Here is a 576716-nt window from a genome sequence, read left to right on the forward strand (position 1 = left end):
CAGGTACATGAAAAGGTACTCAACAGTGCTAATCATCAGGGAAATGAAAATCAAAACTACAATGAAATGTCACCTCATACCGGTTAAAATGGCTAGCATCAAAAGGACAAGCAATAACAAATGTTAATACGGATCTTGAGAAAAGTGAATGTACTGTTGGTAGGAATGCATATTGGCGCAGCCACTAAGGAGATGGAATGGAGTCTCCTCAAAAACCCCTCATATGATTCAACAGCTGCCATATGATTCAACAATTCCATTCTAAGTACATATCCAGAGAAAATGAAAATGGAATCTCAAAGAGAAATCTGCCCTCACATTCTGTAGCCAAGAAATGGAAAGAACCTAAGTATCCATCAGTGGATGAATGGATAAAGAAAATACAGTGTTTATATACAATGAAATACTACCTAGCCATGAGAAAGGATACCCTGCCATTTGCAACAAGATGGATGGAACTTGAGGGCATAATGCAAAGTGAAATAAGTCAGACAGAGAAAGACAAACACTGTATGATCTCACTTATATGTGGAATTTTAAAAACCTAAATTAATAGAAACAGAGTAAAATGCTAGTTCCTAGAGCCTGGGAACTGGGGAAACGGGGAGACAATGGTCAAAAGCACAAACTTCCAGTTATAACATTAAGACGTTCTAGAGACCAAATATACAGCACAGTGCTTATGGTTAAGAATTCTATGTTAAAGGGGCACTTGGGGGGTTCAATCAGTTACGTGTCTACCTTTGGCTCAGGTCATGATCTCAAGGTCCTGGGATCAAGCCCCGTGTTGGGTTCTTTGCTGAGTGGGGAGTCTGCTTTGCCCTCTCCCTCCCTCCCCTCGGCTAGTACTCTCTCTTTCTCAAGTAAATAAATCTTAAAACAAAAAGAAAAAAGAATTCTGTATTATATACTTGAAAGTTGCTAACAGAGTAGATCTTAAATGTTTTCACCATAAAAAATAAACAGTAATTAGGTGGGATATTATAGGTGTTAACTAATGCGATAGTGGCTATCATTTCATAATATATGTTAAATCAATATGTTGTATACCTTAAATATGCACAATGTTAGATCTCAATTATATCTCAATAAAGCTGAAAAAAATACACAGAAAAAAATTAATTTATATATATTTTAAATGTTTTTCAATTTTAATTTCCAATATGGTAAATCCTAAAAGATATAACTTATATGAATAGAAGCTATTTAGTGGTTTTTATCTTTAAAAAGATAAAATATTCTTGAGACCAAAATGTTTTTAAAATTGCTCCATTAGGAGAAGGACAAACAGTGTATGTTCTCATTCATTTGGGGAATATGAATAATAGTGAAAGGGAATATAAAGGAAGGGAAAAGAAATGTTGGGAAATATCAGGAAGGGAGACAGAATATAAAGACTCCTAACTCGGGGAAACGAACTAGGGGTGGTGGAAGGGGAGGAGGGCGGGTGTTGGAGGGGAATGGGTGACGGGCACTGAGGTGGACACTTGACGGGATGAGCACTGGGTGTTTTTCTGTATGTTGGTAAATTAAACACCAATAAAAGTTAATTAAAAAAAAAAATTGCTCCATTAGACTTATCTCCATTTCTAATGAGACAAATCAATCTAGTAATCTTCTTGTAGAGAAGAAGTATATTATAGCTACAACATACACCTTTATTTTATTTTATTTTATTTTAAAGATTTTATTTATTTATTCATAGACACAGAGAGAAAGAGGCAGAGACACAGGCAGAGGGAGAAGCAGGTTCCATGCAGGGAGCCTGATGTGGGACTCGATCCCGGGTCTCCAGATTCAGGCCCTGGGCTGAAGGCGGCACTAAACCTCTGAGCCACCAGGGCTGCCCCCAACATACACCTTTAATCTCAACTCCACTAAACCACCAATGAAAACTTTCAGATTTCATATGGACAACAGAAAAAAAGACTGACAATTCCAAACAATAAGCAAGTTTCTAAGATGTTTATAAAAGATCTTGTAGAATCCTGACTTCCCTATCCAGGCCCTGGAAGCTAGTGAAAGAGGGAGGATTAAACAACCAGATTATTATGGTAACTGTTTTGTTGTATAAATTAAATGTGTCAATAGAAAGTGCTAATGGAAGAGATTAGAGAAAATGATTTTGATAATTGTCACGCCAGTCACTCAAGGTGCTCAAACAAAGCACGAGGACATGCAATTTTAGTGTAGCAATTGATAAGATAAAATAAAGGGTGAACAAAAATCCTTTCACACTGTTGTAGCGAATCATTAAACATGTAATAAGCTTCTAAGGTCACCCTGTTTGCATTTCTAATGGCGACAGAAACAAAACTTAGAGAAGAAAATATAAGGTGAGTCATACTAACATACAGTGTGTTATGAAATATTTAATCACAAAAATGCCTAAATAATTATAAAAATTATTAGTTTATAAATGGAGTTTGAATTCCCATAAGAAAAATTTTCTTCAATGTGCATTTTTAAAAAAAAATCTGGGGGGCACCTGGGTGGTTCAGTGGTTAAGCATCTGCCTTTGGCTCAGGTCATGATCCTGGGGTCCTGGAATCAAGTCCTGCATCAGGCTTCCCGCAGGGAGTCTACTTCTTCCTCTGCCTATGTCTCTGTTTTTTTGTGTCTCTCATGAATAAATAAATAAAATCCTTTAAAAAAAAAAACTCTGGGATAGTTGTTCTGGATAACAATTGTTGAGAGAATAGAGTAAAGCAAAAATACTTTGTATAATCATTTAACTGTTGAAGGTCTTGGTTTGAAATTCTTCTTTTAGAGATGGGACTGCAAAACCCAGAAAGGTTAAATGATATGGTCAAGGTCAGTATCTGCCTTCCACCTGTGCCAAAAAACAAATTCAAAATAAAAATAAAAAAGAGGTAAAATAGAAATGTTAGAAACACAGAGAGATAACTGCACATTTTAGCCACAAGTAGACTGTGCAGTCACAGAACAATTAGAAAGAGCTCTAAACTTTCAAGAAACCAGTGTCAAGATAATAAAGTCTTCATTACAGAGCCATCACTTTGGATTTTTTTCAGTTTCTACTTTATGAAACTAGCTTCCATTTTTAATGCATATACCCATTTCCCATGGTTCTTCATTTTAAAATAGAATTTCAAATTCAGAAATTCTAAACATAAGAGTGGACTTCACACTGAATGTGGTATTTTAATACTACCTGAAGGACACTCATAAGCTCATTAATGTATTAAATATTCTGAATATATTTATGTACTAGATATTTCATAAATAACAGAAATATTTAAGAGATTATGTATGATTGAATCCCTGTGTTGAGTTAATGTTTAAAAAAGAAGGATTAATGTTCAGTAGGAGAGAACAAAGTGACAATTATAGCTCAAGGTACAGTGTGATAATAACTATGAGACACAAAGGCTCTATTACAGATTCAGCATAAAAATAATGATAAAAGAGTATTAGCTGTCAAAGTGGTCTTGGTAAATTAAAGATACAGAATCAAGCAAAATCAATTTATCTGCCAAAGAAAATGTGTGGAATAAAAGAACTTTTCCCCAAAATTGTATACTATATAATAAAGTAGAAAACTAACTGCCAGTCAATAGAGATAACAAGATACTCAAAAGTTAATAACAAAGCCTAAAAAAAATAAAATACAATAAACTGAAGATAATTCCAATACAATTGACTCTGGTCAAACATTTAGTAGATAGACATTTTAGACTGTAATATGTTAGGCAGTATGACAAATTGGAATTTTGAAATTTTTAGTGGATCAATAAAAGGGCTTTTAAAAAAAAAGAGAATTTGATGGCCACAACTTTGTGTTACTTTAGTGGAGTTCTGGGCTTATCTGAAACATGATTTCTGGGTCTCTGAGAAGCACCTTTCTCCAGGTGGTATTTCTAAGTCCAGGTCCTTATTTTCTCTGATATTTTACATTATCTTTCTATAAGTGATTTTAAAGCAAATTAAAGTGTTATCCAAATCAGTAAAGTATTAAGACTCCCAGTCATTATTTCATGAGGTACATCTTTAGCACTGCTATAATGCTATCAGTTGCTTGGAACTGTAGAGAATAACTAAGGAGAAGACACAGTCCTGTCCTCAGGATAATTACAGTACATATATAGCAATAAACATTAATTTTAAAAAACAATTCAGGAATAATGCACGACAATAAGGAGTTAAATACAAAGTATGTATCATAGATAATACATAATATTGATGGCATCTGGGAAGGAAAACAGCACAAGCTCCTTTATTAATTTGACAAACTTGATTATTACAGGATTCCTGTTGAGGTCAAAGATTTGGATGAGATTCTCTGATTTTTCTATGTGTACTCAGGCAAGTCCTATAGTCCTGTAGTTCTTCTGGTTCTCAATTTTTTAACTATAAATGGGATGTATTTTTATTTGCCCAGTCTGTTTATTTTAAGATTTATTTATCTGAGAGAGGAAAAGTAAGCACAAGCGCAGGGCAGAGGGATAGATGGAAAGGGAGAGAGTCTCAGGCAAACTCTGTGCTGAGGCTGGACCCCAGTGAAGGGTCCAATCTCATGACTCTGAAATCAGGGTTTGAGCTGAAATGAAGAGTTGGATGGTCAACTGATTGTGCCACTCAGTTGCCCTTGCCCAGTCTTTTTAACAGAATTGTTGTGAGGGTCGAATGATAAAGCATGTGAACTGAATAGTGTAATAAGAAATTAAATGGGCATCTGCATTTTAAGATATTTAAAGTGGAGGCTTGTGATCCAAAAACTTGGGTAAACACTTATGGAAAAAGAAAAAAAGACATATTCTACAATGTAACAGTTCAATGGGAGTATTTTTTTTTTTTAAGATTTCATTATTTATTCATGAGAGACAGAGAGACATGCAGAGACACAGGCAGAGGGAGAAGCAGGCTCCCTGTGGGGAACCCAATGCGGGACTCAATCCCAGAACCCCGGGATCATGACCTGAGCTGAAGGCAGAAGCTCAACCACTAAGCCACCTAGGTGCCCCAATGGGAGTATTTCTTACTCAAAAACTATGCTGCTTTATTCTTTATGTTTTGTTTATTTCCAATGAATTCCCATTTTAACTCAAAGGTAAATTTTACACTTTTGATGTTAAGTAATATAATTAAATATTGAAAAGAAACTTATTTCATAGGGAAAGATTTCCTTACATTTCAATATTATATCAGAAAATTGTTAAGGTAGGTCTTAATACTTGTGCAGCATTCTCTTACATCATTGCTATATAAAGCAGAGTCTAATTTGATCATTTACCATCAGCCATATGACTGTCATGAAGATTGGAGTTCTCTGATGTTCAGAACTAGAACATCCTCTCCCCATAGGCTGACTTGTATAGAAATTCAAATTACAATTGTTTGCTTTGCAGACTCTGGAGCAGAAAAACAGGAATTTTTTAATTTGAACATTTAATGGCAATAGACTAAGAGGATGAGATTCATTTATTTTTATGTTGGAGATCATCTATCCCCAAATTTCCCAAATCATATTATAATAGGCTGATAAATAAAAATGATATGTTGTGTAAAACAATGTGTATTCAACAAATTCTAAAAGTGTGCTTTCTCCTTACAAGACTTCTCACAGCTTTTAACACCCCAGTGTTCATTCTTGATGTCTCAGAGGGAAATCCAATAAGCCTTATTTCCCAAATAGATCTTTTTAATTTGGCATTGGATGGGAGCTGAACATCTGATTTCTCCCAGAACTAGAATCCAAGAAAACCAGGCTTAGACCACATAAATTATAATACTCAAAAGGCTCCAGTTTCCCCTCCCAAGATGTGTGGACATCTCTTTTGTGGTATGCCCAACATCTAAGGGGAAGGGAGCCAACACTGTCAAAATCAGTGAGATTCAAATTAGTGAGAAGTGGTGGGAAGCAGAAAATAATACTGCTTAATATATGCATACTGTTTAATATATATCCCTCAGAGTTTAATGAATCAAGGAGATAAAGTATGTAAATAATACACCAACATAAATATATATTTATATTTTATAGTTATTTGGAGAGATAAGAACACAGTGTAGATGCAAACCTTTTACAGCATGATGAAATACACTTTGCTTAAAAAGAAAAGAAAAAGAGAGGAGAGGGGAGGGAAAGGCAGAGCAGGAGAGGAGAGGGCAGGGGAGAGGAGGGGAAGAGAGGAGAGATTAAATTCCTGTACTATAAACTATGGAAATGGTACCTGAGAGACGCCAAGGGCACCTGAGAATGGTGTAGACACAGAAGCAGATGTGAGATAGAAAGAAAGACCAAATCTTGATGATAGTATTGAATTCTTAGATCAAGCAGTAGTCTGAAGTCAACTATAGTTCTTAATTTTTAAATTATGTAAACTTGTTTAAATTATATAAATTATATAAACTCTCCCCCTCCCCAAAACCAACTGGCAACCAAAATTAGCTTTACTGATTCACTTGGATGATATCTGGATAGGTTCCTTCAACTTTCATTTCATAGCTGCTTTTTATATGTTTCTATTACTGACCAATCACCCTTAAAATTGTCATGTTCTTTATATATATATATATATGTCAAAGTCACATATTATACATAAAGATAATACTTTGGGGCATGTTTTGCTCCTATCATACATCTCTTTTGGAGGTGACAAATGTGGCATGTCCTGGACTTAAATCTGAATTCTAGCTAATGATAAGTTTAACTAACTTAATGTAGTCAGAATTAGTCAGGGAAAAAAGGCTATCTCATTCATGTCTGATGGCAAACGAAATGTATATTCACTAATTAGGCTTAGAATATATTATTAACTAGCACTTCTAAGGCTTAGTATGTCCTTAATTGTGTTAACCATAGTATTCCATATTGCTATGTACTATTACTAGGTATAGGGAAGCAAAAGAACTTTGTATTTTGGTTTTATCAAAGGGAAAAGTAAAACTGACAAATTTATTCCGAATATAGCAGTCAATAAATCCTGCAATTATTCTGCATTTTCCACATACTGGTGTCTTCCTTATCTTTAATCTACCAACGGGGGAGGTGGGGAATATCGTATTTGCTTGAAAGAAGCATATATTTCTCATGAGGCATAATTTTTCTCAGTACCAAGTCCTACATCTGGCACAATCACAATGAGCGGTTTCTTGATATTTAGAGAAGCACTTCATTTCCAGAAGGTGGCACTCTAGAATAGTTAGGAATCCAGGTTTACTTCCATCTGAAACACAGCAGAAGTGCTTTCATTAACATTCAGTTAAGCAAAATTCTGGAGACACAGAGTATGTACTCAAACCAAATAAATGACCAGCTGTCTTTTATCTGATAGCATTTAAAACTCTAAATATTTTTCTATGTCTCTGACCTGGCTTATTGTCTGGAAAAACTAGAAACACAACAGTGTAGATATTGCAGCATTAAAATAAAACAGACAAAAATATAATAAGACATGTTAGAAAAGTAGGCCAGTTTTACAGAAGACTATACCAGCTTCTGTTTTGACTTTCAATAAAGTTCATTTATAAATGTATCTGAACAACATCTGATGCCACAGAATTGTATTATACATAGCCACTACATTTGCAAAATCAGATAATTATGGAAATTTGTAACTTATCAGCAATTCTTCAAAAATATAGCTGAAATTATAAAACCTTTGTTTGTAATAAGCATATGGAAAAGCTGAAAAAGAAGTAGAAAGTAAGGAGATATATAAAAATAATTTCTTCTTAAAAAAAAAAGACTTTCTGGGATCCCTGGGTGGCGCAGCGGTTTGGCGCCTGCCTTTGGCCCAGGGCGCGATCCTGGAGACGCAGGATCGAATCCCACGTCAGGCTCCCGGTACATGGAACCTGCTTCTCCCTCTGCCTGTGTCTCTGCCTCTCTCTCTCTCTCTCTCTGTGTGACTATCATAAATAAAAAAAAAAAAAAAAAAAGACTTTCTTCTTTAGAGAAGAGAGGAGAATTCTGTTAATTCCTGAGTTTTCTAAGCAGAGTTTTTAGAGATCTTTGCCTAGTGAAAAGGTATGTGGCATTATGGAGGTAATATAGTTTGGCTACAGTAAACTGATCCATTACTATGAGGGACAAATTGGGAACATTTGTTATACTGCTGAGGTAGTGAATAGTTTCAGCACACTTACTTATTTCTACTGGCAGTAAGAATTTATTCGGTGGACAAAATCACATTATATTTGGAATGTTAAAGTCCATTTACACCTTCAACTAATAATTTTCTGAAATAATTGGAAGTTTTAGTCATAATCATTTAGGTCCTGACAGCTATTTGTCTTGACTATTATCGTTTACCAGTAGTTATGTAATATAAACCACAAACGGGTCTCTAATATACTGTAAGTATGTGACAATAGTACAGACTGCCTAAAGCATATTTGAGACACATCAGGTAAAGTGTATTTAGTGTACCACTTCTATCACAAATGCATCAATAAGTATCATTCTTACTTTTGTGGAACTTTAAGGTGCTCCATAGTCTAAAATACCTGTTGGGGTGAAGAATAGATAACCAATTTACATATTGAATACTTATGCAGTTATATTAAATCTGTTTTTTCTTGAAAAATGCAGCAAAAATGTTTTACCCAAAACATTTAATCCAAAATCAATTTAATCCCAGAATGGATTATTCAAAAGTAATCATCCTTTGGCCTTGGTTAAATTACAACTTCTCTGCAGCCTCAATTCACAATGCATTATAGAAATATATATACCATATCCCCTTATAGGGATTTGGGGGGATGATTGCAAATCAAATCAGTAATTTATCATTAAGGGAAGAAGAATGAGCATATCAAAACTACATGTGACATGGGCAATTTTAATATTTCTACTAACAATCCATCCCTGAATATAATAAACTCTCATCAATTATTTTAAAATATGCAAAATAAATTTATTTTTCCTCAAATTTGTGTTAAAATAGTTTAGAGTTGTTTCCAGTTAAAAAGCTATGAAATAACTCTTTCAAATATTAACATTTAGAATTAAGTAGACCAAATATTTGGATTTAATCACTGTTTCCAGTTCTCAAGCAAATATTAACCAAGATAGGATGTCCAAAAAAATGTAAGTAAAAATTAACCTGATTATGGGGTTTCAGTTCTGACAGAAATGAGTAATGTTTACCAGATTTATAATTCTGCTGCAAATAACTACAAAACTGGACAAAATTGGAAAACAGAGAACTCAGGGTTGTGATCAATGAAAGAAAGCAAATACAGAAAATGAGCTCTATTTTCATCCTGGCTTTCTGCTAGGGATCACTTTCCAATTTAAGAAGTGGAGCTTAAACACAGAACAGCAATCTCCCTGAGGAGAAGAAACAAAGATTGGAGTTCTGTGCCACCAAAGTACACCTGTTATTTGCAGGGAAGGGTACCAGAAAATGGCAGCTGGGCAGAGAACTCTACAAATCTTAGGAAGAATCATCTTGAGTTTGTGCAAATTCTAAGCTGGGCACGTACAGAGACAATCTGCATGGGTATGACACACTGTTCCCTAGAGCAATAAGCCCAAAAGAGAATCTGGGCATGGCAGTACTAGAAAAATGTTATAGACCTCACCAGCCAGAAGGAAGAGACTGTGTTGAACACCCTAGCAATTAAGTCAAAACTCCAGAATTGTCAGAGCTTAGTGCAACACTGGACTATCCCTGTTCTGTAATCGAGTTCAAAATGATAAGGTTGAAACACCAGTAAAGTCACTTGCTTGCCAGAGCAAAATTAAAGACCCTCCACCATCTTCTGAATCCAGAGGATCCTATAAAGGTGGGAGAAATCAGTGGTGATAGAATTTAAGACAGTAAATGTTCCTGGGACGAGAGAGGGGGTTGTTTTGGAAGGGTTTTGATGCACCTTTCCCTGGGATGGTGGAAATGTCCCATACTTTGACAGAGCTCTGAGTCAGGCCCATGGATTTTTTCCAAACATCAAACTGTGTACTTAAGATCTATACATATCGCTGTATGTAAATTATGTCTCAAAAAAGAAAGATTACATTCAAACAAGATAACAGAAAAAAAGAGGCGGTTATATTTTAAAAAGTTGTGCTAAAATTTTTATGGAATGGAAGAGGAATTTCCTTCCTTACTGCATTAATTTGGGGATCTAAAGAACAACAATATGAATAAAGGAATAAATGTCAATTATATTTTTCAAACGTTTTAAAACAAATGTATGTGGTTAGAAATAATACAATAAGGGTGTGGAAATACAAAAAGGTGCAGAATAAGGATCAAGATTTATTGACAATAAATTCTTAAAATAAGTATATTGGTGCTTGTTATGTTCAAAAAGCAAGAGAATACGAATAAAACACAGGATAGTAAAAATGCACATGCACACATTATAATACAAAGCAGAAAGTAATAAATGTCTCAAAAGTAAATTGAGATAAAGAACAATGCAATTTTAGAAGAACAAAAGATGTTAAGAACGGTTTTATCTGGGTAACTTAAACCCAGAAAGGTGAAAACAGACTCCAAGGACCTGTTGCCAGGGACTCTGGACCTCACAGCTTTGGTGCAATGATATCCCTGAAGGCCTAAAAGTATTCACATATTTCCCAAATGTCCAAAATACAATTCCAGTATGATTATCACTATCCCTTATGTTCAATTTCTAACTATCTATGGTAAGGTAAAATATAATCATTAGTAAATAACATGAGCCAAAACCAATCTGGTGACTACAACTAACTTCCTTTCACTTTCAAGAGAACAGTCAGCCAAATATTTTCTTCTGATCTCCACTCCTTGGGCTTCATATTTCAAGTTTGCTCTCACCCTGGACACTCGATTAGTCATAAGGCAGTGAGAATTTTCTCAGGTTCCTCCAAAGAGACAAAAATGAGCAAGAGCAAAAAAAGATGCATATAGTCCTTGGATTTGAGAAACAAGCAATTTGCTTTAATAAGCAAATTTGGGATAAAGGAGGAATACACATTTAGTTTTGCTTTTATTTTCTTGATAATGTGGAAGAATTTACTCAGGATGTTTTATGGTGAGAAGAAAAGTCTGTATTCCTATTTTAAAATCAATCCTGTGTTTCTTTTTGTGCACTTTGTATTCTGAACATTAATTTTACATACACTTAATGATCTAAGAGAGTTTTTCAATTGTTATTGCTTTAATTTGTTTTTTTTTTCCAGGATGGAAATTAGAATTAATTAGAAATTAGAATTACTTTAATGATCACTGGCATCATTACTCAATGAATTAATTTTTATAGAAAATAATTATTTGAGAACAATTACATTTTTATTCTAAATTTGTGGAATATCAATATTTTGCACTATTCTTATTTGAAACAAGCACCCAGCCTGGAATAGTCTGTTTTAATATTTGATTTAATTTTTGTGAGTAATGCCAGCAAAATTTTAAGAAAAATATCATTTGAATTAATGTAGTTAATGTAGTTTTAATTTAAACTCTGCAGCAAAGATATCCAAAATATAGCAGTGTTTGGCAGGATAGAATTTTCTCTTTCATGCTTTCTCTCTCTTCTTTATAACTAAGGTAAGAATAAGAACCAGCAATTCAGGGGGTTCTGGCTGGCTCAGTCAGTTAAACATTTGACTCTTGGTTTTGGCTCATGTCATGATCTCAGGGTTGTTTGACAGAGCCCACAGTTGGGCTCCTTGCTCAGCATGGCATCTGTTTGAGATTCTCTTTCTCTCTCCCTCTTCCTCTACCATTCCCCCACTTTCTCTCTCTAAACAAATAAAATCTTAAGCACGCACACACACACACACACACACACACACAAACGCACAACCAGCAATTCAGCTTTACCATTCTCAGAACAATGTGGCTACTGTACTCATCACCATCTCCCAGTGGTACAGGTATGTATGTGCATGTGTGTGTGTGTGTGTGAGAGAGAGAGAGGGGGGTGGGAGAGAGAGAGAGAGAGAGAGAGAGAGAGAGAGAGAGGAGAAAGAGAGAGGCAGGGTGAGGGATTGCAGAAAGGAGAATGCATATACAATCCTTTTCTGAAGGGCACAACTGAGGGGTGCCTGGGTGGCTCAGCCGTTGAGCATCTGCCTTTGGCTCAGGTTGTGATCCTGGGGTCCTCGGAAGCTGCAGGAAGCCTGCTTCTCCCTCTGTCTATGTCTCTGCCTCTCTGTGTATCTCATGAATAAATAAATTAAATCCTAAAAAAAAAAAAAAAAAAAAAGGAAGGGCACAACTGGAAGAATCACACATCACTTCTTTTCACATTTCACTGAGGAGAACTAGTAACTTGCCCATATCTCATTGAAAGGGGGGCTGGAAAATGTGGCGTTTCAGTGGGTGGCCAATACTATAAGGAGGGAAAAGGATACAACTTTCAGCCTGCCACCAAATTTCCAGGTCTACACGTCATTTCACATATCTGTTCCCTCTACACACATGTACATGTGTACCCAATATTATAAAGTCTCATTAAAAAAAAACAGAAGAGTACAGTGTTAGAGGTACAGCTGCCTTCTAAAACAATGAAGGTTAGGAAAAGCATAACCATCGCTTTTCAAAGCAATAATCAAATCCTATTGGATAAGAATTTCAAACAATCCCTTGTCTGGCAGTAAACTGATTAGAATAAATCCTGATTATATTATCTGGGAGAAATTCTTTCACCCCTTGTCATTTATATCATTCCTGTTATTTTACTAAAGGTTATTTGTCCATTATTTTCTATTGTCATAGGGACTGGTGTTCTTGTAACCATCCTGATTTATATGGATTATCCTGGTGTAATATTGAATGAATTCTTTATTCTAAATGTGTCCCTTTCATTCTCAAAAGTCTTTGAGTACCCTATAATTATCTCTTTACAAGAGAACTGGATGCTATTCCATCGGAGACTGCATACATTTTGTGGGCTATATTTTGCAAAGCCACTTTGGGAGGCTTCTGGAGTTGCTTTAAAGGTCAAACACACACTGGCTTTTACAAATCAATACAGTCCCCCAAAAATTTAGTATGCTTTTGGTCTAGTGACTGACCGTCAGATCCACAGGCAAATAACCACAACCAAGGATCTAATCTAGACAAGGTTTCTATGCTTGCAGGCTACCTTCTTATATTTACTGGTTTCTTTGCTCAGCACATTTCTGCTTTCCTTCAATTTAACTGTGTCTACTTTGAAACTATCTGAAAATATTAGTTTAGGTAGGAAAGCATCACCCTTAATCCAACCTTTGAAACTAGAAGGACTCAATTAACCAAGAATTTTAATGTGGGTATTTGAGGACACCAGAGGCCTATTTACTGTTAAAGCAGCTTCTTTAAAAATCACTTCTTATAACCAGCCCAAGTACATCTTGTCACAAACTTTGCACAACAAGAAGCAGCCAACATATCTAAACATTCTGTGTTTTTTTTTCCAGTGGTCTGAGTTCTTCCAAACAGTTCACAAGTTACATTTTCCTTTCAGCAAGTAGTCTACCTCTTTTAAGGATGACAAGTGACAGTTTTACCAAATGTTGTATCATGGTGTCATTGAGATCACTTGTTTTCCAGCCTGCAACATCTGTGCTCTTGCTTCTCACTGTTAGAGCAAAGCCTCATTATTTTTTGTGTGGTAGAGCTTCACAGATAGTAACCAAGTTATATTTTATTTAAGATTAAGATGCCATTAAAAAGAGACTAAAATCCAGAATTTTAAATAAGATAGATGTACATATCGTAAAATAATTCAGAGCAAACTACCATTCTCGACATGTAACTTCTAAAACTTCTAAAACAATGAAGGAAAAAAAAAGAAAAAAATAAAATAAAATAAATAAAACAATGAAGGTTAGGAAAAGCATAACCATTGCTTTTCAAAGCAATAATCAAATCCTATTGGATAAGAATTTCAAACAATCCCTTGTCTGGCAGTAAACTGATTAGAATAAATCCTGATTATATTATCTGGGAGAAATTCTTTCACCCCTTGTCATTTATATCATTCCTGTTATTTTACTAAAGGTTATTTGTCCATTATTTTCTATTGTCATAGGGACTGGTGTTCTATCTCTCCTCATAGAACGAGTTTGGAAGTACTCCATCCCTTTCTATCTTTTGTAACAGCTTTAGTAAAATAGGTATTGTTTCTTCTTTAAACGTTTGATAGAATTCCCCTGGGAAGCCTTCTGGCCCTGGACTTTTGTGTCTTCAGGGGAGTTGTTCAACCTTTGCTTTTACACAGTCTTCAGTAAATGGGAAAGGTGTCATAATATTGCATGCTGTATCCTTTGAAGGGTAAGAACCAGAAATATCAAATATAGCGTCTGTTGAAATTCCACTTTCTAGAACGTAGATACATGGTCATACCTTTCGGTAAGGGAGGCTGAGAAAGGCAGTTTTTAATTGAATAGATATGTGACCAGTCAAAACTATATTATGGAAAGAGAGTAAGGACAGATATGGGGCAACATCTCATAGTCTGACATGCTACTATGTTATTCAGGAACAAATATAGATATTTAAAGCAGGAAAGAAAAACATAATTCAGAGAATACAATGCTTTCAAAAATGGTGAGAGGAAGAACCAATGTTGTGGGCTCTAAACTGGAAAAAGAAGACTCCAGAACAGACATATCCAGAAATTGAGGCCACCACTGGAACTGCTGAGTACAAACATTCCACTTTAAAAGCAATCCCATAAACAGAAAGCCAGGAATTAGCTGTCACCAATACTTTTGCCACCGCTGCCTCCAAACACCCAGGGAAGTGAGGAATGGACTGTGGAGTATTGCTTTAGAAACCATGATTTTGCTTGGCAGCAGAAAGGAAAATTCAAAGGTACACGAATATTCTTTGCTTTCACCTTTTAAAATGTGTTTGAATACATTTTATTGGTAGAACCTATTTCTCATCCTGACTCCTGGCTGCAGGGTACATGGGAAGTGTCACTTTAAGTTTTTCAGAATCTGCAGTCAGACATATACAGAAGGGAAAAGGTTGGAATGGTGTTTAATGAACCAATCCACAGCATTCGCTAATGCTACTAATGAACAATGGGCACCCCAGCAGAGCAAGTATTATTAAAATACTGTTTTATTTCAACTGAATACTCTCTAATGAACCTTTCATTTGTGTTTATTCTTTAGTAGTTGAATAATCCTTTAGAATAAAATTATTGGATTAATTTCAAAAAGAAGGTAAAAAAAACATAGTTTGAATGAGGTTTGGAAATGTCAATATCAATTTCTTGCTCCTTTATACTAGACTTTAAACAAATACTATTTCTGAAGGTCTGAAAGTTTTATCTTTACAGAGACTTCATACTCTATTGATACACTTTTTCCTTACCCCCAGACTACAGTGAATGAAAGAACAAACACTTTACTTTTCATATAGCAGCAATGCAACTAGCACTTCATTTCAAAATGACTTGATCAAGACATAGCCTTTCTTTGTCAGTTTCCTAATATTTGAAGTAGGAATATATAAGTAATTTTATCACATCTGCAACTGCCTTCATTTGTTTTTTTCTTTTTCTTTTTCATTTGTTTTTATTGAAGTTCAATTTGCCAACATAAAGTATAACACCCAGTGCTTATCCATCAAGTGCCCTCCTCAGTGCCCTTCACCCAGTTCATTTGTTTTTCAGTGAGGTACTAACTGAGTTCAAATCACCATAGTAGGCAACAGAACTGGGGGGAGGAAATGTAAGCTCCAAGATAGCAGGGATCTTTGTCAGTCTTATTTATCAGACTATACCCGGAACTAAGCAGGTGCTAGGCACCCAGGAGATACTCTATCAGAATTCTTGACTTAATAAGTGAGGTCCTATTTTCAAAAGGAGTTATGCAAATAATATTAGTAGGAACGAGGAAGAGGAAAATTGCTAAGCATATGTGAAACATGCACGTTGTCAGTCTCAAGGTTGTGAACTATAATGCTCTGTATTAAAATTTCAAGACTACTGTTAAACTCTCTTATTGTTAAAATTAGGGTTGAAGAATCTTTGCCAGGTTTGAGGCAAGACTACAGGTTGATTAGCAAGGAACCTATCTTGGAATGTGTTTTCTAAAAATGAAGGCATTTAAAACATTAAAAAATTAAAATGAAGGCATTTGAATAAATAAATTTATTTTAAAGTGGGGGAAATAAATATATGTGAAAAAATTTTATATGTACTTGGACATCAATTTCTTAATGCCTTGAGCAGGAAAGTTTTAGGAGTCTATCCACCAAGACACTTAAAACTCTTGTTTCCAACACTTTTTAACTTTGCATTTTATAATAAAAAGCACAGACAAGATAACCTCAAGTAATATTAACAAACACACAGGAAATGGAAGAAACTGATACTGTAAAGATTGCCTTTTTCCCAAAAGGGAAAAATTTCAGCAATGAAGGTTGATCATTTTGTCTTAAATGCTTTGCCTGAAAAATGAGTATACTACTCAGTAAGAAACATAGTTTAACCTGTTTAAGTAGTAGGCACAGAACAAAACCATGAAAAAGTGAATTACAGAAATAGCACAATTGTCCATCTGATTTTATTTTTAATTAAAAGTTCTACTGAAATCAGTATGCATACATGTTAAGTAAGGAAATAGATGGTCGTATTGAAGGGTGTTCAAAGAAAACAAAGTACAAGGTACAGTTCGGTACCTATTCTTGTTAACAAATAATGACTATCAAACCACACTAACCTTATTCTTTCAGTTCCACCAAGATTAGATTGTTACTTTTCGAAATAGTTCAGCTCTCTCAGCTTCTCCCCAAATGTACATGAGTCTACCATACATAGGTTAAGAGATTTGTAGGTGCAAAAATGCCCAATTTTTCAAGGGAGTATTTTTTTTTAAATGAGTGGCTCATTCTAGGAATTAATGTAAAGTAGTATAATGTTTTAAGATAAGATCATTACATGTAAAGCTGTTTTTAAACCCCTCTCCTTCTCCAGAGTCTTAAAGTTAAGAATTGCAACCTAGGTTATGATTAAAATATAAAGGTAAACCATTTTCACCTTCCATTTCCAAGCGAAGCTTCCACTTTGTCTTAATCTCTCACACCTGTGTTGCTCTGTAAGGCAAGGAGTATGAAGAAAGGAGATACATTTTGAACTTTTCATGATATAAATATCTTTCCATAAGCAGCATTGAAAGTAAATTAAATTCTCAATTTTCTGCTCTCCATTCTCCCATCCAAGAAATCTAGTCTTAAATATATATATATATGATATACTATATATCATATATAATATTGTATATATACATATAATTAAAAGAAAGGGAAAAAAAAGACGTGCGGATCCTATGATATATTTTGGTAACAAAAAAGTGACCCAACATATTTTTGGTTGCTAAAACTTTCTCTAATAAAGCAAGCATGCTTCTGGCTGAACCTAGTTCCTGGATCCAATTAGATAATTTTATGGGCTGCTGCAAAATTTCCACTCATTGCTTATTTTCAACAGTAGTATACCAAAATGAGAACAACAAACTACTCACATCCATTTTCTTATTAGCCTTCTAAATATTCATTTTATTTTTTTTCTTTGAAATATGATTAGATAATAAATATTTTAAAAATTGAAATTTACTATGGTCCTGAGGTTGAGAAAACAAAATTGACATTTTCCTAACCTTGAAAAAAAAAAGAACATATTAAATCCTAATTAAATAAAGAAAATAACTTGATAGTCAAATTCACAGAATGGCTAGAGGAGCATGTTCAAGGATTCACTTCTGCTTCTGCAAATCGAAACCACTTGTTCCCCATCCCCATCCACTCCCTCGTTCAAATGCAGAATAATATGAGCAAAAACAGGGAAGAGAAATAGCTCACCTTACCCAATTTTTCCAAAAATATATTTTGTTTGCATATTGCTGTTCAGTATCATTTGGCAAAAATTCTGTTTAGCACAGAGAAGCTAATTCATTGCTAAATTTTCTGCTTAAATCCTGTATTCATTATGTAAACTCCTTTTTCCATATAGCCCTCCAGGGTTTGATGAAAAATAGATTCCTAAACAAGTCAAACCTGCCAAACAGGAATAAAAGCTTTCCGTGCAAGCATAATGTTCCCTTGAAATAGAAGTGTTTTAGCTTGTACGAACATACTTCACTCTTAAAAAGCAATGAGATGTTTCATTTCAGGAAGATGTATGCTTCAGGTAAGACATTGAAACAAGTAAACTTCCTGGGCTTAACCAAATACATTGAAGAGTATTTGAATTCAAAAGTATTGTTGAGGCAAAGTAGCTTCTTAATTATATTATAAAACTTAAATGGCAGAAGAGTTTAAAACCTGAGTAAGTCTGTAAATATTCTCCAGAAGAACTGATGATGCCTTGATTATCTCCTCTTTCCCTCTTTCCCACCCTCTCTTCATCAGACCTCATAGATAGCATATCCTTTATGGCATTTCCTAACTGCTCACTTTTATGTCTGTCAGAGTCTTGAGCCAATTTCATTCATGCCTGCTGGTTGATTTTTTTCTTTGTGCGCATTTCGTTTGGTATCTTGAAGATAGTGCCAGTAGTCTATAGACTGCGTGCTGGTGATGACTCCAAAAGGAAATTCTTATTAAAGAAAGGGTGGATACTTTTAACACATGGGCTTCAAACTGACCAGAGTCCCTGCTGGAGAAAAGCAGCTGTTTTCTTTCTGTTCTATCACCTCATGCTGGGCTCCTGCCCTGTCTTGTCTGGCTGCCTCTGTACTGGCAGCTCACTGCAGGCTAATGGGAACCCATCTGTGTCCCAATCACCCCCTTACTTTCTTACCTGGCAAACAAATAGGTTTCTGGTATTTAGGATTAAAGATAGAAATGATATGCCCTACTTTAAAAAGGTAGTTATGGTACATAACTTGTGTCTAGTGTCAAACTTTTAAAATACATTATCAATGTCCTACTGTGTATCAGGTAACAGCAGAGAGATTAAAGAACTCAAGTCACTTATGTTATGAATAACGTCACCTGGGTCATTAGTAATGTCATGAAGAGCTGAGATTTGAATCCAGGTTTTCTTATTCCAACTTCAGGGCTCTTTCCATGACATGCTACTTGTATTCCATATATGTCTACTTGCTATCTGGGCCACACAGAAAGGAAGCCTGTGAATTGAGCATAAGGAAATAGTACCGGGACTGAGCTGGCGAACAAGTTGGCTGCATCAGCTTCTGTGTAAAAGAATCACATTAAGCAGATGAGTTAACTGATTCATTGAATGAACAAGCTCATATGTTGCCAGTGTCAGCCTCCAGGCCATGATTTCACTTTTTTTTTTTTTTTTTCCTCTCTGAGCTGGGATCATTTTCGCCGCGAGGAAGCCCTCTTCAAGTAAGCAAACAGCAGACTATAATTCTCTTGGAGCTTAGACAGAAAAGTTGATATAATAGTCATTTCCTATCTAGAAATAAATTGCATTGGATGTCTAACTAAATTATTACTTTCTTTTCCAAATTTATGATCTGATAAAATAATATACAGATAATCATTGCAAAAAATGAATCTTTATAATTATTTAAGCGTAAATCCATTTTAATTGTTATTAGCTCTTAGCAATAGTCTTTTAATGATACAAGTGCTCCATTTTAAAATTATTAGTTATTTCTCTGTTGGATGGAATATTTTCAAAAATTATTTCCTCTACAAGAATAAGGGTGATGTGTATCCTTGAACTTCTAACGTATACATACATTTCTTTTCTTGACTTTATTTTGTATTTCTAAATATTTTCCATTTAGAAATGCTTTGAAGTTGAAAATTGATGAGTTATTTTGTAAATTATCTTCTTTTTATTGATATTTAACTAAATACTGGGGTCAGAAAGAAGAGTCTGTGAAATACTGACTTTGAATTATGTTAAAAGTCACAGAATATATGATCAATTTCCATAAGCAATGCTTGTCCTTGAAAAGAATGTATAATTCCATTAATTAAATGCAATATTCTACGTATGTCCATTACATCAAGCTTTTTATTTTTTCAAATCTTCTATATGTCTAATGATATTTTATCTAATTGATCTATAAATCATGTGAGATTTCTATGCAATCCTTTCATTATGAAGGTGCATTTTTTCAGTTTCTCTTGTAGCACTATAATGTGTAACGGAATGAATTCTGAAGGAATCACTTTCAGTACATACATATCTCAGATACCTACAAGGTGAATTGAATCTTTTAGATCTATAAAGTGCTCCTTTTTTTCTCCAGACATGTTTTTTGCAGGTAGCTTGTTTGGTTTGTTTTTAACATAATGACACCAGTTTTCTGGTTGTTATTACTGTTTGCCTGGGATATCTTTTCCTGTCCTTTTCATTTTTTTTTTTTTCTGTCCTTTTCATTTTAAGCAATCTTCATCCTTGCATATCTAGTACGTCTCAAGCACACCTGATGGGCTTTTTTTCTTTTCAACACAACATCACAATCTAGAGATTTTACGTAATATACTCAGACCATTTAAGTTTATGTGCTTCTGATAAACTTTTTCATTTCTACCATTTCAGAGAATGCTTATATTTTTACAACTTTCGGTATTTTCCTGACACCATTGGACCTTCTTCCAAATTGATCAAGGGTTGTTGTTGTTACTGCTTTCACTTCCTTCTTCCTGCTGTAGAAAGATACATTTTCCGTTATCTTAGTGGTTACATCTGAAAATTTAACATGCATTCCTGAAATGTCTAAAGTTATCTTATATCTGTACTTCTTCCTGAACAACACAAATAACTTTTAAAATTTGGATCACCCAACCCCAATTTACATAGTCTTGTGGTCTAATATTTAATTACATCTAATTTATTTTGATCTCCAAATTAGCAATTATTATTGTTTATACAGCCAATGCTAGTTTAGAATTATCTAATATTTACTATAATTTTACTCACCATTTCTTTAGTAGAACATGTTTTCATCTTGTTCTACTTCTTGAAAGACAGTTTTGCTGAATATTGATTGTCTTATGTTCCTCAATTGACTTTTTTCACAATCATTGTTTGCTCCCTCTTTTGTTATGATATTTTTGCTTAGGTCTTGTTCTGATTACCTTCTTATAACTGCGCATCTTTGAATAGGGGTGATTCTTTCTAAGACAGCTCCTTTTTGAAAGACTGTATAGGAAGGAAACCAGGAAAATTATCTATATGAACATACAGCCTGGATTCAGATCTGTTTTTCCAGACATTTTCTCATCTACACTCTACCTTTTGAGTAAATATTCTCCGAGACAGAAAGACATCTACCTACCTCACAGGGAAGGCCAGAATGCATAGTCAGATGGGCCAAGACAAGGTATTTGTTTTCAGCTAATTGAAACCAATGTCACACTTTTATTCTCCTCTACCTTTTGAGACTAATAGCCTGTTCTCTAAAAGCATACATGGGATGTCTGCACACTTGCTTACTCAGCAACGTTTTTCTTCAATTCTTTGAAGAATTCTCTTCTTTAGAGTCTTCATGATGATGTTCTTCTCCCACAGTATTGAAGTCATTCTATAAGCAGCAGATTGGTTATTTATTCATTGCGTGTTTGTGTGCATGTGTGCATGTCCATATGTTTGCTTATACACATGCATGGCTATGTATTTAGCCTTTAAGAAGGAAATGTTTATCCAGAGAAATTAGTGATATGTGTATTTTCTTTTCATCTGTACTCTGATCAATTAGGCTTTAACTGAATCCCTTTAGATGTGCCCTATTTTCTAGTTCCTAATGAGCTTTCAATTTATTCAAACACTAAGGAACTAAAGATAACTACACACACCCATACCTAGTTTTAGATTATCTGAACACATTATTATACACACACACACATGCATGCACACATGCATACACACACACTCTCTTTTTTTAAATATTTATTCAGGAGAGACAGAGGGAGAGACCCAGAGACATACGCAGAGAGAGGAGCAGGGCAATGCAGGGAGCCTGATGCAGGACTCGATCCTGGGACTCCAGGATCATGCCCTGGGCGGAAGGCAGGCGCCCAACTGCTGAGCCATGCAGGCATCCCCACACATACTCTTGAACACGTACATCCTGAGAAAAAAACTGCTGTCAGGATGTTTTTAATCTTTTTTTCAAACTTACAGTGATTTTATACAAGAACACTGTATGCTCTTTGATGTAATTCCTCAGTATTAGCCACCCCCTACTACTACTACTTTGTAGCTCATTATTTTCACTTGGTTGGAGTTTGAAAATTGAAGAAGGGAAAAGAACTCTCTTTTTGTGACATGCATATAACATTGCAAATTACTTTCTTAGTTCATTCTCAAGAATTTCAGCACCATAAAATAAAGACCATGGTTTTATCTCTATTCCAGGCCTTATCTCCAGTGTCTATCACAGTGACTGGCATAGAATAGGTGTTCAATATACTTTCATTTTGTGAATAGAAGACATAAACACTGATTGCCTCAAAGAGCAGAATTCAAACAGCACAGGCATAATTTTTTTTCTGATCTTAAAGACAGTACAGGATAGAGGCCTTCCCTATGTCTTTCAAACAACTTATCTTAATTTTCGTTTTACTACTGGCCTTTTTGGTGGTAAAGTTATTCACTTTAGTAAATTGCCATTTCATTATTTGTACTAATTTTCATGAATTTATGTCAATTTCCAATTACTTTGCCAACCATATTTTTTTGCAATTTCAAATCGTTTTAAACTTTTACTTGAAAAAAAATAAACTTTTATTTGAGAGTTACCAAATAGTTTTCTATTGCGAAATATAACAAATGAAGAATACATATACTAGTCCTTAAAATCATAAAACCATAAGTTGAGTCCAAAATAAAAAAAGAAGACTAAAAACCTTTCTGATACGTATTTTAAAATTATAGTACTTGAAAAAAAATAAAATAAGTTATAGTACTTGGCTTTCTAATCTTTATACAATACTATGTAATTATTTTTAACCTCACACTTATAGTTTATTTTACTACCAATCAATAATTTCTTATAATACTAATTTTCTGAAAGATGATATCAAAATAACTAGCATCAATAGTGGGTTATTCAGTTGACCTCTTAAAATATAGTAATCTTTTTTTTAATTGTAAGAGTTGATTCCAACTCTTCCATTTCCTAGCTATATGAGCTCTAAAGATGCTTACATGCTTTGGGCCTTAATTTCCTTTAAAATGAAGAAATTGATGATGTCTATTCGATGGACCTTCATGAGGCTTAAATTTTGTATTAGTATTAAATAAGTTAAAAACAGAATGCATTTAGAATACTGCTTTACATATTCTAAATTAGCACTCAATAAATGTTTGCAATGATTGTAATTACTAAATTATATTTTTAAGCGGCATTTTCCAGAATATATTCTGACAATCTTCCAAAAAATATTAATGAGCATGGTTAGAAGGGGTATGGCCATGTCTAGGTTTTCATTATCCTGTTCCCAGAACATAGAGTTAGGTTCATGGTCCAGTCTGAACTAATCCTAGTACTTCACTCTCTGCCTACCACTGACCCCAGTGATTTATCCAAAGATGTGCATATGAGCGAAGCCAGGTCAATCGTATTCCTGCTCTAAGTTTTCAAACTGATGTCAGATACTATGCAGGAAAAACATGTTTCCCAAAAGTCTCTACCCATATTTCCCTTCCTGAAAAAAAGTCCATTTCGCTGTGGAAAATACAGAAGCTAGTGAATTAGAGAAAGAACTTCAAGAAAGAGAAAGAGAGGCTTAGTTGTGGCAGTGTTCATGTTCCTAGTTCACATCATATTCTTTTGGATTTTCTGCCACTTGTGACCAAGAGTCCTGACCAAAACAAAAGTGCTCTCAAAAAAGTATCCTGTGGGCTACCTGGCTGGCTCAGTTGGTTAAGCATCTGCTTTCAGCTCAGGTCATGATCCCAGGGTCCTGGGATTGAGCCCCAAGTGGAGTCCTGAAATTTGGCTCTCTGCTCAGTGGGGTGTCTACTTCTCCCTTTGCCACTCCGCCTGCTTATGCTCTCTTGCTATCAAATAAATAAATAAATAAATAAATAAATAAATAAATAAATAAATCTTGAAAAAAAAAAGTATCCTGAGTAAACCAGTTTTAAAATACTGCAAAACCTTTCTGGACATTTAACAAAAGCACAGTAAAATCTCTATACTTACACATGAAAACAAACTAACAAAAATATGCTTACCTTAGTGTAAGTCAGAATTCCTCAAACATATTGGCATTTTTCCTGACAATTTCTCATAACAAATGACAAACTTGTTTTCACAGCACAACCTGATGTTTCACAGTGGTTTGAGAACCACTGATACAGAATTCTCATGATTCCACATTTTAGATCTTTATAGAACTTACTTTACGATTGTAATCTATATTTAATGGGGTTTTTTTATCCAGGTGATTAAGTATGTCTGCCCTGTTCCATCTATTAAGCAACTCAATATGTCTTTCATGTCTAACTTCAAAATTGATATGTGCTAGGGTTGATTCATGCATTTTCTTTTTAGTTTCTTTCATGCATATGTCTGTAACTATTTTCTTAGTACATTGTTTTATTTATGTGACTCTAAAATGTGTATTATTTTTCATATGCAAGTCCCTATTAATATTTTTCCATCCTTTTCCTTACCAAAAGTACGTTAGAATAAGCTCAACCATTTCCCAAATAACAGTATTGAATTAAATGTATAAATTCTTCCTCTAAGTTCATTTATATTTTTTAATTTTACATGTTCTCATCCATAAACCTTGTGTCTCCACATTTTTAAGGATTTAACACATTCTTCTTACATAATCATATCATTACAAATAATAATAATATCCTCCTTTCTAATGGTTATATGTTCATTTGTTTTGTTGCATTGGCTACACTTCTAAAATAACTTGACAGAAGAAATAATTTTCTTATACTTAATTTGAAGGAGAAATTTCATAGTGTTTCTCCATTACATAAAATTTGGTTATTAGTGTGTGCAAGTTATTTTTAATCTGTTTAATTATTTTTTTTTCATTTGTGGTTCACCATTTAAAAATAATCACAAATAGATGAAAATATCAAATCCAATAATTATTTTTCTGCTATAATTTATTAATGAAGTATTTATTAAAGGATACCATCTTGTGCAGATTAAAAAAGAAAAATTATAAAATATAAAATTTTACAATAAGTTGAGTTATTACCAAATCCCAGAAGTGCCCATTAATTCACTTTTTTAAAGTACACACATACACATACACATACTCATACACATAAACACACACACTCTTATTTGATACAAATGCCCATACCTGTTATAACTTCTTTAGAAATTGCACTAAAATGTTCTTGATGCTTTTTGTCCTCTATTGTTTTCTGATACTTATCACCACTGTTTACTATCTTGTTTAATTTGGTGTGCTTCTGTATGTGACATGATGTGTGTATGTTTGAGTTAACATACTTGACAAAACTTGTAACTTTGCTTTGATACTTTTTATGTTTCTGTTGCAAAAACTACACAATTGAGAATATATTTTTGAATAATGACTTTTAATCCAATTAGCTGCTTGTATTTACTGTCATTAGAGATGCAATTGATCCTACCTGAGTCATTTTGTTTTCTGTTTTTTTTTTTAATTAATTTTTATTGGTGTTCAATTTACCAACATACAGAAAAACACCCAGTGCTCATCCCGTCAAGTGTCACCCTCAGTGCCCGTCACCCATTCCCCCCGACCCCCCGCCCTCCTCCCCTTCCACCACCCCTAGTTCGTTTCCCAGAGTTAGGAGTCTTTATGGTCTGTCTCCCTTCCTGATAATTCCCACACATTACTTTTCCCTTCCTTTATATTCCCTTTCACTATTATTTATATTCCCCAAATGAATGAGAACATACACAATTTGTCCTTCTCCGATTGACTTACTTCACTCAGCATAACACCCTCCAGTTCCGTCCACCTTGAAGCAAATGGTGGGTATTTGTCGTTTCTAATGGCTGAGTAATATTCCATTGTATACATAGACCACATCTTCTTTATCCATTCATCTTTCGATGGACACCGAGGCTCCTTCCACAGTTTGGCTATTGTGGCCATTGCTGCTAGAAACATCGGGGTGCAGGTGTCCCGGCGTTTCATTGCATCTGAATCTTTGGGGTAAATCCCCAACGGTGCAATTGCTGGGTCGTAGGGCAGGTCTATTTTTAACTCTTTGAGGAACCTCCACACAGTTTTCCAGAGTGGCTGCACCAGTTCACATTCCCACCAACAGTGTAAGAGGGTTCCATTTTCTCCGCATCCTCTCCAACATTTGTTGTTTCCTGCCTTGTTAATTTTCCCCATTCTCACTGGTGTGAGGTGGTATCTCATTGTGGTTTTGATTTGTATTTTCCTGATGGCAAGTGATGCAGAGCATTTTCTCATGTGCATGTTGGCCATGTCCACGTCTTCCTCTGTGAGATTTCTCTTCATGTCTTTTGCCCATTTCATGATTGGATTGTTTGTTTCTTTGGTGTTGAGTTTAATAAGTTCTTTATAGATTTTGGAAACTAGCCCTTTATCTGATATGTCATTTGCAAATATCTTCTCCCATTCTGTAGGTTGTTCTTTTAGTTTTGTTGACTGTATCGTTTGCTGTCCAAAAGATTCTTATCTTGATGAAGTCCCAATAGTTCATTTTTGCTTTTGTTTCTTTTGCCTTTGTGGATGTATCTTGCAAGAAGTTACTGTGGCCAAGTTCAAAAAGGGTGTTGCCTGTGTTCTCCTCTATGATTTTGATGGAATCTTGTCTCACATTTAGATCTCTCATCCATTTTGAGTTTATCTTTGTGTATGGTGAAAGAGAGTGGTCCAGTTTCATTCTTCTGCATGTGGATGTCCAATTTTCCCAACACCATTTATTGAAGAGACTGTCTTTCTTCCAATGGATAGTCTTTCCTCCTTTATCGAATATTAGTTGACCATACAGTTCAGGGTCCACTTCTAGGTTCTCTATTCTGTTCCATTGATCTATGTGTCTGTTTTTGTGCCAGTACCACACTGTCTTGATGACCACAGCTTTGTAGTACAACCTGAAATCTGGCATTGTGATGCCCCCAGCTACAGTTTTCTTTTTTAAAATTGCCCTGGCTATTCGGGGTCTTTTCTGATTCCACACAAATCTTAAAATAATTTGTTCTAACTCTCTGAAGAAAGTCCATGGTATTTTGATAGGGATTGCATTAAACGTGTAAATTGCCCTGGGTAACATTGACATTTTTACAATATTAATTCTGCCAATCCATGAGCATGGAATATTTTTCCATCTCTTTGTGTCTTCCTCAATTTCTTTCAGAAGTGTTCTATAGTTTTTAGGGTATAGATCCTTTGCCTCTTTGGTTAGTTCTATTCCTAGGTATCTTATGCTTTTGGGTGCAATTGTAAATGGGATTGACTCCTTAATTTCTCTTTCTTCAGTCTCATTGTTAGTGTATAGAAATGCCATTGATTTCTGGGCATTGATTTTGTATCCTGCCACGCTACCAAATTGCTGTATGAGTTCTAGCAATCTTGGGGTGGAGGCTTTTGGGTTTTCTATGTAGAGTATCATGTGATCGGCGAAGAGGGAGAGTTTGACTTCTTCTTTGCCAATTTGAATGCCTTTAATGTCTTTTTGGTGTCTGATTGCTGAGGCGAGGACTTCCAGTACTATGTTGAATAGCAGTGGTGAGATGGACATCCCTGTCTTGTTCCTGATCTTAGGGAAAAGGCTCCCAGTGCTTCCCCATTGAGAATGATATTTGCTGTGGGCTTTTCGTAGATGGCTTTTAAGATGTCGAGGAAAGTTCCCTCTATCCCAACACTCTGAAGGGTTTTGATCAGGAATGGATGCTGTATTTTGTCAAATGCTTTCTCTGCATCTAATGAGAGTATCATATGGTTCTTGGTTTTTCTCTTGCTGATATGATGAATCACATTGATCGTTTTACGAGTGTTGAACCAGCCTTGTGTCCCGGGGATAAATCCTACTTGGTCATGGTGAATAATTTTCTTAATGTGTTGTTGGATCCTATTGGCTAGTATCTTGTTGAGAATTTTTGCAACCATGTTCATCAGGGACATTGGTCTGTAATTCTCCTTTTTGGTGGGGTCTTTGTCTGGTTTCGGAATTCAGGTGATGCTGGCCTCATAGAATGAATTTGGAAGTACTCCATCTCTTTCTATCTTTCCAAACAGCTTTAGTAGAATAGGTATGATTTCTTCTTTAAACGTTTGATAGAATTCCCCTGGGATGCCATCTGGCCCTGGACTCTTGTGTCTTGGGAGGTTTTTGATGACTGCTTCGATTTCTTCTCTGGTTATTGGCCTGTTCAGGTTTTCTATTTCTTCCTGCTCCAGTTTTGGTAGTTTGTGGCTTTCCAGGAATGCGTCCATTTCTTCTAGATTGCCTAATTTATTGGCGTATAGCTGTTCATAATATGTTTTTAAAATCGTTTGTATTTCCTTGGTGTTGGTAGTGATCTCTCCTTTCTCATTCATGATTTCATTAATTTGAGTCTTCTCTCTCTTCTTTTTAATAAGGTTGGCTAATGGTTTATCTATCTTATTAATTCTTTCAAAGAACCAACTCCTGGTTCTGTTGATCTGTTCCACAGTTCTTTTGGTCTTGATTTCATTTAGTTCTGCTCGAATTTTAATTAACTGTCTTCTTCTGCTGGGGGTGGCGTCCATTTGCTGCTTTTTCTCTAGTTCCTTTACGTATAAGGTGAGCTTTTGTATTTGAGTTCTTTCCAGTTTTTGAATGGATGGTTGTATTGCGATGTATTTCCCCCTGAGGACTGCTTTTGCTGCATCCCAAAGATTTTGAACGGTTGTATCTTTATTCTCATTAGTTTCCATGAATGTTTTTAATTCTTCCTTAATTTCCTGGTTGATCTTTTCATCTTTTAGCAGGATGGTCCTTAACCTCCACGTGTTTGTGGTCCTTCCAAACTTCTTGTTGTGATTAAGTTCTAATTTCAAGGCATTATGGTCTGAGAATATACAGGGGACTAACCTGATCTTTTGGTATCGGTTCAGACCCGATTTGTGATCCAGTATGTGGTCTATTCTGGAGAAAGTTCCATGTGCACTTGAGAAGAATGTGTATTCAGTGGAGTTTGGATGTAAAGTTCTGTAGATATCTGTGAAATCCATCTGGTCCAGTGTATCATTTAAAGCTCTCGTTTCTTTGGAGATGTTGTGCTTAGAAGACGTATCAAGGGTAGAAAGAGCTAAATTGAAGTCACCAAGTAAAAGTGTATTATTATCAAAGTATTTCTTCAGTTTGGTTATTAATTGGTTTAAATATTTGGCAGCTCCCACATTCGGGGCATATATATAGAGGATTGTTAAGTCCTCTTGTTGGATAGATCCTTTGAGTATGTTATAGTGTCCCTCTTCATCTCTCACTATAGTCTTCAGGGTAAATTTTAATTTATCTGATATGAGGATGGCTACCCCTGCTTTCTTTTGAGGACCATTTGAATGGTAAATGGTTCTCCAACCTTATATTTTCAGGTTCTAGGTGTCCTTCTGTCTAAAATGAGTCTCTTGTAGACAGCAAATAGATGGGTCCTGCTTTTTTATCCAGTCTGAAACCCTGCGCCTTTTGATGGGGTCATTAAGCCCGTTCACGTTCAGAGTTACTATTGACAGATATGAGTTTAGTGTCATCATGATATCTCTTCAGTCCTTGTTTTTGTGGATTGTTCCACTGAACTTCTTCTTAAAGGGGAATTTTAAGAGTTCCCCTTAAAATGTCTTGCAGAGCTGGTTTGGAGGTTACATATTCTTTCAGTTCCTGCCTGTCTTGGAAGCTCTTTATCTCTCCTTCCATTTTGAATGAAAGCCTTGCTGGATAAAGTATTCTTGGTTGCATGTTCTTTTCATTTAGGACCCTGAATATATCCTGCCAGCCCTTTCTGGCCTGCTAGGTCTCTGTGGAGAGGTCTGCTGTTACCCTAATTTCCTCCCCATAAAAGTCAGGGACTTTTTTTCTCTTGCTGCTTTAAGGATCTTCTCCTTATCTTTGGAATTTGCAAGCTTCACTATTAAATGTCGAGGTGTTGAACAGTTTTTGTTGATTTTAGGGGGGGATCTCTCTATTTCCTGGATCTGAATGCCTGTTTCCCTTCCCAGATTAGGAAAGTTTTCAGCTAGGATTTGTTCAAATACATATTCTGGCCCTCTGTCCCTTTCCGCGCCCTCAGGAACCCCAATTAAACGTAGGTTTTTCTTCTTCAGGCTGTCATTTATTTCCCTTAATCTATCTTCATGGTCTTTTAATTGTCTGTCTCTTTTTTCCTCAGTTTCCCTCTTTGCCATCAACTTGTCTTCTATGTCACTCACTCGTTCTTCCACCTCGTTAACCCTCGTCGTTAGGACTTCTAGCTTGGATTGCATCTTATTTAATTGATTTTTAATTTCTGCCTGATTGGATCTAAATTCTGCATTCATGAAGTCTCTTGAGTCATTTATGGTTTTTTCTAGAGCCACCAGTAGGTGTAAAATAGTGCTTCTGAATTGGCTTTCTGACATTGAATTGTAATCCATATTTTGTAACTCTGTGGGAGAGTGGGCTGTTTCTGATTCTTTTTTTTGAGGTGAGGTTTTCCTTCTAGTCATTTTGCTCAGTGCAGAGTGGCCAAAAACAAGTTGTAGTGGGAAAAGGAGAGAAAGAGAGAGAAAAAGAAAAAAGAGAAAGAAGAAAAAAAAAGGGGGGGGAAGAGAAGAAAAAGAAAGAAAAAGAAAGGAGAAAAAAGAAAAAAAAAGGGTGGGGTGGGGGAAGCAATCAGAAATCAAGAAGAAAGAAAGAAAAAAAAAGCACAAAACAAAAAAAAACAAAAACAACAACAACAACAAAAAAACCCAAAAAAACAAAAAACAACAACAACCAAAAAAAAAAACACGGGGGAGTATCTTCTGATTCTGTGTACTTTAAGTCCCTTGACTTCCCCTGGAACTGGTCCGTGGCCTTGATCTTCTGGGGGAGGGGCCTGCTGTGCTGATTCTCAGGTGTTAGCACTTGGGGGAGCTGCTCTGCCCCTGCCTGGTGCAGGGCTCGGTGGGGGTTGTTCGCCCCGTGAGGCCCCGGGAGGAAGTCCCAGTGGCGGGGGCAGGTCTGGGACCCTGGAGTCAGCTCCCGCAGTAACTCCGGGGCTCTCCGTCTGCAGGGCCTGGGGGCTCCCGGGCGGGGCCGCTGATCTGCTCAGTTCCAGGCAGGAGCGTCCTTGCTGTCCTGGACCCTCCCGGCCTCTGCCTGTCCCTGGGGGAGGCCGGATCCTGGGCTGTGTCCCGGCGCCCTGTGCTCCGGAGCCTTCTTCCTCCGCCCGAGCCCCTCCGAGCTGTTCCCGGAGCCGCGCAGCCCCCTCCGCGGAGCTTCTTCCTCCGCCCGAGCCGCCTCCGAGCTGTTCCCGGAGCCCCGCAGCCCCCTCCGCGGAGCCGCCGCCCGAGCCCCTCCGAGCTGCTCCGGGTCCCCGCCGAGCGCTGCAGCCCTTAGGGAGCTCGGCGCACTCTCCCGGGGCGCAGTTCCTCTGTTACTGTCCCAGGGAGCCCGAGGGCGTCCCCGCCTTTCTGGGGCTCCTGCTCCAATTCCCGGGGAGCCCTTTCCGCGGGGAAGGTCGGTGCAGCTCCTGCTCCTCCGGGACGGGGCTCTCCTGTCCTGGGGACACTCGCCCCGGCCTCAGCCCGGCTCCTCGCGGGGCCCCTCCCCCTTGGAGGCCTTTTGTGTCTTTATTTCTTTTTCCCCGTCTTCCTACCTTGATAGAAGCGCGAACTCTTCTCACTGTAGCGTTCCAGCTGGTCTCTCTTTAAATCTCAGGCCGAATTCGTAGATTTTCAGGATGATTGGATGGTTTTCTAGGTAATTTGTTGAGGACAGGTGACTTGGGGACCCTACTCTTCCGCCATCTTGCCCCTCCCCCTGTTTTCTGTTCTTAATATATATTTTTAAGTTCCAATTTCCTTGATGATTACAATATACATGTCATCAAATTTTGGTTCTTACAATGTTCCGGAAACTATACACGCCATTTGTCTTCAACTAATAAGACTCTCTGATACATAACAATTACATATACTAAAAAATATATATGAACTTATTTTTTCTTCTTTTAAATATTTTGTTATTTTATTTATTTAGAGTGTGAGACTGCACACTGAACACAGAACCCAATATGGCACTTGATCTCATGACTCTAAGATCATGATCTTAGCCAAAACCAAGAATTGGTTGTTGAACTGAGCCACCCCAGTGCCCCTGAACTTATTTTTTCTTAATCATCAATGAAAAAAAATAGCAGAATTTAATCCCCTTTCCTCTAGTAAAACAGAAAATTTAGCATGCCTTTCAGTTTTAGTTGAAAGTCTATGGTTTTTCATCTAGCTTATTAATACCAAATCATTCTTGAAATTATATTTAAAATTATGTAAGACAAAGCAGTGTTAACCAATTCTTAAAACTCTTAGTTCCCTATTCTTGAATTATTTTAATTAAACTTTTTAACTGATACACCTTTTCCATTAGAAGAGTACAAAAATTTTGGAGCATATACTTACACCCAAATATGTTTTAGCTGGTCTCACAAAATGGAAAACTGAACACTCAAAATGTACTATTTATCTATTGTTCCCTTGTCTTAAAAGTCTATGTACAAGCTTGTCTATGTACAAGTAACTTTTTTTACTTTTTCCTCCCTTTCCCCACCTCCTATCCTCCTCCTCCTTCTTTTCAAAGGGTAAATATTTTTGAAATTTAAGAAGTTTATGTATTTTTCTTAATTTTCCTATTTGTGTGAATGTATCATATATGTATGCAGGTTTGATATGCATATTCAGAGCTTACTCAGCCCAGTTTGATTTACTTTTACACTCTTCAGTATTATATTTCTATTTGTTTCATTTTATTTTTAGAATCTCAATATGATATTAGATGTGCTTCCTCTGTTACAATTGCAATAGCACCTCCCATTCATTTCTATCACTAACTCCTTTTCCTCTGTATTCATAGTGTTTCTCAGCATTTATCTCAAAATTTCATTTTCTGCTGTGCCAATTCTGCCTTTAATGAATATTTTAAACATGTGACAAAATTTTTAATTTCTTTACATTTCAACAGGTCATTAAGCTCTGTTTTTATTAATATCTCCCTTTCATCCAATTTCTTCTATATTTTTATTCTGCATTTTATTGCTATATTATTTTCTATTTTATTTTTACATCATATGTAATCAAACACATGACTCCTTAATTTTATAAAAAAAATATATGACTTGCGGCACCTGAGTGCTCAGTTGGTTAAGCATCTGACTTTGGCTCAGGTCATGATCTCGGGGTCCTGGGATGAGCCCCACATCTGGCCCCTACTCATTGGGGATTCTGCTTCTCCCTCTCCATCCTCTTCTGCTCCTCCCCCTGCTTGTGCTCTCTGTCTCTCATATAAATAAATAAATTCTAAAAACAAAAACAAAAACATATAGCTTAAGTTTTTATACAATTTACTTAGTATACTATAGCACATATTTTTCAAAAGTAATTTTTCCTTTCATGTCTTTATTGTTAAACATTTTGTTTCTGGTAAAATATTTCCATATTTCCTGTGTTGATTTTTACTCAATTACTCATCCTTTAGGAATGAAGATTTTCTCCACTGATGACTCATTAGCTTCTCCTTGGTTCCTCTCATTTTTTTACCTGGTTGCTGCTAGAACATGTTTCTTAGGTTTTCAGTTAGAGGAACAGTAAATGCAAACAGACTTAGTCTAATTACTGGTCACTAACAGTCAATTTAGCTAAATTCTAAACTTCATCTGTCTTGCTTTTGTTGTTTAGTTGACCACTCTGAGAAGACAAACATTATTTCTAGGTTATTCTAATCAATATATAGCTCTTTTGCCAAAAATAGTCTACTTTTGCACTTTCTCATGGCACTTTCTCGTCTCTCATTCCCAGATGTGGTAAACCAAATGCTTAGCCACTGTAGACTCCAGATATTTGCATTAATGCAAAATTTAATCTTAGAAAACATGTAAAAAGGATGTTGGTAAAGCAGCCCCAGCTACCACTATCCTGTTTTGGGTTTTGAGGGAACTGATCAGACCCTAGATTCAAGTCAGGCAGTAGCAGGGAAATGAGTCATCTCCTTACCATTTTTCAGGTTGGCAGAGTTATTCTCCCTCAGATAACAAAGCAAGTATCTGCCATTTTTTCCTTTCTATTTCAGTTTTATCTACTTTGACTCATATATGGTGAAAATTGGGGTGATCAAATGAATGGTTGTCAGTCTTTGTTGCTGGCAATGTCATAGTCATACTATAAATAGATAGTTTGGTTTTAAACTTTTTTTAAATATAGTATTATTTTTTTAAATAACATACTACCAGCCAGATGCCATTCTAAAGATAATAACCGAACTTCTATTGAAAACCGCAATTTATTTTATCATTATCATTATTCTAAGATCAGGGAACTGAATTTACTAAACCCATAGTCTGTCAACCAACTTTTGTTTTTGTAATTTATAAGCTTTCTAGGGTGTTTTAAAATTTTTCTGATTCTTCCTTACTGTTTCATTTAACCTTTACCTACTGTTAAATAACAAAAATTCAACCAAGTAAATTTTAAAGATCTAATTGGCTTTATTAAACAATTCATAAATCAGTCAGTATCCCATCTAGCAAACAGAAGGGTACTCTAAGGAGTAGTTCACAATGGAAGGTTTTTATAAAAGGAGGATGGGGCAAGAGAGTTATTAGCAAAGGAAAACGATTGTTTCAAGCAAGGCTGTTTCCCTTGGGGGAAAGGCTAGGGGTCTTATGCAGATTACCTAATCTTCCTATTAGGGTTGAGGGGGAATGGAGAGGGCTCTAAGCAGACTCATTGGTGCTGCTGGAAAAAATTCCTGACTGACCAGTTAAGACTGCATTTCTGGAGGAGACCAAAACTGCAAATATATTAGGTATTAAGCCCGGGTTCGGAAACTAGATCTAAGTGACATCATTTGGGGTCTCTGGTCTTCTTTTTTAACAATATTATTTAACTCAACTCTTATGCTATGTTGATTTTTAAATGCATTCTTATTGTTGCAGCTCCTAGGCAGGGAATAATATCATGTATGCTTTTCAGATGTATGTTTTAAATGGAACACACATATTTTAAAGGAACGCCTTGTGTTGTATGAGTTGGTAAAACAACCATGTCTATAAAAGCATTAAAATTACCACTGTACTTATATTATTATGGCTTTTCCTATACTCGGGATTTTTTTTTTTAAAGAGAGAGAGAGAGAAAGCATGGGTGCATGAGGGAGGTAGTGGTGAAGGGGCGGGGGGGGAGACAAAGACAGAGAGAGAGAGAAGCTTAAGATCTTAAGCAGACTCCATGCCCACATGGGGCTCGACTTCAGGATCCTGAGATCATTACCTAAACTGAAATCTAGATGGACACTTAACTGACTGAGTCACCCAAGCGTCCCTCCTATACTTGGCTTTTTAAAACTTTCCAGGATATCTCTCTAAATGATATTCAAATCAAATTTATTATAGCAATAACTCTTTCAAAGATTCAGTTGAAATCTAGATTTCTTGAGAATTCATATCATGCTAAAGATTACATTAAAACGAAATATCATTAAGTAGGTATCTCTACATACCTGTAATATTTTGAACATTTAATTCACCTATAAGTCTGAATGTATTTGGTGAAAAACATGGACATGTTTCTAATTACTAGAACATTAATGGATACCATGTGGCATGCATGCTTCCGCTCCCTCTTCTGCATCCAGGCAGATGGTGGTAATGGGGCATAATCACTCCCTGAGCTTTGCGTAGCCACACAATTCTTCTCAAACTGTGTCCTGAAAAGCTACTACCATGTAATGAGATTTCAGTTGTGAGATAAAGCTATTTAGTGCTTTAGTTTCAGATTACAGTTCCCCCAAAGAAAAAATTGTTATTGACTTGCTTCTGCCTTCTATTTCAAATATTTACAGAAAGGATGACCTTTTGCATGTGTGGAAAATTTTTGCTAAAATATTTTAGTATTTAGCAAGGAAGCTTACACTATATGGAAATTAATATGACAATCAATCAATATTTTTATATTTATTGAAAAATGCCCACGGCACCTGGATGCTTCAGTTGGTTAAGTGTCTGCCTTCAGTTCAAGTCATGATTTCAGGGTCCTGGGATAGAGTCTCATATTGGGTTCCCTGCTCGGGAGGGAGTCTGTTTCTCTACCTTTCCCCCCTGCTCATGATGTCTCTCTCACTCTCTCAAATAAATAAAATCTTAAAATAAATAAATAAATAAAAATGCCTAGATTCATGTTTTATAAAGGCAAAACAGATAAAAATTTATATATTGGAGAATATGGTAGAAAAGCAATTTGCTTCAGTTTCAGAGAATTATATTTACCCCTTGGGATTGTTCCAATTATTATTGTTTCCCAAGAAAATATTTAAGAGTTAAGTTCCTGGGTCAGATAAAACAAAGTAGTCCAAATACTTTTGGACCAGGATACTATAACATTTAGCCTAGCCATATAACTATTTGTGGTTTTACTCTAATTCTAGGCAGTTTGAAATGACAGAGAACAATCTATTGCTAGTACTTTATAATGAAAATGTAAAATGTTTCATAAATATAAATCCTTTTAAAGAATAATTTCATATTCTAAAAATATAACTTTAATATGCCTGAAATTGATTACAATAAACATATGAATATATTGTTTAACAATTTCTACATATTTAAATTAAACAGCTAATCTACAGAACTAGATCATAATTAACTAGTGTTTTGTATTCCAAGCCCTCTCAAATGTAAGAAGAGTGACAGAAATTTCAAATCGCAAAATATAGGGTGAAGCACTTTCTTCCAGATGGGATTTAATCTATGCAAGACGTGTTGTTAAATTCCTTAGCCCTCCTTCACTTCCTTTTCCTAAAGGGAAACGTGGCCCTACCCAGGACCTGCTGCTTTCCAGCCCTCCTGTGAAAATTGTTCATTCTCCCATACCCACCTAGCAAGGAACAGGAGGCAAAGACCAATCTTCATCCATATTGCCACCACCTTCTGCATTCCTAACACTTAATATTTTTTCAGATTTATTTATTTATTTATTTATTTATTTATTTATTTATTTATTTAAGGGGAGGGGTGGGGTTAGGGTAGATGGAGAGGAAGAGAGGAATTTAAGCTGACCCCACACTGAGTGCAGAGCCTGAAGCCCCTCAAGGGGCTCCATCTCCCACCCTGAGATCATCACCTGAGCCAAAACCAAGAGTTGGAGGCTCAACACACTGAGCCACCCAGGCACCCCTCTAACACTTTATTCTTAAACAACAGTTCATACTTAAACTCTACTCTTCAGAACCCCATGACATTTTGCTCCATTGCCTACATCCCTCCTACTTACTAATATCCACTGACCTGGTTCCTCTACATCTGTTAGGGACTTTTGCTCCTAATGCACCTGATTCAGTGTGTGCATTTCACATTCTAACTCCAGGTCTCCCAGAGAACTTGAAAACCAACCTGTCATGAATGTTCTAAATAAGATGATTTCTTCCTCTTAGTAACAGAATAGTCAAGTTTTTTTTTCTGGTGTCATGGCAACACCATAGGGAACCACATTTCCCAGCCTTCCTTGCGGTTTTATATGCAGGCCAATGGATAGAAGAAGAAATACGGGCTACTATCCAATGAGGTTCTTAAAAGGGAGCCACTTGCCTTTTACTTCTTTCCCTCTTTCTAGTTCCAGAAGTGGACAAGTTAGGTGATAGTGGCTTACAGTTTTCTTCCTACCTCTCAGACTATTTTGTACTTCTCCTTTTAGGATCCATTCTTTAAATATGGATTGTCTCTCACATCAGGATTCAACTTTCAGATAGATTACATCTCTTCCTAATTAATTAAACCCTCCTTAAACAAGGGTCATGGATTCAACTGTAAAACCTATCTCTTGAATTAAAGAACCATATGTGCAAATATTTACTCAGCATTTTCACTTAGATTTTGTACAAATCCTCAAGTTCTACATGTCTACAAAATCAAGCTACCTATTCCCTTTTTAAAATTTATGTTATTAGCAATGACATAAAGCAAGTGTACAGGTTAATGTGCTATTATAAATTGAACAACCACATTCCATGTCAAGAGATACACCTTTCCTGCCACCCATAGAGCCCCCATATGTCTTCCCACCACAATACCCTTTCTCCAAGAATAAACACTATTCTGGCATCACATTATATTTTTCTATATACTTTCATCATCCAAATGTATATACATAAAGTGTATGGCTTTGTTTTGCCTTTTTTTTTTTTTTCTTGTCAGGAGACTGGGGGAATGGATATGTTTTTACAGGGTTTTTTTCAATTAATGTATTTCATCATCATTGCTTTTTTTTTTCCTTGCAATTTATTTGTTGAAGAAACTAGCTTATTTTTCCTGTATCTATTTCTTTTTATAATTAATATTTTTTATTTTTTATTTATGATAGTCATACAGAGAGAAAGAGAGAGAGGCAGAGACACAGGCAGAGGGAGAAGCAGGCTCCATGCGCCGGGAGCCTGATGTGGGATTCGATCCTGGGTCTCCAGGATCGCGCCCTGGGCCAAAGACAAGCGCCAAACCGCTGCGCCACCCAGGGATCCCCTCCTGTATCTATTTCTATCCTGTTTTTAGTTTAACTTCCTCTACCTTCTTTGTTCCTTGGGCAGTAGTGATTGGACACAGAAGTTTAATCAGATAAATTAAGGTTAAATTATCTGCAAGACTCCTTCATGATAGTTTTGAATTCTGTATTAGAAAGTACAAAACACCTGGGTGCCTTTCTTTTTGTGATGTTAGCAGCCACCAATGCTTGATGCCTAGATTTTATAATTTATCACTTATTGTAAACTATTGCTAACCCAATTTATCATTCTTTCTTTATTTATTCGTTGCAATACTTCTACAAAGAGAAATTTTGCCTTAGTAATGCAGTATTCATTTCATTAAAAAAAAAGACAAATGCTTTATGGTGCATTCTGTTAACCTTGTGTTGTACAAAGGCAATTAATTAGTTGTATGTGTGTATATGTGTCATTATGAAAGAATGCATTTAAACACATACGGTATGCTTTCATCCATTTTAGTTATTACACTTTTTAGTCAATCAGAGCCTCTTCATATTGGCTCTCACTTCCTATTGGTGCACCCTTGTATCCTCTGATATCTTCCTTACTAACTACAGTTATAGCATCTCTTAAAATCACCTTAAACATTATTTTCTCTAGATCAGAACTCAGTTGGTCCTCCAAGTAGCCCTGCTTTGAACGAGTAGTATTTCAAAGTCACAATCTGGATGTTAGTGATGCTCATGGCTATTCAGATAGGCATTTTTTTCTAGGCCTTTCCAAGGAAGAATGCCATAGATAAATAGAGACAGAGAAAAAGAAGGAGATATATATATTTTTTAACTTCATGAGTTCACTCTGATGCTTTCAGTTCTGATCCTGTACTAGAGAAAGAAGACTCATTCTCAAGGGCACCGGGGATGCTAGAATTATTCATTTCTTTTATCCACTATTATACAATTTTCATTCTTTTATTTACTCTTAAGATAGACTTAGAGGCACTGAATGAATTACTACTTCAACAGCTTTATCATGTTTGAATAAAAATGTAACAATACTTAGGAATCAAAGCATGCTTGAAACCAGGTCTCAATGACTTGCAAGAAATTATTTCTGATGTATATAACATATACTGAGCAAAAACATACCCAATATGTAAATCTTAAATATGTTATTCATTTTTACTTCTGCTTCTTCTGAGGCAAAATAAGCTTAACAGTATTCTACATAAAATTCCCCCAAACAAAACGGAGCCTGTGTCTATTAAAGTACTTCTTATATTGTATGGTAATATAAATTTGTGTCTATGAAGTACCTGAGAGAAAGAGCTGTATTTTGTCATTTTTGTATTCTAAGTGTTTTGCACAGTGCCTGAGACACAACAATATACTTAAGAATACAGGTACTGAATAAATAAATGTACAAAGAGTAAATATAGTTGATCTTTGAACAACATGGTTTTGAACTGTATGATTATACACAGACTTTTTTCAATAAAGATATTGGAAATTTTTTTTGATATTTGTGACAATTTGGAAAAATTCTGAACCATATAACCTAGAAACAATGAAAAGAATAAGAAAAAGGTATGTTATGAATGCAAAAAATATATGTATTTTATATAAAATACATATATACAGATATTTTTATTGTTTACTATCATAAAATATACACAAATCTATTAAAATAAGTTAAAATTATCAAAATTTACACACACACTTACAGACAGTACATGGCTCTATTCAATTGAGAGAAATGTAAAAAAGTGTATATATGCAGTATTAAATCATAATTGCTTAAAATGAACTATAGTACATACTGCATTACTGTAATAATTTCATAGCCACTTCCTGTTGTTATTATGAGGAGCTCAAGTGTTGCAAACTATGCCATGTGATTCTAGTTATTTCCATGTGAGCAATTAAGTCTCTCTGGTAAACTGCATATTGCAGTAAAAAGTGATTTCTTGAGGTTCTCAGATACTTTTCATAGTGGTTAGTATAATATCATAAGCCTTGAATAACACCATGGGACCCATACAAAGTGTCACTAGCAATGCTGGAAGTTTGCCCCAAAAGCACAGAAAAGCCAAGACATTACAAGAAAAAGTTGAATTGCTTGATAGGTACTGTAGATGGAGGTCTATGGATGTAGTTCCCCACAATTTCAATATAAATGAATCCAGCATACAGACTATTGTAAAAGAAGAAAAGGAAATTTATGAATCCATGACTGTAGCTATGCCAGCAGGCACAAAAACTTTGCACTTTTCTGCGAAATATCTTTTTTTATCTCAGTGGAAATGTAGCTTTTATGTGGGTGCAGGATTGTTAAGAGAAAGGCATACCTATATGCCTAACATGGGCAATCTATGTGACTATGTTCTAATACGACTCAAGATGAAGCAAAATCATTATATGAGAATTTAAGGCAAAAGGAAAGTGGATGATCTAAAGCTAGAGAATTGAATGCCAGCAAAGGATGGTTTGATAATTTTAGAAAGAAGTCTGTCTTTAAAAAATGTCAAGATAATAAGAGAAGCAGCTTCTGCTGATCAAGAGGAAGCAGTTCCCAGATGGCATTAAGAAAATCACTAAGGAGAAAAGATATCTGCCTGGACAGGCTTTTAATGCAGATGAAAGTGTCTTTTTTTTTTTCTCGGAAAAATAATGCTACAAAGGACATTTATTAGTAAGGAAGAGAAGAGAGCCCCAGGATTTAAGGCAGGAGGGAACAGGCTAACTCTACTATTTTGTGCAAATACAGTCAGGTTTATGATCAGAACTGCTCTTATCTCTAAAGCTGCTAACCCCCATGCTTTGAAAAGATAAACACCAGCTTCCAGTCTTTTACTTGTATGACAAGAAGGCCTCGAAAAGAACTCTGTTTTCTGGATTAGTTCCACCAGTGTTTTGTCTCTGAAGTCAAGAAGTACTTGGCCACTCAGGGATTGCCTTTTACAGTTCTTCTAATTTTTTTAAAAGTTCTTCTGATATTGAACAATGCCTCTGGCCACCCACAACCCCATGAGCTCAACACCCAAAACCCCATGAGCTCAACACTGAGGGCATCAAAGTGGGCTACTTGCGACCAAACACAAGGTCTCTATAATCACCCTCTAGATTGGAGGGTCATAAGGACCTTTAAGGCTCATAACACACACTAGATATGGAAAGGACTGTCAATGCTATGGAAGAGAACCCTAACAGAGAGAACATCATGAAAGTCTGGAAGGATTACACCACTGAATATGCCATTGTTGTTATAGAAAAAGCCATGAAAACCATGAAACCCAAAACAATAAATTCCTGCTGGATAAAACTGGGTCCAGATGTTGTGCATGACTTCAGATGACTTATGACGATCAAGATAATGAGATTGTGGATATGATGACAAAGGTGGAGATGAAGGGTTTCAAGATATAGATTTTGGAGAAATTCAAGAGCTAATAGATACCACAGCAGAGGAATTAACAGAAGACAACCTGATGGAGATGAGTACTTTCAAACCAGTGCAAGATGATGAGTAAGAAGATGTAGAAGCAGTGCCAGAAAACAAATTAATAATATTAGACAATTTAGCTAATGAAGGGTTCCAATCATTCAAGACAGCTTTTAACTTCTTTTGTGATATGGATCCTTCCATAACACATGTGCTAAAAGCAAAACAAATGGTGAAAGGATTGGTACTGTATAGAAACATTTTTAGAGAAATGAAAAAACAAAAAGTCAGAAATTACTATGTACTTCTGTAAAATTACACCAAGTGTGCTTGCATCTCCAGCCTCCCCTTCCACCTCCTTCACCTGTTCCATCTGTCACCCCTGAGATGGGAAGACCAACCCTTCTCCTTTCTCCTCCTCCTCTTCAGCCTACTCAACATCAAGACAATGAGGATGAAGATCTCTATGATGATCCATTCCAGTCAATGGACAGTAAATAATCATCATGCTATACAGCTAATAAACTTATCTGTTGCATGTGTGTGTCTTTGTGTGGAAATCTAATAACTATATGGCAAAAACTATATGAGATATTTTTGTGTCATTAAGTATTCATTGTGTAGAACACTGTATATAAGACTTGTATGGAAGTGGGTAGCCTGTTCGTACATAGGTATAGTGTGAGTGATATTTAATATAAAATAATCATGTATTAGTTTTCTTAGTATTGTATAACTTTGCTTTCAAAAAATTACATTACCATGCAGTAAGGCTCTGTTGTGATTGAAGAAACTGTGTATTAGCCTATTATCACAGGTGAATTTTTTTTTTTAATTTAACAATGGGGGTACCTGGGTGGCTCAGTTGTTTAAGTAAGTGTCTGACTCTTGATCTCAGCTGAGGTCTTGATCTCAGGGTTGTGAGCTCAAGCCCTGCATTGGGCTCCATGATGGGTGTGGAGCCTACTTAATTAAAAAAAAAAAAAAAAGTCAGGATGCCTGGGTGGCTTAGTTGGTTAAGCATCTGACTCATGATTTCAGCTCAAGTGATGATCTGATGGGTCACTGAACACTGGGCTCCATGCTCAGCATAGAGTCAGCTGGGGATTCTCTCCCTCTACCCCTCCCCCAATTCACGTGTGTGTGTGTGTGTGTGTGTGCACTCTCTCTCCCTCTCTCCCAAATAAATAAATCTTTAAAAAGTAATGATTTAAAAAGTAACAATGTTTCCTACACTGTATTATATGAATTTAATGCTGTATGCTATAAAAATTTTATAATGACTCATTCATCAGTATATATGCTAGGCTACCATGACGCAACTATATTGATTATACTAGGCTATCATAAAGCAATCATATTGCTGCATTTTTGTTACCAATGTATGAATCATTGTATCTATAAATAAATATGAATTTGTTTTTCACATTATCTTTTATCTATTGTTAGTAATATGTATAACATCTACAGTGTTTTGTATTACATGAGACAATATTTAATGTAGGTTCTGACAGAGGCTTCCTTCATTTTTTTTTAAGATTTTATTTATTTATTCATGAGAGACACACACACACACACAGAGAGAGAGAGAGAGAGAGAGGCAGAGACACAGGTAGAGGGAGAAGCAGGCTCCATGCAGGGAGCCCGACGTGGGACTTGATCCCAGGACTCCAGGATCACACCCTGGGCTGAAGGCAGCACTAAACCACTGAGCCACCCAGGCTGCCTGAGGCTTCATTTTTTTAACCAAACTACCTAAACTTTTTACATAAATAAGTACAGTACAGTACTGTTAATGTACTTTCTTTTTCTTATGGTTTTCTTGATAACAATATGTATTAATTGGCCATTTACATTATTCGCAAGGCTTCCAGCTAACAGTAGGCTATTAGTAGATATTTTGGGGGAATCAAAACTTAAATATGGATTTCTGACTGCCAGAGAGGTCAGTGTCCCTAGCGATTGCATTTTTCAAGGGCCAACTGTAGATGTATGAATAAATGAGTTCATTTAAGTCAATACCTCCCACAAATAAAAATAAATAATAGTTTCAGATATTCATATATAAGAAGCTTAGGCAGTCTAATGAGAAGTGAGGCTTCTATTGGATTATTTGTGTATAAGGAAATGTCAATTGTTTATGTAAAAAGGCACCTAGAGACTTCTGGAGATTGATGTTTTCATCAAACACCTCATATCTTCCCTTAGGTGAAAATAATACCTGGGCTAATAATAATAATAATAATAATAATAATAATAATTGTAATACATTTACCTCAACACCCAATTCCTAATTAGACATAATATAAATTTTACATGTATACATAATTTTATACATATATATTTATATATAAAATTGGTTGTGGGGATGCCTACACTGTGTGACGTTAGCCACAACTGCTGGGTGGCTCAGCAGTTGAGTGTCTGCCCTTGGCTGAGGGCATGATCCCAGAATTCTGGGATCAAGTCCCACATCGGGCTTCCTGCATGGAGTCTGCTTCTCCCTCTGCCTGTCTGGCTCTCTCTGTGTTTCTCTTGAATAAATAAATAAAATCTTAAAAAATAAAATAAAACTGGTTGTGATCTTCTCTATATTCATATAGAAAATTGAGCTGAGAAAGTTCAAGTTTATGTCTAGCTAAAATATGAGTGTTTCTGCCTGTGTGATATATATAATTGGCTCAGCAGATGAAGAAAGATGGGAAGTTTTCTCAGGAACCAGGTTAGCTCCATAGTCTATAGACATTCCTTCCATCTTAGAGAGTACAGATGGTTTGGCTTGATTAGACTTTGACATGTCTTATGTTGAAACAATCTTTATCTTCTATGACGTTTATATATTTTTTAAAAACTGGTAAATTTTCAATGCCTACGATTTGCTATCTGATATAAAATCATTTTTCTTCAACTTTGTAGTAAATTTCTCTCATCCATTTTCTCATGTCTCCCCTGCAGATACACTAATTCAGCAATATAGCCAGGACTTTTGGAATCAAGAACAGACATCTTCAGACATTTTCTTTGTTCTTTTGTAAAATAAATATTTTTGTTCCCATTCTGAATACAGGGGCTATTTGGATGATACCTGCACTTTTGTAAATTTAGAAAATGGAAGTAGCTGGCAAGGGCTGCCCTTTCTCTGATAGGTGCCTAAATTCTGTCTGTACTTTCTCCTGAGGCAGATGAGTAATTAACCCTCAATAAAAAAAATTGATCTCTGAAAAGTTGAATTGATGGAAGGTTATAAGCACTTGCTTAAACTAAGTTCATTATTAACATCTTTTAAATATCCCATTTGAATTTAACTGAACATACCAACAAAGAATAGAGGACTGTTTTTGTGCCATCAGCTATACTTCCAGCCTCTAATTTTCCAATCAATTTAGGAAGCAGCTTCCAGTTTGCATATTGTATTGATTTTATATTGCTACCATAACAAATGATTACACACTTAGTGCTTAAAACAAAACAATTTATCATACAACTCTGTAGGTCAGAAATACAACATTGAACTCACTGTACTAAAATCAAAGTGTTAGAAGGGCTGTGTCTCTTTCTGGAGGCTTTTAGGGGAAAATCTGTTTCCTTGTCCTTTTTAGCTTCTACAGGTTGTTCAAATTCTTTGGTTTATGGGTCCTTTTTTCTGTCTTCAAAGCCAGCAAAAGCAGGTTGAGTCTTTCTCAAATCACATCACTCTGACCTTCTCTTCTGTTCCCTCTTCCACTTTTAGAGATTCTTGTGATTATGCTGAGCCCACCCAGGTAACCCTCTTTTAAGGTCAGCTAATTAGGAAACCTAATCCATCTGCAACCTTTAATTCTTCTTTTCCAAATAACCTAACATATTCACGGGTTTCATGTATTAAGACATGGAACTGTAGGGGCGGGAAGAGCATTGCTGTGCCTCTTACACATTGTTTTTTGTTTTGTTTTGTTTTGTGTTTTAGTTCTGAAGAGTCTTATTTAAATCAGGAACAGAGAGCTATGTCCTCTCAATTATGCTGTAATTGCTTCTAATCTGTATGTACAGTTCTGCTTCAAAGTCAAGGTATATGACTTTCAATTATTTTATTCATTACTTCATAATGCAGAGTGTACACATTTGCCAGCTGGTACTAAATAATGTTTCTATTTGTTTATAAACTAAGAAATGATTTACCTTCTAGACTGTGATGGTAAGGATAGGATTTAAAATTACTAGACATTCCTTAAAATCACTAAATTTAATATTGAAAAAAGTGAATCTGGAAGAAGTTTTGTTTTTATTACATTTTCAATATAGATAAGTATTTCTCATTCTCCTTTATCTCATGATAATAAGATTTTCCGAAAAGCCTCTAACCCATTTCAAGTTTTAGTACTGTGAGAAATGCTTGAAAAAATATTGTTATTAATAAAAATTTGAAAGTTTTCAGCTCTTTTCCGTAGAGATAGTTTGAATTGAGTTAATGCTGTGTTGCAGTGCGTAAATTCAGGCATGCTCCAGATATGATATTAGTATGATATAATCATCTATATGCCTCTCTTTAATCTTTGCTCAAAACAAATCTGTAAGCACAAACTTGGAGACTATGGGTAAGTTGATTCACTTTTCTGTGTTTCAGCTTTCTCATTTGTTAAGTGGCAATAATAATATCACAAGTTAAGGTAATACATGTATATAGAGCAGTAGCACAGAGTTGCTCTTAAAAATATTAGGTATCATTATTATTATGAACAAAAGCAAATGGTACAGCCTAAAGGAATCTTTAACTTCAGGATCAGACTACTGATCTTTAAAGACCTCCTTTAATGGATCTACAAAATTAAAAAATAATTTTTAAAAAACCAATCAGTTCTTTCAAGCCACAAAAAAATTATAAAATCATTTTTTATGTTAAAGAAAAAAATATTTTTTTCACTTTTTAAAATTTTTAATTGTTTTTTTTAATCATTTTTTTCATTATGATAAGTATACTCCTTAATTTCCAACCTCTATTTCCCCCAACTTCCCACCAACCTCTCCTCTGGCAACCATTAGTTTGTTCTCTATAGTTAAGAATCTGTTTCTTAAAAAAAAAAAAAAAAAAGAAAGAATCTGTTTCTTGGTTTGTCTTTTTTCTTTTGCTTGTTTTGTTTAACTTCCACATATGAGTGAAATCATGTGGTATTTGTCTTTCTCTGCCTCATTTTGCTTAGCATTATATTAACCTCGTTCTATCCATGTTGTTACAAATAGCAAGATTTCACTTTTTATGGCTTAGTACTCCACTGTACATATATGAAAAGGTGATATATATATATGTAATATAAAACTCATATAAAATATATGAGTTGAGTGTCCCCAACTGATGGACACTTGGGCTGCACTCATAGTTTAGGTATTGTATATAATGGTACAATAAATGGGGGATAGATGCATCCCTATGAATGGGGGATGCATCTATCCCTTTGAATTTATGTTTTCATATTTTGGGGGTAAATACCCGGTAGTTCAATTGCTGGATCATAGAATAGTTCTATATTTACCTTTGAGGAATTTCCATACTGTTTTCCACAGAGCTGCGCCAGTTCAGACTCCCACCAACACTGCAAGAGGATTTTTTTTTTTCTCCACATCTTCGTCAATACTTGTTTCTTGCAGTTTTGACTGCATTCTGACAGGAATGAGATGATATCTCATTGTAGTTTTGATTTGCATTTCCTTGATAATGAGTGATGTTATTAATAATAGACGAGTGTCTGGATCTAGAGGTCTGTCTGGATCTAAACATCTGGATGTCTTCTTTAGAGAAATGTTTTTTCATGCCTTCTACCCATTTTTTTAATTGAATTATTTGTTTTTAGGCTGTTAACTTGTATCAGTTCTTTATATGTTTTTGATACTAACCCTTTATTAGATATGTCATTTGCAAATATCTTCTCCCATTCTGTAGGTTGCCTTTTAGTTTTGTTTGTCCCCTTCACTGTACAAAATTTTTTTGACACTGTCCCAATAATTTATTTTTTGCTTTTGTTTCCTTTGCCTCAGGAGACTTATCTAGAAAAATGTTGCTATATCTGATGTCACAGGGTTTACTGCCTATGTTCTTTTCAAGGATTTTTATTGTTTCACATTTAGGTGTCTAATCCATTTTGAATTTATTTCTGTGTATGGTAAAAGAATGGGCTCCAGTTTCCCCAACACCATGTGTTGAAGAGACTGTCTTTTTCCTACTGAATATTCATTCCTCCTTTGTCATAGATTACCTGACCATGTAACTGTGGGGTTTATTTCTGGGTTTGTTCTTCTATTCCATTGATCTATGTGTCTATTTTTATGTCAGTACCATACTCTTTTAATTATTACCACTTTGTAACATAACAACATCTGGGATTTTGATACCTTCAGCTTTTTCTTTTTCAAGATTGTTTTGGCTATTCAAGGTCTTTTGTGGTTCCATATAAATTTTAAGATTTTTTTGTAGTTCTGTGAAAAATTCTGTTGATATTTTGATAGGAATTACATTAAATGTGTAGATTGCTTGGATAGTATAAACATTTTAACAATATTTGTTCTTTCAACCCATGAGCATGGAACATCTTTCCATTTCTTTGGAAATGGACATATTTCCATCATCTAGAATTTCATTCATTGGTGTTTTATAGTTTTTAGAGTACTGGTCTTTAATCTAATTAAGTCAATTCATAGGTATTCTGTTGGTTTTAGTGCAATTGTAAGTGGGATTGTTTTCTTGATTTCACTTTTTGCTGCTTCATCTTTAGTGTATAGAAATACAACGGATTTCTGCACATTGACTTTGTATCCTGTGACTTTACTGAATTCATTCATCAGTTCTAGTAGTTTTTTGGTGGAGTCTTTAGGGTTTTCTATATACAGTATCATGTAATCTACAAAGAGTGAGGGTTTTACCTTTTTCTTACCATTTGGGATGCTTTTTTTTTTATGTTGTCTAATTGCTGTACCTAGGACTTCTACTACTATGTTGAATAAAAATGTTGAGAGTGGACATCCTTATCTTGTTCCTGACCTTTGGGGAAAGCTCTCAGTTTCTCCTCATTGAGTATGCTGTTGGCTGTGGGTTTTTCATATAAGGTCTTTATCATGTTGAGGTATGTTACCTTCAGATCTACTCTGCAGAGGTTTGTTTTTTTTTTTATCATGAATGCCTGTTGTACTTTATCAAATGTTTTTTCTGCATCTACTGAAATGACCATATGGTTTTTATTCTTTATGTTATTGATGTGACATATCATGTTGATTGTTTTATGAATAATGAACCAGCCTTGTATTCTGGGAATAAATCCCACTGGATAATGGTGTATGGTTTTTTAATGTATTGTCAAAATCAGTTTGCTAATATTTTGTTAAGGATATTTGCATCTATATTCTTAAGAGGTATTGGCCTGTAGTTCTCTTAAAAAAAAGATTATTTGAGAGAGAGAGAGAGAGAATAGGAGCAGGGGAGGGATGGAGCAAGGGGAAAAGAGAATCCTCAGGCAGACTCCTCGCTGAGCACACAGCCTATTGCAGGGCACAATCCCAGGACCCTAAGATCATGACCTGAGCTGAAACTGAGACAGACACTTAACAGACTGAGCCACCCAGGCACCCCTATAGTTCTCTTTGTTGTTGTTGTTGTCCTTATCTGGTTTTGGTATCAGGTTGTCTTTATCTGGTTTTGGTATCAGGGTGATACTAGCTTCATAGAGGGAATATAGAAGTTTTCCTTCCTCTTGTTATTTTTTGGAATAGCTTGAGAATAGATATTAACTCTTTGAATGTTTAGTAGAATTTGCTGTGAAGCCATCTGGTCCTGGATTTTTTTTTTTTTTTTTTTGATTACTGATTCAATTTCATTTCTGGTAATTGGTCTGCTAAGTTTTCTATTTCTTCCTGCTTTAGTTTGGGTAGGTTATATGTTTCCAGGGCTTTATCCATTCCTTCTAATTTGCCCAATTTGTTGGCACATAGGTTTTCAGAACTTTCTGTTACAACTGTTTGTGTTTCTATAGGGTTATTATTTCTCCTCTTTCATTAGTGATTTTGTTTATCTGCATTCTCTCTCTCTCTTTCTTTTGATAAGTCATGCTGGAGGTTTATCAATTTTGTTGATCTTTACAAAGAACTAGCTCTTGGTTTCATTGATTTATATTATTGTTGTGTTTTCTTAGTTTATATATCACTTCTTTCTGGTCTAATCTGTCTTGTTTCCTTCCTTTCCTAGGTTTGGGTTTTATTTATCACTTTATTAAAATCACCTGAATATAGCCACCTTTACCATATTTAAGCTAAGACAGAGCAAGCTGGGCTAAGAGCAGGTTGGGCTAAGAAAAACTGCAACAGGATATTAACTCTAGTTGTCAGAATTAAAGTCACACCTGCTGACAAATCCTGAATTTCATGACAGAGTCAGATGAAAGAGTCTCGGTTTGTTTTGTTTAATATTTATTTATTTATTTGAGAGACAGCATGAGCAGGAGGGATGAGAGGGAGAGAGAATCCCGAGCAGGATGTAAGCCCTGCAGGGAGTCCAATGTGGGCCTCAATCTCATGATTCTGAGATCACGACCTGAGCCCAAACCAAGAGTTCTACATTAATTGACTGTGCCATCATGGTGCCCTGAGTTTCATTTGTTTTAATGAACTACAGTATTTACTATTAACATGAAGATTTTTAAAATAGCAATTCCTGAAAAAAAGATTGTTGTCTAGATGTGACCTATGAATTAGAACAATTTGGAATAACATTTTATAGATTAATGTTTTTGGTTAACACTTCATTCTATACACTTCTTATTTACATCTCTTGAAATTATTTTCCAAATCTATCAGTTCAATCTTTGACTGCATTGAACTGAAATTTTTTGACAAATTTATTAGTTCAATTTCTTGAGTAAAGCAGAATAATCAATCTAATTCATTTATTTCTTGGGCTATTATGAGTTTTAAGTAAACCTTAGTGCCAGTAGAATAAAAAATCAATTGCCATCGCACAACATGGATATTCATATTCTAGTGCAGCCTGGTGGCTCAGCGGTTAAGTGCTGCCTTCAGCCCAGGGCATGATCCTGGAGACCATGTTGAGTGCCACATCGGGCTCCCTGCATGGAGCCTGCTTCTCTCTCTGCCTGTGTCTCTGCCTCTCTTATTCTCTCTCTGTGTCTCTCATGAATGGATAAATAAAATCTTAAAAAAAAAGATATTCATATTCTATAGTGCACCACTATCATAATTATCCTTTTTGTACTCTTTAATACACAAACATATAATTGTTAAGGGAATTAATAAATTCACAAAAGTGACATAAATACTTTTCAATTTCATTTTCTTATAACTCAATTAGAAATTTTTAACTTATTAAATTATCTGTTCAACAAATACAAATGTGTAACTACTCTGAGTAAAGCAAAATACTAGGTACTGAGCTATAAGTGAGAAAGGTTAACATGGTCTAATGATCTAATGGGAAAGAGAAATCTTACATATGTAACACATATACATGTATATATACAGATGTTATTCTGAGGCAATAGGAAAACCACTGAAAAGGTATATCCAGAGGAGATACTTGTTTAGTCTCTTTATATTATATATATCATTATAATATTAAAAAAATGGATTATAGGACCCAAAAATGGGTGCAGAAAATGTAGAAACAGTTTCAGAGACACCACCACATTCTAGGTGTGTGTTGAAGATAAAAGCTTAAGACTTAAGATTGTGGCAGTGGTAGACAAGAAAAGAAAGATTTTTCTACAGGAACTGGTAATTTATTTGATATAGAATAAAGATGAGGGAAGATTCAAAGATGAAACTCTGGCTTATGGTCTGAGCAACTGAGTCATTTTTCTGTACCAGACAACACTAGAACAGGAGCAGGTTCTTGGGTGAACAATGATACAAGTTTTGGACCTTCTCTTGGAGGTTTAAAAAATCTACAAGTGGAGACATCAAGAAGGTAATAGCAAGAATAGTCTAATAGCAAGAATAGTCTAGTTGGAGTCATTAACACATAAATGGTATTTTAAACCACAAGAAGTATGAAATAACTTACAAGGAGAGAATAATTGAGAAGTAAAGAAGCTCTGACAAGGGTGAGGTGGAAAATGAGTAATAGGCAAAGGAGTCTCTGAGACTCTAAACAAAGAAGGACTCAGAGGGTATAGTATCATAGGGAGCCAAAATAAAAAAGCAAAAAAAATTAAATGATAAGTATGGTGAATGGAGTCAAGTACTGCAGAGAGAGAAAGTAAACTAGAAACTGATGAATGTCAACTGAATTTACTGACATGCTCATTGGTGAACCTAATGAAAGTCATTTTGGAGAAGTAATGAAAGAAGTTTGCAATTGTGAAAGAGTTTTGGGAAGGGAAAGAGAGGGTCTAGCCAACCTGCAAGACAATTGGTCATAAAAGGAAAAAAGAGTTGACACTTACTATGTTTAGGAATGGAGTAATTGCTGATCAAGAAGAGGCTGTTTAGCTAACAAGAGACTTTAATACTAGCATACTTATAAATGATTGAATATAGAGGGAGATAATAATGCTATAGGCAAATGGATCTTCAGTAGGAAAAGGAGTTCAAAGGGTAATATTAACTTCGGACTGATTCATGAAATTCTTGTCATAATTCACGGGGACTTATTTTTCTCTTTTAGGAGTTTCACAAATCTTAAGTCAATACTCCCCCAACAGACTTTAATGTTGTGAGCCCTGATGGAGTTTTATATTATTCAAGAGTCATTTCTTTTGTTAAGGATAGCTGCAAAAACAACTGTTTATATTTATTCATATATTTGTTTCTTGCAAGTTCTTTTATTTCTAATTAATCAAAGAATTTTTTGTTTCTTTTTATGCTTTTTCTAGGAAAATTCCTATCCTCTTTTATAATATCATCAAGTAGATATCTGGAGAAGAATCAATCTTCTCTTACATAAAATAAAAATGGCCTATTGTTGGAAAACAGATCTAAATACCAGTGAATCACATCAAGAGCAGCATGAGCACCAAGAATTTCACTCTGTAAATCAGTTCCTTTCTCCTAACCAAGTCAGTCTGGGTTTTGATCAACTAGTAGATGAGATTAGTAATAAAGTTCCACTCTATCAGACTGACATTGAAGAAAACACTATTTTTGTACCCAGTGCACCAACCTGGGATTCAAGAAGGCATTCGTTAGATGAAACACACCAAATATCGTTGAATGAATTAACTGCTAAAAGCTCAGAACTCTCCTGTCATCGAATTAGGAAAACACCAGTAATTGGTTTTAGGAGCTCTGTGCTACAAAATCCTGAAAACACGAACAAAGGAAGCTCTTGGGGAAACCCTATAGGAAAATATCAAGGTGCTGATGATTACAGATTCAGTATTTTAGCTTCATCATCCACTAGTTTGCATGAAATTAATTCACAGAGAGAATTAGAAAATGAAAATCCTAACTACCACATAGGATTTGAAAGTAGCATCCCTTCTATGTATCCATCTTTCTCAACTGATTTCATGCCAAAAGAAGAGAATGAAAGAAGTAGAAATATGAACACTGTGCAACATTCCCTGATGCTTTTTGAAGGTTCTTTTTTACCCAGAGCCAGGGAAAGCACATGGCCAAAGAATATAGAGGTATGTATCATGTATGTTGACCTAAAAAAAAAAAATGAATCTGAAAGAATCACTCAATAATGTATTGGATTAATTTGGTAATCAGGTTAACTCATCTTAAATAAGAAAATGTATTAATATTATTTTTGAAAAAATAATTTATTATTTATAAATTCTATGTTCTTAAATTAATGACTTTTTTTCTGAAGAAGAAAAATTAAAATTTTATATCATTTTTAAAGTTCCAGTTTGGTCAAAACTAAATAAAATGTTATAGTCTTTACATTTTATTGGATAAAAACATCATAATCGGAAGCTCTGATAAAAGTACTTTTGGTTCTTATTGTGTTATTATGCACGTACAGAAACACACATACATCTCATTAGATCTATATTTTGAGTCATACTGTCATAAATTAAAACTATGTCATTATGGTAGGAAAAATGTCCTTTTGCCCAGAGCTCCTAAATTATACTTTTGGCAGGCATCTTCTATTGGGATCATTCCAAGAGTAGGAAATTAAGCAATCATTGTGCAATTTACCCTAATGGTTTCATCAGTAGTTTTCCAACCAATTTAGTCACCATAGAGTTTCTTATATAATATTTGAATATTTCTTTGCTTACACTGAGTCTAGACGCAAGTGAAACTGGAAGTACGCAGTTTAAAAAAAACATTATTGCAGCTATAATTTACAGGGTGAAGCAAAAGGATTCCTCATTTATTCAAGAACTATCATATTCTTAAAATATACATGATATACTAGGTATAATGAATGCAAAGAAAAGACATGATACTTGATTTCAGAAATAGCATATTGCTCAAATTAACTTGTCAACAAATAATGGCAACAGAGTAAAATAACAGATAGAATGAGTCCACAAGAGAAGAAATACCTAATTCTGTCTGAGGCATATGCAGAGGAGGTAGCAAGTCAACTGATATGAATTAAAAGAATGAATTTTAGGACGTCTATTTCTGATCAGAGCAGAATAACTAGTATTAACGTCTCCTGATTTCAGGCACTGAACACAAGGCAGTAAAGGACAGATTCCTTGAGAGAGGGGAAACACCAGAGTGTTGCATGATCATCCTTGGTTCTGGTTGGGGATACTGTCTTGCTAGTAGAGCAGAATAGTAGAGCCCAAATGAGCAGCAGCATTATCACTAAGCTTGAGAAGGCAGAGCCTGCAGTTCCATGACAGAGTGCAGTTCCAGCTGCTCAATGGGTGGGAGTCAAAAATCTGCATGAGATTTACTATAGATTTTTGGTCAAGTGATGGTATTCACCACACACAAATGTAAGTTATGTAGCGCTGCAGTTCTAACCTAGAAAGACACTGAGTGGGTATTTCAGGCATTCAACTGAGATTACCCAAAGCTATCTCTTAAGAATATAAAACAAATACTTTATAATGAATGGGCAGCTACTACCAAAATAGATGTATCCTAACAAAAAATAAAACAAAGGCTGAGGAGACCAAGGTATCTTACCTGCCTGCCAGAGAAAAATTGTACACTTTTTAAAAAAGACAACACAGTTTGCAACATGTCATCTACAATCCTTTACATATAAGAAGAAGCAAGGAATTTTGACCCATAATCAAGAAAATAACCCAGTCAAAACAAACAGATTCTGACATAGTCCAGATTTTGAAATTAACAGATAGAGACTTTAAGGTGGTTACTAAAAGAATGTTGACGTAGAGAGAAAGTAAAAGATGGAGATAATGAGTAGACCAATGAAGAATCTCAGGAGGAAGTTAGAAACTACAAAGAAAACAAAGACTATGGAAATTCTAGCACTGAAAATATAATATCTGAAATGAAAAATCATTGGGTGTACTTAAAAACAGAAGATGACAGGGAGGAAGATAATAAACTTGAAAGAAAAATAAGAAAAATTATCCAAACTAAAGAGGAGAAAATAAAAAGATTATATAAAAATGAGCAAGGACTTAGAAACTTATGGGGAAAGGAGCCTTATATGGACAATTCTTGAATGCTGGCAGAAAAGGAGAAGAAAACTAGGGAGGAAAACTAACTTGAAGAAATAATGGTCTATTTCTCAAATTTGCTATAAAATGTCAAATTACAGATGCAAAGAAGTTCAACAAGTCCCAAACAATAAATACAAAGACAACCACATGTAGACAAATTATACTCAAACATCTGTGAACAAAAGGTAAACAGAAAATCATAAAAGACAGCAGTGAGGGAAAACTGATTTCACACAGTGGAATAACAATCTGAATTAAAGCAAATTTCTATCAGAAGAAAGGAGCCAGACAACAATGGGATGACATTTTAAAAGACACATGCCTATATCTATGTAACATATAGATATATCTATCTATAGACCCATTACACACCTATATATCTCTCTATATACTTTTGTATCCATTAAGTATACACTTCAAAACTCAAAATGAAATAAAGATATCATATAAACAAATATATATATATATATACACATATATATATTTAAAGATTTTATTTATTTAGTCATGAGAAACAGAGAGGAGAGAGAGACAGAGACACAGGCAGAGGGAGAAGCAGGCTCCATGCAGGGAGGATCCAGGTCTCCAGGATCACGCCCTGGGCTGAAGGCGGTGCTAAACCACTGAGCCACCCGGGGCTGCCCCATATAAACAAATATTGACAGAAATTAGTTAGCTAACATGTACACAGAAATACTAAAGTAAATGCTTTGGATGCAAGGAAAATGATACCAGATGGTATCTAGAAATGAATGAAGAGCAGTTCAAGTGGTGAATATATTAGTAAACAGCTTTTTTTCTTAAAAGTTTATTATCTTCCTCCCTGTCATCTTCTATTTGTTTTTAAGAACACCCAGTGATTTTTCATTTCAGGTATTATATTTTCAGTATTAGAAAGCTGTTTAAAGCAAAACAACAGCATTTTATTGAGAGTTATTTTACCTCTCAATCGATAGATAAAAAATATATAACAACAATACCATAAAGGAGGGAAGGGGTAAATGTTATGTGCTACTGTGAATTCTTACATTGTAAATGCAGTGGTAGAGTATTAATTCTAAGTACACTGTGATAGGTTTAAGGATGCCTATTGTCATTTCTAAGCTAGTACAGCCACTAGAAAAATAATACTGAGAAGAAAAACTAAAAATCCAACAGAGAAATTAAATGAAATAGAAAAAAAATCAAATAAGCAAAACAAAACAAAACAAAACAAAAGGCAGAGAAGGAAAAATAGAAGAATAAAATAGAAACAAATAGAAACAAAAATGAGTATGGCAGTCTTACATCCAACAATATCAATAAATACACTCAATATAAATAGACTATCCATTCCAAATAAAAGGGAGAAATTGACAAACTAGATAAAAAAGAAAGATTAAACTACTATCTACAAGAGACAAACTTTAGAAAGGCACAAATAAGTTGAAAGTAGAATTAAAAGATTTAGCATTCAGTCAGGAAGCAAAAAGTCAATTCTTAGTACCAGAAAAAGTGCAGAAGGCAGAGTATTATTATCATCATTATTTCATAATGACAATAGGATCAATCAGGAAGACACAATAAACTCAAATTTGTTATGTACCCTAATAATAGATTCAATATATACAAAGCAAAAGTTACTTCTTTTAATAAACCTACTTTCTGATTGAGCCATTTATGGATTTATTCACAAGAAATAAAACATAGGTCCATATAAATACTTATATATGAAAATTAATAGTTTTCTTTAAAAAATATGAACCCAAATACTCATCAACAGGAAGATGGATAAACAAATCATGAAATATTCATCAATAGTAAAAATTGGCAATAAAAAATGAACCATTGATGTGTGACCTCACAGATAAGTTTTAAAATATATATATCATTTAAGTGAACGAAACCAGAAAGAAAAAGGCATATATAGTTAATCTATGATGTTAGAAATCTGAATAACATGGTTACCAAATGCATGTACAGTTTGAGAGAAGGAAGTATGGGGGCATTTTCTAAAATAATGGAAATGTTCTATATTTTTATTGTGATATTGGTAGCACGGTTGTCAACATTCCTCAAACTTATTTTTTTTTTTTAATTTATTTATTATTATAGTCACAGAGAGAGAGAAAGAGAGAGACAGAGACACAGGCAGAGGGAGAAGCAGGCTCCATGCACTGGGAGCCCGACGTGGGATTCGATCCCGGGTCTCCAGGATCGCGCCCTGGGCCAAAGGCAGGCGCCAAACCGCTGCGCCACCCAGGGATCCCATCAAACTTAAATTATGTATTTAAGGTTCATAAATTTTTCTATAGACATTACTTCACTTAAAAAATCCAAATAAAAACAATGAATTGAAGGGATGCAGGATGAGATGCTCCAAATTGTGACACTTTAGCATAAAGATTGTTTCAGGTTTCCAGCAGATGCAGGAAAAATTCTGCTTCCCCAATAACTGCTTTAATTTACATTGGAAAGGGATAGACCAATGAAATTGAATATAAATTCCAGAAATAAACATAATTACCAACAAAAATACAGTATATGAAAAAGGTAGTACCACAAATCAGTAAAGCAAGGATAATATATCAATTGGATGGACATTAAATTTTAAAAAGAGAAAAATTAAATAAATGCTATTCCACACTCAAGTGGTCTGCTTGAGATTCTCTCTCTCTCTCTCCCTCTGCCCCACACCTTAGCACCTCCCCACTTAAAATAAATAAAATATTTGAAATTATTTAAAACTAAAAAACTTACAAAACATAATATTAAAAGTACTACAAACAATATGAATTGGAACTCATTTATATAACATGACTTACAGTGTTAATATTGCTATAGATAGTAAACAAGGGCAACCAGTTTTGGCTCTGATGTTATATTCTGGTTCACTTGAATCTTCTGGTCTAGTGAAGTGCTTCTGGAATTTTCTAATGATGGACCCTTCATGGTTTTTCCTCAAGATGGTCTTTCTAAGACCTTGCTACCTCCAGTTGTAGTAAGAATGAGCAGAAACTATTTATTCTTGTTCCATTAAACTCTTAGAAAAAAGTATATATACATTTTCCACATTTATAGGTAAGTTTATCCTTTATTTGTTGATACTTTTCTGACTCTGAAATCAGTTAGAAGCTTCTTAGCTCCAGTAAGAAGTGTAAATGTACTTAACTTTTAGATTGGGGAAAAATGTACAGTTTATGTCATGGTTAATAATTGTTAGTATAGTTATTAATTAATTTTTATACTTTATATTTAAAACTAGGTCTACTTAGTATGCTGAAAGCAGAATGCAAAATTACATTTTTCAGTGAGATCTCATTTGTAAAATGCATATGCCTTCAGAAAAGAGATTTAAACAACTGCATCAGAAATGTTCATTTCTGTACAATAAAAGTCCATTTTGTGAAATTTTGTGAAATAAAAAAAAAAAGAAAGAAAGGAGAGCCTGCAACAGGAAGAGAGCTAACGATAGGGACTCCCCTTTCTTAAGGAACAAGCTTTGTTTTTCCAACATCTTCTTTTACCTTCTTGCTAAGGACTTTCCTCCCTTTTGTATCCTAGGGCCCCTATCAGCTCCTTTTAGCTCAAATAGGCTTCATGTTGCCTCATTGTCTTTGGAATCTCCTGTCTGTTGGTTTCCCCATACATATGCCTGTGAAATTTGATTTTCTCCTGTTATTCTGTCTTGTGTCAATCTAAGTTCAGCTAGCAGGACCATAGTGCAGAGGAAGGGTTTCCTTCCCAACAGAATCTTTAAAATAAAATAAAAATGGTAGACTTGTATTAATGTCTTCTCCACATCAAACTATCTTAATTTAACACTTTTTATTTTAAGCTGACAGATTGTTCTTCTCAGCTAGTTGAAGTACCTCAAGGTACTAATAAGGATCTGGCCTCCTTCTGCAACAAAGTGAAAAAGTGAGTGTTGCTATTTCATTAAACTTTGAAATTTCTGTACCATCATAAATTTGTCTATTTTAATTTAACATCACTGAACTGATTAATTTTGAATATAAAATGTTAAACTTTTTATAATTGTTTAACATAGTGAAAAATATAAATTTATGACAAATTAGTTCATTAACTTCTGGTATTGTTTTTGTTGTTTTTAATCAAATAATTGTATTCTCTTGAGAATTCAGTTAAAGCTAAATGTTTCATAGTTTCAGACTTGCCCTTGCTATTTATTGATTGTTTAGTTTGCAATGGATTAGTTTCGCATTTAACACATAATTGACTGACTTATCTGGTTCTGTCCTAAATTAGCATAGATTTATCCTTCTTACCTAGAATATACTACTTAAATGATGAGAGTGCCTTCTTAAAAGTTCAATCTTACCTTGAATGAACTGACAAAAAATGAGCAAATGCATGGGTATTTGTCCAATGAAAAACAAATTTGTTCACTAGGGGATACTACAAAAACACTGATGCCCTTTCTGCTCGTTTTAAATGAACTTATGATATAATTATAGATGCCTTTTTTTAAGACCAATTTCTCATTCACAGTTAAAATTTATATAACATAATTTCTTCTATTGCTAAGGTTCTTGAAAGTTTTGAAAAATTAGTGCATTTATATTTCATTCTCTTGATTTTTATGTACTTATAACTGTTTTTAAAATAATATACATATAAATGAACTATAACTCATTTATCAGCTATAGCAGTTTACTACTAAATGATCATTTGTTATTAAAAACAGGAATCATTTATTTAGTCATTAATTTAAAGGCTATTTGAATGCCTAATAACTAGCTCATGTGTGAGAGATACTCAAAAGGAACAAACAAAAAAAGCAAGGCCTCTGCCCTAAAAAACTTGTAACCGCATTGGAAGAATTAAAAGGCACACAGAGGAACAAAACAAAATGAGTAGCTCAAATCCATGAATATATTTAACATTTAATTAATGTCTCACTCTTGTTCACAGAAAAAAATTTAAATGTCTCTTTGGATTCCTAAATTAGGATTTTTAAAGATATCAATATTGATTCTTTTAAGAATAAACTACTCACTGTCACAAACTGACAAGGAACTGACACTTTAAATCTAAGATGTGATCATTTCTACCCTCTGAGCATGAAAAATAGCTCTTTTAATATCACAAGATATTACACAGTATAAATCCATTGACAAAACCCTTATTACTAGTCCTTCCCATCACTTCTTTTTTTTTATAATACTTTTTTTTTTAGTTTTTTATTTATTTATGATAGTCATAGAGAGAGAGAGAGAGAGGCAGAGACACAGGCAGAGGGAGAAGCAGGCTCCATGCACCGGGAGCCCGACGTGGGATTTGATCCCGGGTCTCCAGGATCGCGCCCTGGGCCAAAGGCAGGCGCTAAACCGCTGCGCCACCCAGGGATCCCCCCATCACTTCTTTTTTTAACCCTAATATTCTTAGCTGAAATCTTGTGGATGCAATAGTGACACAAAATATTTTATGCGATGGTTTTTCAGTAACTCATAGTGCATTTTCTGAATTCTTAAATGTAATTTCTCTCAATGGTTCCTTTCAAAAAACCATGAGAACTAAAACAGACAACCAAACAATAACAAACTTTATAGTAGTGAAAGGAAGATATAGGTTATATTCACACACACTTATCTTGGTTTTCAATAATATTTTCTGATTTATATATATATATAATGATTAAATTTATAGATGCATAATTATTTTGTACACAAACACACTATTCATTCAACAACAACTATTTCTGAGGATCTACTCTGTACTAGGCACCCAAGGTTCTTAATAATTCAAGAGAAGACCAAATTGAGTTTGAAAGCCAAGTTTCATAAGAGAGTCACAGTAGGATGGATTTATGTATCCAATTTCATCTGTTTTTTTGTCTAATATTTAAATAACCATACCTTAAAAAGTTATTGATATTCCTGTCATACACCTTTTAAAGGCTAATTTGTTGGATTTGGTTTCTTGTTGTGACATATTTTTAAGTCACATCTTTCAAAAAATGTTTCATATTTTTGTAAAAAAATACGATTGCAGAACATATGAAAATTTTTGGCCATAATAGATACTTAGCAAAGTTTTAGGAGAAAATAAGTCATTAATTTGCATTTTAAATTTAATTCCCCCAAACAGTAGAAGTTTAACTCATGTATGCATGAAGTAGCATCCTATCATATGGTGACTGCTAAATCATAAAGCTCCTCGATCAGCAATGGAGTCTAGGCCTTTATCATAGGTATAACAAAGGAAAGTGGCCTATCTCTTTAACCTGAACCATGGGTTCTCAAACTAGTGTTGGAGCAGCAGCTGTAATGACTTACTTGGGAAACTAATGTTAGTAAGGAAAATGTGAAGATTCCTTACATTTATGTGAGGATTTATGTGAGATTTATGGAATCATCAAGTATGAGGATGGGACTCAGAAAAGGTGATTCTGATGCATTCTAGCCCTGAATCTTTTCATTTGTCAGACCTCTCAAGGAGGGGATGTTTCTGCGCAGTTTAAGAGCAGACATGGAGATTAAACTGCTTCACTGAGCCTGGCACTACTTTAATGCTGCACAAATAAAATAAATGCCCAGGATGTAATTCATATTGGTAGAATACATAGAATGCATAGCATACATTCTATACACAGAATGTATAACTTTCTCTGAGAATAGCACTACAAAATTTAGATGCCTACATAACAGCATCAACAACAACAAAAAACCCCATGATTTCATATTCATCATCAAAGGCATTTTAATCAACTAAGTTGAAAATAATCTTATGTTATATTCCAACGAGGGCAATAATACGGATCAGCAAGGATTTAGCTATAACAATATATAATGATAATTATGTTATATCACATAAGTATATGCTTACTTTCTACAAAAATCTTTTACATGCCTTTTCACTTTTAATCCTTGCAATAAACTATTGAAGCAGATATAAATATCCTCATTTGTACAAACCAAAGAAACTGGTCAAACAACTTGCCTCTGACCATAAAACTACTACATAGAAGAGTCAGGATTCAAGCTCAAAGCTTCTGGCTCCAAGGAAAAACTATTCGCAATTCTCTGACTCATTTGCACAATAAGGAATTGTTCAGTGTGTACAAATGACTTCTGGGCTAAATTATTTAATAAAATCCAGATATTTGTGTAAAATCCAAAAGTTTACAGCTAAGAATGGTATTTACCAATTGGACACAAGGTAATTTATTTACGAAATCCTTACATCAGAATGACTGACTTCCAGCTTGAGAATGTTAGGGTAAACCAAAGGGAGGTTTTCAGGCTTCAAAAGCAATGAAGGAAGTAATCATTGTTCAAAGTGAATTTTCACGTGTAATGAATGACAATATATTCTTAATTGCTTCAAATGAAATGCTCATGGAAATCTAAAGAATGGTCCTTTACAGTAGTTTTGGTATAATTGTAATCTTTACCAATCTGGCCTACCAGCACTGTACCACAAATCAGCAGATGATTGTTTTCATATTTTAAATCTATAGCAAAACTGTGCCTTACTTTCTTATAATTTTCTCCTAAGTATTTTTTCCATGTATTTTTCAGAATAAGAGAAATGTATCATGCAGCTGACATTAATTCTAATTCAGGGAAGATCTGGAGCACTACTACAGCATTTCCGTATCAGCTTTTTTCTAATACTAAGTTTAATATAAATATTTGTATTGATAACTCAACGCAACTACTTCATTTTATGCCAAATGGTAAGCAACCTTGCAAATAAGTATAAAAATCTACATAAAGCTGGTATAGGCTGCACAGCCTTGAGTCCACAGACTGAAAACATTAAAAGAAGCATTATTAAACACTAGTATTTTGCCCTGTATTTTGCCCTGAAGTGGAGTTAAGAGGAAAACAGCTGGAAACCTTTTGTTAACTTTTGTTTAGCTATTGTTTTTAAGAACTCCCTTCACAAAGCTCACCCCAGGACACTTTACTTTCTTTTCATAAAATAGTTGATGGCAACTATAACAAGTTTTTAGCATATTAAAACCAAAAGGTATATTTCAAAAAGATTATAAATAAAGCATATGAATGAATGAATGAATATGAATGAATATATATGAAAATGTCAATGCTACCCATCAGAAACTACGTCATTCAAATGTGAATAAATTATCACATAAAATAGGCATCAATACATAGTCTTCATTCCTATTATACAAACTATACAAGAATTAAGCATGATGAGCAGATAGATCTATTGAATCAGTCTCTGGAGATGGATAGAACCAGAATCAGATTTTTATCAATTCATCAGATGATTTCTTATTTTTCTAAAGTTTTAGAATCTATTTAAAGTTGTTTTATATTATATTTCACTTATATTGTCAACTATTTTGCAAAACAAAAATAGTTCTTCAAACATTAGTTGCTACTAAATGAGTTTCTACATATAAACTGTTATTTATTGACAAATAATGATCCAAAAACATCTTTTCGTCTATTGTTATTAATATAATTATTATTTTGCTTTTTTCTGTCTTACTCAAGATTCTGAGTTACTGCAGATGGCTACAAACATAACAATGTTATGTTGGAATATTTAGTTAGGACCATCTGGTTTGAAACTAACAAAAACCAACTCCTGCTGCCTTAAGAAGAAAGGAAACATTCTTAAAGAATATAGAGATTTCTTACAGAATTTAAGAGTAAGAATTCAGCAGATTCAGGAATGTACTAAAGGCACAGATGAATAAGCAGTCCAAAATTCCTGTATGCATCTCACCTCATATCTTTTAGATTAACTGCTTCTCAGGTTTCCCTTGATTTCTACTGACTCATTTCCCTTGGTTTTCCAGAACACATGGAAAGTCAAGCTCTCAAGCTTAAATAATATTTGGCCAGCTACCTAAAGAAAATTCAATCTTTCTATTAGATCTAATTCCAAATTTCTAAAAACAGGATTCTTATTGCCCACCCAAAATCAGTGGTGTTGAACCCTCAGCCAAACAACCAATCACAATCTGTGTAATGTTGGCCTCACTTGCAGGAGACCAGGGAATGACTGTGAACTAGGGAAATCACTTCTCTTTTCCAGTTTACAGTATTTAATTTCCAACATCTTTCTCTTTTTCTTTCTCTCTCTCTCTCTCTCTCCCTCTCAGGATGTTCTTTTGTTGAATGTGGCAAGTTGGGGGCCATTTTTGACGTTTATGAGAAGTTTCAGGAAAGTGATTAGGTCATTGTGTCTAGTGTTAGAAATGTATAGTATTAAAGAGGATGTCTGCTCTCAAAGATATTAAAAATGTTTATAAAAAGGGGAAGAGGAGGAGGAGGGAGTGAAGTATTGGGGAAGAAGGAGGAAGAAGTGAAGGAGAAAGGACACATCCATGAAAACACAGAGCAGCAAATGCCACTATTGGGAGGAAAACTTCCTACCCGCCCCCCCCCCCCAAATATATTTGAAGGGGGTGGGAGCAGTGGCTGTGACTTAGCTGGCAATAGACACTAACAGGAGAAAAGTTATTTACACATGCATGCAGGGGTTACTTGCTGAATACCCAGAGGCAAAGTTTTATATACCAGTTTAAGTTGTATATGTGTGTGTGTGTGTGCAGGGTGTCAGTTGAAGCTTCAATAAGAAAGTAGGAAAAAAAATAAGAAAGTAGGAACTGTGTGTGTGTGTGTGTGTGTGTATTTATGGTAGTGGATGGGCAATCTGTCTTCTTCCTGGAATTTCCAGGAAATTCCCCCAGAAGGTTAATGGAAGCTATATTTTAGGGAGTCCCTGTTTTAGTCAGACAAAGAAAGATCAGATAAGATTTCAAATATTTTTACTTTGAAATACTGTTTATGCCAAAACTGTGATCCTTTCACCACTTCATATAAGTGTTCTACTGGTAAATACAGATGTGCTATAAAGAATAAAATAGTGGGGGGATCCCTTGGTGGCTCAGTGGTTTGGCGCCTGCCTTTGGCCCAGGGCGTGGTCCCGGAGTCTCAGGATCGAGTCCCACATCAGGCTCCTTGCATGGAGCCTGCTTCTCCCTCTGCCTGTGTCTCTGCCTCTCTCTGTGTGTCTCTCATGAATAAATAAATAAATCTTTAAAAAAAGAAGAATAAAATAGTGTATATGAAGAGAATATCAAAAATGACTTCAATAAAAGATAGACGCTATTGCTAGAAACTAGGGGAATAATGAAATCTAGATAAATAAAGAGGAAATGGATGAGAAAAAGGCATTTTCATCCAAAGAGAACAGTTTCCCCAAGAGTGACGAAATGGAATCATTCTAGAGATTTGCTCTATTCTGAGCAAAGAATTGTTTCATAATCTTTAGCTATCACTTAATGAAGATGATTTATGTGTCCTTATTTCCAAGTACAAAGTTGCTCCAGGATGTCTTTACTTTCAGGTTTAGATGATGTATAGTTAGAACTGTAGGAGAGGCCATTTGTGACCTGAAAAGTGTCCGAAGTAGAAGTCAGTTTGCAAAGATTAAAGAGTGATTGAGAACGGGTTGCAGAAGTTACCTACTTCTCACAGAACTTTGGCAGTAATAGGAAGGTTAAAAAAACTATCTTAATAGAATGAAATGGATGAAGGGAGATTTTATTGGAAGATGAAACAGAAACAAAAATTTTAAGAAAAAAAGCATTTTTATAGCAGAGTACTGAATATATAAAAGAGAGGAGAGGGGATTCAACTGATGGAAATGGAACCTAGTGCAGGAAAAATCAGAGATTAAGAAGATATAGTAAAAAGCAATGATACTTATATCTTAAAAGATGGGTAAAGAAGTAAAGGATGATGTGCAAAAAAACCTAGATTTAATGAACAGGGTAGTTAAAGAATCCCAAATGGATATTTTCCTCTTCAATATGGTAGGCAATATGGTCAACAGATTGAGAAGGACTGCATAAAGTGGAAGAGTATAAGAAATGGAGAAAAGTATTGTTATTAGCTGACAAATTGAAGGTACAAGTATAAAATTTACTTAAAAGAAGCCATGGGAAATAAGTCAATCGGAGAAGAACAAACATTATATGGTCTCATTCATTTGGGGAATCAAGGGGAAAGGAGAAGAAAATGAGTGGGAAATATCAGAAAGGGAGACAGAACATGAAAGACTCCTAATTCTGGGAAATGAACTAGGGGTGGTGGAAGGGGAGGTGGGGGGGGGTGACTGGGTAACGGGCACTGAGGTGGGCACTTGATGGAATGAGCACTGGGTGTTATTCTATATGTTGGCAAATTGAACAAAATAAATTTATAAAAAAAAATAAAAATAAATGGACTTAGACCCTAGAAAAAAAAGAAGAAGAAGAAGAAGCCATGGGGAGCCTGGGCTCAGTCAGTTAAACATCTGAACTTTGGCTCAGGTCATGATCCCAGGGTTCTGGGATCGAGGCCTGCATCAGGCTCCCTGCTCCATGGGGACCCTGCTTCTTCCTCTCTCTCTCCCTGCCACTCCCCCTTCTTGAGCATGTGCACTCTCTCTGTCAAATAAATAGACAAAATCTTAAAAAAAAAAAAAGAATCCATAGTACTTGTTGGCTTACAATATGGATGAGAAGTTTAACTTACACAGACATTTAATGGCTGACTTCAAGGAGGAAGATGATAATTTCAGGTTTAGATATGCCTAATTTAATTTGAATTAATAATGAAATATTCAAAGAGTAATATAAAACAAATAGTAGGAGATAATTAAACTGAAGCACAGAAGAGAAGTAATAGTAGAAATTGGATTATGGAGTCTATCATGTAGAATGGAAAGGTGATTGTAGTAAAATAATGAATTCATGCATGCCCCATATAGCACAGCGGATGTAGCCTGGAAATGGGAGAGCCAAATTAATTAAAATGAACTTGTGTCTCTGGAGATACTTTCGGCCATCATATGCTAGTAATGTCAAAGCTCTTAGACTCATGATTTTTTCTCTGGTAATATTTTCTTCTAGCTTCACTCATACCATTTCAATCATTATTCCCAAGCAACAGTGTGTTTAATATATTCTCTCCCATGTCACAGCATTTCCACAATCCCTAATTTCATGATGATCTTTACCATTTGTTTCTCTGACCATTTCTTAGAAAATATCTTGATCTACCATAAATCCAGATTTTTAAATCCAGCATTATTCTCTCCCCACCCTCTTTTTTGTGGCAGGCCTAGCGTATTAATTGCACACATTTTGTTAGGCAATTTGTGTCCAAAACCCTTTTCTCCAAACAAAAAGGTGTGGAAAAAAAAGAAGCTACAGCAAAGTAAACACATAATTGCAAACTAAACACAACTCAGATGAATACAATTGAGTGTTTGCAGTATGCTGTTCAAATTCTCACTGGTTAGGGGTCATTGGTACTGTCTGTTTACAGTTGCTTCATTGATTGAGATTGTGAGATCAGATCTAAGCACTTAATAGAGGCCAGAACCACATTGACTTGTTTCAGTAATATTTGTCTACAAAATATTTTCCCAATTATAAATGACAAGTAGTACAGGGCTCATTTATTACCATAAATGATAACAGTAGAAAATTATATATATATATATATTATATATATATAATATATATATATATTCTCCATGCTATGTTAAGATCTTAGTGAGGTGATTATGGAATGTGAAGACAGAGGACTTTACCTTATAGTACGATTACATTTTTAACTCCAGAGAAGGTAGAGAAAAATGGAAACTTGAGTGATTCCTATGTGGGAAAGGAAGAACAATAAGCTGTGGAGATTTAGAATCATTGAGATCACAGGCTTTGGAATCTGACAGATTTAGGTTAGACTCTTGGCTTGCCACTTACCATTCACAGCATTTCCTAAGTCTCTAGGAGTAACCACAAGAATACTTCTTTTAAAAAGGATTTTATTTATTTATTTGAGAGAAAGAGAGAAAGAACAAGGAGGGGAAGGGCAGAGGGAGAAGCAGACTCCTACTGAGCACAGAGCCCAATGTAGGGTGCCTGATCTTAGGATCCAAGAGATCACAACCTGAGCTGAAGTCAGACCCTTAACCAACAGAGCTATGCAGGTGCCCCCACATTAGAATACTTTTTATGCAGAGCCACAATGTATTAAGGTTTTAACATGAGGAATACAATACCTAGCTAGCTCTGTCAATAATATGAAGACATACTGATTAAAGAAAATGCAATTGTTTTTCAAAAGTATCTTCAAATTTAACCAGACTAATATATGAGATGCATCTCATTTTAATTCCTCTTGATGGAGCTAGACAGTTACAATAGCTATAATGTATATATCTTTTTTTGTGCTCAAAACCTTTTCCTCAGCCAATATATGATAAGCTCTTATTAACTTTTTATTATTCATCTTTGTTTTTAGCTAATTACCTTGTCAAAGACCTAATTGCAGAGATTCTACATTTTTGTACAAATGACCAGTTATTCCCCAAAGACCATCTTCTAAGTGTATGTGGCTATGAAGAATTTTTACAGAAGTAAGTATCTTATTAAGTATCATTGTTATAATCTGTTAAGGCACACTTCATTTTTTTCCTTTTAAACAGACTTTGTACAAACACTATACTCTTATAACCAATATAATTAAATCAATTTTCCCTTTTTAAGGTGAACTCAAAATTTTATGACTCATACTGACAGTCTCATTCTTGGTTTTCTTCTGTATTTTGTGTATTTATGGCAATATGTATAAATACATATTAATGACCATATTTATGACCTTAATTTTCTTGGTTTCTTTGAAAACAAGTTTACTAGGACTGATCACAATTTTTTAAATGTAACAAATTATTTTGCAAAAAGTAATTTTTGATTTGGAATAATATTAGTATGCTGATTAAATGCTGATTTTTAAAAATTACAGAGGATTTGAGTGTGAGCATTATAACATTTTCATAAAAGAATAGCCTTTATTTCTGCATTCAGGCAGCTCTTATAACAACTACAAAAGTCTGTTTTCATGTAGGTCAACTGCAAATACTTATTTTATAGAAAACTCACCTTCTCTTATTGTATCACAATTATGACTATTCTGAATTCCTTGAAGACCAACCTTGAAAATATAACACAATTTTAAGAAAGGAGATATTTCTCTGCTGGTACACAATTATTCTAGATAGTAAAGTAATAAAGTAGTCAATAAAGTGGATTGTCACTTACATATTTCCTTTGTATTTCCAAAAGTGTCTAAAGATTGACAACAGCCCAATGGAAGTCAAATATTTCTTTTCAAATATTCATTGTCACCGTCATTATTATACCATCATAAATGTATGTGAGAATACCCTGTTGGTAATTTGATGAATTTAACAGTATTATCAGCAAATGCGGTCCTTTATTCTGCAACGTTAACTGTAAATGACTTTTAAGACTAATTAACTCTTTTTGTATTCCCAGTTATAACAAAATAATAATAAATATATTTTTTAATATTTTATTTATTTATTCATGAGACACACACACAGAGAGAGGCAGAGACATAGGCAGAGGGAGAAGCAGGCTCCATGCAGAAAGCTCTATGTGGGACCTGATCCCGGGACTGCAGGATCACGACCCGAACTGAAGGCAGATGCTCAACCGCTGAACCACCCAGGCATCCCAATAATAAATATTTATATGAAATCACAGATGTTTTGTTGTACTAACCTCACTAATACTTCCCTTCTCCCTTATCTATTTGAACCTATTAACATACTCAGTGATTAAGCTGCTACCTTCTTCCAACATATGTTTTGACAGTATATCCAAAGAGCAAGGAGAAATACTTTAGAAATATTATTTTATATTGAATACTCATTAAAATTCATCTTCTGTATAAGTCTTCAAATGTACATCTGAACTTCAGCTAATGTCAAACATTAGATGCAAAGAATAAGAAACATTATCAAATTTATGTATTTAGTATTATCAGTAGGAAATATTATCCCACAAGCAAAAGTGTTGAAGAGACAGAAATTTGGAAAAGAGTAACGTGAACACATTTATAATGGGCCTTGTCTTATTTGCTATTTCAAATGTGTATGTCAACCATAATTAGTTCAATTATTGACTGATAAAAATGTATATATCATTTTGCTCTTTTTTCTTGTTAACATGAACATAACAGATTTCTAAAATATTTTTATAGTCATTTGTTTCTAACAAAATTTCATTTACCTGGGTTTTTATTAAGGTGGTAAAGTATCAGTATAGATTAATAATTAATATATTAATTATAGTCACCTTTCCTTATTATAATTTGAAAGATATGTATATATTGGGGATTTACTTACTATTTAATATCCTACCTGTTTGATTTGGTTTTTAAAATGAGCATAACATTATCATTCTTTCTAATATCTAAATCATTCAGTTTTTTTTTTAAGTTTATTTATTCCCTTGCAACTTATCTAAAAAAAAAAAAAAATGTCCTTGGGGCACCTGGGTGGCTCAGCTGGTTAAGCATCTCTTAATTTCGGCTCAGGTCATGATCTCAGGGTTGTAAAATCAAGTCCTGCATCGAGCTTTGTGCTGGCCGTGAAGCCTACTTAAGATTCTCTCTCTCTCTCTCTCTCTCTCTCTCCTTCTATCCCTCCTCCCTCACTCTCTCTCCCAAAGGAAAAAAAAATAATAATAATCAATTTAAAAATATCTGTAAATACTTGGAAATCTTCACAATGTTCTTCTATAGAGGGAACACAGGTTAACACATAATAAAGTCAATAATGCAGCAGGTGTTAATTTAGACACTAACAGTTATAGTACTACACTTCATCTGGAGCATTTGACTAGCTTTGATTGCAATAATAATAATAGTCATTTATCAAATTCTCATTATTTGGTTACCTCATATTGAGTAGACTTCTAAGTCTTATGACATTATCAATACAATATATACGGTAATAACTACTGTTTTACAGATGGGAAGTCTGATGCTTTGTTTAAGATCACACAATTAGGTAGCTGGAAGAGTGCAGCCTGAATTCAAACCTGGGTTTGGCTGTTTGCCCTATGTCTGAACTACAAAACAATAATGCAAAAGCTCTTGAACGATATACAAGAAATAGCAAACAGGTTATTCATGCTGGAGCACAGGGTGGAAAATATATGCAGATTTGTAGGTGTCTGCAATGGGGTGCAGAAATTGTTAAGAGTCTACTTCAACTCCTATTGAGAACTACACACATACAAGACATTTGGTTAGTCACTGAGAATCCAGAGATAAGTTATATATAATCTTTGCTCTCTGCCTTGCATAAAAATTCAGAAAGCCCTGTAATTACTTCTCACAATGCCCTACCACGTGGGCGGTGCTAGCATTATTATATACTAACTGCTTGCAGATCACAGAAAGATGGATTAATGGCAAGAATATGGAAACAGTTCAAAGAAAAGTCAATGATAAACCTGTGCTTAAAGAAAAAATACATTCTTTATTTAGAGGAAAGAAAACAGTACCATATAATAAAATGTGAATAACCATAGGATATATAAATTACACTCAAATTTTGTTTCTAAAAAATAAGTATTAAGAAAAAACAGGCTAAAGTAGTAACAATCATAAATAATACAAAGACTTAGTTATGAAGCATATTTACCATAACATATAATTTCTAATATTAACAACAATGACAACAAAAACAAAAACTGGAAAAAAACCCTAAATCTGCAACAGTACTCCAAAATGGGGGTAAACAGGACCTGAACATAATTTCATTATAATATGACACAGAATTTATAAATTATTAAAATTATAGCATCATATGTCTTGAAATAAAAATATGCATCATAGTTTTTAAGGATGAAAGAGTATCTTTTCAAATCACATTTAAACATATTATTTTTTATTAAAACAAGCATATTTCTAATCGGAAAATAAGAAAAAATCATACACACTAAAATGTCAAAGTACTTATTTCTAGCTTGAAAAAGAACTACAAATGATATTTTTTCATTTTTAATTTACAAAACTCCTATGATAAACCTTCCTTTTTGCTATCAAGAGATTAATAAAAAATCTCTCATGGAGACAAAAATAATAATAGTAAGACAACATCAAAAATCTACTTAATTTCTTTAAATTTTTTTTTTTAAATTTTTTATTTATTTATGATAGTCACAGAGAGAGAGAGAGAGGCAGAGACACAGGCGGAGGGAGAAGCAGGCTCCATGCACCGGGAGCCTGATGTGGGATTCGATCCCGGGTCTCCAGGATCGCGCCCTGGGCCAAAGGCAGGCGCCAAACCGCTGCGCCACCCAGGGATCCCCAAAAATCTACTTAATTTAAAGTCTTTAATGGACTTGAATCTTCACATGCAGTACGATTCATTCTCATTTGAGATAAGCATGGTTATTTCCAATTTACAGATAGGAAAATTGAGGCTAAGAGAAACTAAATGATTTCCTAAACATTATGAAATTTGGAAGCAGCAAAGTCAGGATAGCACAGGTATATCTGGCTCTGAAGCCCAAATCTTTCTAATATATAACAAAACCTCCTTCATAACAAAGTGCCACTTGAATGTAAAATTAAAGGATAATGTGTCCTTAGGGATAATGACTGTTTGAGCTGTCAACATGGGTTTATAGTTCAGCATTTAGGTCAAAAGTAAGGAAAACAACTTCTAGAACACTCATTTTCTGACATATTTAAAATTTTAAAAATCTAAGCAGAAAAACATTTAGAAGTGATTTGACTAAAACAAAGGTAAATCATGATCACTAAAGGTGGGCTTGTTAAATTTCTGATGAGATAAAAATTTTTTTTGGAATTTTGAGTCTCTTTAAGCAAATACATATTATCAAAACAAATTCTGCCCACTATTGATAATGCTACTTTATCACTGTTGCTTTAGCAAAATGAGTTTAACTTCCTTTAACTTCAATTTCTTTATCTTTTAAAAAATTTATTTTTAATGTATTGTTCTATTTTATAAATGAGCCACAGAATTATATTTTAATAATCTCTAATTCCAAAAGTAAAAATTTTATTAAGCCTCTGCTAAACTTTTCAGGGTGTATAGATTGCTTTGAGCTCCTGTGAAGTGTAGGTCTAAGTAAATTAATTAATTAATTACGTGGTTGTTAAGATACAGTGAACTAAAAGGTGGAGAAGTATTCTCTTCCCCCTTGCCCCAGCAAAAAAACCCTATAATTTTTGTGGGATGATGTAGAAATTTTTTTTCACTTTACATTCTTATGTTATCAGAACTATGCTTTTTAATCTGTCCTGCATTAAAAAGATAGAGATAAATTATATTTAATTGCTACTTTTGCAATTTCTCATCTACTTTAAGTAAAAGCAAATCCTTAAAATGTAAACTCCTTGGTTTCTTCTGGTCAGTACATTTGTCTGTCAAAATAGTCACAATAAGTAATCATCTCATGAATGAACCAAGTTTTGAGGAAGTAGCAAAGACTTTTTGTTATCACAATTAAGATGTCAATGGTCCATATTCATTCTTGTAACTTTGCTAATAGTATATTCATGATGCTCTATTCCATATTTCCTCCTAAAGTTGTACTTTGCTCTTTCATTGAACTTACCTGTCTTTAGAGGCCCAGGGATATTACTGACCTAATAATTTAGACTATGAAAAAAAATTTAGACTCTATACAAAAAAATTCTCCTCAAAAACTGCTTCCTTTATACATGGTTTTAAATAATATGATATAATATGAAAAAAGAAGAAAAGAATTAGGAGAAAAACAATCAGTTTTCTGATAGGCTCAAGATAGCTTAATACAAAATGATCAGCACTATAAAGTATGGAATACTAAAACTGCAAATTAGAGCCCGAATAAATTAAAGAAATTACAGAAGCATAAAAATAGTCTTGTACATTCAAAAAATATTAACATCTCTCATCATGTTCCTTGTCTGTAGACCCCAAACTAATTACCACAGTAGGAAATGTCCTTGGAATTTCATTTCCCCTTTTCCCATGATCTTACCCAGTAGACAGACCCCATTGGACTAATACAATGGCAGGCCTGAGGACAGGACTCGCTACCTCTTTTCTTCCTTATTAGATGCAGTACAGATATAAAATCCAGAGTGTCCCTGATTCTGCTTTCCTTTCAGAGAATAGCATGACTCCTACCTTCACCTATTCTTGTAACCATCTCATTTGAGCTTTTTCTTCATAAATACATTTATAATATATGAAGTATAATGTTACTTCACAATTGTACCCCTTAGGATCTAGCCTAACATTTATTGGGAGTTCAGGCTTTTGGTTTCTTACTCCTAACCTATGTGACTTAAGTAATATATTCTCTCAAAAGTGTTGCTATGTGTTTCATTTTCTAATTCAGCTGAAAACAGTATTTCTGAGGTGCTGTGTGAAAATAAAATTTACTGCACTTAAAAGCTTTTATTGAATAAATCACGACTGCATAGTCAGTAGTAAGCTACAAGTGCTGCATAAGAAGAAACTGAAAAAAAATTTCTTGAAAATTCTGCTTGGGCCAGTTGTTTACAGTTATGACCAGGTCTTATATCCTTGATTCAAACAAAATTAAATGAAACAGAACTGTTATTTAATTGACTTTTGTCAAGGAATGCTAGAACACAGAGTGCTAAAATATGTAGAAAGAAAAAATAAAAACAAAACCTATTGTAATTTAACAATATTACTTTGAGAAGCATCTGGGTGGCTCAGTAGGTTAAGTATCTGCCTTCCACACAGGTCATGATTTTGGGGTCCTGAGATTGAGCCCCACTTCAGGATCAGAGTCTGCTTTGCCCTTTCCCTCTCCACACTCATTCTCTTTGTCTATCTCTCAAATAAATAAAATCTTTTTTAAAAATATTTTTTGGTAATTGTCATTAACATTCTTAAATTTATTTATTTTTTAAAGGTTTATTTATTCATGAGACACACAAAGACATAGGCCAGGGAGCCAGATATGGGAATCGATCCCAAGACCCCAGGATCGTGACCTGAGTAAAAGGCAGATGCTCAACCACTGAGCCACCCAGGTCCTCAATATTCTTAAATTTAAAAGGTGGTATCTATCTCTTTATTCATCAGCAACACTGATTAGATTAATCTGTCTTTCTACTTTGGAGTCCCTTTTCTCCTTTCTGACCTTTCCTAGTAGAGAAAATATTGAATAACCTTTGATTAAAGTGAGAAAGTCTTCTTTAAAAATTAAATCTAATTAGAATTTTAAAATACTCTTCTTAAAAAATTTTGATTTAAAAAAATTTTAGCTGATCTCATGACAATTTGTATTAATTTATTCTTTAAAAATTTGATTATAAATTGGAATTGGTTTATTCAAAGTAATCAGACTATTAAATACCAATAAGGAAAAGGCTAAGTTATATAAAGTTTAAACTTTATGTAGCTTAAACTTTATATATAATGATTATACTCGTTAGCAGTAAAAACTGGGTTGTATATAGCCCGGGGAGGGGAGGGGTGAGTCTCTTCTTAATCAAATTAAGGATTCCATTTAGAAAACTTGAACAAATTTATTATTTTCAGCACATTCAAGACAGCCTAAGATTACCAATGCTAGATTGACTCTTTTTTAGCTTTTTAGACTTAATTTGGTCAAATAAATAGCTTAAGGTGTTTTCCTCTTTAACATACCTTCACTCTTCCACTTATAAATCATAAAACCATGTCAGAGCATTGGGAAAAACATGTCGAAACTCTGAGAGCTCTCACATACAATAATAAAAGTTGTGTTCTGGTAATAAATCATTTATTAAGAGTATGTTGAGTTACTTCAATTCAGTTTTTAGATCTCCTTCAAAATACTTGTGCTAACACTTAAAAATGAATTTTGGCTTCTATCTTTAATAGTGAACTAAAATACTGATAATAATATACCATATAAACTCGCATTTGGTTTTAACTAATAATTCAGTACTAGAACAAATGTCCTAGTATGTAAATACTCTGCATCTAATTTCATTCGAAAGCAATTCCCCAAAGAGCTTGTGCTAAATAAAGCTTGTTTGTTATTAAAATATACAGTTAAGAATTATAGCATATTTCAGACCCAAGTTTTCTAAAAAACTTTGTGATGATTATATATGCATCACTAACCAACAGACTTGATTTAAAAAGATCACTTGATAAAAATAAAAGTTTGTTGCATGATTTTTCCAAGAAGACAGGAAAATTAGAAGTAAATATAAGTATATAATTTAATTTCATTATACCTAAAACCATAATAATCAATAGGCAGCTATCAAGTTATTTTCTTACTCAAAAACATATACTTCTGAATTAAAAACCCCAATCCCACCACCTACCAATTCAGAATCAACTAAAGTTCCATTTTTCTTAAATAAAAGAATTAGGTAGTGATTATGTGAATTGCATAGTGTTTTAAATTAGTCAGTATCACCTTAATGAGGCTTAAATGTGCTATTTTAATCTTAGTTCTTAAATGTTTTGTATTTGACTCTATAGAATATGTCTCCTCTGGAGGTTTGTGGAAAATAATGAAACCTTGAAATGGGATAAGATCTGTATTTTTGATTTCTTGAGTTGGGGACTATATTACAAATTTTGCACACCATACCTCAGAAAAAATCTCCCTGGAGTTTAGTATGTATTTTTCCAAAGGACACAAAGTTCCACATTCACTGATACATTTCTTCCTTACTTACTATCTTCTTCAACTTTATTACTTATTTATTTATTTTAAAGATATTATTTATTTATTCGTGAGACAGAGAGAGAGAGAGAGAGAGAAAGACACAGGCAGAGGGAGAAGCAGGCTCCACGTAGGGAGCCCGACATGGGACTTGATCCCAAAAAAAAAATTTTTTTTTTTTTTTTTTTTTTTTTTTTTTTTTTTTTTTTTTTTTTTTTTTTTCAGTCCAACATATTTATTGAGCACCGACGAAGGCTAAGGGCCGCCCCCGTCACAGTTCTTAGGAGCCTCTAGCACCAGGACCCCACCCTTTCTTGTTTACAAATGAGGAAGCCAAGACCCGGAGCTAGGAGCGAGTCTTTAAGGCCAAACCAGGTTCTAGCCTCCAGGGTGCCCGGGCACAGCTCTGCTCCTGCACCACGCTGCATCCGTCGAGTCATTTCAGTGTCAAGAATGTTCTTTTCCCCCTTCACCCTCTGCCTGTGTCTCTGCCTTTCTGTGTCGCTCATGAATAAATAAATTTTAAAAAAAATGTTCTTTGACCACTTGAGTGCCAAGCAAACTCACAAGCCCTAACTGGACCTGGCGCTTTGCCATAAAGCCAATGGCCTGTGCCGCCCTGCAATCACTCCTGGTTTGTGCTGTAGTACCTGTATTTACACAGGGCATTTAGCATTAGAAAGGTCTACGAACTTTGAGCCAGTCTCCAGGATCATGCCCTGGGCTGAAGGCGGCGCTAAACCGCTGAGCCACCTGGGCTGCCCTCAACTTTATTTATTTAAATTGTTGTGCTATTATTTGTTTTGTGAATGCATAGCTTAAGAGAGGGCATTGTAAACTTGAAAGTTGTTATAAAACACTTCCTCTAGATTAAAAAAAATTGAATTTAAAAAAGCATGTGTACTATGCCTATATAGAAATACAATCATATTCAAGTGAAGAGGCATGTGGGCTAGTTGCCTTTTTACAAGCTGGAGGGCATTCTTAAGAAAAAAGGAAGCATCTGAAAAGAAAGGTTTAGGTCTCTTAGGTGCAGTTCTCTCTTGAATAGTAGCTGCTGGTATCAATTTCTGTCCCGTAGAGGGTCCCTATTCAAAACCATGACCCTACTCTACTAACCACCCTGTGGCTGTGAGTCCTAGTTTAGAATTTAACCTGTGCTTGTCTCTCCAAATCATGAAGTTTTACTTTTCCTATTCATAGTTCCCCTGAAAGCAAAATAACAATAAAATTGAGGAGCACTGGTTGAGGAAAACAATGTACCACTGATCTTTTGTTGAGAAGCAACAAGCAACATCTTTAAGCATAAAATCCAGGGTGTTTTCATTGGTTACAAAACTTACTTGAATTAAAGATTATAATAGACACCATCAACATTTTTAAGTGGCAAATATGAAAGGAATATGTGTGTGCACAGAACACACACACATAGTATTTGAAAAAAATATTCTCTGGAATCCTACAGTATTATTAATATTTTAATATTTTCTTATATTCACCTTACATCTCTTAGCTTAATTGCTGAATTTCCTTAAAGAACTATCTTTAGCAGGTCTCAGCAATCCTGGCTCTCAATATTTATAAAATCAAATGGACATAGTTCTTTTCTATATATCACTATAATATTTCACAATGTATTTCTGTGGCTACTTCTTACACATACAAAGGGAGAATATTTAAACCTAACTAGGTTATCCTATAAAATAAGGATACGTATTTATTCCAATAAAAGAATATTGTTTGTAAATGTGAATTTATAAGGAATGTCTAGCCTGATGGTAATCAATTTTGCAGACTGAACATTACTTAGGAAGTCTTTTTTTGCCCATAAGACAAATTTGAAGTATTTGCATATCATTTTGTGGTGTGAAGGTAATTAATCTCACCTTATATAAATATACTGCTATAGAAATACTTTAAAATAACATGAGCTACTTATGAATAGGAAATAGGAGTAATTATGTGCAAGGATTCAGCTTTTTGTGTTCATCTTAAATGACAGGTATACTCATAACAGTTCCTTAAGATAGTAGCTAACAACACATAGCTGGAATCAAATATTTGTTGAAGGAATAAATAAATGGATATGCCGAATTTTGATTTACTAGTATATATGAAGAAAAAAACCCCTAAACTTTTCATTATATAATGAATATTCAGTTCAATTAACATTCTAAGTTTTTTACATGATTGTTAAAAAAGTACTAAGCACACATACTTGAGATGTTACCAGTTGAGAAAAACATCTGCTGTATATAACGTGAAATAGATAAATTCGAAAATTCACAACAGCATAGTAACACCTAACATGGACTTTTCTCTTAGTCGTCAAAGCCGGGTCTTCAATATTACCCATTTTAATGTGATGGCTTTTTTTGTTTCTCTTTCTCCTGGTATGGTAGGCTTTCTTCTTTCTTCTTCTTCTTTCTTCTTTCTTCCTTCTTCTCCTTCTCCTTCTTCTCCTTCTCCTCCTCCTCCTTCCTCCTTTCTCCTCCTTCTCCTTCTTCTTCTTCTTCTTTTTTTTTTTGATACCTGGAGTCATCAAACACTAATTGATTTTTATTTCATTTACTCATTAAATTCTATATACCAATCTTCTTTCTATTCTTTAATGCTTTGTTTTCTTTTTCTCTCTTTAGTTCAGCTCCGTCCAATGGAAATGTAATGTGGGCCACATAATTATTTTAAGTTTTCTACTAGCCACTTTAAAAACAATTAAAAGAAGCTGGTGGAAATACACTTTAATAGGATGCATTATTTATTTAACTCAAATATTTTATTTAACCAAAATAGGTTCTTTCATTTCAACATGTAATCAAAATTTTAAAAATATTGAGATGTTTTATATTACTTTTCGTGATGAGTCTTCAAAATTCAGTATGTATTTTATGCTGAGAGTCTGTTTTAATCCAGACTAGTGCCATTTTTTTAAAGATTTATTTATTTATTTATTTACTTATTTATTATTTATTCATTCATTCATTCATTCATGATAGACAGAGAGAGAGAGAGAAAGAGAGGCAGAGACACAGGCAGAGGGAGAAATAGGCTCCATGCCAGGAGCCCAACGTGGGACTCGATCCCTGGACTCCAGGATCGCGCCCTGGGCCAAAGGCAGGCGCCAAACCACTGAGCTACCCAGGGATCCCCCAGACTAGTGACATTTTAAGTGTTCAATAGCCACATGTGCCCAGTGGTTATTATATTGCATAGTATAGCCCTAGGTCATCAAAAAAAAATGATTCAAATGGTGGTCTTGCCAATTAGAGCAATAGCAAAGTGGTGAATAGTAGTTTACAGCTCTTAGAAATTGTTATGGTTATCAGAGACTCTGTAACATCAGAGACTTAATCTTAAGTGACAATTCTAGCACAATAATAATTTTTGTTATTGCTAAGATATATAAAAAGGACTTTTAGTATTTTAAATGTATCTGAAAAAAATGAGTTACTGAGTAAAATATCAATATAACATGTCCTGTAACATAAATTAGCTTATCTATAGAAGTAGTTACCTTAATACATGTAAAACATTCTGGCATCTTAATGTTCTGTTCCACTAAATAACAGCGGCTAAAAGCAAACACAGGAAATTGCTAAGTAACAGTATTGTAAACAGTGACCAGTGACCATTCACCAAATATACATTTTTTTTTTTTCAACTCAGCCTAAGACTCTGGCTTAAAAATACTTACTGCAGAATTCTCCACAAATTTTGTGCATTTTGCTCTTGCCTCTGTATTTAGAAGCATCAAGTTTTCTTACCTCCTCTTCTAGCCAAACTGAGACTTTTTTTTATAAAGATTTTATTTATTTATTCATTAGAGACACACACAGAGAGAGAGAGAGAGGCAGAGACACAGGCAGAGGGAGAAGCAGGCTCCATGCAGGGAACCTGATGTGGGACTCGATCCGGGGTCTCCAGGATCAGGCCTTGGGCTGAAGGCGGTGCTAAACTGCTGAGCCACCCGGGCTGCCCAAAACTGAGACTTTTTTTAAAGCTAATTCTTTTATTTACTATAATAATTTTCTTTTATATTTTCTGAAATGAGGTGAATCTTCTTTTATTTTAATTCAATTAATTAACATATAGTGCATTTTTAGTTTCAGAGGTAGAGTTCAGCGATTCAAGTTGCATATAACACCCAGTGCTCATTACATCAGGTGTCCCTCTTAATGCCCTCACCCTGTTACCCCATCCGCCCATTCACATCTCCCCCAGAAACCCTGTTTTTTTGCCTGTAGTGAAAAGTCTCTTATGGTTTATCTCCCTCTATGCTTTCATCTTATTTTATTTTTACCTCCCTTCCCCTATGATCCTGTTGTTTTATTAACTCCACATATGAGTGAAATCATATAATTGTCCTTCTCTGACTGACTTATTTCTCTTAGCATAACACCCTCTAATCCCATCCATGTCATTACAAATGGTAAGATTTGGGGTTTTTTGATGGTTGAGTAATATTCCATTGTATATATATGTATGATACCTCTTCTTTGTCCATTCATCTGTTGATGGACATCTGTGCTCTTTCCATAGTTTGCCTATTCTGGACATTGCTACTACAAACACAGGGGAGCAGGTACCCCTTTGGATCACTATGTTTATATTCTTTGGGTAAATACCTATTAGTAGGCAATTGCCAGGTCCTAGGGTAGCTATATTTTTAACTTTTTGAGGAATCTTCATACTGTTTTCGAGAGTGGCTGTACCAGTTCACATTCCCACCAGTAGTGTGAGAGGGTTCCCCTTTCTCCACATCCTTGCTAACATCTGTCATTTCCTGAGTTGTTAATTTTATCCATTCTGACTGGTGTGAGGTGGCATCTTATTGTGATTTTGATTTGTATTTTCCTGATTGTATTTCACTATATTTCATTTCTCGATGCCAAACGATGTTGAACATTTTTTCACGTGTCTGTTGGCCATATGTATGTCTTCTTTGAAGAATTGTTTGTCCATGCCTTCTGCTCACTTCTTGACTGGATTACTTATATTTTGGGTGTTGAATTTCAGAGGTTCTTTGTAGAACTTATCTTACATAAAAAAAAAATGCTTAGCCCTATTATCTGATATGTCATTTGCAAATATCTTCTCCCATTCTGTAGGTATCTTTTGGTTTTGTCATCTGTTTCCTTTGCTGTGCAAAAGATTTTTATCTTGATGAAGTCCCAATAGTTCATTTTTGCTTTTGTTTTTCTTGCCTTTGGAGACCTGTTTAGCAAGAAGTTGCTTTAAAATTGTGTTGACGTTTTTATTAAGATTTGTATATGTGTGTGCATGTGTGCTCTGGTTAGAGACCTGTATTGACGTTAGTAGTGTCTTCCAAACCTCTTTTCCCAAGAGACCTATTATTTATAGCCCACGATTTGCAAAACACCTTATATAAAAAGAAACGTGGAAAAAAAGAAAGAAAGAAACATGTGTATCGCATTATACCAGGAATGCCTGAATCTATACACAAATTTTAAGTGTGCTATTTTTACTCCAAATATTTATGTTCTAGTCTCTGGTCTTATTTCGTCAAATCCAGTGTCTTTATTTGCAAGATGAGAGATTTGGAGCAGAACTGTACTTCTTCCCAGTTTTTGAGATTTTTCTTCATGCAAGATCATAATGATACCCCTATAATTAGAATAATTTTATATATTCAGGACTAGATTAATACAAAAAATGCAAATCTACCCACCAGCCCACCAATTCTAAGGACAGGAAAAATTACTAAAAAACCTCCTGGTGAAATAAGAAGAGTGATAGCATGGGAAGAATGAAACAATTGCAAGACTACTGTAGAGCTCCTAGATAAAATGTCAAAAGATATTTAAAATAGGGGGACTTGGGACATTCATTTGACAGCTTTATAAAAAACCAGACAATTTCCTAAGGAATGATGAGCTTTCAAAATTAGCTCAAGGAGAGAAATATGAAAGTAGGAAAACAATGAGCAGTGAGGAGTAAAAAGTTAGTTTTCAGCAAATTGCACTAAACCCTCAAGGACTAGAGATTTCTCAATTGTATAAACTGTTACAGAATAGAGAAAAGGTATACGCAGTTTACAAAAGTGGCCTAAGTGTGATGCCTAAAACAAATAAAGGTAATAAAATGTTAAATTTTTAGGCCTATCTAAATTTTGACATACATACAAAAAAATCCTTAAAAACTGCAAATTAAACCTTCCAGTGGGGACAAATCTATACAAATATGTAAAGATAATTATACATTAGGAAACTCTATCAATGTAATTAGTATATTAACACATTGAAAAAAAAAATGAACTTCTCAATCTGATGCACCCAACAGATAAAGCAAACCTGTGTGATAAAATTTGAAACATTTATTATTTTTTAAATCATTAACAAAATAGAACAAGAAAAGTACACAGCAGGACTACACAGCAAATATATCCAACTGTTAATCATTTGAGGCATTTCCTATAAAAATGAGACAATGAGAAGTGTGTCTACAATCATTACTACTATTCAACAGTGTTCCAGACAACAGGAAACAAAAGGATTGGAAAGTAGTAGATAAAACTGTAATTATTTTGAAGAATATAATTATCTATTTAGAAAATTCAAAATAATCAACTCAAAAACCACTAGGTATTTCAGCAGGATTCTACCTTCTAAGTCAACACATAAAATCAATTAATAAATATCATGAAAAAAAACTTTGACTTATAATAGAACAGAATCTATAAAATATCTTGCAAAAAAAAGCATAATATACGTATTATGACCTGAAAGATGATCTGAAAGAAAACTAATACTTTACTCAACAGCACAAAAGAGAATTAGAGTGTATGTAATAATAGTTATCCTCGAAAAGAAGATTCAATATTATAAAAATACTAATTCTTACATAATTCCATAAATTAAATATAAGTCAATACTATATTAGCATTTTCTCCATAGCAGTAGCACACTAATTCTAAAATTGTTCTGGAAGAGAAACTGTGCAAAAATAATAATATAATTTTAGTGACTTTCATTTCCACACTTCAAAAAATGCTAGAAAATTAAATCCTTGAAGCAATTTGGTACTGGCACAGGAATAGATGTATAAATTAATGATAATATTTAGAGTCCAGAAACAGATCAGATAGTTATGAAAACTGGTCATATAACAAATATAATAAGTCAGAGATGAAAAGATGTCCCCATTTAAGATGTCCAGGAAAATTGCCATTATGTTGTAAAAATGTCTAAACTTGGAGCTATACATCACTCTTTTACTCAACAAATGCATTCCAGATAGATGTTATATAAGGACATAAGTATAAAGAACAAAAAAGAAAGTGTTACTATGAAAAAATTAAGTTTAATTCTTTATAGATAATTGATACATAACAATTATTAAAAATTATTACTGTTTAAATGTGGAAGAAACAAAAGATTAGAGCAATAATTATAAAAATCTAAATCAATTCTTTAATCAGGTTGTGTTTCAAGTGTAAGTATATGCTCTCTAAAAAGAAGGTGTAACTAGAAGTTAGAGATAATTACTACAGGTTTGGTTTATGCCAGAAAGAAGGCATAAAATTGTGATCAATAGACCTTGCATCCTATATCAAAGGCTTCTTTTACTCTATCAAAACAGGCGATTGAGGGTCTAAATATTTTTAGTTAAAAATAGAATATTCTAAGATGTCTGTCTTTTTTATAATTCCCATCTCTTTGTTTTATTTACACTTTTCTTGATTTCATCAGTTAAGTGATAAAAATATCTAGAACTAAAATTCAAAATGGTCTCTACACCAATGGCAATTGGAGGGCAATGGGAAAGAGAAATAAACTGAAGTCATATTTAGGCTCTAAGGCTTATTTGAGAGTGTGATATACACAGTAATTAAATTGAGATAACAACAGAAAAGACTCAAGATACATGTTATTTAAAAATTAGGTAACCATTATAAGATAAAAATATATTTATGTCTCCCAAGCCTCTAAAGATAAAAAAGAAACTCAAAGAAGACTCAAACAATCTTAACAAATGAAGGAAGACAATAAAAAATTATAGTTTTAGAAGTCAACAATAACATAGCAAAAGATATTGCTATGAGTGAAATAGTTTAAATTTTCTGATTATAAAGCAATCTCAAAAAATGAGTTAAAAGATACTTAGCTATAGGCTAGAATATAGAAATACAACTAAAATAAAATGATTTCACTTTTAACAGAAATATATATTTACTTGGTCGCTTATTTTGGCTTACAAAAGAAGTGCCATGAACTCTGAGAAATTATTATTCTGGAAAAGAGGAAAGAGGAGAATTTTATCTTTTTGTCTTTTACAGTTTAATACAATTCAGATGTTTTCCATGACAATACACTCCCATAATGTAACTTTTAAAAAAGAGAGATGAATCATAGAGGAAAAAAGAGACTTAAAAAATCTTATAATGACCAAAAATCTGATAATTACTCAGATATTGCCATACACACACACACACACACACACACACAAACACACACACACACACAGAGAGAGAGAGAGAGAGAGAGAGAGAGAGTGAAGCGAAGATAAGGGAAGAATTAGAACTACTTTTAGAAAGGGGTAGAATTGGCAGATTTAGTAAATGATTTAGCAGATTTAAATAGGCTTCCAAGTTAAATTTGAATTTCATAAAACCCCAGATTTTTAAATTATATATCAAATATTATGGGACACATACCTACACTAAAAAATCATTCACTAGTATCTGAATTCAAATTTACTGGACATCTTCTATTTTATCTGGAAGCTTTAGTAAGGGGTATACATACAGGTGGGTAAAGTAAAAAAAAAAGCCAGTTCAAGAAAGCAGTAACCATATCTGTTGCTGAAACTAGACTGGGGTCCAGGGTCCAGACTTCAACACACTGAGGAAAGGAAATTTTAAAAGCAAGGTAGGCCATATCTCTTAAGCTGATCCTAGGATAAGAATAGGAAAAAGGAAGGACTCTAAGCACGGAAAGAGGAGATGGGGGTGAGAGGGTGAAAGGAGAGGAACTTAAGGCCATGTAATAGAATATGGAGAATGCCCTTGGAGCAGAACTTGGGTGATGAGGAAGGCAGGAGCTCAAGGAATACATATGCCATGCCTTATGTTTAGGCTAGCAGTAGAAATAACTCAAGGAGCAATATACAGCTTGTGGAAAGCACTGGGACAGGAATCTATTAGGAGGAATGGGCATAGCAAGTAGAACACATGTGAGAATACTAACATTCATCGTTTTGACAAGTGGATAGGTATTGAATTTTCTTTAAAAAATTAGCAATTGTCAAAATAAGAACATTTACAGAAAATTTAGTACCTATCAACAGAGCAATACTTTCGTTTTCTGCCATTGTTAAGAATAAGCGGTCCCAAATATTTAATGAATTTTCCAGATAAATAAATATATCATATCACCTTAAGAACTTCAAATGTTTTAACATACAAGGTTTTTTTCTTCTGAAATCCTTCATATATTTCACTAAGATCCTTAAACAAAGTACATTGACAAATTCATCCTTTTTAATGACTCTTACAGAGGAGGAAAGAGAGAAAAGGAAGGAAGGGAAGGGAGAAAAAAGTTATGCTATTAGAAATTTCTGAAATATGTAGGGATATTTTTTCTGTTTAATCTTCTCATCAACCTTTTGATGTAGATATTAATAATATAAATTCTAAAAATATATATTGAGTTTCAGATAGTTTAATTGGCCTGCCTGTCATGGAGCTAATAAATCTGTCTCTAAAGCCCATGACACTTCCACCTCACTGCTCCACTGCCTTGATACTGTGGTCCCCCATATACTTTGTGGCATCAGACCTTCCAGAGCATGTTGCCCTTAGCTTGGAGGTGGCTGGATAAAACAAACTCTGAATATGTAAAATATTCTTTATTATAATTTAGTCCATTCTAAAGGTATCTAACCATTTTCTAACTTGATGCACTTAAAAATAATTATAATATCTTAATAATCATAATATTTTAGATTGTCACCTAAAAATGAATATAATGATATATTTTTAAATAAATATATAAAACTAAGGCTACATATAAAACTTTCATCAGACTAAGTTCCAGGAAAAAAAAAAAAGAAACAAAGTCAGAGAGGAAAACATACATGTGGGGGTATTATGAGAGGAAATGACTGTATTCATTTTTTTTTTCTCCTTCAGTGATTACTCTTTGGGGAGCCACAAAATATTTCAGAAAGATAAATCTGTTATCCAACTTAATCTTCAGAAAAATGGGGAAGTGCCAGGAAAATTATCCCGAAAGGTAAGATTTTCTTAGTATTGGTTTCAATTTGCAAGCTGAACATTTTAAGGGCAATATTCCTATCTTTATGGATTGTTGCCAATTTGGAATTACACAGCTTAATGAATACATGTTCATTTGAGTATATTTACTGAAACATAATGAAATATTTATCTAAATGCCTGTTAACAATTTGGACTGAAGCAATTACATGAACACATTACTGCAACCTTAGTATAATCCAAATCAATTGGTCTCTTGGAAAAATCATTTATGAGAAACTTATTAAGGTTATTATATTCATACTATCCATGAAGCCACTCGGAAGTGAACAGAATAAAAATAGTGAAGGGGAAACCACTGAAGAAAGAAAAATAACTTGTTCTATTTGAAGACTATTTATGTCGGTGTCAACACAATTTATCAGGACAGATTAATATTCATAATATATATAATAAAACTACCTCAAAAGGGATTACTGTGCTTTAATGACACAATTTCATGCTGTTAGATATGAATTTTATTCCCTACGTGATGTCTTGAGTTATTTCAAACCCAAATTGCACAGTATGCAATGAACTTTGATATTTTGGCAGCTTTATCTGTAGAATCTTCCAATTACCTGCTTTAAGCAAAAATCCCATCACCCTGTCATTTACATCAGATAACAGATTTTCAGCGCATGACTTTTTTTTTCCTAGTCTGAGGTGTTTCATCATAAAAAGTGTCAGGTGGTGCATTAGGTTGCAATATATCTATGTGGAATATAACATAATGAGGCCAAAAGAGAGTTGTTTAGAAAAATCTTTTGGAACTGGTACTCAACTCAGCCAGTGTTGACAGCTTTAGGGCTATGCATCTGAAATCTCCACAGAGAAACATTATAAAGTACAACTAATACTCTCAATATTAATAAACCTAGGAGTCTTCAAATTGTCCTCAATGTTTTGAAAAAGCTGAAGTCATCACGTTTCATTTCAAGATGGGGGGACGAAGAGAAAATGTATGATTAATAACTCATCTCATTGGTAGTAATTCACAAATCACTAACATTTCACGTTCATGTAAATGAAGGCTTATACTTACATCCATTTAATACCACTATTCAGATACAATGTACACCGACACTTTAACATTTCTATTATATTTAATTTTCACAATAATTCTATGTGGCAAATACTATTAAAAATAAGGAAACTGAATCACAGGCAGCTCCATGACTTTCCCCAGATCATATTCATGGGACTGGTAAGCAGAAGAGCTTGGGTTTGAGCCCAGTCTCCACAGCCCAAAACTTATGTTATCAGTTTATATGGCAAGTGCACACAGGATTCATGGGCTATACTCAAAAGGTTTAAATGTGACTTTCAGCACAATTGGTAAAAAATCTAGATATGTATGCATTATGTATAATATATATATTCTTTGTGGGTTTTTGTTTTTGTTTTTTTAGAGAGAGTGGGGGAGGGCCGAGAGGGAGACAGAGAATCTTAAACAGGCTCCACCCTCAGCATGAAGACTGACCAGCACTTGATCTCAATACCCTCAGACCATGACCTGAGCCAAAATCAAGAGTCGGACACTTAACCAACTGAAGCACACAGAATCCCCCCCCCCCTTGTTTTGTTTTCCACAGCTATTCCACTTACTCCAAAGTCTGGGACATGATAGGTGTTCCATGATAATTAACTATATTAAATATATATTAGATGCCGGAAGAATCTGTTATCAGTGCTTTATATGTATTAACTCACAACAGCGTGAGCAAAAAAATGAATATTACTATTATTTTCCTATTTAAAATAAAAGTATTAAAAATTCAAAAGAGTAACTGAATAGCCCAAAGTCTCACAGCTAGTAAATAGGGAGATAAGATGTGAGCAAAGCTTGTCTGGTGACAGAGCTCACTATATCATAATGCCAGCCAATTTAGTATCTTTGGGATGTTGTCACATGTTGTAGGGACAGGCATATAGTCACTTCTGGGTGTAAAGTGTATAATTTTCTCTAGAAATGCCTGCTTTTCAATGTGTCATTTGGATAATAGCAGGAATTAAGTTATATGGCTGCTTTTTTATGCTTTGACTCATAATATTTACTTCCTACAGTGAATATCACCATCTCTTGGCTAATTCAACAATTTACAGGTAAAGAGTATAAATGCTTTTTCTTGTCCACTTTTCCTAGCACTAACACTGTTATTTGAAAATAGATAATATGCTAGATGACACAGATGTTTATATATTCTCCATTCACTCAACTATATAACTGCTGTGGACTAGGCCCAATACTAATGAGTAAAGTACTGAACAAAACCAACAAGATCCCAGCCTTCAAGGGGCTTAGTGTCCAGGAGATTCAACCACTCTGACTCTCAATTAAAGGGCAGTGATCGCTTCCACATAGACATTAGAAAGGCATCCCAAGTCGCCATCTCCCCAAATCCTGGCTCTGAAGAATTTTTCTTAGCATCATATTTCAAAAGAGAGGATATCAATTTTACTAAGATCTATAAGGACTTACTTTCAGATACCATGCTAAAAGTACATTGCACATATAATCTAAAAATAATTAATTCAACAAATATTTGTTGAATGCTTTTTACTTGCCTTTGAAGATCTCTATGTGAAGGAGCATGTTAGTGAACCTACTTAAAATTCAGAATTATGTCTTAGAAAACATATATGCAGAGACTGATATTTATTTACTGAATTAATGATAATTGAGCACCTACTATATACCAGAAACTCTTCTAAATACTGGAGATACAGAAACAAATAAGACATCTCAGTATTTATTCTAGAATGCAGAGTTCTCATTCTAGTAAAGAAGACATACAATAAAAAATATACATTTAAAAGTCTGATAGAAATAGAAAAGAAAAAAGAAAAAAAAGATATAGAGGCACCTGGGTGGCTCAGTTGGCTGAGTACCCAACTTTTAGTTTTGGCTCAGGTCATGATCTCATGGGTCACTGGATCAAGCCGCACAAAGGGCTTTGCTCTCACTGGGGAGTCTGCTTGAAGATTTTCTCCCTGTGCATACATTCTGTCTCTAAAGTAAAATAAAACAAATTTTTTCAAAAAAATCTGATAGAGATATGTGCTTTGAAAGAAAAGATAACTATACTTTTAAAGCCTAAAACAGGAATACCTGTTACAGGTGAATATGAGGGACTAGTGGTGGTGATTATTTTTACATATAAATCCCAAAGCATTATAGACCTAGCTTTCACCATAAAAAATAGAGTGTCAAATTTAAAGATGTGGCAACTTGTTTAAAACAGATTCTGGATTCATATTGCCAAATTCAAATATATGCTCTTGGATAAATGCTTATATTCACCTTGGTTTCCTGGTTAAGAAAAATGTGAATAATAATACTTACCTGATATGATTATTATTAGAACTTAATTGAGAAATATAAGTGAATAGTGTAAATTAGTGCCTGTGCCTAATCAGGACTACATAAGTATCAATTATTGATGTCATAAAATTGGAGTGTTAGACTAGATTGTATTTTAGCCTTTTACCATTAAGAATTCTATATGGTAAGGAGATACTGAATGGTCTCTTTTCTTGATTACACTGTTTAAAGTAGTATCAAAATTTTCTATGGTTTTCATAATTTTAGCTGTATAAAAATATTTATAAACAATTCTATTTTCTTTCTAGTAAAACAACACAAAATAGCTTATAATATTCTTTCTATATAATACCAGGAACATTCCTTGACAAATTTATTGACATCATTGCCTTACAGTAGATACTTTAGAGGTCTCTAATTGTATAAGGCATATTGCAAAGCTCAATTTGTCTCAGATGCCTTTCCTATTTTAAACTTGTTTGTGTTATACTGAAATATGGTAATTTTTGTTCCATGAGATGTTCAAAAAATATGTTGACAGTCCATAGAAATCTTTCTAGATTTCAAAATTTTACAATCCCCATCTTGATTAGATTGTGCATAAGTCTTTTTTTTAAATTGTTCTTTCTTTATCTCTCTCAAATTTGATAAGTATTGCCAACATTGTTGATATTAATCATAAAATCAAGATTTCATTCTAGCTCAAGGAAACATTCACAGAACACATATAGAAGATTTTTGTATGGAAAAGGCAAAAAAAGACATCTTTACTTTTTCCTAAAGATGAAGGGGTGGCCTTCAGCTTTGGAGAAAAGTGTACAATAAATTCCATGGACAAGTACTCAAACCTGTTCTCCAGACTTTTGAGCTCTTGTAAATAAAAATACTTTTCTTGTAAGTGACAATATGACAAAGGCCAATTTCTCCCCCAAAACCATCTCTGGCAGCCAAGTAAAGCAGTTTTAAAATGAATATGATTATGCTACACACAGAATCATGCAAATAAGTAATTATTTATATGCTCGCTTTGGTTTTAACTGAAGAACGAAGTTTCTTTTCTTCTTCTGAAAGTCTTTCTTTTTTGTAGCATGCATTCAAAGTACTGTATTATAGTGATGACCTTATTCTCTACCCCCTACTCTTTCTCACAAAACCACCGAATAAAAACATGAAATACCTTTGATCTGAGGCCATATAAAGGTTTTCCTTCTGATGTTTTCTGTCAGGAGTTCTCACAGACAATTTTAAAAATAGATTGTATATTAACATACAAGATTGCAAGCACTCTAGGCATTTAGGGACTCACTCAGCTCTCCAACTTAACAGCTATATGTAGTGAAATAGTGCAATTATGAAGGAGTACATTGCATTCTCCCTTTGCAGACTTGCATAGGATTTTCATAAATGCCTGTTGGAGAAGAGCTAATCGAGGAGATATGGTGTGTGTGTGTGTGTGTGTGTGTGTGTGTGTGTGTGTTTGCATATGGACCACAGGACTGATATTTTATGATGAGTAGTGTCTGCTCATCTTGGGAGAAAACACATGCCTCCTGCTAACTCCTGGAATTTATGCCTATCAGTAGTTGTCCCTCATTAGCACAGTCTAATGTTCATGAAATGGAAAGTTCTTACACTAGTATTTGGAAGGCAAGACGTGATAAAGTTGAAAAATGGAGTTCATCCTGAGTCTGCTGGCTGATCTGGAAAACTGTCAAGTCTTGCACTGCCATTGCATCCATAGCCTAAATGCAAAGAAAATGTGCATGTATGTGAGAGAACTAGTGTCTGCAAAACTGCCTTCCTATGAGGAGAACTTAATGTTTGACCTTGGTGATGCCAGAATGTTTTCCAGTTGTCCTTGAGGTTTATCGTTGACCAAAGCTCAGTTTTCTGATTCACTTTTGAAAAGAATGCTTACAGAGTTAAGACGAGTCTTGTAAAGTCTTTAAAACAAAGTATTAAAATGATGAATGAGGGTTATCAAAAGAGGTGAATAAAATGACAGCAGGAAGTTACAGACCTATTTTTATCTGGTACTCATTCCTATTCACTCTATACTATAAATATTAATATATTCTGCTGTCTACAGCATGAAGATGACCACAGTCAGTTTTCTCTGAAACAACTTCTAGAATTTATGCATATTTGGAAAGTATCCAGGTAAGATATTTTATTTTGTTCCAAGACTATTTTTTGACTGAGTTCTCAAGTGCCAAATCACAATATTTTTTAGTTGATTGTAAAAACTATCCTTTCACTACTACAGTGGAAGCTATTGTACTTTTAATAGATATCTCCCTTTGGCAAATTTTGTTAATAATTATCTATTCTTCACAGCTATTGAGATACATTTGAACAGCTGCTAACACCTTCCAGAACAATCTAACATTCATTTGAAAATATCTCTGCTACCAGTTATTAGGCTTTCAAGGATTTTTTCATTCATTTTGTGAATTTGAGTGTGCATGTGTCACTAAGCTCTTTGTATAAACTGAATTTCCATACTTTGAAAGTCAATACCTCCTGGTTTAAATTTCTTTCTTGAACTCCCTGAAACTAATTGGTATATCATAAACAGAGAAGCGTGAATTCAAATTGTAAAACTCAAGTGACAGTAAATAAACATATCCTAATTGATTCTGATATCTAAATGTATGTGTGTATTATGTGAAAGAATAGACCTATCAGGAAGCTAACCTGGATGATATCAGGGCTACATTATGGGTTTATCTAGAATTAAGGTTCTTAGCTGAATGAGCAAAAAATTGGGGTAGGGAAGGCATATAACATTAATCTCTGAACCAAAGCCTGATATAAAAACATGAGTTAAAACTGTTATGAATAATGGCTATTCATAATAGCTATCAATGGTTACTGGAGTTATTGTACATTTTGCATTCATTATCTTATCTAATTCTCCTACAACCCTGTGGTAAGACACAAAATTTACTTCAGAATCAAAGAAACTAAAGTTTTGGAAGGTTAAATAACTTGCCTAAGGCCATTCAGTTCATTAGTGGTATGACCAAAATTAGGTCTGCCTGAAATTTGCAGAGACCATCTGTCTGAAATTTGAAAAGACCAGATTCTTTTATTACACTACTGTGTCTTTCCATGTGTGCCACTCTTTATTTCCTCAAAAATATTCATCCTCAAACAATAAATAATTGAATGGGTAGCACTATGGAGCACTTTTAATATAATCTAACCCAAATTTATATTTTATAACTAATTCCATGGATCACATAGAGTTTCCAATCAAAATGACATATTAATATTAACATATTAGGGCTATAGTTTCCTTATTCCAAAATAAATTTATTTAAAAAATAAGCTACAGAGAGGCATCAAATCTGACAAATTCTTTTTTTTTTTTTTTTTTTAAGATTTTATTTATTTATTCATTAGAGGCAGAGGGTGGGAGGCAGGGACACAGGCAGAGGGAGAAGCAGGCTCCATGCAGGAAGACTGATTTGGGACTCGATCCCAGGACTCCAGGATGACGCCCCGGACTGAAGACAGGCGCTAAACCGCTGAGCCACCCAGGGATTCCCTGACAAATTCTTTAAAAAGTGAGAAATTCTTGGTAGACAAAGGGTTGTCTTAAACTGGTTTGGTAGGGGGTTGTGACTTATATGTAGACAGCTGCTGCCCGAGGCACAGAGAGACAAGGGGAGGCTAGGAGAAGAAAGTGAGAGCAAGATAGTTTTCCTTGTGTTCCTGCCTCACTCTGTCATTGCCGTGTCCCTTGCAGAATTACAGTGACCTCAATTATTGTTTAGTATAGGTGTTAACAGGGTTAAATTAGGGCAAAGCAAAAGTTCTGCCATGGTGAAGACTAGAGGAAACCTGGCAGGGACAGACTAGCCTCAAAATCTAACTCCTCCACCCCTTTCCTTCAACCCCAGGGTAAGGCTGCTTACCAAACAGAAAAGTTGAAAAATTTGTCAACTATCATACAGATAATTAATGTTAGCCAGGACTAAAACCAAATATCTAACTCTCAGTAAGAACTTATTCCATTTTGACTGTACATATTGTACATAATTTTATAAATATATAAAAATATTTTTATATAAATGTATATATTTTATGCATAAACATATAAATCTTATATATAAAATTTATAGTGAATATATTTTATATATAGTATATTATTGATATATATTGTTTTATATGCAATGGCTTTATATGTGTATACAAAGAGTGTGTGTGTATTTATCCATTCATTCATTGATGGACATTTAGGTTGTTTCTATGTGTTGCCTATTGCAAATAATGGTGCAATGAACTTGGAAGTGTAGCTAGCTATCTCTTCAAAATAGTGATTTCATTTCCTTTGAATACTAGAAGTGATGGGCAGCCTGGGTGGCTCAGCGGTTTAGCACCACCTTTGGCCCGGCCCGAGATCGAGTCCCACATCAGGCTCCCTGTATGGAGCCTGCTTCTCCCTCTGCCTGTGTCTCTGCCTCTCTCTCTCTCTCTGTCTCTCTCTCTCTCTGTCTCTCATGAATAAATAAATAAAATTAAAAAAAAAAACTAGAAGTGAGAATGATGGATGATACATTAGTTCTATTTTTTTTTATGTTTTGAGGAACTTTCATACTATTTTCCATAGCAGTTGTACCAATTTACATTCTCAACACAAGGTTCTCTTTTCTCCATAGCCTTGACAGGAAATAGCCATTCTAAGAGGTGTGAGGTGATATGTCATTGTAGTTTTGATTTGCATTTCCCAATATTAGTGATACCGTTCATGTACTTGTTATTCAGATGCTTCTATGTATATTTTTTAGGAGAAATGTCTACTCAAGACCTCTGTCCATTTTTTAATTGATTTTTTACTACTGAATTATACATTTTAGATACCAATCTATTATCAGATATATGGTTTGCAAATATTCTCTCCCATAACCTAGGCTGCCTTTCATTTTGTTCATGCTTTCCTTTGCTGTGCAGAGCAAGGTTGAAAGTTTAAGATAGGGGTGTAATTTCATTATTTTGCATGAGAACATCCAGTTATCTCAACACTATTTATTAAAGAGAATATCCTTCCCCCATTGATTATTCTTGGCTCCTTTTCAAATATTACCTGACCATATATGTGTAGGTTTATTTCTGGGCTTTCAAGTCTGTTCCATTGGTTTATGTGACTTTTTATTTCAGTGTTGTAATTCTTTTGATTCTTGAAGCTTTGTAATATCATTTGAAATCAGGAAGTGTGATGATTCCAGAATGTTCTTTCTCAAGATTGCTTTGGCTATTCAGGGTATTTTGAGGTTCTATATTAATTTTAGGATTTTTTTTAATTCTGTGAAAAATGACACTGGAATTTTGATAAAATTATATTGAATTGGGCGCCTGTCTGGCTCAGTCAGTAGAGCATGTGACTTTTGATCTAAAGGTCGTGAGTTCAAGCCCCATGTTGGGTGCAATGGATGCAGTGCTTACTAAAAAATAAAATAAAATAAAAAATATATATATATGTACACACACATATATTGAATCTATTGATGACAGTAATATGGACATTTTAACAATATTAACTCTTTTGATGTAAAACCTTAGAAGCCTTTTGATTTTCTTCAATTTCTTTCATCAATGTCTTATGGTTTCTAGTGTATAGATCGTTCACTTCCTTGGTTAAATTTATTCCTAAGTATTTTTTTTTGAACTATTGTAAGTGGGATTTTTTTTTCTTAATTTTTCAAAACTTTCGTTAGTGTATAGAAACCCAACTGAAGGGGGGAGTGGGGGTGGCGCTGAAGGATGCTTTGTTGGGGGGAGGGGCGCTGTGTGACCTGGGTCTATCAAATAAAGAACAGGTTTTTTTTTTTCTTTAAAAAAAAAAAAAAAAAAAAAAAGAAACCCAACTGATTTGTATATATTGATCCTGCATCCTGAAACTTTACAGAATTCATTCCTTTGTTCCAACAGTATTTTGGTGGAGTCTCCAGGATCTTCTACATACAAGATTGTACCACCATCAAATACAATTTCACTTCTCTTTCAAGTTTGAAGGCCTTTTATTCCATTATCTTGCCTGATTACTCTAAGAGTTCTAGTACTATGTTGAATAGGAGTGATGAGAGTGAAAACCCTTTTGTTCCTGATTTTAGAGGAAGTATCTCCGACATCTCACATTAAGTATGATGATAGTTGTGAGTTGTCATATATGAACTTTATTCTGTTGAGATATATTCTTTCTATACCTAATCTATCGAAAGTTTTTATGAGAGGATATTACATTTTTTCAAATGCTTCTCTCTGCTTCTATTGAGATTATCAATGATTTCTTTCATTTTATAAATGTGCCTTATCGTATTTATTGATTTGTGTAGTTGAATCATCCTTGCATCCCAGGGGTAAATTTTACTTGATTATGGTGTATATGATCCTTATAATGTGCTGCTGATTTTGGTTTGGAAGTATTTTGTTGGGAATTTTTGCATCTATAAACATTAAGGATGTTGACCTGTAACTTTCTTTTCTTATAGTGTCCTTATCTGGCTCTCAGAGCAATTCTGGCCTCATACAATGAGTTTGGCAATGTCCTCACCTCTTCAAGTTTTTAAATGAGTTTGAGAATTGGCATTAATTTTTCTTTGCAAATTTGGTAAGATTTATCCATGAAGGCATTTGCTCTTGAATTCTTCTTTGTTGGGAGGTTTTTGACTACCAATTTAATTTTCTTATTATTGATCTCTTCAGACTTTCTAATTCTTCCTGATTGAGTCTTGGTAGGTAGTATTTTCTAGGAATTTATCCAGTTCTTTTAGGTTGTCCAATTTTTTGGCATACAACTGTTCATAGTAGGCTCTTTTGATCCTTATTTCTTGTAATAGTTTTTTTTTTTTAAGATTTATTTATTAGAGAGAGAGAAAGCATGAGCAGAAGGAGAGGGGCAAGGAGATCCCCCACTGATCAGGCAGTCAGATTCAGGGCTTGATCCTGGGACCCTGGGATCATGACCTGAGCTGAAGGCGGATGCTTAACCAACTGAGCCACCCAGGCATCCCCTGGAACAGCTTTTAAATTAAAGTCTATTTTGTATAATGTAAGTAGAGCTATCTCTGCTCTTTTTTGGTCTCTGTATGCATGAAATACCTTTTTCCTTCCCTTCACTGTGAATGTGTGTGTCCTTTAAACTGAAGGGAGTCTCTTGCAGGCAGTACATAGCTGTGTCTTCATCCATTCAGGCATTCTTTGCCTTCTGACTGGAAAACTTTACATTCAAAGTAATTACTGATAGGTAATGACTTATCATTGACATCTTGATAATTGTTTTCTGTTTTATCCTTCCTTCCTCCCTTCTACCCACCTTGCCTTTCTTCCTTCCTTCCTGAATTGATGCTTTGCTGTAGGATACTTTGATTCCCTTCTCTTTACCTTTTGAGTATCCGTATTAGGCTTTTGTTTTGTGGTTATTCTGAGGTTTACTTGAAATATCAGAGATACAATGGTCTTTTAAACTGGTAACAATTTAACCTTACTTGCATAAAAACTCTACCTTTTTCTCTGCCCCAAAATCTTATGCTTTTGATGTCAGAATTTATCTCTCTTTATATGATAATATCCATTCACAATTATCACAGCTATAACTATTTTTAATACTTTTCTTCCTTTAACCTCTATACTAGAGTTAAGTGATTGACACATCACCATTACTGTATTAGAGTATTGTAATTAACTATATACTTACCTTTCCAGTAAGGTGCGTTGCATATTTTCATGTTTTCCTGTTACTAATTAGCATTTTTTCACTCAGCTTGAAGAACTAGCATTTCTTCTAAGGCATGTCTTATGGTGAATTCCCTTTCCTTTTGTCTGTTTGTAAAAGTTTTTATGACACCTTCAGTTCTGCAGGACAGTTTTGCTGGGTAAAGTATTCTTGAGTGGTAGGATTTTTTTGTTTTTTCTTTCAGAAACTTAAATTTATCATCCTGCTGTCTCCTAGCTTGTAGGATTTCTGCTGAGAAACTTACTGATAGCTCTATGGCAGTTCTCTTTTAAAAAGGGAAAAAAATTTCTGTTGCTGCTTTTGAAATTGTTTTTCATTTTAGACAGTTTTATTATTGTTATATGTCTTAGAGAAGATCGTTTTGGACTGAAATAATGAGGTGGCCTATTACTAAATGAATCTGGATGTCCAAATCTCTCCCCAGGTTTAAAAGTTCAAAATCCATTATTCCTTTAAAGAAACTTTCTGCTTCTTTCTCACTCTCTTCTCTTTCCAGGACTCCAATAACATATACATCATTTCTTTTTATGGTGTCCCATGATTCCCATAGGTCTTCTTAATTCCTTTTTATTGTTTTCTTCTTTTTGTTCCTCTGTTTAGGTAATTTTAAATAATCTCTCTTTGAGCTTACTGATATTTTCTTCTGCTTGGTCTCTTCTTCTGCCAAAGATCTTTATTGAATTCTTCAGTTCAACCATTATATTCTTTAGCTCCAAAACTTCTGGTTCTTTTTATGTTTTCTATACCTTTGTTGAACTCATTTTGTTCTGATATTGTGTTGCTGGTTTCATTAATTTGTCTTTCTGTGTTCTCATATTTCTGAGTATTTTTAGAACAATTATTTTAAAATTTTTGTCAGGCGATCCATGTATCACCATTTTTTTTTAGGTCAGTTGCTCTAAGTTTACTGTGTTCTTTTGGTAGTGTAATATTTCCCCGAGTCTCTGTGATCCCTGGAGCCTTGCATAGGTGCCTGTGCATGGGAGGAAGCAGTCAGATCTTCCAGACTTTATGGGCTTACCTCAGTATAGGATCTTCATCTGCAGGTGAGGCACACTAGCACGTGCTATATGACCCTCAGCCTAGTGGTACAGGGCACCAAGTGCAGAATCATGTGGAATACCCAGGTTGGTGAATGTGATGTCTTCTCAGGTCAGGCCACTGGGCCCCACAACATTGACAGTTGTGTGGTCATCGACAAATCAAGTGCTAAGGGCCATCTTCAGTGGTGCTTCCAGGTCCAGCAGCTAGACACCAGGGCAGGCAGTGGTTGTTGCTAGCGCTGGTGGCATGCACACACATAGTTGTGGGGGCCAGCTGCAGGTGTCTGTGTAGTGGCAGGGGATGGTTGCAGACATACATATAGTGGGGGAGGGCAGGGCCAGCAAGAAGAACTAGAACTGTAGGTGCACTGGCACTGTGGGGATCCTGGCTGTTGGCATGAACTCCTGTGGCTAAAGCCCTTGATCATGTGTGCAGCAGTAAAGGCTACTATGGGAATCAGACTGGTTAGATGCAGGTACACAGCTATAGAGACTGATTGCAGGCAAACCCACAGTGGCAGGAAATAGGGACAAAACCAGGCTCACAAGCAGCTATGGGGGCCTTGGCTGTTGGTATGCATTCCTGTGCCTACAATGTCTCCCTAACACATGTGCATGGCAGTGAAGGCCAGTATAGAAGTCAGGCCAAAGGCTTGCAGGTGCACAACTTGAGAACCAGCTATAGGTGAGCCCTGGGATGGCAGTGGAGTAGGAAAGGGAGAGGGGAGGGACTCAAGCAGCTGCTGTTTGTGAATGTGAATACCTGTGTGTGGGGAAAGCAGTGAAATCTGTAGGGGGTCTGCAGCTGCTTTGTTGGTTGTTGGTTCTTCAGTAATAAAAGCTACTAAGGCCCAGCAAAGCAGGTAACTGGGCACCACGGTAACTCCCACTGCATGACTGATAATGACAGCCCTAGCCCTTTCTTGTGGCTAGCTGTCTTTATGCATCTCAGCTTTGCTGGTTCCTGGGTGGAGTAATATCAATGCAGGTCCTTCTTGTAGTGACCCAAAAGGCTGAGGAAGCTGCTGTCTCACCCACTCTCCCTTTCCCAGCAAGGGGATTTCCCTTTTGGCAGTGAGCTGTGCTGGCCTGCAGGATGGGATGAGGCAGGCAAAATGAGACTGCCTTCCTTTTTCTTTCTGTGTGGTTATTCTCAGGTTTTGGTTTTGGTTTTGTTTTGTTTTGTCCTACGTCGTTGTGAGAGTTTTTTAGAAGGCTTCCTAAGCTCTCCCAGAAATTTTTTTTTTTCGTGGATAGTTGTCTAACCTTGACATAGGCTGGGATTGCCTACTTTGCCATCTTGGTGACTTCAAGACTGCTTTCTGAAATAAAACTATTTTGCATGCCCTCCTCAGATCACTCTATGGTGTCATTAAAAGATCAAACACTAGATGGCAGGAGCTTTGTTTTCAGTTTTCTTCTTCCCTGACTTGACTTCCTCTTAGAAGCTGGGCAAATCACATACCTTCATTAGTATTTTCTTTAAATAAAATAAATATGATATTTAATAGCAAGGTATTGAACTGGGTATATATTCTTGAGGGTCTTTTAAGTTTTAGGGTCAGATTTTATGTAAAAACCTTCCCTCCAACAGCCAAATTTTTCACTATTCTTTTCCTATACCTCCACCGACTTTTACATAGTCTATACATTTTGTCTTTGAACTGTTATATGTGATCCAACTAAAGCGATTATTCAATAAAGGTTGAAAAGGCAGCTATTGTAAAATATGTTGTGGGTTTTTCTTGACACCTTTTGTGTTATATGATTTGTTCAATTCAATTCAGGAGTTTTTAGGACAAATAGGATAGGGAAAATCATCATGTTTAGGAAAAAAATTTTGATTAGTGAAGTCAGAAGAACCTCTACACATCTCACATCTATTTCACCTCATCATAGATAAATATGGAGCAATAAGAGAAGCTTAGGAAAGAAAAAACACAGGTTTGATGTCAAAGCAACCTTATCTATTACAAATATATGTCATTAATTCTCAAAGCAGTTCTCTTCAAAGTTTTGAATATTTAACAATTCTTGATGTTAGTATTTGTCATTATCTGCTCATTATTCCTTTTGTAACTTAAATTTTGAATCAAGAGTAGTTTACCCAGCAATTGCACTGCTGGCAATTTACCCCAAAGATACAGATGCAGTGAAACGCCGGGACACCTGCACCCCAATGTTTATAGCAGCAATGTCCACAATAGCCAAACTGTGGAAGGGCCTCGGTGTCCATCAAAAGATGAATGGATAGAGAAGACGTGGTCTATGTATACAATGGAATATTACTCAGCCATTAGAAACGACAAATACCCACCATTTGCTTCGACATGGATGGAACTGGAGGGTATTATGCTGAGTGAAATAAGTCAATTGGAGAAGGACAAACATTATATGGTCTCAATCATTTGGGGAATATAAAAAATAGTGAAAGGGAATAAAGGGGAAAGGAGAAAAAATGAGTGGGAAATATCAGAAAAGGAGACAGAACACGAGAGACTCCTAACTCTGGGAAACAAACAAGGGGTGGGAGAAAGGGAGGTGGGCGGGGGGTGGGAGTGACAGGCACTGAGGGGGGCACTTGATGGGATGAGCACTGGGTGTTATGCTATATGTTGGCAAATTGAACTCCAATAAAAAATAAAAAAAATAACAAAAAGAGTAATTTGATACAATGAACAGTCTTTGGTTTGGTTAGTTTGTCATGGATTTTTTTTTTTTTTTTTGAGTTCTAAAGTTTTCAAGTATGTTTGTAGCCTATCAAGTTACACAAAGTCTATAAATATTCATCTCAAGTGGTTTTTAGATCGTATCAATAGCAATCCTTTTTAAACCATGTCTGCTATAGAATCACAGACAAAACGACTTATGATAAATATGCTATAAAGTTAATATGTTTCCTTACCCACGTTTAAACAAAGTTTTTTTGTTTTCTTTCCAGACAGTGCCTCTCAACAGTAATAAAAAAATATGACTTCCACCTGAAATGCCTATTGAAAACCCAGGTATTAACTTTTGTTACTTCATCTATCATCCAATAGCATTTATTAACCATATACTCTTTTTCTAAAACCGCAATTTTCTGAAGATACAAGGATGAATAAAGTAAGTCTATACTTGAGCAGCTTTCATTCTATCATGACAAAACAGACAAGTAAATGGATATGTGTTAATAAAGTGTCATAGATACTGTGAGAGACCTATGTGTATATAGGACACAAAAGAAAGTTATCTATTTTACCTATTTGATCTGAATGCTGAAAAATGAATATGCCAGCTAGGGAAGGGGCATGGTGAAGAAGGTGGGGAGTGGGGACAACTTTCAGCGAAGAACACCATGAAAAGAAGCAGTTAGGAAACAGCCTGGTGTGATTAGAAAACTGTATGAAATTTGGAATGGCTACAGTTAGGGTTCAAGTCCTGTCAAGAGACCATATGAAAGGGGCACACAGGGACCAAGTTATATAGGATCTGAAGAACACTTTATGGAGAATTTAATGATTTTCTAATTTATCGTTGATAACATAGAGCCAGTATACAAGGCAGCAGAATGACAGATGGGTGATTAGAGGAGCATTTCATTAGCCCAAAATGATGATGAGAGTATTGACAAAAAAAATCTACAACAGGGGTGGACAGGAGAAGAAAAATTCATAACAGCTGAAAATGTGCAATTTACATGATTTGGTAAAAGACTATGAATAAAACAAAAAGAAGAGGGTGTCTAAAAATACCTTCACATTCCTGACTGCTACCTGATGACATGGAGACATCAGTTTGCTAAACTAGCAAAGAGAGGAGAAGCTAGCTTGGCAGGGAAAAATGATGGATTTAGTCCAAGACTACTAAGATTTGATCAGCAAGTGGGCATCCAAATAAATTGTGGTAACCATTAGGCAGATCATGTCTTACAGCTTATTCTTCCAGTTAGGGTTAATCTTCCACAGATGAAACATCCTATGATTATAGAAAATTGTGTAAGATAGTGTTTTTATTAATTTTTTAAGATTTATTTCTTTGAGAGAGAGTGTGCATGTGTGCACACACGGGGGTGGGATGGGGGTGGAGAGGTAGAAGGAGAAGGGAGAGGGAATCCCAAAGACTCCAAACCCAATATAGGCCTCAATCCTATAACCCTGAGATCATGGCCTAAACTAAAACCAAGATCGGACAGCCAACCAACTGCACCACCCAGGCACCCCAAGATATTGTTTTTAAAACAAGTGAGAATTTCTTTTTCCATTAAATAATTGACTCCTGATATAAATAAAAAGATAAAGAACCTTAATGACTATTCCTAATATTGATAGTGAAAGATTCTAAAGATAATAAATAACATTTCTTGAAGATACCAAACTCATGTGAATTCCATATACATATTTAAAGACACAGTGATGACTAACACACAACTCATACTCTGTCCCAAAGTGTAATCCTCTCACGTTCATTTTTCTTTCTTGAGTCTGGCTTAAATCTGGAAGTTTAAAAATGTGAAAACTCACGGATTGGTTTAAGTCTCAAAAAAGTGTCATAATTAGTACTTCTTTCAGCTTGATTCTTCATCTTTATGATAGTCCTTCTTTCTAATGTAGAATTGAAATTTATCAGGTACCCAAAACAAATGATGACTTTATTCATAGATCATTGATGTCTCTTGGCTGTATGTAAACATATTTATGAGATTATAGTAAGCTACTTATGAATGAACTGTAATTACCTAAATATCTTGGTCCTGCTCATGTACCACAAATGCCTTTTTATACACATACACCAGCATGCAAAAAATTGTTGAGAACCTGCAAAGTTCTAATTTCCAAGAGGTTTGGTCATCTTATTCATATATAAAGCCTCCAATATTTCTACTTTGAAAGAATCCATTGATTATTGTAAACTTTTTCAGTATGACTTAAAAGTTGGCAAAACATCAAATAAATACTGCCTTTACATTAACACAGGGAAATAGTTATCATCACCCACATATGAATTATTTTATAAATAGGCCACAGTGTCTGCGATTTTCCAGATGAACTCCTTCCAAAACAATGAGCTTTTTATTTTTTTTTTAACAAACAAGCTTCTGAAAGCAGAGGGCCACTGTCCCCTAATTTTTGCTGTTTTTTTTTTTTTTTTTGCTTGTTGGTTTTTAAAGATTATTTATTTATTTATTTACTTATCTATCAATCTATTTATTTACTTATTCATAAGAGACACAGAGAGAGAGGCAGAGACATGGGTAGGAGAAGCAGGCTCCCTGTGGGGGGTCCAATGTGGAACTCCATGACAGGACACCAGGATCATGCCCTGAGCCAAAGACAGACGCTCAACCACTGAGCCACCCAGGCACCTCAAAAATGAGCTTTTTTTTTTTTTAAAGATTTTATTTATTTATTTATTTATTTATTTATTTATTTATTTATTATTTATAAGAGAGAGAGAGAGAGAGAGAGAGAGAGAGGGGCAGAGACACAGGCTCCATGCAGGGAGCTAGCGGGATGTGGGACTCAATCCCAGGTCTCTAGGATCGGGCCCTGGGCTGAAGACAGCACTAAACCGCTGAGCCACGGGGGTTGCCCAACGATGAGTTTTTTAAATGTGATTTTTCCTATGAAGTATCACTGGCAAATATCTGAGAAGTGAGGACAGACTGTGATATGACCAATTCACAATTTTGTGCTTCCTATTTATTTGACAATTGCATTAAGTGGCATTTCATCAATGTCGGAAGCAGTACCAATTTGAAAAACAATGTTTTGTTTATATTTCCTAATCTTGGATTATTAAACATTATTTTTAAAAATAGCAAACATGCAGGCTGAATAAACATGACATGAATATTACTGAGTAATATGGAAAATATAAATATTCAAATATTTATTTCCCCAGCCATGGTCATTTAACACATTTTAGATTTGACTTACTTCAGATTGGGCATCCTGACACTATGTTTGCTAAATAAATAGTTTTGTGAGTAATTTACATAGAACTATTTACATCCTGACACTATGTTTGCTAAATAAATAGTTTTGTGAGTAACTTACATAGAACTATTCCTATGAAAATTTTCTTCCTCTCTCCTATTCCACTAATACCCAGAAAGGTAAGGAATATTTTCTATGGTGATTCTTTATTCTGCATTCATCTCTAATATTTCAGAGAAATTAAGAATAAAAAGAATTTTCCCCTTAAGGAATTACTTAATGCTTACTTAGTGCAAATTAGTGAACTATTTACTCACTGGAATCAAGAGAAACGTAAATCAGAACCATTTTCTAAAGTTGCTGATGATCTAGTTGGAAAGTAGATTACTTGGTAAGTAATGTACATAAAGTGGTATACATAAAGAACAAAGCAGTGTAAAAGAAGATTTCAATTTAGGTGCAAAAATCAACTTCTGGCTCAAAGTTGCTTCTTCCTAGTAGCCTCTGATGCACTGTCTCTAAAATTTTTTATTACAATGCCAAGTAGGCCCTTTAGAGAAAGTTAGCAATCCCTACCACTGATGGTAAACTTACACTAGAATCTAGTAGCTGATGAACTAACTATAAATTGAACGGATGTCAACTGAGAAAAATCTACTCATGCTTCAAAATATGGTTTGGCTAAAACCTCCAAGTACGTTACCTTCTAGCTCATGACTCCGAGAGTTTACCAACTAGATAACTAGAATAGCATCTCTATTACTCAGGTGTCAGTAACTCATTGAGTAAGGCTGAAACAATAATCTGTTTTCCCTCCATGAGACCAAAATCCAACTTCATTCAGCCTCTAGACAGAGGCCAAAAATTTCATATACAAGTAGAAATAAAGGGGGTACAAAGGGATCTTATGAAGTGCTTTGGGTAACAAGCAGGTCTATTATTGGATTTTTATTTTTTATTTATTCATTTTTTATTATTGGATTTTTAGAAGTTCAATTTCAAATATAATTTAAACAGAGTGTCAATAAAGACAGAATCTAGGAGCAGAGATTCCAAAGTCATATCGTATATGCCAACCCTCCACCACTATGGAAGTTTTTATTCAACCTTCCTAGAACTCATATTATTCATTACCACAGTGAATATCATAAAATATAATACAATGATATTTTTAAAAATTAGTAAAAAGTGGATGTAATGTGCTTAATAGAATATAGCAGCTAGAAGATGAAAAGTATTCAAGTAAAGGTAAGTACAAGTGTATTTTATTGCTATGAGAGTTACTATTTTTAACACTATTACTAAAATAGAGGACTGTACAGGATCCAGAAGAAAAATGTCACAAAACTGATTTGCATTCACAATGGAATAGAAGAGGTAGAAAAGGAACAAAAACATCATAAGAGAAAACAGGATAAAATGAATAGGTAACAAGGACCCAGTTAAAGGTTACAAAAGAAGAAGTCAAGGAAATGAAGGAGATAAAGTCAGGTCACAAGGAAAATAAAACACAGCTGCAGGATTGGAACCTGCCTTAGCAGAAATAAAGGGCATACTGAAACTACTAAAAGTCAAGCCTATTATGTATAGAACACTCTCAGACTTAAAGAAGAAAAAAAAAAAGAAGTGAAACTAGATCTTCAATAAGGAAGATACTCACTAGCCAACATAATTTATATTCCAAGTAAGTTGGAAAGCACTGAAGGGTTTCGTCAAAGAAATAATATGATCTGACATTTTATTTGAGATTTGTGCAGTGAATTATATGAGACATGAAGAACATATAATAATATACATATACAAATTAAAGAATAACATTAGAGTAGGCAGTTTTATCAAACAATAAGTTCAGCAAGAAATATTGCCAGTATCATAGGATCTGCCCCTGTGTCACTTTGGATCTCTTTTCCTCTACATTAGCGGTATCCTTTGGAGAAAAGTATTTTGTAGTTTTCACCACTTCACCTTCTCTCATTTCACCATCAGAGGATATCATTGCATTCATTAACAATATAAAGTTTAGGTTTCCTTTCTAATGTCTATTCATTAAAACAGACATGAATGTCTATTGTTGTTAATCGTAGGGAGAATGTTATAGTCCTTCACCATTGAGTATGAAGTTATTTGGAGTTATTTAGTACAGAATACAGTTAGCCACCCTTTACTACGTTGAATATAATTTATGTTTGATAAAATTCACCAATGCAATCATCTTTTTCGAGTTTCCCTTGTGGGAGGGATTTTAATTATAAATTCAACTTCTTTAATTAACATGAAATTACTCAAATTTTAAAGCCATTAACTTCCCTCTAAATCTTAATGGCACCCCACAAATTTTGATATGTTGACCATTATCTCTTTAAATATCTCTCTACCTCATTTTTATCTCTGTAGAACTACAACTGCTTACATGACTGACAGCTCTTAGATGTCATGGGTTATTTTCACTCCTGTTTTTTCCCTTAATGTTTCAGTTAGGATAATTTCTCTTGACCTAGCTTCAATTTCACTGATAACTTCCCTAGCTATGTTCAATCTGCTGATGAGCCCACTGAAGGAATTCAGCTCTAATATCACATATATTTTTATATTTCTATTGCTTCCATTTACTTTTCTATATAGTTTCCATCTCGCTGTTGAAATTCCCCATCTGTTCATCCATATTTTCTATTAGATCTTATGACATTTTAATTATAGCTATTTTAAAGTCTGGATTAAAAAAAAATAAAGTCTGGATTATTCTACCATCTACGTTATTTATATATTTGTCTATTGTTTGATCTACTGACAATGGGTTGTTGTATCTTGCTTTTTCATACAAATTGTAACTTTTGATTGAACTCTACACATCACATGGAGAATAACAGAGAATAAGGTAAATTGAATTCACACCATTTCCAGGTGTGATGGAAATAGCATCTTTAGTGATGCTATTACTATGGATGATTGATATAGTTAAGATTTGTGCTGTATTTGTGTCTTATTGTTGCTATCATTATCGTCAAGGCACTTCAGGCTTCAAATTCCTTCAAGTAGTGTTTAGCCACTATACCTGTACTTACAGTGGGGGTTATGGTGCCAAAATTCCTTCCTCATTATTCTTGCTTCATTTCAGCTTTCAACAGCCCCTGCTTGTCCTTCTTAATAATCTTCTCTCTCCCCCAGCACTATTCTGCTCTTGTTTATTATTCAAAATAGACCCATCTTCTGTAATAAGGTAAAGGGAAGTCTGTGTTTTAATGATCAATCACAGCCATAGGCAGACTGTGTTTTACAGTAGCCAAGACTGGAATTGTCTACAAATCTCTGCTCCTCTAAATGGCAGCCAAACTGTGCCTTATACCTGTAGTTAGTCTTGTACAGATGATTTTTTGCTCTTTCTGGCAGTGGCATCTGGCCTCTGATTGTTATCCATGTAGGATCCTAGACTCAAGATAGGGTATCCTTCCCCTTTCCCAAGAACCAAAGGTTTTTGCTTTTACTTTTCCCTCGCTGGCAAAGGATCTTCAGCTAGGTCTACCTTTTGCCCACAGGGAGACTGTTTGCCTTCCTTCCCTTTCCCCCAAAAGTGAGTTGTTGTTTTTGTTTTGGTTTGTTTTTTTTTTTTTGTCCTGGGATCAAGGTGAAAGAAAGTGTTCTGCCCTTCTGAGTGTTACCATTTTCCTAGTACCATCAATCAGCAGCATAAAACTTTTGCTTCTTGTTGGAGAAGGCTCCACAAAAGTGGGCAGACCTTTGTGCCTCCCAGAAACACATGATTATTTGCTATGTACTGGACCACTAAATAGACCTTCATTTCCTGAACAAGATTTCCCCTGAAGAGCTGGTAAGCATCCGTGGAAAAGAACTTACAAATTGTAAATTCTCTTTATGTTTTAGACTCCCAAATATTCTAAATTGACATGCTAATTCATACCTGGCCATTTAAGAATTTGTTAAAATTTTAGTTAATTTATTCTTACCCTCTTGTACAATAGTCACCTCTTTTTCCTATGTTCTGTTAAAGATCAAAGACTTTGTGTGCCCCATCTCTCCTTAGAGGGATCTATCACTCTTTGGCATCCAGTATACTTGGTCACCTTGTAACCTCAAATCTATAATGGGGTCAGGAAAAACTATGGTTTTGTACATTACCTATCTTTTTTTATTTCAATGTTGTGACCAAAGATACATATTTTAAGCTGAAATGGAACTCCACTATTTTTTTAAATGTTTATTTTTAAGTAATCTTTGCACCCAACATGGGGCTCAAGCCCACAACCCTGACTGAGATCAAGAGTCATATGCTTTACCGACTAAGCCACAAGGCACCCCTCCAAATACTATTTTTAATCTTTAAGGAACAAATTATAATAGCAATAACTACTTCATTGGAACAAAAATCATTCTAAATTCTCAGTTTGTCTCCAAACTCATTAATTAAATTTGGCAATTTTCAGCAAGTAAATATAAATTGAAATTCAGTAAGGTTTATATAAAACCTGGGAAAAAATGGGGCAGCCTGGGTGGCTCAGCAGTTCAGTGCCACCTTCTGCCCAGGGCCTATTTTTGGAGACCCGGGATCAAGTCCCACATAGGGCTCCCTGCATGGGGCCTGCTTCTCCCTCTACCTGTGTCTCTGCCTCTCTCTCTGTGTCTCTCACGAATAAATAAATAAAATCTTAAAAAAAAAAAACAACCTGGAAAATGGCAAGCTTTTACACGGCTGTTCCTTTGGTCTCCATCACAACTAAATGAAAGTGGGGAGGAAAGGATATGTTGTTTTGTTTTGTTTTGTCGTCCAGAAAGATACAGAAAAGTTTGTCACCAATCTTCGCCAATGTTCAAAATACTTTTAGTATATGCTTAATATCTAAAGTATTAGAATGCTGCTCCTTCAGAGTCTATGACACATCAAATACTTCCTATGATAGGTTTGGAATATGGCATATAAAATATCAAAACTGCATTCACTACCCCAAAGAGTCACAGAGATAGGAAGAATTAAGAGGTAGTCCAGTTCAAACTCCTATGCAATGCAAAAATCTCTTGATGTTCCTAACTCTTCGCCTGCCTATAATGTGGAGAACTCTACATGTGTGAGAGGACAGTCTCTCAGTTTTTGAACAAGCCAGTTTTTACAAAGACTTTTCCCATACTAAGTGAAAATGAATGTCTCTAAATTTGCAATCATTTGTTTTAATTTATCATTCAAGAGCTACTTACAGTAAATCTAATCACTTTTTTACTTAAACAGCCTTCAAATACTTGGAAAGAGTTACCGTGTTTCCTTTTCCTTCTTCTCTTCCAAGGTAAAATTTCCTTGTACCATCACCTACCTTTCCTTTATGTCCATTACACTACAGTTTTCTAGTTTAGGTCTCCATCTGTGCTCCATCTGTGACCCAAATTCCCTTCTCCAATACCTAAATATGAGATGTTCTAATGTTACATATCCCACTTTCAATTTTTATTTCTTCTAAATTCTCTCTTTGGACAATAATATCTAAATTCTTGGCTAGGTATCACCTCTATGAAAATTACACTCAAATCTAGCTTTTATATCCCTTAAAATCAGGTGCTAATGCATGTTTTATATCTGTAGAATCTTTCATATGGTGGATCAGTCATCATAGAATTTGTAATTTTTAGGCTGATTATTCCCCTTCTACCAGGGAGAGTGTGTATGTGTGTGTGTGTAAAAGAGAGAACATATGCCCATGTGTGTATATATAAGGAGAAACTCCGTGGTTTTGGAGTGTAGAAATGTGTTTCCATACAGCAGTTTTGCATTTGCTTCTGCCTGTGTCCAAAATAGTCACTATATTCTGGCACATTTTTTTTGGCATAAATTCCTGCCATAGTATAAATCCATGCTTCACAGCTACACACACAATTTTTCAGGTAATCATTTTACTCAGTCAAAGCTCCTGAGTAGAGAGAGCCTTCCTCAAAAACTCTCTTGGTCAGTAGGCATTGTTTTTCTTCTCCCACCTTTTGCAGGTGACAGCCTATCCAGTGTCAGAGGTTTATTCAGAGATTTCAGCTCCAGATCTGCTCCTTTCCCTACTTCCCCCTACTAAATTAGGTCTAAAATCTCAGCACTTGCCCCACTGAGAACAGTAAACACCAGTCTTGAAGCCTGAGGGCCTAAATTTAATCTGATATTTCCCACAGTCCATTGCAGCATCAATGCTGAAGACACCGCTCTGGCTTTAAGATTCCTCTTTAAATTTCTATCACCCAGAAACTTATCCTATCCTTGTTTTGGACTAAGCTATATATATACATTTACACTTTTTTCTTATAGTTCATCTAGCATTTATATGAGCACGTGTTCTGTGTGTGTGTGTTTTCTCAATCCAATAGTTGGCAGAGCTAGAACCTCACTGCATTTCCCAATATATGAAGGTTGTGTCTGCTTGACTGTTGCCAGGGAAGGTCAAGCTCTGCATATCAAAAACCATATGCATCACAATACCATCAAAAATCTTCCCATTTTGCCTGTTTGTTGCCATAATTAGTGGGATCCTAACTTCTAGGATTCCCAAGCATAAAACTTTGGAATCATTTAAATCCAAACTTTCTGTTGGTCTATACATCATCCAATAAATCATCAAGTTAATTCTACTATTGCAACATTTCACTTAACATTCTAGCAATCTCAGCGATTTACGAATGTAATGAATATGTTTATCTTTCAGAATTTAAGGAAGATTAAAGGAGATAAATAGATCACATACAAAGCACTTCAAGACTAGAGTAAAAGAAGGCATAAATTAGCTACCAACTGACCAAGTCAACTCAGCATTTGCATTTTAATTAGCAATATTTTAGAGATTTCCACAAATTCATGTCATACATCAACTTCAAATGTCTGAATGAAAACTAATCATAGCACCAAATACATCCCTTTCATAGTTTTTATTACCTTCTAATTTTTATTTTATTAGATATGTGTACATATACAGTATCTGATTTCTCATATAAACTGAAAAATTTGTGTAAATGAGTAAAAATTAATCAAAAATGAATTAATTAGCTAAGATTTAACCCTTATTCTCTGCCAGGAACTTTTTCATATTTTATTTTATTTAATCATTATTGCAACCCTCTAATTAATTATTATTGTTCCAATTCTACAGAAGAGAAAACTTAGATCCACAGAAGTTAAATAATTTGATAATCACAGCTACAAATAGAGCAGAACCAGGATTTTAACACACAAAACCTTACTGGAGAGCTGAAAACAAAGTCTACTACATTGTTTTGAATGAATATATCAATGACTGGGTTGCTCTTCTTTGGAAAAGTCTACTTTGTCAAGTCTAGTTTCAAATGTGGTACCCAAAACTAAACTCCAGTTAAGATAATACATATGGAATATGTGGTGGGTTTAACTTTCTAATTACGGAGAATATATGACTTTCAGTTTAATAATGAAGTAGATCCATCAAGCATGTCACAACGTTGACTCAAATTGAGTTCACACACAAATAAAACAACTGCTTTTTCCATATGAACTACTTATAAATTTTTCTTCTCCATATTAAACTGAGTAGTTGTGTTTTCTTAATCTGGAAAAGACTTAAAATGTATCCCAATTAAATCGCATCTTCTTATTTTTCATCAATAGCAACATGTAGATAATATTATTGAAGACGTAAAAAATATATGCAGTGTCCTGGGGTGTGTGGAGACCAAACAAATTACAGATGCTGTAAATGAACTAAATCAAATTCTTCAGAGAAAAACAGAGGTAAATATACCAATTTATTAGACAGTAATTATTTTAGACCTGACTTCAATAATTAATTAAGAAGAGTGAAAGAATTTTAAATAAATACTGTGCGTCTGTGTGTGTGTGCGTGTGTGTGTGTATATATATTTCAATCATTTGGGGTTAATGGAAACTTGATTCTATTATACCAAAAGGATTTAATTATATTAAAAGGAAATGTCTTACATCTTTGAAGTTTGTAATTGCAATATATCTTCCAAGTGAGACTGAAATCAATCCTACCATCCTACCTAGAGGAATATGCTTATATAATAACATTCAAAGGCTAGTGTGGGGATCCCTGGGTGGCGCAGCGGTTTGGCGCCTGCCTTTGGCCCAGGGCGCGATCCTGGAGACCCAGGATCGAATCCCACATCAGGCTCCCAGTGCATGGAGCCTGCTTCTCCCTCTGCCTATGTCTCTGCCTCTCTCTCTCTCTCTCTCTCTCTCTCTGTGATTATCAAAAAATTAAAATAAATAAATAAATAGTGCTTTCCCCACACCAAACCAGAGTGACATAGTGCAACATGGTGGCCCTATTTAAAAAAAAAACAAAAAAAAAAAAAAAACAAAGGCTAGTGTGTATATAGACTATTAATGGTTCTCATACACCCAGTATATGCAGGGGTAAGTATTCATACTTATATGGAAAACATACATATAGAAAAGAAAAGACCAGTTTTTGTGCTATCTTTGAATTTGCAATGCACACTGCTTATATTATCCCAGAGATGCAATAATAGCATGTTTTTTTTTTCAGTTTAAAAAATAAGTATTATGTGATTTTTTAAAAATCTCAGAAATCTGATGTAGAATTACAGGTGTGATTATTGCCCAATAAAAAGATTAGGATATCTGGTCACAATAAATCAATTCAATCTTGTTATTAGTTTAGCAAATGATGAAGCAGAAAGATATGATGATGAGAATAATAACTAATACTTGATAGTGCATTGCAATAATAAAAGAGTTTCACTTATTATACCACTTTTATTTTATTTTAACTCATCCTCATATCAATGCTATGAAATTGGTATTTTAATGTTAATTTTATTATTAAAATCTGATGCCTATGCACGCCTAGGTGGCTCAGCAGTTGAGCGTCTGCCTCTGACTCAGGGCATGATCCGGGGATCTGGGATCGAGTTCCACATTGGGCTACTTGCAGGAAGCCTGCTTCTCCTGCTGCCCGTGTCTCTGCCTCTCTCTCTCTCTCTCTCTCTCTCTCTAATGAATAGATAAATAAAATCTTTAAAAATAAATAAATAAAATCTGATGTCTAGAATGCTTGTGTAAAAAGAATAAGTGGCAAAAAAGAGATTTGAACCCAAGCCCCTTCCTCAATATATGTGAACTTTCATAACAGAGAGTGATTACATGTATTCCTTATCTGCCCAAAGAGGAACAGCACAGATTATACTACCTTGAATATGCCAGCCTTGAAATTTCAAAGAGATTGATTTAGAAAGTGGACAATTATATTAGTATATATAAATCATCATCATTGTTTCAAATAGGTGAGAAAAATCAGTAATTTCTTAATGTTGGATTTTCTATTATCTTAATTAGAACTTGTTTTTGTAATTAGAGAGTAATAATGAATATAGAAATTTAAATACCTTGTTGGTATTACATAGTGACAGTGATGACTCATTTGCAGTGGAATCATCCCACCAAAAAATTTCCTAGATAACATCCATTCAAAGCTAAAATCCCAGAGCAAAGAAGAAATCAAAATTTAAATAATACAATCAATAAATACCAAAATTTGATGTCTGAAGTTAATAACTTTATTTCCTTACATTTTTCTTAATGGGAAAATATCTACTCTTATACCTTCCAACTTATAGTGGAAAATGAAATAACTATGTAGTCTCCAAGGCTGTTTTTTTATGTACATATTAATATCCATAGTCTTCTCAAATGATAACAAGGAAAAAAAATTGAAAATAAATTTTCACTGGGATCCCTGGGTGGCGCAGCGGTTTGGCGCCTGCCTTTGGCCCAGGGCGCGATCCCGGAGACCCAGGATCGAATCCCACATCGGACTCCCAGTGCATGGAGCCTGCTTCTCCCTCTGCCTGTGTCTCTGTCTCTCTCTCTCTCTCTCTCTCTCTGTTACTATCATAAATAAAAATTAAAAAAAAATATATTAAAAAAAATAAATTTTCACTTAATCTGGTCATATTTTTTATTCTATGTCAGAGTGGGAAATGGCTGTATGTTATAAAAATAAGTATTTTGGTGAACTCAAGAACTTAAGAATTATATGATACTAAGAGCATTCCAATAGGTGAAGTTATGTCAGGATAACAGGGTAGTGAGAGTTAATTTTCCACAAGCAACTAGTTTCTCTTAAATAATCACATTTGGGAAACATTATAAGAACTTAGAGCTGATAATCAAATACAAAGAGCTTAGGGTCATAAATATATGATTTGAACTCAATATCTACCAGTCTTTAGCTGAATATCTTTGGGAAAATTAATTCACATCTCTGAGTTTCAGCTTTCTTCATTGCATGTATGCATGCACGCATAAAAAATTAAATAAATAAATAAATAGCAGAAATTGCAGGGTTCCTATGAGCATTATAAATAACGTTAGTAAAGGTCCAGATGATAGTTTCTTGCATGAGTCATTATCATTACTGGAGGTAGTGGGGATGGTGCTGGTGGTAGTTTTTGAGACTCCTCCCCATGTAACCTACATGAATCATATCACAAATGTAGTTATACTCTTGTTCATGCTCTCATTCAGTATTGGAAACAATTTTCCATCCTTCAATATTATGTTCCAGAATCTCACATAATATATTTCCATTACATGTTCCCACAATAAATGAAACACAAAGTGAAAAATATGGTCTTAAACATTGTGCTGTAGGTGGATGTCATGGTGATTTTAAAATACAAGTTTATATTTCTGAATAAACTGAATTGTAGTTAAGTCAGGCTAACATCTTTAATAGTCTCAGCCACATGGAAGGGGTGAAGATCTTACATGTAGTTGTTAAGCCTAGTAATTGAAACTATGCTCAGATGAAATATTATACCTAAGAGAAATGCTTCTGAAAAGGTTTATGTGAACAATGCTTTTAAGTGAAAAGCTGTATATAAATTTAATTACATTTTAAACATGGTAGAAGTGTTTCTCTCTAAAGGAATATTGTAGAAAGTTCTTTGTTATAAGAAAACAATTATTCCTTAGTTTGTTTGAGAATCTGGGGTTTCATTAATTAAAAGCAAACTCGTCCAAGCAAAAATTTTTAAAAATTTAATGTCAGTTAAAGTGGATCATATTGGGGCACCAAGTTTAAGTGTCTGCCTTCAGCTCAGGTGATGGTCTCAGGGTCCTGGGATTGAGCCCCACCATGGGGCTCCCAGCTTAGCTCAGCGGAGAGTTGGGTTCTCCCTCTCTTTCTTACCCTCCCTGCCCTGTTCTTGTTCTTTCTCTCGCTAGCTAGCTCTCTCTAATAAATAAATAAAATCTTTTTTAAAAATGGATTATATTAGAAAATGTGTTTGCTTTTGGACTGAAATTTTATTTTTAGTGAATCTGTGAATCACTTATATAGTTTTCATAATAATGAATTTATCACTAGCACTTTCTAAACCACTTAGGTAATTCTATACCTCCTACAAAAATAAATGCAAATAAACAAATGAGCAAATAAATAAATAAAACCACACTAATGGATGTGAACTGAAATGACAACAGAAAATAAAATTTCAGACAGTACATTTTTTTAAATTTAGGATATGGTTGCAAGTGTTTTACTATCAGTTTTTAAAAATCTCCTAAAAATAATTAAACTATATTATGAGTTTGCATAATTCTGCCTACTTCCATCCAGCCCTCTTTTCACTGTAGTCCGAAGGTTACAACTGAATGATTGCTAATAATAAGAATTGAGCATATTAAACAAATAATTAAAATGCACTTATTTCAAAAAATCATTCACTGCTATGGAAAGGGAATTGAGTTTAGCCAATAAATATAAAGCTATTCCAATATACTAAACAGGCTGAACTTACTCTAAATTTTTTTCAGTCAAAAAAACTAGATTGTTTATTAAAACATTCAAAAGGTTTTTCTTTCATCTTACAATTTAGCTTCCCCCTGTTTATTAAGCAATATTGATGTATGACCTCAATAAACATTTTGTCTTTTTACCGTGTCAGAGAAATTTTGATGTTTAGATCTGGATATTATCAGTTTGATTGTTTTTTGAGTTTGTTTTCTAAATAACAACTGTATCTTTGTACTTGTTTTTATTTTTTAGAATTTTCATCAAAATTCAGAGACTTCAGCAAAAGGTAAAACATACACGTACCCAAATTAAAAAAAAAAAGTTACAGAATCCAAATAATTTAATTTCTTTTCAATTTTTCATCCAAATACTAAGGTAACACATATACAGAAATATTTTTTGAAGTGAAAATGCACTGCTAAAACTTTTTACTGATGGAAACGATTATTCTGCAAGTGAATAAAACTTCACACTCTGAACTTTTAGCCTGACATTTTTAAGAAATGGGAAGTCAAGAGATCTGTAAAAATGAAAGAATACAGAAAATATTCTTATAACCATTCCAAGAAACTATAAAATTTTATTTAGCTAATTATATTTTGATGTAAAAGAAGAGTCAGAAAAGTAGCAGCTGTCTTTCTTTAAAGTCACTAATTTCAGATTTAAATTCAAACTCTATTTGAAAGTCCAATCTAACATAACATGTAGGAGGATTAGGTTCTGGAATAATTACGGTTCACAGAGACTCAGACTATAAAATTGCAAGCCACAGGAGGACTTTGCCTCTACAGAAAAATAGTGGAGGAGTAATAGTGTGATGCAGAACAAAAGACCTGGCTTTTGAAATCTGGTTAATTTCAACTCTGCCACTTTTTGACTCTGTGATCTTAGAAATTTAATTCTTTGATCCTAAATTTCCCTAATATGCATAGAAGACATAATAGTATTTAATGTGCAAGGTGTGGTCAGAGCTATTCTGTTTGCAAAAGCAAATGGTATTTGGCATATGAACAGTGAGCATCTTCAAGGAAACGGATTCACCTATGTTCAACTAACACTCTAGGTTTATAGGTCACAGTGAACCGCAAATGATAACCCCAATCTGCCCTCCAAGCCTGAATCTTTTTAGGACAAAGCTATATGCAGAGAGTTATCCTCTCAACCCTAATTCCCACCACTCAAACGAAGACAATTACATTTGAAGAAATTCTCTACCTCACATCACAAAGGAAAAGGGATGGCAGAAGGCATGGAGAAAAAACAAACTGCTCATGCAAAAAACCCCTGTTCCAGGCATTCCTAAACTCCAGAACAGTATTAAGGAAGGGACAAGATAGATATCCCCTAACAATATCACTAACACCGAGTCTAAGTGACAGAATGAGGAGTTAACAAGCTGGAGGTATGCCTATATGGAATTGGACCTCTCTTCCTTTCTTTTAGGAATGCTGGAATAAAAATCTCTTCATCCCATATTCCTCAGGGGATGAGATATAAGATCCCACAAAACTGTGTAAGAATGTTCCCAAAGGTTTATATTCAATGTTAAATCATCACAGGTTCTAATTAATGTATTTTAACCAAATATATATTTGTCACTGTTTCTCAATTTTATGATACTATAACTGGTTCCCAGAGTAAAATCAGGTGTGATAAACATCATTACTCCGTATTTCACCACCAACCTCATCTTGAGTCCGTAGTACATTTCTGACATTTGAAATGGACTCTTCATCCAGTTTTGGAAGTAATGCTATAATGCATAAGGCACGCATCTCTATACTACCTCAGAGAAGCAAATTATGACCAAGAACTGTATCTCTGCACAAAAAGTCAAGAGTAGAGTTTGAGTCATTATCCAAACGATTATGATTTCCCAAAATACGTGCTGGGGCTTAAATTAATAAGATCTCTAACCCAACTTTATGATTTATTTTAGATGTGTATTCATTTGCACCAGATTGGGAATTATTAACAAGAAGTTTGTACTTCCTGCTTCAGAGGGCCAACATCACAATGTGGTGACTGGGAAACATGTTTCTATAAATCTGTAATTCCCTGCCTCCTGTTGCTCAGCACAATCCCTGTTGGTTGGCCTCCAGAGTGTCATGAGTCCTCTTTAAAAACTATTTCTATGCTGCTTTAGTCTTCTGTTTTATTAATTGCCACTTGCTGATTTCTCAGAGAATTTTAATTAGAGCTCTTTCATGCTGCTTGTCCCCTCAGACTGTTTCAACAAAGGACGCCATTTTAAGTAAAATTTGGCCGTTTTATAAATTTCGTACAAATTTATAAATGAGTGATTAATAGCATGTGTTGAACAACAACAACAAATGCCTAATTATGGACAGACCTAGTTGAGAGGCAGGCTGTGGGAAGAGGCTCCATGCTGGAATTGGTCTGTTTTTTGAGTAGCCAAGTTGTCTGGTATTGGAACGCTGCAGACTATTGGCGAGAAAAGCTAGGTCTTTTGTATTATCTTCCTTGCAAAACAACTAGAAACTACAAGCAATTTAAGTTTCAGAAATAACCTGAGGAGGGAGGGCGTGTGTTTGCGCAAACAACGGCAGTGCGTGATTTGACTGGGCACACATCAAATTAAACCAAATCACGACCGGTTTTAAGCGCGTAATTTCTAACGATGTGCTTACTTGAGCTTCCGGAGACTCCTCAGCTGCCTGGGGCTTCGGCCATAGGGCTCTTCTCTGAGGAGTTGGGTAGCCCCGCGCAGGCGCAGAAGTGTGCTGAGGGCGTGGCTGCGTGCCGCAGGGGTGACTGGGACGCCATCTCCGACGGAAGAGAACCGTGTCCTTCCGGGTCCTCGGGTGGAAGCGGAGTCTGGAGTCTGGAGAAGAACTGGGGTTCACAGAGGCAAGGCCCTGCAGCACGTCTTCCTCATCCAGCACGCCCAGTACCGCGTGGACGCCTTCTCCAAAAAGGATTGCACACCGGCTCCTGTAGGCGGCAAACGGGCTAAGCTTGGGGTTGAAGCTTACTAAAATGGAACGTTCCTCCATGACCCGCGCGGTAGAAACCGCTGACGTCATCGGCAGACACGTGCAAAGTCAGCACAGGTTTGCTGAGGGAAGGCTCCGCCATCTAGCCTAAGGAGCCAGACTTGCCAAATCTCACTGGAAGCCGGAGAGTGAGGATATTACAGAAACAGAGCCCGAGGGAGGTGTTCTCCCAGTCCGCGTCCACCCAGCAGATTCTGAGATCTGCTGTGCCAGCTTTTGCCACCTTGTGTGTCTGGCACCACCCCTCCCCCGCAGTACCCACTTGGTGGTCGCGCCCACTGGCCAAGTAGCGCTCAGGACCTCTGAGACACAGGGTTCGGGCCTCCTGACTAGATCTCCCGCTTCTGGGGGGGGGGGGGGTATAGGGGCCTCAAGGCCGCCTCACCTCAGCAAAGTGGGCACCACCAAGGAACACAGATTCCATCTTTGTCTTCCCTCCACAGGCTAAGCTGTGGTTCCACTTAGTTTTTTCCGGGACGAAGTGGCAGAAAAGTAGAAATACTGAAGATGTGGCATTTCACTATGTTCTTCTGGCCCAGGATGGGAAAGGATAGCATTCAGGGCAGATATTTCTCTCTCCGGGTTTTTCTACTTTATCCTCGTCTACCAGAATGAAACTCTTAAGAGTTAAGGAGGCCTATGTCGACGATTGAATGAAGCCTGACAGATGCTGTATTAGGACGAAGGGACCAAGGGGTCTTGGACCGTGAACACAGCTGACCGTGCCACCCCACCGGGGGCTCCTTGAGCCGAGCCCATCAGGCATGACTGAGGAGGGCAACTGAGCTTCCATTCACAACTTATTTCGCTTTGTACATTCTTTTCATTTCCTAAACCCTTTTATCACTTAAATATTTTTCAAAGATTTTCCTGATCTGGGTTAAAAAAATAATAATTTTTGAGCTTTTATATTTGCTTACTCATTTAACTTCTGAAACACTGCTATTGTGGAATATTAAAACAAAAACAATCACAAGTCGTGAGTATATTAATGCATTTAAAATATCAGGAGTGAAAAAAACAACAACAACAAAAATATCAGTAGTGAGAATTATTCACTGGCCCCATTAAAAGGTCTGACCCTGAACTCCACTCCTAGGATAACATTCATCATCCTCCTAAGCTTCTCCGTTGTGATAGCACCATCTTTCCTGATTTTTTTTTTTTTTCTTTCATGATTTTGATTCAAAGTCCACTATCTTGTGCTACCTGGCCCATTTCATCAGTCTCTTCTACTTCCTTCATCTTTGGATAGGAGTTTTTCCAGGAAAAAGAGTTTATTGGAAGAAAGCCAGAAAAGTTTACCTTAAATTTAGTGATTAAGTTTCTTCATATGGTCTATGAGAAGTTGGCATGCCTTCATTTAGTACACACTTGAGAGCTATTAGCCCCAGTACTTAGTCTTATTTTTTTTTCATTTTTTCTTCCTCCATGACAAGTCACTTTTAGGAATAATCAATAAACTCCCTTTAAATAGCTAATAGTAAAACTTCAGCAAGGCTTTGATTTTGAAGAGTTTTAGTAAGCATCATAAATCTTTCATTTCAAGCTTATTTCAGATCCCAGCCAGATACTGTTACTATTCTCTTTTTACAGCAGCATAATGTATATGATTAGTGTTAAGTTAATGGTAAACACCGTAGCATAGTCAAATTTATTATGATTAATTTTAAGTGGGGTTCGTTTGAAGTACTTACAAGCCATTATAGAAAACATGTTCCTTCTTGGGAAATTAATCCTAAACAATCATAAACTAGATAAAAAATATTACAAATTACAGAATACCAAATTAATAATCCAAAAGTCTGATTTTTGATTAAAGGCCATGCGCCAAGATTTCTGCAACAGAAGGTATGAAAGCTTATTGATTATCTACACTACTATCAGCTGCTTCAGGCTACATACAGAGGCACAGATGGCTAATTGGCTCTAGTTGGTGGATGGTCATTTTAATTAAGTTTTAATAAAAATTTAGGGCAGCCTGGGTGGCTCAGCGGTTTGGTGCTGCCTTCAGCCCAGGGCGTGATCCTGGAGTCCCGGGATTGAGTCCCCCATTGGGCTCTCTGCATGGAGCCTGCTTCTCCCTCTCCCTGTGTTTCTGCCCCTCTCTTTCTCTTTCTCTGTGTGTCTCTCATGAATAAATAAATCTTTAAAAAAAATTTTTTTTTAATTTTATTTAAAATTTATAGTAAGAAATTTCAAAGCTGTAGTTGATGGCTTATAATAAGTATGGCCCTTCAAAGATGACCTGATTTCTATCCTTTTTCCCCCTTAGGCTTGATAGAGAGAGTGACAACTGCACTATCCAGGTCCATCTACCAGCTTATCAGTGTCTATTGCTGCAGCTTTTATGCAGATTTCCAGCCTCTAAATGTGCCCAATGACATTTCCTATGTAAATCCTGGGCTCCATTCCCACCTTAGCTTCACAGTGTATGCAGTTCACAACATTCCAGAGACTTGGGTGCACAGGTGAGTGGTGGTTAAGTTTTCATAAAAATGCTAATTTTCACATGGTTTCTAATTAGAATATAATTTGTCTTGTTCTTATTTGCAGGAGCAAATATTTCATGAAATTTTGACATTTAGCAACTGTAGATTTATCTTAAAACCATTTTTAAAAACTTCATTCCCAAATGCACATTCCTTTTCTCTCAAGTCTTCAAGTTTTCCCATTCTCCATATTAAAAATAGCTGCTTATTGCCAGTATATCATTATGGAAACAGTAAATGCTCATCCTATTTAGTGATTGCCCTAATTTTTTTTTACATTTGAATTTAAACGACCAATGCTAATTAATAGAACAGAGAGAGAGAAAGCACATACACAGGGAGAAGTACTTAATAGAAAAAAAAATCACTCTGATACCCATCAAGTTGTGAGTGGTAGATATTTTGTGAAATTAGTACCTTGATAAAGTGGGAATTAGCCAAGAGTTATTTCAGTTACAATGGAAATTAACCACAATTATGTGTGGAGCATCGCTAGATTTTAGGTTGGCTCTATTATGCAGTACTTTTTTTGAATAACATAATTAGATTAATATTATAATCATTATTCTAAACTCCTTATGGATTTAATCTGTAGAGAATGTGGATTAAATCAATTAAAGTTAATACAGAATAGCAACTTATAAATGGATTTATTGTACCCACTGCATTTAGCATCTCAAAGAAAAGCTGAAACCATTTCAGTAAAATGAAAAAAATTACTGTATGTGTTTTTGCAAGTAACTGACCTATACAAACAGTTATAAAGTTAATTAGAAAGAAAAATTTACCTTTGGGGTGCCTAGGTGGCTCAGTTGGTTAAGCATTTGCCTTCAGCTCAGGTCATGATCCTGGAGTCCTGGATCAGGCCCCATATCGGGCTCCTGGCTTAGCAGAGAGTCTGCTTCTCCCTTTGCCCTTCACCCCTCTCCTGATCTCTTTCGCTTGCTCACTCTGTCTTTCAAATAAAAAAAAAAATTTACTTTTGTATGTAAAAAACACTATCTACCTATCTACATATAAACATATTTCTTTAAATCCATGAGATGAGGGGTGTCTGGTGTCTTAGTCGGTTTAGAGTGTGACTTTGCATCAAGCCATGATCTCAGGATCCTGGGATCCAGTCCTATGCAGGCTCCCCAGTCAGTAGGGGATGGGGTTATCCCTCCCCCTCAGCCTCCCCTCCCCCCATTCGTGTGTGTGCTCTCTTTGTCAAATAAATAAATAAAAGCTTCAGAAATCAATCAATCATTCCATCAATCCATGGGATGATTATGTATAAAACACTATCTACCTATCTACACATACACATATGTTTTTAAACCCATGGGATGATTCTTTTATGCCTTTTCTTTCTTAATTTTATGAAAATTTAAAGGCCCTATGTATAATAAACTGCTACTCTAATGAATGTTTTCTTACAATATTTAAACCATTAGTACATATCAATTTTAACTAACATGGAAAAACTGTGTAGCCAGAAAAATACAGATGAAGCTATATATGAAGCCTATGTTTATATATGATACAACAGTGTTATTTTTTCCATTATTTTTCTATTCTCTGCTTCACTTATCTCTGCTGTAATATTTATTATTTTCTTTCCTTTTTCGAACATTGGATTTAGTTATTCTTTTTCTAGGTTCTTCAAAATAAAGTTATGTTATTTTTGTATTTCTTCTTTGAATGTAAGAATGTACTGCTATAAATTTCTCTCAATACTGCTTTTGTGGCATCTCATAAGTTTGGTATGGTGTGGGTTCATTTTCATTTGTATCAAAATATTTTCTAATTTCCCATTTGATATTATTTGACCCATTGTTCAAAAGTGTTAATGTCTATAAATTTGTTAATTTTCCAGTTTTCTTTCTGCTATTGATTTCTAGTTCTCTCCCATTGTGGTCAGAAAATACATGCGGTATGATTTCAGCCTTTTCAAGTTTGTTAAGACTTGTTTTGTGACCCAACACTTGATCTATGCTAAAGAATGTTCCATGTGTTCTTCAGAAGAATGTGTATTCTCCTGCTGTTGGGTAGAATGTTTTGTATTTATCTGTTAGGTTCAATCTGGTTGTTCTATACACTATTAAAAGTGGGCTATTTAAATCTTATGCTATTATTGTGTTGCTGTCTATTTCTTTCTTCAGTTCTGTCAATGTTTGCTTCATATATTTGCTCCAATTTGGGGTGCATATATACTTATTATTGTTATATCCTCATGCTGAATTGACATTTTATCATTATATAATGTCCATCTTTATCTCTTGTTACATTTTTTGACTTAAGGTCTATCGTGTCCTATGTGTGTAAGGCAGCTTCTACTGTCTTTTGATTGTCATTTGCAGGGAGTATATTCTTCTGTCCTTTCACTTTCAGCCTATATGTGCCCTTAAATCTAAAGTGAGTCTCTGTAGGCAGCATATGATTGGATCTTGTTTTTTTATTAATTCAGCTATGCTATATCTTTTGTTTGTGGAGTTTAATCCATTTAAGCTAATTAATGATAGGAAAGGACTTAACTCTTGCCATTTTTTCCACTGCTTTCTATTCTTTTCCTCTCTTGCTATCTTCTTTTGTGTTTTGTTGATTATTCGTAATGACATACTTTGATTACTTTATTTTCTTTGGTGATATTCTGTAGGTAGAAATTTTCTTTGTGGTGACCATGGGCCTTATATAAAGCATGTTATATCTGAAACACTCTTTGTTAAGCAGATAACAATTTCAGTCACATACAAAAACTCTATTCTTTTGTCCACTCACCACACTTGATATTATTGATATCACAAATTATATCATTTTGTTTTTACATATTTTTAATAATAAATTTATTTTTTATTGGTGTTCAATTTGCCAACATACAGAATAACACCCAGTGCTCAACCCGTCAAGTGCCCCCCCCAGTGCCTGTCACCCATTCACCCCCACCCCTGCCCACCTCCCCTTCCACCACCCCTACTTCGTTTCCCAGAGTTAGGAGTCTTTATGTTCGTCTCCCTTTCTGATATTTCCTACCTATTTCTTCTCCCTTCCCTTCTATTCCCTTTCACTATTATTTATATTCCCCAAATGAATGAGAACATATAATGTTTGTCCTTCTCCGATTGACTTATTTCACTCAGCATAATACCCTCCAGTTCCATCCACGTCGAAGCAAATGGTGGGTATTTGTCATTTCTAATGGCTGAGTAATATTCCATTGTATACATAAACCACATCTAATTTATCCACTCATCTTTCGATGGACACCGAGGCTCCTTCCACAGTTTGGCTATTGTGGACATTGCTGCTAGAAACATTGGGGTGCAGGTGTCCCAGCATTTCACTGCATCTGTATCTTTGGGGTAAATCCCCAACAGTGCAATTGCTGGGTCATAGGGCAGGTCTATTTTTAACTCATTGAGGAACCTCCACACAGGTTTCCAGAGTGGCTGCACCAGTTCACATTCCCACCAACAGTGTAAGAGGGTTCCCTTTTCTCCGCATCCTCTCCAACATTTGTTGTTTCCTGCCTTGTTAATTTTCCCCATTCTCACTGGTGTGAGGTGGTATCTCATTGTGGTTTTGATTTGTATTTCCCTGATGGCCAGTGATGTGGAGCATTTTCTCATGTGCGTGTTGGCCATGTCTATGTCTTCCTCTGTGAGATTTCTCTTCATGTCTTTTGCCCATTTCATGATTGGATTGTTTGTTTCTTTGGTGTTGAGTTTAATAAGTTCTTTATAGATCTTGGAAACTAGCCCTTTATCGGATACGTCATTTGCAAATATCTTCTCCCATTCTGTAGGTTGTCTTTTAGTTTTGTTGACTGTATCCTTTGCTGTGCAAAAGCTTCTTATCTTGATGAAGTCCCAATAGTTCATTTTTGCTTTTGTTTCTTTTGCCTTTGTGGATGTATCTTGCAAGAAGTTACTGTGGCCAAGTTCAAAAAGGGTGTTGCCTGTGTTCTCCTCTAGGATTTTGATGGAATCCTGTCTCACATTTAGATCTTTCATCCATTTTGAGTTTATCTTTGTGTCTGGTGAAGAGAGCAGTCTAGTTTCATTCTTCTGCATGTGGATGTCTAATTTTCCCAACACCATTTATTGAAGAGACTGTCTTTCTTCCAATGGATAGTCTTTCCTCCTTTATCGAATATTAGTTGACCATAAAGTTGAAGGTCCACTTCTAGATTCTCTATTTTGTTCCATTGATCTATGTGTCTGTTTTTGTGCCAGGACCACACTGTCTTGATGACCACAGCTCTGTAGTACAACCTGAAATCTGGCATTGTGATGCCCCTAGCTATGGTTTTCTTTTTTAAAATTCCCCTGGCTATTCGAGGTGTTTTCTGATTCCACACAAATCTTAAAATAATTTGTTCTAACTCTCTGAAGAAAGTCCATGGTATTTTGATAGGGATTGCATTAAACGTGTAAATTGCCCTGGGTAACATTGACATTTTCACAATATTAATTCTGCCAATCCATGAGCATGGATTTTTTTTCCATCTCTTTGTGTCTTCCTCAATTTCTTTCAGAAGTGTTCTATAGTTTTTAGGGTATAGAGGCTTTACCTCTTTGGTTAGGTTTATTCCTAGGTATCTTATGCTTTTGGGTGCAATTGTAAATGGGATTGACTCCTTCATTTCTCTTTCTTCAGTCTCATTGTTACTGTATAGAAATGCCACTGATTTCTGGACATTGATTTTGTATCCTGCCACGCTACCAAATTGCTGTATGAGTTCTAGCAATCTTGGGGTGGAGGCTTTTGAGTATCATGTCATTGGCAAAGAGGGAGAGTTTGACTTCTTCTTTGCCAATTTGAATGCCTTTAATGTCTTTTTGGTGTCTGATTGCTGAGGCGAGGACTTCCAGAACTATGTTGAATAGCAGTGGTGAGAGTGGACATCCCTGTCTTGTTCCTAGTCTTAGGGGAAAGGCTCCCAGTGCTTCCCATTGAGAATGATATTTGCTGTGGGCTTTTCGTAGATGGCTTTTAAGATGTTGAGGAAAGTTCCCTCTATCCCAACACTCTGAAGGGTTTTGATCAGGAATGGATGCTGTATTTTGTCAAATGCTTTCTCTGCATCTAATGAGAGGATCATATGGTTCTTGGTTTTTCTCTTGCTGATATGATGAATCACATTGATGGTTTTACGAGTGTTGAACCAGCCTTGTGTCCCGGGGATAAATCCTACTTGGTCATGGTGAATAATTTTCTTAATGTGTTGTTGGATCCTATTGGCTAGTATCTTGTTGAGAATTTTTGCATCCATGTTCATCAGGGACATTGGTCTGTAATTCTCCTTTTTGGTGGGGTCTTTGTCTGGTTTCAGAATTAAGGTGATGCTGGCCTCATAGAACGAATTTGGAAGTACTCCATCTCTTTCTATCTTTCCAAACAGCTTTAGTAGACTAGGTATGATTTCTTCTTTAAACGTTTGATAGAATTCCCCTGGGATGCCATCTGGCCCTGGACTCTTGTGTCTTGGGAGGTTTTTGATGACTGCTTCAATTTCCTCTCTGGTTATTGGCCTGTTCAGGTTTTCTATTTCTTCCTGCTCCAGTTTTGGTAGTTTGTGGCTTTCCAGGAATGCGTCCATTTCTTCTAGATTGCCTAATTTATTGGCGTATAGTTGTTCATAATATGTTTTTAAAATCATTTGTATTTCCTTGGTGTTGGTAGTGATATCTCCTTTCTCATTCATGATTTTATTAATTTGAGTCTTCTCTCTCTTCTTTTAATAAGGTTGGCTAATGGTTTATCTATCTTATTAATTCTTTCAAAGAACCAACTCCTGGTTCTGTTGATCTGTTCCACAGTTCTTTTGGTCTCGATTTCATTTAGTTCTGCTCGAATTTTAATTAACTGTCTTCTTCTGCTGGGGGTGGCGTCCATTTGCTGCTTTTTCTCTAGTTCCTTTATGTGTAAGGTGAGCTTTTGTATTTGAGTTCTTTCCAGTTTTTGAATGGATGCTTGTATTGCGATGTATTTCCCCCTGAGGACTGCTTTTGCTGCATCCCAAAGATTTTGAACAGTTGTATCTTCATTCTCATTAGTTTCCATGAATCTTTTTAATTCTTCTTTAATTTCCTGGTTGACCTTTTCATCTTTTAGCAGGATGGTCCTTAACCTCCACGTGTTTGTGGTCCTTCCAAACTTCTTGTTGTGATTAAGTTCTATTTTCAAGGCATTATGGTCTGAGAATATACAGGGGACTATCCTGATCTTTTGGTATCGGTTCAGACCCGATTTGTGACCCAGTATGTGGTCTATTCTGGAGAAAGTTCCATGTGCACTTGAGAAGAATGTGTATTCAGTGGAGTTTGGATGTAAAGTTCTGTAGATATCTGTGAAATCCATCTGGTCCAGTGTATCATTTAAAGCTCTCGTTTCTTTGGAGATGTTGTGCTTAGAAGACCTATCAAGGGTAGAAAGAGCTAAATTGAAGTCACCAAGTATAAGTGTATTATTATCAAAGTATTTCTTCAGTTTAGTTATTAATTGGTTTAAATATTTGGCAGCTCGCACATTCAGGGCATATATATTGAGGATTGTTAAGTCCTCTTGTTGGATAGATCCTTTGAGTATGAGATAGTGTCCCTCTTCATCTCTCTCTATAGTCTTCGGGGTACATTTTAATTTATATGAGAATGGCTACCCCTGCTTTCTTTTGAGGACCATTTAAATGGTAAATGGTTCTCCAACCTTTTATTTTCAGGTTGTAGGTGTCCTTCTGTCTAAAATGAGTCTCTTGTAGACAGCAAATAGATGGGTCCTGCTTTTTTATCCAGTCTGAAACCCTGCGCCTTTTGATGGGGTCATTAAGCCCATTCACGTTCAGAGTTACTATTGACAGATATGAGTTTAGTGTCATCATGATATCTCTTCAGTCCTTGTTTTTGTGGATTGTTCCACTGAACTTCTTCTTAAAGGGGAATTTTAAGAGTCCCCCTTAAAATTTCTTGCAGAGCTGGTTTGGAGGTCACATAGTCTTTCAGTTCCTGCCTGTCTTGGAAGCTCTTTATCTCTGCTTCCATTTTGAATGAGAGCCTTGCTGGATAGAGTATTCTTGGTTGCATGTTCTTCTCATTTAGGACCCTGAGTATATCCTGCCAGCCCTTTCTGGCCTGCCAGGTCTCTGTGGAGAGGTCTGCTGTTACCCTAATATACCTCCCAATAAAAGTCAGGGACTTTTTTTCTCTTGCTGCTTTAAGGATCTTCCCCTTATCTTTGGAATTTGCAAGCTTAACTATTAAATGTCGAGGTGTTGAACGGTTTTTATTGATTTTAGGGCGGGATCTCTCTATTTCCTGGATCTGAATGCCTGTTTCCCTTCCCAGATTCGGAAAGTTTTCAGCTAGGATTTGTTCAAATACATATTCTGGCCCTCTGGCCCTTTCGGCGCCTTCAGGACCCCCAATTAGACGTAGGTTTTTCTTCCTCAGACTGTCATTTATTTCTCTTAATCTATCCTCATGGTCTTTTGTCTGTCTCTTTTTTTCCTCAGTTTTCCTCTTTGCCATCAACTTGTCTTCTATGTCACTCACTCGTTCTTCCACCTCGTTAAGCCTCGTCGTTAGGACTTCTAGCTTGGATTGCATCTCATTTAATTGATTTTTAATTTCTGCCTGATTGGATCTAAATTCTGCAGTCATGAAGTCTCTTGAGTCCTTTATGGTTTTTTCTAGAGCCACCAGTAGCTGTATAATAGTGCTTCTGAATTGGCTTTCTGACATTGAATTGTAATCCATATTTTGTAACTCTGTGGGAGAGAGGGCTGTTTGTGATTCTTTCTTTTGAGGTGAGTTTTTCCTTCTAGTCATTTTGCTCAGTGCAGAGTGGCCAAAAACAAGTTGTATTGGGAAAAGGAGAAAAAGAGAGGAGAGAAAGAAGGAAAGAAAAGAGAAAAAGAAAAAAGAAAAAAAGAAAAAAAGAGAAGAAAAAGAGAAAGAAAAAAGGGTGGGGGAAGCAAACAGAAATCAAAAAGAAAAAAAAACGGGGAATATTTCTGTTGTGCGTCTAGCTAGCTGATCTTCTGGGGGAGGGGCCTGTTGTGCTGATTTTCAGGTGTTAGCACTTGGGGGAGCTACTCTGCCCCCTGCCTGGTGCAGGGCTCAATGGGGGTTGTTTACCCCGTGAGGCCCCAGGAGGAACAACCACAGTGGTGGTGGCCAGCTCTGGAGCCCTAGAGTCAGCTCCGGCAGTAACTCCAGAGCTCTCCATGCAGGGCCTGGAGGCTCTGGGCGGGGCAGGAGCGTCCTTGCTGTCCAGGGCCCTCCTGGCCTCTGCCTGTCCCCGGGGAGGTCGGCTCCTGGGCTGTGTCCACCGCCCCTGTGCTCCCGGGCCTGCGCTGTTGGATTTGCGCTCCCGCCCCGCAGCCCCCTCTGCGGAGCCGCCGCCCGAGCCCCTCCGAGCTGCTCCCAGGTCCAGCCGGGCGCGCGCTCCAGCACTTTAGGGAGCTCCGCGGTGCACTCTCCCCAGGGCACAGGTGTCTGTTAGTGTCCCAGGGAGCCTGAGGACATCCCCACCCTCCTGGGGTCCTGCTCTAACTCCCTGCGAGTCCCTTTCTGTCCGGGAAGGTTGGTGCAGCTCCTGCTTCTCCGGGCTGGGGCTTTCCTGTCCTGGGGGCACTTGCGGGGCCCATCCCCCTTGGATGCCTTTTGTTTCTTTATTTCTTTTCCCCCGTCTTCTTACCTTGATAGAAGCGCAAACTCTTCTCACCGTAGCATTCCAGCTGTTCTCTCTTTGAATCTCAGGCCGAATTCATAGATTTTCAGGATGATTTGAAGGTTATATAGGTAATTTGGTGGGGACAGGTGACTTGGGACCCTACTCTTCCGCCATCTTGCCGCTCCCCCCCGTTTTTACATATTTTTATGATTATAGTATTTTTCTTAACATTTTGTCCTTTACATTCTATACCTGAGTTTAGTTGTTCATGCACCATTACTAAAGTGTTTTACTGTATTCTGTATTTATCTACATATTTATTTATCCTTACCAGTGACCTTTGTCCTTTTTGTATGCTTTTGTGTTGCTATCTAGCTAATATCTTTTCATTTCAACTTTAAAGGACTGCTTTTAGCCTTTCTTGTAAATCAGGAGTCAATGTGATGAAATTCCTCAGGTTTTATTTATCTGGGAAAGTATTTCTTTCTCCTTTATTTTTGAAGGACACTTTTGCCAGATATAATATTCTTTTTATTTATTTATTTATTTTTATTTTTTATTTAAGATTTTATTTATTTATTCATGAGAGACACACAGAGAGAGAGAGAGAGAGGCAGAAACTCAGGCAGAGGGAGAAGCAGGCTCCATGCAGGGAGCCTGATGTGGGACTCGATCCCAGGTCTCCAGGATCAGGCCCTGGGCTGAAGGCGGCACTAAACCGCTGAGCCACCCAGTCTTCCCAGATATAATATTCTTGATTAGCAATATTTTCTTTCAGAATTTTAAGTATATATCACCCTACCTCCTTCTGGCCTTCAAGGGTTCTTCTGAACCATATGCTGATGATCTTACGAGATCTCTCTTTTATGTGGTGGGTCATTTTTTTTTTTTTTTTTTAGCTGCTTTAAAAATTCTTTGTCTTTGGCTTTTGATAATTTGATTTTAACGTGTTCTAGTGTGATCTTCTTTGGGCTCATCCTAATTTGGTTTGTGGGGCTTCTTGAATCTAGATGTCCGTTTCCTTCCACACAATTGAAAACTTTTCATCCATCATTTCTTATAAGCTTTCTGCCTCTTTTTCTCTATCTTCTCTTTCGGGACTCACATACTATGTATATTTCTTCAGTTGATGGTGTCCCATAAGTCCTCTAAGGTTTCTTTACTATTCTTCATTCTTCTTTTTGTTCCTCTGATTGAATAACTTCAATTGACCTATCTTTGAGTTCACTGATTCTTTCTTCTGCTTGATCAGGTCTACTCTTAAACCTTTCTAGTGATTATTTTTTCAATTCAGTTATTATATTCTTCAGTTCCAAAATTTCTATGTGGTTCTTTTTAATATTTTCTGCCGCTTTGTTTATAATCTTATTTTGTTCATGCATCATTTTCCTGAGCTTGTTGAGCATCTTTATGATGATTATTTTGAATTCTCTGTCAAATAATTCATATACTTTGATTTACTTAAGGTTAGTTTCTAGAGATTTATATTATTCCTTTAGTTGGACCATATTTCCCGCTATCTTTGCATGCCTTATTACTTTGTACTGGTGTCTGTGCATTTTAAAAAAATACAGTCTTTATAGATTGGTTTCATACAGGGAAAGAATGTCACCAATCAGCACAACTAGAGATTTGGGGGCCTTTCAAACCTTTTCTCTCCTGTGGATTTGTGTGTTGTAAATTCCTAATTATGGAGATTTTGCTTCTTTTTTCAGAAATTTATAATTTCTTATTCCCCCTTGTGTCTGTCTGTGGTACTACAAGTTCCCAAGTGCGGCTGTAAGCTCCCCAGCTCTTTTTTGTTTGTTTGTTTGTTTGTTTGTTTTAAGATTTTATGTATTTGAGAGAGTGAGCATGAGAACAAGAGGGACAGAAGGAGAAGGAGATTCCCCACTGAGCAGGGAGCCCAGCAGGGGATCATGACCTGAGCTGAAGGCAGATAATTTGATAATTTGATTTCAAAAGAACACACTGAACCACCCAGGTGTCCCATCCCCAGCTGTTTTTGTTTCTCAGTAGCTCCATGGCATTTAGAGTATGCCAGGTTTCACTATGCTATGAGTTGGGTAAGACAGAAACCAGTCCCTCAGGCCACCATCCAAAGAGCTGGAATACTAGACACATACTCCAACTCTTTTTTTCCCCCCAAAGAAGCCAGAAGTTGGAGATTTTTTCCTGTTCATTTTGCACAGTGAAGGGACAGTGGCAACTGAATTTGTGTTGTGCTAGTTCAAACCATTGGCTTTGCTCTCAGAGGCTCCCAAACTGGCACCTATTCCTATGCAGCATTTAGATTTAGACAGACAGAAACTAGTCCCTTGGATAGCTTCTTAAAAAGTCTGAATGCTAGACATATTTTCCAGTTTTCTCCTTCCTACCCCAGGGAAAAGCTGGGAGTTGGGAGTTTCCTCCTGATTACACTGCATTCTGCTAGGTAAGGAGTTCTGGAAAAGGAGTGCCACAAAATTTCTCACTGATTTCTATGTTACTTATCTGGAGTGCAAGAGCTTTTAATTTCTGAATTTCTCACAAAGAGAATTAATCTGTGTATTGTTGACTTGGGTTGTTTCCATGGGGAAAAGAAAGTCTGGGGCTTTCTATTATACCATCTTGCTGATGTCACCCAACATAAATTTTTTAAGTAATTTTTAAAGCACGCTTTACAGCGCCTGGGTAGCTCAGTCAGTTAAGCCTTTGCCTTTGGCTCAGGTCACAATCCTCAAATCCCAGGATCAAGTCCTGCATTGGGCTCCCCACTCAGTGAGGAGTCTGCTTCTCCCTCTCCCCACTCTCATGCTCTCTCTCTCTCTAATAAATAAAGGCTGTTAAAAAGATGAAGTTTGCTTTATACAAGTAGGTATAAATTTATCTTTTGACTTTTAACTTATAAAAACGATTGACCCATATAGAAAACTGGTTTCTTTATGGTTTTTAGCTTATGGAATCTTTTTTTTTTTTTTCCTAGCTATAAAGCATTTTCTTTTTCCTGTTGCCTTACATATGCTGGAAAGAAGTTGTGTCAAGTGAGAAGCTACAGAAATATTCCATTCAAAAAATTGTTTTTTCTCTTGATCAACTGGAATGAAACGTAAGTTTAATCTTTATTTTGGCAGTATCATTTATCTAAAAAAGATCAAGGATTATTTTTTCCCTTTTTTTCTTAGGTAGAAGGTATGATTTTTTTTTTTTTTTTGTAAATATTGAAAGTTGATGTGATTCAGTGATGGACAAATACATTCATGCTAATAGATAACGGGACCATAGAGGTCAACAGATAAAAGTCCATTGAGAAACCTAGAGAAATGTCCAATCCACATTACCTAACTGATCAAAAAAGGAAATTGGAGAAAACAGAATTATTAATCCTTCACAGACTGTGGATATAAGAGATACCCTCTATTGGTGATTGGGACAAGTAGAATCCGGATATACCAACGACGAAAGAAATACCTAATAACATGTACTCATGTACTGTCTTTTCCCATGAAAGCCAATTATACATTTATTAATACAGGCAAGTTTTTTGATAATAATTATCTATGCATGTGTAAACTACCATCTAGTTTTGGGTGACTGGCTCCTACTTTCTCATTGTATAGAGGCATTAAATAAAGATGAAAAAAGGACCTTCTTAACACAATTCATTTGTTCTTGCTCTCCTCTGTCCCCCTCCCACCTCCTCAAGTCCTTACTTTACTCAGAATCTCAGGGGGCTCACAGGCCCTATCTATGGCTACTTCGTGATTACTTCCACTTTTCCTTGCTGTTCCTATGACACTGTTCCACTAGCTATCAGTTATTTCTCTAGGGTTTCTAATACTACACAGACAGCCAATTTTCTTTCTACCTCATATAGAAGAAAACTAACCCACTGTCCATCAGCCCTTTCACCGGATCTGGCTTTCTTGGGAGATGATTTGACTCCCCGGTATTGTGCTTTTTCACTGAGAAATATGTGCTGCAATTTCTGGGACTCTCAGGATGGCGTTATATAGCACCATTTATCCTAATCTTAGTGTTACCACAATCAATGGGCACATGACATGTGGCCTTCAATTTTTTCCTTCTATGCAAAAGCAGTTCCTCTTTCCTCTAGGACTATGACATTTATCTTCCCTTCTTTGATTAGATTCTTAATTCCTTTGACTAAAGACCTGATCTTCAATTACAAAATCCTCTTCTATTGCACAGAATGAATTCTGCTTGTAAAATTCTTCAGTGGTTCCCCAATTTTCATAAGGTAAAATACAAATCCTTTATCAAAGCACACAAGGCTCTCAGTGGTTTGGCCCCTGCCTACCTCTGCACCTTTGTCTCCTAAGTTAGCTCCACTCCAGTCATTCTGTATCTGATCTCTTTACCCTAATTTAAACTGAGAAATATGCCTCTACAAGGGGTCTTCTTCTGTGAAGAGCACAGTGCCTTTACTGCCCACCTTGGGAACACCTAATTATCTTTCAAGACACTTTTTCACCTTCTCTGTAAACTCCTTTTTGTATCATTGAAGTAATTGGCCATTTTTGTTGGTTGATGTGAACCTCGGTCTCCTCACTTATGGTCCCTTACTGAATGTGTTTGCTTATATTTCTGTTTGCTTTTGTCATATGATACAAAGATCTTTTGGCTTTGTTTTTGTCATTTTATTTTCTTTTTAAAATTGTTCATTCTGTCAATAGCAGCATAAGCAGATTGAGATAAAGAATTCAGTAAGTGTTCTTCAGCAAATGAGTGAATTTCATGTAACAAGTGATTCTTTTAAAAATGTTATTAATCTGCTCAATGACAAAATTATTCTTCTGACTTAATTAAAACTTACTCCTAGCTATTTCAAAAAATCAGATTAATTTTCAGCTGATGGATATGTGCTATGATTTAAACAATTCAAGAAAAAACACACTAATTCTAAAGTCAATTTTTTAAAAATCTGCCTCCCCCAAATTCCCCAAAAAAGTTGAAAATCATTAGTGTTCTTAGAAAAACTACACTGATATATTATTCTTCTCTTCCTTCAGGACTGTACATGTATTATCTTTCCTGTGGGTTTTTTGCTTCCCCCAATAGTATAGTTAGTGACTTCAACCTAGAATCATTTTATTTCCTTTCATTTAAAAAATAGTTATTTACCATTCTTAGGTGCCTGTTGTATTTTTATATATTTTATTAACATATATCTATTACACTATAATTGATTATACATTTCATTACTAGACTGTACACTTAAGGACAGAAACTTTGTTGTTTAGTAATATATGACAAAGATTTTGACTACATATTTCAATCATCATAGTATATCCCAAATACATTATCTCACCTTAACAATAAAAATATGAATCAGGTATTATCATCCTTTTTTAAGGATCAGAATATTGAGGTTTATAAAGCTTAATTAACTTGCCCTAGGTCCCACAATTAGTAAATGGCAGAACTACTGCTCAGACCTACTCTGACTCCAAAGCTAATATTTTTACTGTGATTTCTACACTGTTTCTTAAAACATATAAAATCCTTGACAGAATATTTATGTTTTGTAAATACTTCTTGCATCTTCAATTTTAAAGAACAAAGTTCTATTCCATTCTCTTACCAGCAGCCACCTCATTTACCCCCTCTGCTTTAGGGCAAAACCCTTCCAGAGAATTGTGTATATTCACTTTGTTTAGTCTTTTTTTTTTCCCCTCTGCTCTAAAATATACTCTAATTAGGCTTTCATCACCTCTGCTTCACTGAAATTGCCCATTGGAATCACTAGTGACCTGCACAGTTGAATCTAGTGTTGATTTCTCAGTCTTCATCTTACATGATCTATTTAGGAGCATATAGCACTGTTGATCTCACCCTCAGTCTTGGCTCCCATATTCTTTTCACTTTCCTTCTGCTATACTGGACATTCCTTCTCTATCTTCTTTTCTTTCCCCAGGCTGATCATGGTCTCAGCACTATGCCTCTTTTCTGTTGTATTTACCTTGCTTCTTTATTTCTCTCTTATCATTACATAGCATAAAATGCCATCTATATGCCAACATCTCCAAAAATTATATCACAAACCCAGTCTGTGACTCCATACATATACATTCAACATGTCTAAAACAATACTCTTAACCTTACATTCCAAACTTGTTCCATCCATGGATAGCCACCCTGGATGATCCTTTTCAGTTCCGGTTGTTCAGGTCATATCCTTACTCTGAATCTCCTTTTCTCAGACCCCATGTACAGGAAATCCTACAGGCTCTACCTTCAAAATATTTCCAAACCATTACTTCTCATCACTTTCAGTGGCCTAGGCCCCTATTCCCTCTCCCCTGAATTACCACAGTAGCTATATAATGGTCTCCCTACTTCTCTTGCAGCTCCTATAGTCCTTCTCACACAGTGGCTAAAGTGATTTCTTTTAAAATATAAGTCAGGCTATGTCATTATTCTGTTTAAAAATCCTGAAATGGCTCTCTGTTTCATTCACAAAAATCAAAGTCCTTACAGTGGTTCATTGTTATATATCAGTATTAAACATTGTGAGTTCTAAACATTGTGACTTTATTAAGTTTCCCATTATCACTATGAAAAACTTACTCCAATCTTAGGAAAACTATCTCTGATAGAAGAAAAACACATTTCAGAAAACTTTTAATAATTATTCCTTTTCAACAGTAGAGTAAGGCAAATATATGGTTAAAACTTAAGGTCTATGACAGCTGCTTACGTAAAAAGAAGGAATTCAACTCCACTTATTGAATTGTCCCTTAAAGTATTTTTCTTCTTTTTTTTTTTGTCTAAAAGTTCATTCATTTGACTTATTTACTAGCTATGTAGAAGCTAAAAAAAAAAAAAAAGATTTCCCAGTGAGTGAGAGATTATTCTAGCTTTAAAAGTCCATATATATTCAAGAAATGAATAAATATTTAGGGAGCATGTATTCCTACCATAGAATAATTTATTTTTATTAATAAAAATGACAAACTGGAGATTGACAGTAACTATTCACTGTAACTTAATGAATTTTTGTCATTCTTGATATGAAAGCTCACTAATAAGTGAAGTTATACATGAAGAAGCCAGACTCAATGAGAAAAAGAATACTGTAGATTATGAGAGGAATAGAGTGAAATTATAGCTTCCATTCTAGCATAGATATATGAAAACTGAATAGAAAATCAATTACAAGTAAAAGAGAGAACATTCAAGAAATAACTGCATTCCACAAGATCATTAACATTTTGTGTTGAGTTTCAGAGCTTCCTTTAAGCTGAGAAGTATGTCCACATTATCTTTTTTTTAAGATTATTTATTTATTTATTCATGAGAAACACAGAGAGAGAGAGAGAGAGAGGCAGAGACACAGGCAGAGGGAGAAGCAGGCTCCATGCAGGGAGCCCAATGCAGGACTCGATCCCGGGACTCCAGGATTACACCCTGAGCCGAAGGTAGGCGCTAAGCCGAAGGTAGGTGCTAAATCGCTGAGCCACTCAGGGATCCCCATGTCCACATTATCTTAAGTAAATATTATGAGTATGAAAGAATGAGAGAGAAAAGAAAGACTTCTGTATATCTTAATGTAAAACAAATTAATTTTTTAGTAATATAAATTTTGCTAATCTTGAAAAAATAGTTTAGCACCATAGTGTTTCCTTTATTTTCCTTTTCTACTTTTGATTAGAATTAAATTTCATCTGTCTACAATGGCTAATATAAATTATTACATCATTGATTGAAAAACGAATGTATTGCTGATATACAACCTACCATTTGCCACCTATTCTTATACAATGTTTGATCAATTATATGGATAAGGAAAAATGATGCTTGTTAGTCATAGGGCCAATATTTGAATGCAGACATATCCAGATCCAAACTTCTGACTTGTCCTCTCCACACAGGTTACATATTGACATCTCAGCATTATTATCAATTCAATTATATCATGCCCTGCATATATTACCCCATCCCAATTTCCTCTTTCTTTTATATTTCTGTATTAAAGTTATCCACTATAACATAATATAGAAGCCTAGAATTTATCTTGAATTCTTCATTATCCTAATCTACTAATATGCTGTCAGTCAAATATTAGTTATTCATTTTACCTCTAAAATAGCCCTTCTGTCTTCCCTCTTGTTAGCTGCTTTATTGCCACCCTGGAACTGGGGCTCTTTATCATAGGGAAGAGCATATTGGAGAAATGGATGTGTACTTCCTCAAAGTCAGTATAGTCACTAGGCTGAATTGACTCCTCATTATTTCTTAGGCTGGATATTGGCCCATCACTCATAAAAGGGGGTCACCAATGTCTTATCAGCACCTCAAATAAGGACTTCTCCCTACTTGAATTAGACAGCCAGCTCCTAATGTGAGAAGATGCTCAATATTAACCTGAGTCCTTAACTGGGCCAGGCTCAGTCAGCACCTTCCAATTGGACATTGCCTTTGGTCATCATCAGTCCTGTACTAATTACCTACTGCTTAGACAATTTGATGTCAAAATTCAACTGGGAATCACAAAGCCAGTGGACTCTGCTTATATTCCTCATACCTAATACATCAGATATCATACAATACAAGCTATCCCATTTCCTCTTCCAGTCACTTTTCTTCTTTTTCCCATCCCTTGGTGAAACAGTTCCCCTGATTCTTTACTTATCTGCTAACCTCTGTTCAATTTTTCCATTTCTTCCTAGCATTCTCATTTTCTAGTGAACATACTGCTCCATCTAAGCTTCTGGATGTCTTTCATTTTTCTTGTCTCATATATAGATCTCTCCTAAATGCCATATTTGTCTTGATATTTTTATAATAGAATATGATCATTTCTATATAACAGATGACTCCAGAAAGGAAAGAAAGGTATCCTTCTCCCTGCTCACCATTAGAGACCTCAAATCACATTATTAACTTTCTGTCAAAGGTTTTTCTTCTTGGGTACTTAAACCACCCAAGTATACCCCTCCCAGTCTTTATAGTGTCATTTGGAAACTTATAGATATTCTCTTTCATATATTGATGGATTCAGTACCTGAATTCAAGTTTTTCTCACCATTAACAATCCTGTGTTTATTCTTGGCCAACTGTTTTGCCCAATATCTACAATCTGTCCAGGGTCTGTATTTGAATTTCCTTCACCTATCCAGAAATTGGTATGTCCATTACATGTTAGCAATAATTCCCCAAATGCCTGGATATCTCATCATTACCCAAAATGGTTCACATTTAAAATTGTAAACAGCTCTATACTTGTATATGTCTTGTTCAAATATTCACTTTTGCCATTAGGAAAAAGCTTAAATTCCCTTGCTGGGTATGCAGAGTTCTTAAATATTCTGGCAACTACCTACCTGTTCAACAACATCCTCTATAACTTCCCCAACCAACCTGACTATATCCCTCATTCGCCACAATGAGCTACTCACCATTTCTCAGCTACACTTAATCTTTCTGTACATAAATGACTTGTCTATATACTTTCCTCTTCCTGGAATATTCATTTCCAAATCTGTATCTAATTGTAGCCAACTTATTGTTTAAGACCCATTCAAATTATTTCCTTCCTTCCCGCATTTCCTAAGACAATGTTAGTCATTTTTTCCTCCCTGTTTACAAAGAGTAAATGCTTAAATCATTGTAATTTTTTAAAATAAGCTTACATGTCAAAATTATAATTAAAGCAATTCCGATTGATTGGATAACCAATCTCATTACTCTGTGTATTTCTGTCAAATTTCCATTTTAAAAGATCAAACACAAAAGTTCAAAAGGATCCCTCAATTCAAATAGTTAATTTTATCACATACCATTATATTACCAAAAAAAAAAAAATATCTATGGAAATATCATTGTAACTGGGTAGATAATCTTACTTTTACCTTTTATTTTAAGGATCAACTTTCCTCTTGAAATAAAGTCACTCCCAAGGGAATCCATGCTTACTATAAGATTGTTTGGGATTGTCTGTGCAACCAATAATGCCAATTTGCTGGCTTGGACTTGTCTTCCATTGTTTCCAAAAGAGTAAGTATATCAGTTTTTTTTTATTAAGAAAGCTCCCCTGTCAATAAAAACCTCCTTGGAAATGACTATTTTGCAGTATATGGCATAATGAAAAATCAAGAACACATTTTGTTCCAAAATTGAGGTAGCTCAATATAAATCATGACTATTGAAAGTGGAACTGAAAAGCAAAAATGTAGAAATGGCTTTATAAACAGGTCTCATGCTCAACTTGTCAACTGGGTCATTTATAATAAAAAGATATTGGCATGACCAATTTCAATTGCTTTTCCTTTTCTGACCAGCCAGTTTCTCTGGCATTAGTAATTCAAAATGACTTAGATCAATACTGTCATTTAGAAACCATGTGAGTCATGGAATTCTGGCTGAAGTTAAATTATACAGTGTGACTGGTCTTCTGATCTTTCATTGCCAAGAAGAAAATATTTGGTAACTTTAAGATGAATTTTTTCAGAAAAGTAAACCAACTATAAGTTCAGATACTCTATCAGAACTAATGGCCATTGCAAAATTAACTCATGACTTAACCATAACGATTTGGAACAATTAATACTAGATTTTTTGATAAAGTCAATTATGTGGTTTCCTGTGCTATTAAGAAAACAATATTTAAAATTAATCAGCTTAATTATTTTTCACATGGCAGGACTTGCTTTACAACCAAATCACAAAATACAGGACCTTCAAAAAATTAGAATGTATATTGCTATTTTAATATTGTTATAAAGAATGTTTACAACATATAAAATGATAGTAAGATATAAATAATATAAAAATCCTAAGAAAATTCTTTATCAGTTTTTGTTCCCACATTTAGTCATTATAAGTAAATTATCATCAAAACAATCAAGGTAAATCTTTAAGATCATCTTTTTGGATTAATCAGGCAATAGCCCATTTCTGCATATATTTTTCTTGAGGACAAGTAATGTATTTATCTTTGTGATATCTATCATCTAACATTGTAACTCTTATAAATAAGCAATTGGTAGAGGTTTTTTTACTAAAATGAACTAGAAAAAAAATCAGGGGTTATACTATATGTTGGCAGATTGAATTTATATAAAAAATGTAAAAAAAAAAAGTCAAATCATATAGGAGATTTAGAATAAAGTCTCAAAAGTCTGTAAGAAACTTAGCCTGAGGTGCTAGGCTGGCTCAGTCGGTAGAGCATGTGACTTTTTTTTTTTTTTTAAAGATTTATCTATTTATTGGAGAAATAGAGAACATGTCGGGGGAGAGGGCTGAGGGAGAGAGAATCTCAGGCCAACTCCCCACTGAGCATGGAGCCCAAGGTGGGGCTTGACCTCACGACCCAGAGATCATGAGCTGAAATCAAGAGTTGAAATCAAGAGTTGAATGCTTAACCAACTGAACCATCCAAGTGCCCCAAGCAGGTGACTCTTGATCTCAGGGTTGTAGGTTCAAGCCCTATGTTGGGTGTAGAGATTACTTAAAAATGAAAAAAAACAAGAGAGAGAGAGAGAAAGAGAGAGAGAGAGAAAGAAAGAAGAAAGAAAGAAAGAAAGAAAAGAAAGAAAAGAAAAGAAAAGAAAGAAAAGAAAAGAAAAGAAAAGAAAAGAAAAGAAAAGAAAAGAAAAGAAAAGAAGAATGAATTTAGCCTAAAAGGAATACCTTCTACTGTTAAAAGATATTTCAAAAATCTGATGTGTGGGCTAAGAACTTTCATTATTTTCTCACTAGGAGCATCTCTACAAGTGCCCTTCCTTTTTTTTTTTTTTAAGATTTTTAAAATTTATTTATTCATGAGAGACAGAGAGAGAGAGAGAGAGAGAGAGAGAGAGGCAGAGACACAGGCAGAGAGAGAAGCAGGCTCCATGCAGGGAGCCTGATGTGGGACCAGATCCCGGGTTTCCAGGATCACGCCCTGGGCCAAAGGCAGGCGCCAAACCGCTGAGCCACCCAGGGATCCCATATAAGTGCCCTTCCTTCTCTTGAGTGAGTTTTTAAAAAAGTTTTAGTTGCTGTATTTGTAACATCTAGCCTGTTTGTAGAATAAAAATTCTAGCTACTCACTAAAAAAATTCAGTCCATTTTATTCCCTTCCATAATTTAATACAATACTTTGCACATAACAGGCAGTCAATAAACATTAAATATATGAGAAGTTTGGAATGTATCTGTCTTTCAGACTAAAATTCAAGATTTTTTTTCTAGGTAGTTATGATAGTAAAAATACTACCTCCATGTTGTTTTGTCATGTATCACTTACCATTAGTAAACATTTTTAGGTGAATGCTCATCTTTAAGAAATGCCATCTAGGACTGATACGAGGTAGTGTTTTCCTAAGGGAAAGTGATTGAAATTGTGAATGATGAGACATTACATCAGAAAACAAAACTTATTTCAATGAACATTTCGATAAGCATTTGTAAATATATTTCCAGAAGATCATTTCTCATGAAAATCTGCTTCTCTCCTGGGCTAAACAATTTTAAGAAATCCAGATCTTTTCAAGACATCAAAAATCCATCATGTAGGGCAACTAGGGAGTGTGATGACTCCCACTGTGTTCATTGCTCTGAGTGACAGAGATTTTAACCCTATTTATTTGATGTAGGTATTTCCAGATCATAGCAAATAGGCCACTTAATTTCATTTCCTTTCATAGAATGACCCCTGTCCATAAATATTTCATATTAAATCTGTCACTTATTACAGTTTGAATTGCCCTTACCTAGCCATGTGGAGTTGTCATAAACACTTATATCTTTATTTTTTCCTACCTACATACAACCTGAAATTATATAGAATTAAATCTAGAATTAATTCTATCTCTTTGTGGTTTCCAAAAGTGGTTTGCAGAAGAACCAACAGGTGATTAAACTCAGATATATCAGTTATGGCTACATCGGGAATGTCTACAAATAAAAATAAACTTCAACATTTTGAAGCACACAGATTCATCCTCAGGTCTATAAAAAAAATCCCAAGTACAAAGGTAAAATTTTGGCCACAGAAGTTTCTATAATCCTTTCTTTTGCTGATAGGACTTCCATTGCATTTATATTCACAGTACCTCCACACTGCAATAAGAAAGTGTTTTTCCTCATCTCAACAATTTCTGTGAGCTACCTTCCCTACTAAAATTCAGCACAAATAGTGTGGTAGTTACTTAGCATTTCTAAATTGTGGTAAACTCCTTCAACACAAAAATCCTCAACATTGAACAATAGATTCTCGTGGGGAGATTTTTAAATAAATCCAAAATCCAAATGCTCCCAAATATTCTGATTTAATTGGTCTGCAGTGGGGCCCAGGTATTGGTATTCCCAAAGCTCTCCCGATATGTTAAAGCCTACAAAAATTAGAATATTTTCAGATGTTCAAAAGAGAGCAAAATTAAATCCTAATTTCAAAATAACACGATTCCTTAGATTATTGCCTGAGTAGCCAACCCTGACCCCACTGTATCTTATCATTTCAGATACATCCTCAAAATCAAATATAAAAAAGTTGTGGATGAGAATTATTTTTTTTTAGAATTCTTTATTGTGCATCCTTCCTGTCCAAGAGAGACCCACAGAGTTTAAGTAGTACACATATCTCATTTACAGATGAAGATCTTCATTATAAAGTAAGGTTAAGGAGCTTTTTCTAAGTCACCAGGCTGATTGCAAATAGAACAAGAACCAGAATGCAGGTCTGACTTCTCTCTCCATGTATTACTATCTTAAGCTGCCTCACTTCCTGCCTTTAGGTGTCACACCCTGCTCCATGAATGCACTGTGACAATCTCACCAACATATAGTGAAGTTCCTGCCCCAGCTTTGCCTACATTCTGCTCTTGGGCATGAAACCTGTTAGACCTATGATCAGCAGAATCCCAAGTAGTTTTATAATGTCAGGTCCTATGGACATGCTGGCTTCCCAGATAGTCTTTTCTATTCTTGGTTGCAGAATGCCAAACCATGAATGCACGTAAAATCCTAAACCTAAAAGTGACAATAATTATTTTATTCGAACCTACAGGAAACAGGAGTCCAGAGAAGGTAAACCAACCCATCTGTTCTCCTGTTGTCACAGATTTGGAGTAGATTTTTCTAGGCATAGGAATTTATACAATATTGAAATCAAATAAATCCTTAAAGATATTCCAGAACAAATATTTTGAAATGTTATATTTAGCAGTATGGCCCTCTTTCTAATGGCATCTAATTCAAAAATCTCAGAGTATAAGAATGATGACCAGTCCATATGTTTTGTTGAGTGAGTAGTGGAAGAGGGAAGAATTTAAAATCCTGGCATCCAACCTGTTTGCCATCTCTTTACCACCTTTCTAAAGTCTACCTCCTATCATCAAGCCATATGAAATATAAAACTCCTTTGAAAACCACTGATTTTATCCATGAAGTTCAAAGAAGTTAAACTCAGGCTACTTAAAGGGTACAGATGTCCTCTGGTGTTTTGTTTTGTTTTGTTTTTCACAAAAGAAGCTGTTTCTCATTTCCTATCTTCATCATGTTTTAATTTGTTTGCTTAATTTTAAATTGACTTAATAAATCTTTTAACTGTAGTAATATAAAAATTACTGTGGTCCCCACTGGCCAGGGTATTAACAGGTTCTATTTTCATCTTCTTCCTGAGACCACCATCTTTGATGCATTCCTTCACATCTTAATTCCACTAATTATCTTCATAACCGCATACTTTCTTTCTATTTACAGAAGTCTTTGGGAATTTATTAGATATTACATATACTAATATAATGTATAAGATATTAAAAATATCTATTTATAGAGATATTTGCAATATCTCAAAAGATGTTTAAGTACAATCCATTATCAGAAAGTAAATTAGCTAATATTAAACATACAGAGAGCCCAAAGAATGGTGCCAAACATCCTTTCCCCCTTGAATTGCCTTGAAGTCTATCCTCACTATTCTCTATTGCTTGATAAGTCTTATACACATACTTGATTTAAATGTTCTGACTTCATTCTGCACAGTATGCCTCAGGGTTAAAGCTATGGCAACGGTTAATCCAGACTTCCTCTAAGGAGAGTAATGACAGATACTGACAGGTATTCTTGAGTCCCCTCATCCATTGTAGGAATTAGCTTAGATCACTGAGATTTTCAAAGTGAAGTATGGCCAAGACATATAAGCATAGTAAGGTCATAAATATAATTCATCATACAACTTAGAATGTGAAGTAAACTTCAATAAATAAATCATGCTTTTCCTTATGAGGCCCTGCACTGTAACTAATGAGAAAAAAGCTTTACACAAATGATAAAATATTAGTTGATTCAGTAATTTAAATAGTACTTTTGGAAATACACAGTCTCTTTTGGGTAAAGCATTCAGTCACTCAAATAGCTACCTGACATCCTGATTCCCTTTCTAAGATAGTATCTGGATTCACAGGATAAGAAAGGAACAGATGCTTTGGCCTGGTGACTTCTGATATCCAAATCAAATGTGTGTTTTAAGCTGGCGATGCTTGTTACAGCTAGTGCAGCTCATGATTGGGGCTCTTGTAGCTTGGCTAGGGCTTACTGGCATTCCCTGAATGGGCTCTCTCAGGTACTATAAAGCCATCTGAGGTTTAACTGTGACTCCCAGTAGACATCAGCTTAGGTAGTTCAATTAGATGCCCTTATCACAGAGACCCCTTTTCCCCACCACAGAACCCTTTTCGGGGTAGCCCTCACCCAGTATTTTTAGCTGTTTCTACATCTCATCCCTTCTATAGAGAAACCAAAGAAGGCCTAATAAAGCTAAACTCAGGAACTCCTTCTGTCTCTCTGCCATGTGGCCCAAGTTTAAGGTCATGACACAAGTAGTTACAGGAGTAGCTCAATATATAATTTTCCTCCAGGTTTTGAAACATGGAGAGCTAAAGGAGCACCCTCTGCCTTGAGCTATGCTCATTTATCTAACACTACTCTGCATTTGCCTTCCAAAGGCAGAAGAGGGGTAGACTGGGACACTTACATCTGCCATACTCATTCTTTTTCCACTTTCTTTATCTTCTGCTTCCCATCATCTCCAATTGCCAGAAAATGGTGTCAGTCTCCACTCAATATGCCACATCTTCCTTCCTCCTTCCTGTTAACCCTTCACCATGGACAGAATATTTTCTATAAATACCATGGAGAACATTAATGTCTAAGCCCTCCAAGGTTGGTATTAGATGTGCTCCTTCATTCTCTTGCATTCTGCCTGAAGCTAACTCAAAACTTTTCCCAAGCAGATGGATGCTTCAGGCCATTTGGGGGAAGGTTGTATACTCTATCGTGAAAAATTAATAATTTTCTAATCCTTAGAGCATTAATCTGACTTGTAGGTTGCTAATACCATCCCCTCTGGATTGTTATACCAAAAAACAAGTTTTACTAGCTGAAGGGGGGGGGGGATGGAGAAAAGGGATAAAGAAAATTCAAAATTCATCCTGCTTAGAATAATAATCCCAGGTCATATAAAAATATCTGTCCAATAATGTTTACAAATTACACTCCCTTGGATAGATTTTTTCTAACAATATCTTTAGACATGGAAAATAAAGAAGCAAACCTCAGAAAGTTAAAGATTTAAAGGCAGCTCTATTTGTTGGATTTTTCCTTTACATTTTGCATAGTGTCTACTAAAGGGAATAATGGAATTTGATAGTATTTTTTTTTAGTTTCAAGTTTTTATTTAAATAATAGTTAACATACAGTCTGATATTAGTTTCAAGAGCAGAATTTACTGATTCTGCACTGATACAATACCCAGTGCTCATCAAAGCAAGTGCCCTCCTTAATCCCCATTGCCCATTTAACCCATCCCCTGACTACCTCCCCTCAGCAACCCTCAGTTTGTGCTCTATAGTTACGAGTCTATTTTATGGTTTGCCTCTCTTTTACCCCTCGTGTTCATTTTTAGTTTCTTAAATTCCATATATGAGTGAAATCATGTGGTGTTTTTCTTTCTCTGACTGACATTTCACTTAGCATACTACTCTAGATCCATCCACATTATTGCAAATGGCAAGATTTCATTCTTTTTTATGGTGGGGTAATATCCATTGTATGTATTTACCACCGCTTCTCTATGTACTCATCAGTCAATGGACATTTGGGGCTCTTTCTGTAATTTGTCTATTATTGATAATACTGCTATAAACATTGGGGTGCATGTATCCCTTTGAATCAGTATTTTTGTACCCTTTGGGTAAATGCCTAGTAGTACAATTGCTGGATTGTAGGGTAGATCTATTTTTAACTTTTCAAAGAACATCCATACTATTTTCCAGAGTAGCTGCACCAGTTCACATTCCCACCAGTAGTGTAACAGGGTTCCCTTTTCTCTGCATCTTGGCCAACATCTCTTGCTTCCTGCATTGTTAATTTTAGCCTTTGTGACCAGTGTGAGATGGTATCTCATTGTGATTTTGATTTATATTTCCCTGAGGATGAGTGATGTTGAGCTTCTTTTTGTGTGTCTGTTGCCCATCTGAATGTCTTCTTTATAAAATGTCAATTCATGTCTTCTGCCCATTTCTTAACTGGATCATTTGTTTTGGGGATGTTGAGTTTGGTAAGTTCTTCGCAGATTTTGGATACAAACCCTTTAATAGATATGTCATTTGAAAATATCTTCTCTCATTCCATAGGCTGACTTTAAGTTTTGTTGATTGTTTCCTTCGCTGTGCAGAAGCTTTTTTATCTTGATGAAGTCTCAATAGTTCAATTTTCCCTTTGTTTCCCTTGCCTCCCAGCAATGTGTCCAGTAAGAAGTTGCTACCGAGGTCAAAGAGGTCGCTGCCTGGATTCTCCTGTAGGATTTTGATGGTTTCTTGTCTTACATTTAGATCTTTGATCCATTTTGAATTTATTTTTGTATGGTGTAAGAAAGTAGTCCAGTTTCATTCTTCTGCATATGGCTGTCCCATTTTCCCAACACCTTTGTTGAAGAAACTATCTTTTGCCATTAGAAATTCTCTCCTGCTTTGTCAAGATTAGCTGACCATATAATTGTGGATCTATTTCTGGATTTTCTATTCTGTTCCATTGATTTAAGTGTCTGTTTTTGTGCCAGTATCATACTGTCTTGATGATTACAGCTATGTAACAAAGCTTATGTTGAAGTTCGGAATTGTGATGCCACCAGCTTTGCTTTTCTTTTTCAGAATTGCTTTGGCTATTTGGGGTCTTTTGTGGTTCCATACAAATTTTAAGATTATTTGCAATAGCTCTGTGAAAATGCTGATGGTTATTTTGATAGGGATGGCATTAAATGTGTAGATTGCTTTGGGTAGTATAGACATTTTAGCAATATTTGTTCTTCCATTCCTTGAGCATAGAATGCTTTTCCATTTCTTGGTGTTATCTTCAATTTCTTAAGTGTTTTATAGTTTTCAGAGTACAGATTTTTTACCTCTTTGGTTAGGTTTATTCCTAAATATCTTATGGGTTTTGGTATAATTGTAAATGGGATTGATTCCGTGATTTCTCTTTCTGGTGCTTCATTATTGTTGTCTAAAAATGTAACATTTCTGTACATTGATTTTGTATCATGTAACTTTAATGAATTCATGTGTCAGTTCTAGCAATTTTTAGTGGTCTTTCGGATTTTCTACTCACAGTATTTTATCTTTTGCAAATAGTGGAAGCTCAACTTCTTCCTTGCCTATTTGGATGCCTTTTATTTCTTTTTGTTGTCTGATTGCTCACACTAGGACTTCCATTACTGTGCTAAATAACAGTGGTGAGAGTGGACATCCCTGTCTTGTTCCTGACTATAGAGGAAAAGCTCTCAGTTTTTTCCCCATTGAGGATGATATTAGCTGTGGATCTTTTGTATATGGCCTTTATAATGTTGAGGTATGTTCCCTCTATCTCTACTTTGTGAGAGGTTTTTGTCAAGAATGGCTGCTGTACTTTGTCACATGCTTTTTCTGCATCTATTGAGAGGATCATGTCGTTCTTATCCTTTCTTTTATTAGAGTAGGGTATCACATTAATTGATTTGCAAATATTAAATCACCCATGCAACCCAGAAATAAATCCCACTTGATCGTGGTGAATAATATTTTTATTTCGTCCAGATTGTCCAATTTGTTGACATATAATTTTCATAATATTCTGATTATTTGTATTTCTATGGTGTTGGTTGTGATCTCCCTTCTCTCATTTGTGATTTTATTTATTTGGGTCCTTTCCCTTTTATTTTTGATTATTATGTCTAGGGGTTTATCAGTTTTATTAAATTTTTCAAAGAACCAGCCCCTGGCCTCGTTGGTCTATTCTACTGATTTTGTTTATTTGTTTCTATATCATTTATTTCTGTTCTAATGTTTATGGTTTTCCTTCTTCTGCTGGATTTAGGCTTCATTTGCTGTTCCTTTCCCAGCTCCTTTAGGTATAAGATTAGATTGTATTTGAGATTTTTCCTGCTTCTTGAGGTAGGCCTGAATTGCTATATAGTCCCTCTTAGGAACACTTTTGCTGCATTCCAAATGTTTCAGACTATTGTGCTCTCATTTTCATTTGTCTCCATATTTTTTAAATTTATTCTTTAATTTCCTGGTTGACTCATTCATTCTTTATGGGGATGTTCTTTAACCTCCATGTATGTATGGCCTTTCCAAATTCTTTCTTGTGGTTGACTTCAAGTTTCATAGCCTTGTGGTCAGAAAATATGCATGGTATGATCTCAATCTATTTGTACTTCTTGAGAACTGATTTGTGACCCAGTATTTGATCTATTCTGGTGAATGGCCCATGAGTCCCTGAAAAAAAATGTATATTCTTCTGCTTTAGAATGAAATGTTCTGAATATATCTGTTAAGCCCATCTGGCCCATTGTATCATTCAAAGTCATTATTTCCTTGTTGATTTTCTGCTTAGAAGATCTGTCCATTGATGTAAGTGAGGTGTTAAAGTCCCCTACTATTTATTGCATTATTATCAATGAGTCCTATGTTTGTTATTAACTGTTTTATGTATTTGGGTGCTCCCAAGTTGGGGAGAAAATACAATTGTTAGATTTCTGTTGGATAGACTCCTTTATTTTGATATAGTGCCTTTTGTTACAGTCTTTGGTTTAAAGTCCAAATGTCTCATATAAGTATTTGCTACTCTGGCTTTCTTTTGAGTCTATCTGCATGAAAAATATTTCTCCATCCCCTTACTTTCATCTTAGATGTGTTTAGGTCTAAAATGAGTCTCTTGTAGACAACATATAGAAGGGTCTTGCTTTTTTAATCCATTCTGACAGCCTATGTCTTTTGATTGGAGCATTTTGTCCATTTACATTCAGAGTAATTATTGACAGATATCAATTTAGTGCCATTTAATTGCTTGTTTTGTTGTTATTTCTGGAGATTTTTCTCTATTCCTTTTTAGTCTTTTTTCCCCCCTCAAAGAGTTCCCTTTAATATTTTTTTTTTGCAGGGCTGAGTTAGTAGACACAAATTCCTTTAGCTTTTGTTTGTCTGAGGAATTCTTTATCTCTTCTTCTATTCTGAGTGATGATAGCCTTGCAAGATAGAGTATTCTTGGTTGTAGATTCTTCCCATTCAACATGTTAAATATATTATGCCACTTTTTTCTGGCCTGCCAAGTTTCTATGGATAGATCTGCTACTAACCTTTTTTCTCTTCACTTGTAAGTTAGGGAATCTTTTGTCTTGCTCTTTTTAGGATATTTTCTTTATCTCCATATTTTGCAAATTTAACTACAATATGTCTTGGTGTTGGCCTGCTTTTCTTGATTTTGATGGGAGTTCTCTATACTTCCTGCATTTGGAAGTCTGTTTCTTTCCCCAGATTAGGAAGGTTTTAAGCTATAATTTCCTCAAATAAACCTTCTGCCCCCTTTTCTTTCTTCTTCTTTTTCTGGGACTCCTATGATATGAATGTTAATACATTTCATGGAATCACTGATTCCATGATCCAAGATTTATCTTTCCTTCTTTTGATCACCTTTATTATTTTCCATAATTCTATCATCTTTATCATTTATTCATTCCTCTGCTTCTTCCATCCTTATGAGTGTTGCATCCAGTTTTTTATTGCATTTTTCATTTTGGCCTGATTGATTTTAAGCTCTTTTATCTCTGCAGTAAGGGACCCCTTGGTATCTTCTATGCTTTTGTCAAGTCTAGATAGTATCCTTATGATTATTGCTTTAAATTCTAAATCTGGCATATTACTTATATCTGTTTTGATAAGATTCCTAACCATGACCTTTTCTTTTTCTTTATTTTGGGATGAATTCCTTTGTCTTGGTATCTTGTCTCGGTTTATGTCTTCTTCTGTGTGTTAGGAAAGCCTATTATGTTTCCTGCTCCTGATAGTAGGAGCAGGTCTCTGGTGTATGCTACATCCACTCTGCTGTTGTGTTATAGCTGTTCTATCCCTCAGGTCAGTCTTCTGCAGGGTTTTTCCTTGCCTGCAGTAGCCAGAGTGTGGCAATTTTAACTAGGTGTGCTCTGATCTGCCTGTTAAGAGAGACCCAAAACTATTTCCACTAGAACTGAAATGTTGCTGAACTCTATGGTCAGTAAGAATGGTGCGTGCAGGGATTTGTGCTAGCTTTTAGATAGAGAGGCCTTCCATGCTGGTCCTTAGGCATACTTGCTGGAGAAAGGACGCATCCTCAGAACACAGTGGAGCAAGGCTTAAGTTTAGGCCACCATTGTTGGGGCTGAAATTGGATTATGCTGAAGGGTGGGGAAAGAAAATGACACCAGCCAGCTTCTTTGTCCCCACAGAGGAGAGTTTGTGCTTGCTGTTGTCAGTGAAGCCCTGCTAGAAGAGTGAATAATTTCCTCGCTTGCATCATGGGTGTTTTTCAGATCACTATTCCCACACTGTGTCCAGGTCACTTGCCTGGTTGGAGCAGCACAGTACACTTTGGGCTCTAGCCCAGTCAGGCAAGTTGAGTTTTATTTTTTTTTTTAATTTTATTTATTTATTTATGATAGGCACACAGTGAGAGAGAGAGAGAGGCAGAGACATAGGCAGAGGGAGAAGCAGGCTCCATGCACCGGGAGCCCGACGTGGGATTCGATCCCGGGTCTCCAGGATCGCGCCCTGGGCCAAAGGCAGGCGCTAAACCGCTGCACCACCCAGGGATCCCGCAAGTTGAGTTTTAAAACTCCAACCTTTAAGAGGACCTAGGTGGCTTAGATGGTTAAGTGTCTGACTCTTGACCTCAGCTCAGGTCTTGATCTCAGGGTTGTGAGTTCAAGCCCCAGGTGGAGCCTACTTAAAAATCAATCTTTAGGGACCTGGTGTGGCAGGGACCTGCACTGGTCTTCTGGGGGAGGATCTCACTGCACTGGGACTGGTGCAGGTTTGACCCAGAAGGGAAGTCACACCAGAGTGCAGGAGTGTGAGGTTTGGAGCAAAGCACACTAAAGAACTAGTGTCCAGGTTAGCTGCCCTCAGCATGTGTCTTTGCATCTATGCTGAGGGGTGGAGGGAAGGAAATCCTGCCCACCAGCTCTTTTGTCCCCAGAGAGGCAATGCTTCCACTCTCAGATGCACCCCAAGAAGGGAGAATCATCTTCCAGTGCGTCTCAGGGGATCCACAGTTCACACCCTCTGTCCCCCAGATTACCTACCTGCCATCTCTACAGGAACACTGCAGCACCCTCAGGGCTTTATTCCAGCCATGCTATGGACCTCTAAAGCTCCAGTTTTTGAGCCCTACTGGTTGCAGATATGAAAATCAGCCACTCTTATTTTCCCAGTCAATAGTTTTGGGGAATTATTTCCTTGTGCAATCCCTGTGTGCTCCTCTTTCTCTCTTCTCTTTCTGTGACCAGAGTCCCACCCTCCACACATCTCCACACCTCCTACCTTCCATGATGTGGCCTCTTCTCTCCCTCTGCTTGTACAGTTTGCTCTGTAAATCCTCATATTGATTTCGTGGGTATTCAGAATAATTTGTTATTTATCTAGCTGTGTTTGAGAAACAAAGCAAACCTAGAGGCCTCCTACTTCTCTGCCATCTTAGTTCCTTCCCCCTCTATAGCATTTTCAAAAAGACTTACTTGATGTCTTAAAGCACTTTATAAACTTATATTTAATTTTTGTTGACTTGCTTACATTTTTATTTTGGTATTTTAAAGTCAGACTGTCCTCAGTGATCATTGGAACATTTTACCAATAATCTAATTCATACATACAGTCAAGTGTAGATTCTCTTTTAATTCCTATGAGGATCTGTGGATTTGGATGTTACTGAAGCTGTTAAAACCATCCATGAATTCTTCCTGTCTAAATTCTTCCTGTATTCACCCTCATTTACAATGGTAATTTAAAGCCTGTTTTTAAACATTCAGACTATGAATAATCTTTCTATTTAGAAGCTTTTCCTCTGTGAAGTCCCACAACTATTTTGATTCTGCAGATCATATGCTAATTTAAATCTTTTCTTTCTATAAATTTAGAGCTCATACCTTTAACAATGCCCAGGGAATTTAGTCACTTCATGGAGCAAAAGTTTTCTGAAGAGTTAATGATATCTTTATTGACTTGAGGCACTCATAAGTCCAAGAATATAAATCGAAGATTCATAGTCCCATCTTTTAATCAATATTATTGTATATTAAGAATAAATTATACCTGTCAGAAGCCATTGTGGAAATAATTTTTTCATGTGGAAAATAAATGTAGCTGTGAACATAGTCATGTGTGCTGTATATTAGAATTAACTACTAATCAATATCTAGGCTCGTGGAATATTATATTTCTATTCTAACTATTGAATACAGCCACTGAAATAGCTGGTTATGTTTACATTCCAAAAGAAAGTGTCTATATATAATAATAGCTTCCCTCTTGAAGTGACTCCTGTCTGTCTGTGTTTTCTTTTGTAGCAAATCCATTCTTGGGTCTGTGCTATTCAGCATGACATTACAGAATGAGCCTCCCATAGAAATGATAGTTCCAGGAGTGTGGGATATAAGCCAGCCATCCTCAGTGATCTTGCAGGTAAGTGTCAGGCTATGAAATTAAAGTATACATGGCAAAAAAAAAAAAAGTATACACAGCAAGTACTAGTTGATGAGTAGCTTCTCAATTATAGAAACAATTCTCTTCTAGGATCACACATTTTAATAGTCTTCTCTTCCTCTAACCTGCTGGGATTTGTAAAATCTCTATTTCTTTTATTTTTGTATTCAGTACTCCTAAAGCACTTTTCTCCCAGCTTATATAATAGCAATTTCTAGCCATTCTCCATCGAACATGATCATGAAGGAAAGAATGGAGTGTTGCCATTTTTCTTTCCATTGTTTGAAAATAGTCATTGGTATAGATTATTAACTTGGTATCTTATATCTGCCTCTGCACTGTATCATGTTTCCTTAAAATCTTTCAAATCTAGTACATTTCCTATATGACTAGCAGTTAGGTCTAGGAGGAGGAGAAACTGCAAACAGAATCCATCCAACATTTTTTCTTTTCTCTGTGATTTGTAATCATTAATAAAGGTGGCTAAGGATTCCAGCCTTTGGTCCTTATTGAGTCCTCCTTGTGTGTTGATTATAAGTGATCATATTGGTCAGATATATGAGGCATGACCCCTCCCACATATGCAAAGGCAGGAAATACGAACTTTCCATCTCTATTCGGAAAAACTCTATAGGGAATTGCTATCTGGGCAGCACTCTCTAGAACTGGATTTCTCAACCTCAACACTAATGACATTTTGGACCAGGTAAACTATTGGAGGGGCTGTCTTATGCATTCTGGAATATTTAGCATCATCTTTCGCTTTTACCTACGAGGAGCCAGTAGCACCTGCTTAGTTCTGACAATCAAAAAATGCTTCTAGATATTGTCAGATGTTCTCTATGGATAAAACTGCCCTCAGTTGAACACAGCTGCTCTAGAGAAAGCTAGTGGAGTCTCTAAGTTCTTAAATTTCCAAATTTGGAGCAAGGGACAAAATTTAGCAAGATGTTCAAAGTGGAAGAGAAAAATAATAGCAATAAAACATGGCTTATATTGCAAAGGAGGAAGCCCTCACCGAACAATCAAAGATCTAGTTCTAATTCATGGACATGATGATGAAAAAGAGTGTTTGTTCAGCTTCCATCTTGGCACAGCATCATAGACACTTATTATTTAGCAGATGTTCCATTGTAACAGAACAACTGCCTTTCTTTAAGAGGACAAATGCAGGAGTACCTGGGTGGCTCACTCAGTTAAACATCTGACTTTTAACATTGGCTTAGGTCATGATTTCAGGGTCATGAGATCGAGCTCTGAGTTGGACTCTGTATGCTCAGCATGGAGTCCACTTGAGAGTCTCTTTCTCCTTCTACTCCTCCACCCCCCACTTGTGATCAGTCAATAAATAAAATTAAAATTAAAAAAAGACAAAGGGATTTTTTAACAGACTATTGCTTGCCAGGTACAAAATCTACCTCAGCTTAATGAGAATCTTCTGAGTGTGACCATTGACAGAGCTTTGAGGATATGAAGTTATGATTTGAGAGGTCTTTATCTGCAGTGATGGGGGTGGAAGAAGTAAGGGAGACTATCAGATGATCCTTCTCCGATGAGAGGAATAGTTCCTTTAGAACACAGACCCTGGCAAGTGGAATCTGAGGATTAATTTCAAATATTCAATAGCAGCATAGATTTTCAACTAGACATCTGGAGGTATAACCAAATTTATCTTATAAAAAGGGGGGGGGAACATGTAAATCATTCAACAATATGAAAAAAGTTAAATCTAATTTTTACAAAATAATTTCAAATGGTATAGACATAAAAGGAAATTTCTCAGGATATTTTTAATTGGTGATAAAATATACAGAATAGGGATCCCTGGGTGGCGCAGCGGTTTGGCGCCTGCCTTTGGCCCAGGGCGCGATCCGGGAGACCCGGGATCGAATCCCACGTCAGGCTCCCAGTGCATGGAGCCTGCTTCTCCCTCTGCCTGTGTCTCTGCCTCTCTCTCTCTCTGTGTGACTATAATAAATAAATTTTAAAAAAAAAATTAAAAAAAAATTAAAAAAAATATACAGAATAAAATAGGAATTATTAGGCTATTAAAGTTAAAACCCTTAATAACCAATATCACTAATTATATACAGCTAATTTTTTTAAAGATTTTATTTATTCATGAGAGACGAGAGGCAGAGACACAGGCAGAGGGAGAAGCAGGCTCCATGCAGGGTGCCCAACGCTGGACTCGATCCCGGGTCTCCAGGATCAGGCCCTGGGCTGAAGGCGCCACTAAATTGCTGAGCCACCTAGACTGCCCTATACAGCTAAATTTAGAGCAGAATCTTTCAGCTCAAAGATTATAGTGAGGAAATTACAAGTTCTGCAAACAGTATTTGTGTTAAGGAGTTAAGATGTGTCTCAGGGAAAGACATCAGCATCAGAGTTAGAAAATCTGGATTATACTCTTAGCTTTTTAACGGAAAACTTTATGACCTTGAACAAGTCACCAAAAGTATTGTCACTTCTATAGAATGAAAGGGTTCCACTATTTCTGTCCAGCTTCTTTCAGAACTGTACTTTTCCAGTTGTCTTTATTAGATAGGCAGTTACTGCCCCATGGTAGCTACCCTAGTATGAGAAGGGATATAATATATCACAGAACCTGAATCCTTTAAGTACCCCCCCCCTTCTTTTCAGTTTCTGTGGCTGAAATGCTGACCAGAAGCAATGGATAGAGTGAAGTAGATCTGAGTTCAGAAATGGGGACAGATTATTACATGATTCCATTAACTTGGATCTCCCTCAACTTCTTCCCTGTCTCTGTATACAATCTAGTAGAGTGGCTCTATCATAATTTAAGAACTAAGAGCAGAGTTTTAGTAATAATCTATACTCCTCTACCTCCCCACCTCCCCATTCATGTCTAAATTCACTGTATTTTGGCTTATTTGTTATTCCTAGTTGCTCTATCCAGTGGTGGTTTTAGTTCTCTTCATACTAGCTATCTCTGCAACTTTTGGCACTCTCTCTTCCCCATTACAGAACACTCTTCTCTCATTATTCTTTCTCTGTTTCCTTCCTAGTCTTCCCTTCTGCTAGTTCTCCCTGTTGACAGTTCTCAAAGTTTCCATCTGCTGCCCATTGCTATTCTCAGTATATATACTCTCCCTGGGAGAATTTCTTAAAAAGCTTTGTTAAGATAGAATTTACATACCATTCAGCCTTCCCATTTAAAGTGTGCAATTCATTGTTTTGGGGCTTTTTTAAAGTTTATTTAAAGATGTTTACAATTACTACCAACATCAATGTTGTAGCATTTTCATCACTTCAAATAGAAATACCATATCCTCTAGCTATCACCTCCTGTTCCCCCATTTTCCCCAACTCTAAAAAACTGTTAATCTACTTTCTGTCTCTATAGACTCACCAATTCTACATATTTCATATAGATCAAATCAGAAAATGTTTGGGTTTTTTTGCGACTGGCTTCTTTCACTTAGCATCATGTTTCAAAAAGTTCATCTACATTGTAGCATGTATCAGTATTCATTTCTTATTGTTGAATTATATTGCATGGATTTATACTACACTTTTTTTCTTATCATTAGCTGATATGCATTTAGATTGTTTCTACCTTTTGGCTATTAAGAATGGCACTGCTGTGAGCATTTGTATACAAGTTTGTGTGTAGACGTATGTTTTCATTTATCTTGGAGATGTGTATACACACACACACACACATATCTAGCACTAAAATTGCTAGATATCATTCATTTTGAAGGTTTTATTCACAGTATCTATCCAGGTCCACTTCTTAATATATTTCTAGTTCAGATTCTTCACACTACAAGCTTCAGACAAATATAGCCACATACCTGCTGAAACTCCCACCTGAATATTCTATAGACAGCTTCAAAGAAAACATATCCCAAACTGAGCTCACCTTTCTCTCCAAACTGCTTTCACCCTCTGAATTATTTATGTCTGTTTATTTGCCCCATATACACCTACTTGTTTCATTTGCCTCCTCCCACTTTATCCCTACCCATATTCAGTCTGTAGTATATCCTCCCAATTTATCTCCCATATGTTCCCCAAGTGTATCCTTTCAATTTGCCATATATGCCCTAGTTCAGAAATTCCCTCCTAGGAACAACAGTTTAGCTGGCTTTCTTGCCTTTAGTTTTGTCATTCTTCAATCCAAAATCCGTAAGTGTGATCCTTCTAAAACTTAAATTTGAACCTGCCTCTCTTCTATTTACACTCTTCAATAACTCAGCACTACCTAGAGAATTAAGGTCACGCTGTACAGCATGACTCCCCTCCCATTGTTTCTCTTACCACTCCTTATCTGACACTTCAAGCTCCAGCAACTTTGAAAATGTAGTTTCTGACATGTACTGTCCTGCTTTTACCTTATGTGCACTTACAAACACTTTCCTGCTTGCAGTGTGCCCTCCCTCTTCCTTTCACCATCCACTACCTACCTCTTCTCTGACTTGGTGTAATTAATATTCATCTTTTAGGACCCACAGACCCTACTCTAGAAATCTCTCCCATCAGCTGTCCTCTCTTTCCATCCATCTTTTAACATCCAAATGGTTAAGTGTTATTCCTCTGTGTTCACATAATAACCAATAAGATTTTTGTCAACACATGGACATTATATTTCCTTCTCACTGGCTTTTTGCCCATTGACTTTTTGATTTCTGAAGGCATTGTGTATTTTATCCTCAATATCTAGCATACTACCTGAAATATAAAATTTGTAAAATCAGTGCTATGTGTCCATACCTCTGATCACTACAATAGCCCAACTTACAGATATTTCTCAACCTAGCACTTTATTGCAATTATTGGAATCCAGATTCTAGAGTGCTTGATTCTTCATTTTATGTAAGTGGCCTTCTTCTTAAACCAGTTCATAGTTACTCACCCAAAGTATTTTACTTTACATAACATTTTATTAGATATTTACTCTCTATTATCAACAATCTTAGGGCAAGCAACAGTCTTATTGATACCAAGTCCTTAGAACATAGTACATTTTGTATCCTAATTAACGTTGCAGATGTTGTTGTTTTTTGTTTTTCTTTTCCATCACACCTGAACTGTCTTATGGATCCCTCTTTTACAGTTCCTTCCTTAGGACTCACCATAATTGCCATCCAGTTGGTAGGCATTCTTCCTTCCCCTGAACTACTATAGTGCTTTTGGTCTAACACTCACATGCCCTGTAATATCCAAAAGACATCTACAGTCCAGGGGGTAGTTCTCTGAACAAGTTGACAGAATCATGTGGGTCCAAACCTGGGCCCATGGGTACCTATGGGCATGTTTGTAGGTCATGGACACTGTGGATATTCAGAGAAGCTTTCTCATGGAATTCCAAGTCATGAAGTCATAGTAAGAACCATGGTGGTCAAGTGTAAGTGGAGAAGGATGAGGAGATGAAATGAAGTAAGAGGCATAAATGGAACACAAGAAGTCAATATCCAGACATATAAGGAGGTATGAATTAGAGGGTAGGATAATCAGGTTTGAATATTATCCTGTATGCCAGAGGAAAGAGCCTCATGATTTTGTTGTTCTTAAAATCAGGAATCCTCAATGCTTGAGACAGGAATGTAATATAATAAATAGATGTCATGGCATATACAATGGAGACATCTGAGGAGATCTCCTGGAACACTCTATTAAAAATATTTTTGAGACCAAAGCCAGGCTTGGTTAGTCACGATCATAGAAGGAGAAAACCAGAATCATGTTTGCCATTACTGACTTGAAGCCAACTTTGGGGTGCTATGTATATATATTGTACCATAACCATACTTTAATTGTTAATGTATATCTTTTCTCCTTAATTAGGCTTTAAGTTCTCTGAAAGTGATGGATACTTTTTATATCTACCATAATGCATGATACTCAAAAAAATTCTAGAGCAAATATAATAACATATACTTTGGGGGAACTTCACTTCTTTGAAAAACTTAGAATAAGAGGCTTTTGGGAGAAATTCTAATATTTTCTATCAATGGATCAGGAATCAGTAATAATATATGAGATAATGCAATCTGTATAGGGCCACATTCATATATCAGAAATTAAAAATTCATAAGTGAAATATATCAAATAATTTATTATATATTTGTACACAGGGATACTTCTATATTCTCATCTAGTAGCTTTAGTTTACTCATCCACCCTGCTCTTTGCTTAAAACCAACATAATATTGAACTAGCTCATCAAATACTATTTCTACTATTTTTGTTTCATGTGTTTAAAAACATTTGAGCATACAAAGAGTAACTTGTAGTTACTCTTGCTAATACTGGAGTTACTTCTCCCTAAGGGACCAAAATTAATCTTTGTGTGAAGAGGCAAAATTTATTATAATGTTGCTTTTTCTATGATTTAGTTCTTTTTTCATATTGGACTAATAAATGGTACAGTATAACAAAAATTATACCAAAAACGAATGAGACAAATTTTAGAGGTTATGAAATTACCAAAACATTTTTCCACTAAATAACCCAAATAGGGGATCCCTGGTGGCTCAGCGGTTTAGCTCCTGCCTTCAGCCCAGGGTGTGATCCTGGAGTCCCGGGATCAAGTCCCACATCGGGTTCCCCGCGTGGAGCCTGCTTCTCTCTCTGCCTGTGTGTGTCTCTCTCTCTGTGTCTCTCATGAATAAATAAATAAAATCTTTAAAAAAAAATAACCCAAATAAATTCAACTGTATTTCAAGCTATAACTCACACAGTCCACCTTATAGTGTTCCTAAATTTTCTATGAGACCCCAAACCAACATAGATCAGCAGAGAAAAATTATTTAGATTTTTTAGTATGAAAAAGTGTATTATAACTTTAAACACACATATGGAGCACTAAAATATCTAGCTCATTTACATAGTTTGAAACTATATATTTTGTTAACTGATTTTCAAATTTACTAGAATCGGATTATTACTGAAACATGATTTAATGGAAAGCACATTCTGAAAAAAAAAAAAAAAGGAGGCCTGAATACTAGCTCTGTCTATAAATCTGAACTACAGAGCAAGAGCAAAAATTCTGTATTTGGTTATACACTTAAACAGATTTTTACCAGAAATTTCATGTATACAGAGTGGTTCACCACCCTGTAAACTTCCTGAAATAGAAACAAACAGAGTAACTCTTTATTTTTTCAGGTATTTACATAGAAAAGTGTAATTACCATCTACAATTTTTATCATTTAATGATTCAAATAAGGGATCCCTGGGTGGCTCAGTGGTTTAGTGCCTGCCTTCAGCCCAGGGCATGATCCTGGAGTTCCGGGATGGAGTCCCACATCGGGCTTCCTGCATGGAGCCTGCTTCTCCCTCTGCCTGTGTCGCTGCCTCTCTCTCTCTCTCTCTCTCTCTGTGTGTGTGTCTCTCATGAATAAATAAATAAAATCTTTAAAAAATAATAATAATACAAAGAAATTTTATTTTATTTTTTTATTTATAAATTAATTTTTATTGGTGTTCAATTTACCAACATACAGAATAACACCCAGTGCTCATCCCGTCAAGTGTCCCCCTCAGTGCCCGTCACCCATTCCCCCCCACCCCCCACCCTCCTCCCCTTCCACCACCCCTAGTTAGGAGTTTCCCCGAGTTAGGAGTCTTTATGTTCTGTCTCCCTTCCTGATATTTCCCACACATTACTTTTCCCTTCCTTTATATTCCCTTTCACTATTATTTATATTCCCCAAATGAATGAGAACATACACTGTTTGTGCTTCTCCGATTGACTTACTGCACTCAGCATAATACCCTCCAGTTCCATCCACGTTGAAGCAAATGGAGGCTATTTGTCATTTCTAATGGCTGAGTAATATTCCATTGTATACATAAACCACATCTTCTTTATCCATTCATCTTTCGATGGACACCGAGGCTCCTTCCACAGTTTGGCTATTGTGGACATTGCTGCTAGAAACATTGGGGTGCAGGTGTCCCGGCGTTTCATTGCATCTGAATCTTTGGGGTAAATCCCCAACAGTGCAATTGCTGGGTAATAGGGCAGGTCTATTTTTAACTCTTTGAGGAACCTCCACACAGTTTTCCAGAGTGGCTGCACCAGTTCACATTCCCACCAACAGTGTAAGAGGGTTCCCTTTTCTCCGCATCCTCTCCAACATTTGTTGTTTCCTGCCTTGTTAATTTTCCCCATTCTCATTGGTGTGAGGTGGTATCACTTAAACAGATTTACACTTGTATTTGTATGATTTGTATTTCCCTGATGGCAAGTGATGCAGAGCATTTTCTCATGTGCTTCTTGACCATGTCTAGGTCTTCCTCTGTGAGATTTCTCTTCATGTCTTTTGCCCATTTCATGATTGGATTGTTTGTTTGTTGGTGTTGAGTTTAATAAGTTCTTTATAGATCTTCGAAACTAGCCCTTTATCGGATATGTCATTTGCAAATATCTTCTCCCATTCTGTAGGTTGTCTTTTAGTTTTGTTGACTGTATCCTTTGCTGTGCAAAAGCTTCTTATCTTGATGAAGTCCCAATAGTTCATTTTTGCTTTTGTTTCTTTTGCCTTTGTGGATGTATCTTGCAAGAAGTTACTGTGGCCAAGTTCAAAAAGGGTGTTGCCTGTGTTCTCCTCTAGGATTTTGATGGAATCTTGTCTCACATTTAGATCTCTCATCCATTTTTTTTTTAATTTTTTTAATTTTATTTATTTATGATAGGCACACAGTGAGAGAGAGAGAGGCAGAGACATAGGCAGAGGGAGAAGCAGGCTCCATGCACCGGGAGCCTGACGTGGGATTCGATCCCGGGTCTCCAGGATCGCGCCCTGGGCCAAAGGCAGGCGCCAAACCGCTGCGCCACCCAGGGATCCCCTCTCTCATCCATTTTGAGTTTATCTTTGTGTATGGTGAAAGAGAGTGGTCCAGTTTCATTCTTCTGCATGTGGATGTCCAATTTTCCCAACACCATTTATTGAAGAGACTGTTTTTCTTCCAATGGATAGTCTTTCCTCCTTTATCGAATATTAGTTGACCATACATTTCAGGGTCCACTTCTGGGTTCTCTATTCTGTTCCATTGATCTATGTGTCTGTTTTTATGCCAGTACCACACTGTCTTGATGACCACAGCTCTGTAGTACAACCTGAAATCTGGGATTGTGATGCCTCCAGCTATGGTTTTCTTTTTTAAAATTCCCCTGGCTATTCGGGGTCTTTTCTGATTCTGCACAAATCTTAAAATAATTTGTTCTAACTCTCTGAAGAAAGTCCATGGTATTTTGATAAAGGGATTGCATTAAACGTGTAAATTGCCCTGGGTAACATTGACATTTTCACAATATTAATTCTGCCAATCCATGAGCATGGAATATTTTTCCATCTCTTTGTGTCTTCCTCAATTTCTTTCAGAAGTGTTCTATAGTTTTTAGGGTATAGAGGCTTTACCTCTTTGGTTAGGTTTATTCCTAGGTATCTTATGCTTTTGGGTGCAATTGTAAATGGGATTGACTCCTTCATTTCTCTTTCTTCAGTCTCATTGTTACTGTATAGAAATGCCACTGATTTCTGGACATTGATTTTGTATCCTGCCACGCTACCAAATTGCTGTATGAGTTCTAGCAATCTTGGGGTGGAGGCTTTTGAGTTTTCTATGTAGAGTATCATGTCATTGGCAAAGAGGGAGAGTTTGACTTCTTCTTTGCCAATTTGAATGCCTTTAATGTCTTTTTGGTGTCTGATTGCTGAGGCGAGGACTTCCAGAACTATGTTGAATAGCAGTGGTGAGAGTGGACATCCCTGTCTTGTTCCTAGTCTTAGGGGAAAGGCTCCCAGTGCTTCCCCATTGAGAATGATATTTGCTGTGGGCTTTTCGTAGATGGCTTTTAAGATGTTGAGGAAAGTTCCCTCTATCCCAACACTCTGAAGTGTTTTGATCAGGAATGGATGCTGTATTTTGTCAAATGCTTTCTCTGCATCTAATGAGAGGATCATATGGTTCTTGGTTTTTCTCTTGCTGATATGATGAATCACATTGATGGTTTTACGAGTGTTGAACCAGCCTTGTGTCCCGGGGATAAATCCTACTTGGTCATGGTGAATAATTTTCTTAATGTGTTGTTGGATCCTATTGGCTAGTATCTTGTTGAGAATTTTTGCATCCATGTTCATCAGGGACATTGGTCTGTAATTCTCCTTTTTGGTGGGGTCTTTGTCTGGTTTCAGAATTAAGGTGATGCTGGCCTCATAGAACGAATTTGGAAGTACTCCATCTCTTTCTATCTTTCCAAACAGCTTTAGTAGACTAGGTATGATTTCTTCTTTAAACGTTTGTTAGAATTCCCCTGGGATGCCATCTGGCCCTGGACTCTTGTGTCTTGGGAGGTTTTTGATGACTGCTTCAATTTCCTCTCTGGTTATTGGCCTGTTCAGGTTTTCTATTTCTTCCTGCTCCAGTTTTGGTAGTTTGTGGCTTTCCAGGAATGCGTCCATTTCTTCTAGATTGCCTAATTTATTGGCGTATAGTTGTTCATAATATGTTTTTAAAATCATTTGTATTTCCTTGGTGTTGGTAGTGATATCTCCTTTCTCATTCATGATTTTATTAATTTGAGTCTTCTCTCTCTTCTTTTTAATAAGGTTGGCTAATGGTTTATCTATCTTATTAATTCTTTCAAAGAACCAACTCCTGGTTCTGTTGATCTGTTCCACAGTTCTTTTGGTCTCGATTTCATTTAGTTCTGCTCGAATTTTAATTAACTGTCTTCTTCTGCTGGGGGTGGCGTCCATTTGCTGCTTTTTCTCTAGTTCCTTTATGTGTAAGGTGAGCTTTTGTATTTTAGTTCTTTCCAGTTTTTGAATGGATGCTTGTATTGCGATGTATTTCCCCCTGAGGACTGCTTTTGCTGCATCCCAAAGATTTTGAACGGTTGTATCTTCATTCTCATTAGTTTCCATGAATCTTTTTAATTCTTCTTTAATTTCCTGGTTGACCTTTTCATCTTTTAGCAGGATGGTCCTTAACCTCCACGTGTTTGTGGTCCTTCCAAACTTCTTGTTGTGATTAAGTTCTATTTTCAAGGCATTATGGTCTGAGAATATACAGGGGACTATCCTGATCTTTTGGTATCGGTTCAGACCCGATTTGTGACCCAGTATGTGGTCTATTCTGGAGAAAGTTCCATGTGCACTTGAGAAGAATGTGTATTCAGTGGAGTTTGGATGTAAAGTTCTGTAGATATCTGTGAAATCCATCTGGTCCAGTGTATCATTTAAAGCTCTCGTTTCTTTGGAGATGTTGTGCTTAGAAGACCTATCAAGGGTAGAAAGAGCTAAATTGAAGTCACCAAGTATAAGTGTATTATTATCAAAGTATTTCTTCAGTTTAGTTATTAATTGGTTTAAATATTTGGCAGCTCGCACATTCAGGGCATATATATTGAGGATTGTTAAGTCCTCTTGTTGGATAGATCCTTTGAGTATGAGATAGTGTCCCTCTTCATCTCTCTCTATAGTCTTCGGGGTACATTTTAATTTATATGAGAATGGCTACCCCTGCTTTCTTTTGAGGACCATTTAAATGGTAAATGGTTCTCCAACCTTTTATTTTCAGGTTGTAGGTGTCCTTCTGTCTAAAATGAGTCTCTTGTAGACAGCAAATAGATGGGTCCTGCTTTTTTATCCAGTCTGAAACCCTGCGCCTTTTGATGGGGTCATTAAGCCCGTTCACGTTCAGAGTTACTATTGACAGATATGAGTTTAGTGTCATCATGATATCTCTTCAGTCCTTGTTTTTGTGGATTGTTCCACTGAACTTCTTCTTAAAGGGGAATTTTAAGAGTCCCCCTTAAAATTTCTTGCAGAGCTGGTTTGGAGGTCACATAGTCTTTCAGTTCCTGCCTGTCTTGGAAGCTCTTTATCTCTGCTTCCATTTTGAATGAGAGCCTTGCTGGATAGAGTATTCTTGGTTGCATGTTCTTCTCATTTAGGACCCTGAGTATATCCTGCCAGCCCTTTCTGGCCTGCCAGGTCTCTGTGGAGAGGTCTGCTGTTACCCTAATATACCTCCCAATAAAAGTCAGGGACTTTTTTTCTCTTGCTGCTTTAAGGATCTTCCCCTTATCTTTGGAATTTGCAAGCTTAACTATTAAATGTCGAGGTGTTGAACGGTTTTTATTGATTTTAGGGGGGGTCTCTCTATTTCCTGGATCTGAATGCCTGTTTCCCTTCCCAGATTAGGAAAGTTTTCAGCTAGGATTTGGTCAAATACATATTCTGGCCTTCTGTCCCTTTCGGCGCCCTCGGGAACCCCAATTAGACGTAGGTTTTTCTTCCTCAGGCTGTCATTTATTTCCCTTAATCTATCCTCATGGTCTTTTAATTGCCTGTCTCTTTTTTCCTCAGTTTCCCTCTTTGCCATCAACTTGTCTTCTATGTCACTCACTCGTTCTTCCACCTCGTTAAGCCTCGTCGTTAGGACTTCTAGCTTGGATTGCATCTCATTTAATTGATTTTTAATTTCTGCCTGATTGGATCTAAATTCTGCAGTCATGAAGTCTCTTGAGTCCTTTACGGTTTTTTCTAGAGCCACCAGTAGCTGTATAATAGTGCTTCTGAATTGGCTTTCTGACATTGAATTGTAATCCATATTTTGTAACTCTGTGGGAGAGAGGGCTGTTTGTGATTCTTTCTTTTGAGGTGAGGTTTTCCTTCTAGTCATTTTGTTCAGTGCAGAGTGGCCAAAAACAAGTTGTATTGGGAAAAGGAGAAAAAGAGAGAGAAGGAAAGAAAAGAGAAAAAGAAAAAAGAGAAAGAAGAAAAAAAGGGGGGAAACGAGCAGAAAAAGAGAAAGAAAATGAAAGAAAGGAGAAAAAAGAAAAAAAAAAGGGGGGGGGGGGTGGGGGAAGCAATCAGAAATCAAGAAGAAAGAAAAAAAAGCACAAAACAAAACAAAAACAAAAAAGCAAACAAACAAAAAAACACGGGGGAGTATCTTCCGATTCTGTATACTTTAAGTCCCTTGACTTCCTCTGGAACTGGTCCGTCTCGGTGGTCTTCTGGGGGAGGGGCCTGCTGTGCTGATTCTCAGGTGTTAGCACTTGGGGGAGCTGCTCTGCCCCTGCCTGGTGCAGGGCTCAGTGGGGGTTGTTTACCCCGTGAGGCCCCGGGAGGAAGCCACAGTGGCGGGGGCAGCTCTGGGACCCTGGAGTCAGCTCCCGCAGTAGCTCCGGGGCTCTCCATCTGCATGGCCTGGGGGCTCCCGGGCGGGGCCGCTGATCTGCTCAGTTCCAGGCAGGAGCGTCCTTGCTGTTCTGGGCCCTCCCAGCTTCTGCCTGTCCCGGGGGGAGGCCGGATCCTGGGCTGTGTCCCGGCGCCCTGTGCTCCGGGGCCTGCGCTGTTGGATTCGCGCTCCCGCCCCGCAGCCCCCTCCGCGGAGCCGCCGCCCGAGCCCCTCCGCGCTGCTCCGGGTCCCGCCGAGCGCTGCAGCCCTTAGGGAGCTCGGCGCACTCTCCGGGGCGCAGTTCCTCTGTTACTGTCCCAGGGAGCCCGAGGGCATCCCCGCCCTCCTGGGGATCCTGCTCCAATTCCCCGGGAGGCCTTTCCGCGAGGAAGGTTGGTGCAGCTCCTGCTCCTCCGGGACGGGGCTCTCCTGTCCTGGGGACACTCGCCCCGGCCTCAGCCCGGCTCCTCCTGGGGCCCCTCCCCCTTGGAGGCCTTTTGTTTCTTTATTTCTTTTTCCCCGTCTTCCTACCTTGATAGAAGCGCGAACTCTTCTCACTGTAGCGTTCCAGCTGGTCTCTCTTTAAATCTCAGGCCGAATTCGTAGATTTTCAGGATGATTTGAAGGTTATCTAGGTAATTTGGTGGGGACAGGTGACTTGGGGACCCTACTCTTCGCGGTCTTGCCCCTCCTCCCTACATAGAAATTTTAATACTGAACTGTAGAAAGGATATAATTTCAGCATTAAACAAATATAACATTTAAATTTAAAATGTCATGTTATGTTTTCTCTTTTCCTCAGACATTACAGATTAATTTATACCATGTATCTAAATGAGGAATTGTTAAATGCCATGTATATTTAAATACCAAGTCCAAACCCTAATGATTCTTTTTGTCTTAAAGATTTTATTTATTTATTTATTTATTTATTTGAGAGAGAATGTGCATGCACATGTGCACAAGTGGGGGGAGGGGCAGAAAGAGAAAGAGAGAGAGAATCTGAAGCCGACTCTGTGCTGAGCATAGAGCCTGATTGATGCAGGACTCAATCCCACATCCTGACCCAAATGAAGAGCTGCACGCCTAACCAACTGAGCACCCAGGTGCTCCAATCCAAATGATTCTTTTATAAATTATTTTTTGTAAAAAGCACAGAAAACAGGAATTTTCCTTTCGTTTCTACAAACCTTAGAGAATATTAAATTAATGGTGTATTTTGAGGCATTCAATACATGGAAAATCACTTCTTTATTTCAGATTGATTTTCCAGCTACTGAGTTGGAGTATATGAAATTTGATTCTGAAGAAAATAGAAGTAATCTTGAAGAACCACCAAAAGAGTGTTTAAAACATATTGCCAGACTTTCACAGAAACAGTCTCCCTTACTGTAAGTGACCCAGGTCGTGTTGTTTTTGAGGTGATCAGTCATACTGGAAGCACCAATGTCTTTGAAGAGTGAACCTTTCAACAAAACTCCTTTTGTTACCTGAAGTCACACCTGCTGGATGATCAATTAATGATTAGGAGTTAAATTAGTAATTTTATATGGTTTTAAAGATTTTTCCCATTGCTTTTAGCAACTTTAACTTCAGTCAAAGAACAAATAAAAATATTGGAAATCATTCAGTTCAGTACAACAGAGACTGATTAGATGTATATGAGCATTTAACAGTGATAAACCGTTGCTCAACCATCCTTCAACTGAGTAAAAGTTGTTTTAGTAAATAGGAAAAAGCAAAATTTAATTTTCATGGCAGATTTAAAAAGAAAGTTTATAAATAATGTATTATTAGCATTAAGTTAGTGACTAAGGAGTATTTAAATTTTGTCAAATTCTCTGAAAAATAAAATAAAATCCCAGGAAGAGCTATAAAAGAATTAGTGATATTGGTACTTTCTCCTTGGTAATATCTAAGCCATAGCTCATTGTGCTCATTAATGCATGCAAAAGAATAAAGCTATGGAAATAAGTTTTTATGTGTATACTGTGAGAAGATATAAAATGCGATAAAGCCTTTTATTCCAAAAATAAGAAATTTTTAAAATACTTTGAACAGGAGAGTCATGTGATCTAAGTAATCTTTTTGAGTGATACATTGGACCACAAGTTGAGAAAGTAAGAATGAAAGCTGTATACAAGACGGTTGATGTGACTTTTTAAGCAAGAGGTCATGGTGGCTAAAACTAGGGGGATGACAATAGATATTGGGGGAATGTCTGGATTTGGGAGATCTATTTTGGAAATTGAGAAGACATGACTTGATTAATAGTAACAAGAGGATAAGCTGACTGAGAAACAAGAAACCAAGTGAAGTCAATGGAGAATCCAAAGTTTTGAAATGATTAAATAGGCAGATGTTAGAGTCATTTTCTGGAGAAGGAATAAATTTGGGTCATTTCAGACTGAGGTGTTGAGTATGAACAAGAGTTTTGTTTTGGGTAATCTCTAATTTCACTTTGTAATACTCTTTTCCTCATTCACTTCAAGCCAATGAATCAGTCTCCTTTTTATACTTCAATTGTTCTGATCCCTCTCCTATCTCAAGACTTTTTTATTTGGTGTTCCCTCTAACTGAAATACTCCTTCTTCAGTTCATCACATAACTGAATCATCTTATCCTGTAGATCGAGTCTTCACTAAATTGTGGTCTTCTCGAAGAAGCTTTCTTTGACTACTCTATCTAATTAAGTTTTTCTCTTTACTCTCTATCTTATTATCTTTTAATATCACACATAACACAACTATTATCCTCTTGTTCGTTAATGTGGTTTTTTTTTCTTTTCTTCCTCATAAATTTGTAAGAATTGGGAGAGCAAGGAACCCATCTATCTTATTTGTCACTATATTTTCAGTATTGTACACTGTGCTGATAAATAATACATGAAAATACATGTTATAATGAATAAAGCTCCTTCATGTAATATCTGATATAAAAAGTTGCCTTAAGGATTGTAAATGATGGAACAAGAATACTCATAGTCTTCATGACACATTTTGATAATCCATTGTTATATTAGACTACTATTAACTAGGTGAAGCATTCTTACTCTATTTCTATTATTTACTCAAAAATATAAAACATTAGATTTAACAAGTATGTCACATATCAGACTAACGTAATGTTTTTTTAAATATGAAGAAGATGCCATGCTTTGAAATTTTAAGTATATTCAAACAAGAAAGATCAAAAGCAACAAATTAGGATAGTAACTTCCTTTAAATATTAGAAGTTTGTGGGCAGCCCTGGTGGTGCAGCGGTTTAGCGCCGCCTCCAGCCCAGGGTGTGATCTGGAGACCCTGGATTGAGTCCCATGTCAGGCTCTCTGCATGGAGCCTGCTTCTCCCTCTGCCTGTGTCTCTGCCTCTCTCTCTCTCTGCAGCTCTATGAATAAATAAATAAAATCTTTAAAAAAAATATTAGAAGTTTGTTTTTTTAAGTTTACCCCAATGAATCCCAACTTGTTTTAGACCTCAGTTTCTATTTAAATGAATAATTTATACATAAAACAAGCAGAATTTTCCTCTGTTTCATTTACTCCAATACAATTATTAAGCTCAGTACAGTAGAATTTCATTCTGGATTGTGAAAAAGATGAAGAATGGACTTCAATGTGATAAAATTTGTGTTAGAATCAGATTAACTTCAAAAACATCAGATTAACTTGTTTCAGAATACTACACTCTGTCATTTAGACAGTGACAATTATTCTTTTTAAATTTCTCAAATGTAATCAGAGTCAGGAAATTCAGACTCAATGAGATTCAATAAAAATGTACGTATAGTATTTGTAAAAATTTTAAAAATATATGTTCTTGATAACAGCTAAAAGAATGTTTCTAATTTGAAGAATATTCCAGGATAAAAGATAGAAAAACATGTTTTGAAAGAAATTAATGCTTCCATTTCTAGCTATGACAGGCACTTATTACTCGACTAATCCTCCTGACTTAAAGGAATATGATACACAAAAATATATATGAAACAACTGCTTTCAGAAATTGGATGGGGTTTGAGGTGAACTCATGAATAAAGTGGCTTTTAGCCTGGAGGCACTTTCTACATCATGGCTCTGGGAGGTATAATCAAAGAAGATTATCAAAGTAGTCTTGCTGAGATTAAAAAAAAAAAAAATGAGCAAAGATCAGAGTTTAATGATGCTGAGGCAGCTGGAATTTCTAGACCATAACAGTACAGAAGGATAGGAGCTACAGAAATACATAACTAAGTACTAAGTTACTCATGAACAGGTAAACATTTTGTAAGGCTTACAAAAGAGCCACCACAGGGAGGTGTGAAATGAATGTAGATTCCACAGATTGCACAATGCTGGAAGGCATAGAACTATTAACCAGTGGGCAACCCAGGTGGCTCCCTGGTTTAGTACTGCCTTCAGCCCAGGGCCTGATCCTGGAGACCCCGGCTAGAATAAATACTTTTTTCTACGTCGGCCTCTCTGCATGGAGCCTGCGTATCCCTCTGCCTATGTCTCTGTCTCTCTCTCTCTCTCTCTCTCTGTCTCTCATGAATAAATAAATAAAAATCTTAAAAAAAAAAAGAAATATTAACCAGTAAGAATTATAGAAGATCCCAGAACACCCCAACCATTCAACAAAGAAACCAGAAAGATGCATACTAAGAATAAGTGTTCTGTAGCCCAAGATTAACGACTATGCTAGGCCCAACCTAACATATCATAAAAACAAACCTCAAAAGGCTAAAGCTGATCTGCTAGTATTTAAACTGCCTACTAAAAAATGAAACCTTCAACACCCAAAAGATGGCAAAGTGCAGACAGTGTAGCATCTTAAATATTTAACATACAATCAATAACTGTTAGATATAGGAAGACTCAGGAATATATAACCATAGCCCAGAATAGGAGAAGCAGTTAACAGAAACAAATCCAAATATATTTAAACTAGCAGATTATGATTTTAATACAACTATCATAAAGACATGTGTGGTTTTACAAAAAAAAAAAATGTATATGAGTGAACAAATGAAGTCTCAGTAAATAAAATTGGAAATTTAAAAGCTGAAAAACACAATATCTAAATTTTCTAAAAATCCCAGGAATGGCTTAGTAGATTGCATAATAAAGAAACAACAATGAGCTTGAAGAGAGGGTAATAAAAAATACACCATGTTTAAGTACAGAAAAACATAATCATAAAAAGTGTGATAGATCTCTGTAACCTGTCAGACAATACTGACAATATGTGTATTGAACACACAGGAGTAGAGAGAAAGATCAAGGCCAAAAAAAAAAAAGTGCTAATAGTCAAAATTTCACAAATTTGTTTTAAACTTCAACCCAAATAACTTTACTTATAAAGATATAAGAAACTTAGCAACTCCCAGACAAGCACACAGACACACCCACACACCTATATTATAGTCAAATTTCTGAGTGAAAGGAACTATAAATAAAAGTATTTATTCTCTGATTCCATTTACATCAAGTTCTAAAATAGATAATAGTAATATAGAGTGAAAGAAATCCTGCCAGTGTTTATCTCTGTTTGCATGAGAAAACTTTTATCTTGAAAGGAGTGTAGTTTTTATTCAGTATATGCATTTGTTAAAATGTATTGAACTGAATGTGTGCATTCCTTTTGATGTTAATTATGTATGCTTCACTAAAAGAAAGTAAAAGAAAAATATCTTGTCAATATTGAGGAAAAAGGAATTTAATCAGAACAAAATAACTTGGCTTAGTAATAATAATAATTTTATCATGGAACTTTTTCTTCTGAGGACTTTCGGCGGCGGGGGGGGAGGTAGTGACAAAATAGGACAGGGGCCCAAACATACTTTTAAAAATCTCTATAATCCAACCTTTCCATTTTGTAGATAAAGATGGCTTTGGAAAATGTAAAGAAATATTAACCTTTAAAATATTTTAATATTTCTCATTATCTTTCTCAAGTTTTAGCTAATTTCAGCTAAGCAACACTGTCAGTTTGGAGGAGACTGTGTTCAAAAGCTGTCATTGTCATGTGAGAAATGCTGTCCTCCAGTTGAACTGTGGTTCTGAATGCTTCTGCTGGAGTGTGAGCAAAACATGATAAACTGTCAGCAAGTCAATGGCCCTAGTCCTAGATTTCAATCTTCTGTTTGGAACCATTCTCCAGGGGGAAACACTTGGGCATTTAAGAAATCCTGTTCACTGGCATTTTAACTCTAAACTTCCAGCTAAATATGAGCATTTAAAGCCCAAATCCAAGGATAAATGAGATCTTTTGAAGTTTAGAGTTTTCTGAACTCTGATGAAACTCCCTATGGGATGAAGGAATATTACCTTTAAAATATGTCATTTCTAAATAAATAAATAAATTTGTCATTTCTTCACAAGCCCACTTGAGTCTAAATTAATTTATAAAGAAAGTAAGAGTAAATTTTCGATTATCTCTGTCCTAAGTAGTACATGTTGTGGGATTCAAATAAAACTTGCTCTACCCTAAAGGAGACAGAGATTCTGTTAACCAAAATAGCCTTTTAAAAAAAAAGTGGCACGAATGAGAGGAAGAAAAAATAAATGTGAATTATCTGAACTGAACTTTATTTTTCTATAAAAGAATGAAGTTAATAGGAAAAAGACAATAAAATAACCTATCAAATTGTTTCAAGAAATAAAAGACTTGTTTTCCAAAGTGAACTAAAATGAAATTCAAAGAACTGAGTCAGATTTTGTACTATAACATTTGTTAGTGTAGCAAACTCCAATAAATTACAGTTTCCACTCTGGTTTTGCAGACTCTCTGAGGAAAAGAAAAGATACTTATGGTTTTATCGCTTCTGCTGCAATAATGAAAACTGCTCCCTTCCTTTGGTCCTGGGTAGTGCTCCTGGATGGGATGAAAGAACTGTTTCAGAAATACATATCATTTTGAGAAGATGGCAATTTTCTTGCCCTTTGGAGGCACTCGGACTTCTGACTTCTAGGTAAGAATTGCATAACAAGCATGATATTACTAATGAGAGAAATTTGAAGAGAAAAAAATAGGACTATATAATTAATTTAATAATTATTCTGGTTGTTCCCAATTTCAATAGCTATAGATAATAAATTTTTATAAATGTAAACTATGAATATAAATTTTAAACAGATCTAAGCTATAATTGCATCTTCTGTATTAAACTGGAAGTATAATTAATGGTCATAGTTTCTTAAATGAAGAATTTAGTTACTCTTACAAAAATAACAAAATAAACAGAGAAGAATAAAAAATACTCCTTACCCCTCTCAAAAAAAAGTCTTTAATAATTGAGACTGTATCTTTTATACAAAATGCCCCACTTACAGTAGGTGTATAACATGTCAATGATAATGATAAGAATAAGAGGGAAAAACCTATCCCTTGTATATTCTCTGGGTCTTCTCTCAGAATAAAACATACAGGGATGCAGTTGGGGATGGAGTAATGATGTCTTCTTTTAGTTACAGAGAAACATGTGGGAATAAATATGGAAGCTGGCTCTGGTTTGGGGAAACAGCTCTTCCTTGGCTTCTATTTTATATTAATAGAGCCAAGAAGAGTTATTTTAAAACCGTCTTGATAGCATCAATTCACTGATGCCATGAATAAAGTCTGCAATCTCTAGAATCAGAGAAGAATTGTGGAGCCCAGTTCTATTCTGGATTCTTTTTCAAGGTCCAGACAGAAGAAGAAATGTGGGAGAGAGAGTGACACAAAGCACTTTTCAAACTGATTTACTTAAGTTTATGTTAAAATTAGGTACTTTCCAAAACTTCTGGGATGAAAAAGGAGGAGAAGGGGTTCTCTTTTTCTACCACAATGAGATACCATTTCACACTCATTAAATATTATAATTAAAAGACATATAAAAAAGTGTTGCAAGTATGGGACAAATTGCAAGACTCATGCATTGCTGGTGGGAATTTAAAATGGTGCAACCAACTTTGAAATTTTAAGTATATTCAAGAAATATCAAAATGGTTACTTAGGATATAATCTTCCTTTAAATATTAAAAGTTTGGGCAAGCCCTGGTGGATGCACAAATTTTTAGCGCCGCCTCCCAGCCCAGGGTGTGATCTGGAGACCCTGGATGAGTCCCATGTCAGGCTCTCTGCATGGAGCCTGCTTCTCACCCATCTGCCTGTGTCTCTGCCTCTCTCTCTCTCTGCAGCTCTATGACTAAAATAAATAAAATCTTTAAAAAAAAATATTAGAAGTTTGTTTTTTTAAGTTTACCCCAATGAATCCCAACTTGTTTTAGACCTCAGTTTCTATTTAAATGAATAATTTATACATAAAACAAGCAGAATTTTCCTCTGTTTCATTTACTCCAATACAATTATTAAGCTCAGTACAGTAGAATTTCATTCTGGATTGTGAAAAAGATGAAGAATGGACTTCAATGTGATAAAATTTGTGTTAGAATCAGATTAACTTCAAAAACATCAGATTAACTTGTTTCAGAATACTACACTCTGTCATTTAGACAGTGACAATTATTCTTTTTAAATTTCTCAAATGTAATCAGAGTCAGGAAATTCAGACTCAATGAGATTCAATAAAAATGTACGTATAGTATTTGTAAAAATTTTAAAAATATATGTTCTTGATAACAGCTAAAAGAATGTTTCTAATTTGAAGAATATTCCAGGATAAAAGATAGAAAAACATGTTTTGAAAGAAATTAATGCTTCCATTTCTAGCTATGACAGGCACTTATTACTCGACTAATCCTCCTGACTTAAAGGAATATGATACACAAAAATATATATGAAACAACTGCTTTCAGAAATTGGATGGGGTTTGAGGTGAACTCATGAATAAAGTGGCTTTTAGCCTGGAGGCACTTTCTACATCATGGCTCTGGGAGGTATAATCAAAGAAGATTATCAAAGTAGTCTTGCTGAGATTTAAAAAAAAAAAAAAATGAGCAAAGATCAGAGTTTAATGATGCTGAGGCAGCTGGAATTTCTAGACCATAACAGTACAGAAGGATAGGAGCTACAGAAATACATAACTAAGTACTAAGTTACTCATGAACAGGTAAACATTTTGTAAGGCTTACAAAAGAGCCACCACAGGGAGGTGTGAAATGAATGTAGATTCCACAGATTGCACAATGCTGGAAGGCATAGAACTATTAACCAGTGGGCAACCCAGGTGGCTCCCTGGTTTAGTACTGCCTTCAGCCCAGGGCCTGATCCTGGAGACCCCGGCTAGAATAAATACTTTTTTCTACGTCGGCCTCTCTGCATGGAGCCTGCTTATCCCTCTGCCTATGTCTCTGTCTCTCTCTCTCTCTCTCTCTCTCTCTCTCTCTCTCTCTGTCTCTCATGAATAAATAAATAAAAATCTTAAAAAAAAAGAAATATTAACCAGTAAGAATTATAGAAGATCCCAGAACACCCCAACCATTCAACAAAGAAACCAGAAAGATGCATACTAAGAATAAGTGTTCTGTAGCCCAAGATTAACGACTATGCTAGGCCCAACCTAACATATCATAAAAACAAACCTCAAAAGGCTAAAGCTGATCTGCTAGTATTTAAACTGCCTACTAAAAAATGAAACCTTCAACACCCAAAAGATGGCAAAGTGCAGACAGTGTAGCATCTTAAATATTTAACGTACAATCAATAACTGTTAGATATAGGAAGACTCAGGAATATATAACCATAGCCCAGAATAGGAGAAGCAGTTAACAGAAACAAATCCAAATATATTTAAACTAGCAGATTATGATTTTAATACAACTATCATAAAGACATGTGTGGTTTTACAAAAAAAAAATGTATATGAGTGAACAAATGAAGTCTCAGTAAATAAAATTGGAAATTTAAAAGCTGAAAAACACAATATCTAAATTTTCTAAAAATCCCAGGAATGGCTTAGTAGATTGCATAATAAAGAAACAACAATGAGCTTGAAGAGAGGGTAATAAAAAATACACCATGTTTAAGTACAGAAAAACATAATCATAAAAGTGTGATAGATCTCTGTAACCTGTCAGACAATACTGACAATATGTGTATTGAACACACAGGAGTAGAGAGAAAGATCAAGGCCAAAAAAAAAAAGTGCTAATAGTCAAAATTTCACAAATTTGTTTTAAACTTTAACCCAAATAACTTTACTTATAAAGATATAAGAAACTTAGCAACTCCCAGACAAGCACACAGACACACCCACACACCTATATTATAGTCAAATTTCTGAGTGAAAGGAACTATAAATAAAAGTATTTATTCTCTGATTCCATTTACATCAAGTTCTAAAATAGATAATAGTAATATAGAGTGAAAGAAATCCTGCCAGTGTTTATCTCTGTTTGCATGAGAAAACTTTTATCTTGAAAGGAGTGTAGTTTTTATTCAGTATATGCATTTGTTAAAATGTATTGAACTGAATGTGTGCATTCCTTTTGATGTTAATTATGTATGCTTCACTAAAAGAAAGTAAAAGAAAAATATCTTGTCAATATTGAGGAAAAAGGAATTTAATCAGAACAAAATAACTTGGCTTAGTAATAATAATAATTTTATCATGGAACTTTTTCTTCTGAGGACTTTCGGCGGCGGGGGGGAGGTAGTGACAAAATAGGACAGGGGCCCAAACATACTTTTAAAAATCTCTATAATCCAACCTTTCCATTTTGTAGATAAAGATGGCTTTGGAAAATGTAAAGAAATATTAACCTTTAAAATATTTTAATATTTCTCATTATCTTTCTCAAGTTTTAGCTAATTTCAGCTAAGCAACACTGTCAGTTTGGAGGAGACTGTGTTCAAAAGCTGTCATTGTCATGTGAGAAATGCTGTCCTCCAGTTGAACTGTGGTTCTGAATGCTTCTGCTGGAGTGTGAGCAAAACATGATAAACTGTCAGCAAGTCAATGGCCCTAGTCCTAGATTTCAATCTTCTGTTTGGAACCATTCTCCAGGGGGAAACACTTGGGCATTTAAGAAATCCTGTTCACTGGCATTTTAACTCTAAACTTCCAGCTAAATATGAGCATTTAAAGCCCAAATCCAAGGATAAATGAGATCTTTTGAAGTTTAGAGTTTTCTGAACTCTGATGAAACTCCCTATGGGATGAAGGAATATTACCTTTAAAATATGTCATTTCTAAATAAATAAATAAATTTGTCATTTCTTCACAAGCCCACTTGAGTCTAAATTAATTTATAAAGAAAGTAAGAGTAAATTTTCGATTATCTCTGTCCTAAGTAGTACATGTTGTGGGATTCAAATAAAACTTGCTCTACCCTAAAGGAGACAGAGATTCTGTTAACCAAAATAGCCTTTAAAAAAAAAGTGGCACGAATGAGAGGAAGAAAAAATAAATGTGAATTATCTGAACTGAACTTTATTTTTCTATAAAAGAATGAAGTTAATAGGAAAAAGACAATAAAATAACCTATCAAATTGTTTCAAGAAATAAAAGACTTGTTTTCCAAAGTGAACTAAAATGAAATTCAAAGAACTGAGTCAGATTTTGTACTATAACATTTGTTAGTGTAGCAAACTCCAATAAATTACAGTTTCCACTCTGGTTTTGCAGACTCTCTGAGGAAAAGAAAAGATACTTATGGTTTTATCGCTTCTGCTGCAATAATGAAAACTGCTCCCTTCCTTTGGTCCTGGGTAGTGCTCCTGGATGGGATGAAAGAACTGTTTCAGAAATACATATCATTTTGAGAAGATGGCAATTTTCTTGCCCTTTGGAGGCACTCGGACTTCTGACTTCTAGGTAAGAATTGCATAACAAGCATGATATTACTAATGAGAAATTTGAAGAGAAAAAAATAGGACTATATAATTAATTTAATAATTATTCTGGTTGTTCCCAATTTCAATAGCTATAGATAATAAATTTTTATAAATGTAAACTATGAATATAAATTTTAAACAGATCTAAGCTATAATTGCATCTTCTGTATTAAACTGGAAGTATAATTAATGGTCATAGTTTCTTAAATGAAGAATTTAGTTACTCTTACAAAAATAACAAAATAAACAGAGAAGAATAAAAAATACTCCTTACCCCTCTCAAAAAAAAGTCTTTAATAATTGAGACTGTATCTTTTATACAAAATGCCCCACTTACAGTAGGTGTATAACATGTCAATGATAATGATAAGAATAAGAGGGAAAAACCTATCCCTTGTATATTCTCTGGGTCTTCTCTCAGAATAAAACATACAGGGATGCAGTTGGGGATGGAGTAATGATGTCTTCTTTTAGTTACAGAGAAACATGTGGGAATAAATATGGAAGCTGGCTCTGGTTTGGGGAAACAGCTCTTCCTTGGCTTCTATTTTATATTAATAGAGCCAAGAAGAGTTATTTTAAAACCGTCTTGATAGCATCAATTCACTGATGCCATGAATAAAGTCTGCAATCTCTAGAATCAGAGAAGAATTGTGGAGCCCAGTTCTATTCTGGATTCTTTTTCAAGGTCCAGACAGAAGAAGAAATGTGGGAGAGAGAGTGACACAAAGCACTTTTCAAACTGATTTACTTAAGTTTATGTTAAAATTAGGTACTTTCCAAAACTTCTGGGATGAAAAAGGAGGAGAAGGGGTTCTCTTTTTCTACCACAATGAGATACCATTTCACACTCATTAAGATAGTTATAATTAAAAAGACAAATAATAACAAGTGTTGGCAAGGATATGGAGAAATTGCAAGACTCATGCATTGCTGGTGGGAATGTAAAATGGTGCAACCACTTTGGAAAATAATTTTCAGTTCAGTTCAGTTAAATATTAAACATTGAGTTACTGTATGACCCAACAATTCTACTCTTAAATATATACCCAGATAAAATACATGTTCAATCAAAAACTCATACACAAATATTCAGAGCAGCAGTATTCACAACAGCAAAAAAGGATAAACAACCCATGTAGCCATCAACTAAAGAATAGATAAATGTGATCTATCCATACAGTGTGTTATCATTCGATAATAAGCAGGAATAAATAATAATACATATTACAACATGAGTAAACCTGGAAAATATGCTCAATGAAAGAAGCCAGTCACAAAAGAACACATATTTTATGATTCCACTTATAAGAAATGTCCAGAATAGGCAAATCTGTAGATATAGAAAGTAGATTAGTGATTTCCTAGGTCTAGAATAGGTTGGGAGAAAAGGGGGTTGACTGCTAGTGAATATTAAGTTTCTTTTTATGGTTATAGTTACACAACTCTGGGAACATGAAAAAACCATTGAATTATACACTTGAATTGTATGGTATTTGAATTACATCTCAATAAAGCTATTAAAATTGTAAAAGATTAGTTGTAGCGGATCCCTGGGTGGCTCAGCAGTTTAGCGCCTGCCTTCAGCCCAGGGCATGATCCTGGAGTCCCAGGATCGAGTTCCGTGTCAAGTTCCCTGCATGGAACCTGCTTCTCCCTCTGCCTGTGTTTCTGCTTCTCTTTTTCTCTCTCTCTCTCTGTGTGTGTGTGTGTGTGTGTGTCTCATGAATAAATAAATAAAATCTCTAAAAAAAAAAAAAAGAATATTAGTTGTGAAGGTAAAAATAGAAGTCTGAATCTCTATATTTCTAAAGCCTAATTTTCTCAACAGAAATTTAATTTCTGAGCCTAATTTAGTGAGCCTAATTTTTCTCACCTAATTTCTCACCGGTATAACAGCTTCCTAGTTCTTAAAGCATAAACTGGCTTAATTGGGGGAGGTGGAGGACTATTATTGTTTTACTGAGATATACCTTGATCTTTTTAAAAGACATTTAAATGTGTCAACTAATACCTTTTTATAGTATTTATGGAACATATCTTAGAAAAATCTTTGTTTTGAATACTCAAGTTTTTAAACTTTATAAATGCTTTTTGATCTTTTTTTTTCCCTTAGAGGTAAATAGGTTGTTGTTCTGACATAACAAGAAATCGAATTCCCAGCAAACAGATTTTACTATGTAAAATACATATACCAGAAACATGCAGATCACACATGAATATACTTTCAGTTAACATAGGTACTAGGCATTCATTCAGGGAGTAAATCAGTAATGAACCAAACCTGCATCCATGTGCAATGTACAATTAGCAACAAATTATTTAAGATTCTAAGTATCCATCAATATTAGAAATGAGCTAGGAGACCTCTCCTGCTACAGCTGTGTAAAAGCTGTAACTTGTAATTTTCACGTAGAGGTGGCTTCACATCACATCTCATGAGTTTAGCATTGCACAGCCAAGTACCATGTTGAACATCATGCCAAAGATCGTGAGACCCATAATTCCAATACCAACACATTCTGATGACTTGAAGCTGAATGCTAATTATGGTCTCAATTTCATCAATACAATGTCTGTGTCCTAGAAGCATCTTTGGGCATGTGGGTTGGACCTGTTCAGAGCTTTTGTTTCACAGCACTAAAATGTTGAATGGAAAGTACTGAGAGTCCTATTTCATTTTTTCCCTATCTGGAAGGTAATAGTTATAAGCCTCTTCATACATGGTCTGAGTATGTCATATGGCAACACCCTTGCCTATAAAAACAAATACTCCAGTGGTTACTTCAGCAGCAAATATCACCAGTAGGCAGGTGAAAGAGCCAAACACACACTGCAGCTTCCTCATGGCTTCTTAACACCCAAAGAAGCCCACAGGTATTATCAGGGTTCCTGCTCCAAACAGAACATAGAGCTCCAGTAGAAATACTCTGGTGACTCATCCTCTGACAATAAATCCGTCATGGTGCCTCCAAACCAAAACCATTGTCCAAAAGCAATGACAGCTGACCCGGTCAGCCAAAACAGCTGGTTGAAGCCAAACAATAGGTACTTGATCCACCATGGCCTGTGGAAGTGTCCCACGCTGCTCACTGCTCTAGTGGGATTCTGAGTCCCAACCCCCTGTGCTTGTGCTCAGAGTTGTGGCAACCTCTTACAAAGATCTTTATAAGAATGAAGCCTATAATATTGCTGAATTTTCTTACTTGGAAAATGAAAGGATTTGCTAGATGGACTTCAATATTCTCTGATCCCTGATAAATAAGCTTAATTCTGTTTATAGTGAGCCTCCTCTACCTAAATAGATGCTGAAAATCTATTTGACTAAATATTTTAAATATAAAGATCAAATTGTTCCTTAGTGCCCCATAGTACTATCTAATTTTAATAATCATAATAACCCTATGAGGCAAATACTATTATTATCCCAATTGTACCTGTGAGGAAATTGAGGCTTACAGACATTAAGTTACCCAATGGAACACTAGTAAATTGAGGAGCTCAAGTTAAATCCAGAGATTTAGATCTTAACTAAGCAATCTTAACTAAGATGCTTACAACCTTTCTACAGAAATATTCTAAGCTATATACATATTAAATATGTAAATAAAACTATCTTAAAATTGTTTTATTATAGTATATAGTAGTACTTAATTATCTTATGCTTGGATGTTTCTACTTCATTCACTGTGTAATTTCTTTTTTTCCTGAACAGATTTTTATAAATTATAGGGACTGGTTTTATTTTTATTTATTTATTTATTTATTTTTTTACATACATTCTTATTTTTAATTCTGAGTATCTTACTTAACAATTTTTTTAAATTAATTTTTATTGGTGTTCAATTTACCAACATACAGAAAAATACCCAGTGCTCATCCCGTCAAGTGTCCACCTCAGTGCCCGTCACCCATTCCCCTCCAACACCCGCCCTCCTCCCCTTCCACCACCCCTAGTTCGTTTCCCTGAGTTAGGAGTCTTTATGTTCTGTCTTAGGGACTGGTTTTAAAGTAGAGTATTGTTTATTAAGCATCATTCAGGAAACTTAGTAGAAATTTGATTTATTTGAACATCGGACAGTTCCTTATCATGCATCAAAGAAGGTCACAGGAAAGGTTAAAATATTTCCATTGCACTCCTTCTATGACTCCCACTCTCTTTAACTGAACTACTAAAAAACTTGAGGACAAGCTGTTTCCAAAAATGAACCTTTCAACTTCTCTAAATTCAAAAGCTGACTTTTCTGAGAACAAACAGTTTGTGCTTGTTAACTGAGTTGTCAGAGTGAGGTCTTCAGAGATCTGTATTTTTTTCTCCTTTGAATAGTCTATTTTTCCAATGTTTTAACCTCTTGAGAACCGGTGTGCTCCATTTCTAGCTCAGAGAATTTCTAATATTACTATTTATTTAACCCTGTCCAAAGATTCACCACCTCCTTTTGGTTTATTTTTAGCAAGAGACATATTGAGATTTAATTTACCTAGTGTGGGGCATGGGGTGTTAATATTTCCACTACTGAGTGCCAGCCGTGTGCTCACCAGGTACTGATATTTCCATTAGAGAAGGCAGTGCTGTCAGAATACCAGAGACCAAGGGCTAAGGTCTGTGGTTCTTGACAGATGGTTGCTATTTTCTTGAAGTCTGATGCATGGGCATAACTATTCAACTGCTAATAGCAAGCAGAAATTACCCAAGGAATTAAAATACAGTTCAAGGAAAGTATTCATTTAAAAATAGCAACTCTGAGTTGGCATCAGAGCATTACATCAGGAGCTTAAATAAAAATTTGACAAGGTACTAGAACTTGCCATCCCACATGATATAAAATTATTATTTTGCAGGAAGAAGAGCAAGACTTAACAGACAGTGCCTTAGCTTCCAAGATCAGTTTCAAACATGTTTCAAAACATATTTGAAACATGTTTCAAAAACATGTTTGCGCAAAACCACTATATCTTTTATTGTTGTGATTAATTTATACTAAAGATATTCTTGACTAGCGTTGTAAATAGGTAGTATGGAACATGGAAAAGGGAGACATTTATAATTTCCACGTTAGACTAAATAATTAAGTGATGGATAATGGTTTATCTTTCCCATTTATATATTGGGCACAAGTATGTGTATGTGGAAATTGACATGCAATGAATCAAAGAGACTGAATAATAAGTCACAGTGAATATCTCTAAAGAAACAATTTAGAGAAAAAGACTAATACTAAAGATCACCCCATAGGATATTCCATACTGTAACCAAAGTATTAAGTGCTATATGTGCCCAAAGGAGAGAGGGACAGATTCTTTCTGAGAAAGTAAGGAAATATTCACAAGGGAATTGAATTCTGAATTGAAATATTCATAGTCATTTCCTAAGTGGAAAACAGAGGAAATGGCATTTCAGGAAGACTAGCATGTGCATAGTTATAGAGGTTCAGAGAATAGTGAGTAATTTAATATATTAGAAGGGAATTGTACTATGAGACAAGACAGAAAAGGATAGGATGTTTTAGGCCTCGTGAGCCTGGTAGTTACTATGGACTCATTTCTGCAGCCCATGGAATTTTGTTAAGAATGAGAGTCATACAATCAGATTTATGTTATATAAGAATAATTCTGGCATCAATGTGAAGGATGGACTAAAAAAAAAGAAAATGAGAGCAAGGATATTAGATAGATGTCAGGTATTGAAATAGTCTATTTGAAAAATGGTCTGGGCCTGAAAATAGTAGAGATCCACAGAGCAGATCTGAGACATATTTCAAAGGAAAGCAGAAAAAGAGGAGATAAGGAGCACTTGGAGCTTTCTGTTTTGGGTAAATGATGGAAAACTGTATCATTAATCAAGACAAGCATTATAGAAGAAAGAGAAAACTTGGGTGGTGTAAGATACAGGCTCTGTTTTGGACATGTTGTATAATTAAAAACCTGTGGGGGTACCTAGAAGGAGATGACCAGTATCCATTTGTATGTTCAGACTTGAAGCCTAGTAGAGAAAACAAATCTTGAAAAATAATATGTGAATTATTGGCTTGAGATCAGTAATTGAAGCCATAGAAATAGAGGGACTATGTGGATATATGTAGAGGAAGTATAGAAAGAGACAAAAGATGGAATCCTGGAGGACAACATTTTAAGATGAGTATAGAGCAAGCAAAGCCAGGAAAAGCAACAGGAAGAGTGACCAAGAGGTCAGAGAAGATCGAGAAAGGAGTGGTAATTTAGAATTCATAAAAAAGGTTTTCTGCTTCTCCCTCTGCCTGTGTCTCTGCCTCTCTCTCTCTCTCTGTGACTATCATAAATAAATAAAAATTAAAAAAAAAAAAAAAGGGATCCCTGGGTGGCGCAGAGGTTTGGCGCCTGCCTTTGGCCCAGGGCGCGATCCTGGAGACCCGGGATCGAATCCCACATCAGGCTCCCGGTGCATGGAGCCTGCTTCTCCCTCTGCCTGTGTCTCTGCCTCTCTCTCTCTCTCTGTGACTATCATAAATAAATAAAAATTAAAAAAAAAAAAAAAAAAAGGTTTTCAAAAGAGGTGCCTGGATGGCTCAGTCAGTTAGGCATCAGACTCTTGGTTTCAGCTCAGCTCATGATCTTAGTGTCCTGAGATGGTGCTCTACATTGGGCTCCATGCTCAGTGGGGCGTGTGCTTGAAATTCTCTCTCTCTCTGCTTCTGCACACCCTCATGCATGCTCTCTTTCTCTCTCTAAAATAAATAAATAAATAAATAAATATATATATATATATATATTTTTAAAGGTTGTCAAAGGTTTTGGAGAGATATTAAATAGAATTAAGTCTAAAAGCAAATAAATGGATTGAGAATAGAGCAGTTACTTATGATATTTGTGAGAAAATTGTGATACTGCAATAAATTTGGATGCCATACTTCAAGATCCTAAAGAGGAAATAAAAATTAAATAAATTAGGACTCTTGAAATAGGATTGATGGCAAAGGCTTTGAGGTTTGGGGTTTGTATGCTTGTTCAAATAAAAATGCTTTGGGGCAGCCCGGGTGGCTCAGCGGTTTAGCACCGCCTTCAGCCCAGGGTGTGATCCTGGAGACCCGGGATCCAGTTCTATGTCAGGCTCCCTGCATGGAGCCTGCTTCTCCCTCTGCCTGTGTCTCTGCTTCTCTCTCTCTGTGTCCCTCATGAATATATAAAAATATTTTTAAAAATGCTTCAAGCATGTTTACAAATTGACATAAAGGATGCATGAGGAGATCAGAAAGTAGAGAGATGGTAAAGTGGCACAGTCAGACAGTATCAATGGCCAATAGCCTAGAACAAAAGCACATATGGGAACTTTATCCAAGGAAAGGAAGAGAGTAACTTCTTCATCCCAGGTGTGAGACAAGGAAGAGTATGAATACAATTATAGATAAGTATGACTATGGAAGAGAAAACTGTGGAAGTTTTAATATTGTCTATAAAGAAAGAGTCAATATTCTTCTGTTATACTGAGAATGAGAAATGTGGAATAGCATAAACCCAAAAGTATATATCTTATCTTTTGTGTACCTTTAGAGAGTTTTTGGAGTTGCTTCCAAATTTCACAGTGGACAGCATAAGTTTTGAAATCAGACATATCTGGCTCTGCCACTTATTACTTGAATGACCTTAGGCAAATTTCCTTATCTATAAAGCAGGGGTAATAACATTGTATACCTTATAGGATAAGGTACTTATGAGAGTGCTCAGTAAAATTCTACCAATCGTCCTTATCACTATTGTCTGCTCCATAATTATAGGAAGAATTTAGAGTTTTCAGATTCTTTCTATGTCAAACTATAAAAATTGGTAAATTTCTGGGAATAATTTCATTTCGACTAAGCTTAAATAAGTTAAATTCACTTGTTAAAATTTATATTATAGAATTAGTATCTTAATAATAAATATTTAGATGCTAATAAATATTTCACAATTGAATAATGACATAGCTTTTAAAGCACTTTCATAATACATGATTTATTCTACAAAACAACCTCTTTAATATTATTACCAACATTTATTTTTTATTTTTATTTTTTTTAGGGATGTTATTTATTTATTCATGAAAGACACAAAGAGAGAGGCAGAGAGAGAAGCAGTTTCCTCCCTGTGGGGAGCCCGATTCAGGACTTGATCCCAGGACTCTGGGATCATGCCCTGAGCCAAAGGCAGACCTCAACCACTGAGCCACTCAGGCGTCCCTTATTACCAACATTTACAATTTCCTCCATTTTACAGATGAGGAGATTGAAGCCCAATTTGTCTATTCATTTACTCAATGGATTTTTACTCATGGCTTACTCATATAAAGCACCTCATTTGGCCCTAAAACTAGCATCATGCACAAAAAAGAAATATAATCCTGCCTTTGTGGACTGCCGTCTACTGGAGGTAGGGAGAAATAAGTCATATCATATTATAAATATAAAATGGCAGGTGTTCTAACAGCTCTGAATGAAAGGTACATGGTTCTATGAAAATGTATAACAAAGGAACCAAACCTTTTCTTCAAGTTGGAAAAAAGTCTTCCTTGAGGAAGTTATGTTTGAGCTCAATCCAAAGGAAGAGTGGGAATGAATTAGTGAAAATGGTAGAGTAAGAGAAGAGTGTTCTGGGAAGAGGGAATCTGTGCTAGGGCCCTGGAACAGTAACATCATTTAGGAAACTAGAATAGAGCCAGTGTGCCTGGAGTCTAGGGAAGGAATGTATGATGTAAGATTAACAGGTATGTTTAGAAGATGGAACTTGGGACGCCTGGGTGGCTCAGTGGTTGAGTATCTGCCTTTGGCTCAGGGCATGATCCCAGAGTTCCAGGATCGAGTTCCACATCTGGCTCCCTGAGAGGAGCCTGTTTTTCCCTCTGCCTATGTCTCTGCTTTCTCTCTGTGTCTGTCATGAATAAATAAATAAAATCTTAAAAAAAGAGAGAAAAGATGGAGCTAGAACTGGTTTTCTAAGGACTCCTAAACAGAACCATATTAAGCGACTTGATCTTTATTCTAGTAGCAATAGAAAAGCACAAATGTTTCTAAGGGAATATTTTGAACAACTTTGAATCTTTTAAAGATCACTCTGGCTTCTGAGTGAAGCACAAATTTGAAGAGAGAAGCAAAAGTAAATGAGGGGACAGTTAGGAAGCTATAGAAATAGTTCAAGTGTTAGAGGATAGGAAGTGAGCCTTAGAAGTATGGTAGTGGTGATGTAATAAAATGAACAGAATCAGAACCCTTAAGAGCAAAAGTGACAGGATTGAATGAGGAAGGGCAGTGAAAAAAAGAGGATGTCAAGGATTACTTCTAGGTTTTTGTATAATGCAAGAAGGAAGAAAATGGAAATATTCATTAGACAGGCCACTCTAGGTGACAAATAGATTTTAGAAGAAGAACCCTGCCATTCAGTTTGGGGTAGATTGGCTTTGATGTGTGCTTGAGATAGCTGTGGTGGTTCAAGGAAGAAATCTAAGCTAGAAATCCCAATTTGGAAATCATCCACAGAAAGATAAGAATTAAGTCAAGGGTATAGATAAATTTGTTTAGAGAGAAAGTGTAAGATAGGAAAAAAAAAATCTTTCATATTTAAACTCAAAATCCCTTAGAAAGAAAGTGTAAGATAGGAAAAAAAAAAAGATCTTTCATATTTAAACTCAAAATCCCTTATTCTTTTTTGTAACATCGTGCTGCTTTTGCATGTAATGTTGAATCCATCCAAACACAAAATTTCTGGGGTGCCTGGGTAGCTCAGTTGGTTAAGGGTCTGCCTTCAGCTTAGGCCATGATCCTGCAGTCCTGAGATCAAGCGTCATGTCATATCATGATTCTGCTCAACAGGGAGTCAGCTTTTTCCTCTCCCTCTGCCCCTCCCCTCTGCTCATGCGCCCGCGCTCTCTCTTTCTCTCAAATAAATGAAATCTTTTTAAAAAAAACACAAAACTCCTGTGTGGTGCCTCCAGTACACCACTAGCTTTATGGAATGCCTTTCTAAACTTATCTATACATTAAATCAAAAATATAATCATATAGAACAAAATCAATAGCTACTCTTTATAAATACATCTAATTAATACCATGAATATACAGTTAATTCTCAATTCCTATATGCAAATCCATGGGCTATCCATCAGAAAGTATCTCTGCACAGTTCCTAATGTCTCTTTGGATCATTTTTATTCCTACTGGGCCAATATCCCAGTCCAGTTAGACAAATTACATTACATTATGTCTCTATGGATAAATAATAAGTAATAATACAGGAAAGTAAATAAGTTCAAGCTCATCTTGTGGATTTCATATAAGTCTATATGATGATATCTAGTCAAATATAAAAAGGCCCTCCTAGAAGCACAATAGAAAGCCTGCTGGCTAGGTGCTTGGGTGGTTCAGTAGGTTAAGTGTCTGTCTTCGGCTCAGGTCATGATTCTAGGATTGTGTCCTGCATTGGACTCCCTGCCTAGCTGGGAGTCTGCTTCTCCCTTTACCCCTCTTCTCTATTCATGTGCTCTCTCTTTCATGCTCTCTCTCTCAAATAAATAAATAAAATCTTAAAAAAAAAAAAAAAAAGAGGAGAAAGAAAGCCTGTTGGTCTGTATTCTAGATATTTGGATTCTAGTTTCATTGCCACCAACAAATGGCCTTGGACAAACAGCTCAAACTCTCTGACTTTTAGTTTTTTCATCTGTATAATCAGGAGATTGATCCAGGTCTCCAAGTTGAGTTCTAATATTCTGTAATCATGTGAAAATCCTTGAAGTAACATGAATTATTCAGTGGGTAGAGGTTTACAATCATCTTAAAGGATCCTTATTCCTCACTTTCCCTAGAAAAAAATTTCTTATGTCATATCTGATCATTTTTAGTACTAGAAAAATAGCAAATATATTCATATTGACATTTTTATTCCAAGCTGATGCTGATGTGTCATCAGACTCAAAACCTGCTGGAGAAACTGTTCTGCACTTCTGATAGTTTTCTAGTTCTAACCTGACATTGGGGCTTTTAACTATGAATAGCCTCATGGCATTCTGCATGAATTCTCACTGTGTATTCCGAAGTCTGACATTTCTGTTACACTTAAATTTGATCTCGGATTTCTTTGCTTTCCATTTTACCCAAAGTTGCTTTTTTTAAAGGTCGACATTTGTTACATTGCCATTTGGCTTTTACCCATCCCTTCAAAAATATTTTTTTTTTTAGTAAGATATTGACCCTGTATCATATTTCAAACTAGAAAAAGAAGAACAAAAGAGAAAAACAATGATGTGGGGAGAAAATAGAAAGGAATACAAATGACAAAATAACAAGTCAAGTGGAAGAAGTTGAAAAGTGTATTTTCTGTTGAAATTTCACTTCATGATGCCGTTGGCCCTGTTGAAGCTTCTCTGGATTTTTGGTGATGTCCCTTTTGCCCTCTGAGAAGAGTTGTAAATGATTAAGGGAAGAGGAATGGTCATCCCCAAATCTAAGTGTTGGTCACATGACTTCAAAGCCAATTGTCATTCAGGGAAAAGATAAGTTGATGTGCTGCTATCTTCAAAACCAACCTACAGGTGCTGATTCCTTAACTTATGGCCCCACAACAATAACACATGCCAAAACAATAACACATGCCAAAACTCAAAACTAATTTTGCAGTCCCCAAGATGCTTACAGGGGTGTTGCAAGGTCAAGATTATTTCCATAATAACTCTAATGTCACTTGCATCTGTCATGTGTATTCACTCATGGGTGTAGAGTGTTTTCAGACATGCAACAGATTTAATACAGAAACAGATAGGGAAATCTAGCTGTCTTCTATTAAGCCAGACATTCCAGACACTTGCAAAAATCTAAAACAGTATCATTCTTCTCTATTAATATTTTCTTTGTTTTTAAAAGCATAGCTATTTCTCACAGAAATATATTATTTATGTTAACATATAAAGGGGCAATTGATGTTATCTTAAATGAATGAATGAATTGATAAATATTTCTTAAATGTCCTGGGTTTGTTTCTAACATGGCAATTCTTGATATGTATAACCCATATAAACAAAAACTCTTTGGAATCTTCCATAGTTTTTAAGAGTGTTAAAATTGTCTTGAGACCAAAAATAGGAGAACTTCTGTTGCACAGCAACCTAAACACTGGGCAGTTTCTACTTCACCTTAAGCCTTAAGAGTTACCTAAGTACTTGATACTCTTACTTTCCTGCCCAGGTAAGGATTAATACTCCAACTTAATCCTCTGCTTGGCCATAAACTTTGTGTTTACACTGTTGGCAAAATACAGAGTTTATATTTCACTAAAGTTCCTTTGAAAAATGTTTATCTTGAAATTGCTTTCATTTTACTTAATTTTTTCACCTTTGATTTTTTTTTGCCATATATCTTAGATTCCTTTTATTAAATTTTACAATTCTAGTCTTCAAGTAGTTTTTTCTTTGCATCTGAGTGAACTCACTGGACAATGAACTATGTGCAATTTTTAAATATTTCCTTAACAATTATTGTACAGGGTTATATTTATCTTAGCTGTGGCATTATGTCCTTCTACAGATGCCAAAGACTCCATTGTTAGCTCAATTTAGAGGGAACTGAGACCTGAATAGATAGAATCACTGCTCATGAAACTCATATAAAACTGAATAGTAAGCCAGTCTGATACTTTGCTTTTGACCAAAATTGATTTTGCTCCGTATTCAGACATGCTTGGAAAGTAAATTAGATAACCTAAAGTTATTTAAATGGACAATTTAAAAAAATGATGAATAATCTTAAAGAAGTGATTATTCCACATGAACTTTAGTTATACCTATTTTTAAAAATTCATAATAAATGAATATTCCTCACCTTAAATTATCTCCTCTCCAACAAGTCACAGAATTTTTTTGACCTTGTATCTTTTTAATATCTCAAATCCTATAGATTACCATTTATTATGTTGTAAATGATCTATTTTCTGAATGATTATAAGAGAGTTTCTTAAGAATTTAAGTAAATAAGGACCTGTTAATATTAGCCTAATGAATCTTTTCATGATACTTTTGTTTCTTCCCCAGACTCAAGGTATAATGTCCCTGCCTCTACTCATTAATAGTCCCAAGGTTAACAGAATCACTAGAGTGGCTCCTGGTTTATTATTGGCAGGCATTGTATGTACTTTTCAAGCAAATCAGGTCATTAAAGTACAATAACCTGGCATGTGGAAAATTCAAAATAGGTTACAGTTCTTCTGTCACATATGACATTTTAGTCTGTAAATATCACACGACAGTCAAAAAATATGGGTAGCCCTCACATTGAGGAATGCATTACCAAGTATGAAATGCCAATAACTATATCCCAAGAGAATGTTTAAACAGTTTCAGACAACATCACAGGGAAGAAATGCCAAGATTTGTGGACATATTTGTCCATTGATCTTTACCTGAGTTCTGGGCCCTGAAAAGATATTTAGCATAAATTCTCTAGAGGCAGAAATCCCTGTTTGGATCTATTGGGCTAAAAGAATATTTTAAGTCAACCAAAAAAACATAATACTTGTTCTTTTACACATGATGTTTATTCTTAAAGAGAGGTATGATTCGGAGCTTTTTGCTAGGGCTGGTTACAAACTTGCACTTGTTCATATATATTCATAATTAGTTAAATGGGCCTTACTTTTTAAAAATCATTACATTTTAGTAACTAATGAAACCTACAAATAGAAAGTTTGAAAAACTTTAAAAATTAAGCTTAAAAGAGAAAACTAAAATCATCCATGAAATTTCCACTTGATTATTTGGTATTAAGATTTTTATTTTTCTCATCTTTTTATCAAGCTTATGGAGAATTATGCAGAATTTTAAATGGTATTATACTTCATATATTTTTCATAACATTTTCACATAATTAAATATTCTTTTAATATTTGAGACTGCATGTATTCTATTATATGGTTATAGCTTGTTTAACTTTTATTTTAGACATTTATGTTATTTCTAATTACATATATCCTCACGCATATCTCTGATTATCTTCTTAGATCTTCCCAAAAGATCAAAGAATAATCAAGTTTTAAAGATTTTTTAAAAATACATGGTGCTATATATTGCCATAATGTATGAAGGGACACATTTCCCAGTAGCTTCTCTAGCACTGCCAACATCTCTCTTAATGTGGCCAACTCTTCCTAAAATAATCAAATGAAAGTTATATTTGGATATGCATTACTGTTGTTAGCTCTTAGTCACATCCCAGGATGTCATGTGGTTAGTCTCTTAGCAATTTCTCTTCCAATTTCTTCCTGACTTCAAGCTAGAGTAGTGAATAAAAAGATACATTCCTTCCCATTAACATGTAAAAATATTCTTCCCAGCATTTTCACATATTAATACAAATATATGATTTTTATTTGGGTCTGTACAGATGTAACTAGTGTTTATTCTCCTATTTCTGGAAGAGTCTGAAAAAAATACATCTTTCTTTTTCATTACCTTCAGATTTGTTTTTCTCTCACCCTTTTGACTGAGAGGAAACAAATTTTAAAAACATAGGACTTATGTAAGTGGTATTTTTAAGTTAAATCTATTGCTACCAATGTAAATTATCTCAGAGGACAGCAAAAAATAAAATGGGCTCAATAATATGATTTTTCTCATTATTATCATCACGATCAATGCATTTTTATTAATGACCCAATATGTACAGAGCATGGTGCTAAATCCTTAGAACTACAAAAAAAGGGGGGGGAATAGAAGAATTCTTATCTTCCATTGATTTATTCACTAGCTGAGGAATGATGGCACATATATAAAAAAAGATAAATTCTAATAAACACTAGCATATCCTAACTGCCCAATGGAATCAGCCAGTCAATGCCCTTGGACTTCAGAGAAGAGATTAGTAAAGATTAGGATAGTCACCTTTAAGAGGATTTGAGCCACATTTTGAAGGAGAACTGGAACTTTAAGAAGAAAAGAGAAACTGTTCCAAGAGGGGGGTTACAGTGTCGACAAAGGTAACAACGTACAAGACATTTTCAGAGTAAAAATAACCAGTGAGCCCAAGCAGTTTATGCAGTATTACAATACTTCAGGGAAATTTATAAAGTATTATTACTATGAAAAATGTTGGTACCAGCATGAGATAATTGTGGCCCAGACTAGCTAGTTGCAGAAGAAACTAAAAACAGGCATTATGCTAGAGTACCATTAGGATAAATAAGCCAACCAAACTTGGCAACTGATTAGGTATAAACATAAGCGACTACTAGGAACATATTATTCAGCTGTGCTTGTATCAGGGATTCAGAATGAATGAGCCTACTCTCAACTGAGTATGTACTGCAGAAGGCCACTGAGAAGGCTGTCATTAAACTCTATGGGGGGGCTACCAAGTAACTGGAATAGCTTCCCAGGGAAAGCAGTCCTTGACTTTTGACTTTAAAGATGAATTGAATTTTGCCAGATGGGAAAGGGGGGTGGGGGGAGTTCAATGAAGAGGGCAAAAGAGGGGGGAAATATGACTCAAAATTTTAGACCTACGTGATTAGAGAAAGATAACACAGACCATAAGAGAAAAGTCTAGCAATATGGATGTTTTAAGTGGGAAGATATTTCATTTGAGACATTCTGCAAACATATATGTAGAGCCTATTCACCAGTCTGCTGGCATCTGGGACGCATCCATGAACAAAACAGGCAAAAATGTTCTGCTTTAATGGAGTTTATGTTCCAATATTTGGAAATAAATACATAATTAGAGATATAGTGTTCACCAAAGGGTTTCGTTTCGTTGGGATGTTTCTATTTTTCTTCTTCTGTTTTCATTCATATCAGTAAGATAAAATAAGCACAAAAGAAAGCATGGATCACTAGTATCTGACTTAAGTCATCACTTCAGCAGCAAAATGCTCCAAGTAACTATTCCTTCTAAGACTTCAGTCCTCAAATTGACCTTGATGTCTACGGGCCCCAGACAAATGGTTTAGTAATTGAGAGCAATAAATTAGAATCAATCACATTTAGTTAGGAGAAAGTAGTCTCAGTGTACAGAGACAAGCTGACCTTCTTTCTAGCTTTGCATTTTTATTGCACCCTGTCTGCTCTCCACCTGCACTTGACGCTATGCTGGTATCTTCTGACCTTAGCAGTACTTCAGGACATGTGTCTGGACTACAGTTCTCACTAGGTCTTACTGCTAGATCATTCAAAGGGAGAAAATTATTGGAAAAGTATTTGCAGGTCAGAAATAGGGTTTTGAGTGACTAACCGTGGAAGTGAAATTTTTGTTGCAATTAGAATGCTCACTTTAATTTAAGAAAAAATATGTAAAATATTATATTTAAGCATTGCATTTCAAACTGCTATCAAGGAGAGTTGAGAGATACTAAGTAATACCAGTTTTCCTTGACACTGTAACTGCATTACTGTAACTGCATTAGTATTCATTTCACCCTTCAGTAACCTGATATGCTGAAGAGACTGGACATTAAAGACTTTAAAGTTTCCTGACCTCCATAATATTGGGGGCCAATCTTTAGAGCTGTCACCTGATTGGTTGAAAGTATTCATTTTGTTTCCATGCAAAGGGATTTTTGACTTTTATTTATTTACTTCCTTGTTTTTCAATCAGTTACTATAAGTAGTTCCTTCTATCAATTTTTTTTTCTGAAAACTTGCTTATTTAAAATTAATTGTTCTTACCAAAGCTCCAGGTATATCTAATCATGTCAAAGCAGTATGTCAAAAGCATGTCAAAACAGTATGGTGCCAAAAGTTATCTCTAGGCACTTCCCAGAAGCCCGGGGATAATTGAATCTAATTCTTCTGATGAAACAAGATGATGGCAGCCTGAGGAGCCCATCTGAGGATTAATTATTTTGGGGATAGATATTCAAATGCTAAATACTTTCATAAATTTAGTTCAGTAACAAACATTTATTAATTGTCTAATGGGTGCTAAATCTTACAACAGACATGCAGTCCAAAAATGAATAAGGCACAGATACCCTCAAGCCCTTCATATCCTAGTAAGGTTTAGTCTTATTAAATAATTTTTATTAGATTTCTGGTTTTTCATTAGAGCTGCCAAAACTCATTTAAATATATTATCTCCCATTTTTAATCATATAAATCATCAGGTCTCCAGCTGGTAATAACTTACTTAACAAATGCATGGCTAAATAATAAGCAAAGATTTTCATGCACTTTAGAAAATATTTTAGATATCATACAATCCTTTATAGACAAGGAAGCTGGAAGTTTCTGACTTAAACTCAAGTTTCCAAAATCTAGTTGAAAAGGCTTTTTATTGCAGTTTACATGAGAGTACGAAATGTGGGAAAATAATTAATTTGATGCTAATAATCATCTTAATTGATTGTGAGATTATGATATTATCTTATATGCTGTGGGTACAATTCATCCTCTCCTGAAATTTTTCATGGATTATTCCATTCCATTAATAGCTTAATAGATATATTTACTTTGTATTAGTTTTCCAGATCAAGAAATACGTAAAGTGGCAGTTCGACAATTAGACAACCTCTTGAATGATGAACTACTGGAATATCTCCCACAGCTAGTTCAGGTAAGAACAGCAGAGTTGCCAAAGGATTCCAGGATTTTAACTAATAATCCTCTAAAAAGAGTTTCCAATGAGTCAACAGTAAACTATAGCTCATGTGTCAACATGGGTAACATAGACATTCTTTAGCCCAAACTGGTAGTTACAAAAAAGGTCTATAAAAGCTGAAATAGACAGTTAAAAAAAAAAAAAGCCAACAAAATAAAACCTTCACTTATTAGGGAGAAAAATAGAGATACTGGTGATAAAATATTTTCATCTAACTATGTAGAACAATTAAAAGTTAATCAAATGAATGTTATAGAGAAAATAGTATTTTGCTAGGACAGCTCCTCGTATGTATTTTTTGCCTTTCCCTTAGAACATTCTAACACTGATCATAAATCTATAAAGTGGTTTTTTATAAGATAATACCTGAATTCTGCCAATAAATACTGCTTTTTAGTCACAACATTAAATATCACAATTTTGAAGTAATTTTAGAAAATCATATAAATTTATATAGAAATAGCAAAAACTGATTTAGTCTGAATATTTTGAAATATAAATATTTGAAAAATAAACAATTATGCATCTTGCATATGACCACATAAATGACTGAATATTCAAACTACAAATAATATTTTTTTCCTAAATTGATTATGTAATGAAGGCTGAATAGGTAGTTCTAGTATAGTGGTATTTATGTTTTTTGTTTTTCGTTTTATTTTTTAACTGCAGTGTTTTCTTATCTGAAAGATCAGGTTGTAATTGCAAGCTATTTTAAATGTCAAGTGCCTCAGTTTTTGAACATTGAGAACTTTTTTTTTTTTTTAAGATTCTATTTATTTGAGAGAGAGAGCACAAGTAGGGTGGAGGGAGAAGAGTTAGAGGGACAAGCAGACTTCCTGCTGAGCAGGAAACCCAACACAGGGCTTGATCCTAGGACCCTGAGATCATGATCTGATCTAAAGTCAGCTACTTAACCACTTAGCCAACTGAGCTATCCAGGTGCCCTGAGGACTAGTTGGGGGGAATCCCTATCAATGACTGGAATACCATATTGCTTTGCATATGGAATATGCACTTCTCTGAAGGACTCCAAAAGCAAAAGCTGGTTTAGAAATAGCTATACCGTATAGGTACTTTTACCAATTTTTATCATTGTGATTTTTCTATACTTGCCAGAATAGTGTAGTAGAAGTAAAAATAAATCAAACTTGTAGGAACACTGTTCATCTCATGGTTCATGAGTATTGGCAGCATGCTCTAGCTAACCCAAATAAAAAAAATTAAGTTATTACAAAACTTTATATATATTAAACCCAACTGGAAATAGCAGTCTGGAATAAATAAGCAATACAGTTGGCACCAGGAATATCACTGAAAGCCACATACCTGCAAATCCAAATTCATATGACAAGGTGCATACAGAACCCAACATAGCAAATCCACAGAAGTAAAATTAAGAAGTGCTACAACTACTCTCTAATTAAAAATGAAGATTATAAATGTTTTGAGATGGAAAGAAATGACTCAAAAATAAATAAAACTGGGAAGAATTTTCAAAACATTTGTTATAGAATTTGCCCTTAAATTTCCATGGTCTCCCCTGACTTTAAAGCTTTAAACACATAAAAACTTTTGAAACACACAAAAAATCTACCTTACTGCTATTTTCTTGAAATATGTTATTTTGGTATGTATTATATTGTTAGAATTATGCAAGCTATATTAAATAAATAAAACAGGACTCTAAGACCATAACAAAAACAGAACATATTGTTCATAGCCAGAAAGTAATTAAGATACAGATCCAGAGGTTACAGCAACCACAGGTCAACACCCTGTGGGTAGGTTCCAAGAACAGTTCCTAATAATGCAATGTGAGCCAGAAATAATGCCTGCCTCCCAGATGGTGAAGTTAGGATTTAGGGGGAAATTGTACCAGAGCACAGAGTGATGCAGGGAATTTGGAAACAAGTGAAGCAATTTAAGAGCAACAAGTAGTTATTCAAGAAGAAATAATAGGTAAATCTAAAAGGAAAGCTAAAAAGACAAGCGCGAAGTAAATTCTAAGACATCTCTCTTGCTCATGTGCTCATATGATATGCTATTAGGGCATAAACACAACTTGTGACCTAGTCAACCCAGTATTAGCAAGTAAGTGAAAACAAACCATGGCTGCAGTTTAAGACAACATACATTATGGTTTTTATACATTCACACAACATCAAGAGTTTATGCAAATTTGCTGAAATTATCTTTGGCACACATGTACCTTAGGAATTCATAAACTTTCCCATCCTTGAGTATGATCCTCATATTGAGGTATTTCTTCAGTGTGTATGTGAATGTGTGTTGTGCCCACTTTTGTCTACTATCTGCTGTGGTATAAAACCTGGCTTAAACTCTGGGGGGTGGGGGGGGCTGTGTGTGTGACTTAAATGGCTATTGAGCAACTAAAGATAGAAGCTTTGCTTCTTAAACAGGGATGGAAATTTTTTTGAAGAGAGCCTGGTTTTCATTTTTAAACATATTCAGATGATGATGGAGCCCAGGTATGCTTGCTGACAGTGAAGCCCCTGCAGAGTACAGGGGGAGGTCTGTATTATGTCCATAAGGATATTAGTGGCTACCATTGCTGTCTGTATTTTCCATTAGGTTGGGTACCTAGAAAATCTTAAAGAGCTGTTCATAGTGGAGATGAGGGAAAGGATTTGGAGAGGGGTGGTGGGTTAGGGTGGCAATAATCAGCCTGAAACCTCTAAGTAAAGTTTCAAGTTCTGCCAGTTAATACTGATATATCAATTGATGATTTCAGTTAAGGCTTTGAACGTGCATAAATCTTATTTCCAAAAGAGGAGAAATATCTACTGTTTAATAATGTCCTTTTTTATATCTAGGACACTAATCCTGATATTATGTATTTTTGTGTGTGCCAAGATTCTCCTCTTAGGCATGGTTGAACTCACCAACCATCTGCTCTTATTTATTATCCTATGATATTAAAGTATAAATAATAAAGAGACTACACAAATCCAAATTACTGATGTGTGTGTGCTTTGTTATTATATACCAGCTAATAAGGTCATCAGATATAATATTAACATTTTGTTAAAATGTTTATGCTGTTTTCCTTTGTCTTTTCATAAGCTACTTAAGCCCCTTTGTATTCTGCTAGAATTTTGTTACTGAGAAAAGTAATTATATCTCTTACTTCAGGCTGTCAAGTTTGAATGGAACCTTGAAAGTCCTCTGGTCCAACTCCTATTGCATCGTTCATTGCAAAGCATCCAGATTGCCCATCGTCTTTACTGGTAAGATTAACTAAAATAGGATGGGATGCCTTTTTTTTTTTATTGTCATCTTCTCGCTATGGGGCATCTTTAGAAGAAGCAGGAGATGTCCTACCTTGTATTTGATATAAACCTCCACTTAAAATTCAGCCAAATCCAAGTCTTTGTCAAGGTTATTTTAATTTATGAGTATAATTTAACTGTCATCATCTTCAAAGTCTTCCTTTTGTACAGTTGCTGCTGCTTAAATCCAATCAAAGTTTTATGTCCAGATGACCTTTTCTATAGCTATATTATTTTTTTAAAAGAGAGTGAGAGAGTGCATATGCTCACATATGAATGGCAATATCTACTAGCTTCAATTGCTAGTGAAGAACTTTAATTAATAGGAAAAAAAAGTCAGTCTCTTTTTTGAGTATGTTTTTCTGCTTCAAGAAATATGAGTAATGTTTCTTCCCATGAAAATAACTCAAGCATTTCATAGCAAGGTAGATATACAAGGAATTGTTAGGCACCAGTGTTTGTTTTGATGTTCATTTTCATTTCAAATGCCTAATATAAAGAGCAGAATATTTTCCTCTACCATGTCGGTGTAGGAAGACATCAGACACATGACTAGCACTGGGCCCTTCACTGAATGGACACTTTCATCAAGCTCTGAATGAGGACTTCTTCTCCTTAGTTTTTCAATCTGCTACCTTGCTGAGGGAACTTAAGTGGATACACCTGGTGGTCTGCTCTCACAGTAAAACTAGAAGTTACCAGGGCCCAGTTGTGCACATGCAGACTTGTGACAGAAGGGGGCAGAAGAGGGCTTCTCAAACAGTCTATCAGGCTTGATGCCAAAGGAGAGCTGTGGAGGCTAAAGCAATTTCAGGAGATTGACCTAATCAGGTATTAGGCAATTGATATCACTGGTAAAGTCAAAACTGGACTGGAGAGAGAATGTAAGCAGAAGTCAGGGATTAACGTAAATCAAGAATTGAGGCCCAAAGAACAAGTTGTTGCAGCAGTATACGGCGGTCCTGAATGATGTAAGGCAATGATATTTATGGCACAGCCTTTCCAAGATGGCATTGGTATTAAAGGATCTAATCCTATGAGCTTTAGTAAGCCGCTCATAAAATTGAGATGATGCAAAATCTGCCCTTGCATTTTCTACACATTCTATCCTAAAATTTTCTTATGTAGAATTTGGGGCAATTTCTCAAATCAGGGACTACTCTAAATAAAGCAAGATAATGTGAAAATTTTGCATTATGTGATTTGAGGTCACATGTCCCTCTCATCCTTGTTTGTTTGTTTGTTTGTTTGTTTTTTTAAAAGATAACTTTTTAGTATTTTTATGTATAGAAAATTCAACAGTGTCCCCTCAGCCCAGCCCCCTCAGTTTGGTGGCCAGTTCTTTAGCCTCTGCCTTCTTCAGCTTGGTGATGTGAGCCACTGACTTCAGATCCAGGTGTTGCTTCCCCAATGGAAGTGGATCTTATCATATCTGTCATTATAATTGGTCCCAATGGCTCTCACCAGCTTAGCCAGAGTTCCTTTGTCTTCCAAGTTAACCTGTGTAAAGGCAACAATGGCACAGGTCTTCCTGTGGACCAGATGCCCCAGCCTGGCCTCCTTTTCATACTTTCTCCTAAATATGCCTCACCTGATGCCTGAAATTCTGTCATCAGTGAATCAGAACTTTAGGTTAAGTGTTGCTTTCTCCCAGAATATTTTTTCTAATGTGGAAATATATATATTCAGAACATAATGCTTATGATGAATTAGATGACCATTTACATATCTATGTGACAAACATTGAGATACTAGACACTGTTGAACTATTGAGGAGAAAGTAAAATAGTCCTCACCTAAACAACAGCTAGCATCCAGGCAGCAGGAAAGAGCCCACTGGCTATGCAGAGGAGAAAACTGACAACAAATCCTGTCCACTTTACAATGATCCACCCCAAATATAACTACAAGGTAGAGGGGCGAGGCTGGTCATCAAATAAATAAATACGCCTAACATGCACTCCCAATATGCCATAGTTATGCACAGATGAAGGTGTACAAATGATTACACAAAGGAGGTAAATGCTCTCTCCGCTTTGAGATCTGAAACACTCTCTAAAGAAAGAGTAAAGAGCTGTACTTCAGGGAGTTATCACAGTGTAACAGAGCATGCATAATACAGAATCAATAGAAGGTTTAAAGCCTCAATCCTTTACCTTCTAGAATCATTACATTATTACTCACCTTTTACCTTTACCATATAACGAATAATAAATTATTGCTTCACTCTTTTATAAAGGAAAGATATGTTTCGCTGTCATTTGATATTGATCTCTTATAATCATCTTTCTTGTTATTGTTCTCAGAAAAGCATACATAAGATAAAATCCCTACAATAAGCGATTTGCTAAGCTAACAATAGCTATTCTCTAATTCAACCGACCTGAAAAAAGTGATGGATATTTTTAAGGAATTTTACATTTTATGCAATAACCTGTAAAATCTATTAGTTTTCTAGTTTAAGGCACAAAGAGGAACAGCTAGGTTTTTTTATGTTTTATTTCTATTTTATATAATAGGATTTTATATAGTTATTTTCATAAAAATATTTTTAAACAATGCATTTTATATTATTTTATATTGTTTGTATTATTACTTTTATTAAAAATACATGAAATACACTTTTATTAAATAGAATCTTACAATCTTATACAAAGTTTTACCTCAAATTGATGCAAAAGCCAGGAACAAAACTCCACCTTAAATTTATCCCTAATTTAAATTATTTCCTCTTCAAATTCCTCTATTTTGTTAAAAAAATTAAACAGTTATAAACATGAACATTTTGTGCATACATACTGACCTCAAATGTTGGAACTTGTACCAGATCTGGCCTTTGGAAACTAAACTTTCTAATCCACTCTCCAGCAATTTTTCATTACAACAGCCACATGCAATTATATCACCGCTTCCACAGATAGGAATCTGATGTTCCTATAATAATATCAGTCTTCTGTCATAGTTTATGCTAGATATTTGGGCAAAGGCCTTGAAAAACAGCATTATACTGCTTAATTTTCATTATTTCTCAGTCAGACTACTTTATTTTAGCCCAGACTACTTTACTTTAGCCCTTCAACAAAAAGGAAATCTATTCTTCCTTAATATGACCTTAATCTTAGTAATTTTCTTTGTCTTCTAATAATATTTGAATTTGGCTTCCAAAATAAACAAACTGATAAATACCCATATAGTTACAGGCCTTAGGAATCAACTGCTATAGCATTTTCTTTTTCACCCAGAAAGGGATTTCAACAAGTTAAATGATTCATCCAATGACAGTCATTTAACTAGCTAAAGAATTGAGATTAAAAATTTTTTTTCATGACAGCTCATGCTCAATTCAGGTCTCTTTCCAATTCAACACCTACTTTTAAGAAAGTACAACTTGAAGAATTCATAAAATTTTTGTTTTTCTATCAATAGTAAGAAACTAATTCAAGTACACTAACGTGGTGGCTTTTTCTTAACGCGAATGCAAAACTAACGAGGAAACAGTATCCCAAATTGAGATCTTTATATCTAATACTCAAAGTTTTTGCCATTAGGTGTTGGCATAACCCACAAGTTCTGTCAATTATAATATTAATTAATAGGCATGTGTAAGAAGTTCCAAAAAATTGCATACTTGAAGGAGTTTTGAAGAGAAGAGTGGGTTTTTCCTAGAATTTTTCTTTTGTAGCTTCTGATTTGTACCTAAAACACTAAATTTGTTCTCTTAGTTTTACTATCAAACCATGAGTGATAAGAAAACAATTCCTAAGTAATTTATTTAGTAGACTCGGTTTGTATTATCTTTTAATACTTATTATATAAAACCAAGACTTTATATTATATAAGACCAAGACTCAGTTTTCTCAAAAACACTATTTAATTAAGCCAGCAATATGCTAATGAAATTCAAGTCAACCCATTTCATAAAGTTAAATGAGTTAGAAAATAAATTCCTGTAGTCCAGGCCAGAACCTGGCAACAATAAAAATGTAAGCAAAATCCATCTTTGGTTCCCTTCTAAGTAAAAATACCCAGGAAGCAATTGGATATAGAAGCCTAAAGAACAGAAGAAACATCTGGACTGGTAACAGAATGGGAATGTATCAGCATATTGATGGTACTTGCCAGGATTCCATCTTATTTTTAAAAAGAGAGAAAACCAGAGCATCATGTCAAAAGTATTTTTGGATGCCAGGTCTAGAAGGAGCACATACCACTTTTGCCTACATTCTGTAGGTCAAAAGTCAGTAACAAGACCCCATCTACATGCAAGGGAAAATAGGAAAGAGGATCAGGTGTATATCTATATACAGAAGCAAAATGCTGTTTGATCTGGTAAATCCACAGCAGTGTCTACCATAGAGGTAAAGCAATATAAATGACTCAAGAAATTTGACCATCAGGTTGCAGAGAAAGAGGACTTGGAAGGAAAACCAGTACCCACTCTCACATATATTAGTTGACTTTGTTTTTAAAGGCTAATATTGATCTCAATAGACAAAAAAAGACTATTGCCTAACTACTTGAATAGAGTCATTTTGGCAGATATCCATTAAAAATGTCTTTTGTCTAACAATTCTGTAAGTATTTCCAAGAGATTTAACTTATAGGTATGTTTTTAAACTGTTTTACCTAGATGGCTCATTATTAAGTTATTTATGTAGCTATGGTGGACAACTGGTATCTCGTCCCAAGAGGTCCAAAACTGAATTAAATATCTCTACCCTCTCCTTAATTCTCTCTCCTTTTTTTTTTTAAGGATTTTATTTACTTGAGAGAGATTGAGCCAGAGAGAGAGAGAGAGAGAAAATAAGTAGGGAGGGGCAGAGTGAGAAGGAGAAGCAGACTCCCCACTGAGCAGGGAGCCCAAACTGGAGTTTGATTCTGGGACTTCAGGATCATGACCTGAGCTGAAGGTAGACACAACTGAGCCACCCAGGGGCGCCTCTCCTTTTCTTTCAATCCTTGCCCTTACCATGTCTATACCTCCTTTTTTATATGCAATATCCTGGTTAACAGCCACTACCAAGATACCCAACACAGAAAATCTGGAAAGCATTATTCTTACCCAACAACCTTCTTCATTCAATCAGTCCTTCAGACCTGACCAGTGTTTCTCATAAATATGTCTTAAATTTGTCCCTTTTCTATTTCCAGGGCTAGCACCTTAGTTCAAGCCTTCAGTATTTCCTACTTAGATGATTACAACAGCTTTCTAATTGCTTTTTACTTTTGTTGTGTTTTGTTGTTGTTGTTGTTGTTTTCACTTCATTTCTTACCTACCTTCAGCCCATACATCCTCCACACTGCTCTTGGTATAATCTTTATGTAATACAATTTGATCCCTAACTCGTAACGTAGGTTTTAGTTCCAAGGTAACCCCCAGCTGGCTAGCAAATTCCATAACTCCAATCAGCTCTTTTTTGTGGATAGAGTATAAAATTTTTAGATGTTGAAAAAAATAAATTCTCCTTTAATATGACCTTGCAATAGATTTTTATGATTTCAACTATACCTGCTTCCCATCTCCATTGTGTGTAACTTTCCACATCCAAACATACTGTTTTCTATTCTCAAGTAGTTATTCAAATTTCTAGAGATCTTTGATGCCCTGATGGCTTTGTACATCATATTTCTGTCTTCTTGAAATGCAGTTGCCTTGTTGTTTGCACAGAGTCCTTTAGGACCCAGTTCAAATTTTTTCCTCTTTGAAGATATCTCAGCCCTTGTACACACTGCTGATACAGTTCTTAGCATATTACATAATTTGTTTACTTCACTATTTACCTTTTCCTTAAGATCCTTTGGGCTGTAAGTAATGAAAATTCTGATTTAACTGTCTTAGATTATATGAAAAATAATCTCACATAACAAGAAGTCCATTAGTAAAGTGGTTCCAGAGGTTTGTTTTTTTTTTATAGCAGCTCACCAATTTTCTCATAAACCCAGTTTCTGTGCATCTTTTTGTTCTACTATCCTCAGTGTGTTTACTTACTCTTAGTCCAGTTTACATCATGGTTACAAGGAGACTGCCACAGGTTATATCACATTCATACATATGACACCATGTAGCAAAAGAAAAGGGACTGATCCTTCTTCAACAAGAAAAATTTTCTTATAAACTTCATTAGAAGAGTTAACTTCCTTTATCATTTGCCAGAATTGGGTCTTGTATTATCCTGAGCCAATCACCTGATCAGATGGCAATTACGTGAACTGACTTACTTAATTGGCTTAGAATGGTTAGAATATATCCCTAAACTGGTCATCTTCCCTGAAGCTTTTGATATCTGAACAAAATCTGATTCTTTCTTCAGTTGTAAAGGGGAGACTAGATTTAGTTATAGATAAAACCCTATGTCCCCTTTCTAGATTGTGAGGCCCTCTCTTAATCATCCATCCTTAACACAGAACATTGCAGCTAGCACATATAATTAGTATTCAATAAATAAATAAATACCTGTTGAATTAATTAAAATAATTATACCACATACATTTATACTGCCTATAGGTTAACTTATCTTGACTATAGTACTTAAAACAGCAATCAAGTCATATTATACTGAACAAGCCATATTTTACTGAAGTCATTACATTAAATACATAAGTCCCCATTGGTACTCTAATAATCACTTTTGCTTTTTAAAAAAAAAATAGAACTCCCTAGCTCTCTGCAATCAGGGGAAGTTGAGTTAAATGACTTGCAGATAAATATGATTCTCTGGAATAAAAGTTTTTGAAGAGCTATCAGTTGTTATCAATGATTGGGTCTACAGTATGAGGTGCTTAACTCTGCTGTTTCTTAAAACCCTGATTAAAAATAAAAGGCTATAGAGGTGCCCTGGTGGCTCAGTTTGTTAAGCGTCTGACTTCAGGTTAGGTCATGATCTCAAGGACCTGGGATTGAGCTCCACATTGAGTTCCATGCTCAGTGGTGAGTTGGCTTGTCCCTCTGACCCTCCCACCGCTTATCCTCTCTTTCAAAAAATAAATAAACAAAATCTTAAAAAAAAAATGAATAAAAGGACTGTACCTAGTAATTTGACAAGAAGTGTTTTATGGGGAAATCTTAAGTAATAGTAAGCAGCTACTTACTATCTTTTAAAATATAATTTTCTAAGGGATGCATGGCTCAGTGGTTGAGTGTCTGCCTTCAGCTCCGGGTGTGATCCTGGGGTCTCAGGATCAAGTCCCACATCGGGCTCCTTGCATGGAGCCTGCTTCTCCCTCTGCCTGTGTCTCTGCTTCTCTCTGTCTCTGTGTGTGTGTGTGTGTCATGAATAAATAAATAAAATCTTTAAAAAAAATCTCTATTTTAAAATATAATTTTATATGTTAAGACAATGAGTTTTGGGGAATTACTGAGCAGTTTCTGATTTTTGCTGGCTCCTATCCTATTGTTTTGTTTGGTTGTTTGGATTTGTTTGTTTTGGACTGTGAAGATTGATACTTTTTTAAAAGATATTTATTTATTTATTTATTCATTCATTCATTCATTCATTCATGAGAGACACAGAGAAAGAGGCAGAGAAATAGGCAGGGGGGGGAGCAGGCTCCTCCCAGTGAGCCCGATGTGGGACTCGATCCCTGAACCCCCCAGGATCATGACCTGAGCTAAAGGCAGACACTCAACAACTGTGCCACCCAGGCTCTCAGAAGATTGATAAGTAACTCCTTTATTTTCAGGCTCAAATTTACTTTCTCTGTTTGCACATCAAAAGATCACTCTTTGAAAAGGTTGAATGGAGGTTTTCCTTGCTTTTGTTCTAACTCAGTTTTCTATTTCATTTGTATTACTGTAGTTACAAGAGAAAGTTACTTTGCCGTTCTTTAAAGAACTTCATATGTGTTGCTTTTATTGCAGCAAAATCCAGCCTTGGATTTCAAATCAAATACTTGTCATGTTTAATAACTCAGAATTCTTGTTTTTGTTTTGGCATGTGTGATTCAGTTTTGACCAATGACAAGTGAACAGCTTGCACAAATAATTCTAGTCTTTTCTAGAGTTGACAGTCTGCCTGAAACACTAACCACTCTTGACAGATATGCCACATAATTGTCTCTGGCTTGGGTTTAGTCATCTGAAATTGTTAAAGGGAAGAGCCCTATTGTACATGTCACTTTCCTTTTTAAATTAGGCCATTGTACACTTAATGTTTTCTAGGTTGTTATAAATGTCCTTAATTTACCAAAAGGGTGGAACTTTTATTATTTTCTTCCAAGTAAAATTTATTCACTCTTAGAGAGACTGCTGCAAACTGTTGACATGAATTGATTGATGATTCTGAAAATCTCACAAGACTTAATCTAGAGCTTCAGTAATTAAATGTTGTAGGAATAATTGCACAAGTAGACCAGTGGACTTCAGTGAGCAGATGCAGGGAAGTGCATAAGTATATTAAGGAAAAGAATATTATGTTAATCATCCATTCTTTCATTCATCTGCTAAGTTTTTATTTAGTGCCTATTATATACATAATTTATAGCTCTTTAAGAAAGGGCTTATAAACAAATGATTGCACATTTCTCTTTTCTCTTTCTTCTACTCAGGATTCTCTTTTCTCTTTCCTCTACCCAGGATTCTCTTTTCTCTTTCCTCTACCCAGGATTCTTAGCAGTGATTATCTTGAAGAAGTCATTTGTTGTTTCTGAATATACACTACAGTTAGGACCAGTTGGTATTCCAGCCTCTGGATAATACTATATCCACCAGTTTTGGTGTTTTATATGGAGGTAACTAGTGATACCAGCTATGACACATCAAGCTTTTTGGTTCTGGGTGGTTAACTTAAAATTTCTCAGCCTCCATTTTCTCATTTGTAAAAGTAGAATAAAATACTTACCAAAAGTACTTAGCATGAGACCTGACACCTATAGCTACTCAGTACATTCATACTGAATAAACCAATAATTGGAAGAATTGAAATTTTTTTGAAAGATAAGTGACATAAAATTATGCAATATGCCTTGTACTGCTCCTAGCCTTAACAAATATTTCTTCTTATCTTCTTTTTTTAATCAAATTATAACACTTCATTTGTTGGAGTATAGTTTAGGAACATTTTAATTAGCACTCCCCAACTGAAGTATGTTATCAGATAAGTGGGCATAAATTTACAATTCTGTGGTCTAATTCGTGCACATTTTGTCTAAGTGTAAATGGGAAAACCATGTAAGTGGGAAAAGTTCTGGGACACACTTCTAGTATTTCTCACCATCCCACATCTTGCCACCATTCTGGACAGTTTCATTTCTAAATGGATGATTCAGCTAAAAAAATGCCTCAAGAGCTCTTCACATCCTATTTTACCAATAAATTTTAGCTTGTTCACACTTCAGCAACCACTTTCCTTGGCTACATATTAAATCTTTTCATCACTAGGAATAGCTCTTTATCCAAAGTTTTAAACTCAGAAAATAACATATTAGCCCTATCACATTTTGACTTTATTGTGTATACTAAACCTGGATTTCACTGCCAGTAGACACTCGACTCCTAATGTCTGTCTTTCTTGAGAATCATGCAGCCACTCAGACTATGACTTACTTTCCTAGCAATTTTCTTAACTATTGATTTAAATATCTGTTAATTTCTTCCATCTCCCTCTGTATCTACCAAGTCACTTATAAAATGTCTCATGAGTTAGTACTCCCCTCTCCATCTCCACTAAACTCTTAACTCCGGACATTCTGATTTCCTGATTAATACTACTATTGTTTATTATTTCATCTACCCAATTCAATGGTTTTGCAATGCTCATAAGATAAAGACCAGGGGTGCCTGGGTGGCTCAGTTGGTTAAGCATTTGTTTTCAGCTCAGGTCATGATCTCAGGGTTCTGGGATGAAGGCCTGCTCCAGGCTCCCTGCTCAGCAGGGAATCTGCTTCTCCCTCTCCTCCCCAGCACTTGTTCTTTCTCTCTCTCTCTCTCTCTCTCTCTCTCTAGTAATGAAAATCTTTTAAAAAATAAAATATAAAAATACATTTAAAAATTTAAAAACATAAAGATCAAATTCTTTACTCTTGTTCTATATAGAATATCCAACAAAATAAATTTTATTACCAGTGTCAGAAAAACTTATATTTCTCCGAAGCAACCGGTTTGTTTTCAACATATGAAAATGTTGGTTTTCTTAACTTGCAGGGTAATAAGTACCAGTTTAGGGTCTAGGGTTTCCCTGAATGCAAACCCCGATTCTGCTATTTATTAGGTGTTTGACTTTCCACAAGGTACTTAGCTTTTTAAATTTTTTTTAAAGTTTTTATTTTATTAATTTGAGAGAGAGAGAGAGAGAGAGAGAGCGCAAGCAGGGAGAGTGGCAGGCAGAGGGAGAGGAAGAAGCAGGCTCCCTGCTGAGCAGGAAGCCCAATGTGGGGTTCAATCCCAGGACCCTGAGATCATGACCAGAGCTGAAGGCAGACACTTAACCAACTGAGCCACCCAAACACTCCAGTACTTTTATAAGACCAATTTTTGTCAGTCATTTAAAAGAAGATAATAGGGACGCCTGGGTGGCTGAGCGGTTGAGCATCTGCCTTTGGCTCAGGGTGTGATCTCCCTTGGGTCAGGGATAGAGTCCCACATTAGGCTCCCTGATGGGAGCCTGCTTCTCCCTCTGCCTATGTCTGCCTCTCTCTCTGTATCTCTCATGAATAAACAAATAAAATATTTTTTAAAAAAGAAGATAATAATAATATTCACTTTCACAGCATCGTTGTGAGAATTAAGGTAGTGTGATAAGATTTGGGACCATAGAATTGGACAGCCTTATGACACAGAATCCAACCAGGTGTGAGGCTTGCAGTTGCAAGTTGTGGTTCTATCTCATAGGAAGAATTTATTCATTTAACAAATGTTATTAAGCACCTTCCATGAGTAAAATCATGTTGTGGTCTTCAAGGATACAGCAATGGATAAAACATACAAAAATACCTACCCTTCTTTATATAGCTTTTTTTTTTTAAGATTTTATTTACTTATGCATGAGAGACACAGAAAGAGAGGCAGAGACACAGGCAGAGGGAGAAGCAGGCTCCACGCAGGGAGCCCGACGTGGGACTTGATCTCGGGACTCCAGGATCATGCCCCGGGCAGAAGGCAGGAGCTAAACTGCTGAGCCACTCAGGGATCCCCTCTTATATAGCTTCTAAGAGAAATAAGATATATACTCATAAGATATTGATAAAAGCTAGGGAGAAAAATGAAACAATTAAGATATATAAGGAATATGAGGGTTAAGGAGTATAGTTTTAAGATGGAGTAGCAAGGAATGGCCTTATTAAAATGGTGGCATTAAGAAAAAGGCCTCAATGAAGTAAGAGAATGAATGGCTAGGTGTCTAAGGAAGAGAATATGAGGAAGAGGAAATAGCATATGCAAGGCACTGAGGTATGTTAGAGAGAAACCAGTGTAGCTTTCTGAGCCTACAATGAGACCAGTATAACCTGAACAAGGGGAAAAATAATAGGAAATGAAGTCAGAGGGGAAAGGGGGAGAGGTGAGGACAGGTTATATACAAATTTCTATGCCATTACTAGAATATTGGCTTTAATTTAACTAAAACAGGAAGTCATTAGAAGGTTCTAGAAGATAAAAGACACGATTTGGTTTATATTTTAAAAGAATCACTCTGGCTGTTGTGTTAAGGATCAATTGTGGCGGAAACAAGAAAATCAGTTAGGAGGCTAATGCAATAATCCAGATGAAAGAGTATAGTGGCTCAGATCAGGGTACAGTAGTAGAAGGAGTGAAATATCATTATATTCTGGGTTTATTTATAAACATAAAGTGAACAGAATTGTATGATGGATTGGCTGAAGGGCATAAGAGCAACAAATAATGATACCAAAATTGTTGCCTGAAAGATTAGATTTTCAAGAGAGCATGTTCTAAGGGTAGGAAAAAAATATAAAGAGATCAAGTTGGACTATTAAAATCTGAAAGAACTACTGAACAGCATTATCTGAACTAAACATAAAAATGAAGGAATCATCATATCAGTGAAAGATACAGTTTAAAGGTATAAGAGTAGGTGATACTGTGGAAGAGTCAGAACAGATACAAAGGCAAAGAAGTCCAAATATATGGTGGGTAAAGCCAACATTTAAAAGCCAAAGAGATAAGGCAGAAACAAAAGAAGACTAAAAAAAAGGAGTTGGAGATGTAAAAGATGAACCAAATAAGTATTGAATCCTACAAGACTAAAGAAAGTATAAAAGCAAAAGTGATATGATTAATTGTGTCAAATGTTCCTAATAGGTCAAGTAATTAGGGCAAGAATGTATGTGAATCAGAAATTCTCTTAGTTTAGTGGTCACAGAGCCAGAAGGAAAGCCCTTTAAATACTTTAAGATTCAGAGAAATACAAGACTTATTTGAGTGACATAGCAGCATGTAGGAGGGTAGGGAGATAGGATGGCAGGAATGCGGTCAGGAGACAGATATGAGGGGATATAGCAGAATGTTAATGTCAGTCTGAAAAATTATGTAATTTTTAATATGACTCTAAGGAACATGGGTTAAAAGATTCCCTCAGTTGGAAGGCATTGACCTAGAAAAACCAAAATAGGTCTCAACGGTCAGCATCCCACCCAGAAACCACTCTGGTGGCTAGGAAACCTAATCAAGCAGAGAAAACAACACAAAAATTGCTTAGAAAGGTATTTCGAAGATCATTTGGGATATCATGTTTGCTTTTTTTAATGACAAAGCATTTTATTTTTTTATTATAAATATATTCAAACATCTATAAAAATAGAGAAGATAGTACCATGACCACATACCCCCTTATAGACACATACTGTCAACAAGTTTCAAACAATTATCAAAGTTTTGGTACATTTGAGAAAGTGTCATTTATTTCTTAGACTTATAATTAGGTACAGAAATATTTGAGAGAATTAAACTATAGTATTTATTATTATATTTGTATGTATGCTATCTTAGTTTTTTTTTAATATTTAAGAGAATTTGGCCTTTAAAATAATAGATTAACCAAATAATTAAATAAGCTTGTGATTTTAAGTTGAAATGGCACTGCATTTATAAGTCATGTGAAATAGTTAAGTAAACAGTATATTGCATTTATATTTACAGTACTATGTACCACATATAATAAAGAAATTTTTTCTGTCAGGACAGACCACTAAATAACTTAAAAAGATAGTTGAATATACTAAATTTATAAATGAAGTTCAAAATATTTAAGAGCATTAGGATTCTGAGAAATCAGTAATCGAAGACTGTCCCACCCTGAAAGCCATTTTTGAAATTTAGTACATTTATAGAGTATAAGATATGTAAATTAAACTTAAAAGTTTAAGGAAATTTGTGTTTTTTAAATTTAAAAGTTAATAAAGTGAATGTTACTTTTTAAAGCCAAAATAATTTTTGAAATATCTTTTCTAGGCTCAAAGTGTTTAAAAACATCAGAAGACTAGTAGTGTTAAGAACAGTGGTTGGCACATAGTAAACATTCATTAAATGTCATTGCTTCCCTTTGGCTGCTTACATGCTTGGCGTCAAAAATTTAGCTGACCTCTAACACAACCTTGTAGAATGAATTCTGAATACTCACCTGTCTCCTGGGTTCGCCTTTCCAGTCTATACCTTCCCTTTACATCATTTCCATATATAATTTAAATTTTATTTTTCTACATTGTATACATAAATAACAAATACATAAATAGAAAACCATATAAATCCTTCACATTTGGTTCCTCATTTGCATTTCAGCTTCATTTTTTACTGTCCCCTCAATACACTCATGGTCATACCATACCAATATATCTGCTAGGGCATGAGATATCCTGACTTTCACATCTTCCTTCTAGCTAAAGATACTAAAATACTCTTCTTCCCTTTTTTCCTGGGAAACTTCTTGGCATCTCTCAATACCCAGTTTAAATAGCTTCTCTAAAGCTTGTCCATTCTTTGCTAGAGTCAGTTAAGCCTTTCTCTGGATTGCCAACTTCTTGTTTATATTGCTTATCAAATTATTTGGGAATTAATTGTTTAAAATCTGTTCTCTTGGGGCACCTGGGTGGCTCAGTGTTTGAGCATTTGCTTTTGACTCAGGTGGTGATCCCAGGGTCCTAGGATGAGTCCCACATCAGGCTTCCTGCAGGGAGCCTGTTTCTCCCATCTGCCTATGTCTCTGCCTTTTTCTGTGTGTCTCTAATGAATAAATAAATACGAGCTTTAATAAATAATAAATAAAATCTTTCTCTTGCCTAAGCTCCTAACCTCCTTAAATTCTCCTACAATAATTTCTTTGAATAACTTTAGTCAAGAGTTAATAAATACAGAATATAATCAGCACCTTAATGCTTGATTTCTGTAATTACTTAGCATGAACTGCTATGTATTCTCATGTATGTGAATTGTTTCTCTCACTAAGATAAATTACATGACTTAATTTGTCCTGGACTATCTGGGTTTTAGCATTCAGAGTCTCATATCCAAGGAAATCCGTTAGTTCTGGACAGACTGGGACTGTTTTTCACCTTACACCACAATCATAAGGAGCATATATCCAGGACTTATATTCATGGTTTCTGGCACTGTATTTCATATTTTATTAAAATTAATTCTTTTGATCTGTAAAACAACTCTACCACTGGGTACTATTGTTATCTCTATCTTAAAGATAAGAAAAGCAAGACATTAAGTAAGGTACACAAGGTCACAAGGCTGTTCGTGGAAGAATGAGATTTGAATTAGGCAATCTGACTCCAGAGCTCCCACTCTTAACAATTACACCATATTGCCTCTCACAGTTATGGATGTATTATTACTAGCATTATGAACAACATTAGAGCACCAATACTTTCATCACGACTTGTCATGTGTCTGGTGTGTACCAAGTACTTAACAAATCATCTCCAAGTTGGGTTGCCAGATAAAATACAATACATAGTTAAATTTGAATTTCAAATGAACAATGAATCATTTTAATGAATCATTTTTAGTATAAGTATATCCCATATAATACTTAAGACATACTTAAGCTAAAAAATTGTTGTTTATCTTAAATTAAAATATAACTGGGTGTCCTCTAGTTATTTGCTGAATCTGGCAATTGTATGGCTACCCGATAGGATAAAGTAAGGGTTATTATTATTATGCATGACAAAAGCCTCTAAAAAGGTGCATTGCTTGTTCAAGGATAAAAAACTTTGGGGTGGAGTCATAAGTATCTACCTGATACATTTATTTCAGTCAATATATGAATGTTCACTTGTCCAGTTGCAATACTGTTTTTTTTAATTGAACCTCTGACCTTTATGTTAAATAATTGCCTATATCTAAGGCTAGAATTCAAAATTTTTATTTCCCCAAAGTGTTTAGTTGGCTTATTCATCCATTTAATCACTCATTTGCAAAAGTACTGTGATTGGGCCTATTTATTTTTCTATAAGCAACAGACTCAAAATTATTTACAGTAATAGAAGTCCAAGATTTTCCAATGATACAGCAAAGAACAAACCAGTGGAGCAGATGATAAAAGCACAACAAAAGTAGGATAACAGTGTGCTAAAGACAGAAGTACAAGTGCCGAGTGCAGCAATGCAGATTGTTCTACTTAAACCCCTGATTAAACTGTTCTTTAAGCTTTGTTTTCTTTTAATCTCTTAGTTCTAGAGATGCATTTTATTATTCAAATGAAGCTATAAAATGCAAAACTTTAAACTTTAAATAAACAACATTTTAATTCAGTAGTGAGACTGAATATTAGTTTCCATTAAGGAGAAAGAAATTGACCAAGTATCAGCAGCATTTAAGATCTGCACTCTGTTAGTTTAAAGACATTAGATTGGATTTTATATTTTTGCATAACATATTTAAATGAAAGCTATATTGAAATGAATGGTCATTGTTACTTTGTTTCAACTGATAATATTAACACCCAAACTATGAGAAATAACTGTATTCATCTCATTCAGAGATATTTATCTATTTATTTATTTATTTATTTATTTATTTATTTATTTATTTATTTATTTTTAAAAGATTTATTTATTTATTTGAGAGAGAGAGAGAAAGTACAAGCAGGAGATGCAGAGGGAGAGAGAATCTCAAGGAGATTCCACTTGCATGTGGAGCCCTGTGCGGGGCTTGATCTCTCAATCCTCAGATCAGGACGTGAGCTGAAGCCAAAAGTCCATGCTTCACCAACCACCCAGGCACCCCCTCCCTCAGAGATATTTAATGATACTAAGTGTGGAGTACTGTAAAATATGCAGTGGACCAATTTAAAAATTTAATATTATTGCCTGTCCTCAAAAAGTTGAAATTTTGGTTAAAAATAAAGAATAAGGCAAAACTGAGGCAGAATGAAATGAACAGAAAAATATTTTATGCCAAAAGTGACATTATTATTCTAATAAGAAAATGGATTACTAAATCAAAATATATAACTAGAAATCCTATTCCTTATCTCTTCCCATTCTTTAAGTTTAATATTTATAAATGCCATCTCTAATCATTTAGACATAAGAAAGAGTACAAGGATTTCTTTAGTATTGGCTGGCAAAGTTTTTATGGAAAACATTTTAGAGTGTAATGACCTTCTCCTCACCACCTAAGAGCTGTTTATTTACACAGTTGCCACTTCAGCATTCTCAATTCATGAAGCATTACATAACTATGCAAATATGCACTTCAAGCCTGACTCCTATTCATAACTCTCATAGGTATTAAATGTATTTCATTTGATAAGAAACAAATATTGGCTTTCTTCTTGTCTATCAGAGAGTACCAAAGCACTATTCTCTTACAAAATGAATATGTAAATGAACTGATGAATATAAAATCTCCCATCCCAATAAAATCTATACTATTCTCCAAACAATAGAAGCCATCTTCTCTCTTATAAGATTATATTTGACCTTCATTCCCTCTTCCTGGAATGACCTCCTGAGTCATAATCTTTATCTCCTGAGTCATAATCTTCACCATTTCATCACTAGTATGAAGTCTTACTTGAACAACTTCAATCTTAAGAATTTCTAACTCTGCCCAAGACTTACATCACATTGTCTTCATCAAGTCATTTAGCACAGTAGTCTACCTGTCCCACCCCTCCCCCCTGGGGATGCCTGAAACCACAGATAGTACCAAAACTTATATATGCTATGTTTTTTTCCTAGGCATACATACCTATGATAAAGTTTAATTTATAAATGAGGCATAGTAAGAGATTAACAATAATAACTAATAATAAAATAGAACAATTCTAACAATATACTATGATAAAAGTTAATTGAATATGGTCTTTCCCTCTCTCTCAAAATATCTTACTGTACCATATTCAATTCTTTTTGTGGTAATGTGAGACATAAAATGCCTGTGTGATGAGATGAAGTAAGGTGAATGATGTTGGCATTGTGACAGTCTATTAGGCTACCACTGACCTGCTCACCATACCTCAGAAGGAGGGTCACTTGCTGGATTGTGGTTGACCATAAATAACAGAAGCCATGGAAAATGAGACTGCAGATAAGGAGGGATTACTACATATGTATTTCAGTCTTGTATGTAGGTCTATATCTTAACGAATTCTCACACTTAATATGTGTAACAAATGCTCATTAATACTTTTACTGAGCTTGGGTTTTGGTTCCAATATTTTCTAGCTGTATGTATAATCTTAATCTCTCTGAACCTCAGTTTCCACTGTGTAGAACGGGGGTAGTGATGACCAGGTTCTGCATACAATAGTCAATAAGAGGTGGTGGTGCCATTGCTGCTACTGAGGACAGTGACAAATCTGACTGTATCAACAATGACAAGTATGACAATATCAACAGTGACTATTTTCTCCTTCATTATTTTCTTTCTATGTGCTTGAGCTGATTTGATCCTTTATTGAACACAATATGAATGTTTTTATTTGTTGCTTTTGCTAAACAATATTTCTCTGAGCCTATTTGTTTCAGACAAAACCCAATTAATTCATTCAAATTATGTTCTGAGCTTAATATGTTCATGAATATCATCCAGCACAATGGATTTTTTTTTTAAATTTTAGTACATTTGTGACAAAAACTAATCATTATCCATAATTAAAACTGAGACTACCAAAAAAATGTTTAATGAAACACAATACAAAGTCCAGAATTATACCCAATGATGTTCAAGAATTTAGCTGTTAAAAAATTTCAAATCAGTGAAGGAAAGATAGATTATTTAATAAATAGTGCTTGGATAATCAACTAGAGTGGGGGAAGCTGGATACATACTCACACAGTACATTAAATTCCAAATGTATCAAAGACTTACAGAGAGAAAAACATTATAAAAATATTAGAGAAACAAAAGATGAGAGAATTTTTTTATAAATAAGAAAAAACTTTAATAAATCAAGTATATTATATATAAAGCTTTTTAGTGGCAAAGAATTAATTTCCTTAATGAATATAGAACCTTTACAAATCCATAAAAATGACTAAAAGATATTGATGAGTAATTTAATAAAAAATAAATATATTGGTCTTGAAACACATGAATTGGTGTTCAACCCGAGTCATAATAATAGAAATTAAATACAAACATATACCATTTGAACTTGTCAGATTGGCAGGCAGCAATAATAAAAACAATAAAAAATTTGGTGGCATTCTACTGGTGAAAATGTGGAGAAACAGACTCCCAGGTGCAGGGGGAGTTTAAATCTCATGACCTATTTGGTACATAATTTACATTTTTAAATTTAGCTTTTGACTATTTATTACAAATACAGTAGGGCACGTGAAAATGATGTATGTATGATAATATTCACTGTAGCTTTGGTTGTAGAAAACAATTGGAAACAAATACTCATCAACAGAGAACTGGTGAAGGTTTTATTACACCTATAAAGATAAAACTCTATATACTTCAGAAAGATCTCTCTATACTGATTTAAAACTGTCTCAAGATGTATTACTCCATTTTGTAAGCAACGTGTAGTCTGTGTGTCATATGCTACTATTCTTATTAAAAATAAGAAATATATGGGATCCCTGGGTGGCGCAGCGGTTTGGCGCCTGCCTTTGGCCCAGGGCGCGATCCTGGAGACCCGGGATCGAGTCCCACGTCGGGCTCCCGGTGCATGGAGCCTGCTTCTCCCTCTGCCTGTGTCTCTGCCTCTCTCTCTCTCACACTGTGTGCCTATCATGGATAGATGAAAATTGAAAGAAAAATTAAAAAAAAAATAAGAAATATATATTTATCTACTTTCCCTTGATAGCAAATGCATAGAAAATCTTTGTAAGGATAAAAAATTAAAAAAGAGGGATGCGCAGGTGGCTCAGTTGGTTAAGTGTCTACCTTTGGCACGGGTCATGATCCCAGGGTCCTGGAATTGAGCCCTGCATCCAGCTCCCTGCTCAGCAGAAAGTCTGCTACTCCAGCTCTTTGTCTCCCTCTGTATTCTCTCTCTTGCTCTCTCAAATAAATAAAAAATAATAAATAAAATAAATAAATTAAATAAATAAAAAATAAATTTTAAAAAAATTTTTAAAAATTAAAAAATAAATAAATAAAAATAAAAATAATAATATATAAAATATATATAAAAATATATAAAAATATAAAAAATAATAAATAAAAAAAGAAAACTAGTAACAATGATTTGTGTAGGAAGGGAAAATTGGCACAAGGAAAAGAAAGGAGAGACTTAACTTTCACTATAGTCCTGTTTACATCTTTTGGACTTTGTAACATAGATTCATTACCTATTCAAAAAGTAAAAGAAATAGATAATTTAAAAAAAACTATAATTAGCAATGTGTTAGGGCAATAAACTGAATAATCTCCTCATATCTTTTTTATAAAAAACATAATTTAGGCACTGCCAGTCCATTTTATTACTTTATCATATAGAAGGGATAAACTCAAGGATGATCTCACCAGATATCTTCTGTTTGCCTCTCTAGAACCACTCTCTCCCTTCACTCTGCTCCCTGCCCAGGGCAGCTGACCTACATGGATAGCATATAGAGTTTCTTTTGCTATGATTGGATACAGCCAGTGGGTAGCCCCAGCAGGAGATTACAAGGAAAGTAGGAAGTGCAATTGGCGTGTTCCCTGGGATAGGGAACAGGGTACCCTGGGCAGGGTATCCCCTGCCTCAAGTTCTTTAAGGCTCTCTCAATTAACTATGTCTTCACTGCTCCTTTCAGTTAAGGACACTCTCCTGTTGTCCCAGAACATTCCCATAGTTCAGGTTTGAGAGTGTTAACAAAGCCACTGTTACTGTCCTCAGTTTAGTGCCTGTTCATTGTGCTTTCCCTCCACCACATCCATACCTTTTCTTAACAGTCTCATTAAATCTTCCCTGAATCATTTAAATGGGCATTATTTCCTATTTGAACTCTGACTTACAGTGAAAGAAGTAAGTTGTGTTGTTGCTGATTGTCATGGCTATAACTGAAATACCAAGGAGCAAAAGAATGTATTTCATCATTGGCAAGAACCATGTACGAGAATATCATGGTTAGAGAGTTCTCTATTACATCAAAATAATATCTATGTTAAAATAGAGTATTCAAAACAAAGCACACTCTATCTAGTCTCCTGGTTTTCAAAGGCCAAGCTTTCTATTTTGCTTCTTTTTGAAAATTTTTATTGTTCAATGTTTTTACTATTTAATAGTACACCTACTATAGAGTAAAGAGTAGAAAGAGTTCAGTGAAATTCCTTCATTTAGAAGGAATGAAAAACATATTGATATCTCCTTGTAGGTAAGAAATCTTAAATCTTTTCAGTTTCTTTTCACTATTCCAAGGTGCTTGGTGATTATTATTTTTTTTTAAATTTTTATTTATTTATGATAGTCACAGAGAGAGAGAGAGAGAGAGAGAGGCAGAGACACAGGCAGAGGGAGAAGCAGGCTCCATGCACCGGGAGCCTGATGTGGGATTCGATCCCGGGTCACCAGGATCGCGCCCTGGGCCAAAGGCAGGCGCCAAACCGCTGCGCCACCCAGGGATCCCGCTTGGTGATTAAATATAGACATTGAATTACATGTTGTAGTAACTATTTCATTATTAATATGAAGAGAGTCATTGGTACCCTCAGTTGATTCATGTGCCACTCATCATTTTTCATTATGACTATATGACATCATGAAAGAGGAGTGAATTCCACAAAATATAGTAATTAACAGTGGCACTTTTCACTTAGGCTTGGTCAAATAGATTTATGTTATTTTGAATGGCAAAATCATTACAATACTTTGTAATATTATAGGAAGTAACCATGAGGAGTTTTGGTCCAGACAGATGTTCAGTGGTTATCTCATGACAGAACACTTAAGAAAGTTGTCAAATCTAAAAATGAGTTATGCATTATCATTTACAAAACGAGTTCCAAATGTGCAGCCTGTCTTGTAATGTCTAGTAGTATGCTATTTGGCAGATATTCTCTTAAAACACACACCCCTCATTTCATGTGCCCCTTCAAGATAAAGGTAATTTTTAACAGTAGGAAAGGTAAGTATTTTTTTAAATGGACTATGGAGGGAGTATTTTGAAAATGCTATGTTTGGATGTCTTCATAGCTAAGTGGATTCAATGCCAAAAATTTATGTAAAAACATTACTCGCAAAATCTCTGATATATGTATACTTTTAAAACTTGGGGATAAAAAAATTAAAAAAATAAATAAAACTTGGGGATAAACTTTCTAAGCTGTTACAAATTCTTCTATATAAAAAATTAAAATGTATAAAAGTGCAACAATTGCCACTAGTTTGTAAGAACAACTGGTAACTATCAGGTAATACTAAAATTTCTCACAAAATGTTTAAAATGTTTGCTTAGCTATTAAATAATAACATTAAAAATTGCTATTATTATTATTATTTTAAAAATATATCAATGACAGTACAGATTCTGTTGCATTTTCCCAACAACAGTTTTGTGAAATCTTTCACATCAATGATGCCAAAGAAACCAAATATGTAAACCAGACTTCCGTGCCATAAAATGGGAAACTAAGATCTTAAATAAATTCCAGAATATTCAATAATATAATTCTCACTAAGACGTATTAATAATAATGCTGAGAGAGAACAAAAAAATGCATTTTGGTTAAAACATACAAATGAAATTTTAATTGTTTTTGAATACTAGTTACTGTTTTTGTCTTTTTAAAATTTTTCCTTTCTTTATGTTTTATAGTGCAATACGTTAGTTTGAAAGAATATGCATATAACTCTTGAAAAAGCATGTATGTCTAAGAGTTGCTCCACAGTTTTTTCCTCTGAGAAGTCTGTGATGAAAAGTTGGGTGACCTGTGCTTTTAATAACTGACTTGCAGGTCCTGAATGTCAAGGGTAAGCCTCAGGTTCAACATTAAAGTTTAAGGAAACACTCTTATCTTGGGGTTAATGGCAATACCAAACACACTGGAAAGTGCCTGTAGGAATTTTCTTACAGGTGTTGATTCTGAATAGTAATTTTGAAGCAACAAAGAGAGACCCTCCATCAACTTTGTTTTGTTCTTTTTAATTAAAATAAGAGAAAGAGAAAGTAATTTGCTATTGAATAATTTGTGTAAGTGAACGCAGCTCCATTAGCTTTTAAATGTAAGTTTTAATTAGTGTTCTGACTCAGCGCCTAATTTGAATGTTGTCAGTTATCTGTGGTTTAGAGCATTCAATGTTAAAGTTTACTCCTGTTTGTTAGGAAGAGCCAAGAGTTGGATTAATTCTACCCCACTGCTTAGCATATTATTAACGTAAAGCTCCTTGTGGCTTTAAGTGATCTAAGAATGCCATTGCATACTTATGTGATACACATCCTCTTTTCAAACTAGGTTTTTTCTACTAATTTCTTCCGGAAGAGACAAATAATAAGATGAATGAAGTGTATAAAATATTCTGTTGTAATAAATACTAAAATAATAAAACAGGGAACAGTGTTGGGGGGAGAAGGTACAATTTTAGGTGGGGTGTCCAGGAAAAGGACCTCTCTGAGAAGAAGGCATCTGAGTGAAGATATTGGAGGGAGCCAGCCATGAAAATATTGGGTAAAAAAATTCTATGCTAAGAAAACAGTGCAGAGATATCAAAGTATGATAGCATATTAGTGTGAGAAACTAGTGTGGTCGTGCTAGTGGTAGTCGTGTGGTTATATATACAAGGAGAGGAAGTGATCATACAGGACCTTATAGGTTTTTGTAAGGTGGTCGAGTATGTGAAGGAGAATAGAATCCATTAACAGGATCACTTTACCTGCTGTTTTGTGAATAACATTAAGGGAGCAAGGGCAAAAGCAGAAATGTCATGTATTCTAGGAAGCTAATGCAGTAATCAAGTGAGAAATTATATTGCATTATGTGAAGGTGGAAGCAGTGAGATATTAAGATTACATTCTAATATTGAATTTTAGAATTCAGAAAATTTTATAATTTTCTATTCTAAGTGTGAAGTAGAGCTGACGACTTACTGTTGAATTGAATGCGAAGTGGATTCATTACCTAATGCTGCATAACAAACTACCCCTAAAATCTTAGTGGCTTAAAAACCACATATTTATTATCTCATTGTTTCTGTGGATCAGGAATTCAAGCATAGCTTAGCTGGTTCCTCTGCTTCAGGGTTTCTCACTCAAGAGGCTATAATCAAGGTAACCTGGAATCCATAGTCACCTCAAGATTCAACTGCGACAGGATTTACTTCCAAATTCATTCAAAGTGATTGTTGACAGGATTCAGTTTCTTGTCAGAAAGCCCCCTTTATCAGAACAAGCTTACAAGAAAAGCCAGAGGAAATACGAGCAAGATAAAAGTCTTTTATAACATAATCATAGTAGTGACAGCCCATCACCTTTGTCATATTCTACTGGTAGAAACAAGTCACCAGATTCAGCCCCTACTCAGTGGAGGGGTTCCACAAAAGCATGAACACCAGGAGAGATGGATCACTGGGAATCATGTCAAAAGATGCTCCCTACTTGAGGTATGAAGGAAAAAAAAAAAAAAGAGCTAGAAAGGCTCTCTGTAAGTAAGAGTGAATAGAATCATCTTATTTGATAAAGTCACTTTGGTGTTTACATTTCAATTTTTCTTCCTTGAATTGAAAAATTTGATAGATTTTAACTTCCAAATCTTCATGATACTTTCTTTTAAAAGACCTGCCTCCATTCATAAGCTGTCACTGACATTTGCCTTATTCCATCTCTTGTTTTTTTCACCATTCTGGAGTGCCCAGAAGTGACCCACATTTATTTATTAAGGTATAAAATGTGCCCATTATTGGGTTAGAGGGCAATAACACAGAGTCCTTGCCCTCAAGAAGAACTCAGCAAGAATAGCTGTTTACTAGTCAGTTTAATAAGAGATTTAAATTAATCTAGACACAAGTTTAGGGATAAGTTAAGCTTTCCAAAAGTTAAAAGTTTTGTCCAAGGGCATGCTGCTAGTAATTTGCAGAGCTGGATTTGAGATCTGCCTGTCTTATTTTACAGTCCATCCTCTTTACACAACAGTTTTCAGTTTATAAGGTATTATGTATTCCTGAGAGACAAAACCAATACCCTTGAAACCATCAAAAAGTGGTTACTTACAAAGCATTTTAATATAAAATGAGAATAAAATTGAAACCTAGAAAAATGAAAAATCTCCAGGGTGAACTGGAGTAGAGAAATTGGCTGGAAGGAGATAAAACCAAAATGGAGCTACAAAGAGTGGGTAGGATAATGATATGCATATTATATTGTACTTTGGGGTTCGTGCATAGGAAATTATTAGATAAATGTGAATATAAGGTTGATATCATCAGAGAATAGTCAGATGCTTTTGTTTTAGCCTGAAAAATTATATATTATCTCTTTCTCTCTAAATTTTCTTTTATTTATGACAGTAACTGAAAAAGTAGAAAAATGGATATACATACAGTATATTCCTGCATAATCTCTTCAATAGAGAAAAGTAATTTAATAATCCTTTTTTAGTGGCCATCAGGAAGTTATACTGTTAAGTAGGCTACCAAAAACATAGCCCATTTTTCAGGACCACTAGCACTGGCCTTAGTGACCCTGTTTCTACCTGTCTAAACCACATCACTGATTTTGGAAGATGTATGTATGTTCAAACTGTTCCAAAACATTTCCCTAGGGCTTTATGTTGCAACTATCCAGCAAGTACATGTTCCCAAAATCTCCTTATTTGTATTGTAATCATCTGTGGTTATTTAAAAACTTTTCGGGCAGTCCAGGTGGCTCAGCGGTTTAGCGCCGCCTTCAGCCCAGGCCCTGATCCTGGAGACCCAAGATCGAGTCCCACATCAGGCTCCCTGCATCGAGCCTGTTTCTCCCTCTGCCTGTGTATCTGCCTCTCTCTCTCTCTATCTCTCTCATGAATAAATAAATAAATAAAATCTTTTAAAAAAGACCCTATCCTCCCTTAAAAAATAAAAATAAAAACTTTTCAATCTCTACAAAATAAGAATCAGGTGCACTGATTTTTTTTCACATGAAAGATTACAACTTTTATTCCAGACTGTCTTTCAATCAGTATGAATCCAGTGATACTCATGGGAGAGTTAGCTGTCAATTTTTGGGCTTTCTATACATAGTAAATATGATAAATGATGAAGTAGATTGTTACATGGATTTAGAGTTGTGTTAATCATGTTTATAGTGAGTTAAACCTAACCAGAAAATAAGCATTATTTAATTAGAATCTAAATATTAAATAATATGACCTTTTGTCAAAAAAATTATACCATCTACTTTTAATAATTTTCTTTTCAGTGTTAACTATTTGTTTTACACCAATCTTTAAAAGATTTAAACATCTGAAATTTTATGGGCTAACCCTTTCTATTCTTATTAACTACTGTCGTCATATCCACCATTACTTAGGTTAGTTTTATAGACATGAAAGGGTGAGAAAAAAATTAGGAATAGATCTTCCAGTTGCTTTTGATTTCCAAGAGTGGATTGAACATTTAAAAAAAATGTTATTTATTCATGAGAGACACAGAGAGAGAGGCAGAGAGACAGAGGGAGAAGCATGCTCCCCACAGGGAGCCTAATGCAGGACTCTACCTGGACTGGGATCACACCCCGAGCCAAAGGCAGATGCTCAATCACTGAGCCACCTCGGCATCCCTGAACATTTTAATATATTACACAATTTAAGGAATGAAAAAATATCAGTATGAATCAACAGCTGACCAGGCATACTATATTATTTAGAGATAATATATTTCCATATCCCAATTTGCCTATGTGATGATCCATGGAACTCATCAAGAAGAATAAATAGCTTGTGTGATCTTGTTATATCAAATTCCTACCACTGTACCTGGCACTTTGTTGATGCTCATTATATATATAATATAAATGTTAAATTAATCTTTGAAATAGATCAATGACATGAGTGCTTGGTAGCTATAGTAGACAGAATTCTAAGATGACCCCTCAATGAACCTCATCCTTGTGAGATCTCCTGTCTTTCAATGGGAAGAACTTGTGAATATGATGAGCTATTATTACTGTAATGCTACAATGTGTTATATTTTATGGCAAACAGGAGATTATCGTGAGTGGCCTAAAGAGTCAGTTCAGCCCTTATAAGCAGAGAGTTGCCTACAACTAGCAGAAGAGGAAGAAGTTGCTAAAACAGTTCAAAGTGTGAAAGGAAATCAGTAAAAGAAGATGCTCTATGCTGACTTTAAAGATGGAGAGAGTCATGTGATTAAAATATTAATGACCTCTAGATGTTAGGAGGGGCTCTTGGCTAATACCCAGCAAGGAAACATAGATCTCATTCCTACAACTATAAGGAACTGAATTCTGCCAACAATCTGAATGGGCTAAGAAGTGATTTTTTCCCCCCAGGACCCCCAGATGAGTACCCAGTCTGGCCAGTACCTTGATTTTATCCTTCTGATACCCTGAGCATACTACCCAACCGTGCTATACCTGGACCACTGACCGACATGACTGACCTTGTAAGTGGCTTTTTTTTCAAGCCACTCATTTTGTAGTCTATAAGCGCTCATTTCCATTAAAATCTAAGAAAAAACTTCTTGGAGAAAGAGTTTTAAGAAGTTTATGAGTTGGAAAACCTCAGCCATTTTTTAAAAAATGTATAACTATTCCTCAGATCATCCCCCAAATTAGAATATGGATCCCCATAAATAATTTCATATAAAAGAGTAGATGTTTGGCAGAAGTCAATCCAATATGAATTGTTGCACCTACTCACCTAATTCTAAGGCATTTAGAAAAAGGAAAAGAGACTGGCCTATATGAAGAACCAATTAATAGTGTTGCCTACATTAGGAAGCAGTTATTTTGGCTGAACACTTCCTTTCATTACAACAAAATCCTCAAGGATATGTTCACAGGAGAAAATGAAAGATTCATTTCTACTGTTTACATATCGATTCCTATGAATGTGTAGACTGCTTTACATCTTTATGTTATATAGTTAGTGCTTTCCTATTATGAACAATTAAATTCTAATTTTCCTACTTGGATTTTATATTGGAAACACATTAGTTATATTGAGATTCATATCTAGTCTATTGAGTACTTAACCTGTGCCTAAATTGAAATCTTTAATAAAATATAAAAATATACTCACTATAACCAAGTCTGTGCTGTATAAAGAATCACTGCTATTATGCTACTCTACATTAAATGCTATACTGAAGCTCTCTGAACCTAAGGCTGGAATGGTAGGGTTTTATTTCTTTTAATGAATTCTTGTACGCTGGCCTATTTATTTGGTCAGCATGATAAAGTAGTTAAGAACGATGATCCTAGATTCAGGTAAATGTGAGTTTGAATCTGACACTGAGTGGTTGTGTGATTGTAAAAATGTTTCTTAACCCCTCTGAGATATGGTGACTTAATATGTAAAACAGTATGTTTAAAAATATTGCCTCAGGCAACCCCAGGGGCTCAGCGGTTTAGCGCCACCTTCAGCCCAGAGCAGGATCCTGGACACCCAGGATCGAGTCCCACATCAGGCTCCCTGCATGGAGCCTGTTTCTCCCTCTGCCTGTGTCTCTGCCTCTCTCTCTCTCTCTCTCTCTCTCTCTCTCTCTCTCTCTCTGTGTGTGTCTCTCATGAATAAATAAATAAAATCTTTAAAAAAATATATTGCCTCATAAGATGTTAATTAGGATTGAGATCATGCTTCTAAAGCACTTAGCACAATGCCCAGAGTAATTAAACCACTCAATATATCTTAGTCTTAGCTATTATTTTTGTTGTTTTTATATCAAAATTAGAAAATATAGATCAGCAAACAAACAAACAAACAAACTTTTCTTTAATTTCACTAATCCAAGCATTCAAGTTTAGCCCCTGTCAAGGAAGGCAGTATGACTAGTGATTAGGCACACAGATTATGCACATTACTTAAAAGGGTAGACTCTTAGATCTCCCACTCACTTTTTAGGTCACTTTGAAAAAATTTCAACTTTTGAGGCCTGAATTTCCTCAGCTATAAAATAGAGAGTAGTAATAGTACTTACTTTGTAGGTTTAGTGTAAAGATCAAATGAGTTCATATATGTAAATACTTAGAACAAATCCTGTAATTCTGTTGTGATAAATACATTAGCCTTTAGTAAACCCTAATGATGAACATTCTTCTAAACTATGTGTTTATGTGTGTGTATGTATATAATCTGTATGTATTATACATATAATACAAAAATGTATTATATTGTAGATACTGCCTTGCACATGGCTTTTTTTGTTTTTTGTTTTTTTTTTGCACATGGCTTTGTAAAAAGAATTTACCTTCAATATCTTTCCAAAAAGTAATTGCACTTTCAAGTATCATTTTTACAACTGACCTATATTCTATTGTTAATCAATATCATTACTTATTATATCATGATTTGTTATGATATAATTAGCTAACTCCTATTACTGGATATTCAGATTGCTTTAAATAGTTTTCTATTACATTCATATTGAGTTATTATTATTGATTATATATTGATTATGTTATTGATATTGTGGTTAAATACTTGCATGGGTTTTTTTTCTATAGTTAATACTCTGTTAGAGTTTTCCTCCCTCTCTTTTTAAAAAATTCCTTCCCCTATATTCCTGTTGTATTTCTTAAATTCCACATCTGAGTGAAATCACGTAGTATTTGTCTTTCTCTGACGCATTTCACTTAGCATAATATACTCTAGCTCCATCCATGTTGACACAAATGGCAAGATTTCATTCTTTTTAATGGCTGAGTAGTATTCCATTGTATTTATATACCATATCTTCTTTGTCTATTCATCAGTCAATGGACATGTGGGCTCTTTCCATAATTTCACTATTGATAATGCTACCATAAACATCAGGGTACATGTGCCCCTTATAATCAGTATTTTTGTATCTTTGGACTACTTTCTAAGAGTGGAATTGCTGGAACAGAGAATATAAATGTTTATGCTTCATTGATCTACACTGCATTCTCTTAATGTGTAGGGACTTACATTCCCAATGGCATACACAAAAGTGGCTACTTCCTATACCATCACCCACGCTTGCACTCTAACTGGATTTGATAATAATATTTAATTGTTGGATTAATTGAATTACAAATGAGTCTGGACATGGTTTTCTGTTAATTTTTCTTTAGTATTTTTTAACCAAATAGTATAGTTATTTTAAAAGGGTTATTGTACAATATGTATTACAAAGAATTCTATTTCTCAGTAAGGCCCACCAATAAATGTATTAGTTTACCAGTGCTGCTGTAACAAATTACCACCAACTTAGTTCTGGACATCAAAAATCAGAAAATGGGTTTTATCAGGCTAAAATCAACATAGTAGCAGAGCTGCATTCTTTCTGGAGGCTCTAGGGTAGAATCTACTTCCTTGCTTTTTTCAGCTTCTAGAGACTGCCCACATTCCTCGGCTTATAGCCCTCTTACACCAGGGGCATCACTCTGCTCTCTGCTTCCATCACAACCCCTTCTCTTCACTCTGACCCTCCAGCTCCTTCTTATAAAGAAACTGTTACATTGGGTCCACCCAAATAATCCAGGACACTCTCTACCTCAAAATCTTTACTTAATGATATCTATAAGTCCCTTTTATCATATAAGGAAATACATTCACAGGTTTTGGGGATTAGGACATGGACATATTGGTGAGAAAGGATGCATTACTTGGCTTACCACAAGTTACCTTCATTTCTTTCCAGTATAGCCACACTTTAATCTGCAATATATTAGCTAATTATTTTTAAAAGGCTGAAGAGCTTCAACTCTAATACAGAATATTGGATACTGTTTAAATTCAAACACAATCCTTTTGCAAAAGATAGATAATGCGCTTTGAAGCAACACATACACACACATAATGTGCTTTTTTTCCTTTATACGGATAATACATGCATATTATAGCTGATATTAGGATAAACTATAGTGAAATCATGTAAGCAGTCTTTGTTCCTCTCATTTCCTTATATTTTCATTATCATGACTACCTTGGTTCAGGCCTATTTTTTACATCACTGACAGAGGATAGGCCAAAAGGCATTGACTCTGAAATCTGGTCCAATGCCCATGGGAAAGCTGAATGAGACAACTGCATGTTTTTAACCTGTGAGAAAGTCCAAAAACTTAGAGCCAAGTTTATAAGAGAAGTTTTAAATGTGGACGCTCTGGTTTTATTCCAAATAATGTCAGTTTATTTGTAAGTTGGATTTCTGACTGAGGAATTCTTCTCACTGATTAAATTGGCCTCATTTCAACACATAATATTGGCTTCTTCCTAAAAACCAACTTGCTTACCAACAGTATAGTCTATTCTCTGTATTACTAATAAAACTAAATTATCCAGCATTTTCAGTGGTTTGGAAAAACTTTTGAATGCTGTCATTTATGAAATGTAGCATTCATTTGGCATAGATAGTATCACTGCTTACACAAGGATACCACAGCCTTTATCACTGTGTTAAAACTACAGTTTTTCTATAAAGCGTAGGAAAATTCAGCAGTTGATAAGGATATATTTGATTTTGATTCAATGTAATTATTAATAATCACTATCATCAACGTTGATTGCTGTGATCTGATTTCTATCATTCTTTTAGAGTTTTGAGATTTGCTTGAGCTATTCATTGTCGTGGTATACCTCACATACCAAAAAATTTCATAACGTGCAGAATAGTCTCTCTCACCATATGATTTTCAAGCATACTTATGGTAGAACATACCAATTTTCATAACATATCTAAGGGAAATAAAATATAAAGGCAGCAAGAAACCAAAACATTATCTCCCCTTGGCAATGATAGTTCAGCAGTTGAATAAAATTCTGCAAATAGAAATTGTTATCCACCTCTCCTCTTCCCCTTTCCTCCTCAATGCCTCAACCCAAGTTCCTCCTGTCACAGACAAACTGGGCATAAGCAACATGGAGGATTCCTGTTAAATGTTTACACGAGGGGTAGAATGCTCCCTAATTAATCACCAGTGGACTGCATGGGTGAATATGTGTTAATTGTGTTTCTGAGCAGGTGTTCATAATTTCAATGGGATTTAATGAGCACAGGCTGTTTGGTAGTTTTTATTCTAGATTGCAAACTAAGGCAATTAAGATGGTGTTTGTATCTGTGGGATCACCGAAGCATAAAATGTGAAAATGGAAGAGACTTTATATGTCTTCATGACCTTTCTCTCATTTTACAAGTGAGGAAGCTGACACTCACGAGACTCAATGTCTCCCTACCCAAACCCCTTTGTGTTAGCTCTAAATGAGTTTATGGATGGCCTCAGAGCTGCCAATAGGCAAACCTAAAAAGATCATTAAGGCTCTTTGCTTCTCCATCCTGCCCATTACTCTTTTTTAAAAATATTATTTATGTATTTATTCATTAGAGACACAGAGACAGAGAGGAGAGACATAGGCAGAGGGAGAAGCAGGGTCCCCATGGGGAACCCGATGTGGGACTCCATCCCAGGACTCTGGGATCACACTTTGACCCAAAGGCAGATGCTCAACCATTGAGCCACCCAGGTATCCCCTGCCCATTACTTTTTATCTCACTTCTTCCCTGACCTCTTACAAGGTTTTCAGTACTTCCCTTGTTCTTCATATCAAAGTCAGTCTTAGCTCTTATCTCAGACTTTCACACATCACTGTATACTTGATTCCATTACTACCTTCTCCAAAATTATTTACATCACCAAATCATAAACTGTTAAAAAGTGAAATGAATTGTCTGGCATTAGTGAATGAATGAGGTGGTGAAACTTGAAAATTGACTGCCTTTTAAGTGTAAAGCTGGCTCCTTATGCCATTAAGAGAGAGAATTGGTCTCAGACACTTAGAGTACATCAGTGCTGTTTGATGTCCCACAAATATTTTGTATAGATTTGGTTTGTAATTGTTTTCATTAGCTAGGTATGAAAAGAGAATATAAAACAGGTCTAAATTATAAATGACAATATAACAAACACCCATTACACGTATCATCAAGTTCAAGATATATTAAAATATGAATTTTGACACCTGTGTGACCTATCCAAATTACATCCATTTAATCTTTCCTATCAGAAGAAAGAATGACTTTTAAGTTATTCAGATTCATTTCTGTGATTTTGCTATTCACCTTTATCCCCTTACAAAAATATACTATTTAATTGTATATGTTTTTAATACTCTGTACATGGAATCATTGTGTATATATTCTGCAAATTACTTTTTTGGTAAAATATTATCTTGAAATTTATGTGTATTTGTAATTTTAGTTTATTAAATTTCACTATTTTGTAGTACTCTTTTGTATAAATGTATCACAACTTATTTATTTTGTTTTGGATGTTAGGAATATTTATTTAAATACTGACATGTTTAGGGTCACCTGGGTGGCTCAGTCGGTGAGGCAGCCCCTTGGTTTCAGCTCAGGTCATGATCTCAGTATTGTGGGATCAAGCCCCACAATGGGCTCTTCACTGATCATGGAATCTGTTTGCAAATTCTCTCCCTCTACTTTCACCTCAACTCTCAAGTGCACACTCTCTATTTCTCTCTAAAGTAAATAAATCTTAATAAATAAATAAATAAATACTGATACATTTATATTTATTTTTATCACTTATTTTGTGTTTTTTAGGTTCCTTTATCTTATGGGGCTTTTTTCTCTTCTTTTTTGCTTTCTTTTGAATGATTTATTTATTTTATTATCTCTCCTTTACTAGTGTGACATCTTTCAGCTCTTTCTAATATGGTAATAACTGCACTAGAAATTATAATATTTATACTTATCAGAATATAAGATGGAAAAATAAGAAACATTATTCGTTTATTCATCCATTCAGAGCACTGATACAGCTCTTAGAATATCTCAGTAAAACACACAGACAAAAGCCCTGCCCTATTAAAATTTCATTTTGATTCTGTGGAAATTTACATCTTAGTGATCTCAGCACACTTTATCATCTGTGAACAACTTGCCTCCTAGTTTATATAGCATTGCTGTTATGTGTTATAGCTCTATTTTGTTTTATATTTAGTTCTCTAATATATCATTACTATTTGTATATTTAGTGAATATCTGTGTATATTTTCCACTTTCTTTGTTCATTGTTCCTTCTTGCATCTTAGACTTTTCATCTGGAGTCAGTTTCCTTCTACCTAAAGTACATTCTCTGTAGAGATGTGTTGATGCAAATTCTGGCTACTGTAATTTTCTAAAATAACTTTAGTTCACCTTCATTTTTGAAAGATATATTGCTGTATAATCATACAATTCTAGGTTGACAATTGCTTTCTTTCAGTGGTTTGACTATATTCTACTTTCTTCTGACTTCAACTGTGGCTATTGAAAAATCATTCATCATTTTAATTGTTTCTTTGTCGATATTTATTTTCCTTTCTGTCATTTTTAAGTACTTCTCTTTGTTCTTTGATTTATGATGATGTTTGTAGATGTTGACTTGTTTTTATTTATACTGCTTAGTTAGAACTTTGGCCTTCTGATTTTAACAATTAGTGTTTTTCATCAGTTCTGAAAGTTTTTCAAGTTTTATTCTTTCAAATACTTTTTCTCTATTCTTGCTTTACTCTCTTCTTGAAATCCAATTAGATATATATTATATTCTATTTTGCTTTTCCATGGTTTTTTTTTGTCTTCCTGTACTAGATTCTAGATATTTCTTTTCAAATCTTTCCTCCTGTTCATTAATTCTCTCTTTAGCTATTTTTAATGTTTTGCAGTTTGTGTGTGTATATAGAAAGTTTTAAATTTATATTAATCACATTTTTCTTTCCAAAAGATATTTTTATTATTTATCTTACATTATTATCTATCTACTGTTCATTTTATTCTTTCTTTAATTCTTTAAATGTGAAATATAAATATTTTTGCTACATATTTGATAATTCTTATAGATGAAGTCTTTATGGAACTGATCCCTCCATCTTTTATTGCTACTAACTATAATTCATGGTTCTCTGTTTATGTAAATTTAGGTATTTGATTAAGAGCTCGTATTTTCTGGAAACATATTTGTGGACATTCTTATCTATCGGTATGAGGCAGCTCAGTAGAAGATATCTATTGGTATGAGGCAGCTCAGTAGAAGGTAGATTCCTTCAAAGAGTATTTGCCTTTGTTTCTGTCAGGTGGCTGAGAGCTCTTTTGATCCAGAATATTAACTAAATTATTTACTCAAGGATTATTTTGACCACTGGTGTACTCTGTGTGAGATATAAACCCAGATAGGAGCTAGAATAATTCCCCACTCAGCACTAAAGTTTCAAGAAGTTAATTTTCCTTTTGCTTTGGAAGTTGTCAACCTATTTTAGTTGATTCCTACACCAAAGACCTATCCCCTTGGGCTCCAAGATTTTTGTGTAGATCTCTTATTAAATTTCCTGTTCTGAGGGCAAAATCTTTGTTTCTAATCCCCTGTGTGAAGAACAAAATTCCAGGTTGCTATGGTTCAGCAAATGTAAACCAGAACCTGGCTTCAGAGTCTGGTTTACCTCTCCACATTTCTGTCTTATCTTAAAATTTTTTGATATCTGAAAAATCTTTACTTTCTTCCTGGCTCATTGATGCATTTAATGCATTTAAAAATAAATATTTAAATTATAATCTAGCATTTGAGTTTTTATTTTTCCTTCGGGAAACTCGTTTAGAACATTTAAACTTGTACTGATGGAAACAGAAGTCAATAATCAATTTAAAATATATTTTCAAAACTGTTGTAAGAAGCAATATGCACATTATGAATTATTGCTTACTATGTATTTCTAGTGTCTAACATAGCGTCTTGATTTTAGTAGTCTTCCAAAAAAATTATATATGTATACATACACACACTAAGAGTATGGGACAGGTGTTGTTTTTTGGATATTTATTGGGTGGCAGGCATTCAAATAAGTTTTACATGGATTAGCTTATGTAATCCTCACCACAACTTTTCTTTCTCCTGAAGAAAACTCACATTCTGTAGGGTCAATCATTTGCTGAAGGAATGAGGATTATGTGGGAAAACTGTTTAACCTGACTATTCAAAATTTCTATCAACATTGTTATTAGAGTACTAGCCAAAATAATAGTAAATCTTAATAGTAAATACCAGAATGATTAAAGATCTAAACATTCTAATAAAGAAATAATAAAATAAACACAAGATTTTAATTTAAAAATGTAAGATAAAGGTACCTTATAGATGAACCCTTGTGTTAGAATAGTTCATGAGAGAGTTTGTGGCTATTTCAAACCAAAAGGATTTAGATACCACTGGAAACTATTAGAATACTGCTGATTTTCTCCATGGTTTATTGTGTCCAACTCTTTTGCTATACTTTGCATTCAGCTTCTGCTACTTAGCGGCACCTAACATTAACATACTGGGAAAAATTGCTTATGAACCAATGTGACTTCTGCATTATGCTAACATCATTCTCCATATGTTAATCTGACATTAGGTAATTCACATTAAAGACACATATGCTATTGTAGAACAGACTATGTTAATATCCTCATCCTCTAGATAAGGAAAATGAGACTTACATCATTAAGTAACTTGCCCAAAGTTATTCAGCTAATAAGTACTGAACCTGGGATTTGAGCATTGTGATTCCAGACACTCCTAACTACTAGTGTCTCTTTGGTATAATAGACCCAAAGAAATGAAGGCCCACTTGAGACCAGATAAAGCATGATAAAGACTGTGGCTGCATGAGAACTTGCAGTGGACTATCTTTTTAGAATTACACAATTTAAATTATTACAGAATCAGACTGAAAATTATCTTAGATGGGTCAATTTTTCTAAAATTCTGATTATTAATTGCTTTAACCTTGGGTTTACATCTCAAAAACAATCACCATGTCAGAGTTGTGAAGGTATTCCAGGATTAAATAATGTAAAATAGTAAGCACTATTTCCATGGCTTACTTTGGCGTTAGTCTCAGCAGGATAAGTAAAAGAAAAGGCATGTACATTCTCTTAGTTATCTATTCATTTATCTAATCTTTATTGAGTACTTTCTAGTTGTTGGGTTGTATCAACAACAACAACAACCAAAAAAAAAAAAAAACAAAATCTGTGCCTTTAGGGGCTTATATTCTAGAAGGAAAAAAGAAAATATACAAATAAATGTATAATGTCAAGTAGAAACAGGCACTATTTAGACAAATAGAGCAGTGTTCAGGATGCTGGTGGTAGGAATAGTAAGATATTACACAAATAGCTGAATGAAGTGAAGGGCTGGGGAGATACATTTGAATTCCTGGAAAAAACCCTTTAGGATTGAGGGCTGGGTTATGTGGTGCACCAGAAAACGCCAGGTGGTGAACTAGAGTGATCCATGGGGTTAGAAGTGAGGCCATGGTGGTAAGTAGGGATGAGATTATCAAAGCCATAGTAAGACTTTTGGATTTTATTATGAATGAGATAGAAAATCTTTTTTAATGTATTTTGAGCAGGAAAGGATATGAACTGATTCACAATTTAAAAGCCTCATGGCTCCTGTGTGGTAAGTAGATTTTATATATGTCTATGTGCAAGTGGGGAATTTAAGGATGAAAATAGGCAGAATAGTTCAAGTGGTCCAAATTTGGAGTAAAGTAATAGTGATGAAACTGTTATAAAGCAATCAGTTTCAGGATATGCATTAAAGGTAGAAAAAACACAATTTATTGATATAGATTGGTGTGAACATGAAACCATGCAAAATTCCCATCAACAATAGAAGAAGAAATAGCAAGCTTAATGAACTTAGAAAAAAAAGCAAAATGTCAATAAAAATTGGAATAATGTCTTTAATCATCGTCATATTCCATCCTGAAATATTCAGATTTCTGCTTTCTACCCCAAACATCTTCGGGGTTGGTACTAGTGTATTGATTTTACAGGTTTTTTTTATTTGTAGAACCCTTTTAAAAAATAAAATCTTATACCATACCACAATATATAAAATACATCATTATATTTTATTCATGTAGATGTTTTACAAAAATCCAAGCTTGTAACATTTATAATAAATGTATTCAGTTAAGTAATAAGACTATTTTAAAGAATATAAAATAAGTTAGTGCCTTCATGAAACTTAAACCTTTGTTGAATGGCATGATAACTGAATGGATGGATGAATTTATTTAGGGAAGCTTGAAAGTTTCACGAACTAGCACATGGGAAAAAGTCAATAGCAAACCACTTTACTGCAGCGTAGGAAGAGAAAGCTCTGTTTAGATGACTCCAGGGTCAGATAATCGCCATTACCCTTCTCTAACCTTCATCTGCTGCAAACTTAATTCAATCACACATGAATAAAGTATTAACATTTGACACAGATAGAATTAATAACGTATGTTTTTACTTTGTATGTTCCTAATATAATAGGATAATGCAAAATCACACTTCTTAAAACACACACGCACACACAATCAGTAGAATTCTTCATTTTCACCCTTCATTGTTATTTTCACTGAGCTCACTTTTGGAGCTTACCATGTTTTAGAAGAACAAGTACTCAATGACCTTACTTTTGTTATTCATAGTGTACTATTTTTGAAATGCTGTAAGATAGGAATCCATGTACTTGCTATTTTTACCTGACTGGTTAATCATGATTACAAATTCACCAATTCAGTCAAACAAGGTACAAGCTGGCAAACAGCTTTTAAATATACAGACACTGCTTCAGAGAATTGATTCTACATCTCCTACTCTTAGAATCGTTCTGGGTATAATTGTATTTATTCTGATAGAAACCCAACGCACATAATGCTGACTTCCAAAATCAAAAAGCAAGGGAATGAGAGAATAATATTTTTCATTTCCAAATGTTATCCTTGATTGGCTTCCTTGTTGGTTCTAGAATGCTTTCCCTAGACATAGCCTTTAAAATACTTTAACTAAAATTTCATTTACAGTTAATCTTTCAGAAACTTTTCAACTATGTCAAGCAAAATAGACATGAATCAGGAACCAATATAAGACAAGATTTACCTGACGAGAATCCTGATAAATATTTCACTTTTGATAAATAAGGCCCTTCCCTGGGAATCTACCTCACTTTCCATGATCAAATGTTTGGGCTGTCACCTTCTTACAAAGATCACTGCCCCTTTTCTTATAAATCTTTCTGCGAGGCTCTACTCACTAACTCACAACTGCCAACTATTCTTCCTTCTTGCTTTTAGAAATGCCTCATCTTTGAATTCATGAACCTATTCTTTAAATGTGTCAAAGGAAATTCTTGGACTTCTTTATGTTTTATTGTTCAATTGATCTGACTGACACAGTTGCCTTAAGTTCAGTTTAAGGTCATGATACTCCAGAGAACAAATAGTTATTGTGACATCTTCTCCCTTTATTGCCTATAAATAATACATCATCATTAATTGTTGTATCTTATAGTCTTTAAGGAGTTACATTCTTTGATTAAAAACCAATTTCTGACCATTTATGATTCAGAATTGTTTTTTTTCCACGATTGAGTTTAATAAAACACATAATGAATATAAATGCTGACATGGATTACTTTTTAAAAAATATTTTAATCTCACCCTTGTTGCAGTGAACAAAAAAGCATGTGCTTAACGACCAGAAAATGAGTCAGTGTATTGATGTGAAACTGAGCAGCTTAATTTCATGTCAAAGGTGAATAATGCACAAGATAAACCAATAATTGAAATGTATCTTACGGAGAAGAAAAAAAACTCAACATGGTTTTATTTCTCTGAAATTATAACATCATAAGCCTGTAATCCACTTTTGTAGCAAAGGGTCTGTAGATATTGTTGAATATGTTCTTTGTTCATGCATGTAGGTTATTTCAATCAACTATTCAGATAAAGCCTTGGTATTGTATTTCCAAACATTTTTTTCCAAAGTCAGAGTTCAATGTGCTTCATATGGAAATGTGACTAGCACCTCCTTCAGCCCCTTCAATCCCTAAACTATTGCTCCTAATTTGGAGCTGTCTGAAAGGCACATTTCTGATAAGAAGGCTCTTACCTGCAAAGTAGTTTATAACTTCTTTGATGTTAGTGCAATGAAGCTTTTGACTCTGCATAAAATTGAAATGATCATTTTTTATTAGAAATAAGAGTAGCCCCCGTGAAGTGGGAGAGGGGAATGTCTCCTCAGAAATATTTTCATAAACTAGGCAATTAATGGCAGTAAATTGCTTACTTCAACTATGACCTCTTCAAAGACATGATATGCTCAAATTATACTGGACATCTATTCATATTTCAAATTATAGCTGAAGTTTATTTAAACTAGCTGTAAAATATTACTCTGACTTTTATCCTATAGATACTCATCTCATATTTATCACTTTAGCTCCTTACACATTTTCTAAAAACCCATCTTTCCCAAATTTTCTCCACATTATTCTCTTCCTCTCCATCAACTCCTTCCTCTCTGCATTTCGTTTCTTATGTTATCTTCTGATCTTTCCATTTATTTTTCTCTTTACAAGCTGCATGCATGTTTCTTTCACCTATGGAGTTTCTTTTTTAAAAAGCTTATTCGACAAACTAGTTATCACAGTATTAGGTAGCAGCACTTCTTCCTAGCTATCCTCCCTATGTGCTTGAAATTTTTTAAGTGAGGAAAACAGGTGCACTTTGATGGCTCAGTTAAGTGTCTGACTCTTGATTTTGGCTCAGGTCATGATCTCAGGGTCCTGGGATCAAGCCCCACCTTGGGCTCTATGCTCAGCGTAGAGTCTACTTGGGATTCTCTCTCCCCTTCTCTCTCTGCTTCTACCCCGACTCACGTTCTCTTTCTCTAAAATACATAAATACATCTTTAAAAAATTTCAAGTCAGGAAAAACAAAGAGCAGCTACCTGCTACTTTTTTTTTCCATTTAGGTTTTATGTAATTTATTACTACCAACCTTGTTAGAAGATTTGGAACCCTGCATAAAGTTGACCTGAGGGTTAAAGCCCAGCATGCTTTCTTTCTTTATTACACCCAACACTTGCATTTCATGTTTTAACCCACTCATCTTTCTGTTTCTGACCATGGTGGGAAGGGGACTTCCAATTTATGCAAAATGGTGTAATAAGATTTGGAAAATTATTGTTAATGATAGCATTATAAATTGGGAGATTATTAATTATAAAATACTTTATATATAAATTTTTTTATATATAAATATAAAAAAATAGGTGGCTGGCATGGGGCAGTTAAGGTCATGATAGACATAGATCCAGATCAACATTTGGATTGAGAATTAGTCAAGGTTAGGGTATTTGGCAAAGTTACTGGTTGGTAGAAGTGTTAAAATTAGGGCATAAGGTCAAGATAGGAAGACACAGAGTCTAGGGTCTCTGTCACTTGGTCAGAGAGCTGTCAGGTAAAGAGACCTCCTGATAACTTAGAAGTGCATCAAAAATGTCTTTCAGGAGACAGAGTCCCATGCAGTTAGGGCTCAGTGGTCAAAGGTAAACTTTCAAGGGGCTGGATGTGTTGTTCCAGGAATGGAGAGTCACAGTGTACTTCATAGGCTCTGAAAAATCCTATCCTGTAGAACAATTTTGTTTATGTGACTTTTCCCAAAGCTATCTGACCTGTTGACATTCCATGAATGAACACTCTGGAAACTTAAGCCTTGGTTGCATCCTTACTGCCTCCTATCTCAGCTTCATTTTTCAGGCACCAAGTTCTGTAAGTCCCAGGAATTCTTACTTCAAAGAATCTCTTGCAAGTCTTCCTTTCTTCCTGCTACCACTTGTTTTCAGATTAGTGGTTCTCATTGTCAGTAGGAGTGAGGAGAGATAGATGTAGCTCACATCAATAGGAGTATGTGTAGCTTGAAAAATCAAGTTCAGCATTATAATATTTGGTTGTTCATCATCAGAGTAATTTACTTGATCTCAAAGTTTCCAAAGAGTACTAAAGAAGTGAGATTGATTTTATGTATCAAAAAAGAGAATAGGTTTAAGAAGTCAAGAAAGACTGATTTGGACCTTTATGAGGCCTCAGGCATTTTATTAGACTCAGTCTAAATTGTTTCTCTGCCCCTCCATGTACCATGGAGCAATGCAATTATCTGAAAAGGAATAAATGGAAACTTGTTCTCATCTCAAGAAGCTATAAATATGCACTGGAAACCAAGAGTCTGTTATAGAACCAGTTTAACTCAGGCAAGATAATTACTTTCTATGGACCTTACTCTACTTGTTTGCAAAATGAGTGCACGGGTTTGATCAATCTCAACTTATATAAATATAACATCTCTTTCCTACTCAAAATTCTGGAATGCATATTACTATCCCTAATTCTAGCTATAGAACAAATCCCATCTTCTTAGCTAGGTTATTTAAGATCTTTCATAATCTATCACAAATCTGTCTTCACAACTCTTTTTCCACTAGTTCCCTCTGTAAGCTCTCTGCTCTTGTCAGATTTTTCAGGTCATTATTGCCTAAATAACCGTTGCTTATTCCTATCACAGAGCCTTTACTTATGACAGTCTCATTTTTGGAAACTTCCTACCACTTACTTCTTTTCCAACCATACCACATCCATGTCTTACTTATTTCTTAAGAGTTAATGTACATCTGACCTTTCTGTCATCGTTCTAAACAATAGCAATTTCTTCCTAATTAATTTTCTGTAACAAAAAAATTTTAAGCCATTGATGATTCTCATAATGTTAAGATCTTGTGTATTTAAGTATATCCTACTTCCTCCACTGAAGTTGTATGTGCCTGTAAGGCTAGAAATTCTCTCACTTCAATGGCTTTCTCACAATGCCTAACAATATATACCCATGGTCAGTAATAAATATTTATGAATATTTGGGTATTAATTATTCATGGAAGATCTAGAAATCCACAATAGGGTGTATTTATATCAAATTCAAAGCTTCATCCAAAAACTCAAAATGGCTGACCCTTAGAAAATTGTGAGAAATGTGATTCCATTATTTTAGACTGAGACAGTGAACTTCCTCACTAACTTACTCAAAATAGAAGCTAATTCAACTTCTCTTTATTTTCAAATTTGAAAGGACACTCAGCACTTCTTGATTCAAAAAGTAAGTTCATGGGCACTTAGGTGGCTCAATCAGTTAAGCATCTGCCTTCTGCTCAGATCATGATCCCAGTGTCCTGTATATAGCCCTGCTTCGGGCTCCCTCTGGCATCCCCCCTGCTCATGTTCTCTCTCTCGCTCACTCTGTCTCTTTCTCTCTCTCTTTCAAATAAATAAATAATAAAAAACAAAAGATAATTTCAAATATAGGAAAACATTAAAAGAAGAAACTGATTATTAAGCAGTCATAATTTATTTTTTTTAAGATTTTATTTATTTATTCATGAGAGACAGAGGGAGAGAGAGAGAGAGAGAGAGGCAGAAACACAGGCAGAGGGAGAAGCAGGCTCCATGCAGGGAGCCTGATATGGGACTCGATCTTGAGACTCCAGTATCACACCCTGAGCCGAAGGCAGACACTTAACTGCTGAGCCACTCAGGTGTCCCTAAGCAGTCATAATTTAGTACAAGTGATTTTATTATACATTTTTAATTCTTTTGCTTAAAGTATCTTTGTTTTGGAATGCATCTACATCTTAGGAATGAAATATCAGTAGATATTTTAATTATATTTTTTGGACTCTGGCTTTGTGTCTAAAGATGTTCTTTTATTGCCTCTACTTAGCTATCTAAAGGTCCACATTCCAATTGCTTTATATGATGTCTTAAAATTATCTTGCTTATTGTTCATCTTCGTATTTGTTTAGCATCCATTCTCTCCCTACTATAATGTAAACTACCAGGCCACAAGAATTTTGGCCATCAGATCACCATGGTATCTTGGTCACTACTGTACTGCCATATTAATAGGTCTATGTAGGTAGTCAGAATCTATCTTTTGGGTTTTTTATGATTTTCTAAACATTTTAATTTAAATTTTAGTTAATGTATGTGCAATATTGGTTTCAGGAGCAGAACTCAGTGATTTATCACTTACATACAACATCCAGCACTCATCACGAATGCCTTCCTTAATACCCATCACCATATAGCCCATCCCCCACTCACCTCCCTCCATCCACCCTCAGTTTGTTCTCTATAATTAAGAGCCTCTTATGGGGCATAACTGGGTGTCTCAGTGGTTGAGATCTGCCTTTGGCTCAGGTGATTCTCGGGTCCTGGGATCGAGTCCTACATCAGGTTCCCATGGGGACCCTCCTTCTCCCTCTGCCTATATCTCTGCCTTTCTCTGTGTCTCTCATGAATAAATAAATAAAATCTTTCTTAAAAGCCTCTTGTGGTTTGTTTCCCTTTTTCTTTCCCCCTTTTTCCCCTTTCCCATATGTTCATCTGTTTTGTTTCTTAAATTCTACATATGGGTGAAATCATATGGTCTTTGTCTTTCTCTGACTGACTTATTTAACTTAGCATAATACCCTCTAGCCACATCATTGCAAATGGCAAGATTTCATTCTTTTTAATGGCTGAGTGATATTCCATTACACACACACACACACACACACACACATGCATACACCCCACATTTTCTTCATCCATTCATCAATCGATGGACATTTGGGCTCTCTCCAGAGGTTAGTATTGTTGATAATACTGCCATAAACATCAGGATGCCTATACCCCTTTGAATCTGTATTTTTGTATCCTTTGCGTAAATATCTAGTAGTGCAATTGCTGGATCATAGGGTAGGTCTATTTTTAACGTTTTTTAAGTAGGCTCCACACCCAGTGTGGAGCCCAATGTGAGGCTTGAACTCATGACTCTGATAATAAGACCTGAGCTGAAATCAATGGTCAGACATTTAACTGACTGAACTCCCCAGGCGCCCCTATATTTAACTTTTTGAGGAAACTTCATACTGTTTTCCAGAGTGGATGCACCAATTTGCATTCCCTCCAATAGTGCAAGATGATTCCCTTTTCTTTGCATCCTCACCAACACCTGATGTTTCTTGTGTTGTGTATTTTAGTCATGCTGACATGTATAAGGTAGTATCTCATTGTGGTTTTGATTTGTATTTCCCTGATGATGAGCATCTTTTCATGTGTCTCTTCATGTGTCTGTTCATGTGTCTGTTAGCCAGCTGTATGTCTTCTTTGAAAAAGTGTCTGTTCATGTCTTCTGCCCATTTCTTAACTGGATTAGTTTTTTGGGTGTTGAGTTTGAGAAGTTCTTTGTAGACTTTAGATACTAACCCTTTATCAGATATGTCATTTGCAAATATCTTCTCCCATTCTGTAGGCTTTTAGTTTTGTTGAGAATCTATCTTTTGAATAAATAAATAAATACTTGCATAAACTAGAACAAATTACTCTTACTCTTTTTGCCTGAACCATTGCATCTCTAAATATAGAAAAGTTTATCTATTCTGCTTTGTTTTAAATATGTGCTTCTTCAAACCACAGAGTTCCCTTCGAGCTATCTTAATATTTGAAAGAGTAGAATAAAACCAACAATGGTCTAGTGCCTATCTCACTCTTAACTGGGAAAATCTTGTTTTATCTTTTGTCCTAATGGGGGTAGGTGTAGGAGAAAGAAGATGATTCTAGGGATGCCTGGGTGGTTCAGTGATTGAGCATCTGCCTTTGGTTCAGGGTGTGATCCCAGGGTCCTGGGATCGAGTCCCATATCAGGCTCCCTCAGGGAGCCTACTTCTCCCTCTGCCTATGTCTCTGCTCTCTCTCTCCATGTCTTTCATGAATAAATAAAATCTTTTTTAAAAAAATAGATGATGATTCTAGATAAAATTTTGTTTAAAAATGTATACTGTTGGGACGCCTGGGTGGCTCAGTGGTTGAGCGTCTGCCTTTGACTCAGGGCATGACCCTAGAGTTGGCCTGTGTCTCTGCCTCTCTCTCTCTCTCTCTCTATCTCTCATGTAAATAAAGTCTTTAAAAAAATAAAAATATACTTTTTTTTACAATAAAAAAAGAATTTCTAAATAATATTATTTCATAAATCTATGGTCTCCACTTCTATTTTACAGCTTATCTTTCTGAGGCATTTTTTTATTGGGCAAACACTGAAAGAAATAATTATTCTTTCCACTACTATGCAAACTCTAAAACAGAAGTGATTAACATGGGTTTAATGAAAAAATCAAGATGCTGTTGTATTTCTGGGCTGCTCTAGCCATTTATATGGTATTGAAGTTTACAATGTCGATTTCCATCTTATTCTGATGACTGCTATTCCTTTGCCTGCTCAACCAATTCAGATTAGTACTGAAAATAATAAGCTCATCTCTATGGGTCAAGTATAAATGATATATTTAGAGCAACTATTCAGAGTTTGTTAAGAAACTAAGAAAACTACTCAGATATATTCAGTCTTATCAGTAATAGTCATGATCATTTTAGAGTGCCTGCTGAATTAGTTACATTATTGTTCTTTCATTTGTGCCTTGACTTCAACTATTGCTATTATTATCATTATACATTTGTGTGGTTCATTATTATAGTGGTTGTTTTGCCAGTGCTTTTGACAATGACATGAAACAAACTGAAGGTACTGAGCTTGAATATCCTTGAAGCCGGAATTGTCTTGAACAGTGGAGAAAGCTCAACCATTCTTCTTGTTTTTAATAAACTGAGCATGTTGGCTAAATACCATTCAAATAAGGAATACCTATAACTTAGCATTTATTCTGATTGAGAAAACTTTAGGTTTTCCATTAAGTCATATTTTGGAAATTATTTTTTTAAATGAGCCACGCTGTAATGAAAAATATTTATGAAATCTAAAGAAATATGAGCTAAAATTCAAACTCCATATCTAGGAATAGCTGGAACAACAACTCCTATTATTTTTGAGCTGATATATATATATATATATATCAGCTCAAAATAAATAATATAAAAGTAATATATATATATTAGATTTTATTTATTTATCCATGACAGAGAGAGAGAGAGAGAGAGAGAGAGAGAGAGAGGCAGAGACCAGGCAGAGAGAGAAGCAGGCTCCACACAAAAAGCCCAATGTGGCACTCGATCCGGGGACTCTGGGATCATGCCCTGAGCCAAAGGCAGACACGTTCAACTGCTGAGCCACCCAGGCATCCCTTTTTTGAGCTGATATTAATGTCAGACTTTCACTAGGTACTTCCCTAAATTATATAATTTAATCCTCACTGTAATTATTAGATACTGTTCAGGCTCAGAGAAATTGTCAGACGCCAAAAGTCACACAGCAATTAAACGGCTCAATCATGTTACAAACTCAAATATATCTGACTCCTTAGTCAATTTTTTGCCTATATTTTAAGGCCTCCAAACTGAAAGTCCAACTTTACTGATTACCAATGGTATGACCAATCCAAGGGAGAAAAATGAGACCATAAAAGAGGTGCTTTGAAGGAGAATTTGCCATGCAAAAATGATAGACTTTATCTTGCTGGATTCTTTGTCTATGTACGCTTTTCCAGAATTCTTGGAAAGGAAATAAGCAATATTTATCAGAAACAAACCGTCCTACCACTCTGCTTTTTTTTCCCTGTTTGTCAAAATAAAAATCATTACACTATAATCAGAAAAAGTGTTAAAATAAATTATTTTGTTCTGTTGCTAATTGAAATAAAGGGAAACTGAAAAAAGTTAAAAATAAGAAAATAAGGATGTAAGCATTATTATATTTGACTAATGTAAAATACTAATAAAGAGAAAAATACTATTTTAGGGAAGAACATCCTTGAAAGACAGAGCATATACATATTATTCAGTTCATAATTCAAATTAATAATTTTCAAATTCTGACTAAAAATAAATGCCATTTTCTAGAAATGTGAACCGTAAAATACTTGTTTTTTTAATGTGTTTCAGAAAAAAAAAGAAAATTGCTAACCAATGAATTTCAAAGCATTTTCAGTTATCTGCTCTTTGAGCACTATCGTCCAACCTCCACTGATGATTTCAGAGACAAAGAAAGAGTCTCATTAAAGTAAGCCTCCTGAAACTTTTCTTAAAGGATAATTATGAAGGGATAATTCCATTAAGGACTAAATAACTTGGTAGTTCAAAATGGAAAAGACTTGTTTTTAAAGAGAACCTAAAACAAAATAACCATTGAAATAAAACTCACCCATAGATTATTAGAGGCTATTTTTATTTTGATAAATACACCTTTAACTGCTCACATCTTAAAGGGTCTGACTTTTTTTTTTGAACCAATATTATTGTTAAGAGAGTTTAAACATCTTACAATCTATCTTTTGGAAATCCTTTTTTTTTTTTTTCAAGATTTTTATTTATCCATGAGAGACACACACACACACACACACACACACACACACACACAGAGAGAGAAAGAGAGGTGCAGAGACACAGGCAGAGGGAGAAGCAGGCTCCATTCAGGGAGCCTGGCGTGGGACTCGATCCTGAGTCTCCTGGGTCTCTTCTGAAAGCGGCGCTAAACTGCTAAGCTACCAGGGCTGCCCTGGAAATCCTTTGGAAATAAATGCTCTGATTACCACCTAAATAGATATAGTCTCCCACGCAGACATACTCCCTTACAAATACATATCACTTTGTTCTTACATGTGTAATTTTTTCCCTCTGAGATGCAAGAAATTCAATTCTAAAATGAGATGGTTTATGTGATAGAAAAGAGCTTTTCTTCAAACTTCCTAACATTTTAATGTAACTTTGCCAATGATGGACTTTCCATCTGATCATCGTCAACTAAATTCATTTAATTAGGCAATTATTTTTACTTAGTAAAAATTGCTCCTATATTTTGTCCCCATGATCTGAGTCCTGAAATCACAGTATGATGGAGCATCTCTAGTAGTCTCTTGGAAGGTTTCAAAATTTTTAAATAGGTAATTAATAAAAATATTTTAAATATCTGCATATACATGTATAGTATTACATTTTTGGACAGTAAAGGAAATAGCATGTGAAAATATAATTTAATAGGATCATATTAAATTTAGGGTTCATACCCTAAAATTTTAATCAAGAAATAGAAGCAACCAATTTTAGGAAAACCAGATTTAATTGTAGTCAATTCATTTATCCAGCAAAATTGACTGGCTACTCTTAGGCCACAAAAAGCATAGAGTCATAGAACTGCCATTAAGGAATTTAAAGTCAAATAGGGAAGAGATTAAAACAAAACAAAGCAATTAAAGCACAATTCTAAAAAAACCCACAAAAACACATAAAACAAGTGTTAAAAGAATAATGGATACAGGGAAGTACTTCACCTTTACACGGGGAATGCTGCACCCCTGCCCAGCAAAGTCTTTTTGGGAAAGGTGTAAATTAAGTTGAACATTAAGGGATAAACAGGTGTTAGCATATGGAACTATAATTTCAGACCCAGAGGATGGGATGATGTAAAAGTATTGTAGCCTGGGAAAGCAGAGAAGATTCCAGTTATTATAAGTAGGACTTTATGTTTGAAATGTGAGCACATAAACAGTGCTTCAGGATGCAAAGACACTAAATCTTGAGTGCCCTTTAAGTTACACTAGTACTTTATATTTTATCCTGAAAGCTATCTGGATCGTAATCACAAGAACAGGACTTCACTTGACTAAGTAAAGGGGACTAATTTGAGGGAGGGAAAAAAATTTAAATGCAGATGGTAGAAAAATCAAGTACCAGAAGATTCCTTCAAGAAATCAAAGCCTCAATTAAATTCTGTCAGTGGGAGCAGAGAGAAGAAATTAGATCTGAGAGCTATTTAGATGGTGAATGTATTAAGACATGGTAACAAATTTGATGCAGCTAATGGTAAGAGAATCACGGACAACTGCTTCATTTTTAGTTAGAGTGATGGAAGACAGTGATTCTATTCATGGAGGTAATTCAGGTGAAAAAGAAGGTATTGGGGGGAAATTATAATGAAATTAGTCATGTTAAGGGTTGAAATACCTCAGGAGAATTTAAGTGATCTCTTATAGACAGTTGAACATGCAGGTCTGGATCACAAAAAAAGGAGTCCTAGGCTGGAAACTACATCAGTCAGCTAAGGCTGCCACAACAGAATACCTTGAACTGGGTGGCCAAAATAATAAATATCTATTTTCTCACAGTTCTTTAGAAGAAGAAAATTTCTCTAGAAGTTTTAAATCAAGGTGTCAGGAGGAGTGGTTCCTGTTGAGACCTTTCTTCTTGTCTTGTGGACAGCTGTCTTCTTGCTGGGTCCTCCCATGACCTTTTTTCTCTGTGTACATGCTCTTTTGGTCTCTCATCCTCTTCTTCTATGGACACTGGATTGGTTGGATTAGGTTCCCACCCTTATAACCTCATTTAATCTTAATTACCTCCTTGAAGGCCTCTATTCAAATAGTTACACTGGAAGTTAGGGTTTTAACATTTGAGTTTTTGGAGACAAAATTCCGACCATAACAAAAACATAGATTTGATGACAGGACAGACAATACATCCTTTTACAAATGGAGAGACTGAGGTAGGCAGTGAGCTGCTAAGTTTTTTGGGCAGTGATCTAAAGAGCGCTTTTTTCATGCATATGATTTAGTGGACAGGACAATTATCCCTGACTGGCAAGTTCAATCTGCACAAGAACAACGACAATACCATCACATAAATCAAAAGAGAATTAGCCAGGTCAATTGTGGAGGCCTTATAGAACACCGGTAAGTCTTTATTGAATTTCCAAAAGGAATGGGATTAAATGGTGCTAGCCAACCTCAGGGGACATGCAATTTCATGACAGTGAGCAAGAATGTCCCAGAAATTTTCTCAGGACCTCAAACACAGCTCTGAGTCTTATGGATAACATCCCAGGGAACCTTTAATATCCTCACAGAATAAACCACGCTATTTGTAACTCAGGGAAGAAGGGTGAAGCAGCCACCCCAGCTGTGATTTGAAACTGAGGTTCCAGGGAAACTAGGTATTTCAAAGCTAGCTTTGCCTTATACCTATAAACCTGCCCCTCTGGCTGTGTTCAAACACATGAATTGTTCAGTGCACAATATGATGATTATCCAGCCTTCACCAGAGTGCTATGCAAGAACAAAAGGCTGAGGGGTAAAGAGGATCTTTATTATTAGGTTGCTATTCTTATGAAACATTCATATAGCAAAGGAATTGCCTTGCTGTTAAAAGAAATTTGTTAAGGAAACTTTATGAAAAAGATGGTTATACTGCCTTTAAAGCAACTATACATGTATTCAGGAAAAAAAGAGAGAGAAAAAAAGCTGAGTTAGGAACTCGGTTCAGAACCATATTTTCAAAGAGTAAGTAATGGAAAATGAAAATGTAGACATCTATCAGACTAATTTAAAATTCCAGGAGCATGGATTACAGCAGTAATTATATGTCAAGCAGAATTTACTTTATTACAGCACATGTGCTGATGTTAGTGACTCCCCACTTCTCTTTTGCCACAACTTGAAATCATTTTGAACCACAAGCCCAGTTAAGGTGGGTAGCTCAAGGCACTTCTGTTGTGTGTACATGGTTCATCTGGTTTCTTAGATCCCCAAATGCAGTCAGGGTGTTACTTTCAATTTAGCATCTTTTCCCTCTACTCTCTCAGCCCCACCCAGAACTATCATTAGTCTAAGTAAACCACAGGAGGCCAGATCCTTAGAAACGGTGGTGTTGGTCTTACTTTCGAAAATGAGGAAGGATGGAGAAGAAGGGGTCAGGTTAATGATTTGGCATTGTCCACACATAAAGCCGAGTCCCCATCTTCTGTTCTTTTGGTAGGCTAGGCCAGGGAAAGAAAAGTGTTCCTGCTTATAAATTTCTCACACAAAAGTATACTTTGGTTAACACGCTTTTCTTCAAAAGTTCAAGGAAAAAGTTAAAAATAGCAAGGAAAATATTATTAGACATTTTGGTGATTGGGCAGCAAGTTTATAGATAGCAGGAAGGAATGCGTGCGGTACTTTGAAAAGAAGGAAGGCAGTCTGGAGAGCATGAGACTTCTGAGGGTAAGAAAACAGGAAGCCAGAGAAAGAGATTAAAGACAACCACAGTAGGAAAGTTGCAAGAAAGGATTCCTGGATTGTGTATTTGTTTCAGGCTAAGTCATTAGCTGGTACCAGTGTCAGGGATTCAGGTATAGCATGATGGTGATGACCAAGGCTTTGGAGTCAGGTAAACTTGAATTTGAATCCCTGATCCCTGATTGGGTGACTGTGCAAGTTACTTGACCTCTATAAACCATAATATCCTTGTCTGTAAGATGGAAGGAGTCATTACCTGGAGCAAATAGAAGATTACCTAACACAGCTATGTAGAATGCTTGGGAAATGCCTGGCACAGAGTAAATGCTTGGTAAATTCATCAAGAATTAAAATTATAGAACCCTATAGCTGGAAGGTAGCTTGCTGAACCTCATCAATGCCAACTTGTACACACTAGGAAAGTGAAGGGCCAGAGTATTTAAGTTTCTTGCAAGAGGTAATACAGGCAGTAAAATGTCTCCCAAATCATGTTTTTATAGTTGTTAGGACACTATGTTAGCTCAAGTTGCAATAAAGAAAAGTAACATAGATTATGTGCCTTAAACAACAGGAATTTATTTATCACCATTCTCGAGGCTGGGAAATCCAAGAGCAAGGTGCTACAGCCAATTCCATTTTCCCAGGAGGGCCTGCTTCCCGGCTTGTAGATGGATGCTGGATCCTTCTCACTGTGTCCTCACGTGGCAGAAAAAGCAGAGAGCTCCAGTCTCTTTTTTTTTCTTTTAACAGCATTAATGCCGTAAGTGGGCCCTGCTCTTGGGACTTCATCTAAACCTAATTACACTCCAAAGGCCCCACTTCCAAATATCATCACATTGGGTGTTAGGGCCTCAACATATAAATGTGGGGGTGGAGGAGACACAAACACTCAGTCCATAACAGACACAGAATGTGATTCTTTGGAAAGAGCCTGGAGCAGTGGTTTAGGAACTCTGGTTCTTAGTCATAAGACCTTAGGCAAGTCCTTTAATCTTTCAGTTTTCTCACCTAATAAATGTGAGGGGTGGAAGATGTTATCTGGAAACGTTGTTCAGCCCCATGCTCAAGTAGTATTATTCTTTGAGTATATGAGTAATGTACAGTGAGAGGTAATGTGTTTGATTAGGCTAAGATTAGACTATTTGGGAGTCCAGGACAACAGAACGAGAGGAAACAGCAGAGCTAGGAGATGTTTTCAGCAAAGAGCAGCAGGAGCACAAAAATTCCTAGGGATCTGGGAAAGCAGAAAACAGAATGTGAAAAAAAAAAAAAGAAATGCATTTCAGGAGGGTCACACAGATAGCTCTTTCTTCCAAAAGGTGTTCACCTGTTTTGTTTTGTTTTAGAATAAAAAAAAGCACATATGGAGTATAATGGTGGGGGCTGAGAAGGATCACTAAGAGTTATTCACAGCTTGGTGCTTGATTTAGAAGAGTGATTTGAATAAAATATCTTAAAAGCAGCAAGTGTATTTTGAAATCGGGAGGACAGAGTTGCTGCTTTTAAATCACATTATTCAGTATATTTAACATGTAAACATGAATGAATACATCTGAGTAGATCAACAAGATGAGTGGAAAGGGCTCTAATTCCTTATTATAGATTCAGGAATCTCTTCAGGGGAATGCTCAGCATAGTTTTGGGTTGTGGGAAGTTTTTTTGTTGTTGTTGTTTCTTTTTTTTCCCTTCATAGTTTCCAGCTGAGGCTGAGAGGGCATCATGGCTATACAACAGTAATCCTGATGACAAATATTTACATAAACTGGATACCATCAATGGCTAATTTTCCTTCAGAAAAAAATACCATTTAAGTTTACGATTAAACATGTGACTGGTCATATCTGTTAAAGATTTTATTTAGCTATGATGATAAACTATCAATTATAATAGTAAATGCGTACCTATGTATCCATATATATGCAGAATTAATAACCTATTGCTGAAAAAACAAGTTCGACTTCTTGAAAAGAATTCTGTGTGTAGCAATAATTGCCCACAAAGTCAAAATGGGCACTTTTTTAATAGAAGTGGCAAGGGAATAAAGAAAAGAAAAATCTCAGCCAACCCTCTTAAGAGTTTTGAGATAAAATCCCTTCAATTCTTATTCTACATTTGGAGGCTTTTTCTCTCATGCAGTGCGATCAGTGCATTTCCTGAAGCTGTCTTCTTATGCTGACAGATTTTTAATGATCTCACCTAGTTTTTTCTAAACTGGCTGATCTTGGTAGTCTCCAATGAAAGTTTTTATTATTCTTAAAATACTACCTTTGCTCTTTCATATTCCCTAATTAAAACAAGAGTAGAGTCTACAGTTTCCTGCTCACTTGTAGATCAAAAACTCCTACTAGTTTTGTCCATTTTAAAACTTCATTTTCTTCTCCAATTTGACAAACACCTCCTCCCTATTTTCTAGTACAGCCAAGTTTTAGTTTGGGAGCTTGCAGTGGGTAGAGAATATGATCTGATATTTTACTCCTCTCTCTTTTCTGGTTTTTACTTCTCCTGACTTGGGAGGATAGAGGAAAAAGAAAGAAATGTGACCTTCACATTTGAACAAATAATTGCAGTCCTCTGTCTGAGGTCTCTGATCTTCCATCAAGGCCCTGTGTTGTTTCACTGTGAAAACTGGCTACCTCATATGGGTGAATTCTCTGGGCAGTCTTACAGGAGCTTCCCATTACATCTGGCCTTGGATCAATCCCTTTCTACACAAGGAGTGGATCATATATAATTATCTTCAGGTATTTATTTGAACCTTGAAAAACTTGTACATCCTTGCTTTGCCGAACAGTTGAGGTGCAAGAGTATGGGCTGTTCCTTTCCTATCTTTTCTCTCCATCTGCCCTAGTATTTTCTTCCTGTTCACATAAGAACAGGAGAAATCAACAAACCCTCTTTCAGAACAGAAATCTAACCTGGGAATGAGGCAACAGTTTCCAATTCTGGCACACAGCTAAATAAATGTCTCTTTGGGCTTTCCTCTCTGGACTTTGCAGAGAGAACTGGGCATAGCGGAACTAGTCTGTTCCTCACTAGACCAATGATCCATGACTCTTAAACATACTGATATGGGTACTTCCCTGTCCAAAGCCATTGGTCCGTTGCCTATTCAGCCATTCCAACCTGCCAGATGTTAGGATTAAAGCAGAGCTCTTAGTTTACCAGAGCAGCTACATGTACTGCCTTCCTCACTGCCTGAAGCCATCAGGTCCTTTGTCTAGTTCTGTGTTATGTACATCCTAAAAACAAAATCTTGCCGTTGCCCTATTGCACTCATTAGTACAACACTTTTCCTCAGAAAGAATCTCCTACAAGATACTCAAACACTTGGCTAGACAAAGCAACAGATGGTACATGGGCCTATTCAGACTTTTAAATGGGTCAAAAAGTATGTTAGTAGCAATAAAACAACAAAATGCCAGCAGTATAACAGAATATACATGCCCAAATGAGCCTGTTCAAATCATTTTTAAAATCCTTTTGGGGCTTTAGTTATGATCCATAAAAAAACTATTTTTATTACTTTTATAGTTTTTTTTAATCTGAAATAGTATGCTCAAATTGATCACTCATCTAATTCACCAGACTTGGCTACAGATGAATTTTGTTTATTTTCAGCAATTAGATATGCCCCCAAATATCCTCAGGGTAAACACGGTGGATGTTTAAAAATTATGCTGCATATTCTAAAGGCAATACAAATAAATAAATAAAAACAAAATGGGAAAAGAAAGAATATGAAAACTGGCATATTCATTAGTTTTTACTATAGCAACAAATAGCCCCAAAGTTTCAGTGGCTTACAACACAAATTTCTCACTCGTTCAATACATAAGCTGCAGACTTGCTCTAGTTCTGCTGGGCTCCACTGGACTCCTCACAGCAATGCTTAGCTCTGCTTTACAATGTCCTGTTACTCTGCAACTGGAGGAACAGCCCCCAGTGGGGACATACTGTTTTCATGGCAGAAAGCAGAAGTACAAGCTGCCAAACCAATCCATAATAGCACATTTAAAATATCTGCGTGCACAAGGGCATACATTACATCAGTCACATCCTATTGGCCAAAGCGAGTCACATGACCAACCCTGACACTGGGTAGAGAAATAGACTCTGACTGTGGGAAGGCACTGGAAGTCATAGAACAAAGACTCTAGATTATGTATAACCTCCTTCAGAGGTTCAGAGAAACCTATGCTTCAGAGAAAGCATAGAGTTGGAAACAATAATCGGATCTACCACAGAGAGTCAGCACAGTGGGGATATCATTAGGCTGAATGTACATTTCAAAGAGAACACTTTCGAGGTGGTAATAAATATTAGATATATAAATTATATTATGGTGATGCAATTATTCAGCTACATACTTTATGGGCCTCCTCTCATATTTAAGTGTTCTAAAAATGCATATAATCTCGGGATCCCTGGGTGGCGCAGCGGTTTGGCGCCTGCTTTTGGCCCAGGGCGTGATCCTGGAGACCCGGGATCGAATCCCACGTCGGGCTCTCGGTGCATGGAGCCTGCTTCTCCCTCTGCCTGTGTCTCTGCCTCTCTCTCTCTGTGACTATCATAAATAAATAATAAAAAAAAAATGTATATAATCTCTAGAGTATGAATGTCATTACTTTCTGAATTTATTTCCTTTTAATAGTTTTATATTTAAGAATTGTTACAAAATAGTGTATTGACAGATTTTGCAAAATAGCTAGTGATTGGAAATTACATTTCTGCAGACATGGCCAATATAAAGCTCCTTGCATGCAAAATCCAACCTAAGTTTAGTGTTACATTTTGAAAAAAGCAAATTAGTATTCTAAGAATAAACTAGTCCTAGGAAATGATTATCTTTGCAAGGACTATAAAATGTATCAAGTTCCTGGGGCTCCTGGGTGGCTCAGTTGGTTAAGCATCTGACTCTTGATTTCATCTCAGGTCATGATCTCAGGGTCATGAGATGAAATATACAAAGGTTCTGTGCTGAGGGCGGAGCCTGCTTAAGATTCTCTATCTCCCTCTCCCTCTCTGCCCCTTCTCCCCACCCCACCCCATCCCTGTGATGTGCTCTTTCTCTGTCTCTCTTAAATAAAAAAAAATGTAACAAGCTCCTCAGTCTGGGAAAATATTAAATAAATATCTAAAGAAACACTAAGAAGTGAAATAAAGTTGTAAAGTCTAAAAAGATACATGCTTTTTCTTTTTCTTCTTCTTTTTTTTTTTTTTAAGCAGACCCCAGGCTCAGCATGGGAGCCCACAACCATGAGATCGAGACCTGGGCTGAGATCAAGAGTCAGACACTTAACCAACTGAGCCACCCAGGCATCCCAAATTCTTTTTACTTTTTAATCACACTATTAAAATCTTAAAATTAATAATTTTATATCAAGTATTGAATATCAGTCTATATATCCTAGAGTTGTAAATACACTTGAAGAAGTGACATTCTAGAATCTTCCTGTGCTCACTAGAAACTGGTCTCCTGAGCCACGCACCTTGTCTTGCTTGCTCAGCCAACATGGGAGGAAATGGGAAGAGGAGGTTCTGGACTGACCTGAAGTCACTCATCTTCATTGTGTAACTCAGTTTTCTTCTGCTCTAAGATGTTGTTTCCCCTTTTCACTCACAGGATATAACTCAAGTGGGTCAAAATTTAAGACAGCTCCTAAGATGGGGAGTACCCTGCTATTAGAACTACAATTAGATCTTCACTGAAGAGAATTAGGAGGCGAGGAGGGCAGAGATGGTGTGATGATTCTATTCTGTCCTAATGGTAGCCTGAGAAGTGAGAACTATGTCTCCTGTGGCTCAAGCAAGTTACTCCCTGTAGAATTAGAAGCAGCCACGTGCATGGAGAAACAGAGACAAACTCAATATCCAAGGAAAATCTCCCTATCATGCTAGCTGGGGTTTCTATCTTAAAAAACAGCTAGTTTCTCTGAGTCTTCCACGATCCCCTTAATTTAGTCAAATACCCTCATAACATCTTACAAGCATGCTATTACCTGGGTTTCCTCCTCATTCTTGCTTCTGCCTCTCAACACTATCAAAACCTTTAATCAGCTAGACTTTATGCATTTATCCTCATTTTAACGTTGTCATTACTTACAGTCCATAAGATGTGTACAAAATCATATCAAATTGAATTATATCCCTGGATCTCAGATATTAGGATAAACAAGTCTCTGGCATTTTAAGATTTACCTCATAGTTTATATGCAGTCACATTGTATGCACTTTAAAAGTCTGATCTTTCACAACTAAATTTGTCAGTCCCTTGACTTTAAAAATTAAAAAAAAAATTGGCATAAACAATACTGCTGCTCTTAGGTGACAGTGTTTTTTGAAAAAGGTTTTTGCTGGGACACCTGGGTGGCTCAGTGGTTGAGCGTCTGCCTTCGGCTCAGGGTGTGATCCTGGAGTTCTGGGAAGGAGTTCCGCATCAGGCTTCCTGCAAGGAGCCTGCTTCTCCCTCTGCCTATCTCTGCCTCTTTCTCTGTGTCGCTCATGAATAAATAAATAAAGTCTTTAAAAAAAGAAAGAAAGAAAGAAAGAAAGAAAGAAAGAAAGAAAGAAAGAAAGAAAGAGAGAGAGAGAGAGAAAGAAAGAGAGAGAGAAAGAAAGAAAGAAAGAAAGAAAGAAAGAAAGAAAGAAAGAAAGAAAGAAAGAAAAGAAAAGAAAAAGGTTTCTGTAATGTTCCAGAGAGTGGCCAGCTCTTTGCTAATCTTAAAATAGAGGCAATGGATACAAAATACTCAATGAGGGGCTTACTGCTTCCTTATGTAGAAGTCATCGATGCAGAACTGTCCAACCCTCTACCTCAAGCTGTATAGTCCAACTTTCTCTGCAGTTGTTTAAAATGAAGGACACGTTAATTTTTCTTAACTATATCTAAGGACACAAGGATGGTTATTTGACCTCTCATGGTCATCTCCTACACTCTACCACTCCATGATTTCAGTTTTGCAATGTGTAAAGACAAACTCTTCATTAGGCAAAAAACTGTTGAGCTTGAACCAGATCTCACCAGGAGAATCATATGATCTTAGCGGGGATGCAGGGTTGGAATGAGGCATATTCTACAAGGAAAATAATGACAGTGGAATACACTGAATTTTCATTCTTTGCTTTTATAATTTTTTTTAAAACACAGTCATATTCTTTCTGCAAATCTTCCCTGCTCTGTTTTATTTTGAGCAAGGAATAAAATTTGAGTTTTTTCTCCTTAAAAAAATCAAATACATTTCTAACAAAAAAATTAAGAGTAGTATGAATACAAATTATATAATTCAGACAGTTCCCATGAGCCCTACAATATCTAAATGTATCTTTTAAAAAAATTATTTTAGTAAAAAGTTGACTTCATCTATACAAAATAACTTTTCCTTTTATATGTATATAGCAGTCAGGAGGTTATAGAATTATATTTATGTACAAGAACTGGTTAAAGATATTTTTAAAACAAGTGACTCAATATTTAAAGTGTATGAAAATGCTGGCAAACATCAATAGAGATATAGAAATACACTACCCATCAAGTACCATTCTCACTGAAACCCCAGTACACTATCAAATGGTATATTACCAAAGTCCTCAAAATACTGAGAGAATCTGAGAGATATACAATTTTATATTAAATGTCTTAAAGTTTTACATGTGAATGCCTGCATTTGCGACCTTCCAGTTCATACTCACACAACATTCATTTTCTCAGAGCTTCCAAATAATGACAGATTTCACTTATTACATCTGATATTTCAAAATATCACCATAGGGGTACATATAAAAAATTTCATTATTATCTACTATTTTTCTTACATTGAAAATAAGCAGGTGTCAATGGATTATATTTTTTCATCAATACATCTTTAACCCTTTGAGGGTTTTTTTTTAGTGCTTTCCAGAGGTAGGTAAGAACTGTTATTCAACTTAAAAGCAAAAGAGGTGCTAGAATTTAAGTTGGCTTCATAACAATGACAAGAGAGCAAGCCCTCACCTAAAAAAAAAGTCTCAATTTTTTTTAACTTTTTTAACTTAATTTTTTTAAATATGTAGAAACAAAGAGCATAGAACAAATGAAATAATGTGTTATAGTCTCTGTACCATAATACATATTAGGCAGAGGTGCAAAATTAATAATTCAGAATGAAATTCATCTATATATTTTTCAACTGCTTTGCATTTAATCTTTTTTTTTAGTATTTCATTTTCACAATAACTTTCTCCTAGTTTCTTGAATGGCAATTTTACAGAGAAGGACAAGACTGGAGACCAGTTAAGATTAAAAGAACCAATCAAAGAGAGGTTAACATTCAAAAGAATTAGTTTTTTAAATTCTTTTTCAGTGGTTTGGGACATAATAGAAAATGTTTGAGCATATTGGAATTAGTTTCAAGGCAATAGAAGTTGTCACATGACAAGCAGTAAAAAAATATTTGTTACTGCTCCATTATCTAGCAGAGTATTCTCATTTCTTTGTGTCCTATGCTTTCCCGGTTCATTACATGAGCAGACAGCCAGGCAGTGACAGAAGTTGGCTGAGGGAGGCCACAAAATACAGAGGGACTAATTAATGTTGGTTGACTAGTAGGTACATGGTGCTAAGGCCTTTCAAATGCATCAGCTCAATCTGTGTTCTATACAGCTCTACAGAGTCAGTTTATTACTTTATTTTATAGATAAATAAAATCTCAGCCTAGTTAAAGAACTTGCCTAAATTACTTATAAGTTGTAGGGCTGAGATTTGAATCCAGAAATGTCTGAAAACAAAACCATTCTCTTGCCTTTACAACGTCTACCTCCAAGTAATCAAAGGAAGTTACTGGAAGAAAGAGAAATATGTAGTATGTGACAGTGTGGGAGCCTTTTGAAGAAAAGTAGAAAAAGGTAGGGTTGATGGCTGACTTCCAATATAATGTGGTCAATTACAAATACTATTCTAAAATTCTTTGTCCTTATTTTAATAAGAAGTCAAAATATGTTAAGTATTTGTTATAGACAGAATTAAGAAGCCTGAAAAAAGAAAAAGTGCATTGTGAATTGAAATGAGAAAAGGCAGGTCTCTTATTGATTCTTCACTCTAGGAATCTCATTAGCTATCAGATGGAATTTGATGACTGCCAACGAACAAACAACATTTTCCCTGATTCAAGGCTGTTAAACTGCCCAAAGCCACCAAATACAGATTAGTCTGAAATGCACTGATTGTTCCTGCTGGAGGTGGTTAAAAAATCAGCTATAGATACAAGAATTCTTGTTCTCTCTTCCCTTCAGGCTGCTAAAGGATGCACAGAATGAAACTTACTTTAAAAGCTGGTATCAGAAGCTGTTGGCAGCTCTTCAATTCTGTTCAGGAAAAGCCTTGAGTGATGAGTTTTCCAAGGAGAAGAAACTTATTAAAATTCTGGGAGACATCGGGGAAAAAGTCAAGTCTGCCAGTGACCCTCAAAGACAGGTTTGTTGAAAAATTAATCTTCCTGTAGTGTTTTCTTTAATCTTTTGTTCAATTAAGTTTTAATTTCATAGTTTAGAAAGCAAATTCCTTGCCTATACTTAGTATAAGACACCCAAATTATTACTTTAATCAAGATTTTTTTCAATTTACAGTCTCAAAGTTAATGATAATGTCTACTAAGAGAACATGTTTTTTTAAAGGTTTTATTTATTTGAGAGAGAGAGAAAGAAAGCATGAGGGAATGATGAGAGGAATGAGAGGGGGAGAGAGAGAGAATCTCCAGCAGAGTCTGCACTGAGTGCAGAGCCCAGTGCAGGGCTCACTCTCACAACCCTGAAATCATAACCTGAGCCAATACCAAGACTTGGATGCTTAACTGGATGAAGTAATTTCCTCAAAATGGCAGCACAATTCAGGATAGTAGAAGTCCAAAGGGGACTTTTTAGGGCACCTTTGTCCAGGGTATAAAATCTAGGTCTAGATTTTTCTAACACTGCACTAATCAAAATCACATTTTATTTATTTATTTTTTAAAAATTGCATTTATTTATTCATGAGAGACACAGAGAGAGAGGCAGAGACATAGGCAGAGGGAGAAGCAAGCTTCCCATGAGGAACCTGATGCAGAATTCAATCCCAGGACCACAGGACCACAGGACCACACCCTGAGCCAAAGGCAGATGCTCAACCACTGAGCCACCTAGGCGCCCCTCAAAATCATATTTTAAACACTTTTTTGGCATAACAAACAAAATGAATTAAATCAATCATGGTATGGATAGTAAAACTTTTATACTAAGTTCCATGAATAATAGTCAAAATATTGTGCCTTTTTCATCACTGATTATAATAATGGACTTGGCTCTTCTTGTTCTTGATCTGATTAAAGTATTTTTACTCTTTTTAATTATAGGCATCACTAATTGCCCTCACTGACATAGAGCATTGAATAGGTTCTCTTATGTTCAACATTCTGGATGCAGGGTGACAGTGGTTATCCACCCATTGTATTAATGACGTTGTTCAGTCATTAAGTACTTACAGAACAGGAGTTATGGATAGAAAAATGACTGAAATTTGAATTTTGTCCTCAAAGGGCACACACAGCTTCTCTCCGTGCACTCTCTAAAATCAAAAAGAATTTTCAACAATAATATAAAAACATTGACAGGCAAAATGTTCCAGAATTCTTTCCCACCCCAATACTTTTCTTGCTGGAAGTCACTCATTTGATTTGAAAATGCCAGAAGCTCTGGCACTTCACCTCTATAGGAATAAAAAAAAATAAATAAAAGGCATAACCATGGGATTTATTCTTAAATGGGAAACATATATAAACTCTAAATTGACAGAAAAACTTTAAGATAAAGAACATGATGAGCAATGCAAAAAAAATTCTATAATTTCTTCATATTACTGCAGACTTACTAATTATTTTCTGGTGATAGGCAAAAAGTTGAAAGTAAGTAAAATAAACTGGTTTAAAATTTATAAAATTTGGGACGCCTGGGTGGCTCAGCAGTTGAGCATCTGCCTTTGGCTCAGGGAGTGGTTCCTGGAGTTCCAGGATCGAGTCCCACATCAGACTTCCTGCATGGAGCCTGCTTCTCCCTCTGCCTGTGTCTCTGCCTCTCTCTCTCTCTCTCTCTCTCTTCGTGTCTCTCATGAATAAATAAATAAAATTTTTTAAAAAATAAAATAAAATTTACAAAATTAGTGTATGAGAGTAGTCTTTGTTTCTTACATTTTAAGATTCCACACATATTTGAGATGCATACTACAGTTAAATAAATCTGATGCCTTTTTTGGCCATTTGCATTAAATTCCAAAGTGATATTGACATTATTCTCTCAAATTACTTTGCTCACCTAGACTGATTTTGTGATAACACTTCTTAACATAAAAATAATAAAATAAAAATAAAGTGATGGAAGAAGCATTTATAATTTCGCACAATTCAAGTTATTGTTAGCTATTTTTTATTTCTTTTTTAAAAAGTACTAATTAGTATTGTATGGAAATGTCGAATCACTATATTGTGCACCTGAAACTGATATTACACTGTATGTTAATTAACTGGAATTTAAATAAAAGCTGTGAAAAACCTCTTTAATAGATAATTCATAATTCTGCAAACCTACTTATAAATTTATGTCTGCTTATTCTGATAAAGGCTAGACTTTTAATATATTAAAATTGTCTCCTCTATTAGTTTTCCTCAGATTCCTAGAGGTTATTTCCTTACAGATTGTTTTTCTCTGCTGTTTACTATTAAAGCATGTCATCTCATTGAAAATAAAATAAAATTAAATTAAATTAAATTAAAATTTTTAAAAGTACTAATTAAACCTAACTCTGTAAAGAAGATATTTTAGTTAAAGAAAGTAGAGATTCCCCTCCATGATATTCCTTAGGGAAATCCAGGTGTAGATAGGACAAAGGAGGACATACAGAAAGAGTGCCATGGTGGAATCTGCCTCATTTTTCCACCTCGCTCTTCTGGATTCTGAGAGCAGCATTTTCTATTATTTGCCAATGACCCAGGAGTAAAAGCCAAGAAACTCTTGGGAGTTAATTAAACATTAGTAATCTGATACCTTCATTTTTAGAATTGGACTTAAAGAGTTTTTGAAAATGGGATAAAAGGAGTATTTTTATACTTTGGATTATTGCTCCTCCCCCTTTTGTATCAGAAATATACTCATTGGCATTTAGTGAACCATTTGTTCAAACATGTTACTATTACTATTATCAATTGTCTGCAATTATCATTTTTTTGCCATTATTGCCCTTAATCCATGTGAATTTTTTTTCTAAAATGTAAATCACTATTAAGTATGAATCTTGAGAGTTACAAATTAAAATTCCAGGAAATTTTCAGAAATGGATCGTGTTAATAATTACTTAAAGCAGGTATTGCAAGATGGTGGGCCACAGGTCAAATCCAACCCATTGTGTTTGTTTGAACAGAATAGTTCCTTGTTAGGATGCTTGGGTGGCTCAGCAGTTGAGCATCTGCCTTTGGCTCAGGGCGTGATCCTGGGATCCAAGATTGAGTCCCGCATCGGGCTCCCTGTGCGGAGCCTGCTTCTTGGAACTCTGCCTATTTCTCTGTCTCTCATGAATAAACAAAGAAATCTTTAAAAAATAAAATAGTTCTTTGTTTTGGTTTTGATTTTAATTGAAATTAAAATCCTGTAGAAAAGGCATGAACTCATTAGTTCCCCATTTCCCTCAACACTCCATATTGTCTTTAGCCTGCTGCCTCCTTATATGTGTCTACAACACCTACCTGATCCCAAAGTATCCAAGTGTGCAACCCCTGAATTAAAGAGTTTATTTAATCAATAGAAGAAAATTATAACTTGAAAGAAAAGCAAGTTCTTTACCGTTTCTAAAATGCTTTTCAAATGATTTTTACACAGGAGGTACTGAAGAAAGAGATTGGCAGACTAGAAGAATTCTTTCAGTGTGTAAAGACTTGTCACCTTCCTCTGAACCCTGCCCTGTGTATAAAGGGTATTGATCGTGATGTAAGTCAGTTTATTCAGTAGATAAATTGAGTATTTTTGTTTCGTATTGTTTAGTTCACTGTATGTTTTTGAAATGGCAAAAACGATTTGTGAATTGTCATTGCAAGTATTTAAAAAAAAGTAATTGAATTCAATCCAAACTATGTGCCACATTTGATGCACTGTGTAAGGCTGAGATTGCATTGGCCTCATCACATGATTTGTTGATTTAGAATTAAACTATCAGTTCAGTAAAATAAATTAAAAAAGATATTTCTCACTAAATTGATTTCTCAATTTATTCAAAATGGTTGATTTGGTGACCTTATGCAGGCTTGGCTTTAATTTCATGCTATTTAGATTATGTGCATACCCATGCCTAGTACACTAGGTTATTATTAGCTACAACACCTCAGTTTTATTTAATTTAAAATTCACTGAAACTCATGTGTCAGTGTACCATATATTTTGTGATTTTACTTATGCCTGGAGTGACCTTCCTGCCATCAGAAACAATTTCTTTCTCTTTTATGCCTCTACAAGTCACACTTCTCTAACTTAGAATTATTCTTTCTCCTTTTATCTCCATTAACTTGATTAGCCTCCTTCTCAAAAGCCTGAGTAGAAAGCACTAATAGAGGTAGGATCAATAAGTGAGACTTAGAAGAAAAGAGGTTAAATTATCATGCATGAACAATAAATGTTACTTAACTGAAGTCATAATGCAATCAAGAAAACAAATCCAATGATTAGGAGAAAAATCAGACCATTATTAGTATGAAATTTAAAACTTCTGTTAAAAAGTTGGCACTGTTACCTTTACAACTTTGCTGTTTCACAGGAGCCTTAGAAACCTTCCTAATATGATACATAGCATATTTTTTAAAATAACAAATAAGGCATCAAATTCCATAAACTGAGATATGTCTATTTGGGTGAAAATCTGAATCATTGCTACTTTTTAAAAATTTGTAACTTCTTAATCATTAGCGATATCCACTGGTTAATGCTGAAAATACAGGGAAATGCAGCATTTCAAGACACGGTATCTGAACGTAGAAAGAACAGTATGAATCATTGAATCCAGATGTTGATTTTTTGTTTCTGCTTTCTTGGTTTATTGTTGTTTAAGGAGTAGAACAATTTTCTTAGTTAAATTTCCATATGAGTCTTGGTTTTCTGTTTGTTTGTTTTTAAATTTTTAATTATTTATTTATTCATGATAGACACAGAGAGAAAGCCAGAGACACAGGCAGAGGGAGAAGCAGGCTCCATGCAGAGAGCCCAATACAGACACAGGCATAGGGAGAAGCAGGCTCCATGCAGAGAGCCCAATACTCAATCCCAGACCCCGGAATCATGCCCTGAGCCAAAGGCAGACACTCAACTGCTGAAACACCCAGGCATCCCCAGTCTTTTTTTGTGTGTGGGCCTTGGTGATATGGGATATCAGTTCTAAATGGTGACTGCTGTGGGTGCCGATGTGAGATTGTCAGGCTAAGGGTCATCAGCCCAGGAGTTACCACCCTTAGCACTCTAGCTGGGACCACACTCCTTTCCTATACCTACCTGCAGACAGTAGTACTTTCCCTGAGTCTGGAAAGTATGCCAAGTAAGCTGCCCCTTGCTCCATTTGCTCTGGTCAGCTGTGCCTGGCACAATGCTGGGCACCTGTGCATAGAGCACTAAACAGGGCAGATGCAGCCAGGTGACACTCTCCCTTGGGGAACATTTTAGTCCATCCTACAGTCCTGCCAAACAAACAAGGAGGTCTGAAGGAAAACACATCACATCTGAAGATGTGGTAAATGTGGCAAATTTTTAATCAGAGCCTGCATCAGAGGATCCATACTGGAAAAGAACCTCTAAGAGTGTAATGAGTATGATAAGACATTTAGAGAGACCTCTCAGCTAATGGTTCATTTGAGAATCTACTAAGGAGGGAAGCCCTATGAATGCAGCAAGCATGGAAAGAGCTGTCATCACTACTCCCACTTATTCAATATCAGAGATTCCATAATTAGGAAAAACCTTATAAATGTGCTTTATGCGTAAAAACCTTCACTCAGAGTTCTCTACTCATTGACCTTCAAATAATTCATCCTGGGGAGACCTAAATTTCATAAGTGTAGGAGGCCTGCATTCAGAGTAAAGTCCTTTTCTAACACCAAGTATGTCACACTAGTGAGAAACATTACAGTTGAATGAGTGTGAGCAAGCTCTCTGTTCCAATAAAAAGCATTTTGGTCATCAGAGAATCCATACTGCAGAGAAGCCCTGCAACTATAATGAGCATAGTAAGGCCTGTCAGAATAAATGTCTTATTTGATGTTAGAGCCTCCACACTGGGGAATGAGTACAATAAATGTAGGCAGTATGGAAAAGACTTCAATCAGAACTCTCAATTTGGGGCACCTGGGTGGTTCAGTCAGTTAAGCGTCTGCCTTCTGCTGGGGTCATGATCTCAAGGTCCTGGGATCCAGCCCCATGTTAGACTTCCTGCTCAGTGGGAACCTGCTCCTCTCCTCCCTACTCGTGATCTCTCTTGCTATCTCTGTTTCTCTCAAATGAACAAATCTTCTTTAAAAAAACAAAAACAAAAACAAAAAGAACTCTCAACTTGTTGGCTATGAGCAAATTCCTACCACAGAAAAGCATTTGGAATGCAGTGTGGCAAGATATTTAGTGAGAGTAAATGTCTTATTTTACGTCATCCGACTTCACACAAACAAAAAGCTCCAGAAGAATACGGAATGGAGACTCACATCTTGTTATATAACAGAGAACTCACATTGGTGAAAAATCCTATGAATGTAATAAGTATGGGAAGGTTCTTTGGTGATAGCATGAATTTTATGATGTCAGAGAACCCATCTGGGGAGAAAGTTTATAAATGAAATGATTGTGGGAAAGCCATTAGTGATAGTTCCCAGTTTATTATGCATCAGAGAGTTCACATGGGATAGAAGCCCTATGAATGTAGTGAGTACAGGAAAGCGTACAGTCAACATTTCTATTTTAATGTTGACTGTAGTCATCAGTAAACTACACTGGGGAGAAGCACTCAAGCCTGGCTCGATCTATTTTTTAAAATGTGGCTCTCCAAGATGGAGGACAAAGGTCTTAGCTTTGTATTAAGCCTTCTTTCAAAGAATTTTCACCCTTGTCTCTCCTTGGAACCACTAATTACAGTGGATCATTTCCTATTTTCCTTTGGGTCACTAGGGAATGGATCCAGCATTTGGGAGAGTGGTTTTAAGTTAATGTAATCCTTTTCCACTCCTGGGAAAGTAAGGACCACACACTTCATTTACTAATAGATTTCTTTCCTTTTTTTTTAGAAACTATTTTAAGTCTATATCATTAGTGTGTGCTTCTCAAGAACAGGAATCATATCTTCCTTTCTCTATTCCAGCTCTTCTTATTTTCTTATTTCTATTCCAGCTCTTTTATCTCATTATTTACATAAAATTATCTTCCAAGATTCCTACTCATCCTTTCCCTTCTCTTGGTTGTGGCCCTTGCAATGTACTTTTCACATCTAATATAAGTTCTCATTGTTTGCCTTTCCCTACCTAGAACCCCCCTTTTATTTTAAAAGCTGTTAGCTAATCTCTGTCACAATCTTCAAATCCAGCCCATCTCTGAAGGACTTCTCTTCTTTAAGTGCTTCTTCATTCAACCGTGATAAATGGCCTTGTCAATTATTTTCAACCTAATGCGTATGTGTATGTGTTCATACCAACTTTCTGTAGGCTCTTGGAGAATAGATACGGTGTCTCTGATATCATATGGATAGTGGTTTGTGCATACTAACTGTCAAATACAAAATATTTTTGACATGACTCTCAAAAAGTATACTGCATGTGAAAACCAAAATATAAAACAATGAAAACAAAATAGCTCTGAGTGACATAATTAAGAAGGGCTAAGTCTTATCTTCAGCCACCCTTTGCCCTTTTCCTCTTCCCTGAACTTGAGATGCTTCAAAGAGACCTCCAAGAATAGGTTGAGCATAGTTTGAAAACCACTGATCTAGACTCATTTCTAACCTAATACAGGACTTCCTAATTTGATACCATGACAGAAGGTCATATGTTCCCTGATTGATTCTTGAAGCAAGAATTCATTACTTAACAAGCAGTCTCACCCATTTACTATAAACCTCCAATTGATTCAGTAAGCAAGGGTTTCTGTTTGCTTAAGGATTAGGTTAGTTTTCTGTTGATAGGTTACGTTAAACAACATATCCTTTCCTCTCTAAGTCTACTGATTTCAGACTTCTCAGGAACAATGATATTTAAACTGATCCTTCAACATCTATTGATGTCATATTTTACTAAGTTGATAAATTGAAACCATCAAGTTCTTTTCCTTTATTTAGTATTGATTTAACTCTTCACTGTCAACATGAAGTCTCTAATAGCCTAAAGACATACAACCTTTTAGCATTCAGACAACTGTTAGAACATAAAAGGAAAATAACCAACAATGAAAGTGTAATGGAAAGTTGTCAATATTATAAAGCTGAAATGGAAATGCAAAGTGTAACTGAAAGAAAAGAAAGGAGGAAACATATGTTGTACTATTATTTGTAAAGATAAAAAAATGTTAACAAAAAGAGAAAAATAATGCATTATTTTATTTGAAGTACCTAATGAATGCCAGGCACTGCACTGTAGAAGGTCTTTTATATCTATTAGCCCATATATCTATTACAAATATGTTTGAGATAGGGACTGTTATCCCCATTTAAGTAACTTGCCCGAGACCTTGCAGCTAATAAGTTACAGAGTTCTAATTTAAATTTAGGTATTTCTTAACTCTATGTTTCCTTAAAGTATGCTGCAGGGGAAAAATAATTAAAAGAAAATAGATTTTTGAATAGCAATTTTATCTTTCAGATATTAACCAACTAGCATAAACACAATATTTACATACTACTTTGTTTATCTAAATTCCCAACATATCACCACTGTTCAGTGAGAAAAAAATGTAGTTGAAGGTTTACAACCTGCCAAGAAGCTGGATTTTCAGTTTCTAAGTAAAAGTCTTTGGCTAATAAACTAGAGTTGGCTTATTTTTGTTTTTAATAAATATAATCTCTTTGTTCCAAAGTGTAAAAATTATTTATATGTGTTACATTTACTCATATAACAAATTATGCAAGAGGCCCATGATTTCAGGGTAAGTGTTCTTTTTGCTTTATTTTGCTCACCATTTTTCTCTTCTCTTTTGGTAGGCATGTTCATATTTCACATCTCATGCTTTGCCACTGAAGATTACTTTCATCAATGCTAACCCAATGGGCAAAAACATCAGCATCATTTTTAAGGTACAGTAGCCCTCCTAAAACATCAAATTGATTTCACAGGTAGAATTATTGATTTCTCACAAAAAGAAATTATTTTAGTTGTTTTCCCCTGGCAACAAAGAGGATTCCAGTTATTTTTGATTCTGCATTTTTACAGAATTATAGTACATGTCAAGCAATGATTGACAATAAATTGATCATTACTGGCTCAAGCTAGTGAACCTTCAATGGAAAACTTAAGATTTGTTTCAATAAATGAAATTATACACTTTTGAGTAGCAAAGAAAATGGAATGTATGATGAACCCCCAATGGGAGAGTTTTCTTTTGGTTTAGGTACTAAATTAGAATCAATATTAGCTGAAATTCAAATGATATGTTAATGCAACATAAAATTCTTATCTTCAGGCACTAGCTTATTTTAGTAATTTGGGTTATTTTCTTTTCAAATAAATATAGGCCAGTCTTTATCATGAATTCCATAGGAAAGTAGAGTAAGTGGTAGTGATAGAGGTATAGACAAGTAGGAAAGAGGGGCCAAAGAAGAAGCTATGAGTAGAAAGGAAAAATTTGGACTCACTCAGTTAATCTAATCAATCATTCAGCCAAACCAGACAACCAGGTCTCAGAGGGAATTATTTGGTGAATTTTGACTATTTTTGAGTATAATTTTTAACACACCCATACTTTGGCTTTGACCTGTGTAACCTGAAGCATGAATGGTCACGAAACACTGGATTTTGGGTGAAGAAAAAAAATACCACAAAATTTCATCTTGCAGTATTTCTCTGCATATAATTTAGAAAGCATTTTCAAAACCAAACCTCTTAGTTTAAAAGCAGAAAACTATCTTTCACCTTTGGACATATGCCACTTCCTTCACCTATGCTAGAAAATTATCTCTTAACCATTTCTTATTATCAAAGGCTGTGTACTCTGAAAACTTTTTAACCACCTTCATAATATGAGAAGTCAATGATTTAAAGTCTGATGAATCTTATGTGTGCTATTTATACTCCTAGTGAAGAAGCTCTTGGTATTCTAACTGTATATCAGTATATACATTTATGGCATACCAAATAATGTTTCAGTTAGAAAGAAATCTCTCTTTGCTGAGTTTGAAATTTGAATAAACATTCATGGAGCCTCTCTTCACTAGACTTTGAATCTGAGACATTGCACAATGGTAAATTAAAAGATTATTATCAGTGAACAGCATTCCAAGCAACTTCTAATTTAATGGCTGAAGCTTCTGTAATCATTTAAAGAAAAGTTCTTACTTCTTTGATCTTCTCTTAGAAACACAAGGTGTTCTTAGTACTAATAAAATAATTGAAATCACCTTAAGTCAAGCTGGAAATTTATTCGAGGAAAGAAATGACATATCCATATTTGAAGGCTTTTAATGGAATTCAAGGAGAAATCCAGAGTCTATGATTTTGTGTTTAACAGGCTGGAGATGATCTTCGTCAGGATATGCTTGTTCTGCAGATTATTCAAGTGATGGACAATATTTGGCTGCAGGAGGGCCTGGATATGCAAATGATCATTTATAGATGTCTATCCACAGGAAAAGGTCAAGGTCAGTATAGATTAGAAAGTGATTTGACTTCAATTATTTATCTCAAACATTCGCTGGTAACATGACACCAGACTTTACCCAGCCTTCATTTTAGACTATAAATTTTAAAGTCAACAGAACTATACAAAGCCATTCCTTTTTCTTAAAAAGAATTATTTTCAAAAGTGGTAAGCCAAGTAATTTACATAGAATATAATGTCTTTTTTGATATGAATTAGGATTTTGACAATCCAGATGTTAATTGTGGTGTCCCTTTGTGTGTTCTTTTCTCTGTAAGATAACAGAAAAGCTAACTTATTCAAAAAAATTCAATTGTTGCCTATTAACACAAAATTTACAAAGTTGCAAATGCTTAAAGGGGTTCTGAAGATTATAAATACATTACAAATATGCATTTAATTTCTAAAAGACTTTTGAATAAACCATAATATCAGTAGTCAAAGATGACCAAACATGCAAATTTTGAATGTACTTCTTTTCCTTTATAAAAGCCAAATGTTAATATGGAAATATAATTACATTTATACACATTTTCAATGAAAATAGTGTCGATAGTCCACCCAAATTATTACCATCACAGGTAAAAGCTGTACTTAATTACAATCACCCTGAATTGAAATAATTCCTAAGATACCTTATAATCTTTTTAAAATGTGGTCACTGCCACCCAGGATTTCATTAAACTAATTGGTAGGAATTATAGCAGATAAATCTGTATTTTAAAAAGGATAAAAAACCAGAGAACTATAAAAGGGACTAGAACTATGTTGTCGTAGTTGTTATTCAGGCAGGACTGCAATTTAAACCTAACAGAAAAACTATCCCTGTCTGCCCCCCAGTTCCCGAGGTCCCATCAATAGGCTCAGTACCCCAGCCAACTATGATTTGAGATGTAGAAACTAAGTATGGAAGCACCTCTGCATTAGATTAATTTGCAACCTGATACTTCAGGATTACTCTGTTACAAGTCATGCTACCCAATTATTTTGATTCTGGTAATAGGGCTTTTCTTTGAAGGCAAGTGGCCACCTCGGAACCCTTTCTAAATCTCTATTTCCTAGAAGAGTCTTTATCATTGTTACTCTGAGATTGTAATTCCTTGTATTTACTCTCCTTTTTCTTATGTAAAGTAACTTAATTCTTTCAAATCCTAACGTATTGCAAGAGTAAAAATAAAGCTGGATGAACCAAGCTGAACTTCTTGATGTCACATGGATCACCTTTTCTTCAGAAATTGAATACATCACTGACCTCAAGTGGAATTCTTCAATTGCATCTACTTATTTCTCAGTTTAAAACTATAGAATGTAACACAGGCTAGATCATTTAAAGTTAATAAAATGATTCAGCAAAAATGAATGTAGATCTGCCCAAAGTTGTAGATGTCATAAGACAAACAAGCTATTATTCCCAGCTATCTACCAACAATCTTCTATAGTTGTTAAGATTTGAAAGGGCATTACACTGACAAAATGCTTCTTTGAGAAAAATAGAGATCATTAAACCAAACATCATTTTTGGGAGGTCAGGTTCCATTTTTAACATGCTTCCAAGGCTTATTAAATATCTATTGTTTTGGGGATCCCTGGGTGGCTCAGCGGTTTAGCGCCTGCCTTTGCCCCAGGGCGCGATCCTGGAGACCCAGGATCGAATCCCACGTCGGGCTCCCAGCGTGGAGCCTGCTTCTTCCTCTGCCTGTGTCTCTGCCTCTGTCTGTGTCTCTCTCTTTCTCTCTATCATGAATAAATAAATAAATACTTCTTTAAAAAAATATATCTATTATTTCAAGAAATATCACAAATGTAAGGTAAGGAATACTAAAATAAGCTAAACAGAGTCGCTGCCCATAAAGGAGAGTATATTCCAGGCTAGAAGTTTGTATGACTTTATCAACATTATTGTTTATTATAATTCTGACTACTTTGCATATGATATCCTAGGATATCATGAGGGAGACCATCAGGGAAAATAAAAATTCTTTTTTTTAAAATTTGTATTTATTTATGATAGTCACACAGAGAGAGAGAGAGAGAGAGAGAGAGAGGCAGAGACATAGGCAGAGGGAGAAGCAGGCTCCATGCACCAGTAGCCCGACGTGGGATTCGATCCCGGGTCTCCAGGATCACGCCCTGGGCCAAAGGCAGGTGCTAAACCACTGCACCACCCAGGGATCCCTAAAAATTCTTTAAGATTTATTTTATCACTGGCTCTCCAAATTCGATGGACATAAAAATTACTTAGGGAAATTGGAGGAGTAGATATAAGTAGGCTCCGTCCAGGTACTAAATCATGTTTTCTACTTAGGCATTGAAGTCAAAATCAAGTCTCTGTGACTGTAAAAAGCTGCTCCAGTGTTTGTTATGCACCCCACTTTGAGAGTTACTGCCTTATATGATACCACCTTAAAAAGTTTTGTCCCTAAGAATGCTGCTATTTGAAATATGATCCATGGAGCAGCAGCATTGACATCACCTGAGAGCGTGTTAGCAGTGCAGAATCTCAGGCCTCACCCACACCCTAAAGAGTCAGAACCTACACTTTAACCCCAAGTGATACATATATGCCCTAAAATTGGAGAAACTATGCATTAGAGGACAGTAAGAATAGAACTACTCATATTACTCAATGCACACAGAATTGTTATAAGTATTTAAAAGGTGTATGATACATACTAGCTTAAACGTATAAAATGTAATTTATGGCTTTAATTGATAGACAAAACTTAGCCACCATGATTATTATAAATTAGGGCAAGGTTTTCAGAGTAGTCAGCAATGTAAGTATTATGATAAATGGCTTGGGATTTAACAAAGATTAATTCCCTGAAGACAAATGTGATCTGAAAAGTAATTGACATTGCCATAGCATAGTATCTAAACTGTGCTAATAATCGAAGTCTTAATTTTGGTCCTGGTCAAATGTGAGGCACTGAAGCACTAAGGACCCGGATAGGAGGTGATTTCCCTTTAGGAAGTATCAATTCCTTCATTAAGTGAAGGCATTGGAAAAATGAAGGGGGAAATGTTACTACTAAATGTAATGTTGAGATGCCTGGGTAGCTCTGTGTTTGAGCATCTACCTTCTGCTCAGGTCATGATCTCAGGATTCTGGGATGGAGTCCACATCAGGCTTCCCACATGAAACCTGCTTCTCCCTGCCTATGTCTCTGCCTCTTTCTGCATATCTCTCATGAATAAATAAATTAAGTATTTTAAAATAAATAAATAAATAAATAAATAAATAAATAAATAAATGTAATGTTTACATTTGCTATCTCAGTTAATACACATGAGAAAATCTGCACAAGAGCCAAATACATTGACCGTAATACTGAGGATATGCCCAAGATTGACCTCTGCAGTGTTGTTAGTTTCTCTTTCTTTAAATATATTTTATAGGTTATTTCTGTAGCCATTCAATATTCTATTCCCACTCCCCATGTTTAAGTTTCTTCTGATCCAGCAGTGCAGATGCCTAAAGGTCACAACTGGGCTATTAAATAACAAGAGAGGTTAATGCTGCAACCAGCTACTACTGGCCAAATCCAGCACAGAGAAGTGTTTCATTTACCAATATGGTGATTTGCTTGCTTTTTGTTTAATTTAAATACTTTTAAAGATAGATCATGAAATAGTTTTTAAAATTCAAGCACCTCTCTTTTTATATAGTTATATTTGGTTCTTTGGTCTCTTAGGACATTTAAGTTTTCAACTCTTGAATTGCCAAGATTGTGGAAATCAGAAATTCTAGACTTTTATTTCTTTCAATGCTTTTATTTATAGAACTGCATATTACAGATTTCTTTGTGGACATTAGTCCTGGGACAGTTTTAAATACTTGGTCTAAATTGCTATTCTGTACAGAATAAAATCAGAAGATTTGATAATATTTACATTAAATTTTTTTTTAAAAAGATTTTATTTATTTGAGAGAGAGAGAACATGAGGGGCGAGGAGAGGCAGAAGCAAATTCCCCAGTGAGCGGGGAGTCCAACGCAGAACTCAATTCCAGGATCCCGGGATCATGACTTGAGCCAAAGGCAGACTCAACTGACTGAGCCACTCAGGGGCCCATTTTTTAAAAAGATTTTAGAAAATATTTACATTTCAATAACCTTAGAAATACAACGAAAGAAGCCTTGTTGGATACATGGTCAGTAGGGCAAAGGTCCTATTCAAGTTCAAACAATATATGCCCTCCTTTAAAAAATTATTACCATAGTTTCTCTTTAATGTTGACTAAGAAGGAAGAAGCAGGCAGCTCTCTACATGTTTACAACAGTTAATCTGTTCACTCCTAGGAATGGGACACTTAACAGTGAAGCCTTTATTAACCTGAACATTGATTTTTATAATATATTTGAAAAGTTTGTTATAGCAATTGCATTTGGTTCTCTTTCATCATAAATATGCTTGTTATTACAAGTTTGCCCTCCCTTAAGCTGTAAATGAATGCACAAGTCATACATTAATTAACCAACTACTTTATTGACTCAGTGGGAACTCTGTGAGACTAGCTAGATTGGCTCTCTACTGTAGTTCAAGAAAAAATAGTAAAGCTTCTGCTAGATCTAATCCAAACACTATAAATAACCCATTGCTCCCCAGAATTTAGGAAAACTTAGAAGGAAGGCAGTCTAGATAAGGTTCCTTCAGAGAAGAAGGTTTACAAAGAAAAGGATCAATCAACTAGTGCTGGCAACTATTGTTGCTATGTAGTTCAAGATGTGTTTCCTACCTATTCCTCATCTTGGGAAGAAAGAATTATTTCAATAATCTCTTTTTTATCAACCAGGATTGGTGCAGATGGTACCCGATGCCATAACCCTAGCAAAGATCCATCGCCATTCTGGACTGATAGGACCGTTGAAAGAAAACACAATCAAAAAGTGGTTCAGTCAACACAACCATTTAAAGGCAGATTATGAAAAGGTTTGTCTTGCTGCAGCTAATTTTAAGTAATGTACTTAAATAAAAATATGCTCTGGATTCTCAGCTATTGTGATTTCTGAAAAAGTAAATTAAGTACACCTTGAGTTCTAATTCACTCAATCATCAGCTTAGTAATAATGATCCAGTTTAAGTGGCATATTACCTAGATAAAATTTCTATATTTGGTTTTACTTCTAATAACTATCTCTTTTGAGATGATGCTTCTTGAAACTATCTCTTTCAAATTCTTCTCCTGTCTGTACACAATGTCTGATTTCTATAAATCCACCTCCTTCCTTTGCAATGCATTTCTTCTGCTGAGCTCTACTTTTTCATGCCTTATTCTTTCAATATTTGCAGAATGCATAATTGTTGTTTTTTAATATCTCAGAACTTAACAAAGTGTAGTGTTTTATTTGACTGCAAACACTTTTTCCCACTTTCATGCTGGCATCTAGCCTGCTGTGTACCATTGTGCAAATTCTGCCCATCCCAGGGCTCACAGCTAAGAAGATGAGTTGGTTACAGATAGTCTTTGTTCCACTTGCCGAGACATGAACTGGTATAACAAGGTCTGCCCAGCAGAGGCAGAGGCACCTTTATACTAATTCACACAAAGATACAAGGTGGGCTAGCATTGAATTTGCTCAGAACTGTTCAGAGCACTGAAATTCCCTCATCCTAGGAAATCCCTCAGTCTTGAGGAAACTGAGATGATTGATCATCCTAGTTAGCACAGGCCATGATAGAGAAACCCAAGAGGTCATCTACTACAGATTTCTATGATATTGGAATAGAACAAAATGCAGGCTTTTGGGAGGTCAAATAACAAAAATAAGATGATATTATCTTGAAATCTATTTTTAGCCATTTTGGAGATTATAACTTGAGTTTTGCACAAATCTCTAGGGCTATATTATTTGAGATGTCTTCATATACATTTGTTCTTCACAACTACCATGTAAAGGCATCTTTTATTACCTTCACTTTATAAGTGAAAAATGTCTAGAGAGACTAATTAAATGACTTGTTCAGGCACTTGGGATATCTAGAATAAGACATGAAATTCAGTGACACAGATTTCTACTCCAGCATGTCAGCCACACCTTTCCAGTAGTCCTATTACTGTGACCCAACCAATCACTCATGCTTACACCATGGTTACAGTTAAAGTTGCATCATTGTTGAAAATGATGTACACCCAGGAGACCATTTTGAAAATAAAGAGTAATTTTGGCAAGAAATCTCTATTTCTTAAAGAAACAGAAGCCATGATTGACTCAGTGTGGCGCCAATCTGCTTTCACCCACATAGACATTCACTGATATATACTGTACCAAAATGTTTTTGGACATCAACTGGATGACCTATTTATAAGGATAAACATAAAATATTACGTATATCTCAATATGGCTTTTTTGTGTTAAAAATTCAAATATCCAAAATTGGTATTTTATTTTTTAAAAAATATTTTATTTATTCATTTGAAAGAAAGAGAGAGAGAGAGAGAGAGAGAACACAAGCAAGAGGAGCAGCAAGCAGAGAGAGAGGAAGAAGCAAGCTCCCCATTGAGCAGGGAGCCTGTTGTGAGACTTAATCCCAGAACCCCAGGATCATGACCTGAGCCAAAGTCAGACACAACTGACTGTACCAACCCAGGTGCCCCCGAAATTGATATTTTACATTTCTTTGGGGATAGGCAATATTGAGCCATATTGCTCCTTCTTTTACTTTGAAAAAAATCATTCAATATTGTATATTTGAGACATAAAAAAAACCCACCAGGAATCCTCCTCAATAAACTATGGAAATTAGATCCAACTGAGTAAAAAAGATATTTTGCACAATTTCAACAAAAACATTTATCTATTAGGGCCAAAGAATAGATGTTCTTCTGTAGCATATCAAGAACTAGTCATTTGATCATAATCTTCTCTTCACTGAGATGTAGAAGTGGCTCTCGATTATGTAATTTTGCTTTTTATGATACTTTTTACCATTAGCTCTGATGCTCCTGCATTTGCTTATTTTGTCTGTGTGTTATCTTTGTGTTATTGTTTTTCAACTGATTAGGCCTTGAGGAACTTCTTCTATTCCTGTGCTGGCTGGTGTGTGGTAACATTCATCCTGGGAGTCTGTGACCGACATAACGACAATATCATGCTGACAAAGTCAGGCCACATGTTTCATATTGACTTTGGAAAATTCCTAGGTCATGCACAAACATTTGGAGGGATAAAAAGGTCAGTGTGCAAATAATGTTTATTACAGTAATGAAGCAATATCCTAGAGTGATATATAACATGCAATGGCATAGAAACCCAGCAAATGACTTGCTCCCCATCTCTTACATCCCTCTAGATGACATAAACATGTTTATAGAAGATTGAAGGAAATATTTTTTAATAAGTTGTTAATGGAACAAATTAAGTTTCCTCAAATTCTTAATGGACTTCTCCCATGAGATAGTAATCCAGTTCCAGTTGGAATTGTCTGAAATACAGTACATTCATTTTCTTATAAACCTTGAATGAACAATGAGGCATGAATTCATGCTCTCAATACATCTGCTATATTGCCCAGAGGAATCACCACCCCTGGTCTACATATCATAAAACTAGCACATTTCCTACACTGAAATAGCCTTGAATCATTCAAAAAATACCTAGTGAGCAACTACCATTTAAGGCTCTAAGGATATAACAGTAAACAAGGCAGACACAAATCCTGATTTCTTTGTAATAGAGATGACAGACATTAAACAAGTTAGCATGCAAGGAAATAATATGAAGAAGTGAGGAGTTTAACTTGTTAATAAGAAACTGACACAAGGAAATGGGGTACAGAGTGGAGCAGGGATGCTATTTTAAAGAAGCCTCTAAGGAGATGAGAGACAATTGTGTAATTAATGATCTTCCTGTGTAAATCCATGAGAATAGTATTCTAAGAAAATAGAATAGCAAAAATAACAGTCGTGGGCATGGAAATAAGCCTGGTATGTTCCAATAACAAGGAGGTCTGGGCCTAGAGGTAGATGGAAAGGGCAACCAGTGGGGGTAAAGGTGAAGAGTTCAGTGGAAACCAGATCAGGTAGGGCACTGAGGACATAGTACAGAAGTTCGCTTTTGTTTTGGGCTCAGGGGCAAGCCATTGATGGATTTCAGTGGATTTCAAAACTCTTTCCTTCTGTCCTATGAAATAATGAGACTAGTTAGGAGTCTACTACAATGATTAGGGCAAGACCTTAATGGAAAGGAGGTGGTAAAAACTACAGATTGAGAATGTATTTTGGAGCGAGAGCCATAGAACGTGCTGATTGATCGGACACCTGGCCATGACTAATGGGCAGGGGCAGGGGTTTAGCAGGTAGAAGAAGGATGGAAAACATTCAAGGATGACTCCTGGATTTTTGGTCTTAATAGTAATTATATCATTTAGAGTAAGTTTTTGTTTTCCTTTATTTGAACTGGGGCAAGGAGACCTAAAGTTTAAGACTAAAAATCCCTTGCTTTAAAAGGATAATTTACCTTAAAGTAGAAATGAGATCAAACCTTTCTAAAGAGTAATCAATCACTTTTAGCTAAAAGTAACTTCCCCATAGAAGAAATAATAATGACTCCTACAATATAGCACGATGAACTTTCATTAGATGACCATTATCTGGCATTAAAATGCCAGCATAAACTACATAATATCTCCTATTTTGTAGAGACATACAAATGGAATCTTTTCACTTGCTATTCTTTTCAATATATTGCCTTCTATACTGACTGCCTTGAGAAAATTCACCACATCCGCATTAATTCCTTAAAAAATCTACTGAGGATGGTCTGTGTGCCGAGGACTATTATGACCTTGGGGACACAGAGGTTAATAGTCCACATTTACTACCTCAATGGGGCTTGCACTTTCTTAGAATACTGGAAGACAACACATAAATAATCACTATAAAATGTGGAAAGAGCAGAAATAAAGAGTTGTATGGACTATCAGAACATCCATAGAGGCAGAATACCTAGTTTATGAAAGACAAATGTTATTTAACATACATGAGCATATTACTTCCTCATATAACTTGTTTTCCCTAGAATCCACTCTATCCCAGAAATTTAAAGATCAGATTATAATTTTGACATCTTATTTATGGTCCACTGGAAATTTGGGTTAACTATTACTTATTTAAACAGCAACAGTGTTGACCATGGGGTGGTTAAAAAAGGAATAAAAATATTTCAGTTCCACAGAAAATGTTGAGGGAGACATAAAAAGTAAAGAACAAGTTACTAAACAAAATGGTAAGTGCTGTAATGGAGATATGTACCAGAGCTGATAGAAAAGGTGGATCCCAATTTGTTTGTTTATTATTAATATTAAAACAGTTACAACTGCTTCTACATTTGGCAGGGTTTTATGACATATTATATTAGTTTCAGGTGTACAATATAGTGATACAACATAATATATTTCAAAATACCACAAGTGTAGTCACCATTTGTGACCACACAGTTATTATATTATTAACTATAACTATATTCCTTATGCTGTACATTTCATCCTGTGTCTCATTTATTTTATAACTGGAAGTTTGTACCTCTTATTCCTTTTCATCTATTTTGTTACCCCCTACTTTTCTCCCTTCTGGTAACTACCATTCTGGGTATTTATGAGTTTGTCCCTGGCTTTTTATTTGTTTGTTTCATTTGGGTTTTTAGATTCCACATGTAAGTGAAATCATATGATATTTGTCTTTCCCTGTCTGGTTTATTTCACCTGGTGTAATACTCTCCAGATTCATTCATGTTGTCATGAATGGAAAGAATTCATTCTTTTTTATAGCCAAGTAATATTACATTGTGCCAATATTCCGTATCATATATGCCACATCTTTATCCATTCATCTATTGATGGACATAAATATAGAGGTGCATATATATTTTCAAATTAATGTTTGCATTATCTTCATGTAAATACCCAGAAGTGGAATTAGTGAGTTGTGTGGTATTTCTGTTTTTAATTTTTTGAGGAACTTCCATATCACTTTTCGTAGTGGCTGCACCAATTTACATTCCCACCAACAGTGCATAAGAGTTTCGTTTTCTCTACATCCTAAACAACATTCGTTATTTCTTGTCTTTTTGATACTAACCATTCTAACAGGTGTAAGGTGATATCTCATTGTGGTTTTGATTTGCACTTCCCTGATGATTAATGGTTTTCGGTATCTTTACATATATCTGTTGGCCATCTATATGCCTTCTTTGAAAAAAATGTCTATTCAGGTTCTCGTTTTTTGGCAATTTCAAATCTTTTTTTATGTAATATCTGAGGTACATGAAAATGTACCTCACACAGAGCTTCACTCATAGTAGATTCTTAATATTGCTTATCAGGTAATAAATCACTCATAGGGAAGCCCTCAATCATTCAATAATTATTAATTCTATGAATGAAAATGAAGATGGCACTGACTTCCCTTGAGATTATTGATTACTGTTCATCAGCTAAGGGGGCCAACTGCAGCATTATGATCCATTTGGATTATCATTTGCAAGATTGTATCTCTACCAGTGGCCATGTAAGGCTCGTTAGCAGTGTCTCCTTGGATTTCTCTATTGACACTGATACTTCTTCCCTGAGTTTAACAGTTAAACTGAACTATTTCTACTCATTATTTCTCACTCTATCTTTTGAAATGTATTATAATAATTTTCTTCCAAGTCTGTTTTGGCTGTTTCAAGAGTTCATTTGAATGTTGTTTCATAAGATAGCTGACTTCTTTTGTTCTAGGACCATTGGTTGTTCTTATTGGTTGCTAGGTTGGCAGTGGGCTTCTTATAAATTGAACCTCTGTATTCCCCTAGAATACATAAACATTCTTAGTTATACTACATTTTTTACCTTATACACTTGATCTTTGGGGAAAAGCCTAGCTTCACCTAGCTTCTTCTAAACACATAGTAGAAATATTAATAACCTACCCATAATGGACGAAGCCAGGTATTAAATCATACCCTAGGGCTATCCAAATCTCTCACAGTCTAGCAAGGCCATATCATGCTCTGGTAATAACCAGTAATAACCCAAGATCATACTCTTAACATAAAATGCTACACCCACTGGGATAAGAAAGTACATGTGTTTCTACTATTGTCTACTCCTTAGAAACATGGAGGAGGAAAGTTTTTGTATAACTTAAAAAGTTATAACTTTTTAAGTTATAAAAATATAAATTTATACAAAAAAAGTTTATACAAACTTAAAAAGTTTACAAAAGATTACTAACGCATATCAACTAATTTCATTTCATAATACACTCGTCTAAATCTTTGCTCAACTGCACATAAGGAGTAGTAGTTTCCAGTAGTTGGTTTATGGGTTGGCAAAAAAGAAATCACATACACACTGAAGATGCCCTCTAAGTTGTAGAGATACCCTGTAGCCAAGGATATAGCATTTGATAATGGATATTGGCAGGCCAACAGAGCAGAACCAGATGTAGTATATCTGGGGATAGATTTTCTTTTGATCTTTGGTTTCCTTAAGAAAAAGAGAAAACTGATTTCTTGCTGGGCCATTGTCCCTTAATAGTAATGCTTACATCACCATTCATACTAACCATCTACGTGATTCTGTTTAGAAAAATATCCATAGACATTGGCCCTCCTGATTCTTGGATTATATTGAGTCAGCTCAGCAGCATCCTCATTTGGAATTCTTGTCCAGATGTCCCTGAACCATTCCTCTGAATTCACTTTCCCAGAAATCTGGAAAGCCCATGCTTAGACTGAATTGGAGGTTCCTGTAGACTTTCTAACTTTGAAGAAAGAAAAAAAAGTCTTCTCAGTTATGAATATGAAGAATTTCAGATACTGTGTATAAACAAACAATCCTTCCTTACTGGTTTTAATTATAAGATTAGATAAAGAGGATTTATACCATTGGATTAAATCACAGGGCAATTCAGCCCTAGCATTCCTTAATGATTCTGGGGAAAATTTCTAGCTAATCCTTACAGTGGAAACAATGAAGAATTTCACCAATCTCTGAAACCAATTGGGTTTTCTTTTGAAATATTGCTTAATTATTATCTTCTTTCTCTATTTTCTCTCACAAAGACTCAAATTAAAGTGGTTAGCAAATTTTACATCCACAATTTTTCACTCAAAGTTCCCCTGTAATAATGATTTCTATATAGCATTTTTTCATTACATAAAAGATATTATTGTAATATACTGTAAATTTCAACTTAATAATTTCTTGATGGTAAATTTCTCTTACAGAGGAGAAGAAATTAAGGAACCCCTTTTATTAGTGATGTTTATTGATCTTCTAACTCATTGTTTCATACTTTTATTTTTTCAAACCATATTTTCAGTCTATATGGTCTTTCACTTCAGTAACGCTAGACTTGCATGAAGTCTTTAATTTGAGAAGTTATATGAATGGCGGTCAAGGTCAGATACCCTGGAGATAGACTGTATGATTCTTTTTTTTATCCCATACTACAATGTACTATTGATGTGACCTTGAAAAAAATGACTTCTCTGTGATTCAATTTAGATTTTTTATGAAACAGATTTTTTTGAAGATTAACTGATAATGTAAAGTGCTTAGAAGAGTGCCTAGCATTGAGTAAAGGCCCTAGAAATGTTGTTATAATTAACTGTAGTTTAAGTATTCCAAAGGAAGTGACAAGAAATAAGACTGTATCTCTAGGTGATTATCGTTTTTTTGTGTGTGTTTAAAATGATCTAAATGTCTTATTTTGGTACTTTTTAAAAATATGCACTCTGAAATTCATGAGTTGAACAATTAGTCTTTAAAGTTCTCTGATTCTGAGGCTTGTTGACTGACAGATTGGATTGCATTGCAGGATTCTTCAGATTTATTTAGACTATAAGGAAATTTACCAAATCATTCCTGACTTCTGATATCATTTCAGACATAAGGAAAGGTGTGCTGGGCCTTGTTCATGCTAGCTTGCAAGAGTGTATTGTTTGTATTCTTTCTCAACTCCGTGTTCAATGACATTACCTTGGTAACCTGAAATCAGCCATAATGGAAATATATACACCATGAAAATAGGCAAATGTCACAAATAAGAGCTGCTTTTTTTTTTCTACATAGAAAAGTGAGCTGGTTATTAACTATATACCACCATACCAGAGGACATAAATTCATTTAAAACAAATGAAAAATCATTCGAGAATACAAACAAAATTCAAACTCTTTTCTTTTCCTATTTCAGTATATGTGCTGCCGAAGCGAGCACTCTTTTCTTTTCCTATTAAAATATTTACATGAACATAACCAAAATATTACATATCTATCTTTTTATAGCATGGTTTTATACCCTTTTCAAGTTTTATCTCAATAAATCACCAATCACCGAATATAATTAATCTCAAAATTTTCATTTCAATATTAGTCATAAAAATTCCTGTATCTACAGCCAATTATCTTCAATAGTTAATTACCACTGATTTAAAAATTTGTTTAACCCAATTTGAGTATTGTCATGTTTATATTCTAAATAAACTCAATTTAAAACTATCCTTAAAAAAGAAACTCCTTTAGCAGAATAAGATTTTTTGTCTTGCTCCAATCATTCTGGTTTAATGTTATATTCATAGTAATCCAAGTGCTATATAGGCATTAGTGATCTCCCACATGCTTTAGTTACTACCTTAATGTATTTTGAAATTAGGTAAGTCTCCTTGGTCTATTATTCACACAATTGTTTATTAATAAACATTGTGGTTCTTTTTACTCAAAGTAGGCCTCAGTATCTGAAAAAAGCATACTTTTCAAAACCTCTCCAACTGTGAGTGCCTTAAGGGCATCTTTGTATCAGCTAGTTCCTGACACTTAGCAGAGGCTCAATTTTGGTTGATTGAAGGATCACTACAAAAATGTCATAAAATTTACTGCTCTGGACCTGAAACAGTACAATTTTTCTGAAGATAAAATTATTAAGAACTTGCCATATTCTGTTATTCTAATTAGAAATTTATCAAGGGATTTTTACTTAATGGTCAGTCTAATATGGGAATCTGGGGAATGAGACTCAAAATTTGATCATCGTTACCTCATACCCATTAAGATAGATAATATTAAAAAACAGAGAACAAGTATTGGTGAGAATGAGAAGAAATTGGACCCCCCGTGCAGTGGTAGTGGAAATGTAAAATTGTCCGGCTGCTATGGGAAATAGTATGGCCTCAAAAAATATGTTTCTCAAATTTTTATTTAAAAATTACCATATGGGGATCCCTGGGTGGTGCAGCAGTTTGGCGCCTGCCTTTGGCCCAGAGCGCGATCCTGGAGACCCAGGATCAAGTCCCACGTCGGGCTCCCGGTGCATGGAGCCTGCTTCTCCTTCTGCCTGTGTCTCTGCCTCTCTTTCTCTCTCTCTGTGACTATCATAAATAAATAAAAATTAAAAAAAATTACCATATGATCCAGCAATTCTACTTCTGAATATATATTCAAAAGTTTCTAAAGCAGGGTCTCAAAGAGATCTTTGTACAGCATTATTTACAATAACCAAAATGTGGAAGCAACCCAAGAGTACATCAACAGGTGAATGGATAAGCAGAATGTGACATATTTTATAATAGAATATTATTCAGTCTTGAAGGAAATGCTAACACATACTAACAACATGGATAAACCTTGAGGACACTATGTTAAGTGAAGTAAACCAGTCACACACAAAAAAAAACAAATACCGCATGATTTCACTTATATGAGGTACTTAGAGTAATCACAATCATAGAAACAGAAAGCCAAATAGTGGTGGCCAGCATCTGGGGGGAGGGCAGATGGGAATCATTGTTTAATGAGTATAGTGTTCCAGTTTTGTAAGATGAAAAGAACTATGGAGACAGATGACAGTGATGGTTGCCCAATATTATGAATATATTTAAATATATCGTATGGACTATATTAAATATATTGTATGAACTATACAATTAATACACAATATATATGTATGAACTATACACTTAAAAATTGTTCAGATGATAAATTTTATGTAATATGTATTTTACCACAATGAAATAATTGAAAAAAGTTGGTACTCTGTTTCACCAAGGCTTTTACCAATCACAAAGCCAGTCCCAGGCAAACTACACCTAACATCTGAATAGTGATTTGATGTTCAAAGTACTCTCACAGAAACTTATTTCCAGAAATAAAGTCTGTTCTGTCATTTTCATCTACACACTATCATTTATCCTTTTCCCACGCCCCTTATCATTCCACTATGTTTGATTATTTGGTTTCTTCTGAGTAACCTTTTTTTATATCTACTCCCCTTCCCAGTATATGTAGAAAACAGTTCCTTCAATTAAAAAAAAAAAAACAAATCATGACTTTTCTTCAGAGAGAGACTTGTAAGTTTTAAGATGAAGATTAAAGGATAATTAAGGATGAAGTGTATGGGAAAGAAGGAATAAAAGGAAGGAAATGAGAGAGAGTAGAACAGAGGGAGCGAGAACAATTTATTTTTATTTTTTTAAAGATTTTACTTATTTATTCATGAGAGACACACACACAAAGAGAGAGAGAGAGAGAGAGAGGCAGAGACAAAGGCAGAGGGAGAAGCAGGCTCCATGCAGGGAGCCCCACGTGGGACCCAACCCCGGGACTCCAGGATCACGCCCTGGGCTGAAGGTGGCGCTAAACCGCTGAGCCACCCAGGGATTCCCAAGAGAACAACTTAAATAGAGGGAGGATTCTGCCTTCTGGCCCTCAACGAATCTGCCCCATTGTGAAAAAGCATGCTTGACATGGAAGACCCACGTACTTTCCTTGTTTAGTCTAAGGTACAATGTACCTGCCAATATAAGCATCTTATAGTGTTGACTCTAAATCTAGTTTGTAAAGAAAGGTTACATGTGTCTCCTAAACATGAGCCTAATATAAGGACTTCCACTTGGTGTCCAACTGAAGAAACAGTACCTGCTCCTATGCGGAGTTTGACTTATGGCATAAGAGATAAAATGTCCATTTCATCTTTCTCAACCTAGTAAGAGATTAGATGTCCATTTCAAGCATGATTCATAAATTTTGGTCATGCAAATGATAACTTAATAGGTAATTTAAATGTTTTCAGAGGTAATATGGACTATTCTTGAATTTCACTTCCAACTTGATTTGAGAACCTAATCCTATTTAAAATGTGATACCGCAATCCAATTTCACACAAGCATTGATAATCTTTTCCTCATAGTTAGACTAACATCTGTTCTAAGCATACACTGGAATTCCATGCAAAGTATAACTGTACTCTTACTTATTCTTGAACTCAAACTCAAGGGAAGAGACATGAGATTTTAGAGGAGCTGACCAGCCTCTTCTTGTCCTTGTAAAATCCTGACCTACTATAAACTCACACCCAAAATGTCAGACTTAAGAAAGTATGACTGATCATTTTGAAGAGGTAGCTATTTTAACTACCCTTTTCAAATAAGAGAGAGAATGTATCTGAGCCTGACAGGAACTCCAGAGTTAGTATCTAAAGTTTCAAAGAAGTTTAAGATCAGAGACCTCTCAGAGTCTAACCATGGACCCACACTGCCTCTATAAGAGGCTAGACTGGGAGAAAAAAACAACATATTTTACACTTAACAGATTATTGGTGAGAGTCCCCTTGGTTAATAATTGCTGAGATCTTGAGGATCTCACAGGGCATTAAATGTTCTTTTTGCAATAGTACATGCACCCTAATGTTTTCTCTATATTGGACATAGGAGGTTTCCTGTGTTGCCTAATTATACAATGTTCTATCCTATCCAATGGAGATTCTAAATTTGCCCTCTCAATTAACTCATGGATATTAGACAAGAGACTTGTGTTGTTTCTGTTGGACAGCAAAATGTGTTCTCTGAAATGTAGGTCGTTTGTGATATAAGGAAAAGTGTAGGCTTAACCATTCCCCAGTGTACTCTGTCTGCATTCATTTATTTGTATACTAATATCACCATTCAGTATGTCAAAGTCTGCAACTTTTTAACTCTCCAAAGCAATATATTTTAATGTTACTATATTTCCTGGGGATAAAACCATCTGAAATTCATGAACTTAGTAATAATAATTTCAATAGTAAAAATAAAATGTACCTCCTTACTGAGTCCCACATTTCAATTCAGGGTACAAATACATATTCAAACACTTGAGTCCAAAGTTTGGGACTAAAGTTTATGTCCATTTACTAACATTATCAGTTGCACAAATGAATACCAAATGAAGAATTACTATAAAAAGAAGAAATATATATGTTCACAGAGTCCAGCAGACAGATTCTGTTGTGAATCCTTCATAGTGTTCTCTATCTTTCCATTTCGCTCTCCAGATCTCCCTCCAACAGCAACATTAAAATAGGTAGCTCTTCTCACCTTACACTGGATTATCATTGGGACTGGCAGAAAGTAAGCACTCCTTAGTGTGATGCTGCCTCATCTGGGTTAGGGGATCAGATTCTAAAGGACATAGTCAAAATTACCCTTTTAAGCCTCATAAATACTTGATATGCATCAGCTAATTCATCCTCACAGGAACTTTTTGAGGTAGCTGTTGTTATTTTCTTTAATTTATAGATCAAGAAAGACAGAGAGAAGTCTTAATTGTTATAACCTGTCCAAAATCATATGTAGTAGGTGGTGGGACCCTTGGGAAGATGCCATGTGGGAAACCAATACTCTCATTTCTCAATAATCCTGCATTTATGGCCATGATATATATTAAATTAATATCTTTAACAACTACAATCAAATATGTTGCAAAATGATTGCACTGTGAGAGGCATTCACAAACTAAGACCACGTGTTAAAGTAGCAGGGCCACTCTCCCATCTATGGGCAGTGTGCTCTCTTATGGGTGAAAACACAGGCACAATTGTCATTCTTTTAAATTTTTTTTCTTACATTTAAAAAAAGCCATCTAGTAGGAAAAACTAAGAGATGTTAAATGCTTATGGGATGTGACTAGTTTTCAGAGCCCACCAAGGACTGTTTTATTGAACGTCAGATGGCCAAGACCACCCCGAACTGTTGGGATGAAGCCCAGTGATATTATCTGGATTGTGTAATTCACATTTGAGGAAGTTACTTCTGTGAATTATGATGTCCTTAAATAGCTTATGTGCTCAATACTTTAAAATTGAACATCATTCATTTTTAAAGTACATACATATTTGCTTAAGGAACAGAACAATAAATGGAGGACCTCTCATTTTAAGGATATAGCACCTCAGCTATTTCAGAGTGCATCCATTACAATTAGGACACTTGGTCTTTTTCCTTATAAGATATATTTCAGAATAGGACAGTCTCCACTGTGAGCGCCAGTGATATTGAGAAGATTTCAAGAGGAAGTACAACAATAACAGGACTTTGAAGAAGGGGTGAGATTAGCAGGAAAAAGAAAGAAAAAGCCTGTATCTAACTGTATCTAACTGTGAACAAAAGTGCGAAGGCAGAAGATAAGCGTGTGCAATAACGCACTCATCTTTCTCTGTGCCACACCACAGCAGCCAAGGGCTATAAGAAACCATCGACACTACAGGACAAGCGTTGTCCCCATTTTCAAATAGGCTGTCCTCACAGCCCAGCAATCCCACAACACTTCTGTGGCCATCTTACCATTTCATGTTCCACAGCAATATGTACTTTATCCTTGTCGGATGAACCTCAGATCCCTCCTATCCATTATTCCTCTCTCCCTACTTTATTTAGATATACAATCACAGCTCCTACTTTACTGGGGAAATAGAAACAGTAATAGGGCCAGATTTTCTACTCAATACAAAACTTACAAACTAAAAAAATAAAATAAAATATAAAATAAAATAAAATAAAAAACTTACAAACTTAATTACATCTTAATTATGTAAACTTCTTCCTTCCTGTTAGAGTAGATTTTTTTCCTTCTAAAGCCAATCCCTCCATCTGTGCTTTGCAGCCATTTCCTCTCACCTTCTATTGTACATTATACTATCAATAATTCATTTTCCTTGTATATTTATCCTCTCTCCTTAAATAATCCTTTTAAATACCCTTGTCTCTTCAAAGTTTAAATAACCTTGCTTCAAATGCCCAATTTCCATGCCACTTTGCTGATCACAAACTTCCTGAAAGAGTTGTCTAAATTCTTGACATCTTTTCCTTACCATTTATTCCATAACCACTTCGATCTGACTTTATTCTTTATTAGATGATAAGATCAGATGGCATCTGGGTGGCTTTGTTAGTCAAATGACTGACCCTTGATTTTGACTCAGGTCTAGATTTCAGGGCTCTGGCATTGAGCATCAGGGAGTCTGCTCGAGATTCTCTCTCTCCTTTTGCCCCTTCTCCTGGCCTTCTCTCTCTCACTTTCTCTCTAATACATAAATAAGTCTTTTAAAAACTGGTAAGGTGAACAGCGACCTATGTATCGTTTAATTCAACAATATCCATTCCTCATTTCACCTGATTTATCAGCAGATTTCAATGGTGTTGACATCTCTCTCCTTCCTCAAAATACCTCTCCATTTGCCTTCTGGAATAGATCATTACTCTCTGGTTTTTCTCCCCTTCTCAGTATCCAGTGCAGGAGGTTCCCTTTTGCCATGCCACTAAATTTGAAATTCCACAAGACTCATCTTATCCCTCTCCTCTTAACCCTTTGCAGTCTCCACCAAACTGGTATCAGTCACACTCAAGGTTTCTATCAATATCAATATTTAGAAGACCCATACAAATTTTAATTAAACATTTTATTTTGAGATAATTGTAGATTCACATGCAGTTGTAAGAAATAATACAAAGAAATCCCATGTACCCTTTGCCAGTTTTCCCCAACAGTTGCATCTTATGATAAGTATCACAGTATCATGACCAGGATATTGAGATTGATAGAGTCCAGATGCAGATGAGTTTTAAAGCCCATAGTATCCTTTGCTGCCCTTTTATGGTCATATCCACTTTCTTCTTGGCCTTGTCTCCCTCCATCCTTATCTCTTAACAACCACTAATTTGTTCTACATTTCTATAATTTTGTCATTTCAAGAATATTATGTAAATGGAATCATACAGTATGTACCCTTTTGGGATTGCCTTTCTCACACAGCATAAACTTTTGGAGAATCACCCAAGCTGTTCTGTGTATCAATAGTTTGTTCCTATTATTGACAAATAATGGTCCATAGTATGGATAAACCACAGTTTGTTTAATTATTCACTGATTGAAGGACATCTGGATTATTTCCAGTTTCTAGGTATTACAAATAAAGCTGCTATGGGGGTGCCTGGGTGGCTCAATCAGTTAAGCATCTGCCTTCAGCTCAGGTCTTGATCTCAGGATCCTGCAGTGGAGCCTCGCACTGGTTTCCCTGCTCAGTGTGGAGTCTTCTCCCTCTCTCTCTCCCTCTGCTCCTATCCCCCTACCATTCATGCTCTCTTTCAAATAAATAAACGAGATCTTAAAAAAAAAAAAAAAGCTTCTATAAACAGTCATGTATAGGCTTCTCTGTGAATAGAAATTTTCATTTCTCTGAGACAAATTCCAAAAGCATAATTGCTGGGTTGCATGGTAATTGTGCTGTGGGAAACAAAAGCAAAAGAAAAATTAAATTTTCTAACTACTTACAGCCCTTTGACAAGTCCTTGAAACAGGCAGGGTGACACTCCTCTAGCAGCTCAGCTGCCTCGATGTTAATACTTTGCTAAGGGCAAAAAGCAATTTAGCTTAACAGTATCCTGATACCCTAGGATCCTGTAAGTCTACTTTTAACATATAAAAATTCTTTGGAAACATCTTTATCTTTACCCTCTAAGATATACATTGGTAATCAACTCTCCAGCATATGGCCCACTAATATACATCTAAAGGATCTCATGACTAGGGTCTTACTAGATAGTAATAAATGACCTTTTCCTAACAAAGCCAACCCCCTTAAGGTCCTGGAAGCCTGGCTTCCAAAATCCCTTAGAGACTTACTCTATCCCTGACCCCCTCCTAACTAGAAAGTATATAATCAGCCATTCTTCATGACCACAGGGCAGCTCTTTCTGCCCACAGGTCCCATCCCCATATTTTAATAAAACCACAGTTTTGCACCAAAGACATCTCGAAAATTCTTTCTTGGCCGTAGGCTCCATACTCCAACCATTTTCTACATCAGTTACATGTTGTTGTTGTTTAAGAAACTGCCAAGTAGTCTTCCCGAGTAACTATATAGTATTTTATATTCCCACCATCAGTGTATGAGTGATCCAGTTTCTCCGTATCTTTGCCAGCATTTGGTATTGTCATTAACATTTTACTTTAGCTATTCTGATAGGTATGTAGTGATATCTCATTTTGGTTTTAATATGCATTTCCCTAATAGCTAATTATGTTGAACATTCTTTCATGTGCTAATTTACCATCTGCATATCCTCTTTTGATGTCTCTTCATGTCTTCTGCCCATTTTCTAATTGTATTGCTTGATTTTCTTTTATAGTTAAAATTTGAGAACTCTTTATAGGTACTAGTCTTCTGCTAGCTATGTGGTTTGCAACTATTGTCTCCCAGTCTATAACTTGTCTTTTATCCTCTTAAAAATTCTCTGCATAGCCCTAGATTTTCTTCTACATTTTTTCTAGAAGTTTTATAGTTTTACATTTTATCTTTAAGTTTATAATCCACTTTAAGGTAACTTTTATATTAGGTATGAAATTTAGGTCTATTTTTGCCTATGAATGTCCAGTTGTTCCAGTATCATCTGATCCAAAGCCTGTATCCTATCTATACTTTTGCACCTTCACACAAAAATCAGTTGGGCATATTTGTGTGAGTTTATTTCTGTTATTTATCCTAGTCAAATGTTCTGTGTATCTATCCCTCCATCAACACTAGTTCCTTACTCAACTATCTAACACCATACACGGGATTGAGGTCCCTCATTTTAGCTTGGTGAGAATGGAACTTTAGTCTCCCTTTGAAGCCTTCACTGGTGGGTGGGAGAGTGAAGTCACATTTTATTTTCTGCAATATTTGGCTGGAGTAAAATGGTTATTGTCTAAACATTTTCTGTCTCATTAGGCCACCCCCTTCCTGGGCCTTTGGCTAGAAAGAGCAGGCTTTTCTTGGCACATTTTTTTTTGTCTGCACCCACTGGCGTTTCCAGGTTGCCAGCTTCTTAAACTCTATGTTTGGAATATATGTAGCAAAAGAATACCCAGAGAATTCACCACCATGTTGTCTCTTGAGTCCTGAGGTCCTTATGTAGTCAAAGTAGAAATGTGACTCACAAATTTTACCTCCTGGCTAGACCTTTTCTTTGCGGTTTGGAAATAAGCGTCACAATACTTCATTGTCATCTGCTTCTGTATGTCTCAAAGATACCTCAAATGTAACTTGTTCAAAGCTGAACCCACTCTGAATGTTGCACTATAATCAAATTGCACAAGACAAAAATTTAAAGCTATTCTTCACACTCTTTTCCTTTTTCATTTTGAACCATATGAATTCCTCCTGATTTTTGATTCAGAATATTTTTTGTCTTCACACTTCTCTGTTTGCATGCCACGATCTAATCTGAGCTATGCTGATATCTAATCAAAATCTTCTGCAGAAGTCTTGTCTCGAAGCAAGGTTTCCAAGACCTTCCTCACATACACCCTGCCTGTTCCAAGTCCTTCTCCATGTTAGAACTGGAGGCACCTTTTCCAAACACTATCATTATTATCAATATATTTTTATTGCTTTTAGGATATTTACTTTTAAAATGTTAACCTCACCTATAAGCCTTACATATATCTATTGTAGATGCTCAATAAATGTAGATAAATAACTATAGTACTCTAACATTTTGAGTACATGCCTCCCTAGCTAGATTAAAGTCACCTAATGGAGAGACAAATCTTGAAATTTTATGCACCCTTAGTGCAATGGCAATGTGTAAATGTTTAATGACGATGAGTTTAGCATTCTAGTGACTTTATACAAGGATATTACCTCCTTATGTAAAGGGGAAGTTTATGCACAAGTAATAATGAACAGCAAATTATTAATTCTCCTGCTGTTTCCCATAGCAAGTGAAGTTATTTGTCTCCTTAATAATTAGGATTCATTTGTAACAGTAATATTCTTAAATTTCTCAAGTATTTATGCATTCTTAAAGTACTACTTACTTCTCAACTATATTGGAAATCTATAAAACATTATCTGTATTTTTACAGAATAATACTTTCAAAGAAGGACTGATTATAAGGCAATAAAAAGTTTAACTTTCACAACAAAATGACAGAATTATAATAAATAAGATTGTTCACACTTCCTTCCCACATAAATGTTAAATTATCCCAAGTTTTTCACTGCATAAGCTATGTATATTTACCGCTGCATCCATTGCAGAGTACTATCAAAATATTGTTTGAGACATTAAGAATATATATAAAGGAAAGATAAAATAATGTCTCTTCCCTTGAAAATCACACAGATGATTTGGTGGGGGGAGGGAATGTAAGACAAATAAAAGACTCTGAAGAATGAAATATATTAGCTGTAAGGCTAAGTAAAAAGGCAAAGTAAGAGAGAAATCAGCAAGGGCTAGGTGAATTAGAGAAGACTTATTAGAAAAAAAATAGAGTATTAGGTGAGAGACAAAGAGAGAAACATAGCCAGAAGCAGGAAACGATACAGGTAAAATGTACAGAAGCAAGAACAGGTAGAACTTAGGCAAATAATGGTAACACCACTAATCTATAAATAAAAGCAACAGGATAATCACAACAAGAAATTTCTGGTAAATGTGTTCAGCTATAAGTGAGGGATTTTCAGCATATAATTCAGAATGCAAGAACAGTATGGACTCCAAGAGATCAAATAGTTCCCAATCTTCTCTCTTGCCACAACTAATTTTTATCTCAAATTTATAAGTAATGCTTAAACTTCAGACACAGTCTATAATACATTACTTCTGTGACCTTGGATTAGGTTCTCATTTGAGTGAACTGATAAAGCACATCCCAGTTACGACTCCTACAGCTTGTAGGAATGGGATAGGATTCTGTTTCACATGTATAGCTTCTTTCCATTTACAAAAAATTTTAGTCTAAATCATTTTAAAAGTGGGTGAGAAGTGAGTCATGCAAATCATATAGAAAAAAATGTAGCATTTTATTTTTTTGGACCCACTGAAAATTTAGATTATGATAATATTTAAACATAGCTAAGATTGAGTCCTTCGATATTATTATTAGTTTATGTTTTCTCTAACTTAGATATATTTCTTTTGTGCATTTGATTTTCTGCTATGGTATTTCTTCATGGAAGGAGGAATTGTATTATCACATGAACTTGAGCAAAATTACAATAACTCTCTAAAAGAAATCCAGTTTGTCAAGCATATGGAAGAAAAAAACCTCCTGTCTATCATATTTAGAAAGAAAATTTTTAGGAAGTTGTACAATTTAAGACCCTCAAAATTATTTCAAAAGTTCCATTCAATATAGTAAATTAGTATAAAGAGTAGGAAAAATTTAGGAAATTTTTGTACGTAAAAAATATTTTTTTATGATTATGGAAGCCTGGGATATTGCTAAAACTCTACTAAAATGTTAGCGATAGTGATGACTATGTGTGTGAATGTTATATAAAAGGTGCTACCAAATTCAAAGGTCTACTTAAGGATTCTTGCAAAGAGTTTGCATGGAGTTGCTGGGAGCAAATTAAACCTTGAAGGAAGGAAGGAAATTTACTGGCAGCACTTTTGAAGAGAGACGGAGATTCAACTATAACAAGATTCAGCTCTGAGAACCCATTTATTTGTTATTAGTTTGAGGACTAATACTAGTATTTAACATTTGTTGAAGGCTCACTATGTGCCTGACTGTATTCTAACACTTTCATAGGCTTTCACCCACATAATCTTCTTAAAAGTCTCAGATCAAGGGCCCTTGGCTCCTTTTACCGAGGAGGAAATTAAGGCATGGAGAGGACAAGTAACTTGCCCAGGCTCACAAACGTAGTAAGAGCTAGAACATGATTGAAACATGGCAGGCAAGGGCCTGCACTCTCTGCCTTCTGCATAGAGTCTCTAATCATAGCAATTCACAAACTTGTAGCCGTCTCTATGTGTCAGGCATTTGTGCACATTTTTTTAGTTAATCTTCACAGCAATTCTAAGAACTATGTATTACTTACCACCTCAGAATGAGGAAATTAAAAAACAGCAGGTCCAGGATTAGAACCCATGGTGTATTTCCTGTTTTCAATAGTTCTGATTTCAGCTTGGCTAAAATAAAGGGCTGTAAAGTAAACTCATAGAATATAGATTGAAAAAATCAATGAAGGCCAAAGATAAAAGAATTTGAGGCAAAAATTTTAAAATTTGGAACTTATTCTTAGGATCATTCCTAAGTACTGAGGTGCTCAATAAACTTTGCTGAATGAATGAATGACTGAATGAATGAATATAAAGATATTGTTACACTAGCCTCCCCTCCAGGCAATAGTAGTATGGATCACTAAGATAAAAATAAAAATAAAAATAAAAATAAAAATAAAAATAAAATAAAATGACATAATCACAATCAAACAGATGCAGATTATTTATTTTCTTCAAAATACTTGCCTATAATCAGATTCTACTGCTCCAGATCAGCTACAAAATGCCGGGTTGTAGCTTTCTGATTTGAATATCCTTCTGCGAGGTCTTAGTCAGATAGATTAGCAAGATTTTCCACTTTATTATATTTTTATTTAAATGCTAAGCATATAACAATAACGAACACATTTTTTATTTAAAAAAATAAATCATTAAGAAGCTTTCTCTATAGTCCATGACTTCTTTCAATTATTGCTTAGTCTAAATTATATCTAGGTTGCTAGGCTCATCTTTTAAAATGTTTTATTTCAATTCTTTCAAAAATCTTTACTTTTAAACCAATGTTTTACCCAAAACTGTATTCCTATCTCAAATGTTTCTAGAGGACATTAATCCAAATCAGTATTAACACTTTGTCTCATCGTTATTCTTCATATCACAGCGAAGTGTTTTCAATCTTTCCTCTGCTAATCTCTTAGAAATGTTCTTGCTTCATATTGAGTCTCTTCATGTCTCAAAGAACATAAAAGAAAATGACAAAAATAGAGAAACAGGATCATTTCTCTGGTCCTTTGTTTTCCTAATTTTTTCAACCTTGGGACTATGGTAGGCAATATTATTTACATACCAACGTGGTTTGCTCATATTTCCTTCTTTCGGATCAATATTTTTATTGGGCATGTATGAAATGAAATACAGCTGCCTCTTTTTTCCCTTACAAAGCATATGAAAGTGAATTTAACTTTTTTTTTCATAGATTGCCTTCTGAATTTGTCATTACGTATATTAGCTATTACTGGAAACTTTTTCCCTAGAGTCAATATCTTCTAAGAAAAAAAGGAAAAAAGAAAAAACTGAATAAAAAAAAAACAGCATAAGGTCAAATACATGATCTGTTCTATCATTTTAAAATTTAGGAGTAATTTAGTAAAATGGTTTCTGTAAAATCACCTTTGCTATTAATTGATCTTACATTAATTTTAATGGATAATATTTTTATCAAATATAACTTGGAATTAAATGTTTGAGACCATATAAATCTATGTAAAGTAACTTGTTCTTTCTTCTCTGTTGCAGCCCAGCTAGGGTATTCAAAACCTACAATTAGCAAGTTTCTTCAGCTATTCCATAAAGGAGGTGGTTCCATTCCTCAGAGCAGAGAGTAAATAACATAAAATATCCAAATGAAAATAAGTTATTGTAACTGCCTAATTGAATCTGCACACCATTTCTCCTCCTGCTTATGGTTGCTATTGTTTGTGGTTTGTAGGGACCGAGCACCTTTTATTTTTACTTCAGAGATGGAATACTTTATTACAGAAGGTGGGAAAAATCCACAGCATTTCCAAGATTTTGTGGAGCTTTGCTGTCAAGCTTATAATATTGTCAGAAGGCACAGTCGACTGCTCTTGAACCTGTTAGAAATGGTAAGTCCCTTGGGGAAATAACAAAAGTAATAAACTTCATTTATGTCTCTCTTTCAGTAGTCTATTTTTGCTAATGGCTTGGCATTCCCCAAAGAGCTATTCAAACCAGAAAGGAATGAACAAACTAAAAGTACCATTGTACAGCTTATAAACACATTTCTTAATAATTCATCCCATTACTTCACAGTTATCGTCTCAAACATTTCTATTCACAATAATATTGATGTATTCAGGGGTTATCTCAGTATATTTTGTTTAAAGATTAAGGACAGTAATTTAGAATATTGTATGAGTTGTATTGTGCAAAAGTACTTTAAAAAACACTGTCTCATTTACACATTATAGCAATCCAATGATGTAGACACCAGGTAAGGATTTTTCCTGGCTCCCCTTCCAGTCTCTATCTTTTTCCAGACTTAGAAATGGGCTCAAAAATATAAGACAGCTTCCTAGCAACTCAACTCGAGAGTAGTACATTTAGTGATGTACATTGGGTCTACTGAGTCATGCTCCCACATGCTCTCTGTTGACTTACAGTAGAAAATTCAAGTTTCATTCCACTGTCTAATGTTAAAGAGATGGAGACCAGGTATACAGGGTGAGAGGAGAGAGATCTGATAGAAATATCTTCTGGGAGAAGGATGAAGTGATGCCTTTAGGCAACATACATACACACTAGTAATTGAAGCAAAATGTAGGAGAGAAACACACCTTTGGTAAATCAGTATACCATGGAGTCAATGCCATCATAAAAATTAGCTGGTTTAGAATCTTCAGATGACAATAATTCTCCTAGATGCTATTAAGGGCACAGACTTCTTAACTCTAATAAGACAATGCTGCTTATCTATCAAATGGAAATAATAGCATCTACCTTATAGGATTGGTGAATAAATGGCCTAATAGTGATTGTTTTGCATGAACATTATACTAAGTGCCTTATGTGTATTAATTGATTTATATTTCATAATAACCCGATTAGATAATTAGATCCTTATTAATCCAAAAGAGCACTGTCCAATAGAGTATCCTCTACTCATGTGTGATTATTTAAATTTATATTAATTAGTATTAACTAGACTTTAAAATATAGCTCCTCACTCTCACTAGCCACATTTCAAGTGTTCAGTAGCCACATGTGGCTTGTGATACCATATTGGACAACACAATTATAAAACATTTACGTTACAGAAAAGTTCTATTGGGTAGTGCTAAACAAATGTTGACCTTGTTACAATGAAGATTTGATTAGATCCTTATTTTAACTTTCAAACAACATATGCACCTTACCCTGTCTTAAAAAATAGATATTTTCAAAATTATAAACATGTAGTCTTTCATATATAAGGATACTTTGGTTTATGTGTTTACTGGATATATAAAGTTTTGCCCATCTCCAGAATTTTCAAGTTGGCTATTCCAATAATAGCCAATGATGATTCATATTGGTAGATTTGCATTCTATCTCTCAATTTTTAAGCCATATTGCAATTATGAGATGGCTTATGGTTCATAATCTGTGTTCATACCACAAAGGAAACTCTATAAGGACTAACTCTGTGACCTTTAATCTATTTACATATAAATATCTAGGTAGTATCATTCCAATAATCTCTTGGGCTTTAACAGGCTCTAAATCATGAATCCATGAGTTCGTGAGTACTTAACTGTATGCCAGAAACTGTGAGGATACATTAACTTATATGACCCAGGCAGCCTTAAAATTTTCAATATGATAAGGAAGATAAAATTCGTGTACACAGTAAATGAGGTATTCAGCATTTCTAAATGTCTGTAATGTTATAAATAACAGCGTATAAGGAGTAAGTGCCATATTCTAACAACTACTTGAACCAGTCACAGACATTTTAAAAATAAACCCATAGTAGAAAAGCACAACTACAGATTATGCTATTTCTCAGGAGACACTAAAATTATGCTGAATAACAAAAGTGAACATATTAAAATAATGTTAAAGGACAGCTTTTTGAAAAAACTTGATTGAGAAAGCTATTGGTGGGCTTTTTCTTTTCTTGTTTAATAAACTTTTCTACCTACCTAGACACCAAACTTTTAGCACATCCGTCATTTAAGATAATTATTAAAGTAAAGAGTTTAGGGGCATCGGGTGGCTCAGTCGGTTAAGAATCTGACTCTTGATTTCGGCTCAATGGTCATGATCTCAGGATCATGAGATTAAGCCCCATGTAGACTCCACATTGAGCAGGATGTCTGCTTAAGATCCTCTCTCCCTCTCCTTCTGCCCCTCCCCACCCATTTACATCCACGTGCTCTCTCCCTAAAACAAAACAAAACAAAACAAAACTATAAAGAGTTTATATAATGTCATTTTATTTAAAGAAGTAGATGCTGTTTTAGTCAAGTACCGAAGTAATTCTTCATAAAATAATATTAAAATCAAAGATTGAAGGTTTCTGTTACATCATATGCCAAAAAATCTCCCTGTGTTCTAATTATTCAAGTCTTGACTTTTAGGCTAAGGAGGAAATTTTGGCAGTAAAGAGCACTAATTCAGATTAAGCAAATAATCTTAGATTTAGAGTCTCACAGAAATCGAAATAGACCAGAAGCAATGTGGACCAATTAGGCCAATGAAGAAACACATATCAAACAGTAGTATGTTATTCCCTCTGTTTCTGGTCATTTACCTCTCCAGTCTCTGCTTCTGAAGTTTCTTTCTTATGGGATTCTGTAGATAATCAAAGCATCAGTAAAGGTTTCAGAACCATGTTTTTTCTGGGATAGATTCCTATAAAATTAAAAACCGAATATAAATTTGTGAAAGATTACTTTCTACCCCTGTGGATAATCAATATTTCCCTCAAATTCTCTTTCAAATTGACTTTTGCTGTATTAACTTCATTTAAAAGAACTCAACTTACTACTCCATGATCCAATTACAACTTGAGAAATAATTGACATGGGTCATAAATTCTACCTTCTGTGAATGGTCAATATCCAGGATTAAGAGTCACAAGTGGTTGTCATGTCTACTACGGGGTTAATGGCTCATCCCTTGTTGAGAGCAGCATATTTCCAGATATCCACAGTCCTTTTTATTTACTCCTGGGAGAAGCAGGGAAAAAAATAATCCATGAAATTCTCATCTTGCTTAAAAGCAAAACATCTGTAGGAGACCCAAGAGTGTTGCTGGCTGAATTCACTAACATAAAAGCCTGTATTTCATCAGCTTTTCTCTCATTAAAAAATCAATATCAGCTATTATGGAAGGCTCCCAAAGAACACAAGGACCATTCACCCAGTTTAAAATGTTTATCACACCCATTATTATATCAGATATTTCCCAGAAGAAATCTTTCTAACTGCTCTATGTGGTGGCAGAGTATCTGCTTCCCTAAGCATAACTATCAAAATAGATTTGGACTTCAGAGGAGAACAGAAGTGAAAATTTAAAAGTGTCCCTGTCCTTTAAAAGGAACTTACCTTTTAATCACCTATATCTGTTCATTACTTATACAAGCCTAGCCACCCTTTCCCTTTCCTATTGCCCCAATTCAAGCTATTACCCATGTAATCTAGGCTAAGCAGTACTTGAACCATATCTCTGTGAGTCAGAGAACAGAGAGGTCTAGATGGACCCTGGTGTGAGGTTATTCTTACTCCAATGGCAGAGTCATGATACTCAAAGCCTCCTCTCTGAGGAACAGAGCACATCAACAAAGAAAGGTAAAGTTGTACTTGTTTTCTTTAATCAACTACATAACAAGGAGAGTGCTCGGTTCACCTACTTTGAAGCCATCTGCATTTGGCAGTTGGTGTATAATGGGGGCAGGCGGAGAAGGAGTAAGCATAGGGTGTACTTCCCAAGAAAATGTTTGACAGAGTTCTAAGCAAGCAGATGTGAATTCTGAGCATCTAGAGAAACCAGAAAGCAATTCAGATTTAGGGAAGAAGTCTGTTCTTAGCAAATGGACAACCACAGTCAGATAAAGGAGAAACTTTCTCAATAAGTACACAGATGTCTTTAAAACTCTAAGTACAGAACCAAAAAGATAAAGCCTAATCTAGACTTTAGTTGCTTTCAGGAATATTCCTCTCTATGGTTGATTTTAAGTTTAGTAGTCAGAGTTGAACTTGCTACTTACAGGCTTTCAGTGCCTAACAAGGCCAGGCATTTTTTTCATTCATTCATTCATGCATGCATGCATGCATGCATTATTTTATAGATATTCATTGAGTTCTATTTACAAGGCACAATGCTTGGTGATATAAACAATTTAACATCAAATAAAAACTCAGTTCCTATCCTCAAAGAAGTTAAAATCAAATGTGACAAACATGTGAACAGAACATAGTAAAAGTGAGGCAGCAATAAGTGTGAAAGAGGGGTGACCAAGATAAGATTGCTGTACAGAGAAAGCAGTAATTAAATCTTATTAAGAGGCCCTATAGTGCTTCTACAAGAAAAACATATTTAAGCTGAGTTTTCAAAAATAATTTCAATAGATAAGGAGGGAGAGAAAAGGAAGCCTGGCTGAGAGAGAAATACACATATGGGTAGAGGCTCAAAGAGCATGTACATGATATGTATTGGAAATAGAGGTAATTAAATGTACCTAGATTGTGGTAGAGAGGAAGATCTATATAGACAATAGATGAAGTAAAAGGTCATAGTTAGATTATAAAAGACATTTATGAACAGGATGAGGATTTTGGACTTTGATATATAGACACCTGAGAACTCAGAAGTTTCTTTGCTTCTGATGAAGAGAGTACCATCATCTAGCTTGGATTTTAAAAAATAACTCAGAAATTATGTAATTAGAAGAGAGATTAGAGAACTAGAAAAAGGCTACTCAAGTTACCTAAGCAATTGAAGGTGAGGAGCTGAACTAGGACAGTAACTGCAATGGCAAGAGGAGTGAATACAGGAGACCATTGAGGTGGTTGTTAGAATATAATATAACTGACATTGAGATCAGAAAGAGAGAATCAAAGAACATACACAGTTCTTATTAGCTGGATAATGGTGGCAGTGTAAATGGAGCTATAAAACAGGAAAAAAGAGGAAAAGGTTATGGGAGAAGAGAATTTGCTTAAATTTAGATAGCACGAATTTTGATCACCCATGAGGAGAAGTAGTTAACACCTTTCCAGGATTACCTGAGCCATTTCATGGTTTTAATTACTATCTATGTGTTAATGACTCCCAAATCTATATTTACAGCTATACATTTTAGATCACACCCAGCCTTCCAAATATAGCCAGTTAATCACCCAGTTTTCTCAACTCTACTTCTTACTTACATATATTTAAAATTAAATAACTTAACTTTTTTCTTTATTCTTAAATATTCTCCTAGTTTAGCTTTTTATTTGGCCTCGCTTTAATCCACTTTCCATAAATAATGACGATCTCAAAACACAATTTAGTTATTTTAATGACTGTTTAAAATTACTAAAAGAGCTTTCTCTTGCCTTTAGGATAAAGTTCAAAACTTTTACATTGCTGAAAAATCCTGCCCTACTTACCTCTTTAGCCCCATTTCTTGTCGCCCACCCACAAAATATCTTATGTTCCGGAAGCTCTCCTGGAGTTCTTTCTGTGAACTAATGAAAGATGTCTTGCTTCCCTTAGTATATCTCTAAAGGCTGCTCCCTCTGCCTGGATAGGCACAGTAGAAAAGGAGAAAAGTTTCAAATCCATTTTTTTCTCACTTGAACTTCATCAAGTCAATCACAATCTCACCTATCCTTCCTAACCATATTCTCATTTTATCCTTTATGTTTGGCATTAGCAGCATTGTTCTTAACTTCCCACTAAGTTGCCTCTATTCCAGAGCAGGAAATAATTTATCATCTTAGTCATAGAGGTACTGTTGAAATTCTCCTTCTCCTCCTCCTCCTCCTTGTGCTCCTCCTCCTTCTTCTTTTTCAAAGTTTAAATTTATTTCAGAAAAGATCTACTTTCTCTCAAAAAAATTCTTTGTTTTGCCTATAACGAAAGAATATTATCCCTTCAGTCTACTTTATAATATTAACATAGCATGTTTCCAAAGGTGGGCAGAAAGAATATCTGAGCCTTTGTACAATTTTATCTTTAATTACTTTATTGTTTTAATAATCTTTAATAAATGGGGAAGCTGGGTGGCTCAGGGGCTGAGCATCTATCTACCTTCAGCCCAGGGCATATCCTGGGGTTCCAGGATCAAATCCCACATTGGGCTCCCTTCAGGGAACCTCTTCTCCTTCTACCTATGTCTCTACCTTTCTTTGTGTCTCTCATGAATAAATAAATAAAATCTTTTTTTAAAATCATCTTTAGTAAATAGAATCACCACCTAACTAAGGAAAATTGTCTTTTTAGAGTATGAGTCATAGAGTCATGAAAGAATGTAAGATTAAGAACCAGAGGGATGAGTTTTATTCTTTGTGCTTACACACCATTTGATCTGGACACTTACTTACACTTTTAGGGAGATTAAGTTTTTCTTCTTTAAAATGGGTATTGTGATATAATTTTTGTGTAATAATTTATAGTATATAAAGCCCTTTCTTATTCATTAGCAATTTGATTGCCCCAGAACATATTGGGTATTCTCATCTCTACTTTTAAAAAGGAAATGGAGATTCAAAGAGGTTATAGAGATTTTTTTCATGATTATTCAGATTCTAAATAGTGGGTCCAGAAATTCTGACACTAGAACTAGTGTCCATTGTTCTATTATTCTACTGTCCAGTGCTAAATATGCCTCTTCTACAAGAAGATGAGGTGGGGATAATCATACTACCATGCTTACTTCACTGGACTATGATGAAGATAAAATTCAATTATTAATCTGCAAGCACTTCAACAACTCTTTGGTTCTTCTTCTTATTATTATTGTTTTGTTGCTTCGGTTAGTAAATATAGGAAGTTAAAAAATCCATTCACATTTACAAACTGAAAGGCATTGCTATATAACTTTTATATGCATTTGTAGAATTAACCAAGTAAACTTAACCAAACTTAACTAAGTAAGATTTGATTTATGTTTATTCTGAGTTTTTTTTTTTAATTTTGTTTTGTTTGTTTTGGTAAGATGCTACATGCAGGATTGCCTGAGCTGGGTGGAATCCAAGACCTGAAATATGTCTATAATAATCTTCGTCCACAAGACACAGACCTGGAAGCAACAAGTCATTTTACCAAGTAAGATTAGCTATGAATATATGAGTGTGCATTTACTCATGTGTACAGACGTGTTTCACATTTGAGATAATTTCAGGGTGAACAATCATTGGTTTAAAACTGTCATTTCTAGAACCAGACTATGTCTTCTTTCCCGAGGTATAGAAAGGGAGCAATGTGTATGTCTAGCAGAAGGCCTTAGTCCATGTTTCTGTAGCATGTTATTGTTTGCTACCCAGCCTCTTCATCTAATACATTGCTCAGTAAGAGGTCACTAAAAAGAACAAGGCTGACATAAATAGATTGGTTGTTCTACTTGAACTATGTCCAGGAAAACAATTTGGAAAAAGAGATTTATGATGAGATATGGACTTGCTACTTTCATCTCTAAGACAATACAAATATTGGAATATTTGGTAACTATCCTATTTTTAATCTTTTTTTTATTAAGCAAGTCTGGGAAAACACTAATACACATCAAAGTAAGAGTCTGAGCAGAATACAGTGAATATTAATTTGACTCAAAATCATTGTCAAAAGGATAGTACATTTTATAATAGAAGGTTCCTTTGAACTTCGATACTTGAATGGATCACATAATTGCTAGCAAATTTTGGGTGCTCAATAAGTGTTAGCCATAATTATTATCATAGTAAACAGTTTAAGTAGAGAAATACAGTGCTCTTTCCTGTAACTTCTTAATATCGAATCTTATTAGAGTCTACTTTTTAATTGTTCTGATACTTTTAACCAGAAATTTATAAACACGGATTATACTTTTTTTTAATTGTATTTATTTATTCATGAGAGACACAGAGAGAGAGGCAGAGACACAGGCAGAGGGAGAAGCAGGATCCATGCAGGGAGCCCGACATGGGACTTGATCCCCAGACCCCAGGATTACATTCTGGGCCGAAGGCAGGTGCTCAACCACTGAGCCACCCAGGCATCCCCAGATAATACTCTTTTTAATGAATGTATGTTTTGTCCTTCTGATGAAAATAGTATTTACCCCCCAATTATTGCTTTTTCTCCCCCCACCTTCCACAATGTACAGTGAGGACTCTCTATTACAAGGGAATAATGAGAGTTAATTGGGACATCCTCATACTTGATAAATTTCACTTTTGCACAGAATCTCTGTTTTGTGAACTTTCAAGGATAGGCTGCCCTAGGAGTTGAGTAGCAATATGGCAGAATTATAGAATACTAGAGCTGGAAAAGCCCTTACACTTTATTTATTCTGACAATAAATATGCAAATGGGGAAACTAAAATTCAAAGAACAAAGGCCTTGCCCACAATTAAAGAAGTAGTAAGAAACAGGGATCCTTGGGTGGCTCAGTGTTTGAGCTCCTCCCTTCAGCCCAAGGCCTGATCCTGGGGCCCCGGGATCGAGTCCCACATTAGGCTCCCTGCATGGAGCCTGCTTCTCCCTCTGCTTGTGTCTGTGCCTCTCCCTCCCTCTCTCTCTCTCTCTCTCTCTCTGTGTGTGTCTCTCATGTTAAATAAATAAAATCTTTAAAAAAAAAGGAATAAGAAACAGAGCTAAGATTAGGGCCCATAGCTAGGACTTTAATCCCCTGGTCTAGGGTTTTTCAACATTCAACATTGGAAACTATATGATACCATTAAGGAACACCAGTCAGAGCCCTTGCCAAAACTATACCTTCCTGCTACCTAATTTGTTTCTGAAATTCTACCATTAGGGATTCTTTAGTAGAGTCTGGTAGGTTTTTTGAGTCCTGAAAAAAAAAAGCCCTTTAATAGTAGAAGTTATCTCTGAAAGAAGGATTTATGTCCATTTAGAAAGCTTCAAATATTAGTTGACAATCATTTGTGACCAAAGACACTAGCTTGAAGATTTTTTTTAAAGATTTTATTTATTTATTCATGAGAGACAGAAAGAGAGAGAGAGAGAGAGAGAGAGGCAGAGACACAGACAGAGGGAGAAGCAGGCTCTATGCAGGGAGCCCAATGTGGGACTCGATCCCCAGTCTCCAGGATCATGCCCTAGGCTGAAGGCAAGTGCTAAACCACTGAGTCACCCAGGTGTCCTGAGGATTTTCATAAATATTTCAGATCCCTGGTTTTATGGATAAGGGACTTTAAAGTTGCCTCAACTAACAGGGACAGAGAATTTGTGTGAGAAATCCCAAGGAAAAACAGGAGGTCTTCTGTCCCAGAGGCTGGAAAGTCCTTCAGAGTCCAAGACAGCTCTGGGATCCCATCAACAGGAAAGAGCCTTTCACTCTAGTTGCTCATCCCCCATCCAGTTAACTCCATCCTAGGTTCACATGGTACCAAAAATAGCCCCCTCGGCCTATTCCATTAGGATCTGAGTGTGATACCTTTCTTTAAAGTGGGCAGCTGCACAACAGATACAATGATTGATGTGTCAGTGGAAGCAGGTGGGGAGCTAAAGGAGGAGGATGAAAAGGTCCAGAAAAGGTAGAGATTGGAAACATGTGATTGGGCTAAAGCCTGTATTTGATGTGTCATTGTTTAGGCAGTTTATAAATAATCCCTACTACCATTTAAAGCAAAGGAAAAAAAAAACCCCTATATATTGGATGAAGAAAAGCTCCTTCAGGCCCTGGTCACAGGAAAAATGTAGATAGACTTTATTTGTCCACCAGAATTCCATCCCTTCACATTTCCTGACTTCAGCTGATACATCCAGATCTATAAAGAGAATAATTTTAGGTATGGGTGAGCTTGCCTATGTTGACTTATCTCCTCTTCCTATTCAAGTGATTGTGAACTAATTTGAGAAGTAGATCTGAAGCCACTAATCTCCTGGCAGTGAGCTAGACCTCATTGTCTCACCCGCATATCTCTGCCAGTCTAATTTTCTCACTTACAGATGTTATATACTATGTCCTGTTAATTAAACTTCTTTCTACAACTTTATGGTAAAAAAACTTGTTCTCCATTGCAGACTTAAAAGCATCTAGTCAACTAAATGAGGGCACATAATTTCTCTGTTCAATAATTGTCTTTGACTTGCCATTTCCGACCTTTTACTTTTCAAGACCTTATGTCTGATTATCTTTATCAAGGTTTACTTCCCCACCTCTATAATTCCCAAATGAATCTTCTTCTGGGTACATAACTTTCTTAATATATCCATCCCTCTTTTGTCTATTTAAAGCATCAGAAATGCTTCCAAAGAATCATAAAATTACTGGAATAGAGGAGGGAGTCTGATCTAACTTTCAGTTCTACCTGTCTCTTGAGATGTGGGACAACTAGTACCTCATCCATGAAGCCTTCTCAGATTATTCTAGTAGTGACTAGTCTTTTTTTTCTATAATTCTATAGAACATGTACTATTTCATGCTATACTTAATTTATTACTAAATTACATGCTGTCTAGTATATCACCTTAATATACTAGTTGGTTATACCAGTTTCTCCCAATGAAAACAGGGGACATATTCCCATTTTTCCACTTTCAAAATATCTGAATGTGAAACAACTTTTTATTCCCCTTGAAATATATTTAAAAGTTTAACAGAAAATGCTATGTAAACATCAGACATTAAGTTTATGAAAGTTATGAAACAATGGCTGACATTTAATATAGTACTTTTTACGGGTTAGGCACTGTTCTAAGTGCTTTTTTTTTTTTAAAGATTTTATTTATTTATTCATAGAGACACAGGGAGAGAGAGAGAGAGAGAGAGACAGAGACAGAGACAGAGGCAGAGGGAGAAGCAAGCTCCATGCAGGGAGCCCAACATGGGACTCGATCCCAGATCCCTGGGATCATGCCCTGGAATGAAGGCGGCGCTAAACCGCTGAGCCACCCGGGCTGCCCTCTAAGTGCTTTTCAAATAGTAACTTGTTGGGATCCCTGGGTGGCGCAGCGGCTTGGCGCCTGCCTTTGGCCCAGGGTGCGATCCTGGAGACCCGGGATCGAGTCCCACGTCGGGGTCCTGGTAGACCCGGGATCGAGTCCCATGTTGGATCGTGTCCCACGTCGGGCTCCCGGTGCATGGAGCCTGCTTCTCCCTCTGCCAGTGTCTCTGCCCCTCTCTCTCTCTGACTATCATGAATGAGTAAAAAAAAAAAAAAAAAAAAAAAAATAGTAACTTGTTTAATCATCATAACAAGTCTGTGAGATAATATCGTTTTTTTAAAAGATTTTACTTATTCATGAGAGAGAGAGAGGCAGAGACACAGGCAGAGGGAGAAGCAGGCTCCATGCAGGGAGCCCAACCTGGGACTTGACCCCGGGTCCCCAGGATCACGCCCTGGGCTGAAGGTGGCGCTAAACGGCTGAGCCACCAGGGCCACCCGAGATAATATCATTTTAATGTAAATTTTTAGATTAAGATCTTGAGACCCCAGAGGGGTTAATTTACCAAAGGACATAGCCAGCTGTAGACAGAACCACAATGTATATCCAGGGGGTTATACTGTAGAATATGAGGTCTTAACCTCTACCCTGTGTGCTCAAAACCATCTCTCTCACATGCAGGCTTGTGGGATATGCTGCTTCATAAATCAGACCATAGTTTTTCCCAAGGTTCCTTATAGCCACTTTGGCTACAGTTTGAACAAAGTAGATCTTTTCTCAGGCAATAATCCTCATATCCTGAATATCCCAAGCCTTGATGGAGGACAGGTGTCCCTTCCCAGGAGCATTATCTCTGTGCCATCACTAGGTGTTCCCTGGATGTTCCGTTTAAGAGCTGCTATAATTGCTGCCTTGGGGGACCACCATGGGATAATTTGACTGGTGACTCCAAGATAGTCACCTCTTTCCCTTCTGTGTTTTGACTCTTTACCAGATGCCTTAAGCCTCTCTAATTTTACCCTTTTCTGCTCAGAGAAAGGAGATTTCTCTCATGGGAGCATGAGACTCACTCTCCTTTTAAATTCCAAGAGCCTGTCTCAATAGCATATTTTTTCCTATAATCTCAATTACATATCTTTATTTTTAGATATGGTTTAATGTATTTTGAGTTTGCCTTTCCTGTTCTCTAAGTTCCTTGGTAAACAAATGTAGGTCAAGCATTGAGGATCTTTTCTATCACACAGCACTGTCAAGACCCTGTTAGGGAGATTTGAGAAGCCTCAATTAATTGTGGCTGTGATTCTTAACCATTTTAAAAAGTTACTGAAGATCTCTCTATTATTTACATATTTACAGTTTTTACAACTGATTATAGAATATTTCTTTTGTCAACACTTAATATTTAGAGTGACTATATAAAAGTAGCCTGAATAATTAAAAACAAGAGTGGAGCTTTAAATGACATGATCCACATGGTTAAAATAAATGTTAAAAATTATGTGTACTTGTTTACTTTTCTGTGTAAATAATATTATCTTAAGCTGTGTTCTCTGACATCACATGGATTTCAAAACTTAAGGAGGTACTTGAAGTGTAGACGTCAGTGCACATAACTTACCAAAAAAGAAATAAAGTTATATGATAGATCCAGCGTTGGTCTTGGTACTTCAATGAGTGACATTAATTCCAATATACTTATGAGAGCTCTTGTATATTTAAAGTCCTTTTTCTCCTTGTTCTGACAGGCTAAAAGTGCTTTATGCTACTGGTTATTCTAATATTACCACTAAGATAGAAATAAAAATAAGAAAATCCACCCTTTACCACTGCCAGGCTCACAGATCTGGGTCATGAATGAGGACTAAACCATCTGAGACACAGCATGTGTGGCTACTTTAAGCACCTTACTGCCGACTACAGTATTAGCATTAAGAGGCTGTCCTCTTGACATTGTTTGAGACTCCAAAGAAAGAAATGGCTTTCCTTCCTCTCCAAGAGAGTACGCTATTTATGAACAATATAAGATCCTACCTCATTCTTGGATATTCACATTCAGGGTTAAGAGCTGATCATAAAAGTTTCAGAAAATGCTGTACTCCACATAGCATTAAAAATTGTATTACAATTAATGGCATTTAGATGAAAATGAGAATAAAATTGGTTTACTGGCCACAAATATTTTTCACAGCACTGCCAACTCCTCTCTGCTTCCCTTACTTTTTTTCCCCACTCACCTTACAGCTGAGTGCTGTTGAATAGAATCAAGAAAGTCTCATGACTCAGTTCCTGCAAATTGATGCTCTCATGTAATATCTCTGCCGAGCCCACTGCTAGGCAACAAAGGCAACGATCCATTAAAATGCCGTCCAAATGGGTTATTTTAGAATTTTCAATCACTTTCAAACCTCAGGTTAGCTGTCCTTAGAAACAGATAACCTATTTCACAGACCAGACTGACATCATTAAACATAAACTTCCCTGCCTACCTCCCCTCCCACATACAGATCATGCTTTTCACTTCATCCATTTTCTGCTTCAAAATTGTGAGAGGAAATTTTCCATGTATTCCCAGATATTCCATTTGACCTGCCACAGATTCTTTGGTTTAGTAAGTGTAAGATCGCCTGCCCTTTGGCTAAAACTGAAGGCAGCTTGAAACTCCAAACTTAAAAAAAAATTATTTGTATTAGTGAAGTATTTTGGTAGCAAGAACCAAAAATACTATCTGATATCCTTAGAGAAAAGGGTACATATATGGACTCAAACTGTAACCTAACAAATCCCAGAAACCAATAGGACCTAGCTAGTTTCCAGTAGACACAGACCTTCTACTCTGTTTACTCTACCTATTATATTTTACCTCTTTGCCCATTGGCCAGTATTCTCTAGTCTAAATTCCAGAGAAAGATGGTCTAGTTGATTTACCTAGTTGCCTTTGTTCCAAATGGATAGGACCCTTCATGCAGTCATCATGGATTCTGTTGCCCATTCTTTCACCTATCATGGGCCACTCCTTACAAAGGACAGCCTAGAGTTTCTTCTCTGAACTTTGAGCTTTAGAGAGAAGAGTCTTAGTAGTTATGAGAGGCCTCTGGACAGGCACAATGACTGTTTCAACAAGTACAACTATGAAACTACTAGAAATGTCGATGACCTCTGGAAAGAGTACTCCTGGACTCCTCATAACAGCCAGAATCTGTGAGCCACCGAGCGTGTGTAGACATAATGCTAGCAACTCCCAGTGTTTCTGTCATTCCTCCTGAGATTATTCATGCCTACAGGGTGAGATGAGACCCTTTGTGCTCAAATGTCTCCAAACATAATTCAATGGCCTTTTGTCTAGTTTCTCCTCAGAATTGAGAAAGAAAATATGGGAGAGGGATGCAGAATCCTGGATTCTTTTATCATTAATTTTTTTTTTAATTAATTTATTTATTTGATAGAGAGAGAGAAAGAGAGCATGCGCACAAGCCAGGGGAGGGGCAGACTCCCGGCAGAGCAGGGAGCCTGATGTGTGCCCCTCAATCCCTGGACCCTGGGATCATGACCTGAGTTGAATGCAGACCCTTAACTGACTGAGCCACCCACATGCTCTCATTAAATTTTCTTGACGCTTTTTTAGTACTTGGCAAGTTGTTATCTCAAGGATTGTTGTAATTCCACAAATATGAGTCAAAGTCTTCCTTTGCCTTAGATTAACCATTGATACCCACAGAAATAAATGTATAACCATAAGAAAACAAAACAAAACAAAACAAAAAACAGAACCTAGAGGAATTAACAATGATGATATCCAACTTTCCCTAAATTAGTAAAGCAAAGAGAAATGCAAATTAAACCAGGTGGAAGTTTCCCTTTAATTGTGAAAGTCTCTCATTTAAAAGAAATAAATTATTTTCTTTTTTTTAAATTTTTATTTATTTATGATAGTCACAGAGAGAGAGAGGGAGAGGCAGAGACACAGGCAGAGGGAGAAGAAGGCTCCACGTACCGGGAGCCCGACGTGGTACTCAATCCCGGGTCTCCAGGATCGTGCCCTGGGCCAAAGGCAGGCGCTAAACCACTGCGCCACCCAGGGATCCCTAAAAGAAATAAATTATTAAAATAAATCTGAACTAAATTCATTTTATAAACTACTTTTTTAATCGCAGGTACACTTTTTACAATGCTGTATTTCCTAAGTTGCACGACCCAGTCACACTCATTACAATGCTTGATAGCTTGGCTACTGTTCTAAAATTCTGCAATAGGAAAGCCTCTGTTTCTGAATTATATATGCTAAACTGAGAATTTGCCCAGTTTCCCTAAATATCAATTCATGATACACCTTAGCTATTAGCTTTTTTAAAAAGATATTTTAACTCTTCAGGTGACTATCAGGCCGAAGGTTAAGAGCCTTTGGAAAGTTCAACATACCCACCAAGAATGCCAGAAGTCATTAGTTTAAAAAGATGAATAGCCCAGGTGGCGCTGTTTCACAACAGCTGCTAACCCCCAGAACAGCTAGCTACATGCATCAGCCTATCCTCACTGCTATTCCTGACTCCGTGAGTTGCACACAACTAGACTAATTTACTATTTTAAAGTGTATTTTTTCACATTTTAAAGATTTTTATTACCTTAATTACAGCACCATTTATGGCTATTGATTTTTCTATATTATTGCATGTTAAGATTTATTTTCCTGCTTATTATCAATAAAATAAGCTGGCTTTGGTGGGGGGTTGGTGGGAATAGAAGCCTGGGATATCATTTCACTAGCATAAAACTTCTACATACTAAAACCAGTCCATCAACCTTTTTTCTAATCCCTTTCTTCCATTTGCTCTGATTTGGCTGGTTTTTCTAAATAGCATCCCTAAGTGTAAGAATTACTTATTGATAGTCAGACCATGGAACCTAGAATTCCTGTTTATATGCAGAGCTAAGTGCTCGTGATGACATTTACATAAGGCTCCCTAACCTTGTAGGTAAATTTTGAAGACTTCAAACTTTAACTTGGAAAACAGCAGTTTTTTCTCTCCTTTTCTTTCCTTTTTTTTTTTTTTTTTGTAAGCCAAGTCCAAAGAATGAAGCAAAAAAAAAAAAAAAAAAAAAAAAAAAAGGAGAAGAAAAGAAAAATAAACCTAAAGCTGCCCTTGTTTTAACCATTATCTAATTTCTCTTTTGTAGGATTTCAGTTTACCTCAAGTCATTTTCCATAAAACCATAAATCTCCACTTTTGTTTTCTTTTTTATCCCTCTATCTGTAGTTTACTACCTTTTGGGCTCATATATATTCATTTCTTTACTTATTTGGTAGTAAGCTTTCTGAAATAATATTTGCATAATATTTTTCTATTTCCAATTACTTTTCATATGTTACCTAATTCAATTTTATCAACGGTCTTGGGGGAATGGCATGGTTTAGTCATCATATGTGTTTTATAAATGAAACAATTGAGTCTCCTGGAAGCTAATGGACTTTCTTGAGATCACGGGCAGAACTAATAAGTGAGTTCAGAATAGAGCAAAATTGATTTCTTACATAATGGATCCTCTTCCAGGACTTTAAGCAAAATCACACAGTGATTTTTTTTCAAATGGTGAAAAATCCTACATGTGAAACTCCTAATGCTCTGATAGTCTCAGATAAATATAGATATTTTTAACTTTAGTGTCTTCAGATTAGGTGAATATGGTAAGAAAATATCCAAACATCTAAATGTTTAATAAGAAAATGTCTACATGCTTATAACCATGTATCTTAAATTAGGGTACCAGGCCATTGAAGCCACAAGGATTAGCATGAGATATTCTTTCATAGTATCTATTTTATTTAAAAGGTTATAACATGAAGCTTAAAAGTTTGTGTTCATACATGTGTGCATACCTGTGCAGCCAAAATCATCTCTTTGTCATGCCAGACAATCTTGAATTTTTATTTTTTTATTATTTTTTAAATCTTGAATGTTTAAAACTGAAAATGCATAGAGAAGAACTTTTTTTATTGTGTATCAATTCATCAGCAATAATTATTCACTGAATTCATTTCAGAATGGTAATTTTTTTGGTTAAAATATGTGGGTTTGAATACTTATTATTCCAGTTATAAACTTGTAACAAAGTAAGAATTATCTCCATAGCACACTTTACAGGCTTAAGAATGAGAAAGTGTTGGTCAGATATTTTAGAGATTACAAATTCAACGTTGAACTATTATTTTTCTTCACAGAATAAAAGAAATTGTGACAAAGTTGTATTAAGCCATTGTTCCCTCTGAATTGTTAAGAATGACTCACAAAGCTGGACACTCCATCAGTAACTTGAATACAGAAAGGGAAAATAAAAAACTGTGTTTATCACACATGCCAAAACCAATGCAATGAGAATGAAGTTTGGAGGTTAGATGAAGAAATTCATTCATGGGAAGTATGAGTCACTTGAAACTCTTGTATTTATATATGATACAATTACAGAGTCAGTGGCAAATAAGAATGTTCTTATGCAAATTCCTTCACAGATAAAATTTTTGAGAAATATTTCTCTGAGACTATTAAAGAGACTGACTGGTACAACAGGTATTCTATCAAACCAAAAAAATGATATAAACAACTTCAGCAATAGAAATATGCTCTTGAAATTTCTATCCTATTGCCTCAAAAGCTTCACTCAACTGCTATTCATTCCACAGCATTATAGACACCTCTCCTCAGTGGTTATTCTGTTATGGCTCATAAAACAGTGAAAAACTTTTGCCCCTTAACAGTCACATATTAATATAAATATGATTTCAAAAATATTACAAAATTTAATCTGAGAAAAAAAAAGACAACTACTGTTCTCTGTCTGTATGTTGAACCTGGCATAGAAGATCAGACCTCCTAGATTCAACCCAGTTTTCTGAGACTAATAAACTCAATTGCTCTTTCTCATGCTCATAGCTAGGAAACCTGTTAGCAGCAGTTGTTTCTACTGATAAGCAATTTAAAATGATTATATCATATGAAAAGGTGAATATGTTATGAAATATAATAGATTTTGTATACATTTTAAGATAGGATCTAAGGCTTAATTTTGTGGTTATTATATAACCACTTGGACTATGTTCCCTGGCTATAAGAAATATTTTTAAGCATTTTTCTAAGGGTTATTTTTATGTAAAAACTGAAAGATCATTATTTTAGTGACTTTATTCCACCTAAGAGTTCCATGTTAAACATATTTATTGGCTAGTCTTAAAGACAAAGTTGAAAGGCTGCTTATTATAAATAATGAGAGCAGACTTGGGAATCAGGTAAACATCAGCTGAAATTTTTGAATACTACTTTCTAAATGATGTCACCTTTGGTCTTCATTTAACCATCCTTGGTCCTTTTTTTTTTTAAATCTATTGCTAAAATAATTTTACTGCTTTCCTATAAGGATGAAAAAAATAACATAAGGCATTTAGTGCAGCGCCTGCCAAAGGATATATACTCCCTGAGGGCAGATATCTGATTTCTTTCTATCTCTATGTCCCAGCACATAAAACAGTGCCTGACAGGGAGTTAGAAGTGTTTATCAGGATGATATGGAGGTTTCCTCTAAGAAATTTAAGAACTAGTTCCTTCCAGCTGCTACTTTGAACCTGTAATATGAGGATACTCCAAAGTATAATCCTGCTGATGCTGCCATTAAACAAAATAAGTTGTAGGGTTGCCACTTGCATAAATCAGATCTTTGCAGAAGCCTGAAACCTACTACTATCAGGGCCCCAACACCAAATTGGGTCATACTTAACAGTGCTATTTTATCTGACCTGTTAAATCTGCCACCTGTGAGATAGGAGATGGATTTAGGTCAAAGTTTACCCTTAAACTATAGGCTTATCATAAAAGTTCATCCGTCACCTTGAGTCTTCGTACATATTGACTTTTGGGCAATGTAAAAGTAAGGCATGGATGTGTTTGAGATTTTGTAAAGGTGAATAGATCATAACTTATGATTTATGATTCATAGCCTATCTTTATGAGAAGTGAGTACATGCTGTCACCCTCAAGCTTTCCACCCCAACACATAAAATATGTTCGGTAAATATTTGTTGAAGAAATGAATGAATGGTTGGCTCTCCATAAATCATGAGTAGCATTGCACTAATACTACTATTATTATCTTAATTCTTTAAACTATGAATGAGAAAAGAAATGAATGTTTTATACTGTACAATATACCCATAAATTCATAAAGTCAAAGAATATCTTTAGAAATATGAACACTGTGGAAATGAATAATGATCAGAGCCATATTTTAACTTTTTAAGTGAATTTTGACCTAGATTGATGTGTAATAATGGAAAATTTTGGAATTTATTTTAAAGAGTCTAATACTAGAACAAGATAAATGGGTTTGAAGTTTTGCAAAATTGAGGGGAAAATTATTAAACATTATTGAACTACATTGTTAACACTGAGGACATGGCAGATTAGTCTAAAGAAGGCATTGCATGATAACTTTGATAGATGCCAACCCAGAAAAGTAGTATTTAATTATATTCAATATCCATTCCTCTTAGAAAATTTTAGGAAGTTCAGAATAGAAGGAAACTTAGATAAACATCATACTTTTAAAAGTGAAAAATTGCAAGCATTCCCATTAATGTCAGGAAAAGATAATAATGTCTTTATATTGATAAGTAAAGCTCTATGTTTAAGTTTTATATATTATTATTTTCTTTTTGAATAGGAACAAATAAAATAATCCTAGAGAATTTTCAAAATTGGAGTAACAAGAGTTCAGTAAAGTAAGCAGTTACAAGATAAACAACCAAGACTCTGTAGTAAAAGAGGTTAAAGGGGAAACGTTATCTGATCACTTCAATTGATACAGAAAATGCAGTTAATAAAATTTAGAATCACTCTTTTTAAAAAAATAAAATCCAGAATAGAAAGGAATGCCTTAGCTAAAACTGAATAGAAAACATTATACTTAATGGTGAAATATTTTAATCAGAAACAAACCAAAAATGCTATCATCACTTCCATTTAATACTGAACTGGGTCTTAGCAGTGCAAAGATAACAAAAACTCTATCTATACAAATTTCAAAAGATTATACAGAAATATTGTTAAAATCAATATAAGTTTAAAATCCATTTACATATTATCAAATATTATTTAAAATTTAGGAAAAGATAGCATGCACAATTTGCCGTTAACAAAAACATGTTCAACTGGAGAATAAATCCAACAAAAGATAATGCAAATCTTTCATAGGAAAAAAAAATCTGAGCTCAAACAGAGAAATGTAAAACAAGACTTAAGTAAATGGAGAAATCTACCATGTTTACTGGTTGCGTATCTTAATATATATATTTTAAGATTTTATTTATTTTTTTTAAAGAGACCGAGATAGCAACAGAGATAAGGAGAGCATGAGCGAGGAGGAGAGAGAAGCAGGCTTCTATTTGGCCAGGAGCCTAACTTGGGACTCCATCCCAGAACCCTGGATCATCACCTGAGCCAAAGGCAGCTGCTTAACCGACTGAGCCACTCAGCACCCCGCATGTCTTAATACAGTAAAAATATTAATTCTCCCCAAATTGATTTATAGTTTCAATGCAATACCACTCAAATACTTACACATTTATTTTTTGTATGGGTGAGCCTGCTAGGCTGATTCTAATGGGAGAAGATATTTGCAAATGACGTAACAGATAAAGGGTTAGTATCCAAAATCTATAAAAAACTTATTAAACTCAACACCCAAAAAAACAAATAATCTAGGTAAAAAAATAGGCAGAAGACATGAATAGACACTTTTCCAGAGAAGGCATCCAGAGGGCTAACAGACACATGAAAAGATCCTCAACATCACTCATCATTAGGGAAATAGAAATCAAAACCATAATGAGATACCATGTCAAACCTGTCAGAATGGCTAAAATTAACAACTCAGGAAACCACAGATGTTGGTGAGGATGCAGAGAAAGGGGAATCCTCTTGCACTCTTGATGGGAATGCAAACTTGTGCAGCCACTCTAAAAAATAGTATGGAGGTTCCTCAAAAAGTTAAAAATAGAACTACCCTACAAGCCAGCAATTACACTACTAGATATTTACCCAAAGGATATAAAAATGCTGATTCAGAGTGGCATGTGGACTCTAGTGTTTACAGCAGCTTTATCAATAATAGCCCAATTATGGGAAGAGTCCAAATCCAAATGTCCATCAACTGATGAATGGACAAAGATGTGGTAGATATATATAGGATTGAATATTACTCTGCAATCAAAAAGAATGAAATCTTGTATTTGCCACAATATGGGTGGAACTAGAGTGTATTAGGCTAAGCAAAATAAGTCAGTCAGAGAAAGACAAATATATAATCTCACTCATGTGGAATTTAAAAACAGATGAACATAGAGGAAGGGAAGGAAAAATAAAATATAATAAAAACAGAGAGGGAGGCAAACCATAAGAGACACTTAAATATAGAGAACAAACAGGGTTGCTGGAGATGCAAGGTGGATAGGGGAATGGGCTAAATGGGTAATGGGCATTAAGGAGGGCATTTGTTCAGGGCATTTGAGGAGCACTAAGGGTTATATATGTAAGTGATGAATCACTAAATTCTACTCCTGAATCCAATACTACACTATATGTTAACTAACTTGAATTTAAATTAAAAAAATAAAATACAAACAGAATATATTTGGGAGACTAGAGGACCTAAAACAGTGAAAAAATATCTAAAGAAGAAGAGAGTAAAAGAGCTGTGGATTTCAAAACTTGTAAGTTCCAGATTTTGAAGAAGGGTAATATTGACACAGAAATGGACAAATGACAAGTGCAACACAGTGAAGAGGCTAGAAGCAGCCCCAGGCATATATAGAGGCTTAGTATTGGACAAAATTGAATCACCAAGGAAAGAATAGTCTTTGTAATAAAAAATATTGGTTAAATTTATGACTGTATGTATACTTTCAGGTACTGTGATATATTACTAAGTTAAAATAGCAGATTACAACATTGCATAGAGTTGTGTTTTTTTTTCTCCTGTCTATTTTACTTTTATATCACACAACATCACAATCCGTACAAAACAGTGCTCTATTTGTCTAATTCCTTTCTCTCCCTCCTCACTCTGTCAGCCACACTGCTGTTTTTTGCCATCTGCCAAACACCAGTCACCCAGCTACCTCTGAGTTTCTGGATTACCTGTTGTTTCCACTTCGAATGTCCTCTATCAGAAATCCCCATGGCCTACACTCTTGACAAATTAAGACTGTGTCAAATCACTCAACTCTCTTTTCAGTGACATTACTTCTGACCATCCTATTTAAAATTGCAACACTTTTACCTACCTCATAGTCTATCTCTACAATTTCTATTTCAGTGTTTTTTAGCACTAGTGTATGTTTCTTTCTCAAATCCTTAATCTTTAAATGTTTATTTCATTATTGTCTGAATTTCACATTATACAAACTCTGTAAAAGGAAAAATTTTGGTTGTTGTTATATCCCAAAACTAGAATAGCACCTGGCATTTAGTAGGAGTAAATATATAGGGTTTGTATGTCTGTGTATCTATTTGTTTGCACAAATGTATAGAGAAAGCTTCAAAAGAATAATATCAAATAGTTTCTAGTAGTTATTTCTGTAGAGGTAATGGAGGAAGGATGAAGGGAATTCCTGTTTTTCTTCATGTTTTGCTGTGTTGCTTGAGTTTTATCTATTATATAAAGTCAAGTTTTTTAATATCCCTGAATCTCTTCCAAATAAGCAGACCTATCAAATAGAGTAGCAAAATCCAATAACTGTGAACAATATCTACAACAAAACTAGACAACAAAGTCTTCCCAAGAACACTAAAATATGAGCAAGTAGGACAAACCATTCAGCTTTAAGACCTATGTATCAGCATATCATGGGAAGAAACTAAAGAAGCAATAGGTCATCTGATCTGAGAACAAGACTCCAAAGATGACACAGGTACTCACTGGAAAGCTGAGCAGACCACTTTGATAACAGCAGCAAAAACTGGAAAGAATTTTTACACACTTCAATTCACTGGGAAGGACAAGGGTTCTGTGGCAGATCTGAAAAGGTCAGAGAACTTTATGAGCTTTCAAAAGTAACTGGAGCTCCCTTCCAGGAAAAAGTTCTACACCGAAGAGAAACTGCTAGGTGTATATCCCAACATGAGAGAGGAGAAAGATCATAGGAGTAAAATAAAACCAAAGTCTAGAAAAAAAAATGGGGTGAGGGAATAAGCAAAAGAAGCATATCTCAGAAAATATTAAACAGTTTTTATCACTGTGTAATAGCAACAGAAAAAGGAGCTTCAGGCTCTCAAAAAATCTTCTACTCCTTCCTAAAAGTTCAGGAATGCTAATTTCATATTCAAATGAGCAAACAAAATGGATCTTGTTTGAACATCATACAAAATTATATTAATCAATAAAGAAGTAAAATGTAAAACAAAATTCCTACAGTGAAGTATGCCAGAAAGACATTCCCACAAAAGAAATTGTATCCTTATATTTCAAATTGAGCTAAAAGAAATTAACACAATGATAAAGACATGAAAGAACAATATGTATCACAATTAGAAAAACTCAGAAATAAGGTGATTGAATTCAAGAAAGAAAATAAAACACTTTTATTGCATTTTTTGTTTTTATTTAAATATCAATTAACATGCAATATTAGTTGCAAGTCATACAGTGTATTAGTAGTTAATTTATAGTGAATCAACACTTCCATACAACACCTGCTGCTCATCAGAAGTGCACACCTTACTCTCATCACTTATTTAACCCATCCCCCCACCCAGCTCCCTCTTGGTCACCATCAGATTGTTTATAATTAAGACTCTGTTTCTTGGAATGCCTCTCTCTCTCTCTCTCTCTCTTTCTCTCTCTCTTTTTTCCCCTTTGCTCATTTGTTTTGTTTCTTAAATTCCACATATGAGTCAAATTATGTGGTACCTGTCTTTCTCTGATTGACTTATTTTGCTTAGCTTAACAGTTTCTAGCTCCATCCATGTCATTGCAATTGACAAGATTTCATTCTTTTTGTGGCTAAATAATATTCCATTATATATATATATGTGTGTGTGTGTGTGTGTGTGTGTGTGTGTGTACATATATATACACATACCACATCTTTATCCATTCATCAATGGACATATGGGCTCTTTCCATAATTTGGTTATTGTAGATAATGTTGCTATAAATATTGGGGTGCCCGTATCACTTTCAATTAGTATTATTTTTGTACTCTTTGAGTAAGTACCCAGTAGTGTAATTCCTGGACTGTAGGGTAGTTCTATTTTTAACTTTTTAAGGAGGCTCCATACTGATTTCCACAGTGGTTGCCTCATTTTGCATTTCCAACAACAGTGCAGGAGGGTTCCCCTTTTTCCACATCCTTGACAAAAACTTGGGTTTTTTTGTTGTTGTTAATTTTAGCCATCCTGACAGATGTAAGATAGTATCTCATTGTGGTTTTGATTTGTATTTCCCTAATAATGAGTGATGTTGAGCATCTTTTCATGTGCCTGTTAGCCAAATGTATGTATTCTTTGAAAACTGTCTATTCATGTTTTCTGTCCATTTTTAATAGGATTATTCACTTATTCACTATTTGGGTGCTGAGTTTGATAAGCTCCTTATATATTTCCGATACTAACCCTTCATCAGATATATTATTTGTAAATATCTTCTCCCATTCCATAGGTTGCCTTTTAGTTTTGTTGATTGTTTGTTTTGCTGTGCAGAAGCTTTTTATTTTGATGGAGTCCATAGTTTATTTTTGCTTTTATTTCCCTTGCCTCAGCAGAACGTATCTAGAAAGAAGTTGCTGTAGCCAATGTCAAAGAACTTACTGCCTGTGTTTTTTTCCAGGATTTTTATGGCTTCAGGTCTCACATGTAGGTCTTTGATACATTTTGAATTTATTTTTGTTTATGGTGTAAGAAAGTGGTCCAGTTTCATTCTTCTGTATGTTGCTGTCCAGTTTTCCCAACACCATGTGTTAAAGAGACTTTTGCCATTAGACACTCTTTCCTGCTTTGTTGAAGATTAATTGATCATATAGTTGTGGGTTCACTTCTGGGAAAAGAAAACAATTCTAAAAGCAAACTAGAAGGAACACAGAATAAACATGACAAAAATAACAATGCCTCCAGAGAAAAAGATGAACAAAAGGAGGACTTTTAAATTAAAGAAATGAAAAAAGGCAATGAAAATCCAGCACGTATATACATAATGAAAGACCCTGATAAGAAAACCAAAATAGAAAAGAAAAGAAAAAAAAAAAAAGAAAACCAAAATAGTATATTAAAATGGTATTAAACCTAAATTATTGGGTATTTGTTTTTAGATTTATTTACTTATTTTGAAGAGAGAGAGAAAGAGAAAGTGCAGGTGGAGAGAGGCACGGGGAAAGAGAATCTCAAGCAGGCTCCACGCTGAGCAGTGAGCTGACAAAGGGCTCGACTTTAGGACCCTGAGATTATGACCTGAGCCAAAATCAAAAGTCAGACAAAACTGAGCCACCCAGGTGCTCATTTATTTAGTATTTTAATAAATGCTGGTATAATAATTGCATTTTCTGAAGTCAAAAGACTTGAAATTACATTAAGACACATTGAATATTTGGAAAAATTGCTCAGAATAACCAACCTGGAACATATTTTAGAAAAACTATTGTACTTTGAAGAAAAAGAAACCTCCTTCAAGCATCCAGGAAAAAAAGACCAAATTATTTATAGGAGAAAGAAGTTCAGTATGTCATCAGTTTCGGATACTAATTCTTTATTCCAAAAGAGAATGGATTAATGTTTTTATGGCATTCAAAAATGAAAATGTGAGGGGTGCCTGGGTGGGTTAGTCAGTTTAAACTCTGGCTTTTGATTTCGGCCCAGGTCATGATCCCAGGGTCCTGGGATTGAGCCCCACATTGGGCTCGCTACTCAGCAAGGAGTCTGCTTCTCCCTCTACCCCACCTCGCCCCTCTCCCACTTGTGTGCATGCACACACACACTCTCTCTCTCTTTCTCTCTCAAATAAATAAATACATAAAGGATGATGTATCCAGCCAAACTGACTTTTAAGTCAGGTCAGAAACTATTGTCCACACCCAAAATTCAGAAACCGATTTCTTTAAATACTTTCTGAGGACTTTACTAGAGAATAAGTTTCAGGTAGTCAAAATGACAAAGATGCAGACATATTGCCTGGTAGAAAATTTAAGATTCATATGATAGAAGAGAGACGAGGTAGTATGTATAGTACAGACACTATACAATGTAGGTAGAACAACTCTATAAAAAATGGAAGTGGAATAGGAAGTACATATGAACAGAATAAGCTCACCATTTGCTTTATAGTATTAACCAGGATAAAAAGGACAACACTCCAAATCAGATACCAGAGAAGATGGTACAGATAAGATGAAGAACATTATATGAAGATATTTATATCATTAGAACACAACTGCAAACTTTAAATATAAAAAAACCCAAAACTTTAAAAAGCAGAAACACACCAAAAACTAAGACCACAGAGTGAAAAATATTTCATAGAGAATACTGTATATTAAACATAGTATATAATATGCAACACTTTTGCAACATAGTTGAGAGAACACAAATATATACAAAAATAAAATAAAGCAGTAAGACTTGAACCATAACTTTTTAAATATTTAAATATGGGGAGAGAAGGAATAATATAGAGTACAAGGATAGATGCTCAGCTTCATGGAATATGCATTGTTCTATAGTTTTTAACTTCTGGAATTATTTAAATATTTTAAATAATTTTAAAGTAAAATTGAATTTTAAATGAATTATTTCTAAAACCTAAAATAAGTCAAAATACAAAATTATAGTTAGTTTTATATTTCACCAAGAAGGTTTCTTTTATATTCTAACAACTCAAGATGTGAACTTGGGGTTTATAAAAATAACATTTTATAAATAAACAGACATGGTTCTTGACTTTTTCCTCAACATCTAACAAACACAAGAAAACAAATTTTAAATGAAATGAGTCAACTTAGAGAAATGTTACTCACTATCTTTTCTTTTTTGTTTCTCTAGGAAAATAAAGGAAAGTCTGGAATGCTTCCCTGTTAAATTAAATAACCTGATCCATACACTTGCACAAATGACATCCATAAATCCTGCTAAATCTGCTTCACAGAATTTTTCCCAGGAATCCTGTATGCTGAATGCAACCAGGTCAATTCAAAGAGCGACAATTTTAGGGTTCAGCAAGAAAACTAGTCATGTAAGTCTCAAGTCTGTCAATTTGACTTAAATGTCACTTGACTTCATCTCAGACTTCCCTTCACTATGCTACACATCCTCCTTTATATCATGATTTTTTTTTTACTATGCAAATGAAAAATCAGTTACAATTTGAGCAGAAGTACCATTAAAAGAGAATGTTCTAAGGAGAAATCATAACAACCAGAGCTATTAGTAGAGAACCATCAAAGAGAACAGTTCCTGCCCTTTGGTAGACTATAAATCAAGAGCTAATTAAAGTGTCCACATGAAAAAAGAGCAGAAATTAGGCAGTCTGTTCCCAGTACATAAGATTATGATATCTTTATATAGTGTGTTTATAGGTAATTTTGCCTTTACAAATTGCATCTTTTAGCTCTTGTGATGACTTTTTGCAGAAAGTTCTTGCTTTGTTTAGCTTACATGAAAACAGATTTTTAAAAATGTATCACAGGTTGATAATGCCATCTTTTGATTTTTGTCTATTTATTTTCTGCAGCTGTATCTAATCCAGGTGACACGCAGTAACAATGAAACAAGCTTGACAGAAAAATCATTTGACCAGTTTTCCAAACTTCACAGCGAACTTCAGAAGCAGTTTGCATCACTGACTCTCCCAGAGTAAGGCCCTGTCCTCCCCAGTATTTTGCCTGAAGTACTTGTCCTTGAACATAAGGAAAAATTACGGTTATGGGATTTTCTATTTGTAAGCAACACAGCATTCTGACTCAAATGCCATTGAAACTATCCCAGCAGAGTCTGTATTGCTCCCAGAGTAAAGAACCTTTGTCTCATAAAAACAGGACAAGGTTTGCAATTTCTCTGTTTGCTTCTAGCCATTGATTTTGTAGATTGAAAATTCAGAAGCCATTTCATTTTTCATCAGTTATAAGGAAAATTGTTTTATTTGCCCATTTTTATATTTAATATATTTTTTAGTTTTTTTCTATAAAAATAAGATTGAAATTGAAAATGCAGAACTAAATTGGATATATCTACTCTTTCAACAAATAATTGCAATAAAAAGCTCTGATATAATTATTTCCTATACCAGAAAACAATTCATTAGTATTATTTAGTATATAAGTAAAATTTATTAATTCCAACTCACTTTTGTTGTGAATTGTTAACTTTTACTTGGATAATCTAAATTTAATTTATTGTTATGTTCATTGTCAAACGATCTCGACAACCATTGCTTTTGTTCATGTTATAATTTTAAAAATACTAAACATAAACACATTAAGAATAACTGAAAATTACTTCTGTTCAAAAAACTTTTTAAAACTCATCACTTAGAACTCGCCAAATTTAGGTCATAGATTTCAGTGTATACCAAAGGAGTATCTTGACTTTAAAAAAAATGACCTTGCCAGAGATTATATTGGCACGTAGGGAAATCAAATGTTATTTTATTTATACTGAGATTTTTAAGTAAATGGCCCTTTAACAATGTGAATGCCCATATCTAACCTGACATACTTTATACATGTGGATTTTCACTAGGCTTTCAGGATTTAGTCACTTTCCAAATTTGAATTTAAGTAAAGTTATCAATGGATGGAGAGATACTGTGCAATATTGAAGAGCAAAGTAGTTCATGTTTATGAAAAAGTGTGCTTGCAGACGTCACAGAAATTTTGAAATGCAGATGCTTTAAGCATCAAGAAGTCAACAGCTTAGAGTATGTTCAAGAGATTGAGAGGGAAGGAATGTCATTATGGAAACTTAAAGGCAGCACCAGCTTTAAGAATTACCAAAAAAACATCTGATAGAGTAACGGAAAAAGATGTGCTAGCAAAAAAAAAAAAAAAAAAAAATTTCCAAGTTTGACTGCAAATATCAAATTCAACATCAGTGGTTGCCATTGTACTCTACTAATTAATGATTTAAAATATGTTAGTCATTGTTAAGTGGCTGCCGTTTTTGGTTTCAAAAACTTCTCTGTTCTACACTTTAATCTCTGTACTACATATTAATACAACTTGTAAAACCTTAAAAGTGTTAGTAATCTCTCTCCATATGCCTCTTCTCAATTTTCAGCTTTAGTTAGGATTATGCCTTGCTCAACAACTACCACCTGGTATTTAAATTGATTTAAAAACCATTCCAGGGATCCCTGGGTGGCGCAGTGGTTTGGCGCCTGCCTTTGGCCCAGGGCGCGATCCTGGAGACCCGGGATCGAATCCCACGTCGGGCTCCCGGTGCATGGAGCCTGCTTCTCCCTCTGCCTGTGTCTCTGCCTCTCTCTCTTTCTCTCTGTATGACTATCATAAATAAATAAAAAAAAAAAAAAAATTAAAAACCATTCCAGCAATGTGTATTTGTGTACAGGCAGGGGTGGGGGAGGGCACAGGGTGGGGGAAAGCAAGGCATATAGTTCCTGTATGCCCTTGACTATATTTGGGTGCTGACAGTCCCAAAGGAGCTAAAGCTTCCAACAATGCATATAAATGAACGATGAAAGCAAAATTTCCTCCGACTTCTAAGCTTACTAAGAGAAGCTCTACAAGAATTATGTAAACCTGTCCTGGAGAGTATGATCAGAAAGTTAGAGTCATAAAGAATAAAATTTAAATTAGTCATAGTATAGAACAGTGGTCTTCAAAGCACACTGTTTTTATACCTCTGGGTACCTTCCAAGGAAACACAGGCATAGGAATGTTCTATAAAATTAATGGTCCTCTTTAAAATTAACTGGCTTAAGAAGGGTTGACTTCCTTTCCCTCTTCTACTTTCTTTTTTTTTTTTTTTAAACTATTGACTTTTTTTTTTAAATTTTTATTTATTTATGATAGTCACAGAGAGAGAGAGAGAGGCAGAGACACAGGCAGAGGGAGAAGCAGGCTCCATGCACCGGGAGCCCGATGTGGGATTCGATCCCGGGTCTCCAGGATCGCGCCCTGGGCCAAAGGCAGGCACCAAACCGCTGCGCCACCCAGGGATCCCTCCCTCTTCTACTTTCAACATTACTTTTCTCCCAACCATCCAGAATCTTATTTTGATGCCTTATCCCAGAGAGGAAAAAATCTCTGAAAATCAAATAAAAGGCAAACCAAAACACTGGTGTTGGTATTGAAAAAATAAATTATTGTAATAATCACATATCAAATCTGTTTGCAAGTCAAGTGTTACCTAATCTTTGGCCTAAACAAAATGGAGGGAGGACATGATGGCATTGTCAGATAAAAGGTCATAAAAAATCATTTTCACAAAATGTTGCTATATTTGGCATATAACTCAAAAACATTTCAAACAATTGAACAACTTTATTTTGGCTAAATTCTTCAATTCTCTGATACTTAATTATATACAAGATTTTTTAAGTACATACCTCTGTAAAAACATCAGCAAAGGAATAAAATTGATACCGAACTCCATTTTATTTTAACATAAGGAGAATTCATCTACAGATATACAAATTAATATGTAAAACCTGCCCAATCTGTTTATCAAATGCATTTCTATGTTTTGGTTAATTGTATATGGTACTAATTGTGATAATTAAATCTGGATGAAAAATTTTAATACCGTAAGCCTTATAACTGCAGGAAAACCTTTACAAAATAAAATGTCAATTATTTAAGTACACAAACATGATTTTGGGCTTCCTTAACATTTCCAACAGGAAGCCATGAATAGTTTAGATGGCTCACAGTTATACACTTCTGTATTTGCTGACAGCATTTCACTATCCCTTCATGCCCCTTACACCAGGGAAATATCTACACCAAAGAAGCAGAGGTATGAAGGAGGCAGCAGCAAGATTGCAGTCAGAGGAATATGCTAGAGAGTTCCTAAAAAGATGTATTTATCCAGCAAAATATGTTACCAAATGCTAACCATTAACAGATCATTCCACTTAGTAATTGGTCTTAATCACATCTACCCCAACAAGAGGAATCATCAGATAGAGCAGAGGAAATTCCGCAAGTTTAACTCTTGAGGAAAGTGATACTTTGTTCCAAAAGACTAATACCAGATGGAAACATATGCCACTTGGTAAAATGTTTAATTTAGTTGGTGAAGAAATATCGCTAGTGAACCTAAAAGAAATAATACAATCTAACCTTTTTTGAAATTTATGAATCATTAAATTTCAGAAAGCATTTATCAGGCCTCCATATATATTTAAAGGACAAAATGTGTGGTCTTCTATAAACACAGTAAGAAACAACATATATATTAATGTGGTAAATTAAATTAAATTAGTATTAATATTAATGAAAGTTAAAACAGTGCAAGTGACCACAACTATGTTAATGAAACCCTCAGGATTATTCATGTGTTCCATTTTTTAAAAAATATTTTCATTGGCCTTTCAATCTGATGGTATAAATTCATGAACAACCCTAAGATGCAGAGGCCAATTTTCAAACTAATAAAAGATACACTTTTTTCTTTAAAACAGGTTTCCTCATTGGTGGCACTTACCTTTTACAAATTCAAACCACAAAAGATTCAGAGATCTAAATCATTACATGGAACAGATATTAAATGGATCATATGAAGTTGCAAACGTATGTTACAATTTAATTTTTTATTTTTTGCATAAAATATTGATGATTTTATGTATTATTACTAGAAATATTTTTAAATAATTGATAACATTGTTTTATTCCTATATTCATTCAACAAATGTGCATGCCTAATATGTGTGAAATTCCTGTAGAGGAAACTGAAACAGCAAAAAAGGTATAGCACCTTGATATCAAATAACTTGAAATAATATGTGATTAGTGGGCCATCAGGATAGTAAGTGCCCTGGCGTTTCGAAAATAAAGAATCATTTCTGACTTTGATGGTAGAAAGGATTTGAGGAGAAGAGAACATCTGAGCTGAATCTTTAACAGTGGGTAGGATTTTTTTTTAAGGTTTTATTTATTCATTCAAGAGAGACAGAAAGAGAGGCAGAGATATAAGCGAAGGCAGAAGCAGGCTCCCCACATGGAGCTCGATATGGGACTCCATCCAGGAACTCCAGGATCACACCCTGAGCAAAAAACAGATGCTCAACCACTGAGCCACCCAGGCATCCCCACCAGGTATGATTTTAAAAAGCATTGGCCTAGGGAAGTATTTCAAGTAGAACCAAACAATTTCCCATAAATGTCAAAAGTGAAAAAAAGAAGGAGGAGGGATATCATTAGATTCTATTGCTTTTGTGATAAATTACCACAAATTTGGCAGTTTAAAACAACACATGTCTATTTTCTTTCAGTTCTAAAGGTCAGATAATGGGTCTTAAGGGACCAAACTCAAGGTGTTGGTAGATTGGATCTTTCTGGAGATAGTAGAGGGAAAAAAAAATCATTTATTTGCCTTTTCGATTTCTAAAGATTTCCTGCATCCCTTGGATTGTGCCCTTTCCAGCAATTGCACACTCTGACCTCCACTTCTGTCACCACATCTCCTTCTCAGATTCTTACTCTGACTCTCCTTGTGTTTACACTAGGCCTATCTGATTAATCCAGGGTAATCTCACCATTTCAGGATGCTTCAACATTTTTATCTGCAGAACCCCTTTTGCCAGGGAAGGTAACATGTTCACAAGCTCTGGGGATTAGAAGGTGAACATCTTTGGAGGGCCATTATTCTGTCACAGAGATAACATGAAAAAGTGCAAGAACACAATTCAGTTGAATCTCAGCATTCTTGTTAGGTATCTATTAAAGGAAGATTAAAACCAGCAAGGAGGTCAGGGCCAGGTTGTCAAGAGCTAGAGCTAAGCCTTAGAGGGTAGTGAGAAAATAAAAACAATACTATTATCCCAGATACATTGACATTTTTCTCAATAACCTATTATTCCAGATCCTGGCCTCCTTACTAGACTGGAGCTGTGTTCTTTTCAATTTTTAGCTTTTTAAATTGTACAACATGTATCTAGGAGAGTCTACAAAACATTTGGTAGAAGTGCACTGCATGGCTTTCAAGATAGAAAAGGCCAAGGGGCTTCTTTCTGCCAGTTTCTCTGAGGATATTCACTATGGGCACCTCCAGCTGCCCTATAATAAGTTGAGCTCCCTTGGGTCCACAACATGGAGAAACAATTATATAGAGATCAAATAGAGAGATGCCCAAGGGATACCACTCTGCCAGAGCCCAGCTGAGGTTACAGCCAACAGCTAACATCAACATCATGTATTTTGAATGGATGATGACTCCAGCTCCAATCACCAAATAACTATTTATTAGAGACCTCAAGCAAGAATACCATAGGTGAGCTCAGCCAAACCCCAGGACTGAGAGACAATGACAAAATGATTGTTTAAACCAGCAACACAGGGCTAGACCACATCCAAGTTACATGGATTTTCATTGTTATATAGCATTCTGTTACATGAATGTATTGCAATTTGTAGATTCCTCTCTACATAGACATTTGGAATGCTTCCAAGTTGGGATTATTACAAATAATGCTGTTATGAATATTCTTTTACTTGTATGTCTCTTCATGCCCATGGATTTCATTCACTTATGAACAGAATTTCTGGATTTTAAGATACGCTTATTTTCTTTTTTTTAAGATTTCATTTATTTATTCATGAGAGATACAGAGACAGAGAGAGGCACAGGCGGAGGGAGAAGCAGCCTCCTTGCGGGGAGCCCGACGTGGGACTTGATCCCGGGTCTCCAGGATCAGGCCCTGGGCTGAAGGCAGCACTAAACTGCTGAGCCCCCCCCCCCCCAGGCTGCCCTAGATATGCTTATTTTCAACATTATAGACAATGACCAATTTACTCTCCTACTTGTAATGAATAGTGTTACCATTTCCCACAGCCTTGTCTATACTTGGTGTCACCAACTCTTTCTAATTTTAGCTATTCTGGTGAGGGTACATCTTACTGCATTTTAGTCTGTATTTTCCTAACTACAAATGAGCATGAGCTGGATTATCTTTTCATATGTTGTTTGGCCATTTGGATATTCTGTTTGGTGAAGTGCCAGTTTATGTCTCTTGCCCTTTTTCTATTAAATTATATGACATCCTCTTACTGATTTATAGTATTTTTCATATATTGTGGATAGAAGTTCTTTGTTAATTAAATATGTTGTAAGGATTTTCTTTCACTCTGTGTTTTGTCCCCTTGTTCTTTTTATTATGTGTTCTGATAAACAAAAACTCTTCATTTTAATATAGTAAAATGTATTGATATTTTCTTACATTAGAACATGCCCTACCTCAATGTCATAAAGACAGTTTCCTGTATTATCTTCTAGAAGCTTTGTTGTTTTGCTTTTCACATTTAGGCCTACAGTCTATCTAGAATAGACATTTTAGAGTATGGCGTGAAATAAAAGTCATCTTATTTTTTTTTTTCATGTAGATTTTGAATTGTTCCAATTCTATTTAAAAGACTTTCCTTTTCTTGTTATTCTGCTGTGCCACCTTTGTGATAATTTAAATATCCACCTAGGTATGTGTCTACTTCAGGCCTCTTTTTTCTATGCCACTAATCTCTTTGTCTACCCTTGTGCCAACAATCTTAATTACTGTAGCTTTATAATAAGTCTGAAATCTCACAGAGTAAGTTCTCCTATTTTATCTTTATTCTTTTTTCTTTTTCTTTTTTTTTTTTTTTTAAAGATTTTATTTCTGTATTCATGAGAGACACAGAGAAGCAGAGACATAGGCAGAGGAAGAGGCAGGCTCCTTGCTGGGAGCCTGATGCGGAACTTGATCCCAGGATTCCAGGATCATGACCTGAGCCAAAGGCACCCATTTTACCCTTATTCTTAAAGAATATTTTGGATCTTCGTGGACTTCTGCATTTCCATGTAAATTTAAAATTTTCTTTAAAAAAAGATTTTATTTATTTGAGAGAGAGAGAACTAGTGGGGGGAAGAAGGGCAGAGGGGGAGAGAGAGAGAGAGAGAGAGAGAGAGAGAGAGAGAGAGAGAGAGAGAAGCTGAGCAAGGAGCCCAGTGCAATGCGGGACTTGATCCCGGGACCCAGAGATCATGACCTGAGCCAAAGGCAACTTCTTAACCAACTGAGCCATACAGGCACCCCAAAAATTTCAAATTTTTCTTGTTAATTCCATGCAAAAGCCAACTGGGATTTTAGTTGAAAATGAAGCTTAGGGATCCCTGGGTGGCTCAGCGGTTTGGCGCCTGCCTTTGGCCCAGGGCGCGATCCTGGAGACCCGGGATCGAATCCCACGTCAGGCTCCCGGTGCATGGAGCCTGCTTCTCCCTCTGCCTGTGTCTCTGCCTCTCTCTCTCTCTCACTGTGTGCCGATCACAAATAAATTAAATAAATAAAAAAAATTAAAAAAAAAAAGAAAATGAAGCTTAATATCTTCCAATCCATTATCATGTACTTATTTAAACCTTAAAAGTTTTTTTCTCAATAAGTATATTGTTATATGCATAGAGATCTTAAAAGCACTTTATTTTACTTGATATCTTATGGTACCTTTTTAATTTTTTTTTTTTACCAGTATATACATATAACTGATTTTGTATATTGAGATTTTCTCAACAAACTTACTAACTTCACTTTTAATTTTAATGATTTAATTGTGTTTTTAAAATATTCTGCTTATCATATCATCTGTAAGTAACAGGAGTTTTACTTTTCTTTCCAATATTTATATTTTATATTTCTTTTTCTGGCTATTTTGTACTCCATAGACTCCAAATGATGATGGCAGACATGCTTATGTTATTCTTAGATTCAGGGAAGAACTGTCTCAAGTTTCTCATTTAGTACACAGGTTTTTGTGGGTACCCTTTGTTACTTTAAGAAAGTTTCTTTCTTAAAAAAAAAAAGAAAAAAAAAAGAAAGTTTCTTTCTGTTGTAAAAGTTTTGACAATACAGAAAATTTAATTTATCGAATTTTTTTCTGACTCTATTGCACTGATCAATGATTACCTAATAATAAATGTTTTTTCTCCTTTATTCCATTAGTGTGGTGAGTTGCACTGATAGATTTTCTGATTTTAAACAAATTTGCATTACCAGGATAAAACCTACATGGTCTAATGTATTATCCTTTTTATGTATTGCTGAATTTAACAATTTCTTTAGCATTCATTTTCACCTTTATTTATGACAAAGATATTCTATCTTATAATGCCCTTACCAGTTTAGAATGGAGGGTATGCTGGCCTCATAATATTAGTTGCAAAGACTTCTTGTTTTTCTTCTTTTCTCTAGAAGAGTTTGTATAAAATTGGTTTTATTTCTTTAATTTGGAAAGCCATTTAGGTCCGGAGATTGAATTTATTTAAGAATTATAGGACAATCCACATTTTCTATTTCTTCCTGGGTCTAAGTTATAGCTCTCTAGAAATTTTTGCTTATTTATTGGCATAAAATTATTCAAAGTGTCTTCTCACAATCTTTTTAACATTTATAGGATCTGAAAAGGTGTTTTCTATTCCTTACATATGTCATTTCCTAGTCAGTCTTTCCAGAGGATTATGAATTTTACCAGTCTTTGCAAAGAATGAAATGTGGGAGTTACTGTCTCTATTGTATTATTTTTCTATTTCATTTGATTTTTATTATTTCCTTTCTTCTGCTTCCTTTGGTTATAATTTGTTCTATTTATTACATTCTCAAATAATTATTTGTTTATTTTCAACCTGTCCTCACATTTAAAATTCTAAGTCTCCCCTCCCAATCAAGATTTAATTGCACCCCATAGATTTTTACATATGATATTATCATTCTTCTAAAATATTTATGAATGTTTACTATGATTTTCCCATGATCATGGATTAAGTCTATTTAACCCACTTGAGTTTTATATGTTATACTAATAATGTATCCCATAAATGTAATAAGTACTTATCATTGTTTTATACAATCAGTATGTTTAATATTACCCTATATCTCATTTCTATTGCTATAACTCTGATTTTATATGTGACATTGCTTTCCCCTATACCTGACGAACACCAGTTATTATTTCCTTTAATATGAATTTGCTAATAGAAAAAAATTCTGAATTTGTATTTGAAAAGTTTTTGTCTACATTCAGAAGACAGTTTAACTAACTATAGTATTTGGATAGCAGTGATTATTTTGAAATCTTTAAAGCTATCAGTTCACTGTCTTTTAGCTTCCACTGATTCTGTTTAAAATCCACCTATTATAATTGTTCTTTCTTTTAAACTATTTTTTTCTTTATTTTTTATCAGCTTTTAAAGTTTCACTTTTTTACTGTTGGCTTTCACAATTTTAATTGCTCAGATAGAAGTTTGTTTCTATTTATCATGCTTGTTAGCTCTTCTGAAATTTCTTCCCTGATGTTATTCATCAGTTTTGGAAAGTTCTGTCATTATTGCTTCAAATATTGTTAATATTTTTCTTCTCTCTTTGTTTTTTCTGAAGCTATAATCACATATAAGTTGATCCTTCTTGCTGTATCTTCCATGTCTCATACCTCCACTCCAATATTTCTTATCCCTTTGTTCTCCAAACTTATTCTCAATATTTTCTTCTGACTTATCTTCTGCGTTACTTCTTCTCTACTAATCTGTGTTTAATGTACCATTAGATCCATCCTTTGAATTATTAATTTCAATTATTTTTCAGTTTTAGAATTTCCTTTTTTCAGTTTCTGGTTCTTTGCTGAAAATATCTCCTTTTTTTATTTCTTTGAAAATAATAAACTTTTTTTTTAAGATTTATTTATTTATTTGAGAGAGAAGAGTGGAAGGGCAGACAAAGAGGGAGAGAGAGAAAGATGAGAATCTCAAGCAGACTTTCTGCTGAGTTGGGAATCAGACATGGCACTTGATCCTAGGACCCTGAGATCATGACCTGAGCTGAAATCAAGAGTGGGATTTTCAACTGACTGAACCACCCAGGTTCTCCTAAGCATAGTTATTTTTAAATCTTTCACAGACTTCAATATTGGGGCCCACTGCATATATATTTCTATTGTCTAGTGTTTCTACCCATCTTTAATCATTCAGTCTTATTCCTTTCTAAGCCTGGTTATTTTCCTTTTTATTGTGGCCAGATATTGTACTGCAATGTCCTTTGCAGAAATAATTGGAGGCCTATGTTGCCGTTATATTGCCTAAAGAACTGTAATATCTGAGGACATTAACAATCTAGGATTGATTGCTGACATTCAATTGCAGGGATTCACATTTTTCAAACCCAAGCTGTAGCGTTTATGAGAGTCTATTTCTAGCTCATCTTTGTTCCTTAGATGTAGCCATTTTGAATCTAAACCCAAAATAAGGCAGATTCACCAAAAGCCTAGTTGGCAGCTTTGAATTACATTTCCTTTCCTCTTATCTCTGCAAAGTGGTCAAAAGTACAGCTCAATCTCTCAGCCCTTCCACTGCCTCAACCTATATCAATAAACACCCACAACAAAAAACAAGTAGTGCCAGAACCCCAGTTCACATCTCCAAATTCTTGCCCCAGATCTTTGCCGGGTAATTCTTCACTATCTTGTTATCTCTCTGATGCTTCCAAGCAAAGTTTAAAAAACAAATTGAGTAGTAATCCAATTATCCTCAGCAGGAGGTTTGCACTGAATGACTTAATCTACTATCATCAAAATAAGAGTCTAGACCCGCAATTTCAACCATACCACCCTTCAGCTTTCAAAGTTATCTACCATTTTGTCTCCTAATCCCCATCCTATGCTCAAATATACCTTTTCTCTCATAGGTAGCCATTTTGGAGGGCCTAGGTCTATTGACACTTCCCATCTGAAAAAAATATTTAAGAATTTCTTGGTGAAGTATTTAGTATTCACCAGTGATTATGAAAATAGCGTAGAAAATTGAAGAGAAATAACAAACCCCAATTCTGCTCCTCTCTCTCATACGAGTAAAAAAAAGCTTTCTTAGATCCCCCCGCCCCATACACCCACATCTATGTATATAAGCTATACGTGCATACAGATGTTACAACTCATCTTGAATGTTCAAGGGAGCACTAGCTCTCTTTACTATTAGGTGTTCGTATCACCATTTGTACAAAAGGTTTCAGAGGCAAGTACCAAACTAATAGAATCCTCCAGAGTTCTAGGAGAGACATAAGACCCTTTAGGGATTTATCTAGAACACTATCACTAAGGGTATAGAGGGCAAGCCTCTAAGGGTTTTTTGCCTTTTAAAAAATAGAAACCATTTATGGAATATTTTTAAGTAATCCACATATCTGGAATAACTTTAATGTCACCAATGGGAGCCCATTTTTAATATTTATTATGCTGGCCAACAAGCTACCATTTTTATTTTAAAAATCTATCTCTGACATTTGAGATGCTAATTAATAAAATGCCCATTGTTTATGGAGCTGTAAATGATTGACAGAAGCACTTATAATAATAGCCCCTAGTATGCATACGGCTCTCCTCCCCCATCCAGGTGTCTCTCTTAGCACAGCCTTGGTTCGGACATTAACAGACCCTTCTGCAGTCTTAATTAAATGCCAGAAGCATGTGGGTTATACTATGTATACAATACATAATATCATGCTGTATATGCAGATATAAACTTCAGTAAGTCACAGGCATTATAATAGGAGAACTGCACTAGATCCCACAACTGGGACTCAATAAAGGGTCAAAGAATCCAGTTTTTCTCAGCTGTTACTTCAACAATCTTTCTTCTCCACTTGGAGCTTGGGAAAGACATTAGGTGAGACTACTTGTACAGCCATGGTTTGAATTTTTTAAAATAACATGCTGTGTCATAGAGTAAATCAGTGTATATTAAGAAAACCTTACTGGAATTGGAAAATACAGTGGATTAATGAATGTATTAAAAATTCTGTCTCAACTGTAGGCTCAGTGATTTAGGATATTAGCTTACTGCTATACTTCCCAATTGAGTAATATTGTGGTTTGATGATTAATAGACTCACTTAACAGAAGAAAATCCCACAATTCAGCAATAAGGGTCTTATGGCTATTAGGGAAAAAAAACAAAAACAAAATTGTCAATAATGACTACATTAGATTCCATATAGTCAGTAGCAAGAGGTAAAACTTTTGAATTCCTATTTTCTAAGACTAGTTGTTCAGTTGTTCTCAAACACAGTTTCTGGACTGTGCTAGGAATCTCACTTGCAAATTTAGAGGAACAAAAATTTTTGACCGCTTCCTAGACAGACTAAATCAGAAATTTTGGTCATTGATTATTTTTTTAAGTTTATTTTTTATTTTTAGGAATCTCTCTACCCAGAATGGAGCTCAGATTCATGACCCCGGGATCAAGAGTCTCATGCTCTATTGACTAAGCCAGCCAGGGACCCAATATCAGAAATTTTGGAGATGAGGCCCAGCAGTCTGTATTTTAACAAGCTTTGCAAGACATTCCAATGCACACTATTGTTTAAGAAAAATTACTTCACACTTTTTTTTTTTTACCTCTTTCCCTTTTATTTCAGTTTGGAGATGGTCAGACATTCGGCCTTCAATAGAGTAGATACTCATGTATCTTACTGTATTATTGACTTTCAGTAAATGTAGACTCAAGGAGGTTCTGCTACACTATTATTTCCAGGCTGGTAGACTCTCAGCTGGAGATGCTGTTTGGTATCAAAGGACAAGTGGCTGAGCACTTATATAGGTATATTTAACTCAATTCCAAGTGAGTTAGAGAAGACATCTCAGAGAGTAGGACATTCAAGTTATTTTTAAAGGGCAAATAGGAGTTAGTAAATAGAAATTGGGAGAAAGTTGTGCCAGATAAAGGGAACTCTAAAGGCACAGCATCAACTATAGTTATATGCTTTTCTCTTGTTTTGAGGCTTAAAGAACTCAATGACTATATTCATTCAATTTTTACCCATTTATATAGCACAATTACAAACTTATCAATATTTAATAGATATTTTAAATGAATAACAGAATCATTAGCATATACTAACCATAGGGTTTATATTGCTTTTCAAAACCTAAAAGATTGGAAATTTGCATCTGAAAAGTACCTAGCAGTGGTCTCTTATTTTGTTCTTCTATCCTACAAATTTCAGATTTTTTAAGAAATTAGCTCATGGTTCCAGAATATGTTATTCATTTATGTTTTACACAGAAAATACTACCTAATAAGTAATAAATGTTTTAAAATTTGTAAAAAAAAAAAAAAAGATGGGACTTCCAGGCAAAGTGGTCCCTTCCCTCCCCTCCCCCACTCACACTTAGTTTCTCCTCTGGATCAAACACAGAGAATGTTTGGAATCTGAAAAAATAAAAATAATAAATAAATAACACTTGTAGAAAAATTGAAAATTTGGATGATGTTACAAAATAAAAATTAATGTAATTTTGATATTTTTCCTCACCCCAGCATATAATCCCACATGAACCACATGATAGAGACTTCTGGTTTGCTAGAGAATAATGTTGGGAGTCCTACTAGCTGCTAACTTAGAGACAGATTCCACTGGTTACCTAGTACCGAGCCCTGGAATACTACCTGGTCATGCTTATAAAGAATGAGCATTAAGAGTGCACTGAGTCATGATTGTACCTTTCAGAAAGACTGCTCAAAGCACATTTTTAATATGTCTGTTATGATCAAAGAGAAAGAAGTAAACAGTGTGTGTTCAGCATGGAAATAGAACTATATGATAAGGAAACTAAAAACAAAGATGTAAAATAATTATTGAAAACAGTATTAGATGATAGTAAGGCTATACTATAATAAATGGTTAAGTGTAGATATATTACATATGCATGAATTTAGACTATTGTCCTTGCATACTCAATATAAATTGTATCCAATCTTTTGAATATATTTGGTTTTATGTCTTAAATCAGTAAGTAGTGGGAAATAAGGTATAGCAGAGGCTTCTGCCCTATAGGATCAAAGCAACTTAATTTCTTTCATTGGATTTCAAGTGCTTTTTGTATATTTAAGAATATAGAATGTTGACATCTTTTTAAATAAACTTTATGCCTAACATGGGACTTGAACTCAAGGGTCACATGGTCTACCAATTGAGCTAGCCAGGTGCTTCCTTTTAGAATGTTGACATCTTAATGTCCTTTCCTTACTCTGACATTCTCTGAAGGCCAAGTCCATTAACTTACACTATAGTCAAAGGACCTCATGGATATGGCAGCTGTCTATAAGGGAAAATGCTGAGGGGATAGTGGATGGGATTGTCATCTTTGTATGACAGCTGGAGGCTGCCTATAGATACCCCCAGGAAGAGATGTTTCTATTTTGTTTTGTGTTGTTTTTAATTTCTGTTGGTCAGTATTTAGGAAAAGGAAGGCTAAGCAAATTTCAGGCACCATACTTTTTTTTCTTGGTGGAATTAAGGTCTGAGAGTTGAATGAGAAAAATAAAAGGAAGAAAAAGAAAAGAAGGTATTTATATCATCAAACATTAGAGACTATTGTAAAATCACAGATCCTGGAAATGCTCCAAGTGAGAATAAGTCAGCCATCTTCTAACACTGGACTTCCAAAAAGGAGAATCCGATTTATCTCATACAAAAGGAAGCCAATATTACAGGTGTGCCTTCTCCCAAAGTAACACCTCCCCTAATAATTTAATGAATTTTGTACACTGAGTACATTAAAATACCTTCCTGAGATGTAAATCCTATATCTATTTATTAGTTGTCATGTCTGGACTACAAAATAAGTAAGGTTATGCTATATTAATAAAAATCAAATCAACAAAAATTACATGTGGACACTAGCCACTTTGAAACACTACTGTATATCTAGGTATCTGTATTGTTTTTTTAAGAACACAAGTGATTTAGATGCTCAGGCAGATTTAAGAAATTCTATCCTAGAATGTCGAAAGCTAAATTAGTACTCTAAGGAGCTTATAGTCTTTGTCAGTTGTCTATGGTGATAAGTGCCAGTGGCCACATAAAGACTTTCATAACTTTTTCATTGGGTTTTTCCCCCTTATTCCTAAGGAACTTTATGGGTCTTGATATAATACTCATTATGTGGATTACATGGTAATAGAACAATAATAATTTGACAGGGCTATCATCAGATGCTGATTAGCATTAATAAGCAGTGTGACCTGCCTAATCATTCAGGTTCTTTGTGCATAATGCATAATGTGGTCAGTTTTCAATTATCTTCAAATGGATTCATCACGGTGAAAGCTTTATGGGTCTCCATATGTTGGTGGACACTTCTCTGATTCAGTTATTTTTTTATGTTCTGGAAATGAAAATTTATTTTTAAGATCAACTAAATAAAACATTTTTGGCCTAGAAATCACATAAATCATTTCAAAGTAAGTCATGTTGAGATTTTTTTTTAATTTTGTATTATTGATACAGTTTTTCTCTGTAAACATAGTTATCTACATAAACACCAAAAGTTATCTGTGTAAGTTATCTACATAACAACAAAGTTATCCACACAGACATCAAAATCTATAAAGTCAAAAATGAAACTTGAATATTTTAATTATTTTAATGATGTGAATGACTTAGAGGAAATTTTTATGCACACACAAGTTTCCTTTCCTTTTCTAATAAAATAAGGAATTCTATTTCATCTGTGTGAGATTGAACCCCGCATGAGGCTCCTCTCTCAGTGCGGAGTCTGCTTAAGACTCTCTCTCCCTCTACCCCTCCCCACCACTTGTTCTCTCTCTCTCTCTCTCTCTCTATATATATATATAAAACACTGATAACACTGCAGGCAGGATAAATGAGAGATCATATATAGATATATAGATATATATCATTCTCTCTCAAATAAATAAATAAATCTAAAAAACCCACAAAAAACAGTTTTATTCCTTCATAGATGCTTGTCATGTGGCAGTGTAGGAAAGGCAAATAATCCTACTAGCTTATACACTAAAACTCCTACTTTTTTAGTTACATTAGTATATTTATTATTAAAGTACATTTAGTACATTTATTTACAACTATTTAAAATATTTTATATCACATATATAACTTAGTAAAGATTTTTAAATTTTTATTGGGCATGAAAACTATAACATTACTATGTATTAACACTCTAGATTAAGAGCTTAAATTGGTTGTAGAGAACAAATTGGAGAGATTCGACTAATGCCATATAAACTTTATTCTCAATGAGTTTATAATATGGTGATAAATACAGACATGAGCATTAGGAAATATATGATAGTAAATGGAAAAAGGGGAGAAAGGAAGTAGAAGATGCAGCTGGAATATAAAACGGGACAACTTTATCTTGATAAAATCAACTGTTACATTCCCTTCTAGGGTCATTTGCGATTCTAAGCAGTCTTGCTTTTTGTCAAGGAAATGAGATAAAAAGTCCAGTATCAGGTATCTAAATTTAGATGGGAAAGACATCTCTGGGGCTTTAGTCTAAAGACACAAGAGCAACCCAGATAGAGGGATTCCTGTAAATCTCTGAGACCATGTCTGTCTACCTATCTGTCTGCCTCTTTCTCTCTCACACATACATGTAATCTGTTGATAAAAGAAAATAGACATAAATGAAAACTATAATTACATAGTACCCCATTATCTCTTCTAATGAAGTTGGAAGCATCAGTTTAGACATCCTAGTCCTATATCTATCTGGCTTTTGTTTGTTTAGCTTTATTTTCTTCTCTCAAGCTAATAGAAACTTCTTTTCTTTCAATGTAATTTCATTCCACAAGCAAACAATAGTTGTGGTAACAGGAATTTCTTGCCTTAAATTTTGCTCTGTTTTGGTGGAATTAATTTGGTGGAATTAATTTGGTGGAATTAATTTGGTGGAATTAATTAATTTGGTGGAATTAAAATAAAATCTTTATAAAAAACAATATAAACATAAAATAAAAGTTATAGCAAATGATTACAGTACCTAAACACACATGTACCCACATTTGATTCAGCTGAGATATATAAACAGCTGTTGTTTTTTAAAATTTTAAAGCCATATTAATTGTCATGTCTAGCTCTTTGCAATGTTGCTGTTAATTTCTAAAAGCCTCTTAAAATAAGAAATAATATCACTTATGGTTTAAGCAATGTTATTTTTTTTAAGCAGAAATCAAATGTCAAAATAAATCCAAATGGGTAAATCCTAGCTTAATAATGAACATATGTTTCTTGTTCCCTCCTTGCTAAACCCAGATGTTAATTGCTACATTTGTCACTACATTGCTCTTTTCCTATTTAGAGCTGGCTGAGATAACACTGCAGGCAGGATAAATGTCATATGTGTACCATCAGTAAAACCAAGATTATTTTTCAGAGTCTAGTGAAATACTGATGACATTTTAGAATCAGAATTATGAAAGATTCTTTAGAAGTTCACCGTTCTTCATAGTATCATTCTATGTAGCTCTAATACAAATATAGTGGGTTGAACTACATTAAAGACTGGACATTCTGACAAGCTGCTTTATGAAAAAGGCAATAAAATACAATTACTGTTCAACTTTGATTTAAAACTCTTATGGGAATTCATTTTTAAATTCACATTTTTACTTTCAGTGTTTGAGAGAGAGATAGATTTAGCTTATTGTTTTAACTCACTGAAACTAAATCTTGCGGCCAATTTTAGATGTTGGCTGGCCAGTTAATAAATGGGAATTCTTAATGTGTTATTTTAAAGAAAGAAAAATTGTTCTCAGCGTTATATTAAATTACTTCTGATGCTTGCAAATACTTTGTCTCTGTAGTCTTTGAGAGCAAGAATATGTTCATATGATATAAGAAAAACACTAAAGTTTTGAGCAACTTTGAATTGATCGACCTTCTCAAAAATCAATCATTTTAAATTGCAAATGGCTTAATAATATAATTGGTAAACAATATATTAATAAGAGCTCTGAACTTAACAAAAACATAAGCTGATACAGATTTTAATTTTAAAATTGTTCAATTGGCTTTCAAATTTGTTCTTTATTGACTGCATTTCTAACTTTAAAGTACATTATTAGACTTTTAAAACCCCTTATTAGATGAACATCATATATATACATATATATATATATAACCCCATAAAGCATTTAATATAGCCTAATGCATTTACCTGAACCATTGATATATCAAAAACCAGTAACTTTAGAGTCCCTGAACAAATACCAACCTTTTAATAATTTATTCACCAAGTATATATCATTCCACATAGGAAGGATGTTCCAAATATTTAACAAGTGTTAGGGCACTAACCAGTCAGGATAAGTGACATTAAACCCACCGTTATGGCCATACAAGCTTGTATTGATTGAATATTTGCTGTGATGAAGAAAACTAGGAGCAGTGGAGAGTGGGGGCAAACAGGAGTTTAAATCAAAACACACTAAGTTTGAGTTCCATAGGAGATTTCTTTTTGTTAAAAGATTTTATTTATTTGAGAGAGAGAGTGATAGTGAGAGCAAACATGAACAGGGGGAGGGACAAAGGGAGAAGGAGAAGTAGTCTCCCCACTGAGCAGGGAGCCTGATGCGGGACTTGATCCCAGGGCTCTGGGATCATTACCTGAGCCAAAAGAAGATACTTAACTGCCAGCCACCCAAGCACCCCTCCACATGAAATTTCTAATCAGAGATGTCAAATGGTAAATTGGATGTCTTGAGTTGAGGGAAAAAGAGAGGCTGGAAATAGAAATATTGGGGTTGTCAGCAAGTAATTGGTTTTTAAAGCCATGAGATTGGACGAAATTAGAGTGAAATATATATATATATGAGAAGAAATCTGAAGAAGACTAGACTATGCAACACACCAATTTTAAAATTTGAGAAGATGAGAGAACCATCAAGAGAGGCTGAGAAAAAGCAACCTGTTGGAGACCAGAAGGATTTTATGCCCGGAACCCAAGAGAAAAATCTATTTCAAGGAAGGAAAAAAAATAGCCGTTTCAAGTCCTACTGATAGGTCAAAATTTGTCAGTTGGCCACTGGATTTGGCAAAATGGGTGTCATTTGTGAACCTAGCAAGAGCAGTTTGATGGGAGTGTTAGGAACAAAACCCTGATTAGGATAGGTTCAAAAGAGAATATGAAGGAATTTGGGATAGAAAGTAAAATATTGTTGAAGGTGCTTTTCTCTAAGGATGAACAGAAATAAGACAGTGTGCAGGGAAATGTAGGTCAGGAATTTTGTTTATTGAAATAAGTTACAGCATATATGTATGCTGCTAGGAAGATCAATTAAAGAAGCAAAAATTGATGATGAGAGAAATGAGAACTTAGCCAGAGACCAAAATGTTGACCTTGAGTAGAAAACAGGGCATGGGATCTAGTGCCCAAATCAGTCTTCATTAAAGCACAGACAGTCCTCCCATGTAATAGAAGAAAGGGCAGAAGTAAGGTAAGACGATAGATGTGTTGGTGGGAGCTCGCAGAAATTCTTTGCTGTTTCTATTTTTTCTGTCAACAAGAAGACAGCCTTGAGAAGATTAAAAGAGGAGGAAAGTGTGTTTAAAGTGTGTTGGCATGTTGAGGAGTAAGGATAAGGTATTAAATAAACCTATAGATTAGTAGAAGGATAAATGGACTCGTGACATTTACAGACTCGCCAGAAAATCTTAAACACCAACTTGAGGGTACTGGGCATGAGGTGATAGTAAGACCAGTAAATGTGGTTTAGCGCTTTTCTCCAGGAACATTTAGCAGGCCTGCTACAGTTGCAGAGTTGGCAGAGAATAACCCAAGTTGGGTTTTTTTTTGTTGTTTTGTTTTTTGACAAGTATATAGTATAATAAAAGGAGAAAGGTCCAAAACAGTTGAAAGAAATATGCAACAGTTATTAGTATCAACCATGGGATCCAAATTGGCCAAAAAAGGACAGAAGAATATGAAAGGAGTTAAGGCCAATAAAAAGGTCTTAGAGTCAACAGATTGTTTGAGTTGTATAACTAGAAGGGAATGAGCTGGAAAGGAAGAAGATGGTGATGGTAGACTAGGCAGCTAAAAATCAAGATAATGGAAGAGGTTTCTTCACTGACCAAGACAAGATTAAGGGAACAGGAGTGGCTGATGGGATGCAGAATGAATCAATGGATGAAAAGAGTTCAAAAACAAAGAATGTACAACAGGGAAGAATAATTTCTGTGAATATTATAATAAGCATGAATTATGACAAGTACTATTGAAAACAATGACAATATTCCAGGGTGGAAAATGTTCAACAGAGGAAGGTGAAGGACCAAGAGATCAGTAGATAAGTGCAACAGAAAGCTGGGATGGCAGTACAGTCAGCAGATATGATCTTCAAGGCAGTGTATTTTTAGAAAATAAGAATGAATGGAAGTAAGAAGACCAAGGAGATGCAAGGAGGATAGCTACCTCACAACCAGGACCAGGGTTATAAAGGGAATGAGAAAGAACACAAATGCAATTTTAGAGATTTGGTAGGAAAGCAGAATGGAATGCTCAGAAAATACAATATATTGAGCAGTTTTGCTGTAATATTCTCCAAAACTGGCCACTGTTTTTTCTTTCTTCCACAATGCTGCCCAGTCCTCTTTCTAAAAAATATCTGCTTGTCTGCTTAAAATTCATCAACAGGCTGCGGTAGTTTCAAGCTTGTGTAGAGCTAGCATGCTCTAGGACTCCTACAAAGCTCTCTCTGGCCATATTTCCTATCTGTCCCCCACATGCATTCTTCACATCTATAGGCCTTTAGCAGTGGTAATACAGGTGGGCCTGGGCTTATTGACTACACTCTACCAGTCTTTGTTTTGGGGGCCTTTTTTTTCTTTTGGTACTAATTTCAATCAGTGAATCACTTATACTATATAGTATTCAGTTTTCTCACTTATGGAATAAAGTAATCAAAATCAGAGGTTTGTGCTTTTTTTTTTTTTTTTTTTTTAACCTGGGAAACTATTACCTGTTGAAGAATTAAGCAGAAAAGCAACAGTCCTCATAATGTGAGAATATCCCAGGTGTATTGCAGGACATTTAGGACAAATGGCCTTGCCCATTAACTGCCAATTGTATCCTCTGAGGCAACCAAAAGTGTGCTCACACATTTTCTAGACATTTCATATTGTAGAGTAGTGAGATAAAATGTAGGCCGCCTGGTTAAATTTGAGTTTGAGACAAACAAATACATATTTTTTAGAATAAGTACATTGCAAATATTGCATGGATATCCTGTTTTTATTTCCTATATCTGCCAGCCTTACCGATGGGCAACACTGCTAAGTAGGATTATACTTGTAGTCCATGTAAAAATGGCACCCATAGAGTTGTTCAGTGTACAACTTATACAGCTAAATGTAGCCACATTGCTTGGGAGTCGATACAAACCCAACTGAGAACATTGATTTATGTTATCAGTAAGAACAGTTGTAGTTGCTGAAATTTCTGTAACTAAAACTACTCAGTGGTGTTGTGTGAAAAAGCAGTGGGAGGCATGCATATGAGTAAAGTCAAGTCTGAGAAAATTTTAAAATCAATTATTTTGAGATCCAGCAATGTTACTTTTCTTACCTTCTTTATCTCTTTTATTGATTTCTGCCTGCATTGACACTGAGTCATGTTTCTTCTCAAGGATGAAAACAATCTTATTACAATAAGGAATCAGTATTTAGTATGTCACCCACACCAGAATTACAAATGAGGATTTCAAGGATATGACAGTGTAAACACAAGGGAATAATTAGCTATTGGTGACATTTCAGACAGTAATTGGGAAGATATTCTGCCTACTATTGAAGTTTAATAGCCATTGGGTGGTGAGGCCAAAATGTCACCAGAGAAGAATAATTGACTAGTTGTCAAAAGGCCAAAAGAAGGTCAAATTTTCCTCAACAAATTCTACACAGTCTGAAGTTTGACTTCAAGCTTTCAAAGAAAAAAAAAAACTTGGTTTGGTCAGCATCCTGAATATGGATACATTTCTTGAGGATAGATCCTTATTAAGCAAGTTCACAAGAGATCAATACATAGAGATCAAAATTGGTAATTAATTTACTATGATGCATGAAACTGCTACAAAGATAAGAATATTTGCAGTGTATTCTATATCTAAAGACAGATCTCAGTTAAGAAATATCTGTTGAACAAAAATACTGTATTACATATGAGTGAGTAAATGGCAATACCTACTCTTATTATCTTACTGTCTAGGCTAAAAGAGTAGAAAAGAAAGCACGTGATAAGCCGTGGGCAATGGGTGGATAGGAGTAGAAAAAATAGATAACGGAATGTGTAGGAAGACAAGTTAGTGAGAGAGCATAACACACTTGAGGAAATAAATATAATTCAACGTAGTTAAGTATAAAGCACTGAAAGAGAAATAGTGAGAGATGAAGAGGGGAAATGAACAAGATCCCAGTCAAGAAAGGTTGTCCAAGCCTTGTGAAGCAGTTGAACTATTTCTTAAGAGCAGTGGGGAGCCGCTGACATGTTTTAAGCAGTTAAGTGTTAGATTTTTATTTTGAAAGATCAGTTAGACAATTAAGCGGAGAATAGATTGGATTAAAGGGTAACACGATAAGGATTGGGAACCCTGATGTAATTTAGGTGAGAAGTAGTGACGCTAGAAGTCAGAAGCATACCTGGAAAGAAGAAATGAATACTTGAGGTATTTAGGAATTAAAATCAATAGGACTTAGCAATAAATATTATGTGTGGGATAACGGAGAACAGACAGGCTAAAAAGATACACCTTTTTTGAGCCTGTACATAGGGAGAAGTAGCAATTTGAGGGCAAAGAAAATCCATTTATTGGTGCACTTTTGGTTTTAATTGTCTTTTAAACAGTCAAGGAAGCCAACAAATAGGTATTTAGGTATAGAGGGGTGAGGCTCAGGAGATAGATCTGTGATAAAGGTTCAGATTTGTGCATCATTATAAGAGCCACCAAAAGGGATAACATCACCCAGAAAGAATGGGTCAGTAATGAGAGAGATAGCCTAAAAGTGAGGAATAGTAGAACTTAAATTATAAGCCAAAAAAAAAAAAAAAAAAAGAAGAAGCCTGAAACAAGTTCAAAGAGAAGAGGTGAACAAATGGAAGCAAAACTGGGAGAACTTAGTATCATAAAAGCAAATGAAAGAGAGTTTTTCACTAAAAACGGAATAGCTATATAAAGGCCAAGAAAATCCCCAATAGATTTGGAAAAAAAGACATTCAAACAGAAAAAGTTGTTTAAAATAATGGTAAGAACATTTTTGGAGGCCAATCAGTGGCAAAAACCTGTGTGTTGTACATCATAAAATCAGTAGAAATTAAAGAAGTGGAACCAGCATGAATGTTGGCAACTCTTCTCATAAGTTTTGTCGACATGGGGGAGAATAACACAGGATTTGAAAGGGGCCTTAGTGACAGGGTATTATTTATGTGTGAGTATACCTTATGTGGGTTGTCTCTTCTGTTTGCTAATTATTAAAATGGAGAGACTACTTTATGCTGATGAGGAAGAAAGGAAGAAGATGATGGTACTAAAGTATAGATTGAGATATTCCACAAGGTTCTTGAGGAGGAAGGAATAGAGTTTAGGGCATAGATGAAGGGATCACCACTGGGTGCTATCTTAGTTAGGTTGGGTTACCATAACCAAGTACCACACTGGGTGATTTAAACAACAGAAATACATTGTCTCACATTTTTGGAATCTGAAATCAAGGTGTGGAAAAGGTTGGTTCCTTACGATGGCTGTGATGCAGGAATTTATTCCAGGCCTCTCTCCCTGACTTATAAAAGATCATCTTCTGCCTGTGTCTCTTCACATTGTCTTTCCTACATGAATATCTGTGTCTAAATTTCCCCTTTTTATAAGGACACCAGTCGTATTAATTAGGAGTACATCACCCACCAGTGAATAGGAGCAATAAATAAATCTAAGACATGAAGAAATATTATCCTTTGTCTATTTTTCAGAGTGATTGTGTGCTTAGTTTTTTCCTCTCTGAGCCTGTGCAACAAACAATTGAAGAATCATCCCTTCTGGACCTAGGCAAGTAATTTTATCAGTATTATTATGTACAATTTTTGAGTTTCAATATAATCGTGCAAAAAATATCACAACTATATTTTTTTTCAACTTTCAAATTAAAATCCTTTTAAAGAGTAAGCTTTAAGGGTCTTTTCTTTTTCTTTTTTTAAAGGATCTTTTTCTATTTTCAAAGCTTTTTAACCCCTTAGAATATATTCAAATTAAATTAAACTGGCATATATTTGTCTAATTATAATAACTACATGATGTCGCACTATTAACTCATTTTAATTAATTGTGCATTGAGGTGGAATTGCATGTCAGAGACAGAGTTCCTGTTTTCCCTTGCAGGTAAGTCTTCCAGTTTACTCAACATCTTAGGAAGCAGCAAAAATAAATATTAGGCAATAGAAGTGATTATGAATTATCTAGCAGTTTCACTCTTATCTTTTAAAGCTCAGTAATTACTCTACCTTCCTCATGAAGTCTTCTTTTTATTACCTGGATCCCAAACTAGCCCAGAACAATTATCCACCCTATTCTCTGCCAGATGTGTGTTAATTATTAACTTTTCTAACATCTCTCCTAGACTGGCAGGGACTCTCTTTGAATCCCATCCATTTTAAGCATTTGTAATAAATTTTCATTGCCAAATTAGGATTATTATTGTAAAAAATAAAATAGTTATCTGAATTTTTTCTCATTCACTTATTTCTTACTACATCATACAATATGCAAGACATTTTGGTAGAATGATGGACACAAGATTTGAGTCTCAATATTTGGCGGCATTGTTTTAAAACAACAGAACAGGGCAGCCCGGGTGGCTCAGCAGTTTATTTATTTATTTATTTATTTATTTATTTATTTATTTATTTTTTGGAGGGGCTCAGCAGTTTAGCAGGCCTTCAGCCCAGGGTGTGATCCTGGAGGCCCCGGGATCGAGTCCCACATCAGACTCCCTGCTTCTCCCTCTGCCTGTGTCTGTGCCTCTCTCTGTGTGTGTGTGTGTGTGTGTGTGTGTGTGTGTGTCTCTGTGTCTCTCATGAATAAATAAATAAGATCTTTCAAAATAAATAAATAAGTAAATAAAACAGAACACACCTAAGCAGAATATGCAAATCATTACAACAAACAAGGATTAGCAGAAAGTTGGTCCTTCTTGTATTCTTTAAATTATTTTCTGTTCCGTAATTCCAAATTCTTCATACTTTTTGTCATGTTCATAACAGGAAAAAAATTGTATTTTAAGCACTATTCTTGTCAGGTGAAACTTTCTGCTTATGTTATTAAATGATTAGAGGACAAAATAATTTAAGTGTATTAAAATATTGGTTGACATAGGATGACCTTAAGCAAAAATCTCAGAATTTACCATATTTACTACTTCTAGTAACAAATTGAGGGTATTCTAGATAACTGTATCTAGACACATACTTGTAAAAATCATATTGGTAATATTTTGTAATCTTGGCTCTGGGAAATAATAATATTCCTTTGCCTTTACTCACCAACTAACCATGCCTTGGTAGAACAATATAAAAATTTATCTTTTTAAAGGGATCCCTGGGTGGCGCAGCGGTTTGGTGCCTGCCTTTGACCCAGGGCGTGATCCTGGAGACCCGGGATCGAATCCCACGTCAGGCTCCCTGCATGGAGCCTGCTTCTCCCTCTGCCTGTGTCTCTGCCTCTCTCTCTCTCTCTGTGACTATCATAAATAAATAAAAATTTAAAAAAAATTTATCTTTTTAAAGTGCCAGTCCAATCATCACTCTTCTCTAATTCACACTTTTTCCTTGGCTTCTCATTACCGTTAATTAGGGCCAATGTAATGGGCTTGTAACCTGTGCAGTCACACTAGGCACTGTGCTTAGAAAGGTCCTGCCCTTGGATTAATATTCAGCTGTCACTATCTTGAAATTCTTAGTAATTTTTGTAAAAGGAACCCTGCATTTTCATTTTGCATTTTCATATCACTGAGCCTCAGAAATCATATAGCTACCCCTACCCATGGGATAAAGACCAAATTCCTCATGATGGTATCCCAGCAGAATCTGGCATCCCCCAATTTCCCTTTCCAGCCTTAATATCAGGCCCTTCTTTATCTTGATTCTTGTGTTTTTTCCAGTTCCTCAACTAAGACAAACACCTCAGCACTTAACAGATGCACCTTCTCTGCCTGGACCACTTGACTCCTATTCTACCTTCTTCATCATGTTTTGGTTTTTTTTGTTTTTTTTTTTTTTTTGATCCTTCAGCTCTCATCTTATTTGTCTTTGCTATATACTCCTAAAATGTTTTTTCTTCAATATTATTGCAGTGATGTTATTTATGGCTTGTGTGTTTCTTTGTAGGCTAGAAATCTGTGAAGACATAATCCATGTCTATATTGTTCACCATTGTATCCCCAGGGCTTAGCACAGTGTCTAGCCTACTCTAGATTCTCTATAAATAATTACTGAACAAATGATTGATAATAGAAAAAACAATGGAAGACACATTTATATTCTCTACCATGGTAGCTTGTCATGGTAGCTTTGTTCATGAAAAGGACAAAAGAGAAGAAACTAAAATCCCTAACCATGCTACTCCCCCCACACTGATTACTTCCTATGGCAGTGCCCTGACACAAGGAATTCACTGCCTCCCCATCACTACAATTCTCTTGAAGTATCACCTAGAAAAAAAATCTACGCATTATCACATTTAAGATTATAGACTCAACCACATTCAACCAAAGCTCTACCCAGAAAGTTGCTGGATTTTATCTTGTATATTCTTTAACTCTCTGCTAACATGATCCTCTCTAGTCCCTTCAAATTAATATAGGTCCCAAGCCAAATAGTACCCCCACAAAAATATAAAATTATCCATCCTCAACCTGTACACAACACTGACATGTAAGATAGATTTTTGTCAAAGTATAGAGACAATAACATAGGTAATGGAGTGATCAAAGATAACAGTTGTCAGGGTTAAGAGGATGAATCAACAAGCATTTAGATGCCATCGATAATTACAAATGGTTACAAACCAGAGCTTTCAATCATTACCTCACATCACTATTTCTAGTTGGAGATGCTAATTTAAAAGGGAACTTGAAGCCAGAGTCTCCAAGGCAGAGTCTCTCTAGTTAATGTTATACTACTTGCTCTAGCAGAGCCCAGATTAATTATCTATAGGTTGGTTGAAGTATGTTACCCAGGTTTTCAATGTAAATTGTAATTATATGGAAGGACAGAAAGGGAAGTAAATACTTAGAAATAAATACTTACATTGAGTTGTTTCTGAAAATTGAAAGCTTTAAAATATTGTGCATTTTACTGTGTTGTATCATATAATATCATGTTTGCAATTAGAAATTATTTTAAGCTTTTACTTGTGGCTGATGTGGGCAAAAAAAGATGAAAAGAAGATGAGAGTTAGAAGACTTTCTCTAATGACTTCATTTCTAATAGCTGGGTGTCAAAGGATATTGCTAAAATCTAACAAGTCAGGCTATAAAAAAGTTAACATGTAATATTAGTGTTAGAGAAACACTAAGATCACAACATTGAATATAATTGAATGGTAGATGAAAGCAGAGTGCAAAAGATTATGCATTTATTAATTTTATCTCTGTTTCTATCAGGAAACAAATATTGTCAAAAAAATAAAAGTCTAAGAATATTAAATAAAAGTAACCACTAGAACAAAAGTAAAAGCTTTTTCTAAGTATCACAAGTACATAAAAATAAAAACAAATTCCTTAGCAAAAGACTTTCTTTAAAAATCATAAAAACAAAACTGTTGTGTTTCTTTAATAACATAAAACAATAAGAACAAAGAGAAATGAATCTATTGTATTGATAAGTATAACTGGACTTAACTCATACATAAAGAAAAAAGTTCTGATTGGAGAAAAGTAAAAATCATAACTCTATGCTTTATGTAAAAACACACCTAAGACAAAATGATTTTTAAAAATTGAAAATTAGGGGCGCCTGAGTGGCTCAATTTGTTAAAGCATCTGCCTTCTGCTTAACTCATGATTCCAGGGGTCCTAGGATCAAGCCCCACATAAGGCTCCCTGCTCAGTCTGCTTCTCCCTCTCCCTCTGCTCTTCCCCTGATTGTTTTTTTTTTTTTCTCTCTCTCTCTCACTCTCAAATAAATAAAATCTTTTAAAAAAGGAATTGAAAATTAAGCTCCAAGCACAGGTATATTAGGCAAATGCAAAGACATGGAAACCAGAAGTCACAGTCTTAATAAAGAAAAGGTGGCATTTAGGCCAAGAAACATTGAATTAAAAAAGAATGCAACTTTATAATAAGTACAATTCTCAATAAAGATATAAGCATATATATATGTGTGTGTGCTTATATATATATATATATATATATATAGGTTGTATATATATAGGTTGTATATATATAGGTTGTATATATATCTCAATTATATGACAGCAACATATATAAAGCAGAAATTATGGAACATTTAAGGAAAAATACACAACAGACTGGTAATAGGATATTCTAATTCTTTTGATTTATGAAAGACAGTGAAAAAATTAAGTAGATACATAGAAAACTAAATAGTAAAATTAATAAGACAAAATTTATTAATTTGATATATCAAACTCTTTATCATGAAATTGGGTTATATATTAGGTCACAAAGATAATTTCAATTAATCCTAAAAAGTAGAAATAGTACAGACACATTTTCTAATCATGAGAAAATAAAGTGAAAAATTAATTTTACTGAAAGATTCTTATTTAGAGATTTAATTTAAAAATGGCAGCTCTCTTGAACAACCCTTGGGCCAAAAGGACTTAAAAAACAAAACTGCAAAATTTCTAAAGAATAGCTATACCAAAAAAAAAAAAAAAAAAAGAATAGCTATACCATCAGAGAAGATAAAGCAATTCTCAAAAATTGGAATAATTGGAATAAGACCATAAAACAAACCAAAGGCATACAAAAATAGAAAGAAAGAAGAAAGAAGGAAAGAAAGAAAAGAAAGAAAAAGAAAGAAAGAAAAGGAGAAAGAAAGAAAGAAGAAAGAAAGGAAGAAAGAAAGAAGATTCGAGGAGAGATTAATGACTTAGAACACAGAAAATAGAATAAATAAATCTGGAAGCTAAAAGTAAACAACAAAGAATGCAGTAGTTAAACTAATCAAAAGAATAAGGGGAGATGCAAATACAAGAAATATATAGTATTTATAGTATATACATATGAATGAAATAAATACAAAAAGAGAATCAAGAAGTAACCATAGAAAAAGATGAAACTGAAAATAGTAGAGACTACTTTAAGTCTACAAAACTAAATTTGTAAATCTGTCTGAAATAGTGTTCTAGGAAAACCCAATTTACTTACCCTAGAAAAGATTAAGTTTGATGGAAAAGAAAAAGCTTCCAAAGCAACGTTCAGAACAACACAAAGTTCATATGATTTCCAGAGGGATTCTACAAAACTCTTAAAAAGTAGATAATTCCACTGTTATTTAAACAATTCCAGAGCAAAGTAAGGAAATTTTTCTATATTATTTTTATGAACCAAATAAGTATTTATGCCAGTAGCTGTAAGGATTACAAGAATAGCAAAAAAGGAATCGCAACCTAATCTCACTTCTGAGTATCAATGGAAAATTATAAATAAAATATTTGCCAAAACAATCCATGAGCACACTACAGATATGTAATTCACCGGGACCAGAAATGCAAAATGATTCAATATTGGTAATATACAATATACATGTTATCATCTTTAAATGATATGGTTGTCTCTGCAGACCCTGAAAAGACACTTGATAAATTTCAGTAAACTTTCTTGACAAAGCACTGAAATAAAAATAAGTGCTTCAACATGAGAAAATGTATCTGTCTTGGCTATCCAAAGCCCACATCAGGTATGACAGGATAACAGTGGAAAAACATTTCCACTGAAGTATAAAATAAGACACTATGCCCATGATCATCACAATTACCAACAGATGACTCACTCTTTTAACCTCCTTCAGGTCTTCGCTCAGAATTTACCTTCTCCATGTGAAATCCCCTGATGGTCGCATCTAAAATTGCAAACTGACCCTTATTCTGCTAGTTTCCAGTGTCTTGTCATGTTCTGGGTTTTTATTCTGATCATGTATCATATTCAGTTATCATAAATTTTACATATTTATTATGTGTTTTGCTCTTTTGTATCTCCCCCAAAACTATAGAAATGCCAAGAAAGGAATTTTGTCTAATCTGTTCTAAGGGCTTAGAGCAGTGCCTTGTCCATAAAAGGTCAATAAATATTTATGAAATGACTGTATGAAACTTTAAAAAAATTAGAAACAAACTTTAGAAGACAAGATGAACAATGTCTACCAGTAATACCATTACTGGTATTACCAATGGTAATACCATTACCATTACCTGGAGAAATAAGAATCAATTAAGAATCTATCACAAATTATGAAGATCTAATAAAGGTAGAAGGTACCAAATTGATATAAAGCTATCTATTGCATATAAATATATGCAATAGAATGTAGATAGAAGAATAAAAGTAAAAGAAAGATAGAAGAAAGATCCTATTTGGAATAGCAGGGAAAAAAACACCTAGGAATAAATTTAACAGAAGTGTGCAAGATCAAATGAAGAAAACTTCAAAACATTATTGAGGAATTTCAAAAATGCCTTGAACAAATGGAAAGACATAGTATGCTCTCATAAAGGAAGATTCTACATCATAAAAATGTCAGATATTTCTGATTTAACTTTGAATATAGTTTTTAAAAATATTAATGGATTTATTTTTAAATAGATAAGTTAATTCTACAGTTCATAAACAAAAATAGACAAAGGCCAGGAAACTTTGACAAAAGCATGAAGTAAGATTAGCCCTACCATATATATAAAACATATTACAAAGCCCCAAATAATTGAAATACTGTGTCATTGGCCCAAAAAAATGAATAAATAGAACATAATAGAATGTCAATAAATAGAGTGAAATATAGTCAGAGATTTAATATGTGGCCAGACCACTAAGGAAAAATTCAGTCAATAGTGCTGAGAGAGCATATTTCACACCATGTGCCAGTGTAATACCAAATGGACGAAAGACTTTAAATGTAAATAATAAAGTCATATATTTGACAAAGAAAACAGAAAAAAAATCCTTTATAGTCTGAGGATGAGCTAGTATAGTTATGACTAAAAATCCAGAAGCCATAATAATTTTGCTGTATATAAAAAAACTATAACAGAGTTTTAAAAAATTCAAAGATAAATTACAAAATGGGTGAGATATTTGCAATTTATCACAAACAGTGGTCATCAAATATGTAACCAACTCCTAGAGATTGATAAGAAAAAGACCAACAACCAAATAGAATATTGTGCAAAGAATTTAAAAGATGATATGCACACAAAAATACAAAGGCTCTTCAGCAGAAAAAAGGATCCGCAAACTCACTCATAATAAAAATGCAAATTAAATCATACTGATACCATTTTTAACTCATCAGATTGGCAAAAATTCCAAAATTTAATTAATAAGCTTGGTTACAAATCAGCCAGCACTCTACACTGATGATGGTAATGCAAATTGGTACAACCTCCATGAAAGGTGGTTTGGCAACAATAATCAAAATTACAGATGCTAATACCCTTCCACCAGCAATTCTGCTGCTGGAAATTTATCCTATAATATTTGTGCACAGGTTCAAAAATGATATGCATACAAAACTGTTTATTACAGCATGATTTGTAACAGCTGAAAAATATTAGAAACAACCCATATACCCATCAGTGGAGAAGTGGTTAAATAAATTATGGCATTTCACATAATGGAATAATATACAAGTGTATTTTTTAAAAAATAAAGAAACTTTGTATATTATAGAAATTTCTCCAAGATCTTTGTGCAGAATAGTAAATATTGTGGAATAGTGGGAGGGGGAAATAAAAGTACTTATTCATATTTGCTTATATGGAGAAACTATGGAAGGATGTGTTCCTCTGGAGGGATAAATGGTGGAGGAACTGGGTGCATGTTATTAGGAATGGATAGGTATTAGGAATGAATAGGCATTACTGTATATTTTTAAAATAAATTTTTATTTTTTAGTTATATGAATAGATTATCATCGAAAAAATATTTGGAAATGCTACTTTTTTAACATTCATGGACACATTGTGCATAAGTGCTATATTAGCTGCTATACTGTCATGCATTCAAACATTTCAACACAATCATCCTTGGATCAATAATATTTCAACAGCTCTTAAGGTTTTATAAATGGTTGGATTAAACATAATCAGATTCTCCAGACTAACTTGAAGCAGAAAATCAAAATATTCTAGCATCTTCTTGTCCATATGAAATGGATATATGGATTTTGTTTTTTGGATTTTTGGATTCTTCATTTAAACTCTCTCTTAGATTATTGCCCCTTCTTTGCCCCTTTACAGCATGGTGTTTAAGAACACAGACTTTAGAGATCATTTAACCCTGCATGGTTTATTATCTGCATGACCTTTAACCAAATGCCTTTGGCTCCTCATGTGTAAAACAGAAGTAACAAAAACTTTATAGATTTGCTATGAGGATTGAGTTATTTCATGTACATAAAGCTCTTAGCCCAATGTTAGGCATACAGTAAAAGTTTTAGAAATACTAAGTACCTCTACTATTACCACATTGACTACTAAAACTTCCCGGAGGCCTGAAATTTCACTGAGTTCTGAGCTCTGCCTATATTGACAGATACTGGTTTACTAATCTGTCACTAGAGTTTCAGAGTAGAATATCACTTCGGTTAGTTTAACAGTTATAGTTACTATTTAGACACTCAATCATAAACTTATGCTAATTTCTTACTTTTGAATTAAAACTCCTCTGATTAAATACATTGAGTTTCTATGTAGTAATCTTTTCACTCTTTAATTAAAAAATAATGTTCGTTGTGCAACAAAAGGTCATCAACATTTTTACCATTCTTATACCAAAATCCAATTACATTTTTTTTTACTATGAATTCAATTTACCTCAGTACTATTTGAGGTAAATTATCTCATAGTATCTCTAACTCAACAATATCTCTCAGTCATTGTAATCAAATAAAAATATTTTAAGGAAGAATATTATTATTATTTTTATGTAATTACCATTTCAATTATAAGAAACAATGCCAATTTTAATTATCACAATGTCAATAATCCACATTAACAAGAACATTAGTAAATATTACCTACAGGTAATGTGTAAACTACTCTTACAAACATGTAAAAATCTTTGGAAACGGAAACATACCAGTCAGGTTTTCTTATCAAAAGTTGGAGAGAATTGGAGAGCTGAAACTTACTCTCAGAAAACAATGTGGACCACAATGAGCCCATAGTAGAACATTACCAAATTCCTGTTATTAATAAATTTCTAATTTCCCTCAGAGAATATACAACCAGAGATAGCCAATGGAAATATCAGAAAAACTACAAATTATGCTTAATCTGTATAAAACAAAAAATTTTAATTAAAAACTAAAGCCTTCATTCCAATGATGGAATGATATAACTTGAGAAAGAAGAAGACTACTCATTATTAAATAAATGTTTAGTGTGACATTATGGAGCAAGCACTGATTTATATATCCCTTGGGTATATAGCGCAAAAAGTAAGCCTTGAGGTAGATTATAATCCACTAAACAAATTGAGGCACATCAGATAATAATTTTGATACAACTATTAAGTGATAAGGGCTGTGCTAGGGGAGTTCAAAGGGAGGTGACCATAGAAACTATTTTGCATCTTAATTAGGCCTCTAGAAAGATAAAGGTTCAATAGGAAAAATGGTAAAAGAGGTCATTTCAAATAAAGAGAATAATATGAACAATGACTGGAAGGAAATAGCAGAGCATGTTTGTAGAACTGAACATACAGACTACAGCATGGAATAATAACAGTAGGAAATAAAAAAAAAAAAACAGAAAGATTCAATAAGAAGCAACAATATACTGGGACACCTAGGTGGCTCAGCGTTTGAGCATCTGCCTTTGGCTCAGGGCGTGATCCGGAGGGCCCGGGATCAAGTCCTACATTGGGCTACCTGCATGGAACCTGCTTCTCTCTCTGCCCCCCCCCCCTCTCTCTCTCTCTGTGTCTCTCATGAATAAGTTTAAAAATCTTTAAAAAAAGAGCAACAATATAAATCTGAGAAATTCTGATTTTTTTCATAGGTACTGGAAAGCCATGAACAGTACTTTGATCAAAAGAATAATTTTATAGAAGTTGCTGTAGGAGCAATATATTGGTAATTGTGTATAAATGGGTTGGGGTTCTAGGATAGGGGAAGAGAATGCTCTAGTAGTTCAGACAAGAGATTCATATGAGTCTGAACTAGGAGCTGTGGAAATAGATAGGAAGAGATGAATGCAAATATATGGAGAAGACATTACTAATTGCAAACATGAACTGAGAGGTTACATTGTGAAAACTGTTGAATTTCTTAGTTGATCATCTCAACTATACCCTGCAGTAGGTAACTATCATCTCCATTTTAAAGAAGCCAATTATCTTAGTCATAAGTTAATTATACACACATAACACAATCTTAAGTATAGTACTGGGACCTGAACCCCAGGCTCACTGACTTTTAAAGCCAGCACTTCATGCTAATACTTAAGCTTAATGGTACTGAAGGTTGAGAAAATTAGAGCCATAAATGGCACTAAGTTTTCAAGCTTAAATAATTGGGAAAATAATCAATCAAAACAAACACAAAATCAATAAGAAACACAAAATATGAGGAGAAAGAGTTGGTTCAGGATGATTAGACGCAAATCTCATCTTTAACCAATTCAGTTTCCTAAAGAATATTATGTTTTCTGCGTGATTTGAAGAATGTTTCTTTTTTTTTAACATTTAATTTATTTATTCATGAGAGACACAGAGAGAGAGAGGCAGAGACACAAGCAAAAGGAAAAGCAAAGGGAGAATCAGTCTCCCTGCAAGGAGCCCGATGCAGGACTCGATCCCAGTTTCCGGGGATCACGCCCTGAGCCAAAGGTAGACATTCAACCGCTGAGCCACCCAGGCGTCCCTGAAGAATGTTTCTTTTGCATATTATTCATTGACTCCATTTTAGTATTTAAATATTTAATTTATACTGTGATGAACCACTTCCAATTTAACCCACCAAAATTTTATTTCTTTAGCAGGTGAGAAGTTTCCTGACAAGACGCCTAAGGTGCAGTTAGTGATATCACATGAGGATGCGAAGCTGACCATACTAGTGAAACACATGAAAAACATTGTAAGTTTATTATTTCTAATAAGAAACATGTAAGCCTACATTTAGAAATCACTTCCCTCCTTCCAGCAATTAATGTCAACATTAGTGAGAGAAATGGGGCCAGCCACCAAGTTTAAGTGAGGAACAGTAGGCCAATTACAATGTTCTGCCTCAGTATGACTGTGATCTCTGGGGTAAAGACTATAAAATGTTTTACAGGCAAAGTCCTAGAATGAAAATTAGGCTTTATTCACAATGAAGCATCAGGCCAAATCTAGTGAAAAAGGTTTGAAAATGCAGGACTAACTGGAGTATTGAGATCCAAAGGGAAAAAGTTAGGTCCCGAGAATTTACATCTATCTCATCCTACTGAGCTTAGTGGAACATTAACTCATCTCTGAATAGTGCCAGCACTTTCTCTGTGAAGCCAGGAACTCTTAGGCTTTCCTCCTAGATACCCATGGAGTACCTTGAGTTTATACCACCAAAACAGTTATGTTTTGATGTAATTACTCAAAGATATATCTTTCCCCCACAAAATAATTTTTTTGAGGGCAGGAGCCCTATCTTTGTATCCCAGAACCTAGGACAACAATGATAGTTAGCCTCTAAAGAAAACTGAAAGCTCTTCCATTATACCCCATTCGTCTCTAAAGATGGGTCAAGTCAGAGGCACAGAGAGCAATTGGAGCATTGTCATTAAGTAAGAGAAGGAGGTTTCTGCATCACAGTGTAATTGATTAATGGTCCAGGTCTGGGTGCATAAACCAAGAGGGGTAACTCTAAGCTTTGCCACTTGTCCAGTCTTCCTCTAGTCTACTCAAAACAGATCCTCCATTTGCCAAAACTCCCAGGATACTGCTCTATAGAAAGTCAGTAGCCCTATTTTGGCTCTATCCCTTATACACATATGTCTCTCATGATGTGCTTGGAAAGACTTATTTTATTTTTTTTTTTTTTGGAAAGACTTTAAAAAGCAAACTCTTTTCATTGTGACGTGCATCTGGAACATACTAGAATTTAGTCAATATCTAAATTCAGTAGACAAATAGTTGGCATAATTTGCAGGGGATACATCCTTTACAAACTTAGTATTAGCCAGATAGCCAAGAATGCTTGTTTATAGATCTATGGTGCTCATAATCAATAATTTTTGTAATATCTGGACAAATATTATGAGATGTGTTTTGTAAAACTTTTACTAACTAAAGTAATTATTTTAGTTGCTTTTGATAAGATTATCATCTTAAATGAGAATAGGAGTTGTTAAGAAATTCTTAGTCTGGGAAATGAAGACTCAATGAGATATTATTTATGGCTGTCTACATATTCATAGACTTTAATAATCTGTATAAATATATGTAATAAAGTAAAGGAATGTTAAGAAATGATGTCAATCAAGTTAACAGAACTTGTATTTGTATATGATTATTAGTTGAAAATAGTCCTCTTGAAAATTATGTATTTATTCCAGTAGTGTCATAGCTCAGAATGTTTTAGAACATGCTTGTTGACATTGCTTTTCAATCTGGCATATAAACCACACAGTAAACTTGGTGATATTACTCAATAGTCATGCCTAATATTTGATCAAAAGCAGTATTAACCAATTTGATCACCCATTTTATTCACCAGATAAATCCCCAAATTACTTTTGACAGTTTTCAAAAATGCATTTTATAGCAAGATGAAGTTGTGCTGACAATAAGAATATTCAAAACAAAAGTGATGCAGCATAAAGGGAGGAGGGAAAGTGAGTAAGAGCAAAAATACAAGATTTAGATCAAGTGAGGGGTAAATGGCAAATGACCAGGTAAATCCTACCAAAGGTAAAAAACCATCTAGGGCCACGAGAGCCTATACATTGCCAATGTCCTCTGAAAGAACGTTATTAATAATGAAGTAATACTCCTTGCAGTCTAACTTCTCAGTCTAAATGCCAGTTCTTCTCTTCTCCCTAATCTCTTAGCATTGCCCTGGAATTTATTCCTACACCTCTTCTCTCTTCTATTTCCAGCCCTGTGGCTTGAAATATCACTTACGTGTCTTTCTCTTCCATATTTATAACTCCAGCTTGGAAGTCTCCCTAAAATCCAGAGGCATGTATGTAACCGATTACTCAACAACTCTAGTAGAAATTGAATAGGCACCACAACCTTAAGCTACACCAAATCAAACTTCTGATTATTGCCCCCTAAACCTGCTTCCTTTGCAATCTTTCTCATGTCAGGAAATAGCACCTTTATCCTACGATTTATTCAAGTTAAGTCCTTAAAACCATTCTGACATCTCTCACAAACTACAACCAATTTATCAGCAAATTCTGTCAGCACTGCTTTCACAATAAATCCAGAATTCCACAACTTTGCACCTTCACTGCTACCACAACTACCATAAATGGTTCAAGCCACCATCATCCCCCACCTGAATCACTGCCATAATTTCTTAACACATCTGCCTGCTTCTGCTCATATTTCTTTCTAATCTCTTCCTAACCTAGGAGTCAGAATATTCCTTTGAGAGTAAAAGTCAGATCTTGTCATTCTTCTCTCATATCCTTCAGAGAGCGAGGCCTTACATCACTTACAATGAAAGCTGTAGTACTTATTAATGATCTATGAAGCCCTGCCAATCTGGCCTCCGTGACCTCTCCAACCCCATCTTCACAGACTCCCTCAATCACTCCACTCCAGCTTCAGTAACTTCCTTCTTGCTCCTTAAATATCACAAACATTTGTACCTGTTACTCACTTTATCTGGAATGCCCTTCCCCAGGCTCATGGCTCAATCCCACATGTCCTAAAGGACTATGGCTTACTGCCACCTTTTCAGTGAGGTCCTCTCTGATTCCCAAATGTAAAACCACAAAGCCACTACTTGTTGCCACTTCCAAACTTCCTTTCCTCCTTTACTTTCTCCACTGCCCTGTGTCACTGCTATAAGCCAAGGGGCTTAAACAGTGTCAAGTACATAGCAGGTGCTCAATGAATACTTTATTGAATAAAAGAATGTCCAATTTCTGATGTGAATAAATAAGAATTAGGATCTTGTTCACCTTGCAAAACCCATCACAACAAAGCTCTTATGCCTTGTATTTTTCACAACTTCCTTTATATGACTATTTCTTCTGCTTATCTGAAGACAGAGATACCACTGTAATATAAATGACAGGAAAATATATCTATAAATTCTCCACATATTTTTTTGCTCATTTCAAGTTTTAACTAATTATTATTTATTTTTGAGCCTTTAGTGTTTTCATGTGCTGAAGTAATCAGACTAAATAAGTTGTGCTTCATTTTATTTTAATGTTAAAATGTATTATTCTGCCTGCAGTTCTGTTATATTTAATATTAAGTGTGATGAAAAGAATTGTTTATCTTATATTGAATCTTTGAAGATTTGCTCTAAGAATTACTTCTCTCCTGTGAATTCATAAGCTAAAACAAAATTGCTAAAAAGATTTTCCCTTTTAAAGCAGCCCAAAATGATTTATCCTAGTGAACAGAGACTGACAAAGTAATGCAGTTATTTAGAAGCTTGGCCAAGGTTTTTTAAAATAATATTTCAGTTTATATAACAAAGAAATATATAAAAATAATTTAGATTTAAAACATTTTTAAAAATCTTTCTAGCATTTTCCCATGTAGCCCACTATAAAATGCCTCTTCCATTGACATCTGCATGTCTCTCTATGCATTGAAATGTCTGTAATGTCTCTCCTCATCTCTGTATTCCCCTAGGCTGTGATACTTCCAGACAGTTTTCTTTTACCTGCTCTAGAATATGTGCATTCTTAAAGGCTCTAAAAGTAATCAATAAGGATTCCAGACTCTCTTCTGATATTAAATATGCTCACACTGTCAGAAACTCATACACTATAACAAAATAATATGATTTCAAATGAGGAACAAGGGAAGCAGGACATACCTCAAATGGAGTGCTGTTTAAGCCTTTTGTAAGACACAAAATAGGAGAGAATAGTTGCTATATGAAAATTAACAGGTGAAAAGATAAGAAATAACAAGTGTTGATGAGAATGTGGAAAAAAGGGAACCCTTGTGCAATATTGTTCATGGGAATGTAAATTGGTGTAGATATTGTGGAAAACATTGTGGAAGTTCCTCAAAAAATTAAAAATAGAAATACCATATGATCCAGTAATTTCACTACTGGATATTTGCCCGAAAAGATTAAAACACTAATTTGAAAGGATATATGTACCCCTATACTTATGGCAGCATTACTTACAATACCTAAGATATGGAAGCAACTCATGTGTCCATCAACTGATGAATAGATCAGGGAAATAGTGTGTGTGTGTGTATATATATATATATATATAATCCTATTACTCAGCCATTAAAAAGAATGAGTTCTTGCCATTTGTGACAACATGGATGGACCTAGAGGGTATAATGCCAAGTGAAATAAGTAACATATGATTTTACTTATAGGTGGAATCTAAAAACAAATGAATAAATAAATAAAAGAAGAAATAGACCTATAGAACACAAACTATTCTTTGCCAGAGGGGAGGGGAGTAGGGGAATGGGCAAATGAGTAAAGGGAAGTGGGAGATGCAGGCTTCCAATTATGACATGAAAAAATCCTGGGGATAAAAGATACACCATAAGGAATATAGTCAACGATAATGTAATAGCATGGTATGGTGACAAATGTTAGTTACACTTGTGGTGAGCTTAGTATAACATATAGACTATGTTGTATACCTGAAACCAATGTAACATTGTGAGCCAATTACAATTTTTTAAAAAAAGATTTAGGTAGCCTTATTATCCAATAAGCAACTCGTATGTAATTAATTAAAAGGCCTGTTTCATCTTGCTATGAATATTCATGGCATTAGATCTTCCAGCTATAGGCTCAAAATGGATGAAGGAGCAGAAATGATGGGACTTGTCTCATTCTATGAGAAGACATATGTATCTAGAGGGATAGTACTGGTTAAAAACTTGATCTCATCATTTATAGCCCTAAACCTGTCTTCTGACCATATCAAATTCTCCAACAGTAAAAGAATTGGCTTCAGAAGCAGTAAGGATAAAACTTTATTCTCATTTCTTTTCTCCCTCCTCTACCCATTTTCTTCCTCTATTTTTTTGTCATTATTTTTCTTTTCACTTTTATTTCCAAATAATATTAGCCTAAATTTAGCTATAGGACAGAATATACAAATATAAAAATACAGATTTAGTATGTCCTTTTTATTGTTGGATTTGCTTAAACATTTGGGGTGATAGACATCGGGTACTAGATTTTTTTTAACAAATATTTTGTTTATTTTAATGAAGCTGGTACAGACAATGTCCATTTAAAATCCATATCCCAGGCCAAAAAGTACAAATAAAATAAAAAAAGAGCAGTGTTCTGTTGAATACACTTCTGCATGAATAACTTTATTAACTGCTAGTGAAAATTAGAACTTTTCTGGGATCTTCTGACAAGACTTTTATCTTAAAATGCTTTCTCTTCAGTGAAGCCATCTTTGGAGTTAGTCATTTACTCTCATCATCTCTGTCTTCTCGACTCCGGCCTGATATTTCTCTTCTTTTGGTCCAGACCCTCAAATTTTAAAAGAAGCTTCAAGTTAAGGAAAGGTCATTCTTTCACAGTTCAGTTCTCTGAAAAACTTCCATCTCCCACTGAAAGTCATAGTCCAGGAGTGAAGCAATCACATGCTAGAACTTCAGGGCCAATTGGAAAATCATCGTGAACACTTTTATTGGTCAATCTTATTTATCACAAGCCTGAAAATGCACAGTCCTGGAAAAGGTGGCCTTTCTGTGCACACATGTAATTTTTAAAAAGGAAAGGGCAATATGAAGGGGGCTGAGGTTTGATCACCAAAAATCAGCACAATGAAAACAAGTGATAATGAATAATGGGCACTAGAATTCAAATTACCAGATGTTTTAAAGAGATGGGGTGCCAGTTTTCAATTCCGTTTTGAACACCACATTACAAAAGAACTATTTTTAAAAATAAAAAAAGGATTGAGGGTAAAGAAAAAAAAGAATATCTAAATCATTGAATGACCCCCTGTTTGTTCCTGATAAACTACAATCACATCTTCTTCCTCCATTCCCAGTTCTTTTGGAGTGTGATTATCAGCAATTCTCTGACCTTCAAAGAGAAACCTGAGTGAATTCATTGGAACTCCCTTTCTTTGACAGTATGATTCTTTGAGTTTCTTGAGATGTGTTGCCATTTTCACTTTGAAGTGAATCTCACTGCTAACCTGTCCAATGACTTTGAGTTTAATGTATTCTCCTTACTTCTTATCCCCCAAGTCCTCAGTTGAAGGTTTTGCCTCCTGGTCAGACATGGTGATGGTGGCTTCACCCAGGGTCTCTGCACTGCAGCAGCCTCGGGTAGGCAGAACCTCGCTCCGGGGTTTACAAATCTGTCTCTCTTCCCCACAGCACAACAGCGCGGCTCGGGTACTACATTTTAAAACACACACACATTTGGACCTTTAATGCACTGAAATAAATATAAAAAGAAAAGAAAAGAAACAGGAGAGAAAGAAGTAGACTCAAATACATTGATAAGAACCCCTGGCTAAACACACACACACACACACACACACACACACACACACACACACACATACATTTCATTACATTTTATTTTCAATTAAAAAATTTTCTCACAATTTTAATGTATATGCGTAGCTTGGAGGTTCTTACTTTTAAAATATACATTCCTGGGACACCTGCATGGCTCAGCAGTTGAGCATCTGCCTTTGGCTCAGGGCATGGTCCCCTGTCTGGAATCGAGTCCCACATCAGGCTCCCTGCGAGGAGCCTGCTTCTCTCTCTCTAATGAATAAATAAATAAATCTTAAAATCAAATATACTTTCCTATGTGCAATTCCCAGTGATTGATTCTGTAACTATTGGTTGGTATTTTTTTCTTTTGAGAGAGAAAGAGAGTGTACATGAGTAGGGAGGGGCAGAAGGGTGGAAGGAGAGGGAGAGAGAGAATCCCAAGCAGGTTCCATGCCCAGTGTGGAACCTGATGTAGGGCTTCATCTCACAACCCTGTAATCATGACCTGAGCCAAAATCAATAGCTGGATACTTAACCAACTAAGCCACTCAGGCACCTGTAGGTTGGTATTTCTATGTGTTTTACAGGCATCTCTTGATCTCATATATCCCTCTGTTCTTTCATATCTAGACTTGTTTTCTTCTCTCTTGATCCCAAGTATGAGCATTCCAGAAGGCTCTTTGACACCAGTGGTCCATGGACCACATTTTGAGAAACATTTCTCAAGTGGTTAAATACCCTACAAGTGGCACTCTACATATAATGAGTTCGGTACATGGCAATAAGCAAATTATGGTGCCTATTAGAGAAAACACTTAGATTTAGTAAAGTTAACAAAAGAGGGTTTTGAGGGGCACATGAATGGCTCAGTCAGTTAAGCGGCTGACTCCAGATTTTAACTCTGGTCATGATCTCATGGTCCTTAATTGAAGCCCCATGTGGGACTCTACAATCAGCAGAGTCTGCTTGAGATTCCCTCTCCCTCTGTCTTCCCCCACCACCCCTATTCACACATTTGCTCTCTCTCTAAAAAAGAAAAAAAAGGGGTGCCTGGATGCACAATCAGTTGAGGAGCTGACTTGGTTTTCTCTTGAGTCCTGATCTCAGAGCTGTGAGATAAAGCCTGCCTTGGGCTCCATGCTCAGCGTGAAATATGGTCAAGATTCTCTCTCCCTCTCTCTCTGCCCCTCCTACCCATGCTCTCTCTGTCTCAAATAAGATAAATAAATCTTTTTTAAAAGAAAGAGGCTGTGAAAATAAAGCACACATGATGGCAATGCTCAACATATAAAAACAACAGTGTTCTGTGTATCCTTTTAAAACTAACTTGGCTAAGTCCTCTGCCTATCCCAATTCAATTTTTTTAATCTAGATTTTTTTAACAGAAATTTGTCATTGTTCCATCCTAGATGCACTTCAATATAAACCAACATCAATTTCTTGATAAAAGGCAACTTTCCAATAATAATTATCCCGATTGGCCCATTATGACATCAGTCTCCTATTTCAAAGGATATGATGCAAAGCAGTGGATAGTGAAAACTAGCCAACCTAGATATAGATATTGATTTTTTTTTTACCAAGGAAACACTGACCCTCAAAGATTACCAATTATCTCTTAATGAAGCAAACCATAAATTGTTCTTAAACCTATAATAAATCATATGCTAATGATAATAGATCTCTTTCCAACATCAGTATCTTTAACTAGTCCTTCCTTTGTGAACTTTACTATTTTGGAATTTTCATGAAATCTCACTGTCCATCTATTCTCTAAACTTCTTTGATAGCACTCTTTCTTAGGCTTCCTTAGCTTTTATAAATTTAAACTAGTTAATGTATTTAGTGGCTTAATAAATGCTGGCATATTCACCTTTAGTCCTTAAATGAGAAGAGTTTCCAGTATTCAGAGCTTTAACTCTTCAAACTGATTTCCTCAAAAATTCCATTTAGTCTTGTGACTTCGAAGATTATGTGAATTACTCCTAAATTTATATCTCTACTTTAAATATTTCTCTGAACTCAATTTACATATTTTCAACTGCCTGATGGGCATGTGCATTCTGATATCTTGCCATCTCTTTAAACTCAATATTTCTAAATTATAGTTCTCTACTTTTCACTAAAATCAAGTCTCACTCTTATCTACTTATTTCAAAAAATTGTTACACCAATCTCAAGTAACCTTAATCAAAATTCTCTATTATTTATTTTCTGTATTTTAACTTGTTCCAGTACCTCTATGTATAATCATCAGTAAATCCTTTTATTTTTTTCTTAAAGATTTTATTTATTTACTCATGAGAAACACAGAGAGAGAGAGGCAGAGACACAGGCAGAGAGAGAAGCAGGCTCCATGCAGGGAGCCTGTTGTGGGACTTGATCCAGGGATTCTAGGATCATGCCTTGAGCCAAAGGCAGATGCTTAACTACTGAGCCACCAAGGTATCCCATCAGCAAATCATTTTAGTTCCCTGTTACTTTTATTATTGCCAAAATCCTATCCTATATTATCTATTAGTTCACCTGTGGATTATTTTGATTGATTGTTATATTCCTATCCTTGTTTTCTACTTCTTTTAATCCATTTTGCACAAAACATCCTAAAATTCCATTTTTAACATATCAATAAATTTCCATTTTTAACATATCAACAAATATGCTAATAGAACCTTTGTAAAACTCAAACTCTTTAGCCTAATATTTAAGATACTACACAGTTTAGCCGTACCTACCTTGATATCCACCACACACACACAAAACTTATATTATGTTCAAAATGGTTCATTCATTTTTTTACCAAACACACTCTAGTCCTTCTAGCAACCTATATCATACTTCTACTTACCTTCTGTTTACTTTCTTTCTTTTTTTTTTTTTTCTGTTTACTTTCTATATCCATTCCAACTTCCAGGCTCAGCTCAAACCTCTCATCCTTTCTGAATTATGCCTTATCTCAGTTCTTGAAACTTATCTTTTTGGCTCATCTTGTAGTTTCAATTTGAAAATATACTGATTGTAAAAATTGTCAGAAATATATTTTGTATACTCTTCAGTGCCTAGCATAATACTATGTCCTTAATACATGTTTGTTAAATAAGTGAATATTCATTTACATCACTGAGAAAAATAGCCACAATGCAGGGCAGTGTAATTTGAGCTATATTTATAAATGAATAGCTTTTCTCTGTGAATTCTGCTGCCTATAATACTTGATACTAATCTGAGAATGATAAATATTTGACCTTCACATCAGTCTTACTTGAAAATAGAGTGATTTCCTGCTGAGGATTATTTCTCTAAATATTCAACAACTCTGGATACTAACCATATCTCTAGCTGACATAACCATCAATGTACAGGTCACCACATGATGCAGATTTTATCTAATCACTCTCCTTTCCTGACGGGCTTGTATCCTAGTTGCTATTCTTTATCCAAATCTTCCTCAATTTGACATTCTAACTCAATCAAACAAACAAAAAAGCAAGCAAACAAACAAAACATAAGCTAGCATCCTGACATTGGTTCTCTTAATTTGATTTCTTCATGGCTTTTCTGAAATCAACTTGGGAGTCACATTAGCATCATAGTTGCAAAAGACATACCTTACCAACAACAAAAAATTTGGCATCCATTCATAGACAAAAGTATGTTTGTGGGAGCATATACCAAGGGATCCAGGAGGACTCTCCCTAACCTATGTTCCAGATAATAGACACATAGACCTCAGTCCCAACTGAGGACCCTGAAGTGGCTCATGAATTGGTTCCAGTTCCTCTTAGGCATGGTCAGAGAGTTCCTGGAAAGCATTGTCTTTAATAGTCATCCATAGATGAAAGAGCCTTTGTGGAAGTCCAGGTTTGCAGACATGTTTCATCACACTATTGTAGAAAAAACCACGAGTCTGAACACTTTGAAGTGGGTGGTTAGTAAAGACTGGAGGAGCTGATAGCTACTTCATATTTGAAAACAGCAATGCAAAACCTCAAGGAACATGAAAAATCAAGGTAACATGATACCACCAAAGGATCACAATCATTTTCCACTAACCAAACTCAAAGACCTGATATATGTGATTTGCATAATACAAAGAATTCAAAAAGCTTTACAAGGAAACTCAGTAAATTACAGAAAGCACAAAATGACAATTCAACAAAATCAGGAAAATAATAAATGAAAAAAATGAGAAGTTTATCACAGGGAAAATTTTTAAAAAGAAGCAAATTTTGGAACTAATGAGTATTATAGATGAAAGGTGAAAAAAAATGCAGCAGAGAGCATCACCAGTAGAATGGATCGAGCAGAAGAAGAATCTGTGAGATAGAGGATGGGAACTTTGAAATTACCCATTAAGTGGAGAACCAAAAAAAAAGGAAAAAGAAATGAAAAAGATTGAAGATATCCTATGCAACCCTAGGATACCATAACAAGAACTTTGAATTATTGGAGTTCCAGAAGAATAAAGGGAGAAGTGACAGAAAGCACATTAAAGACATATGATGGAGTATTTTCCAAATCTGAAGAGAGATTTGGATATCTAAGCTCATGAAGCTCATAGTTTCCCAAACTCTACTTCAGGAGATCCTCTTCACAATACACTATAATGAAACTGTCAAAAATCAAAGACAAAGAGAGAATCTTCAAAGCAGTCAGAGGGAAAAAAATCTTGTAACTTACAATTTACCCTTCCTAAGGTTATTAGCATATTTCCCAGCAAAAACCTTACCAGCCAGGAGGGAATGGAATGATATATTCAAAGTACTGAACTAAAATAAATGCCAACCAAGAATACTTTACCTGACAAAGCTGTCCAATGGCTAAAGCTATGGGTTGAATAAATAAGCTAATGGTTTCGATAATCACTAACATTGGAATTAGGGGGAGAGGATACTAACCTCTACCCCTACCTTGGGGTAGGAAGTGTGCCAGGGATGCTTTGGTTTTATAACGGAAGCCAGTAATTACTGTCCCTGCTCATAGGGGGATTGCTATTCCTAGATTTATAGATAACTGTGTTGTAGGTGTGAATGAGTGGGGTAATAGTCCAAGTAGATTGGTTGAGCCGATAAATAGGATTAGTGATATTAGTATGAGGGCTCAGGTTCCTCCCTTTTGGTTGTGGATTGTTAGTATTTGTTTAGATGTTAATTGAATTAGTCATTGTTGAATAGAGATTAGTCGGTTATTAACTAGGTGGTTAGGTGATGGGAATAAAATTTCCTTCAGAAATGAAGGAAAGATAAAGACTTTTCTTTTTTTTTCTTTTTTTTAAGACTTTTCTAGACAAATAAAGCTGAAGGAGCTCATCACCACTAAGCTTGCCTTATAAGAAATGCTGAAAGAAACTTTTCAAGTTGAAATGAAAGGATACTAATAGCATAAATACATATGAAAATATGCAACCCATGGCAAAAATAAGTATACAAAGTCAGAGACTCAAATAGTGTAATGCGATGGAGTACTAACCACTTAGCTCTAGTATAAAGGTTAAAGGGCAAGAGTATTATAATTAACTATAGCTACAATAATTTGTTAATGAACAAACAGTATCAAAAGGGGTAAATTGTGACTTCAATAACATAAAAGATGAGGAAATAAAGGGTAGAGTTTTCACATGTGATTGAAATAAATTTATCAGCATAAACAGACTATTATACCTAAATTTTTTTAAGATTATTTATTTGAGGAGGCAGGAGGGGCAAAAGGAGAGGGAAAGAAAATCTTAAACAGAATCCTCTCTGAGCCTGATACGGGGCTCAATTCCACCACCCTGAGATCATGACCTGAGCTGAAACCAAGAGTCAGATGCCCAAAGAACTGCACCACCCATGTGCCCCTATACTTAAGATGTTTTATGTAAGCCCCATGGTAACCACAAAGCAAAAACCTGTGTAGTAAAATCACAAAGGATAAAGGGAAGGGAAATTAAAGCATAGCACTACAAAAAATCATCAGTTCACAAAAGAAGACAGCAAAAAGAGGAATAAAACGGCCAGGGAACTAAAAAAACAACCAGAAAACATTAAGATGACATTAGTAAAGTCCTTAGCTATCAATAATTACATGTAAGTGGATTGAATAGATTATTGACAGCTGTACATCATATATCTGTATCTTTATTTAAATCATGATAAACTGTTTAGTAGGACAGAATCCAAGCAAATATTTGAGGTGTAGGGGATCCCTGGGTGGTGCAGCGGTTTAGCGCCTGCCTTTGGCCCAGGGCGCGATCCTGGAGACCCGGGATCGAATCCCACATCGGGCTCTCGGTGCATGGAGCCTGCTTCTCCCTCTGCCTGTGTCTCTGCCTCTCTCTCTCTCTCTGTGACTATCATAAATAAATAAAAATTTAAAAAAAAAATATTTGAGGTGTATAGGTAGAAAACTCTGAATACTTTACCTCTGAATTACTAGTTTCTGGGTTTTTTGCAAAAAGTTTCCTATACTATGAAGTATAACAATATCATAAATCTAATCTTCCCATATTTCATCTGTTTTTCACAATTCCTCAATAATAATTAGCAAAATGTAGTCTATTTCTTATTTGTACAACTTTCTTAGCATTGGGGGATAGAAGCTGAGGGTTAGAGGATTTAAAATCATTTAGAATGGTTCGGTGCAATTGTAAAAAAAAAAAAAAAAAAGTTTAATTACCACTTAACTCATAAACAATTCTTCAGCATTTTCTATGGAGCAGATTGTAAAAAATAAATGAGGTTTAAAGCCTTATTTCTTACATTTTATTAAGATTGAGAAATGGAAAAACTTGCCAAACTTCACAAGACACTTTAGTAGCAAAGTCTGGAGCTCTAATTAAAACTCTGGATTTTTAGAAGCAATTCAATTCTTATGCATTGAGTCAGAAAATATAGGAATTCTATCTACTGGACTGGCTTCTGACTAATTGTTAACTGCATCAAGTTGAGGATTAAAATTTTTTTAATATGTATATAATAAGATGATCATGCCCATGAGTTTTTTATTTCTGAAAGTAGAAATGGTTTAGCAACTTTTCTGCGACCTCTCATAGTGTTAGACACATGGTGGTTTGATTTTTGAGTTGATTGTTTAAAAAAATTACTGAAAATCACCTATTAGTGACAATAATTCTTTTAAAGCCTTTATTGGTGTGAAATGAAGCAGAAGACCACCCTAATTTAATTCAGGAGGACCTGAAATTCATCCCATTCTATATTAACAAACACACACAGAAAGTTTGGAAAGATCATCCCACCATTTCTTTAACTGAAGGACTAAGCAAACTACATATCACAAGTACTTTTATTGCACATTGTCATTTTATAAAAAGACCCTCTTTGTGTTAGCTAGCCTGAATTTCTGACCTGCAATTTGGCAGGCACATAGATGAGGAAAATGCTTTTTATTGTTATTTTGTTTCTGGCATAGACCTCAGGTTTTGATAGCACTATCATATTTTAATCATCGGCAGTTGATTTCTACCAAAGCCTATCTTATCATATGATTGGAAACATTTAAGTTAAAAAAAAAAAAGAACTAGATGGGAAATTCTCATAAATTATTCATCAAAAAGATAAGAGCCTATTAAATACAATTAAGCTTTGAATTAATCTACAGAAGTTATTTTTAAAGCATCTATCCTCATCACATTTCTGATAAAACTTGATCTAGAAGTGCTTTTACTTTGAATCTGGTGGTTTCCTTTGCATTCTTTGTAAAGGCCCAATATAGGGATAGTGGTTAAGAGCACAAGTCATAATAAAATCTTTTCAATAAAATAAAGACCATAATACTGGCTCAAAGTTTACTTTATGAGAGTGCTTTAAATAAATACTCATTATGTGATAGTTATTATTATTATTGTATATGAAAAGTGAGTATTTTCTTCATAAACTCATGAAAATATTAAAGGGCTGCTAGCATACCCTACAATGTGAAATAGTTTTATTTACTTTATACACAGTTTATATCGTGCTTTGTTTTTATAGCAATATGCTACTGTTTATCCTTTTTTTCTTAATTTTGATAAATTAACCTCTTTTTCAATATAGTTTTATGGTTAATGAATAGCTTTATTCATGAATTCATGAATAAAACTTCATTAACCATAAAAACAACAGCAGTAGCATTGAAAACCATTTAAAATGCTGTGTGCAAAGTAGTGCAAGAAAGGGAGGCAGAAATTAGCATATTTAATTATTTATACACCTAAGACAATACCATTAAGAAGTCAACATTGTGAGTAATGATTTACTAATATATATATGCACCTTAATTTTTATAACCTAAAAACAATAACCAAGCTAAGAATCTCCTATACTTCATTCTTAGTTGAAAAAGAAGTGTCTGCATCAGTGATGCTAAGAATATGCTGAGGCTTTCATTTCCAATCTTTTCAACTAGAAAAATTTACAATTTTTTTTCCTAAAAAATCTGATAAATTTAAGAAATGTAAAACAAAATTTAAACTACTATAAATTCAGTAGTGCTTTTAAAATATTAAAATTGTGTTAACAAAAGACCTACATATATTTGAAAAAATAGTAGCACATATATATGAGACATATATATTTCCTCTGTAGGGAATACTTGGTGCAAATGTGGATCTAGCACCTAGCCTCCACCCAAAGGTCTCCATAGGCAGGTCTCTAATTAAATTGAATGTGCACATTTTTGTTTCTTTCATGTACTCCACAAATGGGGTATACAGAGGGGAAAACTGCACAAGGTTGAGTAAGGGCATGAGAACAAAAATGATTTTAGTTTACACTCTACCATCTAGTTGGCCTCCAAGAAATTGTCAGGTCATTGTTAGCTCCTAGAAGGAGATTTAAATAGCCTGTTGTACTTATTGTTAAAGAGATTCTTTTTAAGGAGTGAAGTGGAAAAAGTCCAGAGAGATAGAGAAGACTGTCATAGAAGACTGGACAAGGTGTCAGGAAAGGAAGACAGCAATCAGAGACCAAGTCTTCAGGGGAATGTGAGGATGGCGACTAAGGATTGGTTTTGTAATAAGTAATTATGTTACAAATCCAGTCTAGCTCCAGTTGCAGACAAAAAGGGGTAAAGAAAGGTAGTAAGAATCTAATTGTTTAATATGATCTGAGTGATGAGATAAAATCAAAGTTTTAGAAGTCAACTATTGAGATATCAGACATAAAAAGCAGATCTTAACACGAATACCCCATCAGCCATGAAATCCAACAAAGCACATGTGAGGATCTGCTCCATCTGCAGAGGGATGCCATCAAACAGCTAAGCATTCAGAGTAAACCTTGGGAACAGATCTAAGACACATCCACTTTAGCCTTAGGAAGTTAAGAAGACTGCTAGATTTTATATTGCATTATAAATAATGATTCAATAAATAGCTATGGAGTACTTTCAAAGAGCTATATGCTATAAATATATAGCTCATCCATTCAGTCATTACATAACTATTTATTTAGTATTCACTGTGTGCCACACACTGTTAGGAACAGGATTTCTAGGAAAGAAAGGCATGCTGTGAAAGAAAGGCAGACTATGAAAGGAAAGGAAAGAATATGATAAAGTTAAGCCCAATATCAAAGGAAGATTTTAAATTTTTCATTGGAGATTCGAGACCCTTTGAAAGATTAGGACAAAGGAACTGAAGGGTGGGGTTAGGGTAGTAGAATAGTGAGTAACCAATGGAGCAAAGCCCAAAGGAATTGTTAAGGGAGGAAAGTGTAAAACATTAAGACGGATTTGTCTTTTAAAGAATTTCTAAGCTCATAAAGGAAATAACATATATAAAACTTTTAGAAACATAAAAAATGAGAAACATTTTAACACAATAACTAGAATATATAGAACTCAAAGTTAGGATGAGTAACAAAAATGAGGTTTAGAAGATTTCACTTCATCTTCTGAGTACAGTAAAAATATTAGCCAGAATTCTAGAAGAAAGTGTAGCGCTGTTTGACTTCAATCTACTGTGAATAAGAAAACCCTCTGGATAATACAAGGAAACTTTCCATTGTTTGGACTGAGCATCAGACTAAGAGCTCTGCATCTCCAAGCCTTATAACTCCTCAGGTCAAAGTGTTAAATCTTTGTCAAGGCCTAAAATGCAACCAGAGTAAAAATCCTAGGTTAAAACATTTAGACAAGCATGGGCTATTAAACATTTTGAAGTTGAACTTAATTCACATAAACATAAGAGCAAAGGATGAAATGAGAAGTATTGATATTGATAAGAGAGCTAGAGTTGTTTTTTTTTTAATAAATTAGCTGTGATCTTTAAGTAACAAGATATGGTGAGAGTAAGAAAGAAAGAAAATAACATCCATAAGTCAGCTGCTTTGGGGAAAAAAAACAAAAACAAAAAACAAAGAAGGACTCTCTGAAAGACCCAAGAAGTCAATGTCTGCATTGAAATCTGTTAAGGACAGAATAAGCCCAGTGCTGCTCAGATATAATGTACCCCTGATTTTAAATTGAAACCCGTGCTGTTCTATTATTCTAAAACCTTCAGGATATTCAAGGACCTTGTCAAGGACATTAACTTGGAAACAGAAACCCAGATCTTTCATTGCTAAATGCTTGGTGAAGGCTGGTATGCAAAATATCTTTCTCTGTGTTTGGGTTTTATTCTTCAGGCAGTGGGAATGTGACATGATCAAAACAGCTTAATAGAAAAGTTAAGTACAACAGTGGTCTATGGAATGAATGAAGGAAAGAGATGGGAAAACTAGGGCATAAAAAGTCGTTAAAATCCAGTTACAGTAAGTTAGGAAATAAAGATCTGTGGTGGAAGATGAACTGGGGCAAACAGGGAGGATGTTGATCTCAGTACACACTTGGATTTGAAAATCAGTGACAAAGGAGACACTAGAGAAGACAAACAGTGTAACTTATTATAGGTTGAACAACTTAGAAAATTTTGTTTTGGAAAGGTTAAAGAAGGTTAGAAGATAGAGGTTGGTTAGATCTTATATAAGGGAAACAAGAAGATATTCAGGTAGAAATACAGATCACTAGGCTGTGATTCAAAGGATGAATGAACCACCTAAATGGTTCTCAATTAGGGTTAATTTTGCCCCCCAAATGACATTTAGCAATGTCTGGAGACATTTTTGATTGTCACAACTAGGAAGATATTGCTATTGGAATCGATAGATCAGTGATGCTGTTAAAATATTCACGATGTGTAGAACAGCCCCCTACAACAAAGATTATGTGGCACCAAATGTTGATAGTGTCAATATTAGGAAACTCTGTTCATAAATGCCATAGTATATTAGGGGTATCTTGTCCAATCAGTGTATATAGTATATTTATGTTTAATGTAAATTTAATTCATAGAAAATTAAAATAGTATCAAACATCTATTAAGTCTTACTCTATTTCACCCCTTGTCCTCACATTACATGGTGTATTTTATCTTTTGAATGCTGTAAGGCATATATCACCTTTATGCTCATTTACAGCTTAGGAAACAATCCACTGAAAAGTTAAGATACCTGCCAAAAGCCACATAGCTAGAAAATTTGGGGGCCCAGATTGCAATCAAAAAGTCCATTTTCAGTACCACGATTCTAACCACTAAGTTGCAACATATAGTGATTATAGGTATAGTTATCCTTATGGTGGACAAGAGAGAATTATATAGAGCAAAACATTATACTCCCTTCATCTTTCTCCCCAAACCAAACCAAACCAAACCAAACCAAACCAAATCAGGCAAAACAAAAGCAAATATTAATAGCAATGTCTTTTTGAGTCACTGAGTATTCCATTATGCCATTGATATATTTGATATACTGAGCATTTTGTCCTGGAAGAAGGCCTCAGAAGAGGAGGAAAACTTGAGCTCTTATCCAAAGCAGTGGTATTGACAATCTTAGCATTTTGACATATGATATATCCAGAGGTATTATATCTAATTTGTGAGTACTAAAAAAGAGCCAAACTTTCCTAATGTAATTTTTACTATGTAAATTAGAACTGAGTAAAAATTAGTACTGTAATAATATCATATTTTCTTACTTTCCACTATACTTTCTTGAGTGCTAAAGAAAGATACAAAATTAAAGCTAATGACATTGAAAATGGTACTGGATGTTCACATGTAAATGTCACTGTGATTCAGAACACTAAAATGTATTTGTTGAAAATTACCAATTTAATAGTTAGAATGAAGTCAACAAAAAAAGCATTTAATTCCTCAAGTTTGACTTTTAAATCATCCTCTTTAAATATAAATTATATAAAGATTTCTCTTTTTATCAAACTAGATATGCAGAGTTTTAGTATGACTTACTCTCCACTTGGTCAAGATGACAAAGGTGAAACTTTTCTTTGAAGTGCAGTGGTTTCCAAATTTTTGAAACAGTGGATTTATTCCTCAAATGAATATTAAGACATAAAAGTATCCAGCGGCACCTGGGTGGGGCTCAATCAGTTAAGCATCTGCCTTAGGCCCAGGTCATGACCCCAGCGTCCTAGGATTGAGCCCCAAGTCCAAGCCAGGCTCCCAGCTCATTGGGAAGCCTGCTTCCCCTTCTCTTTTTGCTGCTCCCCTGCTTGTGGGATCACTCTCTCGTGCTCACTCTGTCAAATAAATAAATAAAATCTTTTAAAAAAAAAAGAGAGAGAGAAGAAAGAAAAAGAAAGAATGAAAATCCACAATCTTTATCCACAATAAAGAAAGGTAGAAAAAGAAAGAGAGAAGTTCTGAAGCCAGAATGGGGAAGCTGGGATGAGACGTATTTGGGGGGCCATTTAGGACAAACTGAGAAGAGGGGATCCAAAAGATCTAGCCATCGACAATATTGATCTACCCATCAAGCAGCACTTTAGGCAACTTTGGAGGTTCCATAGTACATAGTTTGAAAAGGATTATCCGATATATTTTAGGGTAATTTAGATAATAAAATTATCATAATTATCTTAAAATCTTGTAAGTATATTAAAGTTGCAAGTCTGATATTCTAATTAAATTCTACCTTAAATGTGATATTATTTAATATGCATATATGCATCATTAAATGCTACATTTTATTTTATGTGTTAAACTTGCAATTTTTTTATTTGCAAGTGGTGGACAATATCACGAGGCACTTAATTCCTGTCTCTGTTGTGGCTTATATTCATCTCTTGACCATTTCTGTCAAAAATGCAAATGTGTTTTTTACTGTAAAAAAAACTAAAGTAAATTATATTTAATAGGCTTTTAAATATAGTTCTCTGACACAACACTTAATTTAAAATGGACAATTTTACTCTTTTACTCTGTGCTTTGGGAATATTTTTGAGCAATGATGTATTTCTTTTGATTGTTCTCTTATTTTCTGATAAACAGTACTGTAATAAATTTTGATCCTGCCTTTGGTCTCGGTATTTAGTAGCTATGTATTTTTTTCTTTGATAGCAACATGCATTAATATTTATAACCATTTTCCTTTGCAGCATCTCCCAGATGGCTCTGCGCCCAGTGCACATGTTGAATTTTATCTTTTACCATATCCCAGTGAAGTTCGTAGGAGGAAAACAAAATCTGTTCCAAAATGTACCGACCCCACTTATAATGAAATTGTAAGTATGATTCATCTCTTGTCCAGTTGCTTTGTATTTTTCTTACCATTTTTCAGCTTAACAACCAAATATGGAAAATTTGCAGTAATTGGCAGCATTATTCCATAAAGGGAAGACATTTCACAAAATAGCCACTATGTGCTGATCACTGTTCTAGATTCTATGGGAACTGGAAAATACAGATTCTGCTTTTAAAGCACTTATGAGCCAATTTTCAGATTGTGGCTAGCTTCCAAGCAAGAGCCCAGGATGGCTTTTTGTTTTTTGTTGGTTTTTTTTTTTTTTTTGGTTTTTGGTTTTTGGTTTTTTTTGCCTAACATCATCCCTGACTTCATCTTATTTTCTCCAACCTTATTTTCCTTTACTTGGTCTTCCTTATCTAATAACTTTATCATAGTGTATCCTGTGTATAACATAAACTTTATAAAATCTCCTTTGAAAACAAAAGAAAATAAGCAAGTACAAAGCACAAATTAAATTAATTTATATTATATATAGCTCTCTAATTCATTTGTATTCCACGATTTGAATATCCAATTCCCTACTTTTTTCTGAGGTAAACCCTACATTTATTCCCTAGATTCCATCTCCTTTCATCTCCTTTGCACCTTGCTCAGATGATTATTTGTTTGCCTTTCTTAAGGCTGTCTCACCCACTGGATCCTCGGGTCAGAAATCTTAAAAAAAAAATTCCTCAACTCAACCTTTCTAAAGCATCCATATTTTCTTTCCCTATGACCCCCAGAGTTTTGCAAAAGTGACTCACAGTTCCTGCTCTCACTTCATTTCTTCCTTTTCATCCTTCAGTCCTTTGTGGTGTGGATTCTGAACTTAATTGATGCTGCTGTATTAGAGTGACATCTGTGGACTCGTAATGGCTCTCTTAACTCCCTTCCATCTCCTCTGACCACTCACTCAATTTCCTTCATTGCCATTCTTCCTTTCAAAAATAGTGTTGTTTGCTGGAGCTCCACGATCTACCCTCATTTTCCTCTTGATATATACACTCTCGAAATTACCTTATATACCTACAGATTTTCCTTTACCATCTCTATGTAGGTTGCATCTAAATTTATTCCTCAAGACCTGGCTTCTATCCTAAACTTTTGACCTGTGCTTCTGCCTCATTATGGGAGAACTCTGTTTGAATGTCTCCTAGGTACTTTTCAACCAGGCTTTCCTCCTTTGCCATCTCAAAAGATACATTCTTATGCAACTGTTTTCTCTCTCACTCATTTTTCCAACCAATCCCCAAGTTTTGTCAATTTAACAGTTTGATACACGTGCAACCATCTGCTTCTTGAATCCATCACCTTCTGTCTGCCCTACCACTGCTTATCTGTTTGAAGTCCCTGTGACTTTGGCCACTATATAATAGCCTCCTCTATGCCGCTTGCATTTTTCAATTAAATCATGCACATTTCTACCTAAGATGTCTTTCAAAAGCCAGTCATATTTATTTCTCTACTATTCAAAGTTTTTTTCAAAGACTCCTCACTGTCTACTGGATAATGTACAGAATCCTAAACATGACATTAATATAGCCCTTGAAACATGATGCAGTAACTTTCCTGAGTTGTCTTTCTGAGTAATATCGTCTTCATATACTTAAAAAAATGTTTGAGATAATTGTAGATTCACACGCAGTTGGAAGCAATAATACACAGAGAATTCAAATAACCTTTAGCTACTTTCCCTCAATGGTAACATCCTGCATGACAACAGTACAATATCACACCAGGAAATTGACACTGGTACAATTCACTGACCTTAATGAGATTTCACTAGTTTTACATGTGTTCATATGTATTCTGTCCTATGCATTTTAATTATAATTCCAGTTCGTTCTATGAATTTTTATCACATGAGTAGGTTTGTATGACCATCACCACAGTCAAGGTATAGAACAATTCCATCACAAGGACTCCTGGTGCTACCTTATAACCACAGACATTTCACTCCCTCTAATGCCTACCTTCCCCTTCTCCCCATCACTGGCTACTAGTAATCTGTTCTCCATCTTTATAATTTTGTCATTTCAAATGTTATATAAATGGGAATCATACAGTTTGTAACATTTCAAGATTGGCTTTTTTCACTCACCATAATTCCATAGCCATCTATCCAAGTAGCTGCATGCATCAATAGGTTTGTTTCTTTTCACTTCTGAATAGTCGTAGTGCTATGGAAGTATAATGCTGTTCACCCATTAGAGGACATCTGGGTTATTTCTGGCTTGGGCTATTGCAAACAAAACTGTTGTGAACAGTAATGTATAATTGGTTTTGTGTAAACATAGTTGTAATTTCTGTAAGATAAATGTTTAAGATGTAATTACTGGAATATATGGTAGTGGCATATTTAGTTTTGCAAAAAATTGCCATACTCTTTTTTATACCATTTTACGCTCCCACCAGCAATGTATCTAGTTTTCTCTGAATCTTTGCCAGCATTTGTTATTATCACTATTTTTAATTTTAGTTCTTTTGATAGGTATAGAATGATACCTCATTGTGGTTTTAATTTGCATTTATTTAATAACTAATGATGCCAAACTTTTTGTCATGTACTTATATACCATCCTCTTTGGTGAAATGTCTCTTCATCTCTTTGCTCATTTACTAATTGGATAGTTTGCATTTTTGCTGCTGAGTTTTGAAAGTTCTTTGTATGTTGTAGATGGTAGCCTTTGTCGGATAATTGGTTTACAAATACTTTCTACCTGCCTATAGCTTGTCTTTTCATTCTCTTCTCAAGGTCTTTCAAATTAAAAGTTTTTAATTTTCATTTTGTACAATTTATCAATTTTTCCTTTTATAGACTACAAGTCTAAGAACTCTTCACCTAGCACTAAGTCCTAAAGATTTTCTCCTGTATTTTTCTAAATGTTTTATAGTCTTGCATTTTATATTTAAGCCCATTATCCATTTTGAGTTAATTTTTGAATAATGTATGAGGTTTAAGTTGGAGTTCATTTTTTCTTACCTGTGAATGCCAATTACTTCAGCACCATTTATTGGAAAAACAATGCAACAAATGTCTTCTGTACCTTTGTCAAAAATAAGTCAGGAATATTTGTGTGCTCATGACCTTTTATTTCCTCATATCTAATCATGTTTTCAAGTCACATAAGACACCTTGTCATTCCCTGAATAGTCCTTCTGACCTCTGTAATGGAGCTCATTCCCTTTACCCTTTCCACTCTTCTCTGCCAACTTTGAAGCTCACCTCAAATGTGGACTCTGAACCACTCTCTCCTCCTAGACTCTTATACCACATTTAACATCTTTTACTTAGTCTTACAGGCTTTTTCTTCCAGTATATTGTAAATTTCTTGAGTATGAGGAAAATACCTTATCTTCTCAGTATCTTTAATACTTAGTTGTTTCCAAATAAATTTGTGGAAATAAATATTTGCTGTAGTTTTGTGACACTTTATATGCATGTAAAAAATGTAAAACTATATATATATTTAAAAGTTAGTAAGGAAAGATCTTTTGATATTTTATTTGTCATGGTGTCAATAGCTAGAGATATATCCTCCCAACAGTATATCATTAGTTTCTGAGTACAAGATCCCCTACATCAACATCAAGAAATTTTTCCAAACCTAATGCTATGCTTCAACATTTCTAATCTCAGGAGGGATGTAATGACAAAAAGCCACTTAACAATTCAGGAGTTTAAATGAACTTATGTTTTATTTCAAGCTACCTGTATTATTTTAAAAATAGTAAATATACATGCATGAAGATTATAATGCTTGTTGTTTCCATAAATTTTCTGATGGCTTGTAATAATTCTGACTCCTCCCACATTCATGGCCCATTGATCAGAAATCACTGTAATAGTTTCTTCATCAGCCAATACTTGTAGCTTGGACACACACTGTTTATACTTTTAAAACTGTTTTAAAAACAAGAGTCCATCATCCATGTCTACTACACTCCAATTTATACATAACCTAAATAAGCTGAAATGTGAATTAATATGTAGATAAGTGACTATTTTTAATAGTAATAATCATCATATAAACAAGTTTGTTGGGGAAGCTGGTTGAATTTAGAAAGCCATGAGATTAAAAAAGACGATATTTTATTTTTCCCCCACTATGTTCTGTATCAATACAAGAATCTTTATAAGAAATGCAAATAAAGAAGTAGACTGGTTTTACTTTCTCTCACCCTCTGTGATACAGGCCTCTCTCTGTGCCAAACCTTTTAATTATTTCAGTGTACCCTTAGCAACCATGTATATGTGTTTTTTAGGAAACCCACTAAGTTATCACATGGCATCCACCTTTTTTTTTAAGACTCCATTTATCTATTCATGAGAGACACACACACACACACACAGAGAGAGAGAGAGAGAAAGAGAGAGAGAGGCAGAGATGTAGGCAGAGGGAGAAGCAGGCTCCATGAAGGGAGCCCCACGTGGGACTCGATCCCAGGTCTCCAGGATCACACCCCCGGCTGAAGGCGGCGCTAAACTGTTGAGCCACCTGGGCTGCCCAGCATCCACCTTTTTAACTTCTCCCCTGCTTTGCTTCCTGAGCACTGCTACATCAACCTCTCAGTATGACTGGGATTTCTCAAACTGCCAAAGCTGTGCAATGTTCTGGGAAGTAGGAGAGAATGACCTCACTCTCCTTTTTATATAAATCTCTTAAAGGAATACAAAGGGCATATTACACTGCATCACCAGTGTCCTACAAAGCTTTTCATGAAAATAATTCTTTCCATTTTTATTCAGAGCTCTCTCTCTCTCTCTCTCTCCCCCTAATATCCAGATTGAGAAAGGCTGAGTCAGGGATACTGCCAAGAGTCCCTCTCATATCCACCCTTCAGATACTAAACTTTCTTGCTACAAGATTTAGCTTGTCTACTTGACACTTCCCAGAGTGATTCCCAACAGACTTTGTTAGCAGTCTCCCTGAAAACCTCTATCATATACAAATCCATGTTGTGGACATGACTGGGCTGAAGGTAGGGTGGAGCTGACCCTTGGAATGCTCACAAAACTGTCCTACTGCTTTTAAGAAGCAGAGCTGGGATTCTAGCTCCAATGCCATTGCTTTTTCCACTCTGTTGCCTTTGGCATCTGGTTAAAAACTATCTTTTTTTTCAGTTACTCTTTAGAAATACAGATTATATTGTTATAGTCAATGTATTTTATACATTGTGTTCCTTTCTTACTGTTCTATTATAAAATATAAAGGAAAAAATTAAAAAGGACATTAGAATAGGAACATTCTATGTATTTTACATTCCTTAAAATGTCTTGCAGAATGTTCATGATTATTTAGGATAGCACTATGTATATGGTATACTCAGTACGTCATAGCCATTGTTATCTGTATCATCCTCTCATTTTGATATTCAAAACATGATGAAAATTATATTTGTAAAAAAAAAAAAGACATTGAGCCGTGATGTCAAACATTTCAACCAGGGTTAAGCAACTAGTTTTCTTTCTTTTTTCTTTTTTTTTTCTTTAAAGGATTTATTTATTTATTCATGATAGAGAGAGAGAGAGAGAGAGAGAGAGAGAGAGAGGCAGAGACACAGGCAGAGGGAGAAGCAGGCTCCATGCCAGGAGCCGGACGCGGAACTTGATCCCGGGACCTGAGGATCACGCCCTGGGCTGAAGGCAGGCCCCAAACCGCTGAGCCACCCAGGGATCCCCTTTTCTTTTTTTTTTTAATTGGAGTTCAGTTTGCCAACATATAGCATAACACCCAGTGCTCATCCTGCCAAGTGCCCCCCTCAGCAACTAATTTTCAAATCCAGAACTGCCAGATTCCAAAACTCATATTGACCCCACTAAGTTATGCTGCTGCCCCTCCTTCTCTTCACCCACAGAGTTCTCCCGTTCTCACTTGTTTTAAACTCTCCTTCCCATTATCCTGCCTCCTCACTCCCCTTCCCACCAGCAGTAGGCACATTCCAGTTTCCATGTTATTAGCCTTCCACTGAAGTCACTCTAAATACACTAAATACACTCTAGAATTATTTACTATACCCTCATGTCAAATAGCATGCAATGAGTGCTTATATCCAAGTTAACAGATGTTAAGTACCCTAAAGTTTTTTCTGTTTGATGTAATAATTTCAAACCTACGAGTTCAGTATTTATCAGAAGGCAATGAACTTGGTGCATGTCTATGGGTAAAAAGTATTATAAAGTGAAATTGAAAGAGCTGTGCATTTTGGTTCTATTTATGTGACAACAGAATACATATTAAAGCCTTTGGTGAAAAAGTCTCAAAGAATATAATCATTTGTGTACTTCTTTAGCATTACCCACTAATTATTCATTGCACAATAAGAAAAGAGTGCTTTTTTTCTTTTTTACTTATTTTTAGAAAATTGTTGTTTAAATTCTAGTTAACATACAATGTGGGATTAGTTTCAGGTGTACAATATAGTGAGTCAACACTTCTTTACATCACTCAGTGCTCATCACAAGTAAGAGTGCTAACTTTTTTAAACAATGTTATGGATGCAGTAAAGCAATTAAAATATATATCATCTATTATGTGCAATGATTACCTGTCTATAACACTTCAGTTACTTTTTATAAAATAATTTTTGCATAACAAAGCACAGGGAAAGAAATCTATAAGGTAATATAACTTCTGGAGTTCAAATGTTTGTATTTTAACCAAAAGGCAATTAATTCTTAAAGTCATTTCTTGAGAATTTCAGCTTGCTAAAAACCAAAGAGATTCAATTCTGTCTGGAACTGTTTTCCCCAGACAACTAATCCAAAATACCAAGAAACAGCTGTTCTTTGTGTATTTGATGGATCTTTTTCAGCTATAATTTATTAGCGTTCAATATGTACCAGGCTTTGCAGTAAGACTTACATTCATTATCTCGCTTATTCTTCCCCACAGTGCTAAAAGGCAAATATTATTATCACCATTATGCAAATGAGAAAACATATAGTTAACAATAGAATCATATAAATATAAATTATTATGTGTCAGAGAAATTTATATCTTTTGATCTTACTTATATGATTCACAGAGTTCTTAAGCCAGACTTTCACAAAATCCTAATGCTTAGAGTTATTCCATTTTTCTCCTTCATGTACAGTAACACTTTGAGGACCCCTTCATCTATTTACTCTGTAAAATAAATGAGTTTGTCTGCTGAAAGTGTGTGTGAAGGAAAATGGAGGGTATTTTAGATAGTTCAAAATAGCCACTGTACAGAAAAGGAAAAGGAACTTACTCTGAAGTCTTGGAAAGATAAGAGTTCAGGAGGAGGGGATTCCTGGGTGGCTCAGCGGTTTAGCGCCTGCCTTCTGCCCGGGGAGTGATTCTGGAGTCACAGGATCGAGTCCCGTGTCGGGCTCCCTGCATGGAGCCTGCTTCTCTCTCTGCCTGTGTCTCTGCCTCTCTGTGTGTGTGTGTGTGTGTGTGTGTGTGTGTCTCATAAGTGAATAAATAAAATCTAAAAAAAAAAAAAAAAAAGAGTCCAGGAAGAGATGTGACTCAGAGTCCATACTGAGAATCCTGTTGCTGTTAAAGAAGATGAATTAAAGTGGTAGGGCTTTGAGATTTTTAAGGCAGCCCTTAAAATCTTCTACTATCCCAGAGGAACTCAATAAATAAAATGGAATAATTTGAATCAGTATTCCTAAGAAACTGAAAAGATCCTGAAAAGATCATCTTCTGTCTGGAATGAGAGTAGGATGTTAGAAGAGGAGGTAGCCAGGAGCTGTCACATGAAGCAGGGTAGATTGCATTCACATGGCATATAGCATCTCATGTCTCTTGATTGAATTGTTATTTACTTGATAAGTAAATCATTGTTCAGAGGAGCTATCAGACTGATTTTGAATGGAATTTCACCGATAACTTTGTGTGTTCATAAATACCAGACAGATGCAATGCAATGGACCAGAAACCATATCCTATACACTAAGGAGCCTCCCAACTGACTCAAAGGGCTTCCCTCTCAAGTTTTTCCTCTGCTTCTTTTTTACATATATAGAGAACTCTTCTTTCTGTCTTGTAGGTTGGCTATAAAAAGCAAGCAAGTTTGTAGCCGCATATGAAACTCCTTTCTAAATGTGTTCTAAGTAGTTTCCCTGGCAACCATGTTGGATTTATACACAGCTCTCCCCTCCCTTCATAATGGGTAACTAATTTCTTGATAGTACTACACTTTTGAAGTTTCTTTACTACTGTAGGCACCCAGTGGTAATGCCCATGACTTACTTCCTGGGTATTATAAAACACAGTTGAACAGATCCCTTTTTAGAAACTAGTTACTTACATGCCTAGCAAGTGAAAAAGAGCAAGACACAAAACTCTACATATAGCAAAATTACAGCTCAGATTCTTAAAAAGTAATTATATATGTAAAACAAAAAGAACACTGAAATGTTAACTATAATTATCTCCCAGGGGTGGAAATACAGATTTTCCTTTCTTTTTTTTTCATATTTAATAAGCATGTGTTTTTATAATTAAAAATTAAACCATTTTAAATAAAGTAAGCACAGAATGAATTCTTCAGATGTAGATGGAAATATTGTTATACTGCACTGAATTAACATAAGGAAATCTACTCTCCTCATTAGCCTTCAACAAAAAGAGATAGTGTTCAAGGTCCCATGGTGCACAATAAATTCAAGGACAGTTAAAAGGTGATGGGTATTTAAATTTCTTCCTAGAGAATAATTCACAGTCATATTAAATGTGGGATGGATGATTATTAATGGAATCAGAATAAATTCTAAGCTTCTTAGAGAAATATTCTGTGATCAAACTCCATTATGTTAGCAGAAACTTTAGCTTTCCAGAATTAGAGTTAGAAATGAAAGATTCTATATTAACCAATCTATTCCAAGCTAAATGATATTAACAGCTAAATATTTTTATTAAAAAAGTATTTTTAAATGTGCATTTAAGTATATCTGATTTATATTTTCATTATTCTATCCTTTTTTAGGTGGTGTATAATGAAGTCACAGAGCTCCGAGGACATGTCTTAATGCTTATCGTGAAGAGCAAAACTGTATTTGTGGGAGCAATTAACATCCAACTTTATAGTGTCCCTCTCAATGAAGAAAAATGGTACCCACTAGGAAACTGTATAATTTGACCATTTCTATCAACCAATGCATTATTCAATAGCTACTTATATCTTTTTCCATTCCTGGGCCTCTCTATCACAAGAGCAGGACATTTTTGTTGTCAAAGATAGCTTAGTGTACCAAGGACACAACATAAAGATATAAAAACTAGTCTTTATAGTTATATATTCTCCACTTGTGTTTCATTCTTTGCTTAGAATCTTATCTTCTTAATAAAATGTCAATTTATTGTGTAAAATTCAATATATAAAATAATACCAGAACATTTCTTTTTAATTTATCTTTTAAATCAAATATGTGTTCACATTTTTTAATTGTGTACCTACAGTTAAAGGCAACACTATTACTGTAGTTTCCGATACAATAATAAATAAGATTCATCAATTAATTCAAGACCTAGCTATATCTCTAACAAATTTTTAAGCTTGAATTAAATATATGTACCTACATTCTGACTTATAATCCTATTTATTGAGGAAATTAATAAGCCCAGGTTTTCTATCAGAAAAACAAAGGATAAATGCCTGAAATTCTTAAATCCAATTTTTGGAAGAAACTTCTTTGTAGTTTCTTTTCAATGTCAATCAATTAATCATCACTAGATTTCACCCTACTACAGGCATGATCACATTTTAAATTTCATTACCCCTTAACTCCAAAATGTCAAACTCTGGAACTTTCCCCTCTGATCAAATCCTCTTCTCTTTGCACATCAAGAATTTCCCTTAATTCTGAAGCTACTTCCATATCCATCATGACCTGAGTAGACAATACTTCAGATTTCCACCTGAAAAATAAGTACAATTCACAGCATTATGCCACATTCTTTAAGAGAATCAAATAGGAGTTCTCTTTTAGTGTGTGCCATTTAAGTGACTAAAAAAAAAAAGTTTAACTTTTGCTTTTTTTAATGCTTCACTGTGAATAAATTAAAAAGTAACTTAAGCTCTTATATATGATCATCTACATAACCATATAACATGTAAAGGACTCTAAATCTATTCATTGAAAATATTTGAGTACCAGCCTACAAGAGGCAGAAAGGCAGAGCAGACAACTGCACTGAAAGGAAAAGTGATTCAGACACAACAGCAGGGCATAAGCAACACACACAGGATACTCTACTGAAGTGCCAGGTTCTAGTGAACAGGGGACACTGCACTGCAAGGCACTTCAGGACCTCTTCACCATGAAGTCACTACTTTCAAAAGCAGGAGATATTGCTGACTTTCTTAAAGTAGAGAAACAGAGATGTGGGCAAAATGAGGAGACCGAGAAATTTATCCAAAGTGTAAAGGATAATACAAGCCATAGCCAGACCTAAGCAAAAACAGATAGAAGTAATGGCTGATAGAGAATTAAAAGCAATGATTAAAAGGATATGCACTGAACCTGAGAAAAGAATGGAAGAAATGAGTGAGACTCTTAACACAGAGATAAGGAATAACATAGTAGAGATAAAGGGCTCAATAAAACGAAATGAGAAATGCACCTGATGGAATGAACAGCAGGAGGGAAGAAGCAAAGTAACAAATTAGTGCCTGGAAGACAGAAATGAAAAGCAATGAAGTTGAACAAAAAAGAGAAAACAGAATTATGCAAAATGAGAATAAGCTTAGGGATCACAGTGACTCCATCAAATGTAATAATATTCATATTATAGGAATCTCAGAAGAAGAGAGAGAAAAGGGAGCAGAAATTTTATTTGAATAAATAATAGTTTAAAATTTCCCAAACCTGGAGAAGGAAACAGATATCCAGACCATGGAGGCACAGAGAACACCCATCAAAATCAACAAAAGCAGACCAAGACATAGTTGTAATTAAATTGGCAAAATAAAAAAAAATAATAAAATAAATAAATAAAAAGAAAAAATAAATAGGCAAATTGTAGTAACCAAGAAAAGATTTTGAAAGCAGCAGGACAAAAGAAGACAGTAACTTACAAGGGAAAATCCCTAAAGCTAGTAGGAGATTTTTCCACAGAAACTGCAAGCCAAAAGAGAGGGGCATGATATATTCAAAGTGCTGAATGGGAAAATTTTGCAGCCAAGAATATTCTACCAGCAAGGCCAATATTCAGAATAGAAGAAGAGATAAAGAATTTCCCTCAACAAACAAAACCAAAAGGGTTCATGAACACTAAACGACCTGGCAAGAAATATTAAAGGGGACTCTGAGTGAAAGGGAGAGGCCAAAAGGGGCAGTATAAAGGTAGGAAACACAAAAGCAGTAAAAATGAATATTTCTGCAAAAAATCAGTCAACTCACAAAATAAAAGGATATAAAATACATACCTAAAACAGGAAGGAAAGGAGTAAAGAATGGGTTCAAACTTAAACACCATCAATTTAATATAGACTATATTATGCAAAAGAGATTATATACAAACATAATGGTAACCATAAATCAAAACTAATAAGTATGCAAAGGATAAAGAGAAAGAAATCCAAATATATCACTAAAGAAAATCAGCAAACCATGAAAGAGGAAAGACAGGAAAGGATCAGAGAAAATATCCAGAAACAACCAGAAAACAAATAATAAAATGACAATAAATATATCTATCAATAATTACTTTGAATGTAAATGAACTAAATACTCCAATCAAAAGACATAGGTGAAAAAAAAAAAAAAAACATAGGTGACAGAATGGATTAAAAAAAAGAAAGATCCCCCTACGTGTGGCTTACAAGAGATTCATTTTAGATCTAAAGATACTTGCATTTGAAATTAAGGGGATGGTGAAACATTTATCATGCAAATGGAGATCAAAAGAAAGGCAGAGTACCAATGCTTATATCAGACAAAATAGACTTTAAAACAAAGATTGTAACAAAAGACAAAGCAGTACTTTATAGAATGATAGAGCAGACAATCCAACAAGAATATGTAATCATTGTAAATACTTATGCAACCAGTATAGAAGCACCCAAATATATAAAACAATTAATAACAAACACAAAGGAACTAATCAATAATAATATAATAATAGGAGAGGATTTTAACATCTCCCATCAATGGATAGATCGTCTAAACAGAAAATCAGCAAGGAAACAATGGCTTTGAATGACACATGGGAACAGATAGATTTAACAGATATATACAGAACGTTCCATTCTCAAACAGCAGACCACACATTCCTTGCAAGTTCACATGGAACTTTCTCCAGAAGAGATCACATATTAGCCCAAAAAACAAGCTTCAACAAATTCAAGAATATTGAAGTCATACTATGCATCTTTTCTGACCACAAAACTATGAAACTACAAGTCAACCACAAGAAAAAAATCTTGAAAAACCACAAACACTTGGAGATTAAGTAAAACCCTATTAACAATCAATAGGTGAATCAGGAAATAAAAGAAGAAATAAAAAAATAAATGGAAGCAAATGAAAATGAAAACACAATGGTCCAAAACCTTTGGGATGCAGCACGAGCGGTTCTAAGAGAGAAGTTTATAGCAATACAGCAATACCTCAAAAGGCAAGAAAATCTCAAACAACCTATCCTTACAGGAGATACAAAAAGATTAACAAACAAAATCTAAAATCAGGAAAAGAAAATAATAAAAACTAGAACAGAAGTGATATAGAAACTGGAAAAACAATAGAACAGATCAATGAAACCAGGAGCTGTTCTTTGAAAAAAAAAATCAAGAATATTTATAAGTCTCTCACCAAATTTATGAAGAAAGAAAAAGGCTCAAATAAATCACAAATGAGAAAGAAGAAATAGCAACCAACACCACAGAAATACAAATAATTATAAGATAATTTTATGAAAAATGATATGCCAACAAACTGGACAACCTAGAAGAAATGAATAAATTCCTAGGAACATATAAACTACCAAAACTGAAACAGGAAGAAATAGAAATTTTGAACAGATTGATAACCAGCAAAGTAATTGAATCAGGAATCAAAAAACTCCCAATAAACAAAAGTCCAGGACCAAATGGCTTCACAGGTGAATTCTACCAAATGTTTAAAGAAGAGTTAATACCTATTCTTCTCAAACTATTCCAAAAAATAGAAATGGAAGGAAAACTTTCAGATTCATTCTCTGAGGCCAGCATTACTCTGATTCCAAAACCAGATAAAGACAGTACTAAAAAAAGAGAGCTACAGGACATTATCCTTCATGTACATAGATGCAAATATTCTCAACAAAATTCTAGCAAACCAAATCCAACTATATATATATATATATATATAAAATCATTCACCATGATCAAAAGGGATTAGTTCTGGGTTGCAAGGGTGGTTCAGTATTTGCAAATCAATTAACATGATATATCACATCAATAAGAGAAAGTATAAGAATCATATGATCATTTCAAAAGACACAGATAAAGCATTTGACAATCCATTCATGATAAAACCCTTAACAAAGTAAGTTTATAGGGAACATACATCAACACAATAAAGGACCTAAATGAAAAACACACAACTACATCATCCTCAATGGGGAAAAAACTGAGAGCTTTTCCCCTAAGATCAGGAACAAGACTAGGATGGCCACCTTCACTTTTTCTCAACCAACATAGTACTGGAAGTCCTAGTACAACAAAAAGAAATAAAATGCATCCAAATCAGTAAGGAAGAAGTAAAACTTTCACTATTTATAGGTGACATGATTCTCTATAGGAAACCTGAAAGACCACCCAAAAACTGCTAAAACTGATCAATGAATTCAGTAAAATAGGATACAAAATCAACATACAGAAATCTGTTGCATTTTTATACAGCAATAATGAAGCAGCAGAAAGAGAAATTTTTAAAAATCCCTTTTGCAATTGCACCAAAAATAATAAGATATCTAGGAATAAACCTAACTAAGAAGTGAAAGACTCATACTCTAAAAATTATAAAACAGGGATGAAAGAAATTGAAGACAACACAAAGAAATGGGAAACATTCCATGTTTATGGATTGGAAGAGCAAATATTGTTCTATAATGTCTATACTACCAAAGGCAATCTAAATATTCAATGCAATCCCTATAAAAATACTACCAGCATTTCTCACAGAGCTAGAATAAACAATCCAAACGTTTGTATGGAACCACAAAAGACCCTGAATAGCCAAAGCAATCTTGAAAAAGAAAAGCAAAGCTGAAGGTATCATAATTCCAGACTTCAAGTTATATTTCAAAGCTATAGTAATCTAAACAATATGGTAATGGCACAAAGGTAGACACACAAATCAATAGAACAGAATAGAAAACCCAGAAATCAACCCACAACAATATGGTCAACAAATCTTCGACAAAGCAGGAAAGAATATCATATCCAATGAGAAAAGGAGACTCTCTTCAACAAATGATGCTGGGAAAACTGGACAGCTACATACCAAAGAATGAAACTGGACCACTTTCTTATACCATACACAAAAATAAATTCAAAAATTGATTAAAGACCTAATGTGAGACCTGAAACCATAGAAATCCTAGAAAAGAACTCAAGAAATAATCTCTTTGACATTGGCCATAGCAACTTCTTACTTGATGTCTCCTGAAACAAGGGAAACAAAAGCAAAAATAAACTATTCGGACTACATCAAAATAAAAACTTTTGCATGATGAAGAATATAATCAACAAAACTAAAAGGCAACCTACAGAATAGGAAAAGATATTTGCAATTGAAATATCTGATAAAGGGTTGGTATCCAAAATACGTAAAGAACTTATAAAACTCAATACCCTCAAAACAAATAATCCAATTATAAATTGGGCAAAAGATATGAACAGACATTTCTCTGAAGGAGACGAACAGATGGCCAACAGACACATGAAAAGATTTTCACCTTCATTCATCATCAGGGAAATACAAATCACAACTCTAATGAGATATCACCTCCCACTTATGAGAATGGCTAAAACCAACACAACACATACACACATACACACATACACACAAGCAGGTGTTAGTGAGGAATTGCAATCCCACTATTTGTGGGAATGTGAACTCATAAGCCACTGTAGAACCAGTAGGGCGTTTCCTCAAAAAGTTAAAAATAGAACTACCATGTGATCCAGCAATTGCACTATTGGGTATTTACCCAAGATTTAAAACACTAATCCAAAGGGATACATACACCTCTATGTTTATTGCAGCATTATTTATATTATTTATATTTATATTAATAGCCAAGACTTGGAAATAGCCCAAGCATCCATAGATTGATGAATGGATAAAGAAGATGTGGTATACAGAGATCGCAGGCTAAATCCCACCTGTGGAGGAGGGGAATACTTCTATTGTAAAAATTGGGGGTGCGAGACTATGGGGGACACAGGATGGGAGGCCCTCCTCCTCCTGGGATTACATCACTGTCAAGGCTAACTATACTCACCCGCGGTTACCAGGAACTCTGCAACACTACCGCCCCGATTTTAGGGACTGACTCTTACCTGGAGCCCCAGTCGGGAACTTGGTGGGCATGCAACAAAGTCCTCACCCCCTGTGTGTCAGCTAAGGTTCTAAATAGCTCAAACGACTTCTGTGTCATGGTGCAGATCATACCCAGGGTGTTCTATCACCCTGCTGAAACTCTAGAAAATCAGTATGATGAACATCCCACCCGTTTTCCGCGCGAACCTGTCTCCCTAACCCTAGCCGTTATGTTGGGACTAGGGGTCGCTACTGGGGTGGGTACTGGCACAGCTGCTCTGATCCAGGGCTCACGACGTTATATAGAACTCCAGGCAGCTGTAGATGAGGATCTACGGGCACTAGAGCAGTCCGTTTTTTGTTTTTTGTTTTTTTTTTTTATTTATGATAGTCACAGAGAGAGAGAGAGAGGCAGAGACACAGGCAGAGGGAGAAGCAGGCTCCATATACCGGGAGCACGACGTGGGATTCTATCCCGGGTCTCCAGGATCGCGCCCTGGGCCAAAGGCAGGCGCCAAACCGCTGCGCCACCCAGGGATCCCGAGCAGTCCGTTTCTAAGTTAGAACAGTCCCTCACCTCACTTTCAGAAGTAGCACTTCAAAACGGAAGAGGCTTGGATTTACTACTCCTGAAAGAGGGAGGCCTGTGTGCGGCCTGGGAGAGGAATGCTGTTTCTATGCAGGCCATTCTGGAGTCATCAGGGACTCCATGGCCAAACTCAGGGATAGGCTAAATAAAAGACAAAGGGACCGGGAGGCCCAGCAGGGCTGGTTTAAAAGCTGGTTTAATCAGTCTCCCTGGTTGACCACCCTAATCTCTACCATTATGGGCCCTCCAGTTATCCTGCTCCTGCTGCTAACTTTCGGCCCCTGAGTCCTCAACTGGCCGCTCCAGTTCATCCGAGAAAGATTGTCTATTACCCAAGCTCTGGTATTAACTCAACAATGTCGGGCCCTCCTAACTGAAGAAATAAATGTTCCCTAAGATTTTAAGGTTAAAATCAGCCCAAACAAGAGGAGGAAATGAAGAAACCTCCCCCCTTGTAAGTAGGGCCAGCCCTAATCCAGAGGCAGCCCATCCAGGTGCCTTCCTGAAATTTTAGCAACTAAAAGCATTCTGTTTACAATAAGAAAACCATTTCCCCCCACACCCTGATTGGAATGTCCCTGAATAGGTTCATGTTGACCCTCTGTGAAATCAATAACCTGAATGCTATGCGACTCCCGAGGTTCTTTTGTCTTTAAGCGGTTTTTTTTTTTTTTCCTTTTGCCTTTAAAAGATGCCTGTAATTGCTAATCGGGGCTCTCTTCCTCCGGAGGCGGAGAGCCCGTTTGCGCAAACGTTAAATAAACCCTCTTGCTAATTGCAAAAAAAAAAAAAAAAAAAAAGATGTGGTATACATACATACATATATATGAATTCACATATATTTAAATATTTTACAATATTACATATAATTACAATATTATAATATATATTTTACAGCATGTATATAATAAATATAATATATATTTTATTGAGTTCATAACTCTTGCTATTTATGATGACATGGATTGAGCTAGAGAGTAAAATGCTAAGCAAAAAAAGTCAGGCAGAGAGAAAGACAAATATGTCTTCACTTATATGTAGAATTTAGGAAAAAAAAACAAGCAAAGGGAAAAAAGAGACAAAGATAAATAAAGAAACAGACAATTAATTGTAGAGAACAAATATTAATATAGAGGATAAATTGATGGTTACCAGAGAGGAGCGGGGTGAGAGAGTAGCTTAAATAGGTGATGGAGATTAAGGAGTGCCTCTGTGATGAGCACCAAATGATGTATGGAATTGTTGAATTACTATATTGTACACCTGAAGGTAATATAATACTGTATATTAACTAACTGGAATTAAAATAAAAACTTAAAATATTTGAGTGCCTGGTATGAATTAATGTGATCCCAATTTTTTTTTTTTTTATTCATGAAAGACAGAGAGAGGCAAAGACATAGGCAGAGGCAGGCTCCATGCAGGCAGCCCAATGCAGGACTCGATCCCAGGACTCCAGGATCACACCCTGAGCCAAAGGTAGATGCTCAGCTGTTGAGCCACCCAGGTGTCCCAATGTGATCCTATTTAAAATATATGATCATGCAAGTGAAGTAAGTCATCAATGCTGCTGGGCAATCACTCTATATGTTCCAGGTCCCTTCACTCTCCCTTTCTGCTAGACAATGATTATAAGCTCTTCTCTCTGCTGAAACCCTAGCACTTTTTACTCTAATCCTCTCTTCCAGCTGATGTCTCCTACTTGACCTAGAAATTGGAATCAGTCAAAAGTCCTCTGCAGATTCCACTATGGCATCTGCCCACCTAGCAGATCATATGTTCCACCTTCTTACATACTGCCATAGGAAAACTATCTGTGCTCCTGAGCAAAAACAACCTCTCAACTTGTACATGTGATCCCAGCCCCTCCCACCGATTCACAAATGTTGCTGGAATTCTCTTCTGCTTAAAAGCATAATTTCATCATTTGTTACCGAGGATAATTCTCTTCAGCAAATCATGATGAACTATAAAAAAAAACAAAAAACAAAAACTACCAGCACCCTTCTTCCTCTTTTAAATACTTATCCACTGCCTATTCCTCTTGTAGCAAAACTCTTCAAAAACAGTTCTCTCCACTCTATCTACAGTTTCTTTGCTTGCATTTTTTCCTCAGACCCATTCAAGGAGGTATTTATCCCCAACACTTCACCAGAACTACTTTTATCAAGGTCTCTACTGACTTGCCCACAGCTAAATCGAAATCCAAGATCAATGTTCAGCCCTAATCTGATCGTATGTATCAGCAGTATTTGACACAATCAGTAACTCTGTCTTCCTTAGTATTCCTTCTTCACTTGGTTCCAGGACACCCACACCCTCTTGTGCTTTTCTTCTAAAACATTGGTCACTCCTCAGTTTTCTGTACAGGAGCATCATCTTCTCCACAAATTCCAATGCCGTGGAGTAGAGCACACTCCTGGGTCCTCTTCTTCATCATCCTTCACTAATGATCTCATCTATTCTCATTGCTGTAAATAACATCTGTTTGCTGAAGATCCCGTTTTATAACTCCAGCCCAGATCCGCCTACCCACATTCTAGAGTTGCTTATCCAAATGCTATTCAATATTCCCCTTCAATATCTAATATCTCAAACTCAGTATGTCCAAAACTAGACTTTTGATCTTTTCCCCTCAAACCTGTTTTAAAGAGCAAAAATCTTGAAGTAATTGTTGATACCCTCCCCCTATCTTTCTCTGAATGAAATTCAGTCCATCAGAAATTCCTGTTGGCTCTACCTTAAAACATATCCCAAAGCCAACCACTTATCATTCTCCATCTATTACTATTCTGATTCAAGTTACCACTGTCATCTTTACCTCAAATTACTACAATCACCTTCTAAATAGTCTCCCTGTTTCTATGTTTACCCTGTCCTCTCTCCAGTCTACTCTCAACACTAGAGAGATCATGTCATTCATCTGCTCAAAACTCTCCAGGAGCCACAAATCTCAGAGTAAAAGCCCAAACCTTTAAAATAACCTAAAAACCCTATGTTTTCCAGCTTCCCATCAGCTACTCTCTGATTTTAACTCCCATTACATCCTCCTATTCTCACAGCACTCAAGCAACACTGGCCTTCTTTCTGTTCCCTGAGCACTCCAGGCACACTTCCACCCTGGATTCTTTTTTTTTTCTTTTAATTTTATTTATTTATTCATGAGAAACACACACAGACACACACACAGAGGGAGAGAGAGAGAGAGAGAGAGAGAGAGAGGCAGAGACACAGGCAGAGGGAGACGCAGGCTTTATGCAGGGAGGCTGATGTGGGACTCAATCCCGGGACTCCAGGATCACGCCCTGGGCTGAAGGCAGCACTAAACCGCTGAGCCACCCGGGCTGCCCTGTTTTTTTGTTTGGTTGGTTTTTTTTTTTTTTTTTTTTTTTTTTTTTTTTATTGATGAGAGACACAGAGAGAGAGGCAGAGACACAGGCAGAGGGAGAAGCAGGCTTCATGCAGGGAGCCTGAACCCTGGATTTTTTATCAGATATCTCCTTCTTTCCAAAAGGTGCTTTTGTCCCGTAAATCCACTTGCCAAACTCTCTGACCTTTTTCAAGTCTTGATCCAATGTTTCCAGCTCTGTCAGGCCTACACTGACCACTCTTTGTAATGTTGTAAACTGCCCTTTGTCCAGATAAACACCAGATCCTTTCCCTTCTGCTCTACTTTTTTCTTATGCACTTACCACCTTTGAACATGCTATATAATTTACTTCTTTTATTTATTATTTATGTTTTGTCTCCTTTCACTAAAAAATAAACCCTAAGACTGTAAAGAAGTTTTGTTCACTGACAGTACAGCCTTAGATTCAAGCAAGAGGATCCTTGCCCTGGTGCCCTCACCATAGAGAACCTTCCTTCCTCTGGTTGTTTGTCACACCCAGAACCCTCATTCTAGACCACATCTCTGGTACCAGGACCCTAGAACTCCCTGCTTGAACAGCTGTTGCAGGCTTCTTCTAAGGGCCCATCCATCTACTGCATCACTGGCGTGAGCAATTCATAAACCCTAATGGTGGCCAAAGGGAGGTTGTCTGCAGGGTGTATAGATGCAGCTTGAATGTGTCAGCTGGAGTGTCCACAGATGTGCATAAGGCATCCAGAGCAAAAGACAGATCAAGGCAGGAAGAAAAAGCAGGGCACAGAAAAGTTTCCAGGAGAGGAGCCAGCCCTTTTCAGGCCACCATAATCTGACAACAATCTCTAAGAAGTCCAAGAATTCTAAATTAAAACCTGTCTTTCCAGGTGTTTATGAAGATGTATTTGTCACGATAGGAGAACAAAGCATATTATATTTAACAGCTTGTTAGTTTTATTTATAACTTTTAAATTTAGGCAGATGGTATGTAGTTTTTATGGATTGAATCATGTCTCCCCAAAATTCATATGCTGAATTCCTAACTCCCACCATAGAATGTGACCTTATTTAGAATAGGGTCCCTGCAGATGTAATTAGTTGAGATGAGGTCATACTAGAATAAGGTAGGCCCCTAATCCAATATGACTGATGTCCTTATAAAAGAGGGAAATATGGACACAAACTCATACACAGAAAGAACATCATCTGAACATGAAGGTGGAGTTTGGGGTGATGCACCCACAAACTAAGGAACACTAAAGACTGCCAGAAAACTCCCCAAAGCTGGGACAGAGGCATAGAACAAATTGTCAAGAGGAAGCAACCCTGCCAACCCCTATCTTCAGCCTACTAGTCTCCAAGACAATGAGACAAAAAATATATAAGTATCTATTGTTTAAGTCACTCACTTTGTGATACTTTGTTATGGCAGCACTAGCTACCAAACACATTGGGTCTTCTTTTATTTTCCTGTTTCAGCCCCACAAATACCTGGCACTTAGTTGATGCCCAATAAGTATTTGTGATTGTTGCCAAAAGAAATGACTAAATGTCACACCAGCGAACAAGAAAAACACAAGGTAAAAAAAGAAAGAAAGAAAGAAAGAAAGAAAGAAAGAAAGAAAGAAAGAAAGAAAGAAAGAAAAACACAAGGTCCCTAATGTTATTTTCATTGATATAATGTTTTAAGGCTACTTCAGTCTTTTTTATAAATGTACTTTATTTGTTCCCTGCAAGAAGTCTAATGAGATGAGAAAGGGAGGGATTATTATATCATTAGAGAGTAATAACATTCAAATGTCTCATCATAGCATCAACTTTCTAGTCAAATGAAATTTTAAACAGAATGTGTGTGTATGTGCATGTGTGTGAGAGAGAAACAGAGAGAAACAGAGAGGTATTTTTTTAGGAGGGGAGGGGCAGAAAGAATCATAAGCAAGCTCCACACCCAGCATAGAGCTCAACACAGGGCTGAGATCCCGACCTAGCCAAAATTACGAATCAGACACTTAACTGACTGAGCTACCCAAGCACCCCAAGAAAGGTATTGTTATTGGATATGAGGAACCTGACAATTGGCCACCTCCTCAACCCCCTCCCAAACCATCATTCTGATCTTAAAAATTCCTAAGAAACCTCCACAGAAAAGTAAGACATCTCAAAAAGCACGAGCTACAAGAATCTGAAGATCAGAGGTGCCTGGGTGGCTTAGTTGATTAAACATCTGCCTTCGGCTCAGGTCATAATCCCAGGGTCCTGGGATTGAGCCCTGTATCAGGATCCCTGCTCATCAGGGGAGTCTGCTTTACCCTCCCTCTGCCCTCCCCCCCCACTCATGCTCCTTTCTTTCTCTCAAACAAAAATAAATCTAAAAGAAAGAAAGAAGAAAGAAAGAAAGAAAGGAAGAAAGAAAGAAGAAAGAAAGGAAAGAAAGAAAGATGAAAGAAGGAAAGAAAGAAAGAGAAGAAAGAAAGAAAGAAAGAAGAGAAGAAAGAAAGAAAGAAAGAAAGAAAGAAAGAAAGAAAGAAAGAAAGAAGAAAGAAAGAAAGAAGAAGAAAGAAGAAAGAAAGAAGAAAGAAAGGAAAGAAAGAAGATGAAAGAAAGAAAGAAAGAAAGAAAGAAAGAAAGAAAGAAAGAAAGAAAGAAAGAAAGAAAGAATCTGAAGATCACAGATACAATGTAGTTACCAATAACAGTTAAGTAGCTGTGGTAGCAGAGACCCACTCCCAGCAAGCATAGTTCAAGGTCTGGATTTGATTCCCAGAGGGAATGGGTTATTGGGAGGTTTCCACTATTTATATATTACCCAGGCCGAAAGTGAAGAATTGAAAGTACATGGGAGCAAGGCTAGTGACTAAAGCAATTGTTCAGCAATTTCGGCCCTCATATTGCAACACACATGGCACAAATTAAGATATATTTTATTTCCTAGCATGGGATCTTGTATGCTCTGAAAATATTTTAGTTGAAATAATTAAATCTAAGGTTTTTTCTTCATAAATAATGTTGGGGCCATCCGTGCATTGACAGAGAAGTTTCAGGGGACCAAAACACACTGCTTAGACTTTAGGCTTTGTTAGGTGTAGGCCATGTGAATTTATTAATCTTGGTAGTTTGTAATGGCTTATATTGCATCAAATGACTGGTTTTTAACATTAAAAGGATGTAGCATTAAACCTTAGGCATTCATGAATACAGACCACAGAAGATTTAGTCCCTGGAATGACACAGACTATAAGGAAAGGCAACCTTTTTTAATTTTCTTAAATAAGCTTTGTAAGCATTAGGTGATAAAAGAACATTGGCAGCGAGCCTGAGCTAGTTAAGCATCTAACTCTTGATTTCAGCTCAGGTTGTGATCTCATGGTTTGTGAGACTGAGCCCAGAAGGCAGTCCTCTTCTCTCACTCTCTTCCCCCACATGCGCACACATGCACACGCTCTCTCTCTAACTCTCTCTGTCTCTCTCTCTCAGTAAATAAATAAACCTAAAAATGAAGAAGAAGAAGAAGGTTGGCTATTTTCTTTAATGGATTTCTTAGCCAGATCTCTAATACTAGGACAGAAATTTGAGTAGTGGCTAATTCAAAATGTGCTACAAATGTTAGTGGAATTATAGCTTAAAACTCCTAGCTCCAGACACTAATATGCCTACTATATCACCTACCCCAAATTGCATTCTTCGGTTTGTGTATGTGCACTATTTTGAAATGAACTTATAGTGACAGAGCAATGGAGGAGACAAAACCAAACTAAATTCATGTGGTGTGCCCATTAGACCTCCATTACTTCAACAAAACAGTCTCAGGTAGACTCTGCATTTGATCATTAAAGAAACTCTGGTTATTAGAGCTCAGAGGTTCAAACTATGGCTGCAATCATAAAAAAGAATGTTGATTGTATTAAATATTTAAATCAAAAGGATTGAGGACTCTTTTTATAAAGAGAATATGCCCTCTTCCTAGGCTACGGTCGAAAAATAACTGACTGATGTTATTAAATGCCCCAAAATTGAGAAAGCAATTTAAAGGCCCTGTCTGTCAGCCTATAGCTCTGAAATTCTGATTTTCCCAGGAATCAAGAAGAAATTGGAGTAGCTTAAATAGGTGCCTTATTTCTTACCATCAGAACAAGGGTAATAGAAGAAGGAAAGTAAAATAGAAGATGTCAAACTGAGTAGTAATGAGAAAGATATTTCTTTAAAAGAAATATTGAGATCTTAAAACATAGGCTGGGCAGATATGATGGAGAAATGAAACGCTAAGAGCCGGGAGAAAGAACTACAAAGTTAAAAAGGTGATAACGCTCAAGTCTAACTTCTCTGAAGGAAGGTGATAGAAAAGGGCAACATATTTCAGTTGTTACCAGTTCAGAAAGGAAGACTGGTACCTAAAAAAAAATCAATCAGATAAAAAGAGGAAATGCCTTAGAGAGCAGTATAATGACATCCTGGAGAGAACTAAGATCAGAAAAAATTTTAAAAGATTCCTCTTAAAGCAACAGCGTTTTGCAAGAAAAACTGGCAAATCATCCCTTAAAAGCTAGAATGAAGCAGTAAAAGTGGTTAAGAAAATCTGGTCGGGGGCACCTGGGTGGTTCAGTGGTTGAGCATCTGCCTTTGGCTCAGAGTATCATAGCGGGGTCCTGGGATCAAGTCCTGCTTGGACCCCACAGGGAGCCTGCTTCTTCTCCCTCTGCCTATGTCTCTGCTTCTCTGTGTCTCTCATGAATAAATCAATCTTTAAAAAAGAAAATTTGATCAGATTTGAAAGGGGAAATCCCAGGAAGATAGGGGCAAATGACTGCAAGAACTGTGTGACATTCAGAATAGAAGTATTGTCAAGTGGGTGGCATATTTGGAAAACATATTTGGAAAATTTATGGAACTGCTACTCTAATAAAGGAAAATTAGGCAAAGGAAGAACTTACTAAAAGGAAGTCAGACAAGATGATTACAGGTGAAGACTTGACCTGGAACACATGTTGGTCTAATAGGAATATTATCTTATAGGTGGGACTGCCCTACTCAAAAGGGTCAAGATAGTCAAGATATATTTGAAGCGGTTGTGTGACAAACATGGAAACTCACCGACTTCATCTTTCTCAAGGCAAAACTTTGAGAGTAGAAAGTTAGAAATACAAATATCTGGACCAGAGGGCAAAGGGGAAAAGGCACTGGGGTTCAGGAAACAATGTTGTCCCTCCCTGAGCTAGAGAAGTAAAGAAGCCAAAATAAGAAGCTGAATACAAAGTTACAAACCCAGCTGAAACCATCTGAAAAGAATAAGAATATGGAAACAAGAAAAACAATACCAGAGACTTTAACCTAAGAAAATACTATTCAAGGTGGCTCAGTCAGTTAAGCGTCTGCCTTCATCTCAGGTCATGATCCCAGGGTCCTGGGATGAAATCTCTGCTGCCCAGGGAGTCTACTTCTCCCTCTGCCCCTCCCCCCACTCATTCTCACGCTTGCAGGCTCTCTCTCTCCCCCCAAAAAGTTTTTTTTTAAAGAACAAAGAAAAACACATAAAATTTAAACCTGAGGAAAGAAAGTGTTTTCAAGATTAGATGGCAAAAACATTAATCATAACTAGACTCCTATTGTTTATAGACATCAAACACAGTCTCAGGTAAGGGATCTGTGGCCAGGGATCCTCCAGCTGAAATAAATGTGGTGATGGGGATAAAGATATTCCCTAGGACAAGGAGTCAACTGGAAGAGTTCCCAGTGACTAAGGTTGGGATAGGTTGAGCAAGAAATATTAGATTGTATAATGTAGGGGATCCCCAGGTGGCTCAGCAGTTTAGTGCCACCTTCAGCCCAGGGCCTGATCCTGGAGACCCGGGATTGAGTCCCGCCTTGGGCTCCCTGTGTGGAGCCTGCTTCTCCCTTTGCCTGTGTCTCTGCCTCTCTCTGTATCTCTCATGAACAAACAAATCTTAAAAAAAAAAAAAAAGGTTGTACAATCTAATTGCCCAAAGTATAAAATAGTTACCCATGAGTCTGTATTGATATGAATGATTACATGAATAAACAGGGGGAAAGACACAAATCTCCAATGCAGAAGAATTCCAAATAATTTATCCAGTTATTCTGCCTTCTAGAAGGTGAAATGTAACTACCATTTCTTTAGATGAGGGTTGGGCATAGTGACTTCCTTCCAAAGAAGATGGTATGGAAAATGGGAAGAAAAATAGCTTTACAGTGGAGAAATTTGATAAACACTAACTCAAAGGTAATGAAGGTCAATATCAACAGTGAAAAATTATGTTGACAGTGTGTAAGATTTGATGAAAATGACCTCTGAGTTCTTCCTTCCAAGAACTCATAGCCTCAGTCTAATCACGAGAAACATGAGTCAAACCCAATTGACAGATATTGTACCAAATACTTGACTGGTAATTCTCAAAACTGTCAAGTTCATCAAACAAAGAATGCCTGACAAACTGTCACAGCCAAGAGGAGCCTCAGGAGACATGACTTGCAAATGTAATGTGTAACCTAGATGGGACTCTAGAACAGAAGAATGATATTAGGAAAAAACTAAAGAAATTTGAATATAGAATGGACTTTAGTTAATAATAGTGAAGCAATACTGGCTCATTATTGCAACTAATACAAGATGTTAACAATATTGGTGGAGAGGGACAGCAGCAAAAATGATGAAGTAGGGAACTCCAAAGATCCATCTCTTCACAAATCCCCCCCCCCAAAACAGCAAATAAAGTGGCAAAAACTGTCAAAACCAACTTTATTGGAATTATGGAAACAAATCAAACTTTACAGAAAAAAAAAGGATGCTTAATCAAAAGAAAAGTAAATTTTGATAACAGAGTTTTGTGGCTTTTAAATTACCCTAGTCCTATACCCCACGCCCCAGTTTAGTGGCCCCATTAAAGACAGTAGCTCACATTCCTGGTATAGGCTCCTAATGTGGGAGGAAGCAGAATAGATCTTGTTTTAAATGAACTCTGGTTATTTTGACCTGTCTGGTGTTCCCTGAAGGACTAGCTCTAAGGGCTTGTCTTTATTTCACCTAAATTAGAACTCTCCCAGGGCTGAGGTGGCTGTCCAGGGAACATTTGTTGAAAACATTCAAGAGCAAATGTCTTAGCTCTGCTGCTGGGATAAGATATAATAATTGGGCAAACAGTAGACAAACTGAAATGCCTAGAAAGAAAGGCTAGGGAATGAAATAATTTGGGGAACAAGGGCGTTTAAAAGCTTTCATAGATCCCTAGAAACCTCTAAGACCACACACATGCCCAGAGCAGAAGCACGTTCAGATAAGACCACTGAAAGGCACAAAGGTCTCACCCCTGGCTGACCTCCAGGCTCCACGCAACAAGAAGTGAAGGCAAAGGCAAAGTTGCAAGCTTTCTTGCTAAGCGTTGAAGGCATCTCCTAACACATACACAGACCCCATACACCAAGACCAGAAGGATTTTTAAACTTAAAAAAAAATGGATCCCAGTAGTTTGAGGAAATTTCTGGCAAATCATTAGTTGACCACCAAGTAGACAGAACAGGGACTTCAGTAAAGATACACAATAAAGAATACAAACTACTAAACACTAGTTCAGAAAATTCACTAAACAAACAGCTACTGCAAGAAGCAGCAGCAACAAACTTCAAAGAAAAGGGGAAATCTGGTTTCCAGAGTTGTCACATTATAATATCCAAGATGTCCAAACTTCAGCAAAAAATTCTAAGGCATGCAAATAAACAAGAAAGTATGTGCTATACACAGGGGGAGAAAAAAAAGTAATAGAAATTGTCCACGAGAAATCTTAGTCATTGGAGTTAGTAGACAGACTTAAAAAAAAAAAACTTTTTAAATATGCTCAAGTTGCTGAAGGATATCACATACAAAGAACTAAAGGAAACCATACGGAGGATACCTCACTAAATAAAGAATATCAATAAAGAGATAATACGAAACAGACAACCGGGATTTGGCAGAGTTTGCTTTTTTTTTTTTTTTTTAATCTTCAGACATTGTTGCCTTTGCCTTGCTTTGCCTTTGCTTTTGCCAACCTCCTTATTCACAAACTCCTGTAGTGAGAAACGGGGAAACGAATTAACATTTGTTGAAGATCTGTATGCATGAGGCACTCTACTCTACCATAGTACATGATTTAGTCTTCAAAAAACTCATGATAAGCAATGGTATCTCCATTAAAAAAGAGAGAGAGAAAGAAATCTCAAGAAAGCTAAGACATATTTTTGAACCCAGTAGTCAAATCCAGTTCTGACTTGAATTCAAGTCCATGCAATTTCTACCATCCCACTTTGCTTGAAGATGAGGGACTCACCCTCAAGTCTACCAGATTCCTTTCCTAGGAAGGAACAGTACAGTCCTAGCCAACAGTACATGGTGGGGAGTTGGGTGGGGATCTGGGATGCACTTGGATCCTGAGGAGGAATAGAAGGGATGGAAAAAGTATTTAGCTAAGGTCTACCTTTAGGAGATAACACCCAAGAGAGAATCAGATTTCTGATGTCATCAAAATTAATATCGAGCATCTTTTACTGGTAATTATGCTTTTAAAAAATCAACAAAAAGTCCTGTCTCTCAGTCTCAAGCTGTTTTATCAGAAACTTTCCCCTCCACCTCCTCATTATCGTAACCTCCTATGTCTCTCACGGACTAGTGCATAGTGGTATTTGAGAGAACAACAACCATACCCTTCAATAATGTCCTCTACAGAACATCACCTTAAAGATGTTATTTCTTAAGAAGAAAGACACATAAAATGTTTCTATAATAGATTTCTATTCACGAAAGAGTTCTCCACTGATAATTCCTTGGAAAGTTGGAGAATCTAAGAAAACATCTTTGCCACTTTACCAGTTTACTAAGCACCAACTGAGGTGATTTAAATGAAGAACATTTTTGAGAGGAAAACCTTGCTCATCTCTTGGGAGCTAGTTGGAGCCTGACCTACATACTTACAGCGTCAAAATTACTCCAGGGGGGACAGGACAGGAGCAGCACTAGCACTTGCCACTCGTGGAACATCAGGGCTGCAGCCTTCCTCAAGGAAGCCAGGAGTACTGGACCACCACCTTCCAAAACACTGAAGACAAGACCTACATGCTGGGGAAGCCCACAGATGTAGTTAGTGTAAGTCATCTCCCTTCTGCGAGGCTCTTCTCGCTGCAGATTAACTTGTTACCAGCCCACAGAGGGAGATTTGTGACTCTCTGGGTAGAAGCGCTCAAACCCCAAGGCTATGCTTGCTGTCCAGGGATGCTGCCGGCAGACAAGTGTTGAAGGCCTGTCCCTGCTCTGATCTACGTCTACTCACTCATCAGAACACACAAGTGCAGAGGGAGGCCGAGCAAGAAATTCTGACTAATCTTTTTCATAGATTTTCAATTACAAATGTGAACAGAAACAAAAAAAAAAATCATTTGACACAGGAGAAAAATAATAATAGAGAAACTCCAGGGGAGTAATCAGAGCAACTTCTCTCTTTGAAAAAAAAGCTAATGCAAACATGATGATCACAGTGACAATAGCCAATAAATATACGGCACTTATGTTTCAGGCACTGCCTCAAATTCTTCACATACATCTGTTAATTTAATCCTTCTAACAATGATCATCATCTTGATTCCCCTGATGTGAAAACTAAAAAGCAAAAAAAAAAAAAAAATTGAGTTATTTGCCCAAGGTCCCACAGCAAGTAGGTAGCAGAGGCTATAAACCTAAGAAACCAAGTGCCAGAATTTATCCTCTTAATCACTGGACTATATTCCCTTTCAATTATGCTTACAGCTATTTTTTTCATCCTTATTATGTGTCAGGGACAGTAGTAAACATGTTACATATTTTATTTAATCCTTATTATAAATCTGTTTGGTAGAAGTTATCCTCATTTTCTAAAAATCTAATTCATGGGGAGAGGTAGCAGAATGGGCAAAATAGGGAAAGGGAATTAAAAGGTACAAACTTCTAGTTATAAAATAAACAATATATAGCATAGGAAATGTAGTAATAATATTGTAACAAGTTGGTATGGTGACAGATCACAGTGATCACCGCTTAATGTATATAAATGTTGATTCACTATGTCATCGCACACCTGAACTTACTTTAATATTGTATTTCTACTACACTTCAATAGAAATAATGTTTAAAAATTAAAATAAAGGGGGTCAGACTGGGTTGGTGCACACACACACAAACACACACACACAGATATAACTGATATTCTCAGCAAGACCTAGAGGATATTGTCTTAGCTCAGGCTGCTAGAATAAAATAGCACAGACTGAATGACTTAAAAAACAGACATTTGTTTCTCACAATTCTAGAGGCTGGGAAGTCCATGGTCAAGGTGCCAATAGATTCGATTCCTGGTGAGAGCTCTCTTCCTGGCTTGAGAAATACTACCTTCTCATTACATCCTTATGTGGTGGAGAGAAAAGCTCTTGTGACCCCCTCCTCCTCTTATAAGAGCACAAATCCCATCATGGTGGCTCTGACCTCATGACCTCATCTAATCTTCATTACCTACCATAGGCCTACCTCCTAATACGATCACAGTGGGGGCTAGAGTCTCAACATGGGAATTTTGGGAGGGATGCAAACATTCAGTCCATAACAGATCAATAAATAGAGATATGCTACTTTAAAACAAGATCAACATAAAAAGAAAGTGTTTTGGGAAATAACATTTTTCAAAAGTTATCCTATGCCTGATTGCTACATTTCCACAATTACAAAACTTACACACAAAACACACACACTCAACACAAAGAATGGACACTCCCAAAAAATCAAATTATTGATTTGGAAAGGTCAGTTGTCTTTGTTACTGAGAACTGGAAGTGAACTTAAAGATTATTTGGTCCAGAAACCTCCTTTTAAAAAGGAGTAAATTAGCAATGAGAGAAAGGGCCTACCAAAGACTTCAAAATATTATTTTGAACACATTTCTTAACCTCTTTAACTTTTAGTGTCCTTATCTACAAAATCTCCAGGGATTGCTACCAAGGTTAAACTAGTTAATGCATATGAAACATTTAGCACAACACTTGGAGTATTGTTAGTACACAGTATATGTCTTTATTGCTACTATTATCATCACCATTATTATCATCATCATCATTGGTGGTAGACATGATCTCCTGATGTCCAATCCACTATTCTTTTACATTATCACTGACCAATTTTAAGTATATTTTTCTGTAATACTCCAAAATACCAAGGTTTATATCGTCAGTCAAACATTCTTTTAAATGTACTCTTTTACTTGGTCAAATCAGGAAGCTCTCGCATGGGAAAATCACTTTAAAAAAACACATTTTATAGTTATATAGATACATATATATAAGGATAAAATTAAACAACGTGTGTGAAAACATTTTATAAACTGCTAAGTGCCATCCAAATAAGATATGCATCGTCTTATTGGATTGGACCACGATAGAATGAGGAGGGCTGGGAAGAGACACATAAGAGAAGATGACATAATAATTAACATCATGTCCTTTCTGTGGAATAACGGATGGTGTATGAGTCAGCATAATGGAGGAAGTTTGAAACCAAGAAACGCAGAAGTGAGGCCAGCATTCTAGAGCTATACCCGTGGGTTGGGGTAGGACCCAACCCATAAGGTTACATCAATTTAAATTAATTAAAATAGAACAAAACTACAAATTCAGTTCCCCTGTGACACTAGCCTCATCACCAGTGACAAATAAGCCCATTCATTTGGTGGCTTCCCTACGTAGCAAGGGGTACAGAACAATTCTTTCACAGCAATCCTATGAGACAGCACAGCTCTCGAGAAATGAGGGAAAGGAGATTTTGATTATTTTTCAAATTACAAAAAAGAATAAAAGTGATTATTTGATACCATGGTGTATCATGATTTATAACTTTATAGTTTTTACATAATTAACATATATCACTTCAAAAAACTGTTTTTGGGTCACAATCTTTTCATAAGAAAATACAACTGTCACTTCATTCACTGTCTTTTAATGAGAAAATAACGCTGTCATCTTGTTTTTAGTTCTCCGCACGTCTGTTACTTACTGTCTCTCCTGTAACAATCCATTTCTAGTTCAGAGGCTCAATCTTCATTGCCCATCTAGCCAAAACTTTGTTGAATTAAGTTAGGCTTTCAATTGATTGTCTCTTGCTTTTTTACTCATTATTGCTGTGTGCTAGCTCCCTCATTTCTCAATGGATCATTTAATAAGTTACCTCTGATCATGTAAGTTTTAATACAGAATTTGGAATCAGGTCAAATACCTTGACAAAGAGGGAAACATATAAATCCCGAGTAAACTGACTATATAAAAAATATGTTGTAGCATTTAATTTACTTTTAACATTCCCTATGCTGGAGGCTGATTTCTATTCCTACAATGCTCCACACTTGAATGAATATAAAAGAAAATCAGAATATTTCTTTTCATTCTTTGACATTTTATTTTCTGACTCTGACTCCCTTACAGACCAGAAACCCAGAGAAGCAAGTCTCACTGAGGACTGCCACCACTCCAAGGTGACCTCATTGGGAAGAACCAGAGAAGGACATACACTGAGCTCATTTCTCTCTCTTCAATCCCCTGGCACACTTCTCCTCACAGCCTTTGCATTTCTAAGTAGTCCTCAGATTATGCTATTGAACTAGTTTGAGGACCATACTTAGAAAGCCCTGCATTCAGGTAAACTGAAGAGCTTTTTTAAATCTCAGTGCTCAAGCAATGCCACACCAATTTTATCAGAATCTCTGAAAAAATTTTAATGTTCTGAAGGACTCCAGTGTGCAGATAAGGTTGAAAACCACTAGTCTAGACTAAGAACAAAAGTAATTATTCGGGTATTTCAAATAGATCTAAAAAATCCAAGCACAAGTCTATCCTTTGTTTTGTTTTAAATATCCATAATTCATTAACCTCAGAATAAAAAACATAATACATACATATGAGTATGTGTGTGCACATGTATGTGTGCTTATATATGTGGTGCATGTGTATATTTGTGTGTGCATAAATTAGTTTTAATAGACCTCCTGAAGAGATTAGTTAACATTTTAAAACCCCTAATGAGGAATATACATTCCAAAGGTGACTATTTTATAGGCTTCAAATATCCCTGCCTGTACCTAGTGGATGTCAATTAGCATAAGGGATATTAGAAATAGTGTTCATTGGTTAAAAGAGTGGTGTTCAGTATATGTGAGCTGGCCACAAACATTGTACAAGCAACTCCATGCAAGCTTCTCTCACATCCAGCACCCCAGAGTCTAGAATAGCACTCTCTGCTTAGCACTCCACTCCATCTAGTGTCCCCCAATCTCAGGAAGCTTATATCACCCAATCTGATTACAGGATTGGCTAACTTTACTGTTAGAACATAGTGTCACAGATGAGTCAGGTAAACCTTCTATGTACCACTGGTGCAGATTAGTGGTGATACTATGATTTTCCTAGAGTCTATATTTTTTTCGACTTTTTTGTTCAATAAACCTCACATGTTTTGAGTGTACAATTTCAGCAGTTTTGACATATATGTATATATATACATATATATGTGTGTGTGTGTATATATATATGTGTGTATATATATATATACTTTTATTAAAGCATCGCCACAATCAAGAAAAACATCCATCATCAGCAAAAATTTCCTTGGGACTTTTAATCCAGCCTTACTTCCATCCCAAACCCCCTTCACTGATTTGTTTGCTGTCGTTCTAGTTTGCACTTTCTGTCATTGTAAATAAATAGAACCACACAATATGTACTTATTTTGTCTATATTCTTTTATTCATCATAATGACTTTGAGATTCATTGATACTTATGCATATTTCAATAGTTTAGTCCTTTTTGTGGTGTTAAATTGTATCCTGTCATATGGATCTAACACAATCTGTCTCTCCATTCACCTGTTAATGGACATTTGGGTAGTTTCCAATATGTAGCTATTATAAATAAAACTCCTATCAACAGTCATATAAAGTATTGTGTGGACATATGTTTTCATTTCTCTTGGGTAAATATCTAGGAGTCATGTGTGGGTCTATGTTTATATACTCAGGGAGTAACTGAGTCATGTGTAAGTATATGTTTCATTTTACAAGACACTACCAAACTGTTTCCAAAATGATTGTACCATTTTACATTCCCATCAGCAATATATAAAAAATCCAGTTTCTACATCCTTCCCAACATCTGTATGGCCCTTTTTATTCTATTTTAGCCATTCTATTGGTAACTCATGGTATTTTTAATTTCCATTTCCCTAATGACTAGGATGAATGTTAAGCATCTTTTTATACATTTATTGGGCACTTACATATTTTCCTTTGGGAAGTGAATGTTCAAATATTTTGCTTATTTTTATTGAGTTGTCTTATTGACTTGTGAGTATTCTTTATATAGTGTATATACAAATCTTTTGATATGTTAAAAATACTTTCCCCCATTCTGAAGATTGCTTTTTCATTTTCATATTTCAAAAAACAAAAGTTTTTTTAAATGAAGTACCACCTTCCATCTCCTTTATGTATGTCATGCTTTAATGTTCCAACAAACCTTTGCCTACCCCAAAGTTACAAAGATATTCTATATGCTTTCTTCTAAAAATTTTATAGTTTTTGTTTTAATTTCATATTTTGACTCTTGGGTCTATAATCCATTCTGAGCTAAGTTTTGTATATTGTGTGATGTAATCAAAGCATTTTTTTTCCCAGACTGCCCTGGATCAGTAACCTAGATTCTGGCATTTATTGTAGATCTTAGGCAACTCAATGTTTCTGGGGCTATCTCATTAACAATAAAATAGACGATTGCTGAAAGGAGTTAGGTTAATATTCAGCACGTTAGGTACTGCTAACGCTGCAGATATGTATCACGTTAGAAAAGTAACTGCCCTGGGAGAAAAACAGGAAAGATGACTGAAAGTGTGAAAGTTAAACTGTATATACATGGAAAGTACAAAGAGAGCACTGGTTGCTGAAAATGTGTAGGTTTGTAAAGCATTTAACATCAACTCTCCCCTCACTACCACCAGGTGTTGGGCTGGTGTGTAACTATACAAGACACATGGATTCCAACCTCTAATCAAGTTCAAATTCCACTTTAATCCACCTCTTTGATGTGTGAAATGGAAATTTCTAGGGGCTGGTAAAAATGCTTGCTCTGATTATACAGAGAGCTCAAACGTATGGCCTAAGAATCCAAAATGTATCATAAGAATCCATTGTTGGTACAAATATTGCCAGAGGGTTATTATTTTGAAATAAATGCGATTTAATAAATGTTTATGTAGCACCTAAACTCTGGAGTCTTAACAACTCCTGAAAAATGAAACTCACATATTCCCCCAATAAAATGTTGATTGTCCAAGATCATAGGGGCTTCACTGAGAGTGATTCCATTCTCTCTATACCAGTCCACAGCATGAGCTTCTTACCATGTGGTTCCCAAATATCCCTTGAAATTTGCATAAAGGTTTTAACTGCAACCCTTGGAGGCACTATCTTGGGTGCATTGTCTACACCCCTCAAAATCACTATACATTCCCCACACCTAAAATTAAAATAACAACTTCTTTTTTTGTGACTACAGGGAGTTTCTCCACACTTCTTTCAGAGATGGGGCAACTTTGTTCCTCAGCAACCAGCATCAGTGGCCTCCAGTGGTCACCATCCCCCAAATGAAAGTCAGAATAAATCTAAATGGGGAGATAGTGCTCTTTATGTTTCCTGAGGTCCTAAACAACCACAAGCAGAAAAAAAAGATCAATGTTAACAACATAACAAAAGTTTCCTATTACACAGATCACTATTAGGTAACACATGTTACAGAAGCAAAGCCAAGTTTAGGTCAATGCTCTCCAGCCAAAGACCCCCAGGAACACACAGAGTTGGGTTTATGACTCATTGCAATAAAGAGATACATAAGCAGGGAACTATATACATAACACAGAATGGAACGTCCGTAAAAGGATGTTGAAAAGCACTTATATTGGATTTAGGCTTGTGTTGGATGATTGCGGGGGGTGGGAGGAAGTTCAAGGAAGTAGGGTTCTTCTCTGCATTGGATGATGTCAAGAGTAGGGGCAATTCTATGATTGAAATAAATCTCACCCATAAGATAAAAAGAATGAATCAGGATAAAAGGTATAATTGGTAAAGAATCAACGGTCATTCATGTCAGCCAAGATGGGAGAATGTTTTGCACTTTTGTGTTTGGACAATACCCATGGGTTCAGTCACGGTCAGAGTGGTCTTGTCTAGTGTTGTTCTCTGAAGCCGGTCATGTACAACAGGACACCATGGTCTAACTGCAACTGTCAGACCAGCTCCTGACAATGACAGGGCCCACCTGGTAGTGCAATGTCAATTCCTAGCTGTCATTTTGTTAGTTGTATGGAAACATACACCAAGGAACATGGCCTGGTCTAAGGAATGATGGATGGCCTCCCCCAGGAACTGACATTTCAACTAGGAATCAAAAAGGTAAAAAAGTCTTTTGCTGTCACAGCCCAGGGGTTCATTGAGCCCTTTTTTCAGTTTTTTTTCCACTCACCAATGCTATTTTTTCCTGCAAGTGAATTATGCCTAGGGGCGCCTTGGTGGCTCAGTCAGTTAAGAAGCCAATTCTTGATTTCAGCTCAGGTCATGATCTAAGATCTCAGGATCATTAGAAGGAGTCCCGCCTTGGGCTCTGCTCAGTGTGGAGCCTGTTTGAGATTCTCTCCTTCTCCCTCCCTCTCTGCCCCTCCCTTCACTGTGTTCATGCTTGCTCTCACTCTCTCTCAAATAAATAAATAAAATCTTAAAAAAAAAAAAACAATTATACCTAGACAGCATGAATCAAAGCTGCCTTCTTACATCATTCCCAACCTTCTCTAAATGAGAACATTCCCTGGCTGTGGAATTTCTAAAGTAGTTTCTATTGTGTGAAAAATAATAACAATAGTAGTAAAGTAGTAGTAATATGTCAGTTCAATTCTAAAGGAAAGTAAATGACAAATAATGCATACAAATAAATAGAACCAGAGATGTTTAAAGACATTATAAAATTGGACAAGAAATAAAATAATCTAATGTTTCCTTTCAAAAGTGCATTTCTGATGTTGAGTGGGATATTGAAAACTGAAAGATTTGATCTTCAAAGCTAGTGAGCTGAATTTGATTAGTACCCGAAGAAAAAGTGAGAAAAAAAATTATAAATATCCCTTTTTCCCTCATTTTAAATCTTGGTGGTATCAACAAGAAATAGTTTATCCTGCTATAGAATTAGTGAACTCTTGCAAAACTCACCTGATCAGTCTTTAAATCTCATGAAATGCCAGATCTTCAGAACACTTTAGGAATTTAGAAAGGTTAAAGCCTCAAGTCAATGGGCTGAAAACCCCACCTGCGATTAGATTGAACGACAGCGGATTTAAATAAGATCTTTCTATTATCTGGCAAAATAAAAATATCCTTCCGTGAACTGGCTGTGGCTCTGCACTAGAAAGAGTGGACCTCACTCTTAAATCTAGAATGGCCAGGAGGTAATATCTGGATGATGATGCATTGGGACATTTCTTACTATAGCTTAGGTATTTGAATTCCCAGTGGCATCTTTGTTTTAAACATTTGGTTCTGAGGGTAAATCATAGAGGTAAAATATGTTAAATGGGTTATTTTGTATTTTCCTGGCCATCAAGAGAGAATGCATTAGTAAACATCTCAGTCATTTTTGTCGTGTTAGTTACAAGTTCAGATTTAATTTCAACAAGTACTTATGAGGGTCCCCTAATTAGTCAAAAACAACGGTGCTGTAAAATTTGTCTCACTACCATGCAACAATGTGCTAGAATAAGTATTAATAGGTGTGGATTTTTTAAGAAGAGTTAATAAGGAACCATATTATTCTACATAATAACATTTAGTATATCAAAGAGCTGCTCATGGTGAGGAGCCCATCCTCTGAAATAGCACAGGAATCTCATCTCTGACCGAAGACAATTATCAAAGCACAGTTAGCACAGACTCAGAAATAGTGTGAATTCAGAGATCCAAGCATAGAAGTCTGCATAGTAGATCTCTTTTACAGATATGGAGGTTGAATACCGTTTGACTACAAATCAATTTCACAGGAACTCATAAAAATGTCTGTGTAATTATAGGGTATCAAATCCAATGCCCAGCATCTAAGAACTGGCTCGAGAAGGCAGGGGCTAATTACTGTCTAGGATATAACAGGGCACAAAACACCTGGGAATCTAATTCCATTTCTCTACAACATGCAGCAGTGGGTGTCTAGAAGTTAAAACCCTCTTAGATTTCACAGTTCTTCTTACTGATAAATATTTTCCAACATACCTTACATAATCAGACATATTTTAGGAGCTTGTAAGTCCTAGTAATTTAAAATGATACAAGCAACTTGCAAGAGCAGCCTGAGCAGCAGAGGGGCAAGAGAACTTGGCTATAAGAATAAAACATTGTGGGGATCCTCTGAACTGTTTTTGCTTTCTTTTTTCCCACTGTTCTATATTGCATATTAAAGGGGAACTTGCTCTATATTGTTTTTGTAAATAATTGTTTTTGCTTTATGTTTAAAAGAAAAGAAAAAAGGTACAGACATTCATTTTGGCTGTTTTATTACGATGTGTAGCTAACGATGTGTCAGGGACCATTAGTTGCTATCTGATGTACCACACATAAATAAACAGTGCAGCAGGCTCAAGACTCTCGCCCATTTTAGAAAACAGAGGAACACGACGGTAACCTGCAAAAGGAATCATATCTAATTAGGACAATAAAAATAAATCAGCAGTGTTCTCCATAGTGCTACTAAGACTCTGATCTTTACCAAGCATAAGTAAAAACCAGGGCTGCACGGTTAAATTCTTCTTGTATATTAATTTCCTACAAAAAATAAAATATCTGAAGTTTCTATTCTGACTTCTTACTGCCTAACACTGAGCCTACAGCTCACACTTCTCCTCCCTCAAAGTGCAGTGTGCTAAATTAGCCACCACCCTCCTGCTTCAGAAAGACTGTGTTTCCGAGGTACAGCTCAGATGGTGTTAGAGAAGTAAACACATTGAGACAAGGTAATTGGCATATTATAAATCACCTCAGCCAGGTGACTGCAACAAAAAGGCAGCCCTGAAAAGAGTCAAGAAAGGATTGTCTTGGGCTCCCAGGCTCTTCTTGGGCCGGAAGAATGAGTCACTGCTTCTCCCTTCTCTTTGATTCTCATGCTTTATTCTTCTGTGGTAGTCATGACTACTCTTAATTGAAACAAAAGAGCGATGATCCATGTAAAGAAATGCTCATACATGCCAAGTTTGTCTAATTTATCTTCCTAGCAATCCCAAACCACAACCCCACCTTCTATATGAGAACACATTTCTATAATACCAGTGAGAGAAAATACGTGTCAATGCTTAAAATTTCCTGTACATCTGATTGTCATGGATAGAGCTATTTAGCATATTAATGTGTGTCTTTGGTAAATATAAGTTATAATTGTTAGCACAATCATCTTACTTTTAGGAATATTACCTTTGTTCATGCACAGAACTGGTAATGTATATTGACCAAGAAATTCATTTCCGGCTATTAAACCTTGATTTTCAACAACAAAACGCATCAGCGCCAATTCTGGCACATGAATAATAAATGTGAATGTTTCATTCCATTTTGGACTAAAAGCTGAAATATAAAGGAGGATATCATCAATGAATCATAAACACTATCTCTAGGGAATAAAGCATAGTACCTGTTCTCTGAAATTTTTCTTTTCAACACTTAGTAATATTAATAGTTTATGCTTTAGAGCTCTTGAATTTTTCACGTATCCAATGAGAAAGGATAATAATGACAGTAACAATAATTATTGGGTGTTTAGTATTGCTGGGCAATATGACAAGAACTTCAAGCAGTTAATCTCATTTCGTCCTTAGAACAAACCCATCAGGGTTATTGCTATCCACATTTACAGATGAGAAAACTGAGCCAGAAAGATGTTATGTAACTTCCTCAGGGTTTCACGTACACAGCCATTAAGGGGCAGGACAGGAATTCCAGCAAATGGAATCCAATTTCAGAGCAGAAACATTTAATCATTAGGCAATATGACTCTATGTTTAGGCAGATTCCTAACAAAGGAATTAAATGATAGCATTTTTCTCTACCAGCTCCTATTATGGGAAGAGTTCCATAGACAGTTGTTGGCCTGAGAGCTCAGTGCTCCAAAGCTAGCCTTTGATCCTTCTTCTTTTGAATAAGTGCTCATTTTAAAGTCCCAAGTTGATGAGTCATTTAGTTCTTAGCAAAAATAATCATCCCAAACAGGAATTTTGTCAAATAAGAAATCCAGATTGTGTCACAATGTAACTGAAATCATCCAATACTTAATCCAATACTGAAGCGTAATGTAATGGAATCAAGAAATTCACATCCAGATCAAATCTACTTAGGTTCAGAGAGAAATAATATGTATAATGTGTATTGTTTTCATGTACAAAGGTAATGCTTGCTATGTCGATAGGTTTTGTTCTTTCAGTTACCTTTCCAGAGCATTAAAGAATTTGTGACTCATTATAGTTTATGTTTTCTGTGGTGTGTCAGTGGTCACAAGCACGCATTTACCAGATAGTAATCCAGGATGCAGTCTATGCCCATGAAAATATTAAACCAATTGACTTGATGCTGGTATAATGAATGTATGACCTTACCTTAAGAAAAGAAATAATTCCATGGAGTACAGGGGCAGGTCTAAGAGTCAATTCTTTATGGACGCTTTAAAATGTCTGCACAAAATTTTAATACTGATTTATCTTCCTCTTCTAACTCTAATTCACTATAAACTCTCTCACATGCACACACACACACACACACAGATAATATGTATTATATGAGAAAGCCCTTTTAGTTATGAAAGAAAGAAATGAAGGTAAGGAAAGAAGGAAAGAGGGAAGGAAACCAGGATACCAAATTTGTTACAGTTTTTCTCTGGCATGACCAAAACTGAAGAATTACTTTAACACCTTATCCAAATGTGATCTTTTTCCTTCCAAACTCTCATTTCTCTTATTAGGCCACAATTATGATAGTAGCTAAGCCATCTTAGAATCCCTCTTGATGGGGCACCCAGGTGGCTCAATGGTTGAGCATCTGCTTTCAGCTCAGTCATCATTTCAGGGTCCTGGGATCGAGTCCCACATTGGGCTCCCTGCAGGGAGCCTGCATCTCCCTCTGCCTGTGTCTCTGCCTCTCTCTGTCTTTCATGAATAAACAAATAAAATCTTTTTTTTAAAAAAAAAGAATCCCTGTTATCCAGCTACCTAAACTTTTATTCCTGCTAGTCTTCCTCACAAATGTCCCCCACTCCTTTTCTGTTGCCACAGGACTTCTTTGACGGGAATTCCCCATACCTCTAGCTATGAAATCATATCTTGACTCTACTTTGTATTTCCCATTTTCCTCACATACACGTCTTCCTACCAAATCTGCAGAAACAACCTCTCTAAAGCCCAAATATGCTAATGATATATTCCTGTTTAAGAGTTTTAATTTTATTCATTTTCTACAGAAAAGAAAGTACCTAACATCTTACCATGGCTCTCACAATTCTCCATGACCATCCCCAATGTAATGTTCTCCTTTTATCTCACACTGATCTTTCTTAAGTACCCTGTATGTCACCCATCTCAAACCTCTGTACTTTTTCCTAGCATGCTTGAATGTAGTCTTCTCCAGGTTTTAGAACTCATGTTATTCCTTTTGGCTTCAATGCGTTCATCCTCAATATCTGTAAAAAATTCTATTCATTCTCCAGGAACCATCTCCAAATTTGCACCTTCCACTATAATTCTCTGTACTTTCCTTAAAACACTGACTCTATCATAATAGTTTTATTGTATCTCATCACCCATAGCAAATTGAAAACTATCTACAATAGAGTTCATTGAGACATATATAATAATATATTTAATAAACAGAGATTTTAAGTTTTTTGATACTTATCACCAGGCTTCTAATAACAGGCTCAGTATTATTAGATAAACCAAATTTAATTTCAGCAGGGATACTTCCATAAAACCCATGGATATAATCTAAATTCTAATGGGAGCTAGAATCATATAATAAGAGGTACACTGAATAAATAAATGTTCTGTGCATTTTGTCATGAAGATTCAAGTAAGGAGATGAAGAGAACAAGAGATAGGTTACTACAAGCTTCCCGACCTAAGCAGTTACCATTTCATGACTTTGCCCTTGTAGTATGCCTCTAAGGCATGGCAAATAAGGCAGTAAATCATCACCAATATCCCTTCCCACAGATAACCTAGGGTGAAATAGCCAAAATTCCCCACATTTTTTTCCATACCCTTTGCACTAGGGGGAAAACAGAGGAGTATCGGGGTATCAATGCAAGGGGCAGATGGTGGATATTATTGAAGATTATCACCCAAGAGAAAAAAAGACTACTAAAACTGCACCTGTTTTTCTGTTGGTGCCATTTAACCTGGCACATACTTCCAGACTCTGAAATGAAACCCACTATACTTTGGAATATCCACTTAGAGAAGACTCTAGACTCAAAAATCAGTTCCAAGGTTTTCTCCAAAGTGATCCTGACTACAGGTCAATCCTAGGAATCTATACTTTAATGTCCTTAATTATTTCAACCTCAATGAAGATGTGATGATGTCAGTAGTGTATTTCATAAAATATCATGGTATGCTGGAACTGAAAATCTTACCCAAGTCATTTCTTCCATTTCTACATTTCCCTTCTGGAAAAAAAATGACTGAATTATGAGTAGGTTTCTGTGGCATCCTTAGTCAAAGCCAAAAGCCACAGACATTTGATCTAAAATAATTCAAAGAGTGAAATAAAAATGGATAACATATTGTATCAGAACAATTGTACGTTCTTTATTTTACACAAAGGGTAGAAGCTAAATAGATTTGCAGCCATCAAAATGCCCCTTTAATTCAGCAATATGGGAAGAGACACAAAAAAGGAGGTCAAAGTGAAAAAAAGTAGTAATTTTTTAGGTCAGATAAATTTTTTTTTCTGTAATCTGAAAATATATTTAAACAACACATTGAATCATTATCAAATTGTTTTTGCTGCATATAACACTTTGGTCATCTTAAACCTCATGCAAAGCCCTTGCCTTACGAATAATAAAGATGTATCAAAATTCTATCAGTAGATAAATTTTAGGATTTCCAGAAAGAAGTCTAGTAGAAGTTCAATAAAAAATATATTAGGAACTCACCATTTTTTTTAATTACACGAGTCTGCTGCTTCATTTGATCATTTGGAACACCAAAAGTTTCTAGAATCACTAATGTGTCAGCTTTGTTAGATGATGAATGGTTACTGGGAGGTAACTGAATGCCACTGATGAGCTGCACAAAAATTTTTGAATGCAGAAATTTAGCAGGATATCAAACTCCATAATCACACAATTTTAAAATAAAATAAATATTCCCCAAAAATATAGACTCTCAATTCCCACAAAGATGTTAAAAGTGTAATATACACAAATTTTAAAATTTAACCCTTTTACCTTCAAGTATCAGTAGCAGAATACTAGGAATATATCTACATTATTCTATTTCACCAATATATAATTATAGAAAAATTCATATTGTCTGAATTTATAGTTCAGGATAAATATTTTCTTATTTTTAAAGTCTTTGTTAGAGTTGTTGTAAAACATTGCTTACAAGTATTGTTATAATCACAGTCTACTGTAACTCAGGCTGAATTACTCTGATAACATGAACTATTTTGAAATTCATATTGTATATAAACAGCCAAAAATTAAAGAATATTAATATTACTTTTGAAATGTGAGAAAAACACTGCATAATTTCCTAAGATAGCATTTTTGATAGTATAATTTATATATTTGGATAATTTATGACAAAATTTTATATTATTTATTGTTGTCAATATTATCATAAGCAATGTGCGTCTGACAAAATTAATGATTTCATATGTATCAGTCCCTAATATACATATGGGACACTTAAATTAATTTACAACCACTTAAAGTAATTAACAATAGTTTTATTTCCACTTTTATTCATCAAACTAACTGCTGAAGCAAAGTTTAGTCTTACTATGGGGAACAAAGTCCAAACAAAAAACAATATTCCAAGTGTACTAGTTTGTAAAATGTACTAATGTAAAAAGTGAAGCATAAGTTCAATTTCTGAAGAATAAAATAAAGAGGAACAAATAAATAATTAATTTCTTAAAAAGAAAGGAGGAAGGAAAGAAGAAAGCAAGAGGGAAAAAGATAAAGAAACAGAAAAGTGCCATGTATAATTTTTCCTTTTCTACATTATAACATTAGCTGGAAACCGAGTGACTATGCAAATATTTAACAGCTACTATGGAATGGGCATTGATCAATCACCTAATTAGACTTAAGGGTCTGAAATTATAAGGTTAGTTATACAGAATATTGGCCATAGACAAGTACACTGCTACCAGAGCCTACCAGTTGAAAATCTCCTCCTCAGGTAATAGATCCTTACTGATATGAAAAAGGTTCAGCTTTGGCACACCTCATGTCAAAAAAAAAAAAAATTCTGACTAAAAATAATCATAGTTGAATATGAGAACTGAAAGAGAATTTAGAAGCTATTATTCAAACAATCTTTACACTCTGATTCACAGAGCCCTTCCAAGGGCCACTACAGAAAATAGATGTCAGAAAGAAAACCCTTAGTGGTCAACTAGAGTACCTATGCTTTTCTCTATTGGCTGTATGCATAAGATTTTGAACTTAGAAAATGGTCGTATAGATTTTATAAGTTTGAAAATGACTGACATATTCCAAAACTCTCAATTTGCAGATGACAAACATTAAACCAGAAATGTTGAAATGTCTTCATCAAGGACATAAAGCTAAGGGCAAAACTAGGTCTTTTGATTCTCAAGGCATGCCTTCCATAATTTGTACAAGTTGTAATCAAAACTCTCTGGGATGATCAAAGCAAGAGAGAAGGACCCACATGGCTATGGCAGCAGTTTCTTGGGAAAATCATTAATCCTGCCTGTTTTATATCATACCCCTTACATCTCTATATGAGACCCTTCAGAAACAAACAGGTGGCATTTGTAACCATGTGTGCATACTATCTTCCATCTTTGCTTCCTCAATAAAAGAGCACAGATGTTGTCTTTACTATTTTTAACTTGAAAAAGAAATCATTCGTTCAACTTTTTTCTTTTTAATTTAAATTCAATTAGCTAACATATAGCACATAATTAGTTTCAGATGTAGTTTTCAATAAACCATCAGTTGTGTAAAACACTCACTGCTCATCACATCACATACTCCCCTTAATTTCTATCACCCAGTTACCCCATCCCTCCCCTTCAGCAAACCTCATTTTGTTTCCCAGAGTTAAAAGTCTCTCATGGTTTATCTCCCTCTCTGATTTTTTTCCCATTCAGTTTTCCCTCCCTTCCCTTATGGTCCTCTACACTATTTCTTACATTCAGCATATGAATGAAACCATATGATAATTGTGTTTCTCTGATTGACTTATTTCACTTAGCATAATACCCTCCAGTCCCATTCACATCGATGTAAATGGTATTCATCCTTTCTGATGGCTGAGTAATATTCCATTATACATACATACCATATCTTCTTTATCCATTCATCTTTCAAAGACATCTTGGCTTTTTCTATAGTTTGGCTATTGTGGACACTGTTGCTATGAACATTGGAGTACAGGTGCCCCTTTGTTTGACACACAAATGGCCAACAGACATGTGAAAAATGCTCAATATCACTTGTCATCAGGGAAATACAAATCAAAACTACAATGGGGTACCACCTCACACGAGTCAGAATGGCTAAAATTAACAATTCAGGAAGCACAGATGTTGATGAGGATTGGGAACCCTCTTACACTGTTGGGAATGCAAATTGGTGCAGCCACTCTGGAAAACAGTATGGAGGTTCCTCAAGAAGTTAAAAATATAACTACCCTATGACTCAGCAATTGCATTATTTGGTATTTACCCCAAAGATACAGATGTAGCATTCAATTAACTGACATATATTGATCATATACTTTGTGTCAGGCACTGTGGATAAGACCTGAACAAAAAACAGTCCTATCCTCACAGGGCCTTCAGACAATGGGGGGAGGAAGACAAGAACAAGTAGATAAACCATTACAGGCATGTTCATGTGATGGAGCTTTGTTTTATTCCACTTTGCAGATATTGCATTTTTTACAAAGTGAAGGTTTGTGGCAATTCTGCATTAAGCAAGTCTGTGGGCATCATTTTTTCAATAGCAGTTGCTTACTTTGTGTTTCTGTGTCACATTTTGATAACTCTCACAATATTTAGAACTTTTTCATTATTATTATATTTATTATGGTGATCTGTGATCAGTGATTTTTAATGTTATTGCTGTAATTTCTTGGGGGTGCAATGAACCTTTCCCATATAAAGACAGCAAACTAAGACATATATGTGTTTTGACTGCAGATGTGGTGGAGACAGCAAGAGAACTACAATCAGAAGTAGAGACTGAAGATGTGACTGAATTACTCCAGTCTCATGATAAAACTTGAACAGATGAGGAACTGCTTCTGGTGGATAAGCAAAGAAAACAGTTTCTTGAGATGGAATCTACTCCTGGTGAAGAGGCTGTGACGATTATTGAAATGACAACAAAGGATTTAGAATATTACATCAACTTAGTTGACAATACAATACCACAGCCACCCCAACCTTCAGCAACCCACCCTGATCAGTCAGAAGCCATCAATATCTAGGCAAGACCCTCCACCAACAAAGAGAGATTATGACTTGCTGAAAGCCCAGATGATGGTTAGCATTTTTTAGCAACAAAGTATTTTTAATTAAGGTATGTACATTGTTTTTTTTAGACATAATACTATTGCACACTTAATAGACCACAGTATAGTATAAACATAACTTTCATATATTCTGGCAAACCAAAAAATTCATTTGATTTGTTTTATTGTGAGATGCACTTTATTGTGGTGGTCTGAAACCAAACTTGCAATTTGTCTGACATACGCCTGCATAATATAGTGGCGCAGTGTATGTATGTTACGGAAAAACAAAACTACTAAAAGAAGCATAACCAATTTAGTTTAGGAAAAAACGTTCCAAAAAGAAGTGACCCTTAAATCTTGAAAAATGAGTCTGAGTGCAACAGGCAGGTGGAGGATGGAAGAATAATCCAGTCAAAGGAAAAAGTTTATGTATTGCATGGAGATGTCATATGGTAGCAGTACAAGATGTCAGACTGGAAGGGGTGAGAGATAGGCCTAGAGAATTAGGCTAAACCTCAACTAAGAAAGCAAGCAGGAAGCCTGAAGAAACATTAAGTAGACTTAGCACTAGGGCACAATGTCTCTGGGTCACTTGTGGAAAATGGATCAGGAGGACCGAGACAGACTATATAAAAAAACTGTTAGGAGGCCAAAGGAAGAAATGTGATGACAACTAACAAATTCCTCTAATATTTTTTTAAGGCAAATGGCATTAGACCAAGGGATTGGATAAAGAAGACATTTTGAATCAATAAAATTTGGAAATGGGACATGGGAAGTGACAGATGTGGAAGAGAGGAATGTTCCCAATTTTCTACCCTGAGTTAATTGGCATAATGAATTCGATGGAGTTCATTGACCTTTAAAGAAAATAAGATAGGACTAGGAAGGGATGTTCAGCCTTTAAAATGTTAAGCTTGACAGAACAGGTATGAAACAGGTAAGGATGCTAAGTAGGATACTTAAAATATGCCATTATATTTCAGAAATGAAGTCAGATTAAAGTTTTGAGCATTCTTGGTAGTTGAAATGATGAATGTATATAAAAGGATACAAGGAGAATATTTAGTTTGAGAATCAAAAAAAACCTTAGCCTAACAGACAAATGAAAAAATACTCCATATCACTCAGCATCAAGGAAATACAAATCAAAACCATGATGAGATATCACCTCACACTGGTCAGAATGGCTACAATTAACAAGTCAGGAAACAACAGATGTTGGTGAGGATGCAGAGAAAAGGGAAGCCTCTTACACTGTTGGTGGAAATGTGAACTGGTGCAGCCACTCTGGGAAACAGTATGGAGGTTCCTCAAAAAGTTAAAAGTAACTTCCCTACAATCCAGTAATCACACTACTAGATATTTATCCAAAGGATACAAAAACACTGATTTGATTTAAACCCCCAAAGTTTATAGCAGCAATGTCCACAATAGCCAAAATATGGAAGAGTCCAGATGTCCATCAAGAGATGAATGGAAAAAGAAGAAGTGATAGGTGGTAGATGATAGATGATAGATAGATAGATAGATAGATAGATAGATAGATAGATAGATGATAGATAGATAGATGATAGATATAATGGAATATTACTCAGCCATCAAAAAGAATGAAATCTTGTCATTTGCCACAATGTGGTTGGAACTAGAGGCTATTCTGCTAACTGAAATAAGTCAGTTAAAAAAAAGAGAAATGCCATATGATTTCCTTCATGTGGAATTTAAGAAGCCAAACAGATGAACATAGGGGAAGAGAAGGAAAAATAAAATAAGATAAAAACAAAGAGGGAGGCAAACCATAAAAGACTCTTAACTATAGGCAACAAACTGAGAGCTGCTGGAGGGAGATTGGGTAGGGGGATGAGGTGACTGGTGATGGGCACTAAGGAGGGCACATGATGTAATGAACACTGGGTGTTACATGCAACTGATGAATCACTGAATTCTACACCTGAAACTAATAATACACTATATATTAACTAAATTGAATTTAAATTTAAAATTTTTTATAAAGGAAAAGCCTTAACAATATAAATACTTCAAAAACAGGTAGAGAAAAAGGAGCCCATAAATTTGTGAGAGAAAGAATCACCTAGGAGGAAAGGAAAAAAAAGAGAGGAAAGCCCCAGACACAAGGAGATTTGTGAGGAATAGGAGAGGACCATACAAAGTGGCTGATTCATTCCTTTATCTCACTAGAACAGCAACTACAATGACAAGATGAGGAGTTTAGAACAATGCAGCCTTTTGCATTTTTTCATTCACGCAAAAAGGCAACAGGGAGACACTGGTTCTGATGTAGAAAGATGTTGAAATACTACCCACCTTATAATGGCTGAAGAGATCAACAGAAATTTAAAAGGTACCAAAGAACATCACTGGAACTTAAAATATTAATGTATACTTTCTAGCTTATATTATAACCAAAAAGTAAAAGAACAAGTTACTAATCTTTTAAATTTTTGTATTAAAAAAATACAAAAAGAATGCCAAAGTTATAATAATATTTGCAAGGTAAGCTTAATGGTCAATATTTTGCTGGATCCTAGAAAGAGTGCCAACTAATCGATTTGGGGCTGCATCCAGAGCTGGAGGCAATGTCTACCTAGCTACCATATGCCTCTACTTTTAGAGTCACAAAATCCGGGGTGCCTGAGTGGCTCAGTTGGTTAAGCACCTGACTCTTGATTTTGGCTCAGATCACAATCTCCGGTTTGTGGCGTGAAGCTCCAACTGGGCCTTTATGCTTAGCATAGAGTCTGCTTTTCCCTCTTCCTCCCCACTCCCTGGCTTGCGCTCTCTATCTCTCTCAAATAAATAAGTAAAATCTAAAAAAAAAAAAAACAACAACAACTTTAGAGTCACAAAAACCCTAATAACCAAGAAAAAAGTCAGCTACATATTTCACTGATACTATTTTCTGCAGTGGCCTGGAACATTTCTGTCTCATTCAACTTTGCTCTACCCTCTCCATATTAATCTCTGGAAAACAGCAACATCTCTGAAATCTCCATCCTCAGCTGGGACAAAAAGGCTAGGACCTGTACAGGATGAAAGTGGTCCCCAAGTCCTATGACCTCGGCACAGCAGAGGAAGGAACTGAGAGAGGAAGACTTATGGGGTGTGCACTCTGGGTTGTAGCATTTCCTGCACCCTGATAGCCAGGGCACCAGAGCAGGGGAGCTCTCATCAGCCAGCAAGGCAGCAGCACTCCCCTTAGTCAGAACAGGAGACACAAAAGTCTTCACCAGGGGCAGCCATACAAGTACCAAAATTCCAGAGTAGAATCTGAGTTGGTTCATATGGTTCTAGGGGCAATGAGCTAAATAAAAAGAGGGACCAAAGAGTCCTACCTACCCAATTTATTCCAAACCACAGGTACAGACACAATCTAAAATACAATTACTTATAGCTAAGTGGAGAGAAAAAGCCAGAGGCTCTTCAGAAGATTCAGGGGCATTCTAAAAAAGAAATAAATATAGCACGTGGGTTATAGAAGAATAAGAAAGTTTTCAAAAAAAATCTATATTATTGGAAACAATCTCTTTTATTTTCATAACATCCATACTATGGGAAACAATACATTTTAGACAACTACTTTTGATCCTAATAAAAATACACAGGATGTAATAAGATGGGAGGGAGGGTGGTGGTGGCAGGGGCAGGGTAAAAGGTCGGATAGAGACAGAAGTACAAAGGAAACAGTATGAGGTAAATAAAAACTGGAGAAGAGAAACTGATAATGCAGGAGAAAAATTCACATCTACATTAGAATCAGTGAAGAATAAAATTAAATACAGAGGAAAACCAATGGCAGGGAAAAAAAGAAAGTGATAAAGCTGATAGGAACTAGTAAACATGCAGGCAGATACTCAAGAAAAGCACATGGATAACTTTTTGTTTCTCAGTACTAATCAAAGAATATTCAGAGACAAGGAGCAAAAGTCCTGAACTGTGAAAGTCTAATTCTGTAGATTAATGAAAATCCAAGAGCTCCTAAAATTTCCTAGTAAAATTCTGTAAAGTTAAGGAGGAAGAGAGTAGCATATCCACAGGGTAACAAGTGGACTGAACTCTGGCTTTTCTATCACATACTAAAGGCCTAAAGACAATGGAAAAATATAGACTTCAGAAAGAGAAGCTTTCATCCTCAATATTTCTATTCATAAGCAGGTAATCATGCAAAAGTAAACAGAAAGATTTTTCAGATATGGAGAGGTACTGAAATACCACCCACCTATAATATCTAAAAAGAATAGCAGAAATTTAAAGGACATTACAGGAAATCAGTGGAACTCAAAATATTAATGCTGACTCTCTAGCTTATATAATAACCAAAAAAAAAAAAAGAAAAAAATACTCATCTTACCCTTATTGTAAGTGTCACTGGATTACTGTATCTTGGTGTTTTATTTGGACTAAACGGTGTTGTACTATCTCTTAGGAACTGTGGTTTCAAAATATATCCAGAACTACCATTATCCAAAAATTTCCCATTTTGAAGATCCATGGGTAGACCGGGGGTCTGGAAATTTAAGGCCACTGTGAGAAAAAAAAGTATTTTGGTATTGTCAGGAAAGAGAGGGTACAGCTAAAGAAACACAATTCAAAGATTTACTGAAATATAACCATGGATTTTATATGTCCAAGCATTTTAAGAGCAAGTATCATTAGCCAATAATTCCTGATTTTTAGACATTCCTTCCTGCCATGTGTAAATTACTGTATGAAGGTGAGTCTCAAAGTCTAACTTTTAAATTATTTTGTAATTTAAAGTTGAGTTAAAAATCAAAATGACACACAGTATACATTACAAAATAGCAATGTACAGGTCAGATGACTTTCCGGAAACATGAGAATAGAGAAAATCAGTACACAAAATGCCAGAAGAAAAGACACTGAGTATATTTCAAACTTTCAGGTCCAAAGAGATATTGTTATCACTTGAAAGTGACAAACAGAGCAATAATTGCTTTTAAAATATAGAAGTCCCTCCATATAGGTTGGTAAATAGACACTATATCCTCCACTCCCCCCTCATCCCCTCACCCACCTATCCTAACCCCACTCTCTCCCTCCCTCCAAGGGGCCTGGTCACAATCCAGGGACAGAGGGGTTCACACCTGGTACCTGCTGACTGGTCAGTGTCTGTTCTGTGAAAAACTAATCAATTTGGAATAGGGAGAGTCTAGTAAAGGCAAATAACAGTGCTATGCATTCTCATTCACTTTTCAATACTGTGAATGCAGAAACTGGTGTAAAGTACAAAAGGTAGAGGTCACTTGATTTAAAGAAGCTCTTAGCAAATCTTTTAAGCAAAGGAATTGATATTCACTGTCATTGTAAATCCATTTTGATTTCTTTTTTCCCTTCCTACATTTCTTATGTTAACTCTTCATGAACCTAAGCTCCATGCTCCTTACCCTCCCTTAGATTTACCCTCTGTGACCCATTTAGGAATAACTTCAGATCTTGAAACCAATAATTCATCATTGCTTGAGCCCAAAACACCTAGGTCCCTCCAAATAATCTACTTGGGAAGCTCTTTTCATAAATCTTTCATTAATTCATAAAATGAACCTATTTTATCTTATTTTTGCAGAAACTCAACATTCTATAAAACATACCCATTTGACAACCTATATTCCAAAATTCTTGAGGATTGAAATTAGAGGAGTCTGCTCTTGTTGCTTTGGGATAAATTCTGGTAATGAACTTCATGGTGTGAAGAATAAACTCGTGGGCTAAAAAAATATATATATATTAGAACACTGCAAAAGATTTCAAATAAATTAAATAAACTGCTATGCTTCTATATATTATTCAATAATCGTCTCAAGGGATCCCTGGGTGGTGCAGCAGTTCGGCGCCTGCCTTTGGCCCAGGGCGCGATCCTGGAGACCCGGGATCGGATCCCACATCAGGCTCCCGGTGCATGGAGCCTGCTTCTCCCTCTGCCTGTGTCTCTGCCTCGCTCTCTCTCTCTCTCTCTGACTATCATAAATAAATAATAATTTAAAAAAATTAAAAAAAAAACAATAATCGTCTCAATACTTTTGATACGTATGTTTTAGCAAAAATATTTGTAATTAATGGTAATCAAAATAAATCCATGCCTTTGACAGTATAATATGCTGTTATCGAGAAGCAAATAATTTTTTATTACACAATTTAATGTATACCAAGCATTCACTTGATGTAAAAAAGGTTAAATAATATATTTCTGTTTTTCACACCCCAATTAATCTCACTTTGACATAAATATATATGGGGATATGTAAAAATATATATTTGGGAATATATAAAATTCCAAAATAAAATGCATCCTTTTTTTAAAACAAAAATTGTATCTTTCTCCACTTTGTCTTTTTTTTTTTTTTACTTTGGTTTTCGTATTAGGGCAGAATCATATGTAAGTCATATAAAGATATATAATGCCATCCAAATTAACCCAGTGAATAGCCAACAGATTCTCAGGGTTGAAAAGCAACCTTAAAAACATTCAGTTCAGCTGCCTAACTTCCTAACTACCATAGCATCTTCCCTCAAAGTTCCTTCAATCTCTGCATCTCTCCATTGAAAGAGAACTTGCAAACTCCCGGAACAACAGTCCCCCTGATCTGTGATTTTGCTTCTAGTGATCTAAGTGACCTACAGTCAACCAGGATCTAAAGCAGATGATCCTACTTCTGACAAATCACCAGAAGGTATCTAGTACCTTAACAATGCATTGCAATGCGTGTATCATTCACCTCATCTCATCTCATCACGTAGGCATTTTATCATCTCCCCTCATCACAAGAAGAAGGGTACGTACAGTACAATAAGATGTTGAGAGAGACTATATTCACATAACTTTCATTACAACATCTTGTTATTATTGTTCTGTCTCATTATTAGTTAGTGTTGTGAATTTTGTGCCTAATTTATAAATTCAACTTTATCACAGATATGTATGTATAGTGAAAAACAGAGCATATATAGGGTTCAGCACTCCACAGTGTCAGGCATCCACTGGGGGGTCTTGGAATGTATCTCCTCTGGATAAGGAGGACTACTGTAGTTCTGAGTATTTCAAATATTTTCTTTACTGAGATAAGGTCTGTACTTATACTACACATACACTTACACAGATTCTGTTTTTATTTTTTTATGTTTCTACTTACATATTTTTATAAGTTTCTATTTATATATGTTCTATTTAAGTTGCTTGAGATTCAAAACTAATTTATATCCTTTACCACTGGACACCCTTCAGATTTTTGAACATAGATTTCATGTTTTTCCAAGGCTTTTATTCCTTCACTAAGCAGATCCTGTTCCCACAATTACTCCTGCTACTATGGTGACCAGTATTGGGAGAAATGGTTAATGCCTGTCTCCCACTATATTTGCTGGTCAAACTGGAATGGAATCACTGCCACCCTTATCCCACATACTATTCTTTAGGAAGCATTGTCAAGTAAAACTTTAAAATTACTGATGTTAATAATTATAATTAACTTTATCAGCTCTCAAGTATAGAAGCTATGCACTCCTTGAGAGAAAGTTTATTTTGAAGCTACTCATGTATAAATGCACCATGTGTGTCCAACTACCATGATTCCTTATCCAGCCCTAAATAAGGCACTAATCTTTTGGTAAAATGTATACTCTTCTGGATCTTAATTTTTCCTACCTACAAAGTGATAAACATGAATGATTACTAAAGACCCTTAACATAATATGATCTTGTTACTTCTGAAATTGGCCTTTAGAAATTAAACACACTACATTATTATAAATGCAATTTATGTTCATTTTAGATAAATGAGAAATTTAAATAAGAAAAAATAAGAAATAAAACTATATAATCTCATCACTCAATAACCAGGTAACCTCTTGCTATATTCTTTCCACTCCATTATCATAGGTATATTTTTTTAATTGAATAATTTGTTTCCTTTTTTAAACTTCCATTTTTTTTACTTAAAAATAACATGAAAAAATCATTCCATTTCAATAACATTCACCGACTACAGTATTTTTAAGTGATTGAAAAGTATCCACACATATGAAAAGTCGTTTCTGATCTTTATGCATTGTAAATTTAGTGACATTTAAGTTTTTAATAATGATGGACATTCTTGGAGTACACTTTCATCCACATCATTAATTATTTATTATTGGCTTTTGGTGCAAGGAAAATTTCTATACTCTTTCCAAAGAGATGGTGATGTTTCATTTTATGCCTCTGCTCAGAACTGCCCAGTCCCTTTACAAATTTTGAGCAAGTGTCTAATACAATCAGAGTAAGAGAATTATAACTACTTTTGCTGTGCCTAGAGGTCTTGTTACCTTGAACAACAACAAAACCACTCAATAGTTTGAAAGAATAGAGGCTAGCAAAGTAGGTCATCCAAATTCAAACTCAGCTGACAATACTCACTGTAAGAAATATATTTTATATCCCACCCAACACACAATATACACAGATGCTTGTTTCACAATATAATACTCTAGTTGAATCTCTATGATTCTAGTCCAGTCTAGTCTATTCCATTCTATTCTACTCTATTATTTTAACTGTAGTTGAGACCTACTGAATTGGTTTTTGTCATAATCTAGAGTTTAAAAAACAAACAAAAGGACCCTAAAATATTTAGAGTCGGTTTGAAGAAATGATTTGAAGTATACCTCAAAACCCTTGGGCACCAGTGGCCAGCCCTAAGAGGTTAACCATCAAATACATCAGAATCCACATTTCCAAGCAGCCAACAGCTTTTTTGTCAGTTGCAGGTACTGATTTCCTTGCCATGGTGTTTCGACACAGGATGGTAGGTTGCTTTTTTGGGGGGGTAGGTTGCATTTTTAAAGAAGGATTTGGAGAGTCCCTTACCTACCGAGTTAATTACTCATTCTTTTTTTTAAAGTTGAGGTTATTCCCCATCATTCAAGTTTGAAAAAAGGGTTGGGTCTGTTTCCCATTCTCTTTCCAAGGCCTAGCTGCATCCTGGATTCTAGCAAAAAGGATAATCCACCTCAGGTTCAGAATCAGAAGACAGTTAAAAGATGTGGAGACAAATGGTACAACTGCAGACGTGCAGGGACAGTGCGCATTCTGCACAGCCATGTAGCAGCCTGACCTGGCTGTCATGTCCTCCTTCTCCCCCACCTTGGATCTAGTCTCTAGGTCTATTTAATTGTCTACCTCAGGTGCATGCTGAGTCCACAAAGTTCACCATGGCTCCGTTCTCTCTACCATGAGCCTTCATCATCCCTTCCCTATAGGGCCTCGCCTTTACACTACTATCAAAGGCAACCTTCAGAAACACATAGGGGATGATATGACTCCTGAGATTTCAATCCTGCTCACCTTTGTCACTTACCACTCTCCTCTATAAACTGCTCATCAGAGCCCCGCCCACCCAAGTTTCCACACTGGACATTCTCAAAGAAAATTTCATGACCTAAAGAAATTAGTTAAACAAGTTCTGTGAAATCACTTGTTGTGACCTGAGACATATTGTCTTTTTTTAAAATTACATTAAATATGTTGGCATTTTATGAGAATATAGTTTTTATAAATGTCATTGAGCAATCTTGACACCTTAGCAGTGCATAAAAGTTTTTTAAACACTTCATCTGTTGGAATCATAAGAATTATTTACCTTTCAACTTTGAAAGTTTTCGAGCCTCTGTCTCCCCAATGGAATTAGTTTCATTAAATTGCTGATATAGCCTTGAATACTGAAAGCTTCTGAACTTCTCAGCTTTGGTATAAATGACAAGATCAGATAGGGCCATAGCCACTTTTACCTTTGTGGTATAAAAATAAAATGCAGGAATTTCATATTTTTGCACTAATCATCTGAAAAATTCCTTTTCCAATAAAGAAAACATGCTTTCAGATCAATTACATTAGTCTTTTCATAATATTGTCTCCTCAAAAGCCATTTGGAAGGTGTTAATGTAATTATTTTTCATGATGATAGTATTTAATGTTAACATGAGACAGGATACATCTAAAATCCCAACTAATATAACAAGTATTGAAGATGACAATTATTACTAATTCCTTTTTTCCCAAAGATATCAATTTATTTTCATGAGTTTGATAACTTTAGGATATTTAGTCATGAGTAAGTAAATGCCCAGGGTAGTCAAACATCTGGGAATAATTTCTGCTATATAGTATACATTTGATCTTTCACATGCCAGCATCTACATCCTCTACACTTCTGTTAGCACCTTCCCAAGTTTTGTTTTTGGGAAAATATTCCTTACTCAAGCTCAATCCATGGGCTTAAGTATTGATAATATGGCTCGGACCTCAATAATCAGAGATTTGCACTGCAAATCCCCTAGCAATAGCAATTGACTCTGGGATGTGCACACACCTGGATTGTAGCCAATGCACATAAAAGTTTGCTCGGTCATCTGAGAGATAAGTAGGTTTCCATTGGATGTGAGCCTGAAAGCATATAAAGCTAATGCTTTGTGAAGTCTTGCACCAATGTAGAGAAAGTGGATCCAAAGTTGGAGAAAGAAAGTTCTGTGGAACTTTGCTTGAGACATTATACCATGTCATTCCTGAAATTTGAATCCCTTTCCCTGAACTTTTCATTGATGTGGGCCAATTAACTAATTCACGATTTACTTAAACCAGTTGAATTAGTTTTATGTCACTTGTAATTCAAGATAACCTTCTTTTGTCATGCCAACTTGTATACTTACAATACTATATATTGTAACAATTATTTTCTTGTCTCTGCTAGTATGGTCTCCTTGAAGGCAGAAATATTTTGTTTGTATTTTGAACATTGCATAATGCCTATTACATAAAAATACATAATATTGGACCATTGAGAAAACATTATAAACAGCCAAGGGCACCTGGGTGCTTCAATCAATTAGGTGTCTGACTCTATTTCATCTCCTGGGTCATGATCTCCTGGGTCATGAGATCAAGCACCTGTGTGCTCTGTGCTCAGCCAGAGGCTGCTGAAGATTCTCTCTTCTCTCACTCTGTCCTTCCCCCAACTTGTGCATTCACACATGCATTCTCTCTCTCAAATTAATGAATTTTAAAACAGATAATGCAAGAGAAGATATAACTTTAAAATTTTCTCTTACCATGTTAATTTTTTCCAAACAAGTTTTAAATGATAGACTAGAATTTTTACAAGGAGGGAAAAGAATTTTCCTTCCAAAAAAAAGAAAATGTTTAATTCTCCACCAGTAAGAAAACAAAACAACTTTTCAATCACTTGTAAGATTTTCACAAAGTATCATCTCACCCTCCTTCTCTTGAAGAGTGGTAATCCAGCTGCACTTATTGTCTCTGATTCCTTTTCTGAATCGTCTTCTAAAACAGCCAATGATTTTGATTCTTTGATTTCTTCGTCCACCTCTTGATCTATCTCTTCATATTCCTCTACCTGACCATGCTTATCAGAACCTTTTCTTTCACGGGTTTCCCTTAAGGATCCTATTTTCTTGTTTCTAACTAATACTTTGAATTTTAATGCCTACAGAAATGATTTGAAAGAGAGATACAATTACACATTTACAGGGAAGTTTGCATTTTAACAGTCATTGAAAAGTCTTTCACCATGTTTTCAGTTAGCCCACCGTAGTAAAATATGTAAGAACGCACTCTTTTTCCATACCCCTATAATACCTTAATAGAAACCAGTTATATTATAGTATTGACCAAAATTCACCCCAAAATAAGCCTGTTATGATTGGGACTTACCCTGGCTCCATTTCTTTTACATTCCACAAATTGCTACCATTTTAAGAAATTGGCTTACATGAAAATTATATGTACACACACATTGTACATATTTTATATAATTTATATATTTTTATACATTTATATATATGTAAAAATGCTTGCAATGCTATAAAAGTTAGAATGTTACAACTTCTGGCAGCAAATGCTTCAGATCATCACTCTGTTATCCAACATTAAAAAATATTAAATGAGATCAGGTATTTAAAAATGTCTATTGTAATGTTTGACACCTAAAATGGACTAAATTTAAATTAAATATTTGTAAGTCTTCTTCATATTTTAACTGCATTGGCCACAAGCATCATCAAATTAATATTTCCTGTCCATCAAAACTTAAAGCATAACAAAATTCACCAGCAGTGTCAGTCATTCTAAATCCAAAGATTTCTGGTTCCCCTGATTTATCCCTGTCCTTTTCAACTATTAAATTAATTTATCAGTATATTGTTTTTAAGAAAGCTCCATCCCCAATGTGGAGAGACACATGCTCTCTACTGATTGAGGCAGCCAAGAGCCCCTATTAATGTACTTATTAAATATCTGCTATGTTTTATGTATAATGCTGCAGAAATCTGGATTATGAAAAAAAAGTTCTTTTCTTCAAGGAGCTTTGAGTTGTCCCTTCACTTTGCTATCCCAGGTACCCATTCAAGTTACTCCATCACCTTAGACCTTCTATTACTATGGTCCTTATATTACTTTCTAATGCAGAGTTTTTCCAAAATGCACTATGCAAACACATGTATCAAAAGCATCACCTGGGCTCAATCAGTTAAGCATCTGACTCTTGATTTCAGGTCAGATCATGACCTCTGAGTAGTAGACCATGACCTGTGTTGGGCTCCACACTGAGCAGGGAGTCTGCTTGAGATTCTCTCTCTCTCTGCCTCTGTCCCTCCCAACTTGCTTTATCTCTCCTTCTTTCCAAAATAAATAAATAAATAACTCTTTTTTTAAAGCATCACCTGGAGTTCTTATTAAGAAATAGGTTCTTGGGATCTACTTCAAAATTAAAGAATCAGAATCTTGAGTTGTAGAGCTGGAATTATGCCTCTTTAACAAGACTCTAGGCAATTCTTTTTACTCCAGTGACTGAGTGAGATATGAGAAAATGACCTTACCTCTAATTCCTCTACTCATTGGAAAGCATCTCCTTACTTTGGTATAGAAACAAAAACATTAATGAAAACTACATATCTGGATTCTAGAAAGTTGTTTATAAATAATAGGAGGACGGGTCCTATTCCTAGAAAGCTAAAAATTATCATAATTTCTTGGATTAGACCATTAGACTAAACCTTAGATTACATATTTGATTAAATCTTTGATATGTTTCCAGCACTTTGCACTAGGTCTTTATTTAATATTTCTTTTCTATCATGATTGAGCATTTAGTCGTGAGAATTCTTACGGGGTGAAAGAGTCACAGTTTTTCCATCTGTTCAATTTTTTTTGTACATTTCAATGCTATCATGAGTCCTATACTTATTGCCAGTGTTACAACTGTCACCTTTAAATTTTCCACTCTTCTAAATAAGATAAAGAAAATACTCAAATATTACAGAAATACTGCTCTACATACCAAAATGACGACACGTCAAAACTAAACTATTTGTTGTTAGACAATGCCATCATGCCATGCAAAAAAAAAAGTTTGCCTATCCTCTGATGAAATTTGGGGTGAGGAGAACAGACTGGCAGGGGAACTAAGGACTCGCCCAAGAAGAATGAGGAAAACCTAAAAAAATGTGGTATTTCTGTGTTTCAAGGAAAGGAAGGAGCCTTCCCAGCATTGAACATTCTGAAGGAAAGAAGTCAGATGGTGACTGAAATAAGTCTGTTAGAATTTACTAGTAGGAAAATCTCTGATGAGAATGAAACACTTACTGAGGAGCAGTTGGAAGACAAAGCTCATTAGGTTGTGAGATGAGAAAGTGGAAATTTAGGTCGAAACAGAGAATAATAAAGAAATAGCTGAAGAGAGATCAAAATCATGAGGCTAGGGTGCACGCACTTTTTTAAACTAAGTACTTGAAGTTAAGTTGAGGATGGAGGAAGGCCCATAAGAGATAGAAGAATTAAAAAGAGCAGATTTAAAGGAGGAGGATGCACCTGGGTGACACAGTTAGTTAAGCATCCGACTCTTGGTCTCCACTCAGGCTTGTGAGATTACTCAACACAGTCTGCTTAAGATTGTCTCTTCCTCTCCTTCTGCCTCTCCTCAGCTCTCTCCCACTCAAATAAATAAATAGATAAATAAATAAGTCTTTTTTTAAAAAAGGGAAACCTACCACCCAGATGCTAAGGAATTGGACACAATCTTTCCTAGGCTTTCCCTATAAAATATCAAATTCCTGTGCCTTAATATCAACTGACTTAAAATTTTGGACTCATAAGGTATGACACATAATAAAAAAATGTAAGTTTTTACATATACCTCTATATATTCTTTTTTATCAAAATATATTTACCCAAATGCTCATGGGAACATTTCCCAGGCAACACATTGCAAAAATACACCTCTATAAACAATCAAAACTAAGCACTTTCATTGATCTGTAACCCAGTTTTATGGATCAATATAATAGTGACATGCTTTTTCTTTTTTTATTAACCTGAGCCTCTCAGACAAAATGTTACCTCTGGTGAAGGTAGTTTGTCTGGAAAATCATCAAGCATATCAGAAAGCAAGGTATCTCCAAAAACAGACTGCAAAATGTCTGCCATCACTTCTTGTTGGGAAGGAGAGCAGTGATTTTCTAAAGAGAGCACCACTGGATAGTCAGATGCCTAAAAAATTAACCATTACTATGGTTATTGATCAGAACTCCTCAATAATTTTAATGCAATTAATAGAAGCAGTTAATCTATTTTAAAACTTACATTCAATGTTTCTGTACTTTTGCAAAATAAGTATTCTTTAAACTGAAAGTACTTTTGAGTTTGACATAACAGGGAGCATTAAATCTGTATAAAAAGGAAGATTATTACTATTTATACTAGAAATATAGGAAACAACTGAAGCATCCAACAGTAGATATTTGTTTAAGTAAATTCTGTCCATTTAAAGGAATGATAAAAACCTGATAAGGAGGAGGTAGAGCTACATATCTTACTATATTATAGAAAGTTATCTATAATATAGTCTTATGAGGAAAAAAACAAGTTGCCAAGGAGTATAATTCTACATTTTAATGTTTTAAGCATGTATATTTGCTTATCAGATATTCTTATTTAGATATTTTTCAATGTGAAAGAAAAACTTTAACATGGATAAGATAGAGGAGATGTTAATTTTCTAATTCTTTAGTTCCAAATCCTATAATCAAAACTCATGGCATTATAATTAGAAAAAAAAGATAAAGATACAATAATAAAAAGAATCTATTAAGATGGCTTTACAAAGATATTCTCTGTCCTTTGTCACCACAGTAAATTTGAAATATGCCACAAAACAGAAAAACAACACTCATTTTAGGGCCTCATTCAAAATTATTTTCTTTATTTTGTTTCCTATATACTTATCAGGGCACAAATGTACCAACTTATAAACAAACCAAGGTCTGGTGCATTATTACAGCCTTCGAATAGGAGATACAATATTATGCCTTTTTAATGTATAAGTATATTAGTGTCTTGTGACTGCTGAAGCAATTGACCACAAATTTGGTTGCTTGAAACAACAGAAATTTATTCTTTCATAATTCTAGGGGCCAAACTTTGAAATCAGTTTCACTGGCTAAAATCAAGGGAGCAGCAGGCTCTAAGGGAAATCTATTCCTTGCCTCTTACAGCTTCTGGTCGTTGCCAACATTCATTAGCTTGTGGTCATATCACTCCAATCTCTACCCCTCATCTTCATTTTGTCTCCTCTTCTGTATGGCATTTGGGCTCACCCAGCTAATCCAGGATAATCTCCTCATCTCAAGGTCCTTGATTTCATCCGTCTGCAAAGACTCTTTTTCCAAATAAAGTAATATTTACAGGTTCCAGGAATTAGAACCTTCCTGAGCCCTTATTCAGCCTACTATAATAACCTAATATATATATATACTCAGTCTAATATCAAGAAATCAACGTAAAAATCTTTCTCAAATATAAAAAGTGATTTTGAGACTAGACAAAGTGATGGCCAGCATACAGATTTCTCAATTAGCCCCTGACACTCATCAGGGAAAGTTCTTTTTTTCTTTTTTTTTCGGTCTTCTGTGATCCTTGGCCCCACCTTCAGGGAAGGAGTCCACTTGTCTTTTATCCTCTGCCACACTAAAGTAGGTGTTGAGTGACTTGCTTTCCTTAATGCTAGGCAACTTTTGCAGCTCACTTCTTGACCAAGGGTTGTCTTAAGGCTCAGTTAAGAGTCATGCTTGCGTTTTATTTTGCTATGTTGGTATTGTGTTGTGTTTTTGGCAATGTAATTCCCTTAAAATGTTAGACTCCCTATATGCATCCTTTTAGTTAGGTTACATGTACCAGTCACTATATCTAAAGTTCTTTCCTAGAACTTTAATAATTATCATGTCTATTTTATTTTACTGCTCTGTTCCCCGAATTAATGGTGATTATCTTGAGTAGAAATTTCAACTTTTAGTCCAACCTTTGCTACAAAACTGAGTCCCCTGGTTCGGCTGAGAAGTCTCATTGAGTCTTTGTTGCTTCAAAGACCTTTTTTCATTCCATCTCTTTCTCTTTAAGTCTTAGAAGCTATAAGGGTTTCCATCCTTGCAAGGCTTTTGAATTTTAAGATTGCTTCTATTTTCTCAGTTATCCATCCTGAATGATGTGAAAGGATTTGCTATACAAATACTTGGTAAGAGTATTTCAGATAAAGAGAATAGGGAGGGCAAGGGCTTTGAGATGCATCTGAAAACAGTAAAGAGGCCAGAATGGCCATGTGAAAAATAGAGAGATGAGTAGAAGTTGGAGGTAACAGAAAACAGGTTAGACATGGATTTTAGTTTGTATTTTTAGTGAGACTGAAGGTTTTGAGAAGGGGAATGACATGATTTGACTTACCAAAAGGTAACCCTGGCTGAAACATTGAGATGAAATTGCAGGGGAACCAGGAGAGAAGCAGGAACATTGAATAAGAAGCCATTGCAAAAACCCAAGTGAGAAGTGAAGGTAGTTGCCCAGGACAGTGACAGTGAGCATGGAGAGAAGGGGTTAAATTCAGCATATATTTTGTAAGTAGACCCAAGAGGATTTGCTAAAGAACTTATTGAAGGATTGGAGATAAACAAAGGGAGGAGAGTTAAAGTTGACTACGATTTAAGCTTGAACACAGGAGTTACCCATAACTGAGATGGGGAAGACCATGGGAAGAGCAGGCCTGCAAGGAAGAGGAGTATCTTGAGCTCAGTTCTAAACATGTTAAGTTAAATACACTAGTTAAATATGCAAGAGGAGATGTCCAATATGTCCTTATCTATGTTGGTATAGAGTTCAAGGGCAAGATATAAATTTAGAAATCATCAGAAATTAGATATTTAAGAGAATCAATGCCATATATCAATGTTTTATACTAAAAGAAATTTTTCATATTTTATATGTATATTTTATACATTTTTAGTATTTTACACTCTCAAATAATAGAGCAGCTTATTTAAATTTGTTATTTTTAAGTTATGTTTATATTCATAGATAATGTATTGACCTACTTAGGAGAACTTTAGGTTTATCAAATTTGTATGTTTAACTTATTAGATATACATTGTTTAAATACTCAGTGAGATTTTGTTAAATCTCTTCAATGCCACCGTGATTGAAATACTGAAGAAATCAAACATACTAACTTTACAAAAACAATTTAAAATGTCCAAAAGTGCTTTACAAGTCACATTTGTAACTAGAATCAAGTATTTTTCTAAACTTAATGGTAAAATCCATTCAATTTATAGACTAGGATTTGTAGGCTGAATTTAGAAGCTCTCAAAAGAACTAGATCTTTGAATCTGTGACTTTAGTAAATCCAACAATAACTTTAAAATCCAAGTAAACTTCTAAACATTCTTTGTTGTATGACTAGCTGCCATCATAGTCATAAAAACTGTCAACAATCTATATAATACACTTTGACATATTTTATTTTATGTCTTGAAAGTAAAGTAGTTGAATATTGCTAAAATATTTACTACTGTATATACCAGTAATTCTTAAACGTTTTTGGCTATAACTCACAGTAAGAAATATATTTTGCATTGTAACAAAATACACACACACATTCTATATATGTTATATAACTAAACAGAAAGTTCCCTGAAACATTCATCTTACTACTTGAGATTAACTTTGATAAATCTACCTTTAATTATATCCTACATATCATAACACACAATTTGAAATATCACTGATCTAAACTAAAGCCAAGCATTATAGGATTTTGAAGCAAGTAAATTATATTGTGTTTAAATAACTATAATTTAACAAAGATACGCACGTACTATGAATGCATATTTGTGTATTGCTTGGATAACAGTTTTAAACAGAAGCTTGCTGGTGAGTGTATAACCATGGTATACGACAGGTTCATTTTGTGATCCATCCCAGCAGTCAATTTCCAGACAACGGCATCCTTTCACAAGGGCACTAGTAAAATTTAAGCAAAATAAATTGTCATTTCTGGATCATTAAAAATATATGCCATAGTGTCAAAATATCCCAAAGACTATTTGTGATTTTGCAATAAATGTATTATCAAATCCATAATGAAGACAAGTTGTTGTGTTGAACTGAACACACTTTTCTTTTTTCTTTGAGCACAGCTTGACATGGAAGTAATCTGTGCCATCCACATTTCCAGCATCCCCAAGATAGTGCAATGTGCAGTGCTGTGGACTCTGAATCCTGCAATTTCTCGCTATCCCTTATGCTATAATTTCTACAAGGGAAGGAACTAAAATTTCAGTCTCATAAAAAATGCTTGTTATATTTAATTCACTATCAATAAACATTTATTATGTTTTATTAGAAAAAAATGGGAGTTATAGGGACGTAAGAAAACAAGTGAAGGCAGACAGATGTGATCTCCTGAAATACAATCTTGGAAGAGAGACTGAATGAAAAGAGGGCTGACTTGAGACATTAGGATCTTAGAATTGACAGCCATGTTTCAGGGAATAGATCAAAGAAGCCCCCTACCATACTTGAAGGTATTTTTCCCATAGAAAACCAAATTAACATTTGCTTTCCAAGAAGTATATCAACTTATCCCACTGTCTCTAGGCCCGTAGTTTTTAGTCACAATTTTGCCTCCTGGGGGACGTTTGGCAATGTCTGGAGACACTTTTGGTTGCCACAACTGGGAATAGAAAGGAGATTTGCACCTGGCATCTAGAGGGTAGAGGCCAGGGTTACTGCTAAACATTTTACCATGCACGGCAAAGAATGATCTGACATCAAATGTGAAGATTTGAAAAATCCTGCCTTAAGCCATAATAGGAAAAGAGAGCATGGTACCAGCACCAGGTACTTGAGAGAAAATCAGCAGTTCTTCCAAACAAACACAGAATATCAAAGAAACCATATCAGAAAATAAACCGTTTAGATCTAATACTTCTTGGGGGATCAAATTTAGTCAACTTTCTAAGATGACTCAAGCAATATTTAGATAGGGGTATTAACTGAGAAAAGATAAAACAATTATAATCCCAAAATCCAGGTGCTGAATTCTGAAAACAAGGAGACCTAATGCTCCTTTGGGAATAATATGAATGAAAGGGGAGGGAACCCCAGGAGGTAGAGTATTAGGGAAGAAGAAAATTTCATCTATTTTGGATGCTTCACCAAAACAATGCAAAATATAAATATATATATATATATATGTAGTTTCTCTGAGGTTTGTTTTTTTAAGACCATTTTTGTTTTCCTCTTTTAAATGCACATGACTTTATTTGGGTATATAGTGATGCACTAAAATGTAAAATTTAAGAGTTTTTTTTTTAGTCTGTTTGTCCTTGTATTGGAGAAATGACCTAGCATGCTCTTCTAAGAAAGTTTTGTTTTCCCATCAATTTTTCCAAGGGTGAATAAGCTGACTATCTAATTTATGTACAAGTCCTAAACTGGGTTATATTTGTAGAATTCAAAATAAATGTATTTCTCATCTGTGGATTTATTTATGTATTTAGATTTTAAATTGGAAAAGCAATATCTATGCGTAAACTTTATTAATTGCCATTAAAAAATGTGTTACTTTCTCTTAGTTGATTGTCTAAGTAAATTGTCTTGCCGTTTCTTATACAGAATATCAGTCCTCTGTGCTGTTAGCAGAGACTAATCTTGAACGCTTTTCTGGGAAAACAAAAAAACTATTGACTTGTGAAAGAAAACTTTCCATGAAGGTCAACCTAACTAATACTGGTTCCTGCTACTTCTCTAGATAGTTTTGATTTTATCCTTAGATCAAGCCAACCTTTACCAAATTGCCTATTTCAACTACATGGTTTGGTCCCCAGCAAAAATGATTTGAGTGGATTTCACTGTGTCAGGCCAACTCCTTAATTCAGAGGCACATAAAAGAAAGTTGTGTCTCCCCCAGTGGTGTTAGGGAAGCCACGTTCTACTATTTCACACTAATTCCCCTTTTGAAAATGAATAGTAGAAATTTCTGTCACATTAAAAAAAAAAAATCTGTTCCACTTACATAAGTTTAAGGGCCTTTCTTGGATTAAAATATTTAATACTCTAAGGTAGTTAATATTAGAGATGAGGAAGCTGAGATTCAAAGAGGTTGTAACTGTCACATAATTTATAAAGAAGGGAAAGACAGGAAAGATCAGCACCAGAAACTTAGCATTAATCAATCAACACTACATTATACCACCTCTCACGCATAGAGAAATTTTGAAAAATTTGCATTATAAAAGGGTATCTTCCACAAGTGGGTGGAAGAAATACAATTAAATTTAAGTACAATTCAATTAAGTTAAAATTTAAATGTTTACTTGGGTGGAACATTTTCTTCATTCAAAAGTAAATTTTCTGCATTGTTAAATCAACTTTATGAAAATGCATATTTTCTCTTTTTTAAAAAATATATAAGTAATTAAGTATGAGTAGAAATTTCTATAATGAAAGTGTAGCTATAAATTGGGTTATCCTTATGGATTCTAATTAGATATATTTCTGAGCTCATGGATTCATGTGTTTATGTAAGATTTTATTTTATTTTATTTTATTTTATTTTATTTTATTTTTAATTTTTATTTATTTATGATAGTCACACAGAGAGAGAGAGAGAGAGGCAGAGACATAGGCAGAGGGAGAAGCAGGCTCCATGCACCGGGAGCCCGATGTGGGATTCGATCCCTGGTCTCCAGGATCACGCCCTGGGCCGAAGGCAGGCGCTAAACCGCTGTGCCACCCAGGGATCCCTATGTAAGATTTTATATTGGAGAAGCCATGTTTATTTGTAAATCTGATATTTTCATAGAGCTATCTTTTACACCCATGATTTCCTTAATTAACACCAACCAACCACATAGCTTTGAGTATTATTTATATATTGATGACTTCCAATTCTGTTTGTCCAGTCTAGATATTTCTCCTAAGTCCCAGGCAGTTATACTTAACTGACTGTCTGACCTAGCCCTTTGACAATGATTTGGTAACTCAACAGAATGTGGGAATTACTACACTCTTGCTTTTGCCTCACACCCTACACTGGTCTTCTCAGACTTCACTATCTCTGTCAATAGGATCATCATATGCTAAGTTATCAGGCCAAAAATCTTGATAGTTCTCTCTTTCCCTTGTACCTCCCTTCAGACCACCTGGTAAGTCTTCTTGGCTCTGCCTCCTTAATATATTTCAAATTCAACCACTGATCTCAACAGCTACCTCATAAATTCATCATCTACATAACTATCATCAGCATATTGCTACAATATCTTCTCCAATCATCTTCTACCTAAGCATCAATCCTTCCTGTACAGTAAAAAGTAGATTGAATTATGACATTATTTTATGGAAAATCTTTCCAATGGCTTCCCACTGCAACTGAAATAAAATCCAGTCTTCTTCCCATGGCCTGTGAAACCCTCATAAACTGACCCTATCTACTTCCTTAAACTCACCTGACTTCATCCTCCATTCTCTTGTTTCTAGCCACACTTGCTTTCTCTCATTTGAACATGCCTAAGCATTTATTATTTCTTCTGCTTAGCATGCCCAAATATTTCTGAGGCTTCCTCTTTATCATCACTCAGACCAAACTATGTCACCTCTTGAGAAGTCTTTCCTGACCCTTTAACTAAAGGAACACCCTCCATTCCATAGTTACTTTCTCTCATGTTACCCTAGCTTACCTTCTCTATGTGGACTCATAGTACTCATAAGTAATTAAGTATGAGTAGAAATTATTTCAAGGACTCATCTGTCCTTGAAAATATCAATCTAGGGATGCCTGGGTGGCTCAGTGGTTGGGCATCTGCCTTTGGCTCGGGGTGTGATCCCAGTCTGGGGATCGAGTCCCACATCAGGCTCCCTTCTCCCTCTGCCTATGTCTTTGCCTCTTTCTCTGTGTCTCTCATGAATAAATAAATAAAATCTTTAAAAAAAACATATCAATCTGTTTACCTGCTTATTATGTCTATTCTCATGAACGTATGCGCTCTGAAAATCTTGTTCACCAATGTATTTTCAGCTGACTACCTAAGATGAAGCCTGATATTGACAGTGTGATACATTGTAGAATGCAAAATTAGAGATGTAGCATAGATTAGTTAATTTATGTAAATTATTTGACATATAAGTCTCTATCTATCTATCTATCTATCTATCTATCTATCTAATCTATAAATGCCAAAGCATATAATTTATCTACTTATGTGTTGCATTTACTTATAGCATGGTGTCTTGATGACTGGGAATTAATTTTAACCATATTTTTTAAATCTAAAATGTTTTGGGGATGAGAAAATTCTTCATATGGTTTCCTATAAAAGGTATCCAAATTATTTAGGAAACCTCAGAAGGGATAACCAATAACCAAGGAAAGGAGGTCAACAGGAAGAATTAGAAGGAAAATGTATGATATTAAAATATAGAATAATTATATAGCCATCCAAAGGTTACCTCTCCAAGATATTCATAAATCAAAATTTCTTTTTCTATGTTTTTACACAATGTGCAGTTTGCTTTTACTCGGAATTACCACTTATTGGAACTTTCAAATGTTGTAAAATGTAATGAATATAAATATAAAAATAAATACCTTACATATCCCCAAATGTCACTTGGTCCCAGTAACTGGTCAGATATCAAGTATGTATTATGTGAACTTGAAATAAAATAATCATTTAATGGATGATTCATATCTTGATAAACTTCTGTGCAATCAGTTTTAAATACTAGACATTCAGGTGAACCCATATATCTTGTAAAACCTTCAAATGACATCTGGTGTGCTTTCTTAACTATAAAATGTAAGTTAAAAGGATGCAGAAATATCATTAACTATATAAAAATTACATTTCACTTTAATACTTATTCAGTAGTAGAGGACATTTCTAAAATACTCATTTAGAATTAATATTGATACTATTTCTAATTTTTCTGTGGAAATGAAATTTTTCTGATGAGTACCTCTAAGTCCTTCTATATCAACATTCTAAGAGAGTATATTATTTAATTAATCTCTGATTTTTAAATGTTTTAAAAATACATATAAAGAAATATATGTATCATAGGTCAATGAATTTCCATAAACTAAACCTCCAGATAAGCAGCACCCAGCTCAAAGAACAGAGCATTGCAGCACCCCAGAAGCCTACCTTCTGCTAACTTTTCGTTCTCCACTAACTCAAGTGGATTCAGTGGTCCGGCTTTTAATCACCTAGATTAGTTTTCTCTGTTTTTTTTTTTTTTATGCTTTCTAGGAATGAATTCATACAGTAGGCACTTTTTGTGGCTGATTTATTTTGTTCAACGTTGTTTCTATGATTTATTCTTATAGTTGCATATAGTTAGATGTTTATTCTCACTTTTGTATAGCATTCCATTGTGTGAGTACACCATAATTATTTATCAGTTCTGTTCTTGAGCAGTTAGATAATTTCCAACTTGAGGCACTTACAAAGAATGCTGCTATAATTAACCAGTACATGATTTTTGGTGCAAATATGTACACATTTATGCTGGGTACACACCTATGCCTGGAATTTCTGGATCTTTTGCATATTAGCATCTTTGGTAAAGTATCTCTGAACTTCTATGCTTTTGGCATAAGATTATCAAAATTACCTATTACGGCAGAACACTGGCTCCAGAATCAGACAGTTTTTGTTAAATCTGTTTACTTGTTATACATCAGGCATGTTAGTTAACTTCTCCATATCTTTAGAATGATGGTAATCGTAGCACTTATCCCAACATATAATTAAATAAATTAGCTCTATAAATGCTATTTGTTATTATTTTGTTGTTCATAATTCAATTTGTCTCAAAATAACAGCTGATGTGACTATTCCCTTTAAACTAGAAAGTGAGGGCAGACCTGGTGGCTCAGCAGTTTAGCACCGCCTTTGGCCCAGGGTGTGATCCTGGAGACCTAGGATCGAGTCCTACTCAGGCTTGCTGCATGGAGCCTGCTTCTCCCTCTGCCTGTGTCTCTGCCTCTCTCTCTCTCTCTCTCTCCCTATGTGTGTGTGTGTGTGTGTGTCTGTCATGAAAAAATAAATAAAATCTTAAAAAAATAAAATAAAATGAAATAAACTAGAAAGTGATCCTTGGCAAAGGATTTTGTTTCTGGGAATTGACATTGCAGAAATAGAGACTCAGACAAAGATTGATGTGTAAGAATGCTTACATTAGCATTATTTATAAAAGCAAAATAAATGAGGGAAGAAAACAAATTAAAGCTCAAAATATGATACAGTACCAAGTAATTTAAAATAATGTATCAGAAAAAAATATATAGTGACAAAGGAAAATGTTTATGACTTCATAAAAGTGAAAAAATCAGCATTCAAAATGCTATTACAATTCTGGCTTAAAAAATGAAAGCTAGAAGAGAATATATAAAATGTTTATAGGCATGCAAACTCAGTTTCAAAGACATGCAAATTTAGGAGCATGAGAGCATATGGGGTAAATGCATCATATATTGTAATAGTAAAGATTTGCATGATTTTATTCTTTTTTTAGAGAAGTGACTGGTGTATAGCCCTTTTGAATTGTTGAATAATTAAGTTAAAATCTTTGATAATGGAATAGAAAACAAACTAATTTTGTGCCCTTAAAAGCTACCAGATTGACATGAGAGTTAATTTCATGAATATTTAAAAACCTCATTTGGTACACAACGTGTACCAAAGTGGGATGAGATTGAGGAGCCCCTGGCATTTGGGACTATCCAATTGTAATTCTAATTGGACTTAATAAGTGATCAATAAGCATGTAAATGAAACACAAGGTCTTGGCTGTGTGTGAAAGTATCTGAGGCTGAGGGAGGCTCAAATGATGAAATGGATGAACAGTTGTAGTATCATAGTTAAAATGCAAACACAATTCCAAAATGTCAATGCCACCATGCCATTATCCTTTTGTGTTTTTTGATTTACCACCTGCAGTTAATGGTGCCAAAGTAATTTTTTTTAATATTCACTGCATCTGCGCTACTCAAAGAGCTCATCTGTAGACTAGTTGTTTCAAGTTTGCAATGACATAAAAAAGTTGATCCAGAACATAAATCAATTCACCACTTCTTTAGAGAAAGTTTTTGCTATTAAAAAAAAAAAAGAAGTAGCCAGCTGAACTCATCAGGCATGTTTAGCGATGTAGTTGTTTTACATGCTGATGCAAGCTCTTTCTCTGGTTGCAAACCTGCAAAAATTTTAATAGTGGTCACACCAAACTCTTAGTAGTACTGCATTCAGTCTTACCACGACAACTCTCCAAAATCTTTTCATGACACCGAACGTGTCATGGAGCCCAAATCCTAATTATGACCTGCAAGACAGGTGTGACTTGATCCTTGCCTATCTCCCAAATTCCTCTTGCCCTCGTTTTCTGAGTTCTAACCATGTCCTCCTCTTATTCCTTGAATTCTCTAACTCAAGTCCAATACTTCTCTTGACCTCAGAAACTTCTCACACTTAGTCACATGACTAGTTCTTTTTCATCATTTCGGTCTCAGCTCAAAGGTCACATCCTCAGAGTGGACCACTCTAAACTCCCAACCAGAGCTAGTCTTCCTGGGTTGTTTATTCTCTAACACTCACAGTACACAGCATTCTGTGGAATCATCCTTTTATACATGTATTTATTGTCAATTTCCCTCAAACCCCCATCGTTAATATAAAATCTAGTTTGCCTTATTCTTCACTGTATCCCCAGCCCCCAGAAGCAAACCTGGTTGCCCCAAATAAATATTTGAATCAATTATGAATATATGACTCAATGAAGAAATGTTTGATTTTGTTAAAACCCATATTATCATATATTAAACATTGGTACATAAACCAAATTTCAAAGGCATAACTTGAACTTTTATACTGCCCTTGTTAAATAAATATTTTGAGCTATTGTATTAATTAGTGCAGGGCTAAACATTGCTTTAGTGGTACTTTTCCATAATTATGTGAATATTTTATTATATAATGTCTTTATGATTTCATTTAAGGATAAGAATAAGTGAAAAAATGCAAAATGTTTTGACCATTAAAAAGTGAGACAAAGATCAAAAATTACATGACATATCATTTGCTTAAATTGTCATTTAATGTAAACCAGATGACTAGGGGCACTTGGATGGCTCAGTTGGTTAAGCTTCTGCCCTCGGCTCAGGTTGTGACCTTGGGGTCCTTGGAATTGAGCCCCATGTCAGGCTCCCTGCTCAGCAAGGAATCTACTTCTCCCTCTCCCTCTGCCCCTGCCCCATGTCCTGCTCTCTCCCTCTCTCTTTCTCTCTCAAAAAAGTAAAAAAAAAAAATCTTAAAAAAGTAAAACAAATGAACAAGATGACTATATTCAAAAATAAGAAAAAGCAAATAATGTTCAATGTTTATGGAATGTTATAGACAATTATGTGTACAATGAAGAAGGTAGTGATTTTGTAATATTTTATTTTTTCCTAGAATAGTTTTCACTTAGCTAATGTAATACTTCTATATATTTTCAATAGTATAATGTATAAAAGTAGAAGAGTATTACTTGGTTTTTAACTTATTAATGAAAATGAAGACACTTTCTTTCATTACAGTGCATGTAACAGAAGCTCATCTTGCTTTGCATGCCTAAGCTCCTCTCTGAACACTTAAGAGATACACCAAAGCAGTAAAAAAAAAAAAAAAAGAAAAGAAAAGAAAAGGAAACTGGACAATGAAGTAGGAAAGAATGTAATTGTTTATTTAGTGCAGTTTTCTGAAAGGTATATGTAAAGTCTATAAAATATAGAAATAAAACTGCCAATATTTTACATTATCTAAAAGAAATTTGACCTATCCAAAAAATTTGAATTTAATAACTGTAATTGATAAAAAAATACTTTGTATTTAGATATTTGAGAAAACTTTGAAATGTAAGCATACCTTCTTCAATAGGCTCATATTTTTGAATGATCTCAAAAGCAATATTTTTTCTCATGTCAAGTGCATACTGTTCTTGTTTCAAAAATTCGAGGAGGTTTTTTTCAAAAAGAAATTTCTGGTTTCCAGAATATGTGTTGAAAATCTCAACAATTTCTTCTCTGTGTGCAATAATTCGATAAATTGATCTAAATTCTTCTATGGTGATTCGTCCTTGTTTCAGCCTGTCATTATCCTACTAAAAAAAAATGACTGGTGGGCTCACATTGTGAATATAAAAAATACACAAAATTATTAGGTTAGAGCATTTGTATAATATACATAACAACTAATACTTGAAATAAAGTTAATCTCACATTAGATTCTTATCTCAAATAAAATATTTAAAATTGCATTAAAGATGCCAAAGTTGGAAAAGGATAAGTGGAAAATCACCACTTAAAACCCAGTGGCCTCTGTAGGAACAGAAAAAGGTGTGGAAGAGGATAAGGATTCTAGGTTGTCTTTCAATCATGTTTCATTTTTTCTCTTCCACTCTCCTTCAGTATCTTCTTAAAACCCTCCTAGATGATATGTAATCCCATGCTCCTTGATATGCATAAACATCAGAGTAAATCAGAGACATTCAAGATCACCGTAAGCTACAGAAGCTGCAGGAGTGGTAGTAGTACTACAGTAACTGCAGTAGTTATGTAGCATCTTAAGGAAGTGGGATGTACATAATCATTGAAGAATTGGGGGCAGGGACAAACAAGATAGGTTCTGATAGGAAAGAGTGGATTCACCTAGTTCTTCTGGAAAGTTCAGGCTTGACCTTCATGCAATAGAAACAAGACAATGGGCTGTGTCCAGTTATTAAAAGTATCAGAAACACTGTGAGGTTCTAAGTAGGAAAATGACTAGCAGAAGTAAAAGTTTAGAACGATGAGTTGTGCATGACCAATTGAAAGAGATAAGAGAACTGCAGGATGGAACAGAGAAGTGCAATCCAGATTGGAGGGTAATAAGTAGAAACTAAAGAACAGTTATTAGTGAAATTATGAACAGAGATGTCAGAGGACTCAATGTGTTAAAATGTGATATGTGTGCAGCAGAGAAGTCAGGAATGTCTAGAGTTGGATAGAGTTAAAAAAGATAGTAGAATCATTTACAAATAAAAATCTTTGGAGTGTAAAAAGTACACCTTATAAGGACCTTTAACTTCAAATGAGGCTATTTATTTATATTTTAACTCTCTCATGACATTGTAAACAGCTTGTAGTGCTGGAACATGTGCTGAAGGACCATCGTACTGTGGTAAAATCTGACAATTTGTAAGCAAATAGAGCAAACATTATATTCTGAGCTCCAAAGTATGTGGGACTTTGGACATATAAATTAAACTCTGAGGTTCATATTCTTCATCTGAAAAATAGAGATAGTTAACACCACCTATGTCATCAAGTCACTGTGAGGACTGCAGATATACAATAAATGGTAGTTCTAGATATCAATATATTGTCATGTCTTATCGAGTTCTGCTTCCCTCACATCATCCAGCCTAGTGTCTCATCCTTTGCACTTTTGCCCATAAAATGAATCCCTAGAGTACAACAGCAAAAGTTTAGTGGTAGACCAGACAGTTTGATAGGAGGGATCCAAGAAACAATTTGAGCTGGGAATCGAATATGAAGAGCACCAAGTTGGTTCACAAAAGATTAACCCATGTGTATGGAGCAACTTAAAGAAGCAGGTACTGGGATGAAGCTTCAAGTGGGAATGGGTTGAAGATAAGTTGGGATCTGTTCTTGTCAAATTGGGTCCAGAGCTCATTCAGCAATAACAGCACCTTAAAATTGCATAATCTTAAAGTAATTCATATTATCCATTATCTTGGTGGACTAACAAGATTCAACTTACTATTTTTAAATTCTGGATTTTGAGGGCCACATAAGTCAATGTCATAGAATTAAATTTATTTTATTTTAGCCCCATTCCACTAATTTTGTTATAAGGTCTTTAACAAGCCCATAAAAATCAAAGCATGCCTGTAATTCCTGCAAATTTGGTTATATAAAATTGTGTAAATTAAAAATTACAGTCCTACTAAGTAGCAGTATAAAATAAAATCGATTATCCACTAAGTGATGAAAGGTTTATTACTATTGAGCAGGCTTAAGCTTAGCCATCTGACACGATCTGTTTTGTTTTTCACAAAAGATCAAAATGGTCATCTGATACTAGAAAGAACTGGAGATGTAAAATTCAAATAAAATGCCACAAATCCGAATAATTGCTATAATTAATCCAACCCGAAAGGAGTTAACAGTCAAAAATGAATTAAATCACTGAAAAATAAGCACCACACAGAATAGGCGAAAATTGTATTACTGAAGATGGGAAGTTTTAATTTTAGTAGAAAGAGAGAGGAAAAGGAAAAGCAACAGAAATCAGTAAGGATGGAGCCTGGGTAACAAAATCAGCAGCAGGGGAAGCTGGAAGAAGGAAAGTTATCATCAAGAAGGATTCAAATCTGAAGACTGAGACACATAATAGTAGAAAAACTATTAAAGGGCTATTAAAACTGATACTATTAAACTATTAAAACTATTAAACTATTAAAACTGATAAAGGGCTGATATATTAATTCAATATCTCCCCAGTAAGAGGAAACTGGGTCTCAGAAGTCTTACGTCAATTGTCCCCAATACTACAGGCATGGTAGACCAGGATTTGAACTAACTCCAAAATCACTCAGAGGAGCAGCAGGAAGTCAATATACCATCACGCATACTGACAATATATAAGTAGAAATAAATTGTGTAAAATACAAATCTGATGCCTTCAACTACCTCTTAAATTGCTCAGGATTCTTTTTGGTCTTCAAGACAAAACTCAAACTCTATCATGTGGCATCCACGGTCCCTTAAGATGTCATTAATGGTGTCTGCTTTTCTTCCTTTTACCTCACACTTTTGGTGCTCTAAATTAGCTACAGTATAAATATCAAACTATCTTGCTATTTGTAGAGGTTGTTTCTTCTGTTTCAAATACCCTTCTGTCACTTCCTAACCTACTAATTTTTTTACTAAGTCTTGAAAAAATTATCCTCTTCCAGAAATCTTCCCAAACATACCTCTGGGTCTCCCCACAAGCCACATTAGATAGCCCACCTCTGGGTTTTTATAAGACTATGCATCTTCTTCTCTCATAGAATTTATTACACTGAAATGAAAGCCTTTTTTCCTAAATCCCTTCTAGAATTGCCTTGGACAGGAAGTTTGCCATTTGTTTCTTGTACTCTTAGTACCAAAAAGAATAAAAGAATGCCTGACTAAATGTATTCAGAACATGATCTATCACCTAAACAATTTTTTTTATTCTGGTGAAGTGTGTGCATTTAATTGGATAAAGAGTCAATATATCCCTAAACCTAGGAAGAATAGGAAAAGATATTTTTAAATACATATTACAGAAAACATGCAAAATCTCAGACCTCGCTACAAGGAATACTACAGCTTTTAGAAATATTACATATTAATCACTTACAAATACAGCATATAATAAGAGTAACGAAGCCATTTTTCTCTTGTTTAAAAAAAATATTAATTGGGATGCCTGGGTAGCTCAGTGGTTGAGTGTCTGCCTTCAACTCAGGGCATGATTCCCAGGGTCCTGGGATGGAGTCCCACATCAGGTCCCTTGCAGGGACCTGTTCTCCCTCTGCCTATATGTTGGTGTCTCTCATGAATAAATAAATATTTTTTTAAAAAATTCCTTAAGTGGTTAATTTCTACAAAGCATTGAAAAACGAACTTTACCAAACAACCCATTTGATGTTTATGTATGATTTAAAAACATATGACATATCTTAAGACCATGAATGGCAGGAAGGGAGATATTGTATTCTTTTTATTTCCAATGCCTAGTACTGGACCTATCCTAGCATAGGACATAACCAACTGTAGGTTTAAATTAATGATAAAAAAAATATGAAGATAGGGATCCCTGGGTGGCGCAGCGGTTTGGCGCCTGCCTTTGGCCCAGGGCGCGATCCTGGAGACCCGGGATCAAATCCCACGTCGGGCTCCCGGTGCATGGAGCCTGCTTCTTCCTCCGCCTGTGTTTCTGCCCCTCTCTCTCTCTCTTTGTGACTATCATAAATAAATAAAAAAAATTAAAAAAAAAAATATAAAGATAAAAGAACCCATATTGAAATTATTCTATTGATATTCTGATAGTATATTTTCAGAAAACAGAAATAAAGCTTTTTCATGTTACCATTTACGATTGCTCAGTTTGCTAATAAAAAGATGAGGTGTCACTTAAAATAACTGACCTCATGAGAAAGTTCGTCTATCAAAGCACAGAATTCACTTTTAAATTAAGTTGAGGTGTTTCAAATTTGTCTCTGAAATTACACTAAAAACAAAGTATTCAAAATATATCACAGGAAACGACATGACTTGCCACCTTTTCCCCCCAACTCTGACATACTAATTTAAACTGCTTAGCAATTATGTCTTCTGTTTTCCCTTTCTTCCTAACTAAATATATGAATCAGAAATGAAACTGGGTAGTAATAAGATAGAAGAAACACATTATCAGTGCCCTCTGGGAACTCATATTCTAGAAAAGGAAAGCGGAGGTGAAAGTATTATTATACACAATACACAAAGAAAGTTGGGCAATTCTTCTTGGAGATAAAAGAAGGTCTTTATAGATGAGGTGATCCTGGAGCTGAGCTTTCAATGAGAAGCAAAATGGTTGAAAGTGGGAGGAGAAGGGTTATTTTAATTGTTGAGATCAGAGTAAATAAACACATGATGGTACAAAACAGGAGTGTGATTAGGGAGGATGTTAGTGAAGCTGCAGTGAGAGATAAGGATGAAGTCAAAATTGCAGCCTAGAGGCCCTTGGATGCCACACTTTGGCTCACAGACTCCATTCCCAACCAGTGACTTACTGATGAGCTTTAATGAGGGAAATTATATAGATGTTGTTTTAGAAAGATCACTCTGGAAGCTGTACACAAGGTAGAATTAAAAGCAAGGAACCAGTTTATAGGGCTATTCAAATTTTAATGAACATATAAGTCACTGAGGGGCTTGTTAAAATGCAGAGTCAGCTTCAATAATGTCTGATTCTGCATTTCTATCAAGCTCCCAGGGGAATGCCAGAGATGCTAGAGCATGCTGTAAGTAGCAAGCAGTTGGAGACCAATCGACTTTGTGTAGGAATAAAATAGACTTTAAAAGATTTGAAAATTTGATGTAGTGGTAAGGTAAGAGGAAGCATCTGAGAATCTTCTGAGTTTCTGGCTTGGATAACTCAGAGAGTGGTGCTGCCATAATCAAGAAAAAAGAGAAAGACAGTTTTGAAGGCAAAGATGGTTTATTCTAAACATATTTAATGTGAAGTATCTTCATCCAAGCCAGGACAGTCAGGAGACAATTGTTTGGAATAGGAATGAGGACTGGTGTATTACAAGAGAAAACACAAGGATTTTGCAGGCAGATAGACTCAGATATGAGTTTCCACAGTAATATGATATAAACAAATCATGTCAACATTCTTTTCCTCAATATCTCTATGTGTAAAAAGAGGCTAATAAGAACTTCCTTGGATGTTAAAATAATGCATGCAAAAACCGAACACATTGCTTAGAATATGGCAAGTGATGAACAAATAGTAGTGTGTACATGGCTTTGTTATTTAAATTAGAAAAATTGAGCTTCGGGATGCCCAGGTGGCTCAGTAGTTGAGCATCTACCTTTGGCTCAGGTCATGATCCTGGAGTCCTGGGATCATGTCCCACATCAGGCTCCCCACAGGGAGCCTGCTTTTCCCTCTGTCTATGTCTCTGCCTTTCTCTGTGTGTCTCTCATGAATACATAAAATATTTTTTTAAAAACTGTGCTTTGTTCCCATTAAAGTGGTAATTTGAAGCCATTGAAAGGTAATGAAGTAGTGACATGAGAAGTTCTAGAACTCACCTTTCTTATGGACATACAAAATCTACAGCTACATATGGGACAATTCCCTCTGAAAGAAATCCAGAAACCAGCTGAGCGAAATTATATATATATGTGTGTGTGTGTGTGTGTATGTGTGTGTGTGTGTGTGTGTGTGTATCCAGTAAATGAAAAAAAGTTCTATATCAAAATGGGCAGGAGAGGCAGAGACATAATCTTTCCCCAAAACTCACCCACAACATAGCAACATATAATTGGGAGAGAACTCACAACTCGCAGCTTCTTCCTGAGGAGTGAAGAGTTTGGAACAAACTTCTAGGGCCCCAATTTTTAAGACTTCCACCTGAGAGGTAGGCCCTCAAAATATCTAGCTCTGATAGCCAACTGGGGCTTATGTCCATAAGATCCACAAAGCTATAGTAAACATGTTTTTTTTTTTTAAGTTTCTTATTATTTATTTATGTATTTATTTATTTATTTTTGTATATTATAGTAAACAGATTTTAACAGCTTACAAGGACTCATGGTGGATATCCCCCAGGGGCTCAGCACAGAGGCAGCAGACTAACCAGTAGTTTTTCTCTAACAGAGGCCTATTTGGTTATCTTAAAAGCTATAGCCTGAAAGTCATGCTTCTAATCTAACACACATCTGATACCCTGGCTTTTTGACACTCAAGGGATGAAAATCCTTGACAGCCTGATTCTGATGGGGTTTGTGCCTACAGATTCAGCAGAACTGTGGCAAACAAAGAAAATCCTTGGCTACTTGTCCCCCAGGAGCTTAGTGCAGAGGGAGTTGACAGAGAAACCATTTCCAGTCTTTCCCTGGAAGATGTTTACCTGTAAATTTTACATGCTACCACCTGGGGGATCAGGTTTCTAATCAGCCCATCTCAGGGTGTTGACTGGGATCCTACCCTTTGGAATATTGATAGGTCTTAGCAATGCCTCAATGACTGGGGGCCACTAAGAATAAAGTATGCTGCTTAGACAATCACAAAGGTTGAAAGACAATCAAAAGCAAAGGCTGAGATGCACAATAAAGCTAATTCTAAATGAGACCACTCCCTCAAAACTGGCAGAGGTGGCTGTTCTATCTAATGCACAGAAGCTAGCACAGAGAGTAAAAGAAAATGAAGAAACAGAGGACTATGTTCCAAATAAAAGGGCAAAATAAACAGAAACAGACTTTACTGAAACAGGGATAAGTGATTTACCTGAAAAAGAATTCAAATAATGGTTTTGAACAATATGAAGATTTCCCAAAAAAATTAAAAATAGAACTAACTACTACATCATACAAGAATTCTACTTATTGATATTGATTCAAAGAAACAAAACCACTATTTTGAAAAGATACTTGTACTTCCATGTTTCTTGCAGAATTATTTACAACAGCCAAGGCATAGAAGCAAGTTAAGTGTATATCAACAGGTCAATAAAGAAAATATGAATATGATTCTGCCATAGTAAAGAAGGAATTTCAATAATTTGTGACATCATGGATAAACCTAAAACTATGTCAAGTGAAATAAGTCAGAGAAAAATCAATACTATATGATCTCACTTATATGTGGAATCTTAAAAAAACTGAACTCATAGAAACAAAGAACAGATGAACAGATTGATGGTTGCCAGAGGCAGGGCTGGTTAGGGGTGAAAGAAATGGGTGAAGATATAAGCTTCCAATTACAAGATAAACAAATGCTAAGGATGAAATGTACATGATGACTATAGCCAACACTGATGTAGGATATATAATAATACATTCTAGGGTTGTAACACACAGTCTGGTAACTAAATCAGCAATACCATATTGTATATTTAAAAGTTGCAAAAAAAATTTTTTTAAATAAAAAAATAAAAGTTGCTACAAGGGTTATCTTAAAAGTTCTAATGACAAGAAAAAGAAATTTGTACCTAAAAGAAATGTGTACCAGTTCACACTGATGGATGTTTACTAAATTTATTGTGGTAATCATTTTTCAATATATACATATGTCAAATCATCATGCTGTACACCTAAAATAAAACTGGACAAAAATAAAGGATAATTAGATTGTTCAGGAATAGCATATAAAATAAAAAGAAAGAAAATTAAGAACTCAATTTTAAGAAGAGAGCAAAAGAAAAAATAATAGGACAGATGGAAAAGGAATGATCAGAAATTTAAAAAAAAAACTAAGAGAAAATGATGTAACAGGAGTCAGAATGGGGAGTAGTTTAAGAAAAGAGGAATAAATAAAATGCACAGAGAGGCTAGCCACTTTATTTACCATTTTAAAAACAGAGGTTTTCAAGGTAGATATCTACTAACGGCAGAATTTATTGCAATGAATCACTGAAGAAGCGAAGAAAGAAATATAAAGGATTATTTCAGTTTATTTGCTAAAAGATAGAGTGTAACATTTAGAAAAGGATATGGAGCTATTTATTTTTGAGATAAAAAATGAGCTTAGGCTGTAGCAGATGAACTAAGGTAGGAAGATGTGTAGGGCAGAGCAGCAGAGATATACTCTCCCTCCTCTACCTTCTCTCAAACCACTCTACGCTGCTAGTTGTCAAATTTACCCTATAATTTACATTATTTCCCTACTCCTAAAATTTAAATGGCTACCCATTGCCTATAAAAGTAAATCCAAATTCCATAGCCTACTACTCAGGATTTTTGACATCTAGCCATGCCTGGCATTTGCAACCATTTCTCACCACTCCCTTCATGCATCCTACATGCAAGTCATGCTTCATTACCTTTTACTCCCCAAGTACTTCTCACACTGTACTCTACACATATTGCTTACTATTCTTCAAGGCCGACAAAAATGCTATCTCTATAATGGCATCTTCTATAAAAGCCCAAGTTTGTCTCTGTCTCTTTGGATTCCCTGCACATATTACCTATGAAATTTATTATAATCTACTTATTAAATAAATTTTCTGTATTTATTTTCCTTCTGATGACAGAAAAAGAGTGCTTTACTAATTTTTTACAATTCACAGTTTCTAGCAGAGTGCCATGCATATACAATAGATTTAATCATGGTTCTTAACTACTTCAAGAATTTGAAAACTTAAGTCTAATAATAATATGAATTCTTAAAATTAAGAAGGATGCTATTTCATATTCAACCAACAATCAAGAAGGTAATCTCAGACTAGTAATGTGTATTGAAATGACACATGATATTTCCTATAAAATAACTTGCATGCTACAAATTAAAGACAATGATAAAAATCAATAAATATTTTTTTAATAAAGGGATAAAAAACCTTAGGGCACCGTTCCTCAAGTAATGACTCAATAATTTAATTTGTAAAGTGAAATTTAGAATATTTTGCCAGGGTCACAAAGATACATCTTCTTTACCTAAATTTCATGGTAAATATTTTCCCAATAAGGAAATAAATACACATCAGAATTTATGTCAGTTTCTTAGAAATCGATAAATATAATGTAATTTTCTATATTTTTTAATAATTATGATTGTTACAGCTTCAACTAATATTTATTGAGTTTCCTACTCTTTGCCAAGCCTGATACTAGACACATTCACAAATAATATTTAGTATTCAGCACAATTCTGCAAGATAACTATATCAGCATCCTCATTCTGCAGATTACATTTGCTCAGAGAAATTTCTGATTTTTTTTTTTTTTATGATAGTCACAAGGAGAAAGAGAAAGAGAGAGAGGCAGAGACACATGCAGAGGGAGAAGCAGGCTCCATGCACCAGGAGCCCGACGTAGGATTCGATCCCGGTCTCCAGGATCGCGCCCTGGGCCAAAGGCAGGCGCTAAACCGCTGCGCCACCAAGGGATCCCAAGAAATTTCTGATTTGCCAAGTACTACACGGCTAAGATCTAATGGAGTAAAGAATCTCTATGCCCATTGAACTTGCCAATAACAACAGCCTTGAAACATTGGAAGATTTTGATCACCAAAATAAGATTTGTTATGATTCATTTTATTTACTCTGACTATAAGGTATACCCATGAAGTGTGGAAGATGAACAACAAAAGTTGAAGCAAAACAGTCCAATGTTTAAGAAGCTTAATTTTTAGCTATCCAGAAAATTCACTTAGCCAATACACCTTCCCCAACATTCTATTTAATTAACATTTTAAGGCATATATGGCAATTTAGCCTAAAACAGCAGAGTATTATCTATTAAAGGGCTTAGGAGAATTATTTTAATAGATAAGAATTGCTTATCCAGATCATCAGCCTTGTTTACATGCAAATTATGCTTTAAATTATCTGAGGTCATTTAAAAGAGGCTTTTGAAGAATTCTAAGCAACCTCTGTCTCTCTAATTTTTACAATTCGCTTTGTTTTCATAGCCCTTCCAAAAAGGTTTTGCTAAACAAAATAGACCTTCTTTCCTGCCCTGTCCAAATAATCGTCAGTTTCCATTAATGAGCTATCTCTTTACTTGTTATAACTGTTGCACATTCTACATTATGCTTTTAAATATGGCATGCATTTTACTCAAGGGCATTTCAGACACATATCTTTATTTTTGCAAATAATTCAAAGCAACCTGATAATCACTGAATAAGAACTGTCATATTTCACATTTGATACAGATGTAATACATTACCTCTATATTGTGTTAAATGTGAGTTTTATTAAACTAGAAAGTACATAATTGTTTCTCCCTTTGAGTGACACCACTAGGGGGAATTCTAAACGTAAAGATCTTTCACAAAAACTTGTGCTCTTCAGGTAAGTATTAGACATGAGTTGATTAAAATTCTAATAGCTTATGACAGCATATACTTCTTGCATTCATAAAAACAACCTGAAACTAGACTTTTACCATAATCTCTTAAGAAGTACAGCTTTTTTTTGGACTTCCTCTTTGTGATTTGTGAACATCACAGGGGTGGGGGACTACATCTTACTAGAGAAGTACTTGATGGGGGCAGCTCTCCATGGTCTTCTGTGCCTGCAAGTTTCAGAGCAGAGGCACCAACACTTTCTTCAGAACTAGCTTTTCATATGTGTTTACCACAATGAAGAGATAGTATCTCCTTCCATAGGAAAAAGCAGGTTTACTGTGAGTGATAATAATGATAATGACACTCTCCACGGCAAAGATCAGACAGGCTTACTGCCCATAATAAAAGATTTGGGTTCTTTGAGTTTGAGGTCTCTCTCTGGTAACACAACCCACTGCATATGCATATGTCAACTGGCCCTCTTCACATCATGTTTTTGGGAACTGAGGCTGGAGGAAATGGCATCATAATGCTGATACTCTCAGTCTGCTATTTTTGTGAATAACCAGCTATTTTCCCTGAATCCCAAATCTGCCTCTGCCATCATCCATGAAATTATATCAGGCTAACTAATTAGCTTGTAAGTAGGTAACACAAGCTTTGAAGTTTGTGATAATAGTAACAATACCAACATAGATTGTTATCTGGGTAGTCACTTTTAAAAACACTATCATATTCAGGATTTCTATCTTCCTAACTATCTAGATTGACAAATCTAGAATTCTTGCCTGATTTGCCAAGAAATTTGCCATCTTCCTAGTGCAAAAATCAGCTGAACTCTTGACTTTTTCTCATGTATTTATGATCTTTCCCTCTGCCCTCAGGTGAGAGAATTGAGCCAGGTTCCCTACCTACTAGTTCTTCTTCAAACAAAGAGAACTTAGGGCATGATTTTCTACTTTGATGTGAGAAAAATACCATTTTTCTCAAGATTACTTATTCCTTCTTTAAATTTCTAAGATCCAATCCATTTACCAGTTCATCATTTATGACTGATCTAATCATATGAGCAATCCTAATCTTATGTGAATATTCCTATATATTTACCTAATTGTGTTAAATTGATAATCTGGTATTATTTCAAATTTTATCAATAACTCATTTTATCACCTACCTAAATTCTCTCCTTCTTGATTATAAATATATTTAGCATAATTAATTGCTTTAATTCTTAAAAGACTAATTTTTCATATGTATTTTCTGCAGAAAGCATCCAGAAGTAGCTATTGACATCTCCCTATATTGAATTAAGTCCTTCTAGGGTGGGATAGACAGGGAGCAGATATCATCTCACCTTGAAAATAGATTTGACATGAGTATAATTGCACGGAATATCTAATTTTTCAAGTAATCTGTGAGTTTTTTCTAGGTTAATTTTTCCACCTTTAAATTCATCCCGAATCATTGACAAAAACCATGTATAAAGCACAAAAAAAGAAGTTAAGGAAATTCTCACAGAAAATCATGAAGTACTTAAAATGCCTAAAGAAGTATTTTATTTCTCTTCAGTTTAACATTTTTATTTTATTCTTAAATGATAGCCTATCTTGTGCTTAAGTAACAAGATAATTCTATGATAAATAATATTTAAAGCAAAACTAAGTAAGTACTATTCTGTATTAAAAGTACGAAAGAATTACAGGAAAAGAATAAAAATAAACATTTGAGAAATCAAGTTATTTGGGAAATATAGTCTGTTTCCTGAAGAAATGGGCCTGGGGTCAGCTGGGCTTCCAGATCTCCCTGTCTCTTGACCTCTCTCAGCTTCACTTCCCTTGTCTGAAAAGTGGGCAAATTAATACTTAGGAAGGTGGGGGCATCAAATGAGCTCTTAACATACTAGCATACCCAGTTTCTGCTATTCTGCTACTAAGTGTTCAATAAATAATAACCAGGGATCCCTGGGTGGCGCAGCGGTTTGGCGCCTGCCTTTGGCCCAGGGCGCGATCCTGGAGACCCAGGATCAAATCCCACGTCGGGCTCCCGGTGCATGGAGCCTGCTTCTCCCTCTGCCTGTGTCTCTGCCTCTCTCTCTCTCTCTCTCTCTCTCTCTCTCTCTGCATGACTATCATAAATAAAGAAAAATTAAAAAATATATATATATAAAAATAAATAAATAAATAAATAAATAATAACCATGTCTGGTATAATTATTATCATCATGACATTAGTTCAATGTCAAGCTACGCACATGCCAAAAAAAAGTGCAACATTTTAAGTACCATCAAAAATGGTTAAAAATGCTATGCTGAGTGTATATTTGGTATGAAGCGAAAACTGAAATAAGGGAGCTTACTTCTTGTATACAGATAAACTATAAAAATTAGGACACTTTAATTTGAAAAACTACAGTTGAGAATTGATATGACAGTTTATAAAATCATGAAAGGTATAGGTAAAGAATGTTCAAAATCCCACTCAAATTCAGATTGTTAAAACAAAAAGCCCTTAAATATAATGGCTATGATTTAATATGGCAAAGCTCATGTTCTTATAAGAAAAAGACAGGAAGCTCAGAAAAGCTTAGGATGGATGGAAGGAAGCAGTTTATACTTAAATGAGAGAGGCTTAACTTCAGAACTCTTCAAAAAGAATGAGAGGGGAATCAAGCAAGCAAAGGGGATAAATCAAGAAAAAGAAGAGGAAAGAGGAAGAGAAAGGACTTCTGAGTGGATATTTGTTCTCCATATTTTCATGACCTGCTCCGTTTCTCCTTGCTTAGAAGTCTCTCCCCATTACGTGTTGTCATGGGCTCCAAATATAGTTAAATCTGCCCTTTTGTTGTAAAGGAATTTCTTTATATTCATCAGCTGTTGCTTCTGCCCTTTTTCTAGAGAGAAAGCAGAAAATACAGAGTGGTTTGTGACTGTGTTCTTTGGAGATCGCTCACACTTCAATCCCACAGAAACCATATGCAAGGCTGGTCCCTGCACTTCACTGCCCTTGAACATCTCTAGCTTCTTGTTACATTTTGCCCATCTTCAAACCCTCCATGTTTATAAATGCACCATCCTCTGCTCTTTGGAGTTTGTCTATCAACTGCCATCATATCTTGTTTTATTTTTACTATTTTGTTGACTCACCTCCCGCCGAAATTTTTCAACATAATGTGCTTCCAGTGGGTTTGGGGCAACTACCCTGAGGGCCTGAGAATAAATCAATGTCACTGTGTTCCCCATGGTGAAAGGGCTGCCAAACAGTCTCTAGAAACTCTGGGCTGCTTCTATAGATCCCTGGCAACATATAATGCACACAGAGACACACCACTTTTGAAGAAAGCTGTTCAGGAGGTTAAGTTCTTAAAATCTTCAAAATATGTATAGCTGGTTGGCTGGGTACCACGCTGTCAGGTGACTGTCATGTTCCTGAAAGCTGTTCAGGAGGTTAAGTTCTTAAAATCTTCAAAATATGTATAGCTGGTTGGCTGGGTACCACGCTGTCAGGTGACTGTCATGTTTTTCTTTGGATCTGAGCACCCATTGTGATATCATCGAAAGTTCCATGCTTCATAGAGAAAGCTTCTTTATGACTTCATCAGGAGACTCAGAGCTTGCCAGACAGCCTGTTTTCATGGTTAGACATAGTAATCTTAAGCTTGAATGTTTAACACCTTGATGGGAAAGGTGTCTCATGGAATGTTTTCTCATCCTTTGAACACTCTTAATTTCAGAAGCCTTGCTTCTGCTGCAACCAAACATGTCACTTAGTGTTCTGAGTAGGAAAGAGAAAGAAAGAGTAATTCGCAGACTGTTAATACAAGCTCCTCCAGGGGAATTTGTAAACGCTTTTGATGATCTCTGTCTGCTTATCCGTGATGAAAAACTCATGCACCATCAAGGTGAGTGTGCAGGCCACCAACACTGCCAAAAATACTCTTTACCACTCTGCATCGATGGAAATCCAGTACTCTTATCTCACCACAACGTAATGGGTGACTACCGATTTTTTGACTATCAAAGCAAACTTTCTTTCAAATTCGACCTGCTTCAAAACCAGCTAAGAGACATCCAAAGTCACGGTATCATTCGGAATGAGACAGAATACCTGAGAAATGTTGTTCTGTGCGCCTTAAAACTGTATGTGAATGACCACTATCCAACAGGAAATTGCAACGTGCTGAGAAAATCGGTGAAAAATAAGGAGTTCTTGATAGCCTGCATTGAGGATCACAGCTATGAAACAAGAGATTGCTGGAATGGCCTTTGGAAATCTAAGTGGATTTTCCAAATAAATCCATTTCTAACCCAAGTAACAGGAAGAATTTTTGTGCAAGCTCATTTCTTCAGGGCTGTCAACCTTCATATTGAAATCTCCAAGGACCTGAAAGAAAGCTTGGAAGTAGTTAACCAAGCTCAACTGGCTTTAAATTTTGCGAGGCTTGTGGAAGAGCAAGAGAATATATTTCAAGCTGCAGTCTTAGAAGAATTACAGGAGTTATCGAACGAAGCCCTGAGAAAAATTCTACGAAGAGATCTTCCAGTGACCCGCACTCTTATTGACTGGCAAAGGATACTCTCTGACTTGAATCTGGTGATGTATCCTAAATTAGGATATGTCATTTATTCAAGAAGTGTGTTATGCAACTGGATAATATAAAGGATTGCTCCTGGTAATTGTCTTGACCTGATGTAGTTGTGTTTCTGGGAGGGGTGTTGGGATTTTCCTAAGGTTGAAAAGCCACTGGAGATGCCTATCATATGACAAATGCAAATTTAAATTAGGGAAAGGTGTAACAAATAATTTTACTCAGGGAATATTAACCAATAAGGGAAGAAAAGGATGATTTAAATGTGTTTCATGGTAGTAACCATCATAAAGCCAGAGATGTTTACTAGAACCTAAAATAACTTGATAGAATGTGGCACTCAGAAGTATTATAAAGGTGGCTAGGGTATGTATGTGGGGTGTGTGTTTGTGTGTTTGTAGGAAGGACCTTTGACTTTCATTGTAACTGGAGAAGGTATGCAGATGAAAGTCACTCTGCAAGTGATACTTCATATAATTCAATTGAGTCCTACCCCAACCCTGAGATAGTGGATTTTCACTAAGTGATGTTAGTGTTGGATATTCCATGAAACCAAAAGATATCAAAAATCTACCTCAGATGAAGAACTATTAGTAAACTTGAATCCACTGCCATCATGCCTTTCCCTGTCCTCCAAGAATCGGAATTACTCAAATCTCTGGGCTTTTCTGATAACTAACATGATCTTTGAAAAATTAACTCAAAAAGCCTGACCTCTCAAGCTTATATAGTCAGGATCTTGTGAAATCATCACTATAAACATTTATGAGTGTTTATTTCATGCCAGGCCCTGTGCTAAGTGATTTGCACACAATTTTTCATGATTAGGCTGGCACTAGTAGTAAGTTCATTTTGTGTGAGAAAAAAAATCTAAGATTTCAAGTTGTTTAATTCATCTAGGCACATAGTAAGTGACAAGTGTGTCTGACTCTGCTTTTAACCTCTAGAGTAGGACTGCTCTCCATGGAGGCTTGTTTCATTAAGAATTGTGAACTCTACAGTGATTTAGGCAAGTATTTCACCCAAAAGACAGTTCCATACGAACTGAAATGGGTGGACTGCTGTTTTCTAGCCAAGACTACTATTCACTTATCACTATTCCTAGCAAGGTTACTGACCACTTGCCTCTGGTCTCAAAGTCCAAATCTAAACCTCTCCAATAAGATTGCGGTAGAGCAGTAGATAGGCCCCATCCCCTTATTCTGACTTACTGGTAGGCAAAATACTCTGTATTTTGGATCCATGCTGTTGAGAAAATATCTTATTCTGCCTTAGAAACATTGGAGCAGACAATATTGGAATTCCTAAATCTCAAACCTTTCTACCTCAACTGGTGGTTCTTGGAGAATCTCAGGAGAATTACCTAGGACATATCTTTAAAAATACAACTTCCCAGTACCCATCTTCAGATTCAGATTTTGTAGGTTCAGAAATCTCTATTTTAGGCAATTATCAGAGATTACTCTGTTGCAAGGGATCCCAGGACCAAATTTTAAGAAATATTGGTCCAGTTATAAAGTGACATATCTTATGCTTTCTATTTACTTAATTAAAATCATTCCTTATAAATCTACTGTCAAATGAAGGTCATGTCTGCTACTTTACTGGATTCACCATGCACAGACTAACGACATGCTTTCATCTGTTATAAAAGTTAAGGAAAACCTTTCTAAAGAAAAGTAGCAAAGACAATTGCTCTCATTGTACTAAAACATACCTATCTGACAAATTACTTAGCAAAAATTTAAATTGATATTATGGTTATATATGTAAGTGTTGATTTGCCAGAACATTCCAGGATAGGACTTAATGGTTTATGGAACAATCACAGAAGCATTTAGCTCCCCCTGAAACATGGGGTTTTTAAAATAATATTTATTTGTATGTCTGAATATAAAAAGTCACATGTACAAATCATAAAAAATGCTTGAGGTATAAAGCATTTTTGGCCTTTCCTCCGCCCACCCCCCATTTAATTTTATGGAATTGTTTTAAATATTAAGAATTTATGACATATAAAAAATTTTATCCTGTTCTTTTTCTGTGACCTCCTATATCATAAATATAGTCCCATGTCATTAAAATTCCTTGAGCACATAATTTTAATTATTTACATGATATTCATACTGTTCATGCACCATAACAAGACAACTATTTCTCTATTCATACATAATTTAAATTTTTAGCATTTTATATCTGTTACTAATTGGGCCATTGTGAACATTTCTATGCATAAACCTATGCCACGTTGTGGATTATGTCCCTTAAGATAAATTCTCTAAAATTGCATATTGAAAAGATATGAACATATTAATGATTTCAATACATATTGCCAAGTTGCTTTCCATCACGGGCTGAGCTGAGCAGCTGCGGGCCGCGGAGCCCCGGCGTTCTCTGAGCTGGGGCCACGGTCGGGTCCAGGGGCCTGAGCCAGGCTCTCCGTTCCGCGTTGATGAAAAATGAGTTTTTGGCAGCTCCAGCGTCTGATGTGCCCCTTTTCGTTCGTCCCTTACTAGGTGTATTTTCCCGAGTCTATTCCCTTCCAATCTCCTTTTTGGCTGGTGGCAAAACCCGCATTGGGACCCATGAGAATAAAGCTTTCCAGAAAAATTTAACAATTTATAATCCCATCATAAGAGAATATCTAGCTCACATCAAATGTTTTCTTTGATAGGCAACAGACCTTAAAAGAATAAATGAATTAAAAAGGTGTTCACTAACTTATGGTATATTATACCAAAAACTTCCCCACACTGATTTTATTTGGTAGTGATTTTCTTTGTGTGGAGCTGGCATAGCCAGAAAAATTTACTACTACTCCTCTCTGTACCTTTATCGCACATGTATACACACACACACACACACACAAATACCCCCCTATACTTAAACCTACTCTCTAGCAGTATACATATATACACACACATGACCAGGCATATACACACATAGACAAAAAATGCTTCAGATCCTGAGGACTCAATGCATCATTTTTTAATATTCCGGTGTTTTCTCCTCCCCATCCCTCCCAACTGGAATATAAGCTCCTTAAGAATGGGGACCTTGTCTATCTCAAGGGTCTGGCTCATTACTGACTCTTATTTGGTAGGCACTCAATGAATGAATGAATGAATAAACAAATGAATAAGGGTAACAAAAACATGAAACATGCTAAGTTTAGTTGGCCTTAAGATTTTGTAAGACATCAATTCTTGCTGTCCCTTTAGGAACTGTACATTCCTTTGCAGACTTCCCCCAAGCTGATGTTTGACCCTTCATTCTAAGGCAAGTGATTGTATTTTGAGGCTGCCATTGGCTGCCTACGACTCTGATGAAAACTTTTGTTCTTTTCCAAGTCCAAATGGACAGAGATTTCTTCTCCAACAAGTTTAAGAAAATCAAATTCTTTAAAAGTCATGTATCTTTCAATTTTACATGATCCTCTGTCAAAGATCTTTGTGCTCTTCCTCTTAGGGGTCTGGTCCAGAGAGCTACCCAATGGATATATTGGCTACATCATGTTCTACTCAGAGATTCGAGAGGCATTGATCCTTCAAATCCACCCCAACCTCCCGCCCCCACCTCCCCACCCCATCAGACTGAATCTCTGCTATTCTGGGACGTGCCCTAGACTTAGGCATGCATTGAGACTAAAGCAGGCTTCAGCTTTATTTTTTTTTTTTTTAACTTTTATTTATTTATGATAGTTACACACACAGAGAGAGAGAGACAGAGACATAGGCAGAGGGAGAAGCAGGCTCCATGCACCGGGAGCCTGATGTGGGATTCGATCCCGGGTCTCCAGGATCACATCCTGGGCCAAAGGCAGGCACTAAACCGCTGCGCCACCCAGGGATCCCGCAGGCTTCAGCTTTATTTTTTTGTTGGGACTTTGATCACAGTATACAAAACCCAGCAACTCCTTTCTACTTATCATTCAGATCTTCAGTAATCAAATAGAGTTCCTTCTGGGTGCTGCATATTTATGAAGGTCCCATAGTTGATTAGAGTTTAGTGGATCAATATGAAAAGTACTTTCAGGTGCTTGGGTGACTCAGTCAAGTGTTGTCTTTGGCTCAGGCCATGACCTTAGGGTCCTGGGATGGAGCCCTGAGTCGGACTCCCTGCTCAGCCTGCTTCTCCCTCTCCTCCTGCCCAACCCCTTGTGCTCTTTCCCTCTTTCTTCTCTCAAATAAATACAATCTTTAATTAAAAGAAAAAAAGAAAAGGAAAGTACTCTCAGGTCACTGCCACCCAACCAATTTTTGATTTATCTCACCTTCTCTTCAATCTCCTCATCATGACACATCTCAGATCCTGACCCTTTTACTTGGATAATTTCAGCAGTTTCTTAGGCTATCGTACCATTGTTAAGGAATGGGTTCTTAGTCTACTACTTCTTATATTCTAGTGAAAACTATCTCAACTCCACATCAGTCTCTGGCCTCCCTTCTGATAAGCAGTCAACTTAGTCTTTTCTATTAATCCCTATAGCCTTCTTGACATGCTTTTGAATTTCTCTACTCTGCTTAAGCTCTGCTTCTGCATCATTCCTTTGCTTACTAGATGGCTCTGTCCCTTTACTAAGAAGACATGTGGTTTCAAAAAGAGCTTATACAGCTTCCTTTCTCTACTCTTAAAAATATACTTATTTTCTTCTTCCAAGTAGTTTCCAGAGTGTACATTCCTTTCTTTTTTTTATTAAAGATTTTATGTATTTATTCATGAGAGACACAGAGAGAAAGAGAGAAAGGCAGAGACACAGACAGAGGGAGAAGCAGGCTCCATGCAGGGAGCCCAATGTGGGACCCAATGTGGGACCCAATCCCAGGACTCCAGGATCACACCCTGACCTGAAGGCAAAGGCTTAACCACTGAGCCCCACAGGCATCCCTATACATTCCTTCCTAAGACTTAACTCTTCTCCTGTAGATGTGATCCTAAATCCTTGATCTTTGGTTATCCAGGCTCTTAATTCTTGAGCTACCTTTTGGTTCTTAGTTCCTCAATCTCCCCATCCCATCATGGCTCCTCTCCTCCACCAGCAAGCAGACTCAATTCCAACTAGCCTAAAAAATTTTCCCTATAAGTTTCTCAGATCCCTTCACAATGAAACTTGTCAAAAGATTATCCTACTCTTAATTTTTTTCTGCATCCTTACCACTTAAGGAATGGATTTAATTAAGAGACTGCTATGCTCTAGGCATTCTACTGGCAATTTCATCTGCCTCATTGATTCCTTATAAGAATCATACAAGTGGGAATTATTTTTTACAGCTTAGAAAACTAAGAATGTTCTTAAGTAGCTTTGCCAAATTGACACAGCTGGTAAGGGACAGAACTGGGATTCCAAATCAGGTCTGTCACACTTCAAAACTCCTGCTCTTTATACCATATCATGCTGCCCTAACTCTGCACTTTCTGGCTGCCAGGCTAATAGTCTAAGAAAAAGCCATTCTCAAAAGTTTTCAATATCATAATTGTTTATTCCAATTGCCTCTTGTCAGTTATCATCATGGGAGCATGACTATTTCTTCATCCAGAAAAACATTTAATTCCTCAGTTGTACTTACATTTTAGTCTCCCCCTCCTCTAATTCCTTTCATTTTTCCTCTTCTACTGTACCCCACAAGCACAAGCAATTCTCCAGACTTTAGTTTTCCATTCTCTTCTTTTCACATTATCACCTTCAATCAATAAGATCTTGAGCTACCAGCCCATTCTTCACAATATGTATCACAATATTCATCAAGTACAACAGGACTGGAGAAAACTCCAGTACTCACAATCCATGGCCTATTACTAAGTAGTTCTTCCAAACAGTGTTTTTAATAGCATATGGATCTTTTTTTTCTCTTCCCTCTTGGCTTCAAAACTCATTGCTCATTTTTGTCACTAAGCACTGTATTTATTGTGAAGGCCAACCTTGACCACACTCTGCCAGAATGGCTTTGCATAAACATATCTCCCAGTTTTACTTTGACCTCCAAGAATGTCCCATGTTGGCACTGTTTCTCCTCTATGTTTCTCCTCTGTCCATTCCCTCTGCCCCTCCCATCCCACATCCATCCAATCCCAGTTTGCCTATGCTCTATAAATGAAAACAAGGCATCTACTAAATAATAATACAGATAACTCTAATCAACCTGACTTTGGGCTTCATTTCCAATTTTATCTACAAGTCCTACCTTATAGTGTCAAAATCATTGTTTCTTTCCTCTCCTCTCTCTTTCCTGCTCCTCTTTCCTTCAAGAAACAAATCATTGCTTCTTTCCTGCTCCTCTCTTTTTCCTGCTCTCAGCAGCACTATCTTGCCAATAACTCGAGGTCAAAATTTCAGGCATTCTTAACTTCTTTACTATTTCCTAAAATTTAATTAGTCATTGAATCTTTTTATGTCCATCCCTGAAAGTACTTTTCTTATTTATCCCTCTCTCAATCCATAATCTCTCTTATTTCTCACTTATCAAGTTTTCTAACAGGTTTGCCTTCTTTTCTTTTTTTTTTTTTATCTCCAATCTATTCTATGAAGTTCTGCCAAATTAATTTTCATAAACCTCAACTGATTACTCACAGTTGTTACTTACAATCTCATCAAACACCATTAAAAGATACCTATTAACTAGGGGATATATTTCATTTTCTGGCTTAGGGTTCCAAGGTTCTCATGATCTAAGTGCCCCTTTCTCTTCCATGGACCTTGTATGGCTAAGCTAAACTTAACCACTTCTTCCAAGGAACCCTCTCTTAGAAGCTTCACCAGAAGTACTCGCTACATTTCCTAAATGTGAACACATTTTATCTAATTCTGCCTTGGTACTTGTCTACTCTAAATTTAATATCAGATGTGTTTGTTCTGTTTTTCTTAATAGACTAAACTTGAACTTAGATATTCTGATTCAAAGTTTCATAGATTTCTACTGCACTGTATATAAAAGAAACAAAAATCTCTCCTAAGTTCAAGTCTTGATTTTACCAATTATTACTTTTGTGACATCAAATAATGTCACAAAATAAAATAAAATACATGACTTCTTTGATAGTTTTTCCATTTGCTAAGTGAAAGTTGAATGCATCCTTAGCATTGTTTTTCACCTACAGTGTGGGCAATAAATGATTGGCGAAGAAATAAATGTTCAAGAAAAGAAAGAGCATCAATCCCACCAAATTCTCCACCTTTTAGAAACTGTAATTTACAAACACCTTTGAGTTGGAAGTAAAGTTTTGCATTTGAAAGATCTTTCATAGTGTCTGGCACATGATAAGAATACAATTCCCATACTATGTTTCCCTGATAATTCATTATTGATGTTATATTATATGCCATATGCCATGTGGACATAGATACCTTAAGGAGGCCCCAGGGACTAGATTTGCTTTACAAATTTAACCAGTGCGTGCCCCAACAAAAAACAGATGACTATAAATACAAACTGGATCGTTCAAAGAAAATATGGTCAAGGGATTATCCACACAGATAGGGGAATATAGAGGAAAGCAAAATAACATTAAAGCCATTCACAGGGACCCCTGGGTGACTCAGCGGTTGAGCATCTGCCTTCAGGTCAGGTCATGATCCTGGAGTCCTAGGATTGAGTTCTGCCACAGAGTCCCCATGGGGACCCCTCTGCCTATGTCTCTGATTCTCACTCTGTGTCTCTCATGAATAAATAAAGAAAATCTTTTTCAAAACAAAATAAATAAAGCCATTCACATATTTAGGGGAAGGTTATTAGGAAATGCCCACTAACCTGGAGGGAAGGGTCAATATAATGAGCCACAAGAGGGGGGCTGTAACCATCTGTGAAGGGACATTGCCAGAGTGAGGAGGCCTCTGAGAAAGAGACATCTCAGGAAGAGACCCCTTAAGAAGGGAAGAAGGGTCTAAGTACCCTCTTTTTTTTTTTTTTTACCTCCAGCTTCTGTCAGAGCTCCCCATTGTCAAAACCGATCAAAAGCCAGAGGGCAAGGGACTCTGTTAATATGGGCCATGTATATCAGCCTCCTAAAACCAATAGTAGAATGGGGAAGGAAAGAAGATAGATTTAGATGAAGGATACCGGACACACATTCATTTATCTGAATGTGATTTCTGACACTTTATAGGGCTTTTATTTTAATAAGATGAACATCTGGCATTTACTAAGTATATTTTGTCCTTTTGTTCATTTAGAAATGCCATTAGTTTAAATAAATAAATATATTTTATAGAGCTACATAAAAGATGTGTTTGGAAGGATTTCAAGTAATTTCTCTGAATATTTTAGTCCATTTTAACTGCCTTGAAAAGAACAACCAGGTTATAAATGCAACAGCTTTCCTGAATTAACTTCATTGCATAAATATAATGCTTATCATACTCTTCTTATCTCCCTAGTCACTTTTTATTCTCATTTTAGAATATGTACAGTGCCCTCACTCTGCAAGCACCATGTTCATGTTCCAAACTCATACAAATAAAAAAGAATTTATTGTCTGAATAGGATTTACTAATTGGACAGATTTATTTTTTCATTCCTTAGGAATGTGATCTGTGACCCTAATAGCATGCAAATGCAGCCCTCAGTTCAGAGACAGTCAAAGCCTGAGATGGAAGAAAGAGAAAATTCCATAAACATTATATGTGTTTTTACCAGAGATAACCGAACAGTATCATAATGTTTTTTAATGAGTATTTCTCATGTTCACTTCAGGACTTCTTTCCCCACCTCATCTTTGGATCAACAATCTTCAATCAACAGCTCAAAATCTTGTGGATTTTTTTAAAAATATAGGATTTATAAAACATAAAAATAAAGGAAAATCAGGGCTCTTTTGCAAAATTATTATCAGAGCGTAACAAATACTTAAAGTTTAAGAAGGGCTTATAGTGTTTTTCTGGAATTAAATCAGCTATGTGTCCACTGGTGATCATATGTCAGACTGATCTGTTCAGATTTCTAGAAATACTTGAGGAGTAGGAGTAACCTGATCTCTAATGGCTAGACCTCAAGAAATAGAAAAGGAAAATTTGGTGACAGTGGCTTTTTATGATTATGTGGTACATTCAGTACATTTTTTTGGAACTGAATTGACTCCCAGCACACATCTATTTATGAGGAATTTATGGAAAATTTGAGTTAACCTGCATTAACTTACTTAGGTTAGGCCAAGATACACTTGTAACCCACTTGCCAACATTCACTGTGTTTGTTTTACCTGAGAACACTTCACATCAAACACTTCAAGACCTAGTAGAACAATCTGACGTTGCTACCAACCCACTCATACGTGAGTTGCAGCTTCCTCCTAAGGGATTGGAATCCCAGGAGCCTCCCTTATGGTACCACAAATTTATTTAGCTCACTCCCAAAATTCTTTTCAAAATATTTTCAGTATAACTAACTCTGCTTCCCTTTTAACTTCTTATTAATCAATTTCTCCTTTTAAATTAATTTTCAAAAATAATTTTTTATAAATATGCTCTGAGGAAAAGGATTCCATCTTATTTACTTTGGTGATGCCATTACTGAGTCTGGAGCATAATGAGTGTTTGATAGTTATTGGTGAATATGAAATGAAGAGTTAGATGGATAACTGCATTAAAGGAAAAAATTAAATCTACTACTGTTTCCTTTACCACCTTCTTTTGTTTTCATTTTTTCTTGTTATTTATTTATCTTATTACATTTTATTCTTTTATTTTTTCAATTCTAGTATAATTAACATACAGTATTATATTAGTTTCAGGCAATGATTCAACAACAATCCTACTACCATTCCCTTTAAATAGATACTTTTTCCACTAAACCTTTTAATTTCTAAAGCATTAAGAGGTGAATGCTGATTTGAGAATGTAAGCACAAAAGATGTCCTAATGTTTAATGTCCATTCCATGGACAAACAAGTTCAAAAAGCTATATGTGCTCCTACTTGGATTCTCAAAGTACATTAGCACATTAAAGGCTTTGAGACAGTATGTTACTTAAAAAAAATAATTTAGTTGAGTGTTACCTGGAAGTCATCTGTGATTCTTCCCTTTTCTGCTCACCACTCACATCTAATCTATCTGTAAGGTCTGTGAGTTTGACCTCCAAAAGAATATCTGCCCACCTCCCTCCATCACTGTTGCCATCACTCCAGTCCAGGGCACATCCTTTCACCAAAGAGCACTGCAATGTCCTCCTAATTAATGTCACTGCTTCCACTTTTAGTTTCTCAAAACCATTTCAACAAAGTAGCCAAAATGAGCTTAAAAATTTTTTTTAGCCATCTGCTTACTGAAGCATACCAACATGTTTAATGTTCTTAAAATCTAATCTTAAGTATATTGGCTTATAGGGTCTTAGGGCCTCTGGCCTAAGCCTCACACTCAAACTGATCAACCACTAACCCTGACTACTCTTAAATCCACTTAGACTTTCTTTTATGCCTTTTCCTTACTGGCATGAGGGCCTTTATACTTTTAAAGTTTCCTCTCCCTGAAAACTTACACTCTTCAGCTCTTCTCATTACCAGTTACTCTTCAGCCTTCAAGTCTCAGCTCAAACACTCTTTCTTTCTTTCTTTCTTTTCTTAACTGAAGTACAGTTAACACACAATGTTACTTTAGGTTCAGGTGTACAACAAAGTGATTCAACAAGTCTTTGCATCATGCTATGCTCACCACAAGCACAGCTACCATCTGTCACCATACAACCTGTTACAATACCCACCACATCGCCAACTGGTATTTCCTTCATAGCACTCACCATCATTTGAACTTTTAAAAATTCTGACCTTCTATCCTGGAATACAAACCCCATAAGGGCAACAACCTTGTTTTTCTTGCTCACTGAATATCCTTGGAACCTAAATAATGCCCAGCACATGAGAGGGAATAAGTATTTGCCGAACAAATATGTTTGTGCATGGGACCCTCTTTCAAGTAAAACTTACTAACGTTCCACACAACGCATTTTGGGAAAGGTAAATGTAGGCTGTCAAGTTACCATTTTACATAAGAAGTCTGTGTATAGCTACAGAGAATTAAGATTTCTATCCGCATACAAAAGCTTTTTAATTCTGATGTAGAAATACAACACGTGCTCAAAAATCCATTATACAGTATATGTCAAGACAATTAGGTGACAGTATACATCTACTGTGTTAATATATTTTCATTAGCCATTATGTGTTCTACTTTCTATAAAGAATTCTCCTTTTCTTGGAGTATTTCTTTACAGTTGATTCCATCCTTGTCTTGAAAAACTCATGTTCAAGTCTTCTTCAAGCCCTTTAAAAGCTTGGAAATAGTTTGAAGAACTTCATAGTTTCTTTATTGTTTTGGTTTTGGTGTTGACTAAGACAACCATCATACAGCTTTATTTTTTCATTCATTGATTGGGAAATTGAAATGAGGCCCTAAGAATTTGTGTGCTTTTTTTCAAATTAACGCTATAGTCCTGATCCAGTTTATACTCACATTTTGTTCTAGTTTCTCTATTATTCCTAAATACACAAAGCAAAATTAAAAAGAGTATATATGAGAGGCTGGACCCAAATGATGAACTTAAGCAGCACCTAACCTCAGGAAGGATATTTGGGAAGACCCACTCCCACCTCCATTGGAATGGAGCAGTCTTATTATTTGTTCATTCTGACAGAAGGGGGACTAGAGGACAATTTTATTTCCCCTTTACCTTCTAATAATCGGAAGGGATTTGTCCTAACAAAGAAAGTCTTAACAACTCCATTGCCGTTTACATGGCCAATCTCCCTACAAGTGGATGGTATCAAAAAAGGAAATAATCTACAATCTCCTACTAAGTCAAATTAACACTAATGCTCATAACTTTTAACAGGTCTTTTAACATTATCTTCATGTGGTTGATGAATGGCACAATTATACAGACCTTAAGCGGGAACCTAAAATGGAGAGAAGTAAATCTTATCTTTCTTCTGATAACATGCACACAGTTTGACACAAGAAGTGAACTGGAAGAAGACAGCAATTCTAACAGAAAAATGGGCAAAGTAAATAGGTAATTTACAGAGTAGGCAATCCAAAACGCCTGACAAGAGCACATGCAAATTAAGCAACCATTAGTTTCATGTTACACTTATTTAAAAAGGCAAAAAATAGACAGTTTAAGTTATGATAAAGTAAAGTAAAGTAAGTTATGATAAAGACGTGCATTTGTGTACACATACATGTGTGCATACATGTGTGTCAGTACATGTGTATGTGCGCATGTGCATGTGTAGGAATTTTCATGTGACACTGATGGGAGGTTAAGCAAAAGCTGCTGTTCTTTAAGAGCAATTTGCCACTATTTAGTCATATGAAACATATGCATACCCTATGACTTAGCAATTCCTGGGTGTACTTCCTTCCAAAATTCTCACACTTGTCTGAAAGAAAACATGTACAAGGATGTTCATTGCAGCATTGTTTGTGGTGGCAGGAAGTTCATAGCAATTTAGAAGTCCACCACCAATGAATTAAAGGGTAAAGGTGTAACAGCATACCAAGGAGTACCATGGACAGCTGGAAATAACAGAACAAATGTACATAGAAGAGTAGGAGTGGATCTTAAAAACATGCTGTTGGATAACAAAGAGTAAGACACAATGTCTATCACAATAACAAATGCATAAATTAAAAATAGATGTTCAGAAGTAAAACACATTTTTTAAGAACACACTTAAAAAAAAACCCCACATCGAGTGTATTAGAATGATTTCCAACACAGGACAGATAAAAAGCAATGGGGAATAAAATCAATAGATAACATGGGTTAATTAAAACAAAACAAAACAAAAACAAAAGAACCAAGGAAATAAATGAAAAAACAATAAACCATAAGGAAACAACTAAAGCACAAAAAGAGGAAAGTGAAGAGAAAATAAACAGAAGTAAAAACACTTTCACTCATCTAGAAGCAGCATGAAAACGTTAAGCCCCCAAAGATGAACTGAAATATCCTCCAGTAGTGCCCCCATCTCCCCTTACTCCTCCGGGGTTAAAAGGCACTGCGCTTCATTGCCAGCTCATGTCATCATGAAAGATGAGCAGTAGTAAGACTGGAGCTGAGAAATGGGTGAGGCTGTGCTCTGCATCAAGGCAGCAGTGCCCCTCATGTGTCTGAGGTTGAGCTCCTTATGATAAGAACAAAGTGAAATTGGCAATGAACTCTATCTCTGGTTTTGCGTCCAGATGATTGGAAGGTGAGTTTGGCTTCGTAGCTGCCAAACTGGCACTAAGGCATTGTTCAGAAGAGAGCAAGAGTACAGGATTCGTGCCCGGCATAGAGTTCCCACCAGGAAATTGGAAAGTCAGTGTATTTCTTACCAGCTCAGAAGGTTATGAAAGTCTGACCACAAAAATATAGCATGACTTTCCTGTGACTTGCACAAAATTGTAAAAATTTCTGTTTAATAAAACTGCTTTGCAAAGTACATAAATTACCTGCTTCTCTGGTTTCTCACGTTCTGATCCTCAATAGTATTCATTTCTATCTTGTTCCCTCACCTATTTCCTGATGTGAAGAAAATTTGCAGAAAGAAGTTGCTGAACTATTCACTTTTAAATTTTTACTTATTATAGTTCAATGAGTATGTCAGAAAAAGCAAAACCACAAAGATAAAATCCATTTATCTTTAAGCAGAGTGTTGCATTCAGAGGAATTTAGCTGTAAAATTATTAGTGATATTTTTCCGGGAAATGACAGTATAACAGAAAATGAGTTGACACTTTTCAAATAGGTATTGCAGACGCTTGGTTCCCTTCCACACAATCACATGTATTCTCGGGATGCCCTGGAGTTTCTGGCACAAAGAACAGACAGCGCAAGACTTGATATTGGACAGTCAATTTACAACTACCCCAAGATATGTGATTCTGGGGAATACAGTGCATTTCCAAAGTAATTACCATACAGTAGAAAATATTATGGGAATCCCTATAGCTAAGCTCAAAATATATACATTAACATTTTAAACATATTACTAAAATGTGTCTCTTGCACACTAAAGCCAAAAGGTGTTTGGAATGACTACAGTTGAGAAAGTATCTTATGGAGTCAATAGAATGCAAGAGATTCTCTTCCAACCCGTCTGCCATGGCCATCTATCAAATCCAGAGTTAGAAATATATGTATGTTATCCATCAAGTAAAACTATTCCCCTCTTCTGCATTCCCCCCTTATTAGCCTCTCTTGAGAAAGCAACCATGGAGAAGACTCACACGATGCCAACATTAAGCTCTTTCCAAAGATCTACAGAACGTGGGAATATCTAAATCAAGATGAATTCATCTACTGTTGGTGAAACAAAATATAAACCATTGTTTGTAAAGCATTGGATTTATGACGTATATTTAATTTAGTTTTCATCAATTTATTCTACAAGTCATTGTTCTGAAAATACTACTGTACCAGGACCTGTGGAATTAGATAGGTAACATGAGTGATGATCGCTGTTCTCCAAAATCTTGATGGTGCAATGCTGAGGAAACAGGAATAATTGTATGTTATATAATTAGTGTCCTTATAGAGAATGATAGCTATTAGTATTTAATGACGAAACTTCAAGTTTTCCACCATTTGGAGATGATAATTTTAACAGAGATTGTTATTGAGAAACTGATACCTTTGCTCTTTGCTCTTATAGACCCAAACAATAAAAAGAATGAAAAAGTAATATTTTTTTATGAGACAGAGTTTTGAATTCTGGAATCCCTTGTCCTAAAAGTAACAGGGTTTTTTGGGTTGATTTTGTTTTTATTTTTTGTTTTTTTGTTTTTTTTTCTGATTCAGATCTAGAGAAAGTGAATTAAGTTGGTTTATCCCCGAGTGGCAAGAGATGGTAGGTTTTGTATTTTGAAGGTAGAGACAAGTGAGGCTAAATGAAAGTCTGGCAGAAATATACTATTTCCCACACATGGCAAGAAGTGTCAGGAACACTGGCAGGGTTGCTTATGCAAACAAAGGAGGAATTACTCCCAGCACCAACTATGTGATTGAAATTGGACATTCTACTTTTCTTATATTCGGGTGTCTAGAATCCATTTCTATCCATTTCATGAAAATAAGGTCTAACTTATAAGAAATATGAATTTGAAAAGACCTTTCGAATGAATTATTCTCTGATCTGCTGAACAGCTATTTTCTATTTTTCAGTCTTAGGAAAAGCAAGAATATTCCCTCATTCAGTTATATTTATTAAGCCCATTCTTCATACAAACCCTGTGTTAGGCACAGGAAACACAAGAAAAAATAGGACACTTTTCTTGTTTCTAAGTAGGTCCCACCTGAGTCAGAGGTACTGGCATTTAAAGAACTAAGTAAATAATAAGCAGAATCATAAACTATGCACTGGGAGAGAACAGATGAGAGTAGCAAATTTTCCCTGGGGAAGTGAAGGAAGGCTTGGATTGTGGATGCTGCCACCACCCCAACCAGGGCACACAACACCCCCACACCAGAATTGGAGCATGGACTGATGCCAGGAGACCCCACCTCCGAGCCCATCCTCCTCGCACTAATTCAGGACAACTCTGCATCCTTATACACAGTCTGTGAGCCAGATTTGCTTGCTGAACACTGTTCCAACCAAAACTGCTTCCTTGCCTGCTTCCCACAGTTGATTCCAAAGAGACTTCCCAGTAAACATCCTGCAAGCAAACCTTTGTCTCAGTTTGCTTTCTGGAAAGCCTATGATGATTTGACAAAGGAAGTGATTGAGACTCAGATGTTTACCAAGAGTTTGCTAGACAAAGGTGGTGACAATATAGATTTTACCTAAGCTATTTTTCTGTGGTCCTAGAAAATAAAGATGGTTCATCCTCCCAACTTTTTGTTTTCCAAACCCCTCACCCTGTTGTATTCCAGGAAAGGGCTTACTACAAAGAACCACATTTTCAAGCTTGACTTGGAAAACACTCTTCCTTCTCCTGACTCCCATAAGTGTATCAGACGATTCCCTTATTTATACAGAACAAGGCCAAACACCTACCCTCAAAATTCTCATTTTTGTCTCATAAATTATTGGCTAAACTGTTTGTAACCTCAAAGCTAGACTGACAAAAAATAAACTTTGCTTCTTCATCTGACTGACTCCTTTTATTACAAAGACCAATCCCACCTATAAAATTACTCCCCCTGTAACTTTTCTATTCTCCGCAAAATCTAAGGCAAAACCACTCTGCCGAGACCTGATCCTCAGATCTGGGGTGTTTTCCTTTTGCAATACTCTAAAGTCAATCTTCCTGCATGTCTGGTTTTCTCGCCTTTGACACTGAGATGATAGCGGGCACAAGAAACATAATGAACAAAGGCACCAAAGTATGAAAGGACCTGGTATTGTCCAAGAGACACTGGGAATTTGAGGTGGCAGGAATGCAGATTTGTGGTCAGGGCCAGGGTGGATAGCAATCAGCTGGGATTGAAGCACTTTGCACATTAAACCAAGCATTTCATCCTTAATGTGGGAATTCCAAAGGCCTTTTTACAGTCCTTCCTGAAGGTAAAGGGTTTTGGTCACTAGCCGGGGGAGAATAGTTCCTGAAAAGACCAAAAGGCTTTAGAAGTTGTCATCAAGGGAGCATGTGATCAAGAAAACAAGGTCTTCAGCTCACAAATCTTTAAAATCCTCAAGAGTTTTGTAAAACTATATATCCACCTGTATATTTATAAGTTACACTCATGACTTTTCATAAAAAGTTTAAACAGTTGCATGTAATTTCAAACATATTGTAAATATTGACATTTTGAAACAAAATCTTTATATCAAGTTTTTTAAAGTACTCAGTAGAATCTAAATACTCTGGATTTATCTAAAAGGTAAGAGAACAAACACTCGGCTAATTTTATATAGTTTCTTTATCTTTTTGAACTTTCACATTTCATTTCACCAACATATTTTATACTAATGTAATATATTTTTATGCTAGAAAGGCTTTTACTTGAAGTCTTTTACATCAGGAAGTATAATATATCCTTCCTACAAAAATCTGTATATAATTTTTCCTGTACCCATAGACTCTATAAGTTTCTTTAATTTCTTCTATAAATAATTATTCAAAAGCATAAATATATTACAAATGAATGATTAATTTTTAAAGAAAAAAATAGGGATCCCTGGGTGGCGCAGCGGTTTGGCGCCTGCCTTTGGCCCAGGGCGCGATCCTGGAGACCCGGGATCGAATCCCACGTCAGGCTCCCGGTGCATGGAGCCTGCTTCTCCCTCTGCCTGTGTCTCTGCCTCTCTCTCTCTCTGACTATCATAAATAAACAAAAATTTAAAAAAAAAAAATAAGAAAAAAATAAAAGTTATTGGAAATTCACCTCATAATGAATGGATCAAGCTAATTTATCTCCAATTAGTTTATATATCTATGAATGAATATTACTTATTGCTAGAAAGAGAGAGAGTTCAGCACAAAATCTATTTTTATTTCATAAATATAAGCAATGAGCAAACAATCAGATAAATAATAGGGGTGAAAGAGTTTTTTTCTAACAATGAACAATATCACTCTGTTCTTTAAGCTGTTCTGAATTTTATAGCAAAATCACACAATAATCTATTATCAAAAAATATTTTAATACTGTATCAATTCATAACTTGTCAAGTAGCCCTTCTGTTATTTTAAAAGCAAAGAATTCAAAACCAACTTATTTACAAGGACTTTATTTTAGGCACTGAAGCTCTCAGTTTTCTTGGAGGAACACAGAGGCTTTACCAAGACTCATCCAATGACTAACCTTATGTTGTAACTCTTTCGCTTAAACTCACATAGGGAGAGGAAAAATGAAATATTAAATTCAATACATCTTTGTTAGTGCAACAATCTTTTTCAACAGTATTATTCTATCAAAGTCTGGGAGCTACAGAGTTAACTCATTTCATTAATGGAAAATGTCTAGCATACAACCTAATTAGCAAAACAAGCCCTCCTTTTCAAACCAATCAGCCAAATCAGGAAAAAAAAAAATCTGACTTCAAGTTTTCACTTCCAATAAAAGTGTTATTACATATTTTTTAGAAATACAATATTTCTGTGAAATTAATTAGGAATCATATCTTGTAACAGAGATTAAGACTAGATTTTTTCCATATTCTAGTAAGTGGAAAGCATGATAATATGCCATTTCTATTTCTTAATTTGTAAGCCTGTTATGTGAAAATTCATGAGTTATTTAGAAATGAGAAGTATGATATCAGGTATAGGATTCCTTTGGTAAATGTGTACTTCTGGTAAATAATTGAATAAAGCCTATATACAAAATATTATTAATCCAGAATCGAAATTCCCTATATATTTCATGAAAGAAATGATATGTACTGCTAAAAATTATTTAGTCCAAAAATTAGCATATAGTTGTATTTTTTGCTAATAGGAAGTAGGAAATATTTAATACTTTATAGGCAAAAAAGATTAGTCTGACTGAAATCAGAATAAATATTTTATGAAATGATTTGAGAAAATAAGTTTAACTACATTAGAAAATGATTAACTCCAATCTAAAAAAAATCATATAAAATGTACATTCACAGTGTGAATCCAGTATCTTAAAAATTTGATAATGTCAAAATAATTTCCAGCTATATGGAAAAGAATCAACAATCCAATTTTTTTTTAACATCCAATTTTTAATCCTTTGGCTCTTCATTTTGAGCTGATGCCTGGCTTGAGGATGACTATTGAAAATAGTTGGAAAGAATCAGTTCTTTAAATGGCAAACCTTGTTCTCAAGACACTCTCTTTCAAGAACACCGTGTTCTTCCACACTTCACAAGGCAATAGAAGAAGCAAAATCACTCCCATTATTCCACTCTACAATGTATCTGAATTCAGAACATGACAACACTCAACCAATACTCAAATGTCCTTTTGCTTGGAGCCCTAGGACATTTTACATCCTGGGAAAATGTACCATAGTATGGTTTGGATGAAGGCTATGCCTGTTTCATGCAGTGGGGGTATAGCTGTTAGGAAAAGAAGATAGTGAAATAGAATCTGCCTGAATATGCAGGAAGGTTCTCTTCAGATATGTTTTCAGAAAAATATGTATGGAAATTGAGGATCTAGAAAATAATACCCTTAACTGTCTTGCAAATTCCCATAGGTACTCCTAGCTCAGTTGAAAGACTGTCATCATAAGACTATGCATTGAGTTCTAGCCCCCTATAAATAGAAAGCTAATAATGAAAGAATGAAAAAACCATGAGATATCTGGCAAAGTTTTTGTGTCTTACTCACAAAGATTTTGTATACTTGCTTCTGTATAATATTTCTACGAAAAAACAGAAGGAATTCACTTCTTTATGTCACAAACAAAAAAATTTGTAACTCAGGGTCATTGCTCTCAATCATTTCAGGTGTTAAAAAAAAAAGAGGGTCACCTTGCTCCCAGGTAAGTAGTCACCAATCTATTCCACTGAGTTAACCTCTTTTTTTTAAAAGATTTATTTATTTATTTATGATAGAGAGAGAGAGGGGCAGAGACACAGGAGGAGGGAGAAGCAGGCTCCATGCCGGGAGCCGGACGCAGGTCTCGATCCCAGAACTCCAGGATAGCGCCCTGGGCCAAAGGCAGGCACTAAACCACTGAGCCACCCAGGGATCCCCAACCTTTTTTTTTTTTAAGTAGGCTCCACTCATTGTGTGGACCCCAAAACGGGGCTTGAACTCAGGACCCAGAGATCAAGATCAGAGCCAAGATCAAAAGTCAGATCCTCTACCAGCTAAACCACTTAGCCACCCCTGAGTTTGCCTCTTGAGACAAGGATGGGATGGGGTGGGTGGTGCAAGTGATGTGGTGGGGAACCTACTCGGGCAAAACAAGGGGAACATCTTCACTGTTCAATCATTTGAAATAACTCCAGCAAAGCAACTTTCCAATTGTAGAGCTACAAACCACTACAAGCAATATCTGCTTATTCCTTAATATTTTTGATAGGAAAATAAAAGGAATTTTATTTAAAAACTTAGGCTGATGTCTGCTCCCTAGATTTCTGACTACTTCTTGGACTGCCAAATGAAGGAACCAATTTATTCATTTAGGACCTAGTAAGTAGAAGAAAGTCTCTCTTTGGTTAAGATTTATCTAAATGATGTGATACCTAATGTTATTTTTTTAATTGTTATATATATGAAAAATATAAATAAAAATGGATTTGATTTTTAAAACCTAAAAACTTACAAATTCTTCATATTTATTATGATAAAAAATCGAAGAAAAAGAAAGAAGGAAAGTCTTTCTCAAGAAAGCCTAGTAGAAAAACTGCTTGAGTGCTTTAATTTCCATTTTAAAAATTAATCTTGCAACATTTTATACAAAATCTTATAATTGGTTCCACAGTTAATTAAAATTTCATTAGTGAGCAGATATGAAAAGCACAGCTTATTTGAAGTATTTATTATTCCTTCTTGGATTGTTAATGAATTAAACCCTCAAGTGCATCTGTATTAAAGTCACCTTCCTGCTCCTCTATCTACATTCTCAGAAAGTAATATGTTAAAACCAAGAGGGCTTCATATATTTGGCGCTATTATTTTTTCTTGCCTAACTTGAGGATGTAAATTTATTCCATGGTACTTTCTGAAAAATTAACTACTGTTTCAGCTATCATAGTCTTTTCCAGTCCAGTTACTTTAATAATTAAGATTCTATTTGAAGTTCATTTTCATTTAAGCATATTATAACTTTTGTCAACATTTTTCTCTTTATCAAAAGGTTGGTTTGAAGTCACGTCAACATTAACTGTTCTAATCTGTGTACTCTCCATGAGAGAAGATGCTATTTCATCCTCTGGAGTTGGGTTTGTATTTCATAACCTATTTAAAGCAGATTTAAAAGAATCAATCACTGCTACAAATATCAGTGGTTTTGAAGACCCTTGGGATAGTTCTTAACTGTGAATGTCCTACTATGAAATAGATTAAATTATCTGCAAAGTAAAAAAAAATATATATATATATATATACATAATAGATAGTAGTAGTAGTAGTAGTAGTAGTGATTATTAAGATCTGCTTCTGTAGTCAGAAAGCCATGAAAACCTTCCTCTAGGGCTTAAAAACATTTCCTACTATGAAAATTTCTCAATTTATTAGAAGCCAGTTAAAGAAAACTATTATAATTACCAACATTAGAGCAGACTAACTACTATAAATATACATTTTTCTCATTGCTATAGCAAGGTGAATTGTTCTCACCTGATGTTAGAGGAAGATGTTTTATTGAGGATTATGAAGTTTTGGGAATTCTATTTTTCTACAACGAACAGCTATGTAGGTGTCAAATCCTACATTCATTTAAGGAACAAATACAAAGGTCAGAAAAGGGAAAATTCTAACCCCAGTCAGTCTCTATATTGGGACGAAGCACCTGACGTTACTAACATTTGACCATTGTGGAGGCACAGAATTGGCAATTCCATATCCTTCAGCCTATAAACTCAATGTTCATTTTCAATCCAATTTTTCTGTGGTTTTAGACTGTGTTCTCCATAAAGAGGTTCTGTCCGTGTCTACATTGCTACTCAAGATGAGTGGCAGGAGCTAGTGTCATGTGGAGAGGAAACTCTGTGGCTCTTTGTCATTGATTCAACCAGAAAAGCTCCGCTTTTTTATCTTTTTTATATAATTGAAATCCCAGTAAATATCATTTAGAAAGAAAGAGATCCATATTTCTAAAAAATAAGGTCAAAAATCATAGATTAATCCTAGTATTGCAAAGTATAGAGTGAAATGATAGTATCATAAAAATATAGAGGTGATCTCATCCAACACCCTCAATTTATAAAAGACATTGAGGCCCTGAGAGATTAAGGGTTTTTGCCAAGACCGTAGTGCTGATCAATGGCAAACACACTCTACCGAAACCCTGATTTCAATTCAAGCCCAGCGTTCTCTTCAATATAGCATTTGACAATATGATTGCCTTAGAATTATAAGTGAAGCCTTTCATTTTCTAGGCTGTATCTCTTCAGTTCCTTCATCTATGCTTTGTGTCCTATGTTCTCCAGACATGTCATCATCCTCATTTCTCCTTCTGACATGCCAACTTTTCAAGTTTCCTACTATGAAAAGGTACCCAGGAGCCATCACATGACCTGACTTTGACCAATGCCAATACAGTGGGTCCATGCCCCATTGGCTCTAGACACTGTAGTTAAATTTTTAGTCCAGCTTTTTATTAATCACTTTATGATGGAAATGAAAGTGTCAGATGTGACTTTCCACGCTGTTCCAAGTTTCTGCCACTTTAAGAATTAAAGAGGCAAAGTCGATGAAATGTCACCTCAGAGCCAGGAAAAGAAAACTGTAATGAGAGTGAAACGGAGCATTCTGGGTGAGAAATGGACCATATATCATCATAACAAAGCTCTCTCAGAGGTCTTAGTGATCCTGCAGTAGAACTCAGTCAACCTCTGCAGCTTGAAAGACAGAAATAGCAGACCATTTTCTTGGGGAAAAAAAAAGAAACCTTTTGTTTAGTACTGGTGAGACAGACACTTCATGAGGGGGAAAAGTACCGTCTTTAACTAAGTGGTACTTTTATATTTAACTCTCAGAATGGGGTCGAAACTGTTATAAAGTCCAATTTTTAAAGTCCGTGGGATATAGAGATGGGAGAAACCCTGTAACTACCCAAATTCACTGTTTGTAATACAAACTTTGTTACGTCATAAGGTCAAGATTTTAAATGTAAATTGAGGCTGGATCTGATAATCTGCCTGAAAGAATGGAGGCAACTATTCTAAAGCACCAAATACTAATGACTTTGCATGTGGCCATGCAACTACTGGAGAAAATTTGAATTAGAATGAGTCCAAATTTAAAATGAAAAATGGAGCAATTGCAAGAACTCTCCAAGCGGGTAAATTTGCTCTTGCAGAGATAAGTTATTTTAACACCTGGAGAACCTAAAAAATCTATCAATTAAGTTAAAGTACACTTATCAATGTACAGGAAGGTAGACTTTAATAAGGAATTTAAATCACATTACATACATTTTCCTCCTGTGATTTGATAGTGTGATGATACATCTTTAAAATTTTAACTGTGGATTTTATTTTGCCAATTTGTGTAAAAATTGTTATTAAACTGTTTTTTTTTTTTTTACCACCAAAAGTGCCAATGCAACTTGGGTGAATATGCTTGCCTATTTCATTAATTGATATATTAAATCCTCCCATAGACTTGTGTCTGCTTCCATTTTCTGTTTTCCTTTTCTTAAATCTTTGTCACATATTTTTAAGTATGTCACGTAGGACATTGGCATAACTCTTCTTTGTCAAAAAGTTTTTGACCATTCTTACCTACTTATTTTCTTATAGGTTAACATCAGAATCTTTGTCAAGTTCCCTCTTGAAAAATTATTTTTTTATTTGATTGGGAGTCTGTTAAACCTATCACTGAGTTTGAGGAAAATTAAGTCATTCTGACATTTCGAGCCCTTAGAATTTTCTAGACATTGTGCTGAGACCTTTATAAAAATTTGTGACCTGATAAACTCACAAGAACCCTAGGAAGTATCATTATTGTCCCTAACTTATAAATAGTGAAACTGAGCTCAAGAACTTTAAGCAGGTCATAAGTGAAGAAGCCAGAATCCAAGCCTAGGCCAGTTTGAATCCAAGCCCATGATGTTAATTACCATGATATATTGCTTTCTCATTGAATATTTATTTCTCGTTGAATATATATATCCTTCTATCTATTGTAGAATCCTTACATGTGTAGCAGTTAAATGTTACTGGGGCTTTTTTATATTTATTTACATATCTCAAGTTAATTCCTGATTGTATTATCTGTTCTGTTACAATTGTGAAAGAAATTCCCCTGTTGTTTTGTCTAAGTGGTTGTTACATTATTAATAATTATTAATGTCATATAATTTTCTTAAATCCAGTAACTTTAGTGAGATTACTTAAGTCTAGGATATCTATACAAAAAATTATGTCATCTACAAATAATCATAATTTGTTTCATTCTTTCAACACACTCTAGCTTTTATTGTGACATGTTTTACTGCATTGGCTTTCTGCAATACTATTAAATAATATACTACAAAAAAATAATTCAATAGTAAGAAAAGGTCTTTTGTTTCACCATTAAGAATGACGGAGCTTTTAGGAGCACCTGAGCAGCTCAGTCAGTTAAGCATCTATCTGGTTTTGGCTCAGGTCATGATCCCCGAATCTCAGGATTGAGCCCCAAATCCAGCTCCCTGCTCCACAGTGAACCTGCTTCTCCCTCTTCTGCTGCTACTCCCCCTGTTTGTGTTTGTGCTCTCTTCTGTCAAATAAATAAATAAATAATCTTAAAAAATAAAAGATGGAGCTTTTAGTTTGAGACAATTTTGTTAATTTTTTAAAGTATTGATTGATTTTTAATAATAGATATGTTAGATTTTATTAAATATTTTTCCAGTGTCCAGATTATTTTTCCTTATTTTGTCTATTGATATGAAATAAATGCATTAATATCAAACCATCCTTGTGTGTTTTTAATACAAAACACTTATTCATGATGTTTTTCACCATGGTGAAGTGTATAAATTTGTTAACATTTAATTTAGAATTTTCTTTCTAATGAAAAATGAGATTAGCTGGTAATTCTTTTGTGCACCATCTTTTTCAGGTTTTGGTATCGTATGTCATACTTTGTTAAGTGATTTATTTATTGTATTAGAGTACCAGCAAGAAACAAATACTATTTAATCAAATTTAGATAATTCCAGGGGCACCTGGGAGGGTTGGTAAGTTAAGCTACCCACTCTTGATTTCCACTGAGGTCATGATCTCTGGGTCCTGGGATCCAGCCCCAGATGGGGCTCTGCACTGGTCATGGACCCTACTTAAGATTCTCTCTCTCTCTCCTCTCTCTGCCCCAACTCCCCATTTGTGCACACTCTCTCTCTCTCTCTCAAAAAAAAAAAGATAATTCCAAAACAGATTAATAAAGTTACAAAGTACAGACAGGTGAGCAGGAATTAGGGAGAGACACAAGTGTACTGCAGTATTTTAGAACTGCTAACACACTTATATCTTACAAAGGAATAGTCATTAGAAACCAAAATGAGAGATTAACTTGAAAATGATCATTTTGAGGAAACCTGTGATCTTCCTTTTGGGTCTCAAGCAGTAAGCTCCTCAGGAGAGGACCCAAGAGAATAAATACTGTACCCTTCTTTTCTTCCCTCCCTCCTATCTCCTGCTGGGTTTCTCATTTGGCTGAACCCAGATCAAAAGTAAAGGGCGGGAAGTCATTTGATGTAGCAGTCTGTTGCAAAGGGCAGGGTGGAGAAGGAAAGTGAATTGAGAGGCACAGGAACAACAAAGCACACACACAGGTTGTCAGGGCCCTGGAGTGTTTACTGAAATGAGGTATTCCTTGAAAATTTAAACAGATGATTTTCAAAGACTTTGCGACTCTGGAGCCAATATTTTCAAATAGTTGGCTGTTTTGAAATTTTTTTCCTAATGACTACATTAGAAAGGTGTTCTACATCTTGAGTAAATATTAATACTTTTTCTTCAGAAAGTTATTCATGTCATTGAAATGTTCAAGTTGTATGCTTTAATAGGCATAAAATCCCTTATGATTTTGATCTACTTTTCATTTATTGTTAAATCCTCTCTCCTTACAAACTAGGTTTGTATATTCCTTTTTCAATTTTCCATTGGCTTGGCTTATTTTTAAAAACTAGTTCTGGGACACCTGGGTGGCTCAGTGGTTGTGCATCTGCCTTCAGCTCAGGTCATAATCTCAGGGTTCTTGGATTGAGACCTGTGTCAGGCTCCCTGCTCAGCAGGGAATCTGCTTCTCCCTCTGCCCCTTACCCACTTGTGTTCTCCCTCAATCACTCTTGTCTCTCAAAGAAATAAATAAATAAAATCTTCAAATAAATAAAAAAAACCCACCCTAGTTCTTGTATATGTCTGTCAATTTAACTGCAACTCCTTTTTATTTTTATTTATTTTTTTAAAGGTTTTATTTATTTATTCATTAAAGACACAGGGAGAGGCAGAAACATAGGCAGAGGGAGGAAGCAGGCTCTCTGCAGGGACCTGATGCAGAACTCGAGCCTGGGACTCCGGGATCATGCCCTGAGCGGAAGGCAGACACTCAACCGCTGAGCTACCCAGGCATCCATGTAACTCCTTTTTAAATTCTTTTTTTTTTTAAGATATACTTATGGGGGGGGGGGGGCGCAAAGGTAGAAGGAGAGGATCTCAGGCAGACTCCACATGGAGCCTCATCTTGGGGCTTGCTCCCAAGACCCTGAGATTGGGACCTGAACCAAAATCAAGAGTGCAGTTGCTCTACCAACTGAGCCATCCAGGAGCCCATAAGTCTTTTATTTTTAAAGTTTTACATTAATATATATAACCTCCTTCCACTTGGATTCCCTAAATTTCATTGTTTTTTATTTCTATCTTTTTTTAATTGAATGCTTGACTCATTTCTTTTTTTTTCTTTTTTGATTTTCAAAACATGTGAAATTGTTTACTTCTGAGTCTATCTGGCTAAATCACGTAAGCTTTGATATGACTTATATATTATTTTTCTTTGTTAACCTGTTGAATTTTTATTTGCTCTTTATCCTATGGTAATTTGTGGGGATGTTTTAAGTATTTAAGTGATTGAGGAATTTTTATTAAAATTGTTAATAAAAAAAATAAAATTGTTAATGAGTTTTATTTTAGGTAACCAAGGAATATGGCCTGTATGGCTCTTATCTTTTATGAGGTGAGCATTATAGTGCCTTTAATACTTATCATTTTCATTTTTTTAAGATTTATTTATTTATTTATGATAGACATAGAGAGAGAGAGGCAGAGACACAGGCAGAGGGAGTAGCAAGCTCCATGCCAAGAACCCAACACGGGACTCAATCCCAGGATCCCAGGATCACGCCCTGGGCCAAAGGCAGGTGCGTAACTGCTGAGCCACCCAGGGAGCCCTCATTTTCATTTTTAAAAATTTTATGGTGTATATTCGATGTCTGTTAACAAAATATATTATTTCTTTTTAAATTTATATAAATGGTATCATACTGTATCTGTTTTATCCTCTGTTTTAGCTGAATTGTCTATTTTTTAGATCCACTCACGATTTTAAACAGCCATAGAGTATCCATTTGAACGGATATAAAACTTTCTATTTCATGTATGATCCAGCATCTATTCTTCAGTTATCTTCAATTTTTCCAAGTATAAACAATGTTCTGTAGCTTTCCCTATGAACATGAAGAAGAATTTTTATACAGTATATGGGTTGTGCACATCTTTAACTTAGAAAGATACTACAAATTATATTCCAAATTGTAACAATCTCCGTACACTTTCTACTTTTAAAATTTATTGATTGGGGGGGGGGGCTAGTTAAGATTTCATGTTAATAAATGCTCCTTTAATGCTTGAAAAATATGTAATCTGTACAATAAACCAGAATAATATGTTATTAACTTTCAGAGAAGTGTTTAAGGTGGCAGTTACATGTATAGGCTTTAAGTCCAAAATTTAAGGTTTCAAAGTCCAGCTTCATCGCATACAAGTTTTCAGCAGCTCAATTTTTCTGTCTGTAACTAGGACAAGAGTAATAGTGACTCATATGGTTATAGTGAGGGTGAAATGAATTAATGAAGAAAGTAACTAAAACAGTGTCTGCCACATGATAAGTACTCAATAAACATTAGCTCTAGCATTATTATTATCATATTAAGTTTACAAGGATTGGAAAGAACATTGTAGATCAAGAGTAGGAACTCCTACTTTTCAAAACAGGGTGAAAATGTATTGTTTTATTATTGAATGAGGTAGTTAATTTAATATAAGTCATTGCATCCTTATGGGATTCACTAGTAAGAACAAACTCAATTCTTTCTCTTTAGGATTTCTTGAGAGAATAATGGCAGAATAATGAAGGAAATCATGAATAGAATGTATGAAATAGATGTACTGAAACCAAAGCAAACTAAATAATTATGATATTTTATGTAAATGGAAATTCTGTACATAGGGATATATATTCTAATATTGATATGTTGAAATCTCTCAGATCAGCGTGAAACAAAATACAGTGTTTGAAAAGTTTAATGTCTATTGAAATATCATATAAATGAAAAGAGAAAGCAAAGAATGGCATCGTTAAATTTTAATTTATGAATAGATAGTGAATAATGCAAGTGAATGAAGTAAAAAGTTAACTATGAGGAAGGAAACTAAATTTTCCTGTAAAACAAAATTAGCCTTAATTAAATTTAAAAATAACTGTAACAAGCTGTGGCTTATAACAGGTATGCCTAAATCCGAAAATACTAGTAACTTAAAAGGGCATAGCTCTTGTATTACTCCTTCAAAACTACAGAGCAATTTATTATCATTTTATCTGCATAGCCATTATAATGAAACAGTAATTGACAGAAAGGCAACAAAAGACACAGTTAATCTTCCATCAGGTGCCTAACTGGCAAAGATATTGAAACTTGGTCGCACAGGGATTGCTTCTGTAATAAATCACCATAAATTTAGTGTCTTAAAGAGACATACATTATTATCCTGCAGTTCTGGAGATCAGAAGTTTAAAATGGGTTGGCAGAGATGTGTTCTTTGTAGAAGATCTGTGGAAGAATCTATTTTCTTGCCTTTCCCAGTTTCTAGAGTCTGCCTGCATTCCTTGGGTCATGGCTCCCCATCATTGGCTCTGTCATCAATTCCCCTTCCCTGGCTCTGATTCTTCTGTTTTCTTCTTGTAAGGACCCTCGTGATTACATTGGACCAACCAGGATAATTTGGGATAATTTCCTCATTTTAAAGTTTACTCACATCTGCAAAGTCCTTTTTGCCATGTGAGATAATAGATTCATAGGTTTGGGGTATTAGGACACACACTGAGCCCCCAAAGTCCTTCGATCCCATTCAAGATGGGAGATACTCAAGTATATTAAAGAAAATAATCCAGTAAAAAGGAAAAAACGATGATGCCAGAGAAAGAGGACACAATAGTAAAATCCTTAAGAAATGAAAGGAATTAGCATCCAAGTATGCTTATTCCATTTTAGTAGTACTTGGCACATTTTAGGGACTCAGTAAGTGTTTGCAAATACATGCTAATCTGAAGTCCAAGTATTTACTTGGAAGATGCCAAAAGGCAGAAATTTGTGCTACATTTGCTATATTCATAGCAAAACTAAACAAAAACATAGTTATCTAGTAATAAGGTAAAACTACTACTTCAAAATTTATTTGAGAGAGAGAAGATACCAAAACATTTGAACAATAAAAATATAAGGAAAACACATCAAAATGCATGTTACCAAAATAATATTCAAAAGAATATATACTTTTCTGAATATATATGGTAACTGAGACTATTCTAGGACTTGAAAAAGAAACAAATTAAACCAAATAAGTTGGATAGAGATGATGCATTTAAGAGCAGAAATAAGCATGTTCGGGGAAGGGGAGAGAAAAATCAATAAAAATTAAACACTAAAAACAGTAATTAACTGGGAAGAAAAGGTTAAAGTAACTGGCCTTGAAGTCATTCACTTCCTTCAGGAGGCGGAGAAACCCCCAGAGAAAAAGGCAGGTGACCATCCTGCCAACTGGACCTCCAGGTAAATAGACTATAAATATTTGTTAGGAAGGAGAGTACTTCTTTCTAAAATGCCTTAAACAGGAAATCTCAGGCTAAAGATTGCCTAAAGCAAGTAGAATCCAAGATGTAAGGGGGGTGGCCCCTTGGACAATGCCACCCAGGATATAAAATACAGCGGTTTTAGAACTGAAACGCTCTCACAGTGTGCAGTGCTCCTGGCTGCCTCACACAGAGACCTCTCTATTCCAGATCAGAGGAACATATTCAGGGCAGGAAGAACCTCTGTCTGTTGCCTCTGAACTTTTTGACTGCTTGTATCCTTGCTCTTATTTGGTGAAGCTTGTTACTAGGTAAGATTTCTGATTCATGTGAGTCTGGTTTTTCAGTCCAACCCTGGGCATTGGGAACATATTAATCAACAGAAAAACCTAACATCAATGATCAACCACTCGCTCAATTCAAAAAAATATTTAATAAGTGTATTTTAAAAAATCACTTACATCATGACAAATATTCTCAACTATAACATTAACTCATCGAGAAATCAAAGTAACATGGATAACTATTTAATAAAAAGGAGGTATTCCAATGAACATTTCATAAAGATTCACATTAATAAAGTCAATGACACAAAAATAGGAAGAGTCATTACATAATGTGCATTCCATTGTCACAGATTCATTGTAAAACTTTATAAAAATGTCAAAGGATCATACATAGGTAACAGTAACTGTCCAGAAATATTTAGAATTAAAACATAGCCCAAACAATTCTATGAAGCAAAAACTGTTTGGATTCCAAAACCTAAAAAAAGAAATACCACAGAAGGTTTATTAGGCCAATTTCAATTACAGAATGATATACAAGCATCCAAATATTATAAAAACTGCCAGTGATTTATCCTAGTACTTTAAACTGATGCAGCACAAAGAAAACAACCAACGTGACTCATCATATTAACAAGGGGAAAAAAAAAAAAACCTAAAATCTTCTAAGCATCTCAGTAAGCGCCAAGAACACATTTGGCAAAATCTAATATCTTTGTTCTAAATTTTAAGTCGAATAACTAAGCCCAATAACGAAGTCAGTAACTAATGTCATTGAGAATTTAACTGACCATCATATGTGTATTTCAAGTCCTGTGTTTATATATTTAATACCAATCTGCTGGAGTCATTCCCTTTAAGAAAATGACAATGAATGCCACCCCCCTTTTACCACTTCTGCTTAATATATGAGTAATACTTGCAATTCATGTATTAGTATTATTGGTAATTACCATTCAAGCAGGAAAGAAAATAGGGATTACAAACATAACTATGAAGATATAAATGAACTATGTTTGCAGATGGCATGAATATGCATCTGGAAAGAAAAAAAGAAAAAAAAGAAATTATTACTAGAGACAATCATCCAGCAAGGCTCCAGACTGTAAGATAAATCCACCAAACTTAATTGCATCTCTTTATAAAAATGATACCTGATTAGAATAATGTAGAAACAGAATTAATTTCACTATAATAGAGGTCAAGATATTTAAGTGCCAGAATATTCATTTAATTTAGGTCATAAGGGTTTGGGGGTTTTTAATACATAATAGAATAAGCAATCTATTAGAATTCTGGTTGGAAAAATTAAATATAGACAAGATTTCAATATGTCTATAGTTGTCATAGATAGTAAATTAATGGTGATAATAAACAGCATTTATTGCTTACTATGTGGCGGGAATTTTGGAAAGGGCTTTATTGCATTTTCTGCTTAATCACTAATCCTATGAGCTAAATTCTAATCTCTTCACAGTCAAGGAAGTTGAAGTTAAGAGAAGTCAAGTATTTGTCTATAGTCACTATGTGGTAAGTGACAAAGACTGGATTCAAATGACTATACAGGATACTTGGTACAAATTGAACAATTGATAGTGAAGCTTATTGAAAAGAATAGGCAAGAAGTAATAGCACATTCTTTCTCTTAAAGATTCAAAACAATAAACTCCTTGTACCAGATTTTTAAAAAGCTTCAAAGTGATAATTACATGTTTGTATTTTTGAGGCTAGCTACAAGTGGTGTGTTTGATTAAAAATTAAAATATAGAAGTAATTTGTTAACATATAATTAGAAAATGGGTTTCTGCCAAGTATCTAAATTGCTCTGGGCACTGAGCCCAGTTCAGACCCATGTTGCCCATGACCTCTAACTGGGTCTCACAGGTGTGCCCACAGTGTAGGGCACAGGTAACCGAAGAGGGCATGACCAGGCCCAGCTGGGTGCTGCTCTCTGCTGGGCTCTGGACCTCACCATATTATGGAGATGGCCAGAGAAGGAAGCCTCGAGAATACATATCCAACTCCAAATCTCTACTAAAACCCCATACTTGCTTGAACCAGTGTGTCTCATCAAAAACGATTAATAATTTCCTGTGCTTTTTCTTTCTATTCTTTAGATTCTATTTCATTTGTTTTGTGCTCTAATTTCTTATGCTTAAGGTACTTATTTCTACTTCCTCTAAATCTCTTGATTTTTTTCAAAATTTTATTTGCTCTGTCATTTTTTCATTAAATACTTTTTATATGTTGATTTTGCCTGTCCTTAACTTAATCTTTCTTTGACATTCATCCCATTTGTTATAATGTTCTTAACATTCTAACTCTCCAACATTAGCCTGCTTCTTATTTCTAACTTTGTGAAGTTTCAAAATGATTTATAATTCATATATTTCAGTTTTTCAAATGGTTAACTTTTGGTCGTAATTATGTTCATAATTGTTACTCTGTGTTTCTAACAATTCTTGATTTTTCTTCCTTTTTATGATTTTAACTATAAATCTTCTTCCACTAAAAAAAAAAATAAATAAAATAAAATAAAATAAATCTTCTTCCACTTACACATGAATTATTTTTTCCCTCGTGATGTGTCTTCACGATGGCTGAAAAAAGTTATAGTCAAGAAAGTGATAAGAGAGAGGGGGTAGTCCATCATAACAGGAAACAGGCTTTTTCCCTATTTTTCCTCTCTTACCTTACCTCAACATCTATCTTTCTGTTGCCATCCCCACCTTCACCCCAAGCCTTAATCTTTGGCAGCTCACAGGTTAGGGATCCTAACCAGGTGATAAAAATTCTCCCCATCTATATGTCACATATCAGGGTGATTTTCTTAATTTATCATTTTCATGAGAAACTATGTACTCTACATCCATGGTCGCTAACATATACAGATGTAGAGCAAGCCATGCCACATTTATGGCACAGGATAGACAGGGCATTAATCGGACATCAAAACATTACAACTATAATCTGACTCTGGTAGAGGAACCAGCTGATGTTGAACTTCTAGCCAGCATTCACAGAGGAATATTAGCATTCCTGAGTCTGAGGCCCTGCTTCTAACACTCTTTACCTGTCATATTTTTTTGTCTTATTATTGAGATATAAATGACATATAACATTATGTTATTTTAGGTGTCCAATGTAACAATTCTATATTTGCATATATTGCAAAATGATCACCTCAACAAGTCTAGATAGCAGCCATCACCACCATAATTGCAATTCTTTTTCCCCTGAGATGAGACCTTTTATGATCTGCTCTCTTACCATATTTCTACCTTTGGTTTTTCTAATCTTTTTCTCCACTTCGTTCTAGGATTCTCCCAGTACATTGACCTGCTCTCATCCTTCCCTCGTAATGGGGGACACATTGACGCTGGCTAGACCTGAGAATTTAAGTTGAGAGACAATCTCTGCTAGTCTGTCTTATTATCACTAAAATCCCTCCCCCAAACCCTTCTAAATTACCAGAATCCTAAGAGAAAAGGAAGCCTATTTAAACTCTTTGCTATGGATCCTTAATACAGGTAGCATCAACATGACTTCTCTGATTCTTTGTCTTCTCAAGTTGAACAGGATGATATTCTGGACTTATTAGAATTCCAAAGGGTAACAAAAATCAATCTTCAGAACTCAAGTCTCAAAGTTGATTCCCCCAACATCATGCTATTTTACCCTTCTGCTTATTCCTTTAGGAGGGCCCAACTAAATGGAAGCTTTCATCTGTGATTGAATTATCTGATATAGTGTAACCTATATAAGACACTTACTGTTCTGGTTATTTATTGCCATGTAACAAATTACCCCCCAAAACTTAGAAGCTTAAGGCAATAACCAATTTATTATGTTTTATGATTCTGTGAGTCAGGGCTTGGGCAGGATTCCACTGGTGATTCTTCTGCTCCATATGGCATTTACTAAGGTCATCTGCTGGTATTCAGCTGTTCCAGAGAGTCCAATTCACCTGCTCTTATGGTGCAAGAACACCAGCAGACATGGCTGCAAAGCTGAATTCAGTGGGGAATGTCAACCAGAGCACCTACATGTGGCCTTTCCTGGTGTAGTCATAAGTCTTCCATGGTTGCTGAAGACTCTTAAAGAGAGTTCTTAGAGAAAGGAAGTGAAAGCTGACATTTTTTGGCCTTGGCTAGAACACTGGTGAAGTTCACATCTACCATATTCCATTGTTCCAAGCAGCCAAAGGCCCCACTCAGATTCAAGTGGAGGGGAAATAGACGTGTAGCTCTCCTACTCTAAGGAGTATAGTTGACCAAGGGCTCAGGTACTGCACTTTGAAGTCTGTATCTCCCACCAGGGATTGAATATGTCAGACATAATAAGTCAGACTTGTTTCTGAAAGACATGAGACTGTCTGTCAGCCAGCTTTGGCCTAAGGACTCCCCAATAGCTCTGCTGAAAATTCCTTGGATACACAGCAATCTAGGATGCTTTCACTCTTATCTCCCCCCCTTCTTCACTCAATCAGACTTGCACTGCTATCTAATGTCTCTCCCAGCCTCTCTTGTCTTCATCTCTGTTTCCTTTCACGAAGACATCGCTTCCCACTAACCTTCTTGCACATCTAATGTTATCTTGGTTTCTAGCTCTCAAGAACTCCTGCTAACATAAAATTCTACCTCTTAGAAGGAAGAGGGTTAAAGAATTGGTGGCTATCTTCAATCACATCACTTCTTATTCCATGCTCTATCCCTGGAACTTTCTCAAAGTAACGAATTTCACCCAGAGTGTGTAGTTACTGGCCTGCAGATCCAGCCCCACTCCTACCTCCAGCCACAGCTGCTTGAACCCCAGATTGACTCCCAATTCAGGCAACCCAAGGCTGAGCTGAAGCAATCACAGTGTCTCTCAAGAATTAACAGTCAATCAACCAGTTAGCAATAAGGAGCTGGCTGCTAGAATGGTAGCCCCAGAAGCCAGAGTCAGCACCATAGCAAGCCAAAGCTAAGAGGAGCCACAATCAGAAGCCTTGTAGACGATTTAGAGAGAAGAAAATATAACCCCACCTGCAGAAAGAAGCAGAGACACAACCCTTGAGGCAAAGTGATAGACATTCCAGAGATGCCTGATGGATTTCCAGTTTCTGTGAGGTCCAGGTATACACTGTACAAAGGAGTTTTATATAACCCATTGAGTTGTTTGCCCAAGAAATTCATATTTTGAAGTTCTAAGCCAGAATGTGACCTTATTTGAAAGTAGGGTCATTGCAGATGGAATTGGGTAAAATGAGGTGATACTGAAGTAGGGTAGGCTCTTATTCCAATATGATTGTATCCTTATAAAAAGAGGAAGTTGGTACACAGACACACACATACACATACACAGGAAGAACACCACTTAAAGGTAAAGGCAGAGATGGGAGTGAAGTTTCCACAAGCCAAGGAATACCAAAGACTTCCAGCCAAACACGAGAAGCTAGGGGAGATTCTAGAACAGATTTGCCCTCAGAGCCTTTAGAAGGAACCAACTGTACCTTAGACTTCTGGCCTCCAGACTGCAACCATAAATTCCTGTTGTTTAAACCATTCAGTTTGTAGCAGCCTAGCAAACTAATATAATCCCTATTACTTTCCAATAAAACCCATTTCCATTTGAGCTAATTTGAGTGGTTCTCTGTTCCTTATGAAGGAAAAAAAAAAGATATGCATCAGAAGGCCTGACTTATATCACCTATGCTCTGAACAGAGAGAACACCCTCTAGCAGAGCCAGGATTCTTCTCAGAAAATTATTCTGAATGTCCTCCAGGACAAAGATAAATGAATGAGCAAAGTTTAAAAGTTCTCGTCTAAAGTGGATGTCAAAAGAGTTTTAGCCCAAAAAACTTTAAAGGCAAATACAACCAGAATTTTGCCTTGACAAAACAAACTCTCAATTAAGCAACGTCAGTGTGCAGAGCTTTGGGTGATGCTATTTCCTCCTATTAGTCACAGAATAAACGATTATCCAAAAATATAACCGAGTAACTACTCGTTTTATATGGGATCTCTATTCATTGCCCAGTTTAGAAGCAGGGAATGGAAACCAGAAGAATTTTAGTTTTTGGAAAAGAGGATTAGAAGTCCTTTTTTTGGCAATAATTAACCAGCAAGGTCATGCTGTCAGCACATTAAACAAAAATTATCTTTCTGTCTTTCAGAGTAAACATGTGCATCCAGCTCCCCCAAAAGTGGCTCTAGAAGATGAAAATATAAATTTAAAACAGGGAGGGGGCAGAGAAGAATGAGAAGCAGGTAAAACATAACCATGCATTAGCAATTCTAACTCCTCTGCCTGGGAGTAGTCATTAACCACCCTAAATCCCACAGGAGTCTAATGACTCCGAATGAGTATCTATAAAAGCCACAAATTATCTAATATTGTCCCTGATTTACTAGGTGTGGAGTAGCCATATATAAAACCAGACTGTTCTATAAAATACTGGCTTGAGAATCCCAGACATCCAAGCAAATTGCAGACCAGGGAGGAATATACCACAAATTAATAAAACTATAATTTGGAGAAACTAGCTAATTGCTTTTTTCTTTTTCTGGGAAGATTGTCTTTTTAAATATGGAATCCTCCAAAGCGTGGCTTCCATAGGAGAAAATTTTTTGTTTTGACTTCAAATATGCTGACTGGTTTTCAAAAGCTAAGTCTTCCTAGGCACTAACCTTTGTGAACCTTTATATTGTGTTTGTTAAAGATCAGAGCTTTATAAAACTCATCACTTCCTATAAACAATTGTAAGTCTTTTGTTTTTCTTCCAGGAAGAAAGAAATTTTTGACTAATGACTAGTCATTCAGATATCTATAAATCTCAGGGAAATTTCCCAAGTGCTGTGGCTTTCTCCATAGAGACTTGTTTCTCCAAGTCCGAGTCCTCATTTCACCAAACTGGCTCTTATTTCATGGAGACCTGCCATCTTACCATTGTGTCTTCTCATTCTTAAATGTGGGCTATATCTCCAATCTAGTCAAGTCTTCTTTACCATCACTCAAACCACATACCCTAGTTTCCTGTGTATGGATTTTGCAAATCTCTTGTCACATTTATCCCTAAGTATTTTAAGGTTTTAGTATGTTATTCTGAATTCTATTTTTAACTTCATTTTTCAATTGTCAGTTGAGAGTACATAGAAATATTATGTACTATTACATAATTGACAATATTACATCTATTGACCTACTAAACTACAGCTTGCTCAATTCACTTAATTCATTCTAGCAGTTCTTTGTTAAATTCCTTAGGATTTTCTCCATTAAAAAAAAATGCCATTTGAGAATAAGTAATTTTGACTATTTGTCTCCAGTCTTGAACCTTTTATTTCTTTTTCTTGCCTTATTGTCCTAGATAGGCCTGCCAGTACAATGTTGAATAGAAATAATTAGAACAGAAATCTTTGCCTCATTCCTGATCTTAAGGGGACAACGTTCAGTCTTTCACAATTAAATATAATGTTAGCTATAGGCTTTTCACAAATCCAATTGATCTTTTTGAAATAAAAATTAGATCAGGTTATTCATTTGACCAATATCCTCTAGCGGCTTCCTAAATCATTTAAAATAATATCCTAAATTCTTAAAATGATCTGCATTGTGTGGTTTTCTGTTATCTCTCTGAACTCATGCCCTACATGCTTCCTTATTCACAGTCTGCCACACTGGCTTGTTGCTTCAAATGTTACAAGCTGCCCCACCCAGTACTTTTGCACTTGCTCCTGCTGCCTGATTGTTTCTCCCTAGATAACCATTCTGTTCTCTGCTCAAATTTCACTGCATTAGTGACACCCCTCTTGACTACTTTATATAAAATAGACACCCCACCTCCACCTTGCCTAAATATTTCCTGCCACCCATCCTGCCATATTTTCCTTCACAGAACTTATCACCAACCAATATATTATATACTGCTTTATTTATTCATTTCCTTCCATCCTGAAAGATCCTTGAGGGCAGGAACTTTTTCTGTGACATAACTGAGCAAATGGTTTTTGTTTATAAAGTATGTATTGAATGAAAAAATAAATATCTACTCCGTGTTTGAGTGTCAATAAGGCTTACCCTACCATTTGCTATTTGCTAGGGGTGATGGAAAGCAAAACTTTCACTATCAAAGAACTTAGAAAGTATGGTAAACAAAGGCAAAAAATGAACTATTGGGACTTCTTCAAGATAGAAAGCTTTTGCGCAGCAAAGGAAACAGTTGACAAGACCAAAAAACAACAAACAGAATGGGAGAAGATATTAGCAAATGACATATCAGATAAAGGTCTAATATCCAAGATCTATAAAGAACTTATCAAATTCAATACCCAAAGAATAAATAATCCAATCAATAAATGGGCAGAAGACATGAAGAGACATTTTGCCAAAGAAGACATACAAATGACCAACAGACACATGAAAAAATGCTCAACATCACTTGGCATCAGGGTAATACAAATCAGAAGCACAATAAAATACCACCACACTGCAGTCAGAACATCTAAAATTAACAAGTCAGGAAATGACAGATGTTGGTGACAGATGTGGAGAAAGGGAACCCTCTTACACTGTTGATGGGAATGCAGCTGGAAAATAGTACGGAGGTTCCTCAAAAAGTTAAAAATAGAGCTACCTATGACCCAGCAATTCCATTATTGGATACTTACCCCAAAGATACAAATGTAGTAATCAGAAGGGGCACCTGCACTTTGATGTTATAGCAGCAATGTCCACAATAGCCAAACTATGGGAAGAGCTCAGATGTCCATCAACAGATGAATGGATAAAGATGATATGGTGTATATATATATATATATATATATATATATATACACACACACACACACAAACACACACATATGGTATATACCATATGTATATATACCAGATATATATGCTATATATATATATATATATATATATATATATATATATAATGGAATACTACTCAGCTATCAAAAATGAAATCTTGTCTTTTGCAATGACATGGATGGAACTAGAGGGTATTATGCTAAGTGAAATAAGTCAATCAGAGAAAGACAATTTTCATATGATCTCACTCATATGTGGAATTTAAAAAACAACACAGATGAAAAAAAAAAAAAAAAACAACACAGATGAACATAGGGGATGTAGGGTGGGGGGAGACAGGGAAACAAGCCATAAGAGATTCTTAATGACGGAGAACAAACAGGGTTGACAGAGAGAGGTGGGTGGGGATGGGCTAGATGGCTGATGGGTATTAAGGAGGACACCTATTATGATGAGCATTGGGTGTTGTATGTAAGTGATGAATGACTGAATTCTACTCCAGAAACCAATACTGCATTGTATGTTAACTACCTAAAATTTAAATAATAAAAACAAAATAAAATGAAATAAAAGTGGTCTTGTCACTCCCTTTTTCTTTTATTTTTTGTTTCTTACATAAACTTACAGGATTTTGCTGTCATGGTCATATCATAGTAGTCAAGGTCTAGACAAGTATTACCTACATTCCCATATGGACATTATGAATAAGGCTTAGAAAATCTCTTATTTCACTGCAATGTGCCAGCTTTATATTAGATCTCAGAGGCTCATAAAAATGTGACATAGTGTCATGTATAGTGTCATTTAAATAATTTATACAGCCATTTCCCTGGAAAATAGTGATCTGGTCATGAATCCATGGCCACAATCCTGGTACTGATTACTGAGTGACTAAAGTCTCCAAGAAAAAGGCTCTTTCTTCAAGAAAGACTTCACAATCAATGCATATGTTGAAAGTATTTAATTTGACATATTTTCTACTTAAAACTTTTATTTAAAATAACTTTATTAATTGCTTTTGATTGCCAGACTCTGTGGCTGGATTAAATTTCCCATTCTTCATGATATATCATGTAATTGTAATTGTGTTTTATCTGCTGATGATATCAATAAATTGCACAGTAAATCACCACAACTATTCCCTTCCAGGAGAATATAGTATGCTCACCAGAAGCCATATCATGCCCTACATTCTTTATTATTTTTTTAAATAACTGGATTAGGAAATATCAACATTTAATTGACTGTGTTGAATTTAGTATGTCATAATAATCATGAGTGTTCAGCCCCAAAATGAAAACAACACTTAAAGCACATGCTACCGGGATCCCTGGGTGGCGCAACGGTTTGGCGCCTGCCTTTGGCCCAGGGCGCGATCCTGGAGACCCGGGATCGAATCCCACATCGGGCTCCCTGTGCATGGAGCCTGCTTCTCCCTCTGCCTGTGTCTCTGCCTCTCTCTCTCTCTCTGTGTGACTATCATAAATAAATTAAAAAAAAAAAACTATTTAAAAAAAAAAAATAAAGCACATGCTACCCTCATTTCACAATGATTAAGAAAAAATAGTTTCTATTTAGACATATATGAACAGCAGCTACCAGTGTGATACTAAAACCATCCTAAGAGAATATCCTCCCACATTCCTTCAGGAGAAAATGTATCTGAGAAAACTGACACATCACCTAATTACAAAGCAATTCTTAGCTAGCTCTATGCTCTAATTTTAATGCAAAATACAAACTTGAGTCACTTATATGATTGAAGATTTATTTCATGCTGATTTTATTTTAATGGAAATAATCCCCATAAAGAATGAAGATGCAACCAAAAGAGCCTTTAAGGATAATTTGAAAATAGATATCTTGGTAGCAGGAAGAAAAATATAATTTATGTGTAAACATCATTTGAACATTTCTGCATAATCAAACTTTTCTTTAGTAGGAAAAGTAATGCCCCAAAAATAACTGAACTGGATGTTGAACATTATCTCTCTAAATGTAAAAGAAATATGGATGTCTTGTATCTTAAGCATAGACACTGACTTAGCTCTTGTATTTTCATTTATTTATTGATATTTACCCCTCTATTCATTTTACAATGTTGAGGTAGACGCTAAACTGTTATATATGGAATGTTAAGATATTTTAGGTTCTATATTTGGGAATGCTTATTAAACAAAATTACTTCAGTATCTTGAGTATATCCAAGTTAAATTAAGTTCAAATTATGTCCTAAGGCTTAGAACATAGAACATAATGGGTAAAGACCAGTGTCTTTGGTTCAGGTTCTCAGGTTAGAGACCTTTCTCCAGCCCAAGGATAGCACTAACTCTTAGCATATATACTTTTCAATCAATTTATAGAAATAACTTAATTTGACTTTAGAACTTTGTATTCAGATTAGCTCCATCATCAGATAGATCTTTGATGATTCTTATTTGTATAAATTCATTCTCACCTACTAACATAAAGACATACTGTTTTATCCTTGGTGCTTTTTTAGAATCTAGCATACTGAGTTTCTATCATCCACACTGATCAAAGTGAATTTGATTATAGAGATAAAGGAAAACAATACACCTATAGACACTGTCCATCCTTCTTGTGGCAGCTATTAAGTTAATGCTAGTTAATGCTAACCTCCATGCCTAATAAATTAAGGGTATCTGACAATTGGAACACTTGAAAGAGAACCAGAATCCTAATGTAACTTCATTTTGTGTTAATACAAAGACTAAAATGCTAAAAATTAATCTAAAATTTTTGCATCCATTATTCATATCCAGTTAGTGCTCTGCTCTTGTGCCCAGAAGAAAGTGATTAATGCATATGAAGCACCAAGGTCAAATTTATTTTGGGTACAACATAATGTACCTATGTATTTCAGACTACTGCCATGGCATGAATTCTTAATGGCTTCATAACATTAACTTTATACTCAATCACAATTTAGAAATTATTAATGCTTATACCATATTCATATTTAGAACTAGCAGGGGCTATGGAATGACAGTAGCAACAAAGGCCATCCACTAGTTATATTTCAAATACTGTGTGAAAAATAATGATTACATATTAGTTTTTAAAATATTTCAGGTACATATTCAGTTTTCCCAGTCTTAGTAGCCTGGCCTATGGAAAAAAAAAATCACTATCACTTTCTCTTCCAATCTCCCTCTAGTTTCAAATAACCTCCCTATGACACAACATTAGCACATTAATGATAGATATCCATCTCTTTCGAATTAGTTATGCTTTACTGCATTTGGCTGCAATGGGTATCTATCCAGAATAAGTCCTATATTTTTCAATGACCTCCCAAATAGAATAGAATAAGTGGTATCATTGAAGAGATTTACTCTGTAAACTTTCAGCATGGAGATTCAAAGGGAAGGAAACTCCCCTTAGTGTGGAGTACTGCGTGGCAGTGACTGTGGGCTTTTGCTGCTCAGGCCAGAGTCAAGATATACTCCATCCCCACAGGGAGACTCAAGCCCCTGTTGCTTAGCACCAGTTCTGACAAGACTGCCCTAGGGCCTGGGATAATGACACACTTTTCACAGTCAGAAAACCCAGGGCCTATGCAAAATTCCCCCAACAGACTCAAGCAGATTGATAAGCACATAATACTTATATCAAAAACCCTAAAATTCACACAGTTCTAAAGCCCAAAAGTTTTTTGATAGCGAAACTAAACTGTCCTGAATCATTTGGCTGGAAAACCTGACCTGAACTAGTGTGAGGCTATTTAAGACCTCATTTATCCCACATCAGGTGAACAATTCATGTTTCTCTGCCAAAATAGGAGTATGTTTGATTACAAGGAGCCCCAGACCCTTGCTGGGACTGTTCATAAAATATATATATTTATACAGTATCGCCTTCTAAATTCTGATATTTAAAATACATCCGGCACCTAGGGATTTGGATAGGGGAACCATGTCTTGTAAAATTACACAGCCACGAATTTAAAAGGTAATCTGGAGACCCCTAGGTGGCTCAGTGGTTGAGTAACTGCTGTCGGCTCAGGGAGTGGTCCCAGGTCCGAGGATAGAGTCCCACATGGGGCTCTCTGAGAGAAGCCTGCTTCTCCCTCTGCCTATGTCTCTGACTCTCTCCATGTCTTTCATGAATGAATAAATAAATAAATAAATAAATAAATAAATAAATAATAAATAATAAATCCTAATCTGCTGCTAATTACTAATTATGTGACCTTGAATAAATTATTTAACTTCCCTGAACCTAGGTCTTCAGTTGTAAGAAATGGGAACATCACAGGCATGTGGCTGGTTCAGTTGGAAGAGCATACAACTCTTGGTGTTGGGTTGTGATTTTGACCCCCCACATTGGGTGTAGAGACTACTTAAATGAATAAAACTTGAAAAATAAATAAGAATGGAGAAATCAACTTGTGCTATAAACACTTTGATGGTACTTACCTGGCTCAGGAATCACTTTTTACCATTACCTTTCCCTAAAATTTCACTCCCCTCTGTCCGCCCTGGCCCTCACCAAATATCAGAACTCAATGGCCCACTTAGAGACCTCCACCTTTACAGAATCCAAATGTTGCTTATGCCTTCTCCTTTTGTCTAACTCTTAACAGCATCTATAGAGCTAACATGCAGCATTATTCTGAAAGCATCTGCACGTGTTGTGGGGCAGGGGAGGGGGACCACAGACTAGGAATTTCAAATTAGATTCTATCACAGATAAAAAATACATGTCAGGCAATGACAAGAGAAGTGTATACACACTAGAGGCTGGAGACCGCCTCAACCTGATTCCTTAATGTGTTGGGATTACAAACTTGCCCCCTTCCCATTGTCTTGATGTCATCAGGTTAAGATGGGCTTTGTGACACTCAGGGAAGGGAAGAAATGCCATTGGACAGGAGAGAAAAGACAAGTCACAGTTAGCAATGTCAAGAATATGTTTCCATAATTGTCCACAAAGATATTGAACATCCATAAAAATCCAGAGTTTTTGTCCAAGGGAATCACACATGATAAATCTTTTTGGTATTAGATTTTAACCAGCTCTGTGAGCTATGAAGACTGATTTCCTCATCACACACTAATAGGAAGACATCAGATAAATTCTTCTCAGATGTTAAACACAGTGAAAAGCATAACATAAAATCAAAATCTGGGTGTTTGAAGAGACCTTAAAGATTAATCTAATTTCCTGATCATTTGACAGATGAAAAACTAAGCCCAGAGAAGCTTTATAACTTGATTAAACTTCTTATCTGGTAAAAAGCAGAGCCAGAAGGACTCAAAACTTTGCATCCATTAAGAAAATAATAAGTAAATAACAGCCTCGTGTCTCTATTGGAGGATAATTGTATTAAAATTTGAAATTCTGAAATATGCAATAGTGCTGCTGGAGAAAGACCTTGGGGAATGGCAGTTGGGAAGTTTCTGGCAGTGGCCCTGCCACTAACTTAGGCAAAGCAAAATGGGGCCTAAAGCCCTTCCAGTTGTGAGATGTTATGATGTTATGGTTCTTTTCAAGTTACATGAAAGAAATGTAGTCCCCAAAGATAAAAACTAGAAAAGACATTAGATCCTGTGAGAATCTGATCCAGTGTTTTAAATATTATGTTTAATATTAATAAAGGAGACTGGTGTGATTACTTGGGATCGGAATATATATTGCATTTGAACGCATGACCAAACATAGTTCTAAATTATAGAAGATGATATTTTCTCTGTTGGAAACTATTAGGGATTATAATTTGATGCATACAACTTGTCTTCAACTACTTATGCCTGTTCAAAAGAAACCATGCTGAGCTTCTCTGTCAATGATTTCCAATCAGAGAAGCTTTCTCTGTGCTCAGCATAAATAGGTGTTGAGAGCAAGGAAAGGGCATCACCATTTGTTGCAACACTTGACATTTAAAATGACTGTATAAAATGAAGACCCCTTGGGAGAGAAGAGGCAGAGTTATTAAGAGAGACTCGAGAATACTCTATAAAATCCTACCTTCTTGCTTTTCTTTTATTTTTAAAAAAAATATTCAACTGCTCCTTGCTCTTTTTTCTTGTGTATGTCAGTTGGATTCTCCTCCCCTGCCCCATAGACTTGTTCTTCCTCTTGTTAAATTGACATGCTATGAATCCTTGAGATATTAATTCTCATTAGAAATCTTTCAGTAATTATTGAAGTCCCTGTATTTGCATTTTTAAACTTAATAATCTTTCCCCTCTACCTCCTATTACTTCAAACCATGTAATGTACTTTAAAACTTGTGTTCACATTATCTTTTGGAGAAAGTACTCTGACCCCAGGGGACACTGTACAGTGCAACAGCAAGCTTCCCTGGGAAAAGCCCTTATAAAACATGATGGGGGGTAATTATTTGAATTACAAAAGGACTTCTTTAAAAAGCTATTCCCTTGGTGCATCTAAGTGTTTATTTACTGATCCCTCAGACCACTTGTAAGGGAAGTAGCTTACGTAGCCACAGCCAAGTAAAGGTCAATCATAAGCGATAAGGAGGGAGGACAATACAAGATAATGGATAGAAAGCAGGTATTACATTGTCCTTAGTACTCATCTCATCATTTAGGCAAAACAAGAATATCCTTTTCTAAGATATCATAGTACAGTTAAATAATGAAAGTTATACCAGCAATTACTATAAAATAATCCTGCTATTTCTGGGCCACTAAACGTTATCCATGAAGTGTACTTTTATTGGCAAGAATTGGAAAAAGACCCTTTAAAAAAATCTACAGGATACTATGGTCTACTTAATACATTAAATTTACAGTGCCTTTCAATACTGTTAATAATCAGAGCTTAAAACTTTTTGAGGAGGGTAGAATATGGTTCTGTAAAGTGAATAATAATTATGACTACTTTTAATGATGTGTTTTTTGTATCTTAAAGAATTAAGATACAAATTCTTATAAACAGCAAATTTGTTGTATCCCAGGGGTAAAAATATTTATCAGAAAACAGGTATGTTAAATAATATGTGCAGAATATGAATATGTTATATTCTGAATTTTGAGAAAAGAAGTATCCCTGCAATTAGTGATTTCCCCATTCATATTAATAATCATTTATATTAGGTGAGTGGCTTTGTAGTAATTCTTAGAGATCTTTCACAAAGAGATTTCAGCATAAATTCCCTCCTTCTGCCTCTCTCATTATTATTTCACTCAATTTTTAGAAGAATACTGTGACCATCTCCACCTAGGTTATTAAAAATCTCATTCATAACAGACACCTTCTCAAAACAGTGAAGTATTTATATAAATTTTTTAGAGAATTTTTCAAAACAATATGAAAGCATACTATTATATCGCAAATAAAAAAGGTCTAAGTGCTATACCTTCAGTATCTAAATTACAATTTGAACAAAACCCAAAAATGAGTAAGGCATGAGTTTGTTTGTTTTTTTGTTTTTTTTTTTGGTAGATAAGAAATAATTGAGTCCATTAAAAATAAGAAATTATTCAAATATAAAAATATTTTAAAATGTTGTTTCAAAGTCTATTATAACTTCTATCGCAATTGTCGTATTTATTTCCTTATAGTTATGACTGCTCACCTGCATGGACGGAAACCTCCTCAGTTCCCTTCTCCCATAGGAATTGGTTGTCTATGTGTCCTTGGAACTTTAATAAAGGGATTCTTAACATGACATCATCCCATTAAATCTATCAAAGGATAAATGGCTAAACAAATATGACATACTCATACAATGGAATATTAGCCATAGAAAGAAATGAAGTACAGATCTTTATCAACTTAAAATGGGGTTATGTCCTGATAAACCCATCATAAGTTGAAAATATCATAGGTCAAAGATGTATTTAACACATCCTAGCCTACAGAGCACCATGGCTTAGCCTAGACTACCAAACATGCTCAGAATACTAATAGTCGCCTACAGTTGGGCAAAATCATTGGATACAAAGCCTATTTTATAATAGAGCACTGAATATATCATGTAATTTATTGAATACTGTACTGAAAGTGAAAGCAGGATGCTTGTATGGGTGCAACATAATTGAAAGTGTACCAGCTGTTTACCTTTGTGATCACATGGCTAACTGAGGGGGGGGGGGTTGTGGTTCACTGCTGCTGCCCATCATCCCAGGAGAATATCATACAGCATATTACTAGCCTGAGAAAAGATCTAAATTCAAAATTCAAAGTATAGCCTCTACTGAACACACATCGCTCTGTGCCATCATCAACTTGAAAAATCATTATACGCTACAACATGGAGGAACTTCCAAAGATTGTGCTAAAAGAAAAAGACACACAAAAGATTACACATGACACAATTCCAGTTCTATGAAATATCCAGAATAAGCAAATCCATAGAGATGAAAAGCAAATTAGTGGTTGCAGGGACTAGAGCCAGGGCAGAATGAAAAGAATGTATTTAAGGGGCCTGGGGTCTCCTCCAAGAGTGATGAAATGTTTTGAAACTAGACAGAAGTAATAGTTGCATGATATTGTAGATGTACTAAATGACACTAAATTGTACATGTTAAAATGGTTTTTTTATGTGTTGTGAATTTCAACTCAAAAACAAAACAAAACAAAACCCCTTCAATGACTTCTCATTGCTCTCAGAATAAAGTTCAAGATCTTCAATTTGACCAGAAAGGCCCTCATGGTTTGGCCCCTTGTTATCTCAGTAATATTGTTAGTGCTATTCTCATCCTCATTCTCCAGACTCAGGATAGACCAGTCTGTTACTAGATTCTAAAGCAATAGATACTCTTTTCTCAACACAGAGTACTCTCTCCGCTACTCTGCTTTCTCCTTTTACCTGATTAACTCCTGCTCAACTTCAAGTCTTGGGTAAAATGTCACTTCATTTATACTGTTCTTGGACCCCTGTGCCCCCGAGTAAGGATCCTTGCCATCTATCCTCATGGTCACAAGATATCTTATAAGACTTACTACAACTGTAATATTTTAATTAATTAGCTAGGTAGTTATGTGTTTATTATCTATCAGTCCTTCTAAATATGTGCTCTACTGGGCAGGATTCCTGTAGTGTTCCTGGTATATAGTAGGTACACAGAAAATACTTATTAAAGAAATCAATTAATTGATAATCTGTTATGGCAACTGGATTAAATATTTCCTTTGGTCTTGTTCATCATCTACTAAGCTATGAACTATGGCTAAAGCAATAGATATTTTTCATACCTCCTTTTAATAATTACAACAGACATTTATAGAATATTTATCATAAGCTACTTATGGTGCTAAGTGCTTTCCAAATATGATCTGATTTAATTCTCATAAAAACATTGTTTTTGTACATTACTATTATAATAGTATTCCCACTCTTTTATTAATCTCATTTTAGAGACAAAGAAATGAGAACTTCCCTAGGTTTCTGAAGCCACACAGATATGTGTGATTAATTCAAAATCCTACTTTTCTGAATTCATTTTCACCATGCTAACAGTCTGCTGAAAAGCACATAAAGGGCTGGCATTGAACCAGACCTGAGTCATAGTAGTACTTGGAATAACTGGTAAATCAGAGGGATATTGACAAGATCATGCTGAATTTAGAACAGTAGTTTAAGAAGAAAATGTAGTTAAGGAATAGATGTTCTGGGTGGAAACCAGAATCATAGAGCATTATATGAATTTATTAAAGTGAGAAATCATAGAAAATTTACTCTTAAAGTTACATGATACTCATTTTTTTTAATTTTTATTTATTTATGATAGTCACAGAGAGAGAGAGAGGGAGAGAGAGAGAGAGAGGCAGTCACACAGGTAGAGAGAGAAGCAGGCTCCATGCACTGGGAGCCCGACGTGGGATTCGATCCCGCGTCTCCAGGATCGCGCCCTGGGCCAAAGGCAGGCGCCAAACCGCTGTGCCACCCAGGGATCCCTAGATACTCATTTTTAACTCAGTTTCAATGCATGCCCATTATACTTTAGCAACTATAATTTTTTTTTTTTTTCAAGAGAAGCCTTGATCAGATGCTTGGACTATTTCAAATTCATATTTCTGTTTTCCTCACTAGATCCCCTGGAGACTTGGTGGCTGCTGTGGGTCTTTCAATTGGCCTAAGGAGCCTGTAAACTGATAACAGGCTACACCAACATTATAAGAGCAATATCCAAACTACACTATCTCAGCAGGAGTCATTTGAATAATGATTAGCACACAGCACTGAAAATACAGAGCAGTAGGTATTGGCAACAGATAAGGCTGGAGGATTAAGTGAGAGTGTACAAGACCCAGCATTTGAGTTTAGATAAGGAATTCAAAACACCAGATTCTCCATGTCCCTAGTAGATTGTTTCCTTGCCATAGAAAGCTTGTATAGTAGACTGAAGAGTAGCAAGGATTCACATGTGGAAATCATAACCAAATACCAAAATGGGGAGAAATGTTCCATTTTTATGTTTCTAGTAGAAGGAGTGCTGTGGCAAGCCAGTTCTCCAGGAACAGTAAGCTAAGTTCTGAGCATCAGAATGGATTGGGTCAGTCCCAACAAATGTGATTTTTACCCATTAATTATTCAAAAATCTAGAGTAAAAGTGAGAACTGCATAATTCTCAGAGTTATGAGGGTCATCAGGTCTGAGGTGATGCTAGAGGCCCTTTGGGAGCTGGACCGAAAAATACAGTTCAGACCTGAGTCACCAAGATAGGCTTGAGAAATGAAGCTGAAATACACACTGAGAAATGAGAGCAGTGAGAAGACCGTACGGAAAGATTAGGATAGATGAGACAATGTTTTAGCAGCTGGTGTGAATGCATAACATTTAGGCAAGGGAGATGCATTAGTTATCTATTCTCAATAATGCTGCATAACAAATTATCCAAAACTCATAGCTGAAAACAATAGACATTTATTTAGTCACAAGTCTGTGAGACTTCTATTTAGGCTGGCAATTTTGGCTTGGCAATTCTGGCTGAGCTTGTTCACATGTCTGGCAAATCGGCTGCAAGACACCTGATATTGAATAGCCTCGGTTTTAACTGAGCAATTCTGAACTGGGTCTCTTCTCCAGCAAGTTAGGCTTGCTCATGACAAAGGGAAGAGAAGCAAAAGAGAAAACAAAGCCACATACAGGCTTTTCAAGCACCTTGCATCGTAACTGCTAATATGTATCCCATTGTCCAAAACAAGTCCTCTGAAGAACTCAGAATCAAGAGATGGTGAAATGGATTCCATCCCTTTAGTAGGAGAAAATGCAAAATCATAAGGCAAAAGGTGTCAGTTATCTAACATTCTATTAAAAACATGAAGCCATTACCATTTACTTTGCTATTTGGGGTCATTCTTCTGCAGATCTTTCCTGGGCTTAGTCAACAATTTAGCTGAGACTACATCATCTAAGATGTCCTTTCATCCATTTCTGACAGTTGGCGTTGGCATTGGGCTATGTATCTTCATGAGGCTACACCAGTATTTCTTATGGTAACTAGTTTACAAAAGCAAGAGAGAGCAAGCCCCAATGAACAAGTGCTTTGTGTCATGATTGCTAATGTCCCATTAACCAAAGTGAGTACGACAGTCAAAGAAAATCACAGAGCTAAGTTCAGAGTCAATACAGGAGTTATACAAGGGCATGGATACAGGGAGCTAAAGTTATTTTTGTTTTGTTTTATTTTATTTTATTTTATTTTATTTTATTTTATTTTACTTATTCATGAGAGACACAGAGAGGTAGAGACATAGTCAGAGGGAAAAGCAGACCCCTCACAGGCAACCCGATGCAGGACTCGATCCCCAGGCCCCAGGGTCACACCCTGAGCTGAAGACAAATGCTCCACCACTAAGCCACTCAGGTGCCCTAGGAGCTATGGTTATTGGGGACCATTAGTGTTTTAAATTTCTAGGGGGATAGACAAGGGGAAGGTATCAGAATAATGGTACCATCAGTGTAATCAATCTACTGCAGGAGAGATGTTGAAAGAAAAATTTCAGGAAATTTTTGTAGCATTATGACTACATTTCCCTTGGCATTTTCAAGAATAATTTTAAAAGCTTTCTTAAAGGAGTTTTGGTGACTTTTGCTGTATAATATACTTTAGTATCCCCTCAGTGTATGTATTTTTCAACATTACTGACAGTAAAGATAGAGATATTTCTAATTATCCAGTTAGGAATAAATCTTGACTACAGAAAATATTTCCTTAATTGCAACTCAGGTGGGACTACCTATGACTACCTTTGGCTTATGTAAGTCATGTAATGTTGATTTAGGATATATATATGTATATGTATGTATACATATATATGTGTAAAATTGGAATATATAATAAATATAATTTAATAAATATATATAATATATTAAGATCTGGAAAATTATGGTTGCAAACAGTTGAAAAACTAGTCTCTTTATGAAAAAAAGGAGGGAAAATGACTGAATATTTACTAAGCTGGCTGCTAGACTCAGAGTGACTCATTTCATCTCAATATAGCCTGTTTAGGATGAGTTCTTAGAAGCTATATCTCTGAAGCATGATTCCACCTCATTGTTCATATTGATGATTGAAAAAGGACACCTGGTCTAAACTGAACTAATCATCTTTACTATTCTAGGGATATGAAATTTCAGAGCAGGAAATTCAAACAAATATTAGAAGTTACTGGACCTAAATCAAATTGACAGCAATACTCTTTTTATCTGAAGTCCCTAGAGCCAGTCTGATTTCTGCCTTTTCAGTGTTTAACATATGTTTGGATTCCATGAATTACCCCCAAATCCAGCAGTATTCTGATATATTTCCCTCCCCCCCCATTTTTTTAACTTAAGCCAACCAGATTTATTTTCCATATGTAGTGGATGCAGTAATATGTTACCCCAGAATACCCTTTAGGACTAAGATACTCATTCCTCCAGTTGGCATGATGAAAGCATCATATAATTCAAAAATTACCTTTGGATAAAGGGAGCTACCTTGTTCCTTTCCTAGAAGCAGCCCCAGAAATGTCACCAGTTCTAGAGAATACCAAAACAAGTACTTGGTAGCAATTTGACTATTGGATCTCTTTAATTCTCAAAGAGGCAGAAGGCCTTCCTTTTTTTTTTTTTTTTAATTAATTTTTATTGGTGTTCAATTTACCAACATACAGAAAAACACCCAGTGCTCATCCCGTCAAGTGTCCACCTCAGTGCCCGTCACCCATTCCCCTCCAACACCCGCCCTCCTCCCCCCTTCCACCACCCCTAGTTCGTTTCCCCGAGTTAGGAGTCTTTATGTTCTGTCTCCCTTCCTGATATTTCCCAACATTTCTTCTCCCTTCCCTTATATTCCCTTTCACTATTATTTATATTCCCCAAATGAATGAGAACATACACTGTTTGTCCTTCTCCGATTGACTTATTTCACTCAGCATAATACCCTCCAGTTCCATCCACGTTGAAGCATATGGTGGGTATTTGTCGTTTCTAATTGCTGAGTAATATTCCATTGTATACATAAACCACATCTTCTTTATCCATTCATCTTTCGATGGACACCGAGGCTCCTTCCACAGTTTGGCTATTGTGGCCATTGCTGATAGAAACATCGGGGTGCAGGTGTCCCGACGTTTCATTGCATCTGAATCTTTGGGGTAAATCCCCAACAGTGCAATTGCTGGGTCGTAGGGCAGGTCTATTTTTAACTCTTTGAGGAACCTCCACACAGTTTTCCAGAGTGGCTGCACCAGTTCACATTCCCACCAACAGTGTAAGAGGGTTCCCTTTTCTCCGCATCCTCTCCAACATTTGTGGTTTCCTGCCTTGTTAATTTTCCCCATTCTCACTGGTGTGAGGTGTTATCTCATTGTGGTTTTGATTTGTATTTCCCTGATGGCAAGTGATGCAGAGCATTTTCTCATGTGCATGTTGGCCATGTCCATGTCTTCCTCTGTGAGATTTCTCTTCATGTCTTTTGCCCATTTCATGATTGGATTGTTTGTTTCTTTGGTGTTGAGTTTAAGAAGTTCTTTATAGATTTTGGAAACTAGTCCTTTATCTGATATGTCGTTTGCAAATATCTTCTCCCATTCTGTAGGTTGTCTTTTAGTTCTGTTGACTGTATCCTTTGCTGTGCAAAAGCTTCTTATCTTGATGAAGTCCCAATAGTTCATTTTTGCTTTTGTTTCTTTTGCCTTTGTGGATGTATCTTGCAAGAAGTTACTGTGGCCGAGTTCAAAGAGGGTGTTGCCTGTGTTCTCTTCTATGATTTTGATGGACTCTTGTCTCACATTTAGATCTCTCATCCATTTTGAGTTTATCTTTGTGTATGGTGAAAGAGAGTGGTCCAGTTTCATTCTTCTGCATGTGGATGTCCAATTTTCCCAGCACCATTTATTGAAGAGACTGTCTTTCTTCCAATGGGTAGTCTTTCCTCCTTTATTGAATATTAGATGACCATACATTTCAGGGTCCACTTCTGGGTTCTCTATTCTGTTTCATTGATCTATGTGTCTGTTTTTGTGCCAGTACCACACTGTCTTGATGACCACAGCTTTGTAGGCCTTCTTGATCAAAATCAATATATATTCCAAAGATGTGTTGTCTTTCTTGCCTTCCAGCCATTGGCCAGAATCACTCTAAAAGGATTAAAAGAATATTTGATCCACTGACATGGGAATTCCTCTTAACATTTCATTGGACTGAGGGACATGTTTTATAATAAAGTAAGTGTAGCGATGGGTATATATTTGTTCACAGAATCCATTGATTCTATTTCACACCGCCAGATGCTACCAGGTTGAAAAGCAACAGTCATTTGATGGCACAGCTGAGGAGATGCTTATGGGGATGGGGCACCATCATTGAGGACACAGTATATGTCAGAAAGCAATGACTATTACATGGTTTTGAGCCCCTACTGAATAAAATACATGAACCCAAAAACCAAGAGCAAAAATTAGAATGGCTCTGCTTACCACATTCCCACACCACTGAGAGAATTTGTATTTTTTACTCCTACATATCTGGACTCTGCCAATGTAGAAATTCTGGTTCCAAGAGGCTGAATACTTCCATTAGAGAACATAGTAAGATTTGGCTATTACCCAACCATTCCAGGATTTATACACAAAGCTATGAGAGCCAAAGAAAGGGCTCACCACACTGACAGGGGTAAATGGCCCTGCCCATCACTGGAAAGTAGCTGTTCTTACACATGGAAATAAGAATACAGTTGGCACTTGACTGTCTCTTGGTACTTACTGGAAAAAATTTGATGGTAAATGGACAAAAGCAGCAGTAGCTACATCCCTAGAAAAGCATGATGAGCAGGAGCTTAGACTTCTCAGGGATAGTAGAAGAGAGAGATGATGAGTATCAGTTGCATCCCTGAGATCAGCAATAGTGGTAGGGGGTACAGTTTCTTCTCACTAACTTTTGTCTTGTAAGTTTCCCAGGAAATGATTTTAAAAATCACAATCCTGAAGGATCTATTCATAAATGGGGTAAATTTGCTTTAAGAAGCAAAAGGTTCTAAGCAACATATGTGTGAAGAATAGAAGATTCAAATTTTCCCTTCATGACTGAGGCAATGGTTTTTCATCAGCTCCAGGAGTCTTGGATGCTGACACCTCAAAACTAAGTCCTCTGGGAACTACCTTCAGTCAAGGGGAGCCTCCTAATCCAAGTTCATGTTCCCTCCCTGGGGCAGCCCTTATCCAATGCCTGCTCAGGGCAGGGGTGCAAGGTCCTGGCTCTGCTTCAATTTGGAACAATTCAGAATGTTCTACAGAATGGCCACCCCTGTTCCAGATCTGCCTATGAGGTCACTTGAGACCTTTAATGCAATTGCATCACAGGTCAGCTTTTCCCTCTGCCTATTCCTGTCTTTAGGTGTTGTTCTGAGTGAGAAAGCATGCGTCAGTCAAGTTCCTGCTCAGAAATACATCTCAGAGTCTTTCTCTGGGAACTCTAAACCTGGGAACCTAAAACATTCTAATGTGAATATGGCAACTTATTTGGAGGAAAATATTATAAGAACCAAGCAAATAAGAGAAAGTGATGTTCACAGAATCCTGTAAGTTGTACACTAACATTGTCTATATTTTATAGATGAAGACCTGAGAAGCTCAGATAATTTTAGAGATTTCTCTAAAGTCATTCATCATGGCTAAGACTATCTGACTCAAGGACCTGTATTTTACTTCTGGACAGCCCAGGTGGCTCAGTGGTTTAGCGCCTGCCTTCAGGCCAGGGCCTGATCCTGGAGTCCTGGGATCAAGTCCCACATCGGGCTCCCTGCATGGAGCCTGCTTCTCCCTCTGCCTGTGTCTGTGTGTGTGTGTGTGTGTGTGTGTGTGTCTCATGAATAAATAAATAAAATCTTAAAAAAGATTTTATCTTTTTACTTCCGTATTACTCATAAATAGCCCATTCCCCTTGTATGGCTCTTTACTAGGCTGGGAATGAAGAAATTAAAATAATTCCCACCATTCTCTTCCAGATGCTCTTCATGAACTGGGTTGATACTTAAGCCGAGATAAGATGCTTTCTCTCATAACAGCAATTCAATTCTCTAAGGCCTATGTTATGAGCTATAGATAAGATGCTATGAACAGACTCTATATGAGAAGTAGCTAAATAGTTCATGAGCAGCATCCTAAATATTGAGAAAATGTCTTTGCATGTGTAGATCCATTGCATACCTGAGGACTTGAAGGACCAAAAAGGTCTAGCAGGGATTCTGCTTCCAAGTGATGAATATCTTCATGTATTGTATGGAGTATTCTCTTTTTTATTTGCAATTTGATTTAATCTAACAGGAAAGGTAGGAAGGAAGAAAAGAGGATAGAAAGCAGAGAGAGAGAGAAGGAAGAAAGAAAAGAAACCAAGATGCTATTATTAATTATGTCTGGAGAGGTAGAATTATGGGATTTTTATTTATCTTTCCTAAATTTTCTACAATTAACATAGTACTACAGTAAGAATCATAAAATAAAGTGCCAGATCCTCTGATTTATGATGCCCTTCAAAAAGATGGAGGACATACCACTGGGAATGCGTAGCTAGAGAATCAAGGCTGGATGATATTTTGAAATCCCAGGATACCCCTAAAATGGACTGTTCAAATGTCACTCTTATACATACTGTTCCCAACCAGGAAAAGAATAGATTATGGAAGAGCGATTCAGTCTGCTTTGCTTTGTGAACTGTAGGTCAAATTGCGTACGTATGAATTTGTAGAACTTTATACATTCACGAGCATAGGTTGAAAGTCAGCAGGATCATGAACTCTTTTCCTCTTATCAGAAATAGCAAATGTGTCTAAAATTTTCAACAAAGATTAAAAACTATTAATAACCACGTTAATGCTGTTTTTCTCTTAGAGGACAAGACTGGAAAGTCAATTTGTGTGAAGGTCTTTACAAAGACTTTAAAAAGAAAAAAATAATGATGGGTTGTAATGTCTTACTATTTTCATGATAACGCCTCTATCAGGTTTATTTTACTGAACTACATGCTCACACAGTATGTCTATTTGTGTTATTTTCTTTTTCTAGCCTGTCATTGGAGTAACTCTATTCAATGAACTACTATTTAATCGCCTTATCATGGGATCTAGTAGTCACAGCCATAGCAAGATAATATGGGTAGAGAAACAGAACAAGTTTGTTTTTTATTTTTCTTTCATCTCCAATTTATCTTTCCACGATGTACCCTAGAATATAGTTTTTCCTGTAATTCAGAAAAAGAATATTAGAAACAAGCTTCAGCCTGTCAAATAAAATTCTATATAACTAGCTTGTCTGGCACTATTCTATTAAAATGTTCTACACTTTGAGATGTCCTCATTTCTGAAGGGCAAATGAACCCAGCAGGTGACGGAGTGATTATGACTTCTGATTCAGAGCTCATTTTTAAAAACATGAACTGTTTAATGCCTGCTGATTACCATCACTAACATTCCCTTGTTTTCAATACCCTCTTCCTCTTACTCACTAACTGGAATCCTGCTCTGCATCCAGAGAGGCCACTTAAAGGGAATCTGTGGCCAAGTTTCAATCCCCTAGATGGTAAGAAAACTTACTATAATATTAATTTTCCAAGACATATTTAGAATCGTCTATTTTCTTATTCCAGATGTAAATTTTAAGAAATGGTTTGAAGTAAAAGATTCTTAATAATAGAGTGAAATGAAAGGGAGTTGCTGTCAGCAAGAGACTCCACTTCATCTAAAATATGTCCTATATGGGTGTCCTGAGGAAATGCTATGGCAGTAAAAGCAATTATTGTCCTATTCTGAAAAGTTATAAAAATGAAGCCAAACAAAACAACAGCAAAACAGTTCACAAACAAATCAACTCAGCTGCCATAACCCTCTTTATTAATACTTCTGGGATATTCCTGGAATTCTGAGTGTACCATCTTTTGATTATAAAAGGAAATCCTGTATTTTATTAGCTTATAACATGACTGCAAAAGATAAAAACAATAATGTGTTACACTAGAAACTCTTCTACAGTTTTCAAATGCTATGCACACACTCTTCCTTTATCTGATTAAGGTGTAATAATATTTGGCAACAGCTCTTCAACAAGAGATGGAGGTGTTTATCCCAAACTGTAATCTCTTGGAGGATATGGGTGTTAGACCATCTTTCTAAAGATATTTTTACACTAACTAGAAATTCTAGAACCTCCAATAATGCTACAAGGTTGTCTCTTCATCCGCTGAATCTTCAAGTGCTTTATCACTTGTCATTTTGAAGATGATCATTAATCAGAACACATTGCACTCAAACCAACTTGTAACCTATGGGCTTTTTACAAACATAACAAGCTACATCAATAAAATGCAGCTGTCGCAAAGTGAAATGAGGCTGTTCATCATAATATGAGTAGCAGTCTAAAACAGGAAGATAAAGATGACTACTCTACCCAGTTGCAAATGCTGGCATCATTTCTCTCTTCCTAAACTCAATTTGTTATCTAAAGTATGAGTATTAAGTGCAGAAGGAATAAACATAGGATAGCCATTATTGAAAAACATAGAGATAGGTGTCAAAAATAGAATAGGTAGGTATATAGAAGTTAACATGAGGATTATACTGAAAGGCTTATTTTGTATCTATTCAGTACAAAGAGTCCTAAATGGTGCTTTTTGATTGCTAATTCAGAAACCAATTTTTGTAAAGCGATATTGGTTAGAACCCATGGGCCACTGTTCATCTCCCTTCACACCAACCTGGAAGCTGCTCTTAGTACCCTGAAATATCCCAAGCATCCAGACATATATCTAGCTCTTCAACATACTAGCTACACACATAAATATGTCTTATGGAAGGTTTTGTGGGGACATGTCAAAAAGGGCTTATATTCCATACAGTATGGCCAAACTTCTATCATTTCCCCCAAAAGATCTCTCTCAGTGTGTGTCTCCCTTCTTCTCTCGTCTCCAAGTCCAGAATTTATTTCCAGCTAAGCCCTAGAACTGAGACCTGATTCCTTCCCTTCTTTTTATGCAGAATAATTGAAGTCTCTAATTCCTCAGCCTCATGTGCTTCTCCCATGTTGGCAAGGTACCCACAACTTTGGAAGGCAAGGAAAATTGTAAATAATAAATACTTTTTCTTTTCACAATTTTAAGGATATATAAGTGTCTCAAGGGCAGGACTGCTAAGTCCACCTTAAAAAGTGACTGGATTCAAAAATAGAACCACCACCAGAAAAATCAAGAAGCTTGTCTTGTATCAGCTTCTCTCTGTTCGTTTGCTTTACTTTTCTCTCTAGTTTTTCCTTCCTTTCCTTGTAATCCTTCCTGTTATACAAAAAGTAAAGGCTCCCAGAGTCAGGGATCTTTGTTATATAGATTGGTAGTTTCCAGGTCTAGCTGTACATCAGTTCAGTTTATTAACATGGATTCCTGAGCCTCAAACGTATGGTTTCAAAGTCTGATGAGCCTGAACATTTATATTTTTAAAATAACCCTAAATGGCTTGAAGATTAAGCTCTTAAAGCAAAGAGCACCTCCTCCCCTTTCACACTGTCTCCCAAAATATAGCAATGTAAATGAGACAAATGTATTTCTTTCTCACTTAGCAGTCAACCATGAGCAACTCAGATAGGCAGAGTAGCTGGGTTCCACCTAATCATTAAAGATCCCAGTTTCCTTCCTTCTTGTTCATCCATACTACCAGCTTACAACCAAGAAGTGTTTTTACAAACTTGATGCCTAGGTTCTTGCCCTTGATTGGTCAAAGTGAGCTCACTGACATATTCACTTTCTGGCTCTTGGGAAGGTAAACAGTAGAGGTTCATGCCAGTCTCCTTATCAGCAAGTGGGGCAGACAGAAGTGGTCCACACTTCTTCTCCCAGGCCCTTGGTGAGGGACTTAGTCATTTGACTAAGAACTATGTCTATAGATGGACAGCCATATGTGGACATTTGTGGGGAACCTAGGCAGTCTACCATATTCCTGAAGGGTTTCTAATGCCCAGGCAGGCATAGAGAAAAGTAATGGTGATTGTCTACCTGTCTCCTTCAATTCACATAATATCAGCTTTCTCTTGAAAGAAGGGGAACTCAACTTACAGTCGGATGACCCATGGGTAAGTCCAAGTCCTCCACCAATTATGTGACCTCAAACAGATCATTTCATAAAAATACTATATACTATTGTTAAGTGATTTGTCTGCATCATTTCATCTTTACATTGTAAGGTAGATATTTTTTATCCTATTTTATTAAGAAATTAGGTAATTTTTCCCACTTCACACTGGTATACATTATCAAAGCTAGACTTCAAATTCAAGGTTATCAATCCAAAGCATTTCATCCTTCACCTCTGCCATATTTAGTCTCACTGAGCCTCATTTTTTCAAGTATAAGAGAGATAAAATCTCTACCTCAATGAGATGTTGTGAGGGTTAAATGGTCTAATTTAAAGGTGTTATATAGACCTTAAATACCAACATAAATCAAAGTCATTATTTTCTTTTGTGTATACAGAAAATGAAACTCATTTGCCATGTTTGGTCTGTGTTTTGAATTCCATTTTGACAGTGGTGATGGATTCGCACTTATTCATTCACAATCTCTGGTTCTGCCTTCCATGATCAATAGCATGCATTTATGAGATGACAGTTCAAAGTTAACCTGTAGCCATGAAACTGAATAAAGCCAACTGGCCCACATGGGAATTGAATTAATGACCTGGAACTGATAAGAACTGTACTCAAATGAACTGAAATAAGTAGACATCAACTATCATCATGAAGACATAGACTAAAGATAATAAGGCTCAAGGATAATAAGACTGGAGGAAGATCAATATTTCTTTGTTGCTCCAGTGAGTTCATGTATTAAAGGGTTACAAATAAAACCAGCTATCTTGTGGGCAAGTGTCCTGTTATCATAAACCAAATTAAAGTGAATGCCAGCACATTTCTTCATTCCATATTCCAGTCATATTATCGCAAAGCCTACGTTTTCTTTTATGGAAGCTGAAAACTTCAGCCTGAAAAGCATAAGCTGCAAAAAAGCAAAGAATAAAACAGGACACCAGATAAGGTTAAACACATTTTCCCTCCCATCATTCCTGTCTGACCTCCCCCCTCAAGCAAGCAGAAATATTGGGGAAAGTTAAAATAAATACAAATTAAAGTACACACTATTATTGCCCAGTTGATTTTTTGTAACACTTTAAGTATATAACTATATATAAGGATGGGTATTAACTTTTTTATAGAGTAAAATTATTGCCTTTTGAAATTAAGACAAGAAGTCTGATCAAAAGAATCCCAAAATTTCTGACAATTCCCAAAATAAATAATGCCACTCAAATCTTAGATTTTTCCCTAAGAAAAATTTTTCTGGATACTCCACCAGGAGCATCCAGACTTTGGTCTCAAGATTTCCTTGTTTTCAGCTCTGTATTAAGTCATTTACCTCGAAAATTTTTTTTCTGATTCTTTATAAAGAGAAGCATCCTAAATTGTTCAGGAGGACAAGGCTGCCTAACATAAAATTTCACTCTCCATTTCCTATCCCTACCCTAAACACTATGTTTTGCCAACAAGCCGTTCATGCATATATACCACAGGAAGGGAAATGGAGAGAAAACTAATTTTCCCTCCATTCAAGGAATCTCTACTGTCTAAAATAAAAACAAAACAAAAGAAAAAAACTCAAAATGAATCCATTACACCTACTTAAATATCAAGCATTCTTATTTCACCAGAAAGATCTATTTCAGATGACCTGATAACCAAATTAGGAAAAAATATTTTTTTAATGATAAAAGGCAGATTTTGGAATTGGGGGAATCTAAATTTTCAAACAATAAAAGGTAAGTTGCTTCTTTGCTGTGGCTAGATGGCAATTCTCCACAGCAGACTGATTATGAAAAATGAAAAGCTTTCCCTTTCTTAATGGAATATAAACAGAGGAGATCCAGAACTTGTAATATACCTTTGTTTTCATAGATCTTGTCAGAGTGAGTGAAACAGAATTTTTTGCTGAACCACACATATTTAGGGATATAGTCTATGTAGTATCTATTGTACTAGCTACTGGTCTGCTTATTTCCGAATTCGGTTCTTAATGTTTAGATTAAACTGTGAAGCTAGGGGAGTCAAAAAATTGCCAGCTTATGAAATAAAATGTTAAACAACAATTACATTCTCTGAGGAAGCAACTCAAGCACTTCAGTTAGTTTTGGTCCTTCTAAGGCTATTAAATGGCTAAGCTGAGAAGTTTGTGATTAAGTCTCCTTGAAAACATAATGGGCACCAAGGTTTTGGTGTTTAAGGAACAATCAGTAACTCTCAGTGCTGCTATATGTATACAGTAGATCTTAGGAACATAGAAATGCAAATTTTTCATAGCAGGTACTAAAGCATTAGAAAAATGTGTGCAAATTTACAGATGTCTTCAGCTAAAGAACATTTTTCCTAGAATAGGAAAAAACTGAAATGACCCATGTTCAATAAAATTGGGTTCTTTAACAAAGCTCTTTTATAAAGAATCATAAAACAGAAAGCTTGAGAACCAGGGCTCTCGGTCATTCCTGAAAGGTTTAGCAACATATGTACAGAGACAGAAAAATGCACAAATTCTAAGTGTCAAATTTAATGAATATTCTTACAATAAGCACACTTGTGTAACCTTATCCACATCAAAAAGTAAAATATTGCCAGCACCTAGAAGCCTCTTTTTCCCTCCTGCCAATCACCGTCTACCCCCTCCCCCCAAATAACAACTACTCAGGAGAGTTTTGCCTGTTCTTGAATTTTATATTAATGATTCATACCCTTTGTACTCTTTTCTAGAGGCATCCCTTGTTTTATTGTGCTTCACTTTATTGTGCTTCCCAGATACTGTTTCTGTGGCAACCCTGCACCGAACAAGTAAGTCTACCAGTACCATTTTTCCAACAGCACGCATTCACTTCATGTGCCTGTGTCACGTTTTGACCACTGCCAAAATATTTTGAACTTTTCCACTATTATTTTATTTGTTATGGTGATCTGTGCTCAATGATTATGACTCACTCAAAGCTCAGATGATGGGTGGCATTTTTAGCAGTCAAGTATTTTTAAGTGAATTATGGTGCATTGTTTAGATAAAATGCTATTGTTCACTTAATAAACTACATTATAGTGTAAACATTGCTTTTATATGCACTGGGAAATGAAAAAATTAGACTCCCTTTACTGCAATGTTTTCTTTGTTGTGGTAGCCTGGAACCAAACCCACAACATCTCCAAGGTATGCCTCTATCTGGCTTAGTCAAAATTGCTCGCTATTATGGTTATGAATTTCACCCATGTTATTTCATGTAGCAGTAGCTCAGTCATTTCCACTGCTGTAAAGCATTCTGTTGTATAGATATATCATAAATTCGTATCTATTCTACTACCTTTGTTTAGTTTTAAGTGTTTGGCTATTACAAATAGTGACACAATGAACATTGTTGTACATTTTGTATGGTAGTCAAATGTACACATTTGTCACGGCCTCAACATTAATGTTTCCCCAAATTTATATGTTGAAATCGAAATATCCACTGTGATAGTATTAGGAGTGGGGCCTTTTGCAGGTACTTAAGTCATAAAGGTAGAGCCCTCATGGATGGGATTAGTGGCCTTGTAAAAGAGATGCCACAGAACTGGCTTGGCCCTTCCCTATGTGAAAATACAACAAGCAGTCTGAGACTCAGAAAGGGCCCTCATTCAAGCCAGCACCCTGATCTCAGACTTTCAGACTCCAGAACTATGAGAAATAGATTTCTGTTCTTTGTAAGCTGTCTCTATAAGCTGTGGTATTTTGTTATATAGCCTAAATGGACTAAGGCAATATTTCATTTGGGTATATAGCTACAGCTGGAATCATGGGGTCATGGGATATGATTATGTTCAATGTCATTAGATACTCCCAGTTTCACAAAGTGGTTTTACCAAGTTACACTCCCGCTAGCAATGTATGAGAATTCCAGCTGCTCCATATCTTTATCATTCCTTGGTATTGTGAGTATTTTTTAGTCATCTTCTCGGTGTGATATGGCATCATAATGTGGTTTTATACTGCATATCCCTAACAACTAATGAGGTTGAGCATCTTTTTTATGTTCATAGCCCTTTGAATATTTACTTTTTGAAGATTTGTTCAAATATTTTGCCAATTTTTCTATCTTTTTCTTTTTCTTATTACTGTGTTAGCTTTATATATTGTGCACATTAGTCTTTTAATTGGAAACACTTATTACAAACATGTTCTCCACACTACATCTTGCCTTTTCATTCACCAAGTGACATCTTTTGAGAAACAAAACTTAATATTAGCATAGTTTAATTCATCAGTCTTTCCCTTAATAGCTAGCACTGCACTCCAGTCCAGTTACACTGGATCCTTGCTATTCTTCAATTGTGCCAATCATCTTTCCACCTCTTCACTTGGTACTTACTTATATATATTCACATGGTTCATTCTCTTCAGATCTCTCTGTTCAAATGACTCCTTGTCTGAACACAAGTCTGGGCCAGGTCTTCCCTGGCTTATCTGTATAAAATAAGACACAAGAATACTTACCTTCCCTGCCCTGATCCTAGTATTTTCTACTCCTTATCCTCTGTTTTATTTTCTTCTTATCATCCATAACTACCTAATATATTATTTGTTTGTTTATTTTCTCTTCCTGACTCATACACTACAACGTAAGCTCCATGTGAGGACAGGAAATTTATCTGTTTTTATCAATTTTCTCTGCCCAGAATAATACCTGGTACATAATATATATTCCATTTATATATATATATATAAATGAATGAATTGTGTCTAAGTATGAATATATTTTTATTTATCTTTCTCAAGACTCTAGTGCTTTTTCTGAGTGCTCAAATCTTTTTTCATTTTTGAAAATTGTCAACTACTGTGTCTCTTAATTAACCTCTTCTTTATTTTCTCTTCTGCGTTGTTTACTAGAGATATGTTCGAAATTTTAGAGATCTATCTTTCACATTTTTAAACTTCTCTTAAATATTTCCTGTCTATCTCACCAGGCTACATACAAGATTTCCTCAGGGCTGTTGTCCAATTCAATGATTCTCTCTTTAACCTTGTTTAGTCTACTGTTAATTCGTCTGTTAAGATTTTTATTTCAGTAACTATATTTTCTATTTCTATAATATTTATTTGGGTGATTTTCAATATGCACATGTTTTCTTCACTGCTGTGTTTCTGTTTTGTGGATAACCTTATGTCTCAAGAGATAACTAAACATTTAGACATACTTATTTCAGAGTTTTTCTTAGATAGGTCTTATTCTCCTCAGATATGAATAGTCCCATTTATTTTTATCTCCTTACTTTATCTCGCTGCATAATTTATAATGTTTTTTTAAGCAGTGGAAATTATTTGCAAAAGTTCAATGTGTCCTGGGTTACAGAGGTTTATCCCCATGAGTCAAACTTATAATTTCTTCTGCTAAGGTCCCTTAAAGTTCACTGATTTTAGAACATTTTTTATGACACTCTTTTAGCTCCATATTTCTGTACTATTTCGGAAATGAATTTTGGCTATCAACCAATGCACACCTTGAGCCAGAATGGAAAGATTTGGCCATCTCTGTGATTTTAAATGTAAAAGGCATTCTCCATCCCAACAGGGGACTACATTGAAGTTTCAAATAAATCCTAATAGAAGTATGACCTTTCTCTGGCATTTTCTTTTTCTTTTCTTTTTTTTTTTTTAGATTTTTTATTTATTTATTCATGAGAGACACAGAGAGAGAGAGAGAGAGAGAGGCAGAGGGAGAAGCAGGCTCCATGCAGGGAGCCTGATGCAGGACTTGATCCTGGGTCCCCAGGATCACACCCTGGGATAGAGGCGGCACTAAACCACTGAGCCACCCAGGCTGCCCACTGGCATTTTCTTCTATGTATATATTTCTCTTGGAGATCCTGTTGCAACCAGGTAGAATTTATATATATTGTGGCCCCATGTTTAGGCCTAATATCATCTTTTCAAATACTATTTTCACTGATAACTAGGACATTTAGATAGAAATGTTCAACAGATAGTTGAAAATAAGGTAAGAGGACTCAGGGAACAAGTCAAAGACACAGAAAAGTGTTTATGTGACTGTCCACAAGTAATAAAAATATTTGGAATTACATAGTCTACTGACTATTATAGTCTATCAGTCTATTGACTATTAAAATAATTACTGTTTACTTTGAAAATCAGAAGACAATGCAAGTTAACAAAGAAAAATTTCTTGAGTAGTTTCTTGCACTCGAATTTCAAAAGTTGTTTAATAAACATTTATTAGCAGCCTATTGTCCATGAAATATCCTTCCACATTCATTAGTGTGACAATCATTCCTGAATAAAGTCAGAGCACATATGTTAAAAGAGAGGATCAAAGAGTGGGAGAGGTCAATAGTCAATTCATGCAAAGAATCATAAGTTCTTGGAAAAAGTATTTACCATAGTAATGGTATGTTACACTTCACATACAAATTTGATAATACTTAACTTTTCTATTTATTTCAGCTATCTACAGGTTGTGATAGATTTGTCTTGATCTGTTTCCTTTCCTGCCCAGTTCCTGTTGTGAATGACAGCATGCATTTATAAAACAATTGACAAGAGGTTAGGAAGAGTGGGTAACTATAGAATGGTACAAAGATGATTTGCTCTATAAAGGTTCTATATCTTGAACTTGGCTTCATTAGCAGCCTAACCAACTGAGATAACTAAGTATAACCAGAAACTTTTTTTAAGGACAAAGTTTATTATGTTGCAGCAGACAAGACAAGCTGTCAGCAGCACCTGAGCAGATTCTGATGGCTGTCTAGGGAGAGGTAATTCTGTCTGCTTTATCCAAAGTTGTAAAAATACCAGGGATTTGATATCTGAGCCTGTTTCGTGAAAAAAAAAAAAAGTATTTAGAGGGTAGAAACACTGTAGGCAGTAAAACAAACAGCACAGGCCACCAGTGGTATTTGGGAACACTTCTATATTTCATAGCATAGATTTTTACATCAGAATTACTGGAGTCATTCATCATTATAAATGTTTTCTTAATAACTTCCAGGAGGCAGAAAGGATTGGAATTTCCTATACCTGAAACATACACATGAGAGTAAAAAGCAAGGTTGAATCAGGAACGTTTTCCTGTAAAATGGGTCAACCTTTATGTTAAGCTTTACCATTTCAAAGATGTCTAATAAAATATCTAAAATAAAGATGAAAAAATAAAGTAAAATAAAGATGGAGTATATGAAGAACAATTGAGGTACCAAATTCAAATTTTCTTATTTTCTAGTTTCTTGTCAATATTAGCAGGAGTATTTAAATAATTCTTTGGTAAATCATTGGAATGATAGCCCATTGCTTCCTAAATTATCTGAGAATTTATTGTGGAACTGCATAATAACTAACTTCCTATACAAGTTCTTTCCTTCTGTCTTACATGTTCTTTGGCTGCAGAAATAATAGGCTAAAAGAATTAAAGAGTGGGCAAAACTCAGCACTGGTTGTCATTCTGATAGCCTTTTTTAATGGGGCTCTAGAAAACCATAACAATGAACGTTATCTGCTATAATTAGGCCTCGAATGATTATAAAAATCTTGGCTAGAATGTAGTTGTTACATCCAGTACATTTTTTATTCAGGTAGCTTTAAATTAAGCAATGCAGTGAACTGTGTTTGGACATGATTTATTTGCACCAATTCTCAATTTAAGGATAGTATTTTGTGATTCATCCCACCATTCCCAAATACATTTTTATTTCTTTTCTTTTCTTCCCTTAGATTATCTCTTATAAATTTACCAAGTATAATTTATCATATTCATGCATTCATTCACCTATAAAGCATTTACTGCCCACAATCAACTGGCTACTACACTCAGTGACAGAAACGAATGATCAGCCAAAACAAAACCAGCCCTTTGCCTCAAAGATTACAGAGGAGTCAGAAGCAGGAAAGAAATCAAATAATTACAAAAGTGTAAAATTGATACTTGTAGTCATAAAATTGAAAAATGAGAAAGACATGACCACATAAGAGCATATAGTAAGGAGATTTGATGTATTTAGGTAGGGTTTTCCCAAGAAAGCAACATTTGTGCTGGAAGGATGACTAAGAGTTAACCAGGTACAAAGACAAAGAAAGACTGTATGAAAATGTCCTTTGTAGAGTTTCTAACAACTGATTATAGAGTTGCAGGAGTGTAGATAAGTTGGCCTTATTCCTGGGCACCTGGATGGCTCAGTCTGTTAATCATCTGCTTTGGTTCAGATCATAATTCCAGGGTCCTGGGATGGAGCCCCAAGTCAGGCTTCCTGCTCAGCAAGGAGCCTAACTCACCCTCTCCTTTCTGATCTTTTTCACTCTCATGTTAGCTCACTCTCACACACAAATAAATAATTTTTAAAATATTTTTTAATTGGCCTTATTCACAGTGCTATATATGCTCCTAACTCTAAACAGTCAGGGAGGGTAAAACATTTTCAGGATCGAATTCAAGAGAAAGAATTTGTTTTGTCATCCAATTCTTTTATTTCTTAATCATCCTTGGCAGAAGAAAGAAAGAATAAAGTTCTAAGTTTATTGTAGTTAAATTAAAGGTCTCTTTCATCACCCAGGGCACAGATCCAGGACGTTTGCACATGCTAGCTACAGAGCTTGGTGCACATGAGTTTTCTCTTTATTTTTATTCTCTTCAATAATGCTTTAGTACCTAGTTATAAATAAAGTGTGATGGGCTATTTTGGTTTGATTTGTGATTATGCTGTAGCTTGCATCTTATTTCTATAATTCATGAGAATTTATTGTAGAACAGCACTTTAAAATGAAATGTAAGGGAAAGTGATTGTTAAAACATAGTATAAAAATAAATTACTTTCTTCCAAAAATACATAGGAGAGTATTGTAAAAATTATCAATCTGAACCATTTCAAACTCTTTAGAAAATATTGGCCTTCATTTCACATCAATGTGACATTTCAATGATAAGTTTTACTCTATCATTGTCAGTCACTACCTTAAATATGTATATTATAACTGAAGATCACCAAACATAGTCTATCTTCAGACATATTACCAGCTAAATTCTTGAAAAATATGTTGACACAATATCCTTTGAAGACTAGTGGAAATGAAAAAAGTTAGGTTTAGTTAGGTAATAAGCCCTGAATACTATTAACTATAAAAATGTCTAGCATTCCTATGTACATGTGTGTATATGTGTATGTGTGTATGTGTGTGTGTGTGTGTGTATATGTATACACGCACATATAGAAAGAGACAGAGAGAGAGGCTTACCATGCCACAAATATTAATTATAAAATAATAATTTGGAGTAAGTTAAGTCAATCAATATCTTCCTCCAATTAGTCAATAGTTAACTTCTCATGTGTCTATGTGTATTGACCACTAATTCAAATTGCTCATATCAGGAAATAAAACTTAGTAAATGTTAAGAGTCTAAATAAACAGGACACGTGTTCTAAAGAAATACTCTAAATAATCCTCAAAAATCATTATCTATTACATAATTACATTTCATTCATTCATTAAAATTCATTAAGCTCCTTCTGCACTAAGTACTGGAAGATCCTGATATAGAACACAAAGCTCTTAACAGAAAGGAGCTTAACAATTTTTAGAATTATATAATAACTGATAAGCTTTTTCCTTAGATCTCAACTGAACCAAAAACACATAAAAGTTTTTACTGGTTCTGATTCTTCCCCTTTTCTAAATACCACATTAACACTTTTCTAACATGTGACAGCACCAGAGTGGTCTTGTGTAGTAATATAACCATGAATTTTGTAAACATAGCCTAGCCACAACCCTACGAAATTTTATAATTCAATAGAAATAGGATAATAGTAATTATTATATTTACATGGTATTTTACAATTCAAAAAGTACTTCACACAAAACATCTCATTTGTCTATGTGTGCTGCTATAGTAATAATATAGAGATATTCTAAATTGATGAGTGCTTATTAAGATCAACAGAAGAAGAACTTCTAAGCAAGACACACATGAAAAGCAAGGCATACATCCAACACAATTTAAAACTTGAAGAAAGATAAAGCAAAGCCTCATGAGCATATGGCTCTGCAGTATGATTCGTACTGAAAGACTTTGAAAAAGAGATGAGATTTCAGCATCCATTTAACTGACAGAAAGGATCCACTTAATAGGTTAAGATAAAGGAAGTACAGAAAGACATTCCAAAGACAAAGTGCTACTTTGGAAAAGGCACAGAATTTTATACTATAAATTTATGCAAAGGTTTACAACCATTGCCTACAAAAGTGCTCTTGGGATCAATACCAGATTCTATAAATGAACAAGACATAATTCACCCAATATTTCCATCTTGCTTCTTTTATTTCAGGTTTTTAAATCTTTTAAGTGCAGTTAAAACAAGTTGACAAGCAAAGCCTTCTAAACCTTCCTATGACTAATCTTATTTCCCAACATGTAATGTGAGACCTTTGAATCATAGTAACTAACTTGAATAAGTGACCCAGCATCATTCTGATTATGAGAACAGGCCATCTGTTCATTGTCCCAGAAAGCTAAGCACTGCTCTGACTTAACTTTTTTTTATAACAGTGATTATTCACTTTGGCAAGCACTGCATTTATTGTTTGTTTCATCACTATAAAGATTCTATTTTGGCATCCAAATGCTGTATATTTTCTTCTTTGGCATTATATGAACATCATTCTTCTTCATTCTATGGGAAATTTATTCAGTGCCAGTTAGAAGAATAAACTGCAAGATGATGATGGCTCTGTTACATCAGAAATCATACATAAACTAGTTTCTTCCTGCTATGAACCAGTTACAGAGAAATTGACTCAATAATTTTTCTCTTTCAAATTTCAAATATTACTAGGTTAAACCATATGAAATTGCCAATATTCAATTGTTTGACTCTAAAAAATGGCAAGTTCATATGATTCTGCCTAATAAATGAGCCAGAATTCCATGTACTTTTGCTCCTTTATTAAAGTTAGTCAGATATCTGTACCTCATGTTTACTGCAGTATTATTTACAATAGCCAAAAGATAAAAAAAGAAACTTAATGTTTATCAGTGAGTGAATGGATAAAGAAAATGTGGTATATATAAAAAAATGGAATATCATTTGGCCATAAAAAAGAAGGAAATCCTGCCATTTGTGACAACATGACCTTGAGGATATGATGTAATGTAAGGTAAGTCAGACACAGAAAGACAAATGCTGTGTGATTTCACTTGTATACAGAATCTAAAAAAGCCAGACTCATAGAAATGGAGAGTAGAATGGAGGTAGTCAGGGACTAAAGGGTAGGAAATGGGAGATATTGGTCAAATAATATAAATGTCCAGCTAGGAAATGAATAGTTCAATAAATAAATAAATAGAATAGTTGTGAGGATCTACTATGCAACATGGTGACTATAATTAATATTGTATATTCAAAAGTTGCTAAGATAGAACATTGCTTAAATATTCTTTTTTTAAAGATTTTAATTTATTTTTGAGAGAGAGAGAGATCATGAGTGGGAAGAGGGGCAAAGGGCGAAGCAGACTCCCTGCTGAGCAGGGAGCCAAATTCAAGACGAGGTCTTAGGATCTAGTCCCCAGGATCATGACTTGAGCTGAATGAAGGCAGACGCTTAACCAGGCAGATGCTTAACCGACTAAGCCACCCAGGTGCCCCTACCTTAAATGTTCTTACCATGACAACAACAAAGAATGGTAATTATCTGAGGTAAGGTGTTAACTAGCCTTATTGTGGTACTCATTTGGCAATATATGTATTAAAGCATCATGCTGTGTAACCATAAATTTACACAATGTTATATGTCAATTTTATCTCATAAAAGCCAGCCCTGAACCCTGAGGGCAGAGGGCATCAGTCTCAGGGGTCTAGGTTGGCATCTTGCTTTTGCAGAGTCAGAGGCCAGGGCTGGCTGCCAGTGCAAACCCCAGGTACTGGGTGAGTAGGGAATGAGAGGGACTCAGGCAGCCGGCATGTGGGAACACAAAAAACAGTGGGGCAAAAAAAACAATGAAATCTGCAGAGTCTGCAGTTGTTGTGCGAGTTGTTGGTTTCTTCAGTGTCAAAGCCACTGAGACCCTCTGCAGAGCAAGTCACTGGAACAACTATAACATGCGCGACATGTTTGATACTAGCACAGCCCCTGTCCTTCTTCCTTGCCCCTGGTCATCACTGCATGTCTCAGCTTTGCCAGTCTCTGCCTGGGGTGAAAGTGAAGTAAGTCTTTCATATAGTTCCCTGAAAGGCTGGGGAAGCTAATTGCTCACCCCATTGTCCCTTTCCTGGCCAAGAGAACTCTTTCTAGGGGAACTGTTGCACCAGGCAGTGCAACCTGGGGAATGGGATGATGAAGGCAAATGAAGTTATTCCTTCTTCCCTTCTCATGCTATTATTCTAGAGTTTTTTGTTCCACTGTGCTGCTAAGTTTTTAGAAGCAGACTCCTGAGTGATCCTAGAGCTGTTTTTGCTCATAGATAGCTATCTAATTGCCGATCTTTGTAGGGGAATGTTGATCTTTGTGGAAAGATCTATTCTGCCATTGTGGTGACATCACTCCCTGATACTCCTATTCTAACCTAAATTCAATCACATAGAATTTAGATTTTAAGCGTTCTTGAACTAAATAAATTCTTTTAAGTCAGTTACTTTAGTATAGAATTGTATGGTTATTGTCAGAATTGACGTTCAAATTCTTCATCTAGGGAAAATTAGAGATTTTAAACATACTCTCTCTAGAATGTGTGAATTATAAAAAATAACAGAAGATATATTTATATTTAATTTCATTTTAAGAAAATGAGCTGTAAAAAAATTTTTTTAAATAATAATAAAATAAAAAAAAAAGAAAATGAGCTGTAAGCCTATGATACTTAGAAGAGGCATAAGGGAGAACCTTTGTACAAAAACAGCTTCCATCAGGAGTTCTGTTATCTATGAATTTAAGTTTCATTTTAACTAGGAAACTGTAAATGAGAATATTGAATGGTACTTAATCCTTTTTCAAAAGAAAATATCCTAGCAAACAACATGTAATGCATAGAGTTATATTAAAATCTGAAGAGTCCTATTTTCAGCAGAATTACTTAACTTATACATCAAGGAAATGCAGTAGACATCAGGAATCTAGACTTCGTCAAGGCTGAAAGCCTTAACAGTCTTTTATTAATACCCTTGTGAAAGAGATAGAGAAGAGATATTGATTGTTAATACAATTGGATGGATTTCAAATGAATTGAAAAGCCATTTCTTGAGGATACTGATTAATGAAATGATGTCACAGTCCATGGGCTTTGCTTTCAGTCCTGTCTTGTTCAACGATTTTATCAATGGCTTGAATGAAGACAGCAAATATATGTGTGTTACATTTGCAGGGAAAGATAGGGAATATATTGGATGACACTATGCCAGTATCATAAGCCAAAAAGATCTTGACAACCTAGAGTGACAGGCCAAACCTAACAAGATGGAATTTAATAAGGATAAATGTAAGGTCAATACAACAACAGCAAGAAAAAGAAAAGAACTCTGCTATTGAGGTACAGGCTGAGGGAACTGTGGCTTAAAGCTAACAGATGAAATGAGGACTGAAATATTTAGTTGAATTCACAGTAAGCTCACTATTATATTAGCCAATAGTATGAATTGTGATCAGGAACTTGCTCTTTAGACTCAAAAAGATGGAAAGTTAAAAAAAAATGGGAAGATGAAAAATCATGGATCTGACACTTAATAGGGATTAAACTTGGCAAACTACTTAATTTCTCCAAACCTTAACTTCTTCCTATGTAAAATGAGGGTGATACTAAGAAAATTTTCAATGTGAAGTCTACTGTGTTAGTTTCTTTATGGAAGTACTGACCCTGAATTCTTAAATCTTTAATGATCACTGACTGCCCTTAAATACATCATAGCCTCTTTTTATGATCTTTCAATGGGAGGCGAGGTAGAGAAGACATGAAATGAAAACAAGAGAAGAGAGAAAGCTATGAATATTCACTGAGCAACTACTTTGGTCCAGGTGCTAGGTAAGGGACTCGAAGTATCTGAGCTCATTTAGCTCACATAACTAAATGTAACAAAGATGTCATCATTTCCATTTAAGATATGAGAAAACTGGGGATCCCTGGATGGCTCAGCGGTTTAGCACCTGCCTTCGGCCCAGGGCATGATCTTTGAGTCCCAGGATTGAGTTCCACAGTGGGCTCCCCACATGGAGCCTGCTTCTCCCTCTGCCTGTGTCTCTGCCTCTCTCTCTCCTTGTCTCTCATGAATAAATAAATAAAATCTTTTTTAAAAAATAAGATATGAGAAAACTGAGGCTTAGAGGGAACAGTTTTCCTGAAGTCAAAATGCAGAAATTGACACAATTGGGCTTTGAGCCCAGGTCTGGACTTCAAGATCAGAGTCACTCTGCCACCCTCATTCACCTCAAAACTGGGTCCTCAATGATCACCTAATGACAAACATTCTCAACGTTCTTTCATGCTATCTACACAGTCTGATATTCAACTTAAAATATTATTCTATTACCACATTTGTAATAATGTTATCTGGTTGGTTCAATCTTTGAGAACTTACTTTAACACATTAAATTATATCTATGACTCAACTTGCCTTTAGAAAGCAATTCAGTGGTCCCGGTGGCATCCCGATCATCGCTTGTTTCTTTAATAGTAACTCTTTCCATAACTGGTTCCTGAAAAGCTTTTTTCCCTGGGCCTCTTGTTAACCTAATTATGCTTCCTTTGTGCTTTAAGTCATTTCTTCTGTCTCTCTTTGCCACCAGCTGCATATGAGCAAAGCTTGAAGCCCACCACCACCACCACCAGCAGCAGCAGCAGAATTACCTTTTAAATAAACTGAAAGGAAAAAATAGAAAAAACACTATTTCAACTAATAAAAAAACACAATACCATGCATTTGTAGTTTACCACCTCTACTAAAGGAATTTAGAAAGAGGCCAGTAGGGGAAAGAGAGGGAAACAGGAAGAACATTACGTACCATCCACTGTCCTAGCTCTGTGCCACCCACATGCAGTCATCCTTCAAAACCCAAGTCAAACATCACATTTCTTATGAAGTTTTGCCGGACCACATCCCCACCCCAGGGGAGATTTGATCGCTCTTTCCTTTGCTCCATGCCTTTCCATACCTCTTATGTAATGCACATTATACTGTATTGCAAATATTTGCTGATGTAACAAGATACAAAATAAGTTTCAAGGGAGGCACTAACACAATAGATGTTATATTCCAAAGGAAGTGCTAGACCACTTAAAGAATTTTTAAAATAGTTTCTTAGGAACAATCCCTGAATCCCTCAGCCACATCAAAAATATTTTTTTCTAAGGAAAATGGAGATTGGAGAGGATTTTCTGAGCTGTTTCTTCCTAAGGTTTTACTTAGAGTTATATCCTCCATGCGGAAGCCCTCGCGCCTCTGGAGGGAGCATCAGTGAGTCTGCTTTTAGAAGCTCAGTATGTGAGCCCTTAGTTTGCAGAGCCCTATCCAAGATCCAGCAATGGGAATGGGCAGCTTATCAGTTTATCAATACTCCAAACATTGGAGTATTGCTGCTTTGTGCAGAGACCAGTGTGCAATCCCAGCATTTGCTGAGGCAAGGCATTTCCCAACCTATTACATTGACTCCTAAGTATATTCTATGGAAAATGCTCTTTTATTCATGAGAAACAGAGAGAGAGAGAGAGAAAGAGGTAGAGACACAGGCAGAGGGAGAAGCAGGCTCCATGCAGGGAGCCCGAGGTGGGAGTCGATCCCGAGTCTCCAGGATCACACCCCGGGCGGAAGGCAGCGCTAAACCGCTGATCCACCCAGCTGCCTGGAAAATGCTCTTTTAAAAGTTGCCAATTAAAAAATAAAAATAAAAATAAAATTAAAAAAAGTTTTTTCAGTTGCCTATAACTACCCTCCACACTGAAAAATTCAGTGCACTCCTCTAAATCCTTGGATGACTCAGCATCTCTAACTTAGTGTACGTTTTTATACTCAAACTTTCACCTTCCTCAGTTTCTGTGACCATTCAGTGAGGTACTGTGCAAAGACCATGAGCTTTAAAGTCAAACAGTCCTATGTTTGATTTAATACAATCAATAAGTGTTTGCAGAATGCACAAAATGTCCCAGGGACTAAACTAGGCTCTGGGGATCAATAGTAAACAAGGCAGACGTGAAACAAGATGCCCTCATTCTGCTTAATATTTAACCCAGCCACACTACTTCCCAGCCATAGTATCATGAGAAAATTTATTAACTTGTGAGCATAAGCTTTCTCACCTATAAAAGGAGAAAGATATTATCTATTTCATGAAAAATATTATGGAGATTAAATGAGGCAAATTATGTAAATTGCCAATCAATCTCTTTCAGACACATAATAGTCATTCAATAAATGTTCAGGCCTTTCACCATACCCTCCCTCTCCACCACCTTGCCTGCATATTTTCAGATCTGCTACTGCTTTTGCTCCACTCATTCTTTAATTATGTCCATCCTACTCTGGCAAGCAGGTATGAAATGATTGCATTCCCCAAAGCTTTCCCAGCTCTATCTTTCCTCATTCTTTACTTTCTCCCTAAGGGACCTTACTCAGTCCTTTGGTACCACCACGTCTATGTAATTGCTGCTTCAAGCTATGTCTTTAAATGTGATCTCTCTTTAGTTCTCATCCCACATTTTCATGATGCCTCTATTTCAGTGCCTCTAAAAATAAACCTACCATATTCACCTGAAATCTACTCCAATGCTCAGACCATTGATATAAGTTAAATTCGTATAAACATGCACTTATTAAGCACCCATTATATACAAGAGATTTGCCTGGAGCTAGAAATTGCTGTCACTATCTGAGTTCAAAAAGACTCAGATAAATTTTTAAGATAGGGAAGTATCCTTTACTAGTCGAACTCTCACTATTTGCTCTTAGAAACTCAGGAACCAGTAAGATTTGATCAGCAAGTCTTACAAAGCGTTGTAATTTATACATAGTATGTAATTAGTGAATGTTTACTTAGCTAAATTCTATTTAAATTAATGGTGTAAGCAGAAGAAAAAAGTATTAAAATACAAGGCATGCTAGGAATTGTAAATAATTCAGGAGTATAATTGAGCATACAATACATAATATACATGAAAATGTATATTAAGATCAATCTTGGAAGCAAAGACAAGTGCTTTGATGTTTATCTAATAATATCTAATAAATTATCGAATTATTGATGTTTGTCCAAAAAATCCAATATAATAGAAATCTATTAACAATTTTTGAGTAAAAAACACTATCACAGTTATTAATTTCTTTCTGTTGGCACCATGAACTTGAGAAATTCTATGCAGGGAGATAACTAAAGAGGTTCGGTAACAAGAATGTATATACAAAGATTTGCGCGCAAATGTTTGCAGCAGACTTTTTCATCACAACCAAAAAATCAAAACACCCAAATATCCATGACTGATCAGTGGATAAACCAATTGTAGTACAACTACATGATGGAATACTATTCAGCGGGAAAAGGGACCGAACTCCAGTGATATATGCAATATGAATGAATCTGAAAAGCTTTCTGTGAAATGCAAGTAACCTCAAACCAAAGTTTACATACTGAATGATTCCACTATGTGACATTATAGATAAGGCAAAATCATAAGGACAAGAAACAGATCGGCAGTTGGCAGATGCTAGAAGTCTGGGTAGGGAAACTGACTCACGCACTGATTGCTATATTTTGATGTGATGCAAATGTTTTGTACCATGATTGTAGTGATGATAACACAACTATATACATTTTTCAAAATTCATTAAAATGTACCACACAGTAATTACAATATTATTAACTATATTCCAGATGCTGTACATTTCATTCCTGTGGCTTATTTATTTTGTAACTGGCAGTTTGTACCTATTAATCTCCTTCCTCTATTTTACTTACCTCCAACCTCCCTTCCCCTGGGGCAACCACCAGTTCTGGGTATTTATCACTTTGTTTTTAGTTTTATTTGTTTGTTTTGTTTTTCAGATTTCAGATTTATAAGTGGTATCATGTGGTATTTGTCTTTCTGTGTCTGCTTTATTTTAACTAGCATAATATCTTCTGGGTCCATTCATGTTGTCACAAATGGCAAGATTTCATCCTCTTTTACAGCCAAAATATTCCATTGTGTATATATGCCACATCTATTCATCAATTGATGGACATAAACATGGGGAAGCATATATATTTTCAAATTAATGTTTTCATTTTCTACATGTAAATACTCAGAAGTGGAATTGCTGGATTGTGTGGTATTTCTGTTTTTAATTGTTTGAGGGATCTCCATACCACTTCCCATAGTGGCTGCACCAACTTACATTCCCACCAACAGTGCACAAGAGCTTTGTTTTCTCCACATCCTCACCATTTGTCATTTCTTGTCTGTTTGATACTAGCTATTCTAACGGCTGTAAGGTGGTATCTCCTTGTAGGTTTGATTTGCATTTCCCTGATGGTTAATGATGCTGAGCATATTTTCGTGTACCTATTAATCATTTGTATGTCTTCTTTGGAAAAAATCTATTTAGTTATGCTGCCTATATATTAAAGAAATTGTGTGGGTTTTTTGCTATTGAGTTGTAGGATTCTTTTGTTTTTTGGGTATTAACTCCCCAGAGAGATGGTTTGCAATTATTTTCTCCCATTCCATAGATTGTCCTTTTATTTTGTTAATTGTTTCTGCTGTGCAAAAGTTTTTTTTAATTACTTTTTATTTTTTTTAAAGATTTAATTTATTTATTCATGAGAGACACAGAGAGAAAGAGGCACAGACACAGGCAGAGGGAGAAGCAGGCTCCATTCCATGCAGGGAGCCTGACGTGGGACTTGATCCCAGGTCTCCAGGACCACACCCTGAGCTGAAGGCAGTGCTAAACCGCTGAGCCACCTGGGCTGCCCTGTGTAAAAGTTTTTATTTTGATGTAGTCCAGTTACTAATTTTTGCTTTTATAATTTGTGCCTTTGGTGTCATATCTGAAAACAAAATAAAACAAAACAGAAATAATGTTTCCAAGACCAACATCAAGGAGCTTTTTTACCTATCTTCTTCCTGAAGTTTTATAGTGTCAGATCTTACATTTATATCTTAATCCATTTGCTTTAATTTTTGTGAATGATTTAAGAAAGAGGTCTAATATTCTTTGATATGTGATTATCCAGTTTTCCTAACACTGTTTATTAAAGAGACTGTCCTTTTTCCATGGAGTATATTTGGCTTCCTTGTCAAATATTATTTGACCACATATGAAAGAGTTTATCTCTGGGCTCTTGATTCTGTTCCATCAGTCTATGTGTCTGTTTTTATGCCAGTACCATACTGTTTTCATTACTTTAGCTTCATAATATAGTTTGAAACCAGGAATTGTGATGCCTCCAGCTTTGCTCTTCTTTCTCAGTACCACTTTGGTTATTGGGGGCCTTTTGTGGTTCCATACAAATTTTAGAATTGCTCCTTTTATTTTCGGTGAAAAATGCCATTGGAATTTTGATAGGGATTGCATTGAATCTATAGATGGATCTGGGTAGTATGAACATTTCAACAATATTAATTCTTTTCATCCATGAATACAGAATATCTTTCCATTTATTTGTGTCTTCTTCAATTTCTTTCACCAAAATCTTAAAGATTCTAGGGTACAGATCTTTTACCTCCTTGGTTAAATTCATTGCTAAGTATTTTATTGTTTTTAATACTATTATAAATGGGAATATTTTTCTTTTTTTCCTTTATCAGGAACTAGAGAAAGAAGAATACACTAAGCCTAAAGTTAGCAGAAGGAAGGAATTAACAAAGATAAGAGCAGAAATAAATGAAATAGAAATCAGAAAACAATAAAAAAGATCAGTGACACTAGCAGCTGGTTTTTGAAAAGATAAAGTTGATAAGCCATTAGCTGGACTGAGACAAGACTCAAATAAATAAAGTCAGAAATGAAAGAAGAGACATTACGAGTGATACTACAGAAATATAAATGATCATGTGATACTACTATGAACAATTATACACCAATAAATTGGACATCCTGGAAGAAAAGCATAAATTCCTACAGATATACAACCTACCAAACTGAATTATGAAGAAATAGAACATCTGAACAGGTCAGTAACAAGTAATGAAATTGAATCAGTAATCATAGACCTCTCAACAAAGAAAAACACAGGACTAGATGGCTTCACTGCTGAATTCTATCAAACACTTAAGGAAATTATATTAGTCCATCTCAAGCTCTTCCAAATATTGAAGAGGCAGGAACACTCCCAAACTCATTTTACAAGCATTACCTTGATATATCAAAGACAGTTAAGGATACTACAAGAAAAGAAAACTATAGGCCAAAATACCTAATGAGTATAGATGCAAAAATTCTCAACAAAACATATAAACCAAATTCAACAGCATATTGAAAAAATCATACTCCATGAGCAAGTAGAATTTATGTCTGCAATACATGGATGGTTCAACATACATAAATCAATAAATGTAATATACCACATCAATAAAATGAAAGATAAAAATCATGATTATTGCAATAGATGCAAAAAAAAAAGCATTTGACAAAATACAGCATCCTTTCATGAAAAAAACTCTCAACAAAGTGAATATAGAAGGAATGTACCTCAACATCATGAAGGCCATATTAACAATTCCACAGCTAACATCATTCCCAACAGTGAAAAGCTTGAAAGCTTTTCTTCTAAGATCAGGGACAAGTAAAGGGTGCACACTCTCACCACTCCTATTCAAGATAGTATCAAAAATCTTGGCCAGAGCAAATAGGCAAGAAAAGGAAATAAAAGGCATCCAACTCTGGAAAAAAGAAGTAAAATTGTCTTTGTTTGCAGGCAATGTGATCTTATAGAGAGAACATTCTAAAGGCTTTGCCAAAACGCTGTTAGAACTGATCAACAAATTTAGTAAAGTTGCAAGATACAAAATCAACACACAGGAATCAGCTGCATTTCTACACATTAAGAACAAAATACTTGGAAAATAAAGACAGATGAATGTTTTTTTAACTTTTGGCATTGCATTTGCGATTCTGTCATGGTAAGGCAACCAAGTTAAAACGTTTAATAGGCAGTGGAAAACATAAGATAGTAACTAAAAGGGAGGACTGGAAATCAGAAATTTCTAACTAATATGCATAGAATTTACATTTGTATATGTAAGAGTAAATTAGAGTACTATGTAAATGATGAAAAAACAGATGCTTTGTGGCCATCCACAAAGGCAGTATAATGGAGAATAGAAAACATCCGAAGGACAGATAATTTTAGGAAAGTGGCCTCAACAATCTTTAGTGCCTCAGAGTAATCAAAAATTAAAAGCCAAAAAACACAATTAAGTGTGGATTTCTGGCATCGTTGGGTGACCTTGAATAGTCTAAGTTAAGTAAAATAGGAGGGATAGAATTCAGATGTCAAGGGTTTTTAAAGAAAGAGCCCTTGAGGACTTGAAAATAGTAAAAGGCGTTTTGCAAAGATTGCCTAAAGGTCATCACTAGTGATCTTTGTTCTTGGCAAACAAGAAAGGAGGCTGGTAAAATGATGGTAGGGCAAGAATTAGGAATTTTCTTCAGTGCTCAAGTGCCTGGTTTCCAGGCTTTTGTAGAGGGGAAATCAAACAATAAATATTTATTAAAGGCTAAAGCATCAACATTCAGTTTATCCAAGGGTTAGCAGGCCCTCGGATATATTAGGTCATGATGCCCAAACTGATTTATACCAAAAGGCAATTAAATAATTTACAATGAAAAGCACAACTGTTAAGCAGACTGATCTTTGTATTGGCTGGGTGACACATTATTGCCCCAGGGAAGAAGCACTCACCTGGAAACTAGTTTAAAATTACAAGGTTTTTGTCGCCCCACCAGCAAATAAGTTTCTTCTCCATATCCTCCCTCTTTTTCATAGCCAATTGTTTTTAATATAGCCCAGACTTTATTAGAACTGGGATGCTTTTAAAAATGCACATTTCTGGTTTTTGCTAAAACTAAATTAGAACTTCTAACACTGGAACCCAGAAATCTCTATATTGTAACAGCTTCACCACTCCATCCAAATAATTTTAATGCACATTAGAGCATATTTTTGGTACAGTCTGTAGGTATTTCCTCACTTCATGCTTGTTATTCTTCTCAGTCTGCTTTCTACCCCACTTTGTCCTTTTGCTGAAGTATCCAATGACATGTTAATTTTCAGCTCCAATGGCATTATTCTCATTAATTATCCTAAAACAATGAACATTTTTGCCACTCTCTTTCTTGCAACTTTCCACCTTTTGGCTTTGAAGTTGCATTGCCTCCAGATTCTCCTCCTCCTAGTCACTTGACCTTGCTTTCTTTGCTCTTTCCCCTTCCAGTTTTCTTAGCTGAATCGTCGTCCACCGCTTTGGGCCATCCATTTTTGAGGTCTATCCTTGTTTTCTCCTTTTTCACTTCTAAAATTTCTTTTGGGATAATTTCATTCATCCCCCCTGTCTTTTTCATTGACTATATTTTTATAATTCTCCAGTCTTTATTTCCAACCCTGGCCTCATTTCATTAACCTCTGGTGCTCTACCAAAGAGCTGCTTTCAAAAATTGAGTGCGATCGGAACAGCAGAAAAGGCTGTGAGCAGAACGACTCACATAAAGTCTAGAAAAAATTGGGAAAATGACCTAACAGAACCATCTAAGATTGGGTATACAAGAGATATACTGAGGACCAGAAGGCATCAGCCAGGAAAACCTAACCTACTGATTAGGTAGATTGATCCAGCCCAGAGATCCTAAAGACTGAAGACAGTGTCAGTGTTAGGACAAGGAGGGAGGGCGTGGGGCGGGGGCATGAGCAAGGAGTTGTAGAGCTGACTTCAGGACTGGACAGAGGCAAGAAGTGCAGCAACAGCTTGGTCTAGAGCAGGATAGAGAACTACAAATGTATTGATCCAGGTGACTACAGAATGCCGGCGTATGGTGCTAAGGCGGTCAGAAAGCAGTTAACTTGTCCACTGATGGGGAAGCTTAATTGGATCACTCCATCAGTTTATCTATAAAAAGTAATCAGAGAAATCACTTAGAGGGATTAGAAGTATTTTATAACTTTTATAAAATAGAGAAGTCATGAGGATATAATGTATAGCATAGGAAATATAGGCAATAATATTGTAATAATTATGTATTTTGACAGAGTGTAACTAGACTTAGAGTGGTGATCATTTTGTGATGCATATAAACGTCAAATCACTATGTTGCACACCTGAAACTACTATTATATTGTACATCAACTATACCTCAATTCAAAGAAGAAAAGACCTGGGGGAAAAAAATCACCTAGAGATTTTGGACTTAATATGTGTTTAATCTGAGGTGGTCAGAACATTCTAAGATTATACTGAGAGCAATTTTAATGCACATCCTCTTCCTCCATTCCTTCCTTTTAAAATGTGTAATTATAAAACATTTTGAACAGAAAATACAATACATATGTAACCTCCACAGGGATTAAGCAGATGTTAATAATTTGCTATAATTGTCTTCAATTGTTGCTTTTTTTTTAATAGATAGATTGGTGTATATATAGAACTAAAGGCCCCAACACCACCCCAAAACATTTGTTCTCTCTATTCCCCAGAGGGTGTCACTCTGCTGAAGTCAGAGTGTACCAGTCTCAAGCTGATTTTCATTCTTGTACTATAGCACAAATACAATAAATCCAAGAATTTTAATTCAGCAGTTGAGTAAAGTTAAGAGAAAGATCTATGTCATAGTGTTATTTGAGAGATATCTTGGGTTGAATGAATATTGTTGAAATAAGTATTTTAAGGAGTCAAAGGATTGTACTGGCCATCACTCGCCTCAAGAAAAGAAGGAAACAATTACAAAATATTGAGATTCCTCCAGGCACTGGAGCAAAATGAGCAACAAGTATGAAATTGTCTAAGCCAAGCTATGATATGACTAAAATCTAAAATTATGTATATGGTTTGCTCATTGTTTTCATTAAAGCAAATGCCTTCTTTTCAGTATTTACTGAGAAGAACAAAAGTCCTCAAGTTATTCAATGTTTAATTACAGTTTGGTTACTTATCAAAGAATATGATCTTTCACTGCAGTCATGGGACAACTCCAAATCTTGTTTTAGAAATTTTATTTCTCATGCAAACAATATATTTGCAGTAAGAATTAAAATTTGGACATCTAAGTTATAAATGTCTTCACATACCTTGTAATTATTAACCTAGCACTATATGTATAATGGTAGTTGCTCTTCAGAAAGCTTCAGACTCCTTGGGTTTTGATTTACTTGGTATACAGAAAAATGTTTCATTTGTTTTCGTTTTTTTATAAAGCCAGTACAAAGTATAGTTAGTCTGAGGAGATTAGATAAATGGAAAAATAGATGATACGTACAGTGCAAGTGTATACTTAAAATTTTACATAAATAGTAACATATATTTAACATTATATTTTAAGTTTTATTCTTAGAGATATGGGTAAGTCTCATTCACTCCTTTTAATGGCTGTCTAGTATTACACTGGAAAAATTAACTCTAGTTTATTTTCCATTCCCCTAATAAGGGAAGTTTAGTTTGTTTCTACTGTTTCACTATTATTTATTTGTAATGAGTATTCTCAGACATAACTCATTGTAGATGTATATAAGTTTTTTTTGAGACAATTGAAATGAAAATGCTAAAATACAAAGCAAAAGCATCTGTCAAAAATAATTTTAAAAAGTTCTTACTCTATTTTTCAAATTTGGAAAATTTGGAAAACAGAATAAGCCTTTGTTATTATTTTTGAAATAATAAGTAGTTCTGTTAATGAAATGTCCTAGTGGAATTACACATTAAACTATTGAAGGAAACAATCCATATATTAAACTCAACATGCAGGCAAATTTAAGCCAGTGAATTGCAAAGATCAGGAGGTTACCCACTCCAGGTCCCCATTCCCAGAGATTCTGATTCAAAAGGCTGAAGGATGAGCCTGGAAATCTGCATTTCAACAATTATCCCAGCTTAATCTGTTTTAGTTTCTCTTGAGAAAACTTGGTGTGAACTCTAGCGTGTACATAGTAAAGAAACAGTAAATATTTTGGAGTAGAGAAATAAATTAATCAGAACTCTGCCTTAGAAAGCATATTCTAGAATTTAGAGGAGGCATAATACATCAGGAAAAGGTTCAGTTAGAAAATTATTGCATATATGCAGTTGAAAATTAGTAAGGGTAAAAACAAGGTAATGGCTGGAAGATCAGAAAAAAAAGGATGGGAAGAGAAATACTGAAAAATAAACTCTACCGGATGTGCAAAAGATTAGAGGTTGAATATGAAATACCAAAAGAATTAAAGATGGATTAGCATTTCAGGAGCGTGATGATGCATTTGCAACATTGCACACAAATACAAGAAAATAACTTATTTGATTATGAATATGTAAGGATGAAGTACTGGAAATAGCTTGCAAGCAAGCTGGAAATAAATTCAGCCAGAATCTAAAGAGGTAGTTTTATGAGTCCTATGCAATGAGATTGTAGTTGACACCATAGGAGCCCTCAAAAGGAGCCCTCAAACTAGCCAAGAGAAAAAGATGAAAGCAGATAAGAAGAGAGGGAAGGAAAGGAGAAGAAGGGGAGGAAGAGGAGGAAGCTAAAAGGTAAGCCTTGGGGAAAATCTAAATGTGGAGATTAAAAGAGAAAAAGAAATCCAGAAGCGAGGTGAGGCAAAAAATATTGCTGGGAGCTATATCTTGTGAATCTAGGACAGAGATTTTGATAAAAGAGGAAGTAAAGTCCTCAGTTGTGTTCAATATCCTTAAGAGGTTACCTGTTATAAGCCCGGGGTGGATCGTTGGTGGTCTTTCAGAGAGCAGTTTCAGTTGGCAAGATTAAGACAGCTCCAGGTGGAAAAAAAATAGGTAAGAAATGAGAAAGTAAACCCAACAAATTTATGAAGAGTTTCAATAGTATTTGAGGGCACAAAAGCATTGAGAAAAAGATGGAATTCTATTCTCATAAGAAGCATAAATTAATCTGTATGCTGAAGGGAAAGAACAAGTAGAGCAAAAAGGAGTGAAGCTAGAAAACAAAAAGCATACTTGATGGAGCAAAGTCAGGAGAGGGTAAAGAGGTTGCGTCATGAGTACAGTGTGACAGGGTTAGCCATGAAAAGGAGATATGTTTCTTCTTCTGAGACTGAAAGAAGGGGAAAAATAAATAATAGATGAAAGTCAAATTAGAGTGTTGTTGGGAAGAAAATTAAGAGTGTTCACATTTTCTTAATTTAACCTATTCAAAAAAGTGGAAGGAGAAGCCACCTGCTTAGAATAGGGACAGGGGTTTTAACCATAGGCTTGCAGACAATTGGGTGGAAAATTGAAAATGTGTCAGTGATAGAAAAATATAAAAGTTTCAAAGCTATGTTGCCTAAATGTCATTTACCTATTCCTAATGGCTCACTCTATTGAGAAATACATTTGACTTTACGAGCCAGAAAAAGATACAGTATCAGTTATCTATTCCCACAAAACTTCAGTGGCTATCATGAGTAAGTTTTATTGCTCACATGTTTGGAAGTCAGCTGGCAGTTAGCTGATCTAAACTATCTTGACTGGAACAACTGGAGTGACATGGTTCTGTGCCCCATGTCTCTCATGCTCTAGAGGAGAGCTTAAGTATGTTCCCAAGGTGATGGCAGAAGCACAAGAGAGCACACCCCAACACACAACCCATCTCAACCTCTGTGTTATGTCCCATAGGCCAAAGGAAGCCACATGATTGGACCTACCGTCAAGGAGTAGGACAGGTCACCCTAATCATGCTAGAAGGGCACAGCAAAAATGTGGATACAGGGAGGAATAAAGAATTGATCATTGTCACTGAACTTTTGTCTAGTACAGTGACCCCCCACCACACTCCTGCCCCCATTGCTAAATCCCATCACCAGCTTTTGACATATTTGATTACTTACGCACTTGGCTTTTGGGGATACTATATTTTCTTGGTTTTCCACCTACCTCATGAAGGTTTTCCTGTCTCAATCTCTTCTCTTAGGTTCTATTCTTCTCCCAACCTCTTAATATTGGAGGACTCCAAGGCTTCATCCTTGGACCTCTTTCTTATCCATTTACATCTATTTTCGGGGTAGTCTTATCTGGTCCCATCACTAAACAAAGAAATGAATACACACCATTTTATCAAAGTAACCCCACACCTCAGGATGAAATAGTTTAACCTTTGCATCTTTAAAAATAACATGTTGGAAAGGACTAAAGTGGAAACTCACCACCAATCTTTGGCTGCTGGTTACCTGAGTCCAGCACCTTGTTTTCTGAATGTGACACATGACCTAGTTAAAAAAATACAACAGGGGATCCCTGGGTGGTGCAGCAGTTTGGCGCCTGCCTTTGGCCGGGGGCGCGATCCTGGAGACCCGGGATCGAATCCTACGTCGGGCTCCCTGCATGGAGTCTGCTTCTCCCTCTGCCTGTGTCTCTGCCTCTCTCTCTCTCTCTCTCTCTCTCTCTGTGACTATCATGAATAAATAAATAAAATCTTTAAAAAAAAAAAACAGAATGAGAATGGCTCAAGGAAAGCCAAAGTTTTATGTTTCAAAGGGGAATGAAGTAAATCTGGAAATGAGAAAAAAACAAAATAAATATAAAATAAAATAAAATAAAATAAAATAAAATAAAATAAAATAAAATAAAATAAAATAACATGTTTGGAGTCAGCTTCCACCCAGGGTGCTTGGTGTAGTTAAACCAAAGATTTTTCAATTAATGTGTTGTCATATTTTGGAAAATTATGAATATAACACAATTGTCCCCAAAATTACTATAGTTATTGTTGTGAAGAAAAATAAATGCAAATCAGAAAGTAATTAACTCAATAATACAGTGCAATTACAGAAACATCAGTTTGTCATGGTCTGGGTATTGTGTATTCTTGGTTGCATTGTGAAAAAAATAAAAACAAAACAAAATAATTTGGACAGATTAATGTAAATTCATGTCCACTCTAAGTGGCAGACGTGTAAGTAATTTTCTTAACAGAGATTTGAAAAATGTTCTGTTAAGTATAAGAGCTGTTAAAAATCTACTCCAACAAGTCTTTTGCCCTCACCACTCTACACCTGGTCTTTTTGATGTCATGTCACCAGTGACCCTGCACTCCTGCCCCCGTTGCTAAATCCCATCACCAGCTTTTGACATATTTGATTACTTACGCACTTGGTTTTGGGGGATACTATATTTTCTTCATTTTCCTCCTACCTCACAAAGGTTTTCCTGTCTCAATCTCTTCTCTTAAGTTCTATTTTTCTCCCAACCTCTTAATATTGGAGGACTCCAAGGTTTCATCCTTGGACCTCTTTCCTATCCATTTACATCTATTTTCCAGGTAGTCTTATCTGGTCCCATCACTTTGCTTCTTAAGCAGATTTTTATATCTCCAACCCAGACTCCTCTTCTGAACTTGACTCCTTTATATGGCTGACCTCACAACATTTGTATATCTAAGAACCATTTTGAATTTAACGTGTCCAAAATCAAACTCTAATTTTTCTATCCAAACCTGCAGAATTCCTACCTCAGTTGATAGCAATTCCATCCTTGCAGATGCTCTCATCAAAACTTCAGAGTCATCCTGGATTTCTGTCTTTCTTTTTTACTCCATATTTTTTCTATCCATTCTATCAGAATGACTTGCTAGCCTTACGTGTATCCAGAATCCAGTGACTTCTCACCACTTCCATTGCTATCAACTGCTCTAACAGTCAACTTTGATCTGGGTTGCTATAGTAGCATCCTTAGAGGTCTATGTGCTTCCAAACTTACCATTCCACAGCCTATTCCCAATGATGTGATCCTTTTCATATCTAAGTTAGATTATGTCATTCCTTTTCTCAAAATACCCCAGTGGCTCCCTGAAGGCAAAAGCCTTACTATATAGTCTACAGGTTCCATAGGCTGCTATCATCCCCTACCCTCCATCTTGCCCACTCTGCTCCAGGCATATTGGCATCTATGCCATTCCTTGAACATGCCTGGCATGCTTCAAACTGAGGGTTTTACACCAGTTGTCCTTTCTGCTTGAAATGGTCTTTACCCCTCCTTCAAGTCTTTGCTCAAATATTATCTCCTCATGTGGCCTTGCCTAATATAACATCATACCCTACCTCCTCCCATGTATACACACTCCCCGGCCCCTCTCTGCTGGATTTTTATAGCACTTATCACTCTGTAATGAATTATGTAATTTACTTATTTATTATGTTTATTTCTTCCCCCAGTAGAATGTAAGACATAAAACAGCAGGGACTTTTGTGTCTTTGATTGACTTATACATCCCAAACACAACAATGTGTGGCACATAATAGGCCCTCAATAAATATGAATTTAATGTATGGATTTATAAATCAATACGTAAAAAAATTAGTTCAGTTACTAAATGTCTCTCTCTCATACAGCAAGATAGGTATTTTGCTAAATAGATACAATTGGAGAGTTTTCCATGCACATTTATTTTTATTCTTCTCCCTACCTTTTTCTTGGGATCTGCATCTCTTAATACTATGATGTTTTAAAAACTATCTGTATTTAAAACTTTCATTCGTACATTTATGTTTATGAAAAATACCTCCACTAAGCTTTTTTCCTCCTTTTCATATACAAATTTCAGCTAGAACCTAGATAAAATGCCTTCACTTCTGATATTTTTAAATGCAATTTATGTAGAAAGTTTTCATACCATACATTTTCATTATATTTATTCCTATGTCTGCTTTGATCTTTTTTTTTTTTTTTAATTGGAGGAATAGTGTCAAGAAAGAGTTGTCTTTTTAATAGTGACAACTGAGCTGTCATGGCCATCTTTCCGTTTGCGAGCTGAAAGCAATAGACTCTTGCCACTTAATGAACTCTGCTTGGCAGGCAGAAGACCTTCACGTCACACACTTCAATGACTCTCCTCCTGCAGCTCCCACATGCCCAAGTCTTTCCTCCTTCCTTGCCCTTCTAATATCTTGTCTGGTTCCACTTTCAATAATGCCAATTGCCAGCTCTATACACCATCAGTGCACGGACTGCAACAGATTGGGTTACATGCCTCATTCCTAAATGTCAGGCTCCCACCTTGAAAACTCTGCATGACCAGAAAAAATGGATTATGACGAATGCAGAGGAGCCTTAGAGTCGCTGAGTAGCCCATGAGGCAATTGTCAGCAGCACTTTATCATCCCACATCCCTTTACCTCTTCTCTTTTTTCTCCTCTTCTAACACCTTGCTTTCCTCCTCCTCACCAAGGAAGGAGGAAGTGAGTTCCACTCTTGACGTTTTTTTACCCAAATATGCAGTCACGGACCAAAAGTCCTTCTACTATCCTGTTCCCTTGTTCATTTCACCTTTACCTTTCTTACTTCTACCTCCATAGATAATTACCTTAAAGACATCTAATTCCCACCAGAAATTACGATGCTTGTACAAGTATTTTTTAAATTTTTATGGACAACTTTTTTACATTAAGCCTATTTATATTAATCATTAGCATTCCCATCCATTGGAGGCAGTTTTGTATACTACATAAGGAGATCATTGAGGCCATGGCCAAAGTTCCTCATTTCCACATCACCTTTGCCCCCATGTGGAACCTATCACACATCAAAAGAAAACAAATGAAACAAAAAATAAAGATGGTTGAAAGCAGAAAAGAATAAAGCAAGCATTTGGTTTCAAGGATGAAGTCCTACGCACAAGAAACAGCTTTGCTACTTTTTAATGGATGACTGAAGGCAATTGCCCCAGTCTCATCTCCTCCATTTAAGATTGTGACATTTACTTCCTAGAGAATGTAACTTATCAGAAATAAGTCTGTAGACTTTAAAATGTTTTAAGAACACACATAATGATTACTGAAGATCCTAGAAATAATTAGCCCACCTGCTTAAAAGCATGGATTAAAGGAAAAGCCTAGAAAAAGAGAAAATGTCTTATTTAGGATAGACAAGTAATGATAAAGCTTAGCTGTAAGATCTAAGAATAATTGTACTGCAGCATATATGTGAAGCTATACCATCCAAGGATATTTTAAGGTTGCATTTTAATCGCAAATAATTCAAAAATAAAAAATAGAGAAAATACTGTAACAGCTACCTATTAGCACACCACTAACCCTAAACAGATGTTAACATTTTTCATTATATATTTTGGCTCTTTCCCCTTTTTTGAGATATAAAAATATAAAACTAAAAGAAAAAAATATATATGTATAACTAAAATTAAAGCCTTACCTCCCATTTTTGCTTCTTTTCCTTCTCTCAAACAACCACTTTCCCAAAATTGTTGTATATCATTCCCATATAAGTTTTGGGAACATTTACTTTTATAAAGAAAATGTTCCACTGTTTGCGTATTTTAAAACTTTACCTACATAATAAACACCCCTTCAGAATTTTTCCTCTTAGAAACATGTTTCTGCAGTTAAATGTTGGTACCTGCATATCTAGTTTGTATGGTTCTATAATGTGGTGTCAAAAATCAACAATATGTGTTTCCTACAAAAAGTTCTCCCTAAAAGCATAACTGCTGGATTTTAGCAGGCATCCATCTTCGCATTTATAGCTCCATTAGTAATACATAACCTCACCAGTAGGTGTCACCAGAATGATCAATTTTTAATCATTAGGTTTGACAGGGTATATGCCATGACTTAATTTGTATTTCCCTGAATAGTAGCAATGTTGAGAATTTTTTAAAATTTTTATTGGTAGCCAGTTTCTTCTATGAATTATCTATGATGACCTTTGCCTATTTTTCTATTGGGTTGCTCTTTTCATCATTAATTTGTAGAAGCTCTTTATATATTCTGGATACTAATACTATAATGGTTATATGCATTACAAATTTCTTATAATTTTTATTTCCTTTTTTCACATTGCTCATAGTATCTTTCAGAAGTTATTATGTAGCCAAATTTGTTAATATTTTCCCTATTAGTTTGTGTTTTTGCATCATATGTAAGATACCAAATAATATATATAAGACCTGATGTAATTAAAATATTATTTTCCCATGTTTTCTCCCATTTTATTATTTTACTTTTTAAACTTAGACTTTTATTCCATCTTGAATTCAATTTGTATACATGTACAGGCACAAAAATTTTTTCCTTATCAATGATTGTCAAGTATTATTTAATAATCCATACTATTTCTCCCCAATGTTATTGCCATGCTTATCAAATAAATAGATTTGGTTCTAAATTTCCATTTTTTCCACTGGTTTGTATTTCTGTGCCAAGCCTCACAGATTTTATTCATATGGATTTATGGAAATTTTAATATCTGGTCAAGCAAATCTACCATTATTCTTCAGGACTGTGTTGACTATTCTTGGTCCTTTATCTTTCCACAAAAAATGTCTGGAATAGCTTGTCGAATCTTGTTATAAAGAAACTGATGACTTTTCATTAAAAGTGCATTGAATTTTACAGGCTTCCAGTTATGAAATGAGTAAGTCATGGGAATAAATGTACAGCGTAGGGAATATAATCAGTGGTGTTGTACGAGTGTTATATGGTGACACATGGTAGCTACTCTTGTGGTGAACATAACATATAGACAAGTTCAATCTCTATATTGTACACCTGAAACTAAGGTAACATTGTTATGTCAACTGTACTCAAATTAAAACAAAAACAAAACATTTAAATCAAGAAACAGTAAGGGAATTGTTTCTAGTGTTTTCACCTGTTGAGAGACACTAGTAAAAAATCAACTACTTTGGTCATGTGAGGATATATTTTACAATAATTTAAAATAAACGTGCTTTAAAAAAATAAATAAACAAATAAAATAAATGTGCTTTTTAAAACTTAAAGGCACATTGAATTTATAGATTAAATTGGGATAAGTTTCCATCTTTATGATTCATTCTTCCCATTCAGAAATCATGGTATCACAATCATACTACATCTTTCCAATCATTTAAATCTCCTTTTAATGAAGTTTCATAATTTTCTCATAAAGGTCTTAATAATCTTTTAAAGGTTGTTTTTTCTGGAAATCTTATAGTTTTGTTTTCCATTTCAAATGATATATAAAGCAGGGCGCCTGTGTGGCTTAGTCAGTTAGGTGTCTGCCTTCTGCCTTCTGCTCAGATCAGGATCTCAAGTGTCCTGGGAACAAGCCCCATGTCAGTGGGGAGCCTGCTTCTCCCTCTCCTTCCACCCCTCCCCACTGCTCCTGTGCTCACGCATGCACACTTTCTCTCCTTCTCTCTGTCTCTCACTCTCTCTCTCTCTGTCAAATAAGGAAACAAAATCTTCAAAAATGATATATAAAGCTTTTACAGTACATTGTCTAAGGCATACAGCCTACCAAGCACCTCAAGTGTTGGAACCAAAATGCTGACTTTGTCACTTATAAGGTGTATATACACCTACAGCAAGTTACTAAACTTCAGGGAAATAGTTCACTCATCCATAAAATCAAGGATTCTAATAATATCTGTCTCATAGGATTGTTGTAATAATTACATAAAAAAGGAGAGAGAGAGATTTAGAACAGTGCCTGACATAGTAAATGCTTAGCAAATGCTAATTTGTTGACTCAGAATGGAGTAGGGCAAAGTTGCATTAACAAACAGCCCTAAAATCTCACTGAAAGCTAACAAAATTTATTTCTTGTTTATGCTACACATGTGACACATATGGGGCGGGGTGGGAGTAGGGAGGAATTGTTTACCCCAGGGCTCAAACTGATAGAGCAGCTATTACCTGGAAGATTGCCACATACTGGGGAACAACAAAAATGGTTAAAAAGTCTTATATGGGCTCTTAAAACTGTCATGGAAGTGACAGGCATTGCTGTGCTTGCATTTCATTGGTTATAACAAGTCATCTAATCAAGTCTAACTTCAGGAGACAAGAAAGTTAAAGCCTACCATGCGCTAAGAACCAAAAATAGCAGCATTAATGGCTATCATGGTTACCATTACTTGTTTGATCACACTGTACAAAAGCTGAATTTCAAAAAATCATAATCTTATATCCTATCAGCTTGCTAAACAATTGTAAAACCGATTTTAATAGTTTGTGTGGAGTTTGTATCTGATTTTCTTGGTAAATATTCCACTATTCAAAATAATGACAGTTCTGTTTTCTTTCCCAATTGTTATACTATTTATCTCATGTGTCTGTGTTTGTTTATAAGTTGAAGTATATTCCTGCAGTAGCTAGAACTTCTAGTATAATGTTGAAGAAATAATAAAATAAAGGGTGTGAATTGTCATTCCTTTTAATTTTTGTGAATTTAGTTAATATGAATTATTTCATTTTCATATTAGTTGGATTTCCTCAATTATGAGTAAATATGAGCTTTTTGGTTTGCTTGGATATTCTTGGCCATGTAGCTTCCCCTTTTGTGCATTATCAATTTATGCTTTTGGCTTATTTTTCTATTGAACTGTTTATCTTTTCATTATTAATATGTAAGAGTCCTTATATATTCTGATACTAATCCTTTGTTAGTTAAAAGAACTAAAATATCTTCTTACAGTTTATGGCTTGTATATGATTTTTTTAAATGGTGCCTTATATGGGCAGCCCAGGTGGCTCAGCGGTTTAGTGCCACCTTCAGCCCAGGGCCTGATCCTGGAGACCAGGGATGGAGTCCCACGTCAGGCTCCCTGCATGGAGCCTGCTTCTCCCTCTGCCTGTGTCTCTGCCTGTGTGTGTGTGTGTGTGTGTGTGTGTGTGTGTGTGTGTGTGTCTTTCATGAATAAATAAATAAAATCTTAATAGAATATTTTTTTAAATGGTGTCTTATGTCACATAGAAGATGTAGTCAAAATTCTTTCCTTCATGTTTTGAGTCCTTATGTGTTTTTAAAGAAATTCTCACTATCATTTTATTTTCTCCTACATGCTTATAATTCTTACTTTCCACATTTAGTTCTTTAATCTACCTGAAATTGATCTATGAGCCCTATGTAGTGGGATACTTGGGGAGGGAGGTAGAATCAAGAGAAAACAGCAATTCACTTCAAGCCAACATATCTGACCATTAAAAACATTTTTATGAAGAACATTAATTGCATCTCTCAGAGCCTCTAATATTTTGCAGAGCACAGTTTGGTAAATTCTGAAATAAGAGAGTTCCACCTAAAATGTCAAAAGAAAGAAAGAAACTAATAATTTAGTGCCCCCTAAGTGGAAAGCACTATGCTAAGTATGTTACCACAACCCATTTCGTCCTCAAAAAAACAAAAACAAAAACACAAAACAAAATAATCCCCCAATCTTATTAATCCTATTTTACAGATTTCCCAGATCATCTAGCTAATGAACTGTGAAAATAGAATCGCAGGCCAGATTTCTCTGACTGGAAGTTCACTTTCTTCCATTTTCTTCACACCACAAAATCATCAAGTATTTTGAAAAGGTAGAAGGATAGATTGATACATTGGATTTTAGGACAAAATTAGACACTGAAAAAGAGAGATAATGACTCGGGTAGGAGGTCTCCTTGTTTTTAAATATATAAACAAGCTCTGTCTCTTTAAATATAACCTAGATTTTATAGTTATTTTGAAGTTAAAAACATTTACCAGTATTCAAATTCTGTAGACATGAGTTTAAACCTGTCATATCAAGCAAGCTATTTTCCCAGCGTCAGTGCAAGGAGGATAATAACAGCCACTGCCCAGGACTGTTGAGCAGATTACATGGGTTAAATAGAAAAAGCATCCAGCACTCTGTCTGGTACATAATAGGCACTGAAATATTAGCTCCATGGAACTGCAACTGTGTTAGTTATATGGACCCACAAACCTACCACAAGATCTCTACAACCTAAAAACTATGGGAAACCATTGTCCTCTGTTTTGTGTGTGTGTGTGTGAGTGTGTGTGTGTGTGTGTGTGTGTGTGTGTTTTCCTTTTTCTTTTGCTGTTGGGCTTCTCCTCTGTCTCTGCCTCAGGCAACACTTTGTTGGGAATACTGGACCTACCATATAAACAGGTATCCTGTTATTAATTATGACTAGGTTCAGCCCAGTAGAGCTAAATAACTTTCAGAAGGCCAAGTCAGTGCCAGAATGAGTCACCAAAAAAAACTGAGACTCTCTTCCTTCTCCCCTGCTGCTTTGTTCCCCGCAGTGGCCACAGCTGCCTTTAGGTTGTTAGGGGTTAGAAAGTCACTGAACAGTGACTGAGACAGTGACCTCTAATATCTCGTTGCTTGTCCTTCTCCAGCATCCTAGAAATGAACAAGTTGGCATCCACAGGGAATTGGTTGGGTCATATCAGGACACATAAAGATGCCACATTGATTCTGTCTTGGATTCTACTAATCAAACCTGTTCCTTTCCTATCAATTTTTCTTCTTCTTTGTCTTTCTTTTCTCCTCTCAGTTCTCTTTTGTTAAATGTTTTTCCCTTTATCTGGTTTTTTCCTTCTTTTTGCTCTCCCTCATCATATCTCCATCCAATCCCCAATATCCCCCTCATCTCCTCCTCCTTCTCCATCCCATTCAAAAATAATGATGGTGATGGATAACAACAACAGTAATAAGAGTGGCTTGCTGATTGCACTGCAAAAACATGGAGTACTTTCAGTCAGTGATCACAAGTGGCTTCCCAAGTCCCGCCAGCCTTGTGGCTGAATTGTTAGGCCACAGTGAGACAGGTGGGAGAGTGTGGGTGGTACCCAGCTAGCATCCAACTCATTCTATTTTGCCAATCCTTCCGACAATGAAATGTCTACTGTAGGCAAATGCATTGTAACTCATTAAGTCTGTGTTGCTAACATACTCCAAGTCAATCACAATACAGTTTCCAACAAAAAATTCCCATATTCACTGGATGAAAGTAAAACCAAACAAAACAAAACCAAAAGAAACTGACTTGATTTTTAACTAAAACCATGACATCATCTCTTGATTTTATGTCTGGCCAGCTTTTGTTCTACAAATGAGTAGGCTTGTGCTTTTCAGAGCAGTGTTATAATATATACATGTGCTAAAAATTACACTGGAATGCCCAGTGAAGCTTGCATCTATCCAGACAAATTATCTGGTGGGGATACCCAATGTAGTTAATTCAAGATTATAAGTTCTTATCTTTTCATATATAGCAATTTAAGAACTGACTCAAATGCATAATTACCTCAGACTCTTTGCTTAATTCTACCTATAATTTGGCCTTGGACTTCTAATTTATATTTACTTGATATTTTTATTTTAAAATTCTTACTGTTCTTAACAGTATGTATGTGTTTTGTGTAAGTCACCTCAAATCCTTTGTAGAACACTATGAGTTTAAAAACAAATAAAAGAAGTAATAAACTCTCTCTTTTCCCAATCATTTAAACCATATGTCTTGATATCCATTCTGATTTCTAGCTCATAGTTTTTTTTTCATTTTTACTTTCTCATTTACAATTTGATCTCATGCTATAGACTAAATGTTGGTGTCTTCTCCATCAAAATTCATATATTGAAGCCAAATACTCCATGTAGTGGTATTTGGAGGTGAGACCTCTGGGATTCATTTTGTCATGAGGATGGAGCCTTTATGATGGGATTAGTGTCCATATAAAAGAAACTCCAGAGAGCTTCCTTCTCGCTTCCACCATACAAGGACTCATGAACCGGAAAGCAGGTTACCACTAGACACCAAATCTGCCAGTGCCATCATCTTGGACTTCCTAACCTCCAGAACTGTGAGAAATAAATTTTTGTTGTTTATTAGCCACCTAGTCAATGGTATTTTGTTACACAGCCCAAACAGACCAAGACACTTGAAGTACTTGATTGAAAGATGTCATTAGAAAACATACAAGCTTTGGGACGCCTGGGTGGCTCAGCCAGTTAAGCGTTGCACTCTTGATTTTGGCTCAGATCATAATCTCAAAGTCATGAGACAGAGTGTCACAACTAACTTGACTAACTCGCACCCAGCGAGGAGGCTGCTTGAGATTCTCTCTCTCCCTCTTCCTCTCCACCCATTCACGCATGCACATGCACAAACACACACATGTGCTTGCTCACTCTCTCAAAATAAATAAAATAAATCTAAACAAAAAGAAGGAAAACATACAAACTTTATTTTATCAAGGTTCTAAGAACCTTAACTAATTGAACAATAGATTTGAAAAATATCAACACAAAGTAGATATTTATTGGCTTCTATTTTAAGCTAAATATCTGGGAAATTCTGACTTAAAAGTATTCTGTTAAGCGACACTTTTTAATAACCATAACTTTCACTCAGGTCATGGTGTCAGGATCCTGGAACAGAGCCCCAAGGGCTCCCTACTCTGCAGGGAGTCTGCTTCTCCCACTCCCTCTGCCTTTCTCACTCCCTCTCAAATAAATAAATAAAATATACTTTTTTAAAGTACTTGTCTTTTTTTTTAAAGATTTTACTTATTTATTCATGAGATACACACAGGGAGAGAGGCAGAGACACAGGCAGAGGGAGCAGACTCCCTGTGGGGAGCCCGATGTGAGAATTGATCTCAGATCCTAGGATCTGCCCTGAGTGGAAGACAGACACTCAACCACTGAGCCACCCAGGCATCCCCAAAAGTACTTGTCTTAATATGAATTATTTAGATACAGTATTTTAAGCCAAGTTAAGTTTAAAGGCATGAATGAAACAGGTACTTATTGTCAGCCTTACCTTTATTAGTTCAAGGCTCCATTAATAAGCAAATTCATCATGAGAAGAAACATTTCCTCATAACCTTTTGGGAATTTCTACTGCACAGGCAAGTTCTAATTTGGAAAATTCATCTGTTTTCATGATTATGTGTATCTTTCTCTTTTGTATTCTTGAGGGTTAGAGAGTCTCTTTCACCACGGAATTTCCAGCCCTGGCTCCCCGCAACAGCATCTTTATCATGGAGTAAGGAATGGACTCTGTGGTCAGGTGATCTAATTACAATCCTAGCTCTGCCAGTTATAATCTGTACATGTTAGGGGAGTCTGCTTAAACTCTGTGCATCAGATTTTCATCGGTAAAACTGATAAAATAATAGCTCTTAGAAATTAAAACAATTCCTGCATATGAAAAGCATTCAATAAACTCTAAATAAATGGATGGAACAGTTAAATTTCTATATAACTACATAACATGATTGCTGAATTGTATATATGTGTTTCTGAAATTCTCAAATATGAATGCCAAGGTAAAAGTCTTAATTAGTGACTACTAGTCATCCCAACTGGCATTATCAACAGCTTGATGCCACCTTCCCAGGCATAGACATAGTGCCTGCTTATAAGAAACTAATCAGTGTCTAGAGCTGTGTCTCTTAAATTCAAGCCTGCTCCAGTCATGGCAAGTATCCCAACAGTATCAGCTTTTTATTGTATTCTATAAGCAATTGAGCTATATATATGGACAATCTCTTCCCCCGCCATACCCCGCGCTTGGCCCCTACACACAAGCAGAATAACAACATGGCCAAAAAATAAGTTTTGCCACCAGACCCAGACTCAGGTTTCTGCTCTTCTGCTTATTAGCTATATGTCCTTGGCAAGGTAAACTCATTAAGCTTCCATTTTCACTTGTAAAATGGGAATAATATCTACTCTGAGAGCTGGTATGTAGAAAAATAAATGAGACAATATATGTAAATCACTTAACCTAGTGCCTGACACATATGAAGTGTCCATTAAGGAGAGGCTATTATTATTATTATTACTTCACCCCAGATTTTGAGAAATTTTTCATTAAGAGAGAGATATAACATTGGTATAACATTGGTTATGAAGTAATTTTATTTTAGTAATGAAAAAAAAAATGTTCAGCAGTTTTAATCCCTGACAGAATTTCTGGTGTTGCGGTTGTCATCTGGGATGCACTGAAACTTAAAAGGTGATAAATTCAGATTGATTTGTATTGTGGATAAATCCCCAAGGTACTAATTAGATAAAAGGCTACCGTCATGATTTTTCTAGATGACTCTTAGAGTGACTTTTTTTTTAGGTGGCATTATTATTGATAAGGGTAATAATTATCAAGCTCTTTAATATCCCATAATTACAAATGAAGCCTCCACTGAGATGCCACTTCAAAAAAATTTCTTTTTTGGGGGGGATCCCTGGGTGGCTCAGCAATTTAGCATCTGCCTTTGGCCCAAAGCATGATCCCAGAGTCCCAGGATCGAGTCCCACATCAGGCTCCTTGCATGGAGCCTATTTCTCCCTCTGCCTGTCTCTCTCTCTCTCTCTCTCTCTCTCTCTCTCTCTCTCTCTCTCATGAATAAATAAATGAAATATTTTTAAAAATTTCATCTTGCTTATGAACTCAGTTTCTTTGTTCACCATCAAGCACAGTCCATAGATGTCAGTACTCATAATGATCCTTCTTTTCATGCACCTTTTGCTTTGAACAATTTCTTCCAGTACATTTGACTGAAAGGTGATATGTCTGTACAATATTTCCATGTGCCTCAGAGGGAAAGGAAGGGACTTACAAGGAGAGGGCCTTACTACATTCAATCTAAAAAAAGGAGGGGTAGCAGAGTATTAGTAGTCTAATATCTTATAAAAGATTTATGCCTGAATGTGTTGAAGAAGGAGACATTAGTCCTTTAAGGGAATCTAACAGGCAATCTAAGGACAGGTCAAAAAAAAGCACAACCATCTCCTCCAGAGGGAAATATCTGAATATAAAAGAGGCCCAGCTGGGCTTTGGAGAAGTATATAAAGGAAATGTAATGTAATCAAGTCTACCTGGATATTTTCCAGGCTCAGTTCTATGTTATTGTGGTAGTGGTTTCATTAGTCATTTGTACAGTTGCAAACTTGATACTCACTCGGTGCACATTTATTTTTTAAGCCAACCTACACTAGCTCCTTGTTTCACTTTGCAAAGTTTTTTAGCACGTTTTCAACTTCTGATTTGAAGATTCAATCTCTGAGTAAAATTCTGGGAGACAGTTCAGATGCTTCAGACAGGAAAAAAAGAAAAAAGCTTTACTCATATCTAGCATTGAAGTAGCCAAAAAAAAAAAAAAACTGTTTTCAATGTGTAATAACTTCATTCAATAAGTCTTTTATTCAACAAGCATTTCCTGAATGTCTACTAGTGTCTTATGCATATCATTATTTATGAAACCAAGCATAACATGATCCCTACCCTACTATGCCAAGACTAAAGTCTTTCCTGAGAGTCTCAATATTTTCAGAAATGCATAACATCTTCTTGCCAGCTACTCCAAACATTGTTCACCTGGTGCAAGTTGAAGAAACATTCAGTCACTCTCCATCACCCATATCCTGACTGTGGGAACGAAGAAAGCACAAGGGAATGAATGACAAGAAGGGTTACAGAAGCTGGGACTCGGAAATGAGGATGCGAGAGAATGGAAGCACTGACGTAGCTAATTCAGTCAGACTCCCCTCCCTGTTAAGTACCCACAGCATCTGGAAGCTCTCCAAAGGCTTGAAAATTCTTGTCTTAACGTGGTCCAATAAAATCATTCTCACTCAATGAACAGCAGGGAACATAGAGTAGATGGTGAAGAAATAGGATTTCTGATGGCTTTGTATTTCCCAGGGAAGAAAAGAGTAGAAATACCAAATCTTTTGTGACTCTCATTGGGTCCTCAAATTTTTTTATAGAACGACCTCAGTTACAAGTAAACTTTGTTTTTGATAGCAGATTAGAAGTCCATGAATGATACTTTGGTGGAAAACAATATCACTCATTAATAATGTACATAGCACTCAGTTTCTAAAACCATTTCCCTAGTGACATAAAGATTTTTCTTAAGTGATTCCATAGTTCTCATTATCGTTACCTTTTGTGACCTTAATGAACATCAATGCCTACATATGGTGTGGTGGTTTTGTAAAATGCCCCATGTATACTAGCATTTAAACTGAGAGAAATGGGGATCCCTGGGTGGCGCAGCAGTTCGGCGCCTGCCTTTGGCCCAGGGCGCGATCCTGGAGACCCGGGATCGAATCCCACATCGGGCTCCCGGTGCATGGAGCCTGCTTCTCCCTCTGCCTGTGTCTCTGCCTCTCTCTCTCTCTCTGTGACTATCATAAATAAATTTTTAAAAAAATTAAAAAAAAAAATAAAAAAAATAAACTGAGAGAAATGTTTAATTTGTGAGGCTCTAGTTACTACTCTAACAAAGGTATTTAATAAATGCCTAAAGAAGATCTACCTTAGTCTTTGGAAATTAGAAATTGTTTACAATTATTTATTCCAAGCATGAGCCTGATAAGACTATTGTAAAACACTAGATTTTTTTTATCTTCAGGGTAAAACAGAAAAATTCCTGAATAAATATCAGTTTTATAAATATGTAATTAATTTGGTTATATTTTCTCTGTGTTCCCGAGGTAGTCTACTTCATCATAAATCATGTTTTACTTTTTCAAGACTGTAAAATTCTTTTCTCATATTTTAAATAATACCAAGTTCAATAAAGGCAATGTTTATGCATTTACCGCATTTGTACTGAGAATTTTAACAATTTACAGTGACTTAGAAAAGTCTCTCCAGGGGATTCCTGGGTGGCTCAGCAGTTTGGCACCTGCCTTTGGCCCAGGGCGTGATCCTGGAGTCCCAGGATCGAGTCCCACGTTGGGCTCCCGGCCTGGAGCCTGCTTCTCCCTCTGCCTGTGTCTCTGCTTCTCTCTCTCTGTCTATCATGAATAAATGAATCTTAAAAAAAAAAAAAAAAAAGAAGAAGAAAGAAAGAAAGAAAGAAAGAAAGAAAGAAAGAAAGAAAGAAAGAAAGAAAGAAAGAAAGGTCTCTCCAGAAGACACATGAAATTATTCTCAGGATCAGGTAGGGAATCCTCAACTATATTTATCCTTTTAACCAAAAGTGTTTGGCTTGCAGTTTGAGCTCTTATTGGTCCAAAATCAATAGAGACTCATGTTTCAAAGTATGTATCTTAAAAGGATAAATTAGAAAAATGTAAGAAAATATAACCTGAAAATACTTGGTACATATTCTTCCCTTCTTGGAAGCTGAGTGCCTTATATGTATACGACCAAAAAAATGAATTTAAAGTAGCAGTTATTAAATTAGGACAATGGAAATTCTGAAATTATATGAAAAAAATATAAGCATGTGCTTGTGTGTTGGTAGGGGGAGAGAAAAAACATATGCTGAGTAATTTCTACATGTCTGGCCCTATTCAAGACATTGGAAGTAAAGTGGAAAAAGATAGTTTCTGACCTCAAGTATCTTATATTTTCATTAGTAGATACAGCCAGTAAAACATGTAAACAAATAAATAAATTTCAGAAACACAGTCCAAATTTAGGATCTGGAATCTCTATAATTTACATTCAAAATAAGAAGAACACAAAGTCAGAGATGGACAAAAGCCAAAAATGCAGATGCACTATGAGTGTGGGCATAAAAGATAGATAACAGTTTTAGGATACCAGAGAATCAGCTTTTAGTATTATTAGATACACCCTGAGAAAAAATACATGTATTTTTTGTCATAAATGTCATATGACATAATGACATAAATGACATAAATTTATGTCATAATGACATAATGACATTATGACATAAATGACATAAATGTCATGTCATAAAATGACATCTTATGTCACAGTTTTTAAAAAATATATGATCATGGGCAGCCCCAGTGGCTCAGCAGTTAGCACCGCCTTCAGCCCAGGGCGGGATCCTGGAGACCCCGGATCAAGTCCCACATCGGGCTCCCTGCATGGAGCCTGCTTTTCCCTGTGCCTGTGTCTCTGCTTCTGTGTGTGTGTGTGTGTGTGTGTGTACGTGTGATGAATAAATAAATAAAATCTTTAAAAAACAAAAATATATGATCATGATCCAAAAAATGATCAAGGAAGAAGTAACAGAAATATCCATGAGAAACTTAAAGGAAAATTAACTTTACTAGAATTAAAATTTTAAACTTATTTTTAAAGTTTTCAAAATAAAATGAACTAAAAAAAGAATTAAGGATAATCAACACTTTGAAAGAAAACATGAATTGAGTGAAGATGGAGTCTCAGTAAATGAGCGGGATCTCAGAACAGAGTTAGTAAACTGGAGAATAAATCTGAAGACATTACCCAGAGTGCAGCACAGGGGAAAACAAAGATTATGCAAAAGAACAGAGAAAAATGAGAGATTTTAGCACACATCCAATTGAGTCCTAGAAGGAGAGAACATTTAAAAATGCAAAAGGGAGGGATGCCTGGGTGGCTCAGTGGTTGAGTGTCTGCCTTTGGCTCAGGTCATGATCCTGGGGTCCTGGGATTGAGTCCCACATCAGGTTCCCAGTGGGGAGCCTGCTTCTCCCTCTGCCTATGTCTCTGGCTCTATCTCTGTGTCTCTCATGAATAAGTAAATTAAATCTTGAAGAAAGAAGAAGAAGAAGAAGAAGAAGAAGAAGAAGAAGAAGAAGAAGAAGAAGAAGAAAGAAAAAGAAGAAGAAGAAGAAAGAAGAAGAAAAGGAGGAGGAGGAAGACGAGGAGGAGGAGGGAAGGAGAAGAAATTGCTAGCTACTTCCACCAACACTTGCAGCAGCAAGGAAGGAAAATGGTGTCAGAGGTAGAGTTTCCAAGCTGTGATGGTCTGAGCAAGTCAGTTAATATCTCTGTGTTTCAGCTTCCCTGTTAAACAAGGATGATATCATTCACCATTTCAGACTATTCTAAGGATGATATTATGTGATGTAATGATTCAGAACCCACAGACTGAGCAGTGTGCTGACACATGGCAGGCACCCTAAGGCTGAGGCCAGAATTCCAGCACAGGGCCACAGAAACAATCATCTCCATTTCAACAGTGATCAGCAGGTCAAGGTGTGAGCCAAGCTCCCGTTGTACACAGAATTAAAATCTCACTTTCTATATTTTTCTGAAAGCAGATGATATCCCAGAGCATCATTCTATAAAATTCATTTAAGAGTGACGTAGAGGGTATGGCTCATTCATAGAGCTGCTCAGACAAAGCTAAATGCAATTGGAAGGCAAACACTTTTTAGCTGACTTGAATCTTTTCAGGGTTACTGTTGAAAAAAACAGATCCACAGCCTATCCTTCCTCTTCTGCCATTAAACAGTGCTTCCTCCGAAAGGAACGTCTCCCATTGTTTGGCTCACAGAAAATGTCACAGTTCTTTACTTAATCTTACTATACAAAATTTTTGGCTTTTTAAACAGCCAACTCACAGTGTGTATCATAGCTGGCAAGGCAGCCATGGAATATTTCTATGAAATCGCCTGGGAAATGTATCAGTGGGTTTTGCTGCACAACAGTAAAACTTGCTGCCACACATCAGGAGGGAACATCGGCCAATTATGGTCCTAAAACGAACTGTCCATTGCTTCTTCTCCATTTCTTAAGCAAACTTCCTTTCCAGATTATTTTCCATAATGTGACAATTCTAGGCCACCACAGACTGTGCTCATTCAGACCATATTTGTTGAAAAAGGTGCAATTGAACTTCACAAATGGAAAAAAAGAGAGAGATCAACTATTAATCTGAGTCCACAGAGGAGAGAAACAAGCTATTTTTTTGCTTCTAAAAAAGCTTTAAAAATAAACAAAACTTCAACTCCTAGAAAGAAGCGGCTCTGTTGCTCTGTAAGCAAGTTGGCTGGCAGAGGTAAAGACAACTGACTACAAGGCTCCTTCCTGCCAGAGGTAGTCTGAAGGATGGAAAGGAGCTTACAAATTTGCTCAGGACTATCTTTAAACTGTCCCTCATCCTCTACGGCTCTATAGCCAAAGCTGAGGAAAGGTTTTGCAATCACCATAGTGATTCAGGCAAAAACAAGCATTGCTGTCTATTTATGCATGATTTCTGCTAGGCAGGCCTGAAATAATATAGTCTAAAGTAGGCCAAAACTTCATAAAAATATAGAAAATATAAAACCGGCTATCTGGCGACACTGGTCTCCACAAATGCCAATTTGTGTGTTCTTCCAGAAAACATAACAGATTTGCAGTTTTTCACCTAGAGTCAGAAAAAGACAAGT

General features: G+C 35.4%; 3 protein-coding genes, 1 long non-coding RNA gene and 2 pseudogenes across 6 annotated transcripts; 2 read left to right on the plus strand and 4 right to left on the minus strand.

Moving 5' to 3' along the window:
• Positions 1-18069: 18069 nt before the first annotated feature.
• On the plus strand, positions 18070-392066 carry PIK3C2G (phosphatidylinositol-4-phosphate 3-kinase catalytic subunit type 2 gamma). Of its 2 annotated transcripts, XM_041735425.1 has the most exons (33): positions 18070-18087; positions 52788-53543; positions 59341-59423; positions 63047-63204; positions 68804-68918; positions 87191-87293; positions 92728-92798; positions 102364-102427; positions 112956-113078; positions 117385-117418; positions 122425-122620; positions 134259-134381; positions 141161-141292; positions 155133-155247; positions 169700-169830; positions 175202-175390; positions 197639-197732; positions 200934-201028; positions 261703-261883; positions 265309-265416; positions 270638-270730; positions 272161-272290; positions 277085-277221; positions 279295-279464; positions 299071-299227; positions 306292-306401; positions 326252-326441; positions 326940-327061; positions 330852-330960; positions 351184-351259; positions 362432-362526; positions 382497-382622; positions 391589-392066. In XM_041735425.1, the coding sequence occupies exons 2-33, from the start codon at positions 52866-52868 to the stop codon at positions 391739-391741; spliced, it is 4461 nt and encodes a 1486-aa protein (XP_041591359.1). In that variant the 5' UTR covers positions 18070-18087; positions 52788-52865; the 3' UTR covers positions 391742-392066. The 2 variants fall into 2 exon arrangements, with proteins under 2 accessions (XP_041591359.1, XP_041591360.1); XM_041735426.1 differs by lacking the exon at positions 18070-18087 and having other exon boundaries at positions 53525-53543; positions 59348-59423.
• LOC121480075 lies at positions 182620-187783 on the minus strand (annotated as a pseudogene).
• On the minus strand, positions 367794-368953 carry LOC121479697 (annotated as a pseudogene).
• A 28687-nt stretch (positions 392067-420753) lies between the features above and the next one.
• PLCZ1 (phospholipase C zeta 1) lies at positions 420754-456298 on the minus strand. Its single transcript, XM_041735454.1, has 12 exons — positions 456229-456298; positions 451914-452115; positions 447142-447286; positions 443339-443488; positions 440345-440429; positions 440194-440266; positions 438570-438721; positions 434547-434663; positions 433289-433461; positions 425352-425484; positions 421622-421771; positions 420754-420839 (listed from the first exon to the last, which is right to left on the minus strand). The coding sequence occupies exons 1-12, from the start codon at positions 456281-456283 to the stop codon at positions 420754-420756; spliced, it is 1521 nt and encodes a 506-aa protein (XP_041591388.1). The 5' UTR covers positions 456284-456298.
• A 14363-nt stretch (positions 456299-470661) lies between these two features.
• CAPZA3 (capping actin protein of muscle Z-line subunit alpha 3) lies at positions 470662-471561 on the plus strand. The gene has a single exon (XM_041735455.1). The coding sequence runs from the start codon at positions 470662-470664 to the stop codon at positions 471559-471561; it is 900 nt and encodes a 299-aa protein (XP_041591389.1).
• Positions 471562-501082: 29521 nt separating this feature from the next.
• Positions 501083-507460, minus strand: LOC121479703. Of its 2 annotated transcripts, XR_005984803.1 has the most exons (4): positions 506886-507460; positions 503951-503991; positions 502345-502430; positions 501083-501869 (listed from the first exon to the last, which is right to left on the minus strand). It is a non-coding gene; the product is annotated as an uncharacterized LOC121479703 (long non-coding RNA). The 2 variants fall into 2 exon arrangements; XR_005984804.1 differs by lacking the exon at positions 503951-503991.
• Positions 507461-576716: the final 69256 nt, after the last annotated feature.

The sequence above is a fragment of the Vulpes lagopus genome, chromosome 21, assembly GCF_018345385.1.
Source record: "Vulpes lagopus strain Blue_001 chromosome 21, ASM1834538v1, whole genome shotgun sequence".
NCBI lineage: Eukaryota > Metazoa > Chordata > Mammalia > Carnivora > Canidae > Vulpes > Vulpes lagopus.

Bases quoted from the DNA above. Each gene is read 5' to 3' on its own strand.
- PIK3C2G (XM_041735425.1), top strand. From the start codon at position 52,866: ATGGCCTATTGTTGGAAAACAGATCTAAATACCAGTGAATCACATCAA. The intron at 68,919-87,190 runs GTAAGTATCTTA...TTTCTCCTTCAG, and splicing joins TATGAAGAATTTTTACAGAA to TGATTACTCTTTGGGGAGCC. The intron at 382,623-391,588 runs GTAAGTATGATT...ATCCTTTTTTAG, and splicing joins ACCCCACTTATAATGAAATT to GTGGTGTATAATGAAGTCAC.
- PLCZ1 (XM_041735454.1), bottom strand. From the start codon at position 456,283: ATGAGAAAAAATATTGCTTTTGAGATCATTCAAAAATATGAGCCTATT. The intron at 443,489-447,141 runs GTACGTGCGTAT...TTAATTTTTTAG, and splicing joins TACACAAATATGCATTCATA to GCATCTGACTATCCAGTGGT. The intron at 433,462-434,546 runs GTATGTTTTATA...TTTTTCTCACAG, and splicing joins GAATATAGGTTGTCAAATGG to TGGCCTTAAATTTCCAGACC.
- CAPZA3 (XM_041735455.1), top strand. From the start codon at position 470,662: ATGTCACTTAGTGTTCTGAGTAGGAAAGAGAAAGAAAGAGTAATTCGC.